At 37.0% G+C, this 427,500-nt stretch overlaps 7 protein-coding genes across 35 annotated transcripts in view; 1 reads left to right on the top strand and 6 right to left on the bottom strand.

Moving 5' to 3' along the window:
- Window positions 1-23,866: 23,866 nt before the first annotated feature.
- Window positions 23,867-34,591, bottom strand: LOC125253361 (whirlin-like). 7 transcript variants are annotated; one of them, XM_048167304.1, is made up of 4 exons: window positions 34,018-34,590; window positions 33,713-33,774; window positions 32,556-33,461; window positions 23,867-24,394 (listed from the first exon to the last, which is right to left on the bottom strand). In XM_048167304.1, exons 3-4 carry the CDS (start codon window positions 33,288-33,290, stop codon window positions 24,275-24,277), a joined length of 855 nt encoding a protein of 284 aa, XP_048023261.1. In that variant the 5' UTR covers window positions 33,291-33,461; window positions 33,713-33,774; window positions 34,018-34,590; the 3' UTR covers window positions 23,867-24,274. The 7 variants fall into 7 exon arrangements, with proteins under 7 accessions (XP_048023261.1, XP_048023260.1, XP_048023258.1 ...); XM_048167303.1 differs by having other exon boundaries at window positions 33,599-33,774; XM_048167301.1 differs by lacking the exon at window positions 33,713-33,774.
- Window positions 34,592-56,630: 22,039 nt separating this feature from the next.
- Window positions 56,631-78,492, bottom strand: man1b1a (mannosidase, alpha, class 1B, member 1a). The gene is made up of 14 exons (XM_048166894.1): window positions 78,149-78,492; window positions 76,095-76,224; window positions 73,607-73,715; window positions 73,252-73,439; window positions 72,325-72,452; window positions 69,623-69,732; window positions 69,318-69,509; window positions 66,474-66,622; window positions 66,126-66,314; window positions 65,860-66,050; window positions 62,376-62,496; window positions 61,178-61,372; window positions 60,732-60,863; window positions 56,631-58,230 (listed from the first exon to the last, which is right to left on the bottom strand). The coding sequence occupies exons 2-14, from the start codon at window positions 76,194-76,196 to the stop codon at window positions 58,024-58,026; spliced, it is 2,013 nt and encodes a 670-aa protein (XP_048022851.1). The 5' UTR covers window positions 76,197-76,224; window positions 78,149-78,492; the 3' UTR covers window positions 56,631-58,023.
- Window positions 78,493-80,343: 1,851 nt separating this feature from the next.
- Window positions 80,344-157,787, bottom strand: si:ch211-196i2.1 (collagen alpha-1(I) chain). 2 transcript variants are annotated; one of them, XM_048166754.1, is made up of 68 exons: window positions 157,491-157,787; window positions 136,838-136,982; window positions 135,962-136,120; window positions 134,289-134,484; window positions 132,028-132,159; window positions 131,743-131,823; window positions 113,389-114,042; window positions 110,358-110,402; window positions 108,930-109,049; window positions 107,201-107,239; window positions 107,059-107,112; window positions 106,116-106,169; window positions 105,127-105,234; window positions 104,899-104,952; window positions 104,721-104,774; window positions 104,446-104,490; window positions 104,199-104,252; window positions 103,981-104,025; window positions 103,739-103,792; window positions 103,614-103,658; window positions 103,484-103,537; window positions 103,098-103,142; window positions 102,780-102,833; window positions 102,445-102,489; window positions 101,621-101,674; window positions 101,403-101,510; window positions 101,225-101,278; window positions 100,843-100,896; window positions 99,923-99,967; window positions 99,757-99,810; window positions 99,256-99,300; window positions 98,681-98,734; window positions 97,175-97,228; window positions 96,608-96,661; window positions 96,442-96,495; window positions 95,388-95,441; window positions 95,147-95,191; window positions 94,961-95,005; window positions 94,767-94,874; window positions 94,624-94,677; window positions 94,486-94,539; window positions 94,290-94,343; window positions 94,061-94,168; window positions 93,882-93,935; window positions 93,697-93,804; window positions 93,240-93,293; window positions 93,052-93,105; window positions 92,916-92,969; window positions 92,706-92,759; window positions 92,473-92,580; window positions 92,319-92,372; window positions 92,133-92,186; window positions 90,221-90,274; window positions 89,991-90,044; window positions 89,685-89,738; window positions 89,513-89,566; window positions 89,342-89,395; window positions 89,201-89,254; window positions 89,063-89,116; window positions 88,842-88,895; window positions 88,538-88,555; window positions 88,272-88,325; window positions 88,111-88,173; window positions 87,447-87,612; window positions 85,902-86,011; window positions 85,734-85,814; window positions 84,659-84,841; window positions 80,344-81,808 (listed from the first exon to the last, which is right to left on the bottom strand). In XM_048166754.1, the coding sequence occupies exons 1-68, from the start codon at window positions 157,609-157,611 to the stop codon at window positions 81,665-81,667; spliced, it is 5,454 nt and encodes a 1,817-aa protein (XP_048022711.1). In that variant the 5' UTR covers window positions 157,612-157,787; the 3' UTR covers window positions 80,344-81,664. The 2 variants fall into 2 exon arrangements, with proteins under 2 accessions (XP_048022711.1, XP_048022712.1); XM_048166755.1 differs by lacking the exons at window positions 131,743-131,823; window positions 132,028-132,159; window positions 134,289-134,484; ... (1 more) ...; window positions 136,838-136,982; window positions 157,491-157,787 and adding an exon at window positions 120,027-120,175.
- Window positions 157,788-161,355: 3,568 nt separating this feature from the next.
- On the bottom strand, window positions 161,356-339,613 carry cacna1bb (calcium channel, voltage-dependent, N type, alpha 1B subunit, b). 10 transcript variants are annotated; one of them, XM_048166473.1, is made up of 50 exons: window positions 338,472-339,613; window positions 335,134-335,388; window positions 330,884-330,989; window positions 324,715-324,854; window positions 267,278-267,369; window positions 266,992-267,144; window positions 262,739-262,926; window positions 245,108-245,211; window positions 239,647-239,762; window positions 239,219-239,275; window positions 236,164-236,253; window positions 234,981-235,199; window positions 233,905-234,017; window positions 233,511-233,623; window positions 232,105-232,236; window positions 224,005-224,077; window positions 223,784-223,901; window positions 223,484-223,551; window positions 223,234-223,340; window positions 221,601-221,663; window positions 214,889-215,551; window positions 213,046-213,215; window positions 212,721-212,847; window positions 212,432-212,561; window positions 210,778-210,837; window positions 210,079-210,185; window positions 202,658-202,754; window positions 201,271-201,431; window positions 199,409-199,549; window positions 198,635-198,836; window positions 194,425-194,589; window positions 193,012-193,122; window positions 190,603-190,686; window positions 190,123-190,125; window positions 188,478-188,594; window positions 186,227-186,292; window positions 184,294-184,385; window positions 184,037-184,187; window positions 182,728-182,855; window positions 181,152-181,248; window positions 176,359-176,464; window positions 175,898-176,005; window positions 175,523-175,632; window positions 174,927-175,084; window positions 174,692-174,821; window positions 173,570-173,680; window positions 172,064-172,102; window positions 168,462-168,717; window positions 163,742-163,965; window positions 161,356-163,655 (listed from the first exon to the last, which is right to left on the bottom strand). In XM_048166473.1, the coding sequence occupies exons 1-50, from the start codon at window positions 338,738-338,740 to the stop codon at window positions 163,107-163,109; spliced, it is 7,239 nt and encodes a 2,412-aa protein (XP_048022430.1). In that variant the 5' UTR covers window positions 338,741-339,613; the 3' UTR covers window positions 161,356-163,106. The 10 variants fall into 10 exon arrangements, with proteins under 10 accessions (XP_048022430.1, XP_048022428.1, XP_048022427.1 ...); XM_048166471.1 differs by having other exon boundaries at window positions 163,742-163,962; window positions 239,186-239,275; XM_048166470.1 differs by having other exon boundaries at window positions 239,186-239,275.
- Window positions 240,395-245,180, top strand: LOC125252858 (GTPase IMAP family member 8). Its single transcript, XM_048166495.1, is given in 6 exon segments — window positions 240,395-240,644; window positions 240,736-241,452; window positions 241,889-242,599; window positions 242,700-242,818; window positions 242,911-243,574; window positions 243,946-245,180. Coding segments are annotated over 6 exon segments (2,544 nt in total). The 5' UTR covers window positions 240,395-240,586; the 3' UTR covers window positions 244,221-245,180.
- Window positions 339,614-339,741: 128 nt separating the features above from the next.
- On the bottom strand, window positions 339,742-374,742 carry ehmt1b (euchromatic histone-lysine N-methyltransferase 1b). 12 transcript variants are annotated; one of them, XM_048166486.1, is made up of 27 exons: window positions 374,618-374,742; window positions 356,237-356,324; window positions 355,347-355,831; window positions 355,028-355,190; window positions 354,110-354,273; window positions 353,724-353,885; window positions 353,482-353,550; window positions 353,213-353,330; window positions 352,959-353,096; window positions 352,334-352,479; window positions 351,694-351,837; window positions 351,284-351,510; window positions 350,842-351,036; window positions 350,634-350,716; window positions 350,448-350,554; window positions 350,112-350,234; window positions 349,883-349,984; window positions 348,385-348,489; window positions 348,050-348,204; window positions 347,241-347,408; window positions 346,988-347,132; window positions 346,733-346,810; window positions 346,028-346,143; window positions 345,258-345,344; window positions 344,986-345,064; window positions 343,111-343,286; window positions 339,742-341,525 (listed from the first exon to the last, which is right to left on the bottom strand). In XM_048166486.1, the coding sequence occupies exons 1-27, from the start codon at window positions 374,636-374,638 to the stop codon at window positions 341,342-341,344; spliced, it is 3,828 nt and encodes a 1,275-aa protein (XP_048022443.1). In that variant the 5' UTR covers window positions 374,639-374,742; the 3' UTR covers window positions 339,742-341,341. The 12 variants fall into 12 exon arrangements, with proteins under 12 accessions (XP_048022443.1, XP_048022450.1, XP_048022447.1 ...); XM_048166493.1 differs by lacking the exon at window positions 374,618-374,742 and adding an exon at window positions 366,258-366,514; XM_048166490.1 differs by lacking the exon at window positions 374,618-374,742 and adding an exon at window positions 365,585-366,210 and having other exon boundaries at window positions 353,724-353,882; window positions 354,110-354,246.
- A 7,383-nt stretch (window positions 374,743-382,125) lies between these two features.
- arrdc1b (arrestin domain containing 1b) overlaps window positions 382,126-427,500 on the bottom strand; it is a 45,761-nt gene continuing 386 nt past the window's right edge. The window contains exons 2-8 of one of the 2 annotated variants that reach the window (XM_048165582.1): window positions 399,040-399,150; window positions 392,478-392,528; window positions 390,781-390,935; window positions 390,414-390,593; window positions 390,100-390,279; window positions 387,330-387,804; window positions 382,126-385,061 (exon numbers count right to left, since the gene is read on the bottom strand). In XM_048165582.1, coding sequence (XP_048021539.1) covers window positions 384,994-385,061; window positions 387,330-387,804; window positions 390,100-390,279; window positions 390,414-390,593; window positions 390,781-390,935; window positions 392,478-392,528; window positions 399,040-399,150 — 1,220 coding nt within the window. In that variant the 3' untranslated portion in view covers window positions 382,126-384,993. Of the gene's footprint in view, window positions 385,062-387,329; window positions 387,805-390,099; window positions 390,280-390,410; window positions 390,594-390,780; window positions 390,936-392,477; window positions 392,529-399,039; window positions 399,151-427,500 lie in introns of both variants that reach the window. The other variant, XM_048165583.1, reaches the window with a different exon arrangement.

Here is a 427,500-nt window from a genome sequence, read left to right on the forward strand (position 1 = left end):
CACCGCCACCCCGGTGGCTTCAGGGCAACTGTGCACAGCGGGCAATAGGCACTTAAAACGGTTAAACATCAAAGGACTATGTCAAATTCACTCCACATTTACTGCACTACAAGGTGCCGCTATAGAGCCCCTCCTCCCTGCCCATTTTCAAAGGATTACATGTGCCAAGTTTTAACATTATTCTGATGAATTTTGAAGCAAATCAGGTAAAAATAAGAGGGTGATCTCAATGTATGCTGAAAGTGACACATTTTCTGCTTCCAGTTGGTGGCGCTATGACTTTGAATCACAATAGTCACATCCATGTGATCAGCCTTGTACAACGAAGACTAAGCCGAAGTTTCATCAAAATCAATTAATGTATGCAGAAGTTATAACACTTTGTTTCCCTTTTCTTGCCATAAATTCGTTGCCTCGCCACGGCCAAACCGTTTGAGATATCCAAAATCCGTTTGCAATTAAACAACTTCAATGTGTTAGCAACAAGTTAAAAAAAGCTTGGTGTAAATTGGATAAACCCTGTAGGAGCAGTAGTATAAAATTCATAGCCTGTTTTTTCAAAAAATTAACATTCAAACCAAAATAGCTGACTTCCTGTTGGTCGGAGCTAATGAATGTAAATTAGAAAATTGTCCGGCTTGATGAGAACAATATGTGTACCGAGTTTGGTGACTGTAGGAAAAACTAACCCCCCCACTTTTGTCAAAAGGTGGCGCTACTGAGCCCCTCCACCAGACCCATTTCTATGGCTTTGTCCATGTCTACTGGTTGACAATATTGATGTGTGTGTCGAGTTTCATGCAATTTGAAGCATGTTAAGAGCCTAAAAAACACTCAAGAATATTATTACAGTTTGACCTGTTGCCATGGCAACAATATTTCAAATATCAAAAATCCTGTCATATGTCTACATCTGCTGTGTATTGACATTACACTGATGAAGTTTGAAGCAAATCAGGTAAAAATAAGAGGGTGATCTCAAAGCAATTCAAAAAGTGATACACTTCCTGCTGCCAGTTGGTGGCGCTATAACTTTGACTCACAATAGTCACATCCATGTGATCGGACTACTACAAGCAACACACTCGTGAAGTTTCATAAAGATCAATATATGTATGCAGACGTTATAACACATTTCCTGTTTCCTTTTTCTCGCCATAAATTCGTTGCCTCGCCACGGCCAAACCGTTCGAGATATCAAAAATCCCCTGGCAATTTTTAATCATCAATGTCTTGACTTCATGCTGACCGAGTTTGGTGGCGATCGGATTAATCGTCTAGGAGGAGTATATCAAATTCCAGAGCATGCGTTTTTCAAACAACCCTTAATAGCTGACTTCCTGTTTGCGTGGCGTTTAACTTAGAGCACGAAAGTTGTTCGGCCCGATGAGGTCTATATGTGTACCGAGTTTCATACTAATACGTGCAAGTTTGTTCAATATATGGACCAAATTTTCTGACTTTTTTCAAGGGGGCGCTGTCGAGCCCCCCTGCCACGCCCGGGTACCAGCCTCTCCGGCGTCCTAATGGCCGCGGATTCCAATGTGTGTGCCAATTTTCAAGAGTTTTTGAGCATGTTAAGGCCCCCAAAAAGCCCCGGAAGACGGAAAAAAAAAAAAAAAAAAAAAATAAAAAAAAATAATCCTTAGAAGAACAAGAGGGCCCTGCGCGCTTAATTCGCTTGGGCCCTAATAATAATCCTTAGAAAAACAAGAGGGCCCTGCGCGAATTTTCGCTTGGGCCCTAATAATAATCCTTAGAAGAACAAGAGGGCCCTGCGCGAATTTTCGCTTGGGCCCTAACAAGTTGTGCTGCTTAATATTTCTGTGAAAACCAAGATCCATTTTTTTTCAGGACTCTTTTTATAAAAATTAAAAAACAACAACATTTATTATCATTTTTTTGCTGTGATTTTCGATCAATTTAATGTGTCCTTGCTGAATAGAATTATTAATTTCTTAAAAAAAAAAAAAAACATTGATTACTGACCCAAAACTTTGAACGGGAGAGCTTGTGAGCTTGTGTGCATGCGTGCATACGTACGTACATGTATATATTATATATATATATATATATATATATATATATATATATATATATATATATATATATATATATATATACACACATCCCCTTTGAAAGGTAACATTTTAAACAATATCTCAATGAACATAAAAACAATTTCCAAAATGTTGACAAAACTATGTTTAATATAACATCTGTTTAACTTATAACATGAAAGTAAGGTTAATAATATAACTAAGAACAAAATTTTTTAGGCTGATGCAAAAATGAGTACACCCCACTGAAATTCTCTGGAGCAAAGCTAAATTTTAGACTACAAATGTCTAATTTAACAAGAATTGAACCACAGGTAAGTCTAATTATTCATTACACAGGTGTCCAGCAGACTGTTGACTATAAAAGGGTGTTAAAACTTCCCATTTCATGCTGTCAGCAATGGCACCACATTGAAGAGAAATGTCACAAGACCTGAGAAAGAAAATAATTTCTTTACACCAGAAAGGTGAAGGCTACAAGAAGATCAGCAAAGCTTTACTTATCAGTCAGAATACTGTAGTGTCCTTATGTGGGGCTGCATGAGTGCTGCTGGTGTCAGAGAGTGCATTTCATTGATGGCATCATGAATTCACAGATGTACAGCTCTATACTGAAAGAGAAGATTCTACCATCACTCCGTGCCCTTGGTCGTCATGCGCTTTTCCAACATGACAATGATCCTAAACACACATCTAAGGCCACTGTTAGACTTCTGAACAGGGTGAAAGTGATTCATTGGCCAAGTGTGTGTCTCCTGACCCAATCGAACACCTATGGGGAATTCTGAAGAGACAAGTTGAGCATCACTCTCCATCCAGCATCCAGTCTCTAAAAGAGATCATTCTTGAAGAATGGAAAAGGATAGATGTTGCAAAATGTCGCCAACTTGTTCATTCCATGCCTAGAAGACTTGGTGCTGACATTAAAAAACATGGAGTCCATACAAAGTACTAGATGTAGTAGCTTTTGTTGTGGGGTGTACTTATTTTTGCATCACCCTAATTTGAGTAATACACATTTTTCAGTTATCTGAGTTATATTATTAACCTTACTTTCACGTCATAAGTTAAACAGATGTTATATTAAAGCTGCAGTAGGTAACTTTTGTAAAAATGTATATTTTACATATTTGTTAAACCTGTCATTATGTCCTGACAGTAGAATATGAGACAGATAATCTGTGAAAAAAATCAAGCTCCTCTGGCTCCTCAAACTGGTCCTATTGCCATTTCCAGAAATACACCGCTCCCGGTAAGAAACAACCAATCAGAGCCAGGAGGAGTGTCTTAGCAGTGTCAATCAAGCTCGCGTGCGCGCTGATCTCACCCCTCTCATGCACAGCGCCAGCGCGTACATGCGTCAAATCAAAGTCCCTTTAAGACAAGTCATTTCACTCGGCGGCCATCTTTGAAACGCCTCTCAGGCATCCTGGGCATCATGCAATCACTTTGAATGGGGAAACATCAAAATCTCCAAAACTGTTCACCAACCTTACGATTAAATTTCATATTTGAAATCACCAATGAAATCTAACAACAACCGGCTCATAAATTTAGTTTCTAAAAGCTCGAATCATGACAAAAAAAAAACGATTTTTCAGGCTGGATCAAGCTAATGCGCATGCGCAGACCTAAATGCGCGTCTCTTCGAAGGCGCGCGTCTGACTGTTTCTATAGAAACCGGTGATTCTAACGGCCGCTGAAGTGACGCGATGACTTTACCAGTCGGCGATTGGCTCTTATTTAGAAGGCGGGACTTATTCCACCATACTGCGCGTTACACTTTCTCCTATTCAAAACAATACGAGTGACACGTCTTGTGTTATTCAAAAGTCTTTGGTCAAATTCAAGATTACCGGTGGGCCGCAGCTTTGCTTATGGCGGAAAAACAATCCAAACTGCCAATTCCTCGAGTGGCACCTGCTCATAAAATAAAGACGGGTAAACGGAAAAAGACGATGATAAAAAAGCCCAAAAGAAAGAATTAGATAGAGCCCGAAATAAAACGAGGGTAAATATTGGAGCGGCTTTTCCGAGGTGGAGGGAGCTACGTGTCCTGAAAGGATTAAAAACCGATGCAGAGTTAGCCACATTTCTGCTTGACAAGTAAGTATCCCTGCTTGATTTGTTTCATTTTTTAAGAACTACACAACTAAGATCATTTCAAAACAGGCCTGCCCGTCCCCTGCCTGATGCTTCCTCTTCTCCCCGCCCGTTGACTCCTCGAAGTCGCTGTGGGTGTGTATGGGAAGCCAAACACACCAAAAGTGGTACGAGGCAGCGGGGTGTTACAAAGCTCGCGCCGCGCTGACATGTCATCTGCGCGGATCAATGGACCGAGCCGCGCGACCGACTCGTCAGCGCAGCGCGGACGTGTTTTCTAGCGCCTCCCAATGGGCAGCGCGGCGCGCGCTAATCTCATCCAATAGTATCCAGCTGCAGACCCGCAGCACCACAGTTTCAGAACCGCAGTTTCATGATGTCTACAGTATTTAACAACAATACTTTTAAATAAAGTCATTTTTCTGTTCATATAGGCCTAACATGCATAAGATATCATGATGTACAAAGAGCAAAATTTTAAAACAGCCTATATGTTAATGTCAATGAATGGATACAAACACAGTCGTGTATAGGCTACTGCGAGAATAGGCTACAACTACGCCGTTTTTATTTTTAAATTATTTTCTCCACGTTTTAAATAGGCTAATACAATGACACAGAGTTTGAGAAGATTTATTTATTTATTTATTTTATTAATTCAAACATATATTAATACATGTGTAACATTTGACTGTATATTTGATCGTATTATTTCCTTCATGTTCAAATTGTTACACATAATACTTACATTATGTAACGTAGGCTATTTAATGTCAAATAAAAATAACCATTAAAAAAAAAAAAGCCTTGAACAAGTAAAACGTGTGCTGAAAACAAATAGGATATAAAACATTTCTAAAATAATAGGATTAAAACATATTTAAACTGCTCATAATAAAATAAAAACAAGCAAAAAACAAATAATCATCTTAAAACACTTAAAGATTATAAGCCCATATCATGGCATTTCTGCAGAAAACCCTGTCTTTTCATCCCTGAAAACAAAATGAATAAGTTTTATTAATATTTATTTAATATTAACACGATACATATCTTTGACAAATGCAAAAAAATCTTTAATGATAAAATGTAAATGATTCAGTAGCCTAGCAGACACTTAGTAATACAAATACTTAGTAATATAAATATAAATTCGTTCACCACATCATGACAGAAATATCATACACTCACCATATACACCTTCTGATGTCTCACTGGCTTAAATGCATGTTTCACTTGTTCAAGGATTTGGAATGATTAAATACATGTAGGCTTATATTTTGACATTAAATGCCCTTAAATGCCTCTGTGTCTTTATACTATTTGTCAGACGTTCACAACATGAACATAAGGAAATAATATCACATACAGTCAAGGGAGACATTTTACTATATGGTTACACATTTATTAATATATTTTCAAAATTATATGGTTAAAAGTATTTGTTCACAGTTTATACAAATTAGTTCATGCCTTAACAAAACATAGTTTGCATTATCGATTAACTTGGTAATTAAAACTCCTCTTTGTACATCATGATATCTTATGCATATTAGGCCTATATGAACAGAAAAATGACTTTATTTAAAAGTATTGTTGTTAAATACTATAGACATCATGAAACTGCGGTTCTGAAACTGTGGTGCTGCGGGTCTGCAGCTGGATACTATTGGATGAGATTAGCTCGCGCCGCGCTGCCCATTGGGTGGCGCTAGAAAACACGTCCGCGCTGCGCTGACGAGTCGGTCGCGCGGCTCGGTCCATTGATCCGCGCAGATGACATGTCAGCGCGGCGCGAGCTTTGTAACACCCCGCTGCCTCGTACCACTTTTGGTGTGTTTGGCTTCCCATAGGTGTGAATTCCTCGTCGGAGCCCATTGACTCAGTGTCAAAACTCTAGCCGCATAACATACAGATAAAATGTCACGCACTGTGCAAAGCAACTATTGAAACCTACTAATTCACTGGCTTGTCATGTTGTTGAAATAATGTACTAGCAAACCTTATTTAGCATATCGATAGAATAATTACTTGCATACTGTAACGTTAGTTAGCTACCGTTATATTATCATACTAGCTATTTATTACTTATAGAAATAGTGCAACGTCATATAGTTACATTACATGTATTGCAAAATACGTAATGTTTTGAGGACCAAGTTTGTAGTCAAAGTATGGGCAGGCCATAGTCAGTGTAAATCATATTGTTGATGTTTCGTCTGTACCAGTGAATGTGCCATAACTGTTTATCCGCCTTACTAGCCTGCGCGTTCACGGCAGGCTCCGTTGTGATGGGGGAGGAGCTGTGGAGGGAGGGCTGTAGCGCAGCATAGAGCAAGGGGGAGTGACCTGTGAGTTGTGCTTGTTCAAATTTTCAGGCTAAGTCAATGTTTTCTAAAAACTCCCTACAGCAGCTTTAAACTTAGTCTTGTCAACATTTTGGAAATTGTTTTTGTGTTCACTGAGATATTGTTTAAAATGTTACTTTTTTACGCTGAGCACTATATATATATATATATATATATATATATATATATATATATATATATATAGAGAGAGAGAGAGAGAGAGAGAGAGATTTATATTATATTTTTTTTATATTTTTTTCTTGAAACCATACTGAACTACAATAGACCATGTGTTTCCAGCCTTGCAATCTACAAACTAAGGTGGCTAGCTTCTGTGCAAACAATTCCTTCTCTTGTGGAGTGCCACTGTTTTATTCTCAAGTTTTGAGCAAAAGAGAAAGAGAAGGTTATGCTTACTCAGCACGTCTCCTACTTCAGGCCCATGTGGGTGGGTGGGTTAACGCAGGTCAGAACCAAGGGCGAGACCTACTTTAACATCAATGGTCCTCCTGCTCAGCTAGAATGTTGAATACAAAGAAAGAACAGCATGGAGTGGTCTAGAGATGCATTTCAAGTACACACGTGTCAGATGGATCCGCTTAGAAATTTGTAAACTATAAATAGGCTGAAATGCATCTCAAAAAGCTTGTAACTTGTATACAATTATTAGTGAATGAATGTAGCAACAGTAACATTAGTGTGATACAATTTTTAGCTAATCTACTTTATGCTGAAACAAGGAACAGGGTGTGTACCATGTTATGTTCAATTCTGCTGAACTCCATGTAGCTGTTTTGAATGCTAGAAAAAAACAAACACATTTGCAAATCTCCATGCCATTCCCTCTCATTAATTCCTCTCTCTAATCAGCAGTCCATCACACTCTCCCTTTCTTTCCATTTGATTCATCCTCCATGTTCTTTGTGAGAAGAGCCTCATATCCATCTCTCCCTCCATTCTTCTAATGTCTCATCCATCACAACCCTCTTATAATGTTCCTGTTGGCCTTGAGGTTGAGAGATAGGATAGAAGAGCCAGGAAAGCAAGAAAGACACCATACACATGTCAAAGCAGACAGAGCAACTTTTCTCTATTTACAGATATGACAAGACATGCACGAGTGAGTGATGTATGTACAAAAACCATCCTGAAATATAAACACTTATAACAGGCTTACCATAGTGAATCAGGGTGACACAAAAACATGTTTTAAAAGGACTGATGATGTATTGTATTGTATTTAAGGTTGCAAAATTCCAGGGATTAACGGGAATATATGGGAATTAACAGGAATTAATGGGAATAAACAGGGACTTTGCAAAATTGCAGGTTAGCCTATAACAGGGTATTTAAAGGTGCCCTAGAACTCCTTTTTAAAAGATGTAATATAAGTCTAAGGTGTCCCCTGAATGTGTCTGTGAAGTTTCAGCTCAAAATACCCCATAGATTTTTTTAAATTAATTTTTTAACTGCCTATTTTGGGGCATCATTAACTATGCACCGATATATAGGTTGCGGCCCCTTTAAATCTCGTGCTCCCCCGCCCCGGAGCTCGCACTTGCCTTAAACAGCAAACACAAAGTTCACACAGCTAATATAACCCTCAAAATGGATCTTTACAAGATGTACGTCATGCATGCTACGTGCATGGATCGGATCATGTGAGTATAGTATATATTTGGATGTTTACATTTGATTCTGAATGAGTTTGATAGTGCTCCGTGGCTAAAGCTAACATTACACACTGTTGGAGAGATTTATAAAGAATGAAGTTGTGTTTATGCATTATACAGACTGCACGTCTTTAAAAATGAAAATAGCGACGGCTCTTGTCTCTGTGAATACAGTAAGAAACGATGCTAACTTTAACCACATTTAACAGCACATTAGCAACGTGCTAACGAAACATTTAGAAAGACAATTCACAAATATCACTAAAAATATCATGATATCATGGATCATGTCAGTTATTATTGCTCCATCTGCCATTTTTCGCTATTGTTCTTGCTTGCTTACCTAGTCTGATGATTCAGCTGTGCACATCCAGATGTTAATACTGGCTGCCCTTGTGTAATGCCTCGATCATGGGCTGGCATATGCAAATATTGGGGGCGTACATATAAATGATCCCGACTGTTGCGTCACAGTCGGTGTTATGTTAAGATACGCCTGTTCTTCGGAGGTCTTTTAAACAAATGAGATTTATATAAGAAGGAGGAAACAATGGAGTTTGAAACTCAGTGTATGTCTTTTCCATGTACTGAACTCTTGTTATTCAACTATGCCAATATAAATTCAATATTTAATTCTAGGGCACCTTTAAATGTAGTTGAAAAAACATCTTGCAGCATAATTTTGGTTAAAACAACCATATTTAATGCAATTTTAGTTGAATTTTTACCCTCAATCACATTCACACAGCACACTACTTACTGCAGGGCTATTGAGGCCACACCCCCTGCATGCACTGTGCATTCCCCCAGTCCATAACATGCACATTTGATCAAAAATACAGTAATATTGTGAAACATAACTACAATTTAAAATAATGGTTTTCCATGTTGATGTACATAATAATATAATTTATTTCTGTGACGCAAAGCTGAATTTTCATAAATAAATGTATATAAATTTCCCAAAATTTCCAATTAATTCCCATAAATTCCCATGAATTCCTGTTAAGTTTCCAAATTGGAATATTTCCAAAATTCCCCAGGTTAAGTTCCCATGGAAAGTTTCCTGAAATTTACAGAAAACTTTCCACCCCTTTGCAACCCTAATTGTATTGACTTAATATTTATTTAAATTTTGTTAATTTTGAACAGAGAAAAAAATAACAGTTTACCTTTAATTGAATTTCAAAAACCTAAAATATTATGTGGAGGATGCAAGATTATTTAATAATTATAACTCCTAACTCGTATTAACTATCGCTTTGTGTTGTTGCCCAGATAAAATGACAGAGAAAAGAAAAACAGACATAAATTTTGGCTGCATTATTTATGTTCCCTTAAAAAATTAATGTTATATTTATTGTCCCCCCCAACTGTTAGATGAAATTTACGCCAAATAATATTTAGCGAAGCTTTGGTCACGCATCAACTGAAAACAGCATAGACTAGACATGTTTACCTGTTGAAGCTTATTCATGTTGTGCAAACGAAACAGACACTGACACGGTCAAAATGTGCCATTGGAGAAGTGCTAATTAAACATAACAGTTTCAGTCAATGATTTCACCCCTCCAAAACTGTTTCAGCCAAAACCAAAAATGTATTTAAAAATTTTCAACTTAATGCTCTGCTGTTTATTTTTAAGCCTTCTCCCCTTCTGTTCTCTAAAGCATCATTTACGCTGGTGGAGTTGTGTTGAGAGCCGTCCACCTGAGTCCTGCCGCACAGCTGTTCCCATCTCTCCTGGGAAACATCTTGTCACACAGAAACACTGACACACAGCATGATGGCCATCAGGGACAAGCTAACCATATCCTTCACCTGACATGTAAGAGCTCTCTGTATGTTCAAAGAGTGTTTACATCATAACAGTACAGCCCTTCTTGACATGAAGGTTCAAATCAGAAGAAAAACAGTAGTGAGGGATGTCATGCTAGAGAGAACATACTGTAGACACAGCATGCAACTTAAAGCCCAAACCACTATTAGGAATAAGAAAATTTGCAACTGAACTTGACAGCCAGCAATCATCATGTATTTTAAATATATGGAAAAATCAGCGTTGACATTATAAGAAGTAATTTTGTGTGTCTGCATTACTGATCAAAAGAAGTTGCATTTAAAATTCAATTTTAAAACAAATTATTTTATTGAATGAAATCATTTTTAAACAGTATTTCAAATTATATTTACATAATTTTTAGATTTAAATAAAAATATTTTTAAATTGATTAACAACTAGAACTTATACATGAAAAGCTGACCAGAACATGGCCTAAAAGCTTAGCTTGAGTAACAGACCTCTAGAGCCAAATGGCAAAATCATGAGCCCGTGATCCAGTATGATTGGCATGAGCTTATATTTGCTGCCAAAAAAAAAAAAAAAAAAAAAACTTCAAGAAAGCATCGTCACATTCCTTCTGCATGGCTTTAATACTGCATGCATGTGCCTTGGGCTTGTAAACAGCTGGTGAGGAATAATATCCATGAAAATTGAGCGGGACAAATACAATCCCGTGTCTCGCCAGCATTCCTCAAAGTGCAATTCATTGCTAAAGTAGATATAATGGAGGGATATTAAAGGGTTAGTTCACCCAAAAATGAAATTTCTGTCATTAAGTACTCGCCCTCATGTCATTCCACACCTGTAAGACCTTCGTTCATCTGCAGAACACAAATTAAGATATTTTTGATGAAATCCGATCCAGGTATCTGAACCACACATAGGCAGCAACATCATTGCACATTTCAAGGCCCAGAAAGGTGGCAAATACATATTTAAAATAGTCAACGTGACTACAGTGGTTCAACTTTAATGTTATGAAGCGACGAGAATACATTTTGTGTCGTTATTTTTGTTTTGTTTTTCCGCACAAAAAGTATTCTTGTCGCTTCATAACATTAAGGTTGAACCACTGCAGTCACATGGACTATTTTAACGATGTCTTTAGTACCTTTCTGGACCTCAAAAGATGGAATGCCGTTGCTGTCTATGTGTGTTTCAGATACCCTCGGATTTAATCAAAACTACCTTCATTTGTGTTCCAAAGATGAATTAAGGTCTTACGGGTTTGGAACAACATGAGGATGAGTAATTAATGACAGATATTTCATTTTTGGGTGAACTAACCCTTTAAAAACAGGTGGCTTACTGCTGTGCTAAAGCTTAGGTCTCTTGTGGCATGATGCTTTGATTCTTTTACTTTTTCAGTAAGAAAAAGTAAGGAGATTTTGCTCACTCAGCAGCACACCACGCTGTTCAGACCTATGCGGGTAGGTTAATGTGAGTCTGAACCAAGGGCGAGATCTACATTAACACCACTGGGCCTCCTGCCCAAAGTTAAACAGAGAAGAGAAATGTAAAGAGGAACAAAACAAAGTGCTCTAGAGACACATTTCAAGAGGACATTGATATTAGACAACATTCACTATTAATAAGAGCTGCTTTGAAAGTAAGTAGCTATTTACAGCACTATTATCCAAATCCCATGGTTTTCTGTGATGTGTTCAGTTGAATGACTTCTGATAGTCCAAGCCAATCTTACAAGAAAACATCAATATTTTATGAGGTATGTGAACAGTATGAAAATGTATGTTTTTAGAAAAAAGTAAACACGAAGGTCCACACCTAACCCAACACTAAACATAACAGGGGTGTGAGCAGATTAATTGTTAATTGTCATGATCTTGATTCAAACACCCATGATCTTATTCCTAAATGACAACGATTCAGCCAAGTCTGTTAAAACTTGGATCACAGTGAACATTCAAATCAGCATTGGCATCTGCCACTGAGCCAGAGAGAGCAGTTGTCATGTATAGGTATGAAACAGCTTCACAAACTGTCTTTTCAACAATACGGTATCATTATTTCTGTCTTACAATATTTCAAATTATCACACAAGTACTAGGATAAAAGTTTACATTTCAGATATAAACACTGATGTCTATGGTAGCGATCAAAACAGAATAAATCACCTTTTGAAAGTAACTTGACGCTTCAAATAAAGACTGTATCAATTACATAGTCTCACCAGTAGGTGGCAACAAGTTAAAAAAAATGTATTTGTCATTGAATCATTCATTCATACCGAGCCCCGCACATGACATGCAAGGGAAAAAAAGTAAATCGTGCACACAATTTAATATTTAGTTCCCTCAATTTGCTAAATCGTGCACATGATTTACTAATTCATTCCCTCAATTTATAAATCGTGCACATGATTTAGCAAATCGAGGGTAGGATTTATAAATCGAGGGAATGAATTAGTAAATCATGCACATGATTTAGTCATGTGAGGGGCTACATACAGTACATTCAAAAGATTTGTTCAAAAACGTTGATTTTTCCAGTAAATTAAACAAATGAAGTCTTTATGTGTGAGTGAGCCATTTAATCGTTCAATTAAAAATGATTTAAAATAATAATAATAATAATAATTCAAATTAATTAAACATTTTTTAAATAGACTCCAGCAATTTTCATTTTCATTATTTTGTCAGAACCTCTAGTAAAATACATGTTATTTTGTTTAGTTGTCTATTCCAAATCGTGGAAGAATCATGAAAAAAAAAGGAAAACATTGTTACGAAATGCCACGGGTCTGCTTTGGATAGTCTTGAAAATCAATATTAATGATAATAACAAAAAAAATGACAAACCAATCATTAATGTTATGCATTATGTAATTGTTTTTAATGAATGTACTGTATGTATCTATTCAAAATTTCCTTTTGGACATTTTGTTTTTGTAAAAAAATATTTTATTTTTATTAATTAAAATGTTTTTTTACAAAAAGAAAATGTCCAAAAGTTGGAAATGTTAGCTATAAATTATTTCTACCAATTATATATATATATATATATATATATATATATATATATATATATATATATATATATATATATATATATAAAATCTCTTATTTTTGAGCCCTCACACTAGCACATCCTATCATTGCAGTGGGTTTTACACAGATAGGTAACACTCTAAAAATCCAGTTACAGGAACAATTTTCCTTGAAGCAGCTTCAAGCAAAGTTTCTGGCTCAAGGGCACAATGGTGAAAGCTTATGGCTCATTTCACCTCTTACGGGAATCAAACGAACTACAGTTTGATTACAGGTTCTAAGCTTTAACCATTTCGCCACACCACCCTTGGGAGAAATGAGTGTCATATGATGTAACGATAGAAATTAAATAAATAAATAAAAAAAAAATAAATAAATAAAAAAAATCACTGTGTGAAACTACAAAACCTCTTTAACCAGCTGAAACGTGTCAGTTTGACTGAATCAGTCAGACCACTGTATTATCAGCCGTGAGCAGTCTGTATCTGTCAGTAACCCACACCGCTCATGAGGACCATATGAGCATGTCGTCTACTGATCCTGAGTGGCAGAACAATTATATCACCTATCAAATCCATGCTCTCTCATTATAGCGCCCTTCAATCATAAATCTCAACAGCCCACCACCCCCATCCTCCTCCAGCCAGAAAATTCCCCAGATGCTGTTATTTTCCCTGATGCAAGGCCTTTAAGGTACAGCCAGCCTGTGGAGATGAGTGTTCTTGGCAGCTTCCACTGGCAGCGGTCCACAGGGAAAAACTCATCAGCCTGTGTCCGTGGTTTGGGATGCAGTGTTTTGTGGTAACAACAAGGTCTGAACTTCTCCAGGATGGGATGAAAGATATCTACCTCTGACACTGATCTGAAGGCTAGACATCATAGCCATGAACAGAACTCATTTTTCTGGACATTCGCAGAAACATAAATCTCAGATCGGAATCAATTATCTGGACCCGGTGCGGACTTAAGTCCTTCGGCAGGCGGCTTCTGCTGCTCCATCATAATCCGGGGAGTTATAATAAAACATAGCGCCCCTTCGTGACCCTGCACACATCGTTGCAGAATTAATATCTCCATATGCCTCTGACCCCTTACCTCTTATTCATTTTTCTCCATATCAGAGGGGAAAACAGTCAGTGTTTGGGGAATTAAATTGAGTCCTTTTGAAGGCACATCCTCACTAAAGAGCGATTTTAATAATCTGCCTGAAACATCTTAATTATCTTTCTAAATCTAAATCCTCAGTGACCAAACAATGTGTCATCCCTCTCGTCTGAATATATGTGCGTGCTTTCAAATCTACCAATTTCCTTTTAATAAGATAACAGACCTGATCCTACGGGGAGGAGGACAGCTTTAAGTACTTTATAACAGAGTCCCAGTACATCAACAGATTAAAAGGATATATTCCTTAAATCTGACTCAACATCCATCACAGTTATAATCAAAGGCATCAATATTTAACAGTAATTTAAAGTGTTTCACAGTTAAAATTCTACCCATGAATCAAAGTTTTGGATTTTTTAGCTATACTGCAGAGGTCTTCAAATGGAGTTGCACAAATATTAAAACTAAAACCTTCTGTATACAACTGAATTTAGGCATCACAACATAATAATAATAAAATCATGATAAGATTTGCTAAAGATTACATTTAACATTGATAAATTCTTAGTATTCTAGAGATTAACATTAACTTCATGACATCAGAAGTAATTTAAATTAAAAATAGAGAATTTTATTATAGAGAAATAGAGAATTTTTACATTTTGCTGAAGTTTGTAGCTTCATAACTTTAGCTGTTAATTATGGTGGCCCGGTAGTGCACAACACAACGAAATTAAAAAAGCAAACATAAGTTCACAACACAACGAAATCAAGCCACATCACAACGGAATAAAGCCACAACACAACGAAAACAAGCCACAACACAACAAAATCAAACCACAACGAAATCAAGCCACATCACAACGGAATAAAGCCACAACACAATGAAAACAAGCCACAACACAACGAAATCAAACCACAACACAATGGAATAAAGCCACAACACAACGAAATCAAACCACAACACAACGAAATCAAACCACAACACAACGAAATCAAGCCACATCACAACGGAATAAAGCCACAACACAACGGAATAAAGCCACAACACAATGAAAACAAGCCACAACACAACGAAATCAAACCACAACACAACGAAATCAAACCACAACACAACGGAATAAAGCCACAACACAACGAAAACAAGCCACAACACAACAAAATCAAACCACAACACAACGAAATCAAGCCACATCACAACGGAATAAAGCCACAACACAATGAAAACAAGCCACAACACAACGAAATCAAGCCACATCACAACGGAATAAAGCCACAACACAACGAAATCAAACCACAACACAACGAAATCAAGCCACATCACAACGGAATAAAGCCACAACACAACGAAATCAAACCACAACACAACGAAATCAAGCCACATCACAACGGAATAAAGCCACAACACAATGAAAACAAGCCACAACACAATGAAAACAAGCCACAACACAACGAAAACAAGCCACAACACAACGAAATCAAACCACAACACAACGAAATCAAACCACAACACAACGAAATCAAGCCACAACACAACGAAATCAAACCACAACACAACGAAATCAAGCCACATCACAACGGAATAAAGCCACAACACAACGGAATAAAGCCACAACACAATGAAAACAAGCCACAACACAACGAAATCAAACCACAACACAACGAAATCAAGCCACAACACAACGAAATCAAGCCACATCACAACGGAATAAAGCCACAACACAACGGAATAAAGCCACAACACAATGAAAACAAGCCACAACACAACGAAATCAAACCACAACACAACGAAATCAAACCACAACACAACGAAATCAAGCCACAACACAACGAAATCAGGCCACATCACAACGGAATAAAGCCACAACACAACGAAAACAAACCACAACACAACGAAAACAAGCCACAACACAACGAAATCAAACCACAACACAACGAAATCAAGCCACATCACAACGGAATAAAGCCACAACACAACGAAAACAAGCCACAACACAACGAAATCAAACCACAACACAATGAAATCAAGCCACAACAAAACGAAATCGAGCCACAACACAACGAAATAAAGCCACAACACAACGAAATCAAACCACAACACAACGGAAATGCTCCCGACCACTTGGGGGCTCTCAGAGCTCGGTAATGTTAGTATTACTTGCCACTGTTCTATAAAGTCGACAGTTTTACAAAGATATCAATACCATAATTAGTTTTAAGTATGTAAACATTGTATATCGACATTAAATATTAATTAAAAATCAACTACGTGCACAATAGCTTCATATTTATACCTGTGAATGATTTGACGCGCTACCACGGCGAATGATGAAGGGAACGTCTGCCAATTCCACCAAGTGGTTAAAACGTATAATTTGTATTCATTACAATGACTTTTATACATTTAAAAACAGACTTGTTCAAATTCCAAAGCTTGTTAGTTCATGTTGGTAAGACTGACAAGCTTTGGAATTTGAACATGTTTGTTTTTAAATGTTAAAAGTAATTTTAATGAATACATCAGCTGTGACATATCAAAGTGACATGTATCTGATGCAATAAAGCCACTCCCCCTGTATCTCTCGCTCCAAATTAAAGCAGTTCAGAGTTAAAGAAATTTAGAGACAAAATTGCTCATCTTTTGCTGCTAATTATTTATTCATATGAATTATAATTATGTAGAATTCATATAATATATTCACATAATTATATTAATTGACAAATAATATTAAACTTTGCTTTTAAATTAATATGAATGTAATACATGCATTAATATATAAAGCTTACGTGTATTTATTTGAGCTCTTTGTGAACCTATATAAATTATTAGGTCTGTTTCTTTAATTCACATGCAGAAGAGAAAGGAATTTTCGCCGGCTCGCACGAGAAGTGAATCTGCACGTGACACACTTTCAGGTGCATGAGCTTCAGAGTTAAACACAAACTCTGGATTAAACCTGAGTTGACGGAGGATGTTTATGCAGAACGTTGAGTGCCCGTTGAACCTGATCTAAACCAGGTAGGATTTATCTGGATTTGTCAACTCTAAACCTACTCTGAAACTCAGAGTTTGTTCAGCTAGCTTCATGCTATCTTCAACAGGCCTCTGGACATGACTTTACCAAGTACACAAGACACCAAGTTTACTTTATCAAGGAACTAATAAAGTAATGCATTACTTTTTCAATTTACAACAAAATATCGAAGTTACTTTTTCACATTTATTGACTGACACCTCTTCGGTCTCCATAGTGAGAGAATTAAAGTGCAGAGGTGTTGTGTGTGCTGTATGAACATGATGGTTATTGTAGTTCTAGACTAAATGTGAACATGCATTTATTCATCTCACTTGCACGAAAACATTAATTATTCCTCAAAATGAATAAAAACAGTGAAATGTAATCATAATTTTATGCAAATTTGTAATAATTAACTATATTAAATTACACAAATATATTTTATGTATTTAATCTCACTTTATTAACCAATGCCTTGCTGCTGACCTTCAATGATCTAATTCAACCATACCAATAAGCAAAAATCACTTTAGATTAGATTTCTATCTGTACTCTATTCTTCTTTAATCCAGAATGGCAGCACAGCTCAAAGGTTGTGTGGGGTAACGCAACATTGTAATGCATTACTTTTAAAAGTAACTTTCCTCAACACTGACAACTTGCACTATTTATACTACAAAATGGCACAGAATAGTGCATAAGTAGGCAAACTGGGACGCACCTACAGTCTCCACAAGGGTGGTGTGTTATGACATTTTAATGCTGTGTTGACAAACTGGTCACGGAGCTGGTGCCCATGGGCCCAGTGACCCAACCTAGCATGAAAACAAACCATAGAAAGAGAGTGTCAATTAGCAGATGCATCTGGTGAGCAGTGCCAGCTATAAACCCGTCGAGCAAATCAGAAGCGATGTCCTCTGCCAATAAACTCCAGATCGATAGGCCGCGAGCTGATGATTAATCTGGATGCTGAATACATACAGACAAACAATTGGGGCAGATGACAGTGACAGAGGCTGGATGGCACAAAGATAAAAGAGAAAAACTACATGAAAGTAACCTTTGTAGGTCAATTACCTCCATCCCTCACACACAGTGGTGAAAATTGGCAAGTGTAGGCACTCTGGGTAAGAGCGGTTCACGTTCATAGAGGAGTCACATGCACATCGACTAAGGCTCAGTGTGAAGTTCACTCAGAGAGTGATGGCCATTTAGTCATTTAATGGGTTTTTGCCCAGCATACAGTCTCAGCGGGAAAAGCTCATACTGTTACTTTTGCAGTTATATTCAACAAACACTAAAGACCAGTCATTAGAGAGTCACATGACACTAAAACCAGATGAAACGAACAAAACAAACCCACATGCTAACGATTCATGTTGTGCTGGCTAATTTTCTGTGCTCTTGCCAGCAATCATATGCAAGCACACTCGTACAGTAAAATTCAGGCCGTGTTCATCTCTCACATGATGTGGTTTTTCCCTGGGCGCTGTGTGTGCGTCCTAACAAATGTCATTCAGATCAATAAAATCTTCTATAAAAACTATATACTTAGATGGATGCACCCGGGTTTATGCTTATGTGTGCATTACTGTGTGTGCGTTTGAGTGTGGGGATGTCTGCATATTCGACATATCCATGTGTGTGCAACCATGCATTTAAAGATGAACAGGGCGTATAATGCAGGAAAAAAATGGATTTTGCATTCAAGGCATGTGTGCAGGTAAAACAGTCTAATGAAGTGGAAAAAATAGAAGGAGAGAGGGGGTGGGGAGATGATCCAATATAATAAAAAAAAAATTGTAATAGTGTGTATAAATACATTTTTAATATATCTTCTAAAATAGTGCTATTATTCATTAATTATTATTTTATTTTGAGCCTGACATTTGAAATAAAAGTCAGAAAAATCTTTTTTTTTTTCCTTTTTTTTTTTCTTTTTTTTTTTCAAAACAATGGAACAGTTTGTTGAAACTTTAGACAAAATATAAATAAAAGTCTAAAAAAAAATTGAATGTGTGTTTTTGTTGAGTATCATATTTGACATCAGGCTTTTTTGACTCTTAGGGCCCAATCATACACCCGGTGCAATCTGGTGCCAGGCACAACGCAAGTGTGTTTTGTTAGTTTCAGCCCGACACAGTTATCATTTTCATGTCCAGCGCTCACGTTGTTAAAATAGCACATGCATTTGCACTCATTTGTGTGCCCATGAGCGTCCTGATCTGAAAATGTTCAGGCACATTGTTGGCGTGTTGCTATTATAGGCAACTGAAAAGGCACAATTTTTTTTTTTTGTTATTTAAAGAGCGCTTTAGTAATATGCGCCTATAGGCGGGTGCACAACGCACATACTCTCTTCTTATTATACACACAGGAACATGCAGCTATACACAAACATGCCAAATATTACAATGTAAAAGATTATTATTGTGTGCATAAAGATAAAAATGCTTGTCCTGTAGATGGTCTGCTCATGTGCTTTAACCTTGCAAATTTCACCATCTAAATAGCGAATCAGCCATGGCGCAAGTGCAACTGGCTTTTAAAGGGAATGGAAGACGAGACTCTGATTGGTTTATTGCACGTTAAGCCCAAAACACACCCATTACACATTAAAGGTGCCCTAGAACCAGTTTTAATAAGATGTAATATAAGTCTAAGGTGTTCCCTGAACGTGTCTGTGAAGTTTCAGCTCAAAATACCCCATAGATTTTTTTTAATTAATTTTTTTAACTGCCTATTTTGAGCCATAATTATATATGCACCGATTCAGTGCGCGACCCCTTTAAATCTCGCGCTACACCGCTCCCGAGCTCTCAACTGCCTTAACCAGCATAAACAAAGTTCACACAGCTAATATAACCCTCAAAATGGATCTTTACAAAGTGTTCGTCATTCATGCTGCATGCATGCATTGATTCCTGTGAGTATAGTATTTATTTGGATGTTTACATTTGATTCTGAATGAGTTTGAGGCTGTGCTCCGTGGCTAACGGCTAATGCTACACTGTTGGAGAGATTTATAAAGAATGAAGTTGTGTTTATGAATTATACAGACTGCAAGTGTTTAATAATGAAAATAGCGACGGCTCTTGTCTCTGTGAATACAGTAAGAAACAATGGTAACTTTAACCACATTTAACAGTACATTAGCAACATGCTAACGAAACATTTAGAAATACAATTTAAAAATATCATGTAATCATGGATCATGTCAGTTATTATTGCTCCATCTGCCATTTTTCGCTGTTGTCCTTGCTTGCTTAGTCTGATGATTCAGCTGTGCACAGATCCAGCCAATACTGGCTGCCCTTGTGTAATGCCTTGAACATGAGCTGGCATATGCAAATATTGGGGTCATACATATTAATGATCCCGACTGTTACATAACAGTCGGTGTTATGTTGAGATTCACCTGTTTTTCGGAAGTCTTTTAAACAAATGAGATTTACATAAGAAGGAGGAAACAATGGTGTTTGAGACTCACTGTATGTCATTTCCATGTACTGAACTCTTGTTATTCATCTATGCCGAGGTAAATTCAATTTTTCATTCGATGGCACCTTTAAGAGAATAGGTACTCTGTATTCGGGCCGATTACCGAGCTCGGAGCCCTCTCCCCGGACAGCACGCCAAATAAGTTTACCAATTAATTAACCTGACTTATTTGTAAATGTGAACTCGTGAAATAACAGTATAGCAGAGAACTGCATATAGGCTAAATATCAGTTGTCACTCTATATCTCTCAAAAAATGCCTTAGTTTGATATTTAAATGTTTAGTTTTATGATCAAACCTCTGTAGTTTTTATTGGGGTGGCAAAACATATAATGCAATGCAATGATAAATGAGAGATGAACAAATAAATCACAAGCTTCATGTATCATATTTTATACTCACATTTTAACTATAGGCTTGCTGCTGTAGTCAGTGTTACCGGTGTTACATGGTGTTCGACCGTACATGAATTACACCTTGGCACTGCACCCAATGTTGTTTTGCATTTTTTATGGAAATAAAATAATTTACCTCAGTTGGACAACAGATGCCACAATTATAAACTGAAAGTGTCTGCTCTGCTCCATGTACAGCACGAGCTGCAGAGTCGCAGCACAGCAGGAGTCAGATTTCACTTATCACGTGATTTGAGTAAGGTGAGATTACTGACAAGACGATGGCAAATGATTTGGTGGGCAACAGACAGACAAACAGACAACACTGAGTACCCTACGCATGAACGCAAATTCGAAAATGAAAGAAAAATGCCAGCGGCCATTCAAAATCGATTTCACACCCGCATATTGATAGCAGCTCCCCGATGCAAGTTATAAGCCTATATACAGAGAGTACACTAGGTTTTTCAGCAAAGCTTGGATCATGCTGATAAATTAAAGGCCTTAGAAATTTGTGCATCAAATATGACACAGTACACTTTATAGGATTAAATGTATCCATTAATACATCATTTAAAAATCCATTTTTTTCCTGCAACAGTATTTACATCCCACACTCCTCTCGCTCTCTCTGTCTGTCTGACATTAGTAGTGTACGTGTTGAGACAAGGTGGAGCTTCTTCAATTATTTACCCACAGGAGTCCATGACAGAGGAGTCAGCCAATCAGAGGCCAAAGTCAAGAGACCGTCCAATGGGAAAGGATCAGGCACATCATCAATACTGCACTGCCTTATTTGCCTATGTGGACAAACCGAATTTCACGTCTCCATCCGTTCTCTCTCACATTAAGACTATGAACGAGTCAAGCTGCAGATACAAGAGCTTGTGCAACAGATGGTCTGGGTCCAGACAGGACAATGGGACGCTGGGTATGGGAGGCGGGGGAGGGGCCAGGCTCAACTGTATTAAATGACATGCTTTAAGGCTCAAAAGAGGACAGAGGAGATGAAAGGCAAAAACAGGGTGGAGAGTCCTATTAATTAGCTACAAGCTTCTACTGCTCAAAATAATCTACTAATCCTACTGCAACCACAAAATGAACAAGTCACTTATGAGCAGAGTTTAGCTGTAAACACTCATGAAATGTAATTCATGAAATGTTGATTCATGAAATGTAAGCAAATACATTTATATTACATGTATTAATCCAGATGGTATAGCACTTATCCAAACCAACTTACAAATGAGGAATACTACAACAAAAGTGATTCATCCTAGATAATGTATAAATATAAATATCAGCCATTACTCCAGTCTTCAGTCCCACATGATCCTTCAGAAATTATTCTAATATGCTGATTTATTAACAATGTTGGAATTAGTTGTGCTGCTTAATATTTTTAATAAACTGTGATACCTTTTTCAGGATTCTTTGATGAAAAAAAAAAGTTAAAAGGAATATTTATTTAAAATAGAAATCTTTTTTTAACGGTATACACTACCGTTCAAAAGTTTGGGGTCAGTCATTTTTTTCTTTCTTTTTTTTTTTTTTTAAAGAAATTAATACTTTTATTCAGCAAGAAAGTGTTAAATTGATAAAAGGTGATACTAAAGAGTAAATTAATATATTAATATTTCTATTTTGGATAAAATGCTGTTCTTTTTAACTTTTTATTCATCAATGAATCCTGAAAAAAGAACATACGTTCCAAAAAAAAAAAAAAAAAAATTAGCAGCACAGCTGTTTTCAACATTTATAATAACTGTATCAAATCAGCATATTAGAATGATTTCTGAAGGACACTAAAGGCTGGAATAACGGCTAATGAAAATTCAGCTTTGCTTCACAGAAATAAATTATATTTTAAAGTATATTAAAATAGAAAGCCATTATTTTAAATTGTAATAATATTTCACAATATTACTTATATTTTATCAAATAAATGCAGGCTTGATGAGCATGAGAGACTTCTTTCAAAAACATTAAAAATAGTAACAAACTATAATAGTCCAAACCAAATATATATATTATCAAACCAAAATTTATTCAGACACCTTGAACATTTCATTCATTAATACAGTTTATTCACTATAGTTTAAAAAAAATGGTAATAAAATATGACAAGATCTCAGAGTTAAACTGTGTCAGAAAAAAATTATCTTAATTATGTCAGGTAACACAAAACATGATCAGGTCAAAGTGTCTGAATAATTTTTGTTTCTAAATTTAAATTTTATTAGTGTCCTACACACATTAGTAAAAATATATCAAAAATATCTGAATAATATTTGGTTTGACTGTAATATTTTATATATATATATATATATATATATATATATATATATATATATATATATATATATATATATATATATATATATATATATATATATATATATATAATCTTTTAAAGCAATTTATTTTACAGATAAAAGTATACATATACATAAATATTACTGTGATCCAGGTCCAATACCTTAGTAAGGGAAATAGGTGTAAATTCTCAATACACTCCTGTTTTGTATCAGGACTGTCTTGGGATCTGTAAAATCCTGTCGTCAAGAACAACCGATTATTTCAATCTACAAGGATTGTGTAACCAGACTAAAGCTCAAACTCATTTCCTGGTGTAGCTTGTAGAGGATTTTAGGCTGTATGCTTCTCACTGTGTTAATCTGAAAAGAAATAAATAAACGTCACAGTTGCATCATGGAAGAGAGACTTCCACGCCACTTTCCCTTCACAGAATAATTCAGTGCTTGTGTATGCATGTGAATGACTGAATAAGAAAGAACTAGAGAACAAGAGTACGTGAGTGAGAGGTTTATTCATCTAAAATGTGTGTAGTAATTTCAAAAGCATAAATGGCTTAGGAGCCACAAATAACTAGAAAGTATTTTAGCAGGTGAATAACTATAATTTTACTGCACTGTGCTTTCACATTCTACAATATTCCAGAATTCTCATAATGAATGCAAATACAAGTTAGAAATTCTGCAGCTTCTAACTTTCATTAAAATAAGGTCAAATCCACTTGACATACACATACTAATAAAATACGCAAAACCAGAACCTCAAAGCCATGACTCTACAGGCATGTGATTTATTTCACAAACACAAAAACGACAGATCTGGGATCAGTATACCACAAAGATATCGTGCTGAGAGAGGGAGGTCTTGAAATCACAGAAATGTGGACCAATGATCCACAGTCAGTCAGCCATATATCAACAGGTCCCCAACAGTGTGTAATGACCGAGCATCAATCCTGCCCTGCTTCAAATTGATGAGGTCTGTCAGAGAAAGGCAGTGTATATTCTCTGTTCTATGGTGGGGCTAAATCAAGATGAAGAGAACGGACAGTCAGTCACCTGCTCTAAGCCCATGTAATGAACAAGAGATCATGTGAACAGGGGAAAAACATTTGTGCCACCTATTCAGTCAGAGACAATTAGCAGAGGGGCCGAGAAATGAAACAGCGCTGATACGCAGCCTTAAATTCGATTTAATGAAGAAAATCCAGTGAATAGGAGAATGCAGGGATGGAGGAAAGTCTCACCCTCCCTTCCTCCATTAACTTGTTTTTCTTTCATTGGAAGAACAGGCAGGAATCTCTTATACTAGGTTTCTACTTGTGCGTAAGAAACTCGCTCAGTAATGGTCAAAATACAAGTGATCTGCCTTTTTGGGACTGTGCGTCTGTAAGGTTGTGCTGCAAATAAAATATTTAATCACAATTGTTCACAGATTTTGAAAGTGATGAAATTTGTGTGTTAGTTGTGTGTTATTTGTGATTTAACAAAAATAAATAAAAATAATAATAATGCATTTTTCCATATGCTAACATGTTAATTTCAACAGCACAAATCTGTAAAAAATAATAATATTATAATAATAATAATAAAAAATAAATATATATATATATATATATATATATATATATATATATATATATATATATATATATATATATATATATACACTGCTAAATTTACAGAAAAAAGGTTGCCAGAAATTCACCATAAAAACATTCTGTGACAATGTTATTACAGTGTGGCATATTGGTGCCTATATTTTTCAGCATATGTCTGCATATTTTATTAAGTGATATCATTTTAATATACCAAGCTATTTTAACAAGCATAGTTTTTACTTGCTAATGATAAATTGATAAAAATGATAAAAATGATAAAATTGATAAAAATGATAAACTGATTAAAAAAATGATAAATTTGACAGCATTTTACAGTAAAACATATAATATGCACATTTTTTTCACAATACAAGGTAACTTACAATTTTTACTGCAGCATTTTCATGTTTTTTGTTCACTTCAGAATTAAAATTTCCTGAATTTACTCACCCCCATGTCATCCAAGATGTCCATGTCCTTCTTTCTTCAGTCGAAAAGAAATTAAGGTTTTTGAGGAAAACATTCCAGGATTTTTCTCCATATAGTGGACTTCACTGACCTTTCCCACATGATTACGTAATGCGTGGCGCATCGCAGAGCAGTGCAAGATGAGTATTTGTGGCTAAAAAGTATATTTATATATATTTTTTTTTTTAGAAAATGACCAATCGTTTGGCTAGATAAGACCCTTATTCCTCAGCTTGGATCGTGTAAGCTGCACTGAAACTGCAATTTGGACCTTCAACCCATTTGTTCCCATTGAAGTCCACTATATGGAGAAAAATCCTGGAACGTTTTCCTCAAAAACTTAATTTCTTTTCGGCTGAAGAAAGAAAGAAAGACAAACATCTTGGATGACATGGGGGTGAGTAAATTATCAGGAAATTTTAATTCTGAAGTGAACTAATCCTTTAAGTCATCATCATATATATGCACAATTACAGTTTATTTGACATCATAGTACACAGTCACCTCACACCTCACCTTGTTCTTTGCCTCTCATTTGGATAAAGTTCAGCATTTCTAAAACTTTTTGATGCTCTCTCTCACTGCACACACCACTCTGCTGTCAATATCACAATGCCCCAAATGAACCCGCTGCTCAGCTCCCATGAACAAATTGAAAACACTCGCTCAGCTAAGCACGAGTGGACATGTATGGTTAGAGGCATCTTCTAGCTTGACTCTAACTGAGATTACAAAGCAGCATTTGACTGTTAGCTGGTAAACACTTCTGTCTTAATCATCTTTCGGTGTCAGGTCAAAGGCAAGAGGCAACCTCCTCTACGTTTGAGAGTCAAAACAGCATTAAAATTCAATCAACTCTCTTTATATGGGGTCACCCTCGAAGCAGGAGATGAGGAAAGATCATTGATCATATGGGCTATCATAGCAGCCCTGTGAATAAACACTAAAGGGCCATGCGGATAGACCAACCAATCATGAGATGCCAAAGGGCATCACACACACATTCAATATAGCCTATAAAGATGGTGCGGACATGTCACCTAGAGCATGTACAATCCATCCTCATCATTGAGTCAGCTGGTCAGACAGGCATCTGGACATACAAACAAGAAGTTTAGAAGACACAGGAAGAGAATTAATGATGTCAGTGCAACTGGAGTGATTCCTCTACTGACCTCATAACAGAAACATGAACATAATACTCGTGTCACGATTCGGTTCGATGAAAGATACTGATCTCACAAAACAAAACTCTCACATACTTCGAACAAAGCCAAAATAGTTAAAATGGTACTTTTTAAGTTTTTAACTTTAAACAAATATGGTACACAGTTAATAAAAACAGCTATTAAAATTCTAAATTTGACATTACATCAAATTTTGTAGAGTAACGGTGACACCAGAATAGAAAATATATTGTCGCTATACTCAACTGATGTAGTACATTAGCATTGCATTGCATTAAAGGATTAGTTCACTTTCAAATAAAATTTTCCTGATAATTTACTCACCCCCCATGTCATCCAAGATGTTCATGTCCTTCTTTCTTCAGTCGAAAAGAAATTAAGGCTCTTTAAGGAATGAGGGTCTTATCTAGCGAAACGATTGGTCATTTTCGAAAAAAGTGTAAATATATATGCTTTATATAAACAAATGATCGCCAATGATCCAAGTGGTTCTACAAAAACGCCTTCCCTATTCTATTGAAGGAAAAAATGGAACTGGCACTGCGTTCGTTCCGTAAATAGTAGAATAGTGAAGGCGTAGGACATACAGCGTAAGCTTTTTGAAGAATACAAAAGTGTGGAACCACTTGGAAGGCGATCATTTGCTTATATAAAGCATATACATCTACATTTTTTTTTTTTTTTTGAAAATGACCAATTGTTTCGCTAGATAAGACCCATATTCCTCGTCTGGTATCGTTTAAAGCCCTTTGAAGCTGCACTGAAACTGTCATTTTCACCTTCAACAGTTTGGAGGCCACTGAAGTCCACTATAAGGAGAATAATCCTGGAATGTTTTCATCAAAAACCTTAATTTCTTTTCGACTGAAGAAAGAAGGACATGAACATCTTGATGACATGGGGGTGAGTCAATTATCAGGAAAATTTTATTTGAAAGTGAACTAATCCTTTAATACTACACACTTTTAAACTATATATAACATATTTTTTAATAGTCACAAAGCACATACTTATTCCAAAAAGTACCATCTCAAAAAGTATCCAGTTTCAGATGGAGCCACTGTGTTTACCATGCGTTTCACCATATAATATTTTAGCTGCATGGGAACATGTAAACTGATATAAAAAGTGTATTATTTTGGTGTTTATATCTAAAAAAAACTTAAAGAAACACCAAAATAATCCACGAAAGAAAAAGAAGAATATTCTATGTGATAAAGTTTAGGGTTCATTTACACATCACAAAGGTCAACAGAGCCTGAAGAAATCCTCCCTGTGACTAAAATAGATGTTCTTCCTTTTGCTAAAAAAAAAGAGAGATAACTGCCTGCTAGCATGCAGGAGAGGCACAGATCAAAAATATACTGTGCTGAATTTATCTGCACCTATAGCAAAACCCCCATCAAATTGCTCTCCATTCTGGCTGCTTAGACAGTTTGTTTGTGTCTTCACATAGGCTATGTCTGCATTACATGAGAACAAGCGCATCAAGACAAGCAGAAGGTCATGTTCTGCCTGGGGGAGAGGCCCGTCCATTTACTCATGCAGATCAATATGATTAACTGGGAGGAAGCAGCCTTCCCCCTCTGCCAGCTTCAGTTTAAGAAAGGCAGCGTGGAAAGAATTTATACCCTGCTCAACTGTGCCAGCTTTCCCCCGGCGAAGGAGGGAAACAATGACACAGAAAGGCGGCAAACTGTTCATGTTCAGTTTCTCTTGGCACACAACTCTACAGAGATTCACAAACATGGGAATATGGAAGAATCAAACAGGAAGGTATCAGTGGAAAGGAGGTTCTAGCCATATGCCAATGTTGAAATATGCTCAGGGTATTTCAATATTCAATTCAAGTGCATCAAAGCCTTGTTATGTTTGCAAATGTTTCGTTTCTTGTAGAAACTAATGGGTTCCTCAGAGAACTGCCCTTTTAAAAGGTTCTCTGGAGGGTTTCAACGCACCAGTGTCTGTGGCATGTGAAAATTGGTGGTCTTACTACAGCTAACAAATGCTATGTTTCTTGAAGAAAACTTTTGATCGGAATGCCTTCTATAATGAATAGCTGGTTTCAGCACCATGGACAGCACACACAATCTCAGTAACAATACATGTGAGGGCCAAAATACAGGATTACTTCCTATTAAAGGGTTAGTTCACCCAAAAATGAAAATTCTGTCATTTATTACTCACCCTCATGTCGTTCCACACCCGTAAGACCTTCGTTTATCTTCGAAACACAAATTAAGATATTTTTGATGAAATCCAAGAGGTTTTTTATCCTCAAAATTACCACATTCAAGGTCCAGAAAAGTAGTAAAAACATCGTTATTATAGTCAACATGACTACAGTGGTTCAACCTTAATGTTATAAAGTGACTAGAATACTTTTGTGCGCAAAAACAAAACAAAAATAATGACTTTATTCAACAAATTCCTCTCTCCCCTGTCATTCTGCTACACTATTTACGTTGCAGCGCTTCCAGGTTCTACATCAATACTGAGCCGGCTTTCGGACGTAAACACGGAAGCTCTGCAACATAAACAGCATAGCATAATGACAGGGGAGAGACGAAATTGTTGAATAAAGTCTAGAGTTGTCAAAAGTACTGACTTCAGTACCATGTCGGTACTGAAATTTTAAAGGTGCCATAGAACGCTTTTTCACAAGATGTAATATAAATCTAAGGTGTCCCCTGAATGTGTCTGTGAAGTTTCAGCTTAAAACACCCTATAGATGTTTTTTATTCAGTTTTTTAACTGCCTATTTTGGGGCATAATTATAAATGTGCTAATTCGTCGCGCGTCCCCTTTAAATCCTCACGCTCCCCGCCTCCAAGCTCGCAACTCTATAATACATTGCATAAACAAAGTTTACACAGCTAATATAACCCTCAAAATGGATCTTTACAAAGTGTTCGTCATGCAGCCCATCGGGTCATGTAAGTATGGTATTTATTTGGATGTTTACATTTGATTCTGAATGAGTTTGATAGTGCTCCGTGTAGGGATGGGCGATATTATCGTTTGCGATAAATACCGTTGAAAATTCTCCTCATGATAAAAATTTGTCTCCTCGCGATAATTACGATAAGTCTAGTTGTTGACTTATTTCGTGCGCGACCGATTCACTGTTCATGTGTGGAGTTAAAACAAGCATGACGAAAGACGTGAGGCTGAGGAGCAGCTTGTTGTTAAGCGAAGAGTTCCCTTCACAATTTGGAACTGGTTTGGTTATAGAAAATCAGATGTGGAGCAAACTACGGTAATCACTATAAACAAATGTTCAATGAATGAGCCGTATGTCATTCACGCCATCATCACCCGGGTTTTGATAGCGCGCGAGTGCAGGTGAGACCTGAACATCTCACGTTGCTATTGTTTAAACTAAACTCATTTAAACCTTGCCAGTTGCCACTTTAAACATTCAACTGTAAGACGCAAAAGAGAACTTGCGCGCGCTGTGAGGAGATTTATGTGTACTCATCCGAAGCGCGTACACGGAGAGCTGCGTCAGATATATTTTGTAAACTATCTGAAGACATAGTTGGGATTGTTACTTTTTGATACAGTTAGGGCTGTTACGGTCGGCATGACAATCGCGCGACATTATATATAATAAATAAATAAATAAATAAATAAATAAATATATATATATATATATGAGGTTGCGTTAACTGTTTTTGTTTTTTAGCAATGAAAAATATGAAGCCCGTCCGTCAGATTACTGAGGCTGATGTAGCTTGTAAATGTAATTCCCGCCCCTGCCCAGTAGGTGGTGAGCGCGCTCCAGTGTGGCAGCAGAGCGCGAGTTCAGTCTCCAGAATAAAATGATGCGTTTGATTACAAGCACACAGTTTAGGTATATTTATGATAATAAAGTTATGATACTTATACTTAAATAATTCAGTTTCTAATCCAGTTCATTTTGTTTTAAATGGTTTGTTTTCTTATTTTTCTTGCTGACTAATGACTATCAAGTTTATGGTGTAATATATATATATATATATATATATATATATATATATATATATTATCGTCATTGGTATCGTTATCGCAATAAATACCTGAAATTATCGTGATAATTTTTTTAGGCCATATCGCCCATCCCTAGCTCCGTGGCTAAAGCTAACATTACACACTGTTGGAGAGATTTATAAAGAATGAAGTTGTGTTTATGAATTATACAGACTGCAAGTGTTTAATAATGAAAATAGCGACGGCTCTTGTCTCTGTGAATACAGTAAGAAATGATGGTAACTTTAACCACATTTAACAGTACATTAGCAACATGCTAACGAAACATTTAGAAAGACAATTTACAAATATCACTAAAAATATCATGTTATCATGGATCATGTCAGTTATTATCGCTCCATCTGCCATTTTTCGCTGTTGTCCTTGCTTGCTTACCTGCATAAAGTCTGTTGATTCGGCTCTGTGCTGCTCCAGATGTTAATACTGGCTTGTCTAATGGCTTGAACATGAGCTGGCATATGCAAATATTGGGGCCGTACATATTAATGATCCCAACTGTTGCGTCACAGTTTGTGTTATGTTGAGATTTGCCTGTTTTTCGAAGTCTTTTGCACAAATCAAATTTACATAAGAAGGAGGAAACAATGGCATTTGAGACTCACTGTATGTCATTTCCATGTACAGAACTCTAATTATTTAACTATGCCGAGGTAAATTCAATTTTCAATTCTAGGGCACCTTTAAAAATTTGCGCGGATTCGTAAACACCTCTGATTGGCCATTGTGTTCACACGCTCATCGGATGTGTCTGTGATTGGCTTCAATGATCAACGCTTCAAAAACTTTGTAAATAATCATCAATGGCGCTCTTCACTGAGCGCTTACACAGATACACACGGCAGCGTTTGAAAGCAGCCATCTATCGTGGACCAGTCCGCTGATAGACGCCTGCTTTCAAATGCTTCCGCTCTCGCTTTCAAAACTCTTTCAAATTCAAACTCTTCTGTGTGCTTTTAAACACTCCTGTGCGTTGATTGTAGCCAATCACAGACATATCTGATGAGCACGTGAACACAATGGCCAATCAGAGGTGTTTAAGAATCCACTCAACAGCGCTCAAAGCATTACATTTTTAAAATTTCAGTATCGATTGGTACCGAAGTTGGTACTTTTGACAACTCAAGTAAAGTCGTTATTTTTGTGCACAAAAAGTATTCTCGTTGCTTTATAACATTAAGTTTGGACCATTGCAGTCATGCTGACTATTTTAATAATGTTTTTTATTACCTTTCTGGACCTCAAATGTGGTAATTACACTGCTTTCAATAGAGGATAAAAAAAACTCTTGGATTTCATCAAAAATATCTTAATTTGTGTTCCAAAGATGAACGAAGGTCTTACAGGTGTGGAACGACATGAGGGTGAGTACTTAATGACAGAAATTTCATTTTTGGTTGAACTAACCCTTTAATTATGATTACAGTTCTATCATATGTGAAGGCCGGGTTATAGACAAAGTCAGCTCTTCTTTTGAATGACAACTAAGCAAGATTTACCTGCAAAGAAATGCTTGAAACCTCTGTGTGACAGCAAGTATTACTGACACAAAATCGACAACCCTCATCTAATCATTCAACTATAGCCAGTCCAAACACACTGATCAATAACATCAACATTGTACAGGCCATCCTGGCTAACACATCTCAATAAAAGTGAGCATTTATCATTCTGGTGCTTCAATGGACACTTTCAGCTGCTTGTCTTGCATTAATAATCAATAAAAGGAGAAGGAGTGCAGTCTGTTCCTCTGTGGTCTAATGACTGGCCATAGAAGCTGGTGATCTTATGTGGCTAGTTGCATAGGTAATATTTTGTTTTAAAAGAAGGAAAGAAATTATACAATCAACAACAGCATGCATGAATGAATCAATAATAAGTTTCGTTTAAAATACCTTACCTTAACTGCCTCTGCGTGCGTGACCCGGTCGAACACTTTGTCGTTTACTTTCATGATCTGGTCTCCTATTCTCAAACCCTCCTTTTCTGCCAGTGATCCCGGTTCCACCAGTGACACATAGATCCCAACTCCATGCTCGGAACCTCCGCGGATGCTAAATCCCAAACCCTCGTTGCTCTTGTGACGCTTCAGTATCACCTGTCGGATCTCTCCAGGAGGCTCCGGTAAGAAATTTCTACCCAGTAAAGGAATAAGAGTCGCTGTCCCATCGCTGCTGGTGCTGATACTGTCAGGAGATCCGCGCAGAGCGGCTTGAGACGCGGAAGGAGCCGAGAAATGAGCGCCGTGTGTTGGACTCGAATTAGCAGCCTCGTGGGCGCCGTCCGGGTCACCATTGCGCGCAAGAACGTCGGATTTCAAGTAGAGCCCTTCTGATGTGTACTGATCGAACAGAAGCTGATCCGAGCGCGGGATGACCAGCCGCAGCATGGGCAGGAGCTGACGCTTGCTCGGGACGTTCAGTATGACCTTAAGCGTCTGGACCAGATCGTACACATTGCGCTTGGAGTGGTACACGTTGAGGCAGTGGATGAACTGCTCTCTCTCGAGATCGCTGAGCAGCAGGTTGAGAGCGTTGTGAAGCTTCTTCACGTTGGCGGATAGAGAACGCGCACTGGAAGCCACGGAGTTACCCGAGGAAGAGTTGAGCGACAGGCGCTCCAGGTCTGTGCTCATCCTCGCGCTCTTTGCCTCGATCACAGAGCCAAGCGGAAGCGGAGGGGTCCGGCGAGCATCGCAGTACCACCGGAACCGAGTCTACAGGAGTCTGCGGAGCGGCGCATGGCACCGCGCTGCCTTGATGTTCACTGGCATACTTAGTATTATATCAAACGTGTCACTGAGGACCTACAAAACCAAACACATAAATCTAATTAGCGAGAAAAAAGTTTGGAATTGAAATAAACAAAAAAAGTAGTATTTTGCTATTTTAAATTTGTATTATATATATTGAATAAGTTAGTAAATAGTATAGTATGACTGACCTTATTAATTGTTTTCATCTGTTTTGTTCAAAGGTATGTAAATTAGAGTGTTTTAAATTACAGTTTGTGTTGTTTAGTTAATGTTTGCTGCATTCATTTAAGGTCACGTGTTACCTGGAAGGTGTAGCACTGTGATCCGTCATTGTTATTAATCACAGTTGCTCGAGAGATCATATCTTTAAATAAAAATGTGGCATTCAATAGTACCAGGTAACATATTATAATTGGAACATGGCAAATGACATTTTGGAATACTAACACTGCATGACATAATGAATTTTTAAAAAATATAGTCATCAAAATTCATTCCCATCATCATAGCATTTCATGTTTATAAAAATATGAAATGGAGATTTTACTGTAAAAACTGTAACTTTAACGTAAATTTAAAAAGCCCTATATTCGAGAGGAAAGTGCACCTTCCCAGTAACGGTGGCAGAAGGCTGCGCGCTCCGGTGCGTCTTGTGCTCGTGAAAAAGGGTCAAGTGGCCAGCGCGTCTTCTCCAATATCTCTGTCGTCAACAGTGAATCCCTCATGAAGGAGTTCAGGATCTTTGCCCAGAAATCCAAAGCTTTACAACGTCCATAATCATATGAATGCGTTCCCGTTGATTAGTTTTAAAGTAGAGCACCGGATCAGCGTTCAGTTCTAATCCACTCGTCCCGTATTTGGAGGATATGGCACCCAAACTAAAATGCAAAGTTGTTTTCCTTTGGCACGCTCAAATCAGAAAGTTAAAACGCGCTTTAGTCCTTTGGAAAGTGCGCCGGATGTATTCCACAGACAGAAATCAAACAGGTTGGAAAGTTATTGGTTGCATTAGTGCGCAAAGAAAGAAAGTAAAACGGAACGGAGCTCGACTGTGATGTCGTCTTGCCTTCAGCTGTCGGAGGGGATCGACTGTACTGGCTCGCTCCAACGCGTCCCTCCACAGGAAATGACGCAACTTATGTGGTGAGCGTAAGTTGCTTAGTAACCAACAACACACGAGTCATGCGGGTGCGCGCAGGACTTGCAAATACCCAATTGCTTATTTTAAGAGCAGTAGTTTTTATTAATATTTTGGAATTTTAGTCATTTTGTTGGGTGCATGCATTTTTAAAATGTCTATATAGTTTTTTATTAATTTTTGTTTTAGTTATTTTAGTATATCAAGTTTAACTAAATGAAAATGAGAAATGTTGCCTTGTAATAAGTTTTTAATACTTTATCTTATTTCAGTTAACGTTTATCTTATATTAATGTAAGTTTTTTTGATGGTTTTAGTTTTGGTTAACTATAATAATCCTGTTTAAGAGTCCTTTGAAAGTAAACTATCATGAATCCTGGACAGCATAAACACATAAATAGCTTTTTACCCATGAGATCATTAAAATCCTATGAAATATACAATAAATAGCATTGCTGTACCTCACTGTAAAAATGATTCTGATTTTAATGGTAAAAGACTGTAAAAATGCTACAGTGAAAAACAGTTCATTGTTTTACAGAAAGTTTTGGTACTGTATATGGTGAATAACTGTCATAGATTTAATGTAATTTTACAGTAAAATACCGTTAAGTTTACAGTTTTTGGAAGTGAAAAATAACAAGTCATTGTATAATTTACAGTGAAAAACCTTAAATTGACATTCCCACAATTCCCTGCTGCGTGACACTTCACACTTGATGTATTTTCATTGAAACAACTCTTTCAAGTTTTTCAATCAGTTATGTACATTAGGGTTTTATGTTACATCTAATGTTGTTAAATTAATGTTTATTGCTTTTTTAAAATTTCATGTGTGTTACCATGATGGTGTTTAGTGTTTGTGTGAATGACACTGTGTGCACCTTCTATAGGGGTCCCAAACCCGTAAGACCTTTGTTTTTTTTCGGGACACAAATTAAGATATTTTTGATGAAATCCGAAATCCAGAGCTTCAGTGTTTATGTCTGAATGCAGGCTCAGTATTGGTTGGCTCCTGCGTCAGCATCACACGCATGCGTCATACTGCTCATGTGACCAGATCTGGCCAATACTGAACCGCCGTTTGGACATGAACACTGAAGCTCCTCAATGAAAATAGCGTAGCAGTATGACAAATTTGTTGAATAAAGTCGTTATTTTTGTTTTGTTTTTGTGCAATAATGACAGAAATTTAATTTTTAGGTGAAAAACCTAAAATGTTGCTACCGTGTTTTTTACAGTAAAGTTCTTGCAACCACAGCTGCCGGGTTTTTACCGTAAATTTAACACACAAAAAAAATGTACAGTGTGTAAAATAAACAGTTATGAACTGTTATTATTACAATTATCATAATTATGCTGCTGTTTTTTTTTACTGTACATTTTACAGGGATTTTTTTACAGTGCTACATCAGAAATGCAAAAGTTGTCACAAAAACTTTCTTCATATGAATTTTAACAAACTGATTCCAAATTTGCATTGATTGTTGATTGGGAGTTGGTGATGCAATTAACCTATCAATTCAACCAGAGAAACAATTACAGTTTTGGTTAAAACAGAAACACATAACCTACTAGTTAATGGAAGAAAAAAAAAAAAAAACAGGTTAATACTCTAAAGTGGATGTCCCTCAAGGGTTTTAGACGCATCCCTCAATCATGTTTTTACCTCTCTATAAACATTTACAGCTCCGACCACATTAGTACGGTTCGCATTACGGGGGTACATGATGGAAAGCCTTTAAATCAAAATCTTTTACAGCATTTCAGAACTGATCCCATAAAGCAGAACACTAAAAAATCCTTCCACAAATCTGAGTCAGCATTCACACATCCAAAGCCGAATGGGTTTCTGGCCGGCACTGCCACAGGTGTCGATGTTGTTGACGCACGTCAAGAGATGACAGCTGGATATACCCCGCCAGAATCTCAACCCACCTGAGCTTTGGCCACACGATTCCTAAAGAATCACACTAATCAGACGTTCCCAATCCATCTGTATTGGATAATGAGGTGTCTAGTCATTTTCTCAGAGCTTAGCAACACGCACGGGTCAGGCAGGGAGGGACGGAGTGACAGTGAGTGATTGATGGGCGTAATTAATGCAGTTACTGAGTATAAGCGACAAGATGGCAAGGTAAACACGATTATTCTGCCGTGCCTCCGAGATGGACATAGACAGAGTAACAATGAGCTGAATTCCAGCCTGGTAGGCACCAGAAGAAAGATCTAATTAACTCTCCCGATCTTCCTGCCTGCATCAGCACTGTTAATGACTTTGGCTATCTGTTTGATTTTCAATTTATAGTGCCACAGCACCTTATTGCACATGCCAAAGCTGAAAAATGTCCTGAGGAATAAAGCCCCAAATGATAACTCTATAGTCAGTTTGACAGGGAACTAATTAGGGGCATGTGCACAAGAAAATGCACTGGTGATGATGTGAATTTGTTTACATACACAGTCAAACTAGGCAGTTTTATCTCTGCACCGGCTGACTGTATTAATCTCTGTTTTGAGAAAAACCTGCTAAGTACTTTATGTAATAGGCTTTGGAAAGAGTGACTCAGAGCAACCTAGAGGTATCGGTGAAGAGCGTGAATGGATTTGACCTTTCAACAGCTCTGACACAGACACTATTCAAGATCCCAGAGAGTAAGATTTTTTGTTTGTGTGTGTTCATGCCTAATAAAACTGCATGTTTCATGAAGCTCTTGATCAAGTGGATAAAGGCAATTACCCCAGTCACCATTTTCTCTAACCTTAATTTATCAGCCACTTATCAGCCATAAAAATAATGTTAACATAGGGTACTTTTACACGACATTGGTTTGCTAAAAACAAAATTTTTTTTCCTTTGTGTGTTTTGTGTACAGATGACAATGTTGTCAAAACCGTTCACACAGATCCGTGTGAACAACTAAAAACGCTGTATTATGCTGCCAGGCCAGTAGTTGACGATGTCACTTTGTAAACAAACACTACGGGTTATAGACTGAATGCGTAATACTCATTCACGTGAAATCATCGTTTTCACAAATTTGCGTTTTTGAAGTTTACACAGAGACGATACTAGCTTTTTCAACCCGTTTTCAAAAGTTTGCATTTTCAGGCCCCCAAAACGGCGTTGTCAGTTGTGACAAATGCCCCCTTGATAACCCAAAACCGGTCGAATTTCAACCCCCTGCCAGATTACTACCCCCCATTGAAGCCTAATCATAACCCCGCCCCAATTCTAACCCCTCCCCCACACCTACTCCTCAACCTACCTATACTAGGGGGGTAATACTCTGGCAGGGGGTCAGAATTCGGCACAACACCTGTACCTTTGGATTTGGAACCAAGGTGTCCAGGATTGGCTGGTTCACGAGTTCACACATACATATAATTAGACAGAGTAAAGGTTATGGGTATTTGACGTGCTGTCCAGAGGGAGGGCTCCGAGCCCGAAAAAAAGTGGGCTACTCCCCCCTGTTGTGATAAGAATAGTTAGGACTAGAAGTGAGGAGATAGGGTGGAGGAGGGATGCTAATAAACGGAATATATACCTCTTATCATTAATTGAGTTGATTAACTGAATGCGCTTCTCTCGTGTTAATTAGGTTAATTATCTGAACACGCTCCTCCCGAACTTTAATAAAACATCATTTAGTGTCAGACCCTGCTTGTAGATATCAAAACTAAACACTCTGTTAAGAGAAATGCAAAAAATGGTTCAGAATACAAACTGTTAAATTTTAAAGGTCCCGTTTTTCGTGGTTTTTTGAAGCTTTGATTGTGTTTATAGTGTGCAATATAACATGTGTTCATGTTTCGCGTGTAAAAAAACACAGTATTTTTCACATAATTTACTTATCTGTATACCGCTGTTTCCACTGTCATAAAAACGGGCTGATGACTTCCTTGCTCTATGAAGTCCCTCCTTCAGAAATACGTAACGAGTTCTGATTGTGCCAGCGGTTCCTGTGTTGTGATTCGACAGCAGCTTAGCACATCTTGCCCGGAAAGGTCACGCCTTTTACCATAACGTGGAGATGCACGCGCTCAGTGTTATTGTAAACATGTCTTTAATTTTACCCTATCAATTTGAGCCGGAATCAGACCCGGTGATTGGACTGCGGGATGAAAATAACAGCATTTCGACGACATGGCGACAAACACACTCTACAAACGCAACTCTTGTGTATTCCTGTGGGTGGAGGTTAGTCAAAAAACTGTTTTAGTGACGTCATTAAAGAAGGAAGTAGAGGGATGTAGTCCAAACTGGCCGTTCGATGTAGGCGACTTCTGTTAAATAAAATATCTCGCTTGGCATTGAACTTTGAGCTTTAAAATTTTACAGATTTTATTTATACTCTAACAACAACATTACACACTAACTAAAGTTTGAAACATGGGATCACGAAGAACGGGACCTTTAAGAGCCTTAAATGGCAAATAGGGACTTGGAGATAAGTGGGCTGTAAATATGTATCTGTGATATGAGGCTTCTCCGTGTGGATCTCATTTGTCTGCTGGTCACTCACTTGCGTGAGTAGCTCAGGTAATGTCATTGAATTACAAGGGCAATTTGCCTCCACTGCAAGATCTTGGAAACTGGTGGGGTCAGAGAAGGAACGTGAAAGTCCCTGCTTTTATTGCTAACGTAAATTAGTCCGCATTCCTTGGCCTTACAAAGAGATGGATGGGTTCAATAAACTGATCTATTTCTTTGGCACCGTCTCTCATTTTCAACCACAGGCCTAATATATTTGTCCTCCAGGCAGTTTAGGATAAATGAGGTGCTTTTTGATTAAAAGTCAATTAATATACTGCATCAGTCAGTAAGTGTAGAGATAAATACTGTTTTAATCAGTATATTTGTCAGTATCAATATCTACAAATCCTTAGAACAATAAAAAAAAAAACATAACTTAAAGGGATGGTTATGATTTCACTTTTTAAACTTTAGTTAGTGTGTAATGTTGCTGTTTGAGCATAAACAACATCCGCAAAGTTGTTAGTCGATGAGTTGAATCAACTCCACAGCAACTACATAAATTTATCCACTAACCATTCAGAAACATCCAGATGCAGTCTAAAAGTTGTAACTTCTTCCTGAGTCTCTCCATCAGTGTCCGACTCCGGTTTGAACAATGTAAGCCTGAACACTGTTACTGACAATCATCATTTTGGCTGCATGAGATTCTCCAGCTTTGTTGTTGTTGCTGAGCAACCGAAGCGTGAACTTCTGGAAAGCTGCTGGCAGCAGCAGCTCATTTGCATTTAAAGGGACACACACAAAATGGCATGTTTTTGCTCACACCCAAATAGGGTTGACAAATTATAATAAATGATCTGTGGGGTATTTTGAGTTGAAACTTCACAGACACATTCTGGGGACACCAGAGACTTATATTACATATTGTAAAAGGGGCATTGTAGCACCCCTTTAAGAAAAACTGCATATTAAGACTTTTCAAAGAATGCATGTGCATTTGTCTAGTTCCACTTAAGTTTAGGCTATTTAGGTGAACTTTAAGTTAAATTGAAAGAAGTTTGTCCTTTAAAGGTGCCATCGAACGTTTTTTTACAAGATGTAATACAAGTCTAAGGTGTCCCCTGAATGTGTCTGTGAAGTTTCAGCCCAAAATACCCCATAGATTTTTTTTAATTAATTTTTTTAACTGCCTATTTTGGGGCATCATTAAATATGAGCCCATTTATGCTCTGCGGCCCCTTTAAATCTGGCGCTCCCCCGCCCACGGAGTTCGCACTTGCCTTAAACAGTGCATAAACAAAGTTTACACAGCTAATATAACCCTCAAATGGATCTTTACAAAGTGTTCGTCATGCATGTGGCATGCATGCGTCGGATTATGTGAGTATTGTATACTGTTATATTGTTTACATTGATTCTAAATGAGTTTGCTAATGGCTAATGCTACACTGTTGGAGAGATTTATAAAGAATGAAGTTGTGTTTATGAATTATACAGACTGCAAGTGTTTAAAAATGAAAATAGCGATGGCTCTTGTCTCCGTGAATACAGTAAGAAACGATGGTAACTTTAACCACATTTAACAGTACATTAGCAACATGCTAACAAAATATTTAGAAAGACAATTTACAAATATCACTAAAAATATCATCATATCATGGATCATGTCAGTTATTATTGCTCCATCTGCCATTTTTCGCTATTGTTCTTGCTTGCTTACCGAGTCTGATGATTTGGTTGTGCACATCCAGATGTTAATACTGGCTGCCCTTGTCTAATGCCTTGAACATGGGCTGGCATATGCAAATATTGGGGGCGTACATATTAATGATCCCGACTGTTACGTAACAGTCGGTGTTATGTTGAGATTCGCCTGTTCTTCGGAGGTCTTTTAAACAAAAGAGATTTATATAAGAAGGAGGAAACAATGGTGTTTGAGACTCACTGTATGTCATTTCCATGTACTGAACTCTTGTTATTTAACTATGCCAAGACAAATTCAATTTTTCATTCGAGGGCACCTTTAAATAATTTCCAGGGATTTTAGAAGTAGTCATAGCTGGGTAAACATCTATAGTAATGAATGGAAACTACAACAAATATAATTTTTGTGTTTTCATTTGCTCCAATAGCAAAATAGAAAATCCATGATAGCGTTCTTTGACTTTACAAAAGATATTGAGAGATGGATTATGTTTGTCAAAAGAGAGAAAAAAATACTCAGCTGTAATATCAGAAACACTCACACATCAGCATTAACTAGTTTTTTAAATTTATTTAATGACAGTGACACAATATATAGTGTTATAAATGTAAAATGCACTATCACAGTCTGTGAAAAGGGTCCAGAAATCATTTTTATTCTTAAATTAAATATAATAAATAAACAATAAATTAAAGAAAATTATAAATAAATAATAAATACACTCATAAATAAATAAATGTTATTCTTAAAATAAGTAAATAAAAAATACTGTAAATAGAATAGCACTAAAAATTAAGTAGAATGTCCTGCCTTATCCAGCAACCGAGCAGCTTGTGCATTTATCATTTTGAACTGTACTCAATGTGCCCTGCAATATTTTTTCTTAGCATTATATATTTATAACTGTTTATTTTTATTACCCCTTATATTTATTGTTCATTATTCACTGTGGCGTCTGCGGTGACCTGCCACTGTTCTCAGCTGCTGTCGTTATTTGCTTATATGTTGCACCGTGATTGTTATATTTCATTGTCATTATTACACATGACTTCCTTATTTATCCATTGTCTTGCCGTGGCCTGACATGGAGCTTCAGGAAAATGCTCAGTCCATAAAACACAAAAGCTGTCTGCGGTTGACCAAAAAACAAAACAAAAACAAACAACAACATTACTCCCATATAATATTATGAATGCTCCTATTTTCAACAAACTCAAAGCTTTCATTTCATCCCATCTTGAAGTGAATCCTTGCAGAGAGGCAATTTCACATCATGGGTCGTATATAATATGCCATGAAGTCTCTTCATTTGTATTGATCTAACAGTTTGTGGTAACAAATACCATTAAAGTTATAATGACAAGAATTGATTGCTTCTTCTGTGTCTTCAGTTTTGTTAGTAATCAGCTGTCTTTGATAGCTTTAAACCATATCGTGGGACATAAACATTATCGCTTTGTAATACAAATGATCGGCATTGCAAAAATGGCAGTGCTCCAACAACGTGTCCTCAGCGGAGGGTTATATGGGGACTCTGCATGTCTAATTCTCAGTAGGGAAAGCAATTTACAGCAAAAACAGCCAAATGACCAAAGATGACTTTTCCCAACCTCCTTAACAGCTATCCAGCGTCCACTTTTCTCTTGCACACCCTTGACCTTTACTAGTTTGCCTCATTCTGACTGTCTGACCATTTCTGTCCCCATTAAACTGAGTGGTATATCCCCCCAAGGTGCTTTAAGGCTTTTAAACATAAATTAAGTTCAATCCTGACAAATCCAGGTCTGTGGCATAAAAATGACAATGGAACTGCAATCCTTTGCTTTAAGAGGTAGCACATACTCAGCCATTTCCCCTGTCTCTATGTTTTCCAGTGTGTACCATATGGAAACGTCAGCAAGGACCAGAAACTGTAAGTTCTTCAGGGGTGCTCCATTAGCGTGGGTTGGTCTTACGCACATATACATATGTAAAGAGCCTGTCTGAGTATTTATACATGCACAGTGTTATTTATAACTGCAGGGCTGATGCCTGCTCTTATGAACCTTTACTATCCTAGCCGCTGGCTATCAGACAAACAGCTTTCAGCTGTACTCAACCTCTCCCTTTTGGTTTTTAAGTGACCTTTGCTTTGCCCCCTTTTAAAAAGCAGTCACTGAAATAGCAAATAGACATGATGCCTAATTTGGAACTGGCCGCATGGCATGAAATTAATAGGGACAAGGAAACAACATGTTGGAATGCACTCAGCTCTTATTAAGGATTTTTGTTATGCACAAGGCAACAGATAATGAGTCCCGTGTGAAAATTAGCTCACTTTGTAAACAGGCAAGCACTCAAAGCTCCATATGCACCTTTATCAAGGGAATGCTCTGTCTGTGGAGGGACGCTACAAAATGTACCTTACTAACTATTAATAAGCAGTAAATTAGAAGTTAATTGAGGCAAAAGTTGTAGTTAATAGTAAATACATGTCCCCTTTACTTAAATATTATTATCAGTCAATCTTATTAATGTGCATAACTTTTTAATTTTCTTTCATGTGTGGTACCTGCGCAAGGATTAATCGATTGAAATCCTCCAGCTGACGAGTTTGCTACATTCTTCACAAATAAAACAACAACCATCAGCGGCCAATTCTCCACACCACATACTGACAAACACATCTTAACAAGAAACAAACACACTCTCCCCCTCCTTGTCTCTGCTCTTGGAGGCAGAAGTCTCCAAACTCCTCCTTTCCAATCACACTAACACTTGACCCTCTCTCCACTCATGTCCGTCAAGCCATTTCTTCTTTAGTTGTACCTGCACTCCCTCACATCCTCAGCACCTCTCTTCACACTGGTACCTTTCCCACAGAATTTAAAGGATTAGTTCACTCCAGAATTAATATTTCCTGATAATTTACTCACCCTCATGTCATCCAAGATGTTTATGTCTTTCTTTCTTCAGTCGAAAAGAAATTAAGGGGGGACACTACAGGCAAAAACACTGTTTTTTCAGGCACCTGTCAATTTTGAGATTTTGCACTTTTTGGCTTTTCATAAAGTGTTTTTTCAGACTGTTGGAAAGAAAACATCCAAAATACACTTGCAAGTGTATATTTTATAGCACTTTATCTATTTGCGTCTATAGATTTCAATTACAGTAAATATCTTTAAATGCCGTTTTCTCAAGATTATTTTTTTTCTCCTGATCTGAGTCAGAAATCTCCACTTCAGCAGAACTTACATACACCAATCTTTAGTTTTATTCCTATCAATACTCTGAAGGTTTTTACAGAGGGATTTGTTGATATAACATTTTATTCTTAAAAAATTGTGGAAATTAATTTTTTTTTCTGGCTGTTGATAGTATTTTCTGATTTATGGAGTGATGAAAAGACATCCAAAATTCCCTCTGTAAAAACCTTTGAATTTAATATGTCCAAAAAATTAAAGGGTTAGTTCAGCCAAAAATGACAATTCTGTCATTTATTACTTACCTTCATACCGTGACACACCCATAAGAACTTCGTTAATCTTCAGAACACAAATTACGATATTTTAGTTGAAATCTGATAGCTCCGTGAGGCCTCCACAGGGAGCAATAGACATTTACTCTCAAGATCCAAGGTAACGTTACTAAAAACATATGTAAATCGGTTCATGTGAGTACAGTGGTTCAATATTAATATTATAAAGCGACGAGAATATTTTTGGAGCGTCAAAAAAAAAAAAAAAAAAAAAAACTTATTTAGTGATTGCCGATTTCAAAACACTGCTTCAGGAAGATTCGGAGCACAAATGAATCAGTGTGTCGAATCATGATTCAGATCGCGTGTCAAACTGCCAACGGCTGAAATCACGTGACTTTGGCGCTCCGAACAGCAGATTCGACACACTGATTCATATGCTCCGATGCTTCCTGAAGCAGTGTTTTGAAATCGGCCATCACTAAATAAGTCGTTATTTAGTTTTTTTTTTTGGCGCTCCAAAAATATTCTCGTCGCTTTATAATATTAATATTGAACCACTGTACTCACATGAACTGATTTAAATATGTTTTTATATGTTCATAAATATGTTTTCCTTTATGGATCTTGAGAGAGGAAGTGTCCATTGCTCCCTATGGAGGCCTGACGGAGCTATCGGATTTCAACTAAAATATCGTAATTTGTGTTCTGAAGATTAACGAAGGTCTTACGGGTGTGGAACGGCATGAGGGTAAGTAATAAATGACAGAATTTTCATTGTAGAAATGTATGCAAATTAGCACATATTTAATTAGACAATGCCTCATTTGCATATTTAAACATAACATTTTAGAAAACTTGTAATACAAAAATTTAAATTTTTTATGTAATCAATCAGCTGGGGAAGTATGGTGATATCTATTAGTTATTTTTTTACCCTATTGTGTAGCCATGGGGTGTAGCTCTTACGACTTACGGAGCCCCGGACATGACATACAGGAAAAAAATAGTAGGATAAATCGTGCACATGATTTACTAATTTACACATGATTTACAAATCGCAGTTTCAATGCAGCTTCAAAGGGCTCTACACGATACCAGCCAAGGAATAAATGTCTTATCTAGCGAAACGATTGGTCAATTTCTAAACAAAAAACAAAAAACAAAAAAAAATTATACTTTTTAACCACAAATGCTCATCCTGCACTAGCTCTGCGATGCGCGTCCACGACTTCACGCATGACAGGCGAGAGTACCGACCCAGTGTTTACAAAGCAAACGTGCAAATACTCAGATACTGATGAAACTTTCCACTCTAAATCCAGCACCTTTAGAAAACTTTTATTCCATTCATTGCTAAGACACTTGTGCGAGTCGTGTTCAACCAAGTCACCAAGAACAACCTCCTGGAAAACAACCAGTCTGGCTTCAAAAGCGGCCACTCAACGGGGACTGCTTTGCTCTTGGTTACTGAAGCTCTGAGACTGGCAAGAGCAGCTTCCAAATCCTCAGTACTCATCTTGCTGGATCTGTCTGTTGCTTTTGACACGGTTAACCACCAGATCCTCCTGTCAGCCTACATGACAATGAGCATCTCAGAAACGGCACTCCAGTGGTTCAAGTCTTACCTCTCAGGTAGGTCCTTCAGTGTGTCGTTGAGGGGTGAGGTGTCTAAGTTGCAACATGTAGATACTGGGGTGCCTCAGGGCTCAGTACTTGGACCACTTCTCTTCTCCATCTTAGCCCCTGCAAAGCCCCCATGATGATCTCAAGCCCCCCTGCAATGATCTGAATGATTATTATTAAATTAATATTAAAATTAGTTTGTCATTTTCATAATGCATCACCGCATAACCAATGTGTTGCATTGAAAATAAAAGATGTTAGATTTGTTTAGATTACTTGTTTAACATGAAATACTTCTCTTCTCATTTTTTTCCCCACTATGGGCCACAAGAGAAATATTAAGAAAATAAATTAAGAGACGGTATACCGTTATCAGAACATGTTGAAGCTTTCATAGGTCAGGTTTTACTTTCATTTTATGTATTGAATAACTGACTTGGGTTTGCAACTTCTTCAATAGCATAACTCTAGTGCAAAGTTTGCACATTGCTTTTGCGATGGCCAACGATTCACATTTCGAGCGTAAATAAACAAGTAGGCTAAATTACCCAATGAGGGGGTCCTCGGATTTGCAGTTTATTTTGATAAGGTACTGTGGGATGATCAATATCAATGTACACATCAGCCTTCGCCTCCCCAGAAACTTCTTTCACTGCGCCAAGACAGTGCGAGACAATTTTGCACACTTAACATTCTTTCACATTCTTCATATTTGAGGCAAAACATATTTCAAGTATCTTTCACAGCCCAAACTTTCAATCAACTGCTGAATTTATGAAGTCCAAAAGGCTTCTGTTTTATCAGCCAAACAAAGTGCAGCGAGCATACTGATGCTGTTCTTTGTATTGTCTTAGCTGCTCTAATCTGATGCCGAACTTCCCATTTATTATGGATGTCATTCCGCATCACCTGTCTTTGTTTTATGGGTCTGGCTGGAGCACTTTCAAAGAGCGAATGGCGTGGGCGTACCACGCACCTGTCAGCTCATTTTAGCAGGCAGTTCGCAGTACCCAGCTCGGCTGAGAGCTGCTGTGTTTATCCTTAGCTTATAATCGTCAGTCCGACAGGCCATCCCTGTGGAGCTGCTGTCAGACCATCGGGGACCGTATGTGACGCATGCAGCCCACGCACTAAAGGCTTTCTTCAGACAAACCTAGTTAATCTAACCGTACCTGCACCAGGAGGAGGCAGTCGGAGCTTTACGGCATGAGTAAACTGATTTTAGAGTAATTTCCACCTGCTGTAGGAACATATCCGTCTTGCTGTCAGTCAGCGATTCTCATTCTAACTCTGTCCTGCCTTCCATTCACCTTGAAATCTGAAAGCACCTTCTACCTCTGTCTGGAAGATTCCCATTTCAATATCCGAAACCTTTTAGTCCCACATTACGTTAGTTCGCATTAAAGGATTAGTTCACTTTCAAATAAAATTTTCCTGATAATTTACTCACCCTCATGTCATCCAAGATGTCCATGTCTTTCTTTCTTCAGTCGAAAAGCAATTAAGGTTTTTGATGAAAACATTCCAGGATTATTCTCTTTATAGTGGACTTCAATGGCCTCCAAACGGTTGAAAGTCAAAATTACAGTTTCAGTGCAGCTTCAAAGGGCTTTAAACAATACCAGATGAGGAATAAGGGTCTTATCTAGCGAAATGATCGATTATTTTCGAAACAAATGTAAATGTATATGCTTTATATAAACAAATGATCGCCTTCCAAGTGGTTCCGCCAAAACCGCACTTTCGTGTTCTTCAAAAAGCTTACGCTGTATGTCCTACGCCTTCCCTATTCCCTATTTTCCATCAAAAATGACCGATCGTTTCGCTAGATAAGACCCTTATTCCTCGTCTGGTATCGTTTAAAGCACTTTGAAGCTGCACTGAAACTGTAATTTTGACCTTCAACCATTTAGAGGACACTGAAGTCCACTATAAGGAGAAAAATCCTGGAATGTTTTCATCAAAAACCTTAATTTCTTTTCGACTAAAGAAAGAAGGACATGGACATCTTGGATGACATGAGGGGTGAGTAAATTATCAGGAAATTTTATTTTAAAGTGGACTAATCCTTTAACACTCACTCCCAGATGGACACCAAAATTGATCATCTTTATCCTTCTGTTTAATCATTCCTGACAGTTTAGTAGAGCGCAGGAAGCTTTTAATTAATACTTCTGAACTCACAATAATGTATTTTGAGTTCATGTAGGAAAAAATGATTATGAAATCAAAGAAACTTAACAATGTTTTTGTATAGTGTACCTCCAACAGAAACTGGGTCAGACTTCAGAGGAACCATAACATCATGTGTAAAGATCCAGAGCAAATTCAGTTTGGCTTTAAATGTAAAAAAGCAAATATTTAATAATTATGCTAAAAAATTCACATAAATGGACATTTAGGAATGAACCACTCTGCCATGCGGCTTTTATTTCGACAACAACAACAACAAAGGATTGTGGGATATATCATAGGCAACAAATACACTGGATTTAATTAGTTGCAATTTTCATAATTATGCATACGTATTTATGCATCTTTTACATAAAATACTTTAAATTTGAGCCAGAGGCAAATGACAGATGCATGTTACATCAACACATCTCATTTTTTTGTTCTTTCTCAACAATTTCTCCTTGTCACTGAAAGAATATTTGTACAGTATATTTTACCTGTCTGCTACCTTTGGAATCACAATGCCACACTGCTGCACATCTGATTCCATTTATCAATCATGCAGACTTTGCAAACCACAGAGCTTGCTCACAGAGAGACTGTCAAAGAGAACAACTTAAATACGCTGTAAACTTTACCAGGCTACCAATCCATCTACTTCTCCTCTGACGTTTAAAAAGGATCCTTCAAAGTTCAGCTCTTTAGCCCAGGGCTTTCAGGCAGTTTGCAAGCTCTCACTAATGTGTCCCTCGTTTCACCCCAAGCTCCACACGGATTTCCCGATACCTAAGCCAGCTGGAATACTGGCGGAATTTTGTGTTTACCTCCTAAAAACGCCCTAGGGTCTGTCTAACGCCCTCTTATTGCACCCAAACAGCTGTAAAACTCTGGCTAAAAGTGAGCGTTTATCACTTTAATGAGGACATTTAGCTGTCGCTATTAAGGGACAGATCATTAGAATGCCAAAGAAATCCCTTTCCCGGTTAAGTGCCTGTGTTCCACTTAAGTGAAGGTAACTCACAGATGACAGAGGGCAACAGTTAGATTTGCGGGGAAAAAATCCCATTCATGTCTCCAAAGGGAAACTGATTAGCAATAACAAATAAAACGCTGTTGGTTTGATCACAAACAAAAATAATTCATGATAAATTATGTAATCAAATCAAGTCAAGTGCTTTTTACAATACAGATTGTTTCAAAGAAGCTTTACAGTGATAACTGTGCAACAAAGTTTGTTTCGGCTGTACAGCAGCTCTAGAAGAAAATAAAGTCATTGTTCAGCTTAAGTAAGTTCAGTGCTGATTCATTTCCATTGTAAAAATCATTAATTCATTTAGTTCATTGATCTATACAGCAGCTCTGGAGAAACAGTGATGTCGTCGTCCAGCTCAGTTCAGTTCTCATACAATAGTGTCAATGCTGTCAGATCGATCATTTTGTTAAATAGTACACAGTAGGTGTCCACAACTAAGCAAGCCAGAGGCACCAGTGGCAAGGAACTTCATCAGGTGACAGAATGGAGAAAAAAAAAACCTTGGGAGAAACCAGGCCAGTTCTCCTCTGGCCAACAAACGAACACTGTATGATTATGGTTCAGACGGCATCACAAATCAGAAGTCAGATTGGGATCAGAGCCAATGTCGGAGCATTCAGAATATTTAATCCAGTTCGATCTGAGCGGATTCATCCCGCTGGTATGGAACAGTTTTGTTGGGGATCTGTGCCACTGGTTGCCGTGTTGAGGAGGCCTTCATGGGGGTTGTCTAGTTGACAATCTCTGCTGACACTTTAGGGCTGTGATGTGGTCGTGTCTCCATCTGATCTGGATGCGGCCCGGATCCGGCTGACTACGGTAACCTCGGGATAAACAGAGAGACTAATATTAGCGTAGATGCCATTCTTCTTATGATATGATTGCTGATCTGCTGCTCAAGAAACATTTAATGTGTACAATTGTACAAAATATTTGTGTACAATATTTTTTTTCAGGATTATTTGATGAATAGAAAGTTCAAAAGAACAGTGTTTATCTGAAATCTAATCTTTTGTAACATTATAAATGTCTTTACTGCCACTTTTGATTGATTTAATGCATCCTTGCTGAATAAAAGTATTCATTTCTTCAATTTCTTTTCAAAAAAATAAAAATAAAAATTCTTACTGACCCCAAACTTTTGAACGGTAGTGTATAATGCTACAGAAGCTTTGTATTTCAGATAAATGCTGTTCTTTTGAACTTTCTATTCATCAAGGAATCCTGAAAAAAAAAAAAAAGTACACAACTGTTTTCAACATTGAAAATAATCATAAATGTTTCTTGAGCAGCAAATCAGCATATTAGAATGATTTCTGAAGGATCATGTGACACTGAAGACTGGAGTAACGATGCTGAAAATTCAGCTTTGCATCACAGGAATAAATTACTTTGTCAAATATATTTAAATAGTACACAGTTATTTTAAATTGTAATAATATTTCACAATATTACTGTTTTTTACTGTATTTTTAATTAAATAAATGAAGCCGAAACTTCTTTTAAAAACATTAAAAATCTTAGTGGTTCTAAACTTTTGGACTGTACTGTACATATACAATACTTAGAATCAGTGACTATAATTCAACAGTATTAAAATGTACCTTTATGATTTGATTGCAAAATTGGTCATGCTTTATTTTTTTATGATTCAAATCAAATCAATGATATTAACTGCAAATCAAATAAACATGATCAAATCAAGCTAGTTCAAAACCAGTGAAAATATTATATAAAATGTCTAAAATTGTCACGACAAAGCAAGCAACAAACACAACCACCAACTGTGTTAGAAAAACCCAACTACAGTACAACCAATTAAAGTCCCAGCATTCAAGCTTAAGGTAAATGTCATTTTCCTTTAATTTGGTGCTCTTTTCTCGATGGAGCCAACAGAGGCCATGATGTTTGAAGAGGCAGGAACAGACCTGATGAGATGAGAAGCAATTATACAGCGGTTTCTCAACGCGGCCGCGGGCCTGTCACACTTCACCGTCATGCAGAAAATTGGCCATGCTCAAGCTGTGAACTCTGGGAACAGATTTAACCGTATCAGGTTAGGTATTCCTCAGGTGTGGTCCAGCTATATTATGGCCAAAGAAGTGGATAAGCTTGAGTTGTAGTTCTCCAGCTCTGCTCTAGGATATAGACACAGGCCACTGGCTCTGTCAACCAAATGTTTGTGTTCAACTTCGACATTTAACCATAAATCATTTAGAACTATATTTTAATGCCAAAAGGATAATTGATATGTTGAAGATGGCATATTAAATTTCTAAGTCTGGAAGAGTAAAACATTGCAGTCAGAACCAGTTAAAAACTTTCCACTTCTAAGCATAAAATTTCCTCGTGGAGGGAGCTCTGGAGTGAAGTATGGTCTCAACAACCTCAGTTGAGAGACCTGAGTCTAGGAGTTGGGCCCCCTCAGAAGCCAATCCCACAGGTTCCATAACTCTGGCCAGGGGTGAAGGATTGTGCCCCCTGCCTGAGACAGAAGGTCCCTCCGGACCAGAATCTCCAGGTCACAAGGTCAGAAAACTATACTTGGGCTGGCCAGAACGCTGCTACGAGCAGCAACACCTGCATCATCACTCAATCCCACAACACGCCAAGAAAAGTGGTCCTCTGTGCTGGAGAAAGCACACTCTTCTTGGCGTTCAGCCTTAACCCCAACTTTTGCATGTGGGCGAGAACGACATCTTGATGCCGAAGCATATGCTCAGATTGAGCTAGGATTAGCCAATCGTCTATATAATTCAAAACGCAGATGTCCTAGAGTCTAAACGGAGCCAGATCTGCATCCATGTATTTCGTGAGTGCTGGGTGATAAAGGTAGACCGAAGGGAAGAACCCTATATTGGTATGCTTCAGTCCCGAAAGTGAACCTCAGGAAATTCCTATGTTGTGGAAGGATGGATTCATGGAAGTATGTGTCTTTTAGATCTATCGTGGAAAAAAAAAAAAAAAAAAAAAAACAGTCCTCGGATCTGATTTGAGTCACAATCTGCTTCAAAGTCAACACCTTGAAGCTTCTTGCCTGAACAATTCAGATAGCACAGATCTAATATCGAGACAATACTAAATAAGACAAACAGTTTCAACACAGAGCACTTGCTGAGGCAAAGAAGCTAACGCTGATCATTCCGGATGTGCCTTTATGCTTTCCTGGTCATGATGTCCCGTTTTGTCATTGGACTAATTTCACACACATGCTTCAGACGCAATCAGGCAGAGGTGTTCCCAAAGGCGTCAATACTATGACACAGCACAAGTTCCCTTGAAAGGGAAATTGTGTTTTTGGGGTCTAATAGATTAGGTTTTCATGCTTTCAACATTTTTCGCATTTTCCATTGTTGCAGCACCTCTCTTCCTAGTTTTCTGTGGCCCTGTCCCAAATGGAACCTTAAGCCCTCGCAATCTTCCTTCTCGCTTTCGTGATGCAATGCCGCTTTGACTTCTGGGTAGAAGTCTGCTGTGGAGCTTTCGGACTTGCGGGTTCGGCAAAAGTGTGCCTCGAGGGCAGCTGCAAAGGGGACACTCGTGAGCACACTTCTGAAACCTAAAATGACAAATGAGACACCCAGTGGTCTTGTAGACTTCACGGACATGCGCATGTGGTGGCCACTGTAAGTTCACAAGTGCACATGAAGTGCACCATTTGGTTCGCTCTTTTTAGTTCTGGTCAACTATAAGTCCCTCCTTCCAAAAAGCGCAATGTGCTCTGATTGGTCGGCTGGACAGTGTGTTGTGATTGGTCAGCCACTTCGAGTATGTTTCTGAAATGTCACACCCCTTACTATAACCACATAACCACCCCATATGCCACACTTCATTTGCACTTACGGGCTGGTTGATTTACAATGGCCGCCGCATATGTGTGTCCGTTATGTCCAAAACCGTACATTTTAGGTTTTAGAAGGGACACAAACACATTACATATTGTTCTCCTTATGCTGAAGCTCTCAAACTAGTTCTGGGCAGCAGTGTGTCCGAGCCTTTATCATAAATGCATGACCAAACACGACATTGACATTCTGACTCTCTCACGTTGGCAACCAAGAAAGCGCATGAGTGAAAACCCCCATGCAAGTCAGAGACAAAAAATGTTCACAGTGGAAATTGAAAATTCTCACAGTGCTGTTTCTGCCCTGGTTTGAGACTGGTATCCGAGTGGGATCTGAGATAACGTGTGCTTGGCTGAATTACATATCTGAGTGGATGTCAGGCACTGTGCTCTGATTTGACGTATGCCAACGAACCTCTGCATTTGTTAAAAAGAACACAGAGATAACTTCTGCTGGATGGTTTTATTTTGTTAATGTTTTTGTTACAGTATGTTTTTAAATGTAGGAATATTTACAAGACTGTACACAAAAATGTTATACTGTAACTGTTGTGCAAAACAACATCAACAACAAAACCAACAACAAATGCGGTTCTAAATCCAAGATGACATTTTTAAACAGTATTTTTTTTATCTTATTTTCAGGTAAAACAAAAATATCTAAACATCCTTAAAACAAAAACTTACTTGAGAAGCAAAATTACAAAATATGTTGACTTATTTTACAAGAATATATTTTGAATGAACAATTTTTGAGAATAAACTTCACTAAGTTTGGTTAGATTTAATAGGTAAGAAAAATAAACTTAACTCAAGAAATGAATGTCTTATCGTTTGCTCATCAAGTACATTTATCTTGAGTTAAGGATGTTTAAATATTTTCACTGGAAAATGAGACAAAATGGATTAAGAACATTATTTTTGTTATGTAGCAAAGCAAGTTTTTCAAACAGTATTTACAAGAACAACTTTTACGATATTAATTTAATATCCACTTCCAGAGAATTCATTTTGCAGGATAGCATTTTTTTTTTTTCATAGATTTTAATTCTAACATACAGTATGAATATGTAATAAGCATAATTTAATTAGCATGAAAATGTATGCATATAATTAATAACATGAACAGATTGCATAATCACACTAGACTAGGTAGAGTTCCTTTTTGTTAGGAAATTGTAGAAATATACATTCTATAATATTAAGTCTCAAAGGTGGCACTTTGCAATTGCATGTGATAAATCGGTGACTTTTAATTTCGCTACATAAAAAAAATGCAATCCAAAATAATAATAATAATTCAAATAATTCAAACAAATGAACAACAAAAAAAAGCTAATGACAATGGCTATTAATAATTTACTTATAGTCTACTTCCCCCCCCCCCCATTTCATTTTTCACTTTACAAACATCCCAGAGACCTTCTTGTATCTTACAACATACATATCATTCGCAACTTCACCATTATGAAATACAGCTCAGCTGCGCTGGATATTAATACAGCTAACACAACCTGACCTTCAGAAACCCTCATCAGATCTGTGTCCACTCCGGGCTCCTTCATTTAACATTCGCTGGCGAGCACAAACGGTAATCACAAACCGCTGATTGCAGCAAAGAGACGGGAGAAGCAATCAGGGAGAAATCTCTCATTATCATGCGTTCACTCTGTATTCTATAAATCGAAAGGCACAAGCGATGCAGATTTTTATGTTATATCACTAGAAGCAGCAAGAAGAATGTGACACAGAACAGACATATTGTAATGCAAATGCCAATCATCCTGAAAATGGATTGTTTCAGATGAAGGATTATTTGACAGCTTCTGAAGGCCTGATTGTTTTGATTGGATAACTGCTGTTTGAGCAAAGACACATGAGATGATAAGAGAAACAAACACTCGACAGCACAAGAGAAATGAAGTCGCAATTGTGAGAAAAATAAGTACGAATTCCAAGATAGAAACTCACAATTGCGAGTTTGCGAGTAAACTATCCAATTCTGAAAAAAAAAAAAAAAACATTTTCTTGCAAATCCGAGTTTATATCCCTCAATTTGGATTGTTTTTCTCAGAATTGTGATATAAACTTGAAACTGAGTTTTAAAGTCCAGTTCCAAGAAAAAAAGTCAGAATTGCGAAATACTGTATAAATTTGCAATTGTGAGGAAAAAAAAGTCAGAATTGCGAGATAAAAATTTACAATTGCGAGAAAAAGAGAATTGAGAGATAATTTACAATTGCGAGAAAAAGTCAAAATTGCAAGATATAAATTTGGAATTAAAAGAAAAAAAGTCAGAATTGCGAGAATTTACAATTGAATTAAAAATTGCAATTGCGGGATAAAAAAAATTGCAATTGCGAGATAAAAAAAAAAAAATTGCGTTTGCGAGTAAAAAAAAAAAAAAAAAAAAGAATTGCGAGATACAGATTACAAATTTCAAGAAAAAAGTCAGAATTGCGAGATATACATTACCATTTGTGAGAAAAAAAAAGTCAGAATTACAAGATATAAATTTGGAATTAAAAGAAAAAAAAAAAGTCAGAATTGCAAGATTTAATTTTGGAATTAAAAGAAAAAAAAAGTCCGAATTGCGAGAATTTACAATTGCAAGAAAAAAGTCAGAATTGCGAGATAAAAATTGCAATTGCGAGAATAAAAGTCAGAATGTGAGATAAAAAAAAAAATTGCGTTTGCGAGTAAAAAAAAAAAAAAAAAAAAGAATTGCGAGATACAGATTACAAATTTCAAGAAAAAAGTCAGAATTGCGAGATATACATTACCATTTGTGAGAAAAAAAAAGTCAGAATTACAAGATATAAATTTGGAATTAAAAGAAAAAAAAAAGTCAGAATTGCAAGATTTAATTTTGGAATTAAAAGAAAAAAAAGTCCGAATTGCGAGAATTTACAATTGCAAGAAAAAAGTCAGAATTGCGAGATAAAAATTGCAATTGCGAGAATAAAAGTCAGAATGTGAGATAAAAAAAAAAAAAAATTGCGTTTGCGAGTAAAAAAAAAAAAAAAAAAAAAAAAAAAAAAAGAATTGCGAGATACAGATTACAAATTTCAAGAAAAAAGTCAGAATTGCGAGATAAAAAAATTACAATTGCGAGAATAAAAGTCAGAATGTGAGATAAAAAAAAAAATTGCGTTTGTGAGTAAAAAAAAAAAAAAAAAAAAAAAGAATTGCGAGATACAGATTACAAATTTCAAGAAAAAAGTCAGAATTGCGAGATATACATTACCATTTGTGAGGGAAAAAAAGTCAGAATTGCAAGATATAAATTTGGGAATTAAAAGAAAAAAAAAGTCAGAATTGCAAGATTTAATTTTTGGAATTAAAAGAAAAAAAAAAGTCAGAATTGTGAGAAAAAAAATTGCAATTGCGAGAAAAAAAAAGTCAGAATTGCAAGAATTTACAATTGCAAGAAAAAAGTCAGAATTGCGAGATAAAAAAATTGCAATTGCGAGAATAAAAGTCAGAATGTGAGATAAAAATTTGCGTTTGCAAGTAAAAAAAAAAAGAATTGCGAGATATAGATTACCATTTGTGAGAAAAAAAAGTCAGAATTGTGAGATATAAATTTGCATCTGCGAGGAAAAAAAGTCAGAATTGCAAGATATAAATGAGCAATTGCGAGAAAAAGTCAGAATTGCTAAATACACATTATCATTTGCGAGAAAAAAAGTCAGAATTGAGACATATAAATTTGCAATTGCAAGAAAAAAAAAAAAGTCAGAATTATGAGATAAAAATGACCTATTTATTTTTTTTGTCCAGTAATGGAAACAAGCTTCCATAAATATCAAACCAAATAAAGGACCTAAATTAAGGATTTATCATAAGACAGTTCACCTAAAAATCAAACTTCTGTGATCATTTACTCACCCTCATGTCGTTCCAAACCTGTACGACCTTCTTTCTTGGAACAAAAAAGGAGAAATGAATTCAGAATTGACCAGGAAGAAAGAATGTAATTCGCGTTTGGAACGACGTGAGGGTGTATATATGACGACGTTTTCATTTCATTGTTGGGTGAGTGATTCATTGAATCGTTTCAAACCTGTCTACAATCATCTAACATATTAAAAACAGATGGCAGTGGGCTGATATAGAGTATGCCTGCACTCTAATATGACAAGGGAAATTTTGTAGCTTTAATATCAGAAGTGATCTTGACTGTCGATGAGAAATAGTTTATCCTTCAAGCAATGTTTTCAATTAGTTGTGCTGTGAAATTAGAATTAAATAATAAATGAACATATATACACGTTTGATCAGCTAAACGTAGCATCACAGCATCCAGTGCTGTGCAACAGCTTCCAAAATTTGTAGATAATAACGTAAATCTACAGCGTAGTAACACAAGCAGGGCTTCGGGCGGCATCCGCTACATCAAATCATTAGCGTTCGCTGAAGTACGCTCACTAAAGTCAACATAAATAACAGAAAACTACACAATCCCAGAGGGCTACCAAATAAATCTCAAGATGATCTGTAAAGTACCCAATATGTTCCCTAATGCATCCTGACTCTCACAAAAGGGAGACATTTAGAAATTGACACGCAGTTTCCTTCTGTAACAGCCTGCAAAAATAAAGGTGAGGCACTCACATCGAGAACATCCATCTATATGTGTAGAAATAACAACGTTAACAAAAAAAAGAAGTCTTCATTTTACAAAGTGCTTGGCATTTTTCACAGTGTGTGATTTCAGCAGTCTGCCTTGTGATTTACGGAGCTGACACTAATGTTTCTGTCCCAAATATGGAAGATGAGACATCTAAAAATTGTGGCAGCTGCATGAGCTCGTCCAACACTTTGCAGTTGTCCCATGAGCTCAAATGCAAGTGAAGTCTTGTTAAATATAGAGTAAAAAGAGGAACCAATATTTGAGATGTTTCACCACAAATAATGAGTAACACTTCCACCAAACCTGTTCTTCTGGGTGAATAAAGATTCTCACCGCATTTGAATAAAGCTCAAGTGCACAGTTAAAGGTCGATGCATAACCTGCCACCTCAGTTTAGAGCAGAAACATTCCTGCAGAGCAGCTCTGAGGGGTTCTTCCTGTGGAAACCTGCATCATTTTTTGTTGAAACCCAAACATCACTGCAAGAGAGGACTGGCATGATTCTGGCTTCTTCCCCCCTCATGAGGCTGAGGGCCATATGGGCAGCGGATGGGCCTCAGTGTTGAACACGTACTTATCCAGACTGAGCAGCTCGTTGTCGTCAGAGAACAAGAGGAAGAGATACTTCAGCGTCTCGCCCAGGAAGAAGCTCTCCATCTTATCTCTGGGTGCGGGGTTCAATGGGTCACGGACGTTACCTATGGAGGTGTAGCCCCCACTGGGGACCTGGGACAGAAATTGAGTAAAGAAGTCAAGTTTGTTTATTTATTATTGGCACAGCTAGCACACTGTTCAATGGGCAGAGAAATGCTTCCAGCTGAGACTGATAAATGAAAGATTCCAATTCTATACAATTTTGTCTTAAAACAAGTTACAATTGAATTTAGGGATAAAACATTATAATGTACCAGGGGAAAAAATGGATTTTAAGAAAAAAATCATTATGAGATTTGCTCAAAAGGAGTGTTATTAAACTGTCAGTCCTTTTAGAGATTAATGTTAAGTGAACATTAGATGACGACAAAAGTCATTTGAATGTAAAAAGAGAAATATATAGTACAATCGTGGATTTTCTGTAATATGGACTGATAAATAACAAATCTAATATTGGCTTAAGTATCAAGAATTAAAAAACTCAAAATCAATGTGTTTAAGTACTAAAATTACTACATCTAAAACTGAAATAAAAATACAGCTAAATAGAAATATAAAAATTAATAGAAATGATAAATTAATAATAATAATAATAATAATAATAAAAGATAATAATATATATATATATATATATATATATTATATATATATATACACACACACACACACACTACCGTTCAAAAGTTTGGGGTCAGTAAGAATTTTTATTTGTATTTTTTTGAAAAGAAATTAAAGAAATGAATACTTTTATTCAGCAAGGATGCATTAAATCAATCAAAAGTGACAGTAAAGACATTTATAATGTTACAAAAGATTAGATTTCAGATAAACACTGTTCTTTTGAACTTTCTATTCATCAAATAATCCTGAAAAAAAAATATTGTACACAAATATTTTGTACAATTGTAAACAATAAATGTTTCTTGAGCAGCAAATTGACATATTAGAATGATTTCTGAAGGATCATGTGACACTGAAGACTGGAGTAATGATGCTGAAAATTCAGCTTTGCCAACACAAGAATAAATTACATTTTAAAATATTTTCAAATAGAAAACAGTCATTTTAAATTGTAATAATATTATTTCACAATATTACTGTTTTTACTGTATTTTTAATTAAGTAAATGCACCCTTGGTGAGCAGACAAAACTTTTTAAAAACATTAAAAATCTTACCGATCCCAAACTTTTGAGTGGTAGTGTATATATATGTAATAAAATATCAAAAACATCTGGATAATTTTTGGTTTGACTTTGTACATGTATACACACACACACACACACACACACACACACACACACACACACACACACACACACACACACACACACACACACACACACACACACACACACACACACAACACACACACACACACACACACACACACACACACACACACACACACACACACACACACACACACACACACACACAACACACAGTCAAACCAAAAATTATTCAGACGTTTTTGATATTTTTGATATAATTTTACTAGTGGGTGCAGGACACTATAGTTAATTTATGTAAGTGACGATAGAAAAATAAACTGTGACATATTATACCCAAAAATTCTTCATACAGTGGACTACCAGTAAAATTTATAAAAATTTGGGACCAAAAATTATTCAGACACTTTGACCTGACCATGTTTTGCTTAAGTGTTATCTGACATAATTAACATTAATTTTTTCTGACACAGTTTAACTCTGTAATCTTGTCATATTTTATTACCATTTATAGTGAATAAACTTTATTAATGAATGAAATTATATATATATATATATATATATATATATATATATATATATATATATATATATATATATATATATATATATATATATATATATATATATATATTCATTCGTCGATTCTTGATTCATGATACAAAGAATCTGCAGCGATTCTAATATTTTCCAATGTACCGCGATTCTCTCTCGAATCAATTCTGAGCTTAGTTTTTAGTGGTTAGTGAGGTCAGAAAACGTGTTCTGATGACGGAAGTGATGTCTCGCGCTTTGCTTCAATGAGTGTGAGAGATCACTTCCGTTGTCAGAGCGCGTTCAGACCTCACTAACCGGATGCGCAGGGCAGTTGGACATAGTGGTGTATTAGAGTTAAAAAATTATATAAATTGTTTCGTGTCTTAGGGCATCAATGTGTCGTCAGCTGCAGGGTTTAATTTGGATTTGTCTGTGCATGTTTTTTTGACTCTTATAGATGGAATTCCCATTGACATGCATTATAGGGCTGACAGACGGGAACGTTTGGAGTTAAAAATCATCATTTGTGTTCTACTGAAGAAACAAAGTCACCTACATCTTGAATGCCCTGGGGGTAAGCAGATAAACATCAAAATTTCATTTTTGGGTGAAGTATTCCTTTAACAGCAGATGGCACTACATGCTAGTTTAGAAACACCCATACTCTGCTTGCTTCCAGTTCCTTTACACACACCACTTAAACTAAAAATAATCATTCATAAAGTTAGAAAAGGTTGAAGCGAATTACAAGGGTGTTCGCACCTCTTGTCATGTAAACCAGAAAAATGTTGCAGTTCTCACTCACTCTGGTGTGCTTGTTGAAACTTTGCAGTATGTCCCAGCCCCAGTCCCTGTATTTGCTGTCCTTGGTGAATCTATACATGTAGAACAGACTCTCAACAGTCTCGGGTCTCAGCAAGTTGTGTCTGTCTGCAGGCTGCACACACATATTGAGAAAAAATAAAATCTGTTAATGTAAAAGGGCACCAACTATTATAAAGGTCATCCTCATCAGTGCTGAGCGCAGAAATAGATTTGTTCTAGAAAAGATAAACATGAAGGCCTTGATTAGACAATCTGAACCTAACACAGCCTCTGCACTATTTGGGGGTCTATTATCATTTTATTTCTAGACAAAGGAGAGAAAAGGTATTATGGTTTGGTTCCAAAACCTGCATCAGCAGGCCTCGTCTCCAACCACCCAGGGAGTTTATTGTCAAAAATGAGTGGTGACTGTACAGGTTAATGAACCTTCACATCGATGTCTCGTCCGTTGTGGTTCTGCAGATTAAAGTGAGCGATCTCTGGGCTCAGGCCCGTCTCCATCTGTGCATACATCTGATGGCACGTCTCCATCAACTGCAGAGCCAGGTCCATGTGATCAGCGGGCAGGCCGTTGTGAGCACCGAGAGCCAGCGTGCCAGGAAGAAAACACACCAAATGATCCTGGATGACAGAGAGAGAGTGTTGTTATGGAGAAAGAGATTAACCCTATAAAGCATGCTATATCATGTTTGATACACAACATTTTAAGGCCTCTACATTATCAAAACCTTTCTACATGCCTTCTGATTGACTGTCTTCTATGTTTCGCCTCCACAATAAAAAGCTACACAGTTTTGATTATAGACTAAGCATTTAAAGGGATAGTTCACCCAAAAATGAAAATTCTGTCATCAATTACTCACCCTCAAGTTGTTCTTAACCTGTATGAATTTCTTTCTTCTGCTGAACACAAAAGATGACATTTTGAAGAATGTAGGTAACCAGGTTTTTTTTCCATATTATGGAAGTCAATGGGGACCATCAACTGTTTTTTCTTTTTTTTTCTCCGAGCATGAGCTCCATATTCTTCTACAGTATATCATACTATATGAGCCATAATGATTATTTATAACATATGATACTCAACAAAGAACATATGCAAACTTTCTTTTGTCTAGATTTTGTCTAAAGGTTCAATAAACTGTTCCATTTAAAAAAAATTGCATTTTACTGACTATTATTTCATATGTCAGGATTACAGGGTTAAAAAGGTTTTGTATGCATCACAAAGGTCTCAAATTACCATTATGCTGGTTTATTTCCATCCTCGTGAGGAAGCCAATTTCAATAAAACCACTAGATTTAAGCCTGGAGATTATAGGAACAGATGCTGTACGGTAAAGATTAAATATACTTGCAAAGCAAACACATAAGGATGCTCAAAGGAATAAAGAATGAAAACTCTTTCATTTTATACTCACCCTCGTGTTGTTGTTGTTTTTTTTTCTTCTGTGGAACATTAAAATAGGATTTTTTGCCATTTTCATTTGTTTCACAGACAAAAAATAAAAGCATACATCTTTGGAAAAACATAAGGATGAGTAAATAAGAATTTTCATTTTTAGGTGAACTATCCCTTTAAGAATGACACTTGGCGGCTGAAATGAAGTTATGACTTTCTCACCATCTTGGGATTGAGGCGGCCATTGGACAGCTCCCCAACGAAGGTCAGTTTACTAGTAGAAGTCTGTCTTAAGAGATTCTTTTTGACACCTTCTATAGACTGAAGATAGTCCTCCAGCAGCCTGGAACGATATACATACATCACACTCTGCGACTGAGTTCGCCCTCTAGAGACAAAAATAAGCTATTGCAACTTAAATGTACTTTGAGAGCGTCCCAGACCTCAGTTGATCCTCATAAGTGTCTCTGTGATGTATAAAATCAAACATAGATAGTGAGGGCTGCGATCCAACACCATCAAGGTCTTAGCAAGATAACAGATAGGATTCAGAGGTCATTTAAATGGACCACCTTCCCCGTCTTTGACTAGCATATCCATCACCAACCTGGTCTTGGGTGGATTTGATATTCCAGACCAGACATTTATCAACTCATTAACAGTCAATATCTACCGAACCCCAGTGAACACCTTTTTATTGAATTATTCAAAACCAAACCCTATGAAAAAATACTATCAGCGAGGAGCAAGTGTGCGTGATGTCAAGACAGCGGGAGTCTAACGAGACTCAGGTGTGAGCAGAACCACTGACGTGCATGACAATGACCTGTCAAGCTCAACAGAGTCTGAATCGCACCAACATAGAGAATAGGAAGACAGAATAACATCCTGTCAACTGCAGAAAATGGCTGATGTCACATTTTTCTAGGAGCAATGACACCTTGGCACTGTCCCTAATGGTGGTGGACATGTGCGAAACGTGCCTATGACAGTTGTCATCATGATGCTGTGGTGTTGTGGTGGCTTTCTCACCACTGTCAGACAAAATGTTTAAGTTCAACTAGTTAGAAAAGTAGTAGCACACCTCTCCTCAAAAAAGCCACTCCATTTATGGAGCCAATAATTATTTTCATGTTATGGTTGATAACTGACAAACGAATGATATTACAATTCAATACTATTTTGTCTAAATAAATGAAATAAAACACTAAAAAATATAATCATCAGCATTAATTGACAGTAGGGTAATCTAAATGTGAAAATAGAGAAAATGAGCAGGCACTAATATTTAATATTTTCCAAAATATTTCTAATATCAACTGACACTGATCAGTATAATACACAAATATATAATTAGTTATGAATGTCTGAACATGTAGTACATCAGAAGAAAGATGAGCTTAACTCATTCTTTTTCTTTTTTTTTTTTTTTAAATCAACGCTTTGAATGTGGGCAAGTTTTTTTTTTTTTGAGAAATCACGTTTTTGTCAAAGGCTACATCTGGATCGGATTCAGAACGATGATCAAAACATAGATGAAGTAGATCACATCCATCAACACCCCCAAAGCTTCACAGTCCTGTACCTTTTCCTGAGTTGACAATTCATTCAATAACGTTAGGCAGTTATGATTTATATGCCGTTTAATGTTGATGATTTTACATATGCATCTGCTTGCATATGCTACCTCGTGTTTCTGCTTCTTTGCCTGTGTTTTGATCAGGGGATTCTGTACTCTTTCAGAAGATGTCTAATAGTGCCCCAATAGTGCCCCCTACCATATAACAGTGAAAACATGGAAAGCCGTAAAATTCTGTCAATGGCAGAGAAGCTTTGTTTCATAAATGATGGAAAATTCCATTAATAGCAGGAAAAAAGTTGAATATAAAAATAAAGGAAATGAGCATGCACAGTTAAATATCCAATATTCAATTGTGATATATATATATGATTAATTAATCTAAAGTATTAAGTATAAGTATTAAATATTTCAATTCAAATGAATCAATGCAGGGTTTTTCCTGGGTCAAAAATGGTCTTCGGTGGTGACAGACATGGTCATCCACACAAACAGTAAAAAGTGCCCTACCCACGTGATCTACGAGCCCGATACTGACAGTAAAGTACCCGTCACTCTCACTGTAATTCTTTCTTGCCCTCTTTGCAAAAAAAATAAAAAATAAAAAAAATAAAAAAATTGATGCTTTTTTGCTAAACCTAAAAAATGTTAAAAAGTAACATTTAGAAGTTATATTAACAAATAATATAATTTTCTACCATATACAATTGATGCACCTAGCTGACAACAACTTGCTTTGTTCTGGTTTCACCTAACTCCAGTCTAAACTAACTGATTTTGTAGGTAGGCATAATTTACTACACATTGTCATTTAAATAACCTGAAAATATTGTGGATTATTAAGGCTAATTTTACTAACCACTCTTGCTAAATGGGGTAAGCACACTTGTGTTCTCATTTCAGAGTTGTTCGAGTAAATGATTCATTATAGACCGTGTGGACAGATCAGTTGTTGTCATGATTCATTAAAATGAATCTGTTCAAATGAGTCATTAGGTCGCGAATCGGACATTAGCGGACGTTGCCACGTTGCGTGCGAATCGCGACTGTTATTAGGACATCGCAAAAGATTTGTCAACACAGAAAACACTTCACCACTGGATAGGATTAGGGATAGGATAGGTGTGGTTTATGTCAGCTGCACGTGCAGGGCGCCTGTCAGAGAAGATGAGGTGACGTTCTTTTGAGCACTATTCACACCCAGCGGTTATTCAGGAAAAACATTCTCTGAATGCGCCTCGTGAAACATGGATTCGGTCTTATGAACTTTTAACATTGTGTCAGTTGATTTAGATTATTATGTGTGAGGTAGAGAGAGTGCAGAGACTGTGCTTACTTTGAAGAAGAAGAGAGCTCGCGCGCACGAGGGAGGAGCTCTGCTCGTTCTGTCCGTCAAAAAAATTTTTTTTTGCATTATTATACCAATATACTATTTTTTTATGTTAAAATACATTGAGCAACACTGTCTCAACTCTGCACCAATCGTATGAGTTTGGGGTGGGACTATCTATTTGACCATCCAATAGCTGCCAGGGACAGTGTTCAGGAAGCCTATTTCAGGAAGGCTTTATTTCTGTGACTTATTTTTGGTGATACTAGTGGCACACAAATTACACACTTCACCTTAAACCAGTGGATTATCACCGCTGTTTTTTTCCCTACTTCATAGCACAAGGTTTTTAAACACTTGAGTACTAAACTTGAGCATCTGCACTTGTATAATTTAAGACCTCTTGAAACCAATTACATCACGGAGTGACTGACATCATAATAAAATAAGCTTATACTGAATGCACCGAATCACAAGTGTGCAACACAAATGCCCTGGGCTTTCATCACTGTCTAGGCTAAGTAGCATGTCGTTATGTAACAATTAAAACATGCTCAGATATTTTTCATTCTTTCCTGGTGCAATTCATTCTATCAATAACCGACAATGTGAATCAATCATACCACCCCATCTGTGACCGGAACCTTAACTTCAGTACATTAGGCTCAGTGAGCATGGCCAATTCTCTGGAACCCATTAGCTAAAAGCACCAGTGGGCTATTGACATCCGGTCTAAGCACTAAATTTATGAACCGTCAGCCAAAGCTGCATTTGTATCTGCTGTTAGTGTAACTCACTCAGTCTCTTTCTTGCCACCCTGTAGCCACTGTTTGAGCAGGTACTCGTAGTAGCTGTCTGCACGGGCCCCCAGCGTAAAGGCCCCTCGCCGTGTGAATTTCCCACTGTTTGTGTTGATGAACATGGGCACCAGACCATCACGCTTTCCCTCCAGTCTGTGGACCTGTCTGGTCACCTCCTCCACTGCATTCTGAGAACAGAGGAAGACATAAATACGAGAAATGAAATGAAATGTAATTAAATGAAATTAAATAAAATAATGTACCTGGTACTGCGGGTCCTGCGTGAGTCGGCTGAGCTCTCTGAACTCCAGCTGAATGCTGGTCACCTCTGCGACTGTGCTGTCTGTGGTCCAGCGTGGAGGGTGAGCAGTTCCTTTACCAATGTTCACATCAGAGTAGGGGATTTTAGATGGCGTCTTGAAGGCAGGCATTAATCTAAAGCCAATGTCTTTCTACAAAAACAGAGACACAACATATGTTGAGTTTATCAAGGGTCTAGTTGTCTCAACTGTGTAAGCCAAAAGCTATAAACCTTTAAAGTTATACTATGTCCTTTACTAGGGCAAAAATGAAGGATAATGAAGATTATACTAAATTAAATAAGTACTTACAGCTTTATCCAGGAAAAGTGTGTCCCCGGACAAGTGGTATGTGCTCAAGAGACCCCCCAAAATACGGATGGTACTCTCAAAAAGATTCACATCCACATTCTTGGAAAAAGATAATTCTGTCTCTACCCACTTCCTGGCCTCTGCAAACTCTAATAAAGAGATGGAGAGGGAGAGTACTATTTTTTATATATTCATATTTATATAGTCTTTTTCACTCAATATATTTTTTATTCATGGGTTTTTCTTCAAATATGGACACTTTAAGCCCCGTGGACTCAGAAAATACTCTTGTTAAAAACACTTCTGACACACTCACTAGTTTATTTAATTTGTATGCTAGCAATAACCAACTGTGGATATGCACAACTGTTCAAAGGTTTTGGGTCAGACTGATGTTTTAACGAAATAAAAGTCCCTTATGCCCACCAAGGCTGCATTTATCTGATCAAAAATACTTACAAATGTAATTTATTCCTGTGATGCAAAGCTGAATTTTCAGCATCATTACTCCAGTCTTCACTGTCACATGATCCTTTAGAAATCACTCTTTACTGCTCAAGAAACATTTATTATTATCATTGAGGACTGCAAAAGTAAAATTATTCAGGTTCAAATGTGATACTGACCTCAATTTTTCATTACAACTCATTTTATCTCAAAAATGAACTTGTAAAACTTTTGTAAAAATTGACTTGTAAAACTTTTGTAACTTTTTTAAACACAAAATACACTTTTCTAAAAAAAAAAAAACCAAAAAAAAATGTGAATAATTATGTGAAAAATTATGATTGTGTGAAAATTCACACAAAAAATATGTTCTTTATATTATCCTTGTTTAAAAAGGAAATAATTAATCATTTAATTTTATTTTAAGATTGCAAGTCTGCAACAAGGGTAAAATAGTCAAATCTATGTATACATTATAGTCATCCGAATTGCAGCAAAAAGACACTTTAACCTACACTAAGTTGCAATGTGACCTTCATATAACAACATGGAAAAACTGATCCTAAAATACAACTCCTGAGAAATAAAAGTGCCTGTACTTGAAGAAACACCCTCAGGTTGACAGTAGAAAAAGAAACAAGGAATAGATTTAACAGTGGTCATGAAACAGAAGCTGCGGTTTTAAAGGTGCCCAAGAATGCTTTTTCACAAGATGTAATATAAGTCTAAGGTGTCTCCTGAATGTGTCTGTGAAGTTTAAGCTCAAAATACCCCATAGATTTTTTTAAATTAATTTTTTTAACTGCCTATTTTGGGGCATCATTAACTATACACTGATTTTTTCAGTCGCCGCCCCTTTAAATCGCGTGCCCCCTGCCTCACGAGCTCTCGACTATATTACAGCGCATTTACAAAGTTCACACAGCTAATATAACCCTCAAATGGATCTTTACAAGATGTTCGTCATGCATGCTGTGTGCATACATCGAATCATGCGAGTAAAGTATTTATTTTGATGTTCACATTTGAATATCTATGAGTTTGAGGCTATGCTCTGTGGCTAAAGCTAACATTACACACTGTTGGAGAGATTTATAAAGAATGAAGTTGTGTTTATGAATTATACAGACTGCAAGTGTTTAAAAATGAAAATAGCGACGGCTCTCTTGTCTCCGTGAATACAGTAATAAACGATGGTAAGTTTAACCTCATTTACCAGTACATTAGCAACATGCTAACGAAACATTTAGAAAGACAGTTTACAAATATCACTAAAAATATCATGTTATCATGGATCATGTCAGTTATTATTGCTCCATCTGCCATTTTTCACTGTTGTTCTTGCTTGCTTACCTTGTCTGTGCACAGATCCAGACGTTAATACTGCCTTTCCTTGTCTAATGCTTGAACATGGGCTGGCATATATGCAAATATTGGGGTCATACATATTAATGATCCCGACTGTTACGTGTAAGAAATTGTAGTCTGCCTCGACCCAGATTCCACTCCAAAGTATATTTTAGAATAAGCTCATCCCCAAAATGGCTTAATTATCATAGAGAAGAAGAAAGTCAACTGGTATATTGTATATGTACCATTTGGTTGATCAAATCCTGAGCAAATGGTAATCAATTGTAGAATGGGTATGGGTGTGGGACACAGAGAACCATCTCAGACAATGAGGTGTCACAACTTCATTAACATACAGACCACAGCTGGTAAAACATGAGAAACTACATTTACATGAAGAGTGGTGAACTGTAACAGGATAAAAGTTTTGAGATTTGGATGTTCTGGGTTCATTCCGACTCCGATGAACCCAAGGTGCTACGTGTACTTTGTCACTGCTAAGCTGCAATAAACTTCTTCATCGAGAACTTCAACGTCCTCATTTTTTCTTACATACGTAACAGTCGGTGTTATGTTGAGATCCGCGTGTTTTCCGGAAGTCTTTTAAACAAATGAGATTTACATAAGAAAGAGGAAGCAATGGGGTTTGAAACTCAATGTATGTCTTTTCCATGTACTGAACTCTTGTTATTCAACTATGCCAAGATAAATTAAATTTTTCATTCGAGGGCACCTTTAAAGGTGCCCTAGAATTGAAAATTTAACTCTACGAACACTTTGTAAAGATCCATTTGAGGGTTATATTAGCTGTGTGAACTTTGTTTATGAAATGTTTAATGTAGTCGCGAGCTTGGGGGCGGGGAGCGCGAGCATTTAAAGGGGACACGCACAGAATCGGCGCATTTCTAATGATGCCCCAAAATAGGCAGTTAAAAAAATTGAATAATAAAAAAATCTATGGGGTATTTTGAGCTGAAACTTCACAGACACATACAGGGGACACCTTAGACTTGTGAAAAAGGGTTCTGGGGAACCTTTAAGACTCACCCTCTTTCAGGCCCAGGATCCACATGGTGTCTAGTGCATCTATGAGAGTGAGGCCCAGACCAAACCACTCTCCATGAGTCTTAGATATGGGCTTCAGTTCATCATGGCCCCATGCAAAAGCCTTGTAGCCCTTCCACGCATGCCTGAAGGCCTCCCGCACCGCCTCCACACGATCCACGGGCTTCTCTGTGACTGAGTACAACAAACAAATCACAGACATTAATAAGAAGATCACACGTCTGTGACAGCTGGCCATTTGCACAAGCCAAACTTTGGCACAGTTTGTGCTACATGAATTCTGATACCTGGTTTTAAGCTGGCAGCTCCCTCTGCATTAGCCACTGTTCCTACTTTTCCATGGGCGGTGGACTGAAGCTCTGTCCCCTGCTCTGCCTCGATCATCGCCCCACGCCAGCTATGAGTCCAAAAACAACACTGGAATCAATTGTAACAGTATTTTATCTAACATCCAATCCAGAGATTCAATACCCGTTATAGCACCATTTCCTCCCACACGATTATAACTGCAATAATGAAGAGCAGGAGGTGGACTCCCACAACAGGACACAGCTGGAGGAAATGAAAGCTCATCACAAATCACTTTAAAACCGCTGCGTTACCAGCTCAACTGTTAATACACTGTTCTCTAAGGCACTATCAGCACACAGGAGTCTTCTGCTCCTGTTATGTTATTTTTTGCTCTCTCTAAAGGCCGTGACTCACGTAAAAGAACTAGCAGTGACGAAAGCTGGAATAAATAGTTTATATTTGTCATTCAATAAGGGAAACCGAAACTAGGACTGCAGATATACAAAAAAGAGATCGCAAAAACTGGGCCAGACGACGCTCAACGATGGCCGATGTTGGCGACACCGACCATCAGCGTGGTGTGTCAAGGCCTTAAGTGATAGGTCACCCAAAAATAAAAGTCTGTTATCATTTTTTAAATCTTTTTTTTTTTTTTTTGTAAAGCAGCTGTGAGCACTATAAAGGTGTACTCTTCAGTACTTTTGGTTTGGACCAAAAAAGAAAATGATACATTTAGGGTGCGTTCACACTTGTCATGTTTGGTTCGATTAAAACGAACCCTGGTGCGATTGCTCGGTTAGTGCGGTTCATTTGAACATATGTGAACGCTGCCATCCGAACCCTGGTGCGCACCAAACAAGCGTACCGAGACCGCTGAAAAGATGGGTCTCGGTCCGCTTCCAAACGAACTCTGGTGCGGTTCGAATGACATATGAACGCAACACGGACCAAAGACATGTAACCAAACCAAAAACAGGAAGACGAGAGCCTAAAAAGGACAGAATCCTCACGCATGTCGGTTTTTCTTGTCATAGTCGCGAGTTTGCCCAACACAGGTATCAGACACGCGCCTCCATGCAGCAGATCATTTGTGTGTGTGACGGATGGATTCCCGCCGGTGTTTTGACTACTTTACACATTTTATAAGCTCTTCACGAGTTCCCAGCTGGCCAAAATACCATCACATGCAGGCCACGCACACACAACGAGCGCATTTAGGCCTACCTCAGCACACAGCATTGTTTTGGATGTTCGGTAAATTCCGTCTCAAAATAGGCAATACGTCATAAAATCCGACCAATCACGTTATGAATGTATCCCTATGCCTTAAGGTTCGGTATCTTTTGGTTCGGTAATAAAATTGCCAATCTGAACGCTAACCGGACCAGGACTAAATGTTTTTTTTTCTTCTTTGGTCCGGACCAAATGAACCAAACGAACCGAACTACAAGTGTGAACGCACCCTTAGTCCTGGTTCGCTAAGTGACAAGTGAAATTGACGTGATGTGTAGCCAAGTATGGTGTCCCATACTCTGCTTTTCACCCATGTGAACACACACACAGTGCCTGTCCACTTGTTTGGTGCGCACCAAGGTTCGGATGCAAGCGTTCACACTTATTCAAATGAACTGTATTAACAGAGCAGTCGCACCAGAGTCTGTTTCAATTGGACAATATCTACCAAGTGTGAGAACACCTTAAAATGTCATTGTATGTAAAAGTCCTGTGTGAAGATTTTTAATAAATCGTGTTCCAAATTCAGGAGTTTTTAAATTGGGGGCCTGAAGAGGGAATAAAAAATGAATAATAATGCAAAAACAAAACAAAAATAATGACTTTATTCAACAATATCTTCTCTTCTCTTCTGTGTCATTCTCATATGTTGAATAAAGTCGTTATTGTTGAATAAAGTCGTTATTTTGTTTTTGTGCACAAAAAGTATTCTCAATGCTTCATCACATTAAGGTTGAACCACTGCAGTCACGTCAACTGTTTTAACAATGTCTTCAGTAGCTTTCTGGACCTTGAAATTGTCGGTTAAATTGCTGTCTGTGGACGAGTCATATACCTCTCGGATTTCATGAAAAATATCTTAATTTGTGTTCTGAAGATGAAAGAGGGTCTATAGGTGTGGAACAACATGAGGGTGAGTAATAAATGACAGAATTTTCATTTTTGGGTGAACAAACCCTTTAATTGTTTCAATTCAATTCAATCTAATTGTTAACCCTTTAATTTATATACCTTTATATATTATGAAGGGGGTTCCTCTCAAGGGGATCATTATATTGCAGGTCTGTGTTTGCAAAACCCTGTTCCAATTAGAAGCATGCAGGTTTCGAATGACATGACGGTGAGTAAATTAATACACTGTTTACTATTTCTTAAAGGAATTTGTCATAAATATGTACCCAAATACAGTGACAGATGAATCTGACAAGCAGCAAAGTGAAAATATATTTCATTTAGTGGAGGAGATGAAGCTCTTAGGAGCTCCAAGCATGTGAGTGAGACTAATAACAAATAAATGGCAATAAAACCCATAATTACAGTGTCAGTTTTAATGCCTCTACTAACTCGCAAGGTTAAATACTAAGCCAACAACAAATAAATGTCAATGTCTAATCCTCTACCAATTATCGTTAATAAAACTCTCATTTAAAAATGTCTTCATTTCTTGAATGTAAAAAGTCCAAACCTAATGACTGTTTTTGCTTCTTTCCCTTCTTCGTCTTCCCTCTTGATCACGGGATCTTTCTCCTGCCAATCTGACACATTCCCTCGCTTCTGTAGAGCAGGAGGACCACGCTTGCTAGGGGGCTTCCTCTGCAGATTCAAACCGGCCAACATAAAAAGACAAGCATGGATAATCTAGTATCTTATGGTACCTTTACACAACAAAATCTTTTGGTCTTTTTATGTACAGATGACAACGTTATCAAAACGTATTTCACATGGAACCGCAAAAATGATTAATATTGCTGTATTCTGCTGCCAGGCCAGTAGTTGGCGATGTCACTTTGTAAAAAAAATCCAATATGCCCCTATAGACTGAACAAATGACGTCACCATTTCCACAATTTGTAGTTTAAACGCAGAAAATAAAGTTATCGTTTTCTGTTGTTGTGTACATGAACGGTTAAAATGCATTTTTAAAAGATAAATACTTATAAAAGATCAGCACTTTTCAGTACTTTATTTACATAATATTAAAATATATTTATATTAAAAGATGTATTAGTTTTGTATTTATAATGCTTTTATTTTGTATTTAAAAACAATCATAATCTTTTCCGTATTTTAAATGATTAATATTATAATTTATTTATTTTTAATGCTTTTATTTTGAATTTAGTAACAATTGTAATTTTTGTATCTTTTTTTAAATTTACTTTATCAATTTAATAATGTTATTATTAATAATATTTCTTTATTTAAAAAGCTTTTATTTTGAATTTCTAAACAACTGTATTTTACAATTACAACGTACATTTAAGATTTAAGTTGTTTTTCTGTTTGTTTTAGCAGGGGCTGTAAAAACCCTTAAAATGAGTAGCAAAAATGATAAAATAACCAATATATAACATACAATATATCTCAAATATCTGAGAAGCATCCTACAAACCATAGCTGGAGGTTTGGGAAGTATTGGAACGCTTGGTCTTTGGAGCTCCGGCAGCACTTCTGGTGGGACGTCCTGGACCCCAGGGACAACTCCTGGTGGGAGCTTTGGGATGAGGCCAGGAGGAATGGGCCTGAGACCTCTGTTATCCATTTCAACCCAGTCCTCCTTCAACGATCTGTCAGAGAGCCCTGGAGAATAAACAGACAGAAATATCTCATGTGAATTATTAATAGCAAACTGTGTGAGGTTTAATAAAACGTCTACCCCAGCATCAAGGCTGTACCAATCATCTACCTGTTGTGTTTTCACCTTTCATATCCTGTGAAATGTCATTAAAGGAGGCTGTATAAAGTACCTCTCCACTGCTCCGCCAGACTGGAATAGGAAAGAATCCCACAGATGAAGAGAAAGGCTAGCAGGAAAAGAATCAGACTGCGCTGAAGCCGAGACAGCTGCTTCCATTTCTGCAAAAACAATGTATGGACAATCGGAGGGAAGTGCAGCAATTTTATATTTGATGGCTTGAAATGGCAACTGCAATGACCGCCAAATATAGTACTACAAAAACAAAGCTACAGGAAAAAGATTCATCCTGCGCTCACAAATCATATCTAAAAGAACTTTTCTCTCAATAAAGATGTCATTATAGTTTAATCATCCTAACTATTCAACTCAATTATAGCCTTCCTATCCTAATTCATTTAGCGCATCTCAGATAAAGGAATACATTAAAGGGATATTTCATCCAAAAATTCCTACATTTCCTTACCCACATCTTGTTCAAACCTTCATGATTTTCTTTTTTCTGTGAAACAAAAATTAGATACACTGCCTTTCAAAAGTTGTGTCGGTTAGACGTATTAATGTTTTTGAAAGGAGTCTCTTATGCTCACAAAAGCTGCATATACACCGCCCTCCAAAAGTTTGGAAACACTCCTGGCAAAGTGTGGTTTTGGACGATATCAGCATAAATCCTTATCATTTTTTTGGTGCAAATACATTACAGTAATTTGACATTATCATTGAAGACCAGCAATAATAATTTTCATTTTGATTACATAATAATGGCATTATATACATGTTAAAGTCAGACATGCCCCTTAACCAGCTGTGATGCCTGGTTACTGGTTTAAACTTGGCCCAGGTTTGTAAATGATTTTTGGGTCAGCACACTTTAAAGGTGCTACAGAGGATCTTTTCGTCGACTGAGAAACCAAAGACTGTTAGTGAGTTTTTGAAATGAGCGCATGCGTAAGAACAACCCCCCTCCTTCACAGCTCATTTCGAGGGAACGCCTCCCAAAACTCGTGCATGACTATTGGAACACGAGTGTTTACCACCGGCATTCGCTGTGTCGTGTTAGTGGATTCATTATGTCGGACTCAACGCAGGTAACTCATAATCTGCAGTTGTTACTCCTGTCTCCTGACAAAAACATTGCATGCGGCACCTGTGGAGTGTGGAAAGTTACTGGAGCGCGCAGCCGCGCTCGTCTCTCACAAGGAACGTCATGGCAGTGATTGACATGCCAGAGGGCCAATCGTTTACGCGATGATCACGTAAACGATTGGCTGATGTTTTTAAGGCCCTACCTCGTGCACAGATGATGTATATTAATATTATTCCTTTCAGTGCACCTAATAAATAGTCTTTTATCAGTTAGTAAAGACAGTTTCAAGTAATATTGCAAAAATGTATAAAACAAAACATCCTCTTTAGCACCTTTAATAGCTTCAACAATTGATTGCCAATTAAGTTTAGAACCAATTAGAACCCAGTTTAGGTCAGAAAATTCAAGTTTTTTTATATATATATAAACTGTTTATATAATAAAATATGTTGCCGTAGTTTGTGTTGTCCCTTATCAGTGCAAAATTATCACAAATTAAAAAGGATTCATGCCAATATTGTCTAAAAGCCCACTTTTCTAGGTTGTTTCCAAACTTTTGGAGGGCAGTGTATTTGATTAAAAATACAGCAAAAACACTAATATTGTGAAATATTATATAATATCTGTTTTTTTTAATATATTTTGGAATGTAATTTATTCCTGTGATGGAAGGCTGATTTTTCAGCATATTACTCCAGTCTTCAATGTCACATGATCCTTCATAAACCCATAAAATTTGCTGCTAAAGAAACATTTCTTATTATTAACAATGCTGAAAACGGTTGTGCAGCTTAATGTTTTTATGGAAATAATGATACCTTTTCTTCAGTATTTTTTAATGTATAGAAAGTTCAAAAGAACAGATTTTTATTTTAATGTTGCTTGTTTTTGTCACTTTTGATCAGTTTAATGCATCCTTGCTTAAGTCTTAATTTCTTTAAAAAAAAAAAAAAAAAGCCTCATTTTGGGTTCCCAAGGAAAAAAAAAAAAAAAATAACATCGTTAAGAAAGACATGACTGAGTAAATAATAGCATAACAGTATTTTAATTTTTGGTGAAGGTACATTTTAAATTAAAAGGTTATTTTCGAAGCTACATAATTATGTTTTCGGCTAAGCAGGGAGTGTGTTTCTGCTTTCTGGCGATAATTAAGTATATAAAAATTAGTAGATTAAATGTGAGAGGGGGAAAAAAAACAAGAGTTTTGACATCTTCGGTCTGGCTAGGACTGAACACAATGACTACAGTGCCAGAATTTTCCTCTCAGAATAATAAATAGATGTCAAGATGTCTCGTAGACAGGAAAATGGCACTCATTTACACAAACAAAGAAAGAAGCAGAAGCCATCAGCCTTTGAACATCACACTTAATGAATGCTCTGAGAATACATAATGCTCTGTATTTATGCCCTGCAAAACAAGAGTTTTAAGAAGAAAAGAGCCAAACACTAACCCTCCAGCAGGACTGTCTCCGGTGCTTGCCGTTGGTGTAGCTGTGGCTGTGTTGCTCTCCCAGCGTCAGGGAGACAAAGTCCTTCCTCTGTGGCGAGTACATTTCTAACACAGCCCACCACTCAAACACACTGAATCAAATAGGGGGGAGGGGGGGAAAGACAAGAATGACACAGATATCAAGTGATTTTTCCCACAAATTACTATTCGTAACATGAGCTGAGCACATGAAGATCTGTTGCTCCAGCAACGCTGATCTCAGCTCCCTGAGGAGAATTAAGGTGTAAAACAATGATCTTTTCACAAGATTACTTGATACCAGACTAAGTCTGGAGTAAAACGAGGCGTGGGGTGGCACATCTGATCTGAGAACAACACCATGGGACAGGGCTGTTCACCTCATTGTCCCAGGGCCATGAGAGCCATGTAAGAGGGGATTAAGAACATTAGCCTAAGTCCATCTGGTTTCTATCATACCAAACTCAGCTTATTGGATAGAATAGATTTAAAGACACTGGCCTACTAAGATGACACATATATGCTGCTGGACAGGAGAAGGTTGAATGCAGACTTTCCCAAATGCAAATTACAAGTAAAATCATCTGTTTGAGTGTGGAATTTAAGTGTGAAGGTGAACTTGAATAATAGGAAATTGTTCCCACACATTTTAACCATTCCCATGACCTTTCCTGTTGTTTTAGATTACTTGATATGAATATTTCTATCAAATAGCATGCAAAGAAAAATTGATTTGCTGATGAATCATTCAAAATGATTTGTGAATTTCAAAAGAATGATTCACTCACAAATCACACATCACTATGGCTTTGAGCAAGTTTTAAATCTACACAAGAACAGTTTATATCCAGAGAAAATGGTAATTATTATTATATTATTATTTTTAAAATGTCACATGTTATATTCATTTCAATGATAGGCTTGGACATAACTCATAATCTGAATCAACATAATCTGATTCTTTTGGTCATGTTGAATCAAATGATTATTTTAAATATCCAGCCAACTATATTTCCAACCATTTTTTATTTTCTGCAACACATAGTTTTACAATGTCCTTCCTTGATATTTTTACTTTTTAAACATCTGAATAATTTTGTTCCTAGGTCAGCCATATTGAATTTACATATTCGACCATAACACTGGCAGCATGTCTTGAAGGTACCTGAGAGAAGTTCGGGTCATATGTAATACACTGTTACCATTTTTTTTTTTTAAATATAAATATATTTACAATACGATATGACAATGCCCCAACTGGTCAGAAATATAAGGGTTTATACTGCAAGTAATTCTACTTATATGACTTTTAAATCACTTTTCTTAAAAAATAAATACAATAGTCCATTTGGAAATTGGAAATATCCTAAAAATGAATAATTGTTCCATATGTTATCATATTAAAAAAATTTAATAATGTATAAGTATATAATGTATTTAAGTATTTTTATACACTTAATTATAAGAGTTGAATTAGTACTGTAAATGAGCATATAAATAAGTAGATAGATGACTAAGACCTGTTTTCTGGGACCGATAACACTTCTTCCTCATGATATTCATATATTAGAGGATATAATATAATCTAAAATATATAATATAAGAAGGTCGGGTCATATTTAATACACTGATACCATTTTTTTAAATTAAATATAAACATTGATATATTGACAATACCATATGACAATGCCCCAACTGGTCATAAATATAAGGGTTTGTATAGCACGTAATTCTACTTATATGACTTATAAATCACTTTTCTTAAAAAAAAATCATCAGTCAAATTAAAAATACTTGAAAATATGGTGTCATGTGCCTGTACTTGTTATATTTATTTTACATTGACGGATTTCTCATTGCACACGATGCTGCAAACGCTTTAGCAATACAAATGTAGTGTTTGTTATACCAATAAAGCACACTGAAATGAAATAAATAGAAAGAGAAGCAATTCATTCATTCTATATGAACTGTTTAGCCTAACCCATCTGCTCAGGTAAAGGGACTAACTGGCCTCCAAACGCATCTTTGTTTTACCTTTCTCTGGACAACTTGCTGATCCTGGTTAGAAAGAGAATCTACATGCATGAAGAGGTCACAGCCAATGCATCCCATCCAGTGTTCGTGTAGTATTAGTGTACACTCAGTGTGTAGGTGACAGCAGGAGTGGCTATCAGATCTCTATCTCTCCTCCATCACGCTGCTCTCCTACAAACCGCGCGTTCCTCTCACAAAACGCTCATTTATGCTGATATACAGTCTAATCGTGATGTGTCAATCTGTATAAAAAATAAGCATGATCGCTGTTAATAGTCAAACAGCTGTGTACAGGACAATGTTTATGTGACAGCTCCTTAGTGTATCACGTGATCCTCATGCACACGCGTCACTCGCTCGGGCTCCGCCCTTTTTTATTAACACGTTCATGACCTTACAACAATCTTCCCTTTCAAATGGAGGTTTCACTTCAACAATGAAGGAATCATAATTATATTTATGATCAATTGGTTTGCCACCTGATTTATGTATTACGTTAAATAATATATTTAAAATGAAAAATTATTAATTAAATTGTAAAAAGGTTACCACAAATAAATACAATAGTCATTTGTCCATAATAATATATACAAATAAGTAGGCCTACAATAGACCATTTGGAAATTGGAAATATCCTAATAATGTATAATTATTCCATATGTTATCTATTAAAAAAATGTAATAATGTATGTATATAATGTATTTTGATACACTTAATTATAAGAGTTGAATTGACTTAAGTACTGTAAATGAGCATATAAATAAGTAGATAGATGACTAAGACCTGATTTGTGGGACTGATAACACTTCTCCCTCATGATATTCATATATTAGAGGATGATGATGTCCTCATACACACACTACAAATTCAAAAGTGTTTATCTAAGGCTAAGCAATAAGATACAAGAGGCTGGTGCTGTATTGTGAATAAGTCACGGCTGAAGGGCATTGTAAGCACGACGCGAAGCAGCCGTGACTTATTTATAATACAGCACCAGCCTCTTGTACCTTATTGGTTTTATAAAACAGTTACCACACAATACAAATATTAAAGCCAAAAATATGTAACAATGCAGGTTTCATGAAGTAAAAAAAGCCTTCCTTCCGCTGGAAAAAACAGTCCCTGACCATGTATAGAATATGTATATATATATATATATATATATATATATATATATATATATATATAACATATTATATATTTTATAAAACGGTTAGTTCCTGTCCTTGATTCTGATCAATAGCTGTGTGTTATTCACGATAAAACACAGCTATGACCGGTTCTGTGTATCACTACACCACCACTATACAACACCCTTAGCAACCACTCTTAGCAACGTAAACTGTATGTTCTCAATTGATATTGTTCATTGAAGCTTACTGTATTATGTAGAAGAGTATTGTGAGAAAAAGATTGAGTGAGCGAGTTTATTACCTGCATTCAGATTTAGCATTTTCCTTCAGGTCAGTCCTATGTTCATATTAAAAAAATCTGTTTAAATGTCCGATGTATTATCTTGTCCTTTTAACAGTTAAGGGGTTTTCCCGTGACTGACAGGGCTAGCCAAAGCATTTGTCAGTTGCGTCTTGTTCCGTGTTCACAACAATTCAGTCTTTTCAATGTAAAAGTCTTCGCTACTGACTGACACACTCATAAAGATAGTCTTTGCCGCCATCTAATGGCGTAATAATATAACTTGTGTTGCTGTTCACGGTCAGGGACTATTTTTTCCGGCGGAAGAAAGGCTTTTAGTTAGAGTTTACTTCATGAAAGCTGCATTGTTACATATGTTTGGCTTTAATATTTGTATTGTGCGGTAACCATTTTATAAAAGCAACAAGGCACTCAAGGCTAGTGCTGTATCGTGAATAAGTCATGGCTAACAACGCCCTTCAGCTGTGACTTAATCACGATATAGCACAGCCTCTCGTATGTATTCATCTGGATGAAGTCTGACACTTTCCGTTGCAGCAATGACCAGATCTGAACATTTGTAAACTTTTATGGCAACTTCAAGCATGCAGTGATCAGTAGATTTCTCACTTCATCCCATTCCACGCAGATTTCTTCGCTACAGACTGCATTCAGAAAAGAATTACAGACAAAAGGCACTTCTAGGGCCCCTTGTACCTGCTCATGGATCCTCCTGGGGTGTAACTGGGCAGCCGCGGTTTAGCTCATTACCACGCTTTGCTGTTTGAATAGGGAAAAATACAACTTCACAAAACATTTTTTAAGAAACGTTCGTGTTTCAAACAATGATACAAAATTGTTCAACACGATTTAAGTGATACATTGTTAATGCACTTTGTTATAGCTGATACTCAAACAGATGACCAGCATGTGATTTCAGATGTCACCACAAATACATAGTAAACACAATATACATTACAAAATGTAATTGAACAAAATAAAGCACCTGCGCCTAATTTCAACGTGGTTTCAAATGTTATTAAATGATAACTGCTTTAAAGCAATGCTGAATGATACTTAAATTTGGATTTGTCTGATTATTCTCGACACTTTCTATAAAAAATTAACCTATTTTACCAACATCATTTGTGTATTTTCGTACATGTATAAGTCATATTTGTTAACGTAAGTGCTCCCTGAGACCTACATACAGTAAATGTGAACTAAAGGACACGTCTCTATGAATTTTTGCATGTGCATTGAATTTCAGTCTCATACCCATAATAATGCACATTAGATCACTGCTTGCACAAGTGTATTTCTGTGGTTAGTGTTATTCTTCTCTTTTTGAAACAACTTTGAAACAACAACTGCTGTTTCGTAAATACGGCACCCATAAATCATCTAACCACATTTGAACAATATTTAGACAATATTACAATTTCTGAAATCAAACCATGACATGAACAGAGAAAACAAAAATGTAGCACAGACTTCCTGATATTCAAACCTCATGTGAAGGTTAGCTGTGTCCTCACTGGGACGCTTTGTTTGTATCAGTCCTAAAATTCAAGTTAGACACTTAGATGAGAGGGGGAAAAAAGTGTCATTTATACACTCCAAGTATGCACTTATGTTGCCTTATAATGCAAAGTCTTATAATAATAACTGGTTAATCCATGGTAACCTTTTGTACATGATTAAGTAGTACACAGCTGAAACTTGTACCATGCAACCACACAGTGGTCACGTCAGAACCCTGTCATTACACTTGATACGATCCAAGCCTCATCTGCAACGTTATTACAAGACCAGCTAGTGATTAGAAAACATTGCTAAATCAAATAAAATTAGCTATAAAACAGTACATCAATTACAAAGCCAAAAGTCCCTGTAAACAAACAAAGGATATCGTCCAAATGTCTGGCAGCACCGGGATAGACAGGACTCGTGTGGAGTCACTGTCTGAAGAACTTTGTAGAGTATTTCCTTTACCACAAGCCGTAGATGCCACATGCTTCTTCAGTGTTCTGTTTTCTTCTCTTTGTTGCTTGTATTTAGGGTTAACCACACAGGATGTGCCGAGATCAATCAGTGTGTCTCTAGCTGAAGCACACAGGGCCGATGGTGAAGCCAAACTCGTGACTGCTGTTGCCAAAGATTCCTATGTCATGTAGAGGAAGCAGGTCCATGTTTTCAAACTGAAACACAGACTCACGCGGTCCGGGATCCACTTCCTTTGCAGACTGGTACACCAAACATAAACATAAAGGGTTTTAAAATAATTGTTAATGGTAAAGTGTGTAAATTCCGCCATAAAATATACATTTCCATTTGACAGTCAGACAGAGAATCCCCAAATATTTGCAATTAGCTGTCATTAGATATTAAAGGTGCCCTAGATTATGTTTTTAAAAGATGTAATATAAGTCTAAGGTGTCCCCTGAATGTGTCTGTGAAGTTTCAGCTCAAAATACCCCATAGATTTTTTTTTATTAATTTTTTTAACTGCCTATTTTGGGGCATCATTATAAACGCGCCGATTTTATGCTGCAGCCCCTTTAAATCCCGTGCTCTCCGCCCACAGAGCTCGCGCTTGCCTTTAACAGTGCCTTAACAAAGTTTACACAGCTAATATAACCCTCAAAATGGATCTTTACAAAGTGTTCGTCATGCATGCGGCATGCATGCGTCGGATTACGTGAGTATTGTATACTGTTATATTGTTTACTTCTGATTTTGAATGAGTTTGATAGTGCTCCGTGGCTAACGGGTAATGCTACACTGTTGGAGAAATTTATAAAGAATGAAGTTGTGTTTATGCATTATACAGACTGCAAGTGTTTAAAAATGAAAATAGCGACGGCTCTCTTGTCTCCGTGAATACAGTAAGAAACGATGGTAACTTTAACCACATTTAACAGTACATTAGCAACATGCTAACGAAACATTTAGAAAGACGGTTTACAAATATCACTAAAAATATCATGTTATCATGGATCAATTCAGTTATTATTGCTCCATCTGCCATTTTTCGCTATTGTTCTTGCTTGCTTACCTAGTCTGATGATTTGGTTGTGCACATCCAGACGTTAATACTGGCTGCCCTTGTCTAATGCCTTTTATAATGTTGGAAACGTGGGCTGGCATATGCAAATATTGGGGGCGTACACCCCGACTGTTACGTAACAGTCGGTGTTATGTTGAGATTCGCCTGTTCTTCGGAGGTCTTTTAAACAAATGAGATTTATATGAGAAGAAGGAAACAATGGAGTTTGAGACTTACTGTATGTCATTTCCATGTACTGAACTCTTGTTATTTAACTATGCCAAGATAAATTAAATTTTTCATTCGAGGGCACCTTTAAAGGGGACCTATAATGCCCCTTTTCACAAGATGTAAGTCTCTGGTGTCCCCAGTATCTGTCTGTGAAGTTTCAGCTAAAAATATCCCACAGATCATTTATTATAGCATGTCAAATTTGCCCCTATTTGTGTGTGAGCAAAAACATGCCGTTTTTGTGTGTGTCCCTTTAAATGCAAATGAGCTGCTTCTCCCAGCCTGCTTTTCAGAAGAGGGCGGAGCTTTAACAGCTTGCGCTTTGGTTGCTCAACAACAACAAAGCTGGAGAATCTCACGCAGCCAAAATGGTGATTGTCAGTAACAGTGTTCAGCCTTACATTGCTAAAACCGGAGTCGGACACTGATGGAGAGACTCAGTTACAAGTTACAACTGGACGTTTCTGAATGGTTAGTGGATACATTTATGCAGTTGCTGTGGAGTTGATTCAACTCATTGACTAGCATGTGCCGTCATGTTAATCTTTTGTGTAAAACTCATGTGGATGCCCACTATACATAGCATACCTGTTTGCCAAACAGAGCCATACACACCAGGCTAACGTTTATGATTGCTATCAAATGCTGTAAGTGGTCTAATATTTTTTTTCCAAAATATCGCTTGGACAGAAACGCTCCTTTTTTAGCAATCGAGCTTGCCAGGGTTAAGTTGCAGGCTATCCAAGCTAACGAAACTTTAAATAGTGTTATAGAACAGTTAGCATGCTTTGCTCAAACTTTCAAATGGCATTAGAACTGGTACACTGTTTTCGCTTGCAAAAACAAAATGGCAGCGGCGTGGGTGGAAACGTGCAGATTAAGGGCGGTAATATTATAATAAGATCCCCTTCCTGCATCATTAGGGGAGGGAAATCTGAGCAGCTTATTCTTTCACATGTTTGCAGAGAAAGGCTTGTCAAAAAATGTTACTGGGTTGTCCTTTTTCATGTTTTCTGGGTTGGTAGACACACCGGGGACCCAAATATAGCACTTATATACGGAATATATATATATATATATATATATATATATATATATATATATATATATATATATATATATATATATATATAAATAAAATAAAACAATTAACATTAAAATAAATAATTTTAAAATTATTTGAAATTAAAACACTTAAATTAAAAAAATATATTTGCACATTAACAGATATCAGAGAACTGTGAACATAACATTTAATATATAAATATTTATTTTAATATATAAAAATTTAGGTCAAAGGGGTTGAGCTGACAAAATCCCTAATGTAAACCAAGAGCCATTTTGCTATTTAGACTTTATTATAGCAAATAAAACATAAATAGCAATTTGGCATTCAGGTCAGACTTTCTACGCCTACCTTTTCCAATTCAATCAATTCTCAAAAGATAAAATCAAAACCAGCCCTACATTTTGGTCTTGTTTCCACAAAAAATATTCAGCACACTATTCCAACATTAATAATAATAATAAACATTTCTTGAGCAGCAAAGTAATGATGCTGAAAAATTTAGCTTTGCTATCACCAGAATAAATTACATCATAAAATAGAAAAGAGAAAATAGTTATTTTGAATATTTCACAAGAATACTGTTTTTTAATAAATGCAGCCTTGGTGAGCATAAGAGACTTAAAAATTAAACAGGCCCCTAACTTGATTCACTACTGCAATGAATTAATTGTGGACAAAATATTCACCTGCGTTAATGTGATTAAAAAAAAAAAAAACACACAAAACTTTTTATTAGACACCACGTACCACACAATCCTGCAATGCTCCTAAATAGCTCTGCTTCATGGCATCTGTGAGGAACTGGACCTGTCGCTGTGTCTGGCCCAGTCGGTGTCCAGGGAAACAGGAGTACGTCACTCTCTGTTCTGCTCTGTTGCTCTGGAGTCGTAGGAACCGCAGCTGAACCACACTGAGGGCTGGATACTCAAACTGACCAAAGATGAACAGATGGGTTTTGATGATAAAATTGAAGGACACAGACAGTTTATTGTATGCAACATAAAAAGAGCAAAAATTTTATGGATAATAAGAACAACATTATTAGTGGCTATTAATAAATTAAAAATATTAAAGCATTAAAAGTTTTATTTTCTTTAGGCCAATGTCCAGGCTTTTATTTTACATTAAAAAGGAAAGAAAAAAAAAAAAAAAAAAAAAAAGTACCATAAGAGTAAACTATTGACTCTGTAATGGCGCTTTTCCACTGCATGGTATGGCTCGGTATGGCTCACGTTTGGGGGTTTTCCACTGTGTACAGTACCTAGGACTTTACTACCACCTCAGTTGAGGTTCCAAGCGAGCTGTACCGATACTAATATGTGATGTGTAACACTGCAGATCACTGATTGGTCAGAGAGAATCATCACTACCAGCGTCATTGGATTTGAAACATTAGACACCAAAGCCGCTAGATTTAAATAGTCAGTAACAGCCACCGCAGTATTTGTTCGCGCAACTTTTTTTTTTTTAATGACTTGCTTTAAATGCCGTTCGCACACAACTTGAAAAAAATAAATGGCTGTATTGTGGTCAGTAGACAAGGTGGCGGAGCAACTATAGCGATCAGTCCATAATTCCACCCACTTTGAAGCAGTACTAAACCGCAGTGGAAAAGCAAACCGAGCCAAAGTAAAGCGAGTTGAGCCAATCCGAGCCGAGTCAAGTCGTGCCGAGCCGTACCACGTAGTGGAAAAGTGTCTTAAGTCTACAAGAATTTTCATTTTAGGTGAACTATCACACAGTCAGACAAACTTGTTGTCAATAACACAAACTCTGTCCCAATTAGAAGTCAAAATTTCCACAGACCAACAGTGCTACTTACTTTAAAACCTCCCTCCAGTGAACTTAACCAGTAGAACTTGCTGTTATTTCCCAAGTCATTCAGCCAAGTCCTTATGGGCAGCTGTGGAAATTGAAAGTGCAATAATAACATTTTGATGTTTTTTGACATCAAAGAGACACAGCAGTGAGGAGTAAGCTAGGACATTACATGTGCATCTCTGGGGTGAAGGCAGGTCTCTGCTCCTGAATCTGAGAAGTTACAGTAGGCCAAAAGAGCATCTAAAGGACTGCCTTGGTTTGGGTCAATGTAATAGAAACCTGAAACAGTTACAAAAATAGTTATTTAACAGATTGTATTATCCAAAACAACTTACAGTATGCTCCATAGTACACAGACACTTCTTTCTTCTTATTTTAGTAATGTAGCTGTATTAAGTGTACATTGGATGTGCAATGTTCTGTCTACTTGTGGTTGTATCACCTGAGATAGATCTTAATATCAAGTGTAAATGGGATCAATGAGTGTACTGTGAACTGTAAAGGGCCTTTCACACTGAGCATGATTAATCGACATGAATGTACATCGCAATGATGCTCTTGAATCGAAACAATAGATCCATATGCCAGCTCATGTTCAAGCATTAGGCAAGGGCAGGACGTCTGGATGTGCACAGCTGAATCATCAGACTAGGTAAGCAAGCAAGGACAACAGCGAAAAATGGCAGATGGAGCGATAATAACTGACATGATCCATGATAACATGATATTTTTAGTGATATTTGTAAATTGTCTTTCTAAATGTTTCGTTAGCATGTTGCTAATGTACTGTTAAATGTGGTTAAAGTTACCATCGTTTCTTACTGTATTCACGGAGACAAGAGCCGTCGCTATTTTCATTTTTTAAACACTTGCAGTCTGTATAATTCATAAACACAACTTCATTCTTTATAAATCTCTCCAACAATGTGTAATGTTAGCTTTAGCCATGGAGCACTATCAAACTAATTCTGAATCAAATGTAAACATCCAAATAAATACCATACTTACGCGATTATACATGCAGCATGATTAACACTTTGTAAAGAACAATTTTGAGGGTTATATTAGCTGTGTGAACTTTGTTTTTGCTGTTAAATCAAGCGTGAGCTCCGGGGGCGGGGAGCGTGAGCATTTACAGGGGCCGCAGCCTGAATCGGCTCATATTTAATGATGCCCCAAAATAGGCAGTTAAAAAATTAATTTAAAAAAATCTATGGGGTATTTTGAGCTGAAACTTCACAGACACATTCAGGGGACACCTTAGACTTATATTACATCTTTTAAAAAGACGTTCTACGGCACCTTTAATCAAAATCCACTATAGATCGCAGTCGGAAGTTATTACATGCACTCGATGATGGTTTTTATGTAGTACCAAACTTTATTTATCTTAATTTACTGTTGTATGTTGTGCAGCGGACAAGGTTAAAAACAAATGGGAAAACCTACAAGATACATACATGAGGAAAAATATATTCTTGGTCAGCGGCACCTATAGTGCAGGCGTGAATTAGCTGAAGGCAATCAATGTTTCACGTTCAGTGTGAAAGCTCCATTCGTCTGCAAATTGCTTAGCTTTATCGCTTCGCGCTCAGTGTGAAAGTGCCTTAATGCAGAGATTACTAAAAGACAGCACAAAGGAGAACAAGAACAAACAGATAAATGTCTTTGAAAGCTAAAAGAAAAAGATGAAAGATATAGGTAGAGCTCTGACCACTGGTGTAGTTGGGTTGGCACAGCCACAGCTCCAGACAGGTAGAGGCCGGGTGCTGCTTGCTGCCGTCCGGAGGGTCCACCAGCAGCCGGAGGTCATGGTACAGAGAGTCCAGCAGTGTCTGAATCAGAGAGTAATTGGGCTTGTCTGAACTGTACATCAGGTCCTATTGGAGATGAAAAAGTAAGACAAAGAGATTTACCATGCATTTTACTGAAGGTCCAAGAAAAAGAAAGATTTTGTGACATTCTGCATGTATTTTATACAGTACTGTATTTTATTCGATGGTATCAGTACACAATACAAGATTACCTTCATTCAAATTTAAAATAAAAACATTATTTAGATAAATGTCTGAATCGTGAAAATATAGGTCTTTATTAACCCCCCGGAGCCGTGTGGATATCTTTTATGATGGATGGATGCACTTTTTTGAGCTTCAAAATCTGATTCTCTATTTACTGCCATTATAAAGCTGGGAAGAGCCAGAATATTATTTAATATATATGTATATTCGTCTGAAAAGAAGAAAGTCATATGCATCTAGGATGGCTTGAAAGGGTGAGTAAATCATGGGGTAATTTTCATATTTGGGTGAACTAATCCTTTAAATGATCAGCAACATATTTAAGAGAAAAGGGCCTTAAAGTTTTTAAACACTTGCCTTGATCTGGGTCAGGGTCAGGTTCACAGTTTTACCAGCAGGTCCTGGTGGCCCTGGTGGACCCTAAAATGATCAAACAAACACAGAATTATGTTTTTTTTCTGCTATAAAAAATGCTTTCATATTGTTAAAAACACTGTAAAGAGCATCTGGCAACTTACTGGCAAGCCCCTTCTTCCAATAGGACCAGGAGGCCCCTGAAATCCCTTAAGTCCCTAAAATTAAAATGACAAGAGATTATTAACTGATGTACAAAATTTAACATGTTTAATTTAACATATACTGTAAATAAATAAATATATTAAATAACTATAAAATAAATGTAAAAATATTTGATTTATGTATTTTTATGTTGTTTAATCCAGAATATTGCCTTTTAACATGATGGATGCTGACTAAAGAAAGTTTTAGAAATTAAATTTCATACCTTGTCTCCAAACAAGCCCTGCAGTGTGGAGGAGATAAAAGAGAAAGAAATTATAAATGATGTTCATGCTCATTCAAAAAAAAAAAAAAAAGAAGAGAAAAAAGGTCTGTGGCTGCGATAAAGCACTTCACTGTCCTTGCTTGTGTCATTAAAAATGAATTAACCATGCCTCGATATCTTGAAAGGACAGAGCACATGTAAATGCATCGGCAGCAGATATGTTAATACTTATTCAGCTACGGTTTAAAAGGCACAGTTTGCTATTATTTTAAATGCTGAAACATTTTTAAAAAAAGACATTCACCGGTAGTCCAGGTATTCCAGGTGTCCCTCTAGGCCCAGCAGGACCAATATTGCCCTTTAGGAAAAGTATATGCATTTCATAATTAGTTATGTAGCAGATGCTTTTAACCAAAGCAACTTACAAATGATGGAAAAAGAGATGAGAGATATCTAAGATATTGCATTAAAAAACAAGAAAAAAACAAAAGAATATATGTGTTCTCAAGACGATTTGACTCTTACCTGATCACCCTTTGGACCGGGGGGGCCTGGAGGACCAAGAGGCCCCAGACTCCCCTAAAGAGAACAAATAAATTCTCTCATAAGAGGATGAATGGGCTGTACTGCAGACTCATTGGATGTGCTTGTGATACAACATACCTTCAAGCCATCTCTCCCTGGTGGACCAGGAGGTCCCTGATCCCCTTTCTCACCCTATTATGGACAGGTTAAGGAAATAATATTAAGAATGCATTTTTAAGGGTCAAAAAGAATCATGTCTGAGTACATTTGTAAAAGCACCTCTGCTCCTTTGACACCTTGCTCCCCAGGCTCTCCTCTCAGCCCTTGGATTCCCTGTCAAGCATTAAGCATCTTAATTCTCCTATTTCATTCATTCTCACAATGTTATTTAATGCAAAAGATGTGACAATTTTGAAATGGATTATTTCTGACCAAGAGTATCAATCTTACCATACTTCCCCCCCATCCAGGAAGTCCTTTCTCTCCTACATCTCCTTTCTCTCCCTATTGGACAAGGAGAAGCCAAGAAGGAAATACCTAATGTGTCCAATTCAAGCCATGGGATTCATGAATTAAGCTCATGTGTTTAAATTCCATGTTGATATAATCTCTAAATTCTGACCTTTTCTCCTCTTGGTCCTCTGGTCCCCCTCAACCCTGCCTTGCCTCTTTTACCCTTTAGATGTCAAACAGCAAAAAAAAAAAAAAAAAAAAAAAAATCAGTTTATCAATCATAATCACCACAATTTTACAAATGTTTGTTCTGCATTATGACTTCAGAGTCTAAAATAAACTAAGTACTGTATATTCGTGACAATATACAGTAATGTCGCTAAACTTCTTTGTCTTTTACTAAGAGATTTGGAAACATTTAATAGAATCTAAGAGAGCACACTAAAGGCACTTTTGTAGGCATATCACATCTTACCCTCCGTCCAATGTGACCCATTTTTCCAGGTGCTCCATCTTTGCCCTGAGCTCCCTAAAAATGCATCAATAACCAAATTCAAAATGAAATTGCAGATAAGAGTCCTGGGAAATCTGTATTTTTAAACACAGTTCTCGTATCTGACAGCAAGGACAAAGGCATAGAGGAAGCACTTTTATTTTAGATAGCAGACAGGGATTAAGACAGAGAAAAGAACATTGTGACCTTACCTTCTCTCCTTTCATGCCTTCTTTTCCTTCAGGTCCTGGGTTACCCATACGGCCCTGCAACAATCAAAACTCATTAAAAGGCGTCATGTTTAAGCAAGCAGAGTTGAAACAAAGGCATAATTAAAGGGATAATTCTCCCCAAAATGAAAATTATCCCATGATTTACTCACCCTCAAATAATTTTAGTTTATTACATTTTATATATATATATATATATATATATACACAGTGTCCTCCACAAATATTGGCACCCTTAGTAAATATGAGCAAAGGTGGCTGTGAAAATAAATCTGCATTGTTTATCTTTTTGATCTTTCATTCAAAAAATTCACAAAATTCTAACATTTCATTGAAGGAAAATAATTGAAAATGGGGGAAAAAGCTCATTATGAAATAAATGTTTTTCTCTAGTTCATGTTGGCCAATTATTGCAATGTCCTTTTCCCAAGATAACAGCTCTGAGTCTTCTTCTATAATGCCTGAGGAGAGATCAGAGACCATTCCTTCATACAGAATCTCTCCAGATCCTTCAGATTCCAGCTCCATGTTGGTGCTTCTTCTCTTCAGTTCACTCCACTCATTTTCTTTAGGTTTCAGGTCAGGGAACTGGGGTGGCCATGGCAGAAGCTTCATTTTGTGCTCAGTGACACATTTTTGTGTTGGTTTTGATGGGTTTTTTTGGATCATTGTCCTGATGGACGATCCAACCACTGGCCATTATTGGATTTCTAGCAGAAGTGGTCAGGTTTTGATTTTTTATCTGTTGATATTCGGTAGAATCCATGATGACATGTATCTGAACAAGATGTCCAGGACCTCCAGCAGAAAAATAGGCTCACAGCATTAAAGATCCAGCAGCATATTTAACTGTGGGCATGGGGTACTTTTTATCCATGTGTGCACCAAACCCATCTGGTGGGTTTGCTGCCAAAAAGCTATTTTTTTTAGTTTCATCTTACCACAGAAGCCGGTCCCATTTGAAGTTCCAGTCTTGCCTAACAACTGAATATGCTGGAGATTGTTTTGGATGAGCAAAGAAGGATTTTTCTTGAAACCCTCCCGAACAACTTGTGGGGATGTAGGTGCTGTTTGATAATGAGACTCAAGACTCAACTAATTTCTGCAATTCTCCAGCTGTGATCCTTGGAGAGTCTTTGTCCACTCAAACTTTCCTCCTCACCGAACATTAGGATGATTTAGACACACATCCTCTTCCAGGCAGATTTGTAACATGTTTAGTTTGATTGGAACTTCTTAATTATTGCCCTGATAATGGAAATGGGGATTTTCAATGCGTTAGCTTTTTTCTTATACCCATTTTCTATTTTGTGAAGCTCAACGATCTTTTGCTGCACATCAGAACTATATTATTTGTTTTTTTCTCATTGTGATGAATGATTAAGGGGATTTGTCCTTTGTGTTTACACATATTTGTACTCCTGTGGAACAGGAAGTCATGGCTGCACAATTTCATGCTCCTAGTCACCCTGGTGTGCTAAAAAATGTAAATGTGAATGGGAATATACTTCAGAGATATTTTACTCAGAAGAATTTCTAGGGATGCCAATAATTGTGGAAAACATGTATTGGAGAAAAACATTTATTTCATAATGAGCTTTTTCCCCCATTTTCAATTATTTTCCTTCAATGAAAGGTTAGAATTTTGTGAATTTTTTGAATGAAAGATCAAAAAGATAAACAATGCAGATTTTTTTTCACAGCCACCTTTGCTCATATTTACTAAGGGTGCCAATATTTGTGGAGGGCACTGTATAATATATATATATATATATATATATATATATATATATATATACCCTTTGCTTCAAAAGGCCTATCCCTTTAAATTAAGGTGTCTATATTGGTTGTTTCTTTGCTGTAAATGTACATTTTTGTCTCGCTGAGCACTGACCTGAGCTCCTGGTTGGCCTGGTGAGCCTCTTACCCCTGCCTCGCCTTGTGGACCCTAAGGTTGTAGATATAACTGGGTTAATCAATCACATGTAGTGTATTTCTATATACAGCCAAGCCAAAAATGCCATACCAACTGATTGAACAACTTTTTAAATGCAATATTCTGGGTTTTAATGGTCTGTACCTCCAAACCAAGCAGTCCTGGTGGCCCTTGTATGCCTTGAAGGCCGTCTGGCCCCTAAGGGGAAGAGATGGCTCCATTTTGAGCATGTAGATTTTTTATGATCTGTTTAAAAAAGCAATCATCTCCATCTTAATGGAGTTCATTACAAGCTCACCTCCGCCCCTGGTTCTCCTTTATCTCCTGGGTCTCCTTTCTCCCCTCCAGGCCCTGGGAAACCTTTAGGGCCTAAAGGACCTTGGGGACCAACTGATCCAACACCACCCTGTAGGTTAAAGTATGATCATGAATCAGTTACTCTGAGATAAATGACATTGAATTTCTCCTCTTCTTACAAAGAATGAGCTATCATCTGGAAGATGAACATAAATATAAACAAATGATCTTTACCTGTGTGCCGGCTTTTCCTGTGTCACCTCGCACACCTTTGGGACCTGCAATTCCCTGAGGCACAAAGGATAGATATGATTAATAAGAACATACTGTAAATAAAACAGCATTTTTTGTCATCCAAAGCAATGTAAATAAGACGTTTCATGTTATGTGCTTTGCAAAATATGTTAATATTGTAATGTATTTTCATTTAAAGTGGATCAGAACCTCAGGTCCAGCATTCCCTGGCTCACCAAGTAAACCATTCGGCCCAATTTCTCCCTAAAAGAGACACTTAGTTTCAGAGCATAAAAATAAATTAAATAATCCAAGGATGCTCTAAGTGAACAATCAAACGTGGTACCTTGCTTCCTAGAGGTCCATCTGGCCCCACCAGCCCTTGGTGGCCTGGTCCACCCTGAAACACACACACAAAAAAGGAACCGTTTATAAGTAATCACCATATCAATCAGGAACATAGCTGTCAATCATTCTTAGGTGAAACAGATCATAGAGTATGATGAACTCTTGTAAAATAAGGATACTACACACCTCTACACCTTTCAGACCAGCAGGTCCAATCCTACCCATGAGGCCTGACTCACCCTGACATAAAAAAAGCAAACAATCACACACAAATGCAATAAAATTGAAAAAAAAAAAAAAAAAGTAAAAATACCATACATTTTACATGGTAAAAGATACCATGAAAACAAACAACATATTTTATTGTTTTCTATTTAGGAAAAATACATACACTACCATTCAATAGTTTGAAATCAGCAAGATTTTTGAAAGATGTCTCTTATGCTTTTATTTTAGGCATTTATTTGATCAAATGTACAGTAACAAACAACACTAATATTGCCAAATATTATTACATTTTAAAATAACTCTTCTAAAAAGTAATATTATAAATGTCTTTACTGTAATTTTTGATCAATTTAATGCATACTTGCTGAATAAAATGATACATTTCTTTAAATGTGAAATGCTGATTTGCACTCACCTGCAGTCCAATTTGGCCCTTGTCTCCCTTGAACCCCTTCTCTCCCTGCTCCCCCACGTCTCCCCATGGCCCATCTAAACCAGTAAATCCTCGTGGCCCAATATCACCCTGAGGGAAAAAAAGAAATATAGTACAACAGCATTTTCCCTTGTGAAATGACACTATAGGTGTAAAAGATGAATGACCTTTTCTCCTTTAGGGCCAGGGTCACCAGCAATGCCAACTGGACCAGCATCACCCTTCATCAGGAGAGAGACAGCAATATTACTCTTTTATAAGACAGAGAGACTGATCATATTTGAGACGGATGACTTTAGGGGTAAATTGCACAGCTGTGCCAACATTAAGAAATTAATCTCCACACCTCATTGCCTGCTGGGCCTGGTGGACCCATTGGACCTTTTGCACCTGTAGGGCCAATGTCTCCTTTCGGTCCATGATGGCCAAGCTTTCCAAAGGGACCTTTGTCCCCCTGCCAGAAGAAAATAATTGTTAAAAGATATAGGGAAAAAACGACATAAATGTTATTTTTGTCAAGCAAATATAATTTTATGATAATTTAATTTAATATAATTTAATAATTGTCACCTGACCTTATCACCTTTCCTTCCAGGAGGCCCCTCCAAACCTGCTGGACCAGATGGACCCTACAGAGGTCAGAAATCTTTTATCATATGCCTATTGCCACCAATTTATTAAAGCTATAACCATTTGAGACTGTGTGTCAAAGTGATTTCACTCTGGTTCATTAAAACAGCACATGGTTTAATGCTTTAGTGCCAATCTTACCTGTGGCCCTTCCAGTCCGAGAGGCCCGTTGTCACCAGGAGGGCCCATCATTCCCTGTACATTTATAGCAACTTTTAGTGATTTCATAAGGGAACACAATTTGAGATACTCTAAATCTTTTAAATCACTCTAAATCACCTTTTCTCCTTTCTCCCCATCTACACCTGGCACTCCATTTGCCCCCTGTGAACCCTGAAGAAAGATTTGCAGCAATTTTAACTTTCATAAAGCAAAGCTTTTAAAATCCATCATCATGTATATTAGGGTGAATTACCACTTACTGGAATACCTGGGGGCCCATTTGGCCCAGGTTCCCCTGGGAGTCCTTTACTTCCAATGGGTCCTGGTTTTCCAATGACCCCACTGACTCCCTGAAGTCCTGGAGGACCCTATATAGACAATCAATCATAATCAGCATTTGAAAATTAACAGCCAAACAGAGATATAATGTAAATGAAGCTGATTATGTGCTTACACATGGCCCATCTGTTCCCTGATGCCCGGGATCTCCCTGACGGCCCTGCAGAGAGGTAAACTATTGGTTTATAATTGAAGGAAATAAATGAAGCCTTTTATATTTCAGCACTGCTTTATGATAAATCAAACTTCACTGAGCGAGTAAGGTCAGGATCTTTTATTTTCTTTGAGAAGTGTTATATACCTGGGGTCCTGGCAGGCCTTTTTCTCCTACTGGACCAGGGGGACCCTAAAAAACACACATAAAGGTTAACAATATTATCATCACAACATGCAAATGGTAGTGTTACAGCAGTGGAAACTGAAATACATTTGTCCATAGAATGAAAGAAATGACGGTACAGTAACTGAAATATAAAATAAAAAATAATCTGCTTGATTTAGGATCCCAGTGTTTGTTTGTATAATATCCATGACACACTTACTGGTGGTCCAGTCTTCCCAGGTGGTCCAGGAGGCCCTCTTAGACCTGGCTCTCCCTATAAGAAAACAAATGTATTCTTTTACATAAAGTTACTATTAAGAAGTCTAAAAACAGTGCAGCTTTGCTCTAAACCCAAATGAGCTGTTTACATGTTTAGCCATCATCATGAAGGCTGCTCCAAGCTCATAACGGATAAGAAAATCCATAAGAATCCAATAAGAAATGATGTTGATCAGTAAAATATACTTTATATTATTTTATATTAACAACTTAATGTATTATGAAACATTATTTTTTTAATAAAATATTTTAAAAAATAATATTCAGTACTGAGACATATTGACTCTAAATACACTACCATTCAAAAGTTTGGGATCAGTAAGATTTTTTTTTTTTTTTTTTTACTGTTTTGGAAAGAAGTATTAGGCTCCCAAGAGCTGCATTTATTTGATCAAAAAATACAGTAAAAACAAAAAATTGTCAAATATTACAATTTGAGCTGAATTGTCAGCAGCCATTCCTTCAGTTTTTATGTCACATGATTCTTCATAAATCATCCTAATATGTTTATTTAGTTCTCAATGTAGTGCTTAATGTTGAAAAAGGTTGTGCTGCTCAGTTTTGTTGTGGAAACCGTGATACTTTTTTTTCAGGATTATTTGATGAATAGAAAGTTTAGAACAACATTTATTTTAAATAAAAAACTTTTATAACATTATAAATGTCTTTACTGTCACTTTTGTTCAATTGAAAGTGTCCATGCTGAATAAAAGTTAAACTTTTGAACTGTAGTGTAGATCTTTCTAAATACAAATTCACCCAATATCTGTGCTTGATTGCAGCATATAAGTGACTGTTAATTGAGCTGCTTCCAGTCATTTATATCATATTTTGATAAGGATGTTGCCTCATAAGTCAGCTGCCTGCGAGGTAGGTGACTACGGATAAGAAAGGAGCCTTTATCTAAGCTTTGACATAATAACTATAAAGTACAACTTCATAATAAAATGACATTGTGGTTAATGCAGGATTATTAAAGTGCAATTTGTCTTTACTCTGTCTCCGTTGTGGCCCGGTCTTCCTCTCATACCCACGTTTCCTGGAAAACCCTAAAAAGAATATGACAGGTTAGGATGCAATGTCAAAACATCAACCTTAGGTATAATTCTCCTTATCCCGCTCCCTTTTTCCTCTATAAAGCCCTGTAGAGGGGTCACTTACATACATGCCAACAGGGCCCTGCGGCCCTTCCGCTCCTGTCTTTCCAGCGAAACCCTGAGAAAAATAACCATACATACCAAATAATCATGAAAAATCAGCAGCTTGATTACATAAATTATATAAGTGTGTTTTCACACCTATGGATCATTTGTTTTGTTCCGAAACAGGGACAAAATTTGTTACAATGTTGCATTTTCTTCTTGGTTCGGTTCGCTTTCACACAGCAACATTTCAAAGCATACCAAAATGCGTTTATGGAAGTCACATGCGAGTACAATGAGCTCTTATTGGTCAGAGTTTTCTCAGTGTCATCCATAAATAATGATTGACAAGTTCGCTCCATGAGCTTATGGTGTCTGTATTTGTAAATGTCGGACTCAGACACTACTCGGTACATGGTATGCTTGTTTGGTGCACTTTTGGTGCGCACCCGAGTGCGATTGCTGCTTTCACACCTGCCCAAACGAACCGCACCAAAGGGGATAATGAACTCTAGTACGATTCAACCAAACTAAATGAGGCAGGTGTGAAAGCACCCTAAGAGCAAACAAATAAATCGTAACATACCTTCTCTCCTGGTGGTCCTGGACTGCCCATGGACCCCTCTCGTCCAGGCGGACCCTGTCATTGAAATACATAATCATCAGTACAGATTTAACAATTCACAAACAGATCACAATGCAGTATTTTTTTTTTGTATTGATCTGCTGAAGTGATATTATAGACCTTAGTCAGGGTAGCACCAATTTTTGACAGGTATGAAAATGAGGTTGTGAGGGATAGAATACAGTGTTTTCAATGGATTGTACTGTTGTTTAACAACACACTGAAAATTACGTGATCTTAGACCTTTATACAGTGCAAGCCATTGTAAAGGCTGTACGTCTCTCCCTCACAGCCTTGTTTTCATCTGCATTAAGTTCAATATGGCATTTAACCTGACTATTGCTGAGTATTTTCTCCTTAAACTGCAGTGAACAGTCTCAAAAACGCAGTTTGAAATCGCTGGTGTTTCTAATATCACAAACTACCATGTAACCAATCACAGCAACGAGTGGATCTCTTAACTGGTGTCAGTGAGTGGAGGTGGCGATAATTTGCATATTCATATGACCACGCATACTAAATGAGGCAAGGCTATAGAGTTATATTCAAGTTGTTTTAAGGCGTGAAGAAAAAATGTCATTGTGATCATCAATATGTCATTTTGGTGATCAAAGATGAGTTTTAAGTGATAAAATTATTGACTTCAGGGGGACTTTAACTACAAATACAGTAAAAACTGAAATATTGTGGAAAATTACGACAATTTTACAATTATTATATAAAGTGTTTTCTGTTTTAAAATATTTAAAAATGTAATTTATTTCAGGGAAGATAAAGCTGAATTTTCAGCAGCCATTACTTCAGTCTTCACATGATCCTTCAGAAATCATCCTAATATTGCTGAACGGGGGTCAGGAGTTGAATTAATTAGCTCAGACACAACAGTAGTTGTTTCAAAGGATTCAAGTTTGTAAATTTGCTTTGTAGTCTGTCTTACAAGACAAGTTACACAAACAATGGCTGATTCAAAGACCCAAATATGCTTTGATCTCTATTTGCATGTGCTCCCTTGTTGTGTGAGAAAGAGCAGAATGTGTGTAAGTGTAATCATATGCCTTATGTGTATAGAAATGCAAAGCTAAAAACCAGAGAACACATATAACTTCAAGACAACCACCTCAACCTTTTTAGACATTGAAAGGCAGGCGTGCCAAGAATTATTGAAAATTTAACAGCACATCCCCTGATCTAAATGCACAGTGTAACAAATTCAATACTATGAAAAATAATATGCAATATGGATTCAATTTATTATGTTTTCTGAATATAGGTACTGTGGGTAATACAATTGGCGAGTCAGATAGGGGTCAGGTGGGTGTCTGTCTTGCAAACAGGGGAGTTTTTTTCTATTATGCTGACATTTTGTCATAATTCTTGTGCTTACAAATAAGCTATTCAGCTTCAGGTACAGCTGACTAGTAACTTAGACATGTGTGGAAATGACAGGGAATAGAGAAGAAAACTCACCATAGATCCTGGGGGTCCATCCTTACCAGGTTCTCCAGGAATACCTTGCAATCCCTGAAGTATGGGAAACCAACCAAGACCTTAAAAGCCTGTGTGTTCATGTATGTACCAGTGTTTTCTGCTACCACCACCGACCATTACTCTTCTCGCTTACTGCATTTTACTAGAGTCATTTATAGGGGTGCAAATTAAACTTTTGACAAGCTGCACAAAACACTGGTGCCCACTAAATTCCTGGAAAGACTGTCTTTGTTTGTATAACCTCTTTATGATTCATAAAAGGCATAGCCCATCCTCTATAAAATGTGATCATCGTTTTTTATTTGCTCTGCACCGGGAGCTCAGTCTGCTGGATTCATGACAACAATCGGCATTATAGAGCTCCATTCACTGCCAAAAATGGCTCATTAATGGTATATAAAGTCTGTTAAGAGGTGCTCAATATGAAAGCGTAGCAGTGATAGCTAAATAAACAGTTCCTGCCCAGTAGCCAAAGACTATATTAATGACTTTATAAATACCAATTTAGACAATTTGTAGGTGGGATATTGCTATGTAAAGAGTTCTGAACCCACCATCGGTCCTTTAATTCCTGCATTACCCACAAGGCCTTGCAGTCCCTGGAGCACAAGAAAGAACAATGAATCAATTTGAACTTTTGACAGTCTCAATGTGTAACGCTACAAGTGCTGGTTAAAATACCTGTTTATATTTACTAGAACCTTTACTGAGTTATTTGTAGTAATCGTAACAATAAATGAGATTTATTGTATTTATTATAATATGCGTATATTTGTATTTATTATAATATTCTATTCTACAAATTCTAGCACAAGAATTTAGAATTTATTTATCTTTTCTAAAAAGTCATTTGAAACCATATGATTAAAAAAAGTAGAATTATGACTAGAATAAAATCTAAAATTTGAAATCATATAATGTTTTCTCACAGTAGCCTTCTAGTTTATATTTATTTTTAATTTATGTAAAAATGCATTTTTTTTTACAGTTTTTTTTTTTACAGTAAAAATTCTACTTTTCACAGTTATCATGGTATTAGAATATAGAATGGGAACCTGTGTACCAGGCTTTCCTTCAGCTCCAACAGGTCCAGGTGGGCCAGGTAAACCCTGCAATAAACACCATCAACACTGACATAATCAATATTCTACACAGGAGACTGATATTAACTGGGGAGGTAAGGAATTCCACTACTCTCAGCTTTTGTGTATGGACACTTACAGGAAGTCCAGGCATGCCAGTGTGACCCCTCTGCCCTGTTCGTCCCTGAAAATGTATTGAGACTTCATGAAAAACAATATCATACAGACAATTTCTATTTGTAATACCTTAAAGCTTATGACCATAATACACTACCTTTCAAATGTTTGGGGTCAGTAAAAAATGTCATATTGTTAAATATTATTAGAATTTCAAATAACTGTTTTCTATTTTAATTAGGGCTTTCAAATGATTAATCGCGAATAATCGCATACAAAATAAAAGTCTGAGTTTGCCTAATATATGTGGGTGTACTGTGTGTAATTATTATGTATATATAAATACAAACACATTCATGTATATATTTGAGAAATATTTACAAGTATATGTATTTATATTTTTATATAATTTATATTATATATAAACATATTTTTCTTAAATATATATATTAAGTTGTGTGTATTTATATATACATAATAATTACACACAGTACTCACACATACATTATGCAAACTCAAACTTTTATTTTGTATGCGATTAATTTTAAATATATTTTAAAATATATTAATTTATATAATTTATTCCTATGATGACAGCTGAATGTTCAGCAGTGATTGCTCCAGTTTTTATTGTCACATGATCCTTCAGAAATAATTCTAATGTACTGATTTGGTGCTCATGAAACATGTCTTATTATTATCAGTGTTGAAACAGTTAATCACTTAATATTGTTGAGGAAACAGTATTTATTTTTAAATAGAAATTGTAACAATGCAATTTGTATTTTGTAATACAAATTACATTGTATTTAGAATTTTTGTAACAATGTAAAAGTCTTTACTGATCAATCTAATGCATTGTTGCTGAATAATAGTATTAAATTCTTACTGACCTCAAACTTAAATGCAGTGTATATGACAATATACCATAAAGTGTGTTACCTTTAGGCCTCTAGGACCAGGCTTTCCAGGGAGGCCTTCAAGACCTCTGCTCCCCTTCAGTAAAATGGACATTTCACATTAGTGATGAAGAATATTGCACTTAAGGGTTTTATAATTTAAGACACTGTGGCCCGGCTTCACAGACAAGGCTTAGATTAAGCCAGGATTAGGCCTAAATTCAATTAGGACATTTAAAAAAAAAACATTACCGATGTGCATCTTGAGACAAAACAATGGCACTGACATATTTCAAGATATGTTAGTGCAAGTTGCTATCAGTTAAAACAGCTCAAACATGAATTTTAGTCTGGGACGAGCTTAAGCCTTGTCTGTGAAACTGGGGGTATAAATCCTAATGCCTATAGTACAGAGCAACTCTAACCTTTGACCCCTCCTTGCCCACTTTGCCATGCGGACCAGCCTCTCCATCCTCTCCCTATGTATGTGAGGAAATATGTGTATTATGACTCTTAAGACTAACCATGTACAGATAAACAAACTAAAAGCAAATGTGTCTATTTCAAGTGATATTAGTGAAGCAATATTAGTGTAACTCATACCTGGATACCCAGTGGCCCTTGCAGACCTCTGAAGCCTGGGAAACCAAGAAAGCCCGTTGGTCCCTGCACACCTTGAATGCCCTGAAACCCTGGGGCTCCTCTAGCACCCTGGAAAGAAAATAAAATTTTTAACAAGTGCTGTTATCATGAGGGTAGAAACCTAGTACATCCATTTAATGTACCATGTAGACAGTATATATTCGTATTTTTATGTTTACTTTGTTTCCTTTAGGTCCAAAGTCTCCCTGGTCTCCATCAGGTCCTCTGTTACCCTTAAAAGACAGTAAAGCTATTAGAACCAAAATAAAAACTCAGATATGTAGTAAAGACAGGTTAAAGGTCCCGTTTTTCGTGTTTTTTTGAAGCTTTGATTGTGTTTATAGTGTGCAATATAACATGTGTTCATGTTTCGCGTATATATAAAAAAAACAGTATTTTTCACATAATTTACTTATCTGTATACCGCTGTTTCCACTGTCATAAAAACGGGCTGATGACTTCCTTGTTCTATGAAGTCCCTCCTTCAGAAATACGTAACGAGTTCTGATTGTGCCAGCGGTTCCTGTGTTGTGATTCGACAGCAGCTTAGCGAACCTTGCCTGGAAAGGTCACGCCTCTTACCATAAAGTGGAGATGCACGCGCTCAGTGTTATTGTAAACATGTCTTTAATTTTACCCTATCAATTTGAGCCGGAATCAGACCCGGTGATTGGACTGCGGGATGAAAATAACAGCATTTCGACGACATGGCGACAAACACACTCTACAAACGCAACTCTTGTGTATTCCTGTGGGCGGAGGTTAGTCAAAAAACTGTTTTAGTGACGTCATTAAAGAAGGAAGTAGAGGGATGTAGTCCAAACTGGCCGTTCGATGTAGGCGACTTCTCTTAAATAAAATATCTCGCTTGGCATTGAACTTTGAGCTTTAAAATTTTACAGATTTTATTTATACTCTAACAACAACATTACACACTAACTAAAGTTTGAAACATGGGATCATGAAGAACGGGACCTTTAAAATAGAGATGGCATGAGCTTACTTTGATACCAGTAAATCCTTTTGGACCTTGTGTTCCTAACACACCCTAAAATGAAGAAAACACGAGGACGACACATAATGACTTTAATTAATCAGTACATGTATGAAACAAAATTACCTTGATTACATTTTTTATTTTTGCTACAAAAACTAGTCCCGTTGAGTTTGTTTAGAAATGTATACTATGTGTACTATATGTTTCTCTAGTTATGAGTAACAGCTGATGTGATACATCAGTTGGTGGTCATTTTAGCTTGTTCTTAAAGTGTGAACGTGGTATGAACAATTCTCATTAAAAACAAAAAAGAAACACTTTAGACTGAATTAGGCTTTTACCATTAATCCTTCAAATCCTGGTTCCCCTCTGAGGCCCATTGGCCCTGCAGGTCCCTGTAAATGAACAGGGATAAGAAGGTATACCACCATTCAAACGTTTGGTGTCAGTATATATTTTAATTTTTTTTTTTTTTTTAAAGAAATACATTTTTTTTCAGCTTTTGATGCTGATCAAAAGCAACTATTTTTGATCAAATGAATGCAGCCTTAGTGAGTATAAGAAACCCATCGACTAGTGTATGTGTTCAGATTTAGTATCTTGGAATGTTATTAAGATCAAAGTAATTTAAAGAAATATATTTAACTTAAAGTTCTTACAGGATCTCCTTTTGGACCAGGTAAACCCTCCTGGCCAGACAGCCCCTAGTGGAGAAACATATGAATTGAATATGGATCATGTTTACGTAATATATTGTATAACAGAGCCTGTCACAGGCTAGTCACTTAGTATTTTATTATCTTATTTCTACTATGTGATTTTAGTAATTTTACTGTCTTATTTCTATACGTGTATGTATGTTTTTTTCTGTGTATTTCTCTTATGTAAAGCTTTTACTGTTTTAAAAGGTGCTACATAAAAAAAGCTTTACCAACTTAGTATGCATAGTATTAGCATGTAGATACCCATATATATATAAAAAAACTTCAAGACTACCATCTCTTTATAGATTAATTATAGTAGAACACTCATAGAAGACATTCACCTGTGGACCCCTGGGCCCTGGAGGCCCGATCTGTCCCTCTAATCCCTGGGGACCCTAATAAATGACATATATGTTATACAGAGATCATTTATCAGGAACATTACACTGTCCCATATAATAAATAGCATACCTGTGGCCCTGGAAGACCAACAGCTCCAGGAGGCCCAGGCTCCCCCTAGAAAGTAAAATAGAAAATGTTAGTATGTCACGGATTAACAATTGATTGGAACAGTATGAAATGGCCAAAACACTTACACGAGACCCATTAGGCCCCTGGGCGCCAACCACACCTGTCCAACCAGGAGCTCCCTGCAAACATTTAAACAAAGTGAGATTGAAAGAAAATGGACAAATCATACATGAAAAGCATGATAAAATACAGTGTAGTGACGAGGAAAGTCATTTATCTGAAACAGGAAGCACATAATGTAGTGTCAATGCAATGATGTTTTAGTCGATTCATATTGAGTCACACAGACATATTCTGTATTACTTACAGGTGCACCCGGAAGACCTGGTGGTCCATCCATCCCATCATCACCCTGTAAACAGTAACATTAACAGATTACTACAACTAGATGTAAACTTTGATGTGAAAAAGTCCTCATGTTATATGTACACTTGTGCATTTGATAAAGAAATGTTGAGCATTTAGTGCATTATAATCATTTTGTGCAATTTTTAGTGCAATTATAATAATTTTGTCTTCACTTACATCAGGCCCTGGATGCCCTTCAGGGCCCTCCATCCCTCTCATGCCTTGTGGACCCTGAAGAAGAATTAAAATACAATCAGGCAAGATGCTGAAAAGGATTATTAGGTTAATATTGTTATTATAACCATGTATTTTTAAATGACAAGGCCAGATGCAATTAAAGAATAAGTCTTGTTTATGTTTATGTTCATTCATACAGTTGCTACAATGAATGATGCTGCAGTCATAGTTACAGCAGATGACTTACAGGAGGGCCAACAGGACCAGGAGAGCCAGGTGCTCCTTTTGAGCCCTGTAAATGTGAAGCATAGCTTAAATATTTTCATAAACACTTAAAATTACCAAACAGTGTTCCTAGAATGATGCAACTGTAGATTTTAAAAATACATAAAAATAGATAAATTACAAGTGCCTATTTATTAGTTCTTTGCCTGACCACTAGATGGCGATATATACAAACAATGCACCCTATAAAATAGGGTTCTAGCATTTATTGACTTTATTGGTTTAATGATGGCTTACTTTCTCACCGGCTTTTCCCATATCCCCACATGGACCCTCTGGTCCAATAATGCCCTGCAAAAAAATGAACAGTGTTAGTCCTAGGGTAAAAAAGTGCTGTGTTCAAGGGTACAAATGATAGTTCATCATTGGATTTGAACCTACAACATTTTAGTTACCAGCTTCAATTTTGCCTCACCTCTTCTCCTTTCTCTCCAGGTGAGCCTGATTCACCTTTATATCCTAGAGGACCCTGTGTTTTAGAATTTAAAACTGAATTGTTAACAGTTACCAGGAAACATCTCACAAATTAAAACACTTATAGGTCAGGATACTGAAATAAATTGCTTATTTCTGCTAAAATTAAACAGTCTGGATCAGAGTGTTACAAGAGTTATTTGTGTATGGTGTAACATGGTTACTTGACCTTTGGTCCTGGAATCCCTGGAGACCCCTGAGGCCCATCCAGTCCGTTTTCCCCATCCTTTCCATAGACTCCTGTTCTTCCCACCACACCTTTTGGTCCACGGTCACCCTGCAGAATAGCACAGATTAAATCATTATAAATGAAGGAAAAATACATGTGAGTCATCATAGCATGAACTAATACTGTAACAGTTGCTATATTATGTAATGTCTAAGACTTTCAGTGCTGTTTGCTTACAGTTAGTCTACAGGTACCAAATTTACTGGAGAATGTATAGATGGATGCTATACTATACATGCTGGTTTTCTGACCTACAGTTAAATTACATCTAAATATATCAGAATGGTGAAGTGATAAAATTAATTTAGGCCCGGTTTCGCAGACAAGGCTTAGATTAAGCCAGGATTAGGTCATTTCAGTAGCTTTTAAAAACATGACTTAGAGAAAAAAAACAAAAAAAAAAAACAACTCCTTCCCATAGCGGTGCACTGTACTTCATTAAATGCTAACAGAAGCTAAGTTAAGCAGTGATTCATGCACAGGTTTTTGGAAGCAAAACGTGTCAGTCACAAACCGCAATGAGGATTGCAAAGACAAGGGCCTTTGTTTACATCTGTGGTTAAATCTCAGCAATGATTGGGTGGGGTTGTGTGTGTAATAACTCCCCAGTTCAATAAAAAGGCAGCTAATTAATTGCCACTAATTTGAGGTGACATGATGTCTTGCTCTGACAAAAAAGAAAGAAAATATTAGCCTATTTACAATTACAGCTGTCTTGACAGACTGTTGTATTTTCTTATTACGAATTCGATAACATTATAATTAAAGACAGCAACATTTTGGTGAACAAATGGTACACAATTAGTAGGTTATTAGTTAGTATGTAATTAATTAGCAGTATGGATGCTTTCCAAAGCAAGCACCACTGATACAAATGATCCTTATTAAGCACCACTAAAAATGAGAATGATTGCACTATAGGATATTACCATGTCTCCCATACGTCCTGAACGTCCTCGTTCACCTGGCTCCCCAGGTGGCCCCTAGTAGAGAAGGTAGAGAGAGAGAAAGAGAGAGAGACAGAGCATGATTTAGCAGAGCAGGTGTTGTCATCTGAGATCAGGAAGTACTGAGCTACATAACACAGGTGCCACTAAGCCTCATCAAAGTCTAATTAAAGCAGCTGGTACACAAATGTTGCGTCCCAATTCGCCTACTTATACTACGCCCTAAAAGTATGTACTCTTTCTGTGAACAAAAAGTACTTACTTTTGAGTGTGTAGCAAAATAGTAGACAAGCTTTGGGACATATTATCACGTCATACAATCGCGTCTTTTCTCTCTGTCACATCCTGTCACCGTAAACTGGCCTGTGAATCATCTTACATCCTCCACATTTCATTTAGCTAATTTCCTACCGTATCAGAGAGAAATGCAGCACGTTAATCTGCAGTCACAGGTCTTTCATGTGGAGAACTCTCCTCATATTAATGCATAATGATGCATTTAAAAGTTAATGGCCATTCGCATATTTATAAAAGTCCACACTGGCATTTGCAGATGAAAAATAACACGGATAACATTAAATAAATATTTTCTATCAGGTTGAACTGATTATTAGTCACTCAAACCTCTCAGCGTCGATCGCGCATATCCGCCATGTTTTGTAGTTTTTTAACACTTTTGACTCTTGTTTGTAGTTCCGAACTGAATCCTCGTTCAACGCGCAATGGGTTGTGGGCAATATTAGCCTTTATAGTGTGCACGGATCCACACTTCGAAAATCTACCGGAAATAGTAGACCATCCGGGGACTTTTGGGATACTCTTTTCAACATACTATGCTTTGGGACACACTTATTTTAATATCACATACTATATAGGATGGATAGTATGGACATTGGGACGCAGGGATAGACAGGATTTGCCTCACCTGTGGCCCAGGTTTCCCCATCTCTCCTTCCGGACCAGGCAGACCTTGCGCTCTCTACAAGCTCACAGGAAGCAGACCAGTGTCAGGGATATTCCATGTTCAGAAACATAACAACTTACACAAAGATGTGCTGTATACTTACAGGCCAGCCTGCACGGAGAAGCTGGAAGAACGATGTTTGCTGGAGGAGAGAGTGAGAGAAAAATATTATTTCATTTATTTGAGCCCTCACATGACTATCCATGTTTATCACATCATCAATTTCACAGCTGATATTAAAGCATTATGTGATAATCTGTAAAGCTAAACCTACAGAACCTCCAGAGCTCTGGTTATCCTAAGGATGGGTCAACTAACTGTCCAACAACTTCATAAAACTCTTTTGATATGACCACCACAGCTATAGCCATAGGCATGCAGGATGTTTTTAGGAGTGTCTTGTGCTATAAATGCTACATTTTTAGCACACTACGTCAAGTTACAAACAGTCCAACTTTTTAAAATGTGTCTTGAGACTCCTTTGGTATGTTCCAATCTGTTACATCTCGTTGAACTGTTTTACATTTACTTATGTAAGGGCCCGCTTAGAAATGTTTGAATAGCTATAGTTGGAAAGAACTAATCATTATAAAAGAAGAGTGCATCTGCATAGAGAAAAAAAATGAAAAAGCTCTGAATACTTTTTTAGAGTGAAACATCCTTTTAGGGTTGAACAAATAAGAGAAAATGTGAAAAAATGAAGTGTTCACACTTGGGTATACTCTTTACATGACCAAACTCAAGTCTCTTTTAGTAACCATAAAGTGAACAGACTTCATACTTGAGTTCCACTTGAGTTTTCATAGGCCACATTCCCACAGTTTTTGAACAGATTTAATTAAATCACAGCCTTCATGATTTTACTATTGCAAATGAATATGCAAATCAAACTACTGCAATATGATATTGCAAATCAATATCATGATTTGGCATTAATATTGATTCTAATTCCGATGTGCATCCCTACTAATCTGGGTCAGGAGAAGTCAAAACCAGCCTAATTATACTGAGCTTCCTTGGGCAGATTGATTGGATAGTCATTCAGACAACCCACCAATTAACCAATTTTCAAAATATAAAATTTTGTGATTCCTAGTCTATTCTTGAAGCTTTCCTCTTCATTACTCTGAGGAGTCATTTAAATGAAGGCAAAAGCCATAACCATACTATTCTGGTCTTACTAAAGCGTTAATGATCCATTCCCATCCAACCAGACCTTAGACTTAAATGCTGCCCTGTAAACTACAAAGGCGTTCACAAAGACAGCATCTTGCACAAAGGACACGGATACCAAAATAAGCTACAAGGTCACAGGCTGCTTTTAATTAGACCACGCTTGACTGAGGTTTCGGTTATCACAAAGGAGATGCGTTCAGAGATATAGAGCTGGAAACTGACATGAAGGGTGAGACTGATTGATTGTGTTGAGGTGACCTTGTTCTGGGCTTGAGCAAAGGGGATATCCCTCCTGCTTTTTCCTTTAGTTACAGGAACAACTTATGATCTCATGCGGCAGTAAGAGAAGAAAAAGCCTTTGCCCTCAGCTGGATAGCTGAATGTACAGTGCGGGACAGTTCAAAGGCTGTAGGAAACAAATACCCCATTACAACAACAAGAGAAAATTCCTTCCTCTTTCTCTCTCTTTCTCTGAGGGCATCTTTATTCAATCACGGCTGTGGTGTTTCTCTGAGCTATTACACAAGATACAGCTGTGCACTGGCAGCCACTTTAAAGGGATAAAGAATGAAGACAGGGAGACCACAGACAGGGACAGAGCATTCAGTCAGGAAAACCTGTAAAAGAAGAAACCAAAAAAAAGAGAGAAAACACACCTGAAACGCAGCCCATTCCTCAGGTGTGTTTCTCCACAGGTAGAATGTGGGCAGCCCAGGTGGCCCAGGAGGTCCTGGGAATCCACGGCGACCTGGACGGCCCTTAAGCCCAATGGCACCCTAGAAAACATGACAACAGTAAGGAGGACTGCATCACTATAATTATGTCCCTTTACACTGACATACACTTACAAGCTTTTACAAATCCCAAACCTGATGACAGCTCAGCTGTTGGGATGATAAACAAAAGTCCATCACACATCTGTGTTGTATAAACAGACAAATGGCACATACTGTAAAACAGAACTGTACAGAACAGATCAGGGCAGTGTTTCTCAAAAGCACTGTGAACTAAGTTGATTGTAGAGACCACTGGTGGCAATGGTTCTACGATTTACTTAAGCTCACGGTGCTTTGGGAAATGCAGCCCAGATCAGTTTAGATATCACCAGATAACCGATAAATCATTACATTTTTTTTAATTTTATTATTATTTCTTTTAAAGATTAATCAAAGAATCCTGAAAAAAAAGTATCACAATGTCCACAAAATATTAAGCAACTTTCAACATTGCACCAAATCAGCATATTAGAATGATTTGAAGGATCATGTGACATGTGACTAGAGTAATGGCTGCTGAAAATTCAGCTTTGCCCTTAAAATATATTGTTTAAAAATATGTTTAAAATATATTATAATAGAAAACAGTTATTTTAAATTGTAATGATACTTAATATTATTGCTTTCTTTCCAGTATTTGCAGTAATATTACTGTAAATGCAGCCTTGATTGGCATAAATGACATCTTACAGAACCCAAACTTATGAATGGTAGTGTACATAGTGTTAAAGTTTTAGATAAACTTATTTTTTTGGTTTTGCATAAACAAAATTGTGCAATAGAACCTTTATGCCATGGTTATGACACATAAAACATCTTGTTGATTAACATTCTGTCAATGGGATATTTTTGATATTCAAATATTGGGATATATTTGATATATATATATATATATATATATATATATATTTGATATTTAGAAATGTAACACTTAAAGTTGAAGTGTTACATTTCTAACTATAAAGTGAAAAAGAAAAAAGTGCAAGAAGTTGAAGCAAAAGAATGCAATTTAATTTTTATTTATCTGTGACTTTAAAGAAATACTGCATAGGAAGTCAGACTGACAGCATGTTTTGCAAGCTTCCCTGTTGGCATTTCGAATTCTCTTTGGAGACTGAACATATGAGAGTATTCATATGAAGTGACAAAGGTCATAAAAGGACGCAAGGGGTCAGCCGGTCATGACCACAGGCACGTGAACTTTCCATGAACTTCAGTGATGAAGCACTTTGACCTCGGCTTGACTTAATTCATCCTAAAGGATTGATGTGAATAATTTCTCATTAGTAAACACTCTGATTATCATACCTTATCACCTTTGGCTCCTGGATAGCCAACACTCCCAGGACATCCCTAGAAGGAAAAAAAAACTTAAATTATACAAAGCCAGAGTGTGAACAAAATAAAACATGCAGCTTTCATTTTTAATGGCAAGCAAGCTTGTTTAACAGGGTTAAAATGGAAGTTTTATAGCTGGTATAAAGAAGTAAATAAGCAATAACAAACTGACAAACAGTCTTGATCTGAACAAACAAAACAACTATTCAGAGTTCAGACAAGTTAATAAAATCCATTAACTTTAATGGTACTCTGACCAGGTAAAAAAAAGCACATTGTTACACTTAAGCCTAACCTGTTAACCATTACAATGCCAGTCTAAAAGCTGACTTCCTGCATGATGACATCTGTTTTTTTGCAACAAAACCATTCACATAGAGTACAAACTTTTATCACTTAATGGCTCGAAACAGTTTATGACAAGCTTCGTTAACTGAGCAATAGAAACAACTGATCTAGCCTCAGACAAATAAAATACTGAACCATTGTTACTGAACCAACATTTATATACTTTTATAGTATTTATTAAAACATAGAATTAGGTTTTATTTTTATATTTCCAGTTTTCATTCTCATTTTAGTGTAAGTTTTAGTAATTTTGTAATATGCGTTTGTCATTTTATTAGTTTTTGCTTTTGTAAAAAAGTTATTTAGCTTTAATTTATTTTTATTTCAGTTTTAGTTCTTCAATTTACTTAACCTTGGTTTATTTCAGCTAATTGCCAAGGCATTCTAATTTTAGTTTTTTATCTAACATTTACATTTTAACAGTTTTAGTTAACAATAACACTGCATCACAGTACAATATTTTAGACTCAAGTGAAGGGGTTCATATAAACACTTTTTAGTTTTAATAAGAACAGGCTTTTAACTCCGTAGCATGATAAAATCAGGTCCTTATTCAACATATGACTAAAAGCTTGACCCCCACCAAGACAGAAATGGAGGGTATGATAGTAATAGAGATGTGAAAAAGAGGGGGTATTAATTACTGCATCTCTACTGCGTTTTGCTCCCAGGCAGTGCTTAATGCTTTCAGCCACCTCATATAAATCAACCCTTCATGAACTAATGGAGGCCTTTTACAATGCCTGGGCCACTGGAGCTCAGCCAGAAGCCTCCAGATGGCACCACATCTGGGTTTACTTCTGTTAGGCCCAGTCACTTGTAAAGCCAGGTGAACGTTGCATTTTGACTAGTAGCTAATCTCCAAATAAATACATTATGATCCACAAATAAATGTAAAGATATTCACAAAAAATAAATACTATGGAGCTCCTTTCAGAGTCTGTTCACCCCAATTGTAAAGCAAAACGTGATTGGTTGTAGCGAGAGTGTGCTGTGATTGATCAGCGCCACGTGGCCGTTATCTGATTGGCTTGAGTAGTTGGTGGGTGGAGTCGACCTATTTGTGGATTTGTCTGAGATCTTGATGCTAGAATTGTTTCAGAATCCACAAATGCGCAGGAAGAGATTCACAAATGCACAGAAAGCAATTCACAAATGTACAGGTGGTGATTCACAAATAAATGCAGGCAGAGTTGTGAATATGTTTTTTATTAGCAAATCTCATTTTATTTATTTGTGAATTTAATTACTTTTTGTGAAACTCCTAACATATTTGTGGATCTCATTCTATTCATTTTTTGATACAATGATTTTTTGTGAATATCTTTACATTTATTTGTGGATCATAATCTATTTATTTGGAATTTTGCTACAATCCTACCCCCATACTCCTACAGCCATTTATAGAGAGCCAGATGAATCTAAGGTGAGAACAGCTGAAATATACATATACAACACAGTGGCGAGTGGGGACTTCTTTAAACGGGTATGCTGAGCGGTGCGTCATAACCAAAAATGCGCCTGGTGTTGGATGGGTTTAATAAGGGAGACACTCACATTCGCTAGACAGAGTGTAAGCTACTCAGTTGCTTACTCTCATGACACATCGCAACACAGCTAAAAGTATTCTTAATATGTTGGGCATTTTATTAAAAGTACCTTACATTTACCTGTTGAGACGTGCCCTCACAAGCACCCGTAAGAGCTGTGATTGTGATGTTTGAGTTGAGGGAGGTGCAAAAGGGGCATTTGCAAAATATGCTGTATTTTTGTAACTCTGTTGGTGCTACTTATGTTGCAGAAGCTAAATAAATCACCTTTAAATAGTATGATGGATTGGCTTAGGACACACTAAAAGGCTCAGATCTAAATAAGAGACTGCACATGAAATCCCCCATATGCCAGCAATCCAATGAGAACACGGGACAATGATGACGAAACATAACAACAGATCGTAGGTGCCAATGCTGTTGTGGATCCGTTTGGACGAAACCTTCCATAAATTGCATATTTGAAGAAAATTACCGTCGTTTGGCAAATAAATAAATGACGGACAGTTACATACTATGTATTACCAAAATGTTATCATGCAAGCTACATCTCAAACAAGGACATTTATAGTAATTTATAGTGTTAATATTAATTAGCGAGTTCACGAATGGCTTGGGAATGCAGAGCATTTGCAGCTTATATGGACTGCATGCCCCTGATCCAACATCAAAGTCCTAATAATTCCCTTTAATTGTCCCCTCTTGTTCTTTCTGCATCAGACTTGGTTTTGCTGCTTTTGTTGATTGTGGCAGAAGTTTCCTATTTATTGTGTAAAAAGCTGTACATGCCTTGTTTGACATGTCTGCTACAGCAATTGATTTCAGCTGTTGTGTCCATTTGCTTCTTGGACGCAGAATTGTTTGACATATTTCTTTAACAGGATGTGACATAAGACCAACAGTTATTTAGTGTTATTTATACACTATGATAGTATTTATTAATATTTTGAATTAGCTTTTTCATTCATTGTTCAAATTAGCAGTTTTCATTTTAATTTAATATCATCATGTCTAAAAGTTCATCTAATATTTATATTTTACTTTCTTTTCAGCTTCTTTTCTTTTCTTACAACAACATTGATATATACTGAATTTATACTCACAGGCTCACCCCGGGGCCCCACTGGCCCCATAGGTCCCCGTTGGATGCGATACATATTCCCATCAGAGCCAAGCACAAGGTCTCCATGTCTGCCTGTAAGTATAACAGTATCTGGGTGCTCCTCAGATCCCCAACCAGACCCTGCAGGGATATCTGGAGTCTTGGATGTTGTTCTTCCACTGCCTTTTGAGATGCCCTCCCAAGAAGTTGTGCTAACAGGAGCCTGTGTGGTGGCCTCTAAATCCTCTTTTAACAAGTTGGATTCTCGATCCTCAGGACTGGAGGTGGTTTCTAGATGGATTTCTCCACTAGATACAGTACTTGCGGTAGGTTTCTTGGGTACTTGAACATCCAGGTTGATAATTGTGGTATCCACTGGTTTCTTTGGTGAAGGTTTGCCAGGTTTGTGCTTGTCAGTGGTGATGTTTTCATCTAGATGTTTAGATGTGGATTCTGGTTTTCCATCACGACTGCCTGTAGTGTCAGTTGGGATGGTTTTGGAGGGTTTACCACCATTTTTGGACAAGATATTTTGGTCCAGAAGGTCTGTATCCTCATCCACCTCAAACACATCACCTCGCCCCACAAGGACAGGACGTTTGGATCCAGTGGGCAGAGTACCATCACCACGTATAATCCCACGTCTACGGAGACCCTATTAATAAAAATAAATTACTTAATGCGTGGCAAGAATTGCGTGTAAGCTATTCATCAATTACATCTGGAAGCTTTATTTTTAGCATAACATGTTTAATGTAGATGTAATCACTTGTATTTGTTCATAATGTCTAATTTACCATGAGATTGTTTATGTGATTTGATTAAAGCTGTAATCTCCATTTTAACATACGGTTGTCAAGTTGCTGCTGTTAACAGATGTTCAGGTAAATACGAGTGTTTGATAATTCCAGGAAGATAAACAACAATCATTTAAACTATTAAGCATCTTGTAGCAATCAGCAATGATCTACTGAGTTCTGACATCATGTAAAAATCAGAGTTGCATGCACAGCTTACACTGTACCACTCCAACAAGGCACCCTTCCATGTCTACATCACACTGGTAGTTTAAAGAGTCAAAACAGTGTGACAGTGACACAAAACACTCATACAAACAACATTTGTTCATGCTGAGACAAAGTCAATGAGATTTGGAAAAGGACACAAAACGAAGAAAAAAAAAAAGACAAAATCATGGTCTGGATTCCATATGATCTGGTTTGGTTCTGAATGATGAGAAGGGAAATGAAAAACAGCCTCTCTCTGTGATGAAACAACCACATCACGGTATCAAACGCAGGGAATTGTTGCAGTACATCAAAATGACATTGTACAAAACTGAAACATGTGTCTCTTTAAAGTCTGCTGTGATTCTGTCTAGTTGCTTTATTTGCATGAAGTGCAAGCCAGGTGTTTTAGTAAAGTGACTTTTGTAGGACAATATGAGTACTTCAGTTCTCTTGGTGGCATCTGCAAGCTTTACAAAAAGAGAAACTCAAAAAGAGAGTTGAGAGTCGTGAAAGGTTATATGAAGCTATTTATATTATTCAGAGTTATAACCATTCTATTTTGTATTGCCAGATTGGATGCCATGGCTTTGTATAAGGTAGCACTTTATTTTAAAGTCTTGTTCCCCATACTTATTATAGTATTTACAATAACTGGGTAATAACCAGGTACTAACCCTGAACCTACCCCTAAACTTAACCTTAACCCATGTAGTTACATTATATTACCCAGTACTTTCTTAGGTAAGTACACTGTACGTACACAAACTGTAAATTAAAGTGCAATTAAAGTGCCTTGTATAAAATAATTACATTAATATATTAATAAATATAACAAATGTGAAAAAAATCTTCCATATATATTGTGTGCGCGTGTACGCACACATATATACATATATATTCTAAATGTATTTAAAGTCCCCCTGTAGTCAATCATTTTATCCCTTAAAACTCATCTATGATCACCAAAATTACATATTTACATATTTTTCCTTTGAAAAAAAATTCTTAATGCCTTATAATAGCTTGAATGTAACTCTACACCCTTGCCTCATTTAATATACACTAATCTATAAATATGCTAATTAGCCCCGCCCCCACTCACTCACACATAGCACAATAGAGTGCCCCAGGGATGACGCGTTTTTGTAGGCCAACCCGGAAGTTAGCGGCGCACAGGTTCCCTCGGTTGAAAGCCTATGCATTTTTCCCATAGACTTTTGGAAAATCGCAGAAAATAAGCTCTGTGTTTAACAAAGGGTTATGACACTTACGCGTTTTGTCTATCAAGATAATCTTTACAAGTTAACACAACATTTATAGATTTTGAAGCCTAAATAAAGTCGCCAGATATAAAAGGCTAACAGTAGGCTATAAACGGACTACAGCACACCATGGTCGCGGATCAACGTCGTCACCACCAAACTTCTTCAAACTGTATTTAAAAAACAACGTTATTTAAAAACATGCTCGCTGATTATGATCTGTGCTGTGTATGAATACTTATCCACTTTTTCATGAGAAATGCTGTCCAAATATCCCGTTTTTAATGATGACGTCTAAAGTCCCCGCCAAAGGAAGCAGTCCCTTTTAGCAACTTGTTAGCAACCGCCGATTTTAAGACACAGTAAAAGTTTTAAAAAATCACAAGTGGGTTATAACTGGTGTGTTTTATGTCATAGATCAAAACGTGAACGTATTTAGAGGCTTTGTTAACCACAGACCTTATTTCAGGCGATTTAGCAAAAACCCATTCAAAAAACCCATAGACTTTACGGCGTTGGAACCGGAAGTCCTAAAATGCTAACTCGCTTCCGGGTTTTGCCTACAAAAATGCGTCATCCCTGGGGCACTCTATAGTATCGCTTTTTACAATGCCAGACACATAACAGTAATTATTATAATTAGCGTTTGCTTGACTACATTATCAAACAGCTAATAATGTGTTGCTAATGCTACACAAACCATGTTCACATTCATGAGTCAGCTGCCTTCTAACAATCAGTATCCTTAGAAACGCTTTGAACAACGTCAATGGAGAAAGGAATATAGTTCATCACAACATCGTAATATGCATCATACACCCGCCATATTGCTAAATCTACCCGATTTTTCATATCAACAGAAAAATATATCGGCATAACCACCTTTTGAAACTCCCTTGTGCGGTCAGTTAATAATATGCTAAAGCCCGCCGGCACATTGTCGCGATTGGTTACAATGTGTATGTGACGTCAGAAACACCAACGATTTCAAACTGTGGGTTTGAGACTGTCTTTGGTTTACTGCAGTTTTAAACGACACAATCGTGTTGACTTATGAATTTGCACATTGTTTGTCTTAAAGCATGTTAAAAACACCAGATAGACATACAAACTACATTAAAAACTTGATTTTCACCACAGGGGGTCTTTAATATATTATATTTTATTATATGTTATTTATTTTTATATACCCAGTGAATAATATGTCAGTCAGCAAGATGACATCCGACTGTAGCCTGTAAAGGTGAGATTGAAGAGCGAAGGAAGGAAACTTGGGTAAAATCAGACCCTCTAGTCTAATACTGGCTAACAATGGCTCTTTCTGTGGCCATAGCCTGCTAAACCGACACTTGATCTCCACCTGGCTACGAAGGGCTGTCGTCCAGCTTATCTTCCTGCTGTTGGTCTGATATCCCTCTAATAGCCAGCCAAAGAGGGTCTGAACACACTGACTCACATTAAGTGCCCAGTCACCCAGAAAAGAGCAACTTCCACTCCAGCTCTAGCTATAATACCATTTGGCCACTAGGGGGCTTCCTGTGACTAGGACCACCATAAAAACATACTTCACTGCTGCAGTGCTTTGTCCTTAATTAGTAATCAGAGACCTTTTGTTTGTTTTCTCTTTCACAAAGTTAGAAAATAGAGGCAGAATTTGATCACTGAAAAAAAACAAGGTCACTAAAATGATTTTCTCCTAGTGAGCGATAAAATCGGACACTTATCTAGGGGCCGGAATAACAGAGACACCTAGCAACTAGGGTTGCCACCCATCCCGTGAAATACGGAATCGTCCCGTATTTACAGGCAAAATGACGCGTCCCATATCAAGTCAATACGGGACGCGATTTGTCCCGTATTTTACATAGGTCCACATTATGCAGCATCCCATGCAAATCATTGTGTGAAGACATGTCCTATTCTGCCCCTGATTGGGTAATACTCGCTGCCATCGTTGGTTTGTTTCAGGTTCACGGGCCGTGAATCACGGCCAATCAGAGTCAGAGGAGGGCGGGACGCCGCCTCGCCCGTTCTTTTGTCAGAGAATCCATTTGAAACGATGGCGGAGGCCATCAATTTTTTTAATTGATAATGTTTCATATGCTGCCTATTAAGAAATAATGTTAATAATGCACATTAATCATGTTATGGTATGATTTGTTTATTAAGGTTAAGTTGTACAGTCAGACACATAAGCATTACTTTAATAAGAGTTAAGAGAGATATATTTAATACATATTTAATCAAAACCTATGTGAATAAAATAAAGTAATACAAAATAAAATAAAGTACCTATGTGAATGAAATAAACAACTATTTGTTATGCTTAACCAATTTAAATAATTGCATCATTCAATACTAAAGAATTAACAATAGACTATATAAAAATGGAATAAATAAATACATAAATATATTTACTTACCAATAATAAAAATGTTGTTAAGTGTTTTACTTAAATAAGAAATGTTTGTAGATATTATGTCATTTAGGTGTGGTTTCACTGTTTGGATGGTGTTACTGCAAACAATGCCAAATATTTTAGCCAAAATCTTTGTTCACATCACTCTATAAAATTATTCGAGTTAATTAGCAATTTCTTATCCTACTCCCCTCTGGGTTACAGCAGCTGAGTTATCGCAGGTGTTGGCCTACGTTTATTATTGTCATAGCTGTGTATTCAATATGACCACTTAAGTTGTGATAGTGAGAGACTGATTGCATCTGTTCACACTGATTTCAATAGCAGATATCTTATTATAATGTCCATTGGTATCAATCTTAATATGTTTATGAAAACATGTTTTAAGTTATGATATACCACCACTGGCACTGGCCCCGAGGGGTGTGGCCCCCGCTGCGGCAGGCGTCCCTTATTTTTCTGTACTGAAGATGGCAACCCTACTAGCAACCATACAGCAACAACCCAAGATTGTGGTGGTGACTTTTAGACAAAAATCCCCTACTCACACTGACTGTCCTGACAAGTGGGGGAAATACAGAAGCTGTGACAAGATTAGGCAAAGATCTGTCTATAGTAGTATGTCTATTGTGACATAATCCAGATCAACGATCACTTCAAGTATGAATGTTCCCAGAGCTTTCGCTGTGATGTGCAACCCTGCTATTTAAGGTCTGTTACAAAAACCTTCCCTGACTGAACACAGTTTAGACAGATCAGTGACAGGTCTGCAGAAGAGGTAAAGAGTTTCCTACAAAATAAAAGGGATATGCCTTTAGGCTCCAGAGACATTACTTACACACGCATCTACATGCCAGGTAACCACCACTAGTGCTAAATACATGCATATAGGCAAAACGGTTCTGAAAAATCTAAAGAAACTCGCCTATTATTATATTGCAGTTCTGAAATGTACAAATTTGCATCTAATGACTTGGTCTGTAAATATATAAGTGAGCCTACAAAACAAGGGTCTAGTATCACGCATACACATAAGTCAGCACAAAAGAAGACTTGAAAGATGGCAACTATCTGTAAATCTATCACAGAGACACAGGTATTTATGGGCAATGTCAAACCAGCTGTATCTTGCATTTTGACTTTGATTTAAATATAGTGTCCCATAAAATGTTTCTCATAAAGCAATGCCCTACATTTCCAAAGAAAGTGGGAATTGGGACTAAAACTTTATATGGAGAAAAGATGGTTAGGCGCAAAAATAAAATTAAGTAAGAAAACACCATCTGCAGAAATAACTGAATTCATTCTCAGTCTTATCCTTTGTTATATTGGTCTTGTCATAAAACGGTTGTTTTCCTGCCACAGAGAGTTTTTAAATGCAATGTCAGACTGGGAATTCAATTTAGCTCTATGCATATAATAATAATAAAACAAATCCTATATATTTAAAAAAAAAAAAAAAAACAGTATGGTAAAATAAGCAGCAAAAGGAAAACTGAAAAAGAGAGAAGTGCTAAAAATCAACTGCAATATTGAAAAATACTGCAAAACCAATAAATGTCAAATATAGTCAAAATCTGCACACTGACACTACACATGAACCCAGCGATTGTGGTAATAAGGGTCGAACTAGCTCAGTGAAAACTATTTCCCTCATATAACCCGAAACCACTGTAACCTCTCACATCTGCAGCCAAACCACTGTCAGCCTTCAGGAGAGATGGACTAACGCTTGATTACACGCATATGTCTTATTTTTCAACACGAATATTTATACACATACTAAAAACCACAAAAAATGAAATCAAAGTGGAGCTTCATTAAGTGTTGGATTACCGCACACCACCAAACCCACGTGTCATTATTAGATAGGAGTTAATGCATGATTTGTAAGAACAATTTTCCCAAACAAACACATTTTGGAAAGGTTTCCAGAATGAAGCCATACCTTTGGAATGTGATTCCTCTGACCTTGCGCTCCAAATCTCATTAAATCCAACAGAAACCATCCAAGCAAACACATCCAGATCCTCATGGTGGCACACATACACACACGCGCACATTCACTCACACATACATCATCAACAACATTAATGCAGTGAAACACAGTCAAGGTTAGTCAAATACGTGCAAAACACGCTAGCACACCCACAAACTCTCAATCCACCCACATACACGCAGATTACATGCAGACACACACATATCATCTACTTCACACAATGAGACACCTGTTTGGCTCTGTGGCCTCAGGGCAAATCGAGCGGGTGTATGTGCGAGGGTGCGCTCTTGTCTTTGTGAGTGGTTAAGAACGCTTGTAGTGTCCAGATACAAGTACTTACATGCTTGCTGAGGTGGATCAGAATGAACTGACAGAAACAATATGATTTATACAATAACTTTTTGCTAATAGGGACAACTGGACCAATGGGAAATTCATACACTGCTCACATGCAGACACATTTTGGCATCGTTTGACAGGACGAAGCTCCTTGACAGCTTGTTGAGATTCTGCTGATGTGAATTATGTGCAAGTAGAAGAAGAAAAAGTGACTATCAGTGCCCTGAATCACAGAGAAGATCCTAAATCAAAGAGGAGGCCATCCACACTCTTCACTCACAAAGCAGAAAGCAATGTGGAGTCTTCATGGAGACAATCCACAGAGATCTGACACAAGGGTCCTTCCCAAATAGCAGCTAATTGCTTCCAGAAAATTCCAGTCAGTTCTGGATTTGTAGGACCCTGATGAGTTTTGACAAGTTTGTATGTCTGTCTATCTCTACAGTATTTACTGTATCTTCTTATATCTATCTACAGTAGTGGAGCATCAGTCACGCTCATCAGGAAAATTAGGAATTGAAACAGAAAAATTGAAACACACACACACACAAACACACATTTTTATCAAACCAAACGTCATTAATAGCGGCTCACTTCCGCGATTTAGTATGATTGCGTTCATATCAGCAGTGAACCATACCGGAGTTCACATGAACTGTACCCCAGACCGCCCTTTTTAAGCGGACTCGTGTATGGTTTGCGGTTGCACACCCGAGTTCAGAAGACAGCGTTTATGTCATCCAAACGAACAGAACTCTGACGTCAATCGAACCCGGGTGTGCACCAAAAGTGCTATGGTGAAAGCACCTAAAGTCACTTTGCATTAACTGCATGTGATTTATTGTGGGTTTGGGGATGGATGGTACTAAATTACTGTCTCAGAACTGATAATTACAGCCAGTGGAGTTGAGGTCTGTGACTGCCTGAGGATAGAGACACAGTGAGGAGGAGAGCAGGCACGATATAGACGCCTGCACAATGACATATAATTATGGAGTTTTCAGTAAACCATCATACACACCAAAAAGGGAAAAATGCCTTAATTTATGTAACAATTTGCACAGCTGAGCTCTAAAAGAGGAGAATGTCACATAGTCACATGGTGCTGTTACTCTGGTTTATTGTCATTGTGACATCCAAATGGGAAACAAGTTTCTGCACATGTATAAATAGATATTAACTTAATTACAAACACATTCATATTTGTTGTTCTAAACAACTGCCAGCTGGAAACAGATCAATCTGAACTGATCAAACAGATTTTTTATAGATGGAATTCTCAGCGGTTGTCTTGACCAAAAACCAAAACTTTTTAGAACTTAAGTGTAATTTGCATTTACATGAAATTTATTTACATCTCTTGGATGAAAAAGTTGTAATAGAATTGTATTTACTAAATCAAAATTGTCTCATGTAGGCATTGATAAAAGCCTGATAGAATCAAGTCATAAATATATTTGTTATTTTTTTATCCCATCAATGAAATCCTTGGAAATCCTTGACTCTAATGAGACATGGAAATGGCATGCACTACAAACTACACAAAGAAAAGAGACAAGAAAACAACTTATTGCTTCAATTATTACTAATAGGACAGATGTGTTCATAGACTCATAACTCTTAAATAGCTTCTTTTTTTTTTTTAATCCAAGGTTGCACCTCACCTAAACATGTGTGCCAGTATGTGTGTATCTTTGTAGAGACTTGTATTAAGACCCTAAGATATTTGTCTGTTTTCATCTGTCATTGTATACTCTTTATCTGTGTGTATAGTCATGTTTGTGTTCCAGGTGGGTGTGGTTTACCGTTCAGGAAACACTGATTGGTCCAGCTAAGCACCTGACCTGTTTTTAAGGACCGCCCCAAACACTCAGCCTTTGCCTCGTGCCTCGTTGACTTTGTGCTATCGCCATCGTTCTTCGCCTACTTTGACTTTTGATAATACTGTTCGTTTCGTCATCGTTTGTTTGAGAGCAGTGATGGGAATAACGGCGTTATAAATAAACGTCATTACTAACGCAGTTACTTTTTTTCAGTAACGAGTAATCAAACGAATTACTTTTTCTCCCGTTACAACGCCGTTACCGTTACTGGCAAAAAAAATGCCGCGTTACTATAATTGAGCTCACTGAAGCGTTTTTCATCCGAGTAAGCTCTCTCTCAGTCATAGGACCTGCAAAGTTTTTTTCTCTGGTATGTGCTGCGGTTAGTCATACACAACTATAATTTTAAACTGATAATAATGTATGATGCGCTGTGTGTGTGTCTGTCAGAGCATGCGCGCGAAGCACGAGCTCAAACCAGAATACCCTTTTTGATGCTAGATCGAAAATATGTGAAATGAGTTTTTTTCTAGTCGACTAGTAGTTGTTCATTTAAGCTATTAGTTGACTAATCACATTTATATTAATTTAATTTCTTAAATACTGGAGAGAATAAACCATAATAAGGAGCGTTTACATAATATAGGCTATATAGCACTTAAGGGCACGCATAATTGCCATAAAGAACCGGCAAAAGTAATGATTATGAGTGTGACAAAAACAGCAAGGAGACATTTTAATTGTTTATTAATAAAGTAATGTTTTCTGAATCAGTGTCGGCTGCAAAGATGAAGCTGACATTGCTGATTCTCATTGCTGATCATCTGCTCATATGGACACGCCTAGAGAGATAATGCACATTTCATTCGAATTAGGCTACATAATCAGAGTAGCCTCTTTCTTTTCGTTTTTAATTACTTCATTTTCGTTAAAGTAGATATTTCAAGCATTCTATAGATATATTTCTCATGTCTGCGAGGCAAGCAGCCTCTGAGTTTCGGTTCATTTAGCCTGTAAGACGCGCTCCAGTTCACGCGCCAGTGATCGCGCCCGCGCCTCCACGTCATGATTTTATTGTCTGCTATATTTGCTTGTTATATATTAAATCCAAGCAATTGGTTGATGCAACATTGATTAAAATTAAGATACAATTTTTACAAAACGAAATTCACTTTAAAGAAAGGCTTTCTACAAAGCAAAACTTAATGAAGTGGTCAAAATCTGACCCACTCCATGTCTCCCGATATATTTGCGCATCTTATGATGCATCTTACTCATGCTGTTCACTTTTCATATTCGAATAAATGGATTTAAAACATAACATAGGACTATTTAAACATAAATATGAAACTACATTTTCTTTAATGGCTACCAACACAGTACAGAGAAATTTCATGTCGTGAGCAAGAGCGGATCAAGAGTCAGGAGTCGCATCAAGAATAATTTATTCTTAGACTTATATGTAATATTGGGGGCATTCAATTTATTTGGCATATTTTTATTTTTATTTTTTTAAAAGTAACGCAATAGTTACTTTCCCTGGTAATTAGTTACTTTTATAATGATGTAACTCAGTTACTAACTCCGTTACTATTTGTGAGAAGTAACTAGTAACTATAACTAATTACTTTTTTAAAGTAATGTGCCCAACACTGTTTGAGAGTGTCGTGCCAGAGAGATTGTGAGTGTATAAGGAGATTGTGAGTGTTTGTTTATTGTTAATATTTTTGATTACCCGGTTTATTTGATCTCAGCCTGTTTGACTTCGCTAATTGAATTCCGAATCTGATTTGTTTGCCCAAAACCCTGTATATACTGCTGTAAAAACTCTTGTAAATATTATTTTCACTTTAAGGGAGGTAGGGGGTTTGACGCCAATTTATTTGTATCTTAATTTCACTTTGTTTATGGTTAAGGGAGATAGGTAAGTTAAGTTGTATTTTGTTTTCTTTATTTTTGGTGAGGTAAATTAGTTTCTAAAAGAAGATTGTTTTGTTTATTGTTTTGGCCGTGTCTGCCCCTGACATTGAAACCCTTATTTAACCCTTTTATTTGAACCCTTATTGTAAATAAACTTTGTATTGATTTTGATATCTCTCTGGTATTGAGACTCGCTTCCTTTCTGTTATGGCTGACCCCTAGCGGTCGTAACAGAAACTGGGGGCTCGTCTTAAAGTTTTTGACTAATCAAAAATTGATGCAAGAGGCTTGGAAAGCCAGAAAAATAGGAACCTACAATATCATTCAAAAGTTTGGGGATCTCTTATTCTTACCATGGCTGCATTTATTTGATCAAAAATACAGTAAAAGAAATATTGTGAAATATAATTACAATTAAAATATATATATATATTTTAATTGAATACATTTTAAAATGTAATTTATTCCTGTGTGTTACAGTAGACTGGAGACAGACAAAATGCACTCAACCTAACTTTCAACCTTTGTCCCTGATATCAGGAAGGTGAGGAAATTAGCCACTCAGGCTTCTTTGTAAATGAAGATCTTCTATAAACAACACTTCCATAGTGTTTAGCATAGCTGGCATTGTCTCATGCATGTTCTCACTTTTGCTCATGAACAAATAAACTACCTTTAAACACAGATGATACATTTATTACTTTATACTCACAGACAGAGTGAGTTCAAAGGCACGTTTGGAGGCACGCTGTGAATCCTTCACAGCCTGTCTGAGTAATTCTGACACTTCCCTAGAGGAGTACTCAGTCCAACTCAAACCTAATTTTAGTGCAGAGCAAATCAATTACAGGCTTGTGCCAACCTCTGCCAAATGAAACCCACAAAAAGAACAAGTCTATTTCTAAATACACTAACACCACTTTTAAACATACACACTGCCCCTGTAGACTAAGCAGAACAACCCATAACAAATAAACAGAAACAGACAGACACAAACACATATGCATTTTAAACTTTGGCAATCGCACGTCACCCAGTGGGTCAAGCAAACATGTTCTATAACATTTACACATAAAACCTAATTTCTCGACAGGGCCTCTGCTCCAGACCTTGAGCTGCATGGTGCTTATATACTGTAGAAGTAGGTTACTGTACTGTATATAGAAGTGGGTTGCCTTCCCTCTCTTCTCTCCCTTAAATTGGTAAAAAAGCTTTAATAATAATACTAATAATAATACTACTAATAATAATGGTTTGGGGTATCGTTCATGTAACAGTACTGGACAGTGGACAAGGTAAACAGTACTACACACATACTTAGACTAGTGTTGTCACGGTACCAAAATTCCAGTAGTCGGTACCGATACCATGAAAATTTTACGGTTCTCGGTACCAATTTCGGTACCACAGTAAAATCTATTGGAACTATTTTACTATTTTATACAGCCTATTTTAAAAACATTAAATATGATTTGGAGTGTGTGTGTGTTTGTGTGTGTATATATAGGCTACCTCAATGAAATAAATTTTGAACTATAAAAAAATAAATAATTAATTAAATGCTCAAACATCCATTGTGTACTGTTGAAAAAACCAGCATATGCTGGTAAGGTAGGTTTTGAAGCTGTATGCTGGTCCTAAACTGGTCCTGCTGGTCCATACTAGTCCTAAGATGGTCCTGGACCAGCATAAACCAGCATACCAGCTTCAAAACCTACTTTACCAGCATATGCTCGTTTTTTCAACAGGGGTAACAGACGTGCGTGTTTATTTTAGCTATTCCGTCAGAGAAACAACACACTACAGCCTCTAAAACTATGAAATAAATATCGGTAAATAATGGTAACCTAAGTAATAAGAAAGTTAAATATTATTTCAAAAAGCATTCGTTTTTTATTTCCACACAAAGACGCGTCATATAGGCTATAGCCAAAGTCCCGTTATTACTTTGATATAGCCGCTTTGCGCTTTGAGAGGGATGTGGGACACGAGCAGGAAAGAGACCATTTCTCTTTAATAATATCTTCGTTATTTCCTGATGTTACAAACAACTGACACTTGTTGTAAAAGGTCTGAAGAGCGTGTTTTATCCTCCGCAGGGGCAAGACATTTGATTTAGCGCTGCCAGAGAAAACGAAAGTAAAAATCACTGGTGTGTGAAACGCACTAACGTTATATACAAATAAACTTGACGCGCCTTATAAAGTCTAATAACAAGCACAAACTCTGTTAAATAGAAACTGACGTGCAAGCAAAAAGGTTTCTGTCCTACGGTGTTTTTTCTACTTTACCACTGTAAATAATGCGAATAGCCTAATAGGCCTAAATGCGAACGAAAGAAACGTTATAATCCCCTGCGTGAGTGAAGATTTGGGAAAAGAAACAGATTCCATGTTCAGTGGAATAACTAATGGAATATTGTTAAATTCTCTGCTAATCAGGTGACCAGATCGCGATTCGGAAAACAGAATATGAAGCTTAAATGTATGGACTCACGTACCTCTCTCTTTCGGCATGAATCAAAATGTTTCCATGGCTGCGATGTCACATTTAATTGCTAACTTGTTATTTCTTCTGTAAACAAAGCTTTGTGCTTCACTCGTGTCATATTCAAGTAAATACTAGCACAGCCCTATCAGTGGGTACCGAATATACCCGGATTCTCGGTACTACCGGTACTACAGAAATGCTGGTATCGTCACATTTTCAAAATTTCAGTACCGACTTGGTACCGAAGTACCGGTACTTTTGACAACACTAACTTAGACATATACAAACCCGATTCCAAAAAAAGTTGGGACACTGTACAAATTGTGAATAAAAAAGGAATGCAATAATTTACAAATTTCATAAACTTATATTTTATTCACAATAGAATATAGATAACATATCAAATGTTGAAAGTGAGACATTTTGAAATGTCATGCCAAATATTGGCTCATTTTGGATTTCATGAGAGCTCATTCCAAAAAAGTTGGGACAGGTAGCAATAAGAGGCCGGAAAAGTTGTACATATAAAGAACAGCTGGAGGACCAATTTGCAACTTATTAGGTCAATTGGCAACATGATTGGGTATAAAAAGAGCCTCTCAGAGTGGCAGTGTCTCTCAGAAGTCAACATGGGCAGAGGATCACCAATTCCCCCAATGCTGCGGCGAAAAATAGTGGAGCAATATCAGAAAGGAGTTTCTCAGAGAAAAATTGCAAAGAGTTTGAAGTTATCATCATCTACAGTGTATAATATCATCCAAAGATTCAGAGAATCTGGAACAATCTCTGTGCGTAAGGGTCAAGGCCGGAAAACCATACTTCGGGCCCTTAGATGGCACTGCATCACATACAGGAATGCTATTGTAATGGAAATCGCAACACGGGCTCAGGAATACTTCCAGAAAACATTGTCAGTGAACACAATCCACCGTGCCATTCGCTGTTGCCGGCTAAAACTCTATAGGTCAAAAAAGAAGCCATATCTAAACATGATCCAGAAGCGCAGGCGTTTTCTCTGGGCCAAGGCTCATTTAAAATGGACTGTGGCAAAGTGGAAAACTGTTCTGTGGTCAGACGAATCAAAATTTGAAGTTCTTTTTGGAAAACTGGGACGCCATGTCATCCGGACTAAAGAGGACAAAGACAACCCAAGTTGTTATCAGCACTCAGTTCAGAAGCCTGCATCTCTGATGGTATGGGGTTGCATGAGTGCGTGTGGCATGGGCAGCTTACACATCTGGAAAGGCACCATCAATGCTGAAAGGTATATCCAAGTTCTAGAACAACATATGCTCCCATCCAGACGTCGTCTCTTTCAGGGAAGACCTTGCATTTTCCAACATGACGATGCCAGACCACATACTGCATCAATTACAACATCATGGCTGCGTAGAAGAAGGATCCGGGTACTGAAATGGCCAGTCTGCAGTCCAGATCTTTCACCCATAGAAAACATTTGGCGCATCATAAAGAGGAAGATGCGACAAAGAAGATCTAAGACAGTTGAGCAACTAGAAGCCTGTATTAGACAAGAATGGGACAACATTCCTATTCCTAAACTTGAGCAACTTTTCTCCTCAGTCCCCAGACGTTTGCAGACTGTTATAAAAAGAAGAGGGGATGCCACACAGTGGTAAACATGGCCTTGTCCCAACTTTTTTGAGATGTGTTGATGCCATGAAATTTAAAATCAACTTATTTTTTCCCTTAAAATGGTACATTTTCTCAGCTTAAACATTTGATATGTCATCTATGTTGTATTATGAATAAAATATTGAAATTTGAAACTTCAACATCATTGCATTCTGTTTTTATTCACAATTTGTACAGTGTCCCAACTTTTTTGGAATCGGGTTTGTACATAATATATCTACCTTATTTTTCAGGTAAGAGCAAACATGGCATTTGTAAATTTAATGTCTGGCTTCCGGTGTCATTCGCTTCCAGTTATTTTCAGCTGTACAAAACAGCTTGTTATGCTGCTTGATATTGCAAACTGGTATTTCTTACCATATTATTTTAATGTATTGTCTTTATCATAAACATGATGGTTTGTAGCAGTTATATTCTTGATATTCTTGTTATTTCCCTATAGCAGCTAATAAATCGGAAGTCTTGCACATTCACAGAAAACACCTTACTTCCGCATCGAAAAATAAGGTAGAAAATACAGTGCCTTGCAAAAATATTCACATTCTGTTATGTTGCTGCCTTAAACTACTTTAAATACATTCTACACTCCATACACCATAATGACAAAGCAAAAAACAGATGTGTGACAACTTAGCAACCCTTAACTCAGTACTTGTAGCACATTTACAACCTCAAGTCTTTTTGGGTATGATGTGAGAAGCTGTGTACATCTGCATTTGGCTATTTTCTGCCATTCTTCTCCTCAGATTCACTTAAGCTCATTTTCAGGTTTCTTCAGAGATGTTTGATTGGGTTCAAGCCCAGGCTCTGGCTGGGCCGCTCAAGGACATTCACAGAGTTGTCCATAAGCCACTCTTGCATTGTCTTAGCTGTATGCTTAGGGTCATTGTCCTGTTGGAAGGTCTGCCCAGTCCAAGGTTCTGAATGCTCAGGACTAGGTTTTCATTATGGCCATCTCTATATTTTATAAAAACACCCCCACAGCATGATGCTGCCACCACCACTCTTTGCTGATGGGATGGTATTGTGCAGGTGATGAGCGGTGCCTACTTTCCTCCATACATGACGCTTGGAACTGAGGTTCATCAGACCAGAGAATATTGTTTCTCACAGGCTGAGAGAGTCCTGCAGGTGCTTTTTTGCAAATTCCAAGTGGGTCTTCACTGAGGAGAGACTTGAGTCTGGCTACTCTGCCATAAAGCCCTGATCACTGGGGTGTTGCAATGATCTTTGTCCTTCTGTAAATTTCTCCTATCTCCATGTATGATAATGGAGCTCAACCAGAGTGACCATCAGCTTCTTGGTCACCACTCTAACCAAGGCCCTTCTCCATCGACTGCTCAGTTTGGCCAGGAGGTCAGCTCTAGGAAGAGACCTGGTTGTTCCAGACTTCTTTCATTAAGGATTATGGAGGCTACATGCTTCTGTGAACCTTCAGAACAGCAGATTTTTTTTGTAGTCTTCCCACAATCCTGTCTCTGAGCTCTACAGTCTCTGAGCTTCTTTTGACCTCATTTGGTTTTGCTCTGACATGTACTTTCAGCAGTTAGACATTTTATTGAGAGGTGTGTGCCTTAATGTAATTATTATTATTATTATTATTATTTATATATATATTTTTTAAATAAATTTGCAAAAGTTGTCACTTATATATTTTTTTCTTTGTCATTATGGTGTATGGAGTGGGAGTGTAGATTAATGTGGAAAAAAAGTAATTTAAAGTAGTTTAACACAAGGCAACAACATTAAATGTGAACAATTAAGGGGTTTGAATACTTTTGCAAGCCACTGTATATACATCAAGTAGTTGAGTCTCTCAATTGGTCATTTGACCCAAAAATATGCATACATACACGTATCCAACTAAACATTCTTGACTTGGGCCTCAAAGCTGTGACATTGGAAATGAGTGACAAGCTAATTTAGTGATTACCTTTGACCTCTGACCTCCTGTTGGGTTTAAGAGATCAAAGAAAACCATAAGTTTCCCATTAATCCATCCAGGAAACTGGCAAACCAAAAATGGCAGAGGCATCAAAGCGAAACACCACAACAAAAAGTTCGTAGTCAAGAGGTTACGCCACAAGAGAGACCAAAACTGGAGAAATAAAACAGGTTATTTAAAAAAAAAGTCTGGTGTTCTTTAGTCTTTGAAATCCCTCACCTTTTTGACATAACATAATGGAGTCCAGGTGATTGATTGAGGCACTAGATGTTTTAAACATGCTATGGTCTCACCGACAGAAACATTTGGTTTTGAATCAAAAGGAATATGGAGTCCATCAATATTCATACAGCAGCCAAACACACGGACTGACTCGACTGCTGTAGCTCAACTACACCACACACCATCTTTATTTGGCTTAATAGAAGACAGGGGAGATTTGGAAAGCCTGTTTGGGTTTGATATGTGATTACAGGTTCACAGTACGTTTGAAGACTGTAATCTGTTTTCATCAGGATTTTTTTTTTTTTTTTTTTTTTGTACACAAACACTTACAGGAGAAAAAATTTGTCTGACAGGATAAATAAATACAAAATGTGTAAATGTGTAAATACAAATTCTTAAAGTTTCTTAAAAGGTATAAGATTATTAATGGTAATATAAACTGAAAGTTCATGTGTAATGCTTCAGGCTACAATTTTAAGCAGTTATATCAACATCAAACATGCAATCAAAATATGATTCACAAAACTAAATACTCGTCAGTGCTTCTTGTGAGTGAAAACAACCCTATGGAGGTAACTATGGAAATCAACTCTTTCCGAGATGAGTACACTGTTTAAATCACAAGAAAGTAAGTCACGATGTGCCCAAAGCAGATAGGATTGAGCAATTCCTATTAATTTATGAAACTGCAGGAGAATACCAATATCAATATATTTAATAGTATTTTTAGGCTGTTTGATCTTTTGCTGAATAATTTAATGACAGATACAGGTTACTTCACCCAAAATTCTGTCATCAAAAATCACTCATATTGCTCCAAAGCCATTTTTCTTTCTTCCATGGAACACACAAGAAGGCATACTAGAGATTGTCAAAAGAGCTCTCGTTCATAATGGGAACTAAGGCTGTTGGGCTCTCAAAATAACCATAAAGCAACATAAATATAGCATAAAAGTGGTTTATATGACTTGTCCGCAATATTCCTATTCCTACATAGTGTTGTGAAGCTGTATGATAACAGACTAAAACTCATTCAGTTCAAATATGGATTCAGAAGACTAACACAAACACTTTTATGTTGCTTTTCCATCATGTTTAACATGTGTGACAGTCATCTTCTTTCTTCGTGGTATATCACTCTAGACATTGTGCAATACATCCTCTTTTGTGTTTCACAGAAGGTGTAAATGATAGAATTTTCATTTTGGGGTGAACCAGATAATTTACTACATATACAGTAAAGATGAAAAATAACACTATTAATACTTACAGTCATTTTTGCACGAATAGAGTCATTGTCCTTTGCTGACACTAATAAGTCTTCCAGGTCATTTGAGGACAGCAAAAGTTCCTGGACAGAGAAAGAGAAAAGATGTAGACAGTAAAGATAAATAATGAGATAAAAAAAGAAATGAACTGCAGTGGCACACAATTACAAATACTATGATATTTTGACACAAATCCATATGTCACTTAGTAGAAACTAGCCTGATTTGGAAAACGTCAACATGGGTAGGTTGTATAATGTTCAGGTTGTACAGTATGGCTCGCTCACCTCTACAGTGTGTATGCGAGGAGAGCGAGGAGGTTTGTGTCCAGTTCCGCCACACTGGGATTGGAAAGCAGCACACTGATCTCGAGCTGCATCTGGTTCTCCCATCAAAAATGCCACCTGCATCAAATCACCCTGAAGAAACAAGGCAAATTAAATATTTACACCTATACAGATGCATGCATACAACACATATAGTCACAAGGTGCATACATGCAATGCATGCATGCTTAGACACACAAACACATAAGCATGCAGTAAGTATGCTCCAATCGATCGGCCGCAGATCGGTATCAATCAATAAATCACATTCTATGACTCGATCGGGAGTCACTAAAATAGGTCGATCTCACCAACCAATGGCAAATTGATTGAGTCAGACTTTAGTGCCGCAGTCACATGTGTATGTTGTATAAAACTGCACATAAAGCACATAAAACTGCTGCTCATACAGCACGCGAGTACATATCTTAATGGGCTTGAACGGTCAAATAGACACACTTGCGTGTCAAAATGCCAGTCTTTGTGAGTATCTTCGTAAACATGTTCATTTAGGAGTTGCAGTGTTTCAATTTGTTTTTGTCCTCCGTCACATCTTATGGGTTGTAATTATGTTCAGTCTTGTAGGCTCTTTAATAAGCCTAGTATTCTACAACCCGAATTCCGGAAATGTTGGGACGTTTTTTAAATTTGAATAAAATGAAAACTAAAACACTTTAAAATCACATGAGCCAATATTGTATTCACAATAGAACATGGATAACATAACAAATGTTTAAACATAGAAATATTACACTTTTATTCACTAAATGAGTTCATTTCAAATTTGAGGTCTCAAAAAAGTTGGCACAGGGGCAACAAATGGCTGAAAACGCAAGAAATTTTGAAAAGATTCAGCTGAGAGAACATATAGCAACTAATTAAGTTAATTGATATCAGGTCTGTAACATGATTAGCTATAAAAAGGGATGTCTTAGAGAGGCAGAGTCTTTCAGAATTAAAGATGGGCCAAGGCTCTTCATATTTGTGTGCAAAAAGATTGCGGAATACATTAAAAACAATGTTCCTCAACGACAAATTGCAAAGGCAAATAATATAATGATCACAAAGTGTTGCCATAGAAGTCAAGAAATTTGCTAAAATGCTAACTCTCATCATGTTACCCCATGACTGAGTTCAGTGTCTAAGTATGTAAATGGGATGTTTGGACTCTATGATGTAATTCTCTGAGACTCAGCCTAGATGCTTCATGCTGTATTAACTTTCCCTGTCTAATGCAACTAAAAAAGGGCATTTAACTTTTTTGCACAGCTGTGTAAACTATACTCCTACCTACCCCCATTAAAAGGCCTGTTCTTCAGCACAGCACAACATAACGTAACATAGCGTAAATCCATTTCAAAAGGCCAAAAAAAATCTGCTAAAATGCCTTTTATCCCTCAACCTAAAGTGGGTCTCTTGTTGTGCAATGTTATAATCTATAATCTCTGGCCATGTATACACTCCAGCTAAATACATTTTACATGTCCAGTAGTTAACTTTACGTTGGTCAATTATAGCTAATGCCAAACAGGTGAAACTGGCACTTAAGCTGGTACATGTGTGTCTTGTTTAACATTTAGTGTCTCCGCGGTAATGTCAACAATCACGTTTAGGGCAGTAGAAGTTACTCCTTTCCTCCGTACGCAATATTCGACAGTGAATAAATATGGCCGTCAGTATGAGCAATGCATGAATGGATTAGGAACTTCAGATTTAAAGCTAGGATACCTGCACTATAGGGAAAAGTTCAAGTTTATAATAATTTCATTTAATAAAAACATTCCATGCTACATGGAACAGTGCCAGCAAAAGAAATGTTATGCCTTGCTATTTTTGAATCATACTCATTCAATTTTTCATCAGCTATTATTTATGTAAGAAATCGTGCTGGTAAATTGTAACAGAGAGTTGCACATAAAAAATACAAAATCTCTATCTGCTTGTTAGCAACACAATGGCCAATCCATCTGGAAACTTGGATGAGTGTAAACGCAGATGTTCAGCTTAGGGTATAGTAACTCCTATACGCTGAGAGACCCTCATCCTCCATAAACCTGACTTTGGGTTTAAATGCCGACTGGGAACGTTCTGGAGATGTATTTACAGTACATGTCATGTGCTGAGAGCTGGTGAGATGAAGGATATTCTTATTCTTCACTAAGTAGGTACTACATACTTGCATGTTTGGACCACACAAAACTAAATTTTGTTTGAAAACTAACCTCAAAAGGGGTCTCGAACCCCTCAATGATTCCTCCCACCATAACCAGGCCATCGGTGGATATTCCCAAACCGTCCTTATAGGCCCAGTCCACGCTCTCAATCATGGAGCAATCCACATACAATGCCAACCGTCCCGAGGAGACACTGACGGCCACATGGTGCCAACCTCCATCGGATAGCACTGCCACGGGGAACCTGGGAACAACAGCAGGACAGGTTTTGAAAAACAAACTACTTTTAGTTTGTTTTTTTTTGACAGGATGGGCTAAACAAATCACATGTTAAAGTACAGGAGATCAGGAAGAGTTAGGAGAACCCAAGAAAAGTAGAAGCCATTAAATTTCCTGGCAAAACATTCAGAGATACAACACTTCCTGTCTGTGTAATGACACATGACTTTTTTTCATATATGCAAGCTTAAACTAAACAGAAAACCATATGAGCACACAGTAAGAACATTATGGCACCGTTATGTCACCTCATGATGAACGAGAAGCACAAACAGGTAAAATGTGAGTGTAAAACGTCCATTTATTTTGTCCTGGAGGTGGGAAATTAGGCGACAGATACAAATATTAGTTTTGAGAGGCCATGAGTTAAACCCCATGCCTCATTTATACGTCTCGACTGTAAGGCTTGCCTAAAGTCACAGAAATCTAGATTAAATATATCACAGAGCTCGACAAGCTGTGCTTGTGTTTAAGATTAACCATTAGCCAAAACTAATACTTTACTGACATGAAGAATGAGCAGATGATGAGGATGGTTTTGTCATTATGGAAGAGGAACAAAGAAGGTCAATGACATTAAAAAGCAAGCAACAAAAAATAAGAGAGGAGAAGTAGAATAAACAGACTGTGGTTACATAACAGGATTCACTGAGATGTGCCTTTTTAATTATCTTTTTTCCTGCCAAGATGACGGCTTTGGGACCAAAGTATGAACCACAAAATAATCAAGACCACCAAGTAAATGAGTTTTTAAATGGTTCCCTGTTAATCCTCATTAAATAATGATTCAACATTGCCAATTATGTACAGTAGTCTTGTCTCCTTTCCACACTTTCATGCACTCTACTTAGAATTTTTGTCTTGTTTTTAGTCAAAATATCTTAAAGTACAAATTATTTTCTTGTTTTCGGGAAAAATAAATCAAAATTAAGCACGTTTTTCCTTAAAACAAGCAAAATAATCTGCCAATGGGGTAAGCAAAATAATCTTAATCCAAACTGAAAACAAGATTATATAGCTTATTCTTGGTTTGAAATAAGATTATTTTGCTTACCCCATTGGCAGATTATTTTGCTTGTTTTAAGGAAAAACTTACTTAATTTTGACTTATTTTTCCTGAAAACAAGAAAATAATTTTTACTTGTCAAGAAAATGCTTCTTGATTTAAGAACTTTAAGATATTTTGACTAGAAACAAGACAAAAACTCTAAGTAAGAACAGCATTTTTTGCAGTGCAAAGTTTTTTTTTTCTGTGATTAATTATTCAGATCAGATGCTAAATGCTAAATAAATAAATAGGAACAGAAATCAGGGACTCTCTGATAATTCTTAGGGACTCCAAGAAACTTCCTACATGGCAAATGCAAGAGATAAAATTAGTGTGGCATTTTTAAACAGGTTTCCCAAACACTCTCCCGTCTGCCACTGACATGAAGACTCACTCATAATGTCGTTGTTGGGTGCTGATGAAGGTGAAGGTGTAGGCACTGATGCGGATCTGCAGGAGAATGTGTCCATCTGGACAGAGGAAGGTCAGCACACTGCGGTCTTCAGACTGGGAGCTACGCAGATGCAACAGCAAACTGAACTCATCACCAAACCTGAGAAAGAAATGAGAGAAAAAAGCTTGGTATTACATGCTTTCACTGGTTTTAAAGGATTAGTTCACCCAAAAATGAAAATTCTGTCATTAATTACTAACCTTCATGTTGTTACAAACCCGTAAGATGACCTTCGTTCATCTTCGGAACACGAATTAAGATATTTTTGAGGAAATCCGAGAGCTCTCTTACTCCTCCATAGACAGCAATTTAATTACCGCTGTCAAGGCCCAGAAAGGTACTAAAGACATCGTTAAAATTGCCACATGACTGCAGTAGTTCAACCTTACTTTTATGAATACTTTTTGTGCGCAAAAACAAAACAAAAATAACGACTTTATTCAATAATCTCTTCTGCATAAGAGACTGACATAGAAGAGAAGAGACAACTGCAGTTGAACAACTGCAGTCATGTGGACACTTTTAACAATGTCTTTAGTACCTTTCTGGACCTTAATTTTATTGCTGTCTATGGAGGAGTCAGCTCTCGGTTTTCATCAAAAATATCTAAATTTGTGTTCTGAAGATGAACGAAGGTCTTACAAGTTTGGAATGACATGAGGGCGAGTAATTAATGACATGATATTTTTTGGGTGAACTAACACTTTATGAAAGAATATCATATATAAAGCTTAAAAAACAAAACAAACAAACTGAAACTGAAAAACAAAATAAAAACCTTTTTTTTTAATGTCAGTGGCTGGTGGGTGTACGTACCTGTGTCCAAACACCTGCTGTAGTGGGATAGAGAGGGTGGAGTACTGGCCTACATGCAGGACTGGACATCTTTGACTTTCATGCGTTACTGATGCATTGCTGTGATTAGCCACCTGCCACAGATGATCAAGAAGGTCTATTGCTTCTGCCAAACAATTAAAAGTAAGAGGAAAAAAAATGTTAGGTCCATTTAAGCACATTTTCAACAAAACTTCAGCATTTTTGCTGAAACATTGGAGGGTGGGAAAGTCACAGGGTGACTAGGTAGGTCTACCCTAAATTGCATAATGGATCCCAGAAACATCTGTTTTGGATAAAACAGCAGGTACAGATGAGAACCGAGCCTGTAAACAAAAGGCTCTGTTTTGTAGGTGAATTTTTCCAATATTAATCATTAGTTCTGATGAGGTCTTAGCAACTCTGAGGTAAGTCTGTGTGTGAGAGCAGTCATTCAGGAAATCAGTTCACCATACAGAGAAACAGACCTGTTCAGTCCTTTCATTAAATGTTTAGAGGGTCATAACAAGTCAGCTGGTCTTAAACGGAGCAGTCATACCCCCATAGTGCCCACCATTGTGTTCCCTCTTTAACATGCTCATTTCCTGCGGACGCTGAAGGTCTTAATTTATAGAGTATACTGTGAGCTTGCTCGTGTTCATGTGTGTGTATTAAGTGTGCAGTATTGTGCAAAATGAGACAAATAAATCTTGCTGAATTCTGCATTTAATCAAATGAGAGTGAGTGACTCAGAAAGCAATGAGCAGGTCTGAAACACACCTGGCAGTGAAGTCAGTGAGAACTGATCCATCACCACAGACAAAGTTGTAAGAGAAGGCCAATAATTAAATATAAAGACCCACTTAATAACACAGAAAAATGAAAAATGGATATTCATTTTGAGATCTGCAAAAGAAATCATTTAGCAGTATTGTTAAATTATTAGTGTTTTAAAAAATTACCTAAGTGAGTAAAAGGTAATCTAAATGTAAAAATTGGTGAAATTACCATGTAAAATTAAACTATATATAAAAAAACAGTGCCTCTGCCAACACTGTTAACAAGGAAGAAAGTGAGTCAACAGGTTAAGTGAGGATTCTGATGACTGAACATGCACACGGACCACAGCTGATTTACACACCGTGTAACGAGTGCTGCACCAGGACTGCAAGCCTTTTTCCGGGAACATGTAATTGCTCCAACAGGATTACACATTCCCCTCTTCCCTCTCTCAACCTCAGCCACATTGCAAAGTGAACATGCACTAAACTTACACCAGATTTTTTTTTTTTTATTTCGGACATGAAATTTCAACAATTTCTTTATTACATTTTCTCATACTCTTTTTGCTCAAAAATAACAGTTCAGCCAGATTCTATACTGCACTCCTGTCAATCCCACAACGGTTGTCACATTATTCATGGATATTAGTCAAGCTGTATCGGTCACGCAGATTTACGTTGGAAACAGACATGCAGACCCCTATCTGGTGACATAGACTAAAATCCACCTTTCAAAACACTATGATTGTTTCTGAATCATTAGCCAACAATATTAACCCATACACAAGCTATCCAATGGAAAATTTTACAGATATTCTGAGAAGATTTTGGCTTACTTCCTGTCCTTACAATGATATATCAACAAACCGAGCCTGCTGGCTGAAAGTCTGAAAACAAAAGAAGTGATTTTCAGGTTAAGACCTGCTTTAGACTAACAAAAAGATCCATAAATACTGAGGATATGACATCACACTCACATCAAAGCGCAGATGACTTCAGTCCAGATGTTGAGATGCTGTCATCTTAAATTACATTTGAATAAAAGATCCTACAAGGATATTCCACTCATTTAGATTATATAGAAGAAGAAAGAACAAAGAGAACGCATACACTCCTCACTTTCAGGAAAGGTTAAGGTTAAACAGCTCTTACCCAAGTTCACTCCAGCAAAATGACTGATGCATTCTCCCTCAAATTCAGATACAGAAATGACAACACACACAAAAAAATAAACCAGACGCCTGAAAGCGTTCTTACTTGAAATGTGTACACTCATAAACTACCGCCATATCCTGAGGGCACCGTGGTGTCCATGTTTCAAAACACGGCTCATGTTCAAAGTTGTGTTATGACAGGAGAGATTGATCTGGGGGTCATGCAATGCATACAGTCTGAATACTTTCTTCAAGGGCTGTAAGCGATGCATTCTAATCAGTCATGCACTTTCCATAGGCTCGGGCCTACAGTTCATCTGTGGCCGTGTTTGGACTACGCCAAGGAGAACATTCCTCTAGGACACATCATGTCTGCAAGCCGTACGACTGCCATATGGATGTGCAACAGAGTGGATAACGGGGCACATAAACCAACTCCGACAAAAGACAAAGTTCACTAATTACAAGCCAGAGTTGGTGTGGAAAGTGTGCTTTGAAACTACGGCAAATATCGTTAACAGCAGATTGAAATATAAAAAATAAAATTAGAACACAGAGAAGTTTGATCAAAATTCTATTTAAATTTGAAATTGTAATATTAATATCATTATATTTGTTAATTTTATTTACCTTTTTGCTATTCAACAAAAGGTGGCTCAACCAAATAATTTATAATCTTCATAGTTACTTAAAGCGGGCATACACTGTGCGGGTTCGGACACTTTGGAGTTTGTGAGCCATTGCACATGTTACGAGTAAGATAACCAGATAATCGTGTCAAAGCAGCTGGTACATGGCAAAACTGTACAGCATGGCGGCGGCAATCGTATGAGCTTTCGCACTAAACATGAAAAATGGAGCATTCAATGTTGCTAATATAGTTTCGGATAGAAAAAAGAAAGAAACTAAAAAGACGAGTGTTCAAATGATTTGCTAAAAAGAAGCACAGCCATTCCTTTCAACAAAAGCAACTAGAGAGTGCATTCGTGCGTCAGTGTATTATACTGTAGGGTTGCAGCTATAATAATATTCATAGATCTTGCCTATATGACATGGTTGTGTATGATTTGGCAAGAGGGGACAGCCTGTATGCTGGTTAAAATCGGGCCGACTGCCCGATTTTTTTTTAAACATGTTTAAAAATTATTGGGAGGTGCTTGTAATGCACTCAGTTCGGCTTGTAATTCCTCTCACACAACGTCAGCCGTGGCCATACGGGCATCAACGATTTCTTCAGTCCCAAGAGGAAAAAAAAAAAAAAATGCCTGCAAGCTAGAACGGCAGCAAAAATCGCACCATGTACACTCAGCTTTAGTAGTAAAAAGGTTTCAGTCAATTACAAGTAACTATAAAAGTACCAATCATGCAACCACTGTTTCATTTCCTGTCAGCACCTCTATGTGAGAATAATGAGAATAATTGATCAAATGTCAGAGAACTATTTGAATAAGGATTGTTTGGCGTTCTGTAAGTCATTACGGCATATGATAATAACTTCTCCAGCCATAATAGTACTGTTTTGTTGTCTAAGACATGCATCAAAAGCCACAACTGCATCTTAAATGAAAGCCTCTTCATCTATGCCCATGCCCTGCAGTGAAGACCCTCACGATCATTCACACATGCTTATTGGAATCTCTCTTTAGAGACAAACAACATTTGTGGTGAAATGTGCAAGCTCTTTTCCAAAATACAGAGGTGGATGGACCACTTGGAGAGGCCACGATTGAACAACATGAGAAAATGACACAAAAAAGTTTGGAAAGAATGTGCCAGAGACAATGTGACGGAAAGATAATTTGAAGGCAGACGAATGAGTTGCTCTGCCCTGGTAGTAAAGTCTGTTCTTCCCTCATAACTCTTCCATAATGGTTTTTAGTGGGTAGAAGATTCCTTCAGTAGGCTCATTTGAAATGGGATGCTGCATGAGGAGTGACCTAAAGAATAAAAGCAAAACCCTTACGAGGGTTTCAAGCCCTCAAGCCATAAATAAATGAGCCAGAGACAGCTTAGAGTTTAAAAGCAGGAGGAATGACAAGACTGATGCAAAACAGTAACCTTTACATGAGAAGGTGAAATAAATAATATCCCATTGCAACCATCTATATTCACTTGAGTAAAATACCAGAAGGATGAAACCCACTAAGGTCTTTCGTTACTAAAGATTACGTGCTACAAGAAAAACAAACAGAAAAGGCCTTTAAATATGGCATATTTCTGCAGAAAAGCTTAAATGTGCAAATAAGAGATGCCTGTATAGCAATAAAGTAGCATATGGTACAAAACAAATTAAGTAAAGCATCTTCCTCAGCATATCCTGAGAAAGCAGGTTAGTTTTAGCTTAGAGTTCAGACACCGCATAACACTGGCACTCAGGGATTGTGTTGATGGACCGCATGTGCAGACACAAAATAAAATCCAGAATTAGCCACAAGTTACATCATGTCACATGCTGCATGCATGAAGCAAAACTTTGATCGCAAAAACTAGATACAGAGCCACTACATTATCTTCAAACAATGTTCCTTATCATTCACCATCGTCTGGGCTTCTCTAGCTGATAATAGCAAGATGTGATGCTCTAATACAGAATTAGTACAGCATGTCAAGCTTTTAGACTTCAGCATGGAGGAGAAATCCGAGCAGGGAATTTTGTGTTATTTTGTTGTTAGCTTTAATATTTTTAGCAGTGTTGTTTAAAAGGAGATTCATTATTCATTCGAAGCAGAAAGTGTAGCATGCTCGCAATGTGCTGTGCTTGCCTTTGTTGTGAATTTAGAATGAAAGTAAGTGCCTTTTAAATTGCAGTTAAATTTCTGACTTTGAAACAAACAGGATGCAGAACTGAAATCTGAATTTAAGGAAATTACAATGAAGACAAACTTAGAATGTCTGTCTGTTCAAAAGTTCAAAAAAAGTGTGAAGGTTTATAGGCCTTACAAACAGACAAAATGAACAATATTACATTTACCAAAGCAACCAACAAATTAAGGAAAGCGAGGCTGAGGAGTATAGGCTATAAAAGTAAGAAATTGTGAAAAATAAACCTTCTGTGAGAATTGTTGAAGCATCCAAGCAGATGTTGAGGTCCAGAAGTTGTTTCACCTGGACCTACCAGGTGGCTGAAAGAGGGTTAAAACTGCCTCAAAAAGACAGGATTGATGGGCTGTGATACAGACTCCATGAAAACTCTCAGAGGAGATATGGAGATGAGAAACCAGACATAGAGCTCATGTTCTGAAAGGCAGTTGAGAGGTCAGAGGTCATATTGATCCCATGTGACACAACGACACTTTGCCGTGATGACTGATAAAAGCCAGTTGAAAATTCCCAAAATGTTCTGCTTTCATGTTACGAGATGGGGTTCACACATTTCACCAAATGAGAAAAACAGCTGCTTTCCAGGGTATTTCCCTCAATTTCACTTGAATACAGAATATTATACAGTCCCGCAGAGCAAGCAGGACATCACACCCCTTGATCATTGTGAAAACTCTCCATTTGACTTGCCTATGAAAACTTCATGTCAATCATATTTTTTAAAGAACATAAAAAGGACATTCATGCTTTTGATTATGCAAGGCAGTACCATAAAGTAAATCAACCAACCAATTGGATTTTTCCTGATGTGTTTGAGTCCCTTGAGTTATTTTAGTAGAGGCATTTTTTATTAATTATTTAAAGGCTCGCTAGCTTATATTAAAACACAAAACCTCATCCAAAACAGATTTTGCTTATATAGCATGCACGAATGTCTTCTACAGATAGAGCTTATGGATCTGGAGCTTGTTAGTGGATCAAAAAGCAATCATCTAGCATAAAAGCAGCAGACACCAACTTTCAACAAAACCGGGATTTTAAATGCAACAAAAATCAGCCTTTGTAGAAAGACATATGCTTAACCTTTTTCCCCAAGTCACAACTACATTTCCTGGAGTATTCTTCTTGCATATGGAAGCTGTCGTCACCCTGTACCCCAAGGTAATGGATTATTTAGCCTTAACCACCCCATATGAGGTCATATCAGGCTCTGTCCTTGGCGAAAATGCCCTACCAGAACCTAATGGCTGATTTCCAAGAGTAATACATGGCCATCAGCTGATATCCACCCTGGGCCCCTTTCGCCTAGATCATGTGAAGCTCCATAATCAGGGGAAGTAGAGTCGCCTGCCGCAGCGTCTTCCCTCCAGGATCGCATTACACTAATGGCACGGGAAGGGCCAGAGGATAGCTCAATTACTGTACCCCAATTATGTAGGGTAGCCTGAAGAGATTGAGGTTGGATGGCACTAATAATCAGTGATTAAAGACTTCCCTAGACCTCCACATGGGAAGAACACTGCATCTTAACAACCCAAGATGTGGTCACTTCGATAAATTTGTTCCTGTCCACTATTCAGCTTCCACAGAAGGATCTAATCACCTGTACTTGTACATTGATTAGTCAAAAGTAATAAGAAAATGTCATTAGATTGAATTTCCAAGTACTTGATTGCCATCTTAACAGTGAATATGTTATTTTATGGCTTTAACCTGTTGCAGAGCCAGGGATATTCACTTTATACAAGATATGAAGACCCTGCTGGACTCATTAGGACTGTCTAAATAAGAACACGTGCCTTAACAGATTTTTTTTCTTCGCTCTGCCGCTCATCTGGAAAATGAATGAAAGATACAGGCTGTAAGTAACTTCCCGGATATAGGGGAGCAAACTGTCTACTGGGTGCCAGTGGGAACTCAAACTCAAGGGAGAAGAAAAGGAAAGAAACATCTAGTAAAGTAAAAGATGATCTTTCACTTACTTACTGAAGCAATAATATATTAAGTAAGTAAGTGCACTTAAAGATAACTAGTGAGGCTTTGAGGGAATCATGCATCTTTACTGCTATCTAGTGTGTGTTCTGCTGCGATGGCATTTCTTTGGGGCAAGCCTTTTCAAAACACAGAGATTTGTTAAGTCTTAGGAGTTAAGTCAGGCATGTCTAGAATTCTGTTTAACCTTCTCGGATTGGTTTGAATTGACAGCACTTGGCAGCCTTTGACTACAGAGAATAAGGCATGTTCCTTAGGGAATACTCTGGAGCAAAGGCTCAAAAGACCCACTGTAAGAAAGGAGACTTTACTTGTAATAGCTGTGCAGTGGTTCATCTGCCAAGAGCTTAAAGGATCATTAAGTAGTATCAGCTTTCTTGCCCTAAAATATAAGAGATAGTGAACTCAGAGTATCTGAACTGACTGGGAAGTAGGCTAGTACTCAAGATTCTCAGCTGTTTAAAAGTGATTCTCTAGTAGTGTGATACACAGCTGCAAAAATGAGTACAAATATGGAATATCCTTTCCCTTGGAAAGACAATGGATATTTTTTTTAATGAAGTAGTATGCAGTACTGTATATATACAAGCAATAAGCAGTATGTCTATGCTAGTATGCCATTCTGAACATTTTGAAACATTTTTCATATTTCACAGATATCTTTTCACTACATAACCCGGGGTTAACTTGATCCCTCCACTTATGCTGTCTAAAACATAATGCCCAAAACCATGAAAGACACAACAGCATTGCGTCATAAAAAATGATGTATGTAGAGCCAGTCAATACATGTCTGTCTAAAATGGACACTTGTGAATACTCATCTGCAGACAATAACAGGAGGCAGATGACTGAAATTGCTCCAGGTCAAATTCGCCATGGTTTACTGTAAACCTGAATAGATGTAATCACAAGTTAATATGCATTCTGGTTGAGGTCAGACATCTAGCATGTTATGGTGTGTTAGCCGGTTGTCAAATATCCATGTCAAACATTGTCTTTGTAGCAGCTATCCAACCGTAAAAATCATGTGTCTACTGTAATCTCAAGAAAGTCTAAGACTAGAAACATACTCTACTCTGCTGTAAAGTCCCCCATAGACCAGCATGAATTTTGTTCTTGCTGGTGGACAAAAATGTTGGTTGACCAAGGTGGTCTTTGTGGTGAAGCTGGTTGACCAAGAAACCTTTTTTCTTATAGTAGTACAGTAGTCTAATGTCTGCTTTAGCTCCCACTGCTGGTACGCAAGACATACTTGCAGTATTATTAATTGCACTTTCACACGTGGTACTGTGGCCGAGAGAGCTGAACTCACTGCAACTGAAGAAAACACATGCAAAAAAAAAACCCACCTGCATATTAAGAAAATGTCTTCATGAGTTTGATAACACATGTGCTGTAAATACTCAAAACACAACCAAGTCCAGAAACACCCTGCAAAAGTTCACAAAAGACCCAAATACAGAAACGTGCGGCAAATACAAGTGACAAATGTTATATTCAATGTCTAATCGTTATTGTCAAAAATTTATAAATTTATATTATTTTCAGATTCTTTCCAGATTATTTTCTGTCCCAATTTGTTTTATATCTTCATGTACTAAGGTTTGTTTTTCAATAAACTATTAACTAAAATACCTGGAATGAAGTGAATTTCTTAATGATGCACTAATGTTGAAATTATTATAAAAATTAAAGTAGTTTGAATGCTACAAGTGAATCTAGGCATCACAACTTGTATAAATGTACAGAAAGAAAGTAATTTATTTACAAAAAAATAAATAACCCAAAAACTAGTTTAAGGGGCTCTATGTAATAATGACACCCAGTGTTCAAAATAGGTACTGCAGTCCAAATTCAAAATATTGTTTGCCCCGCCCCCTCGTTCAAAGACGCAGGTTGCCGGCCACGATAGGGAGCGCAACTGACAATGAAAGCTGAGGAGAAGCTGATGAGTTATTTTATCTATTTTAAAGGGATAGTTCACCCAAAAATGAAAATTTGATGTTTATCTGCTTACCCCCAGAGCATCCAAGATGTAGGAGACTTTGTTTCTTCAGTAGAACACAAATGATGATTTTTAACTCCAACCGTTAAGAGGTCAGAGATCGCAGATTCTACCCTACCTAAAAAGCCTCAGCATCCATTGAAAAATCTATATTAAAACGTGGCTAAATCAACGCATCAACTTACAGTGTGTACGTTTCCTCACCTTCCAATTGTCAATTGCGTGTCCCGAATCTGGCAACCCGCGAGTGTCGAGTCTGAGGAATAGGGGGTGGGGGAAACAACTCGACTTTAACTTCAACTTGACTTTAACAAATAAAAATATTTTTTATTATCTGGTATGAGTACTAACACAGCTTCACATTATGTAGCCCTTACATACAGTCCAGCCCTGCATGTTTCAGCAATCCAGTACTTTTGAGAAATGTAAACCAACTACTACAGGTGTCACATTGTGCCATTGTGAACTTAAATTAAAGGACTGATCGTAAATACTGTTTTAACTAAATATGAATACATACAGAAATGTGTTTTGTGGTGAAGTTCGGGTATGAAAATGGAAATCACCCTATGTATGTGTGTGCATGTGAGAAAGTGTGAAAGCCCATGAGAGGGAGCGGCGTTCATCTGTAGGTCAGGAGGTGACTGCTTGTAACCTGTGTTCTGCACCAGATGAGAAAAACAGAGAACACGCTCGCAGCAGACCCCTGATGCTACAGACGCCTGTTACAAGCTGAGCAGAAACCTTGAGAACGTCTGAAAGAGACTGAACAATGCCAGGACAAACACTGCACAGAAAACATTACAGAATGCCAGCGTTCACATCACGAAAACATCATATTCATCAGATGGCTAGGTTTTCAGATCCGTAATTTGCAATTTTATTTTTATATTTAGTTTTATTTGTAGGAATCTTCCAGAATAAATGATCATTGGCAGCATGATCTCATTCACATACAAAGACCTATAGATGTGACTGAGTTTGTGATCTAACAACCACTTCATCAAACTAAACTAAAACAAACAGACTGACAGCTACTTTGGGAATCATTTAAGGAGATCCATCATTTTTAGGACAAGCCCATGCCTCTATTTTGAAAATGAGCCAACTAATCATTTTTTCCTCTAGAAAGCAATTTGAGGAATATTTATGTAGCTCACTGTCTACATCTATACAAACCTTTAGAAAACGGTACAGATCCTAACATGAGCTAAGTTGCGTAACTCAGCAAAAGACCTTTGTTGAGGTTTGGCGGGCAGACTAGGAAAATTGTTTGAGATGCTTATTTTTGATACAAAAAAAAAAGATACAGCTGCAGACATACTCATCAATATTTTGAAGCGAAGATGGAAGAATTATTTTATTTTAATTTAATAATGCATAATCATGAGATGTTGGAAGATCCAAGATAAACATCTTTGGTGATGGAGTATTTGAGTGAACATGCATAAACCTACGAGTTAGAGTGAATTGATGGAAAAGACACAAAATGATAGTGTTACAGTTTAAAAAAGTATAAGCAGGAAAGCCAATAAGTATAAAGAGACCTATAATATAATGCTCAACTCAATCTCGAGGCCCATCAAGGGTGAATAAGGAGATCATGTTATTCCAATACATCATGTTATTTTATTTTACATCACATCACATACCAGCCCGTAAAGATTAAGTTACAGAGGCAACCTCAAGTTCACGCTCAAAGTCTAGCGGCTCTCTGAAACGGACTGAACTTCATTGTTGGAGATAACACTAACAACTCCAATGAATCCACAATCCACTTTGTTCTCAACAAATGTTGCGTTTCCGTGACATAGGGGTCAACCTTATCACATAAAAGGCCACTAAAAGGGCAAGACAACACCAGAAATTGCTACAACATGTCTTTTTAGTATCTTGTAAAAAGCTCTTGTAAAATTTTTACAGGGTTTTACCGCGCACCCTACAGGCTGGGCTAACACTGCCCCCCACCAAAGCCAGACTTCAGGCTAGACCTTCAGAGACCAAACAAAAGCAAGAACCTGGACCAGCTGGGAGACAAACATCTCTCTTGACCACAGCATCTGTGCATTGACAGGCTTTAAACTGGTCAGAAACAATAACACACAACCTGATATAAGACCACAAACCACTCACAGTCTGAAGACACTTACGTCATGGTACACTGTTCACAGAGTGAAATATGATGTTATGACTGAAACAACACATGCCCTCATCGAATTTTAAAGTACAACATGGGCACACACACAACGTAGGATGTTCATTAATAATAAAAAAAGGTGTCATGGATATGTGTTGCTAAGAAATAAGCCAATATTTTCTTACTTATTTTACATTTTTATTAAAAAAATCCCTTCTTATGTATCAACATTGACTAAAGTCCACACTTCCCAATTTAATGGAGATGAAGTCCAGCTTGTCTTCACAACAAACAGCTTGTTGCGTGAATATTCAGAGTTACAATGGCTTGTGAATGAATGCTCACACCTTGCTTATCTGCTTGGGGATCATGTGACTGTTTAAAAGGGCTGAATGTGTTTGTGTTTAGTGGAGTATTAAAAAATAATGTTGTCCTTTAGTAGATTGTGTTTAATGAATGATTTCATGTCTTTAAAGTGTGTTTGATAGGTATTATGAGAAAGACAACAGAACCACATATAATCAAATTGTGGTCCAGCTGAGATGCTCACACTAAAACACACAGTTTATCTATAGCTATCTTATTGTACTTAATGAGGACAGGGCTATTCATTATCATATAAAGTCAAAGCAAGTAGTTAAAGGGTTAGTTCACCCAAAAATGAAATTTGTGTCATTTATTACTCACCCTCGTGTCGTTCCAAACTTGAAAGCCTTTCGTTCATCTTCAAAACACAAATTAAGATATTTTCAATGAAATCCGAGAGGTTTTTTTTTTTTTTATCTCCCATAGAAAGCAACATAATTACCACATTCAAGGTCCAGAGAAGTAGTAAAGACACCATTAAAATAGTCAACGTGACTGCAGTGGTTCAACCTTAATGTTAGAGTCGGCGTTCTGACGTAGAACCCAGAAGCCTGCGCTGTGTTTACTATGTCAACAGTGTATGAGTCTGACAGGGAGAGAAGAAATTGTTGAATAAAGTCGTTATTTTTGTTTTGTTTTTGCGCACAAGAAGTATTCTCATCGCTTCATAACATTAAAGTTGAACCACTGTAGTCACGTTGACTATTTTAACAATGTCTTTCCTACTTTTCTGGACCTTAAATGTGGCAATTATGTTTCTTTCTATGGGGGATAAAAAAAAAACTCTCAGATTTCATTAAAAATATCTTAATTTGTGTTCTGAAGATTACCTAAGGTCTAAGGTCTTACAGGTTTGGAACAACATGAGGTGAACTAACCCTTTAACTGACCCGGATTGAGTCAGTGAGTTGAATCTCTCATTCAAATTATATCACTTTGAAAGAAAGAAAGAAAGAAAGAAAGAAAGAAAGAACAAATAATTAATTCATCTGTGACAAATGTGTCAGAGCTTCAGAACCGGCCGATTTGACTTAAGATAGCTGACCTCAGTTTCCACCTGAAAGCCTGTCAGTGCTTCCCACACATAGACTTTACTTGGGCGAGCCGCCCACGTATAACAACGGCCGTCCAAGTATATTCGGAGACACATTTTTGCTTTTATTATTTTTTATCCTCTTATACTTTTATATCCGCGCAAGATAATGAAACCATCCGCGATCGATTAACTAGTCGTTTAGTACCTGCTCGTTATGTGTGCGTCAGAACTGTTTAATCCCGCTAACATTCAATCGGGCGCTGCATTTTGCAAAGTCACAAGGGGGCGCTGTTGCGCTTTCTACAAGCTCCCGCAACAGCGCTTCAGACTGCTTCAAAGTGATTCTCAATCAATGAAAAGCGCAGATTTATGCCAAGCGATTGCTAATGAACTCAAGTTGATGAATTATTACAATGTCTACTTTATGGACTTTTATATAAAATGTTTTAGACGACTGTAAGAATCTGAAGGATCAGCCTGCAATAGTACAGACATTTCAAAATAAGAGTCCCGGTGTATTTCAAGACTTGTTTATAATTAAAAGTCACACGCTAAGTTTTTTCTTTTTCTTTTGGGCATTACTGGTATTTTGGTTACACAATAAATTGTATTTAATTTGATTTCCATTTAATTCATAGTAAATTATTGTAGTCTCCCCCACAGAAAGAAAAGACTTAGAACATTATTTGACACATATATTATTCATTTTATAAATTTTACTAGTAAAATCTGTGTCCCATTCACTGAGAGAGACACTATATGACAGCAAGGAGAACATAGGAAAATGTGAACCATTTAAATGCTGTAATTTTGCATAATTTACAATGCATAATAATGCATAATATTAGTATGTAATTAAATGTAATATGTTATTTAATTAAAATGAATTTCAATAAATAAAAATACTGTTAAAAATCACACATTGTTTGTTTGTCACATGTAGTAGACCATTTTTGTGCTGTGGGTAATAGGAGGATTTTTCGCCCGGCTACCACCGCAAGTATATTTCAAACCTGTGGGAAGCACAGCATTATTAAAGATTAGTCAAGAAAAGATTTGACAAGTCACAAATAACCAGATACCAAGAAAAAGAAAATGCTGACAGCCAAGATGGTTATATCATAATTTGTTATGAGCTGTTTCTCTTGCTTGTCATAATTCAAACAGCAGCCATTAGTCATGAATCTCAAAAAAAAAGAAAAAAAGAAACACTAAACCTCTTTACATGAGCGTACTTTATTTAACAATAAAGTACGCTACAAAACGCTACAAAAATAAGTATCCTAAAATGAAACAATGCATTAACAACTTCACATTATAATGCTTGCCAATTACCCACTATTGGTTCTACACAGATATTATAATCAGATTCAGAGGTCCTTTAAACAGACCATATTTGGCCCATATGTTCCAACAGGATATTTATTTTCCCAAATTGTTTTGTGGTGATGTCATTCATAGTGCCCACACGTCAATGGACCCCAGTGTGTGCCAGTAGTAACAGGTTGTATTGTCGGCTGAATAGCCCAATACGTGAGTGCGTGTTTAGGTGCTCATGAATAGCATGACATCATCTGGCATACATTTCAGTGCGGAATACAAGCAGAGATGTTGGGGCTGCTATTCTAGTTATAGATACCCACTTTTTTTAAAAGATAAATTTGAACAATGTGATAGTTTTAAGGTTTGGCTCAAGGCAAAACTGTGCCAAGAGCACTATTAGGTCCAAATCTACAGCAGGCCTGCTCTTGTCAGCCATCCAGCAGACAGGCACTACTCCTAACTCACACCGGGTGTTTTCCTTGGATGCCTGAGTTATGTTTTTTTCTTTCCCTGACTAGATGCGGGAAGCCATTGAAGCTTTCATATCTGTTTAACAAAGGAGAATGTTACTTTTGTAAAGAAAATGAGAGACAACAATGGAGAGCATTTCTATAAGTTCTATAAATTTTCTCTTTCTAATTATTAGAGATGCATAAATCATATTGATGCCAGGTGTTCTCATCTTTTTTTTTTTATATTCCTTGTTAACATGATATTACCATGGTTTCTGCTTCACTGTTTGGATCAACAGCCATTTGAGGAGACAAAATACCCTGCAATGTGTCATTACAGACAGCTGTGTGCTGTTTACAATCTCAGCCAGCCACAACAAGAGTGTCAAATCCACAAGAAAAATGGTCATATTTGTGGCATGTTTATATCTAGACATCCCATCTGAATCTCATGACCAATGCAAAGCTCTTTGGGGAGAAAAAGCACCAAAGAACCTGATTTGATGATTATGCTATTTCTTGATTTATGGGTTTTCCCCCCAGCTGTCTGTCTGCCTGACATAGACATTGCAGATTACATTACAGCGGTGATTGAGTGTAACGTAAGTGGTAATAAATTATGAATCTAACTGGCCCAGAGGCACTACAGGGGCCACAAATGTAAATGATGCCAACACTACAGTCAAGATGACAAGGACAAAACCTGGAGGTTCCAGTTTAACACTATGAAAATAAACCAGTGTAGTCATAACTATTGTTTAACCAGAAAGCATGGTTATCACTGTGGGGTTTTAGGAAAGCAAACTTGCAATCTGAAAGCAGCGTGCCTTAATTAAGTGTGAGAACAGAACAGAGTGGGTTTACTGTTACAACGTGGAAGAAAGAACAGAAACGGATGGTGAAGTCAGGACAGGATAAGGACCAAAAACAAAACAAAACAACAACAACAACCGTGCTTTGGGATTATCTTGGATACAGTAAAGAAGATGTATCAGAACCAGGTCATTTGCAAGAACTGTCAAACTATCATTGTGGCAAAACCAGATTTGGGCAAGTTTCTTCCAAAATGTAATACTTTATATATTACTAGTTACCATCGTTTGAAAGTAATTACAGATGATGTACGCAGCCTTCGAATGCAACCTCCGGAGGACTCAACCTTCGAAATGAGATGCAGCAACTGTCTCTGAATTGTAATGCGCTACACTACTTTTGCGTTACTTTTGAGTTACTTTCACCAAACCACAGAAGTATGACGGCATAAAATGATAAAATGTAGTTTATTGCTGCTCATTATACATCCAGTGGAGGGCAATGTGGTATAACAATGAAGATAACTTAAAGGGTTAATTCACCAAAAAATGAAAATAATGTCATTTATTACTCAACCTCATGTCATTCTACACCCATAAGACCTTCGTTCAACTTTGGAACACAAATTAAGATATTTTTGTTGAAATCCGATGGCTCGGTGAGGCCTGCATTCACAGCGATGGTACTTCCTCTCTCAAGATACATAAAGGTACTAAAACATATATCAGTTCATGTGAGTACAGTGGTTCAACTTTAATATTATAAAGCAACGAGAATACTTTTTTTTAACAATATCTATTTCAAAACACTGCTTCATGAAGCTTCAGAGCTTTACGAATCGAATCAGTGATTCAGATCGTGTATCAAACTGCTGAAATCACGTGAATTTGGCGCTCCGAATCACTGACTCGATTCGTAAAGCTCCAAGGTTCATGGAGTAGTGTTTAGAAATAGATATTGCTAAAAAATCGTTATTTTTTTGGCACAAAAAAAAGTATTCTCGTCGCTTTATAATATTAAAGTTAATCCACTTTTTTACATCTTTTTAACATTTAATAGGTTTTCCCGTGCCCTGCTGAAACTGACAGCACTGGTCAAAGCATTTGTCATATGCATCTTGTTTCGTGTTTCACAACAAGTTTCAATATAAAAGTCTTTGCAACTGAGTGACTCTATGCCGCCATCTAATGGCGTAATAAATGTAAATTCTGTTGCTATTCACGGTCAGGGACCATTTTTTTCCCCAGTTGCATTGATACATATTTTTTGGCTTTAATATTTGTATTGTGTGGTAACCGTTTAAGCCCCGATTTATAACAGCAAAGGGGGTTTTAACAACGCCCCTTAGCTGTTATAAATTCACTGTAAACCACGGCTTCACAGGGCTTATTACTTTATTTTGGCCCCTTTTAAAACAGGCTCATATGACATCACTAAATTCATAACATACAGCATCCTATAGACAGACCAGATTGGAGTTTTTGATGTGATTTGAGAAAAATGCCCTGAATTATATGTAAAAATGTTTGTTATTCTGAACTATTAAATTCTGGCTGCTGAATAAGCACAATCTTGTATCCAAGACTCATGTTATTTATATATAAACATGTGGTTCTATTTTCCTTTTATCCATAGTCAAAACAATCCTGAATTCAAAGGCATTTAATAATAAATACAATGGGTTTTTTTTCTTACCCAGCATGTGATAATCTTGTGCTTTATGAAAAACAACAGCATTAGCCAATTATGATCTCCTACAGGGCTAAAATTTTAAAATAAAATAAAAATCAAATCGTTCATAAAAATATTGTTTTGTTTGTGTGCTCTGATGTCAAATAACATTATGGCAAGTAATAACTGTGTTCTCTAAAGACAAAGAGGTTTTAATATATGACTCTTTTGATTTAGATTTAGGTTTGACAAAACTCTAAGTGCAAAGAAACCTGCATTTGTGTCCAACTCAAACAAAATGAATCTAGTTGAAAAAAGGACACCAAACAAAAGAATGCAATTCATCAAGACTGTCAAAAGATCCAAAGCAACTCAAGTACAGTAAAAGCAGAAGACACACTTTCAAAAGCATGACATCACATCACAGCACAGCACAGTTTGTTTACACACACTCTTCACACACCTCCACGGTGGGCGGCATTCACATGATGTCATCTGTCAGAATCACTGGCGATCATATTTTCATCACATTTCCCAGTGGGTTTTGATTTCACAAAAACAACACAATCTGAACGAGCGTGATCGGTTTTACTGCATGGGCATAACGGCTATAAAATTTTAAATAACTTGGCATCCACCTCACAAAGACAAGTGCTGGTTTTAAAGCCACCTGGAGAAATGTTGCATGTGCATTACATAACTACAGGCCTTACAGTCTGAACCTGTTGTGCTTAAATGGGCTTTTCATGGCATGCTGTAGCACACGAATTTTAAAAAGTCATCAAAGTGATTGCATTCACTCTGGGGTCTGGATTTAATAAACCCGTTCATCGGTCAGCGTGACTGTAAAATCTGAGCTCAATAAGCCAAGCTTACCTTGTTTGCTGAGATTGAAGGTTGATTAAAACAATTGAAAAGAAGAATGAGCTAAAACTAATAAAGTCTCTTAATGAGCGCTGAGGTTCTCCGTTTTACAATATGGATGAAACATGAGCGGTCATTTGGCATAATACAGTCATTGCAGTTTAAGGTTTTTTTAGAGAAACTGTAAGGGTAGTTTTCATAACAGAGAACATTTTTAATTGTTTCATATTTGTTTTTTGCATTTTACTACTAACAATAAATCTACAACACTACAAATATGTATTTTTTCCTTATGTAATAATAATAAGATAAAATAAATTCCTTTTTTTGGCCGATAACAATAAGCTGATAATTTTGGCTGATAACCGATATTAAAAAAAATCTATTAAATAAAATTCATTATATGGCAAAGTTAAAATTGTATATACAGTGGTGGTCAGAATTATTGGCACCCTTGGTAAATATGATCTAGTCTAACCTTTCATTGAAGAAAAAGAATTGAAAGTGGGGGGGAAATCACATTATGAAATAAATGTTTATATACAAAACACGTTGGCCACAATTATTGGCACCCTTTTATTCAATAATTTTTGCAACCTCCTTTTGCCAAGAAAACAGCTCTCACTCTTCTTCTATAATGCCTGATGAGTTTGGAGAACACCTGACAAGAGATCAGAGACCATTCCTTCATGCAGAATCTCTCCAGATCCTTCAGATTCCAGCTCCATGTTAGTGCTTCTTCTCTTCAGTTCACTCCACTCATTTTCTTTAGAGTTCAGGTCGGGGGACTGGGATGGCCATGGCAGAAGCTTCATTTTGTGTTGGTTTTGATGTTTGTTTTGGATCATTGTCCTGATGGAAGTTCCAACCATGGCCCATTGTTGGATTTCTAGCAGAAGCGGTCAGGTTTTGATTTTTATCTGTTAGTATTTAATAGAATCCATGATACCATGTACTGTATCTGAACAAGATGTCCAGGACCTCCAGCAGAAAAATAGGCCCACAACATTAAAGATCCAGCAGTATATTTATCCGTGGGCATGCGGTACTTTTTATCCATGTGTGCACCAAACCCATCTGGTGGGTTTGCTGCCAAAAAGCTCTTTTTTTAGTTTCATCTGACCATAGAAGCCAGTCCCATTTGAAGTTCCAGTCTTGTCTGACAACTGAATATCCTGGAGATTGTTTTTGGATGAGAGCAGAGGATTTTTCTTGAAACTCTCCTGAACAACTTGTGGGGATGTAGGTGCTGTTTGATAAATTTTTTTTAGGCTTTCTGAGACTCAAGACTCAACTAATCTCTGCAATTCTCCAGCTGTGATCCTTGGAGAGTCTTTGGCCACTCAAACTCTCCTCCTCACTGCGCATTAGGACGATTTAGACACACGTCCTCTTCCAGGCAGATTTGTAACATCTTTAGTTGATTGGAACTTCTTAATTATTGCCCTGATAGTGGAAATGGGGATTTTCAGTGCTTTAGCTATTTTTTACAGCAATTTTCTATTTTGTGAAGCTCAACAATCTTTTGCTGCACATCAGAACTATATTGTTTGGTTTTACTCAATGTGATGAATGTTTAAGGGAATTTGGCCTTTGTGTTTCCTCATGTTTATACTCCCGCAAAACAGGAAGTCTCAGCTGGACAATTTCATGTTCATGATCACCCTGGTGTGCTAAAAATATGTAAATATGAATCGGAATATACTTCAGAGATATTTTACTCATAAAATATTCTAGGGGTGCCAATAATTGTGGCCAAAGTGTTTTGGAGAAAAACATCTATTTCATAAGCTGATTTCCCCCCCACTTTCAATTATTTTCCTTCAATGAAATGTTTTGCTAATTTTATGAATTTAAGATCAAAAGGATAAACAATTCAGATTTATTTTTACAGTCATTTTTGATCATATTTACCAAGGGTGCCAATAATTCTGACCACCACTGTAATTTGGCTTAAAAATAAATCACTAAAAAGTTAAATAAATAATTGTAAATGTTACACATTAAGTTAAAGGATTAGTTCACTTCTGAATTAAAATTTCCTGATAATTTACTCACCCCCACGTTACATGACCTTTGTAACATGATTACGTCATGTGCGGATCGCAGAGCTAGTGCAAGATTTGCACCTTCAACCCAGTGAACCCCACTGAAATCCACTATATGGAGAAAAATCCTGGAATGTTTTCCTCAAAAACTTAATTTCTTTTCGACTGAAGAAAGACATGAACATCTTGGATGACATGGGGGAGAGTAATTTATCAGGAAATTTTAATTCTGAACTAATCCCTTAAAATAAGGGAATGAACATGCATAATTAAGTGTCCATTATCATTTGTATATATATATGTGTATGGCAAAAAGAACCTTTTTATTTATTTATTTATTTATTTTTAGTCGCTAGTAGCGGTACTGGAGGAAGCAAAAAGCTGATTAATTTGAAAAGTTCGTTGACAAAGCCCTGGGCATAAACTGCAAATGGCGCATAAACACAATTTAATTGCAGGAATCCCTTTAAGTCAAAGAACATCAGGTTAAACCAAAGCATCATATGTCAAATGCATCTGCTTGTGCATAATGTATATAAAGGAGCCTTCTTGGTTGAATTCAGAAAAGAATTCAGGTCACTATACATTTGATGATGATGGCATCCTCTACCTTCTCCCAAGATTGCTGGAACTAATTGCCCTCACATCTGCCACAAATCTGTTAAACATGTTTGGACAAAAACAGCGAAAATGCAGCAATCACTGCCCAGTGTTTATCATGTATGTGCGGTCACACTAGTTCAGCCCTCATGTTTGGAAAAACAGCAGTAGTGTGATTTAAACAGGCGGGGTGTCAAAATAGTTCATTGCTGAAGTACCTGCACCTGCTCAAATACAGAGTAAAGCTTTAAACAACAGCGGCTCCCAGAGGGAAACATTGGACATGAAAAATAATGGTAAAACATGTACATGAAAGAACTTTCAGGTAGTGTTAATATTTATATGAAAGAAAATGTATATTTCCTTCATTTATTCAGAGCTCACATTTTAAATTTAGAATTTATTTGAATACAAAGTGAGAATTTTTTTTTTTTAATTATTTATCAGTTATCTAAACATGCAAATTAGCAACATTAGTGGTCAGTCAGGCACCTTACCATACGCTATTCTCAACAGATGTAAATAAACGAACATTATACTGTATCAGTTACACAATAAATACAGTAATTAATTACATTTTGATGACTTACCTGTCAGAAATATCCCCGAGCCGCTCTCCATGTCTGGTGTATCAGTTGGACCGGTGTCCGGGATAGTGGCTTTCACGAAACTAATTAAAACAGCAGTCCACACCACAGGCGCGAGCATCATGTCTACCTGATTTATAATGCCGTGAGACAAGCACTGTGATCATTCATCGCATTTTAATAGTTTAGAAGATAATGAAATTTGTCTGAGGCCGTTAATACTGGAGTGGTATGTGTCTACCGTTGAAGTCTGGTCACTTTACCACCGAGCCTCAGTGTTACTGTGATCACCTTGCGCACTCCGCGCGCTTGTCGCCAGACACCTTCATCTGGACAGTATTTGCTCAAGGAGCTCCGCCCACTCCCACGCCACAGGCCAATGAGAAGCAGCATCCCAAGACTCATTAATATCTCAGGACATGAGGATGGCAAAGGCAATATATAAAGAGGAAATGGAATATATATATATATATATATATATATATATATATATATATATATATATATATATATATATATATATATATGTTCAGCTTTGTCCATGACACATACATCTCATTACCAAATTAAAATTGAATAGGAAAGATTAAAGAAAGGCAACCATTTTCCCCCCAAGATTTATTTCCATATATCTCTCAATTCAGTGATGTTTTTCATACAAAATGTAAATGGTAGAAATGATAAGACTGATAAGAGTCAATGAGCAAAAATATATGGCATCATAGATCAATCATCATATCACAGGAGTGAGGCAGTCGTCTCTGTGCATCGCTCCACTGTTCAACAACTCTTTTACAACAAACTGAGAAGTGCATGGTCTTCTAATTTTCTCCCAGAAATCCAGGGGTAAGTGTATCAAAGATTGTTTCTAAAAAAAAAAAAAAAAAAATCAACAGCCAATTAACTTCTCATAGAAAAACATAAATGAATGTTTACAATTTCCTACATGCACATATGTCATCATAACATGCAAACATGACATCATCCAAAGAGATTAGCCACAGTTTAGTTGGACAAAGTAGCCTATACAGCACACAGAGACAAACTAGTGCTGTAATAAATTTGGCACCTGGTATATATATATTTTTCTGTTTTTCCTTTTTTTTTTTTTCTTTTTTTTTTAAAGAGGAAAGATATCTACTGGGTATCGGGGTAGATCACAACACTCATCTCCATCCCAAAACAAGGAAATCATGACCAAAGGCAGTTCACTAGGTCATCACATAGTGTAAAAAAAATAAAGAAATAAAATGTCTTTACATTAACCATCCTTTTAGTGACAGGTTGCGTAAAACAACATTGGTTCACCTCCTAGTGCAACCAGTACAAATACCACTATATTATTTTATATTCTTTCAGAGGGCTGTTCAATATCAAGCATAACCAGCAATGCATTTTTAGGTGAGCGACACATCCTGCATATCAAGATCTCTATGAAGCAGTGAATTGGTCCCACTGGTGCTAAAGCTAGAGTGTGTTGAGTGCAGGTAAAGCTACAGGATGAGGAGCAGTCCTAAAGTGTCATTTTGTTGCATAGCCCTACTGTACTTCAACAGTCAACATTTCCCTGAACTTATGGAATAGAGCACAACAGTCAGGTTCCACAGGTAAAGATTCTTTTCATTTTTTCGATAGAGAACTGTGAAAAAAAAGTTCTTCATCTCTTAAAATAGCTCGAATGCAACTCTACACCCTTGCTTCATTTAGTATACATGGATCTATGAATATGCTAATTCGCCCCGCCCCCACACTCACTCGCATGAGCTCAGACGAGATCAACTCGGTCAACTTACTGAGGTACACGCTGCACAATGGTATTGCTTTTTACAATGTCGGACACATAACGGTAATTAAAGGTGCCCTAGAACCAGTTTTTACAAGATGTAATATAAGTCTAAGGTGTCTCCTGAATGTGTCTGTGAAGTTTCTGCTCAAAATACCCCATAGATTTTTTTTTATTAATTTTTTTAACTGCCTATTTTTGGGCATCATTAACTATGCACCGATTCAGGCTGCGGCCCCTTTAAATCGCACGCTCCCTGTCCCCCCGAGCTCTCGACTATAATACAGTGCATTTACAAAGTTCACACAGCTAATATAACCCTCAAATGGATCTTTACAAGATGTTCGTCATGCATACTGCATGCATGCGTCGGATTATGTATATGCGTCGGAGTATAGTATTTATTTGGATGTTAACATTTGATTCTGAATGAGTTTGATGGTGCTCCGTGGCTAAAGCTAACATTACACACTGTTGGAGAGATTTATAAAGAATGAAGTTGTGTTTATGCATTATACAGACTGCAAGTTTTTAAAAATCTTGTCTCCGTAAATACAGTAAGAAACCATGGTAACTTTAACCACATTTAACAGTACATTAGCAACATGCTAACGAAACATTTAGAAAGACAATTTACAAATATCACTAAAAATATCATGTAATCAGGGATCATGTCAGTTATTACCACTCCATCTGCCATTTTTCGCTATTGTCCTTGCTTGCTTACCTAGTCTGATGATTCAGCTGTGCACAGCTCCAGACGTTAATACTGGCTGCCCTTGTCTAATGCCTTGAACATGGGCTGGCATATGCAAATATTGGGGTCATACATATTAATGATCCCGACTGTTACGCAACAGTCAGTGTTATGTTGAGATTTGGAGGAAAGGAGGAAACAACGGTGTTTGAGACTCACTGTATGTCATTTCCACGTACTGAACTCTTGTTATTCAACTATGCCAAGGTAAATTCAATTTTTGATTCTAGGGCACCTTTAATATAATTAGCCTTTTGGTTGACTACCTGATTTTTCATATCAGCAGTAAAATATTACAGGATAACCTGGCTGCTTTTGAGACTCCCTTGCATCAGAGCGGTCATAGTTAATGATATGCTAAAGCCTACTGGCATGTTGACGTGATTGGTCAGAAGGTAGTTTGTGATGTAAGAAACACCAGCGATTTCAAACCGTGTTTTTAGATCACTGCAGTTTTAAAGAAAAAATACTTACAAAATACATATGAATTTGCACATGGTTTGTCTTAAAACATATTAAAAACACCACATAGACATATAAACAACATTAAAAACTTGATTTTAGCCACAGGGGGACTTTAAACAGTAATGGGTGGGATATAATATCCATGGATGTTTCCTGTCAAGAACTACTGTACACACCACTCAAACAGATTTGCCAATCATCAAAAACACATCAAAATATGTTTTTTTATGTATTTATACCTATTTTTTTTTAAAAATCAATATAAAAATGCTTACATTTTTTTATCGATTTCCAGTAACTTTATACACCTTATGCGCCAAATAAACAAGCACGCAGCCATCTTTAGAATTTAGTTTGAACTTCTGTTTTTGCAGTAGCTCTGTATATTTCTATGGCATCGCTGTCAAAGAGTAATTAGCTGGTGAAGTGCATTAAAGTTATCATGAGCATTGTAATGTTTGAAGCAGATGTCATAACAAATGTTCATTCATAAATCCATAACATCTCACCTTCCTGTTGTGGAAATACAAACCGGAAGACAGAACACAATGAGCGTGGTGCTGAAAAAGGGGCGGGGCTACATAAGGTCTATAATTTAAGTCAAAAGTTTTAGCTTTGTGGGATTCATTCCCTCATTCTATTTAAAAAATTTCCCCAACTTCAAATACTTTTTTTGCTTGAAATTCCCATGGAAATTTCCAGAACCAAAACAGCTGAAAAAGTGGACAGCAACTGTTGTGCTCTATTGCAGGCTCGCCCTAAAAATAACACCATCTAATAAACCCCTGACATAGAGAAGACGCGGTTGGAGACGACAAACTGAAAATATGGGCAGGATCAGAGTGAAATTCACCTTCTCAGAATAAATTAACCTTAATTTATTAACTATCATCAAAAACATCAAAAATACAACATAGTCTTTATTTCAAACAGGTCGCACTGAAGCATTTTTGCGTGGTGAACAATAGACACAAGTGGAAGTCAATAAAGCGCTTCAGTTCCCTCACCTTCCTCCTCCTTTAATTAAATACTGGAAGAGAAAGGCATGAGCTCACAATACACCCTCTGGAAACAACACTGACACCAACAGCAACCAACAAATACAACCTTCTAACATCCTTTCAGTCCTCTATAAATCAACTGCATTAGCATTTTTAATATATCATCAATTTTCCACTGAATCTTTTCATTAATACACCCTGAAAAGACCAACATCATCAACATCCACCTAAACTATCTTTATAACGCTACAGTCTTTGTTTTGTGCAATATCTTTCCTCAAATACATGCTCAAGTACATTTAAGAAACAAATATCGGTGACATTTAACCTACACCATAGAGCTTCTATTCGCTGCCTCTTTCAAGCCAAAATGCTTCGTAATGCATTGCGCACCAATGTGGCAATAAAATCTCAAAATTTAGGCACTTGGTATCTTACCTCTCAAGAGTAAGAAAAGGATTAGACCTTATGTAATGTCCAGCTACACTCGGATCATTTACAAGGTACAAAATGGAACACTGTGAAAAGATATTCAATCTACTGCAGTCTGATAGAAAAGTGAGTTCAATTTGGCCTTTTTTCAGTAGGTGGGAGCAAACCATCTATTCCACTCAAGCTAGTGAAGGACGTAGAATTACAGCAGCACAAACCTTAAGGCTGTGTGTCCACCAAAGAGTTTTTAGCCAGGCGCTCTTCTGAAAATGCCCCGTTGTGGGCACTTGAGAACGCTTTGGAGGCGCAGTGTTTAGCTGCTTACCTGGTAGACTCATTGCAAACTAAATGGTTCTCCAAGCATTATTTTTCATTAATATTGTGGTAGTCCAGGGATGTCATCTGGTATGGAAATGAATATTCAGACCATTGTTATTCAGTCATTGTACAAGCAGAATGTGACGGCTGGTCGGTGTGGTATTTGTCCCGTCTCTCCTCCACTTGATCCAAGTTAAGTTGAACATCAACGTCAAGCGTGCAACGCTCAGCGTGGAATAAACGCTCTGTGCCTCATCATTCGGCTGGCTTTTTTAAAAAATATATGGAGGTTCCATTGCAAACAACTAAACAAAGCCTCTGAAAAAAAAAAAAAAAAAAAAACCTTTTAGTGGACACAGAGCCAAAATCCCTAGAAATAACTTTTCAGTCATTGCGTCCTGTGCAAAGAGCCTAAACAACCTCTCCAACCACAACAACTAAACATCTCACTTCTTTCACACAACTGATCAAGAGTGTTTCGATCATAGCTTGTATTTTAGGGCATCTTCCTCTCTGAGGTCTGAGGTCTTGATCACAGGCACAGCTGATGTGACCATCTCCCTGCATGTGGAATCAGCCCTAACTAAATTAAAAGCGGTGGGGAGTGTCACTTGAGGCTAAACTGTTTGAAACCCATCAAGACCTCCAAACGCTTTCCAGCTTGCCGCTACTTTCGCAAACAGTGACAAGGTTGTCTGCTTCTTTCTAAACAAGAGAAGTACACCTTTATAAAATCGTATGTGCTCAACCTGATGGTAAACGGGCAGAAAGCAGTGTAAACTGTGGACAAAACTCGTTTCCCCCCAAAAATAGCTCCTCCACTCAGGGCAAAGATGATAAAACGCATGCTAGATTGAATCATGCTAACACCAGTCATCTCTCTCAGTCTCCTGGTAGCTTCCAGATGCTCTGCCGCCCGAACCGGGTGCCGAGTTCACTCCGAGGGAGTAGTGATAGCCGTTGGGGACTCCGCTCTGGCTGCGCGAGAGTAGCGTGGAAGTGGAGGTTGCACCTGACGATGTGTAGGTGACGGAGGGTGCAGTCCTAGGGGAGCGGCCCGCACCGTACGTGCTCAAGGCATCGTGGAAGTCATCCGCTTCAGACAAGTGCGAGTCTTGCTGGAGGGGACCCATGTTGGGGTCAGAGCTGATCCGAGTGACAGGCACGGGAGATTGGCGGTGGGCGTTACCGCTGAGTAGGGCATCGTGCTCTGACAGGCCACGACTAAGGCGAGTGGGGCAGGGCCCTGTAGACTGGGCAGTGTTGAGCTGGACCGGAGACGAGTTGGCAGTCTTGTAGGCAACAGCCGGCCGAGGAGTAAGGGGCGTCTGAGGGAGCTGTCTACGCCCACGGCAGGGTGTGCTGGTGCCTGAGGTATGAGCGACTGAACTTCCTTTAGCAGTGTTAATTCCCTGAAACACAACAGAGAGAAGAAAGTATGAGTCGCTGCCAAAACAGCATGTTTAGAAGCTAGTGTGACCGAGAGAAACCACCTGACCTGTTTAAGCCTGTTTGGGTCATGTGGTTCTCCTGGCGATGTGGCCCGGCTGGGCCCGGCGGACACGCTGTGGCCGTGTTCATGGCCGCCGTAGCGGTCGCATGAGTAGTACCGCTGCTGTCTTTCCGCCGCTGAGGATGAATGGTGCTTCCTCTCGTGGGAGCGGCCACGGTCACGTTCCCGCGCTCGTTCCCTAGGCAATGACTCAGTGTTTGGATCTGCTGCTGTACAGAAAAACATCACATACTGTATAATAACCAGTCGATGTCCTCTTCAAAGAAGAATTGTGTATTTGTTTTTAAAATGTTAAAATATGATATTCTGTGGCACTTTCAAACCATTTCTTGTTTGTGTGTTGTGACCAGCCTGATTTAGCAATATTGACTCAACATCCTTCCATCAGAAATCATTCTAATATGCTGATTTGCTGCTCAAGAAACATTTCTTTCTATTATCAATGTTGAAAACAGCTTTGCTGCTGTAGAAACCACAGAAAGATATGATACATTTTTCCAGGAGTCTTTGATGAATAGAAAGTTCAAAAGAACAGCATTTGTGTGTGTGTGTGTATTTGTATATATATATATATATATATATATATATATATATATATATATATTTATTTGAATATATGAAGGGTTTAAATGAGCATCTTTACCAGGCTCCTATGTTTAGGTTCAGTAATTTTACTGTCAATGAAAAGTTTATTAGTCAGTTATTGAAATGCCTTATTTTGAAAAATGTCACTTTAGTCAATTCATTGGTATTTAAAAATATCTTTTTTTGCAAAAACCTCTAAGTCCACCTCTTTGGACAACAAGACATAGTAAAACGTCCATTTCTGTCAGTTTTACAGCAGCAAAAGGAACACTGTTGTGTTTACTTGCTACTCGCGAAATCCTGTCATTGCCACTGTAACGATTTGCTGACAAAGAGAAGCGGCATTTAGTGGTTTCTGCAAACAATCCGGTATTTCTGAATGGGCTGACGCTGGGATTTAGTGGATCTGAAGCAAAAGTATTTGATGAATGTATACTATATGAGGACAGCATTTGCTTAATATCATCTCATTTTTGATGGAGGTGGCGTTTAGTGGCTTTTGCATCTGAACTCTTCATATGTATATATTTCATTGTAGTAATTAATAAACTAATTTACATTTATTATCAAATAACTGAGAGAATGCTTAAAATAATTCTTAAAATTAAAATAAGTAGTCTTAAAATAATTTCACAAAATCATTTCTAAAATTAATTTATTATTTTTTTCTGCTTTATACGGAAGAGGATTAGGGCCAAGCAATGATAAAAAAATAAAACCATCTCGAGATTAAAGTTATTAAATTTCGAGAAAAAACCAAGCGGCAACCTCCCCCTTTCTCTCGTGAAGCCAATACGGAAGTAACTTAAACTGCGATTCATCGACTGGCCGCTAGGGACAGGCTCCAAAAGAGAGCATAATCTCATAGAGTCCCATGTTAAATTGGCCAAGTTCATAGCAGAAAAAAACATGTTTACAAGTTGGTTCAAATTGTGGTTTTTGTCTATACTGCTATTTTTGCCCTTCATGACAACTCTGAGGGGGGTGAATTTTTTTATAACTTATCCGTTTAAATTATATTAAGCCTTAAAGTTCTGCATAATTAAGGGCGTGGTCACTTGAGTGACAGGTAGATTGCGCTGCCTGTCTGTGAGCCGTCATGTTACCTCAGCTGCCGCTGAATTTGGCATCTCAGCCGTATTTGTGCTCGATTATTTTATACAATTATAAAATATGGCTTGCTGCATAATATGCGAGACTGATGTGTGTCTGTGTAGATGTGCATGGATGGGGAATAGACACAGAACACACGTTGTTGGATCGTGGCATTGGCTGAAAGTTTTGGTTGTGAGATTTACTACAATGACAATGGCGGGAGGATATCAAAATCCGACAGCACTGCTTGGATATTATAACTAAAACTGCTGCACTATTTTGAAAAAAAAAATATACTTTGGACACGGGCTCATTTGTTTGTTAGATACGATCGTATACAGTTTTACAACATAAAGGCTGCTCAGATTGCATCCTTTCTTGAAGAACGATGACAGAGAGCAGATCATTCAGAAGAAATGTGACATGTTTTTTTGTTTTGCAATGGACACTCATATTTTACCCAAGTGCCACGGATTGGATTCATCTCGCGATCTCTATTATAAAGGTATGAAGTCCCATTTGATTTTCCATGTTGTTATTTGCACAACCAACACTACTGGTGTTAGAGGATCTATATCTTAAAAAACACCGTAGATTGACAGTAAACCTTTAGAACGTTCTGATGATAAAACTTATCTTCATTAATATTTTAGATCGTATCTAAGATACATAGATAGCTCCTTTGCTGCTAACATGGTCACGTCGAGCTAGGCGGGCGTGGTTTCAGCAACCAGTCATATCAGCTCAAACCACCTCCCCGCCTCTTTGCCCATTTTCAGTTATCCGGGAGTGACGTGCGGTGACGCGCAGCTAAGATGGCCGCGGCCTCATTTTCGCTTCAAAACTGCTGTTTAGAACTCTATGGGTGACGTCATGGACGCTACGTCCATATTTTTTTACAGTCTATGGAAAAAACTCGTTAAATTTCAAGAAAAAAGTCGAGATAAAATGTTGAGAATAAAGTCATTAAATTATGAGAAAAAATCGTTAAATTACGAGAACAAATTCGTTAAATTACAAATTTGTTCTCATAATTTAACAACTTTTTTCTCGTAATTTAATGACTTTATTCTCATACTTTAATGAGTTTATTCTCAACATTTTATCTCAACTTTTTTCTCGAAATTTAACGACATTTTTCTCATAATTTAACGAATTTGTTCTTGTAATTTAATGACTTTTTTCTCATAATTTAACGAGTTTATTCTCAACATTTTATCTCGACTTTTTTCTTGAAATTTAACGAGTTTTTTCTCGTAATTTAATGACTTTATTCTCAACCTTTTATCTCGACTTTTTTCTCGAAATTTAACGAGTTTTTTCTCGTAATTTAGTGACTTTATTCTCAACATTTTATCTCGACTTTTTTCTCGTAATTTAACGAGTTTATTCTCAACATTTTATCTCGACTTTTTTCTCGAAATTTAACAAATTTAATCTCGAGATGGTTTTATTTTTTTATTATTGCTTGGCCCTAATCCTCTTCCGTAGCTTTAGTCCTCTCCCTATTATGTCAATAAACACGTGTGTTCATGTAGTGAATAAAGATGTGTAAAGTAATTTGTATAAATAATGCACAAAAAAAGAATGTGGGTTGTGTACTTAACAAATGTGAATTTTTCAATTAAATTAAATGATTAATTATTAATTTCTCATTTTTTTCTGCTTATATTCTCCTCCAAGTGTGTCAATAAACAAGGGTATCCATGCACCAGGGCCTTTTAACTGAGTTGTAAACACCAGACACTGCCCAACACTAATCGAAACCACTGTGTATTCAAAACACCAGAGGGCACTTATATATCACAACAAAAGGGCTGGTGACTTGGTGTGTGTGTGAGCCCTGCTGTTTGGTGTTGTGATCTTTGACTACAGAGGAACAAAAACATGTAGAGGAAGATGTATGTGGGTGTCTGTATGTGTTTGAAATCTGAGTACAAACACACCCAAGTTAAATTAGCTTTCAGTGGATTGATATATTGCCCTGTTTCAACTCAGTCAAAGCTGACTGATGTATTAACAGCAGAGCCAGACGCAGGCTGAGAAACATGTTTACGTTCCAGAGTTTCTAAGAACAGAATGAGAGGAGTACAGAAAGAAAAGGGTAGGATTCTTGTATTAAACAACTAGGAGTTGGTTCATTTTGTCATTCTGAGAGCGCCTGAGAGCGATCAAGACCTGCTTTTTCTCAACTGCTGACTTTCCCAGTCACGCCACAAACTGGCAAAGAAACAAACATCAGAAATAATTCAAAAGCACATTTTCTAGCAATGGTTTGTAAGCTCCACTCTCAGTCAAAGACAGAGGTTGACAAAGTAAATCCGAGACCAAAGCGCTTTGGAGAGCAATAAAGAGTCTTTTCCTCGATAACCTGATCACTATAATCCTTAAAAGAATTTACATCACTGTGCTAAGCAAAGGAAGCTGGGATTTTCAACGAGTACTCCATTTTTCTTCATAATCCTTAAAGATTTTACAGACCTATATATGGCAAATGTCAAATCTTATATAAAACTGTAATTTAATAATAAAAAAACATATAAAACTGCATAGCAAAGCCCAGATTTTAACGAGTTGCTATGTGGCTGCTAGGGTGTTCTAGTGGGTGAATGATGTAAAATTATTTAAAGATGAAGTATGTTTTTATGTTAAAAGTTTTTTGTTTATTGACTACTATTAGTATGCCATTCATGGGTTTATCTCCCCCAAAAGTGTAAACACTGAGCCTCCCAGGCACCAGCAGTCCGCTCAGACCTGTCAGTCTCTTTCCAGCTCAACCAATAGCCTGAGTTTTGGGCCTGGCTACTGTAGCAGGCTGAGTCAGAGGGTGTTTAGTCTGTTAATATTATATTATATAAAAGTCTTACAGTCTTATTGGGGAATATTGTGTTAGACAGAGGGGGCCTTTGAGTCAAAAAGGTTGAGATCCACTGTCTGGCTTCGTACTGGCTGTATGATATTCACTATTTTCTTTCACATGAATGTGCTGAAGAGTGTAAAAGAATGAGAGGAAAATCAAGCCCACCTGTGGGCGGTGGCTGCTCCTCACTGATGGCTCGATCCAGCGATTTGTGCTTCTTGTCTCTGCGCCGCTGGCAGCGGTGATGATGATGGTGATGATGATGATGGGCTCGCTCCTTCTCTCTCTCCTGAGCGAGGGTCTGACCTGAGGCCATCTGGGGCCTCTCCAGGTCATATTCGCTCAGATTGACCTCTCGCACCCCTCTCTGAGGAGTCAACGAGGACGTAGACCGCCGCATGGGACTCACGTCTGCGATAGGCTGTGCAGCAGAAATAAATTGTGTTAACATGTGAAAGATGAAGAAAGGAGATAAAGGACAGGACACATATCTAGCACAGTACTAGAATGACGAGAGTTTCAGACCACTAGACCTGTCACAACAGACACACAACACCAGCTGAGCATGAGAACACACTTCCACTGAATAGCGTCGTTCAGCCCGCTCCTGCGGACCCACACGCGCGTTGGAGAACAGTGGAACATCGTCACGGTCGATGCAAACACTCTGCTGTTTGAATGCTGTCATCGATTCGTCTCTTATACACACGGACTGGACGGCTGGAATAGTTGCTGCATGAACTATCCACAGCCAAGCAGCGGTCACTGATCAATAAAGAGTCACTGGAGCTTTTCTTGGTTAACTGTTGCTGTTCTATGTATACAACTAATCTATGTACGTCTGTAAATCTGTATTCATACAGTATAATGTAAATACAGTGTACGTGTGCATTTACAGTCTCAAAAAGATTAATTAATGTTAAACTGGCCTAAAAGTGACTTTAAGACAGACTCTTTAGAGAATCCATGACCACTGCTTGATGACTGGAATTTCTACTTTTGTAGTCTTCTACAAACACTCACTAGTGCCGCCCAGTGGCATAAGATTTCAGAAACTCTAAGAAGCAGTGCATCCCCTTTCCACATAGCTTGAGCTTGAAAAGTTTCTTTTGCTTTGTTGCATTCCTGAATACTTGGTTCGAATAGACTAACTGCATAAACCCTTATGAATCGATTCACAAAATTTGGAATTATGAAGTTTTCAGTAGTTGATTATATTTAGTCCCCCTAATCCAACTCCCATTCAAAAGCTTGGGGTCAGTAATATTTTTTTAAAGAAATGAATACTATTATTCTGCAAGGACAAATTAAATTGATCAAAAGTGAGAGTAAAGATATTTATAATATTACAAAAGATTTTCATTTGAAATAAATGCGGTTCTTTCAACTATCAATTCATCAAAGAATAGCCTACTGAAAAAAAATGGATCAAGTTTTCCAAAAAAATATTAAAGGTGCCCTAGAACTTCTTTTTAAAAGATGTAATATAAGTCTAAGGTGTCCCCTGAATGTGTCTGTGAAGTTTCAGCTCAAAATACCCCATAGATTTTTTTTAATTCATTTTTTGAACTGCCTATTTTGGGGCATCATTAACTATGCACCGATATATAGGTTGCGGCCCCTTTAAATCTCGTGCTCCCTCGCCCCCGGAGCTCGCGCTTGCCTTGAACAGCATAAACACAGTTCACACAGCTAATATAACCCTCAAAATGGATCTTTACAAAGTGTTCATCATGCAGCATGTCTAATCGCATAAGTACAGTATTTATTTGGATGTTTACATTTGATTCTGAATGAGTTTGATGGTGCTCCATGGCTAAAGCTAACATTACACACTGTTGGAGAGATTTATAAAGAATGAAGTTGTGTTTATGAATTATACAGACTGCAAGTGTTTAAAAAATGAAAATGACGACAGTCTTGTCTCCGTGAATACAGTAAGAAACGATGGTAACTTTAACCACATTTAACAGTACATTAGCAACATGCTAACGAAACATTTAGAAAGACAATTTACAAATATCACTAAAAATATCATGATATCATGGATCATGTCAGTTATTATCGCTCCATCTGCCATTTTTTGCTATTGTCCTTGCTTGCTTACCTAGTCTGATGATTCAGCTGTGCACATCCAGACGTCCTGCCCTTGTCTAATGCCTTGAACATGAGCTGGCATATGCAAATATTAGGGGCGTACATATTAATGATCCCGACTGTTACGTAACAGTCGGTGTTATGTTGAGATTCGCCTGTTCTTTAGAGGTCTTTTAAACAAATGAGATTTACACAAGAAGGAGAAAACAATGGAGTTTGAGACTCACTGTATGTCATTTCCATGTACAGAACTCTTGTTATTCAACTATGCCTAGATACATTCAATTTTTAATTCTAGGGCACCTTTAAGCAGTAATATTAATCAACAATGATAATAATAAGAAATGTTTCTTGAGCACCAAATCAGCATATGATTTCTGAAGGATCACATGAGACTGATAAATTACATTTTTAAAAATATTAAAAACAAAAACATTTATATAAAATTGTAATAATCTACAATATTACTGTTTTTACTGTATTTTTGATCACATAAATGCAGTCTTGCTGAGCATAGGAGAGTTCTTTCAAAAACATTCAAAAATCTTTCCGACCCCAAAATTTTGAACGGTGTATGTTTATAATCAGTGTTGAGGGTAACACATTACAAGTAATGCGAGTTACGTAATCAGATTACTTTTTTCAAGTAACTAGTAAAGTAACGCATTACTTTTAAATTTACAAGAAAATATCTGAGTAACTTTTTTAAATAAGTAACACAAGTTACTTTGTTTTCCCATTTATTGACTGACAGCTCTCATGTCCATGTTAAGAGAAATCGGGAGTAAATGCAGAGGCGTTGTCTGCGCTATGTGTGAACATGATGGTTATTCTAGACTAGTTCTAGACTAAATGTGAACATACATTTACTCATTTACTTCTTCTGTGTTCTATCTTCTGTATTCCAGAATGGCAGCACAGCTGAAAGGCTTGTTTGTTTGAACTGCGCCCTCTACTGTACAGATGTGAATTTGTATTTCCTTTAGCCTGAGGCTTATTCATTTCACTTTTGGTGTTGAAGGGCCTTCATATTTGCCCAAAATATAACTTTTTGTTATTATAAAAACAAACAAACAAACAGCCCGGATGAGAAAAAGTAATGCAAAAGTAACATAACACATTACTTTCCATAAAAAAGTAACTAACGCAATTAGTTACTTTTTAGGGAGTAACGCAATATTGTAATGCATTACTTTTAAAAGTAACTTTCCCCAACACTGTTTATAATATATTTATATCGCTGAAAGATATGTGAAGAGAGGACTGCACTAATACAAATCAAAATGATACACAACCCACTAAATGAAACACACTCATACTTACAGTTAGCACCTCACAACATCCAAGATAAAATAAGCATTGCATTTTATTCTTTGCTTTTCATTTTGCTGTAACAAAACTGTGGTTAATCTATTCCATTACTTGTAAATGAGTTGCCCACAGTGATTAACTACTATATATGTCTTTGCAGTGCATGTCAGTTTTGTGTTTACCTCACCAGGCTAATATGAAGTGTGCCTGTATAAGTTTATTGGCCTGCTAAAAGAGTGTGGACTCTAAAAGAGCTGGAATGGACAAAGCACACACAAGCCAACATAAAAATGGAGTGGCTGGCAGAGAGAGAGAAAAAAAAGAGAGAGAGCGATTGCAGGTGGAACACTTGTACATACTGCTAGATACGTTCCGGCGGTGTGGCGTAAGTGGCTCCGCTGTTGGACGGGAAGAGGAAGAGGACACATAGGTGAGGAGAGCAGGGCACACAGCTGTGGCACTCATGGACACAGCAACAGAGTGAGACAGGAGGAAAGAGATCAGAAGAGAGGGACAGAGTAAAGACTGGATGATGTTCATGAAGAGTTTAGATATCAAGATCCAGTATGGTCAGAAAATAGGTGGCTAAAAAGTAGGGATGGCGGAGAGATTGTTTGTATCGAAATAAAAGGTGGCGGAAAAGAGAACTGAGTGAGTTTGATGTTTTAAAGAGAGGTGGAGAGAAAGAAGAAATAGACAAGACAGGACGAGACAAGACAGGACAAGACTAAAGACAAGACATTATAACAAGGATGCTGAACACTGTTTGAGTCATTTAGCGATGTGGCAAAAATACAGAAAAAAAAGTATGTACAGAAATAAATTACAGTTAAAAAGCAACATAAAATAATTACACTACAGCTGTTAATGAGGAAAAACCGAATATGAAACATGTAAAAACAAAATTACATTAGCGTTATTACTGTTAAATAAAATTATAAAACTGTTTTCGTTAATTGGAGTATAACTGACATACAATACATTATAAATATTAGATGAAAAACTTTTACTTAAAAAAATTCTATTAGAAATTTTGCCTGGGTAACTAACTGAAAATAAGTACTAAAATAACTAAAAATAAAGTAACAAAAAAAATTAAGATAAATAGAAAGCTAAATTTTTAAATAACACAAACTACTGAAAATGACAAGAGCACAAAATTGCTAAAACTTATACTAAAAAAAAAAAAAAAAAAAAAAAATTAAAAACGCTAAAAAAAACGAATTTCAAAATATTAATAAATACTACATTAAAATATAAACAATATTAAAATAAGAATTCAAGATATTTATATGATATAAATATAATGTAAAATAAATTAAAAGATTCAAATACAACAGATAAAAATAAGATAAACAGAAAAGATAAGTTAAAATATTCCTATATAGTTCGGTATATACAGTATGTAGACTTTGCATTGTCCTCCTTCTTCTCCTTTACTCTCTCTCTCTCTCACACACAAACACACTTCACTATATAAGTGAGGACCTCACAAGTATAGCCAAACCTGTACACACACACACACACACACACGCACACACACACTCAACTGAGCTGAGGAGACAAAAATGTGTCTCACAGTGGAAACTCTTCTGACTTCCACCAATTAATTTGCTTGAATTTTTTATCTCCTCTCTGCATTCATTAATACACCCTCCCTATTGCCTCCATTCATCCATTCTTTCATACAGTTGCCCATTCACTCCTCTTCCCTGTATCTTCCTGCAGTCATACACCAGCTGCCTCTTTCTTTGCAGGAATCAATTTTGTGAGAATAAGAAACAAAGGCTGTACAGCAGTTATATTCAACTCCCAACTCCCACCAGAATGACCTCATAAGGCCAATACATATAGGAGATGTTTACCTGAAAGCCAGCGTTGAGTCTGGGCATGGAGGCAGCTCTGCCGTGACCCTCCAGCACAGGATACCCACCCACATCCGAGTCATTCTCCATGTCACTCATCTCAACTAATTCCTGTAACATATGTAGAGCCAGATAAAACAAATGCATAAATGAAATCTATGTAAAAAAGGAGTACACTTATATAAAAAGTGCACATATTATTGAAATAATATACTTAAGTGCAAAATGAATAATGTTTTCTGACACTTAATTGCATGTTATTTGGAAGTAAATGTAGATAGTTTCAATTTACTTTAAATGCAATTGAACTTTAGAGTGCTTTGAGCCACTTAAGTAGGACTTTATTACATCCTTATATCTAATTTCATAATTACTTCTATTGTCTTTGAAATATGGTTATTGTACTGCCGAATGTACTGACAAGCATTTATGGAACCTAATTTATACTTTAATCTACTTTCTATTGTGTCATGTATATATTTATTATAATAAGTTTTTAGTACAAGTTTTATTGCAATTTAGTACATTTATAATATATTAGCTTTAAATGTAATATTGAATAACACACTACAGTTACATTTATAATCAAGTATTTTACATGTGCTTTAGTATGTTAGTCAACATCAAAATAAGTGTAGTTATTTAAAGCAAGACAAAAGATTATTAAAACATAATGATTAAAAAAATGCACTTTAAGGAAAAGCATATAATTTGATATTATTACAAAGTCATGAAAGTGTACTCTATAAGTACACTTAAGTGGCCTTTGTTTCAGTAATATTACAGTATATTATCTGCAAGTGCATTTTTTTAAATATATACTTGTATACTATACTTACAAACTATACTATACTTATAAACTACACTACAATATATAATAGATTTGAAGTACACTACTAGTGTACATTCAATGCAATTAAGCACACTTAAAGAACTGAACAGTGAAAAGAAGTTACAGCAGTTACTAATGATACAAATGGACAAACATTGTGTGTGGAATTGTTGCTGGTGGATGTGTCAGTTTTTACACATTCAATTTAAAGAAAGCCACAAAAAATATGGTTTAACTGACATGTGCAGCAAATGGCTATAAATAAGACTGACTATTTTGCAATAAATCACCTGAGATCTGTATGTGTTTGGCACGTCTTCTGATTGGCCACGTTGGACAGGCCTTCTGTTCGCTTCCTGTGCGGCTTCCTGAGGTATGCCTCCTGAGGGAAACTTTTTCATGCCACTGCTCTGGCTTTGTCTGTGACACACAAAATTACACAAAAAAGAAAAATTCAAAAATAATAAACACAAAACACATTCTCAAAAGGAAAGTATATGAAGACCAGAATGGTAGAACACTCACACTGCATCCCCATTGGTCAGGTGAAAGGAGGTGGGCGGTGCCTCTGGCTGTGGTGTGGTCTCTAATTGAGAAGCAGGTAGGGCTTGTGGCAGCATTGGCTCCTGATCGTGCAAGTGTGTGAGAGGAAGCATTGGTCTGAAGAGAACTCCGACTTTACTCTGAGGAAAGAACACAATATACACAAAGATGAGTTTAACAATGACCACATTAATCAATTATTAATAACTCTTTGAGGAACTATGATTACTAATAATTGAATTAATAGTAAAGTATGGCTTTAGGCAGGAGTTTTGGAAAGTTTCTGGAAATTTACAGAAAATTTTCCACCCTTTGGATCCCTACATCTAACATACTATTTCTAATATTAATTATAATTCTGAAGGTCACCATCTAATTGGTTGAATTCTGCAGGATTTCTTTAACGGCCTGGAAACAAAGAAGGTGTGATGCCAACCCCCCTCAGGGAAGACGAAATTAAATATATCCAAGAGTTTTACACGCCGGTTTCTGCCATCAGTCTAAAGGTCTGGCTATGTGAGACTAAAACTGTAGCAGTATATTCAGTTTTTAGCAGATCCCTCATGAAGATGCTCTACCTGTGTGCCTGGTGCAGCCTGCTGCTGTTGGAGTCTCTTGGCTCGGTTCTGCTTATAGTAGTCGAAAATCATCAGAGCAGCATAGACCTTCCCTACAGTCAATTCATTATCTAAGAGAGAGTGAAAAGGACATGAAGTATCATATGGACAGAAGTGCAGAAGGAAAACTGATGTCCACTAGGTGGCAGCAAAAACTCAGAGATGCCACAAGCAAAACCAGGCTGAATCACTCAGGTGGAAAACGGCATTAATATCATTTCAAATTGAAAACTCAAACTCCCATAACCATTTAATTATGAATCCATATAAATGTTAATTGCTTTTTAAACAGAAACAGTCATTTTTAAATGAAATTTTTTTAAATGGAGGGCTTACGTTTATGAGGTGTCACCAGCAAGTCCACCGTTTTTGAAGATAAGCTAGGCCAAATTTTATTTATTTCCTTCCTTAACTCAGCATCACAAAGGCGCTGAGCCAGAACTCCTGGAAAAACAGTAAGAAAGCAAGTCGCAATAATGTTAAAAGAATCAAAATTAACAATTCCTGCAGACCTTAATATCCCCAGCGAGATTTCTTTTGTTGAGCTGTTAATGGATGTTATCTTATTCTTTAATCATATTTTGCACCAAGTACTAGGTTGAATAAAAGTCAAAGTCAGAGCAGAAAGCATCATTCAATTAAGTTGTAATGTTTTTAAAGATGGTGGAGTGTTAAATTAATTAAGGCTGATGAAACAAAGCAGTGACTGGTGAAAAGTCTGCTGAAGCAGACGGACATTTAAAGGAGCTTTTGACATATTGAAGTGACTCTGTGCTCTGGCCCTGCCGGACAATCACCTGATGCCAGTTTAATCTCCAGGGCGGTCCGGATGAGAGCCATTAAAGTGGAGGTAAAGTGAACAGTGTTGTCTTCAGCTATGGGCATGTTCATCCTCACCAACCGCTGTGGAGTCACAGACACAGAGAGCATGTGATTAATATTAAACATGACTGCGGGATACGGAAATGACCGTAACAAATGCCAGGAGGAGTTTGAATGCTGAGGGAGAGTAACGACTTGGGCTATGTAATTTCTCTTTCGTCAATTGTCATTTTCGAACACTCGTCTCAGCACACAAATGGTCTCATCAGGACATCAAAATGATGAGAAGGAGAGAGAGTGTTTGTATTTCATGCAGATGCTGTGGGGAGGATGAGTGATGTTGGAGATGGAAGATGTTTTGCTGCATTTCTCCAGCTAGCAGACAGTAAAGCTGTGAAGGTTTACAGGTTTCTCAGTATGTGTGGTTACATGCATGACTTTACACTGATTATGCTTAATAACCTGACGATGTGTAATATCACGTTAACACTTTCAATTTTTTTTAATCAGGTTTAGGCAAAAACGGTGCACAAAGATTTTTGACCATTACTTCAATTCCACTTTGCAATTGGTCACCTTTAACAGTATTTGGACTTCAAAATCAGAAGAGAGAAAAAAAACCTGGGTGGTTTCAAAATTTCTGTTAAAGGATTAGTTCACTTTAAAATGAAAATTACCCAAAGCTTTACTCTATATTGCCAAAAGTTCTGGGATGCCTGCCTTTATGTGCACATCAACTTTAATGACATCCCATTCTTAATCCGTAGGGTTAATATGGAGTTAATATGGAGTTGGCCCACCCTTTGCAGCTATTACAGCCTCAACTCTTCAGGGAAGGCTTTCCACAAGGTTTAGGAGTGTGTTTATGGAATTTTTGACCATTCTTCTAGAAGCACATTTATGAGGTCAGGCAGTGATGTTGGACGAGAAGGCCTGGCTCACAGTCTCCGCTCTAATTCATCCCAAAGGTGTTCTGTCGGGTTGAAGTCAGTACACTGTGGAGGCCAGTAAAGTTCCTCCACACCAAACTCGCTCATCCATGTCTTTATGGACCTTGCTTTGTGCACTGGTGTGCAGTCATGTTGGAACAGGAAGGGGCCATCTCCAAACTGTTCCCACAAAGTTGGGAGCTTGAAATTGTCCAAAATATTTTGGTATGCTCAAGCATTAAGAGTTCCTTTCATTGGAACTAAGGGGCCAAGCCCAACCCCTGAAAAACAACCCCACACCATAATCCCCCTCCACCAAACTTTACATTTGGCACAATGCAGTCAGGCAAGTACCGTTCTCCTGGCAACTGCCAAACCCAGACTTGTCCATCGGATTTCCAGACAGAGAAGCGTGATTTGTCACTCCAGAGAACACGTCTCCACTGCTCTAGAGTCCAGTGGCGGCGTGCTTTACACCACTGCATCTGACGCTTTGCATTGCACTTGGTGATGTAAGGCTTGGATGCAGCTGCTCGGCCATGGAAACCCATTCCATGAAGCTCTCTACGCACTGTTCCTGAGCTAATCTGAAGGCCACATGAGGTCTGTAGCTATTGACTCTGCAGAAAGTTGGCGACTTCTGCGCACTGTGCGCATCAACATGAGCTGACCCCGCTCTGTGATTTTACGTGGCTGAGTTGCTGTTGTTCTCAATTGCTTCCACTTTGTTATGATACCACTAACAGCTGACTGTGGAATATTTAGTAGTGAGGAAATTTCACGGATGGACTTATTGCACAGGTGGCAACCTATTACGGTACCATGCTTGAATTCACTGAGCTCCTGAGAGCGACTCATTCTTTCACAAATGTTTGTAGAAGCAGTCTGCATGCCTAGGTGCTTGATTTTATACACCTGTGGCTATGGAAGTGATTGGAACACCTGAATTCAATGATTTGGAGGGGTGTCTCAATACCTTTGGCAATATAGTGTATATTAATAAATATCCTGACGCATCCGAGTTTTATAATGGCAGTGAATTGGATCAAGGAGCATGAAGCTGAAGAAAGTGCATCCATCCATCATAAACATACTCCACATGGCTCCAGGGGGTTAATAAAGGCCTTCTGAAGTGAAGCTATGCGTTTGTGTAAGAAAAATATCCATATTTAACAAGTTAAATATCTAGCTTCTGCCAGACCACCTTCCGTACTCAAATTACGGAAAAAGCATAACTGACATCGCGTCAGTTAAGCTTTTTTCTTCATTTGAATAGGGAAGGTGTAGGACGTAGTGTTTTGAGCTGCGAGAGTTTTATACTTTCTTTGTAAGTTGAATACGGAAGACAGTCTGGCGGAAGCCAGATATTTTACTATATTTTTAAATATACTTAAATAAATAAATACTTCAGAAGGCCTTTATTAACCCCCCCGGGGACGTGTGAAATACGTTTATGATGGATGGATGCACTTTCTTGAGCTTCATATTTGTTGATCCCGTTCACTCCATTATAAAGCTTGGATGCGTCAGGATATTTATTAATATAACTCAGATTGTGTTCATCAGAAAGAAGATAGTCATATACACCTAGGATGGCTTGAGGGTGAGTAAAACTTGGGCTAATTTTCATTTGAAAGTGAACTAATCCTTTAAGATTTTAGAATCAGCTGATTTTTGATAGTCATCCTCATTTTGTTCATATAAACACACTGACATCAATGTATATGTCTGCATGTAATGATATAGTATTCCATTTTTCACATGGAATACATATTTCACCCCAAATCTAAAGCAATAATTAAATAAACAAATAAATAAATAAAATGAAGTTTTTTCATTAAGACTTTTTTTTTGCAGAACAATATACTCAATAACTCATCCTGCCAATACAATTTATTTTTAAATTAAAATCAGAAAATGGAATTAAACATGCAACAACAAACAGTAACAAAATGTATCAAAACTTTAAAATGTAAATATAATTTTTGTAATATATAATAAAGGAATGTGTTTGTGCTTAATTGTCATGTAAATAAAGACCCAATGTTCTTCACCTTCTCAAAATATTATTATTATTATTATTTTTTTTTTGGATTTTGGGGTAAAACATGACCTGATGCCTGGTTCAGACTACATGATTTTGCCATGATCTGCTTGAGGTATGGTGTCATGGGGATTCGTAAATGACAATGGGCATCGGGATGCAAGATTCGATCGATTCAGCTTGTGTAGTGTGTCATAGTGGACGACAACCGATGCTGCATCTGTGATGCTTCACGACGTCACGACAGAAAGACTAGCATGTTTAATTTTTTTCGGACGCTGTTAAGCCATTGTTTGTTTACGCTCATGCACCTTCTGTCAGTTGATGGTCCCGCCTTCTCGATGACAGCACGCACATTGTTAAAGACGGCAAGCGATGAATGGTCGGGTAGCAACGTATAGTCTGACATGTTTCTTGTCCACGACAAGATTTCAGGAGTCGAAATCATATAATCTGACACAGTGGCTATTGTAACTGACAAAAATACAGTGTAGTCTGAACCCGGAATGAATTTGTTCTTGACAGAATTTGTAAGAATCTACTTTAGTCTTTTGTGTAAGAAGTCTTGTTATTAAATATTGGCAGTCTGCATGTGGACAGCTATGACTACTGTCCACATCGAGAATGCAAATACATGTGCACTGAAACATGAGGTGTTTTCATAGAGTCAGCGATGACCTTCAGAGAGGATGATGATCAGAGAGCGAGAAAAGATAGCATGCTGACCAACCAAAACCAAGAGCCACAGCAGCACCCACCACACAAACACATCACTCAAGATGAAGTCAGAGCAAACGCTTCACACATTAACACACTCAGCGGTAATTGAAAATAGAGGTGAAAAGAAAACATGCAAAATAAACAGAGAATGGATCTGTTTCTGTGGTGTAGTGTATAAGAGCGTAAAATCATGCACAGGGACAACACTCTTCCTTCATTAGAGAGCGTAGGCCAGTGAAGACATGTTTCCACAACAACTACCAATAAAAAAAGAGAAAGGAGGAAAGGACGCTCCACTGAGCACACATCTACAGCAAGCTTTTGCTCTTTCCTCCCTGTTGATTCAGGGCTCTGATGTGGGGGGAGTGGGGGCTTGTTCTATTTAGAGCTCGCTGGAGAACGTCGCATCCTCAAGCCTACACTCACACACACTGTGTGGCCTCAGAGAGTAGCTCAGCAGACAGCCACGGACGCGTGTCTCTTGAACGTTACCCATTCAGACAGCTGGAACAGGGTGTGTAAACTTATTGACTCGGAGGCAGCTCTCAAAGTGGCAGAACGGGCTGCGACCAAAACAGGCAGCCCTGTACCAGTGACGTTTGAGATTCAGTTTCGATATTCAGATTTTCTCATTTTTTTCCCGCACTATTCTTTACTTTCTCTTACATGATGCAACAATTTTAGTACAGCTGCCTTAGGAAATTCAGCGCTTACTGTATATTTATTCTACTGCCTACATTTGTTCGGTTTCAAAATCTATTGAGCTGCCTATCAGGACAGCATTTTAAGCGCATACTCAAGACACAAACGCTGCTTACTAGTATTCTGCCTTCTAAAAAACTTAGTGAGCATTAGAGACTTACTAGTATTCACAAGGTTTTGTAACAGAACTATCGTTTCAGTTTAAATCTAGCATTTTGAGAACATCAGTGAGATCAAAAGACACATAAAAAAAAGCACAACATGAAACACACACGAAAAATCACTTCCACAGTTAGAACACTGACTGACAGCCACATCAGCCAATGAGAGGACAGAGGAGGAGCCAAGGAAAGGTCAGGGGGACGGGATCTACCTTGTAGGCGATTCGTGGAGGACATTTCTTTCCCAAACCTAGCGGAGGGGACATGTGGCGAAGCATCTCGTACATATCGAGGTAGGACATGCGTCCACTTCACAGGGGCGACACCCAGAGTTCAAAGGTCACACAGACAAGAAAAGGAGAGTAGTGGAGAACATGATGGAAATGTGATGTGAATGAGAGAAAGAAAGGGAAATGAACAACAAAAAAAAAGCATTGTTATTAAGGATTCTGAAGGAAGGTCAAGGGTATCTGATACCATCTTGTCTCAGAAGGACGGATGGATCATGCCTGCTTTTCAGGCTGCCGGTGATCCAGGGATGAAGAACATGGCATGATGGGTTTGGCCTGAGGGGCTGCAGTCTGGAGCTTCTGTTCTTGCATGCTAGGATGCAACCACGGCTAACCAATCAGATACTCAGGAACAAAGCTAATATTTGGCCTAATTTTAAGCACTGTATTAACAGAGCAAATAAAAGCTGCTCTAGTACATCAGTATTTACAACAACCAGACAGAAATGTGAATTTTGTGAACATATGGGATTAGTTTGGGATGAGAGATTTAGCATTTGGCTTTGTTTCCTGGTTACCATGGTTACCCATATTAAAATTAGTAAGGGAAGAGGGGGAGTATAATCCAATCAGACATCAGGCATTTTATGGGCATTCGATTTTACAGCACCGCCCTCTAGAGGGAAGGCGTGTAGGTTTTCAAACCTTGTATGCCACCCTATTAGGGCACTTCTTTCCTAAGCCAAGGGGGGGTGAGATTACGCGCAACAAATTGTACATATCCATATACCGTATCCTTCCGCTGAAAAAAACAGATAAGGGTTAAAAAGACAGATTTTAATACATTTTTTCCATATTCCGTCTACATATGTATTCAAAATATTCATGCTTATTGAGGGTGCGTTTACATGACAACGATGTACTAAAAACCGAAACGTTTTTCCTTTGCGTTTTTTGCACACAGACAAAAACATTGTCAAAACGACCCCTGTTTATACAGATCCACGATAAAAAACTAAAAATGTTGTATTATGCATGCAGGCCAGTAGATGGCGATGCATGAACACAGAATACACATGCACATGACTTCACTGTTTTTTAAAAAAAAATCATGTTTTTGTAGTTTACACGGAGACAATAGCAGTATAGTTTTCAAAAACTTGCATTTTGAATCCCGTTTGTGTTTTCGCAAGTTCGCGTTTTCAGGCCCCCAAAGCGCCATTGTCAAACGGTGTCGTGTAAACGGCCCCTTTTCAAGTTAGAATGGATTACACTGACAGAGAGGATAGGATTCAAATCCGTTCTGCTCAAGATAGACTAAAAGTGGATGGCGTGCAAAGATTTGCATTCCTCAGCATAGACAAAGCTTGAGGATTTGATGTTAGCCATGGTCACACAGTAAAATGGGATTCTTGTGACTTAAGGCCATGAGTAAATCAGACACAGTGCCGGTGGCGTACCCTCTTAAGCCGGCATCTTTCAATCACTTAGTCTTGAGCTGTCACATTCTTTTAAAGAGGCACTAACTGAGGTGACACAGTGGAGGAGAGATACGCACCAGGCGGCAGGGTCGTACTCAGCCCAGACCCGGATGAACTCGTCGAGGTGATGAGGCCCGAGAATAGAAGCGTCACGTGTCAGGTACTCAAAGTTATCCATGATGACAGCAACAAACAGATTCAGCATCTGATGGTTGTAGGAAGGATTATTAAATATAAAAGGAGAAATCTCAATCAGAATTATGTTACAAGATGTACAAGTGGCATCTTATTGGCTAGACTTAAAGGAAGTTTTCACTGATTAAAGCCAGTGTACTCTACGCAATTTTTTGTTTTGCATACTATTTTGTTTGTGCATATACTCTACACCTATCAAAAGTTTGAGGTCGGTTAGATTTTTAAATGTTTTTGAAAGAATTCTCTTATGCTCAGTAAGGCTGCATTTATTTAATCAAAAATACAGTAAAAGTAATATTGTGAAATATTGTTACAATTTAAAAAAAATTCTAATTTAATACATTTTAAAATGTAATTTCAGAATTTTCATAGAGTTTCAAAACTGAATTTTCTGCAGCAATTCAGTAATCATTCTAATATGCTGATTTGGTGCTTAAGAAACATTTCTTCTAATTATGACTGTTGAAAACAGTTGTGCTGCTTAATATTTTTATGGAAATTGTAATAATTTTTTTCCAGGATTCTTTGATGAATGGAAAGTTAAAAAACGAATATCATTTATTTGAAATAGAAAATTGAGTAAAAATTGAAAAGTCTTTACTGTAACTTCACTGACCCCAAACTTTGGAATGACAGTATTGAATGAACAGGCCGTTAACAGACTAGTTAATATATAGATCCATTTTTGGGCACTTGGTAGACATCTTCATCTTCTGTACGTGGATTAGGATGTTGTGTCCAAGTAAGAGCATGCATGACTGCTGAAAGGGATCGTTTAACCAAAAATAAAATGTCATTCCAAACTTATGACATTATTTCCCTGTGGAACACTAAAGGAGAAGTTTAGCAAAATGTCTCAGCTGCTCTTTTTTATACAATGACAGTGGATAGGGACCAGGGGTTGTAAAGTTCCAAACAAGAACCTCAAAAGCATAATTTAACTGGTCAACATAACTTGTGCACTTTATTTCAAGTGCTCTGAAGCCTTAAAGTAGCTTTGTATTAAGAATTATGTCATTATCTGCTGAAAACCTCACTTGACAGCCATTGTCACCATTTTCTTTCATTGTTTTTAAAAGAGAAGCTTAGACATCCTGCTATAACTAACAAAGAAAGTCATAAAGGTTTGAAACAATGGCAGCATTGTCATTTTAAGTGTATCTGTTTGAATGTGAGATGTGCTCCACTAACCAGGAAAGAACAAAGAAAGATGAAAGAGACAAAGTAGAAGTAAGCGAAATCACTGCCGCACTCTTTTCCACTGTAGCCAGATTCGTCGTCACATGGCCTTTCGCTCAGACAAGCCAACATGATCTCGTGCCAACCTTCCCCTGTAGCACTCCTGTAAAATACATGTACACAAACAGCTAAAGTCAGAAACTTTGGCTTCACTTGTGCTAAATTGCAACAGTACTAAGAGTTGAACAGAAATTAAACAATGGCTTTACCTGAACAACAACATGAGGGCCTGAAAAAAGGTTTGGAAGTTATTGTGATGATTGATGGCTGACTCTTCATTCAACTTGATGTTACCAAACACCTGACACAGAGAGAAAAGCACATCAGCATTCTAATTTTGGATGAATTAGAGACAATGCAAGCATTTTTGGTGGAGATGGGCCGAGAAAAACATTGCACGATGTGTGCACTTTCCTATTGGAGCTTCATGAAAATACCTGCAGGGACTGTCTCAATAATTCAGACTGCCTGGAGGGTATGTTACAGTAAGCATCTGCAGTATTAACAATGCCACATACACATATTGCACAAATTGTGACTCATGTTTCTGAATTTTATGGCTTTATGTCAGACAGCAGGCACGTAAATAAACACACTGACTCACTCAAATCTACAGAGTTGTAATGCACTGACAGACAGTAAAACAAATCACAATAATCCGTCAGCCGCATATATTATGAAAGTTCATCCAGTGACCAAGGATGGATCATCTTTTTTGGTGGCATATGCACAGTGTATAATAAAAGTAATATATTTATACACATTTCTGCCACCAAGAATGCATATCAAACCCACTGCTAAGAGCGTACTTTCTATTACTCCTAAAACAATTGACTTGTCTGAAGCATTTTGGGCCAAGTTATGTCTTTTCATGACCATGTAAAGTCAGTAAACCCTGTAACTTTTGCACAATATGGATACCACAGAGGGAGTATTTACACAGGAAATACATTGGTAACACATAACCAGATATTCACACACCTAGTGCAACTAAATTAACACATTTATGTTCAAGTATTAATGGACACTACTGTTTAAAACATTCGGGTAAAACAGGAATATTGTGAAATAATATTACAATTTAAAATAACTGGTTTATTTTTAATACATTTTAAAATGTACTGTATTCCTGTGATGGCAAAACTGAATTTTCAGCAGCCACTACTGTTGTACAGCTTAATATTTTTTTCTGGAAACTGTGATATTTCCCCCCCAAAATTCATTGATGAAAAGAAAAAAAAAATATTTATTAGAAATTTAAATATTGTTACTGTCACTTTTAATCAATTTAAAGCATCCTTGTTGAATTTATAAAAAAAAAAAAAAAGCCTGACTTTTGAACAGTAGTGTAAGTGCACTAACAAAAAGATTTAGTTTAATTTAACAAAAATATAAGCTTCACATTTATGATTTAAAACACAAGCTCTTGCCCCACATATTTTAATTACGAGGTAAACACAGTTTTACAGAATGAAGGGTGTGAAATTGTCTGTGGTAATCAACAGAATGTCACATGGTGTAAATAAAGCTTGAAATTGAACCACGAATCTAATAAGCTTATAATCCAAATCCTCCCATAAAAATATCAGAAAGGTTGCAAAAACAGGTTCAAAACCACGTTTTATGCTGAATGATGAAGTGAACAAACAGTTGGCGGCAGGAGTTCCAAGCGTACAGCTGATTACATGGCTTACTGATGATGTTATTTTCCCAGTCTTACAGGATACAATTAGGATTGATTTACAATGCAGTCCCAATCTACTAGATGGCAGACGCCATCATTTCCAACACAATCTGGGAGATTGCCTGTGTGTCCTTAAATGAGCAATCAAACTTAAAGATGAGATCAGTCCGTTAGACTGGAACAATGGCCTCTTTTTCATAAAGTAGCTTTCATATGGAAAAACACCACCTGCCCATGCAAAACGCTTATGGTTAAACATATATCGCTTTGCTTTTTAAAAAGATTACCGAAAAGGTCAATACTCTGTTTATCATGTTGAAGCTGTTAAATGTGAAGCAAAATGCACGCAGCAGCTCTGGTGATGAATCCATGGTGTAACAGGCTCAGATGGAAAGGTTGTATGAAGGGTAATGTTTATGAGAGAGCAACAGAGGCTTTTAAAGTCCTCTGGATCTCACCTGCATCCCGATGATGGCGTAAATGAAGAAGAGCATTGCAATGAGGAGACACACATACGGCAAAGCCTGAGGACAAAATACAGTTGTTTAGAGACAAACATAAACGTTATAGAAACATTGGACTGATTAACCTTCTGATGCACCTGATCTAGACAGGCAAAGATAATCATTTATTATAGTATGTTATATATAATAAATGATATATAATCATTTATTATATATGTTTTTTATATGTTTAAAGACAAGGGTTTAAAAACAGGCATATTCTTTGCAGAACATTATATGTAAACATATACAGTGCTGGATACATTACTTACAAATTATAGTCCATTACTGAACACAAATGAAAACTGCAGTTAGTAACAATCTATTACCTTACACATTTTAGGTAATATAATCTGACTAAATGTTATCACATAGATTTGAATAGAATAACCTTGTACCGTTGTCATCAACATTATTAAGCGCATTAAACATTACATTACGTCTGAGTTTTGGTGAAGGAACTGCAGGAAATAAGTTGATGAAAAGGTAATAATTAATTATGTAATAATTATTTATTAATAATAATTAAATTAGTAATTAATTAAAATTTTAAAAAAAATTGCATTTAAAGGATTAGTTCACTTTCAAATGAAAATTAGCCCAAGCTTTACTCACCCTCAAGCCAACCTAGGTGTATATGTCTCTCTTCTTTCTGATGAAAACAATCAGAGAAATATTAATAAGTATCCTGATGCATCCGAGCTTTATAATGGCAGTGAATGGGGGTCACTAGTATGAGCTGAAGAACGTGCTTCCATCCACATCGATCCATCATAAATATGTGACCGCCTTCCGTATTCAATGTACGAAGAAAGTGTAAAACTCTTGCAGTTCACAAAGCTTACGCTACGTCCTATGCTTTCCCTATTTAACTTACGGAAAAAGTGTAACTGACATGTTTACAGTTTACACTTTCTTCATAACTTGATTTTTTTTTTACACAAACAAATCATTTTGCTTCAGAAGGCCTTTATTAACCCCCCGGAGCCATGTGGAGCACATATTTATGATGGATCGATCTAGATGGAGCACTTTCTTCAGCTCATACTTGACCCCCATTCACTGCCATTATAAAGCATGGGTATGTCAGGATACTTATTATTATTTCTCTGATTGTTTTCATCAGGAAGAAGAGAGACATATACAACTAGGTTGGCTTGAGGGTGAGTAAAGCTTGGGCTAATTTTCATTTGAACGTTAACTAATCCTTTAATTATTTAAGAAAATGTTTCATTTTTTCAGAATAAAACACAAAAACTGTAAATGTAAATGTAACTGTAGTCTGATTATGAGTATTTTAAAAAGTAATAAAATCGTTTATATTATTAATAATAGAATTTTTGGAATCTGATCCAGATTACATATAATAATTTCCTACCCAGCACTGTATGTATTATTTATATGATATATTTTCATGGAAATTATTGTTGACAATTAAAGGGTTAGTTTACCCAAAAATGAAAATAACGTCATTAATTACTCACCCTCATGTTGTTCTCCATCCGTAAGACCTTCGTTCATCTTTGGAACACAAATTAAGATATTTTTTATGAAATCCAATGGCTCGAATCAGTGGTTTGGAGCGCCAAAGTCACATGATTTCAGTAAACGGGGCTTCATTTACACGATCTGACCCACTGATTTGAAACAAAAGATTTGTAAAGCTTCGAAGCAGTGTTTTGAAATCGCCCATCATTAGATATCATTGAAAAGTCGTTATTTTGTTTATTTTTTGCCACACAAAAAGTATTCTCGTCACTTTATAATATTAAGGTAGAACCACTGTAGTCACATGAACTGCTTTAAATATGTCTTTAGTAGCTTTCTGGTTCTTGAGAGGTTCAGTGACATTGCTGGCAATAAAGGCCTCACTGAGCCTGAGGATTTCATCAAAAATATCTTAATTTGTGTTCCGAAAATGAACGAAGGTTCACATGAGGGTGAGGAATAAATGACATTATTTTCATTTTTGGGTGAACTAACCCTTTAATGTTGTCTAAGGGGCCATTCACACAGAACGTGTTCCACGCGGGCAGTGGAATGGGGAAAAAAGCAAAGGTCTCGAGATGCGTTTTTCAAAAGTTGAACTGATTTTAACTTAAGCGTCGTTTTTAGAATGCCACGTCATGCGCGAGATGCAAGACGTGAGCTCAACGGTCATACAAACAATGGAAAAGTTGCACATTGTCAAAGGTTAAGGTCTGACCTTAAATGACTGAACGAAGGTCCAGAGCAGGATGCGAATGGTGTAGCCCTGCCGGAGGAGTTTAATGAGACGAGCGGCCCGGAAGAGTCTCAGGAAACTCAGATTAATCTTCTTATCCTGGATACAAGAAAGAAAGAAAGATCAGAGGCGCATCACTGGCGCTGTATCTCAACCCGAGACGAAAAACGCATCCTCAGTCAGTCAGAGTGTCAGCAATGGCCTCTATTAGATCTGTTATTGATAAGGTATTAAAGCTAGTTAGTCTCATGCAGGACAATGTTGTTGATAGTCTTGCATGAACATGCTTTTATCTATTAGGGATGGGTGATATGACCAAAATCTTATATCTCAGTGTTATAAAATCAACAATACTTCACAAATTATAGATATTTTTATTTATTATTTTTTTTAGTATATTTTAATTTTTGAGTTTATTATTTTGTTCTTTTTATTGGACACAAACCAATGAAAAAATATTCATAAACAGTTAAAAACAAAGAAATTTAAATACAGAACTTCACAGTATATATTGCCCATGTATATACCACCCATCCCTACTCTTTCAATACTGGAAAAGGGGTAAAAATAGGGAAAATCTATTCGTCATTTGCCATGTTTCCATCCAGCTTACCGAATTTAATAATTTTATGCGCAAAATTGGAATATCACATAAAACATCTGCGAATAATGCACCATTTCCAGAGCGTGCAGACAAAACGCATTAAACGTTGTCATGTTATCTTGCGTTCGGATGTGTTTGTGAACGCAATCATGTGAGACAGTTCTGGGAGGTCATTATGCCAATTTATTATGATGACAGACTTTGGGCTCAGGCATTTCAGAATAACTAAACCAATATTTGAAATGCTGTGCAATGAAACTGATCCGCTGGTTACTCCAGTTATACAGTCACATCCACTGTCAAGGCAAAGTCACATGAGATTTTTTTTTACAGCAAATCAAGGGATTTATTCGGTAAATGTGTTTTCATCTTAGTTTATGCACACCTACTTATTGGATGAAAAAAAAATGTATGCACATTTTTCACTCCAGTGTTTTTATGTGATATCCCAAAATGCGCATAAAAATAGGTGGATGGAAACATGGCTACTGTGAATAGACCTTACAAATCCCCCTCACCCTTTACATCTTAGCCTGATGCTGGATTGAACAAATTTGACAATAGTCAAGTCTGATCTCAGCAGGTATAAAGGTGAGCATTCAAAATTAGCATAAAGATGTTTGACAGGAGAAGAGGTTTGGACGAAGACAAGCAGTGCAGGAGCGATGAAGCCACTTACCGTCTGTGCAGTCCATTGGGGAAAGGAAGGGGACAGGTGCCAACAGAGATTAAGCATGAAAACAAGAGTCACAGTGAAATCGTTAGGAGAGGCTGGAGTCCGTCTCCGACATGCAGAGATGCGGCTGTCAACAGTCATTGGGGGAGATCTCTGGATTGTCATCTTCAGCAGATGATTTGGTCTTATAACAGGTCGAATGATTAAGAGTTAATCGAGGTCTTAAGCAAATTCATTTGAAATCATCTACTACAAACGTTGCATGGCCAGATGTTAGCAAATCAGCTAAATGTGGTTTGAAAGTGCCCATTTTTGATTTACAATATATTATATTTACATGTGCATACCGTCTAATTTATATATATATATATATATATATATATATATATATATATATATATATATATATATATATATATAGGACTGAGCAGAATGAGAAAAACTTATTTTCACTATGAAAAATGTCCTTTTATTAAAATATTTTTTGAAAGATTTGAATAAAAAATCCACAACTTTTGACAATTTTCAAATTTCCTAATAGTTCAAGGTTTTCAATGGAACTCTGTCCACATGATTTTAACACAATTTTGAGACAAACTGAAAGCAGACTTAAAGTGCAACACAAACGCGACACAAAAAATAAACGCTGAAAGCTCACAGAGACATAAAGTTACGCTTCAAGAGCTTCTCATCTAGAACTTCTACTGCAGAAAGATACATAATTTATAACATCTATCATATGTGTTGAAATTTAAAATGATTTTATTTTTTAAATGCCTTTGAATTTTGGTTCTCAAAAGCTTTGATGTGCTTCTTTGATGACTCACCTTGATCTCAGTAACCAGAATGTCTGTGATGCTCCCCAGCACAGTAACAAAGTCAAAAATGTTCCATGCCTCCTTCAGGTAGTTCTGCAAACATAGAGAAAAATATGCAACACGCTAATATCAAACTCTGTTGGAATCAGTTGAATGAGACAAATCACCTATAAGGAGTGTTATTTAAGTGCCATGTGGAGTTTCTGCAATAAAAGAGTTCAAAAACCAGTCTTTTTTAAAGGTTTGATTTCAGTTATGATGTTGTGTTAAAGGTGAAAACAGCTAGAGTTAAATTTTGTGAATGAATCATTTATTCTTAGCCCACTTTAAAACTACACTTATTCCTAATCCTTAGAGACATCTTTGCGCATTTTAGTTATCAATTTAGCTTAAGTATGGACTGATTTCACTTGTAAAAACACTTTTGTAAAAAGCTTTTACTATTCTAGTGAGGACAATGTGGCACACAAAAACAGGCAATCTGAAATGCAGACATTAGTGAGTCGTGTTCTTTCAAGGCAGGACGGTCTGTCAGGTGTCTTAGCCTTGGGTCCATGTCTCTCCTGAACGCTGCAAAGATTAGTCAACTGCTGCTCGACATGGATCCCGGACAGAGCAACATGAGCGAGACCCATTCATCAACCCTGGGCTCCGAACAGGTGGAGGTAAACGCAAGCGTCACGCACCACAAAAGCTTCTTAATAAACGAGCCTCATAAATGGAAATGGAGCTTGAGATGAGACCTTCTGCTGCAGGTCAGACCAGCCGTCACTGAAGAGAAATTTATGATGCATCGCTCATACTGTACACTCAGCCATACTCATACTTACACATTCTTCTCACCCACAGGGCCGTCATTAGCCTCTCGCTGATTTCACAGTTCTGATGGCCTTGCAGGCTGGTCAATCAACCGACAGAGCACAGCTTTATTCTTACTTTTTTTCAGTTCCTCTCAACTTTGGATCAAAGCCTTGCAGTTTATTCTGGCCGAGAATTGCCCTATTTGCCTATTTTAAGTTTAAACACTCATAGATGCCCAAACTGGGGCCTGCAGGACATGACATGGCAACTTTGGCCCACGGGCCACAGTGTGGGCATCTCTGAGATAGAGCATTTCATGAGGGATGTCATGAGGGGAAAAATATAAAAAACCTGCCGTTGAAGTAGATGTGTGCCGTTTATTCTGTAATACTGTTTATAGCAGCAATTAATATGCATAATATTGTTACTGTGGGCACTGAATAATTCTAGATAACATATTAGCATAACCGTTTTCATTTCTCTGAACCTACAGTAGCTTAATTTACATCAATGAGTCAAGACTCAAAGCGATCTAAACGCAACTGTTTAACATGCCCACTGTGTGCCCCATCTGACTGAGAATGAGAGTATAAACAAAACTTAAAACCCTTAATCCTATCCAATACCTAAACTTAACAACTACCTTACTAACTATTAATAAGCAGTAATTAGGAGTTTATTGAGACAAAAGTCGTTATTAGTTAGTTAAAGGATTAGTTCACTTTCAAATGAAAATTAGCCCATTAGCGGAAAATGAGCTGAATCACGGACTTCTGACATGGCTCTCTTTTCATACAGATTACATAAACACAGAATGTTTGTTTTCGATTTGACTTACATGATTTAAAACCTGACATTTCAACGTTTCTTTAGACATAAGTGTCATTTTTTTTGTCATTAGTATTCATAAGTTACAGTTCATTTTCTGAGAACTATCAGATCGGATTTCGTTCAGAGGGAGACGAGAGATCACGCATCATGTTAGTTTTCTTTATTTTACAAAAAGCACAACATTGTGTTTTTACTCTGAGTGTACACAAATAAAAGAAGACATTCTGTAGTTTCAATTGATATATTACTTATGTCTCTATGACAAGAAATTATGGAGTATTTTAAGTCTGTTTTGCTGCAATGTGAAAAAAATCCTGCAAAACGCGCCGGCGCTTTAACGGACTCCAGAGAGTTAATAAATATCCTGACGCATCCAAGCTTTATAATGGCAGTGAACAGGGGTCACTAGTATGAGCTAAAGAAAGTGCTTCGTAACTTCGTAACTCAGAAGGCCTTTATTAACCCCCCAGAGCCGTGTGGAGTACACGTTTATGATGGATGGATCTAGATGGAGCACTTTCTTCAGCTCATACTAGTGACCTCTGTTCACTGCCATTATGAAGCTTGGATGTGTCAGGATATTTATTAAAATATCTTTGATTGTGTTCATCAGAAAGAAGAAAGTCATATACACCTTTTCATTTGAAAGTTAACTAATCCATTAATAGTTTGATATAATGCAACTTTTACTTTCAGCCCACAACCTCAATCAAGTTAGATTTTTGGCCCTTCATTGTAAAAAGTGACTGTAATGATAAAAGATTAGTGGAGTCTCTCCACTCTCACCAGAGGGCCAAAGGCGATGACCTTGAGAATGCACTCCAGTGTAAAGAGAGCCGTGAAGATGATGTTCAGCCACTTCAACATGTCCTCATACGGTTTAGGAGCATCATGGAACTGCAGAGGAAGAAAAAACATACAGTGATAGTGACTCACTCTGCACTCAAATATTCAAAAGACCTGTAAAATAGGCTTTCATGACTCCAAAATTAGAAATGACTTATTCATAACTGACTATTCACAAACATAATTTCATATGCAATAATCAGCATTGCTGAACCTCAATCAACCTTGGCAATGCCTTACACTCTAACTTACAGATAAAGGGCACTTCCTGTTGGCAGCTTACCAGACGAACAATTGACTGATGAACTCTGAGCTGCACTAGACCGTTCCCAAGGGAAAAAAAGCATTATGCCTGTATGTTTGGATGCACTGATTTAATCTAAAAAGCCTCTTTTTGTTCAATTTAATTAGACAGTCTTCTGTATTACTGCCAGGCCACAGGGAGAAAAAAGCATCCTAGATAAACATCTAATGGTAAATTTCCCTTTTTTTAACCTGTTAACTGTCACCCCCCTTTTTGAGAAAAGAGGTAAAAATGCACTCTGAAAATGGTTGTAATTCATGAATGCTGTGGAATACAGACCTAAAGTTGGTCTAGTTTTAAAGAGGAAGTTTATGTTTAAAGTAAAGTAAATATACTGCACTAAACATTTTATATTATACACAATATATATTTTACTAAATAATTTGGATTGCTAGAAAATCAAAGCCATATGTCTAAAAAAGTTGTGTTCCAAATTTGAAGTTGATATCACAAAAAATGAGGTTCCTGTAAGAATTTGCACTATAGAATATATCAGTGCCTGCCCACTCTTTCAGCGGCGCTGGTCCCGGAAATATTTTTTCCATTCAGTTCTCCCATAGGGATTTTAAAAAAGTATTTGTTAAAGCGCTATAAGCCATGAACAAAGCCAACCAGCTACGAGGTGAATCATAACATTACAAAGCAAAAAAGTGTTAAAAAATCAGACAAAAAGACAAAGGCACAACACTGTGTACAGTAGTTAACGGCTTTAGTGAGGAAAAGAACTACACTCCCATGAAGCACTGCACACAGCATAATCAAATTAAAAAAGATGGAGAAATATAAAACTTCTCATTTTACAAATACTGATTATATATAAAAAAAATACATTTTAAATTCATTACAAAATATGCATACATATACAAATATTTAAGTGTTTTGAGAGCGTAGCGAGGTTGACTCGATTACATCATTCGCAGTCCTTCATGGGAGTGGGCGGAGCTAAAGAGTTCTTTTGGCGCGGTTTGCTCTTTGACTCTCTGACTGGTAGAATTTTCTGCACAGCATCATGCCTAATGTAGTTTTTCACCACAAAAAATCTGTTTTACCTTCATCATGAGGACTACTGTGTTGACGGCAATCATGCTCAGGATGGAGTACTCAAATGGAGTGGACACCACAAACTTCCACATCTTGTACTGGTAAGACTGCTTGTCCTGCGGCATGTAGCGGGTCAGAGGTTTGGCGTTGATGGCAAAGTCAATACAAGCTCGCTGTTGACGAAATCAAAGCACACTTATATCATCATGAAGTCCTCAGCAAAATGTTGAAATGAATGTCTACATGCTTAAAACTACTCATCACCCTGATCTTTCCATGTTTGATTATTAGAACAGCATTGGTATTCCCAGAGCTCTCTACATCAAACAAATGAAAGGCTGTGAACGAATGAGTGCTTGAAGACAACCATCAAACCAGCTGCTCAAATCAGAACAGAGTTACAATACAGCACAGATGAATGTTTAAACACAGACTAATATTTCCTCTGAGAGAATATACAGATCAGAGGCAAATACTGTATAAAGAAATCAGAAAAAAAGAGGAAAATGAAGAAACAAAATCTAGTGCTGCATAATCATGCTGCCTTTTAAGATACCCTTTTTTCCAAATTCAAATGACGCATTCCCAGAATTCACTGCAATGAGCTCAGTGGTAAAAAAATCCATACACCAGTCCATATTCACTGTAAAAAACTATTTTCATGATTTTTCACATTTTTTTCTTTTGTTAAATCAACTTAGATAATTAATGTAGCACAGCTACCCTAATATCTTGAGTTTCTGTTGATTAAACCAATCCCCTTCATTGTATTAACTCAAATTTTTAATTTCAATGAACTCAAAATTTTAAGGCAACCAAGAAACTTATACAAACCCGATTCCAAAAAAGTTGGGACACTGTACAAATTGTGAATAAAAACAGAATGCAATGATGTGGAAGTTTCAGATTTCAATATTTTATTCAGAATACAACATAGATGACATATCAAATGTTTAAACTGAGAAAATGTATCATTTTAAGGGAAAAATAAGTTGATTTTAAATTTCATGGCATCAACACATCTCAAAAAAGTTGGGACAAGGCCATGTTTACCACTGTGAGGCATCCCCTCTTCTTTTTACAACAATCAAGACAAGTTGCTCAAGTTTAGGAATAGGAATGTTGTCCCAGTCTTGTCTAATACAGGCTTCTAGTTGCTCAACTGTCTTAGGTCTTCTTTGTCGCATCTTCCTCTTTATGATGCGCCAAATGTTTTCTATGGGTGAAAGATCTGGACTGCAGACTGGCCATTTCAGTACCCGGATCCTTCTTCTACGCAGCCATGATGTTGTAATTGATGCAGTATGTGGTCTGGCATTGTCATGTTGGAAAATGCAAGGTCTTCCCTGAAAGAGATGACGTCTGGATGGGAGCATATGTTGTTCTAGAACTTGGATATACCTTTCAGCATTGATGGTGCCTTTCCAGATGTGTAAGCTGCCCATGCCACACACACTCATGCAACCCCATACCATCAGAGATGCAGGCCTCTGAACTGAGCACTGATAACAACTTGGGTTGTCCTTGTCCTCTTTAGTCCGGATTACATGGCATCCCAGTTTTCCAAAAAGAACTTCAAATTTTGATTCGTCTGACCACAGAACAGTTTTCCACTTTGCCACAGTCCATTTTAAATGCGACTTGGCCCAGAGAAAACGCCTGCGCTTCTGGATCATGTTTAGATATGGCTTCTTTTTTGACCTATAGAGTTTTAGCCGGCAACGGCGAATGGCACGGTGGATTGTGTTCACCGACAATATTTTCTGGAAGTATTCCTGAGCCCATGTTGTGATTTCCATTACAGTAGCATTCCTGTATATGATGCAGTGCCGTCTAAGGGCCCAAAGATCACCGGCATCCAGTATGGTTTTCCTGCTTTGACCCTTACGCACAAGATTGTTCCAGATTCTCTGAATCTTTGGATGATATTATGCACTCTAAATTATGATAACTTCAAACTCTTTGCAATTTTTCTCCGAGAAACTCCTTTCTGATATCGCTCCACTATTTTTCGCCACAGCATTGGGGGAATTGGTGATCCTCTGCCCATCTTGACTTCTGAGAGACACTGCCACTCTGAGAGGCTCTTTTTATACCCAATCATGTTGTCAATTGACCTAATAAGTTGCAAATTGGTCCTCCAGCTGTTCCTTATATGTACATTTAACTTTTCCGGCCTCTTATTGCTACCTGTCCCAACTTTTTTAAAATACAAATGTTGCCCTATTCAAATAAATATTTTTAATAAAAATGTTGCCATATTCAAATAAAGGTTTTTAAAATGTAGGCTAAGTGTCACTAATTAAAACTAATTATATATATATATATATATATATATATATATATTTTTTTTTTTTTTTTATTTTTTTTTTACACTATTCAATCATTTGTAAGTGTGAACTCATGAAAACCATTGCCACAGGTAATCAGACAATATTTATTTATTTGTTAAAGATTTATTTTTGCCATCTCAAAATCTATATTCAAATCTATAAATCAAAATGTATTGCATTTATGAAGAAACAGTTGAGCATCTAAGGCTCTATCTCTATTCCCTCAATGGTGTACAGTGTCTTTGGGTGGATTAGGACTGTTTGTGATTTGGTCTTAGTGACTTAGGAGTCATCTTGACTACTCCTAACGTTTCACAGATTTAGGAGCTATTTTTAGCACTAAAATGCTTTGTGAAATACTCTTAGAGCAAAAATTTAGGACTCCTAAAATTAGGACTGACACACCCATTATTTTTAAGAGTTTCTCCTAAATCTGCAATTTAGGAGCTACTTTTAGCCTTAAGATGTTTTGTGAATACGGCCCCAGATCTTGGAAGTAGGGGACATTTCCTATTTTCAAAATGCAACTGAAAACTCTATTATCTATTAATTATCTATTAATTAAAAATGGGGACAACTGCTTTTTTTAAATTGTTGTGGGTTTCATATACTATTATTATAATTAATAATTATTATGTTTGCCGGTCAAACTGACCCTAATTGGATTTTAGAACAATTCAGTAAAAATTACAGTATGAAAAAGCTGCAAATAGCAAACAGATCAAAACAATATTATATTATAACAAAATTAGGACTTCACAAAAAAAAAAAAAGAAAGAAAAAAAAAAAAGGCCATACTTCAGATTAGTGTCCAATTCTCACTATTAAAGGGATAGTTCACCCAAAAATGAAAATTCTGTCATCATTTACTCACCCTCAGGTTGTTCCAAAGTTGTATACATTTTTTTGTTCTGCTGAACACAAAGATATTTTGAATAATGTGGGAAACTGAACAGTTCTGGGGCACCATTGACTTCCATAGTATTTCTTTTTCTACTATGAAAAAAAGAAATTTTTACAGGGTTTGGAACAACTTGAACCCTTTAACTAACTATTAACTTTGACTTTTGCCTCAATAAACTCCTAATATATAGTGTATCCAGTACTGCTAAAAACATATTTTTGCTTTAATCAGGTTAGGAGAACATCTGGCTGCCCAGCTAAATGCCTGCTCAGCGTATTTTTTCCCAGCAGGGTACCAACTATGCCTATATAGAGTGCTTCAGATCAGTGATTTGTGAAGTTCAATAATTGTGCCTTAGTAGGCAGCAGGCAACAATGCAGCTTTTAGGTTTTAGAACAGAGGCAGAGAGTTGAAAGAGTTCTGCCTGACTGGTCTGGTAGTTACTCCTGGGGTAAAATTCTGTGCTTTGTGTGTGAGAGCATGTGTTTGTCAAAGGAGCTTAGTCAAGGTAGTATAGATGTAGACAGACAGGTGCGTTGGCCTCACACAGGTGAGAGGAATTCTCTTAAAGGGTTAGTTCACCCAAAAATGAAAATAATGTCATTTATTACTCACTCTCATGTCTTTCTACACCTGTAGAAAGACTCTCTCACTGAGCCATCGGATTTCATCAAAATATCTTAATTTGTGTTCCGAAGATGAACGAAGGTCTTACGGGTGTAGAACGACATGAGGGTGAGTGATTAATGATATAATTTTCATTTTTGGGTGAACTAACCCTTTAAGAACGCTTTTCTTCCAGGCATCTCACAACTGTCCATGCATGTATAGAACAAGACTTCGCCCTTGTATTTGCATACACAATGAAACTTTATTTTAAGCAACACTTATTGGTGCCTACAGTTTACAGTCATCCCATCTACTCATCCGTTCACAGTTGATTTTAACTGACTATGCAGGCCTCCAACTGCCCCATCCTACCTCGTTCTTTTCCAAGCTGCACTCTGACATGGCTTTATCTCCCTGCTCCTGGAACGTGATGATGATCAAAGCCACAAAGATGTTGACAAAGAAGAAGGGGAAGACGATGAAGTAGACCACATAGAAGATAGAGGTTTCCATGCGGTAACCCGGACTGGGACCCTGGTCTTCATATGTGGCATCTACAGAATGTTTCAGCACTCTAGAGAACCACAGGCAGAATGACAGCAAGATAATCACATGCATCAAGGTTAAAATGAGGGAATATATATACAAAAATTAAAAGATTTGGAATGATTATAATTTTGTTTTAAAGTAAAATAAAGTTGGCATGAAATGGAAACTTTGGTCATCTTTTCTTCCCTTTTGTGACGTATATCTAAGTGAAACAACTTCTTGAATTAAAAAAAAGGTAGGGATTTTGTCCATCGTGGATAGATGCAGTGGTTAAGATTACATGTCCCCGTCCATGAAAAACTCAGAGTACCAGAGACAGCTCATAAATGTTACAGAGGGATTTAAGTAAATATGAAAAACTTTCTGGATTTTCTTGATGCAGTGCTTTGAGTTTCTTTCTCTTAAACAAGTATGTGTTTTTCTATGGAATTAAAAGCAGCAGAGACTGGTAAGGAACACAGATTAGACCAGAGAGAGTTGAGCAAGAAGAGAAACTTAATCAGAATAGAGTAAAAGCAGAAAAAGATTAGAGTAAGAAAAGAAACATTAAGTGTTTCAGTGTGATCACCATGTGTGTGTGTGTGGAGGAAGACTCACGTTGGCCAGCCCTCTCCTGTAGAGACAGTGAACAGGGTAAGAAAGGCCCACAGGACGTTGTCATAATGGAAATCATACTTCTTCCACTCGCGAGGCTGCGTCATGGCCACTCCATCACTGCCGTACTCCAGGAACTGACCCCTGAGTCCAGACAGAACACATTTGACCACAAACTCTTCCTTTCTCTTTATTTACTTCCTTTTTTTCCTATTTTGAATCCTCTTTAAGGAAGGAATAATCTATCAAATAACTATCCTAGTATATAAAACATATTAAAATAACACTACTCCACTCTTCCTTTTTCACTTTCCTTTTAACACTTCCTCTGATTCCTTCCTAATTTCTTTACTTCCTTCTGTCCCTTTTCCTTTTTTACTCCCTTTCCACCCTTTCTATGCTCTTCCTTCCCATTTCCTTCCTTTCCTCTTTCCTTCCTCCCTGCCTTAGTTTAAATTTCCTTCCTTCCATCCTTCCTTAATATAACTTCCTTCCTTAATTTAATTTTCCTTCCTTCCATCCTTCCTTGCTCCCTTCATATATTTTCCATTCTTCCCTCCTTCCTTAATATAACTTCCTTCCTTCCTTCCTTAATATAACTTCCTTCCTTCCTTCCTTAATTTAATTTTCCTTCCTTCCTTCCATCCTTCCTTGCTTCATTCCTTAATTAAACTTCCTTCCTTCCTTCCTTCCTTAATATAATTCCCTTCCTTCCTTCCTTCCTTTCTTAATATAATTTCCTTCCTTCCTTCCTTCCTTAATTTAATTTTCCTTCCTTCCTTCCATCCTTCCTTGCTTCCTTCATATATTTTCCTTCCTTCCCTCCTTACTTAATATAACTTCCTTCCTTCCTTCCTTCCTTTTTTCCTTAATATAACTTCCTTCCTTCATTTAATTTTCCTTCCTTCCATCCTTCCTTGCTTCATTCCTTAATTAAACTTCCTTCCTTCCTTCCTTCCTTCCTTCCTTAATATAATTCCCTTCCTTCCTTCCTTCCTTCCTTCCTTCCTTTCTTAATATAATTTCCTTCCTTCCTTCCTTCCTTCCTTGATATAATTTCCTTCCTTCCTTCCTTCCTTCCTTCATATAATTTCCTTCCTTCCTTCCTTCCTTGATATAATTTCCTTCCTTCCTTCCTTAATATAATTTCCTTCCTTCCTTCCTTCCTTCATTTAATTTTCCTTCCTTCCATCCTTCCTTCCTTAATATAATTTCCTTCCTTCCTTAATATAACTTCCTTCCTTCCTTAATTTAATTTTCCTTCCTTCCATCCTTCCTTGCTTCCTTCCTTGATTAAACTTCCTTCCTTCCTTCCTTCCTTTTATTTTCTTCTTCCTTGCTTCCTATATTCCTTCCTTCCTTCTCCTTTTTTGTTCACTCTAGTTCCTTTGCTCCAGGGGTTAATATTGTTAACTAAAACTATTAAAACATTTTAGCTAATTGAAATGAGGCTGAAATAAAATAAAATATAAACAGAGTAAATGTTCTCTTGGCAACTAACTGAAAAAAGTTTGTTGAAGCACTAAAATTCCAGGCTTGAAAAAAAAATCCAATACTGAACTAGACTAAAACTTAAATAGTAATATTAAATTAAATTAAATTAATTAATTATAAAAATAAATTCAAAAAGCTAATTCAAATAACTATCCTAGTATGTAAAACATATTAAAATAACCCTACTTCACTCCTTTTCTTTTTACCTTTTGATTTTCCTGTCTGCCTGAAAACCTTACTTACATTCCTTCCCTCTTCCTTTCCATCTTTTCTACTTTCACTTTCATCCTCCTCTCTCCTCCACTCTATCTCTTCCCTCCATCCATCCATGTAGAATATATCCAGACAGTCCAACCAGAGCACAGCCGTACCTGCAGTCCTTCTCCAGGGCTTTGGACTCATCGGTGCAGTGAAAAAACTTCCCTTTGAAAAGCTGCACAGCAATGACGGCGAAGATGAACATGAAGAGGATGTAAACGATGAGGATGTTGAGCACATTCTTCAGAGAGTTCACAACGCAGTCAAACACAGCCTGGGGACACACAAACAGCACAAATCAGATCTCCTGTAAACAGTGGACAGCCTCGCTGCCACACATGCAGTCTATAATGCACAACTTCATTAAATCCATCTGTGTAGAATGCGTCGCCGTGTGTTAATGTCACAAGGCCTTGGTGAAAGCACACAACTTCGCTAACTGTAGGCTGTGACTTAATTGATTACAGCTCTTGCTCTAGATAGTCATGATTGCACTTAGGCTGAGGATAAAATGTGAGTGGGGGGATGTGTAAATCTACTCATTTTTCTGTCGTTTCTGCTCGTTTAATATCCTCAGGGTATCATTATTAGCACTGAGTAATATATATTTTTCGGCATTAATGCTAATAAGATCTCTGTAGGCAGGTTAAATGTCTCTGTGGTCCTGTGAGGCTTTATCTGTGCATTCGTTTTGTGACTAAGCTAAGCCGCAGTTTTGTTTGTTAGTCTATTATTTATTCTAACGCCACTGGTGATGAATCTTCAGCCAAATGAACAAATTATGGTGTGAAATGTAAGTTTAAATGTATGATATAGCCATGTAATGAGATAACAGTAAGTGTCTCTAAAACGATTTGTTTGTGTGCCTAAGTGTGTGATTTGATTACAGAGAAAGATGCGACAAGGCTGTTAATGTTGAGGTCTACACAAGGGGCATCCCTGCCTGCAAAACGTACACACAAACAAGCACAAATCACACAGTGGTGGCTCCAGGATTTTTTTCTTGGGGATGCTAAGGGGGTGCCTAACAGTTCAGATGGGGTGCTAAGAATTTTTTTTAAGTGCATTAATAACTTGCATTTATTGGATTTTATTTAATTTTCCGTTTTACCTTAAAACCATACATTGACAAGGTCACATTGTAAAGTGTGCACAGTTATTAAGCACATGTTATCAATTTCGCTGAACATCTTTATCATGACTATGAATCAATTATTCTGAGTGCTGGAACAGATAATAAGTTCTTTAAAACTGTTAGTTTTAGTTAACAATAACAACAACAGCATGAACAACACTATTGTTAGCATCTTGTTATTGATGCCTTTCAATAGGACTGTATGCAACTCAAATGATAGATCCTCTATGAGTTTTAATTAATGATAATCTTTCACTTTGGTGGATCTGATCTTGTACTTGTACAACTAAAACCCCCTAATTCCACTGCATGCTCCTCATAAGATAAGAGCTAAGCAGACTAAAAAAAAGATAGCAGGACATTACCTTCAGTTTAGGCAAACGTTTGATGGTCTTCAAAGGCCTCAGGACTCGAAGGACCCTTAGGGACTTGATGGTGTTGATGTCCTTGCCTTTAGTTCCTCTGTAAGGAAAAAGCAATGACTTAGAAACATTTCGAACACGCTTGCATTCACACATTTTAACATACACGATGCATTTTGATGTCATCTGCCAGCACATGCACAAAGCCCGAACTCAATTCAATTACATTTTAATGAGCTAATCACTTCCTCCAGCCCATCATGTAATTCAGAATTACATTAGCTAGAGAATATTTGGTTAGTAGAAAGCATGCTTTCAAGGGGAGGTTATTCTACAGAAACAAACCTACCTCTGAGGATGACAATAAATATCTTTTAAAATTTCTGTAAAATAACACTCATTTACCAGAAAAAGATTCAAAGAAACAATCCATTCAGCAGGAATGGTCTCTTTGTAAAAACCACAGTTGGCCAAGTCATATACTGATGTTCAAAAAGCTTAAAAAAAAAGTTGCCATGTTGCATGGATGTTGTGGGTGGTTGCCAGGGTGTTTCTATTCAGTTGCTAGGGTGTTCTGAGTGGTTGCTTACTGGCCCAAGCCGAAAGACACCCAAATTTCTATGATTTTCTGTGGCCAGTTGCATAAATATCCTAGATTCATCATACAAGTCATCTTATTTTTTTTCTTCAAGACTGGTCATAACTTTTAAAAGAATCACTTAAAAAAAGTAGATTGGCCTAATTCGAATCCGAAATATAAAACAGATTACCCCTTAGCTAATGGCTAGTTCTTTAGACACAGTTTTACCATAGTGGATGTGTTATATGCAAATGGATCCTGGTCTCTAAATATTGTTCAGGTGCGTTATTTACTGCAAGTTTAAGGGATTTTTCGCTTGTTTTATAATCCACCAGGCAAAAGTCATGAATTCTAAACCTACACTGTAAAAAATGCTGGGTTAAAAACAACCCAAGTTGGGTTGAAAATGGACAAACCCAGCGATTGGGTTGTTTTAACCCAACTGTTGGGTTAAATGTTTGCCCAACCTGCTGGGCAGTTTTATTTAACCCAACTATTGTTTGAAAATGACTATATGGCTGACTTAAAATGAATCTAAAATGAAATTAAAATGTTCATTTATTAAACATATTAATAAATGTTAATTTTCAAGATATTTTGGGTTCATTTTAAGTAAGCAATACTGTAATTTTTAAACAATAGTTGAGTTAAGTAAAAACTACCCAGCCGGTTGGGCAAACATTTAACCCAACTGCAGGGTTAAAACAACCCAATGGCTGGGTTTGACCATTTTCAACCCAACTAGGGTTGTTTTTAACCCAGCATTTTTTAGAGTATACAATTAAGTTTAATACTTTTTTGTTTTGTTTTTTAAATAAATTTGAGCAATCATAAGAGTGATGCACCACTAATGAAATGAATTAAACAGAAAATAAACCCTTTTGAAGTCTTAATAATTAATGTCGGTTTGATGTTTGAGTTCCATTCAGTTTAACTATGTTTTCAGGATTGACTTGAAGTTAAATGAAGTCAGAGAAGACTGTCAACATCAATGACATGCTGAATGATTCATTCTCTGAATGTTAGAGCGGGCAGATTCACATTGAATGGCAGGTGGAATTACACAGTTCAGAATGGAACTCACCTGAAAAAATAAGAAAGGCTATTTAAAAAATATTTTACTCTAAACTTCAGCAGACATGTCTAAGCTCAAGAATAACCTCAATTTGAACCTTGTTTAAACCAAAAAAAAGCTGAGTTCTTCTGCACGGTGAGATGTTTCCTTGACAGTCGAAAGTTCACTAAGATAAGCTTTTTCTGTGTGTCTGCGTGTCTTAAAACCATTCATCATTCAAAATACAAACTTCAAATGCTCTGCATGGCAAATAAGCATACTATATGCTTCCTGATACTAAAATGAAAGTGGGTTTAGGTTTAGCTTAGCTCTGTGATTAGTATGCTTACTTTTTCTCTCCATTGAGGAGTTGGGACTCTATCACACTGGCATGCAATGTCCATGCAATGTCTATCAATAACACATACACCCCATGGGTGCATGTGGATCTCTACCGAACGAGACAGTCAACTATACTCCCATAGATTTCAGAGGACCATCTGTCTCCAACCACCCATCACACAAGAGGACCAGTGCTGAACTGGTTCTGGCTAATGTTTGTGACAGGATAAAGCTACCTGATGCACCCTGATACAAGAGTAAATCTTATATCATGTTCAAATTTAAGCCCAAAATTAACAGAAAACACAATCATTTACACCAAAATACATTTTCACCATGTAACTGTGGGGAAAAGATCTTTTGTGGGAAATTCTGTATTTTATTTTATATATTCTGTAAGCTTCTAAAATAGAAGAAAACAAGAACTTATTTTAATATGTATGTAGCTGATATTCAGTTTATGCTATAATTTAATAGCAATAATCAGAATTAATTCATCTTATGTTTGTCCATTATCATAAGGGGTGGCTGTCCTCTGGAAACAGTAGGAGTAGTAGTTTCTATAAGCCCTTGCAAAGGTCAAAGGTCATGTAATTGGGAAAAAGTAGGTCCATCCCCTTCCACAAATGCTGAATGAGAGGAAGAGTCAAAGGGTGGTGAGTTTGGAGTGGTCCGTGGGGAGGTTGGGTGGTAAAGGGTATGTTTTTATAGATATATACAGTAGACTGTCCCCACCTGGTCACGCTTTGCTGTGATCTGACGAGGAAAACCGATGAAAAACCATGCACATGTGCACAAACACAGAAACACACACATAATAAGCCACGTCACAGACACAGAGTAAGCAGTAAATGCAGATCAGCATGAAGAGATTAAATGAGATCAGAACAGAAGAGAGCTGTCATTGAGCAGAAACACTGTGGAAGGACGAACAGCAAAGAAAGATTAAAAGCATCGAAGCAACTCTAGTGCACAATAAAACATTGCATTAATCAAAGACATGATGCAGTGGAGGATTATTAGTTACTGTTGGTTTGTTTGTAACATCTCTGCGAGATAAATCACATTCAGTGGTAAATATAGAGGCATCGAAACATGGAATAAAAATCACAAATGTGAAAAGGTCACAGACCTGCAAATGTCACATACACACAACCACACACACTATAAGAAAACGCATGCATGTGCTAGAGGTTCATGCAACTCCTAGTGATGGATGCTGATTGTGTACAGCAAGTATAAGTAAAATAGATCATTTTAGTGCACTTTGTGTAAACGAGTCTTTTTTAAATTCATTTATATATAATTTTTCTTTGTATATTAAATATGAGATAAGGTATTTTTCATTAAAAAATACAAACTCTTTTCTTTATTTCTCTATATTTTGTTTATGGTGGCTTAATAAGGAATAAATAAATACATGTAAAAATAAAAGATAAGTCACAGCAAATGTTTTCTATAGTAGATGGTTGGTAGATCTTTAATCTGATTTGCTCACATCACTTACAGCAGTAAGTATCATTCTATTTTTTTTTTTACAATTGACCCTTCGCCAGGAGTTTGATTGACAAGCGATCTAACCAATAATAACACCAAATCCAGCAATTTGTCCGACAAAGCAGTCAGGAGTTAGAAGATTAACCTTGGTGGACTTGAACTTGTAAAATTGTGTGTATTTACATCTTTCCGCGTTTTAAAGGTGCCGTAGAACGTCTTTTTAAAAGATGTAATATAATTCTAAGGTGTCCCCTGAATGTGTCTGTGAAGTTTCAGCTCAAAATACCCCATAGATTTTTTAAGTGCCTATTTTGGGGCATCATTAAATATGAGAAGATTCAGGCTGCAGCCCCTTTAAATGCTCACGCTCCCACCCATGTAGCTCGCGCTTGCCTTAAACAGCATAAACAAAGTTCACACAGCTAATATAACCCTCAAAATGGATCTTTACAAAGTGTTCATCATGCAACATGTCTAATCGCGTAAGTATGGTATTTATTTGGATGTTTTCATTTGATTCTGAATGAATTTGAGGCTGTGCTCCGTGGCTAACAGCTAATGCTACACTGTTGGAGAGATTTATAAAGAATGAAGTTGTGTTTATGAATTATACAGACTGCAAGTGTTTAATAATGAAAATAGCGACAGTCTTGTCTCCGTGAATACAGTAAGAAACGATGGTAACTTTAACCACATTTAACAGTACATTAGCAACATGCTAACGAAACATTTAGAAAGACAATTTACAAATATCACTAAAAATATCATGATATCATGGATCATGTCAGTTATTATTGCTCCATCTGCCATTTATCGCTGTTGTCCTTGCTTGCTTCCCTAGTCTGATGATTCAGCTGTGCACATCCAGACGTCCTGCCCTTGTCTAATGCTTGAACATGGCATATGCAAATATTGGGGGCCTGCATATAAACGATCCGACTGTTACGTAACAGTCGGTGTTATGTTGAGATTCGTCTGTTCGTCTGAGGTCTTTTAAACAAATGAGATTTATATAAGAAGGAGGAAACAATGGTGTTTGAGACTCACTGTATGTCATTTCCATGTACTGAACTCTTGTTATTTAACTATGCCTAGATAAATTCAATTTTTAATTCTAGGGCACCTTTAAACAACATTCATTCTCATGTTCATTCATGTTTATTTAACTAGTAGGAAGAGAAGATTGGTTCATGAGCCGCTTGAGCTGAGGCGCTACAACAGTCTGTCACGACACATTAAAGAGCCACAAAATGGTTTTTATTGTTCTATTGTTTCATTGTAACTAAGGGGGGCGGGTCTTTGCTAAGGGTCAATTGGATTTAAAGAATGTATTATGTTGGGCTTCCTTATAAAGTTACCGAACTTAGTGAGCAGCTCAGTTTTATTTACTTGCTGAAGTGTATTGATTTATTATTGTATTGAACTATTTTAGACCCTGCTTATGTCTAGTCGTGTTCTAGGGAAGTGTAGATTCACAGGTCTTGTGAATGTCTTGTACTGGTCTAGCGATTCCTTATCCACACAAACACACACTCATACTCAGGCAGATTAACGAAAAGCAGGTAATAACAAATGCGTACCCCATGAAGCTCCTGAAAGCAACGCAAGCGAGAGGGAATGGTAGGGAAGATAAAGAAAGCGAGAGAGAGAGACAGAAAGAGAAAGAAAGATGGATGGAGAAAGAAGGAACTAAATGAGAAACATTAAAGCCCACAGGACACAAGCTTGCTATAAACCACTGAAAAACAGCACAGGAGAGGAAAGAAGATTACAGCACAGTTTAAGAGAAACAAGCACAGGAGAATCAGAAAGAGCAGAACACAGTATGAAATACATTTATAATCACTATACAACAGTGAACTGAATCCAGAGCGAATACTACCCTAAATAAATCTTTCTTTAGCTACTTGTATGTTCTGGGGGTTGGTTTTTATTAAAAGTTTTTTTTTTTTTTTTCCTCATTTTATATGATGGTCAAACTAGAACCATCTTGGGACGAATGTTGGTATCTAAGGAGCCCCGCACACAACACGCAAGAAAAAAATCTAATTGTGCACACGATTTACTAATTCGTTCCTTCGATTTGCTATTTCATTCCCCCGATTGGCTAAATCGTGCGCACGATTTACTAATTTGTTTCCTCTATTTATAAATCGTGGGCAAGATTTAGCAAATTAAAGGAAAGAAATAGTAAATTGCGCACACGGTTTATAAATCGAGGGAACAAATTAATAAATCATGCACAATTTAGCAAATCAAGGGAACAAAATATTAGTCGTCAAAAAAATTGCAAATTGCAAATAGCATTTATAGCAAATTGAGGTAATGAAATAGCAAATCGAGGGAACGAATTAGTAAATTGCATGTGATTTAGCCTACTATTCTTTTCCTGCATGTCATGTGCAGGGCTCCGTAGGTAACCAAACTCTTCCGTAAATATATCTAAATACTAATTCAAATGCAGCTTCAGAAAAATTAATAATAATATTAATAGCTGTTGTAGCCTAAACGTTTATGTGTAATAAATTCTATGTTAAATCAAATAAAATATTTATTTCTAAAGCTACTTTTTGTAATGTCTATTTGATGCTTTCCTTATTCGACACAATAATGACTTTAAATTATCTTTTGGGGGTAATTTCTCAGCCAAATTTGATGTGTGATTAATTTGTGATTAATTTAATTAATTAATCAGCATATCATGTAATTTAACTCTTATAGATATGCTTTAGTGCCACCATCAGAAGCACAGGTGCCACTCGGAGCTGGTGGAGAATTTCTGCACTGAATAATACAGCTGCAAACTCGCACAAAATGCCTGGTCTCAAAAGCAGAGCAGTTTTCTATCACCTCTTTTACAGCTATTTTAAAGCACCCCAGGGTCTTTCTGTCAAATGCAGAGGTGGAGAGAGACAGCTGAGCATCTGCACATGACGACTAAGAAGATTCAGCCACACTAGACCTTGCATTTATTACACAAATCACACACGCGCTGTCAAACCAAATGTGTGCGTTTATGTTTGCCTTGCAGAGAAATCTGTACCCAACTGGCTTCATAAACTACATTATGTTAGCTCTAAGCCATGAAAAACTCGCCGCTGTGATGTCATGGTGGTTGCCATGGTGATGGCTATATGGTTGCTAGAACGTCCTGATTTTGCCAAGTTAGATGCTTTCCTGGGTCAACATATCCTGGAATAACATTTTAGTCTGAACCATATCGCTAACCCTAAACCTAACCCATAAACCATTGGTAAATCAGAGGAAAATGATGGCTGATGTAGAAGCACCTAACCCAGGTTGTAAGCCTAAACTTCACATAGACCATAAACTTGTCCCTCAAATCTGATTGGTTAATTGGAATGTTGATCCAGGATCAACAAAGATGTTGATCCAGGAACATGTTGCACTTGGTGAAATCAGGTTCTGAATGGTTCCTAAGCATGTTGCTCTGTGGATGCTAGAGTGACTTGTGGCTTAGGTGGTTTCCAGGTACCTACTTCATTTTATTGTCGTTTTATCGTCCATCAGATGAACATCTTAAAATCAATCAATTAGAAGCGTAATAGCGCAGTTAGCAAATCATTACTAATTATAACGGTGGCTCAGGAACAATAAGAATCAAATATGTCCTCTCTGCAACTGTCTGGCTCAGCTCCTGTGGGAAATACTAAATCCGAACCATTATCACAGGTGTGCGCACTGCACACAATCCCATTATGAGCTAAAAAAAACCAGATGCACGTTAAACCGATCAGTTCCGAAGACCAAACTACACACAGATGCCACACTTCCCCTCATCACAGAGTTTCATCTCACACCAGATACTAAACAGCAGGCAGTCACATCCTGTTTCCGTCATTTTCGACTGAATGCTCTCTTGCTGGATTTGAACTGACAGTCTGCTCGTCTCTGCTCCGCTCTGACAGAATTACAAAAAAAGCCACTCACGAGCAGGCGAAGGCCACCAGAGCGCCGCTGACTACGATGAAGTCCAGTATGTTCCACAGGTCCCTGAAGTAAGACCCAGGATGCAACAGCAGCCCAAGATCGATCATCTAGAAGGGAGGAAATGAACAAAAAATAGACATAAACACTTATATTCAAGCAAGGATGCATTAAATTGATCAAAAGTGACAGTAAAGACATTTATAATGTTACCAAATAAATGCTGTTCTTTTGAACTTTCTATTCATCAAAGAATCCTGAAGAAAAAGTATCAGGGTTTCAACAAAAATATTAAGCAGTACAACTGTTTTCAACATTGATAATAAGAAGAAAGCAGCAAATCAGCATATTAGAATGATTTCGGGAAGATCATGTGACGCTGAAGACTGGAGAATTGATGCTGAAAATTCAGCTTTGCCATTGCAAGAATAAATGACATTTTAAAATATATTATTATAATAGAAAACTGTTCTTTTAAATAGAAAAATATTTTACAATATTGAAGTTTTTACTGTATTTTGATCAAATAAATGCAGTCTCGGTGAGCATAGGAGGCTTCTTTTAAAAACATGAATGAATCGTGCCAACATTTGAAGGGTAGTGTAAATAAACAAAAATGATAAAATCCATATTATTCAATACTGCAAAAAATAAAAATACATCCTTGCATCAATGACACAGTGACAAGGAGGTTTTATTTACCTTTATAACCATCTCAAATGTGAACACACCAGTGAAGACGTAATCTAGGTATTTCAGCACCTGAGGGAACCACAGAACAGTTTGAGTGCTAGAAATAAGCAGTCATTTTCTTCCTATTTCTGCAGTCCCAGAGAGCGTTTGAGCAAAGGAAAGTGTATGATGCCACAAATAATACAAAAATCTCAGTGTAAACCATAGTGTTTGGCCCCAGTGCAGCTATGATTCAGCAAGTAATTCAATAATCTTCAAAACAGAACAGACATGATGTACAATGTATTTTTATGAGAGACAAAAATAGATGTTTCAAATAAACGCAAGTTTTTACTTCCTTTCCTTCCTCCCACATGAGCAGTTGGGGAATATTGTGTGAAAGCAGAGATTCATCAGACAAACCAATCATGCTCAGTGAATCAATGAGAAATAAAACAGTGGGCAATAGGATTCTTGAAGACATGTTTACATGTAATTCTCTGTTATTCAGTGCTACCTTTATGGGCTAACGTTGTTGCACAGGGCGCTTAAAGGGATAGTTCACCCAAAAATGAAAATTATCCCATGATTTACTCACCCTCAAGCCATCCTAGGTGTATATGACTTTCTTCTTTTAGACGAATACAATCGAAGTTATATTAAATAATGTCCTGGCTCTTCCAAGCTTTATAATGGCAGTGAATATAAGATGAGATTTTGAAGCCCAAAAAAGTGCAACTGTCCATCATAAAAGATATCCACACGGCACCAGGGGGTAAATAAATGCCTTCTGAAGCAAAGTGATGCATTTGTGTAAGAAAAATTTCCATATTTAAAACTTTAAAAACTTAACTAACTGGCTTCTGGCAGACGGCCATGTGATATAGGAGTAGCGTACACTTTGACGCCTCTCGCTGTTCAAACAAATAGGGTTGGGCAACAAACTCTTATATTGAAATCCTCCGATGCTTCTCTTTAAAAATTCTCATTTTAAACTTCTAATTCATGAACGGTGATTTGTTTTGCTCTATCCTCTGCACTTCCGTATTCGTCAATGTCATGCGTCAGGTTAGAGTTCACTCTTTCACCATAAATCGATGCGTACGGCTGTCTGTCGGAAGTTTTAAATATGGATGTTTTTCTTACACAAATGCATCGCTTCGCTTCAGAATGACTTTATTAATCCCCTGGAGCCATGTGGATATCTTTTAAGGTGGATAGTTTCACTTTCTTTTTTGGGCTTTAAAATCTCATCTTCTATTCATGACCATTATAAAGCTTGGAAGAGCCAGCATATTATTTAATTTGTGTTCGTCTGAAAGAAGAAAGTCATATGCACCTAGGATGGCTTGAGGGTGAGTAAATCATGGAATAATTTTCAGTTTTGGATGAACTAACCCTTTAAAGTCTTTTCACAGGCTGTCCCAGAAAGAAAGAAAAAATGTTGCAAAAGGCAATCAGAGGGGCTAGTGACAACCCTCAGCATGACAGTTCAGACAAGGGCTGCCATATTACCCTACGGGACTGGTTTTGAGTTATGTAAATGCCACTGATGTCATAACCCAAGCTTACCATGAAAGATAGCAACAATGAGGTCAATGTTCGTTGAATTTTATAGATTTATAAGATAACATTTCAAACAAAAAAATGGCTATATTTAAAAATATGGATCAGCGTGTCTTACATCATTGCGGGGGGCATTGGCCTGCACGGGGTCTTCAGCAGCGAGAGCGATGCTGCTCATGGTGATGACTGTGAGGATACACATCTCAAAATACCGCAGGTTCACCACATAATGACACAGCCGTCTCACTCTACAGAGGCAACATGAAAACACTTATTCACACTATTCAGTAGGTACATTAAATCTAAATGTTCAATCACAGTACTTCTAAACAGGCAATATATGTGATACACATTTCATATCTCTCGTGAAGACTTCACTAGAACATAATATTCTGGATTTAACTCACGGGTTAGTTGGACCAAACACAAACATGGAGCTGTATGGCAGAATGAGTTTGGGCGCATTCTGATTTAGCTCATCAAGATCCTTCTTTTCCTCGTTCAGCAGTAAACTGTCACCATCAATGTTGTTCACTGTCAAACAGATAATCATTAGAGCAAAAATGAGGAGAGAATGTCACAAGTGACAAATAAACATTCAATGCTGCCTTCTTTTTAGCAGTGCTGAATGTTTGCAAAATTGATTCTGTAGTTAGTAGGAAATACTTAAAGGGATAATTAAACTGGAAATGAATAGTCTTTTATTAAAAGTCTGTTATAAATAATACTTACTGGGAATGATTATGGTCTCTCCTGGCGGGGCAGTTATGGTGACGGGGATGTTGACTCCGGTCGGGCCTGCTCTGGTGCTGTTTTTTAGATTATCCGTGACTTCTGGCTTCTCATCAGTAGGAGACTGGAGAGGGCTGGTGGCTAGGCTGTCTGTTTCTGTCGGTCTGCCCCTGTAATAATGGAAAGCTATACATCTGAACAAAATAATATACAACATATATATATACACACAAAATCACTCAAAGTGCTCCCTAATGCTTTTCTAAGTACATGCACATCAAAGCAACAATGAAATTGTAGCAACAAATGTCATGTCTGATCATACACTCAAAATGTCCCACATAAGATGATGAATGACACTGCATTATATAACAGAAAATCAAAGTAATGTCATTTATTTTAAAGAAAAACAACAGACATTTTAAGCAAAACATTTGAAAGATTTTAAATTCTAAAACAATAGATGTACTGTTTAAAATGAAGAAAAAAAGTATTTGGACACTTTATCAAACATTAGTGGAACATATTCAAAATCCATGTGATAAACTATACGTTTGGTTACTCTGCTACACTTGTGTAAACATGAGGAGAACTGACTTCATACATGCACTGAAAATCACCTTGAAACAAGCTGGTTAAAAGATATTGCAAAAATTGCTCATAAATGTGAAGTTAGTTTTGACAAAAGCCCTATTTGTTTGCAGATTACACTTTGTTTAGTATTCTTGTTATCTAAATGATTTTTTTAAAGTATGGCTTAAAGAGATGGTTCACTCAAAAATGAAAATTCTGTCATCATTCACTCACCCTGTATGACTTTCTTTATTCTATGGAACATAAAAGATATTTTAAAGAATGTTGATAACCAAACAGTTTTGGTTCCAATTGGCTTCCATTATATGGACAAAAAATACAATGGAAGTCAATGGGAATTGAAAATAACTGGTTACCAATAAGATTCAAAATATCTTCTTTTTTTGTGTTCTTCAGAAGAAATAAAACCATACAGGTTTGGAACAACATGAGGATGAGTAAATAAAGACAGAATTTTCATTTTTGGGTGAATTATCCCTTTAAGTGACCAAATACTTTTTTAGGGGCCGGCATAGAGTCTGAAGGCCCTGATATACTCACGGCGAAGTTCTTCTTCGTTCTTCGCTTAGGGGTAAAACGAAGTTGGAAATACGTGACCAGCGATATCTGCTGAGAGCGCGTTTAGATTAATATGTAAATATGTACTGTGCGCTTTCCTCTCAATAACAAAATAATCACACAACAAAATGAGAAAACAGCAAGTTTTTTTTTTTTTTTTTTTTAAATAAAGCATAAGAATCTGATCATCATAGCAACATGGATGTTTGCATGAGCTCTGCAATTTAGCACTCTAGTAAAGTCACGTTACGTTTATTTATATAGCACTTTATACAATAGATTGCTTAAAAGCAAGCAACTTTACAGTATTAAACATGAAAACCAGTGCAAGTGTCTCATTTCATCAGAATTACAACCTCATTTTCTACTATAAATCGTCTTTCCAGTGTGTTCATGTTTTCACTGAAGGACATCTGGCCTCGACGGACTAAACTGAAGAAATGAACCAGAGAAGATTTCCACGTCAAAGAAGGTGGAGCCTCAGAGCCACACCTACCTAGTATGTAACTGCCACACACCAATGGTAGTATGAAGGTGTTTAACAGCTGGAAAGTTCGCTTTGGCAAGCTGTTTCGAACGTGCAAAACAAACTCCAAACAAACTTCATTTTGGCCTGATTTTGTTTGAAATGACATCACATCAGTTCGTTCTTCGATTTCGCTTGAAGTATACCGGGGCTTTGAGAACTTACCTGCGTTTTCCATTCTCCCTGCATTCTTCTCCATCCAGTGTGGACTGGGCTTTAACGCGGGGCCGGTGTCTCTTCTTCTCTCCATTCCCTCCTTCGCCCTCTCTGTGACCTCGTATCCTACTCTCACCCCTGCCTCCATTACCGATCGTGCCGTTGCCATTCCCGTTGAGCTCTCTGGATCGGCGAGAATGGTGGTGTCTGTGTTCTCTGTCCTCTATCCCTATGCCCTCCTCAGGAGAGCCAGCCGTTTGGTGGTTCCTTTGTCCCCCATCCTGACTGCAGCTGCGCTCCAGGCCGCCCTGGTGCTCTCTGTTTCGGCTGTGGTGTCTATGGTGCCGCCCCTCCCCTGCATCTCCGTTCTCTCCTCGACATCGATGGTGTTTCCTTGGGTTTGCGGAGGACGGTTGACACTCTCGAGTGTCTCCATCTCCATCAGTCTTGGAACTGTCCACAGTGCCGTCTCGATGTTCCACCACCAGCGGCCGATCGTGGTGAGCCTTCATGTCGGGCCGCAGATGCAGTGCTGAAGACACGCGCAGACGCTCTTCGGGCTCTAGTTCGTTGTAAAGGGCCTCGCTGCTGTTGCGCAGATTGTGTCTGCGCAGCTGGTTGGTGCGCTGCTCCCAAATGGACATCTTCTGCAGTGACCTCTGCTGCTCTTTACTGAGGGACGGGAGAACATTCACCTGAATTACACATATCAATATGTACTTTTCCGATAACACCCACATCCATGAGCCCACCACTGTCTACCACTCAAAATCACAGTAAGTTTTCATGATATCATGAGAGTTTAACATGAGATGTCATGTTTGCAAACATCACAACATGGATTGATTTTCCATAATTTTTTAAAGTCCATGTAAAGGCAATTCAGAGATTTGTTTCTAAACACATTATAAATATTAGCGCATTAGCATCAGTGGTTAACCCGCTCAATTGCGAGCTACTGCTTCCGCTATTCCAGTCATGAGTATGAGGTAACGCAGCTCTGTTTATCATATTAGATACATTTGCGTGTGTTGAAAATTATGTTATAACGTTACTCTGTGCGTTAGCTCGGCGGCTGCTGTGAGACACTTGTTACACACTGCAGTAAGATAGATCGATTTTAGAATATCATATTAAATGCTGGATGGCTTGTGTTGATAAATGGCATGCAATTCGTTTTAAAACGTATTGTATGATGGAGAAAATTCTGTATTACTGTTACTAAAAATAAAGCTGCATCTGATTATGTTATGTTAGCTACTTCACAAAATAGTGTTTTTCTCTGAGGCATGGTAAAGCACGGTACTCGCAAAAAAATCAAGAAAATTAGATTTTAACAATAAGACTATACGTGTTGAGCTATATAACAACAATTAGTTTTCTGTCTATAAATATATCAAAACAGTTGTTCCCTTGTCTATTAAAACGTGTAATATATTAAAGCGTCTTTAGTGTTTCCATGGTTTCTACAAAATAAAGCCGGAAACCGAGGAAGACCGAGGGTTAACGCAGGTATGACGCAATTGACAGACGACTCCTCACATGTCCCAGAGCTTTGATTAAAATTGCAATTTTCTCAAGATTTACAAATAGTTGGGGAACATTTGGGATATTGTAAGTACTCAAGTGAACAAAATATATAACACTAGCCTAGTGCTTTTTGGATATTTTAATGAAAAAATATGACATATTGCACCTTTAACTTTCACTGTTGTTTCACTCAAAGCTTCCTTGTTCACATTCCTTAAAAAACTCATGTAACTACATGAACATAATTTAACTGAGTTGTTTCTACTAAAAATGAGTATTGTCAGCTTTACTTAATATGTGTTTGTTCAGTCAACTTAACAATGCTGAGTGAAACGCAAAAATTAATGTTGACATAACTGGGCAGTGGATCCGTCATTTCAAGCATGCTTTGCAAGGGACTGCATTAGGAGAGCAAATTTAGGAATTAAAGTGTTATTTTATGTGTTTTTCAGTAAAGGGAAAGATGTTGTTAGTTTATATTAGTGTTTAAAGTCAATTTAATTGAGTTTGTTAAAATTAGTTATTTTTTTGAGTGCATTTTGAAGTGGAAATAGTTCATTTAATAAGGTAAATTAAGTCAATAAATGTGTTCACCTTACGTAATAAACATTATTAAATAACTGCACATATAAATATTATGTAACAGTGACAAATTCAAATAATTTGTATTTACTCAAAGAAATTTTGTCTGCTTTATTGAATTTATTTTGTTCATACAACTAAATTTTTATTTGCACCAATTACTCAATATAGTTGCTAGGAACCACTTGACACTGCTTTTTAAAGTAAATTCAACAATTCTTTTTTTACAGTTTGCTAGCTGGCTATGCCTTCATCACGTAAATGCATATTACCTTGCGATTATTTAAAAAACAGATCAGTCTCCTCATTTAAATTTCCTGAAATAATAATAATAATAATAATCCTTACATTTATATAGCGCTTTTCTGGGCACTCAAAGCGCTTTACATATTGAAGGGGGAATCTCCTCAACCACCACCAATGTGCAGCATCCACCTGGATGATGCGACGGCAGCCATATTGCGCCAGTACGCCCACCACACACCAGCTTATTGGTAGAGAGGAGACAGAGTGATGAAGCCAATCAGTGTATAGGGATGATTAGGAGGCCATGATGGACAGAGGCCAATGGGCAAGTTTGGCCAGGATGTCGGGGTTACACCCCTACTCTTTTCGAAGGACATCCTGGGATTTTTAATGACCACAGAGAGTCAGGACCTCGGTTTTAACGTCTCATCCGAAGGACGGTGCTTTTTGTCAGTATAGTGTCCCCATCACTATACTGGGGTGTTAGGACCCACACAGACCACAGGGTGAGCACCCCCTGCTGGCCTCACTAACACCTCTTCCAGCAGCAACTTAGTTTTCCCAGGAGGTCTCCCATCCAGGTACTAACCAGGCTCAGCCCTGCTTAGCTTCAGTGGGCAACCAGTCTTGGGCTACAGGGTGATATGGCTGCTGGTGAAACCGGTGATATCAAGAAGAGGTCCTGGCCCTCATCCTCCCATACCGCCGTCATCTGGTGCTATTGTCGGCTGTACATGCCCACTAATGAGTGTAAGTTGCCCTGTGTGTTTCCCGCGAGTGGGCGTGGTTTCAGCACAGACAGCAGACACACCCCCAGCGTTTGAGAACAGAGAATACTGCTTATTTTTTCAAGATTTTAATAACTTATTTTATTTACATGGCATTTTTTATCATTCAAATTTGTTTGGGTGGCTAATAACATTTTTCTATGATGTGACAAACTCAGAACACATTTAAATATTGCTTTACATGGACTTTAAAGACTAAATAAGAGTATATATAACTGCTACTGTAGTTTTACATGTGAAGAGATTAGCCAACCAAAACAGAGGTAGGCCTAATTTTAAAATCTTGAAGTTACAGGAAGATCTTAAAAACTTAAACTAAAATAAGCTAAAGTATTAAAACTAAAAGTGAAATAAAAATAAAGCTATATATAGAAGTATTTAAACAAAAACAATGCAATGAAATGCACATTTAAAAAATTAAATTAAAATGAAAACCAAGTATAAAAATAAAATTCAACTTAAAATATGAACAAATACTCCCATAGTATTAATCAAAACAGGTAATTTGCAGTACTTAAAGGTACAGTAGACAAACAGCCTGCTTAACTGGACTTCAAGGGGATATAATGACAAAAAAATGCTAAACTCTATGAGATATGGGAGCTTTAAAGGAAAAGTTCACCTAAAAACTACAAGTCTGTCACATATTCACCTTCTTGTTGTTTTAAACCTGTATGACTTAATTCCGTCTGTGAAACACAAAAGAAGCTAGTCTTATCGGCTTTTCTTTTCTGTGTTATTATAATGAGTGAGACCGGGAGTTTTAAATGGATGCAAAAGCATCATGAGTTAATAAGTTATCCATATGAATCACACACTACATTTCAAGTGTTCAAACAGGTTTTAAACTCCATAAAGTGAGTAGAAGACAGGATTTTCACTTTTGGTGAGCTACCCCTTTAAGAATATCTGGCCCTCAAGCATTCGAGTGGAACAGTGGTTGGCATAGATGTTTTTATATATATAGTTTCAGTATAATCTGTACCTCATGCTCTTTGACTCATGCATTTCACTTACTGTACGTCCAACATCAAATGCAGTTCCAATGTTAAGAAGAGACAGAGAGTATAACAAGACTACAGGGACTCAGAAGCCCTAATGATGTGCTAATAGCATGTGCTATAAAAATCACTAAAGTTGGAAAAAAATAACAATAGCATCCTGAACTGTGTCACTATACCTCACAAAGCGACGACATGGAGTGTAGAAATAACTCCTTAGAGACACATTCAGGGTCGCACAACACAAAAAAAATGACAGACATGTTTAAGACAAACAATCACATTATATGAAAAGAGGTCAAGAGAGAAGGAAAGAACAACTGGTGAGAAAGAAAAAACAGATAAATAAGAACAACAAGAAATGGGAATTTTCTCACACAAACAACATAAACCTGTAGATGACAATATAATTTCAATGCACCGAATGATTGTGAGGTTTTACTGGTGAAAAGCCCCATTCCTATTCCTAGCATGCACAAGCATACACACACAAACCCCAAACCCACAGACTACAAAGCCAGTTGATCCAAATAGTCAGTGAAGCTTGCAGACAGCACACCCAGACTGCTCTGTTTAGCTTGGCCTTCATTCATATTGGAAAAGTTATCTGCTATCAAAAGGATAAAATCAAAGTGTCGCAGGCCTCTCAGAGCCTTCACATATATAATACATCTATCTAAGAACAAGGAGGAATAACAAGCTCCATGTACCAAACACAAATAGTATAAAAAATATCTATCTATCTATCTATCTATCTATCTATCTATCTATCTATCTATCTATCTATCTATCTATCTATCTATCTATCTATCTATCTATCTATCTATCTATCTATCTATCTATCGTTCAAAAGGTCTATCTATCATTCAAAAGGTCTATCATCTATCTATCTATCTATCTATCTATCTATCTATCAATCTATCTATCAATCTATCTATCTATCATTCAAAAGGTCTATCATCTATCTATCTATTGTTCAAAAGGTCTATCTATCTATCTATCTATCTATCTATCTATCTATCTATCGTTCAAAAGTTCTATCTATCTATCTATCTATCTATCTATCTATCTATCGTTCAAAAGGTCTATCTATCTATCTATCTATCTATCTATCTATCTATCGTTCAAAAGTTCTATCTATCGATCTATCTATCTATCTATCTATCTATCTATCTATCTATCTATCTATCTATCTATCTATCGTTCAAAAGGTCTATCTATCTATCTATCGTTCAAAAGTTCTATCTATCTATCTATCTATCTATCTATCTATCTATCTATCTATCGTTCAAAAGGTCTATCTATCTATCGTTCAAAAGTTCTATCTATCTATCTATCTATCGTTCAAAAGGTCTATCTATCTATCTATCTATCTATCTATCTATCTATCTATCTATCGTTCTGTCATTCAGTTAGTCTATCTATCTATCTATCTATCTATCTATCTATCTATCTATCTATCTATCGTTCAAAAGGTCTATCTATCTATCGTTCAAAAGGTCTATCTATCTATCTATCTATCTATCTATCTATCTATCTATCTATCTATCTATCTATCTATCGTTCAAAAGGTCTATCTATCTATCGTTCAAAAGGTCTATCTATCTATCGTTCTGTCATTCAGTTAGTCTATCTATCTATCTATCTATCTATCTATCTATCTATCTATCTATCGTTCAAAAGGTCTATCTATCTATCGTTCAAAAGGTCTATCTATCTATCTATCTATCTATCTATCTATCTATCTATCTATCTATCTATCTATCTATCATTCAAAAGGTCTATCTATCTATCATTCAAAAGGTCTATCTATCTATCTATCTATCTATCTATCTATCTATCTATCTATCTATCTATCTATCTATCTATCTATCTATCATTCAAAAGGTCTATCTATCTATCTATCTATCTATCTATCATTCAAAAGGTCTATCTATCTATCTATCTATCTATCTATCTATCTATCTATCTATCTATCTATCTATCTATCTATCTATCTATCGTTCAAAAGGTCTATCTATCTCTCTATCTCTCTATCTATCTATCTATCTATGTATTGTTCAAAAGGTCTATCTCTCTATCTATCAATCTATCAATCTATCTATCTATTTATCTATCTATCTATCTATCTATCTATGTATCGTTCAAAAGGTCTATCTATCTCTCTATCTATCTATCATTCTTTCATTCAGTTGGTCTGTCTGTCTAGCATTCTATCATTCAATTACTCTTTACTATATAAAGCCTAAATTGTTTTAACTATTTCCCCCCTTAATCTCAGACAACACTCCGTAAAGCCAACATTCAAAGTTGCGTTGATTAATTAGATTCTGTATGAAAGCATTTGTTTACTTCTAAACATTGATGCTGTAATCACCCCCAAAATCAATGAGATGAGGTGACTATAAAGACAGAGAGAAGAAACAATGAGAGGATTAAAGATTTAAGGAGAGGAGAGGAGAGGAGAGGAGAGGAGAGGAGAGGAGAGGAGAGGAGAGGAGAGGAGAGGAGAGGAGAGGAGAGGAGAGGAGAGGAGAGGAGAGGAGGAGTATTGTAAGTGAGAGCACAACTCACGGTGAGTGAACGCTGCAGACTGAAGACCTGCGAGAGATTGCATCTCGATTTTGCTTTACAAAACTGCACATGCGAAACAAAAAACAAAACAAAAGAATAAGACACAAACTCAACTGAAAAAAAGTGCCGAGGGAGCAGATGGCAGTCAGGGTGATGTCACTCTGTCTGTCCACCTGCCCCTGTGTGTTTCAAACACAAGACACAAACATTGGTAACACTTCAGTAAAGGACACTTTAAACACTGTACAGGCTGTGGCCATGGAGAATGCTTGAAGACTCTAAAAATTCGTAAAATGGATATGAAATTATTTAAAAAATAAAAAAATAAAAAAAACATCTCAGTTTGAAATTCTGGCCCTCCACTTCAGTGTCACCAAAATTTAAAGCTAACAATACATGTGTTTAAAACAACTCAGAACAAATTAAAGATCTTAACAATAAACAAGCTGCATTACAGAAGTGTACAGTTGGCAGTTTTGTAAATTTGATTTGACATGCTCAAATGAAATGTGGATTATAATTAGTTTTGTTGAGAAATATTGAGGTGACAATTGTAAAGTACTCATATCATGTGCTCTGTGAACAGACAAGAAAAAATGGTTACACACATGAAAACAAATGTAAATGAAAGTAGCACAAGACAACCATTGAGACTGTTTAATTTTTTCTAAAAACCTACTGGAGATTGGCATTACTCAGTGTTTCTTCAAATAACGTCACTTGTATAGAATAGGTTGATTTGTGTGGATTTGAACGTTTGACAAGGAATATACTTAATTATATAAAAAGTATTGTATATTTTTTAGAATGATTATACTATGCATTTTTAAATGACAATCATGCCTATGATAATCCAATCAAATACTGAAATAAGCAAACCTCTTGAAATTATATTCTAGGAAAATAATAAACTTTTACACAAATTATATTGTGGATTCATTTCCATCACGACCAACAATTTTGCCACTAATACAGTTATCAACTGTTAGTGTACCTGTTTACAAAAAAGACACAAATGTCAGCAAAGGGTGTGAAATGAAGTATGAAGAAAATAAAGAAGTCAAGTTCAATTTCAATCTGAAAATATTAGGAAAATATTGTGTACTTAGGATACACAAAACACCTTAGCAAGACAAATGAGTCAACCTTTATTGCTAAAAATGTTTAATTTCCAAAATTTATAGATAAATTACTGTAAATAAATGAATGAGAGTGTGAAGGGGCCAAAAGTGCTCATAGTTGAAGAAACACCCTAATTCCACTCCTAATTTCCTTAAACTAAAAAAACCTCACACATTTTAGGTTTATTTACCTTGCAGAAGCTTTCAGGCAAAAATCTGCATATGTAAAAAGCATATGGCACCATAACAACTATCTCTACATCTAATTAAAACATAATAATATAGCTTTGATACAAGATATCACCATAAACACACTTATGAAGAACAGACTACACAGAGCAGGTTTAAGCGGAGGCCAGGGTCCCACTGACATTGACTACACAAACGATCAAGCAATCACAAAGAACGTAGACAAGTAACAAACAACAGATATAGGAAAAGGAAAAGTCTCATAGAGCAAAGTTGGATACGAAAGAAATACAGGAAACAAGAAAAAAGGGGAAGTGACTTACGCTGCTATTGAGATGTTGGCAGCAGACATGGGGCTGACCTCCTTCACCTCCATGGCTTTCTGAAGAGCCATGCTCTTCTTCGCTGCCTCCTCTTGTTCCTCTTCATCCTAAATTCAAGGACATTGCAGGATAAAAGAAACCTACTACCTGTTCAGGTGTTGTTTAGTGTAAATGCGTAATAGCAAAAACAAAGCATTATATTATCATACAGTAAATGCAGATCTAGGGAACCTTAATAAGGTCAGATTACCTTTGTCAGCTCCTGTGCATTGGCGAGGTTATCCACAGCAATGGCCAAGAATACATTGAGAAGTGTGTCTGGTTATTATCAGGTTAGAGAATTGTCTGTATTTCATTTTGCATTTCATTCAACATACATTAGATTTGCATTAAAGGGTTAGACAAGCTAACCCACGCTAACCCTAACGCATTCTGACTGGCTGTGATTTTTTGATTGATTTGTCACATCAAATCTTATCGCATTGTATCTGGTTAGGACACACTGAGATGCTGAATATTCAAACATCTGAACAGATGTAGGGCAGGATACAGTTTCCAAAAAGTGTAAGAACAATGAAGTAGACCGAGGAGAACATTCCACCCCGGACGCCACCCTGGGACTCAATGCCATGATACATCACTGCATTCCAATCCTCTCCTGTCAAAATCTGCAAGAGGCATAAACAGGTCAAGCACACCAAACAGTCTTATAGTTTAATACATAAAAAAACACATTAAACATTCATAAGGCCAAATGAAAATAAAGTATACCTGGAATACTGTCATTATGGCTGCAGGGAAGCTGTCAAAATTTGTAGTGGGTGTTTCATCTTCAAAATTAAACCTAGATGGAAAGAGAGAGAGAGCTTCAGCCCACTTGGTGTAAAAAGACTTCAGAGGTACACTGAAGATTTTGATGTCAGTTCTGGTTTGCTTAAATTTGGTTTAGAGTTGCAGGGCTGTCAAAATAAAGATACTGAGTTACTAGGATCAAAATTTTGTTTTATCATCATTTGTACTCTTGAGCACGGCACTTATCAGTAGTTTGTTGTCTTGAATCTTAAAGGAACAATCAGAATAAGTTGTGAAGAAGTTGTACTCAAATGAGATATGGCTTGTTTTTAGCTTTATTTTTTTATTCACCCTCTGAATGAAAACGTACAGAGATTGTTTAAACCCTAAAACTGTCCTCACAGAGACTCTAATCTTTCATCTCAAATCCCATACAACCTTCTTGTGAAGTCAAATAAAATTCAGAGTGTCTATTTACACTAAGTGTAAGCCTGTCTTGTTGGCAAAGGCTGTTTACAGTAACTCCGCCCACCAATATCTAGTTGTGCCACACAAGATTAAAAAAAAGAGTTAATCCATTCTCCATTTTCCCATCACAAATCAGATCGGAAAGGTATTTATTTTCAATAAAAATATTTGAAAAGTGGAAATAAAGTGCCTAACGTGTGTTTAACAATAAAGTATTTATTGGGTATGTTTAGGGGTAGGTGTAGGGAGGGCTTTATTGTCCCAATAAGGTGGCATCCATTTAATAATTTTAATAAATATAATTGTTTAAACTCTGTAATTATTGCATCTTGTTAATCTACAACAATACTGAGGTGCAAATAGTATCTGCCACTATTTATAAGTATAAATAGCATCTAACAACTATTTGCACTTATTGCAAAGAACTGCTACTTTTATACAATGTAAACAGAACATATTGCTATGTTCACTTAGGGTATGTTTACACGACAACGATATGGTTAAAACGGAAAAGCTTTTCCTTTGAGTTTTCCACGTACAAACGAAACCATTGTCAAAATGATCCCCATTCATACGAATCCGTGAAAATGACTAAACACGTTGTACTCTGCTGGCAGGCCATTAGATGGCGATGAAACACTATAGACTGAACATGCAATGCACATGTGCATGACGTAATCGTTTTCACAGATACACGTTTTTGTAGATCGTTTTAAAATCTTGCACTTTGAAAGTTTGCATTTTCAGGCCACCAAAACGCCATTGTTGTGTAAATGAATGGCCAAAACGCATAAAGAGTTTTCAGTTTTTAGTTGAAAACGATGTCGTGTAAACGGCCCATTAATCTAAATAGCATATCGCTAAGAAAATGATGCTATTGATTGTCACTTGGTGTAAATAGAATATATCTCTATTTTAGTGTAAATAGCATCTATTGCTAAGAAAATATGCTATTTAGCATCTATCGCTGTTTGCACATAGTGCCAATAAAATTTTGCCAAATATGCCACCATTTCTGAAATACTGACAAACAGATGCAATTTTAATGTTTAAAAAATTGTCAGTCAAGAGAGACTCAAATTCACCACTTCATGCATGTAAGGCAAGACATATGTGCCCCAGTCTCGGATAAAATGAACTGGAGGATCTCTTTTGTGATTTATCCATACCATTCTCTTCCTTATTCTAGCATTTTATTTTTAGATTTTAAAGTTCTCTTTCATCCCTTCCATCTTTAACTCTCTCCAAATCGCCTTTAAGAGTCTGGCCTTCAAGGGAAACACAAGAACACAACAGTGACTCATCCATTCACAAAGGAGATTCAAAGCACGCTTGCTTTCACAACAGAGAATTATTGTGGAAGGGATAGATAATTCAGTCCTGGCTTGTCGTGGGATGTGTGCATTAGCTTTACATTGTAAACACAAAGAGGTTTTCAACAGAAGCTGTAGTAGATGCACAAAACAAAATGCTGTTCACTTGTATAAGCTTAGAATATGCTTGATTACATGGAATTGCAAATGCAAAAGTGACTAAAAGAATGAAAGACAGATTTATAATTGCTGGGGAAGCATTTAAGGGTTTTGTATTTCATACCTACACATGCAAACACTTACTTTCTTCATAGAACAAACCTGAGCAAGCTTTGTTTCAGGGCCCTAAGGGGCCTCAAAACTAAATTAGACAGAAAACAGGATGAAAACGTCGACAGGGGCTCATTTGACAGGATGTTCTGCTGAAGGGGAAATCTCAAATACTTCATCTCAGTCTGATTTGCATAAGCAACTGAAAACTAATCCAAGTCGGTTGTATCATCCACAGACATATTTCTCCGAAACACAAAGAATTAAACAACCACTTCACTCTGAGCTTTTTAACAAGCACAGACAGGGTCAAGAAACTCACTGAGCAAAGACTAAATTAGAAAGTCTCTTCAAACCACTGAAATGTTTATGCTTGTACTCTGCAATCCCTTCCAAATCTCCAGCGCTTTCTCTGGTAATCTGCATGACAGCTATTTAACAAACTCTAGGGGCATTTGACAAGACCTCAGAAACAAAGTCAACAAACACAGCCAGGTGAGTTAATACGATCAGACCCTGCAGGCTTTAAACCCTGATTACATCACAGCCAATGGGAGATGTGCACATATACTGACGTCACAACATGCACAAGACGACCACCTATCAGAACACATCATCATGAATGAAGATCATAAATGCTGTATGTGTCAAATTAAAAATAGTTCTACTAGTGCATGTGAGCTTTATTTGGAAAGGCAGAGTGACTCATGGGTACGATTTCCCATATGACTCTTAAATATGCATTTCTTCCTTTAGACACAGTCTGGCTGTGATGACTAACGGGCATTCACACAGGACGCGTTCTTGCGTTAAAAACAGCTAGACAGAGATGTTCATATTCATCTGATTGGATCATTGTTTAAAGGGAACCTCTGGTATTAAGACTTGTATGGCTTAATATAATGTAAATAATATCTCTTACTGAAATATGTAGTAGAAAACCCAAATTTGGACAATGGGGGGGTGCCATTTTGTTTAGGTGCACAGTGCTTTCTACGTCGATGACGTCAAATGGTTGCACTCGGTGAGCTACTGATGCTGCCCTGTTGCTATTTTTACCACAACACAACTCAGAATATAATATGACACAATGCCAATTTTCAGTCGATGGGCCACAAGAGAAGAGTAAGTCTTCACTGCTTTACTAGCGATAAGAGGAGAAAAGAATGGGAAGTTGTGATGAATGTGGCAAATAAAACTTCCTAAAGAACCGTGTCTTTGCTCTCTCCAATTTAGCCCTGATGCCTTTGATACGTTTTCATCTGTATGTTTTAGTGCAACGGTAATCTAGTAAAGCATACAAGTCTTAATAACCGTGGGGTTCCTTTTAAAACACGATCAGCCTTTTCGATTTGAGCCAGAGAGTAAAATTAGTGAGAATGAAAACATCGAAGCCGTGCAATGTCTCTGTGGCTATTCAAACTACTGTTGTATGATTGACGTGTAAAAATCATCTTATATGTCACCTGAATGCATACACACAGTTAAACGTGCCGAGTAGATGCTACTGTTTTATACGATCACAGATATCTTGTGCATCACAGCGCACACGAGTTTTGAGGCAGTCTGTCTCAATCAAGATGTGTTATGGGCTGCCCTCGTCAGTCTCCACAACAGGCACGGCATTTGGTTAAAGCCTACGCTTATATCCATTGCTAACTGTAAGCTCTTTCAGTAGCTGTGGTCTACTAAAAGCCTCAAAGGCATTAGGGATAAAGTGAAGAGAACAAAGACGCGGGTCTTTAGGAAGTTTTATTTGTCCACATTCTTTGAAACTTCCCTTTCTTTTCTCCTCTTACTGCTAGTAAAGCAGTGAAGACTCTTGTTGCCCATCGACTGAAAAGTACAACCAAACGCTGCACAATGTGGCATCGTATATTATATTCCGAGCTGTGAATACAGGGTAGCATCGGTAGCTCACCAAGTGCAACCATGTGACGTCATCGACGTAGAATGCACTGTGCACCTAAACAAAATGGCGCCCCCCATTGTCCAAATATGTCATGGATTTTTTAAATAACGTACATCTTTCATGGGTTTTCTACAACATACAGGTGCTGGTCATATAATTAGAATATCATCAAAAAGTTTATTTATTTCACTAATTAAAATAAAATGTGAAACTTGTATATTATATTCATTCATTACACACAGACTGATATATTTCAAATATTTATTTCTTTTAATTTTGATGATTATAATTGACAACTAAGGAAAATCCCAAATTCAGTATCTCAGAAAATTAGAATATTGTGAAAAGGTTCAATATTGAAGACACCTGGTGCCACACTCTAATCAGCTAATTAACTCAAAACACCTGCAAAGGCCTTTAAATGGTCTCTCAGTCTAGTTCTGTAGGCTACACAATCATGGGGAAGACTGCTGACTTGACAGTTGTCCAAAAGACAACCATCGATACCCTGCACAAGGAGGGCAAGACACAAAAGGTAATTGCAAAAGAGGCTGGCTGTTCACAGAGCTCTGTGTCCAAGCACATTAATAGAGATGCGAAGGGAAGGAAAAGATGTGGTAGAAAAAAAGTGTACAAGCAATAGGGATAACCGCACCCTGGAGAGGATTGTGAAACAAAACCCATTCAAAAATGTGGGGGAGATTCACAAGAGTGGACTGCAGCTGGAGTCAGTGCTTCAAGAACCACTACGCACAGACGTATGCAAGACATGGGTTTCAGCTGTCGCATTCCTTGTGTCAAGCCACTCTTGAACAACAGACAGCGTCAGAAGCGTCTAAAGACAAAAAGGACTGGACTGCTGCTGAGTGGTCCAAAGTTATGTTCTCTGATGAAAGTAAATTTTGCATTTCCTTTGGAAATCAGGGTCCCAGAGTCTGGAGGAAGAGAGGAGAGGCACACAATCCACGTTGCTTGAGGTCCAGTGTAAAGTTTCCACAGTCAGTGATGGTTTGGGGTGCCATATCATCTGCTGGTGATGGTCCACTGTGTTTTCTGAGGTCCAAGGTCAATGCAGCTGTATACCAGGAAGTTTTAGAGCACTTCATGCTTCCTGCTGCTGACCAACTTTATGGAGATGCAGATTTCATTTTCCAACAGGACTTAGCACCTGCACACAGTGCCAAAGCTACCAGTACCTGGTTTAAGGACCATGGTATCCCTGTTTTTAATTGGCAAGCAAACTCGCTTGACCTTAACCCCATAGAAAATCTATGGGGTATTGTGAAGAGGAAGATGCGATATGACAGACCGAACAATGCAGAAGAGCATTGACATAACACCTGAGCAGTGCCACAGACTGATTGACTCCATGCCACGTCGCATTGCTGCAGTAATTCAGGCAAAAGGAGCCCCAACTAAGTATTGAGTGCTGTACATGCTCATACTTTTCAGTTGGCCAAGATTTCTAAAAATCCTTTCTTTGTATTGGTCTTAAGTAATATTCTAATTTTCTGAGATACTGAATTTGGGATTTTCCTTAGTTGTCAGTTATAATCATCAAAATTAAAAGAAATAAACATTTGAAATATATCAGTCTGTGTGTAATGAATGAATATAATATACAAGTTTCACTTTTTGAATGGAATTAGTGAAATAAATCAACTTTTTGATGATACTCTAATTATATGACCAGCACCTGTATTTCAGTAAGAGACATCATTTATGTTATATTAAGCCATACAAGTCTTAATACCAGGGGTTCCCTTTAAAAACTGACAATGATTCGTTGTGCTCAAGCAATCAAGGTTTGGCTGGAAAATAAAATAAAATAAAATAAAATAAAATAAAATAAAATAAAATAAAATAAAATAAAATAAAATAAAATAAAATAAAATAAAAGTTATGTGCAGCGCAATGCCTCTAAAGAGGGAGAGAAAGTTGAAGGGCATGACTAAAGCTTTCATTCATCAAGCTTGCCGTCAGCGGGGTGCCTTTCGTTAAAGCAAGCAGACACACAGCATAATCAGCTCAGTAATTCTTTGAGCGTAGAGATCTAAATCCCTGTTGGCATGCTGTATCACTCCCTCTGCTCACAAGATTTGGCACAAGGGCAGAGGAATTATAGAAACGATGGGAGCGGATGATGGATGGATGGACTGAAATTCTGACAGAAAATGCACTTGTTAAATTTAATTGAGACAAGATGGCAATAGAAGCTAAATTAATTAATTAATTAATTTCTATTGAAAAAACATGTAAAATCTATAATTAAGGCTAATTTAACAAAAATGTACATACATTTTGAAAAAAGTACTGTGATAGGTGATAGATTATATAGTAAAGAGTAATTCAGAGTAATTGAATGACAGAACGCTAGATAGACAGACTGAATGAAAGAATGATAGAACAATAGACGGACGGACGGACGGACGGACGGACAGACAGACAGACAGACAGACAGACAGACAGACAGACAGACAGATAGATAGATAGATAGATAGATAGATAGATAGATAAAAATTTTAAATAATAAAAAATAAATAAATAAAATAAATAAAATAAAATTCTTCTTTTAAAATTCAAACAAATACAAATGCTACAACAGTCCAATTAGTGGCTATGTGAAAAGAGTAATATTATATGTCCATTATTCATAAAACAGTAGGCAAAAAGTACCCGGAATACCTATTACTTCTTGCAAAATTCTGAAGTGTGCATCCAGTGGGTACTTTACTCTCCCATGAGCCCACAGGAGAGGATCTGTGAATGGTGGTGAAGTAATGCAACTGATGCTGGTAGGTCACATGACAGTAACAACATGATGAATGTAGAATGTTGGGATTACATTCTGTGAGAGTATGATATTTAGGATGCAGACAGTGTCCAGAAAGACTGAAGAAAATTCAAATCTCTCCAGAGCTTCTCTGCTCAACAACAGCTCAAACTTAAGACTGACTACTAAAATGTATTACCAAAACTGCACTCGACAGCAGGACATGTTTTTTACAAGCCCATTACATAAATGAGATTGCACAATTAAGCACATGTTGTGACCGGTTTTGTTCATGTATAAGGCAGCCGAACCCCAGCAGATGGAGCCTAGGGCTGATCTCAGCCCAACAGAAGACACATCAAACATGCTGTCAGGCTTTAGATCAGCTCCAGAAAACTGGTCTGAAGCAGATGCCACAGCGATGTTACAGAAACTTCTAATAGAGCTTCATGGTAAGCCTGCTGTTGTCATAAGGCATAAGGTTGCATGCAGACTTGCAATTCCAGCATCTTTACAGAATCTTCTATAGGCTAACACAGTCAATTTTTGATTCTAGTTATGTTTTAAACGGTTGTGCCTATTAGGGTGTGTTCACACTTGTAGTTCGGTTCTTTTGGTTCTTCTGGTCCGGACCAAAAAAGAAAATACATTTAGTCCTGATTCGCTTCGCATTCACTCTGTCATTTTTAACACAGAACCCAAACATAGAAGAAGAAAAAAAAAAAAAACATATTTTGTGCAGAACTAACGGACATCCAAAACAATGCTGTGTACTGGGCTAAATGCGCTGTTTGTATGCGAGTACATATGATGGTATTTTGACCAGATTGAGTGTATAAAGGAGTCAGAACTGCAGCAGGAATTGCTCCGTTGCACACAAACAAAGTTCTGCTGCAAGGAGACAGTGTTTCTTACGGTGAACTGTAATGGGCAACTTAGCTCCTATGATGAGAAAAAAACAGGTATGCCTCAGCATTCTGTCCTTTTTAGGGTGTTTTTGGTTCATTTATATTTCAGTCGAACTGCACAAGAGTTTGTTTGGAAGCGGTACACACCAGAGTTCGGATGGCAGAGTTCACACCTAATCAAATGAACCACAATAACAGAGCAATCGCTTTAATCCTCTTGGGTCTGAGGTTGATTTGGAGCCCTGGAGTAGTTCCAGGTTCGAACCAAACCTGGCAAGTGTGAACATACCTTTAACTAATTAAAAAAGTGCATGAGGGTTGTCTATATATATTTAAATGTGCACATTGTTTGGTGGAGAATATTGGACAAGATGAGGAATAAGTATTTTTTTTCCCCCAACAGAACATATAAAATTTCTTTCTTAGATCACTTACTGGCCCCCGAAAAGCTGCATTCCTAGCAGAGCAAACACCACGATGAAGAGGAAGAGAAGGAAGAGCAAGCTGATGATGGACTTCATGGAGTTTAACAGTGAAACCACCAGATTCCGCAAAGAGTTCCAATATCTGCAAAGAGAAAGAAAGTGAGAAAATTAACATACAGACCACAACATATAGAAGTGGCTCTGATCACTTTAAAGGTGCCCTAGAACTTTTTTTTAAAAGATGTAATATAAGTCTAAGGTGTCCCCTGAATGTGTCTGTGAAGTTTCAGCTCAAAATACCCCATAGATTTTTTTAAATTAATTTTTTTAACTGCCTATTTTGGGGCATAATTAGAAATGAGCCGATTCAGGGTGTGCGGCCCTTTAATTCTCGTGCTCCACGCCCACGGAGCTCGTGCTTGCCTTAAACAACATAAAAAAAGCAAACAGCTAATATAACCCTCAAAATGGATCTTTACAAAGTGTTCGTCATGCAGCATGTCTAATCGCGTAAGTACAGTGTTTATTTTGATGTTTACATTGATTCTGAATGAGTTTGAGGCTATGCTCCGTGGCTAACGGCTAATGCTACACTGTTGGAGAGATTTATAAAGAATGAAGTTGTGTTTATGCATTATACAGACTGCAAGTGTTTAAAAATGAAAATAGCGACGGCTCTTGTCTCCGTGAATACAGTAAGAAACGATGGTAACTTTAACCACATTTAACAGTACATTAGCAACATGCTAACGAAACATTTAGAAAGACAATTTACAAATATCACTAAAAATATCATGTTATCATGAATCATGTCAGTTATTATTGCTCCATCTGCCATTTTTTGCTATTGTCCTTGCTTGCTTACCTAGTCTGATGATTCAGCTGTGCACATCCAGACGTTCTGCCCAATGCCTTTCATAATGTTGGGAACATGGGCTGGCATATGCAAATATTGTTACGTAACAGTCGGTGTTATGTTGAGATTCGCCTGTTCTTTAGAGGTCTTTTAAACAAATGAGATTTATATAAGAAAGAGGAAACAATGGAGTTTGAGACTCACTGTATGTCTTTTCCATGTACTGAACTCTTGTTATTCAACTATGTCGAGGTAAATTCAAATTTTGAATCTAGGGCACCTTTAAGAAAAGCTAGACTCAGAGTGTAAAATATATAAAATAAAAATAATAAAATAAATAAAAAATAATGATCCAATAACTGTGCAAAGGGTTTGTTAGATTGTGATAGAAGTGGCAAAGCTGATTTATTATGTGTATGTATGTATATATACAGTATGTGTGTAATATGTGTGTGTGTGTGTGTGCGTATATATATATATATATATATATATATATATATATATATATATATATATATATATATATATATATACACATACACACACATTCATCTACTTACTTGGTTACTTTAAAGATACGGAGCAGGCGCAGGGCTCTCAGAACACTGATCCCAAAAGACGCACCAGGCTGGATTGCTGCCCACACCACCTCAAATATACTCCCCACAATTACCTGAGAATATAAATTAAGACTCTTTTAGTTATATGGGTTCATTTTATGTAGCATCTCATCTAAGTGAGCAGATGGCAATTATTAAAATAGCTTGATTTACTAGAAAACAAATAAAATATAATGGAAAATGAACAGTTGGAGTAAATGTGAGTAAAATGGCTCAACCACAACCCCTGAACTCCTGTGGCAATCCAGCATGGACATAAGTATCACAATGGCTGATAATGACTGACTGAATGCAGCCTCACAGGCTCGTCTGAATCATGTGCGCTGTGACTCACCCCAAAGTCAAAACAGTTGAACGAGGAGTGAAAGTAGTTTCTGGGCCCCAGGCCGTACATCTTCAGAGTCATCTCTGTCAGAAACAGACCCAGGAATACAAACTCTGCCAGGTCTAGCAGCCCGTAGAAATGAAAGGAGAGATTAGGTTATCCTTCAACACCCAAGCTTTTCCCTCACAAACCTTCAAAACTAATGCTATTACAAGGTAGAGCTGGGCAACATAGCTGAAAGAAGTAATATATCAACATTTTCAGCCTTTTGACAATCTTTAATATATACTTTTATTAAAAACATTTCAATTAAACAAATTAAATTTATTGAAATGTATTTATATCTCAATATTTATTTATGTTGTTAAATTGACTTGTTTCAATCAGATGATCAATCATATAACAAAAATATAGTAAAAATAATGTAATTAAATTTTATTATAATTTAACTATTTAATTCATTTTTTATTTTATTGTAATTTCGCAATACACAATAATAAACATTTTTCTACTAAAACATTTTTATATATGCAGTGTTGTTATTATATAATCGTTTTACCTACAGTACAACTAAAACTATTATAGTTTTGGTAATTGAAATAAGGTACCGATGGTACCGAATACCGAATACCGAAACGATGGTGTGAATAAATTGAACAAATTTAAAAAAAAATTGAAATGTTGCTTTGGCAACTAACTGAAATAAATATGTTTAAGTTGAAGTATTACAATTAAAAAAACTAAAACTGAAATAAAAATAAATTAAAAGTAAATAGTAATATATATAAAAAACTAATACGATTGACAAAAACATGAAATTAATAAAACAAACTAAAATGAAAATCAAATATAGAAATATGGAAATAAAAGCTAATTCAAAATAATAATATATAAATAACACTGAATATATGAAAAATGCAACAGACATTAAGTAAAGAATCCTAGTTTTGAATTGATTCACTGAAACAAGCTGCTTCATTGAAATGAATGAAAATGATCAAGTCATTTTTGTGTTTTGTCAAGTCACATGTGTTTTGACACAGTCCAATTGTATTTGCTAGTGAACAGAAAGTAACCACTCTTACACAGGGCCTTGGTGAGCCCCTCAGGCTGGTCGTAATGGACCATAGCCACACACATCGTGTTCAATCCCACCAAGCAGAGAACGATCCAGTAGAAACTTTGTGCCTTCACCATCCGCCGGATGAAAAAGCGTATCCTCTTTTCCTTTCGACGGAAGTATGAGGAACTATCGTTCTTACTGCTCTTCAGGCTAGCTCGGGCGAAAGGTGATCCAGGTGGTGCTAGATAGATGAAAAAGACATTCGAAAACACATTAAGGGAAGATACTTAAACTCTGATCACAGAGCTACTACTGTAAATTCATCTTTAATGAAACTATCAATAATACAGACGAGAATATAAACGGCATTTTGTTGAGATCAGTGGCATTGGATTTCCTATTCATTTTAGTGTTAGGCTGAGACACTTAAGTGTTTAAATCTCAAACAGAAGAGAACATCTACTCAAGCTTGAATGATTTTAAGGGTTACAACGGCAGTACTAATGCACAGCAGCAGTCACCTGATCCTGCGCTCCCTTCTCCATTTCACCCACTTCAACTAATGGTCACATTCAAGCTAATCTGAGAAACTCTGTAGAGGTTTCAGTTTACTATTTACCAAGGGAAGTGATTTCTTCACTTTTTGCTGGCTATTAAAGTCCCCCTGTAGTCAATAATTCTATCCCTTAAAACTCATCTTTGATCACCAAAATGACATATTTAAACATTTTTTCCTGTGAAAAAATTTCTTCATGCCTTAAAATAGCTTGAATGTAACTCTACACCCTTGCTTCATTTAGTATACACGTATCCATGAATATGCTAATTAGCTCCACCTCCACTCGCTCGCACAAGTTCAGAGATCCACTCTGTCAACTTACTGAGGTAAACGCTGCACAATGGTATCGCTCTTTATAAGACTGGACACATAACGGTAATTAATATGATTAGCCTTTTGCTTGACTACGTTATCAAACAGCTAATAATGTGGTTATGGACATGGTTTGTCTTAAAGCATATTAAAAACACCACATAGACATATAAACAACATTAAAAACTTGATTTTCACCACAGGGGGACTATTCTAATGCTATATTGGAGAAAAAAAATAATGCAGGCTATGTAAAAAATAGCATTTGGCTTAGACAAAAAGGGTCATGCATCACAGTAAGTGATATAGAGTTTCTGAAGGTCAAAGGTCTTACCGACAGAGGAGATGTCTGTGAAATGTTCCTCTCCTTCTTCAGCACTGATGAGATCGTTTCTACCCTTTCTGGTCTTTGTTCTTTTCAGGACTGAACACAAAAATGCAAATACATTCACAAAAATATTATGACAGAGTTTAAAGAAACATTTACTTCATAATTGGATTTTTTTTTTGAAATCTTAAAGGTTTTCATGTAAATAAAACCAAATCCGGTTTTTATCAAATATATAACAATTTTAACAATAACAAATATCTGGAAAACAATCATTTTACTTCTCTGTCAAAATAATTTAATGTCGTTGAATTATCTTAATTTTCAATTGAATGATATCCCTGATACATATTACATAAGCTTCATGAGTGTTTGGCTACAGTGAGAAATGTGTGCACATTACAGGCCTGATCTTCATGTGAAAACACAATCCTGGGTTCCCGCCACTCTCGCACTCTATATATCCCCTCTTCTCTAAATGCATAGATCCACTTGACACCACTAATTACAGCTCAAGAAGGAATATTTGGCAAACCCTAGCTTTAATCATCTGCCCTCAGCCTGATCGTTTTCTATCTTCATTATCTTCACTAACAGCTGTTATGACGTTCTTTTGTAAGATGGACAAAGCTTTACCTGATTTACTTAATGATTAATTTTGCTTGTAACAATGTCAGCTCATCAAATACAGCAGGTCAGCAGGCCACAAAATAACATAAAACATTGATTCATAGATTGATTTTAAAAATATCTGTCTCAAAGCAAACCACAGCAAAAGAACATTTGCTACTGTCCAAGTATTTGAATTAACAATTGAAATTATGAACCCAGCATCATAGTTAAATAGCTAAATGTATATTAATAATACAACTAATAAAACTAAAATACACCACAACTGCAGCCTGTATCTGGTTACTGGAAAAACAACACTACCTGTATTTTGAAAACAGCTGAACTAATGTCATGCTGCAGAAAATGTAGTTAGGTTAGTGGCATTGCTACTTAGCTAATGCCCAACATTGTGTGGCATACATGTGAGAGAGTGTGTGTATGTGTGTCTAATCCAATTATCCCAGTCGTCTTAATCCCTGTAATTACTTCTTGCTTCCAAAACAGCCCAAATTGACAGATTATGGGCCTTGATAAAACAGAGAGTCTGTGAGTAGAAAAGCAAGTAGCTCACAATGCGAATATAGGCAATATGGCATTAAGGAAAAATAAAATAAATATTGGTCACACTTTATATTAGGTGTCCTTAACTACTATGTACTTGCATAAAAAATAAGTACAATGTACTTATTGTGTTGCAAAACACTTTTGCTGCTATTGTAAACACTGGATACAGGTAAGGTTACATGTGGGTAGGTTTAAGGGTGGGATAAGGTGTAAGGGAAGGGACAAAAGAGTAATTATATGTAATTACAGAGATTAATTACAGCTGTATTTACATTCAGGTATTTTTAAAAATATGTATGTACAATGTAAAAAAGTACAATGTAAAAACATGTATGTACACAGTGCATAGTATCAAATGATTAATTTAAATGTTAGTACAGTACATAGTAGTTAAAGACACCCAATATATAGTGGGACCAACATAATTTCTTTCCTGCAATCACGTGGTTCTGGTGATGCGCGAAACACCGGTGGAGGGCAAGCAGTGAAAATTAGAATGGAAGAGATGGAGAAAAGTCCTTGCTGATTTAGGTATAAACAGAAAATCATAACATATGTTGGACGTGATCTTTATGTTATGTAGATGAGTGACTTTTCCACTGAATTGAAAGACTTTCCTGCCATCGAGGAGGTAGATATAGAGAATGTGAAACTGGCATCACGCCGCGTTCAGTTCTAGTCTGGGTTTGTTTATATCGCTCTACCTTTCTGCTAGTGAAGTTAGGGCAGTATTTTTGATTTTCTGTCGCGATTGTGAAAAATGTCGCCATTGTAGGTCATTTATGCTGAATCGAGAATTGCAACAGGAGTTCACATCATCGTTCAAAGAAAAAACTGGATGCTGTAATACAATTGTTGCCTTATACATGTAAAAACAAACTAAGGGAAGCAGGTTGAGGAGGTGACGGGAAGACGCCGTACAGTATATCAAATCTAATAATGTCACTGATTTAACCCACTCCCTATCACTCAATAAAATAATCACATAGCTGAGTGTTTTTGAAAGTGTTGTCTTTGTTGTTGAATCGACGTCTGTCAGCTTTTTAAACATTTATTTATTTGGACATTTTCTGATGGATGAAGCAGCAGCGCGTGACACTGTTCTCATGGTAACCAGATCAACATTGTGAACGGAAAACTACAAAACTGAAGTGAAAACATCAAATTATCATTCAGTGGGATAAAATAGCTTATCTTCCCTGCAAACGATACCATGAAGAATGTGGATATTTAACCAAGTCAAAAACAAATGAGGTAAGCAGGTATCCATATTAATTTCAGTATCAGCAGACGCAAAACGCTATTAAAGTCGACAACTTTTAAAGTTAAAAAACGATATAAGTTATAAAAAACGGTATAAGTTATGTAAACGATATAAATACCTTCTGGGTTCCCGATTTTATCGATTTGAGCAACCATAAACGACGCAAAACATACAAATTTTGAGTTTTTGATAGGATTCTTATATAGAAAAATCACTCCCTGCCCTCCAGACTCATTCGCACTGCTGCTGTGACGCCATGTGCAAACAACCTATTGAAAGTGGATGTTTAACTGCTTTTAGGAGTATTTTAGCATATGAATATAATAGACATGGACTTCATTTACATTCATTCTTGTATTTTGAGATGGCTCTGCACAACCCATTCACTTATCTAGCAACTGTGCCCAGGTGAAAAGATCTAGATCAAAATCTAAACTCAGATTCCCAAAAGCCATTTTGCTTCATAATAGCGCAAAATCATGGTCACATATGAGGGCTCATGTAACAAGAGGTCATACCTTCCACTGGCCTGGTTTATCATAGGATACTAAGGTAAACCAGCCCCATGGACCCTTGCCCTCTTTTCACCTGAGTTGTTTTGTTTCCTCCTGTACCACGCACCATCCAGAGGTGATTTCTCCTCAGCATTCTGGTCTTCCTCTGCCAGCAACACCTCCTCTGTAATGAACAAATATAAGTAAGAGAATCAGTGAAACCATTACATTAAATACTCTCTACAAATAATTGAGGTCCATTGTACTGTACAGACAACTAAATGATACTGAAATGTAAAATATTTCCACACATTTTTGCACTAAAACTATTCAAATGCTGTACTTTTGTTTTACATATATAAAACTATATTGGACTCTATCTGAAGTACTTTACAGAGATGCATTATGTAATTTCAATATCTTTCTACTGGCTTTGAAAAATTCAGGCTTGCTATGAATAAGCCTGTATTCATAATTATATATTCATATGCACTGTGGTGGATTGTTCAATAAAATCCAATGAGCACAGCAGAGAGAGGTCACAATTATACCAACCTGCCTTGCAGATCCACTCCAGGTATCCAGTGAGCTCTCTCTCAATCTGCTGCTGTCTGCGGAGCTTCAAGAACTCTTGCCTTTTCTCCACTCGCTCTCTTTCTTTGGCAAATTCCCTAAAACCAAACACACAAAATAAAAATAATGCACATAAGTTACCTAAAATCTGAACGCTTTCAGAGACAAATTTCTGAGTTTGTTGTGTTAAAAAAGCCCATCTTATTTCAGGTAACAGATCTTAGGAAATTGTTGCACTCTAAATTGACAAAAGTTCCTTTTCTTTCAGGTGCGTAGAGCCAAGGAAATACTTGAACATAAACAAAAAAGGTAGCTGGCCGCACACTGATCCAATGAAGACTGAAGAGGTCTTGGTAACAGATCTTGCTCAGAATATTCTTGTAATTTTGTTTTGTGTTTCTGAAACCATTACAAGAGGTCTCGCTGTCCTTACACACCCCAAAAGGTGTATAAATCCTAAATAAAACTATCCCATTCATCTTAAAGCCAGGTATTTGTCTGACAGGACTTCCCAGAAGCAAGCAATTTGAAATCTGCCCTCTTTTTACATGGAACCACAAAACATTTTGAGCCAATCAACTGAGCCATAAATGTTGTGTGACTAATAACTCTGGAGATACAAGACAATGATGTGATGCCAATAGGCCTACTGATAGACTGATGGTAAAATATGGGGACTAAAATAAGTCTTCGCTGGAAATAGATTTTTAAAGAACTGGCAACCTACAGACTGTTAGAAATATGAGGAAGTAAAACAGCCTTTCACTTTCATTTTAAGCTGCTACACGATACACACAAAAGGTAAGACATATTTGCATTTGACTCAAAATAAAACTAATATAAAAAAAATCTAATTGTGTGACATTAACATCATGTTACCATTAACATACATAATACAGCGAACCAGATTAGGAAATGAAAGATGTCAGAACAAAGGACACAGAGAAGTCTTACAACAGTCTCAAACAGTTTCCCAAGCAGTAAGTTGTATGCCTACTTTTAAAAAATAATTTTAATACAACTTTTTGACATTTCCAATATATAATTATTTTAAACTACTATTTTTTAAAGGCAAAAGATTCCCTGAAATTAGAATTATATTGATTGGGGGTCGAAATTTGGGTGGAACAGAATCAAGTGGAAAAAGTTCTGTGGGAAACACCATTCTGGGCAGAAATGCTTTTAATGTTGAAAGAAGAACTGCCCGGTCTGTTCAAGCAGAGGGTGAAGTACATGGAAGACACGTGACTGTGGTTGACACTCCAGGCTGATGGTGGCATTATAATGTGGAAAATACTCCAAAGTTTGACATACTGGAAATTATAAAGTGCCCAACACTGTGCCCTCCTGGACCTCACGCCTTCCTTCTGGTCATTCCTATAGACAATATGTTTCCAAAAGACTATAGAATAGCTTTGAATGAACATCTGGAGTTTTTGACAGAGAATGTCTGGAGACATATTATTGTGCTGTTCAGCTGCATTGCTCCATATGATGATCGATCTTTCAAAAACAATCTTAGAAGCTGGCCAGATCTCCAATTACTTCTAAGAAGGTGTCAGAACAAGTGTCATGTCCTTAATATTAAAGACAGGAATGACAGCTCTCAAGTGATCAAACTGCTGGAAAAAATTGAGGAAATGGTAGCCCAAAACAATCACAAATATTTTAAAATCAGCAAAAGTGTGTCTGTAGAGGATGAGAGAGAGAAAATAAGAAAGGAAAAAGTCAAACAGAGAATTCTTGCTGTCAAGAGTCGAAGGACTGAACTCCAAGAATGTATTAAAGGTAAGAAAATATAACATACTTAAGATATAACCCAAAACTGATTTTAGAGTTTGGGAATGCTGCCTCTAGAAGTAACAATTTACACTGAGTTATTACTTTAGAAAACCTGATTACAGTTACTTTACATGGAAAGTAATGCTAGATAATTTGGAAACTCCACCCACATTGTTTTTACCACAAACAGTATTTACAGTTATTTAATGTAATTAGTTTTAGTGTAATTTTTTACAAAATAGCCACTGCCTTGGAAAAAAAAAACACTACCTGTATCAGTTATTAGAATAGCAACATCAGTCATTCTCTAATACAGTCTACATGAGAAAAAAAATAAAAAATACTTATGCAATAATAGTGCTGAACTAAAACTATGTCATATAAACTGCAACAAAATTTATCAGAATAGAGTCAGCAATATAAATTTGACCTTTTCTTTCAGATGAGGAACAATATCTTACTGATATACAGATCGTAATACTTGGAGCATCGTGGGCTGCAAGGAGTTCTGCAGGCAACCTCATTCTGGGTAAAGAAGCTTTTCAAGTCGATGAATTAAGAACAACAGTACGCTGTGAGGTTAGGTATGCTGAAGTGCAAGGAAAACAGTTGACTGTAGTCGACACTCCAGGCTGGTCCTGTCAATATCCTCTCGAAAAGACATCAGAGATTGACAAACTGGAGATCAGACGTAGTGTGCATCTATGTCCTCCTGGCCCACATGCTATTCTGTTAACTGTTCCAACTGCTATAGCATTTAACAAATCTTATAGAACAGCTGTGGAGGAACACATGGGTCTTTTGGGGAAGGAGGTATGGAGCCATACAATCGTGCTATTCACCAGAGGAGACTGGCTTGGGGATACAACCATTGAGGAACGAATTGAAGAAGAAGGAGAGCATCTTGAGTGGCTGATGGTGCAATGTGGGTACAGATATCATGTTGTTAACTGTAAGAATCACACCGACAGCACACAAGTCACAGAACTCCTTGAGAAGATCGAGGAAATGGTGATGGAAAACAACGGTTGTCACTATGTGCCAGATGAGAAGAACAATCCATTCAACGAGCTTGAGCTGAGGCTGAAGAAAGGCAAAACAGACATAGAGAAAGGGCGAAGACAAAAATATATGCTTCAAGAGCTTCTTAAAGGTACAAGTTTTATTTTTTTTAGAAATACAAAAAAGTTGCACAACATAATGCAAGACATTCTTATAGACAATAACAAATTCCATTTCTTTCTCAACAACAGAAAAGAAAAAAAATCTCTCAGAAGTTAGAATTGTTCTTCTTGGAGGAGAAGGAGTTGGGAAAAGTACATCAGGAAACATGATTCTGCAAAGAGCTTTTTTTGACATTAAACTACAAGATGTACTTAACTTTTCTGATCTTTAAAACAAATTATTTTTTAATTCCTGTACGCCTGCAGATTATCATTGTTACATCATTGATATTCTTTCTAGGGATTTAAACCCCAGCCAAGAACAAAGCAATGTATAATGAATCAAAGGAAAGTTGAAGGATGTCAAATCTCAGTGGTTGACACACCAGGCTGGTCAACATCAAATCTGGAAGATGCAAAAGAAATTTTACAGAGTGTGAAGGTTTGTTCACCAGGTCCACATGCATTCTTGCTAGTGCTACCAGTGGATAAGACTTTTACAAAAAAAGATGAAAAAACAGTGATGGAGCTCATGAGCCTTTTTGGGGAGCATGTCTGGAGATATACTCTAATTATATTCCCTGGACACTGGCTGAGGGACAGACCAGTTGAGCATTACATTGCATGTGAAGGAGAACACCTGCAGACTTTGATAAGAAAGTGTGGAAACAGATATCATGTACTAAGTGATGACAGGCATAATATCAAAAATCTGCTAAAGATGATTGAAGAAATGGTGGCAAGAAACAGAGGGGAATACTTTACTCAACAAAAGAGAGAAAAAAGTGCAACAGCATCAGTGATCCAATTGTTTACTGGGAAATTACTGACTGAAGAGGAGTGGAATAAACGTGAGGATGAACTCATAGAGAGGATGCTGGAAGCAGCAGTTGTGGACCTTGATGCAGAATCCAAACAGCCATCTGGCAGACGAAGGGGAAGCTTTGACGGACTGATCCCTAGTAGTAAGTTTCTGTTTATCTATAGCTAGTCCATAACAGAACAGAATGTTGCTGTGTTAGAGTAAGAGATTCTAAATATGTATAATAAATAGTAGGTAAGTTTAATGCTACTGTTAAGACCCAATTAAAATGCATGGCTGTTAATTTTAATTAAATTCTATGTGTATACCCTACCAGTCAAAGGTTTGAAATAATTAAGATTGTTTTAATGTTTTTGAAAAAAATCTTTTATGGTCTTACGTGTGTCAACAAATGTCTTAATTATCTTAATTGGTCTCAGCAAATATCAGACACACTAAGAGAAATGCATGTAAGACAAATATCCAGCATAAAAGAAAATGAACCAAATCTTCTAACATTCATTGTATTTTCAGTGAGTGGAGATTCATTGTCTGATACCGCCAGTTCAGTTGGAGCTAATACTCTGAACCCTGCTGACAAAGTATCTCAATGGCTCAGGCATGCAAGAAAGTATGCACCATCATCTGGATATGACAGCATGAGTATTACCTCAAGTTCTCAGCATTCAAAAATGGAAATAATCATAAAAGATCTTCCAATGGTCCAAAACCATCCTAGTGACATGGACACTTCAAAATATGCAAGGAATATGAGAGAACAAAAACGTGCTAGATCATTTTCGATGTAGAATCAGTGTTCTTTACAACCCAAACTATGCACATATATAATGTAAACTGATGATGACTTGATATAATAATTAATATCTCTTTATGGTCAGATTTGCCCCAAGTGTTTTTTTCTACATAATTCAGTGAGTTGACAGTGTATTGCTCTTATTTTCTATTTCACATTGAAAAGAAGGCAGTGTGAGATGTTGATCAACTGGTTATATGAGTGTGGTTTAGTGACTCTGCAGCACTGTTTCTGTAGGTGTGTAAGGAATGTTTTTCATATGTTGCTCAAAAACAATTAGTGGAAATTGTTTATTGTGTGGTGTTATGTTCTTTGTAATCCTATCTTGACCAGGACTCCCTGGTAGAAGAGATACTGTATCTCAATGGGAACTTCCTGGTTAAATAAATAAATAAATAAAATGATTGTTATTATTATTTGAATTAAAAATTGTTCAAACAATGATGTAACTATAAAATTATAAAAATGTTACCTATTTTATGTTCAAAGTACTTGAAGGAAAAAACAATGTACAGCAAAACAAATAACCTTTTAATTTCAGTTGTCATTTCAGAAGCAGCATCTTTACTATACTTATACTGTACATAGATTTACTAATTTAGAAGTCACTTTTTCTTACTTTTTTCAAAATGCTAATTAAAAAAAGTCTTGATGGAGCTCATGATTCAAATTAGCTTTCTCCATCAACACTGTAACATATACAGTACAAGAAAGTGGTTAGAGCATCAGTGTACAAAATGACTGAATCTAAAAAAAAAAAAAAAAAAAAAAAGCTCAACCATGTGTCTATTTTCACCATGGACTAGGAAAGGAAGTTAGAAAAGGAAGGAAATAGATAGACAGAGGGAGAAAGAGTAACAAATGTGATGTACTACATCTTACCCTGATAAGACACCCAGGACGAGGTTAAGCATGAAGAAGGAGCCAATGATGATGAGAGGGATAAAGTACAGCCAGTTCCAGGTGTTCCCAGAGGCATCATTAGCCTGTGCAAAACAAATAAAGTGATGTTAAAGTAGAGTAACTAACTAAAACAAATTGATGTTATACTCCCATTTACACAGAGAATTAAGAAATTCCCATGCTCATTACAAACAAACTAGGTTATATCAGCATTGTGAGCAGTATCTATGTACAATAACTTGTACATGCTCTTGTGAATGAAACACATCTAAGATCACAACTATGCAAAGCATTTTGAGACTAGATACTTTAATAATTCTCATGGCTTGAGAATCTAATGCTAAATAAATAAAGTCATGACAAATCCACTCCCACTGTGACTAGTGGTTTTCCAAAGTTACCACTCAGCATTTTTACTGGCCACAATTTTGACACTTATACCATGGGGAAAAACTGCCATATAGATACTTTTAACCCTTTCGCACGTAAGTTTTAAATATTCTGGCTGACCCCCCAGCGGGAGTTTTTTAAGGCGACCGTTATTTAGAACGTATCACTTTATGGTTTCCATGGTGACGCATCATTGCTTGTTACATGACACACCGCAGCACTGTGTGACTGATGATCTGCTTTCATTTAATTTTTCCTTTTTTATTCAAAATATTCACAAATTTGTTAACTATAGCATGAAATATCTAATATTCCGATTGGCAAATATGTGCAAGTGGATGTGTTTTGCTGTTTAAACACCTTTATAACGATCGTGTTAGTTGAGCCATATGAGCGATGGGCGCCGCCATGTTAGTTTGCGCCGCACAGAGAATCGTATCTGTTGGATTTACAGCCCGTGAATTTATCCACTTCTCCCGAAATACATGAAAGTAAGTGAGCCAATGAACTGGGGAAGAATAGAGTAAGCTTTTAAGTTACTTTCACAATGTGTATCTGATATGAATAAAACGTGTCGTCTAATTATAATGGAGAGGGTTGTTATTTCCGCTTCTATAGATATCAGTGTGTATTTTACAAACTCTAAATATATTGTTTTGTTAGTACTCATGTGTATTTAAATGTCTGAAACCTAAAATAAACATTATTTGGTTGAAAACACTGCATATATGTAATATATGAAAAGCGAAAAGACACATTTGAATTTGGCAGTTGATCACGTGATGCACTGAACGTTCTAATCACACCGGTGTGATCGTACGCTCCAGGGACCAGCCAAGACTGATCACACCGGTGTGATCGTACGTGTTAAAGGGTTAATATTATCTCATCATTTGGCAGCAGGTATATTAGGCTGCTGTCACTTTAAGACCTGACACAGAGATACATTATACTGTTACACATGCGTGGGTACGTTCACTTAAAACAAACTGACTGTGTTTACGTGAATACTCACCAAGACATCATTATTTTGTGTGTATTTGACTAAGGGCAATATATGAGCTGCAAAAAAGAACTCAATTTAGTACAAGCCCATATTAAGATGGGGTTTGTGTGCACGCACTTTGGGCGTGAGCACAAAATCTGCGGGAATGAGTAAAATTATGCGCAATTATGCGCAATATGCCCACTCCGATATGCAAGCTCTGTAACACCAATCTGTTCTATCTACATTCTGAGCAGTTTTGAGAGCGTCAAAGTTTTGCATTCCATATAGCAAAAATTATATGGGGAACAAGTTTCTTTCAAACATGAAAATGACAGACCATAAATGTATTCTAACTGTACAATATCAAAATCCTCTCAAATTTGTAAATGCAGATTTTTGGAATGGGTCAAATGCAGATAGAACCTTCTAATTCTAAAAAAAAAAAAAAAAAAACACTTTTCATTTGGAATTATAAGTTTCTGTCTGGCAAAAAATAAATAAATAAATAAATAATTGAAGCAATAATTTTCAAGAATCACAAACATGAGAAAGTTAAATTTAATGGTTTTTATGACATTTATTTCATATTTTAAATGAATATTTTTTTTCTTGTTCAAGTTAAAGGGTTAGTTCACCCAAAAATGAAAATTATGTCATTAATAACTCACCCTCATGTCGTTCCAAACCCGTAAGACCTCCGTTCATCTTTGGAACACAGTTTAAGATATTTTAGATTTAGTCCGAGAGCTTTCTGTCCCTCCATTGAAAATGTATGTATGGTATACTGTCCATGTCCATAAAGGTAATAAAAACATCATCAAAGTAGTCCATGTGACATCAGAGGGTCAGTTAGAGTTTGTTGAAGCATCGAAAATACATTTTGGTCAATAAAAAATACAATGCTGAATAAAGTCGTAGTTTTTGTTATTTTTGGACCAAAATGTATTTTCAATGCTTCAAAAAATTCTAACTAACCCACTGATGTCACATGGACTACTTTGATGATGTTTTTATTACCTTTATGGACATGGACAGTATACCATACATACATTTTCAATGGAGGGACAGAAAGCTCTCAGACTAAATCTAAAATATCTTAAACTGTGTTCCGAAGATGAACGAAGGTCTTACGGGTTTGGAACGTCATGAGGGTGAGTCATTAATGACATAATTTTCATTTTTGGGTGAACTAACACTTTAAGCATAAAAGGCAGTGCTAAATATTTTGTCCAGTGCCGATGTTAAATTTAGGTAGGAATGTGATGGGTAATTTAAGACATTGCAGGAACCATCTGACTTTAAGTTCCCTTTTGTTTAGACAGAAAGCAGCTACTGTAATACCTCTGAGCAGGACTTTATTCCACAGAAAGTGGGACAAGCTTTCTCTCTAGACATCAGTATGGCTGAAATAACATGCTAACGTTTATTGTTGTAATTAAGACCCCATCAATAAATTATTGACTATTTGACCTTTAAGGTTTAATATTGTAAAATTTAAGACATTTTAAGACTAAAAAACAGCAAGAAAACAGACAATGCTTCAGTAAAGGTGTATAACAAAGTTTAATAAACAATGAAAAATGTTTCACTGACTATATATAATTAAAAAATATTTCACTTTTAAAATATTTAAACTACTTAAACTATGCAACAACTCAGTTTTTACCAACATTGTAAAATTTAACATTTCATCTCAATTAATGTAGTATACATTTTAATCCAGTGTGCCATAGCAAAGAGCTTTATAGCTATATAGTACATACAGCTCAGTACAAGTACACAGGATGGATCAAGGTTAAAATATAACCTAATATATACATAACTTTCCCTCGTATGACAATGACGTGACAGGAATAAAGCAAATAGACTACAAAACCCAAACCTATCCTCTTAATAGCGTTGCTGGCTAGCGTAGTGTCTAACTGAAAATAACTCCTCAGCAATCGATACAGCAAAACCCACAAAAAGACTAATTCCCTGGAATTTGGGCTGTTGTCATTGACAAGATCATAAATAAAATAGTCCATCATGAGGTTTCTAATAAACACTGCGTTGTGTGAAATTATTTAGTCTTCACTGATTTAGTGTTTTTCTGCGCTCTCTTCCATTATCGCAAACAGTCCGCGACATGACAAAGAAAGCTGATCCTGATTGGTCCTCGTGTGTGCATTCGAAGTGCTGAGTGGCTCACGCAAAACCTGTAGATAGAACCTTTTTGTTTTCTAAAAAAAAGTCCCAAAATGTACAAAACTTAAAAAAAGAACATCACATAATGTAAATTAGAATATGAATATGAATATGTGAATAACTCAGTTTTGACAAAAATGTCAGATAGAAGCTTGTAATTCCAAGGGGACGATTTATCCAGAGCAAATTAAACGAGTGAGTGAGGGGAGGTGGGTTTGTGTGTCAATTCGCTGTCGGAGAGATGAGAGAGCGAAAACGTGCAGCTGGTATCGTGTCTCTGTTCTGCAGAAAATTACTATTGCTATTACTATTGCTATTGCTATATAACTTCTATTTCAGTATCGATATGTATTGAAAAATCGATATTTTTGACAACACTACATTGCACACACACATATATATATATATATATATATATATATATATATATATATATATATATATATATAAAATTCAACCCGCATGTTAATGTCAAGCCCTGCCCACAAGCCACCACTGAGGAAATATGGCTGTGGCTCTTAAAGCCCTGACAAAGCCTCAGGCTCACATTAGAAATGACGCCTAATGCAATAAGAAGTTTAAGAAAAGGGGAAGTCATTTGGAATTAGGAACATTTTTGCAGCAATAGCGTCCCCCCACTGTTCTTCACGAGAAGCCCAAGGCAGATGCTCCAGCTCTAGCTGAAGACAGACTGATGGGGGCCTGCAGAGAGAGTCAGACTTCCAGGAGATGTTTCACATGGGTTGAACTTCTGTTTAGCACTGACTCTCTGCTATAACCCGCTTCTGCGCCAATGTGGTGCCACTTGACACTTCTCTCCTTAAATAAACATCACTTTTACCTTCATCTCACTCATATCAGAATATGCTTTCAATTCAAGCTTTTTTTTTTTTTTGAGAAAATTGAGAACAAATCAATTTAACGGCATCTCTTGTGATGCTTTTGTCTGCACCTGCTACACGCGTTCATGTGTTTTGAAGGAGGCGTGGCTTTGGAGACACTCTGAAGGGAGGGTGGGATCTTATGCTTTCAAAGCTAGCTATTGCTAGCCTCTCAGAAAATTGCTTACCCTAACTTTAATCCACAAATAATCTTAATAATTGTTGCTTTCTCACTAGTGGTGTACACTTAAATAACATCCCCATGGGACCTTTCATAGACATCAAAGCAACATGGATCAATTTTGCCCTCTCCATAATTGTCCTGCTGCTAATGCCATTGATTGTGTATCTCATAAAACAAGCCCCAAAGGTGAGATGAGGCACTAGTGAGACTTAATGCAGCTCAATAAACACTAAAGCAAGTGGGAAATGAGAAACTATAAGCCATTAATGAACAGGTAAATTATTCAGCCAAAACACACAAGGTATAGATGAGCTCAGTGATGGACCTTGTCAATCCCACATATTGAAAACAAACCTCTCATTTGTTTAGTTTCCATTAATTTATGTCCAGATCAGATGACATATTAGCACTTTTCTAAAGCACACTCACTAACTGATGGCTGTATAGGTAGCTGGCTTCTAACCATCTTGGACCGATTTAAGGTGCTCTACATAGACAGTATACTATAACTACAAAAATAAAACTAAAGGTGAGAATTTGCATCATCATCCAGCAGGCAGAGTAGTCAGATTTTGGAAGGACAATCAATCCTGCTTTTACATTAAAGAAAAAAGAGGACCAGATGGAAATCACCATCCATGTGTCTCAGTATTCCTGCAGGCTGCTGCTTCTGAGACCTACAATCAGTCATTTCACTCCTAATTAAGCAACAGTGAGAGGAGCAGGAGGTATAAGCTCCCATGAGGGAGGATGGGAACCTGTGTGAAACAGTCCCTCAGTCAATACTCAGTGCCCAGATGAGCCCATCTATACTCACTTACGCTGACGAAGGAACTACTTAGGGAATTACATTTCTCTGCAATGTCAAAGCAGTTCATCACTGCAGAGTGTTACAAGATAGTATGTAAGTGTCTCAGTATCTACAAACAAAATAAACAGAAAATACATTATGTACAAGAACAAACCAGAATATTTATTTGTCATATATTTTGCAATTACATTTTTGAAGTATAGTACGTATGTACTTGTACTGCACTGCTTTATTTATTCACTATACTATTCAGGAAGGAAGTAACATGTCTTTCCCAACAACCACACATGGCAAAACAATATCATCTACCCTTGACAGATGTCTAAACCTGGTTAAAGGGTTAGTTCACCCAAAAATGAAAATTCTGTCATGAATTACTCACCATCTTGTTCTAAACCCGCAAGACTCAAGAGACTCAATCGATTTAAATGATAAACAGACTGAATTTAAGCTTTTTGAATTTAAGCTCACATATATGACCCTGGACCACAAAACTTATGACTGATAAGTCGCACGGGTATATTTGTAGCAATAGCCAACAATACATTGTATGGGTCAAAATTATAGATTTTTCTTTTATGTCAAAAATCATTAGGACATTAAGTAAAGATCATGTTTCATGAAGATATTTAGTAAATTTCCGACTGTAAATATATCAAAAATGTATTTTTGTGAGTGGATATGCATTGCTAAGGACTTCATTTGGACAACTTAAAAGAGGATTTTCTCAATATTTAGATTTTTTTGCACCCTCAGATTCCAGATTTTCAAATAGTTGTATCTCAGCCAAATATTGTCCTAACAAATCATACATCAATGGAAAGCTTATTTATTCAGCTTTCAGATGATGTATAAATCTCAATTTCAAAAAATTGACTCTTATGACAGTTTTTTTTTGGTCCAGGGTCACATATAAACATTGATCAGCAAACATATACAGAAGCTTAACCATACCTGGTTGAAGCGCAAGAACAAATCTTGTGCTGCATAACACACATGAATGAACCTCATTGGTTCTCGTACGCGTCAAGCAAACATGCTTGAGCTTCCATTTACCACAAATGATGTGTGAGTTGATGAATGATTTTCATGTGAATAAAAGTGTTAACTCAATTAGTTCATCATATAAAGCAATCAAGATCCTCCAAGAAAATTTGGACTAAACATCTCAATTCATACGGATTAGTTTTTCGATCTCTTTATGAACTTTTTGAATCATCAAAGTTTCAGTTGCATAGCTGTCTATGGAGGGACAGAAAGCTCTGAGATTTCATAAAAAAGATTTTAATTTGTGTTCCAAAAATGAACGAAAGTCTTACGGGTTTGGAAAGACATGAGGGTGAGTAATTTAAGCTGCAGTCCGCGATTTTTCCTCTTTGTCACCATCTCTGTTTGAAACCTGCAATTGCAGTCATATGCGGAACAGTTATCTGTACGTGCGTTGTGCCTCGGCACAGCTAGTCAGCGCGGATGAATCTAATGCTTGCTGTCAGTCACCGCACCGGTGTGGATACTGAACTTCAGAATCACAGATTCTACGTCTTGAAAGTATGACCAATATAAGAATTTTCACTGGAAAATATCCTCTGAACAAGTAAGTAACAGGTCTGCCACTTTTGTTCTGATCAACTGAGGAAAAAAGCATTAGGCCTACAATAAATCGCGCTGTCAATGATGATTAACTCTAACGATCGTTTAGCTCGGATCACGCCAAACCGCGCAAATTATTATTACTGTTATATTGTTCTCAAATTGTTTATGTTAACAACATCAGCATTGCGTGACTATGTGTATCTGGTGTATATTAGCGTTACCTGTAGATTTCAATTTCTGTATCCACTCCACAGTCTTTTGCTTTTTGTCTACGGGTGAATCTCCAGTTGTCACTGATGATTGTCATTTGGATCTTTCTGGATTACAATCCACCATAAAAATGATTTCAGCTGCTGTGAGAAAAGGCTATAAATGTGCCGCTACCAGCAGCATCCTCACATGATAAAACCGACTAGCCTGGACAGAAGTCCTTCCTTTCTGTTTAGGGACGTGAAGCAATGACGCACAGACGAACTGCTGCATGCTCGAATTTCCCGCGGAAATCCACCATGTCGCTCTTATTATAAAACATTATTACAAGCTTACCGTTGTGAATCGAGACAAGATAATTAGATAGTTTTGAAAACTGACTGGTTATGTACTTGCTCAAAAATTTATCTTTAATTAAATCAAAAATTTTGAACCAAAAAAAGTTACAGACTGCAGCTTTAATGACAGAATTTTCATTTTTGAGTGAACTATCCCTTTAAGGTAAAGTTTTGCTGAGAAATCAGCAAGACCTCAGGTTATGAACCTGTAATGAAAGAGACATCACTGGATTAAAAAGTTTTTAAGTAAACTCCAGCTACTTTTGCACTAAGTCAATCATTTCTGCTAAATGAAGCATACCTGAGATAGGCCAATAACAACATATGTTCAAAGTCCAGAGCTACTTAACAAAAAGCAGCCAAGCAGGTCTCTCAATTTGTAGATTTTCTTTATCACAATGCAAAGGCTGCTTGCTTTCTTTTTAACAGTCTCAAAAGAACATGAATACTAAAGCCAAGAAGTAAAAATGGCATTGTTCCATAAACATTTGAAACTATACACAGATGTCAAAATAAGACAAATATTTGGTATTATATATTAGAGTTGTGAGACTTAAACTACAGTGTAAAAATATGCGCAAAAGCATATTTATCATATTCCCCTTAATCTTTTTTACTGTGACATTGAACTTCATCCAATTTATCATCTTTGATCTACTGCATCCTTAAAAGCTTTTTTAACACTTCCTTAAAACACTGTGCACAAACATACATCTACTTAATCTATAAACAGTGATTATCATAATGCTTTATTCAGCATTATGCAGAGTCAACTTAATAAAGTGTCAGATCAAGTAAGTGTAATATTAGTGTAATATATGAGTCCTTACAGGGAGAAAAGCTCTTCTGGTATAATGAACATATTTCTTTTTCTTTCTCTCCCTCTCATGCCAAGATAGTGAAATAATAAAGACTGTGGGATGAATTCAAAATTTAGGAATAAACTGCATAATTTATTTGATTTAGCACCCAATTCACTAAAGGAATCATGTGGAGTATTTTACTGAGACTGTACAGCATCGGTCTAATATTGTGATTTATACACCTGAATCAGCTCTTTAAAATGCTGAAAGTGTCTCGACTGCACTGTGGGTCTGGATATATGCCTAGATATAATGCTTTTCTCCATCATAATTCGATGATTATTGCTGCCGCACCTTTCTGGGCCCACAAGTATGCAATTACTAGCGAAAGAAACCCCACGGCTTAATTTAAATGTGGTGCAGCATTATTTCAGTGCACTTAGCTCCTGGTTAAACTGGATTGCAGGGCGATAGGGAATAAGACACATGCATTTCCATTTTTCCATTTCTATTTTTCTGTAATTAGTTATATCCAAAAGGGGGAGGAGAAAAAAGGGAAAAAGCCTGAAATGATTCAAAGCTGCATGCATCCAAATATGAGTGTCCTCCATCCAGCTCCCAACAGGCTATTTTTAAAGATGTTTAATGAGCTCTGGGATGGGTCTGACAGCCCAGGATGACCGGCTGACAGGGTCAAGGTGCACAGAGGCCTGGTGACTCAGCCTGCAGTAACAAGAGCGAAAACACTGATTACATCGAAACACACACACTGGCTACTGGAATAGCACAACAGCTGCAGGCTGACTATACATTTTAGTTTAACAATTGTCACACATGGGGCTACTGGCCACATGATGTCTTATTTCAGGCAGCACGTCAATAAACGACACCTTATTACTGTCCTGGTGGGAGTTGACTGTTTTATAGACAAATTAACATTACAAATGATTGACCAGAAGGTAGGTTTTAGATTAATTAAAGATACTGTAAGTACAACAACATCTAGAAGTGAATAATTCCAAAATCACCACAAAGGGGTACCTCAAAATACTTTTAGAAATTACACAAGACCTTCCACAAGGGTTGTTTTGTTGCAAAATCCAATTTTCAAGAGCAGTGACTAAAGGAAAACCAATCTAGTTTCTGCTTGTTTACTGCTGCATTTCATTCAAAGTAGGTTATTCCTACTTCTTCTGAATAAAAATGTTCCATTGCTTGATGCTCAGAAGATGACAGGCATGTAAGTAAACAAAATGGCAATGCTACCATAAAGTATGACAGTATCAACAGGTCACCTAGAAACCAATGATGCTATGCAATGCAAGCATACGTTCTGCAAGTGTACGACTATGAACAGAAAGTTCTTGTTTTTTCACTCCTGTTTCTGCAATCTGAATTTATTATGTAATATAGGAGTTTAGACTCATTTGCAGGCAATAGCAGCCATTTTATTTGCTTAAAGGTCCTTGCACACTGAGTCTGAAAAAAAAATTCAGATCAGGTTAAACTTTCTGCGTTTTTCGTGTCCGTAGCAAGCATTTTTTTAGAGGTGTTTTGATAATTCAGAGCCACGGTACAAGCGAACACCAAAATCCGGAATGGCGTCTGACAAGTTGGTCCACTTCGCCTCGCAGCACAAAGCACTGTATGACAAACAAAGTGCAGAATAGCAAAGCATCAAATTGAGCCACTGACATCCTGAAGTAAACTTTGAATCGCTCGGGACAATCCTGCAGCTCCTTGAAAAGGAGGTGGAACTTTCCTTTCTCTTTATGTAATCTCAGGATTGGATGGACCCAATATTTCCTCTTTCTATTTCTCTTTTTATGAAGAGAGGGGACGACGAAATCATCCTCACTGCTTGAAGACTCCATTTTTGTATTGTTTTGTGAATCAGTGACGAATTTTTAGGATGGCAAACACGAAAAAACACATTAACATGCACATGTCTCGCCATGTTCAGACAAATCTCCTTCCCACATAAATTTTCAAAATTCAAAAGTCCAAATTCAAATGCCACTCTATTGCACTTTTCAAGGTAGTTGACAATGACCAAAAATTGTGACATCTATAACAGTCTTAAAACAACTGACACTGTAAATATTTATTGAACAAATCCAGTTAAAGGGTCGTTCCAAGCCCGTGAGTCCGTAACCCGAAGCACTGCTTCATGAAGCTTCATCTCCAGCAGGTAGTGTTGTTCCACTACAGGGGATCTGACCAGCATCCCCAAACAAGCATGACACAGCAGTGGTAATTAAGCAGAAAGCGATTAATCTCTAGCACAGTGAGAGAGTAATAAAACTAACAGGCATGAAATGAGGAGTGCCATGTCATTAGCAGAGGACTCCGCCCCCGCTGGCTTGTTTGGGCCGGAGCTCATTATGGGTGGGGATAATGTACCAGTGTAGCTCCTTAGGTTGAGAAACTTACACTAACCTCTGGCCCTCAGCCTGTCTGTCATTTATAGAGTGACAACTTGATGCTCAATAGAGAAATACCTTTCCATTTAGACAAGGCACATAATTGAGACTTTGAATATGATTCTATCACAGTCATGGTTTTGCTGCATTGGCAACATTTGGGATATGGAAGAAAGAATTTATGTGCATAATCCATTACAGACAATCCCATTATTCCATTGTGCCGTTCCATCACAGCGCTATGAAGACATCAATCCAAGAAGTCACATTCCAGCTACTCTGACATGCAATCTCGAAAATGGAGTGCTGCCATTATTCTTATTTCATGTTGTGATCCATCCTGTATTCCAACCATAAACAAACAAAAAAAGAAGCATATCACACATCTTCCACGGTAGCCTTAAAAAAAGTATTCAGAACACCAGTTTCCCTGAATTACTAAGAGTGAGGCTGATTTCATGCCTTGGGCTCTTTCTATACATTAACTGTTTTGCTGTGAAAACACATGTAACTCCTTACAAATATCCTTTTAAGACAATTCAAGTAAAATTCAGCAGTAACAGCTTAAAATACTCCGTCATTTTTGGTCATACAGGTAAGAGTAAATCGTCATTCGAAACTGTAAATGCTACTTTTATTTGTGTAAACTCACAATAACAAGAAAATACTGTGGTTTTGTAAAATAAAGAAAACAAACAGGATCCGCTTTCTGCCGTCTCAGTCTCTGTAAGCATTCCAAAAAATAAACCAAAATTCAGGGTGTACTTGCCTCACAGACATCAGAATTATATCTACAGAAAGCTTGAAATGTCAAGCGATTGTCAACAAATTCAAGTGGGAAACAAATATTCTCAGATAAGATTATGTAATCCATATGAAACATGCATCAGTGCTTCCCACAAATAGACTTTACTTGGGCGGGTTGCCCAGGTATAATAATGGCCGCCCAAGTATATTTAGAGACACATTTTTGCTTTTATTATTTTTATCATCTTATACTTTTATATCCGCGCAAGATAATGAAACCATCCTCGTTTCATACCTGCTTGTTATGTGTGCGTCAGAACTGTTTGGTCCCGCTGACATTCCCACGGGTGCTGCATTTTGCAAAGTCACAAGGCAGCGCTGTTGCGTGTTCTACAAGCTCGCGCAACAGCGCTTCAGACTGCTTCAAAGTGATTCTCAATCAATGAATTGATGCCAGATTTATGCCAAGCGATTGCTAATGAACTCAAGTTGATGAATTATTACAATGTCTACTTAATGGACTTTTATATAAAATGTTTTAGATGACTGTAAGAATCTGAAGGATCAGCCTGCAATAGTACAGACATTTCAAAATAAGAGTCCCGGTGTATTTCAGACTTGTTTATAATTAAAAGTCACACGCTAAGTTTTTTCTCTTTCTTTTGGGCATTATTGGTATTTTGGGTACACAATAAATTGTATTTAATTTGATTTCCATTTAATTCATAGTAAATTATTGTAGTCTCCCCCACAGGAAGAAAAGACTAAGAACATTATTTGACACATATATTATTCATTTTATAAATTTTACTAGTAAAATCTGTGTCCCATTCACTGAGAGAGACATTATATGACAGCAAGGAGAACATAGAAAAAGGATAACCATTTAAATGCTGTAATTTTGCATAATTTACAATGCATAATAATGCATAATATTAGTATGTAAATAAATGTAATAGTATGCTATGTAATTCAAATTAATTTCAATAAATAAAAATACTGTTAAAAATCACATATTATTTGTTTGTCACATGTAGTAGACCATTTTTGTGCCGTGGGTAATAGGAGGATTTTTCACCCGGCTACCACCGCAAGTATATTTCAAACCTGTGGGAAGCACTGTGCCTATAGGTGCTTTAAGTGTGCGCCTGAGAGCTGCTTAGGCTATGAATTATATATTAAAGGCTCATTATTATGATTTATGTGTCTTATTAATATACATGTGCGATTAGTCAACTAATTACTTAAATGAACTAAATGAATGACTACTAGTCGACTAGAAAAAAATTTATTCGTGGGCAGCCCTAAATATGATTAATATAATATAATATAATGTGTGTATATATATATATATATATATAATATATATTTTTTAGAAGCGATGCATGATAGCCTGAACTGCACAGTTTATTATGTCTATTAAATTTGGCATTAATATATATATTTAAAATATACAGTATGTTCTCTATTCCGTCGACAAAATGGAGGAAAACCTCAAACTTGCTTCTGGCACGCCGTTAGGAAATGGCACTCATACGGGTGACTTCTGGGAAAGATGGAAAGACTTATGATGAACAATATATATTGATTTACTCTCTATTTGTCACCAATTATAGGTCTTTGCTTGTCAATGCAAAGGGATTAAGAACTGCACTGAGCTACTTTATAAACGAGTCAGTCTCTGTGAAATAGGATTGAAGCCCCTGGGCTAAAGGAACGGTTTAACTACAAGCTCCAGTAGTTACAAATTGGCAATAAAATGATGAAGCCGGCTATGGTCTCCCAGAGACGTGTTTTTACAGTATTCTGAGAACAAAAGTTGTTTTTAAAGGCCCTGCAGAATGCCTGAGGGGGCCACCAATGCAGTTTGGGAGGTCATGTGGCTCTTTAGCCCATGCTAATCAGATAAATCACACATACTGTACGCACAGGCTGTGCTAAAGTTGCTTTGAGAAATGGTTTATCGTACTTCATAAGAACACTCTGCATTGCAAGTGCAAGAGTGTAGAGAGAGGAGAGAAGTGCTCTGTTCCAAAACCTTGTGTATTGCCTACAGAGGCAGCGTTTGTTTGTGTTTTTTAGTAATAGTTGATTGCCAAACCTGCAGTCAACTTTTTTAGTATGCATGACACAGAGGATTTGTCAAAATTGTGACAATCTTGGTAGCAACAATAAGAATTGGTTAAAAATAACAATGTAATTAGAGTTTATAGATTTTTGTTATCATGGAGTTTCCTGTATCATTACAATAACTATATAATTTACAGACATATTTCAAATTTTCTTTGTAAGGAAAATCTAACATTTAATGAAAACAATTATTAATTTATACGTGTCAAAAATGTATGATATTTAAATTAATATTGCTTATTTTACAGACATATTTCAAATTTTCCTTGTAAAGAAAATCTAACATTTCCTGAAAACAATTATTAATTTATACTTGTGAAAAATGTAAGATATTTAAAATAATATTGCTTAATTTACATTTCAAATTTTCTTTGTAAAAAAAAATCTAACATTTAATGGAAAAAATTATTAATTGCTATTATAAAAAAATTGTAATATTTAAAATAAAATTGCCTGTCGCAGATGAGGATTTATCAAATGTAGCCTTACTTTTGAACCCTTCAAATAAGCTTACATTTCATTCAATACTAAAAACAAGTATTAATGAAAAACATTGAGTGTAATTAAAAATGATTGTTTGACCCAATAGTAGCATTCCAATTGTTCATTTAAAAGTTTCCATAATGGTTAGGATGCTAGAATGGAGTAGACAGTGAAGCAGCTCACTAGATTTTGGAACAGAGCTCATGTGTTAGAAAGTGGGTGGGTGAAAGTGCGAGAAAGACAGAGGGTATCAGCATAACCAGCAGCCCTCCACAAATGACAGGAACAGGTTGGCAGTGTACAGTTTGAGTTCAGCTTAGCATAATTCTCGTCTCGAGGAGGAGTATTGTGAGAAGAGCGTGGCATATGCTGCCCCACACCATGTTCTTGCAGCCTGATGCTCCGTACACATTTGTAAACTGTGAGGAGAAGGGGAGCAGGTGAAACTACAGCAGTCTGTCTTTGCTGTCACTCAGCAGGGTTAATACTACGCTCCCTGGAAGCGTTACTAAGACAGTTCAGTCCATGCCAGAATCTATCCTGAATGTGATACAGTATCTCTATAATGACTGGCCTTTGGTAAAAGCACATGACCACAGTAGGGTTTTCTGTAAGTGTGAAATTCCTGCATATCATAAATTATGAACATGTTCTTTTGCATTTTTAACTGTCTACAATTAAACTAAGCAAACTTCTTTCCGCTCTTCCACTTTGTATTCACATCAGCAGGCACGCACACAGATTTTAGCACCTTTACAGAAAGACGGTCTCCTGAGCTCAACACTCAGACAAGCAGAACACAGACTGTCAGATGTTCTAAAACACAACAAAAAAATTCAGAAACAAAGAAAAGCCTTTGAGATTACACAAACAATATTCCACATCAACATTCCACACTGTGCATGTCTGTAAATGCATGTGTGTTTATGTGTGTGTGTGAGGTTAAAGAGATAGTTCGCCTAAAAATAAAAATTATATCATTGTTTATTCGATCTCATGTTCCAAACTTGTATAATTTTCTTTCTCCTGGAAAGCTTATAATACTTTCAATGCATGGAAAAGTTTCAGTTATTCTACATTATATACCATTTTGTGATGGTGATTAATGCCAAGCTCCAAAATTACAAAAAAAAAGACCTAAAGATTTATGACTTGTCAAAGAAAAAAAAAAAAGACTTGTGTGCCATATTCCATGTCTGAATTTATAAAAAAGTTTTCTGTGACCAACAGACCAATATTGAGTGATCTTCCCCCTCACTGTAGCAATTTTTGTAATGTGTTTGACTGTTTTAGTTCAGTTTAGAGTTGTGACTGCACTGCTATCAAAGAATCGGATGCATTAATATAATCTTACAAGCTGACACATGGTACAGTCTGTATATGTTTTATGTCACATGGTATTTGATGTTTTTGTGTTGATTTTGGTGTTTTTATATTTCTGAAAAGAATAAAACAGTTCTTGAACAAAACCATTTTTGATAGTTCATCACACAAAGCTATTAGTGGTTTAAATGCTTCCTTTGCAGCATATGGAGGTAGGAAGCCATTCGAATGCAATGATCATATCACATCTGTCTAGTGAGATACCTTAGCATAGATATATTATTCGCTGCCTATGATATCCCACTATCATATGCATGTGATGCAGTGATAGTTAGGCAGCAGAGCTACAGTAAGTGCAAATAGTGATAGATGCTATGTGTAAATAACACAACAAAAAGTATTTTCTTTGGACTAAGCGCAAATAGCGTTAAATGCTATACCCAATTTACATTAAGTGAAAATAGCAGTATTTTCTTCACACTAAGTGTAAATAGTAGTGAGATGCTATTTATACTGTGTGCAAATAGTGGCAGATACTATTTACACCTCAGTGTATTGTAGTATTTTATAAAACAGTATGCAATTATAACATATTCAGTGTATATGATTATATTTATTAAAATCATAAATTGATGCTGCTTTAGGACTTACTTGTCCCTATCCCTAGAGCCTGTCCCTACACTTATTCCTAACCCTACCCATTAAACATGTGATTAAAGTGCTTTATTCGCACTACTAAATTCCCGTTAGGCACTTCATTTCCATTTTTCGAATATTTTTTAAATTGCTATTTCAAATAGTGAAGCTGTTTAGTGAAGCTCTGTGAGCTGATATGCAATGGGAAAAAGGAGAAGAATGAGGATCTGTTTACATAAAAACTATGTACTAAAAAACGTAAAAGTATCCCCATTCACACGGATCTGCAAAAATGACTAAAAACACTGTATTACGCATGCCAGACAAGTAGTTGGCAATGTCACTTTGTAAATAAAGACTATACGCCACCACATATACGCATTCTTTTCAAGGACTCGCTTCACGCACACCTATCCATCTTATTTTTACAGTTTACTGCCCATTGATATTCCTCTCGTTATTTCCCTGTAGAGGCTAATAAATTGGAAGTCTCACACATTCACAGAAAACACCTTATTTCCACATCGAAAAATAAGGTGGATGGACTAAACACGTAATACGCATGTGCGTGCCGTCACCGTTTTCAGAGATTCAAGTTTTCGCAGTTTACACGGATATGATAACGGTATAGTTTTCAAAAACTTCCACTTTGAAACCTGTTTTCAAAAACTTCCACTTTGAAACCTGTTTTCAAAAGTTTCTGTTTTCAGGCCACCAAAACACCGTGGACGTATAAATGAACGGCCAAAACGCATTAAAAAAACATTTCCGCTTTTAGTTGAAAACAGTGCCGTGTAAACAGCCCCTGAGTTCGGAAAAAGGTTGTATTCAAACTCAGGTCGGTCGCTAAAGTTAACGCTTAGCACTCTACACAACTGATCCTGAGATTTCTTTCATCGTTCTTCAATCAGACAATGGTGACAGAGTTAGTGTAAATAGCCTCTGACAAGAAGGTGGGCTATTTGGTGTAAATAGACACTCTGATAAGAGTTGTGGTTGGCAGTCAGTTTGTGTATAAATGTAGGTTTTTGCTTAATTATTATTCTTTTTTTTATTTAGCTTTTGACTTAATTTCTAATGAGACATTACTATTGTGGTATGTAAATATTTGCTTGGTTTTCACCAAAGTTATTTTGTTGTACTGTAGAACATTAGACCATTATACTGGTTCAGAAGCCTCTCTGAAACCATTGTCTTATGGGTTATTTTTTGCCATCTGGCATGATAATTCACCATCTACTGTTTTTTGGAAAAGAGCTGCTCAGACATTCAGCCTCACATCTCCTTGTATGTTTGGATTATAGAAGAAAGAAAATAATAAGGATAAAAAAATGATGTGGGAGTGAGTAAATGACAAAATTTTCATTCTTTGCATGAATGTTTAAATATATATATATATATATATATATATATATATATATATATATATATATATTTTTTTTTTTTTTTTTTTTTTTTTTTTTTTTTTTTGATAGCAACTCACATGATATAGTACATCAGTCCATCCTTCCATAGTGATGCACTGGAAGACTGTGAGGATAGCAAAGAGGATGTTATCGAAATTTGTGATGCCGTAGTTGGGTCCTTTCCAGTACTCCTGACATACTGTTCCTTCGGGACACTTTCTTGCGGATTTCTCTATACCACATGGGTAATCACCAACCTTTTCTCCTGAACAAACAAACAAACAATAAAGAAACATGTATGTTAGTGTTCGATACGATACTTTGAAAAATATTGATATTCGATACCATTTTCGATACCATGGGGAAAACAGCCACAATGTATATACTGCCATACAGATATTTTTGTTATTATCTCATAATTTTTTGATAATTGAGTAATTTTGTTGCTATAGCTTGCACAAATCACAGGGAGGATTTATTTGTATCTTTGAACTTAATTTACAAAAAAAAAAAAAGACAAGTAAAAAGTCAGTAATAAAATAAAACAAATTACAAACAACAGCACAATGCAAAGAAATAGAGAGAAATGAAATAAACACGCTTTAAGTTTTTTAGGTGGGTCTAACAGTAGCATTCAGGTAAGAAATATTACAGAATTTAAAGTAATCAAATGTAAAATAACACTGGATAGTCTTCATTTGTAAAAAATTAAGTACAGATTAACCCTTAAATCCATACCTCGGGTCTTTAGTGACCCGGGACGTCATTCACTACCCTCCTCCTTGTTCATTTTTTAAAGTTAGACATCAACCTTCTTGGTATTCCTCAATGAATTCATTATAAAGAATATAATTATTCTTATATTTATATAATATTTAAAGAAAAAAATCATAAAATTATAAAAGAATGCCTATTTTTGTATTCATTTTTTGTAAAAATTGTAGAGGGTCGCAAACGACCCGAGGTGTGTATGAGTGTACGTATATTTTTTCTGCACAACAATAATTGAATCTTAGATGACGGAATAAGTGCAATTCACCTTTATTCCACAAGGTGGCAATGTCTGATACACAATGCTGAAGTGACGACTCATTCAGACAGAAAACAAAATAAGGAAAACATGAAATGGCTCAGCGATTTACTGCAGAGCATGTACTGAACGCAATAAAATATGACTGTAACTGTTACAGGATGGATCTGGTGAAGCTGTTAGCGATCGAAATATTGATTTTGAAGATGTTGAAAATTATATAGTTTTGAGAATACGTTTGAGATTGCGAATGGGCTCATATTCGTGACCTCAAACATAAAACTAGCCTTTTATTTGCTGAATTTACTGGGAAATGAGCTCTGACGAGGACCGTGATGATGGCATAAAACATCTGCTCAAACTGAGCCCTTTCAAGCTCCAAAAGGTAACAAAATATGATTTATTTTATTCTTCTGTAATTGTTACTCTAATATCAGAGGAGTTTTATATTCTTGCGACAGGTAGAGATCCTTCTGTGTTAGATATAGATCCGGGTCGATAAAGACCCGAATTTGTAAGAATGATTGGCGAAACAGTCATGCATTTAAGGGTTAATGCTTACAGTTAGTTATTCAGTCAAGAACAGCAAATTATTTTCTTTGTCTTTTGTTCTTTAATTAACATAAAAGACAGCAGCAGGTATATTAGCTGCTGTCACTTTAAGAGCTTATGCACGGATCCAACATACTGTTGCGTGCACATCGTGTTTTCTTTCTCAACTATTTACGTTCCAAAACTGACTCTGTTAACCTGAATACTCGCCAAGATGGGCCTTTTGACATAATTTTTTGTGTATTTGACTGTTTAAAGGTCCCGTTTTTCGTGGTTTTTTGAAGCTTTGATTGTGTTTATAGTGTGCAATATAACATGTGTTCATGTTTCGCGTGTAAAAAAACACAGTATTTTTCACATAATTTACTTATCTGTATACCGCTGTTTCCACTGTCATAAAAACGGGCTGATGACTTCCTTGCTCTATGAAGTCCCTCCTTCAGAAATACGTAACGAGTTCTGATTGTGCCAGCGGTTCCTGTGTTGTGATTCGACAGCTCTGAGCGCACCGTGCCCGGAAAAGTCACGCCTCTTACCATAACGTGGAGATGCATGCGCTCAGTGTTATTGTAAACATGTCTTACCCTATCAATTTGAGCCGGAATCAGACCCGGTGATTGGACTGCGGGATGAAAATAACAGCGTTTCGACGACATGGCGACAAACACACTCTACAAACGCAACTCTCGTGTTTTCCTGTGGGCGGAGGTTAGTCAAAAAACTGTTTTAGTGATGTCATTAAAGAAGGAAGTAGAGGGATGTAGTCCAAACTGGCCGTTCGATGTAGGCGACTTCTGTTAAATAAAATATCTCGCTTGGCATTGAACTTTGAGCTTTAAAATTTTACAGATTTTATTTATACTCTAACAACAACATTACAAACTAACTAAAGTTTAAAACATGGGATCACGAAGAACGGGACCTTTAAATGCAGTAAGTCACTCATTTTGGTACTTGTGACTCTGGTACTCTGTTTGAGAGGCGGCTTTATGTGCGCACCACTTACATATTTCAGTGCTGGTGAGCGCGCTTTTGGTGTGAGCGCAAAACCTGTGAGAATGTGTAAAATTATGCGCAATACAAGCACTATTTAACAGGAGAGAAATAGAAGAGTAAAAGGAGGCAGGTTTGTGTAACTTCACCGCCGGAGAGAAGAGAGCGAGAATGCACAGCTAGTATTGGTGTATCGATACTACAGAAAAGGTGTAGTAGGTACAACACTAATGTATGTAGGCCTACTGTATATCAGCAATCATTAAATATTTAAATAGCAAACACACACAGTTTTTCTCTGAGGCATAGCACCTGCTGATGTTGCTGATTGAGGGGTGAAGCAGGCAGCAGCTGAGCACATGTTAGCAGCTCAGCTTCTTATTGGAAACCTCATTACCAACACGAGCTAATTACACGCACTGTGTCGAACTGAAATAACTCACACACACATATTACATTAACGACCTGTCAAGATCCCTCACACCATGGACACCGAAATATAGTACATAAATACACAAACATGAACACACAATCACAGCCTCCAGCTGCAATAGCAGAGCTTATGTCTTCATCTTCAAGAGCCGTGCTGTGAGAATACAATAGAAAAACATTTGCTTTCTGGGCTCTTGAGAAAAATATTAAATGCGATATTATAAAGGATTCATTTTGTTTAAAAATTAAATAGATGCCATTTATGTTGTAATTGTGCAATTATGTTGTAATTGTGTAATCTATTCCTCATATAAAGCGATCGTGTCTCTTCAGAAAATTTGGACTAAATCGCTCGATTCATATGGATTAGCTTTACAATCTCTTTTTGAAGCGTCAAAGTGGTAGTTGCGTAGCTGTCAATGAAGGGACAGAAAGCTCTCAGATTTCATCGAAAAGATCTTCATTTGTGTTCCGAAATCAACTAAAGTCTTACAGGTTTAGAACAGCATGAGGGTGAGTAAATAATGACAAAATGTTCATTTTTGGGTGAACTATCCCTTTAAGCCCAAGATATTATTAAAACACATTTATTTTATCTCTCACCTCTAATTCCAATATCTATTGTGGTGTGATTTTTTTTTTAAGTACACTTAAGAATTTTTCTTGACAGGTAACTGTGTAATTGAGCTGCAGTTGGATGTAAATTGGCTGCAGGACGAAGTTTATGCTTAACTGGTTTGAGTGGAAAAAACTCCAATATACTTACACATCAAAGCACAATGAAACACTAATGACAGAAAGAGAGATAAAAAACACAGAGAAGTGTCATGTCTCTCTCACCCACATTCAGTACCTAGCAGCGCAGGAAACAGCAGTTTTTTGTGGATATGTCAGTCAGTGTATAGGAAGGAAGGTGGATGAAATTTGCATTAACAAAAGGAAGAGCCTGAGAGGACCTCTGAACAGATTTTGTCTAGCTTTAGTGTAGCAAGTAAGAAAAATTCTGTGTGAAAGGTGTGTTCACATTTTGTTTATTTTTTGTAATGCTAGTGCTGGGTTCTTTCTGCTAGAGTGTCTTTATTATCTTCATTCTTCAATATAATCTGATAAGGAGCTGCTTTCCTTGGACAACCTGAATTCGTTGTTTCATGTGCGCTATAAAGGGATGTTTTGAAATTTTGTGCTTTGAAACATCTCTGACTGCAGTGGCTGTAAGATTTATTTCATGGTTCCTCTTAAAAGAAGCTTTGCGTCATCATATTCTGTTAGGAAATTTGATTTCCATAAAAAGAAAAAAAGAAAAAACACAGGAAGTAGACTAACCTGTTTCTACACTAAAGCAGGTGAGGTGGAACTTGCCCATGTAGAACTCTACACCGATGATGGCAAACATAACGATGGCAAAGAAGAGCAACAGTCCAATCTGAAGAAGGGGAACCATGGCCTTCATAATGGACTTTAATACTACTTGAAGACCTAAAGAGAGAACCAGATTTGGTTAGATTTGGAAAAACTGTGTCACTTAATCATTACTACCTACAGTATCTGTAATGTCTGAATATCTGAACAAAGTGTTAAATTGAAGTGCTTTGTACTGCCAAACACTTACTTGGGATTCCTGACACCAGTTTGAGGGGTCTCAGCACTCTGACGGCCCGCAACGTTCTTAAGTCAAACTGTGAGCCCACTGTGGTTAAAATCCTGTCACAAACACAAACATGCAAAAGTCAATAGAGACCAGGGACCAGCTAGACATTGTTTATTTCAGATTAGTGGCCAATCAATACAGATTGTTCGATTTTTAAATTATTCCATTTGGCCCACTTCAATCTTGGATATTTGTTTACATCCTTGATAGAAATAATCATATATTTAAACTAGAGATGCACCGATTGCAATTTTCTTGGCCGATTCCGATTTCCCATTTTTTGTTAGTGAGATCGGCCGATACCGTTTTTTGCCGATTCCGATTTTCTAAGAACTATAATTGACAACATATACAAACAAAAATCTACTTTTCTTCAATGCAAAGTTTTATTTTCATTAAAAAAAAAAAACAAGTAAAAATCAGTAATAAAATATAAACAGTTCAAATAAATGCAATAGAATGAAGAGAGCTATGAAACTAAGTTTTTTTGGGTTAACTGGGTTTCTATTCAGGTAAGAAATACTACAGAAATTAAAGTAATCAAATGTAAAATGACACATTCAGTGTTATTTTACATTGGTTACCTTAATTTCTGTAGTCTTTATTGTAAGTATTAATACAGATCAATTCTTAACATTAAAGTTATAAAACGTATTTCAGTCAAGAGCTGAAATTGATTTTCTTTGTCTTTTGTTCTTTGATTAACATGACAGAGAGCAGCAGGAATATTGGACTGCTGTCCCTTTAAGAGTTTATGAACGGTGTTCCATGGACCCAATACTGTTACACACGACATGGCTTCACTTTCTTAGCTATTTAACGATTCAAAACTGACTGTGTTTATCTGTATACTCGCCAAGATTGCCTGTGCCGCTGGTTTTGACATACTTTTGTATGTATTTGACAGTTTAAGCGCATTTTTTACTCGTTTTGGTATTTGTGACTGTTTGACTTCTGTCTCTGTTTGAGACTGAGCGTGGCTTCTTCGCTTCACTTATATTGATCAATGGTGCGTGCGCTTTCGGTGTGAGCGCGAAACCTGCGGGAATGACTAAAATTTATGCGCAGTAAGCACAATTTAACCGGAGCGAATGAGACGAGAGAGAGAGAGAGAGAGAGAGAGAGAGAGGAGGCGCCCGCGCGGGTGTGTGTCACGTCACCGTGACAGAGAAGAGCGCGAGAACGCGCAGCTGACGTTATTGCCTGTGCCGCTGGTAACAAAAAAGATCGGCTCGGAATCGGTAAGAAATGAGACATGAGGAAAATCGTCCAATTCCGATCCCTGGCCGATCAATCGGTGCATCTCTAATTTAAACACAACTATTTCAATATAAACAATGTAAATAATATTATTTTTATATATATATATATATATTTTTTTTTTTTTTATTATCACATTTTATAAATGTTCATTTTATTTTTTCATTTTAATTTGTAATTTATTAATTATTTAAATCATCACTAAATATTGAATGTATTTGTATTTGATAATAAGTGATGATTAATAATACTAATATTTCAGTCGTTACAATTTTATTTACAATTATCCTACTTTATAATATTCACTTTTTGTTTTTTGTAATTTGTTATTTTATGTATTTATCATTAAATATTGTATTTAAATGTTTATTAACAATATAAAGATAATGTATATAACATTATTTAAATTACATTATATACTACATTTACTTTATAAGTAATAATAATAACTGTCGTAGTTCAAATTATTATATTCATATTTTTATTTATTAATTATTTTATGCATTAATTATTTCACATTTTGCTGTTTTTTGGTCCCCAAAATACCAAAACAAGAGTATTAGAAATCTTCAAAGATATCACAGGTGTCACTCTATAAATTTAATTCTCTTTTTTCACCCCCCCCCCCCAAAAAAAAAAGAAAAGAAAAAAGTCTTTAATTCTCATCTCACACTGTATCAAACAGCTTTTAGGTCAGTGACTCATGTAAGGTAGCAATCACAAGAAACCCCTCTGAAGCAGACTGTCAGCTTTCAGTGTTGTGTGTTTATGTTCTGGAAAATCAGCATAACCTAATCTAATCTAATCCCATCATCACAGTGACACCACCGAGATGATAGCCATTAGATGTTGCCAAGGCAATGTGCCTGGCTGGCGTAACGCACATGAGCCCATGTGTCCTCAGGAGCACTGGAGTGGAACGAGCCGCACACTGTATTTGTGCAAATGTGGCTGTGAAAAAGATCTTCCCATTAAATCACAATCATCAACTCGCAGCAGGCAAACTGGGTAAGCTTACATAAAAGTTACAGTTCTTATGTTTGGCAGAAGAGCATCTTTCTTCACTGACATATGATCTGATTTGCTCATAAGACCAGAAAGAATAGGAGGATGAGAGATTGAAAGAAAGATGGATGTCTGTGAAAAGGGAAGAGAGGATAGCAGCAGAGGGTTGGGGTGGAGGAATCATGCAGAGTGCTGTGAGGCTGAGCAGACATGCCCCATTAAATATGATAGAGCTGCCGCAACACCCCCGCAATCTAACTCACTACCCAAACAAAGAGGAGGAGAGGGAGAAAGTTAGATAAGGAGGAAGAGTAAGCAAAGTTTTCAACATTCTTTTTTTTTCTTTTTTCAATAAAGTTGACCTTTTCAGGAGCAGGTAATCGAGTGTGGCAACAACAGCGCCCTCTGCTGGAGCAATGCAGTCAGAGTTTGAGCTCAGAGACCCTTCCTGGTGAACGCGATTTCAACAAGTACAACATGTTCTTTGTTGATCCTGGAACAACATTCCAATCAACCAATCAGATTTGAGGGACAAGTTTACAATTTATGTCAAGTTTAGGCTTACAACCTGGGTTAGGTGCTTCCACAACAGTGTTATTCAACTATCATTTCCCTCTGATTTTAGGGATAAGTTATGGGTAGGGTTAGGTTTAGGTGTTGGGAAAAGGTTAGGACAAAATTTTCGGATAGGAATGTTGTTCCAGGATCAACAAAATATGTTGATCCAGGAACATGTCTTACTTGGCAAAATCACAGTGACCCTGCTTCATATGCAATACAAGTCAAGGGCTACTGACACATTATGAAAAACCAATGCATGAGAGAAACAGAAAATCTCATTTAATGCAAACATTCAAAATACATAGTAAATGTGTAACATTGTTAAAGGTACTTAATGCCACATAATCAGCATGTCACAATGATTATTTTCACTGCTGCTGTCAAAAAAGCAAACCCAAACATTACAGACGTTCACATAAGGAAACATATGTTTTAAAACCAAACAAGATTCTTACTTTATACCTAAAATTGTGTATATACGCATGGTGATATTTCACCAAAAATAAATTCAAAGTAGATTCTCTGAGAAGTCAGTAAGTTTCTGAGAAAAAAAAACATCCCATCAATTCTGGCTCAGCAAAATCAAGTCCCACCCTACATATTTTCTTATTCGAGAAGCTGTTTCATTTGGACATACGTCAAAAAAGGGAAGACAAGACAATCGCAACTTCTATTTCCTGCCAAATTCACATTTACATGGTGTTTGAACACAAATGTGTGTCCACAGTGTCTATAAACAACCAGCCTATAATTGTAAAAATCCACCCACTCCTTTTTTTATAATCCCCATAAATAAAATAAGATGAAAATAAGATGTTCCAGATTTCCACCTGCTGTGACGTCTCAGTAGGGACAAGCTCCGCCCATGACTGGTGACAATCTACCCTATTAGCATAGATCCCGCCCTGGATGAGCTGCAGATAGTCCACAATGTTTATATCCTTGCTATAGCATATCTGCACTGCATAAACATTACAAATGTTCTGCTTTTGGATGTACCAATGAACATAAGAGTCTCCATAGACTCTTGGCATCTGAGCCACAGTGGATGAATTTTATTTATGAAGGCAATGAAATTAGGTAAAATCTTAAAAACTCTTTTACTGTACTGCTTCACAAACGAGGGTCTGTTCAACACTAAAGTTGATTCTGAAAGATGGGTCGATACCAACCGTTCATGCTCAAACTTCATATCCAGTATGTTTCCAAATCACATTCCTGAATGTACTAATTAGCATGCAGTACGGCTAATGTGGCTAAAGATGATTATATAAATTACAACTGTAATTAAACAAAATGATTCCTGTTGTATCTCCATGCAGCATATATTCTCTGACTCTGTAGGCATCCTAATACAGTTCCCACATGAGCACCTGTACAACAGTTTATAGATGATCATGACGGAACATGCTAATTGATAAGTTGAATAAAGTTAACTCCACAGCAACTAAATTCATCAACTAACCATTCAGGAATGTCCTATTGCATTCTAAATGGTGTAACTTCTTCCTGACTTTCTTCATCCGTGTCTGACTCCGGTTTGAACATATAAGGCTGAACTCACTACTGACAATTACTGACATTTTGGCTGTGTGAGATTCTTCAGCTGTAAAGGCTCCGCCCTCTTCTGGAAAGAGGGCAGGAATCAGCAGCTAATTTGCATTTAAAGGTACACAGATAGGGGCAAATTGCTATCATAAATCATCTAATGATAAATGATTTTAGGCTGAAACTTCACAGACACATTCTGGGGACACCTGAGATTTATATTACATCTTGTAAAAAGGGGCATAATAAGTCCCCTTTAAAGGTGCCCTAGAATTAAAAATTGAATTTACCTTGGCATAGTTAAATAACAAGAGTTCAGTACATGGAAATGACATACAGTGAGTCTCAAACAGCGTTGTTTCCTCCTTCTTATATAAATCTCATTTGTTTAAAAGACCTCCGACGAACAGGCGAATCTCAACATAACACCAACTGTTACATAACAGTCGGGGTGTACGCCCCAATATTTGCATATGCCAGCTCATGTTCAAGCAGTAGACAAGGGCAGCCAGTATTAACGTCTGGATCTGTGCACAGCTGAATCATCAGACTAGGTAAGCAAGCAAGGACAACATCGAAAAATGGCAGATGGAGCAATAATAACTGACATGATCCATGATATCATGATATTTTTAGTGATATTTGTAAATTGTCTTTCTAAATGTTTTGTTAGCATGTTGCTAATGTACTGTTAAATGAGGTTAAAGTTACCATCGTTTCTTACTGTATTCACGGAGACAAGACTGTGGTTATTTTCATTTTTTAAACACTTGCAGTCTGTATAATTCATAAACACAACTTCATTCTTTATAAATCTCTCCAACAGTGTGTAATGTTAGCTTTAGCCACGGAGCACCATCAAATTCATTCAGAATCAAATGTAAACATCCAAATAAATACCATACTTATGCTGCATGACGAACACTTTGTAAAGATCCATTTTGAGGGTTATATTAGCTGTGTGAACTTTGTTTATGCTGTTAAAGGCAAGCGCAAGCTTTGTGGGCGTGGAGCGCGAGCATTTAAAGGGGCCACAGCCTAAATCGGCTCATATTTAATGATGCCCTAGCCTGACTTCGTCATACTCATATTCTAGGCAGAATGTGAGTCTGATACTGCTCCATTGCACTTGAATTATGGGGCGTGTCTTAACCGAACCAGTAAAAAAAAAAAACTCTGCACTCAATTGGATAGACCTACAACCAATCAGAGCAACGCAGTAAGTGACGTATGTTGAACTTGTACTTAAACTTTTGCCGAATCCCGTTGGAAGGACAGCAAACACATCTTTCCCATCGACAAATGCCTTGATTGCGGTTCTTTGTTCGTCTTTTAAAATTAATGCGCTGTCGATTTCTTTTATTACAGACGTGATAGTGGAATCTAAACATCTTACTTCTCCATCTATAGTCATCGTTGGTGAAAACCAATTCAACCCAAGCGCTCTTTGATGACGTGGGTGGTTACGTAACCGCAGATAGCCTGTCCATCATCGATTAAAGCCCGCCCTGGCAATTTGATTGGCTCGGCCTTCTGGGAGCTGAGCATAATTACTCCACAATGGATCGAGTCCAGACCGAACTTCCCGTCCAAAAAATGTTGTGGGCGGGGTTCGGGCTGGCACCCAGGCTAATGATGCCCCAAAATAGGCAGTTAAAAAAATTAATAAAAAATTTTGAGCTGAAACTTCACAGACACATTCAGGGGACACCTTAGACTTATATTACATCTTTTAAAAAGACGTTCTACGGCACCTTTAATATATGATTTACTTCATAATAAGAAAAGTATAAAACCTGTAAGTATGGGATACATGGCAATATATACTAGTTTACTATTGTAAAAGATGACAGATATATATGACTTATAAAATAACACTTTATATATGCTTTCAAAACACTCATCTTATAGGATTCTTGTGGTAAGATAAGACTCCGATTGCCTGTGGTTTGGAGAGAGACTAGTAGAAAAAGACCATTATTATTTTGAATGTAGCAGGGTGGCTGCCAGCAAGAAGTAGAGATTTTTAATATCCCGCTTATCGATGACAAAATGTATCTCTACATGAGGGCAACAGGCTCGGGCACAGGAAATATGGCTGGGAACGATATCTGCTATTGGTCAAAGAGAAACACCCTCATATAAAAACACAAAGACATATACACAATAACACATACATACACAAAAATAGATGCTGTCATGAGGAATTGGCAATCAACTCCTCCTTTGCAGTCCCACAAGCTAAAACAAAAATTTAAATAAGCTACTGGTAGATTTGGCCCGGTAAATAATGAGAATGGAGACAATAGAAGTCAGAATAAGCATATATGGCTGTTTTAACAAAGAATTGCAGTCAGATTATGAACCAGAATTAAGTAGTTAGGAGCTGAATGTTTATGAAAGCCATCTCTGTGACTGCAGCTCATAACAAATGCACACGTGATTGACAGCTGCTGATTTTCTCCGCTACACAGGTGAAGGGCTGCTGGCTTTTGTGGCACTCAACTGAATGAGCTGCCAAACTCACACCAGTGCTACAAACTGAAAGACAAGATGAAAAAGGAGAAGCGGGAAAGACAGTGTTGGAGATGGAGAGCGTGAGGGAGACATCTCACCCTCAGCAGGGGTGCCGTGATGTAATTATGGTTGCACAGTGCACACGGTGCTGGAATTGAGTTTTTCACACATCTCAAAAGAGACTTATCCCTCTCAGATGATCATCCAGTGTCAGAGGAGAGCTGTCAGTCAGCCTCGGGCACACAGTGACCTCATGACCTCAGCAGAGCAACTGAGACCTCTAAGGCTAGAGAACAAGCATAAGCAGAATCCAAAGGGAAATGTATCTGGAAGATGTTACAAGCGGTACACATGTCGACAAATGATGATCTTATGAACTGAACACCATTACAAGAGTCAAGACAACCTGTTGTAAAAAATCTCATTAATGTCTTCAATGTCTCAATTGTTTAAATGGACAGCAAATGGAGATTTAAAGTGCCCCTATCATGCTACAATAGGTTTACATGCATCCAAGGTTATAAAAAAATAATTAAAAAAACACTTCAAATTTGCAGCATCACCTCTTTTCTCACAGTGTCTGAAACGGTTCAATAAAGTATTCATTCTCTCAACCCCTCCTTTCAGAGAATCTTTTCTGCTCTGATTGGTCAGATGGCCCAGTCTGTTGTGATTTGTCTACAGCTTAAGGCCAATTCACACCGCACCGACAACAGCCAACAAACGCCAACAAACTCGTCTGTTGGACTTTGTTGGATCGGTGTGAAACCCCTGTTGGCGTTTGTTGGCGTTGGTCGGAGTCGGTTTTCACCTGACTGAACATGTTTCATCAGCGTTTGTCGGGTCGTAGAAATGTCTGCGCGGTGTGAACAGTTTTCCAACAAACGGCAACAAACTCTGACGTAATCTGACCTGGCTACGAACCGTTGCCATGACGATGAGGCAAGTCCCCTGCAAAGACAGCTGTTTGATCGCGCCCGCGCCTCATACACAACAAAGTACTGGAAACGTGACATCGCAGCTTGTTCGTTATAAAAAATAAAATACAGTTAAAAAAATAAAAATATACAAAAAGGTACAATAGTCCATAGTGCAATCCGTGCCATTCAGCAAGAGCAGCTGCTCCACTTCACCGAAAGAGAGAGGTAACATTAACCAGAGCAACGCAGGTTTACCTTCAGTTTCGTTTTTAATAATTCGTTTTGGCTTGTTTAGCTACATGGCTGTATATGCTTATGGGTCTCGTTAATAAAAAGGGTCGCGCTAAAAAAAAAAAAAAAAAAAAAGTCTAGTTTAAAAAAGTTTAAAAACCGGATGGCTACAGCGCTTCGGATTTCAGGTATTTTTGTTTTGCCTCAATACTTTAATGCAATGAAAATATATATGATACTATATTATTAATATAATAAACTTGCCTGACAATATTGTTAACATGGTTACATATGTACGTTAGTTGTGGAATTTTCCCAGTCAGACGTCACTCATTGGTCGGTGTTTGTTGGGGCGGTGTGAACATGACAGTTTTTTCTCATAGAATTCTAAATCCAACGGCCAACTTGTTCGTTGGCGTTTGTTGGTGTTTGTTGGCATTTGTCGGTGCGGTGTGAATTGGCCTTTACAACATAAGGGTAAGTTTACACGACAACGATATGCTTAAAACGGAGAAGTTTTTCCTTTGAGTTTTCCGTGTACAGACGACACCATTGTTCAAAACGATCCCCATTCATACGAATCTGTGAAAATGACTAAAAACGCTGTATTCTGCTGGAAGTCCATTAGATGGCGATGAAACACTATAGACTGCATGTGTAATGCTCATGTGCATGACATTTTCACAGATATTAGTTTTTGTTGTTTACACGGAGACTGTTTTCAAAAACGTGCACTTTGAAACCTGTTTTCAAAAGTTTGCTTTTTCAGACCACCAAAACGCAGCTGTCATGTAAATGAATGGCCAAAACGAATAAAAAGTTTTCCGGTTTTCGTTGAAAACGGTGTCATGTAAACGGCCCCCAAGTCGGAAAGAAATTGCTCATTACCACATCTGAATTTCACCTCTGAATAGGGATGCAGCTATTCAAACAGTAACAAAGGCATCGGTTTTTACTGTATCAATTGGAGCCAGAGTCCTCATCCTTTGGAAGGATAATGGAAGCGACGCGGTCGCAACTGTCATGCGGTGCGTTTTCCAGGTGCAGCAAGTGCACCGCAGGTCATGTGACAAGAACCAACCGATCAACTTCGACCTTTCCATAACAACATAGATAGCTGATCATAGCTGTACAGCGTGGTTTTTATCTCTCATCTCCATAAATACATCTAGTAGTAAAGCTAATGCAAGGACTAGAAATCAATTTATCCTTTGCTGATACTTCCTCGTCATTGTGGAGAGCGCAGTTCATGGTTGCATAGCAACAACAGACACCACGGGAGCGCAAGCGCTTGTGGAAAGGAGGAGAAGCGGTGCGGCCACGCTTTACACGCGTTTTAAGACACGATATGTGAACGGCCCCTCAAACAGCTATATTACACACTACATGAAAGGTAACATTAGAAAAAGTTGCTGAGTTGCCCTGTGAAACCTTGTGCATATATACAGTATTTATGCACTTTCTGAACGTTGCTCTCAACTAATCTGCAAAGTTGAAACTCTTGTTTTGGAGGAATGATTGCATGTTAGGTCAGAAGGCAATCTTTTGCTGTTGTCTGAGTCACATCAGGATGCATTTACAATGTTGTGATGTGCATTTCTGACTACTAAATGTGATTTCAGTGATCAAAGCTCAAAACAATTTGGACCCCATTTATAATTGTATTCAGTATGATCAATTTGTTAACACTTCACCCCAAAAATTTCAGAAAGTTTTACAGGGCCCTAAAGTTTCAGAATAGACCAATAAGTTTCAAGAATGTCACATGCTATGCTAAGATTTGCAAAGATATCAAAAGTCATTTAACAGAGTTTTCAATATGAAACATTTAATTACTGTATTGTTCACAACTCATATTGTGCACTACCGTTCAAAATTTTGGTGTAGGTTAGATTTTATGTTTTTGACGTCTCTTTATTTGATCCAAAAAACTGTAAAAACTGTAATATTGTGAAATATTATTACTATTTAAAATAACTGTTTTCTATTTTGATATATTTTAAAAATGAATTATACTCCTGTCATGGCAAAGCTGAATTTTCAGCATCCATTACTCCAGTCTTCAGGGTCACATGATCCTTCAGAAATCATTGTTGATTTTGGGCTCAAGAAAAAAATACTTTATTATCAATGTTGAATAAAGTTGTGCTGCTTAATATTTTGGTGGAAATCGTGATGCATATAAGTCTTTTTTGTCACTTCTGTTCAATTTAATGCATCCTTGCTGAATGAAAGTATTAATTTCTTTAAAAAAATATATTTTTTGTGTCTATTTTTATTTCTCCTAAGTAACTGTGAAAAAAAAACAGACTTTTAGTTGTTCTTGAAAGTTGGGATAGCTGGGAAATGCTAAGAACTATGTTTGAAAAGTCCCGTTTGTTGACGCTAGTGGCAAAGAAATTACACACTTTGCACATATAATAAATGAGCTATGAAACCTCTGAGAAACAAAATGTTCCTCTGGAGATGGCATAAAGAGATAAGTTATGAAACTAAATCTCTATAATTCAATGTCCTGCTCAAGTTTTAGAGAGATTAAAAGCCCCAAAAAGTAGTTTTTTTTTGAGGAATTTCAACCCCAATTGACTCCCCTAATGTAGAAAAATGAGTGTAGCCACAAAGCCCTTCTGCTATCAATTAGTCATAGATCATTTCCTGAGTCAGTGTTGGCATCTGTCATGTCTCTCTGTATTACTCGCCACACTTTTACCTTCCTTTGCTCACATTATGTCACCACATCATGCTCGATCAGAATATAAATGGTCAAAAGGTTACAGCATTAGACATTTGATGTGAAGCTGTCCGAAGGCACATGACCAACAAGGACGTGCATATCAGAGTGCCAAACTGGGGTGTTCATTGCCATGGTGCACATGAAGGGAGCGCTAATGAAGTCATCCTGCCTGCCTTGATGCGCCAGCGTCATACAGAGAGCTTTAATGATTTGCGGTTAATAGACACACACACTTACACACAAACCAAAGCAGAAGCCTGTCTCATTGCAACAATTACACTCGTCTAGAGATGCACTCCATCCACTCTAATGTGACACATGACCAAACACACACACTCCTACGCACATGCCCACACACATTAAAAGCTGTTTGTCATCACCTACACCCTTCAGATCACACATAAAACACAAACCTAAAAAAAGTGCAATCATCTTAAAGGGACAGTTCTGCTGTTCTGTCGCGTGAGAACAGCCTAATCAAATTCATCTTATAACAAAATTACCATCTGATCCAATCACAATTTGTTATCGATTAACTTGCCATTAGTGAAGGTGCGATAGACGGAATTGCGCTGAATGACACACACCAGAAGCGCGCTCTCTCTCTCTTTCCTTCCTTGCGCGTGATCTCAGTTCTGTCAGACAGCATGCGATCAGTTCTCCTTGTGCCTAAATGGTCAAATGCACACATAGTTGCCAAAATGTCCATCGTGTGGAGTATCTCATGTAAATACAGTCGGTTATGGCTCAAGTGGATGTAAACAGGTGGGTGAAAACCGGATATGTGTCAGTAAATTACATCCATGAATTCAGTCTTAAAGGGACAGTAGCCTAATTAAATATTTTTCTGTCATTAAATGTTAATCAAACAACAAAATAAGTTAATTCAATGTATACCTGGTAAAAAAAAAAAATAATAATAAAAAAACGACTGTATCTGAAAAAAGTTTATTTAATTTGTATCTCTATTATATTTGTCGTATTGTTTGTAAATTTCCTTTTTTATAGAAATTTATAACAATAATTATATATATAAATATATATATATATATATATATAAAATCTGGTCACCCTAATATACATATAACTACATTTAGACCATTTAAAATTAGACCTTAGTGATTACTATCAGGATGTGAACAGACTTTCAACCAGCAAGACAATAATGTTCCTAGAACAAATCGCCAACCCTGCCAAAATATTTTCAATAGTTTTATTTCTAGTTAACCAAAACACTGATTGGAAACTGGTAAATTCTCCCAGTTCACCCATCATTGAAAATATATCATTTTTGACAGTTTGGGACGACATGACACAAATGGCAGATTTTTTGGGGGGGTGTAAACAAAACAATACTTTCATTCTTCAGTAAATGGCTGACAGAAGTGTTGGAATATGTGTTTTTGTCCTTTGAGGCCTCTTAAGCTGTTGTTTGCTTCCAAAGTAGCAAAAACAGTGAAAACAGCAAGCCACAAGGTCTCAGCGGAGTTGTCTTTCCGGCACTAAAACCTCCCGTGTTAAAAACTCCCGTGTGTGGCAAATCGGCATGATTAAAATGGCAAACTAAAAGCGCGTAGGGTGATTAATCCCTCCCGTTATTCTTCTCATCTTCCATTTATGTTAAAAATGTCTTTAATTAAAGCTGTCCCTTTAATGTGTCCCCTGATTCAACTCCACTAACTGTGCGTAAAAAAACCAGACTCATCTCTACATCCCCCTCCAACTTGCTTTCCTCTCACCATCCATTAGTCACATACAGCTTGCATGAAAGGAACAGTAATAAAAGGAGACAAAAATGGCTGCCAAGACTGGAATAAACTGGATGCAGAGGACACAGGAATGTCACACATCAGGAAATGACCGGTACTGGGTCTCAACCTAATGCACTAGCCAGAACATCACTCTAATCTAAGAAACTTCAAGCTTGACTTTGAGCAAAATACAGTCATGACCATGAAACAGCCTGGTTAAAATCAACAGCTACAAATCTAGCAGTGCCATTCTTTGCGGATGCAATGGCATAAGTGGTTCCTCAAAAAAAAAAAAAAAAAAATATGGATGAGAAATAATCAACAGTTCAAAAACAACCTCACAACCTGTCTGTAAATCAACAGACAAAGGTCAAACCGTGGGAAAAAGACGTAATATTTAAAATTTAAACAACTCAGCCACTAAGTCCTCATTACTTTTGGTCACATCCAAAATAAAATAAACCTGAAATTATTTGAAAGATGAAATGATTTGAAAGACAAAATGATGGGAATGATTGAGTGGGAGCACTCAGCTAAATTAAATTACAGATGTACCCATGGTTTGCTCAGAACCAGAGCTAGGCAAATAGTGGGTTTTTTGGAAAAGAGTCTGTTGGTTCTAGCAGGTCCCTTATGATATTAAACACATTTGTGGTGGAGAGAAGCCATGACCTTGAGGGAGGCGCACCGAGCGTCATTACCTCATTACAGGCCCCAGTGCTCTGGCAAGGAGGACAGGATGAGAACAAGTTAAAAGGACTGGCTGACCATGTCAGCCTGGCAAAGCAATGACCCACCGACTAGCACAGAACCCAGAGGTGTACGTCAGGGGTGAAATTCCTTTAACATAATACGGAAGGCGGGTATCATTTTATTCAAACGTTTTAACAATTACATAATCATAGTAATGCATCCCCATTGTAATAACAGGAATTGAACAAACATGCCAAGATATTAGTTATATGAAAACAACTCCTCAATGGAGTGGTAACTACACTACATTGCCAAAGGTTTTGGGACACTTGCCTTACGTGCACATGAACTTTAATAACATCCCATTCTTAATCTGTAGGGATTAATATGGAGTTGGCCCACCCTTTGCAGCTATAACAGCTTCAACTCTTCTAGGAAGGCTTTCCACAAGATCTAGGAGTGTGTTTATGTGAATTTTTGACCATTCTTCTAGAAGCACATTTGTGAGGTCAGGCAGTGATGTTGGTGAGAAAGTCTGGCTCACAGTCTCCGCTCTAATTCATCCCAAAGGTGTTCTTTTGGGTTGAGGTCAGGACTCTGTGCAGGCCAGTCAAGTTCCTCCACACCAAACTCGCTCATCCATGTCTTTATGGACCTTGCTTTGTGCACTGATGCGCAGTCATGTTGGAACAGGAAGGGGCCATCTCCAAACTGTTCCCACAAAGTTGGGAGCTTGAAATTGTCCAAAATGTCTTGGTATGCTGAAGCATTAAGAGTTCCTTTCATTGGAACTAAGGGGCCAATCCCAACCCCTGAAAAACAACCCACCCCATAATCCACCCTCCACCAAACTATACACTTGGCACAATTCAGTTAGGCAAGTACCGTTCTCCTGGCAACCGGCAAACCCAGATTCATCCATCGGATTTCCAGACAGAGAAGCCTGATTCGTCGTTCCAGAGAACACGTCTCCACTGCTCTAGAGTCCAGTGACGGCGTGCTTCACACTACTGCATCTGACGCTTTGCATTGCACTTGGTGATGTAAGGCTTGGATGCAGCTGCTCGGCCATGGAAACTCATTCCATGAAGCTCTCTACGCACTGTTCTTGAACTAATCTGAAGGCCACATGAAGTTTGGAGGTCTGTAGCTATTGACTCTGCAGAAAGTTGGTGACTTCTGCGCACTGTGCGCCTCAGCATGTGCTGACCCCGCTCTGTGATTTTATGTGGCCTACCACTTTGTGGTTGAGTTGCTGTTGTTCCCAATAGCTTCCACTTTGTTATAATACCACTAACAGCTGACCATGCAATATTTAGTAGTGAAAAAAAAATACATGAATGCACAGGTGGCAACCTATCACGGTAGAACACTTGAATTTACTGAGCTCCTGAGAGCGACCCATTCTTTCACAAATGTTTGTAGAAGCAGTCTGCATGCCTATGTGTTTGATTTTATACACCTGTGGCCATGGAAGTGATTGGAACACCTGAATTCAATGATTTGGAGGGAAGTCCCAATACTTTTGGCAATATATTGTATTTTAGACTAAACACATACACTGCCGTTCAAAATGTTGGGGTGTTTTTCAAAGAAGTCTCTTATGCTTAACAAGCTGCATTTATTTGATATAAACCACAGTAAAACAGTAATACTGTAAAATATTATTACAATTTAAAATACATTTTCTATTTTAATGTATTTTAAAATGTAATTTATTCCTGTGAGGGCAAAGCTGAATTTTCAGCAGCCATAGTTTTCAGTGTAACATGATCCTTCAGAAATCGTTCTAATATGCTGATTTGATGCACAAGAAACATTTTTCTTATTATTAATGCTGAACACACTTGTTCTGCTTAATATTTTTTGTGAAAACCGAGATAACATTTTTATAGGATTCTTTGATGAATAGAAAGTTCAAAAGAACAGCTTTAAATGAAATGAAAAAGCCTGCCATTTTTTATCAATTTAATGCATCCTTGCTGAATAAAACTATTATTATTGACCCCAAACTTTTGAACAATAGTGTAGTTAATTCAACACATTTATCTAAATAGTGTTCTTGAAGAGTACTACTGAAAGAATGAGAAGAGCAAGAAACAGATTAAGGGACCAAAAGCAGAAGAAAAAAGAAAAAATGAACTCATGCTTGGCATATCAGTGAAGCATCATGGGTGACTGTGCAAGCACAGTTGGAAGTTAACAGCTAGAGCATGCAGAGTGTGAATCTCACCCTTCTCTGGTTCTTTTAATTTTTCCTTCAGGATGACAAAAAAAAAAGTCCAATGGAGAAACAATTAGCAAACCTGAAAATCTGTTGGTGACCAGATTTGTAGAAAGTCTTCTGACGGAAGTATGAGATTGTAAACATGGAGGGCGGAATTGCTGAGATTTTGCCAACAGGCAATCCAGTGCAAGGAGCCTGAATATGTGCAATAAAGTGAAAAAAATTGCTCATACTACTTGGCCCTTCTCTTTAAATTCTCTTTAATGTGTGATTTCACACTGTTCAGATACCGGAGCCATCGGCATCATCGTTTCAAACCTCCGATCTGTCTTCGCATTTTTGGAAGTTAATATGTTTAAAGGTTTGAGGTACAACATCCTACCACATCTACCATTTATGCCATTATTGTTAAAAACCAAAACAACACAACATTATAATTATAGTACTAAAAGCTTGACTCAATGTATATTTTTGTTCACGTTTGTATGATTAACAATTTCGGTATAGTGTGCTGTGTCACCACTATATAAATCCAATGCAAAAAAGCTACTTTTTTTAAAGAAAATGAGAGAGGAACGATAGAAATGGAGGTTAAGCATTTCTAGACAACCTCTTTTGTCATTTCAGATGTCCATATAGAAATGCACAAACATACACCAGATCCGGAAAGCATCTGTCCAATTACACAACAACCCTCAAAGTGCCTAATAGAGATCCCACTGATCAGCCAGAATCCGGGACGGATGTGTTCCCCCAGCTGTGCTCCACAGAGCTGTTTTCATTTTGAGCTCGATTTGTCAAAGCACTTAAAAACGGCCAGAGAAAAGATGCTCATGAAGTCAAAAAATGGGTGATTAAGCAGTATTCAGATGGAATGTACTGTACAGTTTTTTTAGGTACACTTCTAAAGGAAAAAGGCACAGCGTCCGGAATGAAATAAAGAGGGTAGACATAAAAGTAGCAGCTATATGGAATGAGGACAAAGTTCAGTGCTGAGAGTGAGAAGACACTTTGAGATCGAGTCGCCAAACAGACCCTCAGTCAACAAGACAAGTATACCTCATTATTTTTACTGGCAAGGCAGCTGGGTCCTCTTCCTACACAGCCACTGAGAGAAGCAATATACAGCAAGACACAAAAAACTGTTTCCTCAAGCTGTTGAGTTGGACAGTTTAGTGATAACAAATGTAAACTGAGAACATTATTCTTCACATGTTTTTTTAGACCACAGAAACCAATTATGCTACTGTTCAAGTGTGGAGTCGGCCCATTTTTTTAAAAATGTTTTAAATAAGTCTAACCAAAGCTATAATTGTTTGATATTTCATTGAGCATGTTCATTTTCTCTATTTTTACATTTAGAAAAGACATATGCTACTGCTTGATATACTGTTTCCAAGAAATCAAAATGTGTTCTTCCCTGAGAAACTAAATTAAACACAGGCAAAATCCTCCCTATATTTTTAGGGAGTATAAGAGGATTTAAAGCGATTTTTAATCCTAATGCAGTTGACAACATACAACACAGTGCAACCATCCTTTAATACCGAAGGTCTATGGTTTCCAAAACCCACTCCTGTTCTCTCACTACAATCTCATTTTGGAAGCCCCAGCAGCCACTGAGATAAAGTCTACATTTCATTTCCTGTGGCGCAGGTCACAACAAACATCGAGAACAGATGTATGACTCACTCCGTCTTCCTGTCAAATGTTTATCTTCTTCCTCAACAGAACACATGGATGTACACTACAGGTGGAAGACAATCTGCAAGCGCTCTATGCGGCCCAGTGTTTCGGCTGAAATGAAAGCTCATTATTTCTTCATGTGTGTAACTGCCTTTTTAGAAGAGAAAATCAAAGCAAAATGAAGAAGACTGTCTGCTCAGGGCCATTTCCTAAGCAGTCCAACTAAAATAAATTACCAGGAGGCTACTTAATTTGAAAAACAACGAGAACCAGGAAGATTGAATAATACAAAATGGCCACCATTTTGCTTTATGGGCCATTACAGAGAATATGCACAAATTTGCATTTTATAGTACAGCTAAGTCGTGACAAGACACTAATGCTCTCTGGAATACTTGATTCTGATTGGTCAATTACAACACTGAGCAGTCAAATATTTTAATTACTTTATTTAACAATCTAACATGTTTGATATTGTACAGTCAGATGGTCATTGTCAGATAATATGTTGGGGTCCTGATCACCCTGTCAGGGTTTATTTGTATAATAATGACTGTATGATTTGCCAAATCTGCTGTTTTTATAACAAACATGGAGAAGTTGATGTGTAAAATAAAAAAATCCTCCTTCAGGGTATAATTTTCCCATAATTTTCTCTGAATGTGAGGGAACTGAAACAGCAGAGGGGTTATTTTAAACCTATCTGCTCTCAGGGAGCTTAAATCTTTGTTGAGTTTCCATTCCCATTCCACCTCAGTGACCCTGTGCGTCTCATTCAGGTCTCGGGTCAATGAAGCATTGACTGTGCTGAGAGGCCCCTGGGCCCTATGTTTGAGAAAACATATTTAAGCATAATGACAATAATTATTCTCTGCAATGGACAGATCATTATATATTTATGTTGATGATGAAGGGAATGAGAGGGAGGTGATTGGAACAAACGTCTCGGTGGCTGATGGATACCCTTCTGACGTTCTCCGCTAAAGGAGGCGTAATCCAATGAGCTGAGCCCACTGCTCATCAGCGCTCTGACGGGTTGACAAATTAGGCGCCGTTTGATTCGACTTCGATTGCTTTGAGAGACTTTGTCGTGGGGAGAGCCGGGTATGATGGCTTAGCCTGGCTTAGCGCTTTAGTGCACCATCAATTCTCAGCGGTGCCGCTCCAAATTTCACCTCAGAAAACTCACTTTAATCATTGTATACTCTCACAAGGTAGCTAGATGGGTCATTCTTTATCAAATTTATAGCTAATGATAAAGTAATTAGCTTTTGGGTTGACCCTGTAAATTGTGTTGACATTTCATTTAGCCTCAGCTTTATTTCAAGCTGTCACTCATTATACAACAAAGAATTTCAAGGCTGGATAATAAAAATTTGGGGGAAAGTCTTTAATCCCTGCTGGGAGGAAAAAAAAAAAAAAAAACATCATCTTAAACCAGCCTAAAGTGGTTTACCAGTCTGTCACCGTGATATTACCAAGTAAGATATGTTCCTGGATCAACATATTTTGTTGATCCTGGAACAACATTCCTGTCCCTACCCCTAAAGCTAACCCTACCCACACTGTACAACCGAACAGTGAAATTAATTAACCCTGAGGATTTTTGGGGCCCTGGAGAAGTTTTGACACGCCCTGACATTTGTGCTTTTTTCAGTTGTTCATAAACATATTAATGGAAAAAGTGTCATTACACTGTATTCAGCACAAACTAGGCTACAATAATATGTGAGGAACATGTATGTACATGTTTGTGTTTTTGAAGGAATAACGTTTATGCGTGGTTATTGAAAAAACAAAAAACTTAAGTCACTGAAATAAGGCCAAAAAAAGTATATTAAATCTGTGTTCATAAGACTTCTAGGTATTGGAGGTTGTAGACTAGAGTTTTTGCTTCAGAATGAAGTCAAAATTATCCTTCCTACTCCTTCATATAAAACAATAGAGAGATTTAAATTTTCTAAGACACTTTTGATCAAGAAACACAGTATGCGAGGAGGCGGGAATCCTCATGTATAATGGGTGATTCTCACCTGAGAAGACAAAAGAATTTAATAATAATGACCTGAAATGACTTGCATATTAATGAGGCCTTTCAGTCAGGTAGGCTGTGAAAAAACCCTCTGTGATCATGCTAATAACAGGATTAAAGTCCACTCAGGACAAAAAAAAACATGATTTTTGTGATCTCATGCATGCACGTATTATTGCACATGATATGAAGAAAATTTTGTATAGGCCTATGTTAAATTACACTACCAGTCAAAAGATTGAACACATTATAATGCCATTATAATGTTTTTAAAAGAAGTCTCAAGTCTCTAACCAAATAATGGTTTTCTATTTTAATATACTTTCAAATATAATGTATTTCTGTGATGCAAAGCGTCTGAACATTCCTACCTCTAGGGCATTTCATATAGGCTACTATATTTGTTATATTATAGAGCCTAAATGTTGATGTGCAGTTGACAAACTATACATCATTAAAAAGATCTAAGACTCAAGCTTCACATTTTGACTCTTAAAATCTTATATTGACCATAATTTCTTAATATGCTTAAAAGCATACACATTTGGAGAAATACTGATGGATTCTCATATGTTTATATCAATTTTCTATACAGAGATAATATTTATTATTCTATATTTATTGTCATTACTATGAGTGCTGGATACTGTGTTTTCATCATTCATACTTGCAGCCGGAGGGCGCTCTGCCCCTTTTGTCCACAAATGCCTCAGTAAAAGAAGAGGAATATCATGTGACAATCAAGGAACTAACAGAGGCAAGAGATCGCTAAATATGGCTATTCAAAACACTTTTGAAGACAATAAATACACGATTGAGACGATGAATGCATGTATTGCCTCTGAATTTGCGTCTGAATAGCGCTGGCTCCGTGGGCGTGGCCGCATTAGCGGATAATGAGCTGAATCACAGACTTCTGACGTGGCTCTCTTTTCATACAGATTACATAAACACAGAAGGTTTGTTTTCGATTTGACTTACATGTTTTAAAACCTGACATCTTAACGTTTTTTTAGACATAAGTGTAATTTTTCTGTGATTAGTATTCACTAAGTTACAGTTCATTTTCTAAGAACTATCAGATTGGACTTCGTTCAGAGGGAGAGGAGAGATCACGCATCATGTTAGTTTTCTTTATTTTACAAAGAGCACAACATTTTGTTTTTACTCTGAGTGTACACAAATGAAAGAAGATATTCCACAGATTAAAATGGTGTATAACTCTTAATTGTATGTGCAACATTGACGGAGTATTTTGACTCTCTTTCACACTGATAAGAAAAAACCACGGTGGTATCGCCGGCGATACCTTCAGACCTCAGAGTGTTAAATGAAATGAGTCTGTTTCACTCAAATAATAATGAAAGTTCATTGTACTTAATATAACAAAGTTGCGTGAACTCAAAATTTGATTGTAGTAAGCTGAACTCAATATTATTGAGTTGCAGCAGATTTCTAATTGTGTCAGACTGTATAAGGAAAATAAATGTTGAAATTAAGTGATTAAGATTAACATAGGGAGACATAAGTTAGTGTTTAATGTTGTGTTATGTTGGGATTCACAAGGGGTTCTTTTATGTTAGTTTTGTAGGGTTACCATTGTGGTGAAAGGTAGAGTCTGTGGTTAGGTTGAGGATGGGCTCCAAAACTTTAGAGACCACATATACTGTATGTTGTTTGATTATATACATGCAAGTATATAATGACAGTCTCTTTGATAGTTAAAATAGCATATGTTATTTGCTATATAACATTTAAAGGTGCCCTAGATTCAAAATTTGAATTTACCTCGGCATAGTTGAATAACAAGAGTTCAGTACATGGAAAAGACATACATTGAGTTTCAAACTCCATTGCTTTCTCTTTCTTATGTAAATCTCATTTATTTAAAAGACTTCCGGAAAACACGCGGATCTCAACATAACACCAACTGTTACGTAACAGTCGGGGTGTACGCCCCAATATTTGCATATGCCAGCCCATGTTCCCAACATTATGAAGGGCATTAGACAAGGGCAGCCAGTAACGTCTGGATCTGCACAGCTGAATCATCAGACTAGGTAAGCAAGCAAGAACAACAGCGAAAATTGGCAGATGGAGCAATAATAACTTACATGATCCATGATAGCATGATATTTTTAGTGATATTTGTAAATTGTTTATCTAAATGTTTCGTTAGCATGTTGCTAATGTACTGTTAAATGAGATTAAAGTTACCATCGTTTCTTACTGAATTCACGGAGACAAGAGTCATCGCTATTTTTATTTTTAAACACTTGCAGTCTGTATAATTCATAAACACAACTTCATTCTTTATAAATCTCTCCAACAGTGTAGCATTAGCCATTAGCCACGGAGCACAGCCTCAAACTCATAGAGAATCAAATAAAAACATCAAAATAAATACTTTACTCACATAATTCGAAGCATGCATACAGCATGCATGACGAACATCTTGTAAAGATCCATTTGAGGGTTATATTAGCTGTGTGAACTTTGTAAATGTGCTGTAATATAATCGAGAGCTCGTGTGGCAGGGATCACGCAAATTAAAGGGGCGGCGCGCTGAAAAAATCAGTGCATAGTTAATGATGCCCCAAAATAGGCAGTTAAAAAAATTAATTTAAAAAAATCTATGGGGTATTTTGAGCTGAAACTTCACAGACACATTCAGGGGACACCTTAGACTTATATTACATCTTGTGAAAAAGCATTCTTGGGCACCTTTAACCAAGATCTGAATGTGATGTTTATGTAAATGAACAGTACATTATGATGACTGGGTTAAGGCTGATTTTTTACAGTGCATAACTTATCCCTAAAATCAACTGGAAATGACAGAAGAATAAAACTGATGTAGACATAAACTGTAAACCTATCTATCAGATATGACTGGTTGATTGGAATGTTGTTTCCAGGATCAACAAAGATGTTGATCCTGCATGGTGCACTTGGTGAAATTACGTTCACCATACCAGTCTATCAACCTGGATTTAGCTTGTATCAGGCCAGTTGAAATTGCCCAACACCCCTGTAAATCTATCACAACAGCCAAGATGGGACATTAGCAGGAATGTTGAATATATGAAATATTTATATCTTCAGAATCATCTTACACCAGAGCAGGAAACACCTTGCAAACACAGTGCACTCTATCTGTTTCAAACTAATATTTCAGGTTAAAAACAAGTAGCAGTACCACAAAAAAAATTAATTAATTTTAAGCTTTTTAAAATTATGTTTTATGAATTACTACTGTTTTATTTAAGAGAGTACAGACAGTAAACTGTTTCTACAAACTGAAGGTCAAGTTTAAAATATTTCAGTGGTAAACAACAGCAACTTGTATTTAACATGGAACATTCCTTTAATTAAAAAAAAAGAAGAAAAAAAAGAAGACTATTCATTATATATTTTCCTGGCTCAAAACAAAAGGAAGGCCAATAATTAGATTGGAAAGATTCCATTCCACAGCGTGTAGAAAATTCTGTACTGATTGAAGAGGAATATTTCACCTGGTGCTTCTGGGTCAACCACATTCAGAGTTTCACGCTATGATCAGGCATCACTGGCCATTCCACAATCTAATTGGCACGTAACACTAGCAGGTGTCAAAAGTCCCAGTGTGATCCCAGCACAATTTGTCTCTGGAAGCTCATCCGTAGAGAGTAAATTGAAGTTTTTATGGTCAGATAAGGAAGTCGTTTTCTGCTCCTGGTTACAGATATTGTTGGTGGGATGTAGGTAGACTGAACAGATCCTCAATCATCAGAGCAGACGCGAGTTTTAATGGCTCAAAGTTGCAGTAAATGAGGTAGAAAAACGCCAGATTCTGCCTGGAAAGCTGCGTTCATTCACACTCCTGCCAGAAGCATAGCTTCTCCCCAACTGGCCCGCTGTCTGTCAGTTAGTCTCCTACTGACACAGATCACTCTTGCTACAAACACATTTGCCATTAACGTCTTTACATCTCTTTCATGATTGAAAACACATTTGGACATGCACCATTAAGGTTGCTGTCAGGGGAACAACAGGACACGTTGACCTGCACATCAATAAAATAAATACATTCAAAAATAATAAAATCAAATAAAATCTGTCAGCGCATTGTCAGTGTCCGCTTTGCTATACAATGTATTTTTCACTGCGTGAGAACATCATGGCTTGCTGGACTTAGCAACTGTAACTAAGGGGGACAGGTCTTTGCAAATGGTCAATTGGCATCCTTAATTTTATTATTAATTAATAAAAACAAGATATAGATAAAATATATTTATATACACACACATTTCTTAATGCTGCTGTATAATTTTAAACTGCTTATTATTTCTGCCTATACTGTTTATGATTTCATTTGTGCGGAGTTCTTTTTGACACACATACAGGCATTTTAGAACAGCTTTCTGCTGTCTCTTAGTCTTAATCTCTATATAGCTCTATTCTCTGGAGGAACTGGACCTGAAAGAACTCATCATGTCTGGCCAAAGGCACCTAACTCAGAGGGTCAAAGTTGCCAAGTAATTAACCAAGAGACGCACTCACACACTGCCACCCGCCAACACACAGATGGAGGAACATATTTTCGAAACAAATAAACTAATGGCAAACCATCACTATCGTAGCGCAATAAAAGAGTTGTTTTCCTCCTACTCTGCCATACAACTTCATCATAAAGGGATAGTTCACCCAAAAATGGATATTATCCCATAAGTTAGTCACCCTCAAGCTATCCTAGGTGTATTTGACTATCATAATATATAACACAATCAGAGTTATATTTTAAAATATCTTGGCTCTTCCAAGCTTTATAATGGGAGTGATTGGCGCTCCTGAATTTGAAGTCCATAGAAGTGCATGCATCCATCATAAAAGATATCCACATGGCTCAAGGAGGTTAATAAAGGCCTTCTGAAGTGAAGTGATGGGTTTTTGTAAGAAAAATATCCATATTTAAATCTTTATAAACTAAAATAACTAGCGTCCAGTAGAAAGCAAATCGACTTAAAAAGAGTGACCTCTGACCTTACCTGACATGACCTGAATAAAATAAGCTTTTTTAACACTATTTGAGCATAAGAAACAGCATTTATGGGACTGTTCATGTCAGATTGTGATGCTGATTTGAAATATGTTATTTAAATGTGAGTTTGGCAAGTCGTTTTTGAGATTTCAGGATTCCCCCATTCAAGTAGATAGGACTTGGTTTTGGATGCCTGAAATAGCTGCCCGGAGGCGTTGCAAATATGGGCGCCAAGCGAAAAGACTTGCCTCGAAAGGAACTTTGGTGATATTCATGCACACATGTCCCTCAAACATGTGCATGAGGAAAGCTATATTTCTGGAGCATAAATGTAGAATTATGTAAGACTTTTACCCCTTGGGCTGATTTTGGATATGCTCTACCGATCCTAATCCAAACTTTTGACACTTGAAAAGATTATTCAGAGCTGTCTGCAGCATGGGAAAACTTCAGGTTACGCCAAACCAAACTCCTCCGTATCTTCTCTCCTCAGGCATAAATACAACTCAAATGACAAAAAGTTTGACAGCCTTACAGCCGTTAAACATATCGCAGGATCTCCCTTGTCGCAAGAAAATGTGTCAGTTCAAAAAAAGACCACACTGCAGCCACAATAGCTCAATAGCTAATACAGACATATATATATACATATATATACATATCTCAACCCTCTACTTTGCAAGTAAAAAAAAATCTTTTATTAGCCAATAGCTAAATTGTACGATATCAGTAGCCTGTCATATATATATATATATATATATATATATATATATATATATATATATATATATATATATAGTGGTGGGCCGTTATCGGCGTTAACGTGCTGCGTTAACGCGAGACCCTTATCGGGCGATAAAAAAAATATCGCTGTTAATCTATTCTCAAAGTTGGGTTGGGAGCTGGGTCTATACTACGCAAGCTATGATGACTTTCACCTTGATATTTTAGCGCGGATGTATACCTAGCCGAATTGACCCTTCGCAAAGACGCGCCCCCCTTAGTTACTGTTGCTTTGTCCGACAAGCCGTGGCGCTGTCACGCCAAACACAGTGATAATTGCATCACGGAGCAAAGAGGATACTGACAACACGTCGACAGACAAGACAGAGCAGGTTACTTATGATATTTAACAAAGTCCCAGCTTTAAAACTGTGTAGTTTAAGAAATTCAAACAATAAAAACCATTTTGTTGCTCTTTAATGTGCCGTTACCATGGTCGTGACAGACTGCTGTAGCGCCTCAGCTCAAGAGGCTTGTAAACCGATCATCTTTTATAATGAGTCCATTTATAGCATCATATAAGTTAAACATGAATGAACATGAGAATCAATGTTGTTTCAAACGCGGAAAGATGTCAATATACACAATTTTTCAAGTTTAACTCCACCGAGGTTAATCTTCTAACTCCTATCTGCTTTGTCGGACAAAATAGCGGATTACTTTTAGTCATTTGCTGCGTCCCAATTCGCCAACTTATACTACGCCCTAAAAGTATGTACTCTTTCTGTGAACAAAAAGTACTTACTTTTGAGTGTGTAGCAAAAGAAGCTTTGGGGCATACTATCACGTCATACAATTGCGTCTTTGCTCTGTCGCATCCAGTCACCGTAAACTGCCCTGTCAATTATCTTACATCCTCCACATTTCATTTAGCTAATTTCCTACCGTATCAGAGAGAAATGCAGCACGTTGATCTGCAGTCGCGAGTCTTTCAAGTGGAGAACTCTCCTCATATTAATGCATAATGATGCATTTAAAAGTTAATGGCCAATCAGATCTTTATAAAAGTCCACACATTGGTATTTGCAGATGAAAAATAACACATATAACATTAAATAAATATTTTCTATCAGTTTGAACTGATTATTAGTCACTCAAACAACCTCTCAGCGTCGATCGTGCATATTCGCCATGTTTTGTAGTTTTTAACACTTTTTACTCGTGTTTGTAGTTCAGAACTGAATCCTCATCCAACGCGCAATGGGTTGTGGGCAATATTAGCCTATAGTGTGCACGGATCCACACTTCGAAAATCTACCGGAAATAGTAGACCATCCGGGGACTTTTGGCATACTCTTTTCAACATACTATGCTTTGGGACACACTTAGTTTAATCTCACATACCATTTAGGATGGATAGTATGGACATTGGGGCGCAGGGACAATTTGGGTATCTCACATATTCTGAATGTCTTCGGCAGAATTCAAATGAGCCATTTTAATCTAGATTAATCTAGATTAATTCCAAAATTAATCTAGATTAATCTAGATTAAAAAAATTAATCTATGCCCACCACTAATATATATATCAACCCTCTGCATTGCAAGTAAAAAGGTTGCAAGTTTTATTAGCCAATAGCTAAATTGTACAGTATCAGTAGCCTGTCATTGAGTTAGAGGCAAAAAAAAAAAGACGAAAAGTTTCACGCAGATATAATTTCATTGCCTGCTGAGCTTTACGTACCATCGCTTGGCTGAGAGCGCCCTCTGTTGCTTTCTCTTACACACACGCACTCACAGGGCTTGTTGACAGAACTGTCACTGTGGACCAGTGCTGTGTTTTCATGAAAGTTTATCATTTGCACGTGTTTTTAAAACTTGCCAATTTAAACATTCAAGTGCAAGAAGACGCAAAAAATAACTCGCACACGCTGTGTGAAAGGTTCACGTCTTGCACTTAAACGGACAATTTCACACAAAATGATGTCAAAATCCCCACCTTGGCGAGTATCCTAGTAAACATAGTCGGTTATGTCCTAAGTGAATGTAAACAGTTTAGAAAGTAAACGCGTGTGTGCAACAGTATGTTGGATCCGTGCATTAGTCTTAAGGCAGGAACACACCAAGCCGACGGTCGGCCGTCGGGCAGTTTTTCTTCGTCAGCCAACTAAGCTTTCTCAGTGTGTTCCACACCGTCGGCTGAAGTTGGTCCTCGTTGGCTTTTATCGGTCGATTCGACATGTTGAATCGGCGTCGGAGCTCTTCGGTCCGTCGGGCCATCTGATCATTCTGATTGACTGTTCAGCTACTGCCACCTGCTGGTTCGGACAGGCATTTCATCTTACGCAGGTGCAGATCGGACGTGCTACTTGGCCGTCGGCTGTCGAGCGTTGGTTTGGTGTGTCAGGCCAATTTTGGACCCAGACTCTACCGACGTGAGCCAACCCCAAAGTCTGCTTTCATCGCCACTAGCTCGTCGGCTTCGGCTTGGTGTGTTCCTGCCTTTAAAGTGACAGCAGCCTAATATTCCTATTTTACATTTGATTACTTTATTCAATTTCTGTTCCTAATCTACATCTAACTACTGTTAGTTCTACCTGAAAAAACAGCAAAGCACTGTTTAATTGGCGTCTTTCTATTGTGTTTATTTGTGATATTGCTTGTAGATTGATTATTTGACCATATTTTATTATAGACTGTTTACTTGACTTGAAATGTACTGTATATTTTATTTAATGTGACATTTTTTCATTTTCATTGTTCTGTTATTCCATGTAAAAAGTCTGGTTAGTAAAATTCCCAGACTGTAGTTACAAAACCATAAAATATCTTGCACATACTCATACAAAAATGACCTGATCATTTTGACCCATGACCTTTTAAGTCAAAACACAACTGTGTCCTCAGAAGCCACTGTTGTCCTAAGAATATTTGAAGAAAAGGGTACAGATACCATTAGCCATCAGTTCACTGTCTGTGGCAAAAAGTAGCTAGAGGGAGACACTTTTTGTTTTAATGTTAGAGCTGAAACTACTGAGCTGTCTATAAAAGCATTCTCGGAGAAACCACACACACATAAAAACCGACATTTGAGAAAGATTAGTTTATGAGAAAAGATGTGGCACACTGAGTCACAAATTAAACCTAAAGGAGCGAGTTTAATTTATTTACATAAGCGCATGCAGTGGATGGAAGGCTCTAATTACCTTCTCTGGGACGGCGATAAGACAAAGTACAAAAAGAGCCTGGAACAGAATGAAGAGCATATCCAACACAACGAAAGAGCAGTCACACAGAAAGTGGCTCAAAGCAACAAGAAAACCTGACAGATACAGGTGTTGAGCTGCAGAATTAAACATTCCACCATGCTTCAGTAAAAACAAGGAAAAGAGGGAGAAAGTGAGTGTCAGTCATCCTCAAATTTGGACAGACAGATGAAAGCCTGAGCTGAGAGCACTCTGATTTCCATGAATTGCCCCCTTAGACCTTCAGAAAACCCATTTCTACATTCCCAGCTGTGCTAGTTGGCTTGTGTTTAGTCTCAGAAGTAGCCAGTGTGCCCCTGGACCAACCACAATCCATTTTTTGTCCATGTGATGCATACTGCTCAGTGCTCACAAAACTGGAAATAACTTTATAGATATGGCACTAATCTGATTTGCTGACTATATACAATTTTTTGGTGTAACAGTATGCTTTTTTTAAACAGTTCACCTATTATCAATGTCATGTTTACAAAGTACTGGGCTGATACTGGGCCAAAGTTCGCCATATTAGACCCAGCATATAATAATAATGAAAAATATATTTAATATATAAATATTTAAATATAATATATAAACACTTTTGACAGTAAAGACTTGTACACTGTTACAAAAAATCTTTTTGAAATAAATGCTGTTCTTTTGAACTTTCTATTCATCAAACAATCCTGAAATAAAAAGTCATTTTAAATTGTATCCATTTTAAATCCTTTAAAAATCTTACCAAACTCAATTTTTTTTTTAACATGTGTATGTTAGCCAGCTAGCAAATTTACTTTACTGACCAACATAATATTCAGTACAACTCATAAAACCAAATGTAGTGACAAAGCAGATGTAGTGACAAAGCAGAACAGGTCTGATATGGGCCACACTGGGACAGCAGGCAGAACCTGATTTCACCAAGTGCAACATGTTCATGGATCATCATCTTTGTTGATCCTGGAACAACATTCCAATCAACCAATCACATTTGAGGGACAAGTTTACAGATTATGTTAAGTTTAGGCTTACAACCAGGGTTAGGTGCTTCTACATTAGTATTATTCTCCTATCATTTCCCTCTGATTTTTGGGATAAATTATGGGTTAGGTTTAGAAGTAGGGATATGGTACGGATTAACTTTTCAGACAGGAATGTTGTTCCTGGATCAACAAAATATGTTGTCCAGGAATGCATCTAACTTGGCAAAATCAGGAACAGCAGGCCATCAAAGGTCTGGCTATGCGAGACTATCTTCTGCTTGACAGTCTAGATGTGGAAAAAGTGAGAAAAGGGTTTAGATTGCTGTTTAATGGCTTGGGAAATTGGTATGAATACAAGTCAGGTTTAAAATTGAAGCCCCCGTTTTAGGTCTGCTGGGGGAAGTGCCCAGCAGCCATAGTGTTACATCAGGTTTGTTTGTGTGAATGTTTAGTGTGGTAGTTTTGGCACACTTACAATTTGCACATTTCATATTTCGGGGATTTGTCACAGCAAGAATGTATGTGTGCATGTTTGAATGTGTGAGCGAGTGATAGTGGTGAAACGTAAACCACACTGGATACAGCCCATTCTTTGTCACCATAGAAACAGGAAGGCAACATGACAATGACTCCATCAGGCTTATTGGAGCACAGCAGCACAGGGACAGAAAAGAAAACGTGGGGGGGATGAGAAAGATGACAAAGGGCGACAGATCGTATGTTGACTTTCATTTAGAAGATGGCACATAAAAAATGGCTTTTTCTCCCCAACCCCAAGGCAAAAATTAACCTCTTAGGCTGTATTAGTACATAAGGTACTTATATCCTAACAACCAAGAGAGAGAGAGAAAAAAAAAATAAAGAAATACAATGAGATAGAGAGACCTTATTGCCTATCAGAACCATAAAACTGAACCACAGGATATACGCTACGATAAACACAGCAAACAGCATCTTATGTGTTATGGGCTGTGTGTGCGACACTAAACCCAACATCAATGGGACACAGATACCTAGAAGTGTGCTTTGAAGGGACAGGTAAACTCAGAGACCCTTGAGCGGAGATGGGAGGACAAAGCCAACGGCACTAGAACTGCCACAGAGCATCATGGGGGTTTTATTTAGATCTGAGCTGGCGCTAACATTTAAATGTCAGGTAAGGAGATGGAAGGACTTGTTGGCATAAAAGCCTGAGCCCTGAAGCTAAAAGACAAAAAAAAAGGAGAGAGAGAGAAGGCAAGCAGTGAGAACTGGTCATGTAGCACCAACAGTTTGCTTTCAACGTCCATATAAAAGATCAGCTCAAAAGGCAGTGATATCTATGCTTTTTCCCCTTAAACAACTTAATTTAAAAAACTAATAACTGAAAAAAGGCTTTTGCTTTAAAAAAGCAAAGATGTATGATGGAGTGCTCACGCTTTTTAACTAAATGTATTCTACCATACAAATTCATTAAATCTTTACATGTTTAAGCGGTTATATTGTGCCTTTTTTTATTTATTTTTTCCCTGAGGTCCAATTACAATGTTAGACAAACACCAAAAACATTTTTTTTCCACCTTATCTCTGACCCTTAGAATTAAACAGGCTATTTTTACTGCTGTGCCTTTAAGACATATTTTGTGCCCTCTTCGCATGCGGAATAAGAAAGAATGTTTACTGTCAGGTTGCCGCTTCGCTGTTCAGTCCAATTTTGATTTTGAAGCAAGACATTTTTATTTTTAGCTTAAATAGATGGCATTTTTGTATAATTTATGATTTGGTTAATGCTAAAGTGTGTAATTTCTGGTTTAACTTGACTTGGCAAAACAAAAAATAAAGAACAAAATGAGACATAACAAAACAGAACAAAAAAACAAAGTGAGAGGAAACAAAAACAAAAGAGACAAAAGCTTAGAAAAAGGTTAAATCAAGTTGAAAAAAAAACAAACAAAAAAACAAAAGAAAGGAAAAAAACAAACAAGACAAAACAAAACAAAGAAATAAAATTAAACAAAACAAAACATTTCAGTTTAAACAAAATGTCAAATCAAGTTGACTTGGCAAAAAAAAAGAAACAAACAAAACAAAGAAACCCAATGAGACAAAACAAAGAAAAGAGACAAAACAAAAAAACTTCAGTTCAAACACAACAGTTCCATCAGAACTAAAAAAAAAAAAAAAAAATAAGGCAACTCAGCATGTCATTGGAAAAAAGGAATGTGAGCAACAGTTAAACCCCATCAGGGCCGTTATCGTCATGTCTCATGGCAGAATTGTCACAACAAGCAGATATAAATCAGGCCTCCGGTTTTCTTCACTTTAGCTGTTCTACACACAGCATGAAGGAACAGTGGTAAATCAATTGCCATGGCGACTAAAAGGCCTCCCAGTGCTCCGAACCCAGCCTTAAAATAAAATGGCATGATAATGAGAGCAGTTCATCATATGAGTCACTCTCTGTACAGAACAAACCTGAGTGTGTGTGTTTAAAGGGCTGGTTAACTGAAATTACATTTAACGCATGCTTAAGTTGTCAATTAGTTGTCAATCGGACAGATCAGGAATGCAAGAATACAATATGCTGAAGACAGTGAAATACATATCTAATCTTATTTCTTTTATATATTTATATTAAGCAGTTAACAGTTGAAATTAAAAAATTCGAATATTCAGGTCACAAACATCAGAATCAACCTGTTCTGAGACTTGAGTTATTTAAGGGAAAAAGACAAAAACAAGTTTCTGCCTCAATGAAAGTGAACCACTTCCATTCTCACCTCCAAATCTCCCGAGACCACCCTCACGCACATCATCAGAAGAGACAAGTCTGATCACCTGAGACTATCCACATTGTAAACCAAGGATGTGTTTCAATCCACTCTCTAATTCACAAGTAAGTGAACTAGTCACTGAGATTTTTAGGGCTAATCGAAAACATTCCATTAAGCTGAAATGTTTGCCCCTTAGAAATTCCCAGAATGCAAAAAATAAATAATTTATCTGTTCTGCTTAATAAAACATGCAGGACAAACACATTTCATAATGATGATGTACTTTTTAACAGCTTCGTTATGGCATGATGTTACACAGCAATGTTGCTTATCAATATCAAACATGTTTAAATGTGAGACTCATAAAATTGTTGCAAAACCGATTCACAACACAGGAAACTAAGGAGCAGAATGAGGCACAGCCCAAGCATAAATTACTATTATTACATGACTGAACAAGGAGAGCATGCTAACAGTGGGACTAATGTCATGTGGGCGAATAATGAACCATGACCTACAACAACTAATTTGCCTATTAGCCTAACTATTAACATGCTGGGACAGAGTGTAATCAGCAAACATGAATACGCATTGACATGCGTCTGAATAAGTATAATAAAGTCTTGTAAAAAATAATTTCCAAACACTCCTACTGGTTTCTGCCCTAATCCCGTCTATCATTATTTGGTCAAACAGGCAGTCAACCCATGTTATTGGTTAAGCCAGAAATTGACATGTTTGGATGCTCAAACAAGCAGAGCAATGTTTGGACAAGGCCACAGAGTGGCTTACTTATATCATCTTTGCAAATGAAATTGATTTAGTATTTGAAAATATATATATATTTATATATATATATCAAAAATGCTAAAAAAAAAAACCAGGCTGCTACTGACTCTCTGTTCTAACTACATGATACAGTTCTGACTATCATGGATATCAGAAATGCTGACTGGCCATTCAAACAGAGGTGACAGGAAGCAACGTGACCAGAACCGTATAAATGCCACAGCTGGAGGTCAGCCAAGAGTCGTATCTGTGCTGCTATAGCTGTGCTTGTGCTCTTGTGTTTCTGCCATAGTGTGTATTTATTCTACCGACAAACACAAAAACAACTGAACAAATATGTCTAAACACTAATGACACACTGAGCGGCTAATAAAGATGCAGGGCCACAAATAAAATTTTCCTTTCTATCTGACTGCCTCCGGGGCTTGCAGCCAGACTCCAAATTACATTAGAACGCTTTGTGACGATCTCCATTGTCTTGGGCACACAGAAGATAAAATGCTGTTAAACGTAAAGCAACGGCTGCAACCTGACACAGATACTGTGACACATCCTGCTGAAGGCACTGTAGTAAAAAGAAACAACAAACATGTCACTGCGTTAGTCTTGTATTTACATTAAGCCTGGTGTTTTATATACATTGTCGTTCAAAAGTTTTAGAAGAAATTATTATTATTCAGAATATTATTCAGCAAGAATGCATGCAATGCATCCAAATCAGCAGTAAAGACATTTATAATGTTACAGATGATTTCTATTCCAAATAAATTATGTTCTTTTGAGCTTTCTATTATTAAAGAATCCTGAAAAAAAGTGTCATTGTTTCCACAAAAACTGTTTTCAACACTGATATTTAGAGCATAAAATCTGCATATTAGAATGATTTCTGAAGGATCATGTGACATTGAAGACTGGAGTAACGATGCTAAAAAATCAGCTTTTCAATCACAGAAATAAATCAAATTTTAAAATATATTAAAGGTGCCCTTGATTCAAAAATTGAATTTACCTCAGCATAGTTAAATAACAAGAGTTCAGTACATGGAAAAGACATACAAACTCCATTGTTTCCTCCTCCTTATATAAATCTCGTTTGTTTAAAAGACCTCAGAAGAACAGGCGAATCTCAACATAACACCGACTGTTACGTAACAGTCGGGGTGTACGCCCCAATATTTGCATATGCCAGCCCACGTTCCCAACATTATTAAAGGCATTAGACAAGGGCAGCCAGTATTAATGTCTGGATCTGTGCACAGCTGAATCAACAGACTAGGTAAGCAAGCAATAACAACAGCGAAAAATGGCAGATGGAGCAATAATAACTGACATGATTCATGATAACATGATATTTTTAGTGATATTTGTAAATTGTCTTTCTAAATGTTTCATTAGCATGTTGCTAATGTACTGTTAAATGTGGTTAAAGTTACCATCGTTTCTTACTGTATTCACGGAGACAAGAGCCGTCGCTATTTTCATTTTTAAACACTTGCAGTCTGTATAATTCATAAACACAACTTCATTCTCTATAAATCTCTCCAACAGTGTGTAATGTTAGCCATTAGTCACGAAGCACTATCAAACTCATTCATAACCAAATGTAAACATTCAAATAAACACTGTACTTAGACATGCTGCATGACGAACACTTTGTAAAGATCCATTTTGAGGGTTATATTAGCTGTTTGAACTTTTTTTATGTTGTTTAAGGCAAGCGCGAGCTCCATGGGCAGAGAGCACAAGCAATTAAAGGGCCAGTATCCCTGAATCGGCTCATTTATAATGATGCCCCAAAATAGGCAGTTAAAAAAAATGAATTAAAAAAAATCTATGGGGTATTTTGAGCTGAAACTTCACAGACACATTCAGGGGACACCTTAGACTTATATTACATCTTTTAAAAAAAGTTATAGGGCACCTTTAAAATAGAAAACAGATAGGCCTATTTAAAATTGTAACAATGTTTCACAATACTGTATTTTTGATCAAATAAATACATCCATGATAGCATGAAAGACTTCTTTCAAAAAAAATAACCCCAAACTTTTGATATTGTAATGCATATAGAGTATCATGTGGGAAGCCATATTAGTAATAAAAATGGATTTATTTTACAGTACATTGACTGGGTTGCCATGTTGAGATTAGATGCCAAACTTTATCATCTCAGTAAATTACTATCAGACATTTTAGCTGACAGAATAAATATTATGATAAATTGTAGCACTTCTACAATGGTATCGGTAGCCAATAAAATAAGTCCAAGAGTCTAGCAAAATCATACAAAACGACTTTGATTCAGTATAATTACAGTATACACCCAGTACGTGCCTTCAACCTTCTATTACTCTCTATGTTAAACATTCACTCATGAATTTCCCATCTGTCTCTAAACCCAATTAATTTGTTTATACAAAACCATTTTCTCCATTAGAAAAGAAGCAGAGTGCCTGACATACAATGAGAAATGTGGTGCCTGGTTTGACATTCAGCCTGCTCTGTCAATCTCCAAACTTTAGTCTGTTTATCTAATTATAAAGAGGATGAACAGCAAGCCAAAAGCCACAACAGCAGGCAGAAGAGAAGCCAGGCGAGCTCTTGCAGGCAGACGGAGGCAGATTGTTTTCCTGGTTGTGAGTTGACTGAGACTGATAAGCAGAGTGGCAGAGTGGTTTGTTTGAAGCCTCACACAAACAGAGTTCAGAGAGAGAATATACAAGGCTGTGTGAAGTTTTTTCCCTCCTCTTCTCTCGTGTATCCCCCTCTTAAGCGACAGGCAAACACATCTAGTTGACCAGAATAACTCTTCAATAACATGGAGAACTAAAGCTTCACAGAATCCTGTCTTTTGCATAAGTCAATTGGTATTCGGCAAGGCTATACTGAAAAGATTACAGAGAGAGTCAGATGTTTGGAATGGAATAGTGCACAGAAAAAAAACTGAATACTGCATACTATTTTTCTTAAACGGTATGTGAAACAAAGCACATTATGCAATGATTAACATTTCAACACAGTTAACAGTTAACTAAGGGTATGATTACATGACAACTATGTACAAAAAATGTAAAAGTTTTCCTTACAGACGTTGTCAAAACGATCCCCATTCACACGGATCCATGAAAATGACTAAAAATGCTATATTATGCATGACAGGCCAGTAGTTGGCGATGTCACTTTGTAAAGAAAAACGATATGCCTATAGACTGAACACATAATACACATGTGTATGGCCCCCAAAACGCCATCGTGGTGTAAATGAATGGTCACAATGCATAAAAAGTTTTCCTGCTTTTAGTTGAGAATGGTGTCGTGTAACTGGCCTCTTATACTATTAAAAATCATTTATGGTCATTAAAATAAACTTAAAATCAAATAAAATATAAATATTAGATAAATTATAAAAAAAATAAACACAAACTAGAAATGTTGCCTTGGCAGCTGAATGAGATAAATAAGTTGAAGTACTAAAATGACTAAAACTGAAATAAAAATAAATTAAAGCTATAGAAATATTTTTTGGTCCCACTTTATATTAGGTGTCTTTGTCTCTGTCTACATTAATCCGGAGACATTTGAAAACTGAGTTTTCGATTTAAAACGCTCACCACCCACACTAGCGTTTCCAAATGTTCTCCAAAAGTTGCTCATCCACACTGAAACGTCTGAGATGATACAGAGAGAGCAGAGCATATAATAAAGTTCTCACGCGATTCTTCTGGCACAATCATTTTACTAGCATATGATCACATCATTTACTGTTGCGTACAGGTTGCGCTCAAAATCGGGTTTAAAACAGAACTGTCATCATATTTTGCCGTGCAGCAAATATGAGTAAATTTAATGTCATCTTTGCAGGAATGTAATACGAAGATTCTACAAAGGAGCATTTCTTGAGCAATACTGCTAATGTAAATAGCAGGCACAGCAATGCTGGTATAACTATAGACATCAATGGGAACAACATGCGTCATCTTTTTCAAATACCTATGTTTTTGCCCTCAACACTACAATGCGAAAACATTTTCAAATTTATCCACTCTGGAAAGCTTTTTTAAAAAGCTTAGTTTTCCTTGACAAAACACCATCTCAGTGTGGACGGAAGGCCAAAATGGAGAGAAAAAGATGCGTTTTCAAACGCAAATGCATTAGTGTGGAAAAGGCCTTTAACTACTATGTACTAACATTTAGATTAATTATTTGATACAATGCAATTATTGCCTATATATATTTTTTACATTGTATTTGTTTTTAAAAATATCTACATGTAATTGCAGCTGTAATTAAATCTATAATTACACTGTTGACCCTTCCCTTACTCCTTAACCCACCCTTAAACCTAACCAATACCACCAAACCTGTACCTAAACTTACCCGTATCCCACCTCAATAACTGCAAAAGTGCAAAAAGACACCTAATATAAAGTGTGACAATTTTTTAACTGAAATAAAATAATTTAAAAAATAAGATAATAATAATTACTTAAAATTAAAATAAAAACGAATAAATATAAAAATAAATGCTAATTCAAAATATTAAAACAATACTAGAATATATAAATAATACTAAAATAACATTGTTACAAACAATATTATGCTACATCATTGTCACATGACCTCATGTTATGCATATTTAAATCTGCGAGCAGCTTCTGTTTAGCATGATTAACAATAAAAACTGTCATTTTGTATTTTTCTCAAAAATTTTAATTCTTGGCTCTGGCAGTCTGATGAATAATGGCTCAATAAGCTGATATTACTTAGATTTTACGCACCACACTGGGAATGGAAGGTCAGGTACAGAATATTGCATTGAGGTTGCATACTGCGCACAGTAAGCATACTGAAGAAGTAGAGTAGTATGGTAGTTCCAAACACAGCCTTTTACAAAATCACATTTCATAGTGCATAAAAGAGGCAGGGAGCACTTCCCCTAAAACTAATGTAGACAAAAGTTTGAATTATACCGTTAATTATTAAATATCATAAAGGTCTACACGCAGGTTCATACAACCTGATATGGCACTAACGCTGCATGACCTCTTTATTTAATAGCTTTGTCTACTGACAAATTATAAAGTGCTGAATTTTTGTTATTAGCCATAATCTACAAGGAACACTCCAAAGTACTGTGATCATCTAGACAAGCCTGTGTTTGATGTATGTTGTGTCTTCTCACTTACAGATTCCCCCCGCATGAACTCTTCCTTCAAGTGTACTTCAAAAGGTCTGTTTTACGGTCATCGAGACAAACGGGGGTTGGGGGGGGGCATGGTCATGTCAAGCGCACAGTGAAGCTGAAAGGTGACCCCCTCCCTAAGGGGGGGAGATACGCAGCAGGGCTCTGTTAAGAAGCTGACGCAAATGTCACAATCTCTTCTACAAAGCACTGCCCCCACTTTCTCTCATACACAAATGCAATGATACACAACAGGATCCTTAGCTCAAAGATGGCAAACATGACAACAACAAAAGACGGACCATTTCTACATGTCAAAGTGCTATGACCATCAAAAAATATTGCTGCACATGCACAGCACGGCATCTAGTTCTGTGATTATCATAGGACAAAAACAACATCATGAAAAAAGACATAATAAACCGCATCTGTGCCAGCTGTTGCTTGATCAGTTGTTATATGCCCTGACGCAACTGTTGACCCTCTCAGCTTACATAATGGGTATTAATCTTCACTTAGACTTGAGTGAGAAAAATTATTGCAGGTGTTGTCCTGCTGAGTATTTGAATCTCATTCTGTCCTATTGTGAAAGAAAACAACAGAATACCACATGAGTTCCATATTAATGAGTCAAGTTGCTTGGCAACTGTAAACAGCCTACAGCTGAACTTTATTACTTGGCAGAAAATGGATATTAAGATTATTACTATTAATAAACGTAATTATTTTGTAACATTGGGGTATTTCATCATATTGCTGTTGCTAGCATAAAAGCAATTAACTACTTGAGGGTACGGGGTTGCATTGCATTGCATCATGCTTAACAACTCCTGAATTATGGTAAAATCACTGTGAAACTTGGTCTCTTGTGGCTTATTGCTTCATTTTAATACAATATGATTCCTGCAATCACTGTGCATTGTGTCCGGCAGAACTGAGTAATAATAATAATAATAGCTAAAAAGTTTAGATAACCACATGCTTTTGTCGAAAACTACAAATGAGTAAAATCACAAGCAATTTATTATAAATATATAATGCAAGCCAGAGTAGAACAGAAGGTAAAGCAGAAAAAATTATTTTATAAAATTATAAGAAATAATTAAAAAGTATAATACATTTATATAGTAATATAATATAATATAATATAATATAATATAATATAATATAATATAATAATTAGGGCTGTCGGTTTAACGCATTCATTTAATTAATTAGTTATGGGGGGAAAATAACACCTTAAAATTATTAAGGCATTTAATGCACCCGCCCATACAGATGATTGGTGTATATTACAAAATATTCTGTTTTTGCTCAGTTTTGCCAATGGAAACATTACCTGTAAAGCCAGATCAGAACTGTTGTGTGTCTCTGAGTAACACACAACGATTAGTTTCTGAATGAATCTGCGTTTTGAGTGAATCAGTCGGGTGAACCAATGATTCAATGGCCCATTCATAAAGAGAAAGAGAGCCATTTACTTAATTCCTGAATGAATCAGCTGTTAGAACAAATCGAATAAATTAATGACTCAGTTTCTTATTTAGAGTATCATTTGTGACCCACTCTGGCGAAAGGAGTCGGAAGTCGCAACGTTCTATTTTAAGATATGGGCCGATAATGTGGAAAAACAATGAAAAAATCTTTTTTTTTTTTTTTTTTTTTTTAAGCTAATTTCAAAGAACAGACTTTCAAAAATAATCTCCCAAAGTTTCGTAGTCCAGATAATTGAGTAAAGGTATTTAAATGGCTATTAAATTTGAAATGGTTTTACACAGCCGCTAACTGAATACAAGTGTGTATATTTCACGTGCTCATAACTTCATGAAAAATGCACGGATCATAAAAAATGGCACATCAATATTTAAAGCAGATTCTCAAGATTAAAGTGAATCCAAAATCAATATAATATATTGCGTTGATCCCAAGATATTACTCTCGGAATGATTTAACATTCTTGGCTAAAAACATGTCTCTCATCTCTCCGGGATGCAGTGTGTATCCAATGTTCCCGGACCCATCCATGTTCATTTTCCAATGTGGAATAACACAAAATAGGTGTCATGTTAAAGCTTAGAATCTCATCTTTTTAATGCATCTAACCATTTTGAAAAACTCCTAACGAGTGCTGAGAAGCACCCCTAAACCTGAGTTTACCGCCCGTTGGCGCCACCTGGCTGCGGAAAAATGAACAACAATTTTTCAAACTATTCTTTATGCTATCACCACGAAATTTGAACCAGATGCAGCTCACATATAGGAGAGCATCACCAAAAAAGAATTTTTTAGCGATCTTATTGTGTTCCTGAGTTATTCCATGTCAAATAAAAAAAATAAAAAATATTTTTTAAAAATTATATATATTTTTTGTCTTTTATCAGCTGTTTCTCAGCTAGAAAATGTCCAAATGTAATGTAATTTATGTTTTCTTAAAATTTAAAATGTTTTCTATCAAATCATACCTACCTTTTGACTCTCCTTGCTAGAGCTTTGGGGTTATGAGTCTTTACTTTTGTGTGTCGCTCAGAAAAAAAAAAGAAAAAAAAAAAACTCTAAAAAAAGCCTTCAGGTCTTAAAGGGTTAATTCAAATAAATACTTTAAAATAATTTGGGCTTCAGCCTGGTTTAATAGCATTTATATATATATATATATATAAATGTCTTTGGTCAAATTAAGCTGTAAAATAAATAGTTTATCCTTTTAAATGCAATGGATTTTGAAAGATATCAACAAAAAAACACTTTAAAAGCGATTTTCTCAGGTTTTCAATTGGAAAAAGAGGGCAGACGACCATAATTCAAATGGGTATATCTTTAAAACTATTCAAGGTATGACTTTGACTAGGATATCATTTTAAAGCTTACTGTCTCATCAATTAAAAAATTGGGTCACTGTGACTCATTTTGCTGGATCAGGTCACATTTTATTTAAAATTTGTATTTCCATATTAATAAAAAAAAAACTTTAAAGGTATAGTTCACCCAAAAATGAAAATTCTGTTATCAATTTACTCACCCTCATGGCCACTGAAGCCTAAAAGTTTAGGTATAATAAATACATTTCTAAAGCTACTTTTTGTAAATGTCTATTTGATGCTTTTCTCATTTAACACAAAAATGACTTTAAATTATCTTTTGGGGGTAATTTCTCTGCCAAATTTGATGTGTGATCAATCTGCGATTAATTAGATTAATTAATCTCCACATCATGTAATTAATTAAATTAAAAGTTTGAATCACTTGAAAGCCCCAAATATAATACAATATAATAAACATCAAGTGGAGGTTCATTCCCACACTTTCCACCTGAAACTATACAATGAAAGAAGGGAATAAAAGACAGAATGCTTCTTTTTTTGAGAACTCTAGGGCAGGCTTGCCATCTGTCCATCAACAGGACTGATAGAAATAATAAAGTTGGACAGTACATAAATTATGTGCATACTGCATAGGCCACTTGGCTCTCTTCCTAAGTGAGATGAAATATGCACTTTAGTCCAACTAATCTAACAAAAAGGTTTGGCAAAACCCGTTTCTAAAAGATAGTCAATGATAACCTACGCAAATGTCTCTACACAACTGTACAGACCTGCACATATGGACCTATTATCTGACATATGATATTGACTGGAGATTGAACTAAATCCTTAAGTAAAGCCCTGTGAGGAAAAACAAACACTTGGAGAAGAGGTGCAAATAGACCTGGGAGACATCTCTGAAAACAAAGAAGAAAAACTGCAGAGATTACAGCACAAAGAGCTTTTGACTGCGGCCGAAATCCCTTCTGTACCCTGCTGAGGAAAGGCAAAGAAAAGAGACATGCGCCGGGCCTGCAGCCACCCGCTATATCAAAAGACAGTCAAAAGTGCTTTTTTCATGGCCCAAGAGCATTGTGCTTCTGAAAATGAAACATGTCAAGGGATATCATGGGAGGACAATGTTACTGTACTTCTCTTTTTTTTTAAATAAACTACTCTTTTCACTAAGAGGAGCTTTACAATGTGCTCTTTTTACTCAGTGTAATAAAGTCTGGATTTGTGGTTGGAAACATATGATAGTCTCAAGTGCAAGCATCAGACGAGAGAGATATGAAGTGTAGCAATGATAAAATAATTCAACAAGTGAGAGAGAGAGAAAAGAAAACATTCCCAGAGGGCTCCACTTGATAGAGAAATGACTGGGACAAGCTGCTACCTTTCTGCAACAGTTTGAAAATTCACACTGTGCATCACTGATCAACACATAGTGAAGTCAAATATGTGGGGTAATATAACAAGAAATGCAAAGGAAGATATTTAGGAAGACAGACAGACAGACAGACAGATAGATAGACAGACAGACAGACAGACAGACAGACAGACAGACAGACAGACAGACAGACAGACAGACAGATAGATAGATAGATAGATAGATAGATAGATAGATAGATAGATAGATAGATAGATATTAAAAATGTGACGCTTTGAGCACTGTTGAGAGGATTCGTAAACACCTCTGATTGGCTATTGTGTTCACGCGCTCATAAGATATGTCTGTGATTGGCTACACTATAGGCTTTCACACCGAATAGTTATAGGAACTCAGTTATAGGAACTAGCCACTTGGATAGTTCCCCGATAACTCATTTCTAACTAACTAATTTGCCATGTTCCTGGTTGCATTCGCATCGGCAATAGGAACTCTGAAGCATCGACAGCGCCGTCTTTAAGCGCGCCATTTACAAACAATAAAAACCTAGATCTAGATGATAGATAGATAGATAGATAGATAGATAGATAGATAGATAGATAGATAGATAGATAGATAGATAGATAGATAGATGCAACAAGAAACATTGGCACACATTCAAATGGTACTCCATTATGAATCTCTTTGACTCCGGCACAAACAAAGCAAGGCCAAGTCCCTACCACTTTGAAGCGACTCATTGTCTCACTGCATCCAAAACACATGAAAGACATCAGAATTGAACATGACTCTTTGAAGTCAGCACTTTGTGTTCCTGGATAAGCAGCCTCAGCACTGATCGGAGTCCTGAATATTCTGAGTGGGATAAAGAACCAACCACAGACGATGGCATCAACCCAACCTGCTCTGCCTCAATAAAGGGGAAGAGCTGACGTCAACATGGACAGATGTGAGACAGACAGAGATAACATGGTAACATCCTCTCTACCAGGCCCTGGAGCTGTAAAACAAGCTAATTAAAGAAGCTGAACAATAATCGTTAAGGCAAAGGTAGCTAATAGTACTAGCGCACGGCTCGCGCCTTGGGTGCTGTCAGGACGATTAATGGCATTTTTAAATGACTTCCACAAAGACATCACAGCGGTGTTAAAGGTCAGATCAGGTCAACCGCGGCTTTGTTTGTTACTTACTGGCTGAATGTTCAACAGCCTGTGACCACAGAAAGGGGGAGGTGGGCTTGTAACCATGGTAACAAGCTAAGGCAAAGTATCCTCTGTAAATACTGGAGTACCAGGTTTTTGAACTGAACTGGAGATGAACCTGTCTGACCCGAGGCTTCGTTTGGATTGGCTCAAATTAACTTGTGTTGACCAATGAGGATTTTGCCATAGGCGTAACATTCCATCAAGCATAACGTTCCACCCATTCAGAACAAGGTACATCAAAGTGCTAGTATACATACCAACAGAAAGCAAATATAGGCATTTCTTTCTCAAGATATTGCATTGATCGTTTTTTTTTTTTTTTCTTTACATTCATATCTTTTCCTACAGTTTAATTAATGAAGACATAAAAGAGACAGAAATTGGATATAGTTGGGTATCTATCACGTATTTGCTTCAGTTTTAATCTGATTACATTATTGTGATATCATGATATACAGTGGCTTGTGAAAGTATTCAAACCCAGTTGGACCTGTTATTGAGAGGTAAGTGCTTTTCCAAATCATTCCCATTTAATTGAATTTAACTTCAATCAAAGTGTAGTAACATCTACGAGCAAAATTTGGAATGCTCCTGAAAAGCTAAATATCAAGTGTCCCAGAAAAGGGTATGAATACTTATGCATTGTACTTATTTCTGTTTTTCTTTTTTAATAAATTTGCAAAGTTGTCACAAATCTGTTATTTGCTTTGTCATTATGGTGTATGGGGTGTAGATTGATGTGTGAAAAAATGTAATTCAAAGTAGTTAAACATAAGGCAGCAACATAACAAAATGTGGAAAAAATGAAGGGCTTTGAATACTTTGGCAAGCCACTGTATATGTTATATCATAAAGTAATTTGCAATAGATTTTTCTAATTTGGGGGCTTTTGCCACCTTTATTGACAATTAAATTAGAGACAAGATAGGAAATTATTGGGGAATGAAATCAGAACATATCACGGGATAGGTTCGAACACAATTCTACACATATGGAACTGTTACTCTAACCTCTAGGCCTCATTTAAAGGGGACATCGGATGCAAAATTCACTTTTACATGGTGTTTGGACAGAAATGTGTGCTGGCAGTGTGTCTATACAACCACCCTATAATGATAAAAATCTATCCAGTGCTTTTTTTTAATCCCCACAAATCATAAGCACTTTGTCAGATCAAGCCGTTCACAGATTCTAGGCAAAGTGACGTAAATTTGCACAGGCCCCTCCCACGACTCTTGACGGACACTGCCGTTTTAGCAAAGACCCGCCCTGAGTGAGCTGTAAACAGTCCGCTATTGTTTCGATGCTGCGCAGGTGTAGACAAGAATGTCTCCAAAGCAACTGAGGCGTTTTGTTATTGGATATAAGAATGAACACAGTCGTCCTTTACTCTCGACATCTGAGCAGCTAAAGACGCAGAGCATTAATTTTGTTTTTGAAGGGAATGCATCCCCGGATCTGCCTATATGCGTTTATGTCTGCGCTAAAAAGTTTATGTTTTGCTAAAAAGTTCCTGAAGGATGGATCAGTACCTCCAGAAGGTACTGATCCAAGTAACGTTATAGATTTTTTAATGAATCTTTGCAAATCACCTTTCCTAATAATGTGCTAGTTAGCAAGTTCCATGATGAATGAGGCTAAAGTTAAAGGCCAGTTCACAACGCACAGATAAATGCCAACAAACACGTCTGTTGGAGTTTGTGGGATCAGGACGCAGCCTCCAAAATGAGACGCAGCTAGTGTGATACCCCTGTCGCCGTCTGTTGCCGTTGGTCGGAGTTTGTTTTCACCCGACTAAACGTGTTTAATCAGCGATTGTGGGGTCGGGGAATGTCTGAGCAGTGTGGTATGATTTTCCAACAAACTCTGACATAATCTGACCTGGCCACGAACCGTTGACATGACGATGAGCAAGTCCCTTGCAAAGATTGCTGTTTGATTGCGCCGGCACCTCACGTACACACAACAAAGCGCTGCAAACGTGACATCGCAGCTTGTTCATCATCAAAAGAATACAGTCGAACAAATATATATGTCGTCATTTCTATTTAGAACCTTCTCACTGTAATTCATAACTGAACGTTTATAATGAAAAATGCATTAAAGTGATTGTCTTATTACAAACTGTGTACATTTTATGTAAAGATAACATGGTAACACTACAGTAAGGTTTATAAAGGTGTTAGTTAATGACTAACAAGTAATTTTCAAATGTATTTTAATCGTTTTGAGCATTTATAACTGCATAAATAAGAATGGTGAGTTCAGTGCAATACTTGCCAAATAGTGTTTACAGCCCGCCCACGGAAGACAGGGGTGGGGGGAACAGTAGCTCATTATCATTTAAAGGGACATGGAGCGAAACGGCTCGCCATGAACAGAGCTGTTTTTGACAAGGTAAAAAGGGTGTGTTTTTACACAACCATTCAGAAATTTAATCAAAGTATGTTATAGACTTTTCATGAAGACCCTAAAGAATCATACTAACTTGTGGAAAATTGGCATCCGATGTCCCCTTTAAGGGCCTCATTTAAGACAGTAAGGACACTTCGAATCAGTCATTAAGGGGACATATACTTCTGAGGGGGTCAAACCTCAAAATAAATATTTGAAAATAATATTTGTACATTTATCCAAAATAATAAAATAAAATAAAATAAAATAAAATAAAATAAAATAAAATAAAATAAAATAAAATAAAATAAAATAATTAGTCTTATGGTAGATTGAGCAAAATCACAACAAGGAATCAGATCTAAATCACTACTACAAATGCTCTGCTGTTTATTGTCATCAGAAGACTACTCTATCTTCATCTTCCTCCTTTCCCTGCCCTGCTTGCTTTGTTCCTGCTGGACATTGTACTATTGATCTGAACCTCAGAGAGGGGAGGGAAGGAGATTTATTCTCCTATTAGAGGCTTTTGCTGTGTGATGGCTACAGATTAAAGGTCTGCTGCTGCCCAGAGCAACACCGTTACACCGGCCTATTCATTAAACAACTGAATATTGAGTTAAGTCAAGGTTAGGCCAGCTCAGGCTGACACTTACTGAGAAACAGAGTGGAGAGGAAAGAAAAGGCATGGGCAAACACCACAACCTTTAACTTCTGATGTGAAAACCACTTGACACACCCATGCACTCATATACATGCTCTCTAAAATCTATAGTCTGCTGTATTATATGATCAGTGTGTCTGTCAAAGTCACAGTGAGCTCTGAAACACTGTGCTTACTTCCAGACCTAATGAAGCAACTGTGTAATTCAACATGCTCCATGTCTCAACTCATATCTGTCTCCATTGATAGGTAGGTGACTAGCTTAACTTGTCTGGCTATCACCAGACCAAGCTCAATTTAAAATTGAACATTGGTCTGTGGAGTCTGTATGTATTTTCTACTGCACAAGAGGCGTGATCAACGAGCATTATTCACGCAATTGGATAGTCCTTCAACCAATCAGATGACGCGAAAACTCCAGACAGGTTTAGTTTGTATTGGTTTGTAGCATTGATCAGCGGTTTGCAGAAGCAGCAATGTCATTGAGCGATTTTTGCAGGTTGTGCAAAAAAAACAAAAAAAACATGAAAGTGAGTGGTATTTACACCCACTCGAGCGATTTGTTTGCTAAACTAAAGAAGTCATTCAGCATCGTCGAGAGGTTAAATGGAATTGGATTGACGGTCATGCTTGCCGTCGCTTCTCTATCGTCATCGTGTTATACCCGCCAATAGCGAGCAAGGTGGATAAGCCAGTCTGTGATTGGTTCTTGCAAAAGTGTAACAGAAGCAGTAGAAATGAATGTACGGGTTTCCAGACTGAATTGCCGGGTGAAATCAAATCGCCGGCAGATCATGCTGGGTTTACCCAGTCTATAGCTTAACCAGATTCAAAACTCGAGTTTTTTTTATTCCAAGTCTATTAACTTTCAATAAATTCTAGATTACTTAAAATTTATACTTAAAATAAATAGCTTTATAATTTAAAACGAGACTTGAACCCACATCCTTTGGGTTACAGGTCAGATTCTTTAACCATTAGGGCATACTGTGACTTAGACCAACTGCCCCATAAAGATAAAATTACAAAAGTTTGAATTTCTCAGAGAACCATACATTTATTAAGTAACCAAGTACATTAACAATCGCATTTCCGTTGTAGCATCAACACTGAGATTGGCCTTTCAGTGTCTCTTTCTGTCCTTTTTTCTAGTTTCTCTCATTTATCTTGCTTGGCTACAGTGGATGTCTACAACTTGAAGTCTGCACTCTGTCCCTTTTTTCCAAACTGGCTCATTGTCTCTTGTTTTAAAGCTCTCCTTTACAATGGCACCCTCTTCATCACTTCTGCCAAGGCAGCAACTCATGGCTCTGTATGTCGCCCATTTCAAAAAAACATGCTTTCGATGACTGCGATTCCACTAGGAGCTAAACAGTCATTTAGTATGAATCTAAAAAGACAGACACTCCACTGAGATTCCATCCTCAGCAGACATCTTTAAATTAACGAGCACATACAGTATATGCAGCCAGAACTACCTTCACTGCACATAGAAAGATAATGAGATGAAGACAGTCTGATAGAAGAAAGATGAAAGAACCCAGGCAAATAAAAAGTAAGATGGGATTGGTGGGAGGGCATGAGCGTATCATGGGACGTTGCCTTAAGCCCAGTTCACACTGACAGTGACTGCAACAAAGTGACCGGAAATCATTAATTTTCAGTGAAAGTTAGGACGTTCTAAAAGTCCAGTAAAGTTTAGAAAAGTTTAACTTATTGAATATGAAAAGCAATGCGATTTGGTGTAAGTTCATGTTACTGAGAACGACTGCACTGTTCTGTCAATGCTTTGTCTCTGAACACATACAGTGATATAATAATGGCTGCATAAGATATTCATCATATACACAATCTTAAAAATAAAGGTTCTTTACTGGCATCTATGGTTCCATGAAGAACCTTTAACATCCATGGACCCTTTCCATAGCACAAAAGTTTTTTCTATTATGGAAAATGGTTCTGCAGATTATAGAGCGCTGCAGTGAGGCAAAAACATGGAAGCAAGTTAGCATTTTAGTCCTTCCAGTTCCATTGTCCTGAAGTCAATGTTTTTTTGGTTAACACAAGCTCAAGTTATTTTCACATTTTATCTATGACATAAAATACCCCATTGTGATTTTTAAGGAGCTTTTACTTGTCTTTTAGGCATTTGCTAACAAGTGGCTAAAGGACTACAGAAAATAAACATCATCAGCTGAACAGGTAACTCATCTACTCACTAGATGCTTTCACAGCTTTGTTGTGTTCATAATCACACTCATGCAAACTACTGTAACACAAACTGTTTTTAAATAAATATTGAAAGAGTTATCAAAAGCTTGTGGTGGCGTCATGCATTTGCAGTGTAGTTTTATTTAGCTTTTTACATCTAGTGATTGTATTTAAGCTTCAAAATTCATTATGAATTTGTTTATTTGTGAAGATTATCATAATGAACAAAACATGAACAAATCAGAATGTAAGAATCATTAACTTTTGTTGGTCAAAGAGCTTATTTTCTGCATTAATCCAAAAGTCAATATGAACAAATCCTATTGGGTTTTTTGTCATGGGAAAAAGAGTGATGATAACTACCTGGTTGGCCTACAAAATTATGCCATCACACATTATAATGTTTCTGAAAATTCTTTGGGAAACCCAAATTGGTTCTTCTATGGCATCACTATGAAAACACACTTTTAGAACTTTTATTTTTAAAAGTGTATATCTATGCGAACATTTTTATAAGCTATGGCCAGTAATGTAGTCTACCAATAGCATTAGGGCATCCTGTGGCACTAAAGCCTACCAACAACCAACAATAAAGTGGTTTCCAGTAGGGCTGGGTAAAAAATATCCATTTCTCGATTTTAATCGATTCCCATTTTTTACGAACCGATATCGATTCTTAAATCCCAAGAATTAATTAGTCTAGTCTGCTTTCAATTGATGAATGAACAGAACATGTAGCATGCCTCCCATCCAATAAATCGCAATAATCTTTGTGCTTTGTTAATTTTAATATGAAACAAAGTCTCAGATTTCAAATGACGTCCATCTTATTATGAGATTTAAACAATAAATACCGTTTTGGTGCTGTTTAATGTGACCTGACAGATCACTGTAGTGTAGCGCCTCAATTAAAGAGAAGCGGCAGCACGGAGCGCGTGTGAATATCCTCTCCTCCGCTTTAATACCAGTTACAGTGCGAAATAAACACAAATAATCATCTGAAGGTATGTTAAAAGATACAGTACAACTTACCGAAATCCGTATAATGTCTCATGTAATCGCTCAATCAGTGTTTCAACCGCGGAAAGACGTCAATAAAACAGCCTGTAAACAATGTCAGGTAACATCACATTTACCTCAGAACAAACATATTCAGTGACCATAAACTCATTAGTAAGCTAGAAAAATTAACTCTAGAGAGCAGCATTGTGATAAATATATGCACCATCACATATTCATTATAATGTTTTTAATTTTTTATGTTATAATTTTAATGCAATAAATTAATTTAATGCATGTTTGAATAAATCAGTTATGACAGCCAAGATTTAAATGTTTATATTTAAAAAAAAACTAAAAAACCTGAATTGGAGTAGAAATATGATTATGTAATTCTAAACTTTATTTATTATAAAAAAACTGTATAACTTAAGTGTTTGTATATAAATAAGTTGATTTTAATCTTCAATATTACAGTAATGTAGTACCAACTGACTCCCATGTATAGTTTACAGCATTAGTTAAGAGATTGTTTTCCTCTAGAAAATTTGCCATGTACTGTATCTGATATATTACATCCGTTAATACATTAATACATACATATATTAAATCAAATCGAATCGCAAGCATGTGAATAGACCAATTTGGTGTTTGCAAACAGCGATGACGGTTTTTTGTGGGCGGAGCCTAGCTGGTTGCAGAAAATGAAAGTTGAGCAGTAGAAGTCTATGGAAGCCACGAAATAAAAGAATAAAAAAAGTTAATTTCGAGTTTATATCTCACAATTCTGACTTTTATTTCTCGCAAATCTGAGTTTACATATCACATTTCTTACAAAATAAAACAGAATTGTGAGATATACTCGTTATTCTGTCTTTTCTGAATTGCAATTTATCCCGCAATTCTGACTTTTCCCCCCTCAGAATTGTGAAATAAACTCACAATTGCGAGTTATAAAGTCCGAACTGGGAGTAATAAACACGCAAATGCAAGAGAAAAAAAAAAGTCAGAATTGTGAAATAAAAATTATTATGTTTAAAAGTTATCTATGTAAAATATTATAGGTTTAAATTATTTTAATTATAATTGTTTCATGCTGTATGTATGTATGTCCTCTGAACTGCATATGTGAATATTATGTAGAGACTTACTGTTTACATCAAATTCCTGCTTTAATAGTAGACTAATCCTTGCAGGTGTCATCAATCCAGTCTGTGAAACGTCTCTGTTTATCAACGATGGTTTTCTTTAAAAATGAAGACTATATTTTTTGCATTCCGATTCCAACATCCAGAGGCACAACAAAACATTTTTCTCTTATTCTGTGGATTTTTACACATTTTTCTTCAATAGCTTCAACTATTTTTCTGCAACCAGTATGCGCGCGCAGCTGCAAGTGACGTAATTGTGACGTCTGCTCCAAAGTGGTCTATAGAAATCGAATCGAATCATGAAAATTGTGTCAATACCCAGCCCTAGTTTCCAGAGATTAAAATCACTGTCGATGTGAATGCAGTTTTACAGCTAATGGTGTTTGAGCCATTATGATGCATCCACATAAAACAGGGACTGAAATATGTAGTGTCCCGCAACCAGATCAGAGGAGTTGTGGACGGCTGACGTGGACGATCTCAGAGAAAAACATAAAAGAACAGAGCATGCCATTGTTTCAAGGCCTCTCCGGGTTGCCTGAGGACAGCATAGGCCAGACTACTTTTGTCGAGGTAACAGTGGGCAATAGTAATAACAGTGCACTGTCCAAAATGAATATATTGTGAAAAAACAATCTTGGTTTTCTAGCCTGCATAAAATAATGACTAAGACCAAGCAAAAGCCTTTGCCAACTGTCTATATCGACTGTCAAAAAATCGTAATTAGATTTTTTCACCAAATCATACACAACAAGTAAGTGGTAATTTTAATTTGGCTGGTGCCTAGTTACCTTCTAACAGCAAATCATTTATGAGTACTGTGTGAACAACTAATTAATATTCATGAGCCAGGGTGATAAAGTTTATAAAGCATCCCACTAAGTTTAAGATTTCCAACTAAAATCCTGATCCCAAAACCCATCTATACTCATACTGTTCCCGTCTTCTTCATCTTTTTCTTGCTTCCTTTAAAATGATCACAGTCTGTCATACCACTCTAACTCTGTCTGCTTTTTATCCCTGCCAATCTTTGATTTATCTGTCAAATCCATTTTCAGAATTGCTATTATCTGCTCCATAAATCCACAGTCACTGAAAGTATAACTGGAAGCTTGACAAACATAAACTGTGGACTGAAACGGACCACAATATAAAGAGCAGATATTGGGAATACAGACACCTAGAGATAAACAATGCAATTGCTCTACAGTTACAGGTCAGCCAGCAAACCCTTGGTCTTGCCTTCTTAAAGGGACAGTTCACGTAAAACCCACAGGACTTGTGACTTGCTTGATTAAGGCTGCATTTACATGGTTCATGTGACCCAATTTCCTCCCATGTGGCACAGATCGGATATAGCCCATGAGCGTATAAGCAAGACAAAAGCAAATGGATTTCAATATTCTCAGATCGGTTTCAGGCCTCATTCATATGTGGAAATAAATCTGATTGTGTCTGCCCTGTACGTGGACAGATCGGATATTGCCATACGACAGTCATACGACATTGAAAAAGCGACGGTGGCGAATGACGTCAACTCAGGTGGAAACCAACCATGATCACATGACTCTTTTCAGTGGTGCAATGGAGGACAAAGTCTCAACCCAGTGGAATCATGCTGAAGTTTTGTGTCATTTGAGACTTTGGGGTTAAGAGAAAGTGACCTTTAAAGATGGTGTGTAAAGCTTGTATTATCATTTCTTCTGCATCCATTGCAAATCGTGCCATTTTTACGTATTTTTCAGCCTAGGCTTACCTGGTCAGTATGTCTACCTTGGGTTGTTTCGCCAAGTGTATAATGTAAATGCAGATATTGGATAGGAGTCACTTTTAAAAGATGTAAGCTGGTCATCAAAAAATAAATAAATAAAAAAAAAAATGGAGATAGTCAACAAATCAGAATTGAGCTTCAAGACCAGGGGCCGGATTCACAAAAATCTTCTTAAGAAAGAAGTTGAGAAAATTCTTATGATAAATTCTAAGAAGATCATAAGAATGTTCCTAAGTGCAATTCTGAAAAAATTCTCAAGAAACTTTCTTAAGAACCTCTATAATTTTTCTTGAGAAGAAAAGTAAAGGCTTTGGTGTTATTTGATTAAAAGGTGGGTATTGCTGAAGACTCACTGAATGAAAAACGAATGATCGATCGGTGTCACTTCAGTGTACTCGTCCACATATGGTACTAGTAGTACTATGTATTAGGCAGGGGCGTTTCCTCCGAGGAGGCAAGGGAGGCAGTGCCTCCTCAAAAAAACCGGATGAGAAAATAATCGATATTACAAAAATAAAACAATGCAAATGTTACAAAATTTGACATCAAAAAGTGTAAAAGTCACTCTTTTTTCTAAAGAATACTGACCAACAGCGACACCCGCAGGTGAAGTTACAGCGGGAGTCCACATCTCTTGTGCCTCCCTTCAGCTCATAGAAGCAAAGCAGAGCCCCCAAAGCGTGCTGTGGGTTTTGTAGGGGGGTAATAGAGAATGAATGGGGGAAAGTCACGTGAGAGGAGGCAGTGCCTCCATCGCACTATGATTGGATATGATTGTTACGATTGGACATGATTGGTTTGTGCGATAAATCCCGCCTCTTGTTTTCGTGAGCGTTCTCGACGAATCGGTCTGAATGAAGACAGTGATGGTGTTAATGGGAAGTCTAATTAAAAAGTAAGTAAACAACTGTCACTTAGATATCACTGCTTTATTTCATGTCAAAATCAAATGAAATCAAATCGAAATGGCCTGAAAACGATGATGGTGACTATGGGGGTTTTTAGTGAGCAATCAGCGTGGTGAAATTAAAGGTACATCTTTGTGTCTTGTGAGTGAGTGACCAGTGTATACTTGCTTGATGACTGCTGAATATGTATTGACTATTAAAACTGCCTTTAGTTATTATAAAACTGCATAAAAACACTAACTTGATGAAATTTATACTTTGGTTTTAATAGTGTAAAATAGTGTAAAAATACAAAATAGAATTGTATTTGGTCCCTCTTTTTATGTAATGTTAACTTGAAAATTGTGTAACAGGGACATGAATGAGGATGTTGCCTCCTCATTTTAAAACACCACCGCACACCACTGGTATTAGGCTATATTTAGCTAGCTAGTATTATGTTGTAATGCTTAATATTTGAAACAACCCAATATATTCATTAAACGTCTTACATTTGGTTAATTAAGACAGGTTGGAGGTTATCCTAACTTTAAGTTATTTATGATTCTATTCTATGACTTTTGCCTCAATAAACTTCTAATTTCTGCTTAGTAATAGTTAGTAAGGCAGTTCTTAAGTTTAGGTATTGGGTAAAGGTTAAGGGATAGAATAAGGTCATGCAGAATAAAGCATTGATACATGCTCTTTAAATACTAATAAACAGCCAATATCCTAGTAATATGCATGCTAATAAGCAACTAGTCAATAGTGAGAATTGGACCCTAAACTAAAAAGTTACCTTATCTTTTTTCTTAAGTTAGAAAGTAAGAAGAAATTGGTAGTTAAGAAAAATTTTATTCTTCAGAATGTTTTGTGAATCCAGCCCCTATAGTGTAAATGCGGCCTTTATGAACCAATACTCGAGAATTGACTTGGACTTGAACTGCATGACAACACATAGGGCAACACGAAGATAGCAGTCCTGCATCAGTGATCCAGACAGCAGGAGAGAGATTGCAGCTCAGCAGTGTGCTGGCTCATATAGCACAATTTTACAAAGGTACGCAAGTTAAGAACCTCCCTCTGGCTTCCTGAAGTGCCCAGTTGAACCATGAATATTTATACCACTTAAAAACTGAAAGATAAGTGAGCAAGCAAGATAGAGCAACTTTTTATTGCTGTCTTTCATTGCAAAAAAACCTACATTTTATTCACTAACCAATCACAGTCCAGTTTATGCAGACATTCAATGTGCTGAAATAGCACAAATATGGCAAGTAATTTAGGATCATTATAGCTTGCACCTTTTTCACAAAACTCAGCACTATGTGCCTGGTTAAAATTGAGCTTCAACAGAAACCACCCACACCTGCTAGTATTACATTCTATGGTCTCATGACCAGTGGTAAAAATGTGAGACATTCACAGAAATCATTCTAATATGTTGCTTTGGTGCACAAGAAAAAAGTCTTATCGATGTTGAAAACAGTCATACTGCTTAATATTTTTGTGGAACCTGTGATATCGTTAAAAAAATTGGAAAATAATTGTTTTTCCTACTGACCCAAAGCTTTTGAATGGTAGTGTACTATATTACAATCACGAGTACTTAAAGGGTTAGTTCACCCAAAAATGAAATTTCTGTCATTAATTTCTCACCCTCATGTCGTTCCACACCCGTAAGACCTTCGTTCATCTTTGGAACACAAATTAAGATACTTTGATGAAATCCAAGAGGTTTTTTATCCTCCATTGAAAGCAACGAAATTACCACATTCAAGGTCCAGAAAAGTAGTAAAGACATCTGTCTTTCTGCTACGCTATTTTCATTGCAGCGCTTCCAGGTTCAATGTTTTTACTACTTTTCTGGACATTGAATGTGGTAATTTCTAGGGGTGTGACGAGATCTCGTCTCACGAGATCTCGCGAGACTAAAATGTGACAAGATTTCTCATCGAGGCGAAAAGTAGTCTCGTGATGTTGCCATGACAGAGTGTTAGGATGATTAGGAAAGAATATGCCACCACTACATTTACATTACGCCTCCACTGTCCTTTTGCTTTGTATTTAAATAAAAAACATTTAATTCAGTTGGATAACGGTCGCTGCTGCTCCATATTTACAGAGTTACGTGCGATCGTGAAAGTGAAAGTAAACGCGAGCGCGCATTCAAATGCGATTGAATACCCCGCATTTTGAAAACGGCTCCTTGATGAATACAGATATATGTCAATATGAAAGCTATTTTAGGTTGGGCAGTGTATTTGTATCCATCTCTTAGCTCTGTATCAAAGAAAAATGTGGTCTTATTTGCACTTTGAATATTGAGTGCGATTATAGTTGCACTTATTATAAAGTGTTACCATAAAAATGAATAACAGTTTTCTCTTAATCTTATTAAGCACAAACAATAAAGTTTCATTTGTTAACATTATTAATGCACTGTGAATTATCATGAACTAACAATGAATGACTATTTTTATTAACTAACAACATAAACAAAGATTAATAAATACTGTAGCAAATATATTGCTCATTGTTAGTTGATGTTGGTTAATACATTAATGTTAATAAATGAGACCTTATTGTAAAGTGTTACCATTTTTATTTATACTGTTTTATTTCTATGATCAGTTTGTGGAAAGGAGTTCAGTTAGGAGGTCTAAAGTTGTAGAAGCTCATAAATCATGTACAGTAAGGTCTGAAGAGACTGAAATCATACAGAAGAGAAGTCAGTCAGTTGAGTTTGTGGCAAAACCTTTTACAGTGCTTGAGTATTGTTGTCTTTTACTGCATATGATAATTCATACTCAGAAAGTAGAACTGAATGACATTCATTACAAGATGATTAGTTAAAACATTTCAAATACACCTGCAGATTATTTTTTCTAGTCATATATTTCGCCATTGAAGATTTCTTAAAAATAGTGTGTAAAAATCTTGTCTCGTCTCGTCTCGTGAGATACCTTTCTCGTCACACCCCTAGTAATTTCATTACTTTCAATAAAGTGTAAATAAAACCTCTTGGATTTAATCAAAATGTCTTAATTTGTGTTCTGAGGATGAACAAAGGTCTTACGAGTGTCGAACAACATAATGACAGAAATTTCATTTTTGGGTGAACTAACTCTTTAAGTCAGTTATTTCTTTATAAATGTTTCAACAATGATTTTAGACATATAGACAATGGCCTAAATCAAATCTCTTTTTCAAATATAGAGAGAAGCAGGTAAGTTTACCTGTACTACAAATCATTGCTAGACTGCAAAACTGCCCAAGTCAACTTTGTCATTCTGTAATAATAGTAAATGTCAGACTTTACTTAACAGCAAATGCCCTATTCAGACAGGACAAACCAAATTACAAGTTTTTCAGCTAACTCAGGGGTCCTCTGAGAAATCTAATGCTGTCTGGGTAGGAATGTCTGTGATTGCAGCATATTTTTCACAACGTCTCCCCTCATTTATTTTGACCTTTGTCAAATACCTTAACTAAAGCCAAATCTTCTTATTGTGCTTCCTGGTGCACATTCATTATGGATTGAGACCTTTTTGCTAACACTCTAGGTAAAATAACAGTTCAATTACTGCTGGCATCTAATTTGATGTCGAATGAATGAATTCATTCCCTTAATTATATACATAAATGTTGTAATTATATCACATATATAATTTACTTTACTTTGTTTACTTTAATGGAATTCAGGATGACCTTCAATAACACCCAATTCCAGACAGAGACCCCTATTTTAACCTAAAACCAACAGACATCGCAATCAGCATATGAAATCCCAGACGTCCTCTGTCAATAATTGTAACTCAAATGCCATTGGGAAAAGGAATGCTGTCTAAACAGTCGAATATCTGAAAAACTCAACTTTCTTAGGAGTACAGGATCGGCCAGAGGGCAATGTTTACATAAACACAGAAGGGAACCAGGCTAGAACACTTTGTAACAGGCACTTTTGCAAAGAAATAAAGCCGATCCCTTACTTTCCTGAAGACATACAGCACACACACATCCATTTGAAACTGTTTCTGCCTCCCCAGCTGTGGGTTGTGGACTCACCCTGTCAGAACGACCACAAAGTCCATTACGTTCCAGCCGTTGCGTAGGTAAGAGCCTTTGTGAAACACAAAGCCCAGGGCGATGATCTTAATGCCGGCCTCAAAGCAGAATATTCCGATAAAGTAGGGCTCTGTGTCGTCCTGCAGGAAGAGAGAGCAAAAAGAAGGACAACTTGTTTTTTGTGTGTCTGAAAGAAGAGTGTGTCTATTGATGCATGGATAAAAGATTGAAAGCAGAATAGAGAATATAGGTTGTAGCTTTCACTATTTTGCATGACACACAGAATAGGTCAAGATGCATGGATTTGCACTGTGGTGGGGAAGGTGAAGATGTGACATGGACTCAATCCATTGTAAGTGCATTACAGGGTTGCATTATTAAGTGCATTATTGTTAACTAAAACTATTAAAAAGATTTCTGTTAACTGAAATAAAGCTGAAATAAAATAAAATATAAATATTAGTCGGAAAACAAAGTAAAATTAGAAATGTTGCCATGGCAATAAACTGAAGTTTATTATATTTTATTATATGTTTATGTTTAACTGGAAATAAATAAAAAACAAAACTAAAACTAAACAAAAACTAAAACGGAAATAAAAAAAACATATATTAAATCTAAATAGCGATTTGAAAAGGAAAAAAAAGGGGAAAAAAAGAAAATATAATTACATAAAATTACTACAAATTAAACTAAAATTAGCTTATATAAAATAAAAGCTAATTCAAAATATTAATAAAATTATATTAAAACTAAAATAAAAACTAAAATAATACTTTAAACACACTAAAGAACAAGTCAAAAATGAATTTAAAATAAATGTTTATATATATATACATACAATTAAATATTTTATAATAATACATTTAATTTTAAAATGTTTTATATGCTATTAGTATTCTACATTCTATATTCTATCTTACTTCTTAGAGAAACTGGAAGAAATATACCAAGTATAACTTACTAAATCTTTAGAAGAATGTACTTAAAGAGATTCAGCCCTGGCTACTGGATGTCACATTGCTTTTGAACTCCTTCCCATTAAAGTCACCAGAGCCCTAAGGCTCTACAGGCACTTACACCAGACTAACCTCTCCAGAGCTCTGCTCTCCGAAATCCCTCCCACTTTATGAGTGCAATTATCAACCCCGCTCGCAAACAAGTCTTCTTATGGCCCTCTTTTTGATGGGAACCTTATCCTAGCAATATAATTCTTTATGGTAGTCTTCAATAACAACAGCATGATGCCATTTTGTGATGATAGTTTGGTACAGCAAGGAAAACGCTGCACTGTTAAATCTTTCTACTGTCTGTAAAAATAACTGTGCCTTTGGGCAATGCATTATATAACATTCCATTAGCAAACACAAGAATAATTAAACAAACAAAAACTAATTTTATGTTGAATACTCCCTTAAGGTGCCCAAAGCTAAATCACACTCTATTGGTGTATATTTTTCCAATAATAGTGTAATTATCGTTGTGGTTCTAGACAGCACCTGTCTTGTTGTATCTATGAAATCATTTGGCAAAATTGTGCTTGCGGGAGCAGATGTGAGGCTGTGCATAACGGATGATTTATGGGAACGGAGAAATGAGTGAGCGTGGCAGCAGACAGCATATTTCAATCTATTATGTATAGATTCAAAGAGTTTATTAATAATGAACATCCTGTATGTAGTGTTTGGGTATCAGGGGGCCAGTTTAGCTCTGCAACAGGTAGGGAATTGGTTGCGTCGCAGTGTTAACTAAACAAGCCGTTGATGAATTTGACAGGTTGAGGCTGAACCCTCGCTACAGGAAACAATGAAGACTAAAATAACTCTTCAGTCAAGCACTGCCTCTATCTGGGATAAAACACAAGCCCTTAAAAGGATAGTTCACGCTAAAATGAAAATTAAGTCACCCTAATGTGGTTCTAATGCAGTAGGCCTATGTCCTTTTTTTTTTTCAGACCACAAAAGGAGAATTTTTAAAATATGTCCCCCTCGCACACATAATGGCAGTGAATTTCAAGATCAATAAAACCATGACATGAAATACAATCCATGTACTTTTTTCTCTGAAGTGAATATATATATGTTGTGTTCGTCACAACAAGAAGTTATCGCATTCACATCTGTCAACTGTCATTCTGACTGTCATCTGTCAACCCGGAGATATTTAACTTGGTGAAGAAAGTACAAAGATACTTTTGGGGGATGTCTATGAGTTGTATTACATGTCGATGTTTTATTAATCTTGATCTCTCATAACTGGTGTGCTTCTTCGTAGTGAGTCAGAGTGAACCACTTTTCTAATAGATGGTCATGAATGCGCAGTAGAGCACGGAAGACCAATGGACAAGGTCAGAATTTTCGTTAAATAACACATTAAATTTTGGTTTGTTTTTCACAAAACCCTATTGTATACACTTGGAATTAGAGTTGTCAAAAGTGCCGACTTCCAGTTTTAAAAATGTGGCGCTTTGAGCGCTGTTGAGCGTATTTGTAAACACCTCTGATTGGCCATTGTGTTCATGCGCTCATCAGATATGTCTGTTATTGGCTACAATGATCAACGCACAGGAGCGTCTGAAAGCACACGGAAGTGTTTGAATTTGAAAGCGTTTTCAAAGGCGGAAGCGTTTTAAAGCAGGCGTCTATCAGCAGACTGGTCCACGATAGACGCCTGCTTTCAAACACCCCCGTGTGTATCTGTGTAAGCGCTCGGCGAAGAGCACCATTGATGAATATTTACAACATTTGTGCGATGATCATTGAAGCCAATCACAGACATATCCGCACATCAACACAATGGCCAATCAGAGGTGTTTATCTGCTCAACAGCACTCAAAGCGTCACATTTTTAAAATTTCAGTACCAACTTGGTACCGAAGTTGGTACTTTTGACAACTCTACTTGGAATATATGAAATGTGTTGCATGGAACCATTCTGTGTGTCACAGTTGGTTGAAATGCAGGAAAAAAAAAAGTTTTGTAAATAAACAATCTGCTGAATCTATTTGCAGCAGTTAGTTTATTTACAAAACTCAAATAGGTAACAGAAAATCTCAAGAAATCTCGGAATAACCCATAGACTGTAAAAAAGGAATAACCACAGGAATGGAACAACCTGCTTAGTAAGACAAATAGCGAACAAAGATTGACTGAAAACAAGCACAATATATGCAAGGCTGAAATGATTTCTATCAGCTGGTAAGTTGTATGTACTTGCTGTATTCAGTAGCGATGCATCATACACTACGATATGGTTTGATATCCTCCGACTGGATGAAATCATAGTATGAAGGTGAGTAAATGACAGAATATTCACCCTGTGGTGAAAATCAAGTTTGTAATGTTGTTTATATGTTTATGTGGTGTTTTTAATATACTTTAAGACAAACCATGTGCAAATTCATTAGTCAAGACCATTGCTAAGTATTTTCTCCTTAAAACTGCAGTTTTCCAAAGACAGTCTCACAAACAAGGTTTAAAACCGCCCGTTTTCTTCCTTCACAAACATGTAACCAATCCCGTCATTGTGTGAGGCGGAGCTTTTCTCCACTGACTTTTCTAAAGATGGCAGCTGGAACATTTGTGTAACATTAGCAACACATTACTAGGTGTTTGATAACTGTGGCGACCAGGGCGGGCGAGAGCCGTGAGGGAACGGCGCGAGGCCGGTGACGCGAGTGATAATGAGCATCACCTGGGAGGCGCACCGGCCTTGAGTCCCTCACGGAGGAGCTCCGGGAGCATAAAAGGAGGAGCGACGACCGTGAAGGACGAGAGAGGACCAGGCCTGGACTTTACGCTATGTTTTATTATGTTTGTGTGGCCGGCAGATGTCCACGAGGGTCTGCCGGCATTACTTTCGTTTTGTTCTTTGTTTATTTTGGTATTAAAGATTTGTTCAACGTTCAACAGTTCGGGCGGCGCGGGAGTGTGAAGACCGCGAGAGGCTGCCCGAGGCAGTGGTACTGGATCCTTGTGAAAGGTGGGACGGAGACCCGGACGCCGTGCTCCTGGGACAAGGAATATTTACTCCTGGGCCGCGGGATATTTTGGTATATCCCGCGGCGCGGGAGTGTGAAGACCGCGAGAGGCTGCCCGAGGCAGTGGTACTGGAGCCTTGTGAAAGGTGGGACGGAGACCCGGATGCCGTGCTCCTGGGACGAGGTGGGGTGGCTGCCGTCCAGGAGGGAGTGGAGGAGTCCCCGCCGTCCACCGTGGGCCGGAGCCTGCTGCCGTCCGCCATGAAGGGGAGGAGCAGAGGACGAGGGACTCGCTGCCGGCTGCCCTCAACCGGAGGAGCCATCGCCGGCAGCCAGGAGGCGGTCAAGGATCGTGCCGTCCACTGAGCGTCCAGTGCCACCGCATGGCACCGCAAGGAAGAGCTTCTTGGCAGGCTGAGGACCAAGCGGCAGTGTGTCTGGGAGCCGGACCCAAAAATTTTTTTTCTCTTTTTCCTCGCTCCCCTCTCTCGTCCTGTCGCTCCCCTTGCTTCCGTCTCCTTTCTCTCGTCTCGTCTGTCCTTAGCCCCAGGTGCTGCGGCCGCTAAGACGGGGGGGGGTAGAGCGCAGTCTCGGGGGTACCCCCCCGGCCTGCAAGGGGCGATGGGGGTATGTGGCGACCAGGGCGGCCGAGAGCCGTGAGGGAACGGCGCAAGGCCGGTGACGCCAGTGATAATGAGCATCACCTGGGAGGCGCACCGGCCTTGAGTCTCTCATGGAGGAGCTCCGGGAGCATAAAAGGAGGAGCGACAACTGTGAAGGACGAGAGAGGACCAGGCCTGGACTTTATTTTATGTTTTATTATGTTTGTGTGGCCGGCAGACGTCCGCGTGTATGTTTATTTTGGTATTAAAGATTTGTTCAACGTTCGCCGGTTCCCGCCTCCTTCTTCCCGTACATACGAACAGTGTTACAATAACATAGTCAAGCCAAAGGTTAATCATATCAATTACCGTTATGTGTCTGACGCTGTAGAGAGTGATACACAAAACACATTACCATTCTGATACAGCGACTTGTAGACAACCCGGTAAAATTTGCTCTTCCTCTTCTTCTTCTGAATCAGTTTCTGGTTTAAACATTTATAGCTGAACTAAACCCATATTTCCACTTGCCATTGTTGTTTACTACAGTTGACCGAGTGGATCAGGTAGTCTGAGCTGGTGTGATTGAGTGGAGGTGGGGAGCAATTTTCATAAGCAAAGGTTATAGAGTTATATTCAAGCTATTTTAAGATATGAAGAAATTATTTTCACAAGAAAAAACTGATTATCAAAGATGAGTTTTAAGAGATAAAATTATTGACTGCAGGGGGACTTTAACAATGCCTCTATTAGGCTTTCACAACCCCATAACGACACCAAAACTATGCAAATAACAACGGTAAGTTGTATTTTCTAACATCAGGAGGCTGTATTCGAGAGGATCCCCTTGACCCTATCGGCTCATGCTGTTTTCCTTTCTGTGATTGCAGAGCTCCTCCAGGGAGTATGGAATCCAACATTACCGCCTCCATATTCAGCTTCACAAAGAGACTATTACCGCCTTAATCCGCCAACATGTCCAGTCCCTGCTTTAATTGTGCAACAACACACTTTGAAGCAGCTGCGTTACATCGTTTTGACTCAACAGGCACAACTGCTGTTGCGAGCGGGGGAATAGGAGCAAGGCAATGGATCAAAGCCTGCTCTGCATGGGTTAAGGTCGGATCATGAAGAAGCAGCGTTATGCACACATTTGTCAATGGTTCCCAGCAGGTTGGGTTTTAATGAGACAGAGACATGGCTCCTCTGTGGAGTGCTTGGGTGGTTCTCAGTGGCCCTGGATGGGAGCTCTGAGAGTGGGATAACAGCCTCCGCTCCAACAGGCTCACTGGTCACCCACGCCAACCAGTGCAAGACCGCTAAAATGATCAATCAATATACTCCAGCGGGGATGTCGGGTGTGTGGGCGGAAAGAAAAGCAAGCCAAATACACAGTTATCTCTGACTTGTTCTGCTTTTCACAGAATGCATTGTCATAGCTGTTTCTCTTTCCTAAGAGATAAGATTACAGTCATATTCAGTACAGAATGAATAATCTAATATCTGAAATATCTGATAGACATGTTTAAAGAAATGAAACCTTAATAATCAAAACTGAATGACAAGAAAACAGAATGCTGATGCTCACCAAGCGTTCAGACATGGGGGTCTTGTCCATGGCTGGGAGATGCTGTTCCAGGGCCAGTACGATGCAGTTGGCGATGATGGTCGTGAGGATCAGGTACTCAAATGGAGTGGATAAGTCAAGGAAAAATGCCGGAACAACAAACAATGCAAGTCAAGACAATGACAAATCCAAAACATTTTGAAGAGGAAGATTTAAAATAAAAAAAGTGCCCCAGAATATAATGAAAGTCAATGGGGTCTTATGTTTTTTGGACCCCATTAACTTTCCAAATATCTTGTTTTGTGTTCCAGAAAAGAAAGTCATATAAAGTTAGATATACAAGTCAAGACAATAACAAAGAGAAAGACTTCTTTTAACGGGACCGTATAATGCCACTTTCACAAGATGTAAAACAAGTGTCTGATGTCCCCAGTGTGTATGTGAAGTTTTAGCTCAAAATACCCCACAGATAATTTTTAATAGCATGTTAAATTTGTCACTTTTTGAGAGTGAGCAAAAACGCTGTTTTTGTGTATGTCCCTTTAAATGCAAATGAGCTGCTGCTCTCAAGAAGAGGGCGGAGTTTCAAGAGGTCGTTTTAGCAGCACCGATTACCTCACGCAGACTCACTGAAAATGTTAGAAACTGTTTAGCCTTTTATGTTCAAAACGGAGTCGGACACTGATGGAGCGACTCAAGACGTGACAACATGTGGAATACAACAGGACGTTTCTGAATGGTTAGTTGATGAATTTATGTAGCTGATGTGGAGCTAACTATCTTAAATTCATTGATTAGCATATTCTGTCATGATTATCTATAAATCGCTTGTGTGGGAATTGTTGCAAGATGCCTACAGTGCCAGAGAATATTTGCTGCATGAAGATATAACAGGTATAGTTTAGTTTAAATACGGTTATAACTTGTCATGATGTCATCTTCTTTTATGACATGCTATTCCATTTGTGTTATGTACTGTATTGCAATAATATGCCATGTTCTTGTGGGCAGGGTTTATGTAAATTTTAGGGTTAGTGATGTCACCAACCCGGGAAGAAGCTCCTTGCAGTTCCTACCAGCCATTTGTTGTAGTCCTTAAACAGAGAATTATGTAAAAGAAAATATCTTGCTTTGCATTCAACTTTGAGTGCCGTAACTTTGCCGTAACTTAACTAGTACCCAAAAGACTTACTACTTCCGGCGAGGTGAAGTAAGTTCTAAACCAAATGTAGTACCTACTATACAGTATGCGATTTTGGACACAGCAAATGTGTATTTGACATGATTTTACGTAACAGAGATTTGAAATGACATGAGGATGAGTGAATGATGGCAGAATTTTTGGGGTGAACTATCCCTTTAATAGCATTCCTCAAGGCTAACTACTTGTGAATTTCCCCCACATACCACACCAAGGACAAAATGGTTTGTGTCATTTAAACAGTCAATCACTAAATCATTAGGAGAAGAGGACAGCGCAAGCTACACAGAGCCCAACTCACATACCTCCAAGCTCAATCAAGCAATTGACATCCAACATGCCTTTGTGTCCTTAGCACTCCTAGACGACCATGTTAGAAAAACCCACTAGCAGTAATGCTGAATGCATTTAGACCACTTCATTCCATGCTGGAAATGACATACAGAGGTCTGGACATAAAAGTTTTCAACACTGAAACATTACAGTGCAGAGATCATGATTACCCATTAGGTTGGCATGATGTTTTCTCTCTCAGCGCAGCCATTTGTGCAACCTTACTACGTCTATAAAATGTTTGTGTAAGCCTACCAATCTTGTCATTATTAAAATCTTTTTAAAGGAAATACTGAAAGGCTGCTAACATCTTTATGGATGGTCAGCCATTATATTCCATTCTTAGGACAGGATCCATTTTTCCGATTCATTTTCCATGCCTGTTCCCTACGGCTATAGTCTTTATGGAATTGCTATTCATGTTGGCAGGGAATGGAAAGGAAAGGTCCAATGGCCACTTCAATCACATTCTTGTCACCCCTTGAGGGATCTCTACATGCTATAGAAACCTAATGCTATAGGTGCCTGGATTCCCGAATTTTATTCCTGAATCCATAAATATGCATCTTAATAGACTGCACAACAAATTGGATTCTAGTAAATGTTAGTGACTGGAAAATCAGTGTAAAGATTTCAGGACCCTGGAGAGCGCTACAGCTCCTCAGAACCACTGTGCTATCCAATTAAAAATAAATTGGGTTCATATATTTCTTCTTGAAAAAACACTTTGAGTTATGAATTTTAAAATGTAAATTACTCTAACCTTTGACTGAATTAACCGTTGTAAAACAGTGATATACATACACTAATTTATTCTGTATTAATGAGTTACATAGCCTGGCAACCGTTAAAGGATTAGTTCACTTTCAAATTAAAATTTCCTGATAATTTACTCACCCCCATGTCATGCAAGATGTTCATGTCTTTCTTTCTTCAGTCGAAAAGAAATTAAGGTTTTTGATAAAAACATTCCAGGATTATTCTCCTTATAGTGGACTTCAATGGCCTCCAAATGGTTGAAGGTCAAAATTACAGTTTCAGTGCAGCTTCAAAGGGCTTTAAACGATACCAGACAAGGAATAAGGGTCTTATCTAGCGAAACCATCGCTCATTTTCTACAAAAAATTTAAAATTATATACATTTTAACTGATATATTACTGCCCTCCACAGGTCAAAGTTTTAACTAATTGTAATTTACTTGCACTAGCATGTTGTATATGACAATTTAGTTCAAACTTTGACCTGAGGAGGGCAGTAATACACTTAGCAGTGTCTAAACTGCTGGAATTCTAATAAAGAAGAAGAAGAAGAAGAGAGCTAGTTCAAGATGAGCATTTATGGTTAAAATGTATAAAATTTAAATTTTTTTGTTTTAGAAAATGAGTGATGGTTTCTCTTGATAAGACCCTTATTCCTCGACTGGTATCGTTTAAAGCCCTTTGAAGCTGCACTGAAACTGTAATTTTGACCTTCAACCGTTTGGAGGCCACTGAAGTCCACTATAAGGAGAATAATCCTGGAATGTTTTCATCAAAAACCTTAATTTCTTTTGGACTGAAGAAAGAAGAACATGAACATCTTGGATGACATGAGGGTGAGAAAATTATCAGGAAATTTTAATTTGAAAGTGAACTAATCCTTTAACAGCTTACCTTTTATGCTAATCAACTACATTAATTGGCAGAACTACTACAACCACTACTACTATTAGTACTACTAGTAGTGAATGCAAGTATTTATTCAACATTATTACTGTTGCCGCCGAAACATTTCGAAAATACGGTGTACACAGTAGGCTACGATTTCTCCATTAGCTACACATTAGCTTTATTTCGTTTATAACAAAATAAAATGTTTACACCATAGCTGAGAAGGATTTAAAAAAAAAAAAAAACAAAAAAAAAACTTGTTAAACGTTATCCGGTGCTATTTTGTTCCATCTTTCACCCTGTTCATAGTTTATCCCGGGTTATCCTAACATTTTACTGGAACAATACGACACGCGACCTGTTTAAATAAACGCTTTTCAGTCTGTGTAAACGCACAACCGTTTTGAAACACATACCAGAACAACTGCTTCTTCATTGCTCGACGTTTTAACCGATTCCACTTAATACTGAAACTAAACAGCGCGTGAAAGCAAAGACTCTAGAATAACATCTTAAAGGGACTTTGGTGAAAGTTTATGGGACTATATAATGAGGGGATGAATATTCAATGAAGAAGCGCTGAGGCAATTATGATTGGTTGTCTGTTGCTAATCAATCCGCCGTAACGTTCCAGCTCCTCCGCTTGTTTCATCACACTGTATACATACATTTGGCGCTGCCAAACCGCTTTTGAAACGTTAGTTTATCACGGATTAAAACTAGTTTAACCAGGGTTTTAAAAAAAACCTCTTGCCCAGGGTTAAGTGCAGTATGAAAAGCCATATCGAGCGCTGCCTTACAAATGAGCGACTGCTTTACCTGACTACGCTTGAATTAGAAAATAAAAGAGGCTGATCAGCCAACACCCTGACACGACTACCAGCTGCCAATTGCCTTAAAGTGCGTGAACACGTGAAGACAAAAGACATGGTGTCAATCAGCAATTCAACACGCAACAGTTAATTTGACATTGCCAGATCCAAAAGCGTGCATTGATATGCTTCTAAAATAATAATGGACTCAAATGTAGAAGCGGAGATGTAAAAAGCTATATCCATTTTGCATAAATGTTGAACAATAAGGATATGGCCATTCGGTTATTCTTTTGGCGTATTTTCTGATGACATTGTCCTCACTGAAGATGAACAAAGAGCGGTTGACAGTGAGACAGTTCTGTTTGGTTTGTTTAGGATTATATAAAGCCATTGTCCTGGCTCTCTGAGCCATCGACTGTTTGTACATTCTTTGACCGCCCGAGGGACCTCCCGCCCGGGCTCCCCCTCTCCCGGCGCCCGCTGGACCTCCATAACGGGTGGGCAGATCGTCTCCAAAGCGAGCCATCCTAGACATGCAGATATCCAACAGGTAAAATCCAAACTGGCATTAAATAGAAGATGGAGTGTGCACATTACAGTACAGACATCTGTTACCACTTATAGTCCCCATCAGTCTATGTGAAGTGAAATAAAAATATAAAAGTCCCTTTTGACAAGCTCCTCGTGCGCCCTCGCCTCACTCCATTGCTCAGAAAATTGCAAAAAATGGAAACTTGTCATAGAAATGTCATTCCCGTTGAGTGCATTTCAAATAATAGAAAATGTGTAACCATCCAATTCGTGCCACATCCATCCAACACAACCTGATCCAGCTGACAGGTCACGAAACCAAAATGTGCACCATCACTTACGCGTCATGCTAGATGGAAAAAAATAGTTGTTGGAATCAGAAGCGCGAAGGAAGGTATTCCATATGCACGCGCACACGTATACGGCTGTTTTCTCTCTTTAGCAATGATTTGCTTTCCGCTTCCACACAACAATTCCACTTGGAAACGCGTACGGTACGAATGGTGCCAAATGAGTGGAAGCTGGTGCGCGAGACTCTCACACGTGACGCAAACGGCCCTATAGGCAGGACCACCTGCTGGAGAGCGCGCGGGAGGGGGAGGGGGTTTTAATTGATCCTCAATGAATGATATTTATAACTACTGATGTCTTATTGTTTGCTTAGACCGAGAATTAGGTAAAAGCACCAAGCAAAAGTATTTCATTGTTGATAAATGACAAATGATAAATTTTTCTTTTTTCTTTTTAAGAATAGCACACTGATGGCCAATTACACAAAAGCGAATTGTGGCTTGGCTATTCCTGTCAGTCAGTGTATTATCAAGGTGTATTATTTATAACTACTGATGTCTTATTGTTTGCTTAGACCGAGAATTAGGTAAAAGCACCAAGCAAAAGTATTTCATTGTTGATAAATGACTCAATTTAGACTTTTTTTTTTCTTTTTTCTTTTTAAGAATAGCACACTGATGGCCAATTACACAAAAGCGAATTGTGGCTTGGCTATTCCTGTCAGTCAGTGTATTATCAAGGTGTATTATGTGCCTTTGTTTGGTTATTTTAATGTATAATGTTTTTTGGCAACATACACAGTCATAAAATGGGGTTTATAGTGACGTGGCTAATAATCAATTCGGATAATTTTAATGACTGAACAAATTTAGGTATCTAAAAGGGGAAATAGCCTACCATACACTTGTATTGCTTTTAAGCAAAGATATATTTTCCACAGATTAACCATTATATATATATATATAGGTGTTCAAAAGAGTCCACATTAACAACTGAAATTTAAAATATACATGGAAATAAATATAAAGTTTCCAGATTTTGAAGGTCATGACAGTGAATAAGAAATATTCAAGATTCTGCACTATTCCTAGGTCACTATCAAATAAGCAATTTTTTTTCAATCATGTAGTAAAGGTTTTTAAAAAAGTTATTTGCTTTACATGCTCATATGCAGTTATTTTAAGGGATTTTTTTCATTTATTTTTATTACCCTATATGTCCAAAACTGTAATTTTTCACTAAAAAAAATTAACATATTATTTCAACATTTTACCAAAATCAACATTTGGTTAAAATCTCATGTTATAAAAGACTATGCAGGACATTGAAGACAATATTGGCTGATTAGACAGCAATACTGTTTGTCACATCTCAGACCTCAAATACATAAAATGTATGCATTATATGTCTATAATGGGTAATATTACGTGAAAAAAAAACATTTTCTCTATGCAAATCCCATTGGTGACCTATTTTGATCTCAAAAAGGTGAGTTTTCACTGAAAGGTGAGGAGTTTGCATCTATGTTTTGAACAGCATTGTTTATTTGTTTGTATATTTAGCTAATTATATTTTCTATACCCTATCACTCACAGAAACCTTATTACATTTATTTTTAAATCTTAATATCATATAAAACATAAAATCTTAAAAATCTAACATAACAGTTAGAATGACATGACATCTCCACCTCTCCAAAGAAGGAACGATTCTTGAAAGAAAAGAAGCCAGCATGACTAGATGTAAAGCTCATGGCATTACGGTCAGTAAGTGTGAAGGATTTTCTGTGTGCATGAAGCCAGTCCAGACCCAGAGGCACAAAATCTCATGAGAGACTCCAGGCTGTTGAGCTAATCTCTGGATGTGTGGCATACCAGAGCCTCATACAACACCCTAGGGCATAACAGTGGAAACGGATGCATGCGTTTGGTTTTCATGTTTTATGGGGACATTCCATAGACAATGTTTTTTTGTACAAACATATTCTATCCCCTAAACCCATCACAGAAAACCTCACTTAGTATGATTTTTAAACTATTTTCCTCATGGGGACCATAAAAAGTCCCCACAAGGACAAAGATTGACATCTTTGTGGACAACACACACACAAACACAGCCAAAAGTAAGATATAAGGGAATTCATTTTCAGTCTCAGGAGATTTTTCAAGAACATTTTCCCATTGACAAGATGATAACATCAGGATTATGTTTAACAAACAGGCCTTTTTGAAGCTTCAACCATACTTCTAAGTGTATTAATGTCGCGTTGCACACTGTATCAAATCAATTATACAGCGCAAAACAATTAATACATTTTAGGTATTTGCAAGTGTTTCTTGAGGTAACTATTGCTGCGTCTCATTTCGAAGGCCGCATTTGAAGCCTGCATACGTTATCAATGACGTCTCATTTAAGAAAAGTAAACGTAATAAAATTGTTATTCCTCGTGAGGTGTAAAATACTGTAATTTCTGTCTTACTTTGCAATCTAACGGTTACTTATAGGAAAGAAAAAAAAAATTCGAATACGTTTCCAGCCTTCAAACGCGACCTCCGGAAGACGCAGCCTTCGAAATAAGACGCAGCTCATATAAATCTTTTTCTGTTGAACCTTTAGGCCCCCTAGTGGCTAATATAATAAATTACAAATAACCAGTGTCACTTTTGGGAAATTCAGCTTAGTTAAGTTCTCAGTATTGACCTTTAACAGCATCGCACTTCCATTAAACTTCCAGCAGACAATGATAAAGCAGCTAATAACCTTAAGTGTGGGTTGACTTTGTGCTCACCTCTCCTCCCATGGTGTTACCTGCTCTTGAAACATTTCATGGGCGCTGATGATATCTGTGTTCCTCAGGTCACTGGGTCTCTCCAGCTCTATAACAGTGTCATATTTGCTAGGTTTTGCAGTGTTCTGGTTATCTCTTGCAGTTTGGCTCTCCTCATACAGGTTATCCTTGCTGGATAGTTCTGTGAAAGCTGCTCTTCTGCTCCTCTGCTTTTCATTTGGCTCAGAAGTCTGAGCCCAGGAACTGAACTCTGCCCCCAGAGTTAACATCCGCCAAGTTCCAAGCGTGGCCAGTCGGGCAGCTTTATTTTTTGAAACGGGGTGAGAGATGATAAACACACTGACTGATACATTGAGTGAGACAAGTGGTGTATAGGGCCAGTTATAAAGAACTTGCGGTGATTTTTAGGCCACACTAAGTTTATGTTTAGGACGAATAAGAATTTTTGCATTGTGATCATTTTAATGACAGTTACAGAAATGTCCCCTATATTTATTACTGCAAAGCAAAAAATATTCCCATTACTGTAATGCAAATATTATATATTATTTAAATTAGTTTGTACTTAAAGTATTTAATGTGTTTTTGTGAGAATCACCCACAAAGAAGAGTTCACTGATACAAATGAATAACAATCCACAACCCAGTTAATAACACAGCAACCTCGCAAGACAAACCCAGTGAACATCCTACCATAGATAACAGTGGATTTTCTCTCCTCCCAGTCAGAGTCACGTCGCGCTGACCTCTTCATAGTGCTGCGTATTTGTTAACCTTGTATGGCTATATGAATTTCCACAATCCAATTTCTCAGCAGTAACGTAGCGTATCCACAAAGCGTGATCCTCATAATTGTACTTGACCACTGTAATAGTGAGACATAGTAAGGTCTTAAAGTTTGCAGCTGTGGAATGCGGAAAGGCGGTTTCCTGCCTCATTAGTTAAAAGCCTTTATCGGCAAGTCAGAGGGCCTCAATCACCAGCTTACATTTCATTGGATCAATTACACTCAGAATCTTAAGTAATCAGGAAGAGAATTATTAAACAGTTTATAAACCTGACCTTGATAAACAATCAAAAGCCTTCCTGCTTTGCATCGCAAAACTCCTTTGGTCTAATTTTTGGGCTTTAAAGTGCAACTCTAAAAGATAAAAATGTGAATTGTCTGCTTTTTCGAAAAGTGTCATTGGATGAATAGAAGTTTCAGATTCACAAAACTAGAATTCTTCATCATACTTCAGGTTATTTTTGTGACAAGTGACAAGAGATGTTTATATTTTATTAGTAGTAAATTTATTGAAAAAGAAAAACACAACCAGTAAGATTGTGCATCATGTTTCAATGTCCAGAAATATGTTACAGTTTTCTTTTTCCCCCTCATTTTGCAGTGTTTTGTATCTATATGTCTTGATTTGCACGAAGGACATGACTACACTATCAACATTTAAAAAGACTGTAATAGTTTCACCATCAACATGAACTCATGGAAAAAAATTGATACAGGCTAAATGTCAAACTACAGTTAGAAAAAAAAAAACAGGTCAATTTAAAAATACAAATGAAGAAAAAATAAAAATGAAACACTTGCTTCTTCATCGCAATGTACAACTTGTATTCACTTAGTGAGTAATAAAAAAAATAAACAAAAACCTTTTTCAGCACCATTTGCGTTTTCCTACACCTGACCGCATTTAATTCCATCAGAGCGAAACGTTCCAGTCCTATTCCTAAAGCACGTGTCTCAAAAGCATGCTAGTAGGTTCCGTCATTGTGACTGAAAGTACGTACAGAAATGTTCAAGATATTTTACAGTTTTCATTTGCATTGACGGGGGTGCATGTAATATGCATTTAACAACAGCTGTGTCTACCCAGGCCTGTAACATGCAGGATATAACCCATAGGGCTTGTCTTTAGACACAGATTAAGCCTCGTCCAGGATTATTTTGCACTTCCAGTGGCGATTCGCCATTAAAACGCAGTTTTACTCAAGAACTGGGCTTTTACTGGGAGAAATAGGCCAAAAATGTCCTGTTTAGAGGCCTTTTCATGTTTTTTGTAGCATTGACATGACGCCCTGCGTCTGTGAACCGATCAGAGGACGACACGCACAACGGGCGCTAATATCCAATGACTGCTAGCCTATAGTTCATCTCAAGTTAATACAGTCCACTGAAAAACACGGAAAAGACTGTACTAGGGGGAAAAAAGTCACAAGGTTGGTCTTTGAATGTCATTACATAATTCTCTGCATATTCTGTGAATGTACAAAAACAAAAAAAAAAACAAAAAAAGACGGAAAACAAACGAATGCATAAAGTGTTAAATGATCATCTGAAATTCGGGAATCAATCGTTCAGTTTTCGTTCACCTTGACTGCTAAAGTAAAACCGTGAAGAAAAAGTTCATAAAAGATCATGAGAAGTGTGTACGAGAATGACACAGAAGTTCGAGTCGGCAGGAGAACACATTGTGCGACGAGAAGGTAGTATTCAACGGTAACATGCCGCACAGTCCCTTAAACGGCTCAAACAGCCTCATTCTTGAGAGACGAAAACCCCAAAATCCACTTTTTTATGATGTCAAACAGGATGTATTGTGGTCCAAAGGGGCGGGCTGGCAATAAAAAAAACCCATACAAAATGTGCGTACTAAACACCTGAAACACCAGTCCTGCTGTGCACCTCTCACCTTCAAGATTTTAACCCCTAAACCGTGTCAACCAATCAGGCTTTCAGACCACCAGAGCTAAACATGGCACTGTGGGTGTAGCATCAAGGGGCCCGGGTCGGTACCCGCATCTGATTAGAGATGGCAGAGGTGTGCCTGTGCTGGTGATGGGAGATGACAGGCTGGTAGTTGTTGGAGGGCTTAGCTGGGGCTGGATGGGGTGGACGAACTAGTATCAGGCAGGGCGCTGGGCTGCTGGTCTCCCGGCGTGCTGTCCGCCTGTGTCTGGGCAATGACGGCTGCCGAGTGTTTACACTTGGATGAGCCACACTGGCAGCTGAACAGCTTCCCCTTTACGTCCCAGAAGTGATCGCCGTAATCAAACCTGAGGAGGGGAGAGAAATCAAAAACTATATATTCTAATAAACAAATGCTTTTATGAAGTGAATGATGGGAAACTAATAGGGGTGTAAGGGTACACAAAAATGACGGTTTGGAACGTATTTCAGTTTCGAAGTCATGGTTCGGTAAGGATCTGGTACAACAAGGTGAGAAAACTAATAATGTTTTTCTTTTATATTAAACAGTGGTTAACTGAACAAACTGTGTCTCTGTCTTTAAATTCATTCAGTTATAATTAAAGATTTTTTTATCCTTAAGAAAATTATCTCTGTTAATGCTATAAACTATACAATACAATAATATTATTACAATAATATTAAAGGTTACAATTAGCAACAGAGCCTAAACTATTAAATTCAGTTGTTTTTTTTTTGTTTTTTTTAGACATAATCAACACTCAAATAATAATAATAATAAAAAATGTATGTAAACCTGTAAATTGCACATAAGCTGTGGACATTGAATTGCATTTCTGAGGTAAATGTAATACTAAGTACGTTTTATTGACATCTTTCTGCAGTTGAAACACTGATTGAGCGATTACACGAGATATGATACGTTTCAGAAAGTTGTACTGTGTCTTTCAACATACCTTCAGATGTTCATTCATGTTCATTCTGTAACTAGTAGTTAATTAGTTGTTACGCCACATCAAAAAGCGTTAAAAACGGAATTTATTGTTTGAATTTTGTGATAAAAATTGACAGAATTTGAAAGATGATACGTTGTTTCTTATCGAAAGCAATGAAACACAGAGCATACTGTGATTATTGGGGGTAAATGCTGGTAAAAAAAAGTGGTTAGGCTACAATGCGTTACCGCACGCGTACCCCCTTCTGGATTGGAGTGTGGATCGCCTGTGAGCGTGACCAAAGACTAGGGACTTTGGTGTGACATGCCCTGTCCAAATACGCAGTCTTGCGATCTTGGCCACTTGAAAGCGCGTGCATGCGACAGGAAGTATATGCGCAAGACTGTCCCATGTCTTACAAATGCCCTTTACAGTGCAGTGCCCTTTACGCACACTAAACCCACACTCCGAAGCAGTATTCAAGGCTGAGCGTATCCCATCATGCATTATGTTCGGGAACTCACCTGCCCGAAATCACTAGATGTCGAGGAAAACATTCGACTCCAAGTTAAATTAATTATATATTACATATAATTTAAAGTAAAACAAAGTGTTGCACAGACGTTTAGAAGTTTATTTTAAAATGCAAAGTATTGAAAATAAAAAAAAGCTTGAATTTTTTGCAAGACTTTAAATGTGTACCATCAGGTAATCAAAAGTTCTATACACACTTGCAGTCTTCACGCCCACTTGAACACTTGAGCCAAATACAGGAAATACGTCACGCAAGTAGACAAGTGGTCAAGTGCAAAGACTGCAAGTGTGGGTATTTGGACAGGGCAACTGACTGTTTTTGTTGTCTAACTGCATGAACTGAACCGTGACATCCATACCGGTTTGGGACGAATATGTGTACCGTTACACCCCTAGAAACTAACATATCCAGGGTAACTAAATTCACTATTAGCAAGTAAATGGATAATGATGTGAATCATACCCAAGTTCGTCTCCCGCACTGATGTTCTTGCAGGCGAAGAACGCGATGTGAGGAAATCTGAGGTCCTGGTGAGAGGTGAACACTCGACAGGGGAACAGATTCGGCTCACAGTGATGGTTTATGAAGCGGCTGATGTTGCCGTAGAAACGTGCGTCAACACAGTACATATCACCCACCTGAAACAGCAGAGGCAGAAAATAAATTGAGAATGCTTGCAGAGTGATGTCAGAGTAAAGAGAAAGGAATATGAGATTTATTCAGCAGGGCTCAATAAAGATGGGCTGTCTTTTTTGTTTGTTTTAAAGAAAAAATGACAGAAAAAAATTTCAGATTTTAGATTTTTAGATAGATTGGTAGGATTTTTTAAAAATGTTTTAATGTCTCTTATCCTCACCTAATCAAGGATGCATTGATTTGATCAAAAATACAATATGAACAGTACTATTATGAAATATTACAATTGATAATAACATTTCTATTTTAATAGATTTTAAATTATTCCTCCTGTGATGACAAAGCTGAATTTTTGGTAGCCATTAATCCAGTCTTCAGTGTCACATGATCCTTCAGAAATAATTTGAATATGCTGATTTGGTGCAACAGTTGTGCTGAAAACAGTTGTGTTTGATGAATGTAAAGTTCAGACGAACAACATTTTTACCATCACTTTATGTACTTATTGAATAAAAATATATATATATATATATATATATATATATATATATATATATATATATATATATATAAGCTTTTTTTTGCACAGGCCTATCTAAAGGGTTAATGGTGCCACCTGGTGATCAACTACAAATTACAAATTTGACCTCTTCACCACCATCAATCAAGAATGCATGATTATATGGTGTCATGGCTTTGCGATCAAACAATGTTGTTATAATGGAAGTCAATGGGGCAAAAACAGCCACGAACAGTAAATGAGGGAGAAAAAATCTGATGCTGCACATAAACTAACAATGCATCAAAACCAATGTTGTTACTAATCTTTCACGTTCAAGACTGTGATAAAGGTTAAAAAAAATCCAGTCCACAATCACTTTTTATATTGAAAATAAGTCATTTTGTTTGATTTTTTTTTTCCAAAATTTTTTTCCAAAATTTTTTTTTCCATCATTTATAAACTGGGCAATAAAACAGTAAAAATCTTGGATTTTTTTGTAAACAATTAGTAGTTTTGATCAGGACTGAGGTTGATTAACAGATTTATGCAAAAAATATATATATTTATATGATACATTTTTACAGCAGTTTAATTTAGTGGATGTTTTCATCCACAAACATAACGAAAGGGTTGTAAATTTGCCCACAGTTTATTTTTGAGGTTTTGAAAAATTTCAAAGCATTTCCCCAAAATATGTATCAAAATAAGATTTGTCACCAAAAATCATTCCATTTGCTGAAACACTGTTGTGGCCAAATTAAGACTCAAAAACACCCCATAGTGGATGAAAACATCCCCAACAACCCATAAGAGATATATATATATATATATATATATATATAAAAATAAAAAAATGATTTCTCAGCATAGTTGATTTCAGTTTTACACTATCTGGCACATAAAACAAATTGTGGTTGCTGGTTTGATTCTTCCTGTCTCAGTGGATGGTTCTTGGCCAGAATAAGCTGCAATGCAGTCCAGATTTTATGCCAACAATCTAACATCCAGCTATGCAAGAAGGCCTAAAATACAAAATTATCATTGTGTATCCAAATAAAACATTCCTCTGAGCTGACAGGGGTCAGCTAAATTATTTCTGCAAAATTTGCTCGAGGGAGTGCAGATAACCCCACAATTGAAGGGAGCAACAAAGAAAGGTAATGTGATTTTGAATGGGAGTCATCCTAGGATCGCAATACCTTACTGTCCAGACTAAAAAGATAGGAGTCATTCTCTCTGACATCTGCTTCGGCGTCAGAGATGATTTCACCCACGTATCTGTTAGAAGGAAATGAGACATTAGGGTGCAAACACACTAAACACATATCCATAAACTAACACACCTAAACTAACATCTGCACAGCCACACACACTGTTAGACCTAAACTCATTCACAGAAAGACGTAACACAGGCCTTAATGACCTTTAGAAATATAGTAAAACACAAAAAGAAAGCAAATAAGAAACTCACTCGCAAACAAACGTTCCTTGCGGGATATCCTGTAATGTCTTGACACCCCATCCCATCATCTGTGTTCTGAACAACTGCAGTCTTATCCTAAGAAATTATTTGAGAAGAAACCACTCAATTCAGATCATATACTACAAATCATACAACAAGTATATGTGAATACTATTATTAGTTGGTTAGGGTGATTACTCGACTAATAGTTCACTGATGGTTTTTGGAGTGTGCACATTTCCTGTTTTCAAATATTACTAAATGAAATTGTATAAAATAAACTTCAGATATTTATGTGTACATCTCATACACTATAACTAAATTGTACTATATGACAGATATAGCCAATATATGAGCCATCAGCAGTTCTCTTCTCTAGGAGTTTTCAAACTGGGGTATGCAGATCTTTAATTAAAGTAGAGAGGCAAAAAAAAAAAAAAAAAAAAAGTTTCAAAATTTTTTTTAGGGATGACAAAGTGTTAATTAAATGTGTTTATTAAATTCTTTTAATGATTAAAAATTGTGTTAATGTTTCTGCTTTTTAAAGAATGGAAATCATGAGATCACATCAGCATCTTTTTTTGACAAAAATAAAGAAAATCTGAATATATTTGCATATATTCACATAAATCTCCATATTTGTGGGTATTTATGAAAGAAACTCACATCAGCCTCACGACGTCTTGATGTATGTGTTAATATTGTTTAACCTGACAGCTGTTGAAAAATGTAAAGGGGGTGGGGGGTAATCGTCCAGAATGTAAGTGGATGTGAGGTACCTCAGTCCATTCTGTACCACACGGTTTTTGCAGGTTCTCCAGCAAGAGCAGGCATGGTTGCACTCAAATATAAGAGGCGGCTCCTCATTGCAGAATTCGGGGAGCAGACGACTCTCCTGATGCCACAAACACAAAGCATTTAAAATCTCACACAAAAAAGCACACTGCAACAAAATTGTAACAAAATTTTGAACAAAATGTCAGTGCCGGTGCTTGGCCATACAAAGCTTGCCACCACAATGCGAGGTTAATGTGAGTGGTTTTCACTTTTTAGGGCATTGTTATGAATTTGCTAAAGTGTTCCGGGTAGTTTCTTCATGGTTACTTACTGGCCTAAGTTAACAGAGCTTCTCCCAAGTTTCTATGATATTATTGTCCCTAGATAATGTTCATATACCCTTTTTTATTGCTTAGATAAAGATATCAATATTACATAAGGTAGTTTAATACTATCTAGTCAGGACATTAGTAACTGATCTTTGATTTAGTACCACTAATAATTATGACCAGACCATCTCACACTGTCTTGTACTTAATTAGTTCCACCTCTAGGTGGAGATGTTTGCTTAGTCAAATGACATTAACAGTAGTTTAGAGCAAGTAATTAATGTAGTTGTGCTTCAAAATTACCCAAATATTAATAGATATTTCATCACAGTAACAAACAGCTTAGATTTTAGGTTTGATGGACAGAAATTGACTTACTTTATCATACCAGCAGCGCAGGCTGAGTTGGCCACACATGCAGCTAGCTGAGGAGCAATCGTCTTTACAGACGCAGTACTGCAATGTGAAATAACACCATTATTCCAGTTTTTCCTTCCTATTACTCATTCATAGTAATGTCTTAGCTAACCAGCCAAATTATATTTGTCAGGTACATTGCAATAACGATTAATATCCTAATATCAATGAACACTGTAAAGTATTACCATAAAAACAACATTTCAGCTTGTTTACCTGCAAGTGAGTGATATTTTTGTCAATGTTCATTGGGGACGTCACACAGCTATCAGGGACATATTTGTAGTTGTCAGGACAGGGTTCGCTGTCCACTGCGTTCACGCACGGGACAGGGACTTTCTCGTAGCCTCTGGCGATGTCCCTAAACACAATTAAACTGTCATTAATAGGCTGGTTTAGGTTGTAATTTTGGTACAGATATACATGACGATACTTTGAGCTGGAGGACATTGAGATTGTGTTAATCTACCTGTTGAGAAGCTTCTCTGCAGGGGCAGCCTGGTTCCTGTTAGCTTCTCTTTGCTTTTTGGTGGCTTGAAGGGCGTTCCAAACCTTCGAGTTTTGACTGCAGCACTCCATGGGCGTCTCTCCCTCCTTGTTCTTAAGGCTTACATCAGTGCCCCGTGACAGAAACAAGCTACAAGAAGCACAAAAGAGGCATACTTAAAGGATAGGATAGACTCACAAAACAAAAATGAAAAATATTTAGTATGAATTTATTTATTAATTAATATTATTAATAAATAGTAATACAATAATTCATTTTTTATTTTTATTTTGTGTGTGAATCATACACACACACACACACACACACACACACACATATGGAATTGAAGCACAAATTAATAAACCAACTAGTGGGATGTAAAAATGTATGTAATTCATCTGTTCCTGTGGCGATATTATATTCAGGGCTCTAACCAATCACTGTAACTGAATGCCAACAGGTCAATAATAACATTTGTCCAGGAAATGATGAAAGTAAGCTTTTATTGCTAGTGTCCAGCTCCAATAAGTCTACATGACATTGATCCAGTCTCCAAATAAAAATGCTGCTTTAAGCTGATTAGAATCTACACAAGCACCCGATTAAGACTGCAGTACATCGGATATGGATGTAATCCTTCAGTACCGTTATCTTCTAGGAGGATGGCTCAGATGTCCCTAAATTTTAAATAAGCCTAGCTCACTACAAACCTGTAGTGAGATTGAAAGGAAGTTTCCCCAATCAATCCATTATCCGTCTGGATCGATAACATCTAGTGGAGGTTTACTCACTTTACACAGTCAAGCCGGCTCTCCCGTGACGCTATGTGCAGTGGTGAGTCTCCGTGGATGTTGACGGCATTGAGATCACATTTGGCATCCAGAAGGATCTCTGCTATCTCCACACAGCCAGAGAATGCTGCCCAGTGCAGACAGATATTTTCCTCCTAGAATCAAGGTTGACGATGCAACAAATTAAAAACACTTAGTCATCTAAATGTATAAAAGAATTCAAATCATGACAAAGTAAACTACAAAAAAAAACAAAAAACTGTAAATTGGCAGATTAAGCTGTAATTTTGCTATATTAAATTGAGGTTTCCACATTCAAAACACAGCACACATACCTTGTCTCGGATGTTGATATCAGCCCCTTTGGAGAGCAAGAGTTTTACTTGGTCTACATGTTTGTACTCTGTGGCCCAAATCATGGCTGTCCAACCTCCATCATCCTGAGACAGGAAATGCAACTTCATTAGAAATCTAAACCTTTTTCGTCTACCCTGATGAAGGCTTCCAAGCAGAAATGCATTGGAATATTTGGATATACAATGAAGTTTCCTTCACCACAAGTGCTGTTAATCATTCATTGGCTCCAAGGTCTACCACTGTCCATAACAATATTCAAAGCACCGTTTATTTAAAGAGTTAATGATCAGTATTTTCAAAAATATGGTTTTATTCAATCTCTATGCAGGCATCTCTCTTTTAGAGCTCTTAATCTCTTTCAGAGCTTGGCATAACTAGAAAAATTGCATATTCATTATAAAAATGCCCATGGTGCTTTAAGATTTTATTTTCATTTTAATTTACATGACTTTTCCATTTCTAGAAACCACACTTTCAAAATGAATTAATGTAAATCATTTTAAATGACCCTGAGGCCCCATTGTGGGCTTTGCCTCTTATTTGAGGACTGCTGGTATAAAGCCCTTGCTTTAAGATAAAAAAAAAAAAAACATTGCTTAAAGTTTAAGACAAAACTTTATAGATGGATAAGTGAAAAGCTCTTTGTTACGGTTATTAAATGTACATTTGTACAAATGTTATATATAAAGCAACACAATCTCTATCGAGCTCTTCAGAGGAATTACAGAATTTTCCAAAATGACCAAATATATTTTGGGAGTTTATATTTAATAGCACTACAATTTATCTATAGCAAATTTGGTTAGAAATTGCCTGGAAAATCACCATTGAATCAATTCTATTTCTAGGGCGGAGCAAATCCGAGCAAACAGGAAGCGGAGTAAACCAATCAGAGAAGGGCGGATATGACGTTAGCAAAGCGACAAGAGAGTCAACAGCGAAAAGTTAATAATTAATTTATGTTTTTGGTAATTTAAAACTGAATTCACGGCTGAATAGAACAAACTCTCGGGTCTCGCGTGTGCAATCTTTGTTGATATTGAAGGGACTTTCGCCGCACTAGAGTGACGCTGTTTGCGTCACTGAAATAAACGAATCTGATTGCATGGTACGGTTTGGAGTTGACTCGAGGCGCGACGGAGGGCGGACTGACCAGACTGATATATCTTGTAGAAGATATATCATTCTGGACTTGCCAGGCAAGGTTAGAAATGCCTTTTTAAATTCCAATGTCATTAAAATAACTTATTAAAACAATGTTTCTCTTTGAGAAACTCATTACGAGGATGGAGGGGGAAAACAGTTGTGTTGACAAGTCTTCCCTAGGAAGGAGGAGTATTGGTGCAGTTGTCTTCTGAAATTCCTCAGATATGTTTAGCAGATTCTAATGACTCAAATGTTGGAAATCCCCCAAAACACCCTTCTCACGTTCCCAAAACATTTTTAAAAATGTTAAATGCACAGAAGGTCCAACACCTGGCAGTTAATATCTATAAGGCCTGTAGACAGCAGATGTTGTACAATGGCAAAATGGCCAGTCTTAGCAGCAAGATGGAGACATGTTGAACCTTCAACATCCTTAAAAGAAAAGGAAACAGGATGTGATCAGTGTTCAAAGAGAGTTAATGTTCCTCCAAAAGCATTTGATAACAGAATGTTGTATAAACAGACTGGCTTATCAATCCTCTTGTTTGTGGCTGCTGACCTTGTGAGAGACAATGGCTCCAGCCCGCAGAAGATAGCGTACTGTTTCAAGATGGTTGTTCTCACAGGCCTCCATTAGGGGCGTCCGCTGGTCCTCATCACACATGTCAAGGTTTGCGCCAGCCTGAGAAATAAGATCACGATTTTCATGACAATGTCAAAGTCATTGGGGTCGTGATAAGCCATATTTGTAAATGAGATCTGACAACTACTACAGAGGAATATGTTTTCTCTCTTGTGTTTAAAAGAAGTCATTCAGGTTTAGAACAACACAAGGGTGAGTAAATGATTAATTTTCATCTTAAGTTAATACTAGTTCACTAGCATCTGCCCTCACCTGCACCAGCATATGGCAGACTTCCTGATGACCTGCTTCAGCTGCTACATGGAGCGGTGTGCGTTTGTTCTGGCTCTCCATTTTAAAGTTAGGGTCAATCCCATCCACTGAGAATAAGAAAGATGGTTTCCAGCACAAAGCAGACAGCCATGAAAAAAATAAAACAACTTTACTAATCACTCTTACCTAACATCAGTAGGACCTTCTGCAACTCCCCTTGTTTGGCAGAAATATACAGTTGTTTTGGGTGGAACCGGAGCTTCTTAGGTCTTGGAGAAGAAGAAATGGTGGGAAAGAATCAGTGCAATTCGCACAGGAGTTCACAATGATTAAACCCCATTTTAGTATAGAATAAGTGGCTAAATCAAATGTCATAATAGATGGTTTTACTTACTTCTCTGCATCTAGAGCCAGCAGGACACTTTCCAGAGTTTCTTTAGGTGGTCCTAGTGGAGGTCCCGTTGCAGATCCTGATCCTACAGACCCAGCTTTGGAGCCCACAGGGGACACAGATGTGTCATGTGACTCTGGATGTTTGAGTAAAGTGCTGTCTGCTTTGCCCTCTCCAAGAACAGAGAGCCGAGTGGACCTTTGATGACCAACAAATCAATTTAAGGGCAAAAGTTGGAGAAACAAATAGAGGAGAAACAAAATATCATCCTACAAGGACATTTCCTACTTAGGTTTGTTGCAAACAAACAAGAAAATTGCTGAATTTGCACACTGAATTCAGTCCAGACTAAAAAAAAAAAAATCTAGTAAAATAATATTATAAACTGCTTGGTGCAAAAATTGTTTGTTACTTAGGTTCATATAATTAAGCAACTGGCACATACCCTCCAGTGGTGGTGTCTGCTTTGCCCTCTGAGGTGCTGGGCGTGCAGGAGCTGTGGTTGAGAGGCACAGTTGACGTTGTATCGGCCTTGGCAATGGTGACCTCTTTCGCTTTGCTGACCTCCTCTCCACAGTGTGGACAAAAGCTCTGACCGTTGAGCACCGAGGCACAGGCTCGATGAAACCGGTGGGAGATGTTCACCTCTGGCTGACACTCCATGAAGGTGCCCTACACGACGGCCACATGAAATAACTTTGAGAGGTTTGCTCAAATGTGGCTGAAGTAAAAAACTCTGGAGCTTTTCAGACACATGCACTCAGTCAAATATTTCTTGGCCATTGGCTTGTCATGCTGTCATTGAAACCCAATCAAAGACCTAAAACGTTCTCTTGGGTAAAGCCAAAGACTCACGGCTCTGCAAAAGAAGCCACAGCCTGGGCAGCACTGATGTTTGACCATGCCTGTGCGATGGTCCTCACACAGAACCAGCAGTTGGACAGAGTTTGAAGGCCTCATCATCTCGTGCTTCAGCACTGCACTCTGACAACGGCTCAGCTACCCCCAGAACAACAGGGAACCAATTAGAATAGAGTTCAGAACCTCGGCTTTTAAAAAGAGTAAAAAAAAACTGTATTGTAACATAAAACAGAATGTTACCAAAAAAATGAAGATGCCAAATATTCAGCAGTTAGATGAATCCTAGGACCTTCTGTACTGAACTGAAGTGAATATTCACCTGATCACATTTCAGAAACTGTCCCCAAACTGTATTCAGATGGTATATAGCCGGGGTTCTCAACTCTGGCCCTCGAGGTCCACTTTTTTTTTTTTTTTTGCAGAGTTTAGCTCCAAGCCTTACCAAACACCTGAACAAGCTAATTAAGGTCTTCAGGATTACTAGAAAGTTAAAGGAAGGTGAGTACAATCAGAAAGTGGACCTTGAGGGCCAGACTTGAGGAACCACTGGTATATAGCGAGACAATGCATTCTTGAAAAATGCAATCACTGCAACCATCATTGCTCTACATATTCACAAGGGCAACCATCTCACCTGACCATCAATGCTCTCAGTTGCCATACACTTTCTGTCCGCAAGCGTGAGGATCTCTCTGCTCTTGGGTGTCTCCATTCGACAGCTGCAGAGGGGAAGTTCCTGCACCATGTCGCCGTCTGTGCTTTCCACTGACCCTGAAAGAGCTAAGAATCACCATCTTTAAGACTCAATTAATCACAAAAGCCCCCAAAAACCATCATTTTGGAAACACAGATGGCAGGAAGCCAATGTTACTTCATAATCATATGTATATCAATGATAAACATTGGACAGAGCACACAACGCTTCTGATATGCATTACTCTACAACAGACACATGGCCACCAGGGGGCACCACATCGGTTGAGACTTGATGACCCATTTTATCCAAGATGGAGGCCACCACAAAGGCCTGACAATACTCATCGTCTGAACTTTAAACAAATATGTCTTTCTTAAGATGCTATGCTTGAAACCAATAAAAAGGAAAAGTCCAAGATGTAAAACTTTAATATCTTAGAAATTTCAATCAGAAACAGACTTCCTTTTGCACTTCCTCATTTAGTCAAAAGCAAACCATCATTTTGATTTACAAGTTCATTCAATGCTTTCCAAGTTAAATAGCAAACAGGATTTTACTTCACCTGAACTCTGAGATGTCATTAAGGCTTCCTGTGCTGCCAGGTTGAGGGAGTTTAGAGGGATTTCTTTATACTCTTTCCTGCGGTCAGGAGGGGCTGATGGAGAGCTCTGGCTCTCAGATTGAGACTGGAACTCCATTCCTGAAATTATGATGGGACAGACATAGAAAGATTTGTAAATTAACTCATATTAACAGCTGAGGTGTTGCCCTACAGCAGATATTTCAGGAAAACATGCATTTAAACACTTTCTGTACCAGAAAGTCCTTCTGTTTTCGCTTTCAGTTTCCTCTTGCGTTTCCTTGATGGTCGGAGCCAGGCGTGGTCTCCCTTGGCTTTCTTTTTCCATTTCTTTTTCAAACTGGACTCTGAACTCTGAGGAGAATAGAAGTAACTTACAGTCCACAAACTGAAACAAAGCATTAACTCAGGAACCTAAATTCAGATCTGGGAAACATATTTGTCTCAAAGCATTGCATCTAAATGACTGATACTTAGTGATATTAGAGAATGTTCAGGAGCTCACCAAGTCTGATTCATCCCCTTCCTCTTCACCATCCGGTGACTCCTCTGACTCTTGTTCTTCTTCAAGAGGCTTATGAATGAAAAATGAATGAATAAACATCCTTTCAGGGGACTGTAATGATTAGTTAAGCCACTCTAATTTCAATGTTTAAGTAACTAAATGACAAGATGGAGGAAAATAATGGATGACACCATTTTTCCATTGGCTCATGAATCCCTGCAGCTTTGTTGCTGAATTCCCACCTGAGAGATTGAAGCTATCGTGGGTCCCTCCTGAGAAGCTTTGGCTCCGTCCTCAGTGACCAGCTCCTCATCTTCCTCTGTGTCTTCTCCTTCCTCTGACTCTTCTTCATCAGACTCATTCTCCATTCTCTCTCCATTCACATGCACGACCTCCTTTGGCTGCTGTGAAGCCAAGGAATAAAAAGACAGGCCAAGGTTCACATGTCTTGGCCTCAAGAAGTACAGGAAAAGTCAACCAATTAGCAATGCAAAAATATTAAGAAAGGATTACTAATGGCCAAGACTCAGCCTAACAAGCTACGCAACTTCTCAATATTACTTTTATGAACAATATAAAAGGTAGTTATTCACTCTTTAGGTGTGAATCTGGTGGTTCAATCTCTGACCTGAGGGTTGGGTGGAGACTGGGACATACGCTGAAACATCTCCAGAACTGTGCGTTGTTTCAAGACTTTATTTTTCTTCTTGGGCACAAGACTATACGTTCCCATCTTTCTTTTCTTCTTCCTTGACACGGCTGCTACTGAGGGAGAGACAGGTCTGGGTTCAACTGTCAATGCATAAAGAGAGAATTGTGGAATACAGGCCTGTTTACAAGCACTTTTTTCTCTGTAAAAGGAAAGTAATAATTTTCCTGTGAAATGCAGGTTGGATTATTTACATTCCAATTTGAAAGCAAACTTTCAACTGATGAACGTGCTGCTGCCAAAACTTCAACAAACAAAATATGCTGTTAAATACTATTTTACCAGACATTTCCATTTGTCGACTATTTTCAGGCAGAAATAAATGTTGAGAGAGTAGCTGAGTTTGTTAGCTGTATATTGTGCAACTTTAATATGCAATCTGGCTGTGCCTAAAAATATAGATGTAACATAATACATCATACTTCATTTTCAATTCAATCCTTAATTTAAATTTATAAAATAATAAAAAAAAAACAGAAACCAAACTCAATCAGTATTAAAAAAAGGTAATGATTTGCTAAAGATTACATTTATTTTTATATTATTTAACTTTAGGTGAGCATTAAATGACAGCAAAGGTAATCTAAGTAGTAAATAACAACAAAAATTGGGGAAATGAGCAAAATTAAATGTCCAATAATGGCCAATACAGAAAACAAAAATCTCTAATATCAAACGATAACCAATATGGTTATATCAATGTACTGACATATCGCCCTTCTCTGAATTTTACGATAGATATGTTTATGTAAAGAAAAAGTAAATGGAATATGCCATACCAAAAACAGCATTACAGTGACCAGTTTTGTTGCAAAGAAATGTAATACAGTGTATAACCTGTGTGTGGCTTGGCTGGTGTGGTGTTTAGTACAGATGTGGCGTCAGTTTGGCTTTGAGGTAGCTGATTCTGGATTGGAGATGGCTGTGGCTGCACTGCCTCTGGTTTGCCCACACCGTCATCTTTCACCACGACTGGCTCCTTATTTTCCCTATTCAAAAGCTGAATGAGGAACAGAAATGTGATTATATATATCCATGATCATGATTCATGAGCAGACCCAAAATAAAATTGTAGGATGTTCAGAGCTGAATGCACTGCTGTCATGACTAGTGCAGCTGATGTAGGAGAAATTTCATGGAGGTAAATCCTCATTACCTTTAGTGTCTGGTTTGAGGCTGGCCTTGACATAGTTTTGCGTGCTCGATGTATCGTTGGTGGGGGTGTATTCGATACTCTGCCGTTTTTAGTCTCAGTTTCTGCTCGCCTCTCCATTGGGCTCAGTCCTAAGCTTGCAGCACCATTTGAAGAACCCTGGTCTGGGGATCGCAGCATAGAAGCTGAAGGTGGTGAGCTTTTAGTCCCATGCCCCAATGTGGAACCCCCTACGGGGGACCAGTTAGTCCTGTGTAGGGCTGACACTGTGTCTTCCTGCTGTTTGCTTAGAATATATCCATTACTGCCCACTGTAGAGCCATGGGGCGGCTCAGTCTCTGACAGTCCGTTCTCCATGGTTGAGGATCGGGCTGGTGCAGAAAGGTTCTGTTCAGTTTTCTTTGTGTCCGTGTTTTCATAGGTCCCATTCAGCTCAGTGGCCTCTCTAAGAGGGTCTGATCGCCCGTCTGAGTGATTTTCATCTCCACCTACAAGAAAAATAACAGAAAACAGAAAACCTAACAGTTACGGAATTGTTGTTCTGGGTTCAAATCGAGTTAAAAATAAAGCAAAAATTGCATAAATTGCACTTGGAAGTAAACAGTGCTAATAATAATGCCAATTTTTTTGTTAAAGCAAATGAATTCTTCAGGGGAAAAAAACATTATTTCAGCTGTATAGTTCTGTAAATCATTTTCTTTTAGGTAGGACTACTGTTCTAGGCGGATGAAGTTAACACATATTTATTTTGCTCCAAAACATGTAGAAAATTCTGCAATAAAAAATTTAAATAACTCACTAAACACTAAGAAACAAGTCAAAATGTGTCAATACATGGCTATCAACATTATACCACAAATGCTCAGATGTATCAAAACAAATGTAGTATATACCCTCTTCTTGATCACTGCGAGACTCTTTTGTCCCCTCAGACTTCATGATTTCCCTCTTGCCCGAATTCCCATTGGCCAAACTGGAGGGCTGAAAAGAAGCACACGGTTGAATTATTGGACTTCCATAACATATGAAATGTTATGAAAAAAAAAAAAAAAAAATAGTATGCAAACCATGCCTATCAGAGCATTAATAAATAAGATGTCTTTTAAAGAGAAGGTAGAAAATGCATGAAACAATACATGAAACTTCAAAGTCCAAACAAGGCTGATGGCAGGAATAAATTAAAGTGGCAATAAGAATGAAAGCAGATCAAATTAGAGTTTGGATCGAAATTAAACGACCCTCTGTTTCCCAAAATAGCAGATAATCATTATGGCCACTAGCAACAAAACACAAACACTGGCACGGAAGAAAAAACTTGGAGACATCATTTGGGAATGTGAGAAGCTTATCCCACAGGTTCAGTCTAAACAACATCTGAATAACAAGGGCTTTGATTGGCTTGGATTTGAGCTGTCAATCACTCCTGAGTCAAGGTAATATTTTCACGAGACTCAACATCTCCCAATGCCATAAGCCACAAAAGGTTTCAACAAACGCCTACTGGTTCATCACATCTGAAAATTCCACACAAGAATAAAAGAACATCTTTACTGTAAATTAACCAGTCACGACAAGGCCAAATACTATCATGATATTTATAATAAAATGAACAGGAAGAACAAATACAGTGGATGCCAAGGCTCAGTGTGCTCTTGCTCCCTAATTGCCACTATTTTCTCTCTGTCATTTTTCATGTTCTGGCTGAATTGGTCACTTTTATTCTTGGCTACTGGTCCACTGGAAGTAGACAGCTTGATCCGGAGACTGATAAAGGCCATTAGGAACATCTTTCCTGCTCCGAAAGTGAAGCAAAACAAACCACTGGTAACAAATCCCTGTTTCAGCAAGGAATTTCTGATCTCCCTGCAAAAACAAAGACACATTTAAGATAGAGAACAGACTTCAAAGAAAGTGCTCTCTAATGATGCATGGAGAGTCCTAAAAACAGACCTCGATGGATGTGACAAAAAAAAATTAAGAATCTGAAAAAAATGTGACATTCTGCCAAACACACCTACAACATCATGCTGGTACTGTCAGATACGCCACATCCCTGAGATCTAATGCGATTGGAAGAAAACGCAACTCAAGAAAGAGTGTCCAATGCCTAGAGGTCTCGTTCCTAAAGACAATGTACATCTACAGGACTCCCATACAGGTCAACTTCACTTTGGCCTGGGAAGATCATGCATAATCCTTTGAGGTACTACTCAAAGTACCAGGTAGCCAGGAGAAACCTGCAATAATCTCAGGTGACCACCTTCATCAAGGATTCCAGCTTCACCCAACTGGCTTGTCATTGAAAAACATGCTAAAAAAACACAATAGGAAACAAACAGCAAGGAATGAGGTGATAAGATAGACTTGTTGATTTTTGCATCTGGAAGCAAAGACAGACGTCCTCGAGCCATGCAACTGAAGTGGTGCATAAAGTCTCACTCACATACCAGCCTCAAACTACTGGAGTGAATCTCTGCGGCCAGGCTCAAAAAGGAAGAGGTAGGTCACAGGGTGCAGTAATTACAAGCAAATCCAAGCTTTCTCCCACCGTTTATCCCCTCCCCCACCCCAACCTCGATCCCCAGACCTCATCTGATTGGCAGACGCACCGGCTGCCTTCCTTTGCACAGCCAGAAAATGTCTGCCGCTCGTTGGAGCTGCTCTTGCAACAAAGGAGGTCGTGTGGCTTTCTGTTCCTCTCTCTCACCACAAGGGGAGCCACTTCATAATAAGAGTCCCCCTTTTCCCTGACCAAACCAGGCAAGATCTGCCCCACTGACACTACAAAGTCCCCATCACACCTTATCAAATCAGACCAGCAGATTGTGGTTAAACTCCGAGGTCTGCCACATTGAGACGTTCTGTCTTGCCAGCATTCAGTCTGCATCTCTGATGCAGTCATACCTTGGTGACTGCAAAATGTCTTTCGTTTTGAGCGTACCCTTATTTAAAAGCAATGAACTGTAAGCAAATCCTTGGTCTAGATCTGTTTCCCAACTGTTTTTGTCTTTTGTGCCTCAATTGCCCCATCAAGTACCCCTCCATCCACAGTAACAGCACATTTATTCATGAACGAAATCCAGATTAACAAGTCATTTGCAGTCTTTGTTAAGTGGCATGTAATTAGCACCAAAACTCAATTTATTCAAGAGAAACAACACAGTCATTAGTACAATCTTTAATGAGAAGACAGTAAAGAAATCTGCTTCCTTCTGAAGTCTTTATATATATATATGATTGTCTACGAGTGTCTCATTACTTAATTGCTTTGTTTAATCAGAAACAAATCAGAAGACAAATCATATTAATTCAAATCAATTGACAGGACAGTCATAATGTTTGTATTTGAATTGATAACATCTGTTTAATAGGTTTTATGCAACAAAGCTGAAACCTTTAAGATGCCCCCTTCTACCCTGGTTGGGAATCATTGGTCTAGATTTCTTCAGAAATTAGTTTAGAGCATTTTCCTTATCTTAGAAAAACATTCTTGAGGCATAAAGAGAACAGCTGAACTGACAAATTTCCTCTTAAAACATGACAGGGTCTCAGATAAAGAAACAGTTGCACAAGATAATACCCAAATTTGAGCTAAAAACCTCTAGTTATAAAGGCTGATGGTTTAAAATATCTAAAAATAGCTAGTACTGACATTAAGAGTTCATCACATATGGACTGACACAGTGCTGTCTAGTGAGCAGCAATGGTCGACTAATAACAACAGACTAGCTAATTAGCTAGGTTGACTAATCCAATTTTTTTCTTTTTAGTTTTCATATTAAATTAGCATGGTATTCTTTAGATGCAATACAGTTTAAAAGGTAAAAGATCCCTCTTGTAAAACAGCAATTAATATAGTCTCAATCACTCAATCAACCTCTGTAATTTTATGACTTAAACACTGTATTTTGCCAGACAGCTGAAAGAAATGCATTCAGTATAGTTTCAAGACAGAGGACCCTAGTCTGTGCACTAGCTTCAGATGTTAAAGGGAACTTAAGAGCACACCAAGTTCCCTACTACTTCCAAAACTAAAACCAAAACGAACAACCATTTTCCATTCACAGACTCTCCCAAAATCAAGTCAAGAACTTTTATGTTATCAATATACTGTCAACCATCACCTTGAGTATTAACTCCAGTGATCTTTTCGTCGCCAAAACAATTTCCAAGAAGACCAGCTGAACTGGATCCCAGATATCAGCTTCCACATTCCTCTTTTTGAGAGAAAAGCATTTGACTGCGAATATCCAGTTGTTTCCCTTGATCTCCCCCTACAGGCTAAACAGGGAACATGCTCAGCAGAGGAAGAGGAGGGAAGGGCCTCCTGCTCCCTTCCACCATGTTGTAACCACAGTGTTTACTGATACGACGAGCCAGGCAGGGAATGCTTTCCACTGGATATGGCATACTGGATTGGGATTTGGGTGGATAGGAGACCAACATCTATCTACGCCCAGCAACACATCTAGGGTTTATATCAAGAATTGAGACGTAATTAATGATTAAGTTCTGAATTGATATCAAATAATATTTTATATATTCTATTTTCTGCTGCTACAAAATTATACACACACATATAAAACTATATCAGGGTTCATAAGAAAACACAACCTGTCTGAACATTGTCTGGATATCACCCACTTTAACTTCATGATGTCAGTTTTTTTTTTCCTCATAAATAAATGCCTGCTACAATACAGAAAACTAAATCAGCTTAACGTTCTATCAAAAGATAGCTGGGATCTATTTTTCCCACTAATGACCTATTTCAGTGTCCATGGAGAGCGCAAACGCAGCATTACTTTTCAACTCTCCAGCAATAAACAGATTTTTCCATTCCACATGCATACAATCAGCTTCTCTGGTATCTGCTAGAATTAACCAGCTGCCCAGTGAGATTTTTAAGACTTGACTTGAATAATCTGAGCTGTGGACTCAGAGGTAAATGTGACGGAGGTTTCTCTCATGCCATTTGGCAGCAGAGATTAAAGTGCAAACAACAAAACCCCATAAGGTTTTTGTTGGCCTAACCTTCCTAATAGCTTCAACACAAGCCGCAAGTCGAGAACGCAATGTCTTAATGAGGACGTATGAAATATGAGAGCGCTAAAAATGATTCACACCTTCATTTCAGTTTAATATCCAGTTACGTGTGCAGCCAAACGTCAGAGCCGAAGCCACAGTACCGTGTGTCAGCTGTGGCTGTGACTCACGCATGAATGGCAATCAATGAAGAAACCAAAATATGAGCCAAGGCACAGGACAATGTGACCAATCCATTGAAAAGCAACAAATTAGGACTGAAACAAGTCTGATACACAAAAACTAGAAAGGATTATCGTCGCAAAATGAATCCAAAATGAATGCAGCACAAAACAAATTGAAAATAAACATGACTTTATACCACTGCGTTTAGTCAGTTCACATTTGGAGACATAAAAAGAACAAGAAATAAGATAAAAAACAACAGGCCTGTTGTTTTTTTGGGAAAAAACAACAGGCCTCATTCTATAGGTCTTGCAGCAAAGACTAGCCACTAAACTGTGTCATCAGTCTTGTCACAGAACCTGTTTCTTGTTAAAGCCTCTCTGCAACTGGTCTATTTCAAATGCTTCTCTCAGGAAACGTACAAAAAGCAAGTTTTCCGAAGTACTCTAGTCTAGTCTCCTCAAATTGGCAGCCTAGGATCTCTTAACAGGTCTGGGCCTGCAAACTTTGTTCTTCCTGAACAATATGTCTATGTTCGCATACTACTCTTACCATTTCTGTAGGATGTAGTATGCATACTGTGCACATTATGCATGAAATACCCATATTAGCCATTGGGCAAAATGTACGAATTATGCATCAGAGCACACAAAGAGAAATACTGTATCCCACAATGCAATGCCCCTACAATCGACTTGACCTGCCAACCAATTTCCAGTGTAACAGATGAACCAGAAGTAACATCAGCCATTTCCAACATCAATATTTAATCTGACTGCCAAAAGTTAGAACCCGTTATTTAATGTTATTTAATGTCGCCATGAAACAGAAAATGTGGATCGTCCGTTCTTGTGTGAAACGGCTTCACAAACAAGAAAAATGTAGGGCAGGACTTGATTTTGTCCATCTAGAAAAGATTGGATTGTTCACATCATTGGACCGGTGAAGAGATGTTGCGAGCGAACGTTACAAAAAAATATATATACAAAAAATATATATATATATATATAATAATGATGTGCACAGAAATAGCATTTATAATAAAGCAACACTGCATAAAAAAAGGAATTGAAAATGTATACAAAAATAAAATAGTATGCAGTACGCTTTGGGACGTCTCCACTCTTTAGAGGCATCTAAAACCATTCAGATCCAGACCAATGAAGATGACAAAACAGGCAGAATGAAGAAATACAAACTAAAGAAAGCTACAGAACATCAAAAGAGATGATTCAAAATGAGATGCGAGCACATAAAACTGAACCACCACTTGTTTGCTTGCCCAGTATTGAGAAACCACTCCTCTTCTCTTGCTTTACATTACTCTAAAGATCAGTGCCAACAGAAGAAACAACCATCTGACCACAGACGCTATTAATCCCCTGTTTTTTCTCCCAAGACTTCAAACGTTGACTCAGACCTCTGTGAAGGAAGGAAAAGCCACTGTTGAGGGCTTCAAGCTCAAACGGATTTGAGACACTGCACACTCTTGTTTCAGCTGAGAGGGCCGTTGACTACAGCACTGGCTCACAGCTTAAGAGGAAGACTGGGTGCCATATTTCAGTCATTTCTCAGAGCGTTTCTCTCCTCTGAACATCAATGGACTGAAAGTGAATGGTGAGATGAGTAAGTGATGGCAAAACACAAGGTATCAAGATGATCAGTCTCAAACGATGCACATTCAGAACCAGCATGATGAAGAACCCAAGCATTGAATCACCGAAGGTGTTCCTCCATTGGTTTCATACCTGCTTTCACAACGATGGCCTCCGTTGAGGGAGAAAGAGCTTCGAGCTGACTGCTCCTCTTTTCTCTTCTCCTCCCGCATGCAAGCATTCAACCGGCTTGTTGATCATGTGACCTAGAGGCTCCCTCTGTCGGCTGAGCTAGCTAAAGCTCACACTGAGCATGCTCAGTCAGTTCAAATTTCAATTTTTTTTCTCTCCTGAGAGCAGGGCAACAACGATTTCAGGCAGCCATTTCATTGCTGGAAAGGACCAGGAAAGGTATGGTGAAGCCATAGAAACATGAATCTCTGCTGTCTACCACAGGAACCAGGAGTAAGACTGTGTTATCCTTAATCTGTTGTCATCTCTCAAGAGGTCTTTATCTCCACTGAGCCCCTTAGTAGGGCACGGATGTCACAAGAGACACAAGGCCCAGAGAAGCCAGTGGCAAAAACATTTCTTAATGCTGGTATAAATCAAATCTGTCTGAAAACAAGCTGTTTGGTACACTTGTATTTCAATCAGATGCAGAAATCAACATGCTGCTTTATAAACGGGCTGGTGGTCAAGCATGTAATTGCTAGCAAGGGCTAATGAAAAACACTGAAGATATATAGTCTTAACGAATCAGCTTCAATTCCCCTGGAACCAAAACCGAAATCATTCAGCACTTTTATCAAGGGCTGTCTACTGAAGTCTATGAAGGTAAAATGACTCCTTTAAAAGATACTTTAGGAATAGCATATTTAACAGATACACAGATATAGTTTCAACTACACAATCTGGTATATTTCAACAAGCCGTAAATACTAATCATGAGGAAACATACTAGCGCAAGACAATTCATTTTGCTCTTTACAATGAAAAAGTTGTTTAAATATTCCACTAAAACAAATAAAAAAGCAAGTTAATTCCATGCCTTTTAGCTTTTAGGCCATTGATATGCTAGTGTATTTCTAGGCTTTCACACAGTTTTGTAGTTTTGCAGGGAAGACAGGCCAAAAAAAATATTAATGACTCATCCTGCACTGCACTGATTTTTGTCCAATCAAATGATCTAGAATGAGAATGCCCTGCCAAATCATGATTAACGGATTACACAACTTAAGCCTATTGGTTATTTAAAAAAAAAAAAAAAAAAAAAAAAGAAGCAACAAGCCCTTCAATTTTTCCCCTCCCAAACTTATTGTTTAAATGGTAAATACACTATCGTTTCTTTTTTCTTTTTCGTATCATTTTTTTAATGTCTTTGAAAGAGACACCAAGACTGCATTTATTTTATCACATATACAGCAAAAACAGTAATATTGACAAATATTATTAAAATTTAAAATAACTTGTCACTTTTGATCAATTTAATGTATCCTTGCTGAAAAAAAGCAAGGTCATCATTAGAGTGAACAGTTTTGAGGTACGTGCGGCTTATTCGCAAAAATCCATGCAGCAGACACACAAGGAAAAATGAAGCGAGCGTGCCGTAGTTACGTATTCTAAATGTATTAATGTCTTCAAGCCATGCAATGGATTAGGTAGGCTAGCTGTTTATTTCGAAACATAATAAAGGGTCCAAAAAAACGATCAAACAAGTGATTTTACTGAACATAAGAACTACTTAAGTACATAGAATAAACAACAATTAATAATATCCTGGTTGAGTGATGATCTTCCAGCCCTGTTTCAGCTGTGAGCTCCTATTCTATGGCGCATGGTAAATCAAGACCTGGCAATCTGCAACCAAACCAATCCAAGCGCGCTCCAGCTGTAAAAGCGTCCGGCCCACCACATCCAAGATCCAGTTTCCATTGGTTAAACTTTCGAAAGAAGTTGGAAATCACTGCGTCAAAATCGCGACACGATAAAGATCCCAGAAGTCCTATAGCTTTAGCCAAGCAGCATGTCATGTCACTCGGTTATCTTCGCATTGTCTTATGTTGTGTTTGGGCTCGTTCCAGACCACCTGCTCTACGTGATCTACTATAGTTTACTAATGTTTTGCGAAGTTACAAACTGCTAGTTGAAACCTTAAGTCTTTCTGTTATGTATGATGATTTTACAGATTATGCAGTTACTTTTTGTGTTGGTTAAGCAAGTGGTTGTTAAAAAACATTGGGATTTGCATTTAAGAGGTTAAAGTTAACGATTAATTGATTGTTAATTTAAAACAACGATCGAACTTGGGAATTTATGTAAATTGACATTCCTATTTTGAATGGTAGCATATGTAAACACACACACACAAATTTTTTTAAATATGTATGGTCATGGACAGTCTCATCAGGAAGTAGACAGTAATACTGTTTTATTTTCCTCCAACATTGCCAGGAACCATGTAGTAATGTTCTTCCAAATGGTAAAAAAAAAAAAAAAAACAGCTTTTCACAACCCCATTTTTTATGACACAAATCTACACTATATCTCCATTTTTCAAAGCTATACAAAGCAGGAGGCCTATTCGGTTCATAAATTGTAGCCCTGTAGGCTATACATTGCTCTCTGAAAGAAATCTAGTGCCCTCATACTAACCAATACTGAAATCTTAGGTATACACAGCTGTTCCATGGCTCTAAATTCTTCCACAGTTCTAATACATTTTTCCTAGAAAGATGCAATATATGGTAATGACTACTTTCTATATGAGGAGAATGAATTGCTTTACACGATAGCGAAACCTTTGCAGCAATGAAATAGATCTTAACAAGAACGAAAGTTCATGAAATTCCTTTTGATTTTGTAAGAAGCATTTCTCAACACGCTTCAAGGCTTCGTCTTGCAACCTTGGCAGGGGCAAGAAAAGTCTCTTGATTGTCATACTGCCAAATAACTGCACTACTGACACCATCACAGATCGGAGCTTCACAACTGAAGCCTGCATGCTAGGAGTTTCACTGCCATTTTGTAGTCACCTCATACCACTGACACTGAGAGTCCGCTTTCCCAGAAGCCATGTTTATCATATTGAGAGGGCCCTGAAGATCTTTTCCACTGAGCAACAATGTAGTTTCATATGCTTCAGTTGGATTTTCTATGCTTTCCTGGTTTTCTACAGCACAATGATGGAAAAGAATGAAGTAAGGAGGGAGATATACAAACAAAGAGAAAAGAGAGCGACAGTTTGGCTATTTATCGTGGCCTATTTGGATGGCCTATTCATTCCTTGCATTTATAATATCTATACACACACGCACACACACACACACACACACACACACACACACACAGAGTTGTGTTTTGAGAAAATGAATCCAGATGGCTTCAGGCATGCAAAAGAGCTTCTTACAAATGCAGAAGGATCCTAGTATTCACCTCAATGGAATCTACACCAGGACCGGTCAGTGAAACAAAGCTCATTGCCAGCAAGAGAAACAGCAGACTATGTTTTGCACTGCTGATTATAGGCAGCCGACATCACACGGGTATCAAGAAAAGCATCAAGAATTGCCTGCATAATTGGCTCGATTTGCTTGGCTGCTCAAGTTTATCCCACTTTCAAGTTCTTCTTTCCTGCCACTGAGGACAAATGCAAAAACATTGTAGCAAACCATCTAATAATGCCAATAATGTTCTTGTCTAAGACTTGACTGGAGCTTGAGAGGCTACAGTTTTTCCTAATGGTCGATGACTTGGCAAGTGAGCTTTAAAAGAGATCTAAGAGATCAAGATAATTTGTGGGGTATTCTTGTCAAGTTGATGAAGACACATGGTACGCAACTTGAATACAGTTTTGGCGTACAGCTACAGCTGAAAAAAAAAAATCCATGCAGGAAAAATCCTCTGCTTTCAGATTTGGGGTGAGCGCAGGATGAAGTCTCAGAACAGAGATTACAAGTTCCTGCCCAACTTCAAACAGGCCTGCTCTTCAGATGCTGGAACGTGAGCTTAATCAGTTAATCAGAAAGATGACATGTAAATCAGATGATATCCAAAATCAGAAGAAACACTCATTTCCATGCTCCGAAACAACAGAATTTTAGAGTACCGTTTAGAGTCCATTCCTTTCAAAAAACCAACAGCAAACCAGTTGGGAGCAGCAGCTATCTGGCCACGCTTGTTCCATTGACCACAAAAGCAAAAATGAAGATGGAAATAATCCTGCTTCATCAGAGGGCAAACCCTCCAGCAACAAGGTTGTACCTGCCTTAAGCAGTGGTCTTCATTCATGGGGGAGGTGTAAACAAATTTACACTCTCCAAACGACTAGCTATCTTCCCACACATGCACCGTCCCTGAGCACAGGTCACATGACCAGCTCTCTGTATAAAGCTCTGACATGGCCCACACTGAGCATGCTCAGATTGAGCTCTACTGTTCTTCATGAAGAAGGAAGAGCAGAAAAAAAAACAACACTGCAGCCATTTCATGGAACGGCATCTAGCTACAATCAATGGGCTCTTTGGTGTCTTTACCCCTGTTACTGTTGCTCAATCTTTTACCCTTGTGATACTTTGAAGGTTTAATGAGAAGCAATACATAACAGCACTTTTTGAATAAGCATATATATCAATGTTTCACTTGGGTTTGAAATGTCAAAAATATGCATTTACACATGAATTATTACGTGTCAAACTTTGTTTCCTCCAATATGAAAAAGAAAATGACAATCTTAAGCACTGTGGTTTGGCTTTTAAGCAAAAAACTCCTTGAGCTGATTTTAAACAATGTTACATAAAAATGCAAATTATTTGTCTCTTAAAATGGGTTTTACATATCTAACATACATTTTCTATAATAAATATTTATCTGCTTTGAAATGTAATGTCAACAGGAATTATAAATCAAAGATCAATAAAATGTACACAATCTGGAAATGATTGTTTGATTGCGAAAACCACTCGAAAGAATCAGGCTAGATTTTTTTTTTTTTTTTTTTACATGGTAAAATAAAGTTGAGACCTTGTCTAATGTAGTTCCCTTTGATTTCTGCAAAGCAAGTGGCACGAGTAGATCCACAAAATAAAATATGAAGCCTTAAAGCTGCAGTGTATAATAAATCTCATATTCCATATTAATATGCAGACAGAGACAACTATACGTAAACCATGAGACGGTTAAATAAAATTTTCAGCAATATACACTTTAATAAACAGCAAATAAAGGAAAAAAAAAAAAAGATTTTCAGTTTTGGTCAAAGTTGTTTTCAAGAGTAAACTGCGTTTCTCCGATGATGTGTTTCAGTGTCTATTTCATGCACACAACTAGATGCACGATTAATCATTAAAAGATCACAATCTCAATTCAAACACCTACGCAATCTTATTCCTAAATGACAACGATTCTCCTGTGTCTATTAAACCTTTGAAAAAAATCACATTGGAACATTCAGATCTGCGTAGGCGCTGAGCCAGAGAGAGCAGTTGTCATGTATAAGTATGAAACAGCTTCACAAACAGTTTTTCCAACCACACAGTATCGTTATTTCTGCGTTACAAATATTCTAAATATCACAGAAGTACTGGGATAAAAGTTTATAGTTCGGATATAAACACTGATGTCTATGGAAGTGATCAAAAAAAGAGTAAATCACCTTTTGAAAGTAAAGGCTGATTTATACTTCTGCGTCGAGTGTACGGCACAGCAACGGCGTAGGCTGTGCGTAGCACGCGTAGCCTACGACGTAGCCTGACGTGCACCTCTTCAAAAATGTAACAACGCGTCAATTCTACGTGGACCGCAAGCGCTGTGATTGGTCTGCTAGAACCCCTCCCTCGGGTCAAAAAACTGGCGCGGAGCAATCGGAGAAGAGCGAGCACTTTCAACTTCACTATGAATGAAAAAACACTCTGTTTCAGAAGACACATACAGTCATACTGCAACAAAAGTCATTACCTATTTGCCGCTTCTCTGCCGTTTCTGTTTGTAAGCTTCTCTGACAACGTACATGAAAAGCTGCTGCTTCTTCGGCTTTTGTTTTGGTACTCAACATGACCGCGGACACCGCCTCCTAGTGGTCTGCATGCACGTCGGACGCAGGACAACGACGCAGAAGTATAAATGAAAACAGACGCATAGCCTACGGCGCAGAGGCTCCGGCGTAGGTCCGACGCTGAAGTATAAATTAGCCTTAAAGCCGCGGTCACACTAGACTTTGAACGTGCAAATTTTTTCCGGATGCTGTAACGGTCGTGATATGACTTCACGGTCTACAGCGTCTTTTTAATAAACATGAATTCAACACATAACTTAAAGTAATACATTTAAAATGTAAAAATATAGAACTTACTTGACTTTACTGCAAAAATATAATTCTTTTAATTCAGCCAAGAGGTCATGCCGTGACGAATCGATCTTCTACTGGTCGCACGTCTTCAAGTGATGCGAATTCGCAGGTCAGAGTTCACCAAACTTGAACTTTGGAACGCAGCGAAATGCGAAATTTTTCGCACGAGCTTGCGTTTCCGGTCTGACACATTCGCATGCGTTTGAATGGAAGTCAATGGAACGAAAAGTGCAGTGTGACCGCCCCTTAATTCTGCGCTTCAAATAAAGATTTCAATTACATTGTTATTACACCAGTAGGTGGCGACAAGTGACTGTTAGAAAAATGTACACACCCCGTCCGCACGCAGCCCAATTTTTGAGACCGCGTGGACAGTCCGCGTACAACAGCGCATGTGAGAGTGACTTGAGGGGTTGAAAACAGCAGTCCACGCGCCAAACGTGTCTTTCGGCACTGACAGCCAAAGGAGCAGCAGGTTTATTAGGCTGCTGTCACTTAAAGGCAGTGTAGGAGATTTGTTCCAGAAACACTTTTTTGTTATGCTAGTTGAAAGTCTCTTCACATTCTGATAGCAATCACTAAGTTAAGTGGTCTAAATGTATTTATATGTATATATATCGACTGTGTAAGGCGTAGGACCATAAAATATCCAGTTGGACGACTCGGACCGAATGCAATAATACAATGTCCTACCTGATTGTCAGCATATGTATTTTCAAAACTACAAAATATGTATTAACTACTATAATTAGGAAGAACCATCTTCCAATGACGTTATGATCGGAGCGGTTCGTGGCATGAACTTATGTGTTTAAATGGCAGCACTATCAACTCTGAAATTAACCTGCAGCAGTCAGGTGGTACAGGACAGTGCTCTTTAAAGGGTGGGTAGGTAACAAACACAGTTTCTACCAATCTCATGTTAATCTTGAGTACCTGTAGAGTAGTATTGCATCCTTCATATCTCCGAAAAGTCTTTCGCTTTATCAAATTTATAAAAGATAGATACGCTGTACGAAGTCTTTCTGAAAAAAAGCAGAGCTCCTGGAGGCGTGCCTGCCGTGGGCAGAGCTAAAGAGTCACAAGCGTGTGCAGCTTTTCCGTAGAGATCGTTTGCAAGCTGCAACATCATTATAAATAAAGAGGGAACAAAAACGTACGTGTTGTTTACATTTTATGCACTTGCGCACTGATTGCCAACAAAACACAGACATTTGATGCAGTTTTACTCACTGCCCGAGATCTGCAAATCCAGCTAAGAACTGGGACTTGTTTACAAAACATTCCTCACCAAAATTCCGGGAACAAACAAACATACATGCATGCACAACTCCGTTGCTGCCCCGGAAAAAAACTTCATCCACTGTTCTCTTAACGCTGGGTTCTTTGGGAAGCTGAAAAAGGTCATCTTTCCCTCACAACCAAAAACATACTCCTTTGGTGACATTGTTGAAAAATCTCTCGGCTTCCGTAACCTGAACGAAGCGCATTGATGGGCGTGCACGCTTATCAGGGAGAAGTGCCCATACAAGGAATTCCGCCCTTTAATACATGATAAAGGTCCATACTCGAAAAAAACTCTCCGAAACCCAGTCTGAAACCGGAAGTAGTGTATTAGGCAAAGAAATACATCATCATACGTCTTACTTGTGTTTTGAAACTTTGGCCATGTTTAGCAGAGTGCAGCTCTTTAACAGTGTAAATAAGTCAGAATGCATGAAATAGCATTAGACCCCCCCTTTTAAGTTGTTTATGTTCATTATTATTGTAACGTTTTATGCTTTGAGACATGAGGTAATTTAACGTCATCTCTCGTGATGCTTTTGTTTGACAAGCCACGCAATATCGCGTTCATTATCGAAGGCGATTCATCTGCGATATGAGCGCGATATTGCGTGGCTTGTCAGTGAACTACGGCTCTGTCTATTAAATGCCGCTCCATTTGAAAGCAGGTGATGGCGATTTAGCGGTAATCAGGGAACCGGCTTTACTGACAAAATGCGCGTGACAATCACATGCGATATATCCCCCAGCCCTACTCCCTGCTGTACGTGTTCATGTGTTTTGAAGGAGGCATGGCTTTGGAGACACTCTGAAGGGAGGGTGGGATCTTTCAAAGCTAGCTCGCTTTTGCTAGCCTCTCCGAAAATGACCTACCCTACCTTTAAAGACCGAATGCACAGATTCATTATACTGACACACATCTGGTTTATACCCAACTGTTTACTTTCACTTGAGACATAAGCGATTGTTTTTACATAAAAACTCCATGTGATAGGCATTTTGGCATAATTGTGTTTGTATTCGACAATTCAAGCGCAACAAGACGTGAAAAAGAGAAATTAATTAGCAATTTCATGCTGAGAGACACAGCTTTCTATGCAAGTCAGTGCGAGCACCGCATTGAGTTCTTTTTCATGATTTATTGCTCTTAATGACTCTTTTTAACATCAAGCACATCCCGCACTTTGTCTCATTCATGCGTACTTCACTCTAAAATGTCAATAGTGCTGTGCTAGGTGTATATATTTACATACCACAATATCGCAAAATCTCTAACGATAGACATTTTATACCATTGCCACGATATATATCATCATACCGCCCAGTCCTAGTTCAGAAAAAAATGATGTAGCAGAGCAGACACAATTATTCATCACAATGTACATGACTTTAAAATTCCTCAAATGTGCAACTATTTCCCCACCAATTTTCAGTTGTATGCTCTACTTATTTATATAGTCAAACAATGGAGATGTTAACAGCCCTAGTGACTAAACTTCCTGCTAAGTTAATGGCCTTGCTGACTGTCATATATCACTGCAGGCAGTTGGTTGGGCGGGACCTTGTGGCATTGGAAGTGACTAGTGAGCTCCTACTCACTCCAGAAGAACTGAATCACTTAAATGAGGTACTGTTATTGTTGTATCATATATTTTTTATTTATCCACCACTAAACATCAAATACAAAAATAATTGTGTTTGCTATATGGGTGGATCCTGGCCACAACATGATACCAGTGCTGGTGCTTTCAAGTTTGCACCAAACAGATCACATTCCAATCAGGCCAAAGAGTTCAACTTCATTCTCAGCAATCCATTCTAGACACTATTGAACGTAACCCTTGTCAAGAAGTGGCTAAAGAAATTAGAAGTGGCTAAATGAAGTATGGACAGATGGTTCCATTTAAACCATCATTCGCAAGTTTTACTTGCATAGATTCAACAAAAGCTTCATCCACATTACATTTGATATGTCTTAGATGACAGCAAAAAACTGCCGACCAGTCAATCAACCATGGGCTTCAAACTTTGCTGACTACAATTTGAGCTAGGTCTTTCTTTAACCAGACTTCCAGATAAGGGCAGTGCCAAAACATTCATAAATCCATATATTGCAATACTTTTTCTTTCAATATTTTATCAATACTTTATTTTTTAAATTTGTGCATTCACAAAATGTCCTGCAGTTCAATAATGAAGAAGCAGGTCATCTTACTAGGCACAATTATGTAATAAAATTTTACTTAGATGTTCAAAGTACATATTTTGAAGGGTACCATGACTTCAATATTTAATCTTATTAAAAAATGTAATTTGTGTCTCTTATTGAGCTTATAAACCAATCAAATATAATTCCCACAATTAAATAGCTTACTTAAAGCCATGCATTTTATGTACACAATTACAGAAGACTGTGACTTATGCACTGAACTGAGCTGAGCTGGACAATGACGTCACTGTTTTCTGCTGAACTGCTTTAAACATTAAATTAACTAATTTAATAATTGATGATCTTTACAACGGAACTGAATCAATACTGAACTGGCTTCAGCTGAACAATGCCTGAACAATGCTGCTGTACAGCTAAAATGAACTCTGTTTGCATCATTGAATCATTTTCCTGTTATCACTGTAAAGCTGCTTTGAAACAATCTGTATAGTAGAAAGCGATATATACATAATGGTGACTTGACTTGTGACTCCTTTAAAGGAGCAAAGGCATAGTTCACCAAATTAAAATTCTGAGATCATTTGCTCATTTTCATGTCGTTCCAAACCTGTATGACTTTCTGTGTTCTGCAGAACATAAAATAATAAATTTTGAACTCCACAGACTTTCATTTTATGGACAACAAAATAAATCAATTAATCAAAACACATGATGACAATTTTTTATTTTTGGGTAAACTATCCTTTTAATTAAAAATGGAATTATTAAGCCTAGGTGTCTAAAGATTACCACCCTTTCGCATGAGGTTTCAGCATAGTCAAACAAGTTCTGAAGTTTTTTTTTTTTTTCACCATACCCATACCATACCTAGACCATACCTAGTCTGTATGCCAAAGTCACCCATGTAGATCAGTTGCACAAGACATAAAAACATTTTGAAAGGAGAAAAACCAATGGCAGCTTCAGTCAATCACTGGATGCAGTCATTAAAGGGTTAGTTCACCCAAAAATGAAAATTCTGTCATTTATTACTCACCCTCATGCCGTTCCACACCCATAAGACCTTTGTTAATCTTCGGAACGCAAATTAAGATATTTTTGTTGAAATCTGATGGCTCAGTGAGGCCTTCGTAGGGAGCAATGACACTTCCTCTCTCAAGATCCATAAAGGTGCTTTATGGATTTCATCAAAAATATCTTAAATTGTGTTCCGAAGATGAACGAAGGTCTTACGGGTGTGGAACGGCATGAGGGTGAGTAATAAATGACATTATTTTCATTTTTGGGTGAACTAACCCTTTAATGTCTGCAATGAAAACTCAATGGTGGTGGCTTAAAAACAATATAACAATATCTGCCTGGAACTTTTTCACTAAAGCATTGCTTAATTTTAAACTTAAATATTCAACACAAGAACACTCCGTTGAGAAATTCTCAATTGCCCCATCTGTTTGATTTGTCAGGCAGAACATTTCTCCAACAAATGCTTGTATAATTTATGTACTTAACCTCAAACCTTCCTACAACCGACACTAGAAGCTGTTGACAAGGCCCAATCACAGGGCTCCCCCTGTCGGTAAACAAGTGCAGGTTCTCTCCAATAGATAAACATGATAATGTGTTTGATTTCCTCATTGCACTACATATAGTGAGCATTATTTAAAAACCCAAACACTCTCCAGACATCAGCAATAAAACTGCAATACTTCAATATTATCCAATATATTTTCCAATATCTGAATAAAACTAAATCATTCCTGAATTTCTATTCGTATGAGTTGGAATATCATACTATTGGAGAGTTGAAAGAATATCACAAGAACTATAAAGAGTCCTAAAAAGATTTGTTTATTCATTTTAATGCCCTAAAGTGGTATTTTATTCGGTTGCTTATTCTATTAGTATATGAATAAATACACATCAGGATCCTTTAGGATAGTGAATATTATTACAGAAATTCCAAATTGATTCACTTGGGATTTTTTAACTAGGGACATAACAGTTTTCCGGTGTCTAAAATCATTTTATATGTAACCAACAACACATGTAATTTCATTTTCACCACACAATACTAATGTTGACAACTGCTTTAGCACCAAGTAGCCTTTAGCTTCAGCTTCCTGCATGAAAGACGCTACAAACTACTGGTATTGCTAAAATATCCCCAAACATAAGGGATACGCTGATGGGTGTTTGGTTGGTGGACGAAGGGATGCGCTTGTGGATAATGTACAATAATATAACAATATGCACTGCCGCTGTATTTACAATAGCAACACAGCAGCATCTGTAGCCGGATAGTGCCCTGGAACCAGCATAACAACAATCACCTTGCCGTGTACAAAATGCAAAGGCGAACTGTATTCAGGTTTCCAGGCAACAGCAGCCGCACTGCAAAAGGGGAGGCCGCCTCATTCTTTTCCTTCACAAAGCTTCACGCGCACTCACTCGCACAAAAGCGCCGAGTTTTCACACTGAAACGGACCGTCAGGCGGGCTCTTTGAAAGACTCGTGACAAAACCTGCCCGGGATAGCCGCTCAAAGCTTCAACCGGCTGCTCTATATACCTCAAACGGTCTGTCAATCAGTCGCTGAGTCAAGCTGGTAAAAACCGCATGATTACACAGATAAACCAAGTTACAATGTAGAATCGTTGCTCTACACTTACCTCAGTTTTCATTGAAGCCATGGCTCCTCAGCCCGAGACCCCGCCCCCTTACGCATACGTCACCAATTTACTTGAAGCTATCATGTGGAGTAGTGAATTACTCATTTCTGAGAATCGGTTCTTTCGAACAGTCTCGAAGAACAAGTTAAAAAACGGCAGGACATAATTACGCCAACTACATGCAAAATTATGCGTTATTTTGGAGTCTCTGTTAATTTATTAAAGGATTAGTCACTTTCAAATAAAATTTTCCTGATAATTTACTCACCCCCATGTCATCCAAGATGTCCATGTCTTTCTTTCTTCAGTCGAAGAAATTGAGGTTTTTGATGAAAACATTCCAAGATTATTCTCCTTATAGTGGACTTCAATGGCCTCCAAATGGTTGAAGGTCAAATTTACAGTTTCAATGCAGCTTCAAAGGGCTTTAAACAATACCAGATGAGGAATAAGGGTCTTATCTAGCGAAACGATCAGTCATTTTCAAAACAAAAACTGTAGATGCTTTATAAACACAAATGATCGGCTTGCACGTGCTTCCGCTTTCCGTAGTCTTCAAAAAGCTTACGCTGTATGTTCTACGCCTTCCCTATTCAACTTACGGAACGAACGCGGCGCCAGTTTAGTTTTTTCCATAAGTTGAATAGGGAAGGAGTAGGACATATGGCGCAAGCGTTTTGAAGAATATGGAAAGCGGAAGCTCGTGCAAGGCAATCATTTGTGTTTATAAAGCATCTACAGTTTTTGTTTTTTTGAAAATGACCAATCGTTTCTCTAGATAAGACCCTTATTCCTTGTCTGGTATTGTTTAAAGCCCTTTGAAGCTGCACTGAAACTGTCATTTTGACCTTCAACCATTTGGAGGCCATTGAAGTAGAATTAATGTTCTACTTCAAGCTAAATTTATTATGCATGTTAGTATGCATAAATTAAGTTTGAAAAAGTAAAGCTGTTTTAAAAAAGCTGTAAAAACCCCAGAAAACCAAAACCAGCCAACAGGCCAACCAAAACCACAAAACTAGAGCCATTTCATTTTATTTTATTATTTTATTTTTTTATGTGTCGATGAAACTCACCTATTTCTAGTATGTTTCATTTGTAAAACGTCTGTTAAATTTAAAGTATCTTTTTGCCTCAACGGCCAAATTATCCCCCCTCGGGGAATCCCTGCCACCATTTTGAAGTGCATTCCACTTTTCGTGAAGTGGACGAGGTAAGTTTATATGGACAGACCCTCGCTCCCTCGATTTTGAGTTTGATTTTGAGGGAACGAGTCTATGGCCCTGTCCCAAATGGCACCCTAAACACTCACAGCCTTTCTACGAGTCCGCACTTTCGTGATGTAGCGCCGCTTTGACTATCAGGAAGAAGTCTTAAGTCACCCTTCTGAAGCCTAAAATTGACAAATGGGACACCCTACGGTCTCGTAGACATAACGGACACACGCACGCGGCAGCCATTTTAAGTCCACAAGATCGAAAGTGCATAGAAGAGTGCCATTTGGGACAGGGCCTACTTCATATGTACACTTCAGGCTGCTCCATATACCACAATGCAACACGATTGTGACGTCACCGCATATCGCGTTTAATTTACCCCACCATTCTTTTTTTTCTTTTTTTTTTTTTGAATATTTAAAACAACCCAAACACACACAAAAATTAAATAATAATTATAAACCATCCCGAAACACACCGTGACTCTTATTCTGAAATGTCTGCAGTCTGCACTGTAGTGATAAATATGCATTCTTACAACCAACATACTACCATATAAACATTGTGTAGTAAACATTGTCATAATTCATCAATATTAGCTTATCAGCAATCGCTTGGCATAAATGTGCGCTATTCATTGAACGTCCTAAGTCATCAATCACTTGGAATCTGCTATGGAGTTGATTTATTATTTACATTTTTTCCTTATGAAACTGTTTAATGCAGCATTCTATATGTATATAGGTGTTTTTTTTTTATATTTAAAAAGAATAATTAATATATAATAGAGTTGTTTGTGGTGGGGTAAATTAAACGCAATATGCATGACGTCACAATTGTGTTGCATTGTGGTATATGGAGCAGCCTGTACATATGAAGTAGACCCGCTCCCTCAGTCAAAATCAAGGGAGCAAGTGTCTGTCCATATAAACTTCACGAAGTGGAACGCACTTCAAAATGGTGGCAGGGATTCCCCCGAGGGGAAGTGCTATAGGGAATTCATGAGTGTGTGTCTAAAAGTGGAATGGAACACAGGCCATGTGATCAAGGGCTTAGAACGTTCAAATTCAGCCCATTGCAAAGGTTCCGCCAGTAGTGGGCACTCGTCCAATGACGTATATCCAAGTCACCGAGACTGAGGGAATTCAGCTATAGGGAAGGGCATAAAAAAACGAACTGGAACACAGCCCTTATTTGTCAACTCTTCAACAGATTCACTGAAAATATACAGACATTGCTAACCTTTGCTCATAAGGAAAAAATTGTAGGCTTTGAACCTTAAATTTATTTTATTTTTTACCATGTTCGCAGGCCAGACAAGAACACAATACCATTTTTCTTATGCATTTTTCGTCCACCATCTTCCCTTTCTAAGGCCTTCAAAGTGTGTACCATCCATGTAGTCTATACACCAAATGTCCATGTCCTTGTGTGGCTCTGTGATAATGATGGATTGAGATCAGTTTCTATGGCAACAAGAAAGAGGCAGCAGTGCTGGAGGTGTAGCCGGTCGCTTGATCTTTTAACCCCTATTTCCTTCTGTTGCCATCCAGAAAACTGTCCATGACAATCATATTGAAGTCCAGGCAAACAATTATATCAATCCAGCTATTCTGATTTATATTCTTCTAGGTTCATCTATTTAGGACTACTGAACTACATAATGTACTACAAAACAAATTGTTATATAGCCATCACTAATGTGATTTTTGTCACTATTATAATTTAAAATTACTGTTTTGAAGCAGTTTTTTCAACCATTCACAGGTTTCTCCATCAATTACATTTGACCATGTATTTAGAAAGTAAATAGAATCAATTTTGATCAGTTCATATTGAACTGATAAATGAACAAATAAATACATCATGCATTTAAAGGGCCTATATGTAAGAATTTTTATTAATCTCTTAATTATTAAAATTAATTAATTTGTATTAAGCACTTTTTTATTGCCAATCTATGAAAAAACTTTAAGGAAACTTAAAAAAGAGACCTTCCCCGACTTCCTAGGTTGTCTATGAAAGATTGTAGACTTTTTGATAAGTGCAGTTAGAATAGTAGAATATGTGGGAGAGCCTTGCTATAGTTTGACTATATTGAATTGCAATATAGGTGGTAGCTCATCTGAGGGATATATTTAAGATACTCATGCGCTGCCCCTGCATTAGACCCATTTTATCAAAGCAGCAGGAAGCAGTGCAGATGTAGCGTCCAGTGGCCAAAGCCTGCCTTCCTATAAAGCTAAGCGGGTTTGACTTAGGTTGTTACATGGATGGGAGACCTTTGTGGAAAAACTGGATTGTTTTTGGAAGATGCTTCAGTGAGGCCAGCAGGGGGTGCTCACTACCTGGCTGTATGTCTTTTAAAGTCAGAGTTTAGCGATGGGGCACAAGACTGTAAGAAGGATCATCCTTTTAACTGAGGTCCTGACTTGCTGTGGTCATTAATTTCCACTTTTATTAATAATTTGATAAGTGCAGGAAGCAAAATTGGAGAGAGAAGGCAGATGGGATCCAGAAAAGTCCACGACCCTGAACTCAGGATAGGCACACTGTCCACAAAAGCCTCAGCAGCATATGATGACAGATGTTGATGTAGTGACTTAAAAGATGCTGATGCTGATTCTATCCTGTGTGTGCATGGAATTTAACCATAAAATATGTTGACAGGAAGCAAAATTGGAGAGAGAAGGCAGACTGGATCCGGAAAAGTCCACGAGCCTGAACTTGAACTGAAGATTCATGCACAACAGCACCAGATGTCAGCACACTGTCCACAAGGCTATCAGGAAGTGCAAGTCTCAGCCAGTTTGATAAATATTAGAACCTCATGGTGGGGGTGGGGTCAGAATCCGATGGCAAATATACAGCTGTCGAAATATGTTCCCCATGTTGATCCAGTGACTGAAAAGATGCTGATTCTATCCCGTGTGTAGATGGAGTTTAACCAGCATCAGTTTAAATGTTCATTTTTTGCCTTTTTGCCATTTATTATGATATGAAATATGTTGACAGGAAGCAAAATTGGAGAGAGAAGGCAGACGGGATCTGGAAAAGTCCACAAGGTAGGACTTGAACTCAGGAGTCCTGGTGTGCAATAGCACCAGGTGTCAGCATGCTGTCCACAAGGCTATCGGGAACTGCAAGTCTCAGCCAGTTTGATAAATATTAGAACCTCATAGTGGGGGTGGGGTCAGAATCCGATGGCAAATATACAGCTGTCGAAATATGTTCCCCATGTTGATCCAGTGACTGAAAAGATGCTGATTCTATCCCGTGTGTGGATAGAGTTTAACAAGCATCAGTTTAAATGTTCATTTTTTGCCTTTTTGCCATTTATTATGATATGAAATATGTTGACAGGAAGCAAAATTGGAGAGAGAAGGCAGACGGGATCCGGAAAAGTCCACAAGGTAGGACTTGAACTCAGGAGTCCTCGTGTGCAATAGCACCAGATGTCAGCACGCTGTCCACAAGACTATCAGGAAGTGCAAGTCTCAGCCAGTTTGATAAATATTAGAACCTCATGGTGGGGGTGGGGTCAGAATCTGATGGCACATATACAGCTGTCGAAATATGTTCCCCATGTTGATCCAGTGACTGAAAAGATGCTGATTCTATCCCGTGTGTGGATGGAGTTTAACCAGCATCAGTTTAAATGTTCATTTTTTGCCTTTTTGCCATTTATTATGATATGAAATATGTTGACAGGAAGCAAAATTGGAGTGAGAAGGCAGACGGAATCCGGAAAAGTCCACAAGGTAGGACTTGAACTCAGGAGTCCTGGTGTGCAATAGCACCAGATGTCAGCATGCTGTCCACAAGGCTATCGGGAACTGCAAGTCTCAGCCAGTTTGATAAATATTAGAACCTCATGGTGGGGGTGGTGTCAGAATTCGACGGCAAATATTCAGCTGTCGAAATATGTTCCCCATGTTGATCCAGTGACTGAAAAGATGCTGATTCTATCCCATGTGTGGAAAGACTTTAACCAGCATCAGTTTAAATGTTCATTTTTTGCCTTTTTGCCATTTATTATGATATGAAATATGTTGACAGGAAGCAAAATTGGAGAGAGAAGGCAGACGGGATCTGGAAAAGTCCACAAGGTAGGACTTGAACTCAGGAGTCCTGGTGTGCAATAGCACCAGATGTCAGCATGCTGTCCACAAGGCTATCGGGAACTGCAAGTCTCAGCCAGTTTGATAAATATTAGAACCTCATGGTGGGGGTGGTGTCAGAATTCGACGGCAAATATTCAGCTGTCGAAATATGTTCCCCATGTTGATCCAGTGACTGAAAAGATGCTGATTCTATCCCATGTGTGGATAGAGTTTAACCAGCATCAGTTTAAATGTTCATTTTTTGCCTTTTTGCCATTTATTATGATATGAAATATGTTGACAGGAAGCAAAATTGGAGAGAGAAGGCAGACAGGATCTGGAAAAGTCCACAAGGTAGGACTTGAACTCAGGAGTCCTGGTGTGCAATAGCACCAGGTGTCAGCATGCTGTCCACAAGGCTATCGGGAACTGCAAGTCTCAGCCAGTTTGATAAATATTAGAACCTCATGGTGGGGGTGGGGTCAGAATTCGACGGCAAATATTCAGCTGTCGAAATATGTTCCCCATGTTGATCCAGTGACTGAAAAGATGCTGATTCTATCCCGTGTGTGGATGGAGTTTAACCAGCATCAGTTTAAATGTTCATTTTTTGCCTTTTTGCCATTTATTATGATATGAAATATGTTGACAGGAAGCAAAATTGGAGAGAGAAGGCAGACGGGATCTGGAAAAGTCCACAAGGTAGGACTTGAACTCAGGAGTCCTGGTGTGCAATAGCACCAGATGTCAGCACGCTGTCCACAAGGCTATCAGGAAGTGCAAGTCTCAGCCAGTTTGATAAATATTAGAACCTCATGGTGGGGGTGGGGTCAGAATCTGATGGGAAATATACAGCTGTCGAAATATATTCCCCATGTTGATCCAGTGACTGAAAAGATGCTGATTCTATCCCGTGTGTGGAAAGAGTTTAACCAGCATCAGTTTAAAGGTGCTACAGAGGATCTTTTCGTCGACTGAGAAACTAAAGACCGTTACTGAGTTTTTGAAATGAGCGCATGCGTAAGAACAACCCCCCTCCTTCACAGCTCATTTCGAGGGAACGCCTCCCAAAACTCGTGCACAAGTATTGGAAGACGAGTGTTTACCACTAGCATTCGCTGTGTCGTGTTAGTGGATTCATTATGTCGGACTCACCGCAGGTAACTCATAATCTGCAGTTGTTACTCCGGTCTCCTGACAAAAACATTGCATGCGGCGCCTGTGGAGTGTGGAAAGTTACTGGAGCGCGCAGCCACGCACGTCACTCACAAGGAATGTCATGGCAGTGATTGACAAGCCAGAGGGCCAATCCACATACATCTCTCACAAGGAACGTAATGGCAGTGATTGACAAGCCAGAGGGCCAATCGTTTACGCGATGATCACGTAAACAATTGGCTGATGTTTTTAAGGCCCTACCTCGTGCACAGATGATGTATATTAATATTATTCCTTTCAATGCACCTAATAAAAGTCTTTTATCAGTTAATAAAGACAGTTTCAAGTAATATTGCAAAAATGTATAAAACAAAACATCCTCTTTAGCACCTTTAAATGTTCATTTTTTGCCTTTTTGCCATTTATTATGATATGAAATATGTTGACAGGAAGCAAAATTGGAGAGAGAAGGCAGACGGGATCTGGAAAAGTCCACAAGGTAGGACTTGAACTCAGGAGTCCTCGTGTGCAATAGCACCAGATGTCAGCATGCTGTCCACAAGGCTATTGGGAACTGCAAGTCTCAGCCAGTTTGATAAATATTAGAAACTCATGGGGGGGTACGGGTGGCATTGTGGCAATGTGTTACTGAGTGCGCTCAGGGTTTGTGGGGATATTGTAAAACGTTAATCCATTTCTTTGTGATTTGCTGTTATCACAGCCCACAGCACAGCAGATGGCATGCTGCAATTCGGTCCTGGCTACAAATGGCGACCGCTCCACTGACGTCACATGAAACCCATGAAAATCAAGGCCTTGAATCCAACCTCTTGTATGTTAGGCTACTTGTTCACAAGTGCGAGCACGAGCAATAAGATGCTGGCTGCTCACTTAACAGACACCGGCGTCGCTAATAACAAGGGTTTCTGAATTCTACACATATAGCTCCTTTAATCACTTGTTTACGAGTAAATAAGCATGATTAGCATTGAAATTAGAAATTTAAATGAGCAACATCTTGGAGGGTGTGTGGGGGGATGAGAATATGAGTAATTTTATTTCTTTGCTGTACAAGCTTGATTCTGTCACAACTTTACATAGAACACTGATCCACAATCGTGCTACTTTATATCAAAACCTGCTGGAAGATCCAGGGAAAGGAAAGTACCACACAATGATGAAATGAAACTTGATAAAGCTGTTGAACCTTTGGTGTAAAGGAAAAGACAGAACAAAGCACATGTAAATAAATAACGAATAAGTGTTTGTCCATGCTGCAAATTGAACATTTTAAGACATGGAGGACTTGCACATTTTAATCATTTCTTTCACCTGCAGTGCTAAAATAACTAACCATCTACTATCCATTTTCCTTATGACTCTTTCTAATGTCACACAGGCTTGAGAGGCAAATGAAGATAACAGTAAAAGTGGTGCAGTATTATCTCAAAGTACGTCTTCTTTACAATTACGATGGAACCAGGGATGCATCAGATTCACATTTAAGGCAAAATGTGGTTGAAAATAGAGAACAGGTGTTCAAGTCAGGGTTTCTTCACTGGATTTTGATGATAAACAATAACAATGTTCTTTACATATGTGCAATCGCAGAATTTCATCACAATGCTGCTCACAGTGAATTAAAAAATCTGAATTTATGTTTAGCTGCACTGTTACAAGTCACAGTGGCCTGCTGGGATACAATCAACAAAGACAAGGTCCCTTGATATGAATATGAACAGGTCATTCTATAAAAAGGTGCCTTTTGCAGTCTGATTAGGCAATTTTTAAAGTACATTTTTATATAATTTTAAACATTCTATGTTATACAATGTTTTACTGTTAATTAATTGCATGTATCCATTTCAAACTTCAAATATCATTTTTACAATATTCACAATTACACACCATCAATTTACCCTACTGACAAATATAACAAAATATAAGATAAAGTGATTAAAAAACTAGTGTCGACTTTTCCTTTAAGAAACTGCATACTGAAAGGATGATAATGTCATAATGAGCTACAGAACAGTTCATTTTTATAAATAGGAGGAAATATGATTGTAACACGGTGGTCACATAACCTTTTTAATACAAGTCATGTCCAATAAATTAAAATATATAGAAAATGAGAATAAACACTAGCTTTTGTTTCTATATTTTACGTTTTTATCAAAATGTACACAGGCCAGAAAATGGATCCTCATCATGAAAGAAAATGAGAAGGTTTTTTGTTCATTTGTTTAGCAATATACATAATGCATGAGAAGTGTCATCAGCTATTCATTGTTGAAGTAAATGTTTTTAGATACATATGAAGGACTCAAATGGCACCCTTTTTGTAGAATGACCTGAATGATTCTTCTCTGTCAGCACTGTAATGGTAAACACTCAGGGAAAGAGAGAAAAGGTAAAGTAATGATTTAGTTCCAAAAACATATCTTATAATTTTGCAATTTTGCTTCATACAAAATCATTTAGAACATGATAAATGTGGTCCGTTCTGTAGTTCTGTTCTAATTCTGACTTTCTTTGCTTATTGAATAAAGTACTAAATGTACCACAATACTGAACTAAACATGGAAAATGGGGTGGAAAAAACATTCACACATACACACACACACATATATATACACATACACATAAAAGTGCCTTTTTGTGCTTCAATTCTTCAGCAGTTCAAGGGTCTGATCAGGTCATAATGAAAAAGTGTTTGCCATATTAAAGGACTGTACACAACAATCCAAGTACAGCCTAAGGCCTCGCCGGAAATCCATCATAAATCTCTAATTTGCTGTGGGCTATTATAAGAAATATCAACGCATAGACCAAACAAGTCCTATGCAAAGACATGCACAGTTTGCATCAGATTTCAAATGATGCATATGTGAAATTTCTGAAATCTAACATATTACTAGTACTGATGATACACACAGTCTGAAAGAATGAAAAAAAGAAAAAGAAAAAAATCACACTTCAAAAAACTTCTTTGAAATGGTGGTGAAATGATAAAGCCCAGAAAAGAAAAATATGATTATTTTGCTTTGTTTGTAAGGTAACAAAAACACAAAGTCAGAAGTCCAAAGTGTAAATCTCTGTAAAACCAGTGAAACAAAAATGAACTAGTTCAAAAATTATATGTAATATGTTGTTCCTATAAGCATTCAAGGGACAGTGGCTACCATTTGGCCGTGATGGTGATAATGACTTATGTGCCCATGATGGTTGACTACATTGGTATCGCGAAGCTGTATCCACACAGTGTCTGTTTGGTGATGAGTTGGACTTTAAAAAAGTCAGATGAAACATCTGTCAATCCCCATCAATAAATAAAACTTGTTCTTTCCAGAGTAACCTTCTCTGTGGCCCAATGTCTTTGTCAAGAGCCATTCCTGCTGGTGCAAGCATGGAGCGCCTTATGATTCATAACGGTCGTCACAAGGAAAGGAGTGTTTATTCCTTCAACGAGACTTTCAGCCTGGCAGAATTATGTTTCAGATTTTACTGAGCATATTTTGTGATGAGATATACATAAGGCCAGCCTTGGTTGAATGAAAACGCATTCTCAGTTTAACTTTCGCTTCAAATTGTTATAGATGCTGGTATTAATTTCACAAGAACTCTCTGAGTGCGTCTCATCTAGGGGTTGCTCAAGAGTGCTACATCTTTCTTAGGCACTGAAACGTTCTCCCTACACAGTTTCAGGGTTGTTTTCTCCAACTTTGAATTTATGTACTGAGGGACTTGACTAAAAATGAAGGAAATGATCCTTTATGAGTTTTAAAGAGATTTTGTTCATGGAGGGCCAGGTTTGGGGCCTGGCAGCAATTCCTGTACCGTCCAGCAGGGGGCACCAGATGAATGGCATTATGAAGAAGCGAGACCTCTGAATGGTCTACCTCATGCTGCTGTTGAAGCTCGAGTTGTTGCTACTGCAGCTTTCCTCATATGTGGGAGGCGGCTCTGAAAATTAGAGTGAATAAATAAATTAATAATTCAGATAATTCAGTCACACTGTAAACCTCTTTCATTAAAATGCAAGATTTGCTGCTACTGAGCAGTGTTGGGTATAATTCATCACTTAGGAACTACTTTTAATTTTTCTATAATTCAAATACAGTTACTTCTGATGTAATTGAATTAAAGAACAGACCAATTCTGTATAAAACAATGGTGGATTTATAGAAATTAATTATTTTTTTAGAGTAATTTTAACACTGCTACTGAGGTTAGGGTAGCACTGACAAGTCGATTTGTTCTGCCACTATATATTTTGGGCCAGTGTCAACTAGTTTGAATAGTTTCACTTGTGCTTCCATTAAACATGTAGACAAGTGACAGCTTGTTGCACACTCTTACATATTTGAGGGATGCAACATTAACCTTAGTTTAAATGTAACCCCATATATACAGTATAAACTAAATATTAACAGAAGCCTCTGACAAAAAGTAACATTTGGAATAAAATAGCAGAGCGTTTGGATTACAACAACTAGCTCATATTTAGTTTCACAGTTTTACTATACATGACGATGTTGACATTTATGCTCGATTGCATTTTTAGAGAAGGAATATTATAAGCATAAATGGATCTCAAGCACAAAACTGATCCAAAGTATGTGTCTCACACGCAAGGGTTTCAACACAAAAATAAGTAAATATATAAATACATAAATAGAAATCATAAATTTTCCTGTATGTTGTATTCATCTTAGATACAGTTCCTAGATATTTATTATTTACATATTTGAATGTTGTTGTTATAATTAAATTAAATAATTATTATAAATAAATAATTCAATTCTGTCATTAATTACTCACCCTCATGTCGTTCCAAACCCGTAAGACCTTCGTTCATCTTTGGAACACAAATTCAGATATTTTTGATGAAATCCAAAAGGGTATTTTATCCTCCACTGAAAGCAATGAAATTCAAGGTCCAGAATAGTAGTAAAACATTGTTAAAATAGTCAATGTGACTACAGTGGTTCAACCTTAATGTTATGAAGCGACGAAAATGCTTTTTGTGTGTAAAAACAAAACAAAAATAAAGACTTTATTCAACAAATTCTGCGTAATAGACTGACTTTATTGTTGAATAAAGTCGTTATTTTTGTTTTGTTTTTGCACACAAAAAGTATTCTCGTCACTTCATAACATTAAGGTTGAACCACTGTAGTCATGTGGACTATTTTAACGATGTCTTTACTACTTTTCTGGACATTGAATGTGGTAATTACTTTGTTTTCAATGAAGGATAAAAAACCTCTCGGATTTCATCAAAAATATCTTAATTTGTGTTCTGAAAATGAATGAAGGTCTTACGGGTGTAGAACGACATGAGGGTAAGTAATTAATGACAGAAATTTCATTTCTGGGTTAACTAACCCTTTAAGTTTACTGCCATATCAGCTTCAACATTCAATAAATGTAAATAATACAATAAACACAAACACTTGAATTGAGCTTACTGAAAAAACAAGAATAAACTATTTTGTATATACATAACTCTATAACATATATTTCAAAATACTTTTAGACAGATAATTCATTTATGTATTACTATTTACTATAATAGATTCCATGATTACTTACACATCAAATTTTAATGGATAACATTATATATTAGTGTTAACAGTTAGATGAGTAAAAAAATCTGTGTTATTTTAGTATAAATTTAGCTGTTTTTGCCATTTGGATTATTTTTCTATATGTCTATATAGATTAGTTATTATTTCTGTTTTAGTTTTAGTTATTTTAGTACATCAATCTAAAATCAATTGAAATTGAAACTAGCTTGCCTTTTTACATTTTAATTTATTTCCAAGTGACAACATTTTTTTATGGTTTTAGTTTTAGTTAACTATAATAACCCTGGTAAAAAATAAGTTTGAAACATCAACTGTAACCAGATCAACTGACATACTCAGCTTTTTAATGCATTTCTGTTTCCAAATTTGAATACTGCTTATTAGATCGATGAGAAGCACATTTTTTATGTGACTACACATTACGAAGGCCTTGTGACCTCCAGTACTAGCTACAGTAAGCTTTGTCTTTAAAACTATAGTGCAACTAGATTAGGTATAGAGTTAGTAACAAATACTGCTCATTTACATAAGATGAAAGTAAAAAGAAAAAACCTTTTCATGCAAATCCTGTGAGACTTTTTACAGAACAAGGGTAATCACCTCAACCCTGTATGAAGTATAATTCTCAAGAATCACTCACCATGTGGGTATTCCCAGGTGCTGTATTCAGGGGGCAGGATGAGGGGACAGGAAGTGGGCACTGGTGTTGAATTACCATCTGTGAAGAAAGGTATGGTGGCCCCTGTAGACAAACAGAACACAGGCGCAGAACCGTCTGAGGATTGGATGTTCTGCTGGCTCTGCGGCGGGACCGGACCAGATGCAAGACCGAACGCGCCGGGAGTCATGGTGAGAGGCACGCCGGACGGGTCCTGCTGAGAATGACTCTTGGTGGGAATCTCCTCGCTGTCTACTCCTCCAGCACCCAGCTCACCCTCCAGGTCGTCCTCTACAGGAGGCGCGCTGGGGACTATGGGTGCAGGGATGAGGCTCGGCATGGCAGGCATCGGAGCGCCTTGAGCAATGGGGTACGGAATGGAGGGAGTCAAGTTAACAGCGACGTTCCCAATGTATATGGGTAACGTGACCACAGCCTCAGGAGATTTTAATGAAACCTGCAAGGAGACAATTTCTCAGATGCACTTCATGACATTAAGCTATTTTTTTAGATTAATCTTAAACTGAAAGACTACAGTAGTGCAATCTAAAAATATCTTATATCAATATTTCACGCAAAAATAGAAGTACCAATGTCTGATTTGCGCACAAATCATTCTTTTGAGTTGTATCTTTAATCATTCATTTAACCTAAGACTCATCTGATCCATTGACAAAAGTTATCTGAATGATTTCTTCATGAATCAGACTGATTTGTTTTTTGAAAATCATCTCAGTGAGTCAAATCTTGTCAAATGAACTGGTTGATTCAGGCCAAAAAACTGCTCTGAATGATCATGAATTAGACCGATTCAGTTTTTGAAATCATGATTCAGATCTTTTCAATTCATTTGTTGATCCAGGTAATAAAAGTGCTCTGAATGATTAATTCAAGAATCAGACTGATTCAATTTTCGAATTCAACTCACTGAGTCATATCTTTTCAAATAACTGGTTCATCCAGGTCACAAAAGTGCTCTGAATGATTTATTTATGAATTCAGTTCTTGAATTCAACTCACTGAGTCATAACCGTTTAATTAATCTGTTCATCTGGTTCACAAAACTGCTTTGAATGATTCTTTCGTGAATCAGACTGATTCAGTTCTTGAAATGAACTCACTGATACAGATCTTCTTAATTAATAAGTTGATCCATTGGCAAAATTGATCTGAATGATTAGTTCATGAATCAGACTGATTTGTCTTTTTGAAAATCATCTCAGTGAGTCAGATCTTGTTCAGATCTTGTCAAATATACCAACTGATTCAGGCCACAAAACTGGTCTGAATGATTAATTCATGAACCAAACTGATTCAATTTTTGAATTCAACTCACTGAGTCAGATCTTTTCAAATAACTGGTTCATCCAGGTCACAAAAGTGCTCTGAATGATTTATTCATGAATTCAGTTCTTGAATTCAACTCACTGAGTCATAACCGTTTAATTAATCTGTTCATCTGGTTCACAAAACTGCTTTGAATCATTCTTTCGTGAATCAGACTGATTCAGTTCTTGAAATGAACTCACTGATACAGATCTTCTTAATTAATAAGTTGATCCATTGGCAAAATTGATCTGAATGATTAGTTTATGAATCAGACTGATTTGTCTTTTTGAAAATCATCTCAGTGAGTCAGATCTTGTTCAGATCTTGTCAAATATACCGACTGATTCAGGCCACAAAACTGGTCTGAATGATTAATTCATGAACCAAACTGATTCAATTTTTGAATTCAACTCACTGAGTCAGAACTTCTTAATTAATCAGTTGATCTGGTTCACAAGAATGCTCTAAATGATTCTTTCATGAATCAGACTGATTCAATTTTCGAATTCAACTCACTGAGTCATATCTTTTCAAATAACTGGTTTATCCAGGTCACAAAAGTGCTCTGAATGATTTATTAATGAATTCAGTTCTTGAATTCAACTCACTGAGTCATAACCGTTTAATTAATCTGTTCATCTGGTTCACAAAACTGCTTTGAATCATTCTTTCGTGAATCAGACTGATTCAGTTCTTGAAATGAACTCACTGATACAGATCTTCTTAATTAATAAGTTGATCCATTGGCAAAATTGATCTGAATGATTAGTTTATGAATCAGACTGATTTGTCTTTTTGAAAATCATCTCAGTGAGTCAGATCTTGTTCAGATCTTGTCAAATATACCAACTGATTCAGGCCACAAAACTGGTCTGAATGATTAGTTCATGAATCAGACTGATTCAATTTTTGAAATCAACTCACTGAGTCAGATCTTTTCAAATAATTTGTTTATCCAGGTCATAAAAGTGCTTTGAAAGATACATTTAAGAATCAGACTGATTCAGTTCTTGAATTCAATTCACTGTGTCAGAACTTCCAAATTAATCAGTTCATCTGGTTCACAAGAATGCTTTAAATGATTCTTTCATGAATCAGACTGATTCAGTTCTTGAAATGAATGATCATGAATCAGACAGATTTGTCTTTTTGAAAATCATCAGTGAGTCAAATCTTTTCTATGAATTGGTTGATCCAGGTCACAAAAGTGCTCTGAATGACTCATTCATGAATCAGACTAATTCAGTTTTCGAAATAAACCCAGTGAACTTTTCAATGAATCAGTTAATCCGGTTCGCAAAACTGCTCTGAATGATTCATTTCACAAATCAAACTGTACCACATGTTGTCACATGAAGGTGAGCAAATGATGACAGAAGTGCTAAGGTTTGTAGTGCCAAGGTTAAGATTTCCTGTCCCATACCTGGATAAAATACTCAATGTCTATGAGGCTGCAGCCAGTCAGGCCCGATTGAGGAAGAGGAGGGACGATGATCTGTTCTTTCCACTCTGCATGTTTGCCGGCCTTGACCCCGGCACCCTCAACCTCTGCTATGGGTCGCAGATCAAACACTGGCCGCTTCGTCTTATACGACACTCTCTGTATAGACATAAACAGTTATACTGAATGCCATTATCTGACAGTTTTACATTTTATGTGCATATATTATATCATCAACCACAATTCTGGAAAAATACAATTTTTATGAAACTAGACGTCATCAGAATCTTACCTTGAATAAGGCTGGCCATCACATAGCCGGTGTCTTTACCAGACTTGTTATGGATTTCAGTAGATAGTTTGATAACCTGTCCAGGAGTGTATCCTCTCAGATCACTGCAAGCTTTCAGCATGAGCGTGCCTGTTTTTACCAGGAGGTAGTTAAACTTTTTTGTTGTCACAGCACAGCTGGGTTGCTGGGAAAAGAAGGGCAGACATTAGGAATTGGCAAGCAAGATTAGAAAAATAATCAAAAAGAAGGATGTAAAAGATTATAATATGATATTATAATGTAAAATATGTGTGTGTGTGTATATATTATTTTCTTTCTTTCTTTATTTTTTTTTCAGCACAGCTAATTAATAAATGTTGGTGAATTCTCACCTCTATGTCTGGCAACTCATTGAGGTTGAGCACATTGAGAAGGTAGAAGGGCCGATGGGTCTTGTAGTCCTTTGAGAAACGTGGCGTGTCAATAAAAGCCCTAATTTTGTACAAAATCTTCCCAAATGGGCCTTCGAATGAGGTTGGAACGGATGCTACATTGGACATAAAGAAGAAGATTATTTTTAAGGTGTCCTTGTTACAGTGTAATTATACATTTAAGCACTGAGTAACATAAATGGTTGTTACATATACTTGCTGTAGGGTTAGGATTGGGGTTTGGTTTAGGGTTAATTGCATGTAATTATGCATATTTTACTGTTATTACTTTAGTAAGTATATGTAATGTGTAACAAGGACATTGTAAAATAAAGTGTTATTAAAGTTATTTTGGACTTGTCAAAAGATTTCCTATCCAAGACACCTCATAAAATAATCATGTCTTTGACAAAACAACAACAATATCTTTCAAGGACCAGAATGCTGGATGATGACAGGATGATGTTAGAGCTCACAGTCAATAAAATGAATCAATACACTTCTAAGTGCCGTCATTCGAAAGCTGTTTTAGAAGTAAAACATAACCTGAAGGCTCAGATGGTCAGACATATGAATAAATAATAGCAAACCACACAGAAATTCAACTGAAACAACCTAGTGATATAAACTAGTTTGATCTCTATTTCTCTATCTTTGTATCTGCATGTTTTATGCCAAATGCATTCATGATTAATGGGCTGTAAAGCCCCTGTTATGATTAGATCCTTGTTTACCATCTGTTCATTTTATCTGTCAGCAGAGGGCGCAGCTGCAGCTGCAAGAGTCCAACTCCACCCACATCCAAGTGTGACGTCAAAAGCCACGCCCGAGCCCAACACGTCACCTTGTGACTCCCCGCTAAACCAGTTCACCAGAAATCCTGTCCTGCAGGTAATTTCATTGGTTACAGTGATGGGTAAGTTTAGGGATCTGTGTATGCTGTTTGACGACCAATAAAATCTTAAGAATCGGCTGCAGGGCGGCGTGGGCCTGGCTTCTGACGTTACACTTGGATGTGGGCCAGGCTGGATGTCCATCACAGGCCGCTTTTCCACTGTGTGGCAATTGTTTAAAAAAAGTTGTGCAAACAAATGATTCTGCAGTGGCTGTTAGTGTTACTGATTATTTAAATCTAGCGGGTTTGGTGTCTCGTGTATCAAATCCAATGACGCTGGTAGTGACGATCCTCCCTGACCAATCAGTGATCTGCAGTGTTTACACGTCACATTCACTCGTTTGGAACCTCAGCCGAGGTGGTCCTATTTACCAAGCCGTACCTTGCAGTGGAAAAGCACCAAAAAATGAGCCGTACTGAGCCGTACCATGCAGTGGAAAAGTGGCATAATTAAGTAACCGGGAATGTTGCTGTCCTCCCCTGTCCTCCTTGCATACCTCCCCTTAATAGCTCATTACAGGGCATGTGTTTGTGCAGGAAGAGGCAGGCCCATAACAAGAAGACTTTATAAATCTAAGATTAAAATTATACCCTTCTTCCAGCTTCTCTTCATGCTTCAGAGGCACTTAGCAGTTTAACACACCTGAGTGTTCTCTGTCTAAGGTGCACAACATCCTCATTTAATGGCTAAAATTGAGTTTCTCTGAATGAAAATGCTCTTTAACTGTTCTGAAATGCTAGTTGTAAAATTGAAGACAATTACCTGGAATGAGAAACTGAAATGGAAAGCTGTGCTCACCAGCTGACAGAATACCTGCAATGGTAGAAAAAAAATTATATTATATATCATTACTGTTTTATAAAGCTATTAAAGGGTTAGTTCACCCAAAAATGAAATTTCTGTCATTAATTACTCACCCTCATGTTGTTTCCCAACCCACAAGACGTTCGTTCATCTTCGGAATACAAATTCATATATTTTTTGATGAAATACCAATAATTGTTTTTTTATCCCCCATAGAAAGCAATGTAATTACCACATTCAAGGTTCAGAAAAGTAGTAAAGACATCGTTAAAATAGTCAACCTGACTACAGTGGTTTAACCTTAATGTTATGAAGCGATGAAAATACTTTTTGTGCTCGAAAAACAAAAAACAAAACAAAAATAACGACTTTATTAACAAATTTGTCTCTCCCTTGTCATTCTCCTACACTGTTTACGTTCAGCGTTTCCAGGTTCTACGTCAGAATGCTGGCTCAGTAAAGTAAAGTTGTTATTTTGTTTTGTTTTGGCCCACAAAAAGTATTCTTGTCACTTCATAACATTAAGGTTGAACCACTGCAGTCATGTTGACTATTTTAACAATGTCTTTACTACTTTTCTGGACCTTGAAAGATGGTAGTTACATTGCTTTCTATTGGGGATAAAAGAACCCTATTGGATTTCATCAAAAATATCTTAATTTATGTGTTCCAAAGATGGTCTTACGGGTTTGGAACGACATGAAGGTGAGTACTTAATGACAGAAATTTCATGTTTGGGTGAACTAACCTTTTAATGAAAGTGTTACTGAAAGTGTGCATATCTAATATAGAACAATAATACTTCAACTAAAAATCATACAAGCACAGCAGATGTCCTAAAGTGCTTCACTTTTGTGAGAAAACAGTATATTGTGGAGCTGGAGGTCTCATAAGACAGAAAGACTCAAACAGGACGGCCTATCTGAGTAGATAAGCACACTGACAGTTGTAACAATGCCCTCTTCTGTGCTTTCTAACTGGGAATTTCCACAAACTCAGAGATTATTCAAAGATCTGGAAGGATTTGCATCAACAGCGTATATATTACTTGAATAAAGCACTGTAAATGCACACACCTCCTGTGACGCTTAAAAAAAAAAAGTTATTTGGCACACTGCGTGTGAATGCGCATGAGCTGCAGCATGCTCCGCCTGTGCTTGTTTATCAAGACTTTCAAATTTGGCAGTAAAATCACTGTAAGGGTGTTGTCTGATTTCAAAAATGTACTTGACTTAATGCGTGAGGAGAAAACGAGTTAACACCAGCCATCATTACTGTATAAATCTGTTCTTGTTTATAAGTCGCAGCCCCTGACAGGAAAAGACCTCTTAGAGAAAATGATGGGAAATTCACTGACACAAGCAGTTCAGAGAGCAGAGCAGACATACAGTATCAACTGTCCGTTTGAGCTTGCAGTGTTTGTAAGGAAGGAAGTCCTCAAAAAAAAAAAAAAAAGAGGAATTACTTCAGGGCCTAGGGTTCACTAAGGCAACACTAGCCTAGCTAAAACCTTATACACATCATTTACTGTACTTAAAAAAAACCAAAAGCATTTACAGTAGCTTTATGCATTTGGCAGACACGTTATCTAAAGTTGCTTGGAGTGTATTCAAATGTATGAATGTATACACCACACATAGCCATGGCAAACTATATACGTTTTGACTTCAATCATTTCAAATCTCATGTAAACTGTTTCAATGCATTGCCAGGTTTTTGTTTGACAGTCATCAGTTTATTGTTGTGCATGTAAAACAGGTACAGTGTTGACGCTATAAACACAATGCCATCTATTTCTGAGAAACAAATCCTGTTCAGGCTACAGAATATCACATAAGTTCAATATCTGACATCCCATTTAAATTACATTTAAATTAATTTATGGGTAATGACACACATTTTAATTTCCCAAATAAGCCATGAATGTTTGCGACAAGTGGAACATGTGTAAAGAGACGTCACCATCCCGTGTTCAGTATTTGCTTTCAAACATTTCATAGAAATACAAAGATACAGATCTCCATGACGTCAGCAGCAAGAGGTCACATGAGGACATGTTTTACCGCTTGAGCTCTTTCATAAAGTCCTGTCATACTGAAAAGAACAGGAAGGGGAAATGATTACAACTCCTTCAAAAGGTCAATTTAAAGGGATAGTGCACCCAAAAATGAAAATTCTGAACCACTGACTCACCCTCATGTCATTCCAAACCTGTATGAATTTAATTTTGCGGAGTAACAGAAAAGAAGATATTTTAAAGAATGTTTTGGCTGTTTTTATCCATACAATGAAAGTCAGTTGGGTTTGAAACAGCACTGGACCCCACTGACTCTCATTGTAGAGACAAAAAAACCAAAAACAAACAAACAAAAAATATTTTTTTTGTGTTTCACAGTAAAAAGAAAGTCATACAGGTTTGAAATGACATAACGGTGAGTAAATGGTTTAGAATTTTCATTTTTGGGTGAACTATCCCTTTAATTTTGTCAGAACTAGAGCTGCACCCTAATAGTTGACAAACCGTTAGTCGATGAAAAGAGGTTTAGTCAACCAAAATTTTATTAGAAAAAAAATCCACAGGAAGTCACCTATCATTCATCGACCTCAAATATGGCTTATCATCTGAAACATCCAAGTAGTTGCAACTTTACATGGCTGCTTGCTTTAACGTTAACCTGGCAAATGTGGGCTATTCAAGTGTTTGTGCGGAGTGTAAAAGCTAAATAGTAGCATGCTTACTCCATGACAGCTAACGTGGAGGCGCCAGTGCGATCACTTGCACTTAAAATATTCAATTTTTGGTCATAAAGATAAGAGTAATAGATCTTTTGAATCTGTGAAGAGTTTACTTTTATTTATGTGCACTTACAATAACAACAAAACGTGATTTTGTAAAATAATAAAAGCAAAACAAGGTACGCTTTCTGCCGTCTCTCATTGTGAACTTGAGCGCACCAAAAAAAGAGAGAAAATAAATGAAACTCCATGTAAACCTGACTTATAGACATGACACATAAATATAGAAAGCGAAATGTCTACTTTTAAATGAACCAATTCAAATAGAAAACAAATATTCTCAGGTTTTGTAATCCATATGAAATGTGCATATAGGCGCATCCACTACTGTGGAGATGACGAGTCAGCATCGTCAACTTCATCACTGCAGCCAAAAATACAGAAAACACTAGTTTATCAATTAATTATTAAAATGTTAAAGCACTCCCCTTGCGGGTTTCCCCCGACGCATTCATAATCATTACTTCTGCTGGTGCGCTGTGGCAAGCTTTATGTGCGCTTGAACGCTGATTGGGCTGTGTAGGCATTAAAGGCTCTTTATTATGATTCATATGGTTCATTAATAAACGTGTGATTAGTCGACAAATTGCTTAAAATGAGCGACTACTAATCGACCAGAAAAATCTTTAGTCGAGGGCCGCCCTAGTCAGAACCACACCTTGCCAATGTGTCAGTTCTCCAATGTCGTTGCTGAAACACATCAGACTATATCATTTACAACTTTACAACACCCAAGTTTCAAATCTCAGACAAATAAAGGCATCTCAATCCAGCTACATTGCCCTGACCATCAGAATTACTGTTACTGAGCAATGAAGAGAGGAAATTGAACCCTTAATGGGCAGACCGCATTAGTTCCTGGCAGCCAGCATAAGAGCGATTCAGCATCTCTGTTATCTCTGTTGGCCTGTGGGGTCAGATGAGCACTGTTACCCAGCACATCTGTCCGCGCTGCTGATTCAGACGGCTGGGCTGCTAAAAGGTCTCCTGGAAAGGGGTCATAAACTCGTAGGACAAGCTTGGGCATGTGAACTAACAAGCACTCAGAGAAGAAAAGGCCTGCTGAGACACATACGCCAGGAGCTCACACTTCACCTCGCGGCAGAACATAATGACTCTGTGTGACCTGAACACAGGGGTGAGAGACAGAGAGATATAGTAGAAAGAAGTGGAGAGGAAAACAGTCAGGTTCCAGAAATAAAAGACAGACCTATTGTGAGCTACGAGGTTGTAAATCAATGGTATATGATTTTGGTGAAGCTTCAGACTGCATTATTGTAACTTTTTTTTTTTTTTTTTTTTAAATGTGTTTGTTTTTTTTTTTTGGAGGGGGGCTCTAGTCAGAGAAAAAAAACCTTGCAGGAACCTCATTTTTTTTGTTATACGATCCTCAACAACTTATTCACATTTATCATTGTTTTATTTTAAGGAAAAAAGATATTTTGCATGAATTATTTCCATTTCACCATACTTTGTTTTTATAACATTAATTCTGAAACTTGAAAAAATAAAGCTTTAAGTGTCTTAAGGGTGTGTACTTTCAAGAGGTTAACAGCAGAATTCCTAATCAAAAACTACATTACCCATGATTCTGTCTTTCGCAATGCTTGGGATTGTAGTTCTTTCCCTCATTAAAGGTGCCGTAGAACGCGTTTTCAAAAGATGTAATATAAGTCTAAGGTGTCCCCTGAATGTGTCTGTGAAGTTTCAGCTCAAAATACCCCATAGATTTTTTTTTTATTATTAATTTTTTTAACTGCCTATTTTGGGGCATCATTATAAATGCGCCGATTCAGCGTGCGGCCCCTTTAAATTCTCGTGCTCCCCCCCCCCAGCTCGCGACTGCCTTAAACAGCATAAACAAAGTTCACACAGTTAATATAACCCTCAAAATGGATCTTTACAAAAGTGTTCTTCATGTAGCATGTCTAATCGTGTAAGTATGGTATTTATTTGGATGTTTACATTTGATTCTGAATTTGAGGCTGTGATCCGTGGCTAACAGACTAATGCTACACTGTTGGAGAGATTTATAAAAAATGAAGTTGTGTTTATGAATTATACAGACTGCAAGTGTTTAAAAAATGAAAATGACGACAGTCTTGTCTCCGTGAATACAGTAAGAAAAGATGGTAACTTTAACCTCATTTAACAGTACATTAGCAACACGCTAACGAAACATTTAGAAAGACAATTTACAAATATCACTAAAAATATCATGTAGTCATGGATCATGTCAGTTATTATTGCTCCATCTGCCATTTTTCGCTTGCTTACCTAGTCTGATGATTCAGCTGTGCACAGATCCAGACGTTAATACTGGCTGCCCTTGTGTAATGCCTTGAACATGATCTGGCATATGCAAATATTGGGGGCGTACATATTAATGATCCCGACTGTTACGTAACAGTCGGTGTTATGTTGAGATTCGCCATTTCTCCGGAGGTCGTTTAAACAAATGAGATTTATATAAGAAGAAGGAAACAATGGTGTTTGAGACTCACTGTATGTCATTTCCATGTACTGAACTCTTGTTATTCCACTATGCCAAGATAAATTCAATTTTCCATTCTATGGCACCTTTAAAGTCATTAAGTACACAGTCTTATTCCTTTGTATTTTTGTCTGCTTTTCAAATACTTTTTTGCTTCATAATTTTGTAATGTTGTGATTCACCTTGTTGGTTTAGTTTATGGCTTATTACTCTTTAACAAAGACTTTTTTTTTAAGTCCCTGAAAAACCTAGTCTGTTAAAAATAGCCCCACCCACTGTGAATCCTTATTGGGCCAAAACATCAAGTATTTTCTGTCTGGCTGTATCCTGTTGCATGGCAGTTTCGAGCTCAATGTAGACAGAAAACTTGGAAACTTGTCGCATAGTGTAACAAAATAGCTAAATAGTAGAATAAAGTCACATAATTTAAATTCAGGGGGAAAAAGAAAACATCAGCTACTATTTTTAGCAATAATAAAGAGTTTCCACAAAGTTCCCCATCTGTTATAGTTTAAACAAACAGATAGTCCCAAACCTAAATCACTGGAAGAGAGCTGTCTCAAAGTTTTCTGATTGGCTAACACACACAGACGTTTCTTTTTTGTTGTTGAGTGTTGACAGAGCCTAAGACTGTCACAGACACAACATATTTTTCTCAAGACATCCATTTCATTGATATCTCTCAGGTAATGGGGACCAAAAAATGCTTTAAACTAGATCCGAGGCTTCATCTGGCAACAGCAAATGTATCCTCTACGGACATTTCCTACAATATACAGCCTATAGCTACACATACACCAGAAAGAATCCATTTTATCAGAAAAAACAGAACACACGTGTGCTCTTTAAAAATAAATTGGTTATAATTATCAAGTGGACTGTTTGAAAAAAAACAAATGAAAGGTTTCCTGTTTAAACAGGATAACTCAAATCTAACATACTTAAAGTGTTATGTGATACCCGACACTTACAGACAGAAAGGAAGAAACCAGAAAGACACGTACTCAGAACAGGAAACTTTTCAGACACAAGCTGCTGATCAAGCAATGTGAATTTAAGAGGTAAACAATTAAGTCCTTCAAAGCGAGCAAAGTTTTTTTTTTTTTTTTTGTAGACAGGAGAAAGCCAATTAAAGAATATTTTGACTAGTAATATCAAGAATGATTTAATTTCTAGAATAAAAGAACGCTGAAATTAAATGAGATAATGAACGGAAGTTGGCCTCCTTACCTTTATCGGCCACAGACAGCGTGCTGCTCAAGTACTTCTCCTCAAGCATCCATGATGCATCATTCAGCTTGGACGAGATGCCACATGACCCCACACAGTTGACTTTGATGGCTGCAAAAGGCCAGAGACACAATTCAATTTTGATAATCTTATTTTTTGATGATGACAGAATTTTCATATACTATTATATTATATTATGTTTTTATATTTATTTATAAGTATATATGCACACATTTATTTTAAACTATCTGCGCAAGTATTCTATTGTTTGTTTTTCTAAAATTATCAAACAAATATAACTTAAAATACTAGTTTAATGTTAAGGAATTATTATTTATGAAAGACAACCATTAAATCTATTCATATCTGACACACCTTGTCACACCTGTTAGACTTCTGATAAGGTTGTTTGCTGTTGGCAAAACTTCCTCCACACCTTCATAAATTAGACTTCTTTTAAATCAATCAAGACAAAGAAATGACGTAATGACGGGTCTGATAAATCTAATCGCTTTGGATTTTCCCCAGTAAACAGATCTAGTGTCATGTACTTGATGACTACATCAACACAGCAAATGTTGAATAGGAATGTTGATGTTTTCCTTTTTTACCGATCAACCCGTCTGATTCCTACAGATCCACGGAACAGACATTCCGTACGAATTCAACATTCACTCAGACGGAAAAGCCCCTTTGTTTGGAGTGTTGGGGAGAAACAGCCATCCTTATTTGCATTATAATTACTTGATGCTAAGCTCTACACATGCCTTAACACGGCGTACCCAGAAACATAAAGACACCTGAACGTACAAAACCCAGACAGACCAACATTAGACAATTTAAAGACCAAAATTCAGGTTGAAATCAGCCTAGCGTTCACAAGATACAGACAAAGACATTTGCATCTGTATTGGCTGTAGTGTTGGCGCATTGTGCCACTAACACAGTTTTGAGATTAATATTTATTTTGTATGACTTTAGGTGTGACTTTTGAGAAGTCTTTATGTTAAAATGAACGCTTAGATGAACATAAACACCTTACATGACCCTGTCACGCAATTCAAAAATATACAGTGAGTGCAAATCTGAATTTGAGTGAAAAGAGAGACAAACTGACTAAGCCATGTGACCACATGCTGATCTGATTATGTAATGGTGGGTAAAGCCCAAGGAATCTCAATTGGATTGACTCAAAACAGCAGGACAGGGTAAACGCCATCATTACAGCTTCACCCTCACATATGCAACCTTCTCAAAACATTTGAAACCCTCATGGTTTTCCGCAAGCCTGCAGTCATCATGGTACATCAAATTTCGCATTCGCATTCAAAAAAAGATACAGAAACACTGTGGAAAAAAAGCAAGACTGATAGAGATAAAGCAGAATGTGAAAGATAAAAAAAGAACAGATGTCAGTGGCACTTCTTAGTAGGGTTGGCTCGATACCACATTTTCGCTTTTGGAACAACTCCATCGCTGGATCCTTATATTGATAAAAATGCTTTTTGTAGCGCATTTGCATTTGCATTTGTAGCGCATTTTTTATTAAAACAGGAAGCTGGAGCAGAACACATTAAAGGGCTTGTCCCTTTTTTAAATAGCCAATAGCTTTTAGTTTACATCACAACTATGAACCATCTGCTATATGCTATTGCTAGCCGAAGAGAGATTATTTTACTATAGGGAGGATATTCAACATTCGATCGGACAAATATTTGCACACGCTCTTCAGTACAAGATGAGTAATCAATATTTCTAGTTCATTCTCCAAGAAGACAAAGACTATTAATTTTAAATGCATATATCTGCTAAAAGCTAGTTTTGTCAACGTTTACATTAGCAAACAGTTTACCACAAAGCTAATGGACATGAACTGAAAACCACAAAAATCCAATTTGGATTTCATGGGGTCAAACAGACACTCACGCAGCGTATAAACAACGACTTTGCAGAAGTCTTATCAGATAATGTAATTAGCAAAACATATCTGTGTTCTACTGTTTAAAATGTGCAGAGCTACTTTTTACTTTTTAGTATGCAAGTCAAGGAGATCAGTGCCACTCCATATGGACAGATAAACCACTCAGGGTGAGTAAGGCCACAGTATAGTCATCATGAATGAAACCGGGCATCATTTTCACAGAGAAAAAACGTTTGTTTGCATTTTCAGACAGAGGCAGAGGGGGGTTCAAATCAGGGCAGGCATAACACACGGCTGGGGAATGTTAAAGCCTGTTTGTGTGTGGCCGGCACAGTCTAAAGCAGCATCAGTTCACCACAGACACAAAACATTTGTGGCAGATGGCAGCATATCACTGGACTGGGCAGGTGCCCCCGCTGGCACACTGGTATGAGTGCCCCTTCCATCTCTAGCACAAATAAGACGACAAAATCCAAAGGAGAGACGGTCCTCCGAGTATGAGACAATTCATGAACGAATAAATAGGCATTAAAGCACCGGTGCCATCTGCTGTGTGCCATCTGGGCACTTTAGCTGGCATGAGAAAACTTTATGCTGACTATATTCTAACACTATATACTAACAAAAGCAGTAATGAAAATGAAAACCGTTCTGTATAATGTGAAGAAGAAGAAGAAGAATTTAAATTCAGACTGATGTATAGAGGGTATGACTTGACGTCACTTTCCCACCGGAACACGCTCCCTCAGTCAGACTGAGTGGCAAAAGAACCTGCCGCATGACTGGATTTAATAGGGGAAACTGTGAAAACTTGAGTAAAACAAACGATTACAGATGAAGGTTGGACTCGAAAGTGTAACGTCAAAGAAACCTAATCCATGGATACTGACATGCAGCCAGGAATCATTTATATGTGTCAGATTTCGACGCCAGAGAAAAACATAAAGCAAATCTGCCTTTATATAAATACAATATAGGAAGGTCTAAATCGGAATAATCACTTATATCAACGTTATATATATCGTCATATTGTCCAGCTCTAAAACTTGTATGGTTTTTGTCAGTGTTTATTTAAAAACACCCAATTATGCAGAATATAAGATGGTAAATATTTAATTGATGAGTTAGGGTAAGATTTTACCCCAAAATCCAACATTTTGACACAAAATGATAACTGCAAATCCATGGAGTCCAGTTGTTTCTGTGAATTGCAGCGATCCATTTGCTTCTTTTTTCTGTATTCGGCAGTCTTTAAAAATAAACAGTCCATTTGTACAGTCAATCGCAAAGCTCTTTCCCGTTTTGGATGTGTTTTGTGTGTTTTTTGCGGCATTCCCACTGAAAACCAATGCTGCCACTCAGCGGGCGTGACCGCAGTCCTAACGGCCGACGGTGACGTCACATGCATACCCTCTATATTGAATTAATCGGATTTGTAACCAGCCTATTCAACAAAAAGTACAGATTTGAAAGAATGATTCAATCACAAATCACACATCAAAATGAGCAATTAGAAGCAAAATAAATATTTTAGAAAATAAAATGAAAAAATTATATTCATTAAAGAAATTTCTTTTAACATAATTTTTCCAGACCTATAAAATAATATTTAATTTTTCATTCATTTCTGGATGTTCCACGAACATGTTATAGCTAACATATCTAAACAAAGAAATAATATATGAAATAAATATAAAATGTAAGAAAATATAAAAACCAGTGTATGATTACACTGCTATATGTTTTGACATTTTTGAACAAATTGGCATTACAGCTCTAGTGAACCCCTGTAAATATTAGACTAAGTGGTTCACAACATGGCAAGTGTTACTGTCTGTATCAGCCATGACTGAAAAACTCAGATATTACAGGAAGTAACAACCAAACAGAGGATGTACAGACACTTTACTTCTGTTTGGAAGTGTAGAAGTAAGGTCATGCTGACAGTGAACATGGCCATTAAAATGAAAGCAGTTCTTGCGCAACATAGTGAAACCAGATTATGTCTTCATACAGACAAAAGAGCAAGATGGAAATGAAGCTTTCATGAAATGGAAATAAGCCTCACAGCCTCAAAATGAGAATGTAGCATGAGTGTGCGCTGTTACTATTACAACATCTATGTCATGTATTCACTCTTCCATTAGATTCAACGGTTCAGGAACTGACATTGGTTTCACATCGTCTTATTTTATGATCATAGATGACAAATTCTTCCAAACCTACACGTCTTTCGATCTTCTGTGGAACACAAAAGGGAAATTCTGAAGAACGTATTCCATGAATGGGCAATGGATTCCTATTGAACATTTGCTGTGAAGTATAAAAGTGTAACAAAAGTTGACTCATGCTCTATATTTTCATATGATAGCTTTGAGTGAGAAACCAACCAAAATCTGAGGCGTTATTCTCTGAAAAAGCATTCCAAACATGAACGTTCGTTCTTTTGAATCTGATCTTTTCATTGAATCAGTTGATCTGATTAGCAAAACCTGTCTGAATGATTTCTGTCTGCAATTCTCTCATTAAAGGTGATAGAGAGGATTTTTTCGTTGACTGAGAAACCAAAGACTGTTACTGAGTTTTTGAAATGAGCGCATGCGTAAGAACAACCCCCCTCCTTCACAACACATTTCAAAGGAACGCCTCCCAAAACTCGTAAACACTCGTATTGGAACACGAGTGTTTACCACCGGCATTCGCTGTGTCGTGTTTTTTGGATTCATTATGTCGGACTCACCGCAGGTAACTCATAATCTGCAGCTGTTACTCCTGTCTCCTGACAAAAACACTGCATGCGGCGCCTGTGGAGTGTGGAAAGTTACTGGAGAGCGCAGCCGCCCTCGTCTCTCACAAGGTACGTCACGGCAGTGATTGACAAGCCAGAGGGCCAATCGTTTACGCGATGATCGCGTAAACGATTGGCTGATGTTTTTAAGGCCCTACCTCGTGCACAGATGATGTATATTAATATTATTACTTTCAGTGCACCTAATAGTCTTTTATCAGTTAGTAAAGACAGTTTCAAGTAATATTGCAAAAATGTATAAAACAAAACATCCTCTTTAGCACCTTTAAATTTTCCGAATCTTAAATCTATTGTATGGCTTATGGACCACTTTTATGACATACTTAAGATGCTTTTGCATAGTTTTTGAAGCTCAAAAAATATAAATTCCCATTCACTGTAGCTGCATGGAAAAAAAAAAAAAAAAAAAAAAAAATTATATATATATATATATATATATATATATAATAGGGCTGCACGATATATCGCATGAGATTGTCACGCGCATTTCGTCAGTAAAGCCGGTTCCCTGATTACCGCTAAATGGCCATCACCTGCTTTCAAATGGTGCGGCATTTAATAGACAGAGCCGTAGATCACTGAAAAGCCACGCAATATCGCGTTCATTATCGAAGGCGATAAATATGCGATATGAACGCGATATTGCGTGGCTTTTCAGTGATCTACGGCTCTGTCTGTTAAATGCCGCTCCATTTGAAAGCAGGTGATGGCCATTTAGCGGTAATCAGGGAACCGGCTTTACTGACGAAATGCGCGTGACAATCTCATGCCATATATCGTGCAGCCCTAATATATAAAATGAGCTCTTTGTGTTTTTCAGAGGAAAGAAAGTCATATGAGTTTGGGAAAACATGAGTAAAAGATGACAAAAACTTCATATCTGGTTGAAATATTCCTTTCAAGCTGTACACTGCATCCTGGGATGTGACTCAGAGTCTACAGGGGGACACACTGGAGTTGGTCCAGGCCTCTTGGCAGCTTACACGGTTCAGCGCATGTGTCAGAGAAACACCGCAGTGGGCGTCCAGAGCGTCTCCTGTGTTTATCGCAACCCTTCCACATGGGAAGACAGCGTGGGCTGAACCTGCTTCCTAACACACGCAGTGTAAACAACACTGCTGCCAGTCATCAGACGACTGTGAGAAACTGCGCACCCATCTATTATCAATGAGTTTATATCTAAGAATACCAAAGGCTAAATGTTCAAAAACACTGAACACAAACCTGATGGTTAACAGAAAACTGAACAAAATGAACTCTGCTAAAAATCTCAGATCTAACAGAAAGGTTTATTATCTGTTTGCAATATGATTCTGTCCAGTGCCACCAATGTCCTTTGAGAACGTCCCTTCCCCAGGACAGGAATTTATGGAGTCTTTGTGACACAGATATTGCGTAACTGGCTCTAAAAGCTATTATCTGCATTGCTTTGGACCATAAAACCTCCTTTAAGAAACAACTAAAAGTTTATACCACAAGACGGCTGGTGTTTCCATACTTTAAAGCTGGCACGAAAGTCACATGAAAGTTGCGATTGTCTTTTTTTCCCCCCGATATATCCATATATCCAAATGGCTTCTTAAACAAGAAAAAATGCATGGAGGGACTAGATTTTGTCCATCAGGTATTCATTTGATTGTTGGATTGTTGTGGTTTGCTATTGCTGTGATGTCATGTGAGTGACAGGTTGTCCTGCCCTTGTGCCACATCATCAGAGAAGAGATATCACTGCAAAATGGAGGGGGGGGGAGTTAATTTGATTAAAGTTATAAGGACACAGATAATGATGTGCACAGATAAATCAGATGAATTGTCTATTTTGATTTCATGCTGACTTTAACTTAAAACACTGATTAAACATACACTAAAAAAAAAAAAATAAATAAATAAAAAAAAAAAAAATTAAAAAAAAATAAATAAAATAAAATAAAATAAAATAAAATAGCCTTAGTTTCCGGCAGCTTTGTATCAAATCAGTAATGAATTCTGAAACTCGCCAGAGAGAATTTGACCCTGTGACACCACAGCAATGCAACAATGAGTCAGCACGCATGAAGGGCCGCCTGCACTGGCATAGAAACGGACAGCTGGGATTGGGTAGAGACTGATATTTCCTTGTTTACTGTTGGACTAGATACAGTTCAGCTGGAGTGGAGACACACAAAAGAGCTACAGTGTGTTTGACTAAGGTCAGGTTTTTCCTCTTGACAATCCACACAGAAGAAGTCCTTGATCCCTAGGCCAAAACACAAATGAGGACTGTATCACAGCAGACAACACATCGACTTCAAATTTTCAAAAGTGCCATTAATGAGATTAATATAATTGATTGAGAGAGGGAAAAAAAATCCATTAAAAGGGTTTCATTCAAACCAAAGAAAGCATCATGATGTGACTACATGACGACGTTGTGATGCAGTCAACAGAAGATATAATATAACCCTTCAAATGTCTGTTTGAGATCAGACTCCGTAATTATTTGGTTTCAACCAACAGCTGGAAGCAATGCACTGCTTTATTTCACCAGAGAATGAATGTGTGCCACTGACACACTAACTACATCACCACAGCACAACACAATGAATGACTTTATAGAAAACATTATTCATCTCACAATGACACAAAGTTTAACTACAGATCGTTGAAACTTTCTGCCTTCTATCATCTAAATCATGATAGAAGTGCAACCAAAGACTATAGAATAACACAAGACGTGTCACTCGTATTGTTTTGAATGGGAGAAAGTGTAACTCGCAATATGGCGGAATAAGTCCCGACTGGTAAAGTCATCGCGTCACTTCAGCGGCCGTTAGAATCACCGGTTTCTATAGAAACAGTCAGATGCGCGCCTCCGAAGAGACACACATTTAGGTCTGTGCATGCGCATTAGCTTGATCCAGCCTTTTTTTGTCATGATTCGAGCATTTAGAAACTAAATTTATGAGCCGGTTGTTGTTAGATTTCATTGGTGATTTCAAATATGAAATTTAATCATAAGGTTGGCGAACTGTTTTGGAGAATTTGATGTTTCCCCATTCAAAGAGATAGGGCATGATGCCCAGGATGCCACAGAGGCATTTCAAAGATGGCTGCCGAGTGAAATTACAAGGGACTTTGGTGCAATACACTAGACGTTATAGAAGGAAAAGAATGTAGAGAAGAATACTTCAAGAAAATTGAACAACATGAGGATGAATAAATGACAGAATTTTCCTTTTTGGATGAACTATCTCTTTAAATAGATAATATGTTATTATATCTGCTTAACTGAATGCATGATGTTTACTAACCTCGTAACTTGTATTATCTTATAGTTGTATATTACTGCCATATGCCATTATTTGACATTCATTTCTGACTGATCAGAATACTTCCTGATTGTAACATTGAAACATGAATGTTCTGTGAAGCTGCTTTGACAAACAATATGCATTGTGAAAAGCACTATACAAATATATTACAATTGAATTGATAAGTAACATTAAATACACCAAACTGAATAGTGAGGCTGCAGTCTAACTTTGCATTTCATCGTGGACTGAGGAACTCCATCATCCTTGATGCTTGGGGGTAACTCAACTCCCATGTCCTCATTAAAACTTCAAGAGCAATTAGACGCTCTTGCTTTCCCTCTTCACTCTCACCTCAATCATGACCCCATCATGACTCCTTTTATGAGCTTATTACAGAATTTTATCCACTGGCACCACAGATCACACAAAGCTCTGTTCAACAGCACAAGGGACTACAATACACCTGCCATTCACATCATTGGTCAGACCTTCAGCTGTATTGTAAAGAATGAAAGTGCCAGCAGTACGGTTTGCAGACAAGAACCCCACAGCATTGCTTGATGGAAGTAATGTGTAAATATTTGCATAAATATTTTTAAAATACATTTCTATTTAAACTTAAATATTTAAACTTTCAAAGAAAAAAATTTAGGAATGCACCGATATCAAAATGGATCAATGTCCGATACCGATTCATGATAATTCTTTATATTTGAAAGTCAATAACCGATATATTGACAGATAAATATAAATCACATTTTTTTATATATAATTTTTGAGAGCCTGATTACAAAACAAAAGTTTCATCATTAAAAGCCATGTCCCAAGCACAGAATTATAGTGTTCTCATTATAAATTTATGTAGCTTATTATATGACAGACTTGCACGTTGCACTTAAATGTATTTTCTTTTCTGAAGTGATTTCAATCATATTTCAAGCAATTCAAAACCATCACTGCGTACAGCGCACATCTGAAGTGTCTGGAAAATTCCATTATTTATCAGCTTTAATATATTGGGCAAATTTTCTTATCTGGCCGATAATGATAACGTTAAAAATTAACATATATCATCCGATACCGATATGGTGGCCGATATATCGTGCATCCCTAAAAAAAATAATATATTTCATGATTTAATGGATACAGAAGTGTTATTTCAGTATCACTGATATACTATTAATATTTTGATAGATTTTAATTTATATTTTTTGCTTTCAATGGAATTTTAGTTAGTATTACTACTTTTTCTGTTTTTTCAATTTTATTAGTTTTTGTTTTCTTTTTTTAAATGTCTAAATTATGGAAGCCCGTTTCCGCCACTAAATAAAAACATAAAAACAGTAATTGCGACTTTTTATCTCAGATTTATATCTCACAATTCTGACTTTTGTCCTCACAATTCTGACTTTTTCCCCCTCACAATTCTGACTTTTTTTTCCTCACAATTGCGAGTTATAAAGTCACAATTCAGAGATATAAACTTGCAATTGTGTGATATAAAGTCACAATTCTGACTTTTTTCTTGCAATTCTGACAGAATTGTGAGATAAAATGTCAGAATTCTGAGATAAAAAGTCCCAATTACTGTTTTTATTTTTTATTTAGTGGCAGAAACAGCCTTCCATACTAAATTACGGAAGAGGATTAGGGTCAAGCAATAATAAAAAAAAATAAAACCATCTCGAGATTAAAGTTGTTAAATTTCGAGAAAAAAGTCGGTAAATTTCGAGAAAAAAGTCGAGATAAAATGTTGAAAATAAACTCATTAAATTACGAGAAAAAAGTCGTTAAATTATGAGAAAAATGTCGTTAAATTTCTCGTAATTTAATGAGTTTATTCTCGTAATTTAATGAGTTTATTCTCGTAATTTAATGACTTTATTCTCAACATTTTATTTCGACTTTTTTCTCGAAATTTAACGAGTTTTTTCTCGTAATTTAATGATCTTATTCTCGTAATTTAATGACTTTATTCTCAACATTTTATCTCGACTTTTTTCTCTAAATTTAACGAGTTTGATCTCATAATTTAACGACTTCTTTCTCGTAATTTAACGAGTTTATTCTCAACATTTTATCTCAACTTTTTTCTCGAAATTTAAAGAATTTTTTCTCGTAATTTAATGACTTTATTCTCAACATTTTATCTCGACTTTTTTCTCGAAATTTAACGAGTTTGATCTCATAATTTAACGACTTCTTTCTCGTAATTTAACTAGTTTATTCTCAACATTTTATCTCAACTTTTTTCTCGAAATTTAACAAATTTTTTCTCGTAATTTAATGACTTTATTCTCAACATTTTATCTCGACTTTTTTCTCGAAATTTAACGAGTTTGATCTCATAATTTAACGACTTCTTTCTCGTAATTTAACGAGTTTATTCTCAACATTTTATCTCAACTTTTTTCTCGAAATTTAACGAATTTTTTCTCGTAATTTAATGACTTTATTCTCAACATTTTATCTCGACTTTTTTCTCGAAATTTAACGAGTTTGATCTCATAATTTAACGACTTCTTTCTCGTAATTTAACGAGTTTATTCTCAACATTTTATCTCAACTTTTTTCTCGAAATTTAACGAATTTTTTCTCGTAATTTAATGACTTTATTCTCAACATTTTATCTCGACTTTTTTCTCGAAATTTAACGAGTTTGATCTCATAATTTAACGACTTCTTTCTCATAATTTAACGAGTTTATTCTCAACATTTTATCTCGACTTTTTTCTCGAAATTTAACGAATTTTTTCTCGTAATTTAACGAGTTTATTCTCAACATTTTATCTCAACTTTTTTTCTCGTAATTTAACGAGTTTTTTCTCGTAATTTAACTATTTTATTCTCAACATTTTATTTCGACTTTTTTCTCGAAATTTAACTAGTTTTTTCTCGTAATTTAACAACTTTAATCTCGAGATGGTTTTATTTTTTATTATTGCTTGGCCCTAATCCTCTCCCGTACTAAATAGTCATAGCAGAATAGCTGAAATAAAATAAGTTTAAAGTTTTTTTAATATATTTTTTCAGTTAATTTTATTTTATTTTAAGTAAATAATTAGTAAACAAAAATAAACAAATAAATTTTAATAGTTTTAGTGAACGATAATAACTCTGGCATACAGTCATTAAAGTTGATAATCTAAAGGATCACAAAATATGAGTAAATAAGTATAAAGATACGTAATACTAAGAAAAGGTAATGCATTTGTTTCAAAACTGATTCACTAACTTGTTTTACAAGCAGAATAACTGACAACACCTTACAACAATTCTCACGAACAAATAAAAAAAAAAAATATATATATATATATATATAATATGAAATACATTAATTAAACATTTACTGACAATTCAAATAATTGAATTGTACATTACTGACCTGTTAAGTATTTTAATGGTGTTTTTAAAATGTTATTAACAAAATTTATAATGGAGTGTGTTACTGATTAATCCATAAAAAAAAGAATCTAATCGACTCATCTTTCTTGTTTATGAATAAGAAGCTTATCCATGTGTATTACGCAACATACTGTGGCCATTCAGCCCTTGTTCTACTCACACGCTATACCTCATCTCACTGTCCCCAAACATTCGCACCAACTACAGCACAGGTCCATCCTAAACTTTATTAGATAACTTTTTTTTTTCTTTTTTTTTTTTACACGTTGAATGAGGCTGTAAAAACACATAGAGCAGAAGATAAACACTCTAAAGCTATCAGTAATCCTGATTTTTATGACTTCAGGGAAGTATGGCACACATTAATCCATGACAATGTGAAAGAGAAAAGAAGGCTACACTTGAACATGTCTCCTTCGCTGTCAGATTTTGGTATACATTTGGTTCAGACCTAGATATGGAGTGTGAAAATAGTTTAGCCATTTAGCCTTGACTCCTCAAAGTCAAAACATCTGCTGCTCATTCTACGACCAATATATTTAGTTAAGTCTCTTACCCACCAGCCCTCATAAGTAAACGCTCAGCCGCCGCCAAGCTTAAGAATATTATTTAACGTATCATAAGTCAGACTGAAAAGACATTGCAGGATGATGGATGGCAGTGCCTGTCCATGAAATAGCCTTTCCTAACAAAAAAACAAATTTGTTGCATACATGAAAATTTGACATAAACATGAGAATTTATAACGGGCTCTAAATCACAGGGAGCCGACCGCGTATTCAGAGGCAGATTTACACCAGGGATGGTAACAACACATCTGCTTTGATAGGGAACAGGCAGATTAGTGCAAGCAAACTGAGAATTTCAACTGAGACAGGTCACCTTGGTTTACATGACATCTTTCTCCATACATTTTTGGATGGTTTTTCCTATAAAAACAGGTTTTCGGAGGACATTCCAAACAGAACTGAAAAAGGAGCTGTTGGTGGATTAATTTATTGTACAATATTGAGGCAGAAATGGTTTATCATGCTTTTGTTTACTCACTGTGGGATCGCGTCATTAGGATTACGGTTAAAGCTTGTGCCGACTATTTTGCATCATAATCACTCAAAATGCTGGAAGAGAGCTGCATCCAGGGGAATTATAATTCGTAAGTTATGCTTATGCTACAGGTTATACACAGAACATGAATGTTTATTGTACTACATGTAATATAGATAGATAGATCCTCACCCTTTATTCAAATATTATAACTAGGGCTGACAAACGATTAATCGCGATTAATCGCATACAAAATAAAAGTTTGAGTTTGCCTAATATATGTGTGAGTACCGTGTATAATTATTATGTATATATAAATACACACAAATTTATGTATATATTTAAGAGAAATTTGTTATTTATGTACAAAATATTTTTATTTATATATAATAAAAATTATTGAAAAATATAAATAAATACATATACTTGTAAGTACTTCTCAAATATATACATGAATGTGTTTGTATTTATATTTACATAATAATTACACACAGTACTCACACATATATTAGGCAAACTCAAACTTTTATTTTGTATGCGATTAATCGCAATTAATCATTTGACAGCCCTAATTATAACACATTTGTTAAAGATTTTGCGTAGAAGCATATTGCGTAGTTGTGCTTATAAGCATATGCAAAAAGAAGAGAGAACCAATGAAATATTAATAACTCGTTATGTTAATATGCTTTTTCCTGTGAGCTTTTTGTTTTTCTGTGTTTTTGTATTTTTATTTTGCATAAAATAAAACCTGTTGCTGTATTTTTTTTGCCAAATAATTTTATCAGATAAATAGTTTAGTGTTTTCTTCTTCCCATATTTAATATATTTAAAATATAAAATATTTCCCTCATATTTTGCTGGTATTAATATCTTCTTTTGTATATTTTACCCATATATTATACATATATAAATTGTAATTTAAATAATATTGTCTATAATTATATCAACACATTTTTTTAAATTAAAAAATATAAATATGGAACAATATACATATATACAATATACATATGGAACAAGCCAGCTGCAAACATTTTCCTTACAAGTAACCTGGCAGTACCACGGTACAATGATGGCATCAGATAATGTGGTGATACCATGGTACCAAACTTTGAAATATATACCATGTTACAAAATGATTACCATATTCATATACAGTATCATGATATTTACACAGTTTCTCATTTAAAAAAAGCAGGAAGTTTTTCATTCAGAGGGTAAATGCTGCCTAGAATCCGATCTTTCGTGATTTACTGAAACATTCGTCTAGGTCACGATGGCCTGTTCAAGTGGACATACAAAGAGAGGAAGTACACCCCTTCCTTTGATGTATAATGAGCTTCTAATGAGCTATAATGAATTCAGAGAAAAACAGGCCTATTGTGTCAAGCATTTTCCGTGATATGCACTGAAATATCAACCATCAATGTCTGTGATATTTTGTTACATTATACAGTCCGGAATTTTGTATTGTCCAATGGAAAATAGCTGTTTTAGTAGAAAACAGAATTTCAAATATATTTCTCTTGTATTTAGTCCTGAAGTGCTCTTGATTTTTTAAAGAGGCCTTGTAATGTAGACATATGTAAATACTCATTATATAATAAACATTTATGAGCGTTTTCTTGCATTTAGAGGAGGAGAAATGAGCCTTTCCGGGTGGCATGATGGAAGATCTGTAATTAAGTTCTCAATGACTCAGACGAATCGGCCCCTCTCTTTACTTTACAGTATCCTCAGGGCTGGGAGGACAGGTGGCATTTTTTAACTACCTGATTTAATTAATGACAGTGTTTTGGAGCACATGGTTTCAGTTTTGAGATGGGAGTTTCAGGTAAGTATGTATTGGTCAGTATTGGATATTTAATTGTTCATTTTCATTTCATAGATTACATTTTCCGTCATCTAACATTCACTTGAAGTTAATCTTTAAAAACATAATAATTTATTATCTGTTTTTCATATTTTAAATTATAATATCATGTTGTCAAAATTCAGCTGTAGCAACTAAATTTATTTATTTGTTTTTTTATATACACGAAACAGTATACAATTTTAATGTGCTATTTATTTAAATAGCAATCATCTTATTGGAATCAGAATCAGGAATTGGAATTTTAATATTAATGCATTCCTAACATGAATAAAGTTCTGAAATAATTATATTTTTAAAAGCAAACAAACAATGTGCTACACATGGCAACAATGGAAATATATAATTGCAGCTTGTATTTAAAGGATTAGTTCACTTCAGAATTAAAATTTCCTGATAATTTACTCACCCTCATGTCATCCAAGATGTTCATGTCTTTCTTTCTTCAGTCGAAAAGAAATTTAGGTTTTTGAAGAAAACATTCCAAGATTTTTCTCCATATAGTGGACTTCAACATCTACCAATGGGTTGAAGGTCCAAATTGCAGTTTCAGTGCAGCTTCAAAGGGCTCTACACGATCCAAGCTGAGTTATAAGTATCTTATCTAGCAAAACAATCAGTCATTTTCTATTGCATCGCAGTATGCAAGTCACGCATTTGTGGTTAAAAAGTATATATATATATATATATATATATATATATATATATATATATATATATATATATATATGTATATGTATATGTATATATATATAGATAGATAGATAGATAGATAGATAGATAGTCAAACCAAAAATTTTCCAGACACTAGATATAATTAGTTTTTATATTTTTTACTAGTGGGTGCAGGACACTATAGTTCATTTATGTAAGTGAGGATAGCAAAATAAAGTAAACTGTGACATATTATACCCAAAAATTCTTCATACAGTGGACTACCAGTAAAATTTATAAAAATTTAGGACCAAAAATTATCCAGACATTTTTACCTGACCATGTTATCTGACATAATTAAGATTATTTTTTCTGACACAGTTTAACTCTGAGATCTTGTCATATTTTATTACCATTTAAAAAAAAAAAAAAAGTGAATAAATTGTATTAATGAATGAAATGTTCAAGGTGTCTGGATAAATTTTGGTTTGACTGTATATACAGTAGTCAACATTTTAAGTGGATCAAAACCTTTCATCAAAGCTGTCCTAAAACCCTCCTCTTAGGACAACTTAGTTCTTAGGACAACTTTGATTAACTTTTTTGATCCACTTTAAATGTTGACTACTATATATATATTTTTTTAGAAAATTACCAATTGTTTCACTAGATAAGACTCTTATTCCTCAGCTAGGATCATGTAGAGCCCTTTAAAGCTGCACTGAAACTGCAATTTGGACCTTCAAGTCCACTATATGGAGAAAAATCCTGAAATGTTTTCCTCAAAAACCTTAATTTCTTTTTGACTGAAGAAAGAAAGTCATAAACATCTTGGATGACATGGGGGAGAGTAAATTATCAGGAAATTTTAATTCTGAAGTGAACAAATCCTTTAACCCAGAATATATTCCTCTGAGTAAAATTTTATTTTAAACAGTTTAGTTTTATAATATTTACTGTGTATTAAAAGAAATAGACTTATTTAACTCGCTGTTAAAAATGAACATAGAAATAACAAACATTAAACTTGACTTTTCCCACAGGATCTTAAACTAAACCCACCTGATCTAATCATTAACTTGAATAATTAAATTGCACCAAAACATGTGCTGTCCTCTCAAGTCCATGGGCCTCTCAAGCACCCTCGCAATCAATCCAGCTCTCTCTGTTGGGAAGGTAAAGGCGTCTTTGTCCTCAGAAAGAGTATGAATGAGAGAGGGCACCTGAACACAAAGGACATCTGGGCTGGGAAACCCCATACGTCTCTTGGGACCAGTACTTCTGAATGCCGGTGGCCTAGCAACCACATTCCGATAAGATATCCCCAGTTACGGCAATAAACCTGCTGCCAGGTGAAGGCTAACCTCATCTCTGCCTCAATAAAACACTCTCGATCCAATACACACACTTACAAACAAACAAATCACAGAGGAAATTCCACAAAAGCATTTGATTACCAAGTAAACAAGGGCTCTGATTGGACTGTTGGGCGCTATTATGAAAACCATGAAACCCCCTTGTTTTACCCTGGTCGTTCACAAATCAAAGCTCAAAAAAACTTTGGAAAAATGGGCATGTAAAGCTCTGGAAAAGTGGGCGTGTAGAGGGGGGAAGAGGGGAGAGAACAACCAATGAAGCACAGACATAGAACACACTCATTATACAGAATAACGAATATTAATATATGGGCACTGAGAAAATGACAACAAACTCCCAAGCACAAGGGAGAAATGCGAAAGAATATTTAATAGGGCTAATAATAGGCTACTTTGATAAATAAATAAATGCAGAAAATATTGGCGTCAGCATGTACGACCAGCCCATACTTGGAGCCAACCAGCACTCCGGACCTTGCCGGTAGTGCACGATGACGTCAGATTTTGTGACGTTGCTCTGACTTTGCTTTTCAAACCGGAAGATAGAAATCGCTCTGAAAAATGCAAAAATAACTAGTTTTAACTTTTAAATAAAATTAATGAGTACCTTTAGTGTTTTCTATGATGTGCAGCCTATAGACCCCTTTGGAACAGACGTCACAATTACGTCACTTGCAGTTGCGTGCGCATAGTGGTTGCAGAAAAATAGCGGTAGCAATTGGAGGAAAATGTGCAAAATCCACAGAATAAGAGAAAAATGTTTTGTTGAGCCTCTGGATGTTGGAATCGGAATGCAAAAAATACAGTCTTCATTTTTAAAGAAAACCATCGTTGAAAACGTCCTTTGAAGCTAAACAGAGACATTTCACAGACTGGATTGATGACACCTGCAAGGATTAGTCTACTATTAAAGCAGGAATTTGATGTAAACAGTAAGTCTACATAATATTCACATATGCAGTTCAGAGGACATACATACATAGCAGTTACAGCATGAAATAATATTTAAACCTATAACATTTTACATAGATAACTTTTAAACATAAAATTTTTATTTCACAATTCTGACTTTTTTTCTTGCATTTGCGTGTTTATTACTCACAGTTCGGACTTTATAACTCGCAATTGTGAGATTATTTCAAAATTCTAAGGGGAAAAAAGTCAGAATTGCGGAATAAATTGCAATTCAGAAAAGACAGAATAACGAGTATATCTCACAATTCAGTTTTTCTTTGTAAGAAATGTGAGATATAAACTCGAAATTAACTTTTTTTTTATTTCATGGCTTCCATAGACTGCTACTGCTCAATTGTCATTTTCTGCAACCAGGTAGGCTCCGCCCACAAAAAACATCATTGCTGTTTGCAAACACCAAATTGGTCTATACATATCTGTTCACAGCTCAAAAAATGTGTTCTGGGGTTTCATGACCCTTTAAGAATATTTGAGAAACTGGAGATTCTTAACACTGTTTGAGAGGAATGCGTTACATTCTAGCCTTTACACAAGGTCATTACTCCACTGTGAATCATAATGTGTCAAGTGTGGCCACTTTTCTTCTTTCAATCATCTGTGTTGAGGACTATTCAGACAAACAAAAGAGAACAAAGAAAGGTCGTTAGGGTTAAGCATGAAATTTCCGAGAGGTTTTACTGTAAAAGGATGTGGAAACCATTTTCTTCTTTGTCCTGGAGCACTACCGAGAAATAATATACATTAAAAGGATAGTTATGACTTCCTTTCTTCTGTAGATCACAAAAGAAGATATTATGTGTATTTTTTTTTCCATACAATGAAAGTCAAATGTGATACACATATGAACTGCATTGACTTTCATTATATGGACAAAAAACTATTGAAACATTCTTTAAAATACCTTCTTTTGTGTTCCACAGAAGAAAGAGAGTCATACAGGTTTGGAAACAACATGAGGGAGAGTAAATTATGGGGTAAAAGGGTAAAAGAATATGGATGCTGAAGACTGAATTTAAATTTTGAAATAAAAATATAAGGAACTAAGGAACAGTAGGAACTAAGACAAAAAAGGGACACTGATAGATCATAGGCTTTTGTTCTCACATGCGATCAGTTTCTTGAAATAGTCCCGTTATGAAATCGAAGACTTTATTGGTTCCCTTTGAGACTAATAAGACAATGTGAGTGCTCTAAAATTTCACCAGATATGTTCAGGGAGGCCAGATGTACCACGTGTCCTACATTACTCATTATTGCTTGAGAATAAGCTGAAAGCGTACACTTAAAAACAGTCATTAAAGGAGTTGAGAGCGTCATTAGTCGCAAACATAAAAGAGAGTAAATTTGTCCCATCCTCAGCTTCGTTTCAAACGCTACAGCTGCATCCCTCATTTAGCTAGACAGTGTGGACAAATCTGTCTTATCTAAAACCCAGAAATAGACATCTTCTCCCTTCCTTACCCTGTCAGCTTGGAGAGGAAGAGAAAGAAACAGGAAGAGACACATAAAGAGAATGAGAGAACGCATTTCACTAGGCACATGATGCAGTGACCAAAAAAAAGAGCCCCATCGAGTGCAGCTGGCATGGCAGGACTGCTGGAAGGCGAAAACAGGGAAAAGCAAGGTAAGAGGTGCCAACATGGGTGCCGTTGGCATCGGAGAGACAGCTAAAGTGCCAATCTAGATATCTCACTATAACAAACACTGAAAGGTCTAACAAACCTTGAGGTTAAACATTTACAAGAAACACCTCTAATGTCAAACAAGCTTTTATTCTTCACACACTTCATGTAAAGGAATATTCCAGGTTCTGTGCAAGTTAAACTCAATCATATTGAGCCCTATAATAATTAGTTCCCTCGATTTAGTAAATGGTGGCCATGTTGTACTAATTCGTTCCCTCATTTTGATTTAAAGCTGCTGTCCGTAACTTTTTTAGGTTAAAATGATCCAAAATCAATTATTCTGCATGTACATAACCAGCCAGTGTTTAAAAATATCTCCTTACCTTAACCCGATTCACAACAGTAAGCTTGTAATAATGTTTTATAATTCGGGTGGTACTGGTGGGTTTCGCGGGAAATTCGAGCATGCAGCCATTCATCTTTGCATCATTGCGTCACGTCTGTATACATCAAGAACGAGTCCCAGCTAGTAGGCACATGTCACATCATTTATAGCCTTTTCTCATAGCAGCTGCATTAATTAAACTAATCATTTTGATGGCAGATTGTATGGTATGACACATTAATGTTAGAGATTAGCTCTATAGGTAACGCTAAAACACTAAATACACAGTCACGCAATGCTGATGTTGTTAAAGGTGCCCTAGATTATGTTTTTAAAAGATGTAAGATAAGTCTAAGGTGTCCCCTGAATGTGTCTGTGAAGTTTCAGCTCAAAATACCCCATAGATTTTTTTTTAATTAATTTTTTTAACTGCCTATTTTGGGGCATTATTAAAAACGCGCCGATTCAGGCTGCGGCCCCTTTAAATCCCGTGCTCTCCGCCCACAGAGCTCGCGCTTGCCTTAAACAGTGCCTTAACAAAGTTTACACAGCTAATATAATCCTCAAATGGATCTTTACAAAGTGTTCGTCATGCATGCGGCATGCATGCGTCGGATTACGTGAGTATAGTATACTGTTATATTGTTTACATTGTTTCTGAATGAGTTTGAGGCTATGCTGCGTGGCTAAAGCTAACATTAAACACTGTTGGAGAGATTTATAAAGAATGAAGTTGTGTTTATGCATTATACAGACTGCAAGTGTTTAAAAAAGAAAATAGCGACGGCTCTTGTCTCCGTGAATACAGTAAGAAACAATGGTAACTTTAACCACATTTAACAGTACATTAGCAACATGCTAACGAACCATTTAGAAAGACAATTTACAAATATCACTAAAAATATCATGTTATCATGGATCATGTCAGTTATTATTGCTCCATCTGCCATTTTTCGCTGTTGTTCTTGCTTGCTTACCTAGTCTGATGATTCAGCTGTGCACATCCAGACGTTCTGCCCTTGTCTAATGCCTTTCATAATGATAATGTTGGGAATGTGGGCTGGCATATGCAAATATTGGGGGCGTACACCCCGACTGTTACGTAACAGTCGGTGTTATGTTGAGATTCGCCTGTTCTTCAGAGGTCTATTAAACAAATGAGATTTATATAAGAAGGAGGAAACAATGGAGTTTGAGACTCACTGTATGTCATTTCCATGTACTGAACTCTTGTTATTTAACTATGCCAAGATAAATTCAATTTTTCATTCGAGGGCACCTTTAACATTAACAATTTGACGAAGTATAACAATAATAATTTGCACGGTTTGACGTGATCCGAGTTAAGCGATCGTTAGATGTAATCACCATAGGCAGCGTGATTTATTGTAATGCTTTTTTACTTATATGTTCAGATGATATTTTCCGTTGAAAATTCTTATTTTGGTCATACTTCCAAGACTACAATCTGTGATTCCAAAGTACAGTATCCACACCGATGTAGTGATTAACAGCAAACATTAGATTCATCCGCGCCGAGGCACAATGCACGTAAAGATTATAATTCCCCAAACAACTGCAATTGCAGGTTTTAAACTGAGATGGCGACATAGAGGCAAAACTTACGGACTTCAGCTTTATTTAAAACAAAGGAATGAATTATTATATTGTGCACATAATTTTCAATAGTTTAGCCACAAGATGTAAACAATATGTGTGTGTTTATTTATTAAATTAAATTAGTTTAAATTATTTACTAATATTTTCTGTGTAAAGTTCTGTGTAAAATCTCATTTTACAACTGTGTTACCACGATAATGCAATGGCATGAACCCATTTAAAGACTTAAACGGATTGGCAGCTCTAATAATCTATTAATTTAAATCTAATTTTGGCTAATGATTAATAATAATACAAATTAGTGCAAGTACTTTTATAAAATTATAAGCTTAACTTGTCTGTCTTAAATTCCATTGTAAATGCCTCACTGTAACCATTGTTGTTGTTTTTGTTTTGTTTTTAAAGAAAAGGGAGGGGAAAGTTTTTGGTAATCATCATTATGCCCCAAACACTGTCAACTGAACCCAGAATAATCCTTTAAGACAATGGCTGAATCCAAAAAAAATAAATAAATAATGGTTGAAAAATGACCAGAAATGTTCAGGAGACATTCAGTAAAATTATGATACTTTCACAAAGACACTTTATTTCAATCCATGACTGCAGTGTGCAAAGTGTTAATTAAAAGGTAGTTACATTTTGAAAAACAGCCCCCAAGTCTAGACACATTAGGGGTTGGATGCCCCAGAGTATATTCTCACCGTGACTCAGAACATTTGCTATTTGCAGCTGGCAGAAGCGGTCATGGAGTTCTTGTTAACTCTACGATAGCCTATATACCTGCTGAGACACGCAGTAACGTCAGAGTTTATACCCTTGAATGAACACAGAAATGTTTAACTCAAAAGTGCAATGAGTCAACAAGGGCTGGCCTTGGTTTGAATGGAAAGGTTCATTACTTTTTTTTCATTATAAATCTAAAATTAAAACTGGATATGTGGTCAGGATGAATTTATGTCACATCAAGATGTTTCTAGGTGCTCAACGATGTATTCTCATATTGGAACATAACTGTACATGAATGAGATTTGAGAACTATGGCAAAGGGTAAGATTTTTAGCAATTAAAACGGCGTGAAATATAGTGCAAAAGTCATCAGACTACTTTCATAGACACTTTTTGTCCTTTTTGGACTTCTCCAAAATATCTTTAACTTTAAAAACCATACTAGTTTGTCCACTAAACTTCCATTTGAAGCTAAACATATCATGTTTTGTCTTTAGAAGGTTCTCAGAAACTCTCTAACCTGCTCTAAACTCATCCTGGTTACTTAGGAACAGGAGGCATTGAGTGAATACTCAAAAAACACCTTCTTTCATAAAGTGTGTTCCATTAATAAATAATGACGTTTGAGGCCTGAGATTCCCGTTATGAAAGGGACAAACAGCTGCAGGCTGAACTTAATATTTGTGTTCAATAGTGTGGCAAATATTTAAACACAAACAAGGGCGTATGAGCCATACTGCCTGTTATTGTGGTGAATGCCCTGTTATAATAAGGGATAGTCAGTGAGCCTATATTCACAAACACTCACACAGAGCCAGCGTGAGACAGAGTGGCATCATGTTGATATCAGTGGTGTTGCCTTACAAGACAGTCAGCCCATTGCTAATGAATAGACGAGCTTGTCTACATGAGTGTCTTTTGAGACACAGAGAGACAAAAGGCTTTGGAGCATTACAAACAAGCTTATCATAATCATTAATATACATTTGATACCACCAGACTGGATGTATAAAAGCATTCAAGTTGAACATGATACCATGCTCGCATAGCTAAAATTTGTTGACATATTTCCTATTAGGGTTGTCACGGTAAAATTTCAAGGTTCTCAGTACCAATTTTGGGACCAGAGCTAAAACTGTTGAATAAAGGACCTTTTTGTCGCATCTGAGGTTATCATTGTCAGTCATCACAGTTTTCGCTTCAAATGTGCATTTAAATACAGTTGTTAATACAGAAATTTGCAGTGTACTTAGCAGCATGAAAAACTAAATTTGTATTCAGATCGTGAATGTGTAATAAACAATAAGCACGAGAAGTAATCACTAAGGTTGTCAATCTCTAAAGCAAAAGCTCATTGAATTCTGCACTCTTGCCATCTTAATTGTACAATCAATCTCTTACACTTAGTTGGTTATAATGAAAGGATTAAACCAAACAAAACCTCATGCACTTTCAGCTGTGTTAAGTGGATTCTGACACCTCTGATAGGCTATTGCATCCACACGCTCAACAGATATGGTTGCGATTGGCTACAATGCTCAACGCTTGTAAAAACATGCAGTAAATAGAAACCTTTGATGCTCAGAGCACTCAAAAAAACATGAACGAGAGCATTTTAAAAAAGCATCTATCAGCGGGTATCGAATATACCCTGTACTCGGTACTGAAGCGCAGCACTGCATTTATATGCAGCTCATGATTGGGTGATTTCAGCATGTAATGCGGCTAGGTTTGAAGTAAATGCTGCTCCACACAAACTCATCTCTGGATCACCTCTGAGTTTGTTTTGTTTTAACATGCATTTAGGAACTCAACATGTGCCAACCATCTTCCCAAACTTCCCAATAAGAAGAGCTTATTAACTGCCTATTCTCAACAAAAAACAAGCTTTAAGGGCAAATTGATTTTCACCCAAATTGTGCATTGGACAGGACATTATCGAAGGTCTTTTTGTAATAGCTAACAGTCTAGCCACATCCAGGCAAAATTTCTGGTTATCTACTGCTGCTATTCTAGAGAATTTGGTTGGGCAGAAATTTGCATACTCCCCTGCAACAAAATGAGGCATCGTCTACTTTCCTAGAAGAAAAAAAAATATTTAAAACGCATCTACGTCAGCTAAAAGTTGTCAACGTTGCTACCATATACATTTTGCTTTCATTGGACTTTCAGTATCCTGTGCAAAAAAACAATTTTCAAGCATGATGGGACAAATTTCGATGTTTACATCCTAAAAAAAAAACCAAGGATATTTTCTCTCCACAAATCACACAGGTCTCAAAGGGTCGAATGATAAGCTTCACAGTGCAAATTCATGTACAGGTACTTATGACTGTAGAGTTTTACACTACAATACTAAAACAGTTTCTAACTAAAGTTTCTAACCTTTTCAGATTCAAGCAATCATGTCTTCTTTGGGGTTTTCTGTAACTGACTGATTAAAAACAGTCTAAAGCCCTTCTTTCATAGTTAAGAAGGATTATACTTGTCTTCTGCCAAAGCTGAGACTGTCCTGCCTGTTCAGTCTGCTAACCAGTAACCCTATACATCGGGTGTGATGTAAATAAGAGACCCTCTTTCAATGGAAGGGTGTTTGTCTATGCACTCAAAAAGAGACTCATGCTTTAATATTCACATCACAATTTTCATTTTCATCAAATAAGTTATGCAGAGCAAGGCTGAAAAAAATTTCACTGTTTCTCACAATCATCAGGTCCATGATAGGACTCTTTATCAAAGCGGCCAGACTAAAAAAAAAGAAAAAAAGACAGATAACACCGCCAAAGCATGAGTCAGCTGCTTTTTAATAAAACATACTGAGCAATGTGAACTGTTCACGACTTCCACTTTGCAGCAAGACTCTAATGAAAGTATCTAGTTCTATGCTGAGCACACTCTTAAAAATGAAGGTCTTTATTGGCATCTATGGTTCCACAAAGAACATTTAACATCCATGGAACAAAAAGTTCTTTATAACGGAAAAAATGTTCTTTAGGTTATTCAAATGTTCTTCACACTAAAAAAATGGTTCTTTTAAGAAGTGTTCACTGAAAGGTTCTTTGAGGAACCCAAAATGGTTATTTTATGGCATCACTGTGAGAAAACCCTTTTTTAATTTTAAGAGTGCAGGATAATATGATGTTGATTAGGCACAAGTTTTAACAGAAACAGAAAAAGCATGGCTTATTTGGATTTGGTCATATTACAGTTTTTCTCCATTGGTTTGGCTCATTTCTTGAAACAGAAATTACATTCTCAAAACTCTAAGATCATTTGGCAAAACAGTCTTACGGTTCAGCACAAAAGCTCATATCTCTCCCAAAACTGTTCACTCATGTGTCAAAACTAAATTTCCTTCTCATTTAAACAGTCAGTGCCCCCAAAATGCTTCGTCCCTTTGGCATTGTGTAAGCACTGCAAGTCAAAATATTTAGATGTTTTGTCACTATAGCAGAGGACCATTGAAATATCCCTCATGTCCACCTTTCAGTCTTAGCCCAGTCCTTCATTGACAATGGTTACTGTACTGTTTTTTGTCTAGCTAACAGAATACAATTGTGTATAATACTGAAAAAAGAAATAGGATTTTAGGGTAAGAGTAGCCTCCAATGTTTGACATCACACATTGCACTCATACTGCCAAGGAAATTGTAACCATTATCATTCACACACATAAAGTAACTTCCATACATCAGAGTACATGACAGTGAAAAAACAATGAAAATTATATACAGCCTACAGTGCAGTAAATAAAGCTCCTTTGTTAAGTTCTAGTTTCACCTGACTGTCAATTGCTGTAATTAATTTATCAAATGTTCCAAGGATTCATATATGGTATTCATGGTATTATGTTCTTGACTAATTTTGAGAATTGAACAGATTATTGTGCACGTGATGACTTATACAATGAAATGACGCTGACACGTTTTGGAGCGAACAACCATTAGACTGAGAATCAACAATCAGTTTAGATCAACAAGATCTATTCTCTTGGAAATTGTGCTAAATATAGGCTATCTGTACTTAATCATTTGCAAAGATGTACTGAGACATTGAGACATGTACTTAGACATTTGCAATTTGATGAAATGAATGAACAATTGCCAAGTGGTTTGGAGGTTTGTCCATGTTGTTTTGAGAATGTAATTTCTGTTTCAAGAAATGAGCCAAACCAATGGAGAAAAACTGCAACATCCAATTAAAGAATCAGGAACTAAACAGTCATTTCTAAAGTAATAAATTGTCTTGTTCTAAAAAAAAAAAAAATTGTCATCATTTACGTAACTTCATGAAGGTGATGTTCTTCCATGGAACATATAGGAGAAGTTAGACACAATATCTTTACATTTTGGATGAACTATTCCTTTAATACCCATGACTCAAATCATCTAGCCATTTTGTTATGCTACACTCTTAAAAATAAGGTTTCAAAGGGGTTTTGACAGAGATACCAATGAAGAACCACAGGGAAGAACCATTTTGGGTTCCCCGAAGAAACTTGCATTGAACAGTTCTTAAAAGAACCACTTTTTACTTTTTTTCACTCTAAAGAACCTTTTGCATAATGCTTTGTTCCATGGAGGCATCTGCGGTTCCATGAAGAACCTCTGATTTTTTAAAAGTGTAATGCACGATGCCTGCTGGATGGAATGCCACATTAGAGGAGTGTTTTTTAAACATTAAAAGGATAGTTCACCCAAAAATTTGTTCTACTGAACACAAAAGAAGATATTTTGAAGAATATGGGTAACCAAACAGGTCATGAGCCCACTGACTTTCATAGTATGGGAAAAAAAATACTATGGAAGTCAATGTCCTTGGACCTGTTTGGTTACCTATATTCTTCAAAATATCTTCTTTTGTGTTCAGCAGGCATTGTGCATTACACTTTTAAAAAATTCTGAGGTTCTTCATGGAACCACAGATGTCAAATTGAACAAAAACATTGTACAATAGGTTCTTCAGATTATTTAAATGTTCTTCACATCAAGAAAAAAGTGGTTCATGGGCGTCACTGACTTCCATATAATGAACCAAACAGGTCATGAGCCCACTGACTTTCATAGTATGGAAAAAAACTGGGCCTGTTTGGTTACCCATATTCTTCAAAATATCTTCTTTTGTGTTCAGCAGGCATTGTGCATTACACTTTTAAAAATTCTGAGGTTCTTCATGGAACCACAGATGTCAAATCTGTGGTTCCATGAAGAACCTCCATTGAACAAAAACACTGTACAATAGGTTCTTAATAATGGAAAAGGGTTCTTCAGATTATTTAAATGTTCTTCACATCAAGAAAAAAGTGGTTCATGGGCCTCACTGTCCTCCATAGAATGGAAAAAAAAAAAATACTATGGAAGTCAAAGTCAATGGGCCTTTTTGGTTACCCATATTCTTCAAGATATCTTCTTTTGTGTTCAGCAGAAGAAAGAAATCCATACAGATTTGGAACAACTTGAGGGCGGTCCAAGCAAATTCCCAAAATACTAACATGGGACTTGCAGGAAGACCTAATAAATTAAAGTGAAAATGACTAATCACACCGGTCACATGACCTCATCCTGTACAACAGTGGTGTCATCTGTCACGCATTCCACCGATAAAAACATCATGCCAATCCACAGTGTGATTGAACGCAAAAAGACTCTCACTGTTGACAGGAACAACAGAGAGGAACAGAAACATGACCACAGAGCGTCAATCATTTTTCATAAGTGTCACACTAAGGGTGGGGTCCTAGAGTTGAGTGGAAATGCACAACAATTTCATGCATCAGATTAGTCTCAAGACTGAATGCAAACAATAAAGGAAAATAACCAAAATGAAAATAAGCTTACAGGGTTGTTTCATTGGAATCTCTTTCTTTCTCTCATGTTTCTGTCTGTACTGTAAGTCTCGCCTACACACTAAAGCCCAACAGTTCAGTGAAAACACTTACAATGCATTCTTTGTACACATTCACACAGTGTGAAAAGTACCTTGTCTAACCTACTTTCTTATCTCTTTCCCCAATGACACGCACTATGCAAAAATTTCATTAGTGGGGGGAAGAAAGGGTGTTGTGAAAACTGGGTCTTGACCAGGGCTTGACATTAACTTTTTGTGCTCACCACCCACTGTGGCTAATGGTTATCAAAAGTTACTAGCCACTCAGCATTGTCACTGACCACGTACAATAGATACAATGGGGGAAAACTGCCATCTATCTATCTATACATAGGTTGTATGGGTGATGTTAGTATGACTAAACACTGGTATAATACAGTTAACTACTTGAAGCACTCTTTTTTATGATAATTGTTGGTCTTTTACGCGTTCTTTCGTTTTTGGTTTTCGTAGGCTACACTTCGTTTCGAAGCGTTTTAAGACGTAAAGTTAAGTTTAGCAGTTTTTGAACGCAAGAAACCGTCCTGGACGTATCGTTTCGCCTACTACTAAGAGTGGGCATATTTTTGGACGTTTAAAGATGGAAACTAAGTGATGACAAACATCAAAACACACCTGTTGAAACACAAACGATATATATAGGCTATACGTTTCATCGATCCAGAAGCGGTTTTGTGCAATGGGACCGAAACCAGCATCACAAAAGAAACAGGATGTTCATTGACGTTCATGACAATAAGATTCTAGACGTCGATACCCTCTGATCACACGTCCTTTTCCCCTTAAAACGCACATCTGAACCAGTAATTGCACTGTATATGAAATGGATCAGCAACAGATGCTGAATGTCAACATGCAACGTTCATATT

The sequence above is a fragment of the Megalobrama amblycephala genome, linkage group LG18 (genome assembly GCF_018812025.1).
Source record: "Megalobrama amblycephala isolate DHTTF-2021 linkage group LG18, ASM1881202v1, whole genome shotgun sequence".
NCBI lineage: Eukaryota > Metazoa > Chordata > Actinopteri > Cypriniformes > Xenocyprididae > Megalobrama > Megalobrama amblycephala.

Bases quoted from the DNA above. Each gene is read 5' to 3' on its own strand.
- LOC125253361 (XM_048167301.1), bottom strand. From the start codon at position 33,290: ATGAGCACAGACCTGGAGCGCCTGTCGCTCAACTCTTCCTCGGGTAAC. The intron at 24,395-32,555 runs GTAAGGTATTTT...ATCTTGATTTAG, and splicing joins CGCACGCAGAGGCAGTTAAG to CCCCACCATAGAACAGAGAA.
- man1b1a (XM_048166894.1), bottom strand. From the start codon at position 76,196: ATGTACTCGCCACAGAGGAAGGACTTTGTCTCCCTGACGCTGGGAGAG. The intron at 66,315-66,473 runs GTAAGTACTTAT...CTGTTTTTGTAG, and splicing joins CACTTTTCCTGGATAAAGCT to AAAGACATTGGCTTTAGATT. The intron at 61,373-62,375 runs GTGAGAAAGTCA...TCTGTCATCCAG, and splicing joins GCCGCCTCAATCCCAAGATG to GATCATTTGGTGTGTTTTCT.
- si:ch211-196i2.1 (XM_048166754.1), bottom strand. From the start codon at position 157,611: ATGATGCTCGCGCCTGTGGTGTGGACTGCTGTTTTAATTAGTTTCGTG. The intron at 102,834-103,097 runs GTAAGAACTTTA...GTTCATTTACAG, and splicing joins CTGGTCCAAAAGGAGATCCT to GGACCTGCAGGGCCAATGGG. The intron at 89,255-89,341 runs GTGCTTTTACAA...TGTCCATAATAG, and splicing joins AAGGTGTCAAAGGAGCAGAG to GGTGAGAAAGGGGATCAGGG.
- cacna1bb (XM_048166470.1), bottom strand. From the start codon at position 338,740: ATGTTAACTCTGGGGGCAGAGTTCAGTTCCTGGGCTCAGACTTCTGAG. The intron at 236,254-239,185 runs GTGAAAAGAGGG...TTTTGTGTTCAG, and splicing joins GAGGAAACAAAACAACTCAG to TCCTGAAAAGAACAAAGACC. The intron at 210,838-212,431 runs GTAAGACACGCT...TGGTTCCCTCAG, and splicing joins CCAATGCCCCCCGCAATGAT to GTGCTGAAATACCTAGATTA.
- ehmt1b (XM_048166482.1), bottom strand. From the start codon at position 365,629: ATGAGCTTTGTTTCACTGACCGGTCCTGGTGTAGATTCCATTGAG. The intron at 349,985-350,111 runs GTCAGCAGCCAC...TTTTCTTTTAAG, and splicing joins GAGCCATTGTCTCTCACAAG to GATGTTGAAGGTTCAACATG. The intron at 345,065-345,257 runs GTGAGTTTCTTA...TCCTTCTAACAG, and splicing joins CAAGGAACGTTTGTTTGCGA to ATACGTGGGTGAAATCATCT.